The sequence below is a fragment of the Psittacula echo genome (genome assembly GCF_963264785.1).
Source record: "Psittacula echo genome assembly, chromosome: 3".
Taxonomy (NCBI): domain Eukaryota; kingdom Metazoa; phylum Chordata; class Aves; order Psittaciformes; family Psittacidae; genus Psittacula; species Psittacula echo.
The window spans coordinates 95,290,419-95,774,850 of record NC_137736.1 but is presented as its reverse complement, the minus strand read 5'-3'; the positions used below and the strand labels follow the sequence as shown (position 1 = coordinate 95,774,850).

Sequence of the window (484,432 nt, the reverse complement as noted above, 5' to 3'; positions counted from 1 at the left end):
ACTTTCACCATCTCCCTCTAATGCTGGAGAAATCTGCCTTGCACTTTGAAGTGGTCCTTATCAAAGCATGCCAAAGAGCTAAGAGGCAGCCAATGTGTAGCTACTAATGTGTAGTAACTACTGTTGTATTAGCAGCATGTACCAGCTGTCAACAAAATAAATTATCTGGGATGCTATTTGGAGACTGGGAGCTGAGCTGTTCTATGTGGCCTCTAAGAAAAACAAGCATTTTGTTTCGTGTCATAAACTCTGTACATAAACAAACATAACACTACTTCTCATAAATCAGTTTTCCAGGAGCATAAAGCTACTCAACTATACACAGCCTTAAGAACAAGTCTATGAAGACAGATTATCAAGATCACAGCTTAAAGCTGTATGAGAGCCCACTGAAGTCACAGCTTTTAAGTGTGAAATATTTGTGGGTATAAGCTCTTAGCACAACCCTGCTGCCAAAACCCGCAGAGAAACTGTGACAAGCCAATCCAAAATCAATGAATCACTCTACTTCTCAGTGAGACTGAGAAAAAGCAGGGGACAGCTTGATCGCCCACTCAAGTTTAACCTTGATATTAAGCTAAAGGCTTCCTGAGATGTTTTAAATAACATCCTGAAACTCCTATTTGTGTTGCATTAGAAAACCGATACCCCCTCACAATTTGTAAGACATTCTGAAGCACTGGTGGAGCCATCAGCCCAGTTACATACTAGCACAGAGTTAAATCCCAGCCCATCCCCAGATTTTGCCATGGACTTCAGTGGCATCCATTTGGTCCTCAGCCATTAAACACTCATGGATACTTAATCTAGAAATTATCTGACATTGAGATAGCCACTGGCATCATCCTGGAACACTTTTGTTTAAAAAGCCAAATAAACCAAAGACTCTTACCATCCTGCTCCACCAGCAAGGTTGGGCTGACTTTGAATACAAGGTGGAGAGGTAAGGCACACCAGGTTGGCTGCAGTTAAGTGAAGAACTGCTGGGGAGTGGCACAAGATGAAAGAGAACATGCTTTTAGGGTGCAGAAAGCCAAACGGCAAATGCCTGAAGACCCGCACTGTGACGCCCCATCACCAACCTGAGACTCCCTGTTATTTCCTTCATCCTGCCAAATAAGTTGACTGCAGCTTCTCACCCTGCCTGACACAGCAGGAACTGGCAGGCAGTGCAGTAGCAGCAGTGAGGATGAGGAGTATGTTTCTTCTCCAGCTTGTTCTGACAGCTCTGCTTCACACCACAGTTCTCATGGGTTTACCCTGCAGCATCTCATGTGGGCTTAGCTCCCAGGCCATGGTCCCAGTACTTACCAACACGGCTCAGCAGACTACCCAGCACAGTGAGGGTGACAGATGCTCCAAGCCACAGTGCTGAAGCAAGATGGTATACTTGCACAGTGTGATGCAGAGGCCCCGGAACAGGTAATCCTGAACATCAGGGTAGTTTTGCCTCCACTATTCCAGCCCTAAAAACTGTTACACTCTAAGGTCAGTTATAGGTGAGCATATTTCAACACACTTTTCTTTTGGCAGTTGATTGAGAAGACGAAGTGAAAAGTCTGCTTATCCGTAGTCTTTTGCAACGTTCTCTGTAGTAAAGGAACACCATTAAGGGTAATTCAGCCTTCCTCTCTCTGTAATAGCTATTTGAAGGAGTCAAGGGCACCATCCTAACATCAGTGCTTTATGTAAGCACCTAAATAAGGTGGGATTGGTCCTGATCCAATTTGATACACTAGCAAGATTTTGCTTTGGTTTTTAATGTGAAGGCTTCATATATACAGTCTATACAGAGAGAGCCTGCATACGTTTATATGCAGAATCATAAAATCATTTAGGTTGGTAAGGACCTTTAAACTCATCAAATCCAACCATAACCCCAAGACTACCAAGTCCACCACTAAATCATGTTCCTAAGCACCAGATCTACACATCTTTTCAATACCTCCAGGGATGGTTTTTGCAACAAGGGCAATGCTCTTAATTACGAATACTGATGTGAAATAATATTATAAACAGAACTGAAGGATGGCAATTAGTAGTACAGCCATGCGCTATGGAGAAGGCAACACTTACTTCCATCTTGAATCATACTATCATAAAATAACAGAATGGGCTGTGTTGGAAGGGATCTTGAAGCTCATCCAGTTCCAACTCCCTGTCAATGGCAGAGATGCCTTCCATTAGACCAGGTTGCTCAAAGGCCCATCCAACCTGGCCTTAAACACTGCCAGGAATGGGGCATCCACAGCTTCTCCAGGCAAAGCCCACTGAAGCATCCCCAAGCCTCCCAGAGCAGCCAGTGAGCTCTGATGCCTTGGGAGAATGGAGGCACAGGCCTCTAGTCTGTAGTTTTTAAAAGCTGGACTGACGAATATTTTGGTTTCCAAAACATAGATGTGAAAGAGCAAAGCCGAACAAAGCGCAAGAATCCCTTTGTGTTGACTGGCCTATTTTAATCCCACAAACCAATCTACAGCATGCAACCAATAGCTTTGAATCGGTAAGAAAGAAAAGGACCTTGAAAAATCTGGTTTACAACTCTAAGCCAATAATATATAGCAGCCAGGATCATCTTACATTATTGTGAAGTTATTTAGACAGCTAGAGCTGTTAGCCAGGCTGCAATGAAATCAGTAATGTAGAAAGTTACATAGAAAACAGGAGTTTTCCCCATTGAGAGTATGGAGTTTGTGCTGTTAGTATGCAGAGCGGGATCTAGTTCAAAAGCTGCTGCCGTCATATTGGCTTGATGATACTCGCTTTGCTTCCAGATACCACAACGCTGGAAGTTTCTCTCCAACAGCCTAGCAGATGTCTTGTCTAGTACATTTAGGTATCTTCAGATAAATGAAATCTCACGCAGAATGGGCTCCAGTGTGGTGCAAATACCTCTTGGATGGTCAACCAGGTCGATCTGTGATGAACACCACTTGAGTTCCTCTACAGAGACCCATGCTGGATGGACCTTTCACACTGGTGAATTCCTCTCACTTCACGCAGGGTGTGACACTGCTGGCCAATGATCTAAAAGCAACAATTCATGATATGAACTAAAATAAGTCAATAAATCTCTGCTTGCAGACACGAATGTTTCCCAGCAGGCAGAAGCACTCTCTGTGGGTTTTCTCTTTGCAAGCACCCACTACTGAAACCAAGGCTTCAATGTATCTGTGAAGTTCGGAGCATGGTTTATCCTTGCCTCTCTAACCCTTTGCATTAGGTAACCCTGCTGCAAATCAGCTCCACACCCAGCATGTACTGCAAAGCAAATACTAGTAACAAAGAAGTGGGGAGAGGCACCAGACAAGAGACTGTAGGAGCCAGCAGGGGTTGAGCCCTTCCCTATCAGCAAGCTGTGTCACAACAAACCCAATGGTTTTTCTCCCTCCCAAAACTTCTCCTGGCTGTCAGTGCATCAATGGTGGCTAGACATGCATGCAGCAAGGAAAAAAGAAAATGTCCCTCTTTTGGCTCTTCTCTCTTCTTTATTAAGGACTCAGAAAAAATGAGCACCTTACCAAGCTTAATGAGTGACCACATATCAGCTGAGCCTGGGTGATGGCACCGAGGACACACACAGTCAATAGCAAACCCAAGATAAGGCACATTAGCTGAAGCCTCAGTGGTGGAGGTTTAAAGTAATCCATTTAACCTTGAATTTGTTGTAGGTAAAGAGCATATATGCAAATGATTGTTGCGCTTCACCTTATACACGTCAAGCTGCAGCAATGCATCTGCTTAGTCTAAGCTCCTCGTTTCCATTCCTGGATGTGTAGCATTAGCACAACAGGGCTGTGACTGTCTTCTGAATCCAAATTAAGCATCACAGCACGAGAGAGAGGTCAAAACAAGGATTAAAACTGGTCCATAAGCTCAGTGCAGCCTCCAGCAATGCTCACTGGGGATTGAGTGTCACAGGAACTTTTCTCAGCAATGCATTTTTCAGTGCCATAGGTAATGAGATGATGAACTTAAGTCATGAGGATACTCCAGTGGAATGACATCTACATTAGTGCATTTCTTCTGACACAGCAAGACATTCAAAATTGAGCATAATACACTGGAGGAATTCAGATCAACAGCTTCACAGAAGACACTCCCAAATTTTGCAGCTGATTATCACCAGAGCTGTTGTATAAGCAAGCAGAAGTCTCTACTTTTTCATGCATAAGTAAGATTAAAACACACAAGCAGATGGTCATTTAATCCCCAACTCCATTCCCAAGTGACATTACACAAAGTGAGGAACATGCCTCACTTTAAACCTTTGGTTATACTTGAAAAATCTTCAAAATTGGCTGTTTGTAAGAACAAAGTACTGTCATTCCAAAGTACTGTACTAATTTGGTGATTTCACTCAATGAAGGGAGGCATCCAACTGTAAATACTGATTATTGGGTCCACTGTTCAACTGGATTGAGTGTTAACTGAACTTGTAGATGGAAAGCACTCACGCCCAGTGCCTCAAACAACCCAACCTTGAGGAACAGAGGAGCAAACCATTGCCTATCTCCCCTCACCTCACCGTTGGTTGAGGCAGCCACACGTAGTTGGGGTGTTCTGACTTTATGATGAATCCACCATTCACCAACACTTTATCATTCACCATGCCAAAGGGTGTTAAAATGTAGAATAACAGCCAAAACTGCTGCAGCTATTTAAGCAGTGTGAAAAATATGCATTATGCTAAAGATGTTTCTTAAAAGGAAAGTAAGAGCTTGTCTCTGTTGTCCTGGCTGCCTTGTACCTCAGCTCCTGCTGAAAGCCCTGATACCTCTTCATGTAACAGCAAGTCCTATACTAGCCAAAAGAATGCCCCTCACTGGCTTTGCACAGCAACACATCCCTTTGCATCTGGGACTGCGGAGAAGGGCCAGGTTCTCCTCTCAGATAGGGGAGATAAATAGGCAGATCACATAGGCAGATAAAAGGAGGATTTATTCTTATGTGTTTACAACATAGACCCAAATTTCCATTATGCTCTGGTTTTGCTGGAGCAAGCCTACCTTGCTGCTCAAAATGGGGTTCCTGTTGTGCAGGAGCCTCCCAGAGCACAATTGCTGTCTCAAACTTGAACCACCTCACCTTCCTTCAGAGATTTTTGCAGTTAACCTACAGCAACATGAAACACCATCCTCCTAAATCAGTTCACTCCATCTCTAGCCTAAGGGACAATTTACCCACTGAACTTACAGAAGAAAATGTTGAAGTATTTTCTCTTCAGAAAAATACAACATCTTACATTGCCCTTCTGCCTGAAGTAATGAAAAGACCCACCACATAACAACTTCAATATTGTTTCAGGCCAATTAATATGTACCCAGTTCAGAATTTTACTTTCTTACCAATAAGTAAAACCGGAAAAATCATATAGTATTTAACAACACACAAAAGTTTCGGTCAATTTTTAGGAAATCTAAAACAAGGAGATGGATTTGCATCATCCTCATGGTGTTCCCATTAGCAAATACACAGTACTTTCCCCTAGCTGCAGCAGGCAGGTCCAAATTCGTCCTTTAAGGTCCCTAAGCAACTGGCTGGTAGCTGAGCCACAGGTATGTCCTTCTCCAGACAAAAACACATTCAAAGATGGTAAATGACCAAGGAGACACAATATTTAAACCACTTATGCAATGGCTTACAAGCCTGCTTTGGTCAAAATAAGACCTGGAGTTCAAACAAGCCCAGCTCACTTGGTCTGAAGAGATTAGGCAGCAATCACATGAGCAGCTCAGACAGCAGAGCTAAGTGTAATGCCTGCAGCAGCTGGAAGACAGCTCACATAATGACATCTCCAGTGTCTACTCCATGTGGAAACAATTGGGTTCCTTGTAAAACTACAGATTCACCTTCCACTCTTTCAACATAACACTGATGGCCAGGAAGTCTTTTAAGAGCAAGAGACTATTTCAGACCAAAGGTTCTGGTATCAGAAACATCCAGGCATTTAACTATGCCTTGGTGCTAGAGGATCTCCATGCCTAAACCCATGGGTCTAAATGCCTGACCTCCCAACTTGTATTTGATGTAGAATAGCATGAAATTTTAAAGCAAGCTGTTACATAGGGTTTGAAATAGGTGTTATTGTTCAGATCTGTACTAAGTCAGTATTATTCCATTTGTATTAAAGCAAATCTGAAGTAGCAGTTTGACCAATCTTTTTATTTTTCTGATTATATTAATTTTACATAGTACAAAATTCTCTTATTTAAGCAATCTGAAAAGAAAAATAGGAGGTTCCACATGAAGCCAGCATAACATTTTGCCTAACAGATAGGGTTTTTTTGCCTATCAGATAATTTAAATCTTGACCTTAATTTGTATTTCTGTTTCAGAGTTTGCATGTTCACATGAAGGTTTCAGACACCTGGATTCCAGTTCAGGGTTTATTTGCATACAAAAATATATTATAATGGCAAAAAGCATTAAAAGTTCCCAACTATATAAAATTACAAACATATTTTCGTAAAAGCAACTTTAAATTAAAATTCAAGCTATATTTTAAAGTAAAATACAGCTGTAACACTTAAGTTATCTTATACCATCTGCTGCAGAGTCACAAAACTGATGTTGCCAGTTAAATACTTGTAGGAATTTACAAAGGTTATGTTCAGAAGGTAAATATCTTGGGTAGCAAAGTTATCAGACAAGGGCAGCAGTTCTCAGTCTCAGACTGATGTCACTTATCCTTCACATACCTGAAAACACAGAACAAGAAGCATAATTAAGTTCTACATTAAATAAGACTGCATTTTGTTTACATACCAGACACCCTGTTTATGTTCAGCTTGCTAGACCGCCTGACAGGCCAAAATTATGCCTTTTTTAAATGAACATAAAAGCCAAAAAGAAGTCTTTCAGAAGAGCAGCCAATTAGGTTTCAGTGCTGTAGATGAAGTTAGCTCAAACATACATCCATGACAGAAGTCAGGAAACTAGAATTATATTTTAAGTAAGAGAAGTGAAACTGGGATTAAGATACAAGTAAGGAGACAGGGAAGTAGGAAGCTCAGAAAGGCAGCTGTCTTGAGTTGAGTCCAATGCAGATGGCCAAGGCTTCAATAATTACGGGGAAGGGAAAATACCTAATGAATACAAGAAACTCTCAGTTCATAGTTTATTGGAAGGGGAGGGGTTGTTCATGCTGCTATTTAGGTCTAATCCTAAAAATTTGTTCGTTTGGGTTCTGCAGTCTGGTTCCATACATAAAAAACACAGTGTCACGTCCATAACAGGATAGAAAACCAAAAAGCAGAAGACTACATGGTTGGGAATAGGAGGGTGTTTTCTTTTAGTTTTATTGTTTTCCTTTAAAATAATAATGAAGAATCTAGTACTGTAACTGGAAAATACAACTAGATAGTGACAGGAAGAAGTGATTTAAATTCCATTCCTGGTTGACAAGCACAAACAGGATTTTTGACATTTAATCTAAGACAAAAAAATACAGATACCTGCTCATTAATTCTTTCAGAAAGCTAAATCCAGTATAAACAGGTTTCCTAACCTACAATTTTTCCTCCAGTTACTTAGCTTCATAATGAAGAAAAGCCTCACTTTTTAGCTGAGTTTCAAGTAATCAAGAAAGTGATGTTTACTTGATGTCTGTCACTGTCAAGGAGAGGTGAACTGCAGTTCCCTCAGAGATGGGGACAAGGGTTCACTGAAGTACAGCCTTTGTCACACAAGCTAAACTGCACGCCTTGAACATCCAGGCAAAGGCCAGAATTCAGTCTATTTTACCTTCTTATCCACTTAATGATCCATAGGAATAAATAAACTAAAATGAAGCCTACTTCCCTTCACTCTCCCCTCATACACTGGGTTTTCATCATTCTTTGACAGTACCAAGTGAGATGCAGATAATAAAAATCTACCTACTTGCTAGTGTCCTGTCAAGATCAGCAATGAAGTCTTCCAGTTCTTTTGTGTCTCCAAGCTTTGCTGCAAAATAAGAGTCAATGCTATTTAGACACGATATATTTCTCCAACCAAAAGAAACACTGAAACCACACAACCCTCCAAATAATTTTCAGTGGTATCAAACACACTGTGAACTATTTTCAGAGCAGTACAATACGGTTGCTGCAATGTCCAAATGCCTTCTTAGAAAACAGGAGAGAATTAAAGCTAATTTTTATAGTTCTCCATTTGACAGAAACAAAGCAAAGCAATCCTTTGTTCAGTTTCCTTAAAAAACAGAAGTTGAAGTAGAGAAAAAAAGCCACATCCTTGCTATCGTGAGAGTTTTCCTTATTGCGTCTATTCAAATATTGCATTCATGGTCCTAATCAAACCCCAGCCAGTTATCTCCCAGTCCTACCCAAATATATGCCTCTTAAATCATGTCAGGATCACTGGTTTGCTGTGATGTCAAATCTTTTGATCTTGGTACATACACTACAAATTTGGATCCAAAAATCCACACAAACTTCCATTCCCAAGAACACCACTGGTTCCGTTCAACTTAGTTTTACCCCAAGTGGCTTCCTTATCTCTATTCCAAGCTGGTTCCAAATCTATTTCTGTCTTCTCATCAGGAAGAGCATCTTGACCTTCAGTGTAGCTCCTTGCCAAGTATTTCCTGCCAGTTTAACTGAACTCTTTTTTCCTACTTCTTATTAAGTACTACTCACTATTCTTCCCTTGTATCAAGCTAATTACAAAGAAAGCATTTAACTTGTTTTTGTGACCAGTCACTGTGGAAAAGACATGAAAGCACAAAAAGCTCCTTAAGCATGCACCTGAGAAGACTAGTTGTAATAACAGCACCATGTAGCACATATGTATTGATTTATTGATATATCTAGAGTTCATTTAAGTTAACCAGAATGAAACAAGCCCCTGGGAAGTTAGATCAGCTGCAAGACAGAAGCTACTTTGAAACAGCATAGCTACAAAGGAGGGGCTAATTATTAATAAATGGGTTGTATCAGCAGTGAAAGGTCTGTATGGATCTAAGTAATTGTGGTAACGTGAATGGCATCATATGGCTTCAGAGGAGTCACCTAATGCACCCCTGCACTCAGGCTAAGTACTTCTGTATATAGATGGGACACTTAAGCTACTTAGTTTCTTCAATAAGAAGTAACGCAGGTTAAGCATTAACTGAAGTGTTCTGTAAGTAGTACCATAATTTCTCATCAACCAAGAAACTGTAATTTTCTTCAGCTTGGTGTTTCAAAGCTAAGAGTTGCAGGTCACCTGCAAAGATGTGCAGATGCAGTGTGCTATTGCAGTAATAATCAGATTTGTTACAATTAAGAAAAAGAAAGTCAAAGTACACATGTGAATCCTGGCTTAGAAAGAAGCCTACATAGTTGAGAATTAGGAAGAAGTGCCAACAGTTAAAACTTACCTTTACACGGAGTTACTGATGGAGATGGCAAGCTTGGAGTAGATGTAGTTGGAGAGTTGAGCTTTTCATCACTGAGGCTGAAGCTATTTCTGTAGAGTGAATCTGCACCTGTAAGAAAGTTACATTATGAAGTAAAATTAAGACCTGCAATTTTGCAATAGAACTCAAAACAAAAGGGGCCTTTCCTATCTGGGCTTCAAAGTCTATAGAATTCAAATCTTCAGACTTCAAAACCGGAGGGAAAAATAAATCATTTATTGTGTGAAGGGCATTGTTACCAGACCTACTGTTAAAAAGCAAGCAGACCTACGTCAAATCCTCACTCCTGGTAAGGAAAGTGTCATCTTTCCCTGCAGTCAGCATCATTTGGACAATATTACAAGAATAGCAATTATCTCACATCCACTAAATCAGGCCTGGTGTGACCTGCCTAATTCACAGTATTCTAGGAAATTCTGGTCACCTGGTTTTAAAAAGCTATTAGAAAAGCTGAATAAAGAGCACCAGGACAAGCACAGTTCCCCAGAACATAGAATATGTTCAGTGTTGTCCTCATCCCTGAAGCAAACTCACCGATTTCTCCATATACTACTCTGCAGCTTTAGGTCTTGTGTTTCACATAAATGATACAGCACCTTTTAATTTTGTTTTACTCTGCAACTCTGGAGTTCATGAGCAGTACATCTATACACAAGATGTTCTGCAGTCTTGCAGGTGACCTTTCAAAGGAAGCTTTACATGCCCTGGAAAGCAAGGGGAAAGGTTCCAATACCATTCTGATGTTCTTGGATTTTGTACAAGGCCTTCAGTTTCAAAAGTATGAAGAAAAAGTGATCTTTATCTTCCCTCTTTTCATAACAGTTCTGTGATGCAAAGTGCATACAAAGTATTAGTCATGGCTCCACTGGACAGAGGAACTGTCATTGTGTTAGAGACACTAAAAATACTAGTTCCTGCAGTTCTGAGCCAGTGACCTGAAAACTGTAAAAGAAATCATTGTAACACGAACATGTCAATGGCCTCCATTGATGTGGCACATTTCCTAGGGAACAAATGTATGCCTCATTACATAGGTTGGTGACTACCACTGCTTTCCAATTTTGCCACCCTGCAGCAGGCACAGTATTTGTCCTTACAGCCCCAGCCTAGAAGGTGGTTGCACTGCAGCATTAAGTCCATCCAAATCAGTACTGTCACAGCCCCTTGGACACCTGTCCAATTTGTGATGCCAGGAGGTGACTGCCTTCATTTAATTAAGAGTGTCTTGCTGAATTATCAAAAGGGGGCATGAACACTGCTTGCCGTGCCAAGAGCTTCACATCTACACCTCTACTGAATACTGCCACAATACTTGCAAATATCAAACATAGACCATAATTCTACAGCAGACTACTCCTCTACTGTAAGTTTCCACATCTTTGGGAAGAGGAGTGTGCCTCCACACCCCGTCTCCTCTAGCCTGCTGTCCTTACTAGCATTAAACCACCTTCTACAGGAGCAGAGGTACAGTGCCAAATCAGACCACATGGCTGCATCTACTAAGCGTTCAAGACCAGGTTGGACAGGGCCTTAAGCACCCTGGTCTAGTAGAAGGTGTCCCTGCCCATGGCAGAGAGGGCTGGTACTAGATGATCTTGAGGTCCTTTCCAACCCTATCTATTCTATGATTCTACGTTTCCCTGTTTCTTCTGTGCTAGCTTCCAAGCCTACCTTTGTTGCAATACACACTGAAAAGGCTTGTGACAAGTTTCAGCCTTCAACCTATTTTATTCTTCTGCATGCATGTTGATCCACCACATTACCGTATCTTTTCACAGTTCACTATTCAAGCAGCTCCTGCACATGCCACCTACAGCACTACGCAAACATAAGCAAATGGCATGACTGACATCTATTATCTGGGACTATTGGTTGTCCAAATCAGCCACCAGTCAGTATTTCTTGTTTAGAAAGAAGGGTATGCTGCTTCTTGCTAGTTTTTCATTGTGATTTCTTTATCTTCACTTTTAAGCACCTGTTCTCCTCTCTAAACCTGAGCAGATCAAAACCAATCTACTTGAAACTTCAGATACGAGAGAGATTTGGTGAATACAATGCAGAATTCAGATATTTTTAGACAGAAAACTGAAAAAATAGCTTTTATTTTAAAAAAGTAGTTCCTAAAACCATAAAAAGCAACCTAAGGGCGGAGGGTGGGAGGAGAGGGGTGTGAATCTGACACTGCTCTGCAATTATGCGTGTCCCTGGTGTTGTACACCACACTTTGAATCCTGCACACTAATGGTTTGAAAGTAACAGTTAGAGGTATGACAAATTTCCCCCTGAAATCAGCTTACAGACCAACTTTCTACTAAATCCACATCTCTTTCCAGCCAAGATGCAAACCCTAGTGACCAAGAAACTCTGAATGGAAAATTCTTGCTGTTCAGAACAAAACCCCTAGCACCACAAAAAAGCCAAATAACTCACACAAGCAGTGCTGTAGCCAAGAGCACAACTCACTGAAACACTGACGGAACAGACTATAGATTAAACATTTTCTGGGCAATGGAACTAAGAAGAGCAGAACAAAAACTTCCAAATTATTTAATATTTTTACAGCCTTTTGAGCTCATTGAATTAAGAAAAAAATAAGCCAGAGAATAATGGCTACAAAACTGAGTGTACTTTAACAGGGAGTCTATGGTACTAGTATCCAGACACCAAATGTAGTGATGCTGGGAATTTGTATTACAAACCAATCCATGTCATACACCAAATCTAAAGCTCCAGTTGCTCTTATATATAGCTGGAATAAAATGTTCTTTTTGTGAATGCTTGTGAGGGCAACTCAATTTACGAAAGCCATTTAAATAATCTGCAAACTATTCATGCAATTCTTTTTATATCCATGTACACATACATCCAAGCTAGTAGCCACCCTTGATTTTTCTTGTGGTTTTCTCTCCATATTCCTTCTATAAGCAGTTGAAAGTACTGGCTCACCTCAAAACGTATTTAAACCAGAAAATGTTATTTCATACTGGCTTCCCCAAACCTTATGCTGGTAAATATTTACAACTGGGCAAAAAAGAAATAAGACAGAACTGTTGTTTTAAAAAAACTGAATGTTTTTCTTACAGTCTCAAAAGATGAAATGTTTTCACAAACAAGTGTTATCTTCTGATGGGTTGTAATATTAATAGTTTCAGGAAAACATCAACATTTATCTTCCTCAAAAAGCAAAAACATACTTTAGCTACTGGCTGTGGCTTACAAATGTCACCATGCAGCAGCAATTCTGGTGACGGAAGGAGGAATGCATTGACTCTGCCATCAAGATCATTATAACAAATGCTGAAAACAACGCACTCTTAAAAAGAAATACTTGTGATATCCAACACATAAAAATACCCACTTTGGCAAAGTGTGGCTGTAGGGCAGAAAGCTCTGGGAAAAGGACACTTCAAGTCCTTGCTTTCTAGTAGATGCCACAGCCAAGATTTGCCCATTCACCTCCAATAATAGCCCTTGGAAAAATTCCACTGCCATACAAACGCAACATCCACTGCAACCCAATAACCAGAGGCTGATGCCAAGGATTTCTCATTGCTGCTGTCCTTCCTCATCCAGCCCCTTCTCTCTCACTGAGATGCAAGTTCATTTATCATTCATTCCTTATTTTTCATTTTGTGTATTGATTCTACTGCCTGTGCATGTATATAAACTATGCCCCTTTGGCTATTTAAAAAAAAATCAACCCAAAACACTCAAATTGTCTTTTTAAAATCAAGTCCTTAAAATCTGAGAGTTAAGCTACCAATTTACATGAGTCAAACTAAACCAACAACTGCAAAATTAGGGGGTTGGAATAAACATAGGAGTATTTTACTTTGGCAAAGTAATCTGTAGTTAGTATTGACCTTTGCTGTTCCAATATCTGGTTAAACCATAAGGAAAAACCAGGGCAACACCATGTAAATATAGAATGTCCCCACAAAATGACCAATTGAAAGGTTCTGGTCAGTAATTAACTGAAGGAGGAAAACCTCAAATTTAATTTTAAAACAGACAATGGAAAAAGTTCAGCTGTCTGACTTCTTTGATCTTATGCTCTTTCTAGTACCATAGTTCAAGATACAATTTTAAAGAGCACTGGAGTAGGCAAAAATCTTTAATACAGTTTTCAGTGGGGAAAGCTTTTTGGGGGGGGGGTGTGGAAATAAAACACATCTTAAGTTTGGAGAGAGGAGCTTTAGAATTTGGCTAAAGTCCCTATAAGCCATGAATTCATTATAAAACAGTAGCTCAGCATTTAATGAACAGACTGCACAACTCATTCCTAGTCAGAACATAGCCTACTTGCTAAAAAATTACAGTAAAATCAGGAATTTCTAATGCCATCAGTAGAAGTGAGAAATATTCATGATGCAAAGAGCCTGTTTCACAATACATATGTTGCAGCCCTCAAGGGCAGTGTTTATTTTGATCATAACCACAGTTACATTTGGCTCCAATGTTTATTTTTGTGAGTTTTTTTGCCTAAGCTAACAAAACAAACATCTGTTCCAATGCTGACATAAAAATCACACCTTTTCACTACTGACACATCTAGGCTTTGTGGTTTAAAAGATTTCAAATCACAGTTACAAGGAAGTGACCTGGGAAGCCTGAAATTCAGATGTATAAGCATGCATTCTCACTATTCACACTTTCCATTTCCTCACCACACTTACTACCTGAGAGACAGTGCTTCCAACTCCAACCTTCCTCTTTATTAATGCTTCCTTTATAAAGTGTAAGAGGAACAGGTATGCTGGAAAGAACAGGAAATCCTACCAAAAAAAGCACATTTCTCATTAAAGTACCTGGAGAGAAAGTTGTGCACCTGAAACATCTGGGTTTTCTTCCCCTTGAATGTACTGGTAATTTAATCACATAATTTAATAAAATGTTATTTCTCCATGGGAGTCTTTCTTCATTTTTTTTTCATTATAAATATTCTATTCCCTTCTTCTTTGAGGCAGGCCATTAAATATTTGAGGAAACAATTTACCTTCTCAGAATCTTTTGTTCTTCATCATATAAGACTGAGATTTGCTGCTAAGAGCACAAGTTCACTTACTCCACATTTTGTGTCACATAGCAGAGGCCTGTAGAAGAGTTTATCTAGTTTATCTAGTTTTTGAGGATGTAAACTTTTAACATCAATGATACCTTAAGGCAATATGTTTTACAGTTTAACTATACACCATGAGAAGCAATCACTCTTCTTTTCTTGAAACATGCTGATTTAATTTTATTTCCTCATTCTGGGTGAGGTAGAAGTCACTCTCCTAATGTCACTTAGGATTTTCTGGAAGACTAGCTTGTCCCCACCCAAGACATCTCTCCTCTAGCCTGACAGCTCCAGTCTATTTAATCATTTGGAAACTATTTTATGTTTTCAGTCATTTCTGTTGCCTTTTTCTGTACCTTCTTTATTGTCACATACTGCAAGACTGCCAATGTAAACAGGCTTTTCAGGATGAGTGCTGCAGTATAAAACGTCCAAGGCTTCATCTGTAGATAGTGCAGGCATTAGCACAAGCACACAGAGACATCCATGGCATGTAACCATGAATGCTTGCACTACAGCAGGCATTGGGTGTTAACAAATATTGTTCAACCCCTTAATAAACCTGCACCTACTTAATTTTGAAATTATAAAATTAAAGAGTTCTAGATGCACTGAGGGGGCAATCTTGTTGTATTTAAAAGCCAGGACATATCTGTTATAAAGCATTTACATACTCCTAAATATAACTATGAAGATACACTGCAGGCTGTATGAGTGCACGAACTGAATCAGTGCATTTATTTTGCAACACTTTTAACAGAGGCTGGAAGCTGAACCTGTCTCAAGAAAACACATCCAGAGCTAAAAATGATAACCATTTCTCAGAGCACAACAGCAGATTATGGTTTAGCTTTACAGTGTTATTATAACTTTGGCACAGGAAACACTAAAGCGCTTCCCTTCTCAACCTCTCATGAAGTCCAACTTTCTCTTCATTATCCTAATCCTGACATTGCCATATACTGTACTAGCACAATGCACTGACATCATGCTAGTACAATGTACTAGCACATAGCACAATATACTAGGACATGCAATTTACACAGGCAAGCCTGCACTTTTCTCTGCAAGCTTATTCCAACACACAGGAAGCAAATTATACCTGTAAGAGTTTGTCTATATAGCTGCATCTACAAAAGTGGCTTTTACCAGCACAGCACTCTAACACAAATCTTATTTTATCACAACCAACATATGCTGAAAATAGCAAAGAGTTATACGATATCCGTCAACTTAGAGGTTTCAGCATGATTAATAACCTAAATTACAAGCTGTTATACATTGAAGCAGTTGAATACATCGAGTTGAAACATAACTGATACTCACAGTCCAGCAACTCAAAGAATGTTGGAGTAACAGTTGCATCATGATTTCCCAGCACTGACCCCATCAGCTGTTGTGGTTAATGTAATACTTGTGAACCAAGTACTAAGATCATCATGAACATCTGCACATGCAAGCTTTTCTATTACTGTAAGGTCTAGAGTCTATCATGTTATGTACAATACTTAACCATGGCCAAGACAGAGCTCATTCAAAGAGCATTTACTCAAATAACAGGAAAAGATGTGGGAGAACCAAGCACTATCCTGCCAATTTTCCACTGCAGTATCTTCAAATTTTTTTCCTTAGGAGCTCAAAATATGCAGGATCAGAATTTCACTTCGTATTTTTGGAGCTAGCCCACTCAAGAGGGGATTTTTAAGGTTAAAAGCAATACTCGCAGGATTAACTATAACTGATAAAGATCTGTAAATATTTCTGTTAAATTAAATGGGCTCATCCTCATGGGAGAAGCCCCAGGAGACGAAAGCTTTCCTTACCGTAATAAACAGTATTGTTCAAGCATGATCAGTTGATATCTATTACTAGCTTGATGTAAAATTGAATTTAAGATTGATTCAAGGGCCTTGAAACAGACAGTTGTAACAGTTTAAAACATTACCTCCCCTTGCAGTCCCACCCTAGACACAAAACATAACACTTCAGGAGTGGCCAAAAGATACATACGCCTAACCTTCAGCCACACCACATCAGTTAGGAGGATTAGATAAACCAACAAACAAGAGATAGTGCTAAATACAATAATCTGAACTGTTCTATGCATATATAACAAAGTGCACTTGAAAGAGTCTTGGCACTGGATAACAAGATTTTGCAAAAGTGCAAAGAGTGCTCATGAACAAGAGGATCATTCAAAATATCTGCAGGTAATATTGTTGGAATTCCTTTTGCATTGCTACAGATTGGTGTTGTCGGAACTTGCTCTTTCAGCTCATGTTCTCCTTGACCTTGCAGTGGTGTTTAACCTAAGCATTACCATGGAAATAGCAGAGTCATGAATTCAGCACTACACTTGCACTAAACATGACAGACCAAAGGAAAGGTGAACCTAAGAGGAAAAAAAATTGAGTTTGAACAGAAAGAGCTTGGGTAAGTAGGAAACTCCCTGCGTCTATTCTCAAATTAGATGCAGGGAGTGTAGCTGGGTTACATCAGACACTGGAGCCTGGTTTATAAAAGGTTCTCCTCAAAAATCTGCAACTCCTCTCCAATCTTACTGTAACTTCAAAATAAGAAGCTGTCTGCAATGAACGATGCCTTTAGGAGGAAGTGATTTATTGGGCCTTCTCCAAGAAGCAAAGAGAGCTGGCTGTTCTACCATTTCTCCTCTCTTAAATGTATCCTCATACAGTTGACACTTTTGGATGCCAATAGGCTACTCTAGGTGCACCCTCCTAGTCCAGTATATGCCTGTGTCCAGAAGACAGTGATTTCAATTTCTGCAGAGCCATTTTCCACGCGATGCATCGCCAAGGGAGGAACCAGAACACTGAATGGGATTTGAAAGCTTGACAAGTTTCTCATGCAAGATCCTTGAGGACTTTGTCTAGAGCCATCAAACCCTGCCTATCCTGCTATCCATTAATGTCTTCAATCTAAATCAGTGCAGATTTGTGACACATGTTTTTATTTTCCAGATCTTCCTGAAGATGTGGTCTGCCCATTCACACAAGATGCTGTTTCTCACCAGTCTTCCCACCCTGCCAGAGAACACCATCTTCCTCCAAAATGCCTTCCTGCCAATACTAACAGAGCAATTTTAAGCAGTGTTCAAGACTTAAGTTTTCTGAACAAGCAACTACAGATGTCTTTATCTGTTCAAGAAGAGTAAGTTCTTGATTCTGTTTTTAGGGGGTTGGGTTCTTTTTGTTTGGTTGGGTTTGGGGTTTTTTTACGATTTTCTTAACAGTAGATTTTTTCACTCTATCATTTTAAGTATCTCATTTGTGGGTAAGAGTATGTAAGAGGTTAATGTATCACAATACTGAAGACTGCACAAGAAATAGTAACACTAGGGCTGTATTGCTGCAATTGATAATAAGCTTTTATTATTTTTTAAAGCAGAGCTCACATACTTCATCAGCTTGTCTCAGTAAAGGCAGACCTCACCCTACACACCCTCAGCCATCCAAAGGCAAGTGTCCAGCCTAAACTGGGCACGCACTTCCAAACCTTCCTCAGAAGAAGATATTTACAAGGAGTGATTCACCCACTACATTATGAAACAGCAGATATCTGATCCACATATCCCCACTGACTACAGGAAAAAATATAAACCCAAAGGCACTGACAGGCAGGGTATCCATGTTCAGGGCAGGTAAAACATTACCTGTCCATGAAGTGAAATGCATCCTGCCCATGCTGATGAAATAAAGGACTGATAATATGGAGAAGCTATGCTGTCACAGCTTCAGTACAAGGAAGATTACGTTAATGTTTTAGCACTAAGTCAACAGAACTGTGAAGTAAGTCTCTGAACTGGTAAAATATTTAAAACAGAAATTAGGGGAGCGATTTTATTAGAAATAGCTGGAAAAAAAGATAAGTTTCATAAAGCTTCCTATACAGTTTAGGACTAAGGTCCCAAAATATTGGGTATAGCTTGCTTTTAGCAGAACTTACTTCTAACAAAGTAGACCTTGAGTCTACTGCCCCCAAGGAGAACAGCAGTTTCCAGCCTCATTGTCTGGAAAAGAAAATAAGTTTTTCTCCCAGACTACCAAAAAATAACAGGCATAAAACTTTTTTCTAAGTTAACTAAAAAAAAAAAAAAAAAAAAAAAAAAAAAAAAAAAAAAAACAAACCAAAAACCACCAAAACAAAACAAAAAACTTAGTTCCAATTCTGTTTTCTTGCCTAAAGCAGGTCGTGAGTCAGAATTTGCTTCCCACCCTTCCTGTGCTATGTTCTGCATGCACCACTTGTATACAACTGGTACACTTGTGTGCAAATTAGCTTAAAATTATCACTTCTGAAATAATGATAACACTAAGCCATAAACCTGTACGAGTTTCCGCCTGTTCTGGAAAGCACACTTTAGTTAACTTTCTCTCAAATCATATTTTGGCTGCTGAGATAGAGCAAACAGTCCCTGTTAAATTAAGAACCTCATGGAATGGTTTGGTTAGAAGGGACCTTAAAGCCCGCCCAGTTCCAGCCCCCTGCCATGGACAGGGACACCTTCCACTAGACCAGGTTGCTCCAAGCCCCGTCCAACCTGCCCTTGAACACTGCCAGCGACGGGGCAGCCACAGCTTCTCTGGGCAACCTGTGCCAGTGCCTCAGCACCCTCACAGGGAAGAATTTCTTCCTAGTATCTCATCTAAGTCTCCCCTCTTCCAGTTTAAAGCCATCCCCTCCTTGTCCTATCACCACATGCTCTTCTAAAAAGTCCCTCTCCAGGTTTCTGATAGGATCTCTGCTGGGACTGGAAGACTGCTGTAAGACGTCTTTTCTTTGACACGCCGGGGTGCCCCGGTGTCCCAGGAGCCCACTTGACCTCCTCCCGTAAAGAGTGTTTCAGCCTCTCCTCACAACCCAGCCTTGATGTGGCTTCCCCCAGGAGCTCTCGCCCTCCCTTCCCCTTCTGCTGCTAACACTGCCTCTGGCACCCGCCACGGGACAGCCGGACACTCACTCTCGGAGTCGCTGAGGCCGCTGCCGTCGCTGACGCTGGCGCTGCTCCGCCGCTTCATGCGCTCCAGGTGCTCGCCGTAGTGGAAGCGGCGCCGGCCGGCGGGGCAGGAGAACTCGGCCAGCACGGTGTCAAACTCCCCCAGCGCCTCGGCCAGGCCCCCGCCGCCGTCCTCACCCAGCGCTGCCGGACAGCGGCAACAAAGTCAGGACCCGCCGGGACCGGGACCCAAGCCCCGCGCCCGAAGGGGGTACCCACCGCCCGCCCTCCATCCATCCATCCACCCATCCATCCCTCCCTCAGACCCCCTACCCCGGCGGCGGGAAGGGGAAAGGGCCCCCCCGCGCGTCACTCGCCGCTCCTACCTTGACCCGCCGGCCCCTGGCCCTGAGGTGACTTCATGGCGGCAGTGCCCCAGCGCCGCTGCCGCCCCTGCTCCCGCCGCCAGCACGGGCAGCTCGGCACCGCCGCCGCCGCCGCCTCTTATAGCCCGCCCGGGCGCGGGGCTGAGGCGGAGCGGGCGGGAGGCGGCAACGCGGCCCGGCCCTGCCCGCCGCCGGGGGCTGGACAGTGGGTGCAGGTGCGCCATGCAGAGGCAGTGCCCCGGCCCGCGGGGATGCGGTTTGCATTCAAGTTGAGTCCTTCTCACAGTTCACCACTACCACAAGTGAGAGGCATCGCCCCTTGCCCTCTGACCGCCGCTCCCGACAGCGTGACCGCGCCTTCGGTTTGCTAATCCCAGCTTTTTGTGGTTCAGGAGGGGTCTGCGCCGGGTTTGTGCCAGGCTGCTGTGGAGGGTACAACGAGCGGCGGAGCCGGCTGCGAGGAGGGAACCTCACAAGAACACAGGACTGGATCGTCCTCACCCAGCCCCGCGGCTGGCAGGACAGAGCAGGGCGAAGAAGCCCGCCTTACACCTGCAGCGAGGCTGTGGGCTCCTGTGCGGCAGCACTGCCGCTTAGCCCCCCGCCCCGGAGCCCCTTGCCCATCGCCACCCCACATCTGTGTGTGGTTATTGCAGGGCTCGGTCCGTTAGCGGGCTGTGGACGTGGCCAGCTGTGCAGGTTAGTTACAGAGGGTGACCCGAGGGGAGAAGCAGGAGGCAGGGTGACACGGAAGCTGCTCAAGCACAGGGAGCCATGGCCCCAGCTGCATCAGACAACGTGTTCTCCAGTGGAGAGCTGTCCTTGTACTAGCGCTTGTCCTGAAGTCAGGTTAACCTGATGTTTATACATGCCTTAGCTACCGAACATCGCTCTTGTGCTGTCTCCTGTGTGTTTTAAATAAAAGCCATCTGAGCAGCTAAAATACCAGTTCTGTTAAATACTAACTGGGGAAGGCTCTGTCCTACTTATTTACAGGCAGCAATACTGAAAACAGACGTCAGGTGCTATGCCATGCATATGCATCAGGAGCTATGATTATGTTTGCGTGCAAATCAATATATATTTTCCTGAACTAGCAACGATTTAAGAAGTTCTTCCCTGTGAGGGCAGTGAGGCCCTGGCACAGGTTGCCCAGAGAAGCTGTGGCTGCCCCATCCCTGGCAGTGTTCAAGGCCAGGTTGGATGGGGCTTTGAGCAACCTGGTCTAATGGAAGGTGTGCCTGCCCATGGCAGGGAGTTGGAATTGGATGAGCTTTAAGGTCCCTTCCAACCCAAACCATTCTATGATTCTGTGTGTTGATGAGAATATCTTGAATTAAAATGTGTCAAGGACAGGGAGAGGTAACACAAAAATCTCTCCAAAACATCTTGACATTTTCAGACATGTTGTCATTGCTCCTGCAAGATACAGATCAAGAAAACAGTATCCTAGACAATAAAGCATCTGTATCTCACAGATCTGTTCACCTCTCCTTACCGGCTGGTATGGAGACATTTATTTATCTTTGTAGCGGATCAAAAGAAGCTCTCATGGTGAGGTACAATCATTATTTATTCTGCAGCTTCCTCCTTTCTTGTGGTCTTCCTCTGTTTTTCTTTCTGCTAATAAAAGTGGCTACAAACAATCCTTTTTGAAGACCACAGTGATAGAGATGGAAAGTGAGGTTAAAAAGTAGGGAACAGGGAGGCGGGAGGGCATGACGTCAAGAACACAAGCAGGGTGAAAGACAATAGACACAAAGCAGAAAGGAGGACTGTCGAGTACGTGACTCGGTAGAACTCAGAGCCCAAAAAGACAAGGACCTGCCCCCACAGCTGACATCAGTTCTCTTTTGCTCAAGCACCTACACATATGATCTGCCCTGCTGTCCACACACATCCTCACCAAGCACTGGTTATTTGGTCTTGTGCTTGGTTATATAGCAAGACGCGGCTATGGGGCATAAAGTTTTTTAGATTAGGCTTGAATCTATCAATTTTGTAAGGAATACAGGCAAAATAACCAGAGGCTGAAGGTCCTCCTCTGCCCTTCCTAGTATTTCTCCTTAAAATGGCCAAGCAATCTTACAGCTGTCTGGGATGGGGTCTTAGGTCACATTGCAGATGAACACACACGGAGGGGGGTGAAGTTGTACAATAAGGCTTGGGTTGTTCAGGGGCCTTGCTGCCCCAAAAAGGGGAATGACCTCCCTTACTTACTTCATTCTTGTACTCCTGGCCTGGACCTTCTGCCTGTCTTTGGTAGTGGGTTTGTCTCCTCTTTTGCTGAGCCGATTCAACACATTAGGACAGCAGAAAACTAATCCAGTGAGAGAGTTGGAAGGGGCCTTGGGCGACATGATCTAGTGTGAGGCATCCCTGCCCATGACAGGGGGGTTGGAGCTAGATGATCTCAAAGTCCTTTCCAAACCATTCTATGGTCCTATGATGCTATGATTCTGTTAGACTGAGTTGAATGGGCTCAGCTCAGGTAGGTGAGCTCCAGAGCTGGTAAAAGGAGAGAGCAGATGGGGACATGGGTAGGGGAAGAGAACAACTGCTTCCCTCTAGTAATACCAGAGTTTATCCCTGGCCTTCTCTTTAAAGTATTAGTTTGTTCTCAAATTTACCATTTGCAGAGCCATTTCTAGGCATGCTGATTCCATAAATTTCTCTTCTTCACAGCCACATGTTTGGGAGTTTTCTTTCCTTAAGAAAACCTGGGCTTAGAAACCCTTGGTGATGTTTACTGCTCCATAGACCAGTCTGTTAACATTTCTACCAGTAACTACTCATGTTTTCTCCTGAGCAGCCTGTGATTCCACTAAATGCAGCCAACATTCAGCTGGTGAATTTCAACCTTCCACATTAGCCATTAGCTTATACATGAGGAAATGAAGGTTGACTTTTATGCCTGTCGGTTCTATGTTACAGACCATATAGCCATGTACCTCTGTAAACATTCCTGAAGGGCCCAAAAATGCTCCTGTTAAACCGGATGTGTTTCGCCACTGATGCCAACAGGAGCAGCCAACATCTGGCAAAACAAAGAAGTCATTTTCAAGCACAGTCCTGCTTGCAGACTGGCATGCAAGGCTGCTCATATTTATTGGTAGAAACATCCACCCCAACTTGTAATGTAAACCTCAGCTGCTGAATCCCTCCCATCTCTCAGGCAGCTGTCCAAGGTGTATTTAAAGGGAGTTTCTGCTAGACCATTCGACTTCGTGTCTCCAGATTCTCCTCAGCCAGTGATGCAATGTTTACAGTGGCTTCCTACTGCATTTTTAACCTCACTGACTTGTGAGCCACATAGCTATTTAAATCAACAAATCTTGCCTGTAGATGTGCTTCAGGGAAAGACTTTCAGAACCTTAGCAGGTACTCTGATACAGCCAAGTCACACAGCTCAAAAGGTACTGTATTCTAAGTGAACACAACACTCTGTTGCTACACCAAAGAGAAGCCTAGGACTGGTTCACACATGCGTTGGTGCTGCAGGTTGACTAATCCAGTGGTTTTCAAACCGTAACCCAGAGATGCCTACAGATCCATGAACAACTTCTAAGGCATTCACGTAAAACAGGAAAGATCAAGACAATTTACTGGAAGTAGGTTAAAATCCACAGGACCTATGCGGCCCCATATGCACATATGCAGAAACTGGAGCTGGCGAGAGGGGGATTTGCATGTCAGAAATAGCCGAAAAGTTGTGGTCTAATCAATCATTCTTTTCACCACTTTGAAGATCAAGAGTACCCCAAAATATCAATCCTGTTGTGTAAGCACCAGGTTCCCACAGTAAAAAGCAGATGTTTTCTGAAATCCAAGCCCATCTTCTCTCTGCTATTCGCGCTAGATAAAAGCCGGAGTGACAGACCCCTGCCCATGGATGCAGCCTGGAGTTCTGAACATAATGTTTCCATGCATTTTCTAATATTTTTCAGCCTGTGAAAATAATAATTCTGTACAAAAGTAACAGTACCAAGTGGTTAAAGTAGATATTTCACATAAAACCTGGGAATTCTTCACTATGAGGGTGTTAGGGCACTGGCACAGGTTGCCCAGAGAAGCTGTGGCTGCCCCATCTCTGGCAGTGTTCAGGCCAGGCTGGATGGGGCTTTGAATAACCTGGTCTGTTGTGAGATGTCCCTGCCCATGGCAGGGGGTTGAAATCGGATGAGCTTTAAGATCCCTTCCAACCCAAACAGAAGCCCGTCATTGCCGAACTTGTAGCTGAAGGAGACCAAGGGAACCCCAGATTTAGACAGCTGTGAAGGAAGAAGATGAAAATTGCCAGTGGATGAAAAAGCACAGGTGCCAGTGAGACTGACACACAGGGAAAATCAACTCCTTGAGCCACAGAGCAGGAATAGACCAAACATCATCGGTATAACTTGTCTCCCTCTTCAGTGCATCACAGCCCTGCCCTCAGGATGCTCTTTTGAAGCGTGAGGTGGTGCTTAATGCTCTGGACTATTTTATCCTTCACATTGCAAGTGGAATTGCCTACGTGAGTGAATTGCTAAACTTGTTCTGTAATGAGGACAGCTGCCTAATTAAAACTTGGCTGAGACAAGCCATGCATTTTACATAGGCTACCTAGCTACCATCAGAAGCATAAGAACCTGCATTTGCTTCCAGCCAGTCTAAATACAGGCTTCTATTGACCTGTAGCTCAATCCATGACACCAGTGAGAAGAGTGGGTGACTTACAGCAGTATAATTAATCACGAAAAACTGCCACAGAGAACTCTTTTTCCAGAGATATTTCACAAGATTTTCCTTTCTCTTCTCCCAAGCTTTTCTGTAGAACTTAAACCTGAACTTGGATTTAATACCAACTGATGCAATTCCTTTTGATTTTCTCTCTCACTCCAATTGATGCACATTGGGTGCAAACTCAAGGACTAGCTCACTGCCACCCATGACCATGGCCTTGTAGCAAAGCATACATCTTCCTGCTGAATTCTGCCAAAACCTAAGCTCACTTTCTCTGACCCATCACACTTCTAACCTTTCAGCTTGTCAAATAAACCTCCTGAAGGCAAACACAGTGTAGCCTGTGCAGTTTTCAATTCCTCTGTCTTTCTGTAACAAGAGGCAGAACCTCTTGGAGTTTTGAATGGATATATTTACATAGAGTATTGACTCTGAAACATGTTTATGGCAGTTTAGATGTAATTACTATTGCCGCAGCTGGATTAAAGGTCATTGAATCAAATAGGTATAATTGTAACCTATATATTGACATCTATGGAATGAACAGTTCCGTTTGAGTGAGATTGCTTCAGATGTAGGAGAAAGCAACCAAAACACTGCTTGAAAGCTGCACTACTGTTTCTGGATCTTAATGTGTTAAGGAGATGGATGTTATCTGGTAGTTTTTCCTTTGCAGCACAAAGGAGAAACCAAAGAACAAACAGAGAGAAGTGGTCAAAAAGCCAAGAAGACAGCAAGAAAAATGTAAGTGAAGGGTCCATGGCAGGAAGTCAGGAAGGGCAGAGAGCCTGGCAGCTGGAGTGCTGTGTGGCAAATGAAAGTGAGGAAATTGACTCGTTTTGACTCTGCTTTCAGAAAACAAGGATGTGCACATATCCTCTGCATGGGCAGATGACACATGAGACTCTGCACTAGATTGACTGAAGGAGTTTGCTCTTCCAGGAAGTTCTCCTCCAGCAGAAGCCATGCGAAAGAATCCAGGACCAGTACACATGAGTTTGAAAGGGCAATGTGAGGAAAAAGAGAAAGGAAAAATCACACATATGAATGCAATGTCACAACTTTATTTTCTGTGTTCAGATGTGGGCTCTAGCTCAGGGAAAATCGATGTTTCTACCTCCACCTGATGCTACTGCTACCATGGCAGGGTTGGTGTACATGAATGTGCTAGATCATGAACTGGAGAAGCTGAGTTCTTTACTTTTCTGCAGTTTCACTTCAAACCCTTTTATGACTACTGCTCCACCAAGAAACTTGCACCATTTCAAATGCAAATACAAAACAGTTGCTGTTTCACACCTGCTTTTGCTATGAATTGTTGATAAACTGAGGAGTTAAGATAGATAGGTGGATACTGTGCTATTTCAAAAAGATGGTGATTTTGTCAGGAGAAGGAATGATGACTCAACAGTTCATGATTACATACAAGAAACAAATGGGAATTTCAGGCTTAAGAGGCTTGTATTTCATAAAAAATATCTGCCACATGAACCACATTGGAAACTCGATTTGACTCTTATGAAGTGAAACGTATCAGGGAGCTCTTCTGTATTAAAATAATAAGACATTTCTCCAAATTAATCTCCTCCATAAGTAAAATAAAAGGCCGTGGAATTTTCAGGCAGATGTATTTTATATCAATGCTATTTGCTCTGACTGAAAATGATGCATTTTGTACTGGTTCTATTATTATACTTTGCACAGTCACATACATGTAGCCTGTTTGGCTCAGTCATCTTGTACTTCATATCCAACATTGTTTGGGGACTGTGGGTTTCCAGAGCCTTAAACCTGGCCAAGAAATAAAGCCTTTAAATTGATGTAATTAATAATTATAATAATAATCAAAATTACATGTGGCCAAAATACCTGGCCAAAAATATACTAACCACATCCAAGGAAAGAATTATGTTCCTTGCCCAGGAAGAATTCCTGTTAGATTTTCCTGGGACACTGAATATCTTCTGGGTTTTGTGGTGGGCTTTTGTTTTCTTTTTGAGAATGTACATGAGTTTTAATTTTGTCTGTTTTACTTGCCCTTGTGTGACTAAACCAATGCTCGGGTTTTTCCGTGATCCGGAAGTATCTTTCTCTTATATTGCATGAATTTCAAGGGGATTCAGACCAGTACAGCCACAAGAATAGGGGAAACCAGGAATGGCAGGGGGTGCAGGATGTCATTCCCATTCACCCTACTGAAACAAACTACCAAAGCAGGCTGTAAAAAGCAAGTCTTGCTCTCCCTGCCGTGCTCTGTTGGCTTTAAGGCAGGAGGAGGCAAAAGGAGACCTCTTGTTTGCTGAAGGCATGTGGTTGCATATGTTAGAACAGAAGTGGAGCTCTTCATTTATTTGTGTTGCAGAAGTGCCAGTCATGGACTGGGACCCCATTGAGTCAGTCACCATACAAATGTGAGACAAAAGCAGTAATCCCTGAGCTTTGGTTAGCCAGTAAATCACCCTCCTTTAAGAGATGGGGATTTGCATATTTATGGTTGGGAAATAACCATGCTTTAGTCCACTGAGGCCTCCCTTGTGAGTGCACAAGGGGTTGTGTAGATGGGAAGAAAAGAACCAGTGTTACCGTCAGTGACCATGTACTGCATCCAGCTCTTTCTTCCGACTGAGACAACTGCATTCCAATTTAAGAATAATTATTAAAAGCCCTGGGTTTTTTTCCACTTTTTTCCAGCATCCTGGGATAATAATTTTTGTGACAAGCCATAACAGCATCCTGTTTTCCTCACAAATGAAAGTCAAGTAAACCATGCTCTAATTCTCCCAGCCAGAGGGAGGATCTGTGGCAGCAACTTCTTCCATATAGTCATTTTCTATTTCCAACTTCTCGTTCGTAAATAACAGGGTTTCAGAATTACCTACTCCATACTGCCCAGCACTGACTCATGAGCTCTACTTCTACAGCAGAGGATTTGCATGCAAGACTAGAATCAGAGCATTTACACAAGAGGACAGCAGTTAAAAACCCCCCACAACTGAACATAACATACTACTGAAAAACACAGGCTTTGCCACTGTGGACACTTAAAAACCAAGCCCTGCACATCCAGGTTTAACCTGCCATGGCATTGAAAAATGTGTGTGTGTTAGCCTGAGCTAAGCACACCAGTACATGTCCTCACCACTTGGATTGGCACTCTAACCCTGAGCAGATGAACTGTGGTCTTTCCTATGGAACCCAAAGTATTAAATTTATCCATGGCAAATCTAACTGCTTCAGTCCACTGGTTTGAGTTTTCCTAGAAAGACATTTAGACATGCAGGGAATGTTATTAATAGAAGTAAAAGTTCCCCCAACTTCACATACTCTCTGAGCTCACTTCAAATATAATCAAGTGCGTAGATTAGCTAAAATTTGATTAAACATCACCAGTGACAGTTAACAGACTCCTTTGGTGCCTGATGCCTTCTGTAGATCCCTGGGTATCTTTTACAATATCATTTACAGAGCAGGGCCTCAAGCAGGTATAGCTGGCTTACATTTATAGATAGGCTTTATGATAGTTTATCACCACAAATCTTGAACAAGGACTGCTCTGTGCTAGGCATGCTGCATGGAGAACAGGAAGACAGCTCCTGCTCTGGTCCTCACTTCCTGGTTTGCTCCAAGTTTGACCATTTATCATATGAAATCAGTCCTGAAAATACCATGTATTTCCTTCTCCCGCCTCACTGCATACCTAAGATACCTCTAGGAACCTCTCAAAACCTGAACCTTCTCTGAAGTGTTAACAGCATGTTCTCAAATACTTTGTCTAGACTTGAAATACATTTAAGCAGCAAAGTCTGAGTGGTGAGCAGACAGTGCCTTTAGCCCATGACAAATTAACTGGAGTGAGGGCTAATCTTCAAGGCCAATTCACTCTGCCCCTCTCCAACAGCTTGAGGAGAGTAAGGCAGCAATTGGGTTGACTAATGCATACACATATGACATGGGATCTCCCAAAAGGCCAACCTGATCATCTGTGGGGCCAAATGTCTTTTTCCAGTGTCTCTGTTCTCAGCTGATATGACATAAGCCCAAGCAACCACGCTCTCAACTTCAGATTCCCAAATCAATGCCCACAGACAGCTGGGTTATACAATTAGGAGTCTAATTCAGCCATTTAAACACATACAAAACACTGATGACCCCTCTCCACTGCCTGAAAGGAAAAAGAAGACAAGCATTTTCCTATGCCCTTACTTACAAAACACCTGACAGTAAACAACACTGCAGCCTTTCCTTACCATGAAACTATTCTGGATGCAAGGCTTCCCTCTAGTGGAAAATCCATGAACCAACAACTTCTCATTCACACCTGCAGTTTAGACGTGAAAAAACAAAATGCCAAAAGTCGATATAAAAGTGCTGTGGAAACAGTAGAGTGGCAAATACATTCAGACATAAAAACATGATTATGCTTGAATCTTCTGTCTCATACCTAAAGCTTGACCTCTTCCTAGCTGAGGGATGCCTTGTTTGGGAAGTCTGGAGATACTAGAGCTGAGATGTGAGAAGCTGCCCCATCCACTGTAACTGCTAATTCTGGACTAAACCTTTGTTATCTATATGAATAACAGGGACAGGGTTTTCCACTGGGGCCTAGGCTTCGGGAATAAGCTTATTCCTATAACGAGAAGCTTGTCAGCCTTGGGGTACACCTGCCTGCTTGTTTATGGGAACAAGGGAAGGGAAGGGGGGTGGTACTCATTCAAGACAGCAGTAGGATTGCAGGACCCTGCATGGGACTGGATGCTTGGTCAATGAGTTCTTGTGAGGTTTATGTCATTAACACAATTATTTGGTTTGTGCAAGGACATGTGGGAAGGATCTATAAAAGAAAGCCACAATAAAACAGCTCAAAAGGTTTTCAAAGATCCCTGAAACAAGACAGGTAAGTGAGCTTATTTACTGTAATTTATAGCAATCAAAATTAAATTACAGGATCACAGAATGGTTTGGGTTGAAAGGGACCTTAAAGGGATCTTTCTAGTTCTAACTCGTTTGCCATGGGCAGGGACACCTCACACTAGACCAGGCTGCCCAAAGTCCCATCCAGCCTGGCTTCTCTGGCTAGGCCAGTTACAGGAGATCTGTAGCATAAACAGGCAACTTCTTCCACCTTTCTGGGTCAACAGAACAGTGGTGCTGAAAACAAGTAATATCCCAGTCTTAGCCTAGGATATTTTGGGCTAGCCTCAAATGAGAGAGGACAGCAGTCTCATATTTGACACCTGAGATAAGTTGTAGGGTGCAACTGTGCTGGGGCAAAGGAAGATGTGAGGCTCTTCAACCTCAAGAGTCACCCAGACAAGCTGACTCTATCTGGATTGTCTACAAATTCCTCATTTGCCAAGCAGTTATTCTGATGCCAATGGACTGATAAGAGAAGCTACCATCTGAGATGTCACACATGCTAGAGGAGGAAAGAAAAGTTAATGGATAGGAGGAGTGGAATAAGAATGACCATAACTGACTGTCAAAGTGCATTACATTGAGATGAGAAATTGCAGAGGGGAAAAAAAAGGCAAGAAAGTGATGAAGGAAACAAGAATGAAACAGCAGTATGAAAGAAAGAATAGAGCCAGACCAGCTGATGTATTTTAAAGCTCAAACACTGAAATGTGATTCTGTGACATGAACACTTAGCATTTATGCATTATAGCACATTCCTCTGGGATGACATAACAGGCCTGTTAAGTTTGATGCCTTTTCTACTTCAAGTTACTGAAAAAAACAGTGACTCTTTTCAGACTAGTTTTAGAAAAACCCCAACAAAACAAAAAACCCTACAGACCTTTCCATGATGCCTGTTATTCTCCATTATTTTTGTACCCTTCCTATACTACCCTAGTCCCTCTTTGCAACAGTCTACAAGATTGCCAAGCATCTATCATACCAAGCTGTTCACACCTGCAATGACAGTCCTGAAGAAAACTCAGCTGTTGCCTCCTGCAGTTCCAAGAGAAAACCAAATCACACACTGGGTGACAGAAAACTCGAGTTTTTGTATTTTCAGAATTCTCAAAAGAGTTGCCACAATTCTTAGTGCTAATTTGTAGACTATTCATCTACTTCCTCAAGGAATAAACTGCTGAAAAGATACCCCAGGTACTTTTGCTCAAGCCTGATTTAGCGTCAGGCTAAACAGACCCCAGAGAGCTGTTTCAGTCTCACCTCTCTCAGGCTGCAATCTTCTTTTGAAGGCCTGAACTAAATCTCTAGCACTGTGCCATCACCATAAATGACAAGACCACAGTCCCACTTCACGCCTTCACTTTACATGGGCTGATAAAAATGCTTCCCGGGCACTGCTGAGCCAAAGCAATCCCATTATGGACAATTCCCTCTACCTGCTTGAGGCACCTTTGAGGAAGTCATTCCACAGCAAATGGCACATGGTGAATACACAAGACAAAATCATCTTGTCCTATTTCTCAGGGTAGCATGTTACTATATACAGAGGTGCTAAATGTGCTAAATGTTTTTTTTTACCTTAACTATTTACAGTTCACATTATACCAGCAAATGTTGCAACTGAATGGAATAAAACTGATGAAAGTGATGGGCTGAAGTCCATAAATATGCAAAGATGCCAAACCAAAGCCAAGTGTGTACAAAATAATTTATTACAGCATAACATATGTTGGCAATATTTTACAGTGAATTTTCCATTCAACAATTTTTAATCTAAACAGATGACACACAAAGGAGAATTTTAATTAGAATGGTTTATTTGTCTTAATAAAATCCCCTCTTCATGAACTTACATTTGCCTTTGAGGGGCTAGTTAATATTACTGAAACTATTTACATTGCAGTGAAATAAAAAGAAAACCAAAATTGAATGATTCCATTACAGTTTCCAGAAAACCAATTTTCTGTACAAGCCACAGTATAGTTATGTTTGATAGCAGTTTTTATAGAATGTAAAGCTGTGGTACGTAGCTGTTTTGTCCAGCAATACTATGCCTTAAATAGGTTTATTAAGAGTCAGACTTCCATTTTGATGTGTTGTATATTTAATAGTTAATGCACCAGGATACAAAGTAAGAAAAAGGTTTGTTATGATTTGTAGTCAACCTCTTTGTGCTCCCTTAAATGGTTTTTACATGTAAAACATACTCCTCATGTACTATTTGCTTCACAGCACCTAAAACAATAGTATATAGGCATGAAAAGTACTGGAGTATTGGCCGTAAGTGGACAACTAAGACTTTTAATGGAGGTAATACAGTAAACTTACCAGTGAATTTTTATGATGTAAGGAAGAACTGTATTCCCCATTACTGTACCTTCGGTGTTTGCCCAGAATTGGAGCAGCTTTTTCAACTTAAGTGTCAATAGGTGAACAGATGGGAGAAACCAGAAAGGAGGAAGTGGAAGGTGGAACAAAGGACAAACAACAGTATCAAATTCTGTTTTCTCAGGGAATTGCTTAAGGATACTCAAAAATACTAAACTGACCAGAAACTTATGAAAACAATAGCTATGGAACACAACGTAGACAGAATAGTTTTCAAAAAGCCTTAGTTTGGAGTTTTTGTTGTTCGGGTTGGTTTTTTGGGTTTTTTTTACACAATCTTCATATCCATCAACACTGGTTCCATATAAGACACACACCTGACAAAAACATGCAAACCCTCAATGCTCTCATTGTCACTGGGCTTCCAAAGAAACCAAACTGACCAAAGATTAAAAAGGAAAAAAAAAAAAAAAGAGGGGAGGGGGGGAAACCGCAACAGAAAAAACCCTTAAAGAACAGTAAAAGACGAAGAGGACAATTCAAGCAGCACTTCAGTCTTAATCCGCTAAAAATGCTCAAATGATAATTTATTAACAAGATATGATCACATTTGTCTGCATATGTAACAACACTTATGTGAAAGCAGTCTTTAACATCCATATTTTTGTGAGGGAAGGCTGATGGATTATTAAAAGACTTAAAACTGTACAAGTATAAACATGAAAAATGCTGATTAAGGATAATGTTTACATAAATATTGGCAGTTTTTGTTGGGAGAAAAAAAATAACTAATAGCATAACCCATTTCATTTAGCTATCCAAATATTTTGTTTTATACCTGTTAAAGTTTTAAAATACAACCTGGAAAAGTAACCCTGATCCGCATCCAGCCAGCATGTAATGAGAGTCAGAGTTCTGTATACATGTGTGCACGTATGTATACACACACACACAGGCTTGCACACACTACTTCAAATTTCATTAGAAAGCAAGTCATGGTTAATGGCTGTATGATTCACAGATGCAATGCTGCTATCGTCCTCATTTGTGGCAGGCATAAAGGCAGACGTATAAGGAAACAGTTTATGACATGCTGCTTGATATTCTTCACATTGAGTGTGGCAACTTCCAAAACTGCCATCAAGCAGTGCCTCAAAAACCTTTGTTAATGTCTGAAGAAACAAAAGTAATAGTTAATAAATATGATTTACAATTGTCTTATTACTAAAAAGATGTATTCTTAAACAATACTAATCTGAGCAAGCAGGTTCTCTGTTGGTATTCAGGTATTTCATAGTTACACTTAGGGGACAAAATTTGAAATCTCATTCTTTCAAATACTAATAATTTATCATAATATATGAAGCATGTACATTATCCTGCATACATTATTCAAGAACCTACAGATTTTTTGGCTTTAAATACTGTATCTTTTACCTTCACATTTTTGTCTCTCATGTTTTTATCCAACCTAGTAGCAACAGCAATTGCTTTCTCTTGTCTTGATTTGTCCAGGAAATACATCATCTTTGCACCTGATCACAAGAAAGAATACAACAGTTACCTAACAGCAGTCCTAAAAGAGCACTGAATATGTAGACACACAGAATCCAGTGTAAATTAGGACATCTTGCAAGCTTTAATAAATGTTCTTTTCCTCCCTTATTCCCTCCTTTAAAACTAACAAAGCTAAAGCTACTTTGAAATTTTTTAGAAGCATAAGTATCGACTAACACAGGAGATCTGCTTCTGCAGAAGTGAAATGCCTCACTTCACTGAAGATCTGTCAGTCAAGAAATACACATAAAGAGTACATTAATGCCAGCCCTTCAAATCAGCAGGCTAAATAAAATCCATCCTACAAATGCAGGAGTGAGTAAAAGACATTTTCTCAGCGATACCTCCAATACTGTTCAAAATAATTCAGAGTAAGTGAACAAGTTACTAAACAATTGTGGAACATAGTCCAGAAGAAATTCAGAGCAGTATATGTCCATATGGCAGACAACAAGTCCAAGCTGGGCTACTAACCTGGAGCCAAGTAAAACAGTTTAGATACAAAGATAGTGTAGCACAAGTCTGGTTCTTTGCTTGGACTAGACTACATTGGTGAGAAGACAGACATTGCATTAACCTAACTATACAGCTTCTTAGACCACAAAGAGTTTATCGAAACTGGCCTGGCATCTCTGCAAAATACTGTGCTGCTCTTTTTATCACAGCTGCCTTAAGTTGTCATCTTAATGAACACATAGGCATTTCATATACTTTTCCCAAATACAAAGTCCAGACACACCTCACTACGTAATCTACTACAAAGAATAAAAGGCTTAAGAAATAATTTTACTGAAAAAGTGAAAAACCCTCATTCTGAGTACACTGTCTCTTCCTGCTCAACTAATTTCCTCAATTATTAAGTACGTTTTCCTAAGTAAAGCTTCCTAGTTCTTATTGCTTTTTGTGTCCAGAAGGTTTCAGAAAATTGTTAGACTGAGTATGTGTGGGTTTGAGTTGTCATTATCTAGGTTAAGGTTGACACATTTTGTTTAAAGTCTGGCAGGCTATGGTATGGAAACTCAAAAGCAATTAAAATAGTGCTTGTAATTTTTTTACTAGTAAACATTTTAAGCTAAGAGAACACTCATTTGTACCCTGCTAGCAGCTACATACAGCTCTTCTGCACAAATAGTGTAAAAGTGTCATGTTTCAACATGTTAATTGTTGACCATGAAGCAGAAAAACAGAAGTAGTGTAACAAGTTTGTCACGTAATTTTTATTGATGCTGTTGCTACTTGACAAACTTGTGAGAAGGAACAGACATCTCAGCTGATAACAGGGAAAAGCACCACTTCTAATGTATCGGATTTTCTGTTTTGTATTTCCTAATAATTTCAAAACTAGAAGCTGCAACAGGAGGGATGATGTTGCTTCCATATTTGAGTATCTGTGGTGGTTTGATCATACTTTTTTGGAGATAAGAAACAGGTTCCTTATGTATCTAAATAAAAAAAGTGAATGAGTTGGGTTTGTGTTATTTTTAACATGGTAAAAGCAAGCAAAACCCCACAATGTAAAACCGCTAATTTCTACCTTACTGGATTTATGTATGTTATGCACTGCAGATTAAGATTCTGGATTTAAGTCATCTCCTTTTCAAGAGCATTAAAAGTTAAACAAACCTGACAGTTGGTGCTGAATGGAGGTAGCATTGTGTTTGAGAAATTCTTCATTAAAACTTTCCAAGTTTTTATTAACAAAGATTTTCTGCATTTCTTGAGTTAGGACCTTGCTCACAATTTCTGGGAGGTTACTATGGTCAGATACTAGAAGAGGGAAGAAAGAGGGAGAGAAGCAAAAAAGCCATTTAAACAACTGTGGATAACAGTGTGAAACCATAAACATCACTACTAAAATTTCCATTTCTAAAATTTGGGCACATAAACACAAATCTCAGTTCAAAACAGGTCAACACAAGCATTAGTGATGCACTTATAGATAATACGTTCATAAAGGGCAGCAGAAAGTTAACATGACAGGGCACAAGTTCACAACATGTACTTTGCTTCTGTCAGAATCTCTCCCCCATATCTGTCACTTATTTCCTTAAAACTTAAGAATTTCAGTGATCTTTGGAACACCTACTCTGTGAAATTTATCCATAATGACTTATTTAGTCTACCCAATTAATGGAGGAAGGAGTATAATATAATACAAACACAGTACCCTGTGTAACACAGCCTGTGCTTTCTTAAGCATTAGCATAAAAACCAAACCATTCATTTTTCATTATCAGTTTGTGTTTCAAGAGCATTTATATACTACAAAACTATGTGATTGTGTCCTTGCACAGTATAACCTCCTGTATCTTCATACATGCATACTTCCTACATACATACCAGCTTTAGAGAATTTAATCAAGCACTCATGTAGCCATGGGTTATTACTGTCAATAGCAAAAGCTCTTTTGACAGACTGTAACATTAACAGAAACTTTCCTGTGGAAAGGAGAAAAAACAGAAACATACCAAGATTAAGAATACAGAACTTTTTATATCAACTACTATTTTACTTTAGTAAATCTAGTACAAATATTAGAAACATCAATGCCTACACAGAATTAGAAAGGACATTTCTTTTTCCTCTCCAAATTGCTTAGTAAAATGGAAATGCCTGCTACTTGAACTCTGGCAACACTACATAACGTTACTATTTGTTTGGCTTCGTTTTTCCCCAGATAATTTAAGATCACATTGCAAATATCTTTCTACGGCATTTATTAGTATATACTACAACTTACTTTGTCTTAGGTTTTTTAGCTTGTTTTAAGGGTGGCTAAACAAAAATTGTATTTTCCCCTTATTATTATTACATATGATAACAACCTCAGTTTCAGTCAAGTAAATACCTATTCCAGACCACTTTAGGGTACACTTAGGTAACACAGGCAGCAGTGAAGGGTTACAATTCTGTACAGCAAAAATAAAATTATGCAGTACTTTACCTTTTCTAAAGTATATTTCAAATGCTAATAAATGTGTTTCTATCTCATCTCCAATAAGATTCTTAAGTGGTATAAGGAATTTAATGGCTTCTTCTAATGGATTTTCTACCTGTTTTAATAAAAAAAAAGTGACATTTAAAGCTTAAAATAGGCATCAAATAAAAACTACCAAAGATAGTTTCTGCTGTTGAGAGCATTTAAATACTCAGAGGCCAAAGGAGAACTGTAGAGAGCTTTCTGAATTAAACTGAATCACAACATTTTTATTTGACCAGCGAGATTTAGGAGTGTTTACTCATGACTTCATGCTGACAAAGACAACATCATTGCTAACTCTGGCATAGCTTATGTAATGCACTCGTTATTATAATTTAGCATTAGGAAACAATGAAATATAACCACCTTAGACAACAAGCTTAAACTTCTGAAGTTAGTGTGACAAAGGAGACAACTCTTTGTGCTTAGAGATATAATGGCTCATGTCTTCAAATTTGGTGAACTGCAAACATATTTCTGTTAGTTCTTCCTCTATTCAATGTATGAAACCCAGAATTCTTGAGGCAAGAACCACCTTTCTGCTCAGCATCTATTTTAACGAAGGATGGCTTAATGTTAAAAAAAAAAAAAAGAAAACAAAAAAAAAACCCACCAAAATTTAAAGTAGCAGTATTTTAATATGGAACTTTGGTTTATTAGAGGAAAAATGTTACTTTTCTTTAGTGTAAATAGACTACACACCTTTGTGTGCAAAAAAGATTTTATAAAAACCACTGGATTCTTTTAAGAGAACCTGACAGTAATCCCATATTATAGGCTTTCCATGATAGTCACATGAATTTAACATGAAAGACCATGCTAACCCTTTCCAGTTTTTCAGGAATCAGCTCTTCCCTGGGCCCACTAGTTTCCTCTTCCTCTTCATCTCGCTTTTTCTTTTGATTCTTTTGTTGTCGCTCTCTTTCTGCATGTTTTCTTTCCTCTTCCAGTTTTGCTTTCTTCTGTGCTCTTCTTTGCTTACTAAGCATTTTTTTCAGTTCTTTGGCTGAAAGATTTTCTACAGATCAACAAGGTGACAAACACGAAGAATTTAATTAAAAATCTTTCCTGCAAATGCCGTAAGATAGTTAAATGGATGCAAGCAAAAACTGGTATTATTTGGAGTGAGGAGAGGTAAAATATTCTGGCATGTATTAGCAGGATCATTATATGAATATTTAGGTTGCTTGCTGTGTTCAGATTTTGACTGGACTAACATTCAGATAAACTAAGAAGGCTTGACAGCTGCAAAACACACAAAACATAGTTTCCTACAGGTTCACACAGAAGTGAGGAGCCTTCAGGCCTTCCATTCACCCCTCTTCTCCTTCCTTGCTTTCCCACTGACCTAACCAGTTTATCCAGTATCATACTGTAGTTTCCACTCTGCTTACTGTGGTGTCTGAGAACAGGAGTTGCACTACTAACGTAGCAAGGAACAGAAGAGGCTGTTCAGGGGCTAACACATCTTTTTTGTGGCTGTGACACCATTATCTCTCCTGGACTAGCCACCACTCTGAGACAGGGAAGCAAGCATTCTTTCTATGCCATTCACACAGTGCTGTTTTCCCCTGTTCATGAGCCTACTGAATCCCAATGCACAGCAGGCAAATGAACTAACACATGATGTGACTTCTTACTCTTCCCCATCTTAGTTTTTGTGACATACTGCATGTGAGCCACACCTCACTGGTTGCCTCAGAAAGTCTGCTTTCCATTTAACACTTGTTTTAAATCGTTTCTTAAATGTATTGATTTTGCTAATACACACTTACCCATGTATTCCTTGATCCTGAAGTTACATGAAAAACCATAAAATGTAGTAAGTTAAATGCACTAAATTAAAATGAAATTATTACAATTCAGACTGCTTTCCCACAAAATCCACCCATTGCTTCATAAATTCATCTGTTAATGACATTTATCTTTTGTTTAAATGAATGAATGGCAGAGCTAAATTTGATTTCTTTTCTCAATATTCTGAAATGCCACTCCTCCCAAAGTACTCCTGGTGGGTTCATTCACACACTAGTTTTTTAATATGATGAGAGGAGAATAGAAGAAGAAAGCTGTAGCATGTTATCTATGATCTCTCTTCAGTTATCAAATCGTGACAGAAAACAGGAAGAAGTTGTGTATGTTACAACTCATATTTATTCTCTAGCACACAAATTACTCAGCTTAATAAGCTTTTACACATCATACACATATGAACCTCCATTATGGATACCTGAATTCACTTCTTGTTCTTTGCTTTCATTGGTAAGAGGATTATCATGGAGCTTCAAGTAGATTTCAATGGCTGATCGAGCAGCCTTGAAGTAGAAGGCATGTTTCCTGAGCACATCTTCTAATCTCAGAAGGTCTACATAGGCACGAAGAGTCATCTTTCTCATGCAGTATGTGTGGAAGTCAAATTGATCGTCCGTTATCTCAAAAAAATGCTTCAAAAATAAAAAAAAACACAGAACTCTTAGGCACTTCTTTCACTTAGTCTGATTTTTAATTAGAGGGAGGTGAATACATCAGTTACAGTGGATATTATTTACAGGCAATATTGCACAGGCATATCAATATCCTTATAATACTGACTATCCAAGAGAACCTCTCAGTAGGAAAGAAACCCACCCAGAAAAAGCTCATTTTGTTAACAAAAACTATAATGTGATTTTTCAGACTTCTGAGAACAATGCTGATAAAACACCCATGTTTTAGTTGTTGCTAAGTAGCACTTACCCTGATCAAGGACTTTTCAGTCTCTCATGCTCTGCCAGTGAGGAGGGGCACAAGAAGCTGTGAGGGAGCAGAGACAGGACACCTGACCCAAACTAGCCAAAGGGGTATTCCACACCACAGCATGTCATGCCCAGTATATAAGCTGGGGGGAGTTACTCGCAAGGGGCCAATCGCTGCTCAGGTCGGGCTGGGTATTGGTCAGCGGGTGGTGAGCGATTGTACTGTGCAGCACTTGGGTTTGTTTGTTTTATTTCTCTCTATATATATATCTCCTATTATTATTACCATAATTCAATGTTCTTATCTCAACCCACAGGTTTTAGCTTTTTTTCTGATTCTCCTCCCAATCCCACCAGTGGGGTGGTGAGCAAGCAGCTGTGTGGTGCTTAGTTCCTGACTGGGCTTAAACCACAACAACATGGTATTTTATATTGAATCCTTCTCACTTTAAGTAATTGTTTTTCTATGTAATAGCTAGGGATGACATCTTATCTACTGCAATAAATCATCAAATATTAACCTGTTTTTTAAAATCACTGTATGGGCACACTTTATATGCAAAGAAAATCATGCTGATTACATCAACAAATACCTTCATTAGTGTATGAGAAATACTGGGACAGGAATTGATGGTGTTTGCACCTACTTACCCTTTCTACTTCGTGGCATTTTTTCAAGGCATCACCATACTTCCCTAACCTTTGATAAGATGCCGCACATTCAGTCTGGAACCACATACACTGCATCTCATTTAGGTTTTCCATAGCAGAAGTTCCTTCCTGAAATAAGGGTCATTATCACTTTTTGCTATTATAATTTACCAGCTGCTTCTTTCACCTACAGTTAGTTCCAGGCCATTAGTAGGAAACAATCAATCCTTCAATTACTTGGAACACAACAGAAAATGGATAAAACCACCCAGTAATTGAGAATAATACTTGTGATACACTATGCCTCCCAAGATAAAGGTATAAATTTAAATGATTTTAAAAAATGAGCAGTATTATCTCAACAAGATTAGTGTCTCAACATTTAACTCATGCTTGTAAACACAATCTTACTTTCATAGTTTGGGGGCAGAAAACAATACTATTTTTAAAAAACTTAAAAGTTCAGCAAATAAGTTTTGTTGGGTTTTCTCCCCCCCATCAGGCAAGCAGCATCTACTAGTTTACTAATCCACCAATATATGTACTGCATTATCATGCAGTATGAATAACTTAGTTTTAGAAGTTCATAGTCTAAATAAATGAAGTTACATTTTTATTTCATACTTTTTTCAAGAAAAAAATCCTAGGATTTATTCTTTATAGTTTTAATGCTCTAGATTAAGAATAAACAAACTGGAAGCATGTTCCACATATCACGAACACTAGCCACCAAGTTTTCACATCAGTCTTTATACTAGAAAGAAAACCCTGTTCAACTCACATTTATTTACATAAGATCTATCCTATGTTACCACGTATCTATGCTAGAGTTCTGTATCTGCTGCTGTAACATTTCCACAACGTACACAGTGAGTTCTAGTGAGTGAGTTTTCAATCATTCCTAGAACTATCTAGGAAGACTGGATTCAATTTCAAGTATTTTCACATCTAAAATTAAGGAGCCTAATTCACTTATGTGCTCTAGGAAATCCCACCAAGTAGCTTCTTCATACTTAGTTACATAAATAATACGGAAACCTTAGCCCCCAGTACAAGAGGGACATAAGCCTGTTAGAGCAGGTCCAGATGAGGGCCATGAAAAATCAGAGGCTTGAAACACCTACCCTGTGAAGAAAGGCTGAGAGAGTTGGGTTTTTCAGCCTGGATAAGAGAAGCTCCAGGGAGACATTACTCCAGTCTTTCAGTACGTAAAGGGACTTACAAGTAAGACTAAGACTTTCCACCAGGGCCCCTAGTGACAGGACAATGTGTAACAGTTTTAAATTGGAAGAGGATAAGCTTATATTGTATGTAAGGAAGAAATTCTTTACTTAGAGGATGATGAGACACTGGCACAGGGTGCCCAGAGAAGCTGTGGATGCCACAACCCTGAAGGTGTTCAAAGTCAGGCTGGATGAACCTTTGAGCAACCTGATTTTTGAAAGGTGTCCCCACCCAAGGCAGGGGAGTTGAAGTAGATGATCCTTAAAAGGTGTCTCTCAACCCAAACAATTCTATGATTCTATATAGTTATTTACCAGTAAGAGCATTCTCTTAAAAACAAACACTAATAGAAGGTAGTCTGAGGTGAGTTTTTTGGTCAGATGTTACATGAATAAAAAACAAACTGCCAGATGCAAATAAAACCTCTCTTTGCTAAAGCAATGTACTTACCCTCGTGAATTTAGAGCACATCTCCTCTGCATCCTTGACCATATTTGCTCGCAACATGTATTTAGCGCACTTAGAATTGATAAATCTGTCTGCAGTATCCAAAGACTGTGCTTCATCCATCCATTTGGCAGCTTCCTTGAGGTTACCTACATGCTGTTAAGGAAAAAATAAATAGCTAGCTTTCAGTATAAGCCCGCTATTGACCAACTCCTGAAATCTATAGCTATTGGTATTTGTCCCTGAGAAATAACAAAAGGCAGTGTTACAATTTGCTGTAGGTTCTGACTCGCTTTGCAAAACCTAAACAAAACGGTTTTCACTGTTTTCCTGACAGAACAATGCCCAAAGAGAAATCCGCATGAAAACCAATGCCCGTAACCACTGCTAAGTGAAATACTAGGCACACAGCCATACCAGTTTGATGTCGGCTTGTTTTTTTTATTATATAAACTAGGTATTCCACATAGCCAAATTGGCTTTTTACCTTGTAGATTTTTGCTTTTAAATAGAAGAGTTCTATCAATGTTGGAGTGCTGGCAATTGCAGTATTAATGTAATCCAAGGCCAGAGAACACTGTCCAAGTTTGTCAAAGTGTTGTGCCAGGAAATACCGAACCCAAAGAAGTGTCGTTGGGGGCTCTTTCTCTCCGTTTTCTGTAACAAAATGGAAAAAGTTACAGTAACCAGTAAGGTTGAAGACTGCATCTGAAGAACAAACACAAAATACAAAGCTCAGCAAATTCAGCAAGTATTTCCTGAAGTGAATTCATTCACTAGAAGCTATTACAACTACTTTCTTGCAAAGTATTAGCACTCCAACATATCTTGATAACTGCCATAAACACAGGGTAATTAATAGAAGATCACAGAAACTTACCACATGTACTAAAAAGATCACAAGTTTTCAAAGAGGTTTCATAACCAGTAACAAGTTCTTGGATTGTAGAAACCTGCATATAAAAAGAAAAATCACCTCAAGTTATGCTTTACTATCACATTTATAAATTAACGCACTGAAAAATAGGCTTGAGCAAAGTTAGAGAAACTATACAAATTACTCGATTTGGAAAGAATTGGATGTATCCTCACATAGTTTACTTCACTTTTCAAAAGCTTCCTTTGATCACCCATTTTAACTGGTGATACGGCAGGGAAACAGGTGTAATCTTTGGCAGCTTACAGAAAAAAGTAAGTACATTAAGTTGGATTTTTGAAATTTTATTAATTTATGTTACTAGTTTTTAAATGGCCAAACTAAGCCAACTGAAGAGAGGTGCTTTGGAAAAGACTGCATGAACTTATAACAATAAAGATATAGAAGAGGATTCTGTGGTTTTCTGACAGGCTGATATGTATGATTAAAGATTTTTTTTTTCCTCCTTGAAAAGGTGTTGTTGCCTACAATACGGGCTGCCTCTTTTTACATAAAAATGTCTAGTCTATACTGACTGATTTAAGGCTAATACTTTCTGAAATCAGTCAACAATGTTGTTGCTCATCCCAAGGTTGAAGACTCAAAATTCACCCAAGAGTTTTGAACTCACTATATAAGTTTGACATTTATAATACATACAACTGTTAGTATCAGTGCTCTTCATGACCATGAACTATTCCAATACCAGGTCCATGACTTACAAGTGCCAGGTAGTATTTTAAGCATTTTATGAAATGTTCAACTGGTTTTGTAGTTGTAGTTATATTCTAAACATGCCTGCCATATCCAGCAAGCAACCCGCCTCTTAAGAAAACAAGAACGCTAGAGAAAGCAGACAGTATGACTTATGTATGTATGTACCCAAAACACAGAAGGGACTTAAATAAGATCTTACTGTAAGCATAGTGGGATAATAGCTACATTCGCCAATTAGGTGAAACCTATAGACAGTAAAAACCTAAAACTTCAATGGTTAAAAGATGATCCTACATTAAAAAAAAAAAAAAAAAAAAAAAAAAAAAAAAAAAAAAAAAAAAAAGTTGCAAGACTAAAATAAGAAGTATTGTGAAGAGAGTGAAATTTAAAAAAGCAGGATTTGACAAAGCACATATCCAAAGCACTTTAAAATACACTCTGGGAGAGGAGGGGAAGGGGGAAAAAAAAAAAAAAAAATCTTGTTCTGGAAGATCAAAGTATACAATTTGAAGGTTACTACTTAATTTAACCTAATTCAGCACAACAGGCAAGAAATGCTAAATATTTGTTTCAAAGAGAGCAGAGAAGGTGTTACACCCAAGTCATACACAGCCAGTGGAAATGTCTCAAAAGTGTAATAAAAGATATAAACATTCTAGAAAGCTCTGGGCAAATCTCATAAGAAACTGGTTTTGGCAGCAAAATCTCATCAAATACAATAAAATGTTATTAGACCTCAAATAACTATGAGGTGATAAAGGACTGTAAAAAAGTCAAAAATAAATGGACAAAACCAAATAAATGCATTAAGCTGTTGTCTGGCTTCAGACATCTATTTATTAAAAGAAACCTTCAACAACCTCAGAAAACCTATGAAGATTCTCCTCTCTAAAGTGAGCTTAAATGCAAAAGTAAGCATCTGCTTCAGGCAGCAGACTTGCAGCATATATGTGCAAGAGCGTGTTACTTCCTTGCAGCAAAGTATTCCCAAAGTTATTCTCATCTAGCTGTAAGCTCTAATTCCTTTAAGACCAACCAGCTTTGCTAGACTGCAAGTGAACAGTGTGTAAATGTAGAAAGACCCTTTCCACACCACTACACTATGTATGATTTTTTTCCACTACTGTGAACTTGGAGCATGGCTTCACAGCTGGACAAAGACTGTGCTATCACCAAAAGAATGGTGCCACCACCTCTGATCCACGTCTCTGCTTTGGGCCAGCAGCAGTGGCTCTATCCAGCATTACAAGTGATTTACTCCCTTCTCCATCTCAGGGTACAGAAGCCCCATTACTAGATCCATCATCAGGGGGGCTGGCAGAAGACAGATGTGGGATTGTGAGTGAAATAAACAACAGTGAAATTAAATTCTCTCATCTCGAGGTGATGGAGAATACCAAACTGTACTATGTTTTAAACAATGCCAACTTCTTCTGAATTCAGAACTCTGCAGTGGTTTTGGCTTCTACAGTCCAAGAAAATACATTGGAAATGTCATTTGGAAAACTACTTTGAACAATACATTTGGAAACAACTATTCAGTGAAAGCAACAGATACAAACAGGTAGTTTGGTTACTGCAGATGTTCTGGATGGAAATGACAGTATCTTTGTTTCTCGTTGACTACTCAGAATCCCTTTTTATTCTTATGCTTCAGTCTCTTACTAGTAATTTAGGAAAATAATTCCAGGTTCATGTGTTGTTTTAGGGAACAAATTATCTGGAAATACGAACCCCAATTTCTGCATCATATTAGCTGCAGATTTAGTAGAAAAAAATCTCTCTTGGATTTACTATCATCTATTATCCCTATTCTCCAGTCACCACTGCCATCTCAGAGGCAGTAATATTTTACTAAACATTACAGTATTTTTCATAAAGATCATTTTACAGTTGCTAAAAACAATCAAGCTGAGGTATCTGGAAATACCATGATACTAACCACGAGTTAATTTCAAACAGTATTACTTTAGGGAAAAAGAAATTTTGGTTATTCCCTTGCCATAAATCTGAAAAAACTGAAGGCATTACAAAAGTGTAACTGAAGACATCAACAAATCTTAGGTTTTATGACAAGAACTGCTGCCACCAGTTTCCAAAGCCTCTTAAAACATCAAAATTCAGACCTCTAACCTTTGAGTTTTGAATCACACAGGTCACTACCTACAACTTTTAATTTCATTACAAAATAACAAGATAAGAAGCACATAACTTAGTACCAAGTAAGACAGAAAAAACAGAAAGCTGGTTCAGAGTTCTGGAGAAGGCCTCTGATGACATTTTGAACAGGCTTGCAGCTGGACTGTGGCACACAGTAACAGTTAGTACTGTTATTGTATCATCTGTTAGTACTGTTATTGTACCATCCCTTTCTTCAGTTGTCTCTTCCATCATCAGACTGTTTCTGAGAAAGTAGTAATCATTCTGTCTTACACACAAACAGAAAAAAAGCTAACACAACAGAGCTGAACCCACTAAATAATGAAGAGGAATCTTACAAAGATTTGGTTCCTTGCCTTTCTTTTGGTGCTATGCTCTCCACGCCATTCTAAACAGAACCTTCCCCAGAAACAGCACTAAGAAAAGCTCCAATACAATGATAGCACAAACAAGAACATCTTCTGAAGTAGTATTTCTTGAATAATTTGGTTTCAAAACTACTTCTGGTCACAGAGGCCCTTTCACAGCGTCCCTGAAAATGTTTATATAATTACTTGTGATAAAAAAGAAAGACAGCTTAGCTAGGAACCTGCACCCCCTTCTCTAGGTCCCTAGAGACACTGTGCTGGTAGGTCCTGGCTTCAGAGCCAGTTAGGCTCTGCACACATCTGCAATCTGAAGTCCCTCCCCATCTCTACAAATGAAGATGCTTAGATGTGAACTTTCAGTCCTGAAAAATATTTTATAACTGGTACCAGAGACACACTTCTGATGATCTGTTGTATCTAGCACAGCCCCATCACACCATTAACAACATTTGAATCAAGGCACTCTGCCCATATCTTTCTGGATGAAGATAATGATGGAAAGGAAGTTTCAAATGAAGAACCTGCCAACAGACTCAAAAAGGAAAAAGCTCAGAGTCAGTCAACCACAATCAGGGGAAAAACATGGGGAAGTGGGGCTGCTACACATTAGCAAAAAGGTTTTACTACAGCCTAATGAAAACAAGAAGCATCTTCATCTATAGCCAAGAGATGACTGGCATGAAATGAGATGTGCTTTTTATCAAGGCAGCAAAGAACAGAGCATGCCAAATACATGAGCCAGCTGGCACACCTGCACTGCACAAAAGGTCTGAGGTCAGGCTCTTCCAAATGTATCCACACAAGAAGGTGTATATGGGCAGCCACCTAAAAATGCTCCTAAAAACTTCCATTAATGACTTGTAATCACTTAAAAATGTGAAATACTCCTATTGGAGTGTCAGACACATTCAGAATTCACAGTTCACTAAAAATCAAGCATAGCTAGAGCTCCTTTTTGCCCTGGATTAGGTTTGGAGGTTTGCCTTATGATACACATGATTGCCAGTAAACTGCATGTCTTCCTCAACAATACAGCTGCAATGCATTAAGTTTGTAATCAGTATGCACTTGACTATATACACCATCAAATCCTACTGTGATTAAGTATCTCAAAATAATGCTAACTTGCTGTATAAATGAAGACTGCTATTGCTGTCCTTTGCTGCCAGTACTGAGAACAGCTACTCCTGAAATAGAACGAGTGATACAATGTCAATACCACCAACGGATACACAGGCTATCTGAAATACTAAACTCCAGAGGAAAAAGCTTCCTTCATTTAACTGAGCAAGTTTAGTTTGTATTTGTCATTCAAAAAAGTAAATTGTAACATGGTGCTTTGTATCCCTGCTCTGCTGAAACAGCATTGTTTCTTTTTTAGGGCATGCTATGTACACATACAATAAATCAAAGCCTGTAGTACAAATAGCATTTGCTAAACGTTGCAATTGTTTTGTAATTTTGACTGAACTATCCAACATTTGTAGTCATATGTGACTGCATTAATCAGTTTTTGTCTCAGACATCTGCACTGGAAGCATATTTTTGTCCTATATGTAACAAGCTTTGCACTTTTGAGCTATTCTTAGAGAAGTCTCAGCTAGGGGATAGATCTCGGTACACCAGCTTTGCAGAGAGCAGACTACTCAAGCAGAATGGCAAATGAATCACAAGAAGAACATTCTTCATTAAAGAATTTACTGCTGCTTTGGAAAGGTCTAGTACGTGTGTGTTTACACACTGAAAGTACAACTGCACAAGCTCCTTTGGAGCTGGACAACAGCATTACAAGTACAAGATCAGTCTCATGTTAAACAAAACAAACCTTAAGTAGGATGACTATGAATACAAGAGCGAGCCATGAATTTTAAGTGCTTCAAATGTAACAAGTTAAATATTAAAACAACTCCTTAAAGACGTTATTTTAAAAGCAATACTCCTTGAGTATCTTTATAAATAAACTGCTAGGGCACCTACTTGGGATGGAAAAACATAGGATTCAGCCAGACTTGGAAATGAGGTCTTAACTTTGAGACTGCCGGGAACTGTCAGAATTGCTCAATCTTCTCCATAAATGTAGCATCTTTCCATTCAGAAAATAAAAGTAGGACTCGCAGCCCACAAAGCCAACCATATCCTCGGTTGCATCAAGAGGAGCGTGACCAGCAGGTCAAAGGAGGTGATCCTGCCCCTCCACTCTGCTCTCATGAGACCTCACTTGGAGTATTGTGTGCAGTTCTGGTGTCCTCAACAGAAAAAGGACATGGAACTGTTGGAACAAGTCCAGAGGAGGGCCACGAGGATGATCAGGGGACTGGAGCACCTCCCGTATGAAGAGAGGCTGAGAAAGTTGGGGCTGTTCAGCCTGGAGAAGAGAAGGCTGTGTGGAGACCTCATAGCAGCCTTCCAGTGTCTGAAGGGGCACTATAGGGATGCTGGGGATGGACTAGTCATTAGGGACTGTAGTGATAGGACAAGGGGTAACAGGTTCAAACTTAAGCAGGGGAAGTTTAGATTGGATATAAGGAAGAAATTCTTTACTCTTAGGATGGTGAGGCACTGGAATGGGTTGCCCAGGGAGGTTGTGAATGCTCCATCCCTGGCGGTGTTCAAGGCCAGGTTGGACGAAGCCTTGGGTGACATGGTTTAGTGTGAGGTGTCCTTGCCCATGGCAGGGGGCTTGGAACTAGATGATCTTAAGGTCCTTTCCAACCCTAACTATTCTATTCTATGACTAGAGTAATTAAATGATTTTTCAAATTCAACTATACATCTAGTTGTGTTATAAACATAATAGTTTATTTTTCCTCAAAAACTGAAGGAAACTTCAATGAAAATGTGCATTTACTATTGGCAGCATATTTGCTGCACCTATAGCAAAGCTATAGAACACTTCAAAGTACAAACATTAGAATTCAGCACATCATAAATATTAACTAATTTGACTACAATGTTCCTATGAGATTTCTACATAAGCTATCTCTTTTAGAAGTGAAAGCTAGCACAGATTAGCAGTTTACAAAACTGTCAAAGAGAAGTTATACAATTTGGAAAACCTTCATGCAGGAACCTGGAGCTCAGTAGAACAGTAACACCACAGTCAGAACAGGCTGTCCTAGAAAACTCTCCTACAACGGTCAAGCCGTAAAAATTACAACACAGAATTAAAATAAAATCCTAGGGACTACACAAAAGAAAACTAAAGGCTTGACTTTTAAAGTTTCTTTTCCAATTTTACTCTTCCAGACATTGATCTTCCACTGCATTTTCAAAGCTACAGAAATTTAACATGCTAGTCCACTACTGAAGTCTGCATATAATTTACAGAAGCCTACACATTTATCTGTTGTTTCCAATTACACAGAGACCTCTAGAAACAGCACACTTCTTAAATGTACTAGACATCCTTTATCTAGGAATTAGCCTAAAAGGATAAACAGACTATAAATGGGATACTGTTTTTCCCCAGACATACTGTTGAAGACATGACAGAGCCTTAATGAAACAGAGTCTTACGGTAACTCATTAATCAGAAAGTTGTGCTAGGAGAACATCTCATATGGAGCGACTGATCTGAAGTTTACTAATATTTTAATTCACTCCACCCCAAATTAATCTACACTTCATAGTGAACTGCAGATATGTGGTAAGTTAAATTGACACGTACTTGGTATAAGCATAAGTGTATAAGTACAGAAGAAAAACAGTAACAAAATTCAGACATGACTGGCTAAGCTAGACTTCTCTAGCAGCAGTCCCATGTCTGAATTACACCAAAAACAACAGGTGGTACAATCAAGGAGCCACTCTAAAGCAATAGAAATACAGATACGAAGCAACAAAATATAAAGTATTTTGTTATATGTCTTTTCCTGAAGAGTGCCTGCCTCATTTAACATACACCACAGTGAATAAAATTGAAAAGAAATAGAGATAATAGTTCTATTAGAGTACTGACACAAGACAGGGTTTTACTTTCATTTTCATATTCATAGAATAGTTTGGGTTGGAAAGGACCTTAAAAATCACCTAGTTCCACACCCCTGCCACAGACAGGGATACCTTTCACTAGATCAGGTTGGTCAAAGCCCCGTCCAACCTGGCCTTGAACAATTCCATGGATGAGGCAGCCACAGCTTCTCTGGGCAACTTGAGCCAGTGTCTCTCCACCCTCGCAGGGAAGAATTTTTTTCCTAATACCTAATCTAGATCTACCCTCTTTCAGTTTAAAATCATTCCCCCTTTTTCTATCCCTATATGACCCTCCATCTTCTTTGTAGGTCCCTTTAGGCACTGCAAGGCTGCTCTAAGGTCTCCCTGAAGCCTTCTCTTCTCCAGGCTGAACAACCCCAGCTCTCTCAGCCCGTCTCCATTGCAGAGGTGCTCTAGCCCTCTGAGCATCTTTGTGGCCCTCTGGACTCAGCTTAGCAGGTCCTCATCCCCTTGTGTTAGAGGCCCCAAAGCTGAACACTATCGCATTTCCTAACATGCTTCCACTCTGCTGAACTAGAGTTCTCTTTCACTTCCTTATGTAATCCACCAGTAGTTCACAGAGAGCATCTAACTACAAAACCAACTGCAACTTGCTGCAAATTCCTTTAGCTTTCTACATCAAGGATGAAAAATGCCTTTTTTCCTGAAAGGGTTAAAGAAAGACCTTCACTGGAGACAGCCTACCTTCCTGTGTAGACAGTCTTACACCATTTTTTGAGACTGTTGTTTCTGATGTTTCTTCCAGCCAGCCATTTTCTCTCATGCAGTATTTCCTCACAGTCTCCAAGTTTTTAGTTACTCAGAAAAAGGGCACACGTGCACTACTGTCGAGCTTCAATGGAATCAACCAACGCACCTGCAACACAATCGACGCAAACCTTGATGTTGACTACTTGACTCTTTGGATGGTTTATCTCATGGATATAGAGACCGGCATGTACAGGGAACCAAAGAGTACTTCTGAATATTGCTTAAGTACAAAGAGAGCTTTTTTGGGGGAGGTAGGGGTAGCATTTCAAGATCCCTCTCTTGTGACAACCAATAAAAAATAAGGCTGTTCACTACTATTTCAAATATATCTGGACAGCAGCTTACAGATTGTGAAAATGAGGATATCCCACACAATTGCTTATGCTTCAGGTTATTAGCTTCCATCAGAAAAGTTCTGCAAACAGCCAGAGATACATTCACTCTGAATAGTAACTTTGCAGGAACAAAACTCATACAAACACAGTGACACTCCTAAACATGAGTATTTGCTTCTTGAATGTGCCCAAAAGACTATGGCTTCTTCCCAACCTAGTAAGTATTGTGACAACTGTGTGAATTTTATTCAAGTACAAAGATACCAGCATGAACAGTGCAGTTTAAATATCTGAGTATACTTTCCATTTAGAAATTAAAAGAAGCCCAATAAAGATTTTTCATAAGCCTCCATGCTGTATAGCAGGCTTTTTAAATTAAAGGTTTAGCATTATGGAAAACTCAAGGAGAATGGCTACTCTACTGATACCCATTTTTTAATACCAAACTTCAGAAACTGAAGTACTAAGAACAAAAACTACAAAAACCACTTGTGGCATGAAAGAGGAAGAGCCCAGTAGCTTGTCTGCAAGTCTCCTATACCAGAGAAAAGGATTAAGACACCCATATTGAAGCATTTCAGGTACACACAGACTGTACTGTGTTCAGACATTTTCCTTGCAAATGCTCCGTGTTTCTTTAGCGTGTAAATAGAATTGTATCTCAGTTGCAATTCAAACCCTTTCATTCACATAGCAGGACTTTTAAGTAGTTATTTCAGAAGGCTCCACAAATCATGAAAATGAAACTTTTCATGCTATTCTTAGAAGTATCAACTGTAATTAAAAAAAATCCATTATATTCCCATTTTTAAAGCCATGTTTTGTTTAAGCAGCATTTCAAAGTTCTAGACAAAACCAGGACATCTTGTCAGTACAAAGCCCCAAACCCACAAGTTTCCTTATGTAGGATGAAGCTGCTTTTTAATTATAGCCTCCCCTGCTATCTTCCCATGTATCTTACTTGCTTAGGATGAACTCATTTTAGTCAGTTACCTACAACTCTTACTACTTAGTCCATGGTTAAAGGTGGAAAAAACAATAAATTCACTTTAAAATGTAAGTTACCTCCACAATATGCTTATAAATTGATAATTTGGACTTTTAACATTTTATGGCAAGATCAAGCAAATCAAGTGAATAAATCTCCAGAGACAATATGAGAAGTACATGCTTTAAATAACATTAAGTAAAAGAAATTACTTATCCCAGAAATAACTGCAGTTCTCCAAAACACACCAACACTGCACACAAAGGTGCAAACAGGCACCTTTCTCGTAGCAAGTGACTTTTTTTAAGTCATGCAGGTGGACTTTTCAAATGAGGACAGCTACTATGTTTTTATTTCCACATCTTTAATCCAACCACCTTTCAGACATTGCCACCACAGAAATAGTTCGTTGAGCAGCTGCGCTTTTAGCTAAACTTCACAACATAGTAAGAAAACCAAAAATTATTGCAAATTTAGAACTGTACACAGAAACCTGTACTTAAAACATCTCTGCCCTTCCTGGAGCACAAGTGGTAACTGAAGGACAAGGGTGGAAAGGACAACTGGTCCTACAAATTTGGCAACTATTATTCTCACCTTCAACACAGAGTATATAAAGACCATGAACCTTGCTGGCACAAAATTTATATAAACTAAAATTTACACAGACTAGAACTCCAAGATGAAAACAACACAGTATGTTATAACCTCTCAGAGCAGGCCATTTTAGGGTAAAAGGCCATTTTCTCTTTAAACATACACCGAAGTAGTTACTGTAGAGTACGGAAGGCAACAGGTACTTGGGACAGTAAGTATTAAGTAATTTTAGTGTAATTCAAAATTGAAGCACTGATCTCCGAAAGACAGCACCTCATCTGAAGCCTAGCACTTTTCTTTAATGCTTGACAAATGTCCAACAGCCCCACTGAGCACCTCCACATGTGAGCTATCTGACCTGAGAAATAATCAGGATGCAATTACGACTTTACTAGAATTTCATTGTTAACTCTTCCTCCACTTTTCCTTCACGAACTAGAGGAGGGCACACCCAAGTTCATTGAACATCAACAGCCTGGCCACGTAACTGCTGATTTGTGAGAAGCTGAAAGTATTCTTTACACAGCTCTTTCTCTTCACTTGAGACTACAAGCAGATGATCACTGACAAAACACCAAATGTACAACTATTACATTGTCAATTAGAATTTTCACTGAGGAACATCACAGAAATACAGAGGGATGCCATATATGCCACTTTGAGAGCACCAAAGTCAAGAATGATGGATGAAGGACTCTTACCAAAACAAGTATTACATCCTTTTGTATCTATAGATAGCATCCTCAGTCTAACCCTGTTTCATTCTTGAATAAACAACCTGCTCGTCTGGCAAGTGCCTACCCTGAAGCAGCAGTTATAGATGCTTCACGTGCATGTACTCACATTTAACCCAATACCAAGGCAAGTCTGCAGTTACCTGTGTTTTTCAAGTTAATCCACTTCTAAAAGGCAGATTCTGTGACAAGTGCTTGTTTTTCCCTTTGTGAATAGTCTGAAAAGGGAAGAGCAAGAAATTCTAGGAACTAATTAGGAGGGCTAAACTGGTAAACAGATATAAAAATCACAACTAAAGATTCCAAATCACAGTATCCAGATTAGGCATCTCAATGCTTTTCTATATAGGCACTCATGTACAGAGGCATGTCCCTCTCTACTGTGCCTATCTGCACTGTTTGCTAGAGGATCTTTACGTTGACAAACTTGCAGAAGATGCACCTGTCCCCGTATCAAAGTACCAGTTGCAAAGTAGCTTGCTGGCTAGCAAGTCACAACTCCAAACTGATCCTAGACTCGAAGGTGAAGCGCAGTAAGAAGATGCTATCACAAAATCATTGAGGGTGGTAAAGGTCACTGTCTAGTCCAAACCTACTGTCTTTACAGAAAGGGGTCAGCAGAAGCAAGTTACTCCCAGCCATGTCCAGTCATGTTCATGTCTCTGAACAATTTGTTCCCATGCTCAACAACCTCCATGACAAAAGTGTCTTGTCTTTTGTAGAAATATAGGCTAAACAATCCTAGCTCTCAGCCTCTCTTCACATGACAGACACTCCAGTCCCTTCATCAACTTCATGGCCTTTCTCTGAACTCTTTCCAGTATGTGCATGTGCTTCTCGTACAGGGGAGCCCAGAACTAGACCCAGAACTCCAGATGAGTCTCACCAGGGCTGAGGAGAAGGATCACTTCCCTCAACCTCATGGTGGTGGCTTTTACTAATGCAGCACAAAATGCTGCTGGTCTGTACTTCATCAGTTTTATCTGTGTTATGGAAGAGAGTGTCAAATGCCTTGCTAAGTCAAGATAAACAGTATCAACTGCTCTTCCCTTCTCCACTGAGGCAGTCATTCTGTTATAGAAGGCTATCAAACTAGTCAGGCATGAATTTCCCTTAATAAATCCATCCTACCTACTCCCAACCACACTTTGTCCTTCATGTGTTCGGTAATGGTTCCAGGATTACTTGCTCCATCAGCTTCACAAGGACTAAGATGAAGCTGACTGGCCCACTGCTTCTCAAATCCTGTTTTTCATACTTCTTGAAAAGGGGAATAACACTTGCTTTCCTCCAGTCCCCAGGAAACTCCATCCGTGACAATGGCCTTTCAAAGATCAAGTGTCAGTGTAATAACATTGTGCAGTTCCATGGGCAGTTGTGGATGCAATCCCATCAGGTCCAATGGGCACGTGCACATCCAATCTGTAACCTGTTCCTCCTTTACTGAAATATATGTATTTAAGCACACTTCAGAAGGCTTGAAGAATATTTACCACAAGTGTTGAACTTGAAATGAGCATCATGACAAAAAGTATTACCAGGAAAGGTGCTTTGAACCTCTCTGGATTCTGCCTCATGAAGAGGGTTGAGGGTTTTATTTGTTTGTGATTTGTTCAGGTTTGGGTTTTCTTTGTGTTTGGTTGGGGTATTTTTTGGTTGGTTTTTTTTTTTTTTTTGCTGAACAGTGAAAGTTTTTAATAGAGTCCCTGACAGTTGGTATCTTCTGCTTTTCCTCGATAAGTAACAGGAATCCACCCTTGGATACTTAAGAATAGACCCAAGTACCATCAAGAAAAAAGTAAGGGCACCAACTAGGCTTCAGCTGAGTAATCCATTGCTAATTTGGTTTAGACAGTCAGTTACCGAATATATACAGCTGCCCTGAAGTCTCCTCCTGACCCAAGACGTGTCCTATCAGAGAATGATAGCTGCAAGATCAGAAAAAAACTATCCTCATATGCACTGTTTGTCTTGGTGCTAGCTGATGTGGAAAGATGAAGGTTGAGGGAAAAAAAAAACCCAACATACTAAATACCTGCCTGAAAATGTCTTTCTCTCAGTAAGACTAGGCATCTGCTAATTAAAGGCATAGATTGGTACAGTTTAAACTGCAGATTCAGTGTAACCACCATCATGGGTGTTCAGCAGAGTACCTTCCCTTTCCAGGTAAATCTTCCCTCAGAATTCCCCCATTTTGCAATAGAAATTATCCAGATAAAGTTAACCTGGGAAGTCCCAGGAAACAAGCTAATATGGAATGAACATAAGAGTTCTGTAGAGCAGCAGGACATTCACAGGGTTTCCTTTCATTGTCTTGAACAATAACCAGACCCAAAAAAGTGCATTTCAAGAGAAATCATACAAACAGGCACAGGCTGATATCTGAGAAGGTGACTGAACTCATAGCCAAGGCACATGTGTTTACTGTGGAATCTTTGTAACAGTTCAATATTATAAAAGCTATTTTAAAACCAGACATTCTTGAAGAGAACCAGAAGTTGCTGCTGTTTGGTTTAATACATGAAACAACATTCAACAAGTTACAGAAACACTTCCAGTCGATTTTCCCCATCTTAGTTTCTTTCTTCAATTTACCAGCCATACAATGTAAATGACTAATTAAAATGTGATTACAGTAGATTAATTGCAGCATGTTCTTCTGAAGACTGAATTTCCTATTTTTGCCAGAAAATAAAGATTCTGAATGACAGATAGCAATCCACCCATATACGCTGCAAAAATCATTAAGAAAATGTTCATCCATATATTGGTAAAATCATGCTTCATAATGCATGCTGATGCTGATGTTAACTCAATCCAATACATACAACTACAGTAGCAACTACAGAAAAGTGGGTGAACTTTATTTTCTGAAGACACACCTGTATTTTCCGATTTGCTTGTGACTTCTGCTACATATAAAAGCTATTTCCCTGCGTCCCACACAAGAAGAGTTCCTCTAAGTGATATTTAAAAGTCCGCTAGCTGTTTTAGTAACTCAGAAAGGTGATTTGACACACCAAGTCAAACACACTGTCCCTTACAAGGGACTACAAGATCAGTTGAGAAAAAATGCTGAGCTCAGAATGCAGGTCTGTTCTTTAACACTAGTAAACTGCATAGATACGTCTTGACTCTTGTTCAGACCAGCGATCTCCTTTCGTTTCTCCAACCCTAACAGGTTAAGTAGAGCCTTGTACATTTTACATTTGTGAGCTTTGTCTTTCATGTAACCATGTTCACTTTACACTACTTTATCATGACAGTTTTCACATTTAAGAAAGACCCAGGCTATATTTACAGCATCCCTTAGGGGATGCCATATAACGAATAGAAGAAAGCCCATTTCTTCACAACATATAGCAGCTACTTCAAGAGTCATCTGAAGCAAACATAGTGATGAATATTTTTCTTTGTGTTATTTTTGCTAAGAACAAAGCCTTCAAGAGAGTGTTTCATCAATTGACTTCTCTAATGTTGAAGGTAAAAAGTGATCTCTGACTCTCAGCAGTGATGTACCACTAAACATAGTCTATATAGTATTATAAGCTTGTTTCAAATGAGACATCCTGGAAAACACCGTAAGACTTGGTTTCAAAGTCTGTCACCCTCTAATTGATTTTTTTCTTCAGTTGGAAAGAAAAAATGTGGCTGTATACCAACGCAGCAAGCTAGGAAGCGATTAGTGCATGCCTTCAGTTATCTACAAACAGTGAGCATAACAATTATCACTTGAGAAAGAACTTCAACTCTTTACATAACATACCCTCACTCATCCACATTACTTGTAGAAAAATCCATTCCCAATATTATAGAAATATTTCATTTTCAGTTGGCCTTTGCTCAACATTTACTCCTACAATTCAATGCCCCTCTCTTTTTTGTTATTTCAGTGTTAGAGCAATTTTATGCTACAGCACAGTATGGAAGTGTACTCAGGATACTGAACAACTGGCATGATTTAGTTCTGCATTGTTTTAATAATCCAAAGCTTTATCCACAGCACTATACCATTTGATCAAGTTTAAATGGCAGTACAGTTTCTAGGTAAATGACAATTGTTAACTTCATTTGTTCAAGCTTCACCCTTCAGTCTCTACTTCTACTTCCTACAGTCTAGGCGGCTCGACAAAGAGTAAGAAAGAGCCAAAAACCAGTTCACATGCCACTTAACAGACTAGCCTAACGGCAAAAAACCTTCAGAATTGCAACCTCATTTGAAGAGCTCTGAAGGATTGAACAATTTATTGGATTACTCCTAAAACTATGGAAAAAGACACAAGTCAGATCACTGCTTTGCCAGCAGTGGACCATAGAATCTGCAACAGGAACTTGTTGCAGAAGCATGTACAGTAATTTACAGCAAAGCAAGCTTAACACTTTCTCCCCATCAGCTTCCAGAGTTAAAATCTTCCTTAAGTACCTCTGAAACATCATAATCTCAAATCTCAGTAGGTTAACAACTCACTCCTAGAAGGTAACAAACAATACTGCTGAGACCAATGAAGCATCCTAATCTGCTCATCTCAGGTTTCACCATACTGTCTGTTAACTTCTCAAGCATCCAAGTTTCAAGCACTCAGGAGGTTTTGAACAGTTCCCCTTTTAGCCAGCTGTGCAGTCAAATATAAACCTTTGCACATGGCAAATTCAGCATAAGGCCAATACACACATTTGCGTACTTATGGTGCCCTTCTGTGACTTCACCCAAATGATCTTACACAGTTCTACTTTAAACGTGAAGGAAGATTAAAAACATCTGTCCCCCTCAACCAAAGTAAAGCATATTCTCTAGTGAAGTGATGAACAACCAGTTGCACTCCACACATCTAGGTAGTTGAAAAAGTGACATCCCTTCCATGCATCCCAATTAGCACTTCAGCTATTTCAGTTTCGGTTTCTGGTGGGACATTGTCCTGGTTTAGCAGTAGCAGTCATTTTTTCTACTGGTGCAGTGCTGTGTTTTGACTTTTGGCCTGGGAATAATACTGATAAAGCCGATGTTTTCAGTTGCTGGTCAGAATGTTTACCCTAGGCAAGGACTTTGTGAGTCTCATGCTCTGCCAGGGAGGAGGAGAAACCGGGATGAAGCAGGGACAGGACACCTGACCCAAACTAGCCAAAGAGGTATTCCATACCATAGCACGTCATGCCCAGGAGGTAGAACTGAGAGTCCTCGGAAGGGCTGGATCACTGCAGGGTGAGGGTGAGGTACCGGCTGGTGAGCGGTTGTATTCTCTTCCTTGTTATTTCCTTTATCATTATTATTATTATTGATGGTAGCAGTAGTGATTTGTGTTATACCTTAGTTATTAAACTGTTCTTATCTCAACCCGTGGGAGTTGCATTCTTTTGATTTTCCTCCCCGTCCCTCCAGAAGCGGAGGGAAGAAAGGTGGGGGGGGAAGTAGACTGCGTGGTTCTGATTTACGGCCTGGGCTTAAACCACAACAGACATTCATTAATTCTTTCTAGAAACAACTGGCAAAGTTTCTCAGCATTAGTTTCATAGACATGAAGCCTTCAGATACTTTGCAAGCAAGTATAAAACAGCTGCCAACACAGCAGGCAAATTCAGGTTCAGACATCTATGCTCAGATAACCATAATAAAGATGCCTGCACTCCCTCTACAATCAAAACAGATCTCTATGATCTAAGAGTCTGGGGGGGCCTTTCAGTTCTTAAAATGGGCCTATAAGAAAGAAATGGAGGGACTCCTCAGCAGGGCCTGTTGCAACAGGATGAGTGGTAATCGTTTCAAACTAAAAGAGGGGAGATTCAGGCTGAATGCGAGGAGAAAGTTCTTTACAATGAGGGTGGTAAAATACTGGCACAGGTTGCCCAGAGAGGTGGTGGATGCACCATCCCTGGAGACATTCAAGGCCAGGCTGGATGTGCTTCTGGACAAAATGATCTAGTTGAAGATGCTCCTGCTCATTGCAGGAGGACTGAACTAGGTGACCTTTGAAGGTCTCTTCCAACCCAAACTACTCCATGATCTATGTAGCACAGTCAAAAGGAACCTTGATAGCTGTTCGGCTGATCCAATATAGGAAACCACATATGGTGGTGACCTGAACAGTTCTCTGTGTCCACTGAGATAAATTCATGTGCCTGAATCAGAAACTTAATGTCATTCCTTAATTGTTGAAAACTTATTCCAGAGAACTGGGAAGCAACCAACCAACCAAAGTTTCTGAAAGGTGAGTACACAGCTGCCTAAAAATAATTCACCTATCCCCAGAAAAAAGAACCAAGAACTTGACACTAAAGATACCTACATCAGCCATCTTCTCACTAGATGATGGTCATGACCTCTAAATTTTAGCAATTCTAAAATTAACTGTCAGGGACCAAAAGTAAAATTTCTCTTAGTTTCAAAAATCCTTCCATTACACTATAGTTCCATGAGAACCCAACCATGTGAAATATGAAGGAGACACTGTCTTGGTAAGAGAAGGACAAGAAAAGAGAGGAAAAGGCTGTTGCAGAAGTTAGCAGCACAAACAAATCCAAGCATATTTGGAAACTGTGAGGCTCTTCAGTTAATTACTGTTTAGGATTAAGCTGGCAGTTCCAAGCAGTACCGATTCAACACAATGAAATTAACTAGCAGCAAGGCACCTTTCTGAATAATTCTGCCCTAAAGTACAGTAGTCCTCATTTTTTTACCCATCGTATCAGAAACAATTAAGTGCTAAAAATCTTTTCACACACCAAATGAGTTCATACGCATCTTTTAACTTCCAGATTTTCATACTTCACAAAACAGAGGTAAAACTTTCACAGCACTGACTGTACTTCTGTCTAACATATCATAATTTTAAATATTTAAGTCCAGTTTCAAAGGTTTACATTAAAAAGTACACATTAGTAATAGGCCTCGTAGCAAAGCTTGTCTTGTACACAATACCAGAATTTACTATAATTATGTCAACCATGGAGACACAGGACAGATTACATTCTCCAAACGGAAGTGTATTGAAAATTTCATGTTAAGATATCACGCAAAGAGACTCTTAGGAAAAAGAATATTTTTAGTCCCAATAAAGAAATACCCACTTCTGGTGGAAAAGTTGCATCATGTATTTAGGGTTTTGTCAGCTACAGAAACCGCATCTTACTGAGTTATGAAGGGATTAAAATACCCTGGTTTGTAGCTAAGATAGCAATGCTTGAATAGACTGACCTTTATTTTTTACATGTTTTAGTAACATGATTTAGTTCACTGACAAGCTTGGAGTGAAGAACTACACTTGAAACCGTAGTTCTAATGTGACACAATTTTGCCAGAATTGTGAATTTAGAAGTGCAAAAATTAAACACTGAAGTTTTTGCTAAAGACTGAAATGGAAAACAAACCTTTATGGTAAATATTGATCTATTTGTGTACTCATGCAATTCAGAAACATACATAGAACAATAACCATCTGTGTGGTATTTTAAAATCATGACTTCTGGTGACATCATAAACCATAAGTTGAAAGAATCCTGACACCCCTGCACTCAAAGTCCACAAAAATAAACCTACTGGTTATCTCTGATTTTTCAAGAACTTGAGCGCATTCTGCACCAATCCAACTTCAAGCATTTTGATATCACCTGTCTCAGAAGTGATGTTTCATATATAGCAAGCACCACCAAGCGTTCATTCACTTATTACAAAATAGCATATCAAGGAGAAAAATGTTCAGCAACAGTTATTGGTTAAGTTACAGGAAAATCTACATCAAAATAGTTAGATAGTCTATTAGAAATTCCATATAGAAGACTTCATTAAAACCAAATAAATACTAAATGTTACCTTTTCTGGATTGTAATATAAAGATTTCAAAGTGGTAAACAAGGGTGGACAGCCTTTACTGAAGTTAACCCTCAGGAACTTATCCAATAGTTCTCTAAATTTTTCACCTAGAAACAAAAGTGTATTTGGTTATAAGTCAGTGATTGAAGTGTTATATAAATATAAGCACTAACTACTGTGCAACTCTGGATAATAATTTCAATCTTTCCTGTTATTTATGAATAAGATACAAATATGCTCTGGATAAAGAAAAATATCAGAGTAAAATGCTTAAGTTGCTAGTGTTTAGGAGACTGCTGATGTAGACATGGCAACAGTCCTCAAACCTGTAAAATTAAAAAGAGAAATTATTAAGTGCTGGCTACAGAGAATGTAGCAAGGGCTATTTAAACAAACATTGGTGAAAGTTATAACGGTAAGGATAACTAAGCACTGGAATGGATTACCTTGGAGATCTTGTAAAAGCTCCATCATTGGAAGAGTTTATGATTAAGTTAGGCAAATGTGTGTTAGGAATAATGCAGATATGAATTATCCTGCTTTGAGGAAGAAGGATGGATGAAATGAACCCTCTACCTCTCTTCTAGTCCTATTTCTTATGAGTAGGACATGACTTCCAATGATTATATGATTGTTTCTGGAATCAGAAACAGAATAGAAGACTGGGTTTCAGAAGGGTAAGCACTGTATTAGAATCATCTTTATTAAAATATAATGGCAGAAAGCTTAATATCTGATTTAATTATGTTGTCAAGTAAAAATCACAGTACTTGCAGTACATGCCACCTGAGAAATGCTGTTTCCAAAAGAAAAAAAAAAAAGAGAAAGCAGGAATTCAGAGAGAAGGTATGTAGTCAGGAAAACAGTTGGTTATCATACTTTTATTCACATCACGAAAAGTGGTTGGTTTCAGTTGTTTTAGTTTTGTTGGGTGTTTGTCGTTGTTGTTTTGGTTTCTTTAATTGGTTTTGTTTGCTTTGCATAGGGATGAAATTGCTACACTTCAGTACCTACTCCACTGCGGACTTTGAGAAGTCTTTAAGCAAGATAACAGTACATTTCACAAGGCTAATATACACGCAAAAACCATTGAAATAAACTTCAATTCATTAAGAACATATTACGAATCATTAACAGGTTATTTTATAGATGTCAGAAAATTAAGATATGGCTTTGGATATAACATTCTTATGTACTTCCACCAGTTTTTAATTGTCCAACACTTACTGTTATCAGTACAGTTACTGAGATTAATAGAAGTAACTCGGGTACTTGCCTCACTGTACTAAAATAAAACTGCCATATATAGAAACTCATACTACCTGTGGATGGGGATCATAACTGGACCATAAACACATGTTATTACAGGTGCATTGAAGGTTGTTTTCTCAAAGTACAAGAAGCTCCACTGTATGACAAAAAGTCCACCTTGCAATTTATTCTCTTGAATTATTCTAATTTATATTTTTGATAGAAGAATTGTAATTCAGAATTTAGAAAAGTAAGATTCAAGTTTCCATTAAGTACATATTTATCTATAGAAAGCAAAACAGTCTAAAACAAAGCCTGAAAACTGCAAAACACAGTGATACACACAGCTAGGCACCCATCTCTAACAAGAAGCCAAGCTCAAAATTTAGTCTGAGATACAGAAAAGATCTGACCACCGCAGGAACAGTGAATCCAGAGCAGCACAAGCAAATATGAAACTGGATGGACAGATTCTAACCCCCCACCCTTGATTAGTCTGAAAATTAACAGCCTTTCTCCACAAAGGTGGTTTCCAGCTGGATTAAGGAACTGATTTGTATGAAACACAAGGTTATTAAAATGCAATGCATGGTAAGGTCTAGGAAGGACTGCCCTTCGGAGTATTTTAAGCCAATTCTGAATCAACCATTCTGCTGGGTGCAAGCAACTGGTCAGTGACCATACTAAAACAACAACTTCCTTTAACAAAAAAATTCTTTCCTGTGGACATGTGCAAACACATTTCTGCAAAAAAAGTTGGTTTCTACACCTTCACATTCTCACTATTAAGTTTTGCTAACAGAAATTCTTATCTGCTGTACTTAAACACACAAGAAATCATTTGTTAAATACATGAATTTCTAGGGGATCAAAACCAGCTTTATACATCCATGACTGATAAACCTTAACAGACTAACAGAAACACAAATTTTAATGTAGGAAAATTTTTACTTGTTATGAAGCACAGCAGAAAGTCTACAAAAGAGATTTTTCTCAACTGATCCAATAACAAATTTTGCTTTCATTTAGACTATAGCTACAGCAGGAACAACTAATCCTTATTAACAAACATTTCTATTTAAATGAATATTAGGTGTGAAACTATACTGTCAGATACGATATGATAACCCAGTGCAAAACAATGTGAAAGTAAGTCAACAGCAAAACACACTATTATTAAAGATATACAGAAGTGTTCTGCAGAAAATTCCTTGTTTGCTATGTATAACCATAATTTTATTACAGAAGAGAAACAATTTCTTGTCACTTAACTTTTCAAATGTAGCTGAACTACCATAAATTTTCCCTTGTTCAGTCAAAGAAACAAATATACGTGATTAAGGTGCATTAGTGTTAACTCCAGGGCTAAATCTCTTACGAAGCAGTTATATTGTGCATACACTCTTACTGCATAAAATCATTCGGACTTGTGAGCAACAATAGGAAAGGGGATAGCTACATTGTTGTACGGTGAAATGCTACAGAAATGTGGTGCTCAGTAAATGAGCTAAATAAAAACTAACATCATAAAATTGAGAGCATGAGTAGATACACTAGGAATTTCCAAAATTTCATGATACTTGATACCTAGCTTGTGTACTTTATATTTCTTTCCACAAGGCTTCTACTGGAGTTACAGCAGTTAAGACAGCTAAATACCAGGTGTACATTTTATGGGATTTATCATTTCATTTAGTCTCCTTCCTTCTAGTTTGGAAGATCACACTTTGCTGTTTTAAAAAGTACATACATATTCCCCCCAGAACAGAGGATAGTTTGGAAAAGAGGAGACTGAGGGGTGACCTCATTAATGTTTATAAATATATAAAGGCTGAGTGTCACGAGGATGGAGCCAGGCTCTTCTCGGTGACAGCCAATGGTAAGACAAGGGGTAACGGGTACAAACTGGAACACAAGAGGTTCCACTTAAACTTGAGAAGAAACTTCTTCTCAGTGAGGGTGACGGAACACTGGAACAGGCTGCCCAGGGAGGTTGTGGAGTCTCCTTCTCTGGAGACATTCAAAACTCACCTGGATGCCTTTCTGTGTAACCTCATCTAGGTGTTCCTGCTCTGGCAGGGGGATTGGACTAGATGATCTTTTGAGGTCCCTTCCAATTCCTAATGTTCTGTGATATTTGTGCACTGTATTTCAATACACCTTTTGAAAGGACAGTCTCATTGAAAAACTTAGCTATGAAATTAAAAATAAAATAATTTGTGCTATGTAATACTGCAGACCTGGGTTGTTTGTTGTTTTTTGTTCCTATTAATAAATTGTCAGCACAAATTAAGTTTTTGTTGTAGATTTAAGTTCTAACGGTTCTACAACAGTATTGTACACTCAAAACATTGAGTCATAAAAAAATATACTTTCTGCTGTACAGAAAACACCGTATCGAATACAAAAAAATGTTAGGATAATTCATCAGTCCTATGTTACTGTAATTGTTATATGCATAATTTACACCTGGTTTCAGTGTTTATGAATTGAAGTTAACATATATATAATGTATGTATATTAAAGATATAAGATGTATATAAAGATATAAGATATAAAAAGATATAAGATAAAGATATATAAAGATATAAGATATAAAGATATATGTATATAAAGATATAAGATATATAATGATATAAGATATATATAAGATATAAAGATATAAGGGTATGTTTATATACACACCCCCCTATACCTGGAATTCAAGTGACCTATACCTTTTACTTTTTAACTCACAATTCCTAACTTGTATGAGGCAGAAAAATGATGCAGAACTCCTACAATCTATACACCATTCTGTACTGTAGTTTCATCAATACAAACATGACATAGCTCATATCCCCATGTTAAAGCGCATGAACTCTTCCAGCTTCTAAAATGTAACAAATAATTGTTGATTCCAAGAGGAATGCGTACATCTGGTTTGTGTACACGTACAAATAGGTATTACATGTACATTTAATAGTCTGATGGAAACTTAAGGAAAAAAAACAAATAAAAAAAGCTAATACAGAACAGATATGCAACTTATTACCTGAAACAAAGTTTAAAGGTAATCTTCTAGGTGAAACTGCTCTGGGATGTCTTTTACTAACTTCTTCATAAATCTGAAGCCTCTCTTCTAAAGTGCCTATTATCAGTAAATATAATAGATATAAGTGAAATAGAAAAATCTGTTCTTCTAAATGTTTTTAAATGGTGAGAATTAATTTAGCTAGACTTCTTACACAGTTTGGATTTGGAACAATTTAAACATTTCAAGCTATTTTTTCCAGTTAATCATACACATTACTGTGTACAAGTGTGTACTAAAAACACCCTATGTACCATATGCAATTACCAGCATTAATCACTATAAAGATAAACTGCAAACAGTACAATTACTTCGCACATTCAATCATACAGTACTAGAGCTTGGTTTCTTTCAGTTACATGTTGTCCAGACCTGTTCACATAGTTTGACATTCATAGCTTCAATTAACTGTTTTTCACTATGTATTCATTTCAGACATACTTAAAGCATTCAGAAAAATATACTGCATTTCTAAATCACAAGCATGCCTTTATTACAGGTCTTCTGGTGGCAGCAAAAATAGGGCACAACACTGCCAGTGTAAGTACTGCGCACTGGTACTCTTTATATCTTAATGTTTAACAAAAAAGCTACTTAAAGATTTTCTTCCCACTCCTCCCCTTTCCCCCATAATATGCTTTGGAGCTCCAATGTGGTTAGAACTTAAATAAAACTAATCTGTTGCTTTGAAATGCCATTTTCACATAATTAAGATCAATTTTGCTTATTATATTCATCAAGCAATTTAAATAAAACTGAATTTACAGATCAAGATTAGACACAACATATACTTAATACATCTGTTTTCCTTTCATAAGAAAAACAATTTATCTTGTCACTGAGCTCAGATGCTGGGGAAGGGGGGGGAATATGTTACCCAGTGGCTCCAAGAGATGTAAAGTTCTAAAAGTTAAACTAAAATGATGTTTGAATTGGAACTAAAGCATATAAAAGCCCTAATTGAAGTCACAAGTTGGAGCTCCAGAACTTACCATGGGGGAGGAAATAGTCCTAAGACCACCTAAAAAATAAAGTAGCATTATTAGTTTTATAAATTAGTACAGTATTAATCTACATAGGATTTTAAGATTTCAAGATAAACTACTGGATTGGTTCTTTGTTAAGAACTACACATTGTCACGAACATATCAAACAGAATAATTAAGCTCTTGGGTAATTTATTTTCTGGAGACAATCACTATGTTCAACTCTACAGATACAGCAGGAAAACTATTCGAAGGGCAACACTACTTTTTGCATAAGAGTAACAAATGAAATAATTTTCATTTCCCAATCACAAGCCATATTCCCAGACCTTATGAAACCCACTGTAAAAGCTCCTTCTAGAAAGCTGATTAAGAAATATAATGCAGCTATAATATCTACCAATAATGTCTGTGTGGCCTTATGATTTATGATGTCATCAGAATAACTCCAGTAAAACATCCACTAATTAGTGAACAATGAAATACAAGGAAAGCATTCCTGTGTAACAGTAAACACTTAGGAAAGTTACCACTGCCAAACACTTCTTACAGTATAAATTGTTGCAATATTGTAATTAAAAAAAAACCAACAAACCCAAACAATTAACTGTTTTCCTGAAAGACACAACAGCAGTGAACTAGAATAACAAATACCACATTTTTCATCTGCTCCTCCAAAGAGCAGCGCCTATCTTTAAAAGGCCATCTGAAACAGGTATTTGATTATACATGCCTATAGAAAGAGGTACCACCTAAACAAGTTTCAGAATGACAGTCTTACACATTGTGGTGGATGATAGTAGCCTGACTGTCAGCCAGTAGTCAGGAATGAATTCCAATTTGGTTTTCGAATTCATGCATGGCAGGGAAATGTTTTTCGTGTAAGCATGTTAGCAAATGCCACCTTTAGCTCCAAGAAAAGGAAGACCTGCTGTTGGCATTTTCAGGCATACAAGTTTTCCCAGTAAACATTTTAAAAATGGATAAAACACAACTATATCATACCCAAAATTAGAAAGTACATATTCTTCTGCCAAACAAAGCTTTCAAATCTAAAACAATAACAAAAAAAGAAAAAAAAAGTTTTTTAAATATATCCTGTATCACACATATCTTCCATGTATCTGTGTATCTTAACTTACTAGGTTGCAGGGCCTTTTCCAAGCCTTCATAATAATACCAGTTTTCTGCATTGCGCTCAATTAACTCTTTGTATACTTCACCAGCTTCTTTCAGCCTTCCCAACTTCAGTAACATCTCTCCTAAAAACAACACAGTAAAGAACTGAGTTACATGAGAAAGCATTGATATATTGGGAGCAAAGCTGACAAAATTTTGGGGCTTAGTCATATGTAAGATATTCAAAAAAGTGAGCTTTATTTTTCCAAGGGCATTTACTGTGGATTACAAGTGCTAGTTGAAGCTACCACACATACAGCACAACACAGTTTGGAGCATTTAGCACCTGCAAGAACAGATTATTTGAATGTCTGTATCTGAGTACTCAAAATAGCTATTTGGATTATCAAGGAAACAAAGAACTCTTCCTTCAAGGACTCCAACACATGACTACATTGCTTCTTACCAAGCTCCTTACTTAACTACACTTACATTTTTCCACATCAACTAACCAGTTTTTAACCAGTTAAGTCACACTGGTTTGCCATTAAGCAAATTGTTCTACCAGGTATGTCTTGCACGGAATTCATTTTCTTCACTGCAGCTTATACGGTGCTCTGTTTTGGGATCTGTGACTAAGCTGAGCAGTACTTGTAGAGCATCAAAGCTTTTTCTTTTTAACTCCACTCTGTCACTCAAGCAGGCTGGGGTGGATAATAAGCTGTGAACCCACACAAGCTGGACAGTTGACCAAAACTGGCTAAAGAGGTATTTCATCCTATGTAGTATTACGCTTAGTAATAAACATGGAGGAAGGAGGAGTGTTTGGGCAGGTGGCCATTGCTAGGAGACTGGCTGAGCATCAGCTTGCTTGCGGGATACAGCAAGTCTCCGCCTTTGCATCACCTCAGCATCTGTTTGGGGATTTTTTTTTTTCCCCCTTCCTCTTTCTTTCACTTAAGCTATCTTTATCTGAAGACACAGGTTTTCTTGCTTTGCTCCTATTCTCTCTCCTGTCATGACAAGGGAGGCTGGGAGAAGTGAGTGAACAGCTGTGTGGGGCTTACCTGTTGGCCAGGGTCAACCCACCACAACTGTGCAGGAAGCAGCTGAAGAATATGTGCTATTACACTATATAATTGTGCACGTTCACAACTCAGTACTTCAAGTTCACAAAACTGGTTTATTTTTAACAAAGTCAACTTCAGTATTCTCTTAAGTAAGGCAATACAAGTAAGTGTACTAGAAAGCTTAAGGAAACAAGAATGATATTTCAGTCAGTTAAAAAAAAATAAACCAGTGCTTGTACTACAAATAATATTCTTTGATAGTAAAACTGGGTTATAAATAGCTCTGTGTTATAGAAAGCTACTCTAGTATGTACGAATATAATAGTATCCGAAATCTCCTATGTTCTTGTGTCAACTCAAGCTAAATTACTTGCATCCACTATCCACTTCAACAGGGAAAATTACTTGAGCACAAAACTGTAGATACCAGTTTCCCTACAGTAACATTGAAATTAAAGATTTAACATGTTTTTTCCCCTCGTACTGCTTTATCATATCTGAAAGTCAGCTGAAACATCTAGAACAAAATTGGCTGAGGGAAGAAGAATGACTTACCTTTGATTTCTTCTACTATTAATTTATCACATATTTGCTTTTCATATGTCTCTATATGTTCTAAAGACTCTTGAAACAGATCTGCCTCTCTCATCACTTGATTTTGATATAAAATCAGTTCACTATATTCATAATCTATTTTATTAGGAGGAATCTGACGGGGAAAAAAAAAAAAAAAAAAAGGTTAGTTAACATTTACCTGCACCTCAATTGTACGCAATATTGCAGAACACAAGATTCAGTCTATGGAATATATCAGGTCTATTTATATACTCATCCAAACATTCAGAATGTAAAACTCCCATTATTCATAATCAAATTAGATTCATTCAGGATACCCCTGGTTAGAGAACAGTTTAAAAGAATTCCTGTGTTTGTCTTTCCTTCTCTCATACAATTCAATGAAATTTGCAAAGATCTGGGTAACCTTTTCCTTCTGAAGGACTCATGTACTCCACAACAATTTTGACCTAAGTTCTGTAGCAGACTGCTGGGATATCACCATATTCATTTTCAGCATACCAAAAATTCTGGATTTTTGGTATTTCCAAGAGCAATGAACCACCTAAATACTGGCCATAGCTTGACAACTAGAATTTTTCAGACAGAATCTAAACTATTTCTCTCTAACCAAGTTTTTATTGCACTACACTTCAAACCCCATGAAGTACACTGCATAAGCATGCTAAGAGTATTTTCAAGCAAAGATAATGATTTTGAGGACTGCTGTCATTTGATACCTAACATTTGGTCTACTAGCTACAGTAAAACTAGTGGGCCATCCACCTGCCATTGATACACAAGCCACTAAAACAGAATGACATTCAGAAGTATTTAATTTCAGGGATAATACCCTGAAGTGTATTTAGGCAATGAAAAAATCTTGCCAGAGTTACAATTAATATTTCATACCAAATGCTCTTCACTAATATACACAGAAGCTACTGCAATTATGAGTAAATTGCAAGAATCTGAGACCAGATACAGAAGTCTGTAGATAATGCCCAGTATATCTATATAAGTTTACTATGTGAAATATACTGCCTCAATAGAAACTGTAGGAGAGACAGTGACAGGCTAACATGATTTTATTATTAAAAATACCTAAGAAGCCACCAAGCTTAATATATGTTAATAATTTTCTTTCCCATGACATCACATACTTTGTTATTTTCTGAGCAAACAACACTTTGAAGTCACATTGGTCACCAAATGGTTTACTATTACTTTTCTGTTCTCTGAGAAAAATTTTTCCTATGTCTTCGTTAAAGAACTAAGAAATTTAAGACAACAACAAAAAAAACCCAACCCAACACATTAAACTGGTTGAAATTAACATTCATATTAAAATAATCTTGTCCTAAACCACTACTTCTAGACTTTGCCTAAACATATATCAGTTCTGAGATTTAACATTTCTGTTTACATGTTCTTTTAATGTTTAGAGGCAGCTTTTCCAGTACTGCGACTTTTTAGAAGGAAGATTTCCTTTTAGATAGAAATGTCATGGAAGATGGCATAACTAAAAACATTGTAAAGAAAAGAGTATCTGACAATGAACATCAGTTTTGGGGCTGAAAATAACTGCATTCAAGTATTTTTTTTAGTAACTACTAACATATTATAGCAAATGATGACTAATGGAAAAAGACCTTGCATGTACTAGAGTAGCACCAAGTCCTACCCATTTCTTAAAATATGTATCTTCTATCCAAACCTCCATTTCTGGTTCCACCTTTACTTAATTTTTAACCATATTAAACATTGGAAGTCACTAATAAAGATACCACCACCTGGAAAGTATTTTTGACTGCTTTAACAGAATTGACAGGGAATTGCAATGGGTTAAGAGTTTAAGCATGTCTTCCTGTTAATCCTTACAGCAATACCAAAGAACTGAAACTGTAGAGCCCTGGTTTAGTTCTTCCTCCTTCACTTCCTCCATGAAAATATCCTTCCTTCCAATACAGTACACGTATCTAAATTCCACAAGTAGCGCAGCTTTTTTAGCACATCATTACCTCATTTTAGATCTTTGAAACATAAATTACTCTCAAACTCCTTAAAAATTGATATAAAAAAGACAAGAAACATATCAATTAGCCTTCTTGTAGCTCTTTCGTTTTGGCAGGACTAATAAAAACCATGAAAAGTCACCAAAAAAAAAAAAAAAAAAAAAAAAAAAAAAAATCAACTCCCGCTTACACATAGGGCAAATCCACCAGAAAGATACCGGACTTATTGCTGCTCCATTTAAAAGGCCATTTTTAAAAGTACTTTTAGGAAAAGTTCATTTTTAAAGAGATACTGAAATCTCCGACTAATGATGATTTAAAAGTACAATTCATCAGAAGACAAGTGGCTTATAACCCCCGTACCTAATGTGAAGAGATTGTCCTGTAAAGAATTTGTGCATGCCATTGTTATTGCTGCACAATACACCTTTACTCCTCCCTCCCCCCCCAGAAGGGTTATGATTCTTGAACATAGAATTATAGAACGGTTAGGGTTGGAAAGGACTTTAAGACCATCTAGTTCCAACCCCGTGTTCAACTCTGCCTTGAACTCAATTGTGTTCAAAATAAATTTCCTCCTCACCTGGACCAAATCAAGAAAAAAAAAAAAAAAAAAAAAATCAACTTTACAAGCGCAGATGACCTAACATTACTGCCACTGAGAGAATGTGACAAGATGCAGCCAAAACATACCCAAGGAGCAGACCCCCAAAACTCCAGAGGTTTTCTGTCCATATCTGTAATTGTGGGCCTGATGCAGAAATCAGGAATAAAATAAAAATTAAGAATAAAAGTTTTGTTCTGGAAAAGAAGAAAGGAAAAATGGGACATACAGCAGTAGAACAAACTGCATAGTTGTTTTACGCCTTGGGTCCCAAAATTTAAATTCTGAAGTGACTCTTACATCATTTAACTTGGACAGCACAGGCTGTTATACTTCCTGAAGTGATGTCTGCATTCAACCTCACAACCTGGTTTTGACTGAAATATTGTGCACCTGGCTAATTTGCAGCTTTCATATGACAGGCAATGTTGATCCGGATGCAGTAAAAGTGAAAAAAATTCACCTTTTCTAATGATAATTCAGCCATTAGAATAAAACTGGCAGTGATAAAAAGTGATTTATCATTTGAATTTGTTGCTCAACTTCCTGCCACTACTTGTTCCTTTATATTTCCCTACTAAGCAATCTTCCTTGCACTTACTTTTTGCTAAATCAGTATCTAAACTGTACCAGAACCACCTAGTTTTTTTCTGCTTACAGTAAACAAAGAGAATGCCTGCCCTTCACTAGATGGCATTTGCTCCAGTCCTCTCATCTTTCCAGATTGTTCTTTTCATTTCCTAACTTTTAAAAAGCAGAGTTATCAGAAAGTCTTGATCTCTCTGTAATCAGTACTCTACAAAAAAAAAAACCCTGCTGCTTCTCAGAAATAAGGGTGTTTTTTTGCTTTTCACCCATAAGCCAGCCCCAAGGGACTATTTTACAATAAGCCAAGTCAATCTAACTGCAGCCTGGATCAACAAAGGCAGTTCACTTCCCTCTATTATTCCCCTTCCTCTTTCCCCTCTCACCTCACAGTTGTTCAGTTCAGCCAATCAATCCTTCAAAAGAGTGATTATTTTTCTGTCACTTTGGCTTCCTGAACCAGCCCTCCACGAGTCAACCAGTGCTGCACAAGGAAGCAGTGGGAGCACACAGGAAAAAGTCAGACTGCTGGTTTTGGCAACAGCTTGTAGCTAGATTAACTCCATTATTTTGTAATACTGCATCTTCAGATACTCACCTACAATTACTAACATGACAGTTCCTCAATCTTTTTCTTAAGTTTTACTGCTTGGTTTTGGCTGTGTTAATTCACATCTGAATGGAGAGAGCTGCCTAAGTAATTCAAGTAAGTTAACGTGATCATCCTACATTGCCAGTTACCAATTATTATGACAGCAGTATTTTTTGTAATGTTACATTTGCTTCTTTATTCATTAACAATAATGGTGAACAGTACAGACTGCCATAAAACTACTTGAAGGCATCAGTTTGTTGATGATTCCCATTCAGTAGTGATTTGGAAACCCTTCAGTCTTCCAACCCTCCTTTAAACCTTGAACACAGCCACCATTTTATCAGTCACATGCAGTATCCTATCAAGACAGTCACAGAAGTTCACCTATTGAGGAGGAATGCATACAAAATACAGGGTAAGAGAAGATTTGGAAAGTAAAGTAAGCAAGAAGTGTACCTCCTGAGTATCCTGAACTCAACTATTCCGAGTGCAAGACTGTTAAATATCCAGACACTGCACAAACAGTAGACCGGGGGACTAATATGGAAGAGCCAAAGTGTGGCTCCTGACTGTCATGGACCCAATACATTGACCCTCTAGAGTTGAAGCTCTAGATAACCCTGCACTCCTCTGGGAGCTAGCATAGAATTCTCTCTATTTGCAAGAGATATCAAACTAACGTCATCTTACTTTTAGTGCTTTGGGGAAGAAAACGCAACATTCTGCTTAACTGTATCTACCATCTCAAAAAAAAGAGGAAAAGCTTGACACTACTAGTCTGACATTTGTAGCGTATTTCTGTCCTTTAATGCATAACCAGCTTTTCCACCATTTGCCTGTGACTGATATTATGCTAGTCAACAGTTAAACAGATCATTGCTCAAGTACAAACCATCTTCCTATTTATGGAAGTTTCCAAAATATTTCCAGTCTTACAAACACAAAAAAACCCAAAACAACAAGAAAAGAGAGGGAAAGAGGGAGGGAAAGAGGGAGGGAAAGAGGGAGGGAAAGAGGGAGGGAAAGAGGGAGGGAAAGAGGGAGGGAAAGAGGGAGGGAAAGAGGGAGGGAAAGAGGGAGGGAAAGAGGGAGGGAAAGAGGGAGGGAAAGAGGGAGGGAAAGAGGGAGGGAAAGAGGGAGGGAAAGAGGGAGGGAAAGAGGGAGGGAAAGAGGGAGGGAAAGAGGGAGGGAAAGAGGGAGGGAAAGAGGGAGGGAAAGAGGGAGGGAAAGAGGGAGGGAAAGAGGGAGGGAAAGAGGGAGGGAAAGAGGGAGGGAAAGAGGGAGGGAAAGAGGGAGGGAAAGAGGGAGGGAAAGAGGGAGGGAAAGAGGGAGGGAAAGAGGGAGGGAAAGAGGGAGGGAAAGAGGGAGGGAAAGAGGGAGGGAAAGAGGGAGGGAAAGAGAGAGGGAAAGAGAGAGGGAAAGAGAGAAAGAGAAAAGACATGAGCTTGAGATCCTCTTGACTTCCTTTGGATTTAGTGTGAGATTTAAGACCGATAATTTGCACTAACTTAGTATGTTCATCTATGACAGATGGTATTTAAATCTGGCTTAGTCACGAGACTGGAGAGCATATCATCATGACTGTCCTCAAGTAAGTATATCTGCGCACAACCTTTCACAAAAAACAACATTAACAGTATCACTTCCATTCTCTCCAGGAGTCCAACACCACTGGTAAGCCCTCTTAGCCCTTGGAAATATTGATTTCTTACACTTCACTTGCAGTTTTTCCCATCTATTCTAATTCTAACAGTCATTTCAAGACTGAACTCAGACTGGGCTCTGCTGACTCATTCATGAACCATGACTTTCTGGCTGTCAAACACTCAAAATATGACCCAGTTTTCATTTAAACTCATTGTTTTCAGTTTTTATTCAACACTGAAGTTACAGCTCTTCTGAAATAATAAAGCTATATATACACACCTGGCTTGCAACATCCTCTGTTTGACGATGATACAGGATCAAGACACAAACACTGGTCCCTCCTAGCAATTAATATCCTTTCTTGCAGTTAGCATCATTCTGGCCATTTAACATCTCAAATGCAATTGTCTCAGAGTGGATGCAAGATTTTTGTTTGAAAACATCGAAGTCTACAGGTTAGGTGATATCTTATCATCTGCACATGATAGTTCTAGCATGCCTCCCAGACCAAATGCATCTATAAACATGGGTTTTCTTTCCATGTTACAGAGTTATTTGTAACAGAGTAACTCCACTCTGTTAATTCAGACTTTATACTTCTGCATTACCAGTAACAGAGTAAGTGAATGGTCTCTCTTGAAGAAAGGTTATACTCAACAACTATAGCACTGTACCATTTACTCCAACAAATTTCAGTAACATCTTCTCGAAGATTTCAGCTATGCTTTCCTGTTACTTGGACACCAAGCACATAATTTTAAGTACATAATATATATATGCATACAAAGTAGCGAAAAAGTTGCTTTTCACATTCTTTGTGGAGATGCAATAGCCTCTAGGCTATGGCAGAAGAAAGGGCAAACGAGCACATTCAACACTGAACAGTATTTTCTGAAGCTTAACTTCAGAAAATTGACTTTACTTTTACTAGTGTAAAAGGGACAGGATCATCACAGGTTTTCTTTAGCTACAAGCCTCACAAACATTAAGTTCCTCAGTTGCTCCACATCCGTCTACCCTTATAACCTCAACTATTAAGAGCCTACTGACAGTGGGAAAGTATTCCTGTATAATTTGCATCAGCTGCTAAGCTTCTGGAAATCTTCCTGCTCAAAGCAGAAACCTCCAAAATAACAAATTTCCTCCTAATTCTTAACTAGTTCTTAATTAGGGATCTTTCATACAGAAAAGTTTCTCTTTCCAGAATAGGGAGTCTTACCTGTTGGGTTTTCCTAAACTCTTCAAGTAGTTTTAAGGCCATATCATAATCTTTTAGTAAGTGGTATGCAATGGCATATCCAATCCAGGAAGCCCTTTGTGTGGGGCGCAGCTGAAGTAGCTGGTATCTTGTCTCCTTCAGTAAAAGAAAAGCAATTTTAAAGTAACAGAGATGTTTAAAATAAAAAAAGTTACACCACCTTTATGATGATTTACCACCAGCACAGCTTATACTTTAAAAGATTTTTTTTAAAAGCCTTGGACAATTTTTTAAATTCTTACAGCACTGGGAAAAGCAACATGTTTTTGTCACATAAATCATGGGGGGCTACATCCTCAATACAGGAGTCATGGCACAAAGTATAAAATCTATTTATTGGGACACAAGAGGCGTCTTTTTCAAGACTACCTCTTAAGGACCTAAATTATTCCCAAAAAGAGAGCTCTGAAATCACGAAGAGGTTTTTCCACTGGAAAACTGCTCATTGCCACTGAAAGACCACTCCCACTCTCCTCCCAGGCACAAGGTCCTCATACTTACATTGCTGCAGCGCTTCTCAAACCCCCCTTCCTGAGCTAAATCATATCCCCTAATCAGTCATTCCCTTTTCTTGCATTAGCAAATTCAACCTTCTCAGTGAATGAGATCAACTAGCACCAAAGCCCACAATATAGCCTTCTGCTTCACATGAAATAGCATACAGAAGAGAAGGGCTTTTCCATTTCACAGCCAAATGAGTTCAGTCATTTTAAAACCACTAACTCTGGTTTTAGACAAATTTTAAGGTTTTATTTATAACATCAGTATTGAGTCCAAGAAATCAATCATCATGGGGCAAGTTGCCAACATACTCAAGGGAAACATGATAGCGCATTTCTCACAAAACACACCTTCACTATAGACACCAAAACCACCATTTGCAGTACTTAACAGCACCGTAAATACTCCTACTTGCTAACATTCAATCATTTTCACTATTTCAGTGAAAAACAAGTTGAGAACTAGAGTTTTACAAGGTGATTCGCAAGTCAAATTGTACTGAATAACTGTACTTTAGTTTTGTTCTCAACATTATATGGAACTCTGCTGCAATACTTATCATGCTTTCCTAAACAAAGAGCTTAAAACACTTTTGAAACAGGAAAACCAAGTAGCAACAGAATTACTACCAACAGAAGACTTAGTAATGGATAGAATAACAAGAGCATGCAAACAGCAATAAATCCGAATGCGAAGAGAATACTTACTCTGTATCCTTCTAAATCCCTCATCTGAATCTGTAACAAAGAGAGATCTCTCAAGATCTGTAGATTATCTTTATCTAGCTTGAGTGCATTCCGGTAACACTTGATGGCTTCATCGTATTTCTTATCAGAACGTTGCAGAAGACCATAGACGTGCCAACCTAACACACATTAAGGAAAATATACTGACAAGTTTCAAAGTAACTGCAGTGTATTTGTGTTATGAAACATCATGACATGTTCCATGAAGATCAGCATCCTTATATATTTAGTTTCATTACTGCAGCTGGACTTTGCTGTCACATTTTAAAATATTATTGCTTCCTTAGAAGCATTTAAAGTTTAAAAAAAAAAAAAAAAAAAAAAGTATCTTCTGTTCAGTCACACTCATACACCCCCAAAAGCCTACTGTTATACAAACTAAATGATCCAAACTCCATAAGACCCAGAAGAGATGTTCTTAGACATGTATTGTTTATAATATACTACTGTAACTGCAGCAGGGCTTCTTACTTTTGGAAGTGTCTCTCTCTAACAATACAGTTAGTGTATGAGTTTTACTTTTCCTCACTTGCCTATCTGTAACATCAAGTAGTCCCCAGATTTTACAGTAAGAGAAACACAGAGGCTCACTTTACTCACTGACAAAAGGAAACCTTTGCATTTCAAAAGTCAAAAGCCTTTGTCGCATTCTCAGCAACTCAAATTTCCATGACTTGTGTATCATTTCACTAGACTTTTCTCTCACGAGCACTGTTTTTTATTCTGGAAAGATTCTGAATTCAAAGCATGAAACCAACATATGTCATTACAACACAGTACACTGTATTTACATTAGTTTCCAAAAGCCTTCTTAAGATTACTTGCAATTATCTACTTTTTGCTATTCCAGGTTACCAGCAGCTCTCTAAGGCAACATCTTCCACAGTACTGATTTGCAAATCAAGAGTGGCTCAAAAGCTCTCCCATGTGCCCCTGAAGCAGCAAAAACACAGCAGATGTTGCGGAGAGGTACATGCATCCTTCATCTGCTTTCAATTAAGATGACACAAATAACTCAGTGTTTATAATCAAAATATTCAAGAGTTAATATGCTATATAATTTAAATAGAAGCAACTGTTTCCTCCAAAGATACAATCATTCCTAAACTTTGCATTTCAATGAGTTAACCTGGTCAAGTTAATGGAAAAAACAGAACTGTAAGATTCTTCTTTCTTAGAAACTCATGTCCTGAAGTCAATTCTAGATATAAGACTTCAGCCTACAGAAGACTTGTGAGAATTAAGTCTGAAGGAAACTTCTAAGAGGCAAAAGACCCATTTTTGCATTTCTAGAGGAACACTAAATTCATTTCAGCCAGCTGAAGTCCACACAACCTTCATATAAATCTTTGAGACTGTTAGGAGAGCTGGTGTCACTGCTGTGAGGATGCAAGACTAGATGGGAAAAGGGGACAAAACAGTTTTGTATACAGTTACAGCAGTTGGGTATAGTACTGCTACTTCTTTCTATAAATCCTGCCTTGGCTATTTGAGTTCAAGGATTCAAGACATGGATCAAAGTTATATGTAGCATCTTCATATACCTGCATCAGAGCTATTGGCATTTTAGATTCTCGCCTAGAGAATGACAGTTCAGTCCAAAAGAATTTAAGTGCACTTCAAACGCATACTTAAACTAAGATGATGCTTTGAGTAATTTATCAGGCATCATTACCATGCCAACTGAATCCAGGAAATCTGGCTTAATCTTTCATAAATCATATTTGTGACCAAGCAATCATGTAAAGAAAAGCACAAACCCATTCAGAATAAGTGTGTACAGTAGTCAAGGCTCAGCATTAAAGAATTTTAACAGCTGACACAAGACAACAAAGCACAGTGATACCAATTATTACAGTAGACAGCTCTGGGTAGTCTTGCACATGTTCCTACAGTGTACTGAATATAATATGTAGTTTGACCAGAAAATTTCTGGATTTCTAAACCATTTTACAATGGCTATTTCCCTACAGACCTCAATATGGGGAAACACAGAATTAAAATCTCCTACTCCTTAAAACAACACTGAAGTGACCAACTGTATTTTAAACACCCTCCACCATGTCCTTTCTAAAAAGCACAGGTAACAAAATAAATCAAAAGCACCTTTAAAAGTTACCCCAAGAAAATAAGAACACATAGATGTATTGCACCTCCTCAAAACCAGCTACTGGAACGAGGTGACTTCAGTGGCTACCCCCTTCTCCCCTCGCCTCTCCCTTTAAACCGAATAACAGGCATTAAGCTCACATAAAAAAGCAGATGCAAACATTTTACAGAACCTCCCAAGCTCTGTTTAGGTAATAACACTGAGAATTAGAAGGCCTGAAAGCTTTCATCAGAACTTCATGGCTAATCACAAGTCTTTGCAAAGGATGTAGAAGGAACCTTTAATAAACAGCTCAGCCTCACATCTGTTTCTCATGGGCTGGAATATATACTTTAGTCTTGACTCTCCCCATGCACCGGAGCCCAATCATCAGAAAAGATTCAGATATTTGGACAGTGACATTATGATAGCACATTGGGTGCTCTTAAAGCATGGTAGTAGTAAAAGAGGTTAGCTATTCCTTTAGAATATACCAAGAGATGACAATTGAAGGTACTGCAACAAATCTGAATGAATTTGCTATTACTTCATTACACTGGAGGAGTAATCTGCACAGATCACTCAAGGGGTTCTCTGTAGAGCTGTAACAATACACTTGAATGCACAAAGTTAGAATTTCCTGCTTTGCCAGAACAAGTTCTATGGATGCAGCTTAAAAAAAAAAAACAACCAAAATCAACAAAACAAAATCAACCAAACAAAAAAAATCCAACCAAAAAAACCCAAAACTTGTGCCTAATATCATTCAGATGAGTTTAGATTTTACCTGAATTCAGAAAACAAATCCTGCAGCCTTCCTAAAGTAAGCCAAGTTTAATGAGTCAGCTAAATAGTGATAAAATCCACTGAAACTCATAACCAAAATAAGTATTTTTTTTTTTTTCCTTTTAAACTTGTCCAGGTAGAGGGTCCCCTTTGACCACCCCACCCTTCAGATTAGATGTGAAAAAGCACAAATCTCTCCAGCATTTGTAGGGGAGCCTTCCAGACAGTTTTAAGAGTCAGCATGAACTACAGACAAGAACTAGTGATGCTGATAAATTCCTATCTGGAACTTTGTTTAGGAATGAAAATCCCCTCCAAACTGTCCCTGACTCACCCAGACTCTTTTACTCCTTGATTCAAGGTGCAAGACTTCTTACACCTAGATTAAAATTGCTTTAGTATTCCTTAGGTATTCAGCTTTTAGAATCAACAAGGTACAAATTGTCTTTGATAGCTCTATGGCATACCTCTAAGTGTATGGAGGTTAGCAGAGTTAACATGATTTTTCCAACCTCAAGCTCCCTGAACAAAGGAATGGTGTAAACAGCCATCCCCTTCTCTTACCTACACAGTCATCAGGAAGTGTTCCCTGTGATACTGAAGGAAGATTTTGTTAAAAGCTTGAATATCTAATGGGAAAATTTCCCCTTAACATGCAAGTTAAATGCATACAGAACAAGTAAGGCATTCTGTGCAAATCTGGAATAGTCCTCTACTGTGGCTTAAACAGAACTTTGAGAATAGCTGTCTAAATAGCTGTTAAGTAGTTTACAGGTATAAACTTCTGAAAGACAAGCTCAGAACAGAGTAGTAGTTATCAAGCCAGGAGACCTAAAGCATTACCTAAAATTTAGTGGCAAAATAGGTTCTTTCAGAACACCTCTAGATCAGATTTCTTACACCTTTTTGAGAGAAGGAAACTTCAGGAAAAAGCCAGATTTTACAAAGATGTACCATTATAGATGGTCTTTTCCTAAGACATAAATGTAAAAGGCATTTTTCTTAAAGGTTCTGCAAAATCGTAGAAAGGAAAATACAACCTTCTTTCAAGTGTTTGATTACCAATTAATATTCATTGTATACGAATATTCATATATAATACCTTCAGACTTTTTTTATGCAGATCACATTATGTACTCCAAAACTATGACTTTGTTGCTACATCAGTACATACAAGCAGAAGTAAGGACTCATAGCAAAAAAGATCAGATTTTGTATTACAAAGGATACAGACATGACTCTTTACATCATTACGAAGTCCTTTACGAACAAATTCATATGCTTCTTCCTTCTTCCCTAAGCAGTTCAGGGTCAGTCCTTTCATTGCCAGCGTCTCTGGAAGACATATCATATACTTATGTTTCTGACTCCCCATATGCCAGTTTTACAGTGCAGATATCCTTTGAAGTTGTTACACAGTGAAGTTCCTCATTAAAAGATAAATTTAGATCAGGACAGCAGCCTCACACAGCTGAAGACTGTTATATGGAAACATTTCCTTTCTTCACAATGGTCTTAAGACCACTGCATATCATCATACAGATGTGATGAACACAAGCAACACTAAGTTTATTAATCAAAAAAATATGTTTAACTGGATCTAAGGGAGTTAACAATAAGCTAAAGCAATTCTAGGGAGCTTCTCAATGCATGTTAAAGCTCCAGAGTGGGCAGAACAAGAAAAAAAAAAAATTATTAGATGGTGTTATAGCATAAGAAACCAATCTCTGTCACAGTCAGCTCCACTAGTACAGGTTGCTTACAAAGCATTAGTTGAGAAGCGTATTTCCCCCTATGGTGTTTTGGGGTTAAAAGGCCTCCACAAAGTAGAGGAGCATTTCAATCAAAACTGAGAGGCACAAGGTTCCAAATAATACACATTGGTATGACTATTGCTTTTCCTTTTCTGCCATTCTTCAAGTAACGCTGTGGGAAACAAGCTACACTAGGCCTGAAAGCTGCTCCAGATTCTCCCCGCCCCCCGCCAAATAAGAGTTTTGGCTCCTGCCAGAAGATGAGTCACATTTTCATTATAATACTCTAGTTTCCTTCCAATTGCAACCTTTTCCCCAGTATCAGTGGCAATGGTCCATCATTTTAAGCTCAGATGTAACAGCAGTTTGAAGTCTGACAGACCTGTTTAACTGACTTTTCTGTAGAAGCAGATCTATAGTGAACAATCCAAAATGAGCCAATGATTTTGGTTTGGTTTTAAGTTGTCCTATATACACACTGTAAGGACAGAAAAAGCTAGAACTATGCATTCCCAATAATATCAGGATGCTTGAAAAAAGAATATCCCCACTGTGGGAAGGAGGGCAAGCTACCTTCCCACACCAGGGAAATAACTGCCCAGCCACAGCAATCCATCTGTTTGCCACCTTCTCCCTAAAATTTTTCAAATTCCTTGTGTCTGAAGCTAAGTGTGACAACAGTGCCGCTTCCCATCAGATCATTTCATCAGCTTAGTTCTGCTTCAGCTGTTCATTCCAGGCTCTGCTCCCAAGCTTCAAAGCCATTAGTGGCTCAGAGCCCAAGTAGTATGTAGTCTGCCAAGGCAGCTAGCTGTCCTGGAAAAGTTTAAGTGGCAGCAAAAGCAGAAAGTGAGAGATGTATACTGAGATGTTATAAAAACAAGTGCTAGTGGAGACAAATGCATTAGATCAGAACTGGAAAAGCCACTCCAGCTTTGAGGCAACAAGAAAACTGTAATTTTATCTCTAGAGAAGTAATGAAGACAAAGAAACAGCAGACTGATGGAAGCATGAAAAGGATTAGCTGAACATTTTGCCAAGATTTGACAATGTCAAATAGGAAAATAATCTTACTGACACGCTACATGCACGTTCAATGTTAGGTTACTTCAACAGCAGACAAACAAGAAAAATTCACTGCATCAGAAGGAAAGATTGTCTGAGCCATGCACAGAAACTCTGTAATAGAGTAAGACTAGAATATCTTATACAGGATTAAGTTCTGACAGATTTTGCTGTCCAATTTCCTGTAGTATTTATCAGAACAGGATCTCCAGATTCTGTCTTTAGCTTCAAGTCTTAGCACCAACAGTATTACAGTTAACTTTGCTCTTTATAAGTAGCAATTTGGTATGCAGTACACAAAATTTAAGAATATGATCTTGACAAAAAAGGCAAGACTCTTAATTCATTGGTGGAATACCTTGATGTAATATATATAAAAAAAGGTTGGGCTTGCTATTAAACAGGAATGTGGGAATACAAGAAAATCCCACATTATCATTCTGACCCAGAAACCTAGAAAGGCAACTTACTTGGGAAGCTTCACTGAAGTGTGCTTCCACCATATATTTTGATCTTCACCATCCCACTGCACAGGAGTGTTTGACTGAACTAGGGTAAAAACTTGGTCTGAAAGCACAAAATCTGAAAATCCCCCGTAACTATTCAGTCCTAAGGACACAATCATACTGAGCAACAAGCTCCTTTCTTTCCCAATAACACAGAATAGACTGATTATACATTTCGGCTCATGATAGGAGGGGAAAAAAAACCCAACACAACAAAAAACCAAACAAACAAAAACCCCACAAAAAAACCCAAGCAATCTTTTGAGTCTGCAGTTACCTCCATGTTCAGCAAATTTTGGGTTAGAGAGGATCATCTTGCAGAACTTGAGTCCATTTTTGTACTGCTTTTGTTCGTAACATTTCTGGAAAAAAGATGGAATGTAATCACTGAAATGCATTTAAAACCAGAGTACCTTAAGATAGTATCGCAAAGGCAGTTCTTTCAGCAAGGAATGACTATGAGATCACTAACAACCTCTAGCTCAATATGACTATTCCTATTGCATTGCCTTTTCTCATTCAGAACCTATCTACTTTCATTTACACACAGCCAATGCTCTACCTCATGGCCTCTTTTTTATGAAACGTTGTTAATCGCTTTCCAACAGAAATAGGGGAGGCAAGTAGGAATGTCTACTTTGATTCGGAAATTCTTAAAAGAGAGCCAAGTCAGAAATCCTGAACTTCTGGGAAGGCTTAAAGAGTCTAGACACTCCTTTCAGCATCCTATTTCCCTGATGCAGTGACCTCCCAGAGTAAGAAATCTCAGACAGAAGACTTGCTGCTATGTACACTTTCAGGAGGAAGAGAGTAATCATGAAGTTGGACAGACCTATAATAACCTCAAAAGTCTATATACAGATATCTGGCGAGGGAGAATTTACCTGGGTATTAAAAGCAAAACAAAACAACCTAATTTCTAGCTGGAATACTACAGCTAAGGGCTACTTTTAGACTTATTTAGGTTATCATTTACCTAATCACCAGGTAAACTGGTAAACAATGTGGTTTAACTTCGGGAACAAGTTAAAAAAAACCCCAAACAACAAAAAACCAAAACAACAACAACAAAAAAAACCACAAAAACCAACCAACCAAACAAAAAAACCTATGTGAGCCCTGGGTCTGTTTGCTTCTTTTGAAAGATGTTACCTGATGTTAACAAGTCAGTAAGGTCTTAGTAATTTAAATGATTACTGATCACCACAGTTGATGAATCTTAAACAAATTTACTTCAGCCAGTTAAAGGCACTTGTCTCAGTAGGCATGAATGACTTAAGGTTATTTAAGCTTTTTAAGTTGAAGGAAGGAAAACAAAACCCAAACAAATCAGGCTTAACTTTGCACCATTTTCAGTTAACAAGGTGTATTGTCCCGCTGTAATTTAGACAGCTGTTCTCAGCAGAAACAGTGTCATTTCAGTTCTGTGTCTGAGTACTCTAACAGTCTCATAGATCACTCCCACTCCATCAAATCTTCCAGGACAGAGGTAAAGTCTATGTTAAATAATTGCAGAGTGTAGTAACTGCTTTGCAGCCACAATACATCACTGTGCTTCTTCCCAGTATACAAGCAATACACAAACATGCCTATGCTCACTTCTGGGTAATTGGTTGATGCGCCTCCAGCCTCCCAGACAGGACTTAACTGCAGCAACCTTTGGCAGTCAGCTAAATCACCCCTCAAAACAAAGGACAGCTCACCTTGCTATCAGATGAGGTTGCCCTGCCTGGCTGACTCCTGGCAGGACAGCCAGGTAGTTCCCATCAGAGGCAACAGTTATACTATGGCAATTAACATTTAAACAGCAGTAACAAAAAATCTTTGGGAATTTTAAACTGAGAACTAGTTTACCTGAAATAGACCAGGTTGCAGCAAAACTTGCGTTCCTTCTAGGAGGAGGTCAAATTCCCCCATTTACTGATTTTTCTTTCTTAAGACAATACCGTTTTTAAAGAATCATAAGAAAATACCAAAAATTATCTAAGCATGCTTTCTAAACTTATTCAGGTATGCCTGAAAGAGTTAACAGAATAGTGAACATTCATCCATGATTCTACAACTCTTGGAGTGCTGAGTGAAACTGTAAATATACAACAATGCTTAACCATAGCTTAACCATAGAACAGAAGGTATTTCAGTCACGTGTGCACTTAAAATAGATTAATTTCTTGAGGAAATCACATCTTCTTTATCATCATTTTTAGCCTACAGAGTTCAGTCTCAGACCTAGAATAAGAACTGAACTTAATTATAAACAAATTTCAGATTTTTTAGGGAGAAATAAGATCACATTTTTCTAAAGGCCAACAACAGGTGCAAATAAGTTATGCATTTATACCAATACATTGGATTAAATGTTTACCCATGTAAGAGAAAAGGACTTTGAGCAACCTGGTCTAGTGAAAGGTGTCCCTGCCCATGGCAGGGGGGCTTGGAACTAGATGAGCTTTAAGGTTCCTTCTGACCCAAACTATTCTGTGATTTGATACAATTACTTGGCTCTCACTGGCAACTCAGATGTACTGAAAGGCAGATTCAGCTACATGGACAAGCCTGGAGCTTTAAAGCATCCAAACATTATGAAAGGCCTACTTTCAAACTTCTGTGGAAAACCTTTGAATGAGCACACCATGCTCCACCTGCATCTTGTTTACAGAAGACCAGTTTGCTGCCATATGATATTGTCTCATTTTGTAGTACAGATGGGAATTTCTTAGTTTAGAAACCTGATGTCTCCATATGTATTCTCAAGTTTTGTTCTAATTAGGGCAAATACAACTGAAATGTGTTCATTAGTATCTGTCACATTGCATTAAGTCTTTGGTATATTAAAAGCTCAAGCAAATATGCTGGGTTGATTTTTTTGTGGGTGTTGGGGGGGGTGTTTGTTGCTGTTTGTGGGTGGGGTTTTTTTCTCCTTTCTTTTTTTAAACAGCCTTATCCGTTTTGCCTAATGTGAGGCTCCCCAGCACCCTTTTATGGCAATAATTTCCTGCTAAAACTAAAGCCAAATCATGACTGTTTACAGGCTTGAAACCTCAAAGGGAGATTCTGGCAAGGCCAAAATGTTATCCAGAACTTCTACTACCAGATGTTCCTGAAAGGATGTTACCTCCCCTGGCAAAAACTCATCCTGGCTTATTCTCTTTTTCAACACTAACTCCAGAATATAAATTACTTGTAGACTTTGCCGTACAATTAATGTACACATCAGTTTATGCACTTTCAGAGAACTATCAAGTGCAATGGAGGTCAACAGACACAGCATCTAGGAAGGAACTGTAACAAAAAAATACTAGTAACAAAGATACAACAACAGAGAGCAAAAAAGGAGACTTTAATCCTATGTTACAGTGCTTTGCTGCTTCTACTGAGGAACTGCCCTTCACAAATTATAATTTTTTGTATCCTGCCATCTTTCCTTAGAGACAAAAACTCTTCCACTACAAAATATAAACAGAATCAGGGATCTGAATGGCTCCCTAACATTACTTATGAAATAGAAGGGCTCCATGTGTCACAAGTCAACTGCATATGCCATTCATATGTAAATTATGGTTAACTATCTGTAACATAAGGTTAGTAAAGGGATGCTTTTAAAGACTACCCTCCCTGGACAAAGCATTTGCCACTTAAAAGAAGTCTTGTATTGAGAGAACAGCTACATTTTTCACATACTGAAGATAGAGTTTAATATACGTATCAGCAATTTTATGGCTGAAGAACATCTCATTATGGCCCTCAGACATTAACACTTAGTTCTGAGAGGCCATCTAACAAAAATTCTGAATTTTTGTTATTCTCAATCCAGCTGCTCAAAGAAAGACTGCAGCTGCAGCAACCAATTCCCTTCCTCACTCCCTGTCCCTAGTGCTTCTGTACTAAGTGACATTATTTCATAAACCATTTTTGTAAATGCTGAATAAAAAGTACCACATTCCAGGAAGGAGAACAGGTATTTCATTAAACCAAACAGCAGTGTTAAGTATAGCAAACATGCTTCCTTGATCAACTTAAAATGTTTTAATAAAGTTGTTGAAGATGGTTTGTGACTTTAACAGAGCTGCAGTGAAGAAGTTTAGTTCAAGTGAGACACACTGACCAGGTTCACGGTGAGAATGTGTAAAGTGGCCTTACAAAAAAAATGGGGACAGACTTTTTAATAGGGCCTGCTGTGACTGGCCAAGGGGTAATGGTTTTAAACTAAAAGAGGGGAGATTCAGACTAGATATTAGGAATACCTTTTTCTTTCATCTGGGTAGTGAAGCCCTGGAACATGTTGCCCAGAAAGGTGCTAGATGCCCCATCACCGGACACATTCAAGGTCAGGTTGGACAGGTCCCTGAGCAACCTGATCTTGTTGAAAGTATCCCTGCTCATTGCAGAGGAACTGAAGCAGATGACCTTTAAAGGCCCCTTCCAACCCAAACTGTTCTATGATTCTATGTACAATTTTCTTTAATAACAACACTGCGATTTCAAAGTTAATTTTGCAGTCTCTTGACAATAACTTGTCCACTGCTAAACCCAAGCCACAGCAACTCAACACAATTCCCATATCCTACCCATGCAGCCCACGTTCTATTAACACAGGTCTGCACACCAATAGGGTGACTCACCAGGAACATGCTGCACCATCAGAACCACCAATAAGACAAATATTTCAACTGATTTAATTATTCTTAGGTAGCTGAATAAAAACATCAGGCTTTATAAGAACAACATTGTTTAAGTTTATCAGTCTCCCTTGCTACTATACTTCCACATAATCTCGCTTGCAGATCTCTCAGCACTTGACAGAGTTTCAACATTCTTCTTGCTAGGTAGTATCTTCTCTCTCACTATCAAGATTTTAATGCAAAACACATTTTTGGCAACACTTAGGATTCACTTGAATAAAATTTTAGTCTTTTATTTTCTATGCTTACATCTTTCATTTTTTAAACTGTATGTCCATTGCGTAACACTAATGGGAGTGAGGAAGGAACCCAAGAACTGGATGTGGAATGCCTAGAGAAAAGGACAAGGGCTACACATCAAGCCCTATGGAAAGGAATGCTGGAAGTCAGTTGTGCTGACAATCTGTCCATACCAAAATGATCAACAAGTTCAGTAATAAAAAAACCCCTCAAAGTTATCACTGATTGCAGTTCCGATGGGCAACTTTTCCTGGGAGCTATCTGACAAGTATTTAAGGGTTGTTCAGATTATTAATATACATTTCTGACCAAACCCAAGCACAATCAATACAGGAACATCAGCACACTGTCAGTATTTTTCTTAATTGGCTTTTAACACTTGTACCTTCTAAAAAGCCTTCCTTTTTTTATTGCACATCTATAAAACAATGTAATCTACATCTAACAACCAACCTATGCTTCTCACAGCAACTGATGAAATCAGTTAGCAGAGTACATTATTCAGATTTTTGGCAGAAGTCAGTATTTACTGTTCCTGTGCTAACAAGTAACAATTACTAAATTATTTACAGTTTGATGGCAAGGTCTGACACCACCTTGTTTGAATTATATAGGATTAAGTTCTGAAGGAGTTCAGCATCTGTGTTGGAAATGCCCCGTGGATCATTAAATAGTTGGATACTGTGTAATACTGACACAGGAAAAGAAAGCATCACAACACTATTAAATTTCAGAGACAGTTAGGGACCTCTACACAAGGTTCCCCAAACAGCAACCCTTTCTCCACACTTATTTCAGCTCACTGATGTTTGAGAGAATGGTGGTGGGGGGGGGAAGTATCAGCTGGATGGGGCTTCAGCTCATGAAGGCCAAGGAAAGAGTTCACTACTGGTTTCCCACTCTCACAACATCTTAGATTCCTAGTCCCAGGACAACACTTTCAGAGTATCAGTGAAATTATATTTCATTCATATATATGAAGTAGAAATACTTCTACTCTTTCCTCCAAAACCTACTGGTATTTTAAATATGTATGGCCACCCCAGCTCTCTGCTGGTAAGAGTGGTTAACTTCATCAGCTGAAATAAGAGGAAGGTAACGTAGCTCCAGCCTTGCTTGCTCAACTGTTGAAATAGATCGGACACATGTTCTTCCCAAGACCCCGGGACTTGGCAATGCAGAACAGTGCTGAGTCAGACCACAGATGGTGGTGTACAATAGAACAAGTGACCTGCATCATATACAAGGATAACATTTTGATCAAAGTACTAATGTCACAGTAATATCCAAGATTTCACTATCATGATTCTTTGCATGCAACAGCATTTTTTCCTTTTGCTTTGAAAGGGCAGATACAACAGAATATGCAGACAAAAGAGCTCTTGCATACAAGTACTCAGCATGTGTAGCTTCCTCACTATTTAAGAGTTCTCTACCATTTATGAACACGTGTATGCCCTTGCAAAGCAGAAACCATAACAGCAACAACAGAAATTAGACAAGTCATACCGCTGTCATACATTTTCATCTAGTTTTTAACCTGTACTTTGTGTAGAAGTATTGAAGAGACCCAACTGCCACATCTCCTGGGATAAAACTGTAATTTGCTTAGCAAGAACTCAGACTGAGCAGGTGCTCCACAAGCTAGTGGAACTGCATCTGTAAGCAGTCTAGCAAATGAAACCATCAACATCAGCATTGTTTGGTTAGACCCGATACACACACACACATATATATGTATTTTTTTATATATATATATATAAAATTATTTATATATTTATATATATTTATATATTTCTAAATTATTTATAAATAAATATATAAATTTTATATATATATATAAAAAAATAAACCCAGGCTTTTAAAAAGTTTCATTTTTATTTAGACATCTTAAAAGCAAGTTCACAGCAATTATCAATAAAAGCCTTAAAGTTTACTTCACCTCAATGTTCCATAAAAAGATTTCAGTAATTCATACAGAAAGGTTGAATGAGTGAACAGATCAGGCCAGAAAGATCAAACCCACCTGCTACAGGCCACTAAAGGCAAAATACAAGTGTTAAGCACATAGGGAGGGGCTTATAAGCAAGACCAGCATTATCACAGTTCTCATCAGAATGTTCTCAGCCTCTACTTATTTGTGCCTTACCAATCCTCTGAACCAAAAGAAATATCTTAACACACACAAAACAGTAAAGGCTTCCCCTCCAAACACCCCCTCTCAAAGTGCCTAAATCTTTCCATAGCTACTACATCTTGCACAGAAAAGGGTTCCACCGTATAGCTACCTTCTTCTTAAGAACTGTTTGTTTGGAACCTGCCACTTTGCACCCACTACTTCTACCAAAATAAAGGTTAGGCAGGATAGCTTGAAAATAGACAAGTCTCTATTTAACTTCTCCAGATCATTCCTAATTTCAGAATCTTAAGATTTTTCTCCTTCAAGAAGGTCATTTCATACTTGCATCCTTCTTCTGGGAGGCTTATGGGTGGGGGCAGGGCCAGGGAAACAGCAATGCACATGGTGGTGCACATGTAGACTTGCAGTGTACTTCAGTGGCGTAACAGCCTTTTTCTTTTCTCAGGATTCACCACCTTTCAGCTTCTGTACAATGGAAGTGTTTTAACAGATCCTCCAACCTGAGCAATCCAGCTCACAGCCCATACTAGGTCTACATCAAGTTAGGATTTCCAAATGTAACATTTATCTACAAACAATTTTACTTGCTATGATTCAACTTACTCCAGAAAAATTAAGTACTTCCGCACAGCCTACACTCCTTGGTACCTTAGTGCAACTGAACTATTCTTACTATTCATCACTTCTTCTGTTCAATATAACCACAGGCAATTAGGAAAAAGTGCCAGCACAAAACACAATGGGACTTCATTTTGACAAGTTATCATTTATTCACATAGGAACTTTCCTTAAGAAAAGCCCGGAGTGAATAACCAACCGGCACCATTCCATGGAAGCTTGCTTTATGAGTCTTCCACAGTGACATTTACAAGCTCCATCTGAAAAATTAAGAGAAGAATATTTATTTGGAATAAATTCTTCTCCAAATCAGACTCACTTAAATCGCTGACAACTGTGAAGCATGATTTTCCCTCATGGAAGTCTTACAGGCTCTTACCATAACTCTAGTATCTATCCTCCACAATTCAGCCATGTCAGTAGTCTGCAGCTGGCCAGGCATCCTCACCATCTCCTCTGAAAGTCAATAGCAAGGAAGCACCCTACATTCTTCCTATGCTGCCCCTCCTTAACCACACAAGTTAACAACCACACCACAAATCAGCCTTACTAGTTACATCCAAAGATCTTTACTGACAACTCTACAGTCCTATCTTTAAAAAAAATGGATCTTTAACAGAGACTCCCAACATCCATCACTCCAGTAGCGGATCATAATGGCTACCTCAGCTATATCATTCATCTCCTTTGGGAAGTATTAACTAGCATAGCATCATACCTTCCCAATTATTGAGTTTAATAGTTTGATTAACTCCCCCACATCAGTACCAGGAGACTGACTATTTGCACGCTTATAATCTATTATCATTTCATCAAATAAAATTAAACTTTTGGAATTTTATGAATAAGACTGAATTAAATTAACTTCTACAAACAGTTGCATACTTACCTTTTATCAAAGAACAAATTTCTAAAGATTATTACAGAAGTCAGGAAACAAAAAGGACACTACAGGGAAGAGGAACACCTCCTCAGAGATAGGGCACTTAAGATAATTTCTAAGACTTCCTCAGCCACAAGAAGTGGAAGATATATGCCTGAATTAATTGAGCAGCAACAAGTCACCGCTACAAAGGGATGTACTTGCAGACTTTGTGTTTAATTACTTGAAGTCAAATAAGAGTAAATGCCTAAACTGATCTCAGTAAGAGTAATGCCTTGCATCTGAAGAGGTACTAGGACTTAACTCACTCAAAACAGGATGAAATATTCACAGGCTAGCCCTTCCTCAAGGGAAGCACATTTGCAATTAAAGCAGCAAACCTTATTTTATGAACAACAGTATGTGGAATTCACTAGGAAATCAAAGAATTAATTATTTACAGGCATGATGCTATCCACAGTTGTATCAGGCACAAAACAAACATCAGACAATATCTTACACTATGTGATATTGGGCAGACACCAACAGTTATTACAAGACACTGAACATTTCTCAAAAACAAAAGCAATTTGGCAAGCATGCCATGAAAGTATGACAATAACCATGCGGCTTTCCTCTGAAGCACTCATAAGGACTACTACATGCCCTGTCCAGACAGGGCTGATTTAGTTTTAAGCTTTGGCTTCATAGAATCAATTTTAAGCTGAGACACAGTTTATAATCTGGTTTCTCAGGTGGAGGGAAAAAAGCAAAACCCAAAGCTGCTTAAACTGAAACATACTTTAAAGGCAAGCTTACAACTGTTTTAAAGACACAAAATAAAAGATCTGCCTAAGCTTACCAGAAATAAACACCAAATGGACATTACCAAACTTCAATGTTAACAAGAAGCATTTTTAAACTACCACACATACGTGTTTATTTTAGATTACATCTGCCCCATCCACTTAAAAAGTCACATGAGCCGAAGACTGATTTTAAGTGGCAAGAAACACCCCAGCATTCCTGTATTAATTCTTCTTTATGGATGCCTTTCTCTCTTCCATAAAGGGGGAGGCAGGAAGCTTTCAAACACTTCCTTCATGCCTTCTGTGAGACTGAGAAGCGAAAGAGAAGAGCTTCAAGTTGCTCAGCCCCTCCCTCTCAAGCAACACCACCCCTGCAAGCACCATCACACCCTCCAGGGGAAGAGCACCAGCCTGAGGAACCACCTCCCTGCAGAAGAGTAGAAGTAAGGCTTAGAAACAAAACAGACCTGGGAGCCAGGACAGTGAGAAAAACAAGTGCTAGCACTACCTTACAATAGTATTGAGAAACTGGAACTATTATCTATGTTGCAATTGCTATTAGTTCTCTAATCAAATCACAACTAGTTTTATGTCAGCTTGTTCAAGGACTGCCAAGCGTACAGGCACATAAATTGATGTGGCTTAAAGACTGTTTACTCAGCTTCTTGAGCAGACTTCAGAGCTCACACTGAACTCCAGGAGGCCACACTAGTTTAGGCAGCTCTAGTAAGATTGGCTTGCTCTTACTCGGTTCTTGTTCTTCCATGTTACATACACACACCAAGTCACTGACTCCTAAGTACTTCCCATGATCTCCAAATGAGGTTCCCATTTCATAACTGCTAATTCTCCAGAGTGTTTGTAAAAATACTTCATCTTAATACATGACTACAGTTTCCTTGCATCTGTTCCAAGTCACTAAATCCCTACATGCTTGTAAGGTGTTATACAGCCTCCCACATACCCCCCCCCCCCCCCCCCCCAATTTTTAAAATGCCTATAGTATCCCTGATAATTTCAAGTATTCTGGCAGCACCAGAGTAGGCAAAAAGCTGCCTCAGCACTATAAGCTACTACACTAAAACCCTCTGAAACATGTCAAGCAACAGAAATGTTCAACTTCTACTATGCAGACATTAACATTCCAGAAAAAAGTGCACCATGAAAAAGTCAAAGCTAACTAGAGAAAGTATTTCAAGAAGTATCAGTGTATGACGTGACAAGCTAACAAGTAAAAGTTTGTGATTACCACTTTAGGAACTGTGACCAGCACCAGCCACTGAACAAGTTAAACCTTCCAAAGACTTTAGAAAGCAAGTAAATTTCCACACAGGCTTCACTGAAGTTTTATGCAATTCTTTTTCCTTGCCTAAGCACTTATGCTTTGCCCACTGCTTAGTTAAAAAAGGGGGGAAAGAAAAAGTTGTCTAAAATATGATCTCCAGAAAAACTCTTCTACATACCAGTTGAAAAAAAACTTCAGAAGTGACTGCTACTGCGAACTTGTTTGCTACTAGTAAGAATAATCACTTAACTGTTCTAATATTAGTCATTTATTTTTAGCAGAGAGAAAGAGGAGTGCTAGAATGACTTACTAAGATGCATACCATAAGCATGCAGTAAGCAACAAATCACCATTAAGAAATACTAAGTCTTAAAACCTGCCTACTACCCAAACCAAATGCAAGCAAAAGAAAACAGTTATGAAGCACCTGCTGAAATGCACCAGCTACATACAGAGTACACAGGCTTACACACGCTGTTTGTTCTGAGCTCAGCTTCCTGAAGCCAAAATGCTCACCTCTTAACCACAGTTACCGAAACCAGCCTAACAAACCCCAATATAACTGAAGAAACTTATGCCTGCCAATAGATTACCACTGTGCTGCACAGACCTCCTCTGCCCATAGATGAGCAAACGGCACAAAACTTTGTTGAGGCTGGAACCCCATTACTATCACACAGCAAAGTTAATGAAAAGGATAGTCTGGTGTTTTGGCTGTGGGTTGTGGTGGAGTTTTTATTCTTGGGGTGTGCATGTGTGCTTTTTTCCTTTCCATAAAGAGTTAGCATTATAAAATATTACAGTGATTGAGCAGAAACTTAAAGTGAGCTCTTTCTTTAAAGTTACCTCACAAACACTAAACGTCCTTTGCATCATTAGATTTCAAAGAGCTGAAGCAGCCCAATATAATAATTGAACAAGCACAGAGAAATTGAGACAAGTCTTCCAAAGGACGTACAGAGTCATACTTCAAACCACCAGGTGCCTTCAACTACATTTAAGACAGCTCAGTGAACTAGTTTTAAATCTACCCCTACGCTAAAACTGACATTCTTGCTGACAATGAAGTACCTATGCACATCAGCTTTGGAACATCAAACCCCAGTGACGCTTGCACCGTGCTCCAAGGGCTTCTTCTACCCTCCCAAGAGCGGTGACACGGGGGAAGCAGCACACGCACCCCGAACCCAGACCCGCCGCGAGAATGGGATGACAGCTCCCCCCGAGATGCTGCTTCCACCCTCCCGCCAGACCGCGGGCACGGCCCGCCTCCGCCCGGTTGCGGCGGGAGGGACAAGGAGGACGGAGCGGCGACGGCGAGCTGCCGACCCCGCTGCCGGCGCTCAGCTTGGAGTCACCGTCCCGGGCAGGAAGCCCGGAGAAGCGCGGCCCCGGGTGGCTGGCCGGCTCCCGCCCTCCTTCCCGCCCTCGTCCGGCCGGAGGCGACACCGGTCCTTGCCGGGCCCCCACACGACAGAGGGGTGCTCTCCCGGCCTGCTTGGCGGGGCCCAGACAAAGGAAGGTAACGTGGACGAACCGGGACGAGACGGCAGCAGCCCCGGCTCCCCCGGGCAAGCGCGGCCGCCACATCCTTCCTCGCTCAGCCGGAGCCAACTCCGGGAGCAGGCGAAGTAAGCCGCGCCGTGGGTCGGAGGGCACCGAGCGAGACCGGTGTGTGAGAGGAGCGAAGAGCGGCAGCGGAAGGAAGAGAGAGGAGCGGGGCCAGTGGCTCACCAGGATCCGCTTGAAGAGGTTGCTTTCCTTGGGCGGCAGCGGCACGGACGGCATGGTGCGGGCGGCCCCGGGGCAGGCACGGCTGCAGGGACAGAGGGAGGAAGGGAAGGAAAGCTGGCGGGGGCGGCCCGGGAGAAGCGGCTGTCGGTGTGGAAGGGAGGAGCGGGAAAGCGAGGGAAGGCAAAGCCCGAACTCCGCGGGGCGGCAGCGGCGCGGCTCCTGCCCGAGCGGCGACTCTTCAACTCATTGGCCTGCACCGCCCTCCCCGCCGGCTCCCCTCAGCCGCGGCGCGCGAGCGCGGCCCCTCTGCGCAGCTGCCGGGGAGGCCTCGCCGCCGCCTGACGCTGCAAAATGGCAGCCGGGGTCCCGTCCGCGCAGGCGCACAGCGTCCGGCGGCCCCCGCCGCTTCCCCCTCACACTGGGTGCCCCCCCTTGCCTCCTGCACGCCCTGTCCGAGGGGACGCGCCTTGTTTGTCGGTTGTGGCTTTCCCTTTTCGGCAGCACTGAGGGGAGTTACCTGCCGTCAGCGAAGCCGGCGGGCGGCTCTGAGGGGTGCTCCCTCGGCAACGCCCCGAGGGGAGGAGAGGAAACGGGGCACCCACCCGTGGGGATTGTTAACAAATGCTAACTACTGCTCGTCCGTCATGGCTGTGTCCAACGCGAGGGCTGCGGCAGCCGGGTGAGGAGGGGTTTGCAGCGTGTGGCCTCTCCCGGCCGCGGCTGGAGGACAGAAAGCCGCTTTGCGCGCTCGCTGTCCTGCCTCTTTGCCCCCAGTAACCTAGTTTTGGTGGCTGCCATCCCAACAGCGCTTTCAGAGTGGGGCTGTGGAGAGCCAGGCTGCCCGAGAGCCCGGGAGGGATTGCTGGAAGAGAGCGAAGTCCCTGGAAACTGCAGCGCTTGGAGAGGCTGCGTGCTTGCTGTGCCCTGCCTGGTATTTAAGGAAGCAACAGCAAACTTCGCAGTCAGACTAGGAGCGAGCGGGGATGTCATCTATTGCATTAATGCATTTTTCAGCAGTCGGTTATGTAAAACTTTATCGTGCATGCTTAGAACACTGAGAATTTAATCATGGCTTTGCTCCTTCACCAAAGGAGGTTTAAGGTCTTTTGAGAATAGATTATTACTATTATTATTTCCAGAAATCGTTCTTAAATGAAGCTTTGCAAAAAAAAATTAAGAGGTAAAAAAACCAAACCCAAACACGTCAGACAAACAGCAACATTAAAACCACATGGCCTGGAGCATTTCCTTAGAAAGAAAACTGGTTAAACTGTCAAGGTTACAGCCAGTTAAAGAGACCATCACACAGGGCAAAAAATTAGTTAGCTTCAGTTAGAATCCCTTTATGTAATTACCCGTGAAATATATTAATTTTTTTTTGTTATGTATTAAAAGGACATTAATTTTGTAATACATGGTTACCCACCTACTGTCCCAGATGATGACTAGGATAGGCATGAGGTGTTCATACCCACAGTAAAGCAAGTGTGTGGAAAGCAGTATATAACAAGAGCCAATTTAAGCAGTTTATGAGCTTAAAATATTTGATTTGGTTACACATAAATTAGGTGACTGTGGCCATGACTGAGAAATACAAGCAGCAGGTCTTTGACTTCGCTCAAGTGTTGCTGAAGCCGATGGATATGATAGCTGCTTTCCTTTCAGGCTGAAGGAGAGAAAAAGGAAGTAGACAATTTCTCAATTTCTTGGAAGAGAGTGACCTGGACAGTGGCCTAACTTGGGGACTACTAATTAGAAAAAAGTAGTAGACTTTGGGAGCCTCTTGAGATGCAAACAGCAAAGGCAAGGATACAGCCTATCTTTTCCTAGTTCTTCTTAGCTGAGCATCAGTTTATGGGAAATGTTGTTGTGGGTGGTGGTTGTTTTCAGTGTTGTTTTGTTAATCTGGTTAGAGCTATAGTCTGTAATAAGTTTCTTCATATCTTTATTGTGTTTATTCCTCACATTTTTGTTCTAACCTGCTTCTAATGATGTTCGTCGCCTGGATCACTGATAGCAGTATGTGTGTTTTCCATATGCATTTTCCAGTTCACTGTTCCTTCTGCTAAATGACGTAGTACTGCTGTATTCAGTATCTGATTTTCTACAAAGCAGGAATACTTTTGACAAGGATGGACAACTTGTCTTTGCCCTGCTGCATCATTTTCAGAGCCTGTTTGTACCACAGCGTGTATTCAGCACTTTTTGTAACTAGCCTTGACTTTATGAACTGTAGTTTTCCGTCTTAGCAAAAGACATGTCTCCGGTTGAGTTGAGTGATAAACAGATGCATCTCCAAGATGGTCAGGCAAATACTGTGGTAGGTGGACCTTTGGTCTGAAGCAGTGAGGGTGTTCTTGACAGCTAAAGGTCTCTGCTTCCTGGAAAGAATGCTGCCTGAAAATCAGCAAATTGCAAATAAGAGGCACGGGTTTGATTTGCATTTAGACATGTGTCTGTATTCAAATTTTGGATTAAAAGCAACAAGAAAAGGAAAGCAAGGAGGCTTTCCTTTGGTTAGGGGCTCTGGAGCTCAGGTTGTCTTTTTGTCAATTCTCCAGGATACAGGGGAGGACCTTAAGAAAGCTAGGAGGATTGTCCAGGTGAATAAATGGTTAAAAGGGTGGTGCCATAGTCAGGGGTTTGGGTGTCTTGAACATGGGACCCAACTTAGTAGGCCAGGTCTACTGAGGGCTGGCGGAGCTGGTCTGGCAAAGAAGAGGAAGAGTGGTTTTGGTAGGAGGCTTGCCAGACTGGTCAAGGTTTCTTTAAACTAGATGTGTTGGGGGAGAGGGGCATTGTTCCATCCCAACACACCCAGTCAGTTGCCAACACCTATAATAAATGCTCCGAGCGAAGCAGAGATATTCCAGCCGCTCCAGCCAATGAGCCAGCTTCATTTGGAGCTCGGATCAGATGCCTCTATACAAACGCCCATAGCATGGGAAACAAACAAGAGGAATTAGAGATGTGTGCACGACTGCGGGAGTATGATATAGTAGGCATCACAGAAACATGGTGGGATGGCTCCTATGACTGGAGTGTTGGAATGGAAGGTTACAGACTCTTTAGAAAAGACGGGCCTGGAAGGCAGGCAGGGGGAGTTGCTATTTATGTTAGGGATAGGCTGGAGAGTATGGAACTGTGTCTGGGGACGGGTGAGGAGCAGTCGACAGAGAGTTTGTGGGTCAGGGTTAAAGGGAGAACAGCGATGGGGGACATTACTGTGGGGATCTGTTACAGACCGCCTGATCAAGAGGACTCTGTGGATGAAGCACTCTATAGACAGATAGGAACAGCCTCACGCTCGCAGGCCCTTGTTCTCATGGGGGACTTCAACCACCCTGACATCTGTTGGAGTGAAGGTACAGCCCGGCACAAGCAATCCAGGAGGTTCCTCGATTGTGTGGAAGACAACTTCCTTCTGCAAGTAATAGAGGAGCCAACAAGGAGAGGTGCCATGCTTGACCTCGTGCTCACCAACAGGGAAAGGTTGGTTGGAAATGTGACGCTCCAGGGCAGCCTTGGATGCTGCAACCACGAGATGGTTGAATTCGAGATCCTGAGGACAGTGAGAAGAGCGTGCAGCAAGCTCACTGCCCTGGACTTCCAAGAGAGTAGACTTTGGCCTCTTCAGGAACCTGCTTAGTAAGGTTCCATGGGATACAGCCTTAGAGGGCAGGGGGGCCCAAGACTGCTGGTTGTTATTCAAGGATCACCTGCTCCAAGCTCAGGAGTGTTGCATCCCAACTAGAAGGAAGTGCAGCAGGAGGGCCAGGAGACCTCCTTGGATGGATAAGGAGCTGCTCAGGAAAATTCAGTGGAAAAAAGAGGCTTATAAAAGGTGGAAGCAAGGACAGGTGGCCTGGGAAGAATATACGGATGTTGTCCGGGAAGCTAGGGACCAGGTTAGAAAAGCTAAGGCCCAGTTAGAATTAAACTTGGCTAGGGATGTTAAGGATAACAGGAAGGGGTTCTATAGGTACATTGCAAATAAAAGACAGACTAGGGACAACGTAGGCCCCCTCCGGAACATATAGGGAGAACTGGCTACCCTGGATTTGGAGAAGGCTAAGGTTCTTAATGACTTCTTTGCCTGAGTCTTCCCTGGCAAAGGCTCTGACCACACCACCAAAGTCTTGGAAAGCAGACGCAGGGACTGTGAGAATGAAGACCTTGGGCCCACTGTAGGAGAGGATCTGGTTCAAGACCATCTTAAAAACCTAAACGTACACAAGTGCATGGGACCAGACGAAATCCATCCGCGGGTCCTGAAGGAGCTGGCGAATGAAGTTGCTAAGCCACCGTCCATCATATTTGAAAAATCACGGCAGTCAGGTTAAGTTCCCGATGACTGGAAAAAGGGAAATATAACCCCCATTTTCAAGAAGGGGAAAATGGATGACCCGGGGAATTACAGAGCAGTCAGTCTCACCTCTGTGCCTGGCAAAATCTTGGAGCAGATTCTCCTGGAAGGCATGCTAAGGCACATGAAAAACAAGGAGGTGGTTGGTGACAGCCAGCATGGCTTCACTAAGGGGAAATCCTGCCTGACCAATTTGGTGGCCTTCTATGGTGGGGCTACGAAACTGATGGACAGGGGCAGAGCAGTTGACATCATCTACCTGGACTTGTGCAATGTGTTCGACACTGTCCCACACGACATCCTTGTCTCTAAATTGGAGAGACATCAATTTGATGGGTGGACCACTCGGTGGATAAAGAACTGGCTGGATGGCCGCACGCAAAGAGTTGTGGTCAATGGCTCGATGCCTGGCTGGAGACCGGTAATGAGTGGTGTCCCTCAGGGATCGGTGTTGGGACCGGTCTTGTTCAACATCTTTGTTGGTGACATGGACAGTGGGATTGAGTGCGCCCTCAGCAAGTTTGCCGATGACACCAAGCTGTGTGGTTCGGTTGATACGCCAGAGGGAAGGGATGCCATCCAGAGGGACCTCGACACGCCTGTGAGGTGGGCTGATGCCAACCTTATCAAGTTTAACCATGCCAAGTGCAAGGTCCTACACCTGGTTCGGAGCAATCCCAGGCACGGCTACAGGTTGGGCAGAGAAGAGATTCAGAGCAGCCCTGCGGAGAAGGACTTGGGGGTGTTGGTCGAAGAGAAAATGAACATGAGCCAGCTTCAGTGTGCGCTCACAGCCCAGAAAGCCAACCGTATCCTGGGCTGCATCAAAAGGAGTGCGACCAGCAGGTCGAAGGAGGTGATCCTGCCCCTCTACTCTGCTCTCGTGAGACCTCACTTGGAGTCTTGTGTGCAGTTCTGGTGTCCTCAACATAAAAAGGACATGGAACTGTTGGAACAAGTGCAGAGGAGGGCCACGAGGATGATCAGGGGACTGGAGCACCTCCCGTATGGAGACAGGCTGAGAAAGTTGGGGCTGTTCAGCCTGGAGAAGAGAAGGCTGCATGGAGACCTCATAGCAGCCTTCCAGTATCTGAAGGGGGCCTATAGGGATGCTGAGGATGGACTCTTCATCAGGGACTGTAGTGAGAGGACAAGGGGTAATGGGTTAAAACTTAAACAGGGGAAGTTTAGATTTGATATAAGGAAGAAATTCTTTACTGTGAGGCTGGTGAGGCACTGGAATGGGTTGCCCAGGGAGGTTGTGAATGCTCCATCCTTTGCGGTGTTCAATGCCAGGTTGGAGAGAGCCTTGGGTGGCATGGTTTAGTGGAAGTTGTCCCTGCCCATGGCAAGGGGGTTGGAACTAGATGATCTTAAGGTCCTTTCCAACCCGAACTATTCTATGATTCTATGAATAAAAGAAATGTTTGTAGACTAGCTAGGAGAGAATAAACAAAGAAACAAGCTTTGGGGGGAGGCAGAGCTCTAGTTGAAAGTCAGGTTTGGGAGTGCAGTCAAGAAATCTTCTTGTCATTTAATCACACTGTGCTGGGCAAACCAAAGTGCTTTCTACAGGCTTTGTTAATAAACAGGACCGTGTTCAAGACGCGTATGATTCTGTCACCAGTTGTTCCTTCAAACAGAAAGAATTCAGAAGTCTGTTGACAGATTATTTGGGTTGAAGGGGCAGGAGCAATGTTAAAGTGATAGATGCTTCGTAACATGCTTGTAATTTTGCCATATCTTTCACATTATTCCATGACCTGTCAGTGTTGGTTGGTATCTATAGAAGTTGCAGCAGGATGCTTGCAGACCGCTAACTCCAGTTAGGGCCCCCTGGGTGAAAAAGGGCCTCTGTGAGGGCATGGACCTGCCTTCCAGCCAAGCACATTGCAAGGCCTGGAGCCTGTTTTGTCTGATGAGCCATTTCTTTGCCTCCAGTTTCTAAAGCAATTGGCAGGTTAGGATTGCCCTTCTGCACCCACCATGGGCTGCCATGGTTGCTGAGGAAGGCAGTGGCACCCTGCCCCAAGCAGACTGCACCCCATAACCCTGGGTCTCCCTGGCTCTGCAGGCAGCTGCTTCAGCCACGCAGTTTTTAAGGCATCAAAGCAAGTCATAAAGGGGATGGGAGCACAAACAGCGGTGGGATTTCCCATCTTTTATACTCAATTCCCATATCACATTCTAAAGCATAAGTAAACTTAGGGAAAGAGTATATATTACATGTTTTGGATACAAGATGCATGGACTATGCCCTGTGATTGAGAGTGTATCTGGCAATCCTAACTTGACAATACAGTGCTCAGCCCTTGTCTTAGCTGTGTGGTCACTGTGTGGCCTGCTGGGGAGAGCAGGCTCAGAGTTTGTTACAGTCTCTATTCACACTTAAATAATTTGCCCAAAATCAAATCTGAATCATGATCGCATTTATTCAGAGGATTTAATGTAAGAACCATTACCAACTGGAGTAGAAGCTGGTTTAATTTTCCTTGGCCTACCCTACTCTTTAAGATGAATTTTTGGCTGTGTGGTTTGCTTACAGTTTTCATGTTCATATTACGTTTTTGGTTGTCCTCCCTTAGATTACCTTCCCAAGTATCAGATTGCACATTTAGAGCCCAATGCAAGGATAATTTCATTATTTCATTTCACTGAGGTGTAAGCCATAGTGGATGAAGGGTGAGGCCTGGTGGGGATGGCGTGTGGATAGGGCATCTGTGGCGCAGCACTGCAGGCTCAGGCCAGGGGAAGCAACTTTGAGGTTTCAGGATGCTGTTTGCTGTGGCCCTTTCCTGGCTTGGATCAGCTCTGGGGTGGATCCTATTCTCTGGAAGAGTCTTTTAGTCTGTCTGCCTTGCGTTCTGTCCCAGTGGATGGAGCCGAGCCAAAGTCTGTCCTCAGATCTACATTAGCGGTCAGTTATCATTCGCGTGCTGGTGAGATTGGATTCAAGTCATCCCCATCCATCGGTTTCATTTTCAGTCTTTTGGAATACTTACCTCACCAAATCCCAGTGGTGTTTTGTGTGCCACATACCAAATTTTTACCTTCTTTCGTTAATCCTGTTGAATGACAGTAGCTGGGAAGAAAGCTTTTTAGGTGATTATGGTATAAAAATACCCCAGTGTTCCTGAAATCTTTTTAAATGGGGCTTTGAGCAACCTGGTCTAGTGGAAGGTGTCCCTGCCCATGGCAGGGGGTTTGGAACTAGGTGAGCTTTAAGGTCCCTTCTAATCCAATCCAATCCATTCTGTGATTCTATGGTTATTAGGGAGATAGTTGTATAATCTGTTTAATATTATCTATTAAAGTGAGCATATACATAGTATCTTTTAAAAAATACCTTGTTAGGAAGCCAGAGTGTTACCATAATGATAAATGAACAGTTCATTAATATTTAGTAAGTGGTGTTTGTCTTTACTAGTGTAGTTATAACTCATTTTAAGTATAATTGAACAGTGAGCTTTGACATAAAGTGGAACTTCACATTGTTTTATGCAGACTTCTCTGAAATTAATCTTTTAGTAACCAGGTGTGAAACATTTATTTCCAGCCCATGTTTTGGGAAAATACATGGAAAAATATATGTAATATAATAGCTTGGAGGCTGGAAAATAAAAAGTACTCCCCTTTGTTGTCACTCCTGCCATTTGCCCCAAAGCAATCCTGAAGCCAGACAGTGTTACTGTACAGCTGTGAGGATATCGACAACGAAGAGCTATTTTTAAGGTCGCATTCCCCATTTTTACTTTTCATCTCGGGTGTTGCTTTTGACAGAGCAAACCTAAGCTGCCTTCACTGGTATCGCTGCTGGAGCGGTGCTCGCAGGCCTGCGCTGGGGGCAGCCCCGGGGGAGAAGGCAATGGAGGGCAGGGCCGGCCGGGCTGAGGCACGGCGGGAGTCGTGTTCTTCAGCAGGCATGCTGGGACTGGGAGCTTTTCCACTCCACTTCCCGTCTGCCATGGCCTCCGGTTCTGAGGCGCGATCTGTCCGCTGCCGAAGCGTGCGGGAGGTGAGTGCCAGAGCTCCCCGGCGGCTGCTGAGGACCGGAGCCGAGCCGAGCCCTCTGCGCCCCTCACGATCTGCTCCAGCCTTCCCCGTCCGCCCGCACCCCCGCGATTGGGGAGCGCTGGCAGGGGCACTTCCTGCTCGGCTTTCGGGTGCTTTGCTCGGGGCAGCAGTGCCGGGAGGGTGCGGTGTGTGAAAGGTTGGCTCGGGAGCACGGCGCTTAGCCGTCCCTCTTACAGTCTGTATCGAAAGGCAGCCTCCTTCTGTGTACCTGTGTACTGCCTGTCTGAATTCGGTTTTATGGGGTTAATTGCATCTGCGATTGACAGAAGTTATTTTAAAAATCTCTTCCAGTGTTCACAATGTTGATGACGCTTTCCTGCATGGAGAGATATAATTTTTTATAATAATTATTTACTTTTTTAAAAAAAATTGTTATTTGGAGCGCAAGTCTTAGGAATGGCTGAGGGAACTGGGATTGTTTAGTCTGGACAAGTTTCAAGGAGATGCTGTTTAATGCCTTCATTTTCTCTGAATCCACTTTCTTGTAAAAATCAGTAGACAGATGGGATTGCGGCACTGGCAGAGATACCAAGGAGTGCTTCTATATTTGTTAAACCTTTTCTGTGTGGGTAGTCCTGGAACATGAATTATTTCCTCTTGGTAGACCCTTGCATTCCAATATAAATTTTTAGAGCACAGCAAGAATTCATAGCATAACTTGCAACACTGATGGTAGAAAATGAAGAGGAAAAGATCTTTCCTAAAGCAGCAGTGATGCTCAGGGGAGCCTGATATCCTGCAAAGCTGTAGGCCAGTTGTCTCAGAAAATACAGGTTGTATTTCAGGGTACCAGCTTCTTACTTTTCGGATGGAAAATATTTTTATCATGTATGTGTAGATACATCACAGGAAAGAATACATGGGATATAAAGCACTGTTCCCATGTCTTACATAGTACATATATGGGGAATTTCTTGCAAGTATCTTGGAGTCCTATTGACTAATCTGTTTCAGGGACTGTTTGCTGTTACTGATGTTCTCCTGACAAAATTATATCCTGTTACGGTAGTGGATATAATTTTGACATAATTCTGGACTTCCCGTACATTCTTTATGTAGAATTCTGTACCTTTGGATAGATTCATTTTCTCTCAGCAACATTTTCCTTTCACCACTAAGGCATGAAATGCTTGAATTTTTCTCAGGGAGACATGGCAAAATGAAGCTGTTGCTGTAAAGTGTAAAAATGTTGCTGTAAAAATGAAGCTGAAGCTGTAAAGCCATATCTAGAGTAGCTTTTCCACAGCATGAGTAAACAGTTTGAGGAGATGAGGGAAAAGACCATTTTCAACCATCAGCCAGCACAGTGGTGCTGGTAAGAGCTTCTGGTTTAAACAAGGACTAAATCAGGAATAGTTTTGTCCATAACAGTTGCATTTTTGTTGGTCAAAGGACAGGATTTGGGCTTGATAGAGTTCTATGTTTGTTTGGTTTTTAACAGCATGACCTCTTTTTCTAGATAATAACACTGGTCCATGTATTGTCTACTTTTAATTTCAGCTGGTGGAAAAATAAGAAGCAAAATGAAACCTTTCCAAAGGGTCTGTTGTTTCAAGAGCCTGCTTGCCAATTGCTGCTGTCACGGTCAGCTTCACAGCTGTCTTCTTCCTCCTACTGCAAAGAAGATAGGTTGTGCAGCGGGACTGCACAATGGTGGATTTTGGAAGCCAAAATCTTTATTGGACACAGCTAGATTCACTCTGTCTTTTAACAGCAGGCATAGGAAAAACCATCAGGATTCTCGAGCATTGTGGAAGCAGGAAGCTGTGCAGAAGTATCTGGAGACACTAAGCAAGGAATACCAGCAGGTTAGTCGTCTGTTAAATGCTGACTCAGTAAATGACTTTGAGCAAAGAACCCTGAGGAGAAGATGTGCCGATCTGTCCCCCATTGCAGCTGCATTTCAGGAAATCAGAGAAGCTGAAAAAGAAGTTCAGGAGTTAGAAGCTATGTGCAAAGGTAAGGAGAACACATCTGCTTACTTCTTTCAAAACAGTCACATTTCTTGCAATGAACTTCATTGCCCAGCCTTTGAGGAAAACTTTGAAATAACTTAAGCCAGCCCTGGAGCATGCTCTGGTCCTTCCTGCTTCTTGGGAGCTTGTGTGCTGCTAGGGCTTTCTGCTTCCAGACGCATCTTTCTACTTTTCATGTCACCTCACTTCAGTTTCAGGTTTTAATACAGGCAATTTGGGAGAGTAGAGATCATCTGGAATCTAGCAGAAATAGTTTGGAAATGTTTGTTTTAAGGTTGTTTTTCATGGAACTGAGAGCAACATGAACTGAAGAAAAAGGATTTGGCAAGCTTAATACATTTGACAGATGCAGGCTTTACCCATGTTAATTAAAATGAAATTCCATCTAGCCAGTTTATTGATACTTATAGAGCAAATTACGTGAACTTTCATTAAGCCTTGGATTGTCAGCTTCCAATTGAAGAGGCAAAAGCTAACATTTCTCTGACAATATTCAAGGAGTCCTTCGAGGAATAAAAATTGATGGTTGTTTAAGAAGCTTCTTCTTTTCAGCAACCTGCTACAGTAGAAGTTGGGGTAAAAAAGAATTAAAAGTTGTTGCTGTTTTTGATACCTTTCAGGAATAAGACAGTACACAGGGAATAAGATAACCAATGCTGCAGCATTTTGAGAAAAAACCCCACCCATTGTTAGAAGAGTAGGTGCACACAAACATTTATTCTCCTACACCGATAGGTATTAAGAGAGGTAAACATTGGCCTGGAGAGGATGGGGCTTACACTGAAGTAAAGCAAAGGGAAAAGCAAAGGACAGAAGAAATTGAGTAGCCAGTGATGTAAATGGAGGAGGATGAGGGTTCATGGTGCTTTTCAGGGGGACAACCAAGGGGTGTGGACAAACTTAAAAAGGCTGTTTTTGGAGCAAGTAAATATAATAAAAAATTTTTCTAATTCCAAAGATTACGATGTGGATAAATGGATTGAGTTCTGGTTGAAAGGAGGGAAAAGAAAAGAATGAAAAGAAGATTACAGCCCAGAAGTTAATTAAATGGAGCCAAATTGTTCTATGTGTACTGTTTATCATGTGGCCAAGTTAAAACACAGATGTTTGTGTCATCTGACTGCTCTTTGTTTTCTGTTTAACACCCTAACTGACCCTTTTCTCTGTAGTACCTGAATTTCTCACAATTGCCATTGGATTTTATATTTGCAGTACTCAGTGAGGCAGAAAAACATTATTTGCTGGTTTGCCACTGGTGATGTGAGTCAGAGGGGTAGGTGAAGTGAATTCTTAGAGGTCAGGTTTGCGGGGAAGTAGGAATGGGGCGCCAATGTGATGAGTAACTGACATAAGTGGTACTCACTCCAGTGTTTCCCTGCGTTTCTTGAACTGGGGAGCTCGAAACTGGACATGGTACTCCAGATTGTGGAGAAGGAAGTCTTAAGCAAAGCAAAGAGCCCAAGTAAGGTCTCCCGCCTCCTGATGGCTTACATCTCCCGTGTCTCAGTGGCCTCTTGAATAGCAGGAGACAGAAGGTTAGGAACCTCTTTATTATCATCATAGTGTTATTTGTGCTGCTCACCTTAACAAGTTGGCTACAAATTGTTGAAGATGTGGGTGTTTCTGGGCAAGTCTGGAAATTAAAAATTTCATTTCATTAAAAATTGCAATAAAGGAAACCAAGGCACCGCTTGTCTGCAGGCCTGGTTTTAATATATTTTGTCAAATCCGTTTGTGTATTTATCCCTGGGCTGTCAATCTGTATGACATAACCGTTAGTATAACTGAGAGTAACTGTCAGGTGGAACTGGCATCTATTTGATGTAGACTTTGGGCCCTAAGGTAGAGAGTGAGAGGTAGGATATACATTACTCCTTCCAGCATACCTGAAAAATATGATCATTTAGTTACCAACATGAATCCTGGCTTGGGCTGCTCTTACTTGGTATTTCATGCTGACAGAATGCAACTGCAAGCTTCTGTGTGCTGCAGTGCATGTCTGTGGACTGCTGTATTACAATTTGCTCTAAGGTAAGGGAGATTGACTAACATCTATTCCTGTTGTTGGAATTTAGAGCTAGATAGCAGAGATGAGAAACAACTTCTAGAGCTTGCCTTAGAAGAGAAGAAGACCCTGGATAAAAAAATCAACGTATTGTGCAGAAAGGTGAGCCTGAGGTAAAATTACACAGCTTTGTAAATAAAGATGTCAGGAAAACGTTCCTCTGTGATCTTATCCATAGACTCTGACGCTTGTGTTTAGTAAAAGAGAAGTCTACCTTGTGTATTCTCCCTGAAAAGAAGTGGCAACATTAATTATTTGTAAGCTTCTTACTGACAATTGTGCTTCAGAAGCTTATTATTTTAGTCATTTTTGCTTGTGTGCTTGTCTGTCTGCAGATGCTGAAGGGGATTAAAAAAATGGTGAGCCTTGCTATTGAGACTTGACATGACACCCTAGTAACACTTTGTTGGCAGTGGAGCATGCATTCTTGAAAGATTTCTGATTGGAACTTGCAGACTCATTTTCTCTTCAGCTGACAGCACTTGATGAGTGAGGAAATTAATTGTAAGCAGAGGAGCTGAAATGATTCAGTGGAGAGCTCTGTGATTGGGCTCATTTCTATGTTCACATTGAAATAACATGAAATGGAACTTTCTGAAAAATAAGATGAATGTAAAGATTTGCTGGGTTATAGCTAATAATTTTGTGTTCATAGGTAGTTGAGGCTGGAGCAGGTTACCTGGCACTGAACTTTGCAGGATTGAATTTCGACTAGCTTACCTGTGGATGCGCCAGCATATCCCATTTCCACAGTGATTGCATTGAGCTGCAGTGGCCAATGGACAGTTTTTAGTCCTACTTACCAGTTTGCCAGAATAAATCAGTGATGGTGTGCTCTCAAGCTGTGGCAATTGTCAAGACTGGCTGTAAATTAGATTAGGAGGAGATAAAAAGTCATGAAGGAGATAATGACTTTTTCCTTTCTTTCTTTCTTTCTTTCTTTCTTTTCAGCTTTTCCAGCTTCTAGTGCCAAAGGAAAAATACGATAAAAGTCATGTCATACTAGAAGTGACAGCTGGCAGAACAACTGGAGGTCAGCAAAGTCTCCACAGTAAAGATTACTTCAAACCTCCATCCAACTTCATTAAACTTCTTATGGGTTATTCTTAATGCCTTTTTATACGTTAATGGTATAAAGTGGTACTTTCTAAAGAAGAGCATTAATCTGTCTAATGAGTGTGGTTAGAGTTGCAGCTAAATCTAACAACTGGTGTCTGCCATTTTGTGAACTGCTATTTATGTTGTCCTGCTTTTATATTTTTAGGAGACATCTGCCAACAGTTCACTAAAGAAATGTTTGAGATGTACCAGAACTATGCAGACTATAAATGCTGGACCTTTGACATTGTGAACTATACGCCGGCTGAGATAGGTACAGTAGTTCTTCAGACATTCCACCACTACAAGGCAATTAAAAACAGTGTTTCTATACTATATTCGTTACACATTATTTGTCTCTGTAGGTGGGTTGCATCATGCTTCTGCTCATATTTCGGGAGATGATGTCTACAGGCATCTGAAGTATGAAGGAGGGACTCATCGAGTCCAGCGAATCCCTGAGACGGGCCTGTCATCACGAATGCAGCGTATTCACACTGGGACAATGTCAGTTATTGTTCTCCCTCAGCCAGAGGAGGTAAACCAGCTGTTAATCAGGATGGTAGGGCAGTGTATCCCTTCTCACCCCTTTGCCCGTTGGAGTAGGTGTTACTTAAAACCATGTTATCGTTACTGTTTGGGGATTTTATTGGTACCCAAGTGCTTTGTGCAAGCCCCAGCAAGTGAACCACAAGATCTGTGACTCTGGAAGGTGCTAGTCCTTAGGCCTATACCTCACATGTTTAAATGGGTCATCAGAAGCAATTTAGCAGAGATTTGCTGTTGCCTGAAATGGCATGTAAATCAGTGGTGGTTTCAGTGAGTGTTTCAGCCCCAACACTCACAAAGCTGACTGCTATGAGTAAGCCAATTTTAAATTATGTCGTGTTTTAAGACAGGGAATATATCCAGAAAATATTCAGTGTTGCGTAGTAATGTGATTCTGCAGGTCCTTCTGATTTTTTTGTTTCATCTGTCCTCTGTTAAATCAAGGACAGTCTGCTTTGAGTATGAATGAGTGTGTTGGCTAGTCCTTCTGAGAACTTACTGGTACTGACAGCTCTCACTTAAACCAGCAATTCACACACAAAATAAACAAAACCAGATCCTGCAGGCTTTCCCTGCACTTTCTCCTGCTTCCTTGTAATGCTTTCCTTGCAATGTTGCTCAGATCTGAATGTTCCTTTCCTATCCACTGAGCTCAAACTATGGTCCAGGTCATCATGGACTCTTATTTCCAATGCTGCAATCCTTACTTGGATCTGGATACACCCATTTTTTCCTCAGTTAGATGTTTCTAAGCACTGTTGCAAGAATCATTCAGGCTTGACTTGTGGACAGGATCTTATACTGCTGTTTAGAAGTAGCTTTTGATTATTTGCTTATTTCTTAGCCTCACTGCCAAGGCTAGTGGTTTTACAGACAGCTATTGCCTTTTGGTTTGTTTCACACACACACACACACACACACCCCGCCCTTGTTTTGTGAAGGACCTGGAGTGAGAGTTTGAGGAAAATGAGTGAAATATTTAAAGCATTACTTGCTTTGCAGACATATTTGACATTGCACTTTTTTGAAGTATAATTATAGCTGTTATGAACAATTTTTTGAGACATGGTAGTTTTTTTACACCAAGTATCGTTGCCATTCAAATACGTTTAGAATGAGCAAAAAGTAGCAATTTTCTTTGATTCTAGGTTGATGTTAAAGTGAATCCCAAAGATTTGCGTATAGACACATTCAGAGCCAAAGGAGCAGGAGGGCAACATGTTAACAAAACTGATAGTGCTGTGAGAATTGTGCACCTTCCCACAGGTAAGTCTCGCTGCATTTCCTACTTGTAATCACCCTAAATCTGTATCCTGAAGGGAAAGCTTGGGATCCCAGAAGTTGTCTCTTAGAATGGGTTTGCAGGGTTGGGGCTTATACCAAGAAAAGGAAGTGTAGCCCCTTCTGGTTCTGCCCTCTGCTAGCAAGGCAACCTGTGAGAGAAGGGATGTGTACCAGTGGCATGATGGTCAGACATTTCCTATTATGCCAGTTTTGTCCTCAGAGGGAGTGTTTAGTGAATACACTATCTTTGAAGGGTGAAAGGACAAAGAGGGTGACAGGGATGGGATGGAAGATGCAAATAATTTGTGCTCTGTGCTCTGCACCTTGAGGAATAACAGCCATTTGCAACCAGGGGTTGCTTTGCCTAGCTGGAACCTGTGTAGTAGTAGGCTTGACGATTTTCATTCAGTACTATATAGTTATATATAGTTATATAGTACTATAGATTGTGCTTCAGTACTGTAGAAAATGCTATCATATGTTGAATAGGAAGGAAGATGTCTACTGATGGAAAGATAGTGTATAGACTGGACCACTCTCTTTCTTGGGGTTTGTTGTTATTGAAATTCAGCAGGTTTCTATCTGTTCAGATGCAGAATCTCTTTAGACACAGGAAATGCCAGTAGTGACCTGAAAACAGCTGTTTTCTATATACCTTTTTATTTCAGAAATCAAATAAGCAAAACTAAGTACTAGATTTCTTTTAAAGACCTTTATTTTACTTTATTTAATTATTCATAAGTTCAAGACCACCAGTATTGTTTAGACGCCCTTCTCTTCTAGAATAATGAATTTTCCAGTCTCCAAGAGCTTAGTTAGACTAAGACTTTAAAAACTTGTGTTGCACTGTTATAAGAATGCTTCTGTAGACTGTACAAATGACAGCTTTAACATGAGAATGCTGATTGGAGAAAACTCATTTTTTGGATGCAATGTCAGACTTGTTTGCTTCATGAAATGTTAAGGTATCCCTGACTTTTCTGTAGCACTGACCAAAGCCCCTAGTACAGCTGTGAAGAGTTTAAAACCATACTAATGGTTCTGGCCACTGTCTTAAAATGACCTTTTATCCTGCAGCAGAATGACCCTACAAACCAGCCCTCCAGAAGGTTTCATATGCCTAATGTGTTAGAATTAATTTAGCTTGTTTTTTCTTTGTTATACTGGGCTTTTGGTGTGAGCTCTCTTGCATCCCTCTGTTAAAAGGACTAGCAGTTGAGTGCCAGCAGGAGCGATCCCAGCTGTTGAACAAGGACATAGCTCTGCGGACACTGAGGGCTAAGCTGTACCAGCAGATCATTGAAAAACAGCTCAATCAAGAACAGAGTGCCAGAAAACTGCAGGTGAGAACATGTGGTTGCTGAAATTTGGAGAGGGTGCTGTGTGGTAGATTTGTTTCTCATATGAGTGACAGCGATGGCACAAGTGAGTGTAAGTGCCTGACCAGGTGTGCTCACAAAGGAGAATCTTGTGGTTTGAAATGGTCTGGATTTTACTTATCCCAGTTCAATGCTATTGCAGACTTCCCAAGCAATGCAAAAGAGGCATCAGCTGTAGCTGGAAAGAGAAGGCTCAAAAGACTAGCTGGACTTACTTAAAAAGCAATGCTCTACATCATGTGCTGAGTCCCCCTATTAAGGCCAGAGTTAGAAGCAGAGTTACAAGTATACAAGTAGAGCATCAGTAAACAGTTATTTTCTGTGAAAACCGGGATCAGAAGTTCTCAAGATTGTGTTTTCACCTGTTTCTAAACCAGAGTATTTGATAAGACCATACAGAGCGTTTGAAAGAAGCAAGTATATATATATACTCCTGCCACTACATAGGTAGCAGTTTATTTGATACAGTTTAGGTAACCTTTTACGGAAGAAACAAGCTCAGGAGTTTTGCTACAAGCTCAGGAGTGTTGCATCCCAACTAGAAGGAAGTGCAGCAGAAGAGCCAGGAGACCTCCTTGGATGGATAAGGAGCTGCTCAGGAAAATTCAAAGGAAAAAAGAGGCTTATAAAAGGTGGAAGCAAAGACAGGCATCCTGGGAAGAGTACAGGGATGTTGTCCGGGAAGCTAGGGACCAGGTGAGGAAAGCTAAGGCCCAGTTAGAATTAAACTTGGCTAGGGATGTTAAGGATAACAGGAAGGGGTTCTATAGGTATGTAGCGAATAAAAGACAGACTAGGGACAACGTAGGCCCCCTCCGGAAGATATCAGGAGAACTGGCTACCCTGGATTTGGAGAAGGCTGAGGTTCTTAATGACTTCTTTGCCTGAGTCTTCCCTGGCAAAGGCTCTGACCACACCACCCAAGTCTTGGAAAGCAGACGCAGGGACTGTGAGAATGAAGACCTTGGGCCCACTGTAGGAGAGGATCTGGTTCGAGACCATCTTAAGAACCTGAATGTACCTGAAGTCCATGGGACCTGATGAAATCCATCCGCGGGTCCTGAAGGAGCTGGCGAATGAAGTTGCTAAGCCACTGGCCATCATATTTGAAAAATCATGGCAGTCTGGTGAAGTTCCCGACGACTGGAAAAAGGGAAATATAACCCCCATTTTCAAGAAGGGGAAAATGGATGACCCAGGGAATTACAGAGCAGTCAGTCTCACCTCTGTGCCTGGCAAACTCTTGGAGCAGATTCTCCTGGAAGGCATGCTAAGGCACATGAAAAACAAGGAGGTGGTTGGTGACAGCCAGCATGGCTTCACTAAGGGGAAATCCTGCCTGACCAATTTGGTGGCCTTCTATGGTGGGGCTACGAAACTGATGGACAGGGGCAGAGCAGTTGACATCATCTACCTGGACTTGTGCAATGTGTTCGACACTGTCCCACACGACATCCTTGTCTCTAAATTGGAGAGACATCAATTTGATGGGTGGACCACTCGGTGGATAAAGAACTGGCTGGATGGCCGCACGCAAAGAGTTGTGGTCAATGGCTCGATGCCTGGCTGGAGACCGGTAATGAGTGGTGTCCCTCAGGGATCGGTGTTGGGACCGGTCTTGTTCAACATCTTTGTTGGTGACATGGACAGTGGGATTGAGTGCGCCCTCAGCAAGTTTGCCGATGACACCAAGCTGTGTGGCTTGGTTGATGCGCCGGAGGGAAGGGATGCCATCCAGAGGGACCTCGACACGCCTGTGAGGTGGGCTGATGCCAACCTTATCAAGTTTAACCATGCCAAGTGCAAGGTCCTACACCTGGTTCGGAGCAATCCCAGGCACAGCTACAGGTTGGGCAGAGAAGAGATTCAGAGCAGCCCTGCAGAGAAGGACTTGGGGGTGTTGGTCGAAGAGAAAATGAACATGAGCCAGCTTCAGTGTGCGCTCGCAGCCCAGAAAGCCAACCGTATCCTGGGCTGCATCAAAAGGAGCGTGACCAGCAGGTCGAAGGAGGTGATCCTGCCCCTCTACTCTGCTCTCGTGAGACCTCACTTGGAGTCTTGTGTGCAGTTCTGGTGTCCTCAACATAAAAAGGACATGGAACTGTTGGAACAAGTGCAGAGGAGGGCCACGAGGATGATCAGGGGACTGGAGCACCTCCCGTATGGAGACAGGCTGAGAAAGTTGGGGCTGTTCAGCCTGGAGAAGAGAAGGCTGCGTGGAGACCTCATAGCAGCCTTCCAGTATCTGAAGGGGGCCTATAGGGATGCTGGGGAGGGACTCTTCATTAGGGACTGTAGTGAGAGGACAAGGGGTAATGGGTTAAAACTTAAACAGGGGAAGTTTAGATTGGATCTAAGGAAGAAATTCTTTACTGAGAGGGTGGTGAGGCACTGGAAAGGATTGCCCAGGGAAGTTTTGAATGCTCCATCCTTGGCAGTGTTCAAGGCCAGGTTGGATGAGGCCTTGGGTGGCATGGTTTAGTGGAAGTTGTCCCTGCCCATGGCAAGGGGGTTGGAACTAGATGATCTTATGGTCCTTTCCACCCGTAACTATTCTATGATTCTAAGAAACACCTTTCATAAGAGAGTTACCTCAAATTATGATGCAAAATGAGCTTTTCTCTTGAAATGTGCTATTATTCTTTTCCCATTCTTTGAATATTTTCCCCATTTGTGGTCCAAACTTTAACAGTGATCACCAGGAATAAAACTACTTCAGAATTACAGAATTATTCAGTACTTTGAAGTTTCCAGCTCAACTATTTAATCACTAAATTACAGGTTGCATGTAAGTGTATTGTTCCTTCAGGATATTAGGCCAGTCACTGGAAGTGGTGAGCCATTTCTCTTGTTTTAATAATTTTAGCTTGAGAGCCTTTAGAGTTGCATGGAGGGCTTAGATGTACATTTACATGAATACTACAGAAAATCCGGCAAAAGTGAATTGCTTTTCGTAATGTTTCAGAATTTATTCAGTAAATGCCTTATTTTAAAATATACGTGTTGAGTGCAGATGAGTTTTTCAACAGAGCCCATGGGAGCAGACACCCGTTTCTCTACGCAGTTTTTAGCATTTAATTCGGTATTTTAACAAAGTGTTTAACCACACACCAATGCTACGTTTAGATTTCTGTTTTAACTTTTAAACGGCTTGCATTCCTGCACTTCACCACTAGAGGACTACTCTTCGTAGTCTTAATTTACTCCTCGCTCAGTACTAACGACACTCTGACTTTAGTGGAGCAGCTTTGCCACATGTTGACTGGGCTGCTTATTAACGGGGCCCACTTTCGTTATTTCTTGTGGGAGCTACAACCTCCCCTAAAAACCAGCCTTACATTTTTGAACTAAGGACTTCTGTAGATCTGTCTCTGGTCTTACATGACTTCTGAGAGTTAGGTCATTCTTCCAGCTACGGAGCTGGACCACAGACATACTGGGGGCTGTAAGAACTTGGTCTGTGATACAGAATCACAAATAATTTTTTTTGCCCAGAGAGGCTGCGGCCGCCCCATCCCTGGCAGTGTTCAAGGCCAGGTTGGAGGCTTGGAGCAACCTGGTCTAGTGGGAGGTGTCCCTGCCCAAGGCAGGGGGATTGGAACTGGATGAGCTTTAAGGTCCTTTCCAGACCAAACCATTCTGCGATTCTATGATAATACAGTTTAGCAATGCCAAAATATTTAAAAATCTCATATGCTAAGCCAGTGATCCCTAGGTTTGTAGTCAGAATAGTCTGATCCATCAAAGGTTATTCTAGGTGTGCTGCTTGAGGGTGGAATTTGATTCTATTTCTTTTTAAACACAATATAGTAGGATTTGGTTTTTGTTGCTTTGCTACAGTTGGGAACAAGAGCCCAGTCAGAGAGAATCCGTACTTACAACTTCACCCAGGACAGAGTCACTGACCACAGGATCTCGTATGATGCACGCAATATCAAGGTAATGGTTGCTTATGAGAGTATTTAAAGTTACTTATCTGTACCATAGGAAAAATTAACTTAGTGAAAACAGTACAGTCTGTATGAGGAAATCAGCCAGTTGTGCTCTGTCAGAACAGATTTAGAAAGCTGAAACTTTCTTTGCTGCCTGGTTGTGCAGTGCTGTTAAAAATGTCTGGCACAGGATGTAGCTTGCTGGCCTACTTGTCGCCCTCAGTGAACTCCCCAAGTCCGTCCGCCAAACTGGCAAGTGACATTTCAGATTCTTGAAGCTTAGTACATCCACAAGAAAAACCTGACACCAAGGGCTTCTTTTTTTGTTAAGCCAGTCCTTTCTCCTCCTAATGCTGGTGTGAAGAAAAACTTTTATGCTTGCCTCACAGGCCAGTCAAATGAAACAGAAACCAAATGCTTTCATTTTAAGATTACCTGTGGTCTTATTTCTCAGTAAATCTCTACGTACGGCTTGAATCTTGATTATTTATTGTTGTTTTACAGAGAAACAAATACCTAGTAATGCATTTTTGTGTATTAAATTTATAAAAATGGTTTGAATTTTAGGACAAAGTTTAGGGTGACCCTTCAATGTTTGGCTTGGGTATCCAGTTCAATGTAAAAGCTGTTGCATAAGGATTCACACTTCTGGAATTGTACCCAGAGGTGTCCTGAGCAACTTCAGAGAACACAGGGCATGCTGAATATGAAATGGTTCATGTTCAGTGGAGTGTGGAATAGGTACACAGATACCATGGTGGAGGAGAATAGGAAGAAGTTTTAGTATTTAGATCAGACATAAGGAAGAAGTTCTTCCCTGTGAGGGCAGTGAGGCCCTGGCACAGGTTGCCCAGAGAGGCTGTGGCTGCCCCATCCCTGGCAGTGTTCAAGGCCAGGTTGGACAGGGCTTGGAGCAACCTGGTCTAGTGGAAGGTGTCCCTGCCCATGGCAGGGGTTTGGAACTGGATGATCTCTAAGGTCCCTTCCAACCCAAACCATTCTATCATTTTGTGGTTCTGTGAGTTCCACAATTACATAAAAACAACTTTCATTAGTTGAACTTTTCAGTTACTTAGTGTTGGGAACTTAGTACTTTCTTGAATGAAACTGGAACCATAAACTGCCTGACAAAAGTTAGCTGGGCTCTGCTTGCAAAACAAACTAGATCTTGGCATGAGCAAGCTATATTTGACTTGGGTTCCTCAACCCTCTATTGCTCTTGCTAGGGGATTTGCATGTAAACGAATGGGTTACATGAAAGCATGGCAGGAAGGCGCCAGCAGCTCTTTTTGTTGCTGCTGGAATCAATGTGCTGCTCCCAGGCAGCCAGCTGAAGTTCCACTGCTGTGCACCGTGGCATGTTGCATTCACACAGGGGGAGTGGAGAGGTGAGCAAATGAATGCATCAAGATAAGATTCCAGGCAAAGTGCATTCCAGGAGCGCCTTTTTTGAGTCTTGGGCAATTTGGAATTATACTGATGTACAATCAGTAATGCTTTTGCCTGTTTTTGGTTTTTTTTTTCATAGGAAATTCTAAATGGGAAAGAAGCACTGGATAAGCTCATCAACAGACTGCTGGAGTTTGCAGAGATGGAGGCTGTCACTGAGTATCTAGAAAGTTTGCAGGCTGTGGAAGGAGGAGGCTGCTGAAGGCCTTGCATGGAGATAGAGCAGAAATGTTGTGTTCGGTAGGAAAATAGATGCATTTGTTAAATAAATCTATGCCTCTGTTTTTCAGGGTGTGATGCTACTCTTTTATACTTGGGTGCAAATGGGTTGAATTCATTTCAGCAGTCCTTGCAGAAAAGAACAATCTTGGGGTACTGTGTGTGAATACCTTCTGTCTTGGCAGCATGGCTCTGTTAAGCTGGACCTCTTGACATATTGCAGCTGGAAAGACACAGAATCATGGTGATGGGGCAGAATAAATACCACATAGTGCATGTTTTGGAGGTGGGAGATGTTTCTCTCCAGGTGAAAGAACCTCAGCTCCCCAGTCTAGAATCTGGCCTCGTGAATGACTTTGAATAGGTGAGCTTCCTAAATGTAGTCCCTTCAAAGTAACTCTGTGTTATGACGCTTTAGTTTTTAGAGTGAATATACAAAAGCAAAGGCAGGAGTTTTGAGGCATGTCAGCTTGCTTCTAGCAACTCTTGGGTCAGCTTAGGGTGGGACTGGACCACATGCTGCAGTAGCGTGTAAAAGTAGGTGTTCTCGTTTCCAGCTGAGTTGATGAGATTCCAGGAGGAGTTCAGCCATGATAGCAGGCAGCTCCGTGCTTCTTGGCAGAGAAAAGAAGTTCACAGTGTAATGTGTTTTAGCAAACGAGTAGCTCTGCAGTTCAGTTTCTGCCTTGGTGACATTGGGAATGAGGGCCTGTCCCTGAGGGACATCCAGTTGCTTACAGAGCATTTGGACACAGCGGTTCAAGAATACTGATGTGTTTAATGTCACACAAGCTCAGAGTGCTCTGCTGAACTGGGGTGACTTGCTACAACATGGTGTTTTTTATCCTGCTCCTCTCAGGTTATGCTATAAAGCTGCTCCTCTGTACAAGCTTTTGCATGTGAAGAATCAGCTCATTGTTATGATTTAAATTAAGTGTTGCTGTTGATTTATATTTGCACATCTGTTTTGTGATCACAAATGATACAGGACTGAGAAAATGACAGTTATTGTAAGGAAAATAATCACTTTGACAGTGGGTTTATCTAAATGGTGTAGTTCTTACTACTGTATATCTAACAAACAACAGTTTTAACTTTATTCAGCTGTATTTAGAAGGATGGAACTTGAACCAGGAAGCGAGTAGGAAAACTATCCTCAGTTTCCCAATTCTGGAATTATTTTTCAGTTCTTTGTCATGTTTGCACATTCTTATCAGCAAGTTTTTGTCTGGCAATTTCTGACTTGCTCCCAACACTTCTAATTATGAAAGCTCTTGGGTTTGGTTGGGCTTCTTTCAGTGTATAGCCCTGTGAGTCAATTGGGAAACATCACCATGCAATTTAAGAGTCATTGGGACACTTGAACTTTGACTTCTTGCAGTAAGCAGTTCAGAAATAAAATCTGCAGGAAGATCTGCAGCTCAGCTTCTACTTAAGGTAGTAACAGAAATGCTACAAACTAGTTTACTTGCATTCCCCACCTTTTAAAAGTGCAGATCCTTAACTCTGAGGGCATCACTCATCAATCTTAGAGGAGCATGTATGAGGACTACTGAATGACAATCTGTTGCCCTCAGAGGTTTATCCATTCAGCTACATTTGGAATGTTGTTACAACAAACGTCACGTGAACTTTGGTAAGAATTGTAAAATTAACAGTTTTAACCCAGGTCATTTGTTACGTGTAATTGATGCACAGAAGAAACCCATTTCCAGGAAGTGCTGAACGCGCTACTGGAAGGCACCAGACACTTCTCTTGGTAACCGCAAAATTAAAGTATTTATTTTAAGAAGCATTCCCACATTTCCATCCCTGTTTTGGTTTATCTTGACCCCAGGCCCCATTTTTAATAAAACATGCACTTGTCCATCTCCCAGCTTGCCCTAACCCCCCTGAACAGATGAACAACAGTAGCGGATGGTTCAAATGAAAGCTTTATTCAGGGTCTTCATATAAACTCCACTTCAAGAACTTGCAACATTTGTAATTGCAACTGAGAAGCTGCTAAAGAGAAACCCACTGTTTAATGTTGCAGAGGATACCTATAAACTAAACCACTTGCTTCTCATTCACCCGTTCCTCTGCACTTCCCCCTCTGTAATGAAGCCATTAACATTCACTCTCTTCAGCCCCCAGTCTGTGTAATGCTTTCTGCTAGGTTTTAACATGGGCTGTGTTTACTTCTACAGGTAAAGTCAAACCTGTGTTTGCTGACACTGTCTGAGAACCCTCTGGGGCAGATTCAGCCTTTTTCAGAATATTATTTGCAATGCTTTTTGCTCTGTAAAGAAACTTTCTATTCAAGCTATATCCCAAAACATTTCACAAAGCTCAATCTGTTTGTCACACAAACACTTCACACGATTTCTAAGTTAAATAATTCAGCAGGTAGAAGGTAAAGAGGACTTAAGAGGTAGATACAAGAGAGACTGAAGAGGTAACAGCTGACAAAGCAGAACCAAAGGGTTGCTGCAGAAGGTACAGAGACAGGTTTTGTACCAGCCAGCACAAGGATTAAAAACCCCACAGAAGGAATGGGATCTGTCTCAGGAAGAAGGATCAGTGAGGAAATCAGAACAGCACATGGAGTTGAAACAGCTTATGGCTGTTTGAGAGTAGGTAAGGTTGTACCTCTCCAGGGCATGATGCAAACAGATGGCAGGAGCTGGGATGGGGAGACATGGTGGCCTGTGTAAGACAGCGTAATGCTTCCCCAAATCCCAGTGGAGCAGAGGTGAGGTGAAGGGAGATGCTGGAGATACAGCACAGCGGTGATGTGGAGGTTTGCATAGCTGGGAATACTGGAGGAAGACTATTTGAAGAAGATAGCAATAACAAGACAAGTACTAAAAAGGGGAGGCACAACTCAAAAAGCTGATCAAGGAAACCAAGAAACAAAGTTTTTTACTCCCTTTCTAAGATACCAAATTTGCACTGAAGTAACATATTTTTCAAGTGAAAAAGAAGAAAAAAAAAAAAAAAGACAAATGTTTTTATACAAGCACAGGTGAATTTAACTTGGATCCATGTCATGACTGGCCTTCCCACCTTCTTAATCTGAACAGCGGGACTGGATGATGCCACAGCACAGATTTTCTCTATGGTAGTCAAACACAAAACTTTACGCTATTGGGAAAGTCTGGATTTCAATCTACAAATTCCTAGGTGGAGGGTTAAAATTTGGCTTTGCCTAAAGAGGAACAAGGAGTATTCTATAACCTGGGTCAAACAAGCAGGTCTCTGCACAGCTCCTGGTATAAAGAAATGCCCATCAAAGTAACTGCAATATATTGCATATATGCATCAATTGCATATTGAATCAAAGTATATGCAATATGTTTGCTTCTGAAAGCATCACCAGCTTTAGATAGACCCTACTATAAAAACACATACACCAAAGAAAAGCATCCTGTACTGCAAAGCTATCTTTAGACAGACAAGACGGGAAAGATGAGGCAAGGAAGGAAAAATACAGAACTGACTTGCTCAAACCCACACAAATGAAGCCATTGTCAGACACTGCCGTGACTCCCCTTTTCTCTCTGACTCTCCTCGTATTGCTAACAATGTCCACAAAACAAGAAGCTTGCAATAAAAGGAGGCAAGCAGCTAAAAACATGCTGCATGACAGAAAATGGGTAAGCGAGGAAACAACACTCTTCCTCTGGTAGCACTGTTCTCAAACAGTAAAAGGAACATTCCTTTACTGAAGGCCAGTGCAGCCAAGGCAGGATTAGCAGATGAGGAGCATAACTGTGGTAATACCTACAGGATTCCTACAGCAAATTCCAAAGGCAGAAGATTTTGCAGGGAGATAGCACAGGAGGGAGAGGGATCTGCACAGAACCTGTGTCCTGGAAAAGCAGCGTCTGCCTTAAATCTCACAAAAGACAGTGTGTTTGTATCAAAAATACTTGGTTTAGATACACAATAAGGAAACTGAGTGACAGCATGGTGCAAAATGAAACACTGACTTTAGATAGATCCCATTTGATTCAACTGGCCCTTATTGTAATTTAAGGACAAAGAATGAACTGGTCTCTCCTCAAACTGACTCAGAGGTAGCGGGGAGTGGAGAGCTCTGTTTCTTTGTGAAACACAGGCTTCAGAAGTCCCATCAGCAAAAGCAAGTGTATGGTATTTAAACCAACTTTACTATCAGTGAACAAAGAGAACGTTTAGTATCTTTTCCACTAATGCTTTGTCTATTTAACACCGTACTTGACAAAGACCTTTGTTGATATTACAACTAGCAGCAGCTCCTCAAGGAAACAAGTTTGGAACACTTTCAGATGGTTTTAAACACCTCCTTGAGCAGTTTAGTTACAGGTATCTTTAATCACTGCCTGTGACCACTTCAATGTGACAAAATTTTTAAGGAAAGATGTTAATATTTTGGGAACCTCACTATAAGAGAAAAGATGAGCTCCTCAGAGGATTCAAAAGTGGAGCCTACAAGTAAAACAACTATACTACTGTGCCAATAAACAATGAAATCACTTTACAGAGCTCCTACAGAAATGTATACACTTTAGGCTTGCAGTAACAGAAGCATATGAGTACAGCAGTACAAAAAAAGTTTGTAAGGAAAAAAACGATTGTGCTTGGAAGGAAAGCAGGATCAGCTGTTAACGTGGCAGCTGGCAATGGCAGAGCAGCAGAAAGAGCCGGTTGTACTGGAAAATCACAGGGTGCCAACGGCAGGCAGCACAATGCAGTCATGTGAAAGGCAAATGTGGTTTAGAGCCACATGTACCAAGAGTCGCTTCCAGTAGGCCAAGGAAGTATTAGTAACATCACCCATGGCCTTAATCTTCCTTGAACACAGAGCCCAGGCAAACTCAGGCTGGAATAGGTGAAAAGAAGTGGTGGTGGTGGAGTGCCACACAAGGACATGTTATGTGATGCTGAAAAGACACGATGGATTCAAGAGGAGAAAAAGCAAGTTAGCTGAAGGACAATACTTGTGTAAATTGAGAGGAAATGCGCATAAACTTGTTACAAACATACGGAGGCTCCAAGGTGCTGCAGTAGTGTTGTTCAGACATGAACAAAACCTGAAACCTGCTCTTTCTAAAGATACCTGACAACCCCTCCTCAGCAGAAAGGACGCTTCTGCTCTAGCCTGGCACGTGAGGTCTTTCATACAGAGTACTTGTTGTACATTCCTGCATGTATGAAGAATGTATGAGAGCATCCAGCACACATCCAGCATCTCTAAATGACAATCCAGGGCTGGGTATTACAGGGAACTTTCAAATTTCTCAAAACAAACATCAGAAGAAATACAACAAGCCAGAGAAACACACAGGGTTGAACACAATACTCAATTCTCTTCTACACATAGACAGAACATCACAGAATAGAAAAAAGACCTTGGCATCCTTTGTAAGACATGATAAACAGATTCCTTGTCTCACACTCCTTTCTCTGCTGATAGGATGGATTAACAGTTGTTTTCTCTGGGAAGTTCAAGCTCAGCAGTTACCAACTCCATTTTGCTGCAGCCGGACTCTGACAACTGTTTCAACTGCACCCTCTGGTTTTGGCTGTGATGCTCCTGAACAAAACACTACAAGCTTTCAGAAAGAGACATATTTTTTAGTGGGTTCATTATTTGAACATTTGTGGTCCACTGTTTGACACCTGGAGAAGCAATGAGTGCAGCTGTATCCTTTCGCAATGACTCCTGATCATGCTAAATGCAGAGCAATCCCACCTAGTGAAGAAATCGAACCTACAGGCCTTAAGAAAATGTCCAAGCCATCGCGGACAGTACAGCCATCAGCTCTACTTATCCATCTTCTGTTTTCTCTCCCATGGTACTGAGAATGATGAAACTTCAATACATTTAGCCCCTCTCAGCTTAGTCAGTCACTGCAACTATTCAATACACTCGTCTTATCAACAGACAAAATCCATCAACCTCAAAAAGGGTTCTGCATGCTGTAGCAAGGCCAGGTCTTTGGAATGTTTTGTCACAAAAGGGACATTTTGTTGTGTAAGACCAAAAAAAGAAAACTTGATGTGCAAAAAGAAGGAAAAGCTCAAGCACAGGCAACAATAAAACAAAATACAACAGGAAGACACCACAGAAGTATCTGCTCCAACAGGCTCTGGGGCTGTTACAGAAAGTTAAGATTCATCCTGTTTAAACCTTCTGCAGAGGTTTAACATGTTTCTCATGCACGTACAGAAATGATTTTCCAAATGTCACTTGGAATGAGTGGCACTGATGTGACTAACTCCTCTACAAACAGCTTTCATCAAAGGATCACTGTGAAATGTTGGCAGTCTCACCACCTACTCTTCTGCTAGCTATTAGCCAAAGGTTAGTAAGCACTGTATTTTTACTCATTAGTTAGGGAACTACTCCACATAATCAATCTTGGGGGATGATTTTATTCTCTAGTACATGTCATTGATCCAGTTCCTCTGTGAAAAAACAAAAGGTCTGCATCCTTTCTGCCAGATTAAGGATGACTACATTCTCTCAGAAAAGGAGTAAAAAACCTTATGCAACATATTTAAAACAGCTTACCCAGAGCAAACTAAACTTAGATTGTACGGATAAAATAGATATATTTACAATATTGCATTAAGTAACAGAACAGAGACTTCCATTCCAAGATCAATCACATCAAAACAGAATTAAAAATATTACAACTCACATGTTTCAATCCCTATAAATCCTTAATTTCTATCCAACATCTTCTTTATAAAAGCCTGTTTAAAATATTACACTTTCGATTCACTCTTGCTTCAACAGAATCAAGTATTATTTGTTAAGTGTTACTGATCACTCAGTCTCTGTCTTAAGTTCCTAGATTTTCCATTTTCAAATTTCCTCTTTTTAAATGTTGGCACCCCTTCTGTCAGCTCTCCAAGGGAGGTGACTGTCTTCTCTTTAAATATCACTGTCGCATCGTCTGGATCCTCTGCCACTGGGGGTGGCAGACTGTCACTCTCTGTACTAGGAAGCTCCAGGTCCACTTTTTCACTGGCAGAAGAGAGGAAAACATAGAAGGATTAATCTACATGGAAAAAACAGCATGGTGTACTGCAGACAGCAACATCCATATTTGATTGTCAAAGCAGCTTTGAGCTAGACGCAGTCTTCTAGCCAAGATCACCATCATGACAGGCATCAAGCAAAAAACATCCTCTTTGCTGCTTCTGTGTGGGCTGCCCTGAAAAGTAAAAAACTAAGCCCTCATTGTGTACAGAGCTTATAGCATGGCCCAAGCACTCATCATGTAAATAGTCCCGCAAAAGACAACAGGACTGCGTGTGTTTAAATTTAAAAGACAGTAGTCAGTGAGCAATTAGCAATGCTTCACTGCCAAAATGCTACGGAGTAGTTTTCCACAAGTGTCCATCCCTGAGGGTCTGCATGACAGAACAGAGAACAGGCTTACCGAACCAGCCAGTGACCTCACGCTGGGAGGAACAGCTCTGGAGAACAGAATCACTGCAAATACTGATCTGAACAAATCAAGGACACCATCTAAAGACAACCAGTTGGTTTTAAGAGGTCAACAGCAAAGCACTGTGTTCTAGAACAATAACCTTTGGCACAAGCATATGATGGAGAACAACCCAACAGTTGGCAGCAAACGATCTTAATTACAAGTCCATCAGGCACCACACCAGTATAACTCTGCTACAAAGAGATACACATTGTATTCCTGGCCAATCCATACAAGAAATGCTTCAGTACTACTGAGTGTGTCTGATATTGACTCCTGTACTGTACGTGGTTTCAGGTCCTATGCTTCGAGGAAGACATGGACTGGCTCAGGCACCCAAAGAGAGCCACGAGAATGACAGCAAGTCAAGGAAACAAGACTGTTGCAGTATCCCGAAAGTACAAACCTCTGGAAGTGGTTGCCATTGTGCCTAACCTCAGTTTAAAGTAAATAACAAACAACTGCATTTCTCTCCTTTACATGTGTGTACATCTCAGGCCTGTGTGTTCACCTACAGACTGATATATAAGGTTCAGTAGCTAAAAGCACTTTTTATGAGACAGTGCTTTCCAAAAACTGAAAGAACTTATCAGCTCTGGAGTCAAGGAGCAGTTAGCTGGTCCAACACAGAAGGTGTTATGTGAACATTGCAATCTCCAAGGAAGTAGATCAGTGCTGAATTTAGTTCCAACACTGTCGAAACTGTCTGCTGAATAATTTACAACTAAAACGCTGGAGAATGGGGTGAGCATGAGGGAAAGGACAGATTTCCTTCTCCAAAACCTAGCTTCTCCAGACTCCTAGAGGGCCCCACAACAAGAAACTGGCTGTAAAAGGCAGCATGCCTCACAAAAATAATGAGCCACCTCAAGCACTGTGCAGTAAAACCAAACCAAAACAAACCTCCCGATCACAAAAACATCTGCAGCACATTGACTGGACATGGAAGAGGGACAGCTTCCAGATTTAAAATGGCATAACTAGATTACACGTTTTGTCTTTCATCTCCTTAGTTAAGTCATTACAAAAAGTGTCTCCCACGACATTATAAGAGCCTCCAGGACTTACCCACAGTGACAGCAGTAAAGGTTGTAGTGGATTTTGTTTTGGTTTTGCTTTAACTCTGTTTTGAAATGAGGCAAATGAGGGAATGAGCAACAGTTGAACCAACTCTTTTACCGCAATACTGGGTGAAAATTTGAAGTGTCTTTTCAACCATGTCCTTCAAGTGAGAAGCTAGAGTTAGTAAAACACCACAAAGTGAGAAAGAATTCACTGCTTGTGCAAGTAACTCAGCCAAACACACCAAGCGTAGGTAGAAATTGCTCGGAGTCTGACAAAAAGCATACTCCTTATGTCAGGCACTCCTGATCCCAATAAGGAAGGAATTCAAAGCAATGCTAACCCAGTATGATCAAGATAAGGTTGCTGGTGGTCCTAGAAGACCAAGATACATCTTGAACTTCAGGCAGAGTTAGACCACCTCATTACTCATCAGAAACAGAATTTAGCCTGAAAGCTGGAGGCCCTGAGAAAGCTGCCTATGCTGTTCTGAGGCTGGAAGCAGAGGAAGAAAGAGTCAGGAGAGCTCCTGAGGCAGCTGAGCCAGATTGTTGAATGAGATGCTGTTAAGGAACATAAGCTTAGAGTAACTACCTTTAAATAGTTGATACTCAGCCTCTAAGAAAAATTATGGATGACAATGATCCTTTAAATCACTTCAGCTGAGTTTGTAATCATGGTGAACTTCTACACTAAACCAACCCACCACCACTCCATCTGCCATGGAGTGCTATTACTTCAAATAATTCCTGCGGAAAGAATTGCATTTGGGCTTTATTTCCAATCCCTGCAGTGTTAATTCTGCCAGAATTCAGAAGAAAAAGCTTCAGTTCTTTCAAACAAGTATTCTGGAAACAAATACCATGAAAATAACTCTGATAAACATTTCCTCACCTTGGTTCTTCCTCCTCCTCTTCTTCTTTCTCTGGAATCGCCTTCCATTTTCCATAAGGATTGGTCTTGCTGGATGTGTCACTGGAGGCTTCTTGGGAAGGGGATGAACTCTCCTCTTTATCAGCAGTTTCTTCTGACTTAACTTCTCGCCATTTCCCGTAAGGACTTAACTTCTTAGCTCTGGGAGACTTTTTCCCTTCCTCTGATTCATCACCATTACCTCGTTTCCTCTAAAGAGGAAAAAACCCACCTTAAGCAAAAATGCCTAAATAAAAACACAATGTACCTTTATTTTACATCTTTGATTTACCATTACCTACTATTCATACTTTTCAACCAAGAGTAACTTGAAATGATAAACCCATACTGTCATAAAATTTACTTGAAAACAAAGCTTAGCATAGGTAAATAAAAAGCAAGAAGCAAAAATTCACATACAGCTTTCTGTGCTGCAGATACACACACTTCAGACCTAATACCTGGTAGTAGCTTACGCTGAGGCAGAGGTACAAACATACATATTTTAGAATTAACACCTGTCTGTGAACACATTTTATGTTTAAACTGTCTGAGAAACAGTTACAGAAAAACCATCTGACCCAACCAGAGCCATAATCATAAGCCTTTATCATAAGTTTTAAACCTGAAGACATAGATCAATATAACTGATCCAGATTTTGTATTACGTGCTGCCAAAGTTTTTCTCAATTAATAAGGAAATTACACCCATGTGATTTTCAGTCAAAAGCTCTCCCTGAGGGTCTCTGGGCAGTCACATTTACCAATGAAGGTTTGAAGTCATCCTCACACTGCAATCCAAACCACTCTGTGGATTATTTCAGCGAGATGACAGTGACCTTTCTCAGAGAACATCACATCTCTTTGCAGACTTCAAGCTGCTTCAGGTGGGCTGAAGAGGATGATCATGCTTTCTATTCTGGAACAGTGCCACTAATGGGCCAAATGATTGAATAAAGTTTCATTTGACTTTAAACAAGTGCAAACTTCTACTTTCAGTCATATGGTTTAACCTAATTACAATGAGTACATCCTGTCACAACACATAAATCATCTTCTGCTAGAAAATTAATACTGTATGTAAAATAAATCTAAAAACTTGCCTTGAAATTTGTTTCCGAACTCTGTGCTTCATTCTCACTGTCTTCTGAGTCTGAATCAGATGTTTTGGAATCTGCTTGGCTCTTCCCAGTTGAGGATGAAACAAAACCACTTGGTTTCTCCCATGTGGATACTGTCAAAATATTTGAACAGTCACATTACTTATGTTTCCAATTCTGATCTGGCATTACCTTTCATAAGGAGTGCTGTCTTATGCAAAAATACAGCAAACAGTTTAGCACAAGGCTTTTGCCGTTGTTCGATATGTTTGTTTTAATAAACATAATCAGAAAGATAACATTTCACTTCCCAGCAGAGATACACTTATGACAGCTGAGTCTACTGTTGGTAAAGCTTGTTTTAATTAGTGCTTAAGAAAAATGACATAAATGGTGAACTGTGGCTTACAAGACTGTGGTCTCTCATCCTTTTGCATGACAAATTGCCCTCTAGAGGTGCCTATCTGATTTGCGTTGTCCATCGATTACAAAGCCAGAATGAGGTAAACTGTAACTGCAAGCCTCAGCTCTCCAGGTAGATAAACCCCTTCTCTGTGCTACCTGGCTCTGTAACATTAGGTCAGTCTCTAATTAAAGAGCTATCAATTAAATACAAATATCAATCTGAAAAGACATGGGAGTATGTACAGGATGTGACCTCGCTTTCAACTTTTTAGTTGGAATTTGCTGGTACTATACAGGCAAATAGACTGAGAAGAAATATTTAAGTCTGAAAATCAGTTTTAGTAGCAATAAGGCAAAACCAACCTTCAATCTGGATTTTTATATAAGCTTTCAAATTTAATAAAACTCTCCAGTTATTTTATCTCTTTCCAAAGAAATCTCCAACTGAAAACAACACTTAACATGTATCTTGAAGAGGTAAAGGTGTAAGAAACTGGTAATAAGTGACTTTACATGACCAGAACAGTCTCTTAAGGGCACTGCTGTCACTTCAGAATCTCACAAGCCCAAATTTTACCAAATATGATTACAAAGCCATTCTTCATGAGTGTCATGTGTCCACAAAGAACTTGAAAAAACAACACAGCCAAAGGCATAAAATGTCCCTGAGCTTAGAAGGCAATGTTTAAAAATAATCAGCATCTCCTCTGGCTTTCAAAAGAAGAAATCACAAATCATTTGGGCAGGGGAGTGGCACACTGGAAAACTGGAAGTTTGGGGTTTTTATTCTATTCTTGGCATCGTTAGGAATGCCACTTCATACCCAACAGCAGAAGGAAAACTCATACACAGCAAAAAATCACTTGCTCTCCAGAGAGGCATCACTGACCTCAAAATTATTCCAACGGATTTAGAAAACAGATGCCTGTTCTGAGAGAGTTACCACGAAGTTCCCCATGTTAGTGAAAAGAACGGGGGAAAGAAGTAGGAGGCAAGATGCTGGGCGGTCTTATCAATACTGTGTTGGTAAGAGGAAAAGTTTAGGAGATTCTTACTCAGTCCTACATACCTGCCAAAAAAAAATCCTGCCCCTGTCTGGTTTCCAAACTATAATTTCAATATATATGTAGAAAAGAGGAACACACAGTTCAGAGTTACAAGTTGAATGTCAGAAAAAAACTATTAAGCACGAACGTATACACACTGACAATACAGCTATAAAGCCAGCACTGACCTAAGCAACAAGTATATTTCAACTAAGGTAGCAGCTTAAAAAATTCAGAACTCAGTAATACCCTTAAAATGCAGTTATTTGCAAAACGAAGTGCTTTTCTGAAAACCTTCTCTCCTGAAACAGAGCTTAACTGGAAAACAAGCTCTCCTTACCTCCTGTTTGTGTGTTGTAGTAGTAAGTATGACCATCTTCAGTGACACCCTCTACCCACTCTGCTGTCTAAGGAAAAGATACAGGAGAAATTAAAACAAGTTTCAAGGGTCAGCCAAAGCATCACTTATAAGACTATTCAACCCTGAGTATCTTTTGTTTGTGATAATTTTCCTGTTTTAAAGCTTGAACCCCTGAAGTTGTTAGGAAGTATTCCCTTTGACTCAAATGAGACTGAATTGTTTAACTTAAAATACTGCAAATGCACACACACATTTTTTTCTCAAGCAGTGGATAATTAGTATGAGGCAATATAACACGTTGCCATACACTTCAAATTATCATACAGGCCATTATTTTACATGGGGTTTATTTTCCAAAGTGTTCACCCCTGAGGTAGTAATTTCCTGTTTGTGTCATTCTCTTTAGTGGAGGTTGATAAAAAGTTTCTCTGGAAGGTGCAAGGTTTTGTGAGGGCTACAGAACACTGGTATCAATAAGTAGTATCACCAACTAAACAGAAACATACAAACAAAAACCATTCTAGAATTTATCCCAAAACAGATCTTCACCAGAAATAACAGAGAAATCAAACTTTGCAGGAATGCATGCCTGTTCATTTACTTCCTTAGTGAAGCAACACTTTTCCCTACTGATTAATAAATCCAGCTGAAATGTGGCGGAAGTTGCGGGTAGGTCTTTTTGGATGTGTAATTAAAATGCAGATGTGCAGAATCAGCCACAGCTACATAATCAGTCATTACCCCTGACTTAACATCTCCCTTAAGAACCTGATTTTCGTCAACACCTGCACATACTGCTCCTTAAGTACTAACTACTGCCTGCTCCCCTGCATTAGGCAGAACATCCATGAAGCTTCACCATACGTTATTTTTGCATTAATAAATGTCTGTGTGTGTATATACACAGGCTTTGGCACACACATACCTATACATTTGCTTAACACTCTATTGAAACTTTGTTGTTTTCTTTAAATACACAACAAAATCATGAGTTAAAGTTCTCGCACCCACTCTGTAAACAGGGGAAATTGTACCAGTAGGTTCAGAGCAGGCAAAGGCAAGAGAGCCTTCAGTAAGCAAGTTTCCTCAAGGGTTTGTTCTCAAGTGTTAGTTTCTCCAAAAGAAGCAAAAAAATTTATTTTCTGTAAGTAGAAAGAGGACAAAAAGCCAGTCTTAAGTACAACCTGGCCTTTTTGCTAGTCATATCCTAAGCATCTCAGCAGATATTTGATGCTACACACATGGAGTATGCTACTATATAAATGCTAATTGTAGAATCAACTAGGTTAGAAAAAACTTCCAAGATCATCGAGTCCAACCGTTACGCCAGGACTGTCAGGTCAACGACGAAACCAAGTCACTAAGGGCCTAATCCATGTGGTTTGTGAGCACTTCCAGGGACGGTGACTCCACCACCTCCCTGAGCAGTCTGTTCCAATGCCTGAGCACCCTCTCGGTGAAGAAAGTTTTCCCAATATCCAGTCTTAACCTCCCGTGGCGCAGCTTGAGGCTGTTACCTCTAGTCCTATTGCTTGCTACTTGGGAACAAATGCTAACAAGCATGATGTCAACCTAACTGAAGTTGCAGGTAGTCTTCAATATGCCTTTTCATTACTCTGTTCTTTCGACCTCTTATGATGTCTGAGAAGCAAGCTAATGTACTGTAAAACAGGGAGGGCCTGTGAATCTACACTACATATTGCAAGCATGCCCTTTAATTTCTGGGCAGTGAGTCCTTGTAAGAGATCTGGAATGTTCCCAATGTCTTTAGCTCAAACTAAATAAGGAGCAATCAAGTGGTTGTTTTTAGCAATAGCAAAAATAACTCAAGACACCACAAAGTCACTGAGCAGGGTGAGGGAGGAATGACAAAATACAGCCATGTGGCATTAGACAGATATCCAAGGCTGAAGGTGTGTGTTTATGATAAAGCTGAGATGAGCTAACTTCAAATTGTTGCCAGGAAGGGAGCCCCTCCTCTCCTCTCCTCGATCTGCTCTCCCCACGCTGGCATTTCCCTGACTACCCTCAGAGTTGACGGCAAGGAAATAAGCCTACAGAGCACTAACCTAAACTCTGATGTCTTCACTCCCTGAACTAGTTCACTGTCAGGGCAAACATGCACCAAGGACCACACAAGATTAGATACAAGACCACATCTTCCAGTGGAAGGCTACGTTAAGACTGGCTTATAAATACTGCAAAGCTATACCCTGACTGAAAAGATAAAGACTTCATATATACTTTGTGAATTGATTCAATTGCCTAAAAATATCCCCAATTAAAGCCATTTTCTCCTCTGACCGTAAGTTATCCAGTACCAAGCACAGGCTACCTTCTGAGATGTACAGAATGGGAAGCATTCTGAAAAACCCGGGCTTTTTTGATCTTTAAAATCCAACATTGGCAAACAAAACTGACTTTAAATCGTATTGTACTTATGAGACCTATCTTCAAAATGGGGAAACGGAACATGTCACAGGAGTGTTGTAGAAATCCTATTTTTAATGTTCTGAACCACAAAAATCCTGGAGGGATAAGTATCAGGGGAAAGCCCATTAATAATAGGAAGAAATCAAGGAACGGTTTGGGTTGAAAGGGACCTTAAAGATCACCTATTTCCAATGCCCCTGCCATGGGCAAGGGACACTTCTTTCTGTCCTTGGTCTATTCTGCAAGCGTTCCCATGCCTTAAATAAGGAAAATACAGTTATGCGCTAAAAGGTTCCTTACACGTAGGTTCCATGACCATGGAACTATCTGACAGTGCAATCTTCATGTTTCCTAAGAGAAAGGACTCTTTCTCTTATGTGTAAGATCTTTTTTTTTTTTTTTTTTTAATTACATTTCATTTGCACAAGGTTGAAGAGAATTTATTCAGAATTTCCCAAAAGTTTTCAGTTTTATGGACTGAAGCATGAAAAAAGCATACCCTGCAAAAACACATCCACCACCATTTCTCTTCCCTTGATGAAGAAATTAGCCAAAAACTGGTATATTAAAAGCTCAGTCTCCATCAAGTATATCATAAAACATTCTATACATTCAGGTTTTCTTTTCCGAAGTTTTTGAAGAGGAAACAATTTATCTTCTGCAAGTCAGAAGACTTGCGAATTGCTTAGCTTATTTTTTGAAAAGTGTTTGCAAGGACAAAGAAAAGTATGAGTAAGAGTATTTCATTACCGCTTTTGAGTTTGGAGAGTTGCCTTGGAATCCTTTAGGTTTCTCCCACTGTGATTCTTAAAAAAACAAAAACATATTTCATCCATGATTCAATCCTGTTTTAACAATCTTTAAGAAAAGGAGATCTAAAGAATATGATATGACACCGATGTGCCCACACATACAAACAAGTAATATAGTAAACAAAGTAGTAAAATCCTCATTGGAATATAAATCACCCTCAAGCAAACTATGGTATGAACAATAAACATAAGTATCACAACTAAAGTTGACTTTACTGGGACTAACCACCTTCCAGACCCTGTTATACTATGGCTGATACATACATTAATACTGGAATTTTGATACAAAGGAGAGTTATTTCTTTTGTTTGCTGAGGTCTTTTTGTTTGGTTTGGTTTTGGTTTTTTAGTAAGAAACTAAACACATGATTTTTACCTTTTGACAATTATTTTGTATGATTCAAGACTATGGTAAAAACTCATGTCAATCCTTAAATTTATAAAAACCAGTTTGTAATATTCTCATTGATCATAAAAGAGGGTTGCTTTTAATGCTCTGAAGTAGATCACAACACATAGCTCCCCAACAGAAGTCAGTCAGATAAATCCTGTAAATGTGGAAAGAAACAATCAGACAGCAACCCATAACTACTCTCATTTACTTGGGCACAACTAATTTATTTCACATTCCTGATCAGAACACTTCTTCAGGAAGAACACCGCTATCTTTCATATACTTAACTTCTGAAAGGCTAAACACTTCCAGAAACTGTGGAATTATTGCTTTCTTCCATTATTAACTAACAGGAAAAGCAGCCTGAAATTCTGGATGCTAACGTCTTGAATGTTAAATATCAAAACTCCATCTACTTGTTCACATTTTAATAACCAGCTTACTACAGAAAGAGCAGAAGAGAAAAGAAATGCAGGTAGTCTTTTCTCATTTATATCCAACAGCTAAATCTGCATTTGCTCCTCACTAGTTTTTACCTCCTGTTTTGGTGTTGTAGTAGTATGTATAGCCTTCGGGAGATAATCCTTGCACCCACTCCTTCGTTTCAGTTTTTGGTGGCACTGAGGTGTCCAGAGATGACTTTTTTTTCTTTTCTTTCTTTTCCTTCTTTTCCTTCTTCTCTTTCTTTTCTTTCTTTCCTTTAGTTTCCACTGGGTTACTCTGCATTTTACTCTGTGTCGAACTGGGACCTACATCATCTTAAAGAAAATAATACTCCCTTTTTAGAAAAGAGTAATAATGTGAGCTTAAATATCAGTGACTCTTGAGCAACAGTAAATAGGACATTTTGTCTTTATGAGTTATATTCACTCATTAGCGTTACACTCATAGCAGGTAAACTTAAAAGATTCTGTTCACAGAATCTTGCATTGTAGCAATATCATAGTAGTGTAAGAAAGTCCAAGTATCAAAAGATCAGTAACATAAAGAGAAAAACCGTAAGGACCAGTGAGCTCTAACTAAACAACAACAAAAAAGAAACTAAGAAAGTTATGAAAAAGATAGTTCTACAGAAGCTTAAAACTACAAACTTTTTTTAATGTACAGTAAGTTGTCACATGGAACAAAGGTACTTGCTGAACTGCAAGCTGAGTAGGAGATTCTCACCTCCACTGTTAAGACACCAGTGGGAACCCAACCTCTCCTACTTAATAGGAACTTTTCTCTCCAACTGGCAAAAGTGACACAAAATTAACCAAAGGAAGCTGCACTGCTGATTCAAAGCATCAACTGCAGCCTCTTTTATGTTACCTCATTGTTCAATTTTTCTACTCCAAACTGGATTGTTCCATGGACCAGAGGATACCGTAGCTAAAAGCATTCTGTGCTGTCACTTCTGCTACAGGCAATTTGCAGGCTCCCCCTTTTTTCTTTTCTTTTTAATGTGCGAACACAGTCCTGGAGTCCTTCCCTCATGTTCCTAAAAACTAATTTAAGAAAAAAACCCTTTCCTATTCAGTATTCTTTCAATTCTGTCTTTAATCTTCTGGCAGCTATATGAACTACCTGGCTTAATTCCAAGCCTTTTCATATCTTCTTGATAGGCTTTCATTGCAGCCTCCTCCATTGCTGCAAATTCTTTTGACATGTTTTCTTCTTCTTTTGCTTTTTCCAAACTTTTCTTTTTAATCTAAAACAAAGAAACAAGAGAATAAATTAAACAAATCTGATAATGAAAGAGATTAAAAATAAGCATTTGTGCAATTAAGATATCCGAGTTACCTCACTAATTCTTTTTGCCACATTTTCTTTATGATTCTTTCCTCTTTCATGAAAATCAATGCTCTTCAGAGAGAAAACCAAGAAAAAATTGTAAGTATTATGCAATTTTAATTTCATTAATTTTAGCTAAAATCTAGTTAACTTAGTTGAACAAGCCTAAGTGTAACTGGTCTGAAAACACTTCCAGCAAACACTACAGCTACAAAATGGCTGTACGAATTAAGGAACACTGAGAAACACTCAACTTGGAAGCTACAAAATATCAGTAATGCTCCGAAATGGTGCCATAAAATTTCATAGTCTGTATTTCTAAGATCTAAATTTTTTTCAAATGATACTGTTCATCACACATAGAGATGAGTAACAGGAAATCTGGGCTCCCTCCCCATGCTATCCTTCCAAGTGTCATCCCTTGATTTTTTTCTTACCCTCTCTGTTTTCGTGGAAACTTAAAAACCATATGGGTTATGCAGCATTCCAAATATTAGCTAGGCTCCTTAATTAGACTGCCTCATGAACTTAAACAAGTCTGCAGGTCCACAGACATGAGAAAGGGAGAGGAAAAGGCAAAGTGGGAGAGGAGCTGAGTAACTGAAGACAACAGAGCAGTCTGCAAGCCAAAAAGCTGCCATAAAGACTGAAGCCAGTAGGAAGTGGAAGGAGTTCAGAAGCTGTACAGGGGCAACAGTGGAAGTCCTCATCTAGTTCGCACAAAGAACATCTGAGCTCATTTAGGTGTTCAGATGTTAGGTGCCTGAGCCTGACCTAGCAACTCCAGAATTTCTTTGCATGAACCCATGTGCAGAGAATGCACCTCCAGGGCAAGATTCATCTCATTTAAAAGCAGACTTTGTAAGTTCCCCAGATCCCTCTCCTTTAACATGTATTTCTCTTCACTGACCACAAGAAGGAACCTAAACCAATTAGCTCACACTTGTCATTCTGAACTGCAGGTATCTAACTGTAAGCCAGACGAAGCTCAGCTCCAGGACTACCCCTGGCACTGAGTCAGGAATGCAAGACTTAATTTCTAAGTAAGAAACCAACAGGTCTAGTATTCTGCAAAAGGCATCTGCAAGTCAGAAACACCTTTCTGTAACCCAGTAACATTTCTGTGGGCAGTCCGTAATTAAAGAAACCTGCTTTAAATGCTTAAGAGTGCTGGCTGTACCAGGCCTACCATATATAAACAGTACATATGCCAGGTTTTGCTTTCTACTTGCATGTGAAGGCCAGGAACAGGCACAAAGTTTCAAGACAGATCAAATGTTAAGTTACAGAACTTGAAAAAGCAGGGTCAGATAATTCAGTTCTTATCTGTACTGGCAAGTAGAACAGCAGACACCACTTTGTATGCATGTACCTGGCTCCCACACACCATATTTTAAATATCTCAAGTATTACAACAAATTTCATGCATCAATACATTAGTATCAAAAGTGATGTCAAAAGCCTGTAATTCAAATTCTTAGTATTTCAAAATCATTGACATATTATGGTAGACCATCGTACAGGTCTGTTGTCAGCTATCCAGCACTTGCAGTAATCGCAGAATTTTTTTGGCTGAGATTTCCAGTAATCGGCCCTGGGGAGAGAAAAAAAATAAGTATGTATAATCTGAAACAAGAATCAAAGCCACAGGTCTTTATATAGATATATAGCTTCAGAAACTAAATCTACTCTGCTTTGGGTGATCGTATTGTTCAGTATTGGGATTGTCCCCAACTGACCCCTGCAGATTGCAAGATTTTCACAATGGAGATGCTTCTGTAAGAACCAGAAACACATGAAAAGGCAAGCTAGAGACACATAAGCAGCTCTAGATATCCTACTAAACACAAACTGTGCAACTTGCACTTTTCATAAATGTTTTATGTTTTTCATAGAACCGCATACAATAAATGTGTCTAAGTGTAAAACATTAGATTTAATGTCAAAGTCTGCTCTGGATGCTGTACACAGTGCAGCGCAAAGGCAGTACAAAGGTGCAGTCTGGACAACGTGAGCTGCTGTGGGGAATCCTGGAAGAGATTCTGACCTGTGGGGTCACAGACACAGCAGTAAATTGTTGGGATGTTTCAGTGTAAAAATGCGAGTAACGTCTGAAACATGCAATTTAAATAAGTCGCATGCGTCAGGAAACTTGGGGAAAACTCTTCAGAGCTCAAAAGTTAGGACATAAAAAGTATTTAATAATAAAACAAACAAGCCCTCCAATGGCTGTTCCGTCATCAAAAACCACTTCATAATGCCAGATAAGGCTTGTGAAATAATTCAATTCCTTGTTAACTTGCAGCAACAGAGGCAATGCGTTGGTTCAACAAAACACATTCTAGCAACAAACTGCTCTTAAAATGGAAAAGAATGAGGGGTGAAAACAAAAATATCTCAAGGTTACACTGAGAACATCAAAAAAGATCAGTCCAAAACCTGAATCATTGCCTTTGTCTGAAGATCAATGGACAGAGTTCAAGGAAAATACTTCTTGACACTTCTATTCAATAAAATCAAAACTTCTTCCATGCACAGTGATAGCACCTTCAACTCTTACACACGCAAGCACATCTTTCATTACCAGAAACAAACCTCAACTCTCAAAATTCAAACAGATATCGAAATACATCCTCTGACCAGTGCTTAACGTAAAAATACAACTTTGCAGATGCTACAATTATTTAAAAGTGTAAGTATGAAGGATATGCTCTAAAAAAAAAAAAAAATTCAACCGATAAGCACTAGTGTGTTAGCAATTAACAGCTTTTCCAGCAGTTTTCTGGAAAGCTAGAAAGGAGCATTCCTTGATTTGAACATAAAGCTGCTCATCCCTGAAAGGTGGTACTTTAAAACTGGACGATTACTTAGTCACACATTTAATTAATGGCTTTTGAGATTTATGTATCAAAATGTATTACAGCCAAAGCCCGAAAAATCGAACACTCTCGGCTGGAAAACCAGCCTAGTGGGAGGGAGAAATTCAGAGCTCAGAAATACCTTGAGGCCCTTTTTCTTACTGGAGCTATAGCTCCTAATTTGTCTCTAAATCCTTTGACAACATCTCAAATAACGCTCCAGCTGAAAGCTGTGTTACCCTTCCTAAAGCAACAGACCAACTCTGACAGAAAAAACATGAACTGTACAACAGCCTCACTGCATCTTTCAGATATGCAAGAACATCTGTGTGCTTCCAAGTTTGACCTAACAGAGCTGCCTCTTTCTCTTCAATAGAATCAAGTATAAGTGCTAAAATTAAGACTGTACAGCTGCACCCACCAAAAGTCAAGACTTGAGAATGTGATGAGCTGTATTTTCACAGCTGTATTTTCCATGGATTCTTTCCTAAATGCTACCGGACATCACATCTGTAGCAAACCACTGCAGCTATACAGAGTCATCGTGCTGGAGAACCTGAGGGCACTCCTAGGGATTAAGTATAGATCCAAAAGCTTTTTATCTTCATCTCCTATTGGTTTTGATAAAGAAGGGCTGCCTCTCTGTTGTTACATATAAGAGCAAATGATACTGTCTGTGCAAAAGACTTGATATCCTGGGAACCTAAAATCCTGCACGTCATGATTAATGAATTGTGGAAATTATGGTCCCAAGATTTTCCACCTTGACTTCATATTACTCAAAAACCAAGCTTGGCTGAAATGGAATAATATCTGCCATTTTAACAACAGTGGAGCCTGCAAAGCACCAACAGTGCTGCAATAACAGCAAGCCAAAGAGAAGTGTTTGGAAAGGAGCAGCAACCGAAGCAAAACCCCACTTCAGTGAGAGGCTGCTAGCGCTCCACGGGCTCCGGTCACAAACCTGAAGGTTAATCCAGATCAATGACAACGTTTCAGTATGTGATTGTTCTATTAATCTGCCAAATACAACCTTGAGAGTAGATGCTGTTAAAGTGGTACAGAGGTTTCTTATACTTGAATAATTGTGTACAAACCAAGGGAAGCACAGTTATTTTTAAAAGTCATTGCAATCAAAACCGTACAGCTTTTAAGACTCCCTGTCTTCTGCCTGGCACTTCCATCAGTGAAGGTTAGCTCTTGTTTCCAGCTTTACAGCTGGACTAACCTGCCAAGGACCAGAAAGCTTACCACCTAGCCAGTATCACCACAAATACCTTCCTTCCTTCCACTAAAACAGAGATAGTCCAGAACGCATCAAGTCTGGCTTCTCCAGGTTTGCAGGGCTGAGGTTCAGCACCGCACACATTTACCTAGGTCTGGCTCCCAAACAGGAGCTTGGCAACATGGACCCAGAGAGGTATCCAAGTTTTCACTGTAAAGCTCTATCTCCTGGGAAGGGTTGTGACAAAGTCCGGTGGGAGCCTGGTTTTCCAGAACTGTCTGAGCAAGTTCAGCTTGGCAACCAGCTACTGGGCACCCAGGGAACAGGGCAGCTCAGATAGTCAGGTACTCGGCAACTGCTGGACAAACTGCTGGAAACCTTCAGCCATTTGGAAGAAATTTTCGTCTCCTACAGAGCAGTGATCTTTTTTCAACTTCTATTTGTCAAACCTCTCAGGGGACAGGATGTGCAACAGTTCAACAAGATAAAGGGGAAGGAGAAAAAAAGAGAGAGTAAACACCAAGCTGCTTTCTTGAGACTTTAATGAAATGACAAAACTCTTTGCTGAAAACAGTTGTAGGATGCAAACAGCGTCAGTGTTAAAACCATTTTCAGAGTTCTGAAATTCATTTAAAACTTCAGAGGCAGTGAGAAGATGGAGAACAAGTAGCAACTCTGCATGAACAGCACCTGCCACATTCATCATTTCACAAAACAAGAAAACACTGAAATCTCAGAGAGAAAACTCAGAAACTCAGGTATTTTGACTTTCCATATTTATTTCTTGAGCCACGAGACAAATGCAGCCTACACTGCAGTGACCCATTTATACACTCCAGCACGTGAACCACGTGTTTGGGAGCACACAAAAGGGGACTGGTTCTGTTGACAAGGCTCAGAAAGCAACCTGCAAAGTAACGCCAGCAGTATTGGGGTCCAGGGCCCCAAATCCAGTCAACTGGTGAACTGCTTCTCCCCACAAGCTACAGTATTATTAATGTTTTAACAGGTGGTGCAATCAGCTTTCCTTACAGAGCAAAGCTTAAGAAACTCCCAATAAAGAAGCTACCTTCAGCTGAGACAGCTTTGCCAGACTTGACTTTGGGACTGAGGTTTTGGTTTTACCACATACAATTAAAATTAAAGGGGAGGGGGTGGGAAGGGAAAAAACAAACAAACAACTGGTTTAGGTGGTTCTGAACACAAGGAAAAAAAAACCAACAAAAGAAAATGTGTCTGTGAATCTAAACCTGGAAGCATTTGCTTTGAACAGCTCTGTTCTAAAACAAAAGACTTGAAATTTGGCGGAGAGGGGGGGAGATGGGAGAGAGAGGAGGGAAACAGTGTTATCAGGGATAGATCTGTCAAATTAAAAGAATTTAGGGGATAAAAACATCATACACATGCTCAGCAGTCTTCAGTTTTAACAACTACAACTTCTGAAGAGTACACAAAGGGGCATCTCACAGCTTGCTGCAGGTTTGAGCACTGGGCAGCTTGTGTGCACATCATCTTGAATACAGGTGTGCAAAGTGAGAAGAGACAAAGTCAAGTTCTTGACTACACAAAGAAATGAATTCAAGGTAACTACTGTGGCTGCTCTATAACAACCACTCAACAGGAGACAACATTCAGAAATAGTAATGAACTCAACTTGGGAATATTTGTACTTTCAAAGAAAAATAATAGTCCTGTAATGGAAAGAAATAGAAAGAATGGAAGAAAAAAAAAATCACATCTATTTCACAATAAACCCTACTCCACATGGGAAGCAATTCCAGAACAGCTAATTGTAATTCAAATATCTCAGTATTAGTAAAACCTTATAAGGCAACTCTAAAATCAACAGGGAAGGAGGCCAAAAAGGAGGTTTTCTTGTACTGTGAAGCGGGTCCCAGCAATGGCCCTAATGACCCACACTTTCAAATAATTCACAACTCTATTCGTTCATAGTGCACTAATCCTACCCTAGAAACTCTGCTGAGATACATACCCGTATTAAAAAAAGTGTATTTAAAAATAAGAACTCAAGAAAACAGCATTCATAACGCAGTGAGTACATGGGGCTGCCCTTCCTAACTGTGGCTTCTAGTGTTTCACAGAATACACATCTGTATGTGGGCTCCTACAGACGGATGGGAGTTTCATCCACATGAAACAGGACAGTTCTCTGAAGAGTTTTGTTCTTCTGGCTTTCAAGCCCATTTTACTTTTGCCAATCCTTCTGTAAATTCTAATTTGCAACCTGATTTGCTGCTGCCTTTTCTCACTGTATTTGCCCCCTCTGAACAACATACAAATTACAATATCCCACAAGACAAACTGATCAGAGAGCAGAGTCTGCAGCAGCTGCTCAGTCTGACCTGTATTGGTGCTGAAGATCATCTGCATGGATCTGCTTTGCCAGATCTCTTTTCTATATCACAAACTCTGTAACTTTAAAGATAATGCTGCAAATATTTTTAACAGCATACAAGAATGCACAAGAGTATCAGGGCAGGCAGCCTTTTGCACATATGGAGCACCAATGGACCTCATGTTCCCTGAATTCAGTTGTCTAAAAAGTCAGATGTTGAGTTGTCTGAGCTCTCCACGTCAACAGATGGAAGCTATCACCTCCAAAATGCCACTCTTTCTGTCCCAAATATTCATCTGAGAAGCAAATTGAACTCCGTAAGTGTGTATTTCTTCCTTACACGGGGAACTTAGAGCAAACTACCTGAGTTAGTCCTCAAAACTTAAATATCTTAAGTGCAGGATATCTACTGAGAGCAGAGCTCTGCTGCTGTAGATGCAGAATGAAGATACGGGCTATGTCAGGAAGAATATTATAAGAATTAGAAGAGGAAAAAAACAGCAACACAAACTGGGTCAGGAAGCTGTGCAGGTATAATTATAGCAACAACTAAAATTAAGAACAGCACTGTATGTAGTACCAGCCTGCAAGCCAGGCTCGCACAACCTAACCATCAAATACTTCCCCACAGAAAGATCTCTGAGTCAGAGTAAAGGTTGGTTTTCTGACCAGGTTAAGGGTTGGTTTCAGTCAGTATCGAAATTATGCATCTTGAAAAGTAACAGAAACAAACAAACGCCATTCGTATGAAAGTCTCACTTAATGAAGATCAAATCCTGGATTCTTACGCCGCAAACGCGGTAGGTATTAACACAAGTTTCCTAATTAAACTCTCGGCCAGGAGGACCGAGGCGCGGAGGCTCCTTTCGCACGCTGCACCCAGGAGCGGAGGCACCAAAGGCGGCCGCGGTTTGAGGGGCAGGGGTCGGACGGGCAGCCGGGCAGCCGGCCCCCCTGAGCCGTCCCGGGAGGGGGGAGCCCAAGCTGCCCGGCGTGTCTGGGAGAGATAACGGAGCGAAAGCGCAGCACAAACAAACAATCAGGAGGGGGGAGGCCGGAAGGGAGCAGGAGGACGGGGTCGAGAGGGAAGTAACTCGGTCAGTGAGGCGGGGATCACCGGCCACGGCTGGGGCACGGCAGCAGCCCGGCTGCCCCAAGGCCTCCCGCGCCCTGCGGACACCGGGCCCGGCCGCCGGCACTCCCTCCCTCCCTCCCTTCCTTCCCCGCCCGCGGCCCCAGGGCAGGGGGCTCTGCGCAGATCGTGGCGGGCGCTGCCCGCTCCCTCCCGGCCCCCGGCACTCACATCGCCGCTTCCCAGCAGCGCCGCCGCGCAGCACCACACCGCGCCGATCCCCTCCGCTTGCTGCTAGCCGCGCCGCTGGGGCGGACTGGGGCGGGCCGGGGCGGAGAGAAGGAGCTCGGCGACAGGAGCCGGGAGGGCTCAATCCGCGTTCTCCTCTCCCCGCCCTTCCCCACCTCCTGCCTTCGCCTGCTCCTCCTCCCCGCCCCCGGGAGAGGAGAGCGCTCTGTGGGGAGCCGCTCCGAGAGGGAGACGGAGCTGCCGCCGCTCGGTGAGTGCCGCGGGCTGCGGAGAGCCCCGCGCTCGGGGGCACGGGGGAGGCTCTTCGCCCTTCCTCGCGGGGAGCGAGCTGCCGCAGGTCGGGGGTTCGAGCCCCGCCGCTGGTAGCACCCCGTACCGTACCGTACCTGCCCCGCCGCGGCTGCGTGTGGGAGAAGGGGGGTGCGGCGGGTCTGGGGAGGCGGCAGAGGGACTCGGGGTACACCGCCCTGCCAACTTAGTGAGGGGTTGGGGCAGCGCTTGTGGCGGGAGGGGTGCTTCGCCGCCTCAGCCTCCCCCTCCCACCCTACCCGCCGCTGCCCTGCCCGCCGTCGAGGGGCGGCGGGGGCGCGCGCGCGGGACGGTTGGAGGCCGCGGCGTGTGCGTGCGCGCCTGAGGCGGCGAGGGTGGAGGGGGGAAGAGGAGGAGATCGGGACCAAGGGCCGGCACCGCCCTGGAGGGGGTGAAGGGGGACTAGGACGGGACACGGTCTCCCTCGACACGTCGGCTCCGACGGGCCGTGTTACCGCCCAGGGATGTCGGTCGCTCCCGTGGCTCTGGGTGTATGGGGCTGGTGGAGGCGGAGATACCCCGCCTCAGCTGCTTCCCCCCCGGGTAAAACTCCTGCCGAGTTTGTATCCCCCCCCATTCCAGCCCCCTGTGACTGATTTCCCGACGGTGCCGCGAGCAAAGTGATGTTAATTCACCGATCGCAGCTGGCAACCTTTCTGCTACAGTCACGCACAGGGGTGGAGGAGAAGCCTGGGGAGTGAGTCATGGACGTGAGAGGCCCTCTGGGTGTTTATGGCAAAACCAAAAGGGGTGGCTCCTTCAGCGTGTGGGAAATCGGTGGAGTAAGAGTTCCGTATGAGCAGAGGTACCCGTGCGTACCACACACCCCTGCCTCGGCTGCCTGCGGAGCAGCCTGGAAAAGGAGCGGGGGAAAGTAATGTCGTTCCTTCCTGAAGGAGGGCTTGTGGTCAGCCTGTCATAGCTAACTGCAGCAGTTATGCGTTTGTCAGCGTTTCCATTATAAGTGTAGTTTATAACTCGGTTATAGAAACATGCGCCAGGTTGAAATTTGGTCGTCGGCCTCTTCTCCAGAAACATCTTCTAAGTGAATCTTGACATGATTCTGTTTAGGTGCTGAGTGGAAATACATGGAAAATACTGGCTTTTTATGTTTCCATGAACTTTAAAACCTAGCACGTGGACACATTTACAGCTCAGTCCAAAAATAAGTCTTCCCCCCACTAAGTTTGTTGATCTGGTGAAGGGTTTAAGGGCTTGGTCTCTGTAGGTATTGCTGTTTGTGCATTATTTAGTGCAGCAGAGACTTTCTGAAGGTCCCTGCTTAAGGCACCAACCTACAGTAGTGACATGGGTCACTGCATGTCCACACAGCTCTGACCGTGGAGTGCCAGGACAGTCTGAACGCCTCAGTGCTGCTGTGGGCAAGAAGCTGGTCTTAAAAATGAAGGTGGAATATGTTAACTTTGCTCTGTGGTGTTTTTTTTTTTTTTGGTTTTTTTTGGGTTTTTTTGTTTTTTTTTTTTTACCGTGTCTGCTCAATTGCTGCTTCTGAGACAGTGAACAAGCAGGGTGTTGTGAAGAGGTTTGGTTGGTATCTCTCTATATACACACATCTCTGGATCCCGTGAAACATGCCTGCCACCCAGTGGATGTAGCTGATCCTATACGCTCCATATTCTATACATTTACTGCCTCTTCACGTTGCCCAGCCCTACCCCGTTGGCAAGTTTGAGAAGCAAAGTGCTTGGGAGTCGTAAAAATGCCCAGCTCATCTGGTTTGCCCAGGGCCTGTGTGCAGTGATGGTGTTTGTCATGACATGGTTTTAAACTGATGGAGGGTAGATCTAGCTTAGATATTAGGAAAAAACTCTTCCCTGTGAGGATGCTGAGGCACTGGCACAGGTTGCCCAGAGATGCTGTGGCTCCTCCATCCCTGGCAGTGTTCAAGGTGAGGCTGGGCAGGGCTTGGAGCAACCTGCTCTAGTGAAAGGTGTCCCTGCCTGTGGCAAGGGGTTGGAACTGGATGAGCTTTAAGGTCCCTTTCAACCCAGACCATCCTATGATTTTATGATCTGCCACCATTCATCCTGGCCAGCTGGGGTGATGAACCAGGGGTGCGTCTGCCAACATGTTGCAGCTCCCCGGCTGGGCAGCAGTAAGAAGAGGTAACATGAATGAGGCAGATGAATACATGAAGAGGAAGAGGCAGTTTCACACCTGAGATGACTGGAGAATTGGATTTTGCAACCCCTGCCTTCGTCATAGCATTTCCACATACACATAAAGATTTTTGCACATGGGCTGCTGGGTTTTCTGGGTGCCTGGCCTGAGTCCCTGGGATCTGCTTTGCAGTTACACTGAGCTTATTTGTCTGGATCAAAAGTCCAATGGCTATTAGCTCTCAATGTGCAGAAGATGTTTTGTAGGTCTAAGCCTGTTAGAAATACAAGTCTTGAGTGTCAGCACTGCTCACTCAGTGTCTGGAACATTTTGCTTTAATCTTTTCGTATCTTAGTTTTCCCATCCTTAAAACAGTGTGGATAACAGTATCCTTTACTTTAAGGATTACTGTAGTGATGAGAACCACATAAGAACCTGAAACAAAAGAAGTAATTCCCTCTGTGGTTTGAATGTATGCAGTGATGCTCTAGAGAACAAGGGCAAAAAGAGGGATTTGTGTGTTAATTATAGCAAAGCTTCTATGGGGAAAAAAAATGTGACCAGGTCAGTTGCAATTAGAGGTTGACCTCCATGCATATAAGCACTAGGAGATGGTTTTAATTGCCTTAGGCCACTTAGTTCTAATATTTCCTGAATTCTGTCATCTTAATTGAATTTTTAATGTGGTTTTTTGTGTGTGATTTCCAAGGCTTTCTTTCCTTTAGGAAAAGAGGTGAAAAGCAGGTAGGCAGCCTAGGGTAGCATACTCATGTCACCATCCTTCATCGGCTGTGTTCTTCATGTATTACCTGGGATTCTGCTGTTGAGCTCTCTGTTGAGGATACCAATGGTTATGTTAGGTCATTGCTGTGGCCTGTGTTGCTGTGAAGACCCATAGGATGGGTCAGCAACAGGGCAGGGAGAAGCAGGACTCCTGCTCATGTCCCAGGTACTTGATACTGTTGTGGCTATAGCTTTATGTGGGAAGCCTGGGCCTTCTGCTGTTCTTTGGCTTGGGGCACAGTTACTTGAGCTGCAGCCCTGTCCTGCACAGGCACTGGGGGAGAAGTTATTTATTGCTGTGGGGATGGCCTGTGTCGTCTGATCAGCATGAAGAGTTGTGAAGAATGTGGATGTGGCCTAGGAAATACCCACTGAAAATGCACAAAGTGCAGTTTGGAAACTTGACCAAATACTGGCGGATTTTTCATTGGGGCAGCAAAAGGGACACCTCCAGTATAGCAGTTCCAGCCCACATGTCAAATTTCAAATCTGTCTCTGAGAGCTGAAAGGATGCTATAGCCTTCAAAGTTTGCCAGAGATTTCTGGTAACACTGAAAGACAGCATTTTCCCTGGTCTTGTTCTGGGAACAGCTGAAGTATTGTGACTTGAGTTGTTCTAATTGCAGTCTGCCTCTTTTTGCACCCCTCACTTGGAGGTAACCTCTACAACACATGGAACAAAATTTAGCCTGAGGCAGACATTCAACTTGGAAAATTTCAACCCAAACAGCCAAAGTCTGGCCAAGTTACAAGCAGCTGGAAGGAGAATCTCACACTGCAAGTGTTCAGCGACTGCCTAAATATGGTGCTACAAGGTTCATCAATACTGTGTATATGTTTATGTACATGGAAATACAGTGCTGAATTATAATACTAGGTTGACTAACTGGCAGCCAGTTCATTCTGATTTTTCTATTTTTTAATAGAGAATTGAACCTGAACCTCTTTGGTTAATTGTGTGAATGCTTTTCCATACTCACATTATTCACTGTTTGCTTTCCTGCCTGAAAAAATTGAAAACTTTAAAACGGAGCCTCTGAAATATATGACAAGCCAGGGCTTACTTGTTCTGAACCTTTCAGAATGACTTAACAATTGTTAAAGACCAATTTACAGTAGAACTAGGGCAAATTGCTTCCCAGCCTTTTGAATTGTAAAAAACCACATCTCCCAAATTCCTAAGCTATTCATCAAGTGTTCTATTGTAGCAGGCTCACCCTATATTGTGTCCCTGATATGTCTATTAACTCTGCAGTGAAGTGTGAGTTTAAAACAATTATGGCATGGAGTCACTGTGGAATAAATACCACAAACATTGGCAAAGTTGCTTCATAAATCTTTCATAGTTTAGTGAGGAACTTAGGCATGCCTTTCTTCTATGAGAGTGCAGCTGTTTCTTGTGGGGTCCCCCGGGGGCTGGATCTTGGTGTAAGGCTGTTTAATATTGTTATGTTCACAGTTTTTGTGATGATATCTCATCGTTACCCATAGATTACGTGCAGGTTTGTGCGCGTATTCCAAATATTTTTTTTTTTAATGGTCAGCATCCATCAGATGGCATTTTCCATATAGCAACATACAAAGGAATGAGGAATGCAGTTACACCAGCAGGATAGGGGACTGTCTTCAAACTGGTAATTAGAAAAAAGGCTTAAAAATTTGTGCAGGGAATCATCTCAACACAACTTTTCATGGTAATGCTGTGGCTGAAAAGTGTTCTTTGGCTGTATAGCAATATAAATATTGCACAGAAATAGGAAAGTACGTGGCATTAGTAAGATCATGGGAATTCTGTGTGTGGTTTTGCTGCTGACATGTGAGGAAGGATGTGAACTATTAGTAAGAGTACAGTGACAAAAGTGATCCAAGGTTTGGAAACTAAGTTTTGCAATGCAGGGTGTGCAGAGTTTATTCCCCTCAGAAGAGACTGAGAGGAGAAATCATGTCTGTCTACATCCTATGTATGCGTAAGGAAGATACGTGATACTTACTTGACCCTACTAAGACATCCAGTGTCTAGGAGATGCAGTTAGGAATGTTTTACCTTGAAATAATAAATGGCAACAAGGGCAATAAAGCATTCTAATGGATTTGCTGTTGCTGGGAGTGTATAAAGTGAGATGGGGTTTCCTTCTCAAAGGCGTGCTTTGGCTTGGTTCAGTGGAAGATGTTTCCAGTGCATGCAGAAGAGGGGACTGTGCTCTGTTCACCTGCATTCTTGCCTAGATTGAGGAAACAAGGTTATTTGCAGTGCTTTCTGTGTATTTTAGCACATGTTCCCACCTTGGATAAGATTACAATAAAATGTCATGCTACAGAACTTGGTTGGTTTTCTCTTCAGTCAGGAGGACCATTTTTTCTTTTAATTTGACTTCTGGGATTATGACTAATTATTGTGTACTTTCCTCCAGAGCATCAACATCTGGTGGCAGCTGGAGACAGGCTATCAGGTGCTCACCTTCCTCACTTACTACTCCCTGTTGGTACAGAGTCCTCTCATATTCAATTCCCACGTTGGTGTATCGTCTTTCCTTACTCAGGATACTGACTGCTCTGTTTAGGGATGAAGAAATTTCCCCTGCCATTAAATAGGCAAAGATGTTGCTCATTGTTCAGAGGTCAGCTGCTGAGAGCTTGTGGTACCTGCAGTCTCCCCTTAACCACCTCTCTGCCCTTCGGGCATGCCTTTCCCTCTGCCAGATCTGCTGCTGCAAGCAGACATCGCAGACAGGGACATGGGCACCCATGCGTATGGCTGGGCAGCATAGCACCCCCAGCAGTCACTAAAAAAAAAAACGTTATGGTGGTGAAATCATTCTGAAACCTGAAACACACGACTGACTGCTTGAATCAAATCAAAGCATTACCTGTAGAGCTCTTCAGGCAGCTTCACAGCAAAGCTGAGGGTTCAGTTTGGCTTTGGAATTGTAATTGAGCCTAAATAGTTACAAGATGATGTTTTATGATTCCATAGTTCATTCTTTTTAATACAACAAACACGCATTTTTTCCTTTGGCATCCGAACTGGAATAAATACACTTTAAATGTTGAAGTACTTCTTTCTGTAGAAAATTTATTTTATTGCACCTACTCTAGGGTAGAAGGTAAGCAAAACGGTGCCAGGGTCTGATTTTAAATATTTCATACCGTGGTTTTGATTTGGGCTTTTTCATTCACCCTTTAAAATATCCTGTGGATGTTTTAAGGTAACCAATTGCATTTTCTGTACAGAGTGACATTAATGGAAGTTTTCTTGTTGAAAAGAGCTGAAACTTGAGGAGCCTAAGTTCTTCTAAGTCAGTATCTCTGGACTTCTCAAAACGAGGCATAGAAGTATTTCTACTAACTTGTAAATACTTAGGCACCAAGGTACTCCTCTCAAAGATGATTTCTAAAACCACTTCTCTCAGCTGCCATATTGAGATGTTCACGTTTGAGAAAATAATGACAGTGCAGCCTTCTAGGGTTTGATCTATATGCCCATCACAATGTTCATTGGAGTTAATGATAATGCACTACTGATTTCTAGGAAATACAGGATCCCACTCACCAATAAAGGTCTGTCTGTTTTGAAAGTGCAGTTGTGGGTTTTAGTTTGCCACTTGCCATCTTACTGGTTTTGTAATATTTAGTGAGTTTTATTCTCTTGCTGGCTGTGAAGTCAAACAGTGGTTCAGGTTGAGATTAAAATCTGCAGAATTGTCAAGTGACTTATGTCCATCTCAGGGGCAAATCAAATTTGAACATAATATTATTAAATAGCAGAGCTATATAAGTGACTGTACAAATTGTGAGTGCGTATGTAGGATAATTATGCACCCAGACAACCAAATTAACAAAGGCTAGCAATAGTAGTTAAACTGTGTTCTCTGCCAGGTTTCCCCTTTCACCAGTGCCAAATGCAGCTGTAATCAGGATAGTCAAGAGTTAGGTGTTTTTATTGAATGTGCCTACACATGTGTGAGTGTGTGCAGACTTCCCATGTAGCTCCTAATCCTACTCATCTGCAGCCACTGAAGATGTAATTTTGCCTGCTCCTCAGAATTACTTTAATTTCCTCTTTTAATTATGTGTTTATACAGAAATATCTTCTTTTTTTTTTTTTTTTCTTGCTAAAACCTCCTGTTTCAGGTTCACCTGCTTACTTTAGGCAGTGTGATATTCTGTTTTCCTCTGTTAATACAATAGTGACATGAAGCAGTTACAGTGTCTGAAGTACTGGGTCATAGCAACATCAACGAAATTTAATGAGGTTTTTCAGCTTGCTTGACCTTGTTCTGTGACTTGTTTGTATGTCATATATTCGGGTAGGAAACTGAGCATGCTCCAGGTCCTAGCGGAAGCTAGCTCGCATGGTATCTGCTGCTGCAGCTTCTGTTTCAACATCTGCTGCTGCTCAGGGAGACACTGTCACTGTGTCATTTCCAGCAGCTTGCAGGTTAAGCCTGTATCGGATGTTTTTGAGGTGTGCTTGGGCTCTTCTTGAGGGGGATTCAAGCTGGTGGTTGAAAAGTGGAACTGCTGGTGTGAAAGTTGCAATTCTGCAACTTGCTGCAGACATTTAGAGACCTTTTTCAGACAAGGGGGATTGAACAGCATGCTGGCATCTGTTCTCTGCTCTTTAATTTTATTAAAAGAGAAAGTTCAATGAGAAATTGCAAGGTCTGTTGTTGATCAAGGTCTGATGCTGATCAAGAGAATTACAGCAGATATGTTTGTTTTGAAGAAAACTGAGAGAGTGCACTTTATCACCAGTTTAAACTGTTGAAGACATGAAGAAGTTGTGCTGCCCTGTGGCATAGGATTTGCTATTTTTTTAAGATAAAAGACAGGGGAAGTGGTATTGTGGGTGAAAGCACAGCAAGAGTAGTCAGAAAAAAGGGTGGTGACAGTACTTAGTGTTCATACACTGCTGTAGGAACACTGATCCAATGTGTCGTGGTAATAATATGTTTCCTAAGGAACAAGAAATCTCTATGAAAAGAGCGTAGTCCAATGCAGTTTCAAAAACTTCACTGTTTTGGGGGAGATCAACTGATTTAAAGAACAGAAACGTGCAAACTGAGTAACAAGTACAGATGACTGAATTCATTCATGCATTAAAATACATTTCCCCTCGACCCTAAGGAAGACCATTCCTTGTCTTCACATAGCCATTTGTGCTGAGTGAAATGACAGTGGGGGACAGAGAGCTCCAACATCTTCTTGGCCTGGACCCTGGGCTTCCTCCCTCCTGCTCTGCTTACTGAGTTCTAGATGGATGCAACCAATGAAGCTGCTACCAAGCTCCAGAAGAAAGGCCAGAGCTTGAGTATTTCTAGCAGTAGTTTCTGAAAACGGATACGCCTTCAGGCAGCTCTTGCACAGTGCTTTTTCTTGCTCTCCCTGCATGCCTGCCCTCGCACATGCCGGACAGCACCGTCTAATGAAATGGCTGACATTTCATTGATACGGATCCCTGCTGCAGACAGTCATCTCCTAAGTAAAATGTTGGGCCTGAGGGACAGCTGTGCAGAAAAAGACATTGGCTTTATCATGCCATCACTGGAAGCGGTGGTTTGCGTGGGCATCCCAAGGAAGAACATCATAGTGCCATGTGTAAGGAAAACAGGCCGCTTGGTCTCCATACAACTTGCGTGGTTTACACAGTAGATTTATTTTAGTCAAAAGGGACTGGGCAGCTCAGGTGGCAAAGCTGAGGCAGGTTCTGGTAACTGTGCTGAGAAGCTGCTGGGGGCAGGTTGAGGAAATTAGTGGTGTGTTAGTGGAGATACTAGAAATGAGATGTATCTGTGGTCTGTTGAGCTGTAAACCTTATGCTGGCAGGCTTGTGCCAGCATTTTACTTTTATGCTTCCTTCTGGGAGAGGGAAATTATACTTACATGTAATTGTGTGTGGAGAACAGGTCCCCCAGCACCTGCTTACCTCCTCTGAAGTAATGCCGAGCTTTCCGCTTATGTATTTGGGTATCTGTGTGCTTTTCACAGTTGTCTTTCACTGGATGCCTTTTCAAGTGAAACCTTCATGTGGAGCCATCCAAAAGAAAACTTTATATTATTTTCTTTGTAAGGTTTTCTTAGTTAAACAAATTTTATGAGTTAACAGATTGAGATTACTTTAGGGTTTGTAAGAAAATTTTACTAACCCTTTTTCAAATTCAGTTTTCAAATGTTAATATCACAATGTAGTAAAATGTTTCAACTATTACAGGTGTAGTATTTTAAGGAATGAATGAACTGACTTCTGACCATAAATATACTGCAGCCAAGATGGTGAGAGCCAAAAATGTACTTTTATATTCTTGGCAAATGACCGTTTGTGGAAGTTTTCCAGGACACATACATGTATTGAGGTTGAATAGTTTTCATATCCTTGTGATCAGATATACTGATATCCTTTTATCATTGTTGTACACTTTTGGGAGTGAAGGAGGTGATTGTGTCATTATGTATCTCATCTGAGGTGAATTATTGCAAATGCATTACCTAAAGTCTGGTCTAGCTGCTTGCTGTGCCCTGGGTGTAATTTCTGGGGCAGTCTGTAAAGCGGAGGTCAGACTGCTGAACACGTTTTCAGGATGTTGTTTGCTTAGGAAGTATAGGTTTGTTTTCTGTGAGAAAACCAGTACATTAACTTTTGTAGATGTTGTGTTTATTCAATTTGAAATAAAAAGCTGCAGCAGAAATGGGAGTTTGTAGTCTCTGTTTTATCATTGCAGTGTGACTAGCAGTTGGAGGGTCAAGTCATACCTAAGGTTCTTACTATATGAACTCCCTCGCTGACTTTACTAGTTAGGTGGGTTGTTTCTCCTCTTTTGCCAAATCTATGAGCCTTAGTGAAAGAAAACTCCTCATTTCATGTTTTCTTGTAGGAAAAAAAAAGGTAGATATAGAGAGAATTGCTTTTATTGTGGAAAGTTGGTGCTAAATACTGTGTACTTCTTCATAGACTTTAAAACTCAGACTAGGTTCTAGGTGTTACATCTTTGCCTCAATACCTGTTGAGATTATTACTTATTTTTCTGAAGTCTCTAATCCTCTAGAGCACAGGCATTCTCCCTTTTCTTGTTTCAGATTGATGTCAAGACATGTAGTGATATTAGATACAGTTAGAGACTGTGTAGTTCATTGGTGCTTCAGATGTATGACGTGATGGAAACCATATCAAGCCTCCCTTTCTTTTTCTTTTTTATTTTTTGGAGGTGGAGAAAGATCCATTACATACAAGTTCACATTTAACTTTTCATTCTGTGTATTTTATTACCGGACTAAGCAGTAGCCTTACAGGTGTTTCAGTAGGCACAAGTATTTATGCAGGTGCATTTTAAAGGAGAAAATGCATAATTGTGATTCTTTTGTATAGCAGAATGACTGCCTTTTAGCAGAGGAAGCTATTCTAAATGGTAAGTATTAGGAAAACCACTGAATTTGGATACTGTGTTAAAGAAATGTGAGAAGGTGGCTTTATGAACACCGTTACTGGTACTTTTTTGTGTTTGTGCTCCCTTTTTCTTATCTGTCAGATTAATCATGTCCTATTAGTGAACTGAAGACAAGTAGAAATAAAAATCCTAAGGGTGTTTTTTCATCATTCTGAGCAAAATGCTTTCTTGGGATTACGGTTTTATCTTCCTGAAAAATACATTACTTACAGTTTCAGATACGCAGGAAAGGAGATGACAATTGTACGTGTATTTTAACCAAATGTGGTCAGAGCTTGGTGGCTGAAAAACAGATGTCTCCATGCTTTTGCTTTATGGAGCCACTGCAATCAAATTCTTCCATCTTTATTCCAAAATGTATCTCGAATGTTAGTTCATATGCCTGAAGAATAGGGAATAGAAGTGGGAATGAAAGAAAATAAGATAGAACAAATTAGAAAGGGAAGGAAATAAAAGAATGTTGAGTTGATCCAAAGTAGTTTTCTCCTCCTGACTGTAAGGATAAGAGCCAGGGAAACAAGGTGCAGAAGAAACTGATAAAATTGCAGTAGTGTAAATATATAAACTATATGGTGTGTATATGTAACCTATATATACTATAGAATAACTGGGAGCTAGATCAGCACTTACAGAAGAATGTTGAGTTGAATTCATTACCTATAGTGAAAAATTGAAATTCCTCTCACCCAGCTTAGTGTCTGTCTTTTTTTTAGGGTTTTTTTTCAAGAACAAAGTGGTGGTTTTTACTAAATGTAAAGAAAATGGACTTAAATCTGAATGCTGCTTCTAAATAACGTTGAAGAGCAAGCATCTGTAGTTATAGCTTGGATTTCTTTCTCCTCCTCTCCCAAACTTTGTGTTAGCATGATGTAGTTTTGAGGAGATAAAAATCATTAAGTGTGGACAAGCAGTTTTTTTCACCTAATTAATGATTGGATTTTCTAAGTGAGCTGTAACCAACAGTGAAGCATCGGAGCTTTCCCAATTGGGCATAACCATGAGCTCAACCTCGTGTTAGTAAAAGTCATTCCCTTTTTTTTTTTAAGACTTGTGTGGTTACACCAGTAATAATATTCTTCAAGATGGAAGACTGATGGACAAAGGGGTGAGAGCCTGGTTATAGTTTTCTTTATCTAAGTAGAACTGGGAAGGAGAAGAGCATATTTTCACACCTTATATTATACCACCACCCCCATTTTGAGGAACACAGAAGTGTGGAAGAAAGCAATCCTAAAGCCAACGCAACTACTCAATGATTATATGGTGTTTCTCCATTCTTCTGTTTTGTCTTTGTAGAGTAAAAGGTCTTTGCTATATTAACTTTGGCCTGCAGATCTTCAGCCTGCTCTTTTCTGCCTATAAGCAGTAATTGTTCCCTGAGCATTATAAGTCAAGAGCCAGGTTTCCTGTGAATTTGTACCCAAAGCATGATGATCCCTCCTTCCTTTTTCCCTCCCTATACTGTATCCAGCTGCTATTTCACCTCAAAAATGCAAATGTGGATTTCCTGATGATGCAGGTGGTATCTTTCCTGTTTCCTGCTTGGTGTTACTAGTTGGCATTTAATGGTACAAGTGGATTTTCCAACATGCTGTATTATTCTGTGGCATATTTTCTGCACCTCCAGATCTGACTTCTGCCAGGGTGGTGCACAAATGATATCCTTGTCTAGATTTCAAAATGTTCACTGGATAACGTAATTTTCTAGAATGGAATGAATGGAAATTAGTATCATTTCAGAAAGTAAGTAGAAATAAAGTACCTAACCCTGTTAGAATCACCTGGAGCCACAACCTTCAAGTAGTTTACTTGGGGTCTTCTGAGGAAGCAGCAGCTACTGCATGCAATTAAGGATCAGCAATAAAGGAACTAAAGGGTGCTTGCTTAGGATAGAGGAGTTCATTTTCTCACAGAACAGAGAGTAGCAGTGAGTAGGTTGCTCCTAGCTTATGCAGAGCAGCAGTGGCTCATATCCTAAAGCCAACAGGCATGAGGATGTGAGCATTTAATAGGAGAAAAAAAAAAACCAACAGACATTTTCTTTACTCTTTCTCCTTGCTGGCTGAGATCATTGACCACTGTCTTAAGAAAAGCTGTTTGAATTATTCTGGCTATAAAAGTTAAATTAGTTTGATGTTGCTCTTCAGTAGCGGTTGAAGTTAAGGAAGATTTCTGTGACCACAGTCACGAGTAGTATACATTTGTCTCCTATGCAGTGCTGAAAAACATTTCTAATATGTCTTGCTAAAAATATGGAACATTAGAAGTAAAAGTTCAAGAAATAAAATTGGTTACAGAGAAACAGTGGATGAAACACTCTGAATTTAGGCTACTGTCCTAGAATGAGAGTGCTCTACCCTCAAATTTAGGTCTCTGTCCCTTGATGGTAGAGGGAGTTGAAATCATTCCCATCTGTCTAGTGGGATGTTTTCCAGAGCACAGATACCTTTAAAACTGATGGACCCTCAGTAAATGCAGGACAAAATGGGTTACAAGGTTAAACACACATGCTGAAATACTAAACTGACAGCATTAGTCTGAAATAACAAACATAAATGTATATGTAGTACTTTGAATGGAGCATTGTCTTTATGACAGGTTACTTGGAGAATATTTGAGCTCCCTCCATTAAATAAATGACCTCTGTTAGTGGAAAGCAGGAGAAAAGTCACATATGAGAAACCGTGTCTGTCATAATGTCCTCTTATTCTCTTAGCCTCTGGTTCCCAATTTTGTTTATACCACCGAATCAAGAAAGATAATTCCTGGAAGGCTTTTGGAAAACACAACATAGTAGCAGCAGCAATTCTCCCTGGAACTGACCCTGTAGGTGTGTGTGCAGTGAATATGTCCAACTGCCTTACCTTGTTTTTATGGGCAAGTGACAATAGTAGAGGTATTGGTTTGGTTTATTGGTGGGATTCACAGGATGGTAATCTTGCAGGATTTGCTGGTAGGATGGCTCATGTGACTGAAGATGAGGCTGCTGCTTCTGTAGCTTGCAATGGAGCTGAGAAATCAAAATGGTGTCCTTCCAGCAGCCAGCTCACCCTCCCTGCAGCACCAAGCTCCTGACACCCCTCCTTTTGCATCCTGTAGTCTTTACTTTTTTTTCCCTCTCTTCTCCATGATTTATGTAGCCACCAATTGGTTAATGTAGCGTGTGTTTGGATAGGTAAGCCTGCTACTTAAAGCATTGATTGTTTCCTGAACAAGCAAGGAATCGGGTGATGTTTCTCCCTAACTGTTCTTTAATAGTTCTCTGTCTGGATGAGTTGCGATGGAAAATTGATTCATTCACGTTAGCTCACTTTTTTGCACAACTGATTTTTTTTTTTCTCTCCTTTCTCTCCAAGTTAACACTATCATCTTTTCCCATTAACTGGGGCAGCTGGAAGAGCTGTAATAAACACACTTTCCTTTTCTTTGTGTTCACATCCTCAGCAGTGCAGAAATACCCTGTTGATTTCTCGAAAGAATGTAAAATATTTGTGGAACTCTAGTTCAACATTTTTCCTAAAAGTGATATTTTATCTGGATTTCCTTTAATTCCATACATTTGGTCTGCATCCGCCAGGGAGTTGGCACAAGTGTGTGAGGTAGTCGATATGGCCTGCCTAGGATGGCGGGATTAGAAGGAGAACAGGAATCGGAATAGAAGCAAAGAGCTTTTTCATCTGAGTGGAGCAGAGGAGAGCCTTGCAGCAGCCACCCTGACATGCACATATATAGATATATATACGAGATGGTCTTTGTTATTGTCTAAAGCACAAACATGAATAAATAATTTTCTGGTGTTTCTTCAGGATATCAACAATAATTTCCTGCTGCACAGTTGCCTCTCTGGGGCTGTGCGGTCTCCGCAGCCTAACTCTGCCCTCTAAAAAAGAATCAGTAAAGAAAGAAAAGCAGCTGCAGAAGTGCAGCTTTGGGCCCAGAACTGGCTACTAAGGGCGGTGCCTGGCTGTTCTCCCTCAGGAGAAGGCTTGATGGGGAACATTATGATCCCTCCCCCTATCCTCTCTCTCTGTATAAAGGCCAAACAATAATAGTAATACTAATGTTGCCCTGCTCTAACTTCTGTGCATATCTGTGTGCCTGTCTCTGGCTGTACCAAATATTTTGTCTGTGATTAATGGCATTCCTGGCATAGAAACTTCTGCAAATCTCAGCTTCATTCTTGATCTGATTTTTTATACTGATAAATATAGACATTATAAAAAGAAGTCCAGTGTGAGCGCTGTGTATTTTTTCTTCTTCTCAGTGTTTATTATTCATGAATATGTTGCAACATCCAAAAATGCAATGAGTGACTCACAGAATGAGAAGAGGAAAAAGACAGCTTTTTAAGAGGATTCCTCAGCCAAATACAGAGTGTCCCAGTTAAGAAACCACTGTTTGACCATGTAAAACTCACCCAGTCCTTGCTTTTATGTCCTTTCTACATGTATTTGAAATATAGTTGCACTTAGTATATATTTCTGTTTATTCATTTGCCCGATATTTTATTTTTCTGTTTAATATTTACAAAGATTAGAACATTCTGACATCAAAACCAAACCAAAACCCACAGAACAACATGTTTACAAGTAGTTCTGGATTTTATTTTGTGTGTGTGTGTAAGAAAAGAGCAAAGGCTAAGTTTACCACTACTGGCATAATAACGTCTCTAATAGTTTTAGACTGAGCTGCTATTCTTAAAAATTACCCTTGCACGGACTCTGCAGCACTGAATAGAGTGTAACAGTGTGGGGGATCACCCTGCGGTAGGGTGCCCAGTGCTGATCTACTTCAAGAATCAACACTGACTTTCTTTCTGGAAAGATTATTTCTCATTCTTGGAAAACCTGATTTTTTTCTTTCATATGTATGTTTTTTAATTTTAGATATTAATTTCATTTCACACCTACTGTCCCCTCACCTTTGTGTCTTTGTTGCACAGTAACAGGAAACCTGTATTTGCTTAAAAAACCCACTTTGTTTTGAATGCAAATCCATAGAAATAGATAGGTGACCTAATACTTGTCTTTCAAAGCAGTTGCTCACCCAGGTGATCATTGACTTTGGATCTTGCATAATCTAACTGCAGTCTGTATAACCATGGATGATGTACAATCATATACAAGATATATAAAGTGTATTTTTAAACAATTTTCAAGGCTGCTACACATTGTGTGAAAACTTCGGATAAAAACATCCTATTGCTGTGCCCTTGCTGGTTCTCTTGGGATATTCAGCAATCAGATGAGGTCATTTTGGCTTTGCTCATTGCAAATATCTTGTGTTGAGGTGTTCTGTATATAAAATAGCATTACCATTACGGTGTATAACTATACTTAGGCATCAATTAGAACTACACTATCTTCTGCCTTGTTTCAGAAACTGTTTGTCTTTTCAAGCAGTACGCTCTTCTAGATGAAAAGAAAGAATAAATCTAGAGTTACCTATTTGTTGGTATAAAATATATTTCTCTGCTCATTTACTTCCCACTAGTTGCCTTATTAGTTGTAGGGCCCGTGCTGAAACAGGGTATAGAGTGGTACTTAAAGATGTAAGGAATGTTGGCCTTACATGGAGGCCATGTAAGAACAGAGAAGTAGCAAATTATGAATGAGTTGGGTTTCAGGATGCAGGAGCCTTAACTGTCTGTCTGAATGTGGTTAGTGATGACATCAGGTGAGGCACGATGATTTCTCTTGTCACCTGCAAAACCCAGGTAAAGTTGCATGGATTTTACAAATACTTGAAGATTGCAGTTTAATTCTTTCTCTTTCTTTTTTTTTTTTTTTTTTTTTTTTGAGGGTTCTAAAGCTTACTGAGAGAAGTATGTGGTATAAATTTGTTGTGTCTTTATTTTGCTTTCTGTGTGTGACTGCCTCAGAGCTGTGGGTGTAAGAGTGTGACTTCTGTCACACTTACTGGCAGGTGTATTTACAGGATGCTAAATGACTTTCAGAGCACTTTCCAAAACAAACAGACAAGTAGTGTCCAGAGGGAAGGTGGAACAGAGTTAGCTCAGCTCTGGAAGCTGTGGGTTAAGCAGCGCCTCTGTCCTTTCTTTCTGCCTGTAGCAACCCCCAGGTAACTGCCTCGAGCTTAGTTTTTTTTCCTCTTCAGCTCTTGTGCAATCATGTGAGTTTTAGAGTGGAAATTTACGTTAGAGCTGGCCCCCTCTAGTAGTTCACCACCCACAGAGGGAGGTCCTGTGTCCTTTGCTGGCAGTTCTCCTCATCACAGTCTGTCTGAGATGATTCAGGAGCAGAGAGTGCTCCCCACCCTCCAGTCAGCTTTGTGCTGCAGTAATGTGTTTAATGGGATCCATGGAAGGTTTAACCTGAGGCATGGACCAGAACTGGTGCAAGGACAGGACGGGGAAAGAAAAATGTGATTGGGATTGTAGAGAAGTGTCAGAAATAAGATGGAACCTGCAGCTTCTGCCTGAGAGTGGATTAGAGATTATGTTGTGTCAGAGCTGTATTTGCTACCTGGATTTCTATGCTTCTTTCGCTCAGAAGCTTGCTTCCCAGTAGAAAGGAGGATATAACCACATTTAAAACCATTCTCAGAAGTACTAAGAAGCGTTACTTCTCAGCAGAGGCAAGCCCATAACAAAAGGAGGAAGGAAGGGACTTAGAAGAGTGAGGAAAAGTGACTATATAAGTAGATATTCCTAGAGGCTTGTCATGTCTGAGATGTGACCTAGGAATACCTTAGAAGTGATCCAAGAGAAGTTTGTGCAAGGCTGTACAAGGTCAGGGATTTGTAGCTGTGTGGGATGTTGCTGTTCTGCTGGGAAAGGCAGCCACCTTGCCAAATCTGCCTTCACTAGGAAACACTGGAGGCAAACTTGGAAGCGTAAAATGGATGAGGTTAAAGCTGCCCGGTGCTCAGTTGTGATGCATTTCATTTCCAACACCTATCTCAGTCCTTCTCCTAGCAAGGCATAATTTCTGGAGGCCTGGGAGACCACAGGCTTGCGAAAGAATCTCTTGTGTATTTTGAAAGAAGACATTACTAACTGAAGGATTCCAGTTAAACGCAGGACAGCCGGGATACCTTCCCTCCCAGCTTTTGAAAAGAACGGTGTCCTGCTCATATGTGCTTTGTTTACTACCACCTTTCCTTTCCTACAATTCAGCTAAAGTTCAGAAGACCAGCAAGGTGGAAAAGTAGAATGGTCCAAATTGTGGTTAAGTTGTAAAATAACATAGTTACGAGAACTTTCCTACACCTAATGTCCTATAGCAGAGACTTCCTTTGGGGATAGGAGTAAGTTTCCTTATAATCTCCTAATGCAATTTCTCAGTATGTAAATGTTTAGGTCATATGCATCTGGCAGTGTTAGAAACCCACAGTAGTTCCACTCTGTGTTTTATGCGGCACCTATCGCAGCAGGAGGTGGCAGTCCACAAATCCAGAGTACCAGAAGAGTAACACCATGATAGAGATACATTGTATTAAACTGCTTTAGCAGTGCTGCTACTGTTTCTTGGTGTGGTAGACAAGGGGAAAGGAAGGTGCAGGAGTCTGGGTGCCAGCTCAAGACCTGGGTGAAGGCTGGGTCAAGTGCTGTCCTTCCGTACACATACGGTGGGATCTTGGGTACATCCATTGCTTTGGAGTTATTCCCTGCCATGCTTATCAGTGGGATTCCTTCGTACAAGGATGACTAAGATTAATTGTGTTGCAAAGCTTAAGATACTGGGATCCTGCAAAAAACCAAATCGGAAACGAATTTTCTTAAATCAGACTTTTTATCCAGACTTGAGCCAGAGTTTGATGAGGCCCCAAGCTTCTGCGAGTAGACAGTGTGAGCCTGGGCTCTGAGCACGGTGATAGGATCTCCTCTTGAAGTAGTGGAGCGGAGTTACAGCATCTCAAACTGCTTTAGGAATGGCACTGCAGGGTCCTACGAAAATGGGGGCTTGCTAGGCTTCTCATGTGGTGACCTTGTGTGTAATATAGCAGGAAAATAAAAAAACAAAGAGCTTTAAATCTAAAGTTTCTCCTCCCTTTCATCAAAATAGTATTTTCTCTTTCCCAACCCCCATCCAAGAGCGAAAGCTGAACATAGTCAGAACCCTCCCTTTTGCCCTCTTTTCATGAGACTAAAATGTATCTGTCTTTTAGGTGGGGCAGCATTATCTCCAGGGTGCATCTCTTTGGTCTGTCCTAATAGAACCACAGAATCTTTTAGGTTGGAAAAGACCTTTAAGATTGTCAACTCATAAAGTTACCGCAGGACTGTCAAGTCCGCCACTAAACCATGTCACCAAGGGCCTCATCTTTGTGGTTTTTTAACACTTTCAGGACTGGTGATTCTACAGTTCCCTGAGGAGCCTGTGCTGATGCATGATCACCCTTTTGGTGATCAAATTTTTCCTAATATTCAATCTGAACCTCCTCTGGTGCAGCTTGAGGCCATTACCTCTTGTCCTATTACTTGTTACTTGGGAGAAGAGACTGACCCCCACCTCACTACAACCTCCTTTCAGGTAGCTGGAAAAATCAACAAGGTCCTCCTGAGCCTTTTCTTCTCCAGATCAAACAACCCCAGTTCTCTCAGCCATTCGTCGTAAAACTTGGGCCCTTCACCAGCTTTGTTGTGTCCTCGCATGACTTCATAGCCTCATGCCATCCACTGTGCAGGCAGGCTCCTGTGGACCCTTCTTGTGCTTCCTGGGGAAGCATCCCATCCTATCCTATCCAATCCCACCCCACTCTTGTAGACCTGTAGCTTTCAAAGCAGGTTGAGAAGGAGGGACAGCAAATACCAAACCAGGACATAAAGAGAGAATTGGCTCCCTCAGGGTCACACATGAGGCCAAGAAGAAGTGGGAGACACATCCAGGTGGTGTGCAGCCCACTTGGCTGCATGGCTCCCCTTGGGATGTGAATGGGAATGTATGTCTCTGGTAGCTGTGGCCAACAGCAATGTGGAAATTGCATTAGGCATTATTTATTTATTTGGGCAGCCTTAACTTCCCCACTGGCAGGTTCCACCTCTGCCGCGCTGTGTGGCTGCACAAATATTTGAGCTGGGAAGCAGGGGAGGGGAGCACCTCCATGCAAGGAATATGCCACCAGGATGGAGGGGAGGGCTAAAGCTGTTTAAGTTGGCTTAAGCTGTGCTGTTGGTCAGTGTCTAGCTATGTCTTTTGGGCAAACGATGATCTAAGTTTCATAGAGATACTCATCCCAGCAGTGGGCAAGGTCACTTCTTCTTTAAGCCAAATTATAATTAACAAGAAACCCGATACAGTTCCAGGGATGAAAATCCACCTGCATCCTCTCTCGCTAAATCTGTTTACATTTTACATATGCTTTTAAAACAATACTGCTTCCAGATTTAGCTTAGAAATGGCAGAATGTTTGCATAGCCTGTGCTCATACATCACTACCTAATGATTTTTTTGATTGAGTTCATTGCCTGGGTAAGACTCTGTCAGGGTTTTTCCTCTGTAAAACATAACTATTAGACTTTTTTAATAATTAAAGTAGCATTGTCGCTGTGCCAATGTCACAGTTTCCTTGTAACTGCTGTGCACCTGAGTCAGATTTCTCCCCTCAATGCTCCATGATTTCTAAAGGGTTTTACAGCACAATAAACAAATACTTTTAGATGTAAGATTGGATTAGAATGTAGTTGTTGGAGGGAGGGGAAAACACATCTGTTGCGAGAGGTGGAAAATACATAGACTAAAATAACACTGCGGTGTTTCCTCCATGTGGTCTTTTTTTTTTCAGCTGAGAAATACAAATGAAGACATATTTTGAGAGAGTGCTGTGGCAAAGCTACTTTAGTAGTGATTTAATTGATACCTTTTTACTCAGTAAGTCTTAAAAAACTGCTGCCGCTGGGGTGTTTGGTTTTTTTTTTCTTTTTACCCCAGATCTTCTGCTAAAGCAGGCTGCAAAGTAACATGATAAAATCATAGAATCACAGAATGGTTTGGGTTGAAGGGTCATTAAATATCATTTGGTTCCCTGCCATGAGCAGAGATACCTTCCACTAGACCAGTTTGCTCAAAGGCCCATCCAACCTGGCCTTGAACACTGCCAGGGATGGAGCAGCGACAGCTTCTCTGGGCAACCTGTGCCAGTGTCTCGCCACCCTCACAGGGAAGAATTTCTTCCTAGTATCTCATCTAAATCTACTCTCTTCCAGTTTAAAGCCATCCCCCCTTGTCCTATCACTACATGCCCTTGTAAAAAGTCCCTCTCCAGATTTCTAGTAGGCCCCCTTTAGGTACTGGAAGCTGTGCAAGGGTCTTACAGAGCCTTCTCTTCTTGAACAAGCCCAGCTCTTAGCCTGTCTCCATAGGAGAGGTGCTCCAGCCCCTCTGAGTATCTCCTTGCTCAAGGTGGAACTCGCTCAAGTAGGTTCATGTCTGTCTTGTAATATCAATACATCTAATAAAATCATATCTGGATAACTGCTCTTCAAACAATAAACTGGGAGCCAGTTTTGCCTTTGAGTGCCTTGCAGGTGTCACAAGGACTGAATTACTTAGAAGTAAAACCAAAACTGGAGATACTAATGTCTGTAAAACAGTGAGTTTTGCTCAGCGAACTCCTGTTTAATTATTACTGGGAAGATTAATGACAGCTGCCCTTAATTGTATTTGGAGTGATTTCAATGTGTTGGCTGGAAGCAGCTTCAGGTTTTTTACTCACATCTTGCCTGCCCATTGCAACATCTCTTCTGCTGCTTTCTTTCCTTTGCTGCCTCTCAGCTCCTTTGCCCTCCAGTTGTATCCTCTCCTTGTCAGCATGGGCTCGGGTCTTTGTGCCCTGCCTTCCCTTGTGGCCAGCGTGTGCTGTGGACTCTGTCCTTCGGGAAATTCATGGAAAACAAATGGGTGTACCAGCCTGCACGCAGAGCCTGTGCTTCCCTTCTCACCAAACCCAGGTCGCTCCTCATCTTCTGTGCCGTGTTTTCTGAGGTTAAGTTCCTGTCAGGCCTTGCGGTGTGCCCAAGGAGTTTGCAGAGCCCATTTGAAGCAGTCACATTGTCTTTGTGCGCCGGGTGGCTTTCAGTGTGTTCTTTATTGGGCACCAAGGTTCGTTTAAAGAACTCAAGAAGCATTCTGGAAATTTACTGGGGATCCTCAAGCAACCTGTTGGATGTTGGGGGTGTGTCAGTGCTTCACTGAACTCTGCACATTAACCAAATTTCCCTGGCTGATTTGGGCGCTCCTAAGTTTCGCTTTCTCCTGGGGTTAACCAGTTTAGCAGGGCAGCATTGGCAGAAAATCCCACATGTTCCACAGAAACGCGTTTGTTTGTTACTCGTGAGGAGCGGGGCGGGATGTCACCTGAGGGCTGTGAGCGAGGTGGGGGCGCTCAGAGGAGGGCTGCCCCAGCGGCCGGGGCCACGGAGCCGATGCCGTGAGCCCACCGCCGCTGTAAGCTGTGAGGGGAACCTCGCGGGGCAGCGCCCCGCACACGAGGAGTGGTGAAGCGGGGCCGCCGCGAGCCCCCTCAGCACAGCCCGGGGCGGGAGCGGGGCCCCTGCCACCTGCGGGCCGGGCCCGGCGGAGCGCTGGCCGCCGCCCGGGGCGTGTCGTGCCGAGCCGAGCCGCCCGGCCCCGCGGTGACTCACCGGCCGGGGCCCGGGCACCACTTCCCCCCCTCGGCAGGAGCCATTTTAACTGCACGAAGCTGCGGGGAGGCCGGGGCGGCGGCGCAGGCCCCGCGGTGAGGCGGTACGTGCTCCCCGGGGAGAGAAGGGCGATGGCCGGGCGCGGGGGGATGCGGCTGCTTCGGGCTGCTGGCCTCTGCCACCTCTGCGTGCTGCCCGCGGCTGGAGCAGCTCTTCTCGGCCGTCTGGGGAGGGCTGGAGAGGGAAAGGGAACTTCTGGTAAAGTGCAGCACCAGGGCGCGCTGGGCAAAAACTAATATAAACTGAGCCGCGAGTAACAGCGATGTTTGGAGCGGGAGCGCCCTGAGTGCCCGTGTGTCGCCCCGGGCGAAGGGCACTGTGTGTGCAGCTTCATATGTGTTACAGCTGAGTTCGCTGTATTTTACAATTGTGTCGCCTTCGAAGCTGTGGCGGTGTCAGGCAGGCTGCTGAGCCGGATCCTTTGGGCAACTGCTCTATACGATAGACAGAGGCTATTCTGAAACTACATTTACCTGGACCCTGTTAGCATGTAGGCATACGAGTTGGACAAAGTGTTAATAATGAGCGCTGTAGCTCTGAGCACCTTTGCTCCAGCTTTTGCCCAGTGTGGTCTTGAGCGCCTTAAAAATGGCAGGTTTGTTGTTTCGAAGTTGGGTTGCTGTCTACGCCTGCAACCTCATTGCGGTTCCAAGCTCTCTCAGTGGTGTCGTTCTGAAATAGAGGGATTTAAATGGCACAAAAAAATGGGGCAGGTGCTCACCTTTTCCTTGAAATGATTTGAAACAATGGTCGTGGGCATGGCATGCATAGCAGAGGGACAGACCAATTATAAAATGGGCTTAGTGGTAGGTGTAATGGGAGAAGAAGATCCTGGCGGTAATGTGGTGTGTCAGATTGCTTTTTAAACTTCCAGTGGATGAAAAGCCACCTTGATTCTCCTAATTATGAACTCCTGAACTGTAGCACAGTATTTTGGAAAAGAATGAGTGTTTCTGCCTTGTTTATAGTTGAACAGAAATGCAGGCTACTATCGTTAGAACTTTTGCCTGAGTATATACCTTTGGGCCCTTTATTTCGGTCTTCCAGTTGAGAAATAAAATTGAGTATCTTCTTGCTGAAAATTAAATGTCAGAGAGTTCAAAGTGTTGCACACAGGGCAGTAGTTTCCAGTTTCATTTGCTGTATGGAGCCTATATCTGAGAAGTATAATGGAGTCTTGTTTAAAACTGCAATCGGTGGCAGGGGAAGCAGAGCGGGAGGCAACCATTTACTAAGTGGTCATGTTTTGGGTGAGGCCATCTCTCGTCTTCAGCCTTTCCAGTGTTCATCCCTTATCTTCCTTCTGCTTTGTACAGTACGTTGTGTGCTTTTACCATATTTTGATTTTGTGATTTACCTTTTTTCTTTGTAAAAGCCACAGGTTTTGGGAGATTTATTTGGTGCATTGTTTCATGTTGAAAAATCCACAGAGAAAAATGATAAAATGCAGAGGAAACACTCAGGGGGAAAAAAAAAAAAACCAACACAACAAAGAAACAAAAAAACCCAAACCAAAACAGTTTGAGTTAACAATAGAAGATTTTTACTGAAAAATCCTGTAATATATTTGCATCTTCTTTTTTTTCATCATGAGTTTTATTTTCAAATCGTAGGGCTGAGGCAACAGCTGTTTGCAACTGGCAGAGCGTGAGCCTCCCTTCCCTTTCCTCTCCTCCCCTTCTTTCTGCTGGACCCCTTTTAAGACATCCAGCCTTAAAAGCTGGAGTTATCCTAAGTCGGCTCTCAGGCTGCAGCTGCTTATCTGGGGTAGAACACTTTTTGTGTGCTAAAGGGTAAGTAGCTGCTGCTGTTTTCTCTTGAGCAGGGCTTCTCGGGGGAGCAGTTCCTCTTTGAAGGCAAAGCTGCCTTGTTCAGGCTCTCTTGCTGCTGCACAAGGTCTACGCCCGCACTACAAAAGCATCTGGGTGCAGCGGTAGAGCTAGGAAAAAATGATTTGAAAGTTCTCCAAGCCTCACAGATGACAGCTTGGACTGATCTTCTAGAAGGCAGGGAAGTGGATTAGAAGGGACAGAGAAATGGCGTTTGTTTTTGTTGATTTTTATAGCCAAAGCCTGCATTTGTATCAAAAAACAAACAAACAAACAAACAAAAAAAAAAAACAAACCAAAAAATCCCAAAACATTTTCTTCTCCCCCTTGCCCCCAGCAAGGATCTTTCAGTTTGGATCGAGTTTGTGGTTGTTGAGAGATGAGCCATGGGAGTGGTATCATTAGATGCCAGTTAGCTTGAACATTATTTCCAGACCAATGCTTTTACAAGAAGTGCTTGTTTTCTAATATGCTCTCTTTTTTTTTCTTTTCTTTTTCTTTTTTTTCTTTTTAAGTCTGTTGAACATTAGAATTGCCAAGTTCGTGATCTTGGCATTCAAATGAGAAGAAGAAAAAAACCCAAGAAGTAAACGTCCAGATTTGAAGAATGTTGTTGGCCTGGTATAGCCTGATGTTTCAGTATTGCTACGAGCTCATACTTCAGTGGCATGTGTTACTTCTCGGGACACTTCTGCATATAAAAAGAACACCACCACGAGGTGTATATGCATACCCTTTTCACCACAGCTGTATTCAAGGAAGGGATACAGTAGGGCTGCGTCAGGTGAACTGATAGAAAAGACGTTGTAAGAAAAATGTAGGATTTCCCTGTGTATCGAAAGAGCAGCTTTGATCTCCAGAACAGCTTTCGATTCTTGCAAGTGTTAGCAGAAGTCTCTCGGCTTTCTCTGGCAGATTTTGTTGTTCTCACTGACAGTTTTGGTAACTCGCTGGAGTCATGTTGGGTGTGCAAGGAGCTGCAAGGACTTTCCCCCACCAGGGGTGATTCAGCACAGGAGTGGTAGGAGGTGGAGTTCGCAGTTCCAGCCTTGGTTACAATCTGCTTTGTAAAAGCTGAAACTTTGCTGCCATAGCCCAGTGATTTATTGTGCTTACTGTTTTAATACCACTGATGTGCTTTAGAGATTATTTGCTTCCTTAAATCTGACTTAAGTGTTGTTTCATTAAGTCTTACTTAAATGTTCCTTCACAGATAAAGTAGTTGCTGGAGACTACGCATGGTGAAATTTGGAGTCTTTTGCTTATCAAAAGTCCGCAGCAGCCATGGGAAGGGCTCTAGACATTCTCACTCTAATCTGTGTAGAGGTAAAAACAATTTATTCTTCAGTATGGGCCTGTCCTGCGGCAAAGCTTCCCACTGTGTCAGCCTTTGTGCTAAAAGGATCCCATTAGATAGGGACTAAATTTTATGCATTCCTATCTTGATGTGCTTCAGGCCTTAACTACCTACCAGCTATCTTTGGTGATGAATTGGTTGGCTAAAGCTCAGGTCGTTTGTCCTCAAAGAGATCCCTCTTCTTGGGTCACATGTGACTTTGTACTAGGTTCAGGTTTGAATGTGAAAATTATAGCCTCCAGTTCTTAAACTTGCGTGTGAAAATCACTTTGTTCTGTACTGGGGGAAAAAATATTACAGTTAAGATAATTTGCTAGGAATACAAATACTAACTACATAGGTTGGGAACTGTGGGAAAGGGTTGTTTTCTAGATGGATTGAATGTCAGTGTCTGCTTCTATAATTAGGCATTTTAGTCTATTTCTAGAACATCCTATATTTAACTCATCGCCAGCATTTCTGTGTGAATATATGGAATATATCTTTTGTTTTGAGGAGGATGTTTTGTATTTGTTGAAGTGCGACCTGTGGTGCACTAACGGTCTCATTGCTTCGCTTGCAAGCTCCTTCCGCATTTGCCTTGCTCACCTTCTTGTGTGGTAGTGGTTTGACTGCTTCAGTGGGCTTGGTACAAATGTCATCCCACACGAGACTGAGTATCAGAACTGAAAGGAAAGGGTGGGCTTGGTTGATTCAAATTGTTGTCTGCTGTTGAGAGAAAAAAAAAGTCAATGTATATTGTGACTGATATACAGCAGTTTGTCATGCTGTATGTTCCTCTGGAGTCACTTCTGTTTTTCATGGAATCTTCTGACAGGGTTAATAAAGCTGACAGATTAGGAGAAATCTACCTTGCTTTCATGAGCTTTGTGTCAAGTCACTTCTGCTGTTCTCCAGTTCCTGGCTATCTCAGTGTTTGTTCAGTTTTATATTGCAGCTAGGGAAAGAAGCAGCAAAATGTGATTGTGAAACTACAACTTGTAATACCCAGGGCTGACCGCTGACAGAAAATTAATGTTTAACTTGCCCTTCCAACCAGCCTCAATTTCAAGTTAAAAGCAAGTTGACAAGAACACTCTTAGTTTTCTCCTTTTTGTGCATGCTGCTTGTGCTGCCTTAGATAATTTTGGAGCTAACAAGAATAGTTTTCCAAGGATGTGATAGCATGGCTTGTTTTTAGTGGAGGCTGGCCTTCTGATCAGTAGATGACCCTCTCTAGAAAGAGCTTTCATGAAAACTGTATCTTGAAGGCACCAGGGCTTGCACAGTGTCTGAAGTGTCTGATTCTGAAGGCAGAATTTAGCCTGACGTTGTCCTTGGAGGTGGTGGTTACCCACTCCCATTCTCTTGGTATGTTTGCTGATTTGTGCTGTTATTTTCTCTCCCTTTGCAGAGCCTCTGTAAACTATTTACTCTCTGTAGCTGTTCAAGCTTTGTTAGTGAAAAAAATAGTTATGAAGCTTGCATGCTATGGAGTGCAAAGGGTGGCAAACGTGCACTAATGGCAAGAATTTACTACCCTGTGTCCCAGGGCCTCTGAACCAGCTCCTCAAGAGCTCTGTGAGCCAAGTGAGAGGGGCTCCAGGAGCCCTTGGTGGGGAGCTGCTGCAAGGCTGCCATCCTGTTTTGTTTTGTGTTTTCAAAAAAACCCAACCAAGTTTTGTTTATTTCAAAAAGAGAAAAGAAGGAACTGTAGAGAGGAAATGTCTGTTTGGGGCTTTTTTTCTTTACAAAGGTGGTTTAGGCATATGAATGAAAATGAAACTTTCTGTGTTGAGAAACAATCTCAAGTTTGACTGCTAGGCATGGCTTTGGCTGTTTTTAAAAGTACTGGCCCTTTTCTATTCCAAAAGAAGTGTGTTTCTTTAAACACCAACTAAAAGCAACAATGAAACAAGTTGCTTTTGGAGCAGCTAAGTGGATACAATTTTACTTTGATGGGGTCATAATATAGAAAGCCATTAATTTAGACCATTTGAAAGTGGGCTGTGGAGGGATTTGCTGAGAAGAAAACCAAGAAGAAAGCTTCTGCTAGTAGAATATTTGCACTAGTAGAATATATGTACACTTCTGAAGGACATACCTCTGATTAGCGTATGCTTGATGTAAGGCAACATTCTATCAGTTGTTTCTACAAAAAAAGCTGATTGTCTTTTAGTACAGTCCTTCAAACGAGTTGTACTGAGTGTTTTTTCAGTGGTAATGGACTAGAAATAATTCTCAACAGTAAGAAATGTCAGAAAACTTTTGCCATTGATAAGAGCTCAGTCTTGCACATGCTTTGTTTAAAAATAATAGGGATATTTGCAGAAAAGGTTCAAAACTTTTGAAGCCATGTAATTAGAAAAGGTGCATTTTGTGTCTGGATTCTGGTGTTCATGGTGTTTGAAGCTTCTCTGACAGGTGCTCTGCTTTCAGGTGAACTTAGGAAGCATTTTGTTAATTTGTACTGCCAGGCTTTGTAAATACAAGAGCTATGATGACATTTTATTGATACACTGTGATTTAAAATGTGTGCATTTGAGAGGAGAGACAGTAGCAGTTATTAGTTGCAAATAGCTAGGTAAAACAGTCGCTGCTTTGAGAGAAAAGACATCAAATAGTTTACGTGCTGCACAGATGCAGCATGTCTGGGGAAAAAATAATAATAAATCAATGGGAGGTTTCATGGGTTCATTTTTGCTGTCTTACATGAGGATCTCTAGATCAAAGAAAGACTGTGTGGAGAAAGCAGTTTGCTTTCTGACGGAGATTGCCTCAGGAGAATGTGTTACACTGTCTGTTGTGAACAAGCCTGGCTGGATGGGGTAACGATGCTGGTGCCTCGATGCTGTTGCCAGTATCCTCACACTCTGTGTGCTTACCAAGCTTATGTGCACACTGAAGATGCTTCAGCCTCACCCCAGCCGCTCATTTTCACTTCCAAGTGAAGGTTGGGTGCGTAACCACCCCAGTCACTTGGCAGCACATCCTGTTAAACCCATGCGGCAGTGGTTTACTTGGATATGCCCTGAAGCACAGAAGGGAGGTTTGGACCAAGCAAGTTTTCTCAGAACTGTCCTGGAGGTGATGGGTTGTAAATCCTTAAACGATTCATATAGCATCTGCCCAGGCCCTGAGCTTAGGTTCTTGACTCAACAGTAAGCTGCACTAGTTGAGCTAAAGTTACAATTTAAACTCTAGCCATATGTTTTTATGAGCATTCAAATTTGCACCATGTCATAGAATCACAGAGTCACAGAACGGTTTGGGTTGGAAGGGACCCTAAAGCTCATGCAGTTCCAGCCCACCTGCCCCGGACAGGGACACGTTTCAATAGACCAGGTTACTCAAGCCCCATTCAGCCTGGCCTTGAACACTGCCAGGGATGGGGCACCCACAGCTTCTCTGTGCAATTTAATTTAAAATGTACTCTTAGTGAAAGTTAGAGGTGAGCATGACCATTCCTGGATGCTTCCATGGCAGGAGCACTCATGCAGCTTCCTCAGTGTTGTTCGTGGGATGCCACCCTCATTTTTCCTCACTAACAGTTTTTTTCTAGTGCCTTACTGCCATTCCCTCCCATCCATGAACTGAACTGTTTATGTGAGCAACCTCTTATCAACTCAGGTGTCCATGCCAGGGGAAGTCACAGGGCTGGTTGTCTGAACCAAGTTAGGCATTGATTTCAGAGTGATGGGAGCTGTGGAGTCTTGTTTTCTAAACAGGCCATCTGAACACCACAGCTAGATAAATCTGATTGAGAGGAAGGGTGTGTTAACTAGTAAATTTGGATTTGCCTGAAATTATGTAGAGGCATAAGTATTGATAATATAAAATGGGAGAAAAGGTATTTGCTTGTTATTTGGGGAATAAGTACAAATAAAAGCTTTTGGTGGAGAGAGAAGCTTTTTGCTTCTGGGAGAAGAGGAATGAAACACAGGGGTGAAAACCTGACCGCCACGTCTGTTTGAAGGAATGTTAACTTCAGGTTATTGAAATGAAACGATGACCTTTGCTCTGAGCCTGAAACAATACAGGAGGAAAGGAGGTGTTTGGAAAGATTAAACCTCTTACCTCAGCTAGAAAATGTTCAGATAGAGCTGAAGCTCTGAGGATGCCATATTCTTGCTGAGTCTAAAAATGTAAGAATGAGGAAGAATTTTCAAAGTTGATTATGGTCAGTTGCCAAGAGCAATGCTGTGATAAATTATTAACTCATTGCACTGTACTGCCTTGTAGTGCAAACAGACTAGCTGGTTATTGTGCTCCGCTTAGTAAGTCAACACTGTAAAAAATTCCTTGGTTATCTGGAAAATGTCTTCTTTGGGGTGTTTGTTAAAAGGACACTGTAGGTTTAAAAAATCATGTTCCCCTCTGGTTAAAACAGATAGAAATCTCTGAAGGCAGTTTCTTTCACGCTATCCAGGGAGCTTCGTCAGTGAGTGTCCATCAGCTCGATTTCACTTTTGCTTCTCTCTCTCTATGGAGCTTCAGTGTGATCCCTCCTGCCCCCCCTAGACACACCCGTAGCAGAACAGTTAGGTTGCTAGTTACGGGGACATGAGGCAAGTTGACTGTAGTTGTGCGGGAAAAGCAATTCTGTGGGGAGCACTCCTCCCTGTTCTCTGTAGCCCTGTCAGAGACAGAAATGCTGTTTGGGGCATGGTGCTTGCTGATGCCACCCAGCAGCTGTTTCAAGGAAGAGACTTTCAAATTTGTAAGAACTGAGGCATTCTGATTTTTGTTTTGCTGTTATAAATACAAATACCACAACATTTACCTTTCTTTTTTGTTTAAAATACGCAACGCCTGAAAACTGAGATGATCTTAAGATGCTTCAAAATCAGTTATAAAGGAATACCACCACCCTTATTCCAGCCCTATGCTGCTGTTACATTAAATTTCTGGCTAATTTAATAGTGTAGAATCAAGATAATAAAGATGATTATGCTTGTAAATACAGCTTTTTTTGATGTTATGCTTAACATTAGCACACTAATAACACACCATGAAAATAAGTGCATATGAGAATCTTGAAAGGCTTGGTGTAATAAAATCTGAAGTTCATTAGCAGGACACAGATGAACTTTCAGGGTTAAAAATATCCAGCTTGAGAGTAAACTGTTTCTGGATCAGTGTCAGCATCTGCCACCCCAGTTTTCTTAGGAAAACATTGAATCCTGCCAGTACATGTTGCAAGATATGACCAGCGTGACTTACAAACTAAGAAGCAAATCTACAGAATGCTGTTGGCTGCGTAGTATTGTTGGAGTCTGAGATGGAAAATAAATGTTTGGTGGGTTTTGGGTTGGGTTTTTTTTCTCAGCTCTTTTCTAAGCCCTTTTGCCAATCCCGCAAAATTTAGTAAGGTTCAGCTCACGCTTCAAGGCTTTTTTGTTCAGGAAGGCTTTTGAGCAATCATTAGTTTATATCTTTTTTTAATTTGTTGGCTGTTTGGGATTACTGGAGTATTTCTCAAGGGTGGGGCTTACGTCTGCAGTGGAGGTCAGAAATGCTGCAGAAGGGAGCTTCTGCTACAAGTTCTTCCACCAGCTTTCTCTTAGTGTCTGATGAATCCTCGTTCAGGGATTTCATTCTGCCTTGCATGGCATGAAAAAGTGAAGTGCCCGGTGACATGGAGGGATGTAGTCTGGTCTTGTGAAGCACTGGACAGCTGTGGTTGTCTGGCATAACCAGATGGTCACAGTGCTCGGATGGGAGCATGAGAAAGCTGGGGATAAAGCGTGCTCTGTTGGAGGAATCTAGTTACAGACTAGGTTTCTAGTTAGAAACCTGGAGAATTTGGAGCCTGGTCATTTTCAGGAAGTTGCAGGCTTGGATGTTGCTGCTCTACCATTCGTGCCAGTCACCATGGGAAAGCATTTTTATTCCCAGCTCTTCTGGGATGGGGATGGAGCGCATGTTAGGTAGGGAGCCTCAGTTCCATAAAGGCTAAAATGTGCCAGAAACTCCATGAAGTCCAATTAAGACTTTTTTACTGCTTTTAATCTTATGCAGAAAATGCTCCTAGACTGTAGCAGTAGATGGTAGTATTAAGTCTGTTAAGATCTACCAGTTATTGTATTTCCTAGCTTAATTACACCAGTAATATATCTTCTGTTGCTTTAGTTGTAACCCTGCAGAAACAGCTCAAAATTGGTTTTCCTCAGCTTTATACCACCAGTTGGCCATTGGAGAAAGGATATGAGGCTATCTTAATAATTTCTTATCCTACCTAGAAGTAATAGGTTTTGGATTGGATAAGGAGAAAGTGTTTTCTGACAGGTGACACTATAGGGTAATCAAAGATGATCAGAGGACTAGTTGGAAAGGGCCTAAGTAAAGCACTTTGGTTCACATATAGGTACTGTAGAAATTACAGCTGTGCTGGAGTTTCTGCTTTTCACTAAAATTTTGCTTTGTCTAGCAGTTGGTTCTTTGCTTGCTTAAGTTATATTAACTCTTGTGCTTATTTTGTTGGTACAAAATGCTACTTCAGCATTTCAATTTTGTGGTAGACTAATGGGTGTTACTCTAGGTATTAGTGTTAGAAAAGCCCCTTACATCATCTAACCTGTCCCCTTTTCCAGAGCAAGGTGGTCCCATTATGTGGATGAGTAGTTGGCATATTTGTTACTGTGGTTTCTGCCACTGGTTGTGGTTCATAGAATCATAGAGTTCGGAAGGGACCTTAAAGATCATCCAGTTCCAACCCCCTGCCACGGGCATGGACACCTTCCACTAGACCAGGTTGCTCCAAGCCCTGTCCAACCTGGCCTTGAACACTGCCAGGGATGGGGCAGACACAGCTTCTCTGCGCAACCTGTGCCAGTGTTTCACCACCCTCACAGTGAAGAAATTCTTCCTAATGTCTAATCTAAATCTACTCCCTTTCATTTTAAAACCCTTCTCCCTTGTCCTGTTCATGTCTGCAGATTCTGCTTGTTTGCTTCTTCATCTGTTAAGTCAAGTAACTTGTTTTTTTTGGTGGAGTACAAGCCTGTTTGAGGAAGGCTGGAGCTGGCTTGTGTGTTGTCTTGGGCCATGCAGGATGAGAACATACCACCGGTGTTTTATACCCTGCTTGGGTGGCCTTCTGGGGCCATGTCTCCGTATACTTGACCTGATTACATTTTATCCATTCAGCTGCTGCCTTTCTGTGCCTGAGCTTAATTTACTTAATTTCTTTCTGATTTTTTTTTCAAAGGCATCACAGAGTTTTTCACCCTCATGGAAGGCCATGGCCTGTGCAGGAGGATGCTCAGTGACAAGCACATCGGGGGGATGTGGCTGTGCAGGCAGGAAACACTCCTCGCTGGGTCCTGGTATCTTCTGCTGTGCTTCCTGTCAGTTAAACCACGAGCAGGGGAGCAGATGCACCCAGAGATGACAACTGCTGCCTGCCCTGGGCAGCCATTGTGTAACAAACTGTATTCTCAAGAGCCTACTTGTGCCTGTGCACTTTTGACATGATTATCCATTCAAGGCCCTTATTTAGACACCTGGGAGTAGAAACTGGAATTTAATTAGTTCAGCAGAAAGCAGTACTTGAACACGTGAAGCATGAACTGTGAAAGAGTAACCATGGAACTTACTCTAACACAGCGAGAGAAAGAGATGAGGTCCAGTGTTTCTTTTTCCACTGCTACCAATGTAGGAGTTCTTAAGTGCATATGAGAAATTAAGAGGTTGGGTGTGAAGTCATGCAATTTCATGCATATATTTCTGGGCAGGTAATTGCCACATTACTTGACCCAGTGAGTTTTTATTGTAAGATGCTGTGGTCTTGTTTTATTATTGCTGTTAATTTTCTTCATTTTAATCCACTTGTGGATCTGTGTGTTTCTCAGGCAGCTCTGGCTTATATAACTTAATGTATCTTAATGTATCTTAAGATATTAATAGACAACTTATATTTAATAGCTTATATTACATGTGCACAGAAAAAGCACATAAAATCTTGTATTCTCAAAGATTTAATGGTTCTTAAGTAGGCTTCATGATCTCTGAACATATGGACATTATTACAACATAGTTAATTTATTGAAGCTCGAACTCTAATATTATCTTCCCCAGCATCAGATTTTAGAGAACTGAGTACTCTGCACATCACAATTATATTAGAACTGTGCGGATTCATTTCAGCCTTTTTGCCTGATTTGATGCTCTTTTCTTCCTCATGTGACAGCTTAACTCACAGAATACTGTTTTTTTCCATTAAACTGTTTATTCATTAAGTCATTGTATCGCATCCTGCATGAGAGGCAGAGGAGAGGAGATGGTTCTGCTTTCACAGAGGCAGGCACCGCTCGAAGCTCTCAGCAGTGGCTTGACGCCAAGGGAGCAGCGCCTGGTCCCCACGCGTTTCTGCAGGAGCCAGCACCATAAAGGCAGAACTCTGCATTTTGCCTCTGTGAAAGGCACCAGCTCTCACATTTCTAATGTAGCTGCACTGGAAACCTTTTACAGCGACAGGAGACTTCTGCTCACCTTTTTCCTTTTGGTTTTGAGCACCATTTTTGATGGTCCTGTCTTGCTTGGGAAGGGACAGGTACATCAGACACAACCCTCAGGGGGGAACACATAGTAAAACTCTGTGAAACTCTGCTTGAAGTCCATGGCATCTTGAAAAAAGGCATGTTCCTACCCCCCCAATTCTGATATTGATTTATTGTATCTGTGATCACAGCAAGCCAGTGAGGCTTCACAGAAGTAGATTGAATGTTAGGTGACAAAAGAAGAAAAAGAAAGGAAGCTGGAGGATAAATGAAGGGATGGGCTAGAAACTGTGTAAAACAACCTCTTCCTGCATTACCTTGTTTAGAGTACTAGCTAATCTTCCACTTTAACCTCCTCTTCACCTTGGTTGTTGTTATTTTTTTTGTTCTTCTTTTTTTTCCTGATGGTAGAAGCTATGTGGGTGCATGTCTGCTCAACCCTTCTACTGTGTATGACACTGTCAGGGCTTCTCTTTTGGGAGGCACAGGTGGACTTGTGCAATGGCCCTGTTCAGACAGCACCCAAGGGAGAAGGCAAGTGCATATGTGTGCGTGGGAACACGTTTGCATGAGCACATTTGCCTGCATAAATAAGGACATGGAATATTGTGGTGCCTTTGCCCTTGAAGCTGGCAAAGCAAGAGTGGTCATCCCCTGAGCCAACAAGCTGCATATCAACATCTTTGTGAGTGTGGGTGCCATAATATCTGTATTATTTGTTCTACGGAGCTGAGGTGAGGTAGAGAGAGGTCTCCAGGTTCATGAGCTGGTGGCTATGGCAGGGTTGTGCTGCCTTCTGTTGCAGGATGAGAGCAAGCTGGGCACACAGCTCAGCCCAAGGTGACTGGGGCTGTTCTCCCTGGGCAGTTTGGTTCCCCCCATCCTGCTGCCTTGCTTCCCCACAGCTGGGGAGTCAGGCTGACCCACAGAGCCCTGTGGTGGGGTTGCAGTGGGATGGCACAGGGACATGTGCAGCAGGCATTTTGGAAGTCTGACTTAGTTCTGCCAAGGCATAGGAACTTGAATGATGAAAAGAGGAAGAGGCGAGGCTTGCATTTCTCTACACCTGCTGTGTGGGAGCTCTGGAACTTTCCAGAATACCCTAATTCTGTGGGTCTTTTCACCTAACACTCATAAATTCTGTGCCTGGTTCTTTAGCAGTGAGTGAATGCCTGTGTCCCCCAGGAGCAGGTGTGCATTCATGTGAGAGTGACTGAGGCTTCAGCACCATCACTTCCCCAGACATTACGAAATGAGGACTACTGGCCAGTCCAGACTCTGCCTTCCCTGGAGGGGCCTTTGCAGACCCTGTTCCTTCTCCACATCACTCTTAAAAGAAATAATTTTGCTTTTTTATAGTAATCTTACTGGTCTTTAAACCATGTTTCATCACTGTTTGAAACCCCATGGTGGGAATTGTTAATCTAGCAACAAGTCAGGAGATAATTTATGTTCTCTTAAAAGCCAAGATCACTAGACTGAAATTCCCCAGATGCATAGTCTCCCTTCTCAATCCCACCCCGTGCAAATACTTCAGAATATAAAATTTAAGCTACGCTGATCTATTAGAAGAAAAATGTACAGATAGCATGGGAATATTAGTTTCTGTGTTATCCTACATAGCTGCAAGTTAATGTATTTATTATTATAATTACACAGAGCATCATGAAACACACATTTTCAGAATAATCTGAATGAACACATTGCATTTTAGAGCGCATTAAAAGTGGCAGCTTAGAAACTTGTAATTACGACTTAAGTGAATGTTCTTTTCTGCTATAACTGTATAAGTGGTCTCTCGCCTTGTAGAGTTTTTAAAGGCATGATTTTAGAGGCACTAATCTCTGGTTGGTTGGATGGCTGGATGTTCAGTACTGCAGTAATGCCTCTACTCTTCATACTGTTAGTGCTCCCTCTCCAGTTTGGGCAGCCTTCATCACCTCATTGATTGAACCCAGCAGCAGCTTCTAGGGGAAGATAATACTGAACAAGCAGGTGAAGGACATTGTTTTAAAAAGGGCAGCCTGTCAGCTCAGGAGAGGACCACTCCTGCTATGCAGGCTTCAAAGGCAAAGGCACCACCATATTCCATATGCTTGGGCTTGGGGCTACTGATGCATGAAAAGCTGGACATGAGCCAGCGTTGTGTGCTTGCAGCCCAGAAAGCCAACCGTGTCTTGGGTTGCATCAAAAGAAGCGTGACCAGCGGGTTCAAGGGAGGTGATTCTTCTCCTCTACTCTGCTCTTGTGAGACCCCTCTTTCAGTGCTGTGTTGAGCTTTGGGGCTTCCAACACAAGAAGGACATGGACCTGTTGAAATTGGACCAGAGGAGGGCCATGAGATGCTCAGAGAGATGGAGCACCTCTGCTGTGGTGAGAGTCTGAGAGTTGGGGTTGTTCAGCCTGGAGAAGAGGAGGCTCCAGGGAGATGTTACTGCAGTCTTGCAATATTTAAAGTGGGCTTATGAGAAAGATAGGGACAAAGTTTTTGGCAGGTCCTCTGGTGGTAGGACAAGAGGTAATGGTTTTAAACTAAAAGAGGGGGGATTGAGAATTTTTTTACAATGAGAGTGGTGAAACACGGAGACTGTTTGCTCCGAGAGGTGGTAGAAGCCCCATCCCAGGAAGCATTCAAGGCCAGGCTGGATGGGACTGTGAGCAATTTGATCCTGTGAGCAAATGGATGGGGTGTGAGCTAAGTGGAAGGTGTCCCTGCTCATTGCAAAGGGGTTGGAAGTATATGATCTTTAAAGGCCCCTTCCAGTCCAAATTATTCCGTGATTCTATGGTTGTCTTAGAAAACTCACCAAGGCTTTTTACCAGGGCCTGTAGTGACAGGACAAGGGCAACAGTTTTAAACTGACAGATGAGAGATTTAGATTTGGCATAGGGAAGAAATTTTTCAAAGTGAGAGTGGTGAGGCCCTGGCACAGGTTGCCCAGAGAAGCTGTGGCTGCCCCATCCCTGGCAGTGTTCAAGGCCAGGTCTCTCTGCAGGCACAAAGAAGTTGCCTCAGGAAGGGTTAGAGATGAGACAATTCTGTCCCTTTTTCTGGGTACAATGGAGGTATATTCAGTGTGTCTGCATTAGAGGAGATTATTGGGATAACCTGCACATAGAGCTCTTTGTGCAGCACACTCCACACCCCTAAGTAGTTGGCTGTCTAGTAACAAGGTGGTTTGTGTACCAAACAAGTTGCAGCGAGAGCCTGAGGTTCAGTGGTGGTGCTTTTCTTTTGCTTTGTTTTGTTTTTTGAAGTCCCTCTGGCTATGTAATATTCACTTTTTCTAACCAGGGCCATGTCCCTCCCTCCTCGCCTGTGTGTGTGTTGGTGCTCTCTTAAAGTCATTTCCAAGCTGAAGTTCAGTTTTAAACTAAGGCTTTGAGAGTATTCCTTCAGTTCAGAGCAAACTGGTTGGTGGATGACTTTGCTGCCTTCTGTGCAGGAGAGCTTACTAATTGTGTTTACTTGAGCGTATCTGGAGTATTCTGTTGCTTCTTGCCTTTCACTGTGCTGAGCTGTGACCAGGAACGCTGGTATGAATTACCCATGCAGAAAGCACGTACCAGCTCAGAGCTGTGACTTGTGCTGAGAGAAAATGTGCAGTTACAGCCTCCTACCCCAAACAAGCCCTAGCCCTTCTGCCTGTGAGTTTAAAAGCTCAGCTCCCTTATGCTATAATTCTAAATAAATTTAAGTGGGTTTTTGTTAGGCCTGAAGACTACACATGAGTTGCAGGTACGGTGATCGGTGAAACGTGATACACTAGAAATCAGGGGAAGAGTTCACCTCAGGAGTAACAAACCCCACACCTTCATTTGGGAGACTAGCTTGGAAGTATGGAGTTTGTTTTGGTGTCCCACTTCAGGGAACAAGTCTGTCATGGCCTACATGACTTACGTGAACTCTGACTGAACTACGGCAAAGAACCTGATTAAGTCAAAAATGAATTTGAATGCACTCATGCTAAAAAAACCCCATTACATTAGAAAAGACAAACAGTAGGGAAAAAAAAAAACCCTGACTTGTTAGTCCTGGAGGTTAGTTCATGGGAGGGTGTTGATGAAGTCTGACTGACATCTCTGACTTCCCTGTCTACAACTCTTCCTTATCAGTCTGCCTACTGTAGGTATGGTTTGCTATTTCTTGTATTACCTTTCATTCCTGTTTCTACAGGCTTTTTTGAATTAAGTATTTCTGCTTGTGAAATGTTAGGAGGTGGTGTCACTCACTCTTGGGTTGGGCTTTTTTGTTGCTTTTGGGGGCTTTTTGGAATCTTCATGAAAGCTTAGTGCAAACATCAGCTTTGGGGTTTTGACCAGTTAGGGGATTTGTTTTAATTTTTCTGACAGATTTGCTGAAGGAATTGTGTCTCTCATGTTCCAACCTCATAAATTAACTCCCTGATTGTGTTAGTAATAGTATTGGACTCTCCAAGCCCTTAAAAACAAACAAACAAAAAATCATAGTACTAGTTCTCTTAGTTCTCTCATCAAACTATTTCAGAAAGAACTTACAAGAAGTAATCTTGATGGTCATGGCTGACTGGATGACAAAATGGATCTTAGGGGATATATAAGAAAGGTGTGTGTTTGGGCACCGTATGGGTGCTGTGCTGTGTCTGGTTACAGACTGGAGAACACGGATCACTTCATGCCTAGTGGGAAAACCTCACTTAGGAATTCCTGTGGTATAACCACTGGAAATATGTGACTGAAGACTTAATTTCTTAAGGACAGCTACAGGCTGGGCAGAGAACAGATTGAGAGTGGCTCTGCAGAGAAGGACTTGGGGGTGCTGGTTGATAAGAAGCTCAACATGAGTTGGCAGTGTGTGCTTGCAGCCCAGAAAACTAACCGCATCCTGGGCTGCATCAAAAGGATGATGATCAGCAGGTCGAAGGAGGTGATCCTGCCTCTCTACTCTGCTCTTGTGAGACCCCACCTGGAGTACTGCGTTCAGCTCTGGAATCCCCAACACAAGAGGGACATGAACCTGTTGGTGCGAGTCCAGAAGAGGACCACAAAGATGCTCTGAGGGCTGGAGCACTTCTGCTATGGAGAGAGGCTGAGAGAGTTGGGGTTGTTCAGCCTGGAGAAGAGAAAGGCTCCAGGGAGACCTCATAGCAGCCTTCCAGTATCTGAAGGGACACTACAAGAAATCTGGAGGAGGACTTTTATAAGGAAAAGTACTGATAAGGCAGGGGTATGGCTTTAAACTGACAGAAGGTAGATTTAGATTAGACGTTAGGAAAAAATTCTGTACTGTGAGGGCAGTGAGGCACTGACACAGGTTACCCAGAGAAGCTGTGGCTGCCCCATTCCTGGTGGTGTTCAAGGCCAGGCTGGATGGTGTCTTGGGCAACATGGTCTAGTGCGAGGTGTCCCTGCCTGTGGCAGGTGGGTTGGAACTGGATGATCTTAGGGTCCTTTCCAACCCTAAACATTCTATAATATTTGTGGGTAAAGTTAAATGAGGATCTTTGTGACAAAGATTAAAAAGCTTCAGGCAAAGTTTGCAAAAATGTGCTTTAACTGATAAATTTCATAAATAAGAAAGACTGAAAATCTGATGGTTTTGTCTACATTTTACCCACACATCATTTTAACCACAATGCTAACTTAAATATGGATGTAAGTGCTCTTCTAAATCCAGAGCTAGAATCTCTCAAAGACCAAAAATGCTTGTTTAATGCTGTGTTAAGAAAGCAGCGTATAGATAAGTGTAGTTGCAGTGCTTTTTGATACAGGCAATAAAGTCCTCGTAGCCATTTATTTTTTGCTTTGTTTTGATTTGGTCTGTGATTCTTGTCTGAAGGGTTAAAAAGTTACTTGAAAAGGTTTAAGTTAAAGCAGCATGCAGATAAAATTCTTCTGGTGTGTTTCATCCGTGCTTTCTTGAGTTAGCTTACCTGTATGAGTGTCATGGTGTATTACCTTGTGTTCTCAGCTTTAGCAAAGTGGATCACTTGGCCTAAGAAGGAGGCTGCTTGGGCAGTGCTGGGTGAGGTGCAAGAATATACACATTTATTTGTTAAAATTCTGTTTAATTCCAAGGTGTGTGATGTGTGTATAGGAAAGCTAAGGCATCTGTAACACAAGAACACATAAGATACGTGGTGTAGTCCCCTAAAGCATCACTGTCACAGCTGATGTTCACAAGGGTGGCCACACATCTTGCATAGAGACAGAAACCGCTGTGACTTTATTTTCAGCATTGTCCAGTTTAGTTTGCCACTGTCTAGACTGTGGAAATAGGATTAGCAGCACACCCTCCAGAAGGGGAAGTTGGACTGGAGAAGCTGGAAGAGCCAAGCCCAGGGCAGCCCTGTGTCATGGCTAGGCAGAGGGAAGCTGGTATGCTGGAACAGCCATGGACTGGGAACACTGTCAGCTCACGCTGTGATGGTCATGTGCTAGAAAAGCTCCTGCTGCTTCCTGCTCTAGCATGAGGAGAGGTGAGGAACTGATGCAAGTAGATGATCTTGAAGCTGGTTGGGGTTTCCAAGACCTGCTAAAATAAGCAGCAAGTGCTTCCAGGCCATGGTCCTTGCAGGAGGTAGAAGTCCCTCTGTTGCTGGGTCTCTGGGCTTGTTGTTGAGAGCAACTTGGCACTGCTGTTCTCAGTGTAGCCTGCCTGTGTCCTTCGATTCGTAAAATGAAATTTCACACCATCCTGTAGCTGTCAGGTAGAAGGAAAAATGATTCCTCTGCTGAAGATGCTTTTTTAGTTGTTATATTCTAGAATGAAAGTTTTCCCTGTTGGTAGCAAGGGTTAAACATTAAGGGCAACAGGTATAGGCAGACTTAGGTATGTGATATGTTGGAGTGTTTTGCAAGGTGCTGTAAATGTTGGCTCCATGTAATCTGATACGAGGGTAGGACAGGCTAACTTAATGAAGGAAAATAGACAGCAGTATAAAAGAACTGGAAATTCAAGTCTAGCTGACTAATACCAGCCTGCTCCAGAGGCCTTTGACTGTTCATATTGCTGACAGTTGACAGCAAATGGGAGGCTGACAGCACAAACATTGGTTAATCTGCTCTATTTTAATACAGATTCTTTAAAGACACTGCAAAGGTAAGACCCTTTCTGTTTCTCAACCTGCCTGAGTTGCCGAATGCAGTCTTGAACATGCACATTGTCAGCAGGAGTAAAGAACCAACCTGAGCCGTGAAGTGTGTGTCTGTGTGTGCTTGGGAAAGGGGAGACTTCAGCAAGTTCTGTGTGGATTGGTTTGTGCCCCTTTCCATTTGATGCATGTCAGTTAAATTCAGATTTCTGAAGCTGCTCAAATACTCAGACAGGGAAATACAAATCACACAGTATTTCTATGGCTACAACAGGGAGTCATTTTGAACTTATTTAAAAGTTTTGTTCGTTGTGCTTGACAGCCCAGTTGGGAAAGTTTACAAGTAAATTAATAGCAAATGGAAACCCATAGAATGCTAAAAATCTGTGTTGCAGAAGTTGTAAAGAATGGGAATTTTTACTGAGCTTGGTCCTGTAGCATCTTTGACTTGAATCTGATCTCTGCTGGCCTTTTATTTTCAGTTTTCCGCTTTAATATGTATATTCTGTGTGCATTTATATTCCAGTCTGTGCCAGCAGTTTTAGCAGAACTGGTAAACTTCACTTTTACCTGCAGATTTTAAAATAATCGACTGCGTTGCTAATTTGTGGACAAAGCAGTTTTTCGAGAAGAGATGACAGTTTTATATCAGTATTGGGCACAGACTGGCAGCAGGTAATTTGTGAAGCCTGGCACCTAGCCAAAGCAATTACAGCTCTTTTCCCCTAATCCTCCTTCCTCCCACTGCCACCACTTTGTTCTCTTGGGTGCATGCATTAATCAAAAGAGCAAAACCTCTTGAGGTCAATCAATTCTTCCCTCCTCCACTCTCTTTTACAGGTCTCCTCATATCCTGTGTTAGCTATCTTGGAACTCAGCCCTTCAGCACTCTCTGTACTAAGACCCTTGCCTTTGAGATCAGTAAGATTTGGCTAGCTGCATCTCACGTTAGGTTGCTTATAGGATGGTCGTCTTAATGCTCCTTAAAAGGTGCTATGAAATGCTGGAAACCACTTGAGGGTGCCATTTAAAATATATATTCTGTTTCACTGGAATAATTCATTTGGTTTACAGACATTTCTGAACAGGACTTGGGATTTTACCAATTTACAGTTTTCTTGGTATCTGTTTTAACCGGGTTTTTGAGACTTTGTGCGATGTAAAGAACAGTAAGGTATCTTTGATACTAATGTTACTCATTAATGCTGGTAGTTTGGTTATCTTGTGACAACACATAAACCCAATCTTGTCTCTGCAAATTTACCATGGGATAAAGTAGCATATACTGAGTGTTGTGGGAGAGGAAGTAATGAGAGATGTTTTGTTTTCCTTTCCATAACTACTCTCACCTACCTCCTGATGAGCTAGACTATGCTTATACTTGCAGTGTCATATCAAACTTGTAGTCCCTATATCCTGGTTTTGGAGTGTTTGATATATTACTGTTTTTCTGGTGGAGAAGACAGGAATCCAGAAGTGAGCAGTTACAAAGGAAAAACTTAGAGCAAACCCCTGCCTGTAGAGATGTGTGGTTGCAGTCTGTTACTGGAGATTTGTCTTGTCTTATGACAGGTGTTTTTCATTGTTTAAAAATAAATCCTTATGTAATGAGGCTGATTTGGTCTAATTACATCGAGCTGGTTTTAAAACATTTTCTAATTTTCCTAAGCTTTTGCCTTATGTCATGTCTAGCAAGGAGCTTGAGCAAGTAAATCCAGGCCAATGCATTTTAAATTGCTTTCCTTTCATCCTTTCAAAACTAGTTGCTTCTTGGCTTAATTGAATGTCTCCTTGTCATTTTATCAGCTGGGAAATATGAGCACTTGAGAGTTTTACTTTCTCTTTACCAGTAGTGGTGAATTAACTACACAGGCAGAACCAAAGGGCAGGACACATTAGTGATTCCTGGGAGCTTTGAACAGCAAACCACGCTCCCCAGTCTCTGTGTTTAGTGGTGATGACCATGCACATGTACCATTATGGAGAAGCAGGTCATTGCTATGAATGTTACTGGTTTAAGATGGTCCTGGGATCCATATTATGTTGCTAAACAAGACCATGCTTTCAGACATGTTCTTCCTAACAAGACCTGATGTTGTTAGGATAAGAGACCTTTAGAGAGCCCATCATGGGGGGATTTTTGGAAACACTGTCAGTTGGTCACCAGGAAGCTCAGTGTGATGGTGTGCTTGTGGCCAGTGTTTCTAAGGTAGTAAGGCCTGACTTGCAAATAGGCTTCTCCTCTGATGGTAACTACGTGCAGATGTCATCTTTGCAAGGCCAAGAACTGGTGAGTTCTCACAAGCTTGGCAGACTGTGCAAGCTCTCTGTGAGCTGCCTTGGGGACACTGTCCTTTTCTGGGGGGTCCAGTTAATGTAATTTGTTTGGACTTCAGTGGATGACAGGAAGATCAAGCTAAGTATTTTCCCAGCAATACTGAGGTGGTGGTGAGCAGCAGTGGGTGGAGGTGACTGAACTGGAAGCAGAGAAGGAGCACTTCTGCATATCCCCTTGTTGTACAGAGATGTGGGAGGTTGTGGAGTTTTTTGCATCTTCAGAAGCCAAAACAGCTACACCAAAAGTAAAAAGTCAGCAGAAGGTCACACATTTCATATATTTATTTTGGTGTGTATGTATGTATGTGTATGTGCACATACACTGTGCACATACACACACAAAAGTGGGAATAAAACGTGTTTATGTAACTGCAGCTGCTCTGTGTATGCGTGCATCTGTGCAGGTATGCAGAGTAGGTGCTATGCAGTGAAGCAACTTTACCTTGCTTTTATCTACCTGCAGTCAGAGTAATGCAGTTTATCTGTGAGCTGAGGTGTTAGTAACAGCATGCTGTTAGGAGAGGGAAAAGAAGCCTCAACCACGCTAGTTTTCTTTAGATTTCCTAGCACTGCTGTGCCAGGGTTCTGGGTTTGTGTTCAACAGCTGTGTAACATAAATGGGCTAAATAAAAGGGACTTTTACTGAAACTATCAGAGAACATGGGAGGTTGAAGAGAAAGGTTTTAAGGGGTGGGGGAGTCTGTAAACAGTGCTGGGGCCATTGCTGTTAATAGGCTGGAAAGAGTCTTGCCTCATTAAATATTCAGGATAAAAGGGGTAGTTGCCAGAAAGAGAGACGAAAATGTGATTTTTTTTTTTTGGTGATGGCAAAGAAGAGCTTGTTGGTTATGTTTGTGCTTTGTGCTCTCTTTGCAGTAAATGTGCTTTTTTGTGGAATTTAGGGGAAGGGAGGTTCATTTAACTTGTTTTGTATTGACTGAATTGTGTGCCAATTTGTTTTGGTTTTATGCTTGTTTATATTTAACAGATGAACCCTGTTACTCTGTCCTCCTTGCTGTATATATACTGAGAGCCGGTGGTGACACAGGCTGCTTTGCAGCCCAGCTTCAAAAGAAGGTTTTATTGATACTGATGATTTCTTTATTCTTAATGAAAGCTCAGCAAAGGTCACTGTTAACTTCTATTATGTCAGCTGCTTTTTGCAGTTTCCCCAAGGCAGCATGGATGCCCTCAGAAGATTTCAGGCTATTCCTTGTGTTGTTTCTTTACTTCCTCGGTGATGCCCTCTTACCAGGTTGTTTTCCTACCTCCTTTAATTCGTGTGAGCAGTTGAAAATACTGAACCTTCAAAAACTTCTTGTGCCAAATAACATGCATTAACTTGTTCTTCTTACTTGTCACTTTGCCAGCTACAGATGCCCTGGGTCTGAGGACGTGGTTCAAAGCCACTGTACTGTGCAATTTCTTGATATTGCTGAATAAGAATAATCAATCCATGAAGAATGCCAGAGGACTCTATTGTTAGCATTTATGCTTAGTGTGGACTGTACATAAAGATCATCATGGGCTTGGGATTGCTGCATTACGAGGACTGTGATACCATTCAGCTTTTCCACCCTTTTGAAGAAAACCATGCTTTGTAATGTGTCATTTGTACAGTATCTTAGAAAGATGCAACTCTGCAGAGGCTGGACTGGCTCTGGCTTGGTCTATCCTTAACCTCCACTGGTAGAAAGGACTTAGAAACTTGAGTGAAATGGTGGTGGTACCATCCATGTGTTTGACCTCACCCAGGATGGTTTTCAGTCCTTCAGTCCAGTATTTCCAGGTGATGTCTTTTTTCTTCCCTATTCTCTCATTCACTCCCTTCTTCCTCCCACATCCAAGGTGTGTTGAGAAGGGAGCTCAGCTTTGTCTTTCTGTTAAGTCCCAGCTTTGGCATTTCTAGGCTAGAGCTAATGCTGCAGACTGTCTTAGAAAATCAGTGGGAAATTTCAACCCGAAGTCGTTTGTCTCTGTGCTAAGGGAATTGAGCCATTTCTGCAGTAACTCAGGGTTCAAGTGTGTATTTGAATCTTAAAGCAGCTAAGCTGGTTCTTAATTTTAAATGTACAAATGTTCTTACTAATTTCACAGAGAAGGCAGCTCAGGATGATTGCAGTCATCTTTAGTAGCGCTAAATGGAACTGGATCCAGTAGCTTGCTGGCTGGAGGCATGTTTCAGCTCAGCTGTGGTGCTCTCAGTACCAAGACTTGAACCTTCCAAGTTTATAGCTGGCTTCTCCAGGAAATCTTTGGGTTTGTGCCTTGCACTTTGATGCCTGCTCCACCTGCTCCACCGTGGTGCTGCTGTGTTATTTCTGCATTGCAGTGTTCAGATGCTAAGGCAGGATGGGCTACACTGATTCGTCTTGTCAGGAGTCGAAGGAAAATTGTGGATTTGTTACAGTTATGGATTTGTTACTAGTTGGAGCCTAGTTGCAATATTGCAGCTTCACCATTGGACCCTAAAACAGTTCTGGAGATGTTTCTAACAAGCTTTGTTGAACTGGCTAAACAGGGTTAGACTTAAGTGTAAGGTATATATGGTGAAGAGCGGTGGGGAAAAATGTTGTGACATCTGGCTGGAAGGAGACCTATAACACGTCTTCTGGGACAGCAGAGTCGCAGTGTACTAACGGTTAAATCAGCTGAATGTGGTTTTGACAGACTGACTGAGGAGGTTGTTTCTAGATGTTGAAATCAGTAGAAGAGGGGAACTTCCAGAGGGATTGAAATAATTTATCTGTGTGATCAGTTTCAAGGATTAAGCAAAATTCAGATGTTTATTTATATGGCTTTGTCTTAATACTGCTTTTTATACTACAACAGTTAGTAAAAATGAAAGTAAAACCTTACTTACTCTGTAGTTCTGAAAACGTGATATAAATTTTATGGTAATATATACTTGGTTCTCTCTCTTCTGTGACTATTTGTATGTAGCCAAGCTTATTGTGCATGTGAATACAATTTATACATTTTATGCTGTTTGCAAATAACTTATTTTCTACTCACAGATGTACATAAAATCAGGCAGGGAGATAAGTGGCATTCTATAGTGAAAACAATAGTCTTGTTTGTGTAAGCCTATAGACAGCAGGATCCTGTGATACTTGGAATAATGAAAGTACAGTTTATAAAAATAGATGTTGAGGAGAATGTAGCTGGTTTATGATTGTGCTGGCTTTTGTGAAAAGCTGCTCTTGTTTTCTATATGCCAGAGAAAGTTATATGGGCTAAAGGACAGTACTTTTGCATTGTTTTGCCATGCTGTTGTTGCCCAATAGATCATTTGCTATTACTGTGTACCACCAAAGAAGTAATGACAAATTCCCTGTAAATAGTAATAGTTTGAGTGCCTAACCTCTGTGAGGTTTGATATAAAAGCTCACTAAATTCTGTTCACTCACTTGTCTTTGACTTTGGTCATAGTATTGTGGTTAGATGTTCCTTTTCTTGTGAGAAGTTATCGTTTGACTTTTATTTATAGATTTCTTTGCTTTTGGGGAAGGGGGGAAGGAGCACTCTGCTGTACAGTCTTCCATCACTGCATCACTGTGGTGCAGGATCCTTAAAATAGCTTTGAATGTCTGTTCCTACAACCATATCAGATGATTAGGAACTTCATCTTAGCATGAAGCGTGACTGTTCTAACTAGTGTGTGTGAGTCTCTTTGAGATCAGATGTTTTACACTGCTGCTGGCTTAAGTGGTATTAAATCATGATGATTAGTTTTGCATTAAGGGTTTTGTTATAGGTTTGGGGTTTTTTTTAATAAAAAGTAATAAAAGATTTCTTTATGGCTTTTAGTAAGTTTGCTGGATCTTACACGTGTAGTGTGCATCCTGGTAGTGTAGTATTTACTGTAAAATATTAATATCTTACAGAATGATGAATGACTATGGAAAAATATGCCAGTTCCTAATGCATGTGAGGAACTTCTAAAATCTGTCTTACAGTGCCTGTGCCTCCAGTTTTCCTCATACTTCATGAGCTTATTGGGTAGCCTGAATCTTCAACACTTCATCTGCCCTGATTTCATGTGGACACTGTTAGTTGTTACTGGCCTTAGAAAGTTACTGGACTTTGTTCACACATGTGGCTTCAATTAATATAACGGAGATGATTGTAAGCTCTTGTTGTGTTCCATCTGTGGTTCTCTCTGGACAATTAGTTTAACCCCTGTTTTAATACAAGTCTCCATTTGGAAGCTGAGGAGGTTCTTTTATTTGCCCAATGACCCTTGGAGTGAAGGAATCCTTTCACTGATTAGAGGGAGTGACTTAAAATACTATTATTTCATCTTATTTAAAAGTTACAATTTATTTCTAAGCAGTAATCAAAATAGAAGTTGTACTCAAATATTTATTTTCATACCTGTCCTCTCTTCTGAAAGAGCTGGTATGTCCATATTGACACAGATTCACACACTTCAGTTATGTCTGCAGGAAATATTAAATTGTATATTATATGGCCATGTAGCTTCTTCTCAGGCTGGCATACGGAACAGTAGGAGTCTGGGATGGGCAGGTTGGTCTTAGTTGCACTGTGCTGGCATGCGTGTGTAACTTCTTAATGGCATTCTTGTCTTCTAAAAGGTGAGGCCAAGTAATTACATTTAAAGAAGTTACCCACGATTATATGGTTGCAGTGCCAGAGCCCTGCTGAAGTATGGGGAAAACCTTCCTAAGTAGTCAAGTCATCCTGCAAAATTGGGAAGGGCTGGGGTGGAACAGTCATGGTTCCCAAAGCCCTTCCTTCTCTGTTCATTCATGTAGCTCTCATTAATGCAAATATTCCCTAGTTAGGGTTGTGGCTACTCTTCTGAACCCTTTAGCAGCTAATTAAATCATGCTTTGGAAGTTGGGGAGGTTCTCCTGTTTGCATAATCTTGGGTTTCCTGATTTCTTAGAAAGGTAGGATCTAGTGACTTAAATGCTCTGCCATCACGACTTAGGAATTTGGGAATACCACAATCTATATGGGAAAAACAGCTGTTACATTTCCTAGAGTGAGGGAGTATGAGCCTGTGACATATGATCCTCCCTAATTAAATTGCTTGGCACTGGGGAGAGGAAGATGCCCTTCATTTTTTTTGCATTTCAGCCTACTGCAAAGACAAGGTAAAGTTAAGTCTCTTGTACAGAGACAGATGGTCATCCTCACCGGGGCACTGCAGTCACTCAGAGGCTTTCTGGAGGATCTCAGTTTGGATGGGTGTATGTTAAACCTCTGCCCTTTATTCTTCTGTCACAGCAACCCTTAAGCAGGGGCAGTTTAAAGAAGTTTGATCTAAACATTAGGCACCATACATTTTGCTTCCTTAAAAACGTATGGATTTAAATGCCTAGGCACCAACATCCCTTAGTTTCCCAGTTTTAGGCACCTGTTTCTGTTACTGTTAGATTATGTTCTGAGCTTGCCTTTTCCCCCCAGCAGTGACACAGGCACGCCTCTTTGTAAGCTCATGTTAGCGAGGCTTACGTTTAGCAGTGATGAGGAAATGAGGATGTGGGAGCTGTGTTCTCCCACCCCTCAGTGAAGCTGTTTACATTCCGTAGTTTGGGGCAGTTTTTTTCTTTGCTATTGTACTGTGCAGTTTTTTGCCTCTTCTAATTTGCCATGACGTGGTCAGCGCTGTTTCCTTCCGGCTGCTTGTGAGCCTGTGGTAGAGATAAGGATACGTTTACAGTGCATTTTTAACAAGTAGTTGAAGATCTGCTTCGTGAAGGAACTCAGGACTCTCTGGATTGTACTAATTTCGTCTGTCTGGCACTGTGGGAATCAAGTTCTAGAGCGTTTTAGTAGCAAAATAACAACTTGACTAAACTTGAACTGTGTGTGAAGAAGAAAGGTGATACACGAGAGATCCTACAGCTGAGTAGGTCAGTCTGAGTTTTGTGGTTTTGAGCTGAATATAACTTAAAGATGAGAGTTACATGTGAATGTGAAAAGTGCATATGTGAATCGAATGAAAAGATGGATTTTCTTTTTGTTTACTTTTGTGACTTTCCCTTAATCTCATGCTTTTAATATGAAGCACTCTGAAATTGATGTCTTACTTCCTGAAGCAGTTTTAAGGGAATGAAAATTGTCAGGTATTAGTAAAAGTAATGTCTCTGATGATACAAAGTTGTCTGACTTGCTTGGAGTTAAATGGAACAGTTATATTTCGGAGCAAGCTTTATTGTGACTGCTACTATTTCACATTGCTAAAGGAATCATTTCCTCATTAAAATTGGATTATTTTTTCCCTCCACAGTGATAAAGGCTATCAGGGTGGAAAGAGCAACTCAGGAAATGATTTCCCTTGGGTTTGTTTCCCTTTGAGAAGAGAAGAACCCGGGAACACTGATGATCTAAGGAATCCAAACACTGAGACTCGGTTCATTTTGTGATCCTGCCTCTCTGCCCAGCTGGACCTCAGTGGCTCTCTCTGTTCTTTCACATCCGTGAAACTTTTTCTTCATATGTGGAGCTGAGACCTGGGAATGCGTTATTATGGCAGCAGTTGTACAGCAGAATGAGCTCGTGTTTGAATTTGCCAGCAACGTTATGGAGGACGAGCAGCAGGTATGGGACAGTGTAAGAAATCATGTTCATACAAGTTGCTGATAGGAATATTATGAAAACGCAAGGAAAAAAATGTGGTGTAAAACACAAAGAAGCAAACATTGAGGTCATTATTGTTGCAGCAGATCTTTGTGCTGTTTCAAAAGCTTCCTGTTGCTTCCTGTAACTTGCATGGGCAGAACAGAAATTAGTTGAAATGTTCTAACTTCTGCAGTATTGCAGAGGCATCCTCCTCCGAAATACGTTTTTTCTGTATCACTGATTTGTTCCAGTAGAATTGATCCACTTGTGATGGAGAATTCCCCAAATTCTGGTGTCTGACAGTAGTTTTAACTTTCTTAGTGTACTGGGATAAAATGCTGAATAAAAGTCACACTCCAGATGACTAGAAGGAGCAGTAGCTATTTGCTCACTGCTTTTTACCGATCAGTTTCTAAATTGTGCCACTGTATGCCAGCTATTCAGAAATAAGCTTCAAAGTAACTTAAATGGGTTTCTTTCACACTGCAGAGAGAATATGTCTGTTCTTATCTGAGCAGGTTCTCAGTTAGGTGTCGATTATCTAAACCACATCCTGTGAGTCCTGAGGCTTCAGCAAGGGACTCCTATTGTAAAAATCAGGCAGCTCCTTACCAGATGGTGGCTAATAGTAGGGTTTGCATTTACTAACAAGAAATTACGTGTTTGGCTATTGTGGAGAGACAGCTTGTAAAAGGCTGAGATGTACTACAACAAACTGTTCCTGTTTTTGTAGATGTGAAAAACATTGATCCTCCTGTCTTTCAAAAATACTTTTGGCTTTGTAATCTTGTCTCTGGTTTTCTGTATGGCCAAATATCTGACTGGGTCAGTGGCCCATTTGTGCTGTCAGAGTCATGCGATCACTTCAATGAACTGAGTGTTGTCTGTCTAAAGTGCTAACTCAGTTTTGGGTGGAACTTGTAATGTAACTTCCTTCCATGTATTTTTCCAGAGCTTGTGGCAGCCTAGGGATTTAGGTATGGGAATTGCACAAACATAGCTGAAAATGAGCCTTATTTATTACTGCTGTTTGTTGTTCGTTGCTGGCTTTGCTTTACAAGCTGATGGGAGAGGGAAGAATTGAGATGGGGAAGGCTATCTCAGTGTGATTTCTGGAAGGGGTAATGTGATCAAATGTGGTTTTGTTCGGTTTAGTTGTGCATTCTGCTGCTTGCAATTCCTTCAGATGTTCACCTGGAAAACTTTAAAAATACTAAAGAGCACTCAACAGGGCAGTAAAAACTCCTTAAACAGGGCTTCTTCCACCTCCCAAACAAACTCAACCTTGGAATTTATGTCATAACCCAAATAAACCCTATTTCAGATGAAGTTTAGGGAAAGAAGGTGTCCTGTAGCATACCCTCAAGACAATGAAATGAAAGATTTGAAAGGCCAAAGGGAGAGAGCGCATAGCAGAAGGTCCATCACTGCAAAGAATCAGATGCAAGCTCCTCTTAAATCACTGGGTTAACTTAGTTCAGGTACCAAGGATGCAGGCAACCAGTTAGCTGGCTGCATGAAGGTAGATCTTAAATACTCACTTGTAGAAAAGGAGTCCTGCATAGGGAAAGATCTGGGAAGCTGGAGCAAGATTTAGCTCAGACAAGGATTTATAGTACATTGACCCCAAAAGATTACTTATTGCTTATACCTGGCTGATCTGCTTCTTATAACGTAGGTGGTGATATTGCTGTTGCTACTCCTGAAGGTTTTAAGTTCTGGACAGATTGGGAATGGATAACATGATTTGCGTACTGTGTTCTTCAAAAATATTTTGTCAGCTTCTTAGTATACAGAAGGTGACATTTGTATACAGGTATCATTTAACTGATCTTTCAATAATTACTTTTGCGATGCTCCCAAAGCTGCATTGCAAGAACTTTGGTACTTTTTGTTAAAGCTTTGCCCGAAGCCCTGTTGTGCCAAGAGCTGTCAGGACATGGAACAGCTGTGAGGAGAGGATCAGGGTCTAGATGGCAGCTACATTCAGTGTTTCAGGGAAGTCATCATTCATGGCTTTCAAAAAATTATTTTCTTTTGAAGCCTTGGTTAAACAACCATAAATTATCCTTTTGCAAATGTAAGCATTGAGCAGTGGCAGATGCCAGTGGGAGGGACTCAGTCACATGGCCCATGTGAACAGGAAAGGTTCTCTCTTACCAGCTTGATCTTTTTCTGGTTAGAAAGTAATGATTCTTTTTTTTTTTCCTTGGAGAGTTCATTTATCACATTGTGCTTATATGGTGTGGGAGAAATGGGAGGATGTCCTCGTAATTTTGAGAGGGGAGCAAGCGGCTTGCACTAATGCTACTGATAACCTGTCTGGCTGGTGCTAAATGCCAGAGATCCTGGTTAAATGGAGGGGTTGCTTTTTTGTTATTGTTTTGTGTTTTTTTGAGAGAGACTGCACACATAAATCTGGGCAGGAGCTCCTGTAGGCTTGGCCTGAGTCAGTGCCACTGTCTAAAACTGCATTTTTTCATGTCTGCAGCTTCTCCCCTCAATGTCTTTTCATTTAGTCCTTTGTTAACTTACAGTTAATGTTATGTTTGATCAGAACATTCTTAATCTAAAATGCTGAATAAAGCAGCCACAGAGGCTGTATCCTTACTAAGAAGGTTTAAATGGTGCCAGAGTCACACTGAATCATCGCAACCATTAAATTGCCAGTGTGGTCCCCAGCATGACTGCTGTGTGCAATCATGTGCTTTCTCAAGTGGCTGGTGCATGTGCTAACCTGCACCTGAAGATACCTTCTGTATCTCTGAGGGATGGTTCTTTCTTCCCTTCTTTTGAAGAAGAGAGAGCCCATCCAAGCCCTGAGGTTGGGCTGTGACTTCTGTACCACCTTCTAATACCTTGGTTTGCTTTTCCACATTCCCTGCTGTTGCCATGGGCTTTCTGAAACATAAGTCACCTGGTCAAGGCCCAGGTCTAAATTTTTTGGCTATTTCCAGCTCCGGCAGAAAGTCCCCTCCTTATCCATTTGCTGTTTTATGAAGACTTTAAGGAAACGATTGTGAGACCCATACTGAGGTTATCTCCTTGGGAAAGCAGGCAGCATTTATCTGCTTCCAGAATCCCTCTGTGAAACTTGGTGATTTGCAGATGCTGGCCATGGGAACGCCTTGAAAGTCCAGAGGCTGCCTCTGCTGTTGGCACAGGAACCTTCAGTGAGAGAAAGCCAAAGCCCATTTTCTAATCACCCAGGTCACTTTGCTGGTTTGTTTGTTTAATAAATGGTCAGTTGTATGGCAAGTCTGCATTCTCTTGCTCTGTTAAAAATATTGGGGTTTTTCACTGAGGTTTCTTTTTTTTCCTTGTAGCTTTTCCCTGATCCTATTTATTGTATGTCTTTCTTCCCACCCGTCACTCACTCGCACAACATTTATTCCACACCAGTTAGAAGCTGGTCACCATATTCCTGGAACAAGTTTTCTTCCTTAGAGGACTCACAGTATGAGAAGACAGTACCTCCAGAACAGAATCCCTTTCCTTATCTTCCATTTCCATGACCAGGGTGGTGGTTTGATCTTGTGTCAGTTGGTGACAGCTGATGAGAAAATGTTCAGAGAAAAGAAGAAACACCTTGTCAGTATGTCAGACACTCAAGAGGAGTTTGAAAGCAGGAAGAAATATTGCCTTTGGCACCTGGAAGAGAGAGAGTTCATTTTTCAGGGGGTCATCAGGCATGAGTGATGCTTTTAAGGACCTCCTTATGAGACATTCCACAGGCTTCAGTGTCTGTCTGAAGCTTTTCAGTCTTCCAAATTGTTAAAGGTTGGTCTACAGGACCAGTTTGTAGATGAACTGCAGTGAGGAATTTGGTTTCTAAGACTTGGGAAGATTGCAATAGTAGCTCAGCTCCTTTATGTGTGCAGCAGACATGGGAGGTACACTGAAGCCAAGCCAAAGCTTTGGCAGAGTGAGGGTGTCATATTTTAACTATGTTTTGCATGAGAAAGATGAGGCAGTGGAAGTAGGCAAAAGGAGAAAATACACAGATTGTTCTTGTATGGATTTATATATTGATTTCTTGAAAATCATTGCTGACACTTTAATTTGGGACTGTTTTTAATTGTGTAATACTTTGCACTCTTCCTTTTTGTTAGTGCATGTAGAACCACCTTTGTATTAGAAATAAATTGTGTTCATGCTATTAGAGAGGTAATTTAATTTGTCTTAATTGAATCACTACCTTCTAGTCCTTAATTTAATGTTTTTCCTGTGTGTAATCCTCATTACACACTGGTATCAAGGGGAGCCATAGTAAACACGGGCTCTTCTGCAGCTCTAAATGTGTAAAAAGCTTATTCCTGTGTCCTACAACAGCAGAGCCACAGGAAGCTTTAGCTTGGTTCGCAGTTGGGATTCAGGTGCTGTCAATGAAAAGAACTTTATGGAAGTACTGAAGGGAGATTTTCTCTCTCAGCAATCATGTATACATCAGCATACATGAATGATAACTTTTAAAACTGCCTGTTAATGAAATCATAACCAATTACAAATACTGTGCAAAAAAGTGATTATTTCTGCAAAAATATGTTTCAGATTAGATTTGTTTGCAGTTGTGTGAATGCTTTTCTCTCCAAAAGCATATGCTTCCTTCTGTACAACCATGGCAGGAAAGAAAGTCCATACATTGTAAGGTGTGAGTTGGAAGCAGGTGGAGCAGTGGGCCATAGGAAGTGATATTTACTTTGATCTTCCAGTTCAAAACTGATGTAAACTTTGTTTACTGATGTAAGCAAAGCCACATTTAAAGTGTCTTACCACAAGTGAATGCTTTTCTGGTCATCTCTTGTCTTTTGGAAGCTCGGTGTGTCAGCAAGCTTGTTGAATGATCCGGCGCCAAGTTCAAGCCACAAGGTACTGCCCTGCCATGGGGGTTCTCTGCCTGTAGACAGACACAGTGTTTGTGTCAGTGTGTGAATGATGGTTGCTTCTAGACATGGTCAAAATACAGTTTAACCTTGCAGAGCAGATCACATCTGATCACATGGATCAAATCAACTGCTGCTGAAGTGTGTGACAGCAGCATTGTTCAGTACCACAGGAAACATTTTGGTCAGCGGTGAGGCGTACTTCAGTAACACGTGGATGCTTGGGCTTTAGCAATTTGGTTGCACAGCAGAGTGATAAGTAGGGTGTAATATCAATAGGGCTTTGAGAAGCTGAGCTGAAAGCATGTGACGGTTGTTTGGTTTTATCTGTTTCATTTATTATTCTGAAACAGTTTTTTATGACTTATCCCCACTAAAGAGTAACAGCAGTGCTGGAGCAAGTTTTGCCTCTCCGGGGCCAAGTCAGTGACATGAGTGTCAGTCATGAGAGAAGGACAGAGCTGAGCTAAGGTAACTTTTTTATGCAGAATAAGCTAACGTGAGGGTTATCCTAAGCATGGGCAACTCGATCTGTAGCTGCAGATGCAGCAGCTCTCAAGCTGGTGCAGCTGTGGAAGTAAGGAGGAAGGAGCACCTCACCTCAGGCACATTGGGCAGGAAGCTGGGCATTTCTTGCTGAGTATAGAGGAGGCAGACACCTACAGCAGAAACAGACACCCCAACACCTCCACTCTTTTGTAGTCAACAGAGAGGCATAGGTGTTTTTAGGGCATGATTCATCTTGTTGCAGCACAGGAGCCTCAGACTGGGCAGAGAAATAGTGCCCTAGAAATACTCATTTCTCTGTTGGCTCTGGAAGAGGAGCCTGGGGTTCCTAGCTCAAGTCTAAGCACTACAACTGTCTGAAGTTAGGTGAGATGAACTTCACCCTTGGTGTCTACACACTAGAGCAGGATGAAAAGACACAAGTCATATTTGCATCTTCCCTACCTAAAACTGATTGGTTTTAACTTGCTCAGTAGAATACTGAACAGGTACTTGAAAAGCACGTGCTGTACTTGCTTGCTGGTGACAAGAGCCTGAGTGTTGTATGTAAACCTTTTTTTATTATTTTTAATGTAGTTACATATATGGATGTACAATGTATGTAACCTTCATCCTAATAGTTATATACTGCAGTATATTACTGAAATTGAGGTATTTAAACTATTTTAGAGTGTGAATTGGATCTCAGTGATAAGGCTGTAATGGACCATGTTCCTTCTAGTACATGGAACATACTGTTGAAAATAAAACCTTCTTTTAATGCATACAGTATTAGATTTTTCTTCTTCTTTACACTGCTTTATCTTTTTTTATTGATGTGGCTTTTATGTTATCCAATCTGTTTGTTTATTTTTGCCTGGAAACAAATAGGGTCAGGAATGTCAGGGTCAGTAAATGAACAGGATGCATGCACATGTGAACATGATTTTTTCTGAGGAACAGCAGGGACCTTGCGGCCACCAGTGATGTCTGGTTTTTCAGCCCCAGCATGGTGCATCTTTGGACAGAGATGGCCACAAAGGTGTGGGGTAGAAGCTGTCCCATTGCTTGACACAGCATATGCCCATCATCTAGCAATGTGATTGCATAACAGGGCCCTATCTCGTCGGCCCTTTGTTCATGTTTATTGATTTTCTGCCATGTTATTCTGTTTTGAAGCTTATTTTTGGTAGAGTAGATGTGTTATTTGCTGGGGTTTTTGCTTTTGGTTTTGTTGGAGTTTTTTTGTTTAGCAAACTGTCCATGATAGAAGCACATACAAACACTATTTCTGTTTCTTGATTCTTCCTTTTTTTCCTGATTGCCCTTTACCACAGTTGTTGCTGAGACATGTTTTACAAAACACAGAGCAATGTAAAGTGGTAATTACTGCCTTTTGAAACTTCTAATTGCACTTTCTACTTTTAGTACTTAAGTTCCAGGCTCTTCCCTAGGGGAGGCTTACTGCCATAGCCCATGTCTGTGTTGAGCTAATAGCTCTGATACCATTTTCTGTTGGTGGCTTTGTGCATAGTGGCAAGACTAAGACATGAGCAATCCCTAAGCAAGCTCATAATCACATAGTGGTTGTTTTTTCTCATGTGGTTAAATAAGTAACCTTGGCCCTTGCGTATCTGTGCTATGTGTGTTTGAGACCAAATATACGTATACCGGTTTTATCAGAAACACGTTTTAGCAACTTTTGGATTTGTTTTTAAAGAGAGAGAAGCTTAGAGTTACACTAGACTTTCTTTGGGCCTGCTCTGCAATCATCAGTTGTGACCTTCTTCCTGTAAAAAGTGTTTGAAGACACTCACTTTGGAAAATACTGTGTCTGTAGTAAATGGTATTTTCTGAAAACCTCTTCCTCTTGAATGGCTGCCTTTTCAGAGAGTGTGTTTCTTACTAATATATTACTGGTCAGCTTTATTTCTGTTTTCCCAGCTGCCTCTTTTCTCCTGTATCTGATGCAAAATAACTATTGAGGCAGAAGGATGATGTCTGAAAGCAGATTTAGGAAGGTAAGCAGTGAGGGGGAGTAATGTCAAGTGACTAAAGCTGTAAGAATTAAAGAGGGAAAGTATTACAGCATGTATATGAAGCACTCCCTGTTACATTCCTTGCTCTTGTAGCAAGCATCCCCAAGTGATTTTCAACTAGTGTCTCATGGGAAACTTGGTGCCTGTGAGAGCTTTGCCCAGTCCTGACAGCCACAGGACTCCTTTGCCCCCAGCTTGATGGGGAGAACAAAAGATGAAGGTGCTTGTGGCAAGTCGTGTGCCCACTATTATTGCCAGCTACATTGAACATTTACTGTGCATTATCACTCCTCTGTATTGTCAGCTTTTGTGCTGCAAAGTAATGTCCTAGGAGTCTGGTGTTTCCTACTCGAGTAAAGCCAGTATATTAGATATTAGAGTGATGCTCAGCCTCTGGCCCATAGTGGGACACTGCTGCTACTGGAGTTTATGTGCTAAAAGTCATCTTGTTCCTTGGTACTTTCTCTTGACAGTCTAATATTTGAGCAATGTCAAACAGGTCTGTTGAAGTAACAATAAGTTTAGATTAAGGTTAAGATTGGATGTAGTCTAACTACTGTTATTTTAATAGTCTTTTTTCCACCCCCTAGCTTGGTGATCCATCTATTTTCCCTGCTGTCATCGTGGAGCATGTTCCTAGTGCAGAACTCCTACATAACTACTCTGGGTTAACCTGTGTGGATGAACCTAGTGACATGATCACTGAGAACTCTCTGGACGTCGCAGAAGAGCAGATCATAGAAGATGATGATATCACCCTCACAGGTTGGCAATAAAAACACTTCTATGCCACATTTTTGCACTAAGATGGTTGTAGAATGTGGAAAAAAGGCTTAGTGACAAAATCCAATAGGAAGCAAACTTATAGAAGTATTAAATGCTGTTAACTGTGTACAAGACAGAGAAAATGGCATTAATACTGTTAGCAGGTGGCTTGCAATCCCCGCTGCACAGCTGATAATGATGAAGAGCTCCGTCCATCAACAGAGATTAAGACAGAGTTTTGCTCAGAGTACCAACAAGATTTTTCTTTGCCCTTACACGGTTGGTTTGCTCTTATTTAGTAGTTATTATGTAAATGTACATAGCAAAAAGCAGGAATATGCAGTTTGAGTAGCTGTGCTGCTTTTAGCTTCCCAAGGGTGTACAATTAGCCATAAAACGTGCACGTTACCGTGACTTGCTGGTGTAAGTACGAGCAACATAGTATGCATTTTGGATCTTTAATAATGATTCATGCCTAAGCTACAGATGTTCTTTGAATTCTGTTAGAAAAGGTAGCCCCAGTTCTTAAGAGCTCAGGGATGCCACATGTTGTAAGAAACAACCCCTCGCTGTGTTTGAAGCAGTTTTGCAGAACAAGCCTGGAAGGAGGGGTAGATACTTCACAGAGAGAAGATCTGTTTCTGCATCTCCTTGCAGCCATTAGGCCTCACACCTGGACTGTCTCTGGGGCTGGAGACAGCTTGCTGGTTTCAATCATGCTTTTGACATGATTTCCAAAGGCACAGTCTGATACGATCTTTTACCACCAAAAGCAAAACAAAAACTCCACAAAACTTGACATGAAGAGCAGTTCACAGAGTAAACTGGCCTGAGCTGTTCTCAGTAAAGGGGTTTATCTGATGAAAATGGCTCCTTTTTTTTCTTAGTAGTGAATTAACTGTGAACAGGCTGTGACCATACACATCAGCTAGCTGATTATTCAAGAAGGTTGTACATACTTAAACATTATTTCAAGTTGAGACCTCTTGCCAACTATTCCCTTGCTATTCACATTAATTATTCACACTGCAACTGGCATTTCCTCACACTGTTTGAGTTTTTCATAGCGGATTGTTTCTATGAATCCGTATTCACTGTAGTACATTGTGTGTGAATTTTTACTTGCATGAGTAATTGTGAAACTCCACTTTTGTGAATGCTCTTGTTAACATTTTTTTTGTGCTGGTCACATGAGAAGGGTTTGCAAATTGCTGCCAGAGACTGAAAATATGTAATCCTTGTAGCCAATGGTGTCCAAGGGTTTCTGGGATACTCTGGAAGCAGACAAGCACGGTATTGTTCCCATCATCCATTGTAGTCCAAGCACTCTGGTTTTCTTTAAAGTCAAAATCCTTAGAAAACCAGAGCTGCCACTTTGCAGAGGTTGTTGTTGTGAAGGAGATAGATGTTCACTAATTCTCTTTTTCACACTCTCCATCCTGCTAGCTACTGTACACACTGTAGGTGTCCCTGGACAGGGAGGTGGATGAAACCAGGCCAGGCAGGGACCAGCCCCTCTGCGGAAAGCTCCTGTTCAGGATGCAAGGGAGGCAGCTATCCAACCTGACTCAAGGGGGGCAGAATTTGGGCCCCCGGGGGTGTGAAGGCACCCCACAGGAGGTGAGAAGAGGACGCTGAGGAAGGAGCCCTCTGCCTGCTGCATGCAAGTGTCATCTGTGGCCGCAGCTGCCTGCTTGAGCTACAGGGCAGCCGTGGAAAACAGCACAGCTTGCCATAGGCTGCCTCTGAAATGGGGCTAATCATAACTGAAATTTCCCACCTACTCTATATTCCAGCTGCTTTGTTTTTTCCCCCTCCCTTCTTTGAAGTTCCCCTCTTGTTTTCTTTTCGTGGGGTGTTTGGCCTCAACAGTGAAATGTGTTGGTTTGCTCTTTGAAGTTTGGACCATTCTTTTCAGTCACTTCTACGTTATGCCTTTGAGAGAGGATCAGACCTATAAAGCCAGTACTAATTCCACATTAAAATATTCGTAAGGCTGAAGTTCACAGCAAAACGAAACTGAAACCACTGTGATTTATGACTAAACATTACCCAAGAAACGGCTGCTTAATATGCAGGATTTGTAAAACTTACCAGTTTCTCAGTACTGCTTCATGACTCTGTCATATGTTAAGCTTCTCTTTTCTCCTAAAATAACAGAAAATAGCAGTAGGTCTCCTGAAACTGAAGCAGTTAGTTTTTAGGGATCTATATGCAGAAAGATGGACACTGGTAGGTTTTGCCAGCTCTAGGATGTAGCTCCAGCCCTTCAATCCCACGGCTATTGCACATTGGTGATTACTTACCTGTAGTATAAATTGTAACCTGCAGAACGAACAGCATCTGCTTCACATGAAACCCTGCTAAAAATCAGCTTTTTAGTTACATTACCACTCCGCCTGTATTTTTTTTCTCTTCTCTTCTCTTCAAAAGCACTCTTCCCAGGAAAAACTACAATGCCAGTTTCAGCCATTATGACAGGATTTTGAATTATTAACTATCATATAATAAAGAGTGATTAACAAGATAAAATGGAGCATTTGGCTTTGAATGAAGTTTTATCTTAAAAAGGAATATTGAAAATTTTTTTTTCCTTTCTAAGAGGAATATTGAATTACTACTTTTTCTCTGAAAAATACAGGGAATCATGTTTTGTGCAAACGAAATTCTGGGCCAATTTGTCTTCTACTCTTTACGTACCTTAGTGGTGTTTGCATAGGATGAGGGAAGTGGCTGCACTGAGACAGTTTTGGGGGGTGAGATAGGAGGGACAGAATATTTGTGCTTAGTGTAAATAGTGAGCATGGAAGTGTGCATTTTCATGGATCAATAATGGTCCTTGGTAACCAGTTCAGAAGTTACTTTACACCATTTTGAAGTTCAGCAGCATTTGGCTTGTACATTTTGTGATGCTGTAGCATTCATGGCATGCACCAAGCTGCTTGGGTATGAGAATGAAGGCAAAGAAATGCTGGGTACTGCAGGCCTGCAGAAACTCATCAGCTTTGCTGATCATTTATGATGTTACAAAGAAATCCAAAGGAATAGTTTGGTTGAAATTGAACTTCATAGTGTTAATCCATAAGGATTTTGAGTTGACAAGATGCCAGTTGTAAACCAAACAAACAAACCCCAACAACACGTATGGTTTCAGTTACTGTGTAAAGAAATTATTCACTGCTGCACGTAGCATCTGGTTAAAAACAGTGAGAGCTTTTTCATACAGCTCCCCAATGAGATGATTTTCTTTACAAACTGTAAAGCCTCATTTAAAAAAGAAAATGAAGGGTCATGTGCAGGTCTCCTGAAATATTTGGGTTCTTAAACTTGGTTTTCCAGTGTTCGCTAGCAGTCAGCTGAGAGATGATACTGCAAAGCAATCACTTAAATTTAACAGCCAGCTATTCTGCGAAAGGGGGCTCTGTCCGTGTTTAATGGATCACTGTCTACCTGTAGCACCTTTAGATTTCTTCTGATGTTACTTTGAGGCTGTGAGGCCCCTCGTTTTGTCTATAGTGAAACCAGCAGTGAATTTAAACACAGCTGTGACTAGCACAGCTCTTATCTTGGCCTGCACAGGGAGGCACCTGTGTTGTCCACTCTTTGGTGCCACGGGCCACCAGGGAAGCAGCAGGAACAGGATAGGATCATCGGAAGCAGTGTGGAGCTTTCAGAAAGGCTGTAGGCAGGACTTGATGCTGAGGTGGGGAGCTTCCAGCATGAGCCATAGTTTCTTTCTGCACCGGGTGAGGAGAGCAGAAAGCTGTGTTTGGGCAAGCCTCGCGCCAACGGCAAGCGCTGCTGATTCATAGTGAACCCGGATTCGCAGTAACTGGGTTGTAACTGACATGCAGATACCGAGGGTTACACTTGTGGCTGGCTCAGATAAACAAGAACTTGTAAAGTACCCTGGGAAAAAAAATGAAATTACTTTTGGGTGTAGTTTTCCCCTTCCCCCCCCTTTCCTTTCCCCCTTTTTCTTTATTCGTCACCCCCTGTTTTTCTTCCCCCATCCTTTTCCTTTCTCATTCCCTCATTTCCTCTTCTTTCCTCCTTTTTTTTTTTTTTTAAGTTTCCACCTATTTAATATAATGTTAGAAACCTGATGCTTCTCCGAAATCATCTCCCCCATTCTTTCAGCTCTGACATTGCCAAAGTGTAACAAATAAGCCACTTCATCCTAATTCTTCTTAAATTTGCATCTGTATCATAACTGCCAGTGGTTGGAATACCGCTCTGCAACATGAAGGGAAAAGCTAAAATAGCATACACCGACTTGCCTTTGGTAGCTGAGTTGGTTATCTCCAAGCACTGTCTGAAGTTGAGTAGTGTGAATTAGCACCTTGCTGTTAGTAGGGCAGAGAGATGGTGCCCCACCTCCGCTGTGTGATGCCCCACACCTTGTTTGTGTTAGCTGTTGAGTTCTTGTAATCCAACTTGCTAACTCAGCAATACCCCCCAAACTTGTTTTCAGCCATTTTGTAAAACTAAATTGACTGTCTGTGTATCAAAAAAGCATGAAGCCTGGCTTGTGTTAAGTGTTGGGGATTTGGATCATGAACCAGGGAGAGGGATGGGAGGAAGAACCACAGCCCTCATTTTTTTCAGCAACAGGGAAATACTAATTTGTTTCAAACCACCTTGTAAAATCATCTGCTAAGAAGAGGCTTGGAGGGTGTTAGGAAGAGCATTAATGTGGTTACAAACCTCATTTTTGCCATTCTGTGTCTGTGGATAGACAAGACCGTTGGTGCTCCTTAAGTTTTTTGTGAGCATCAAATTATATTAATCCTACGCTTACATTATTTGTATGACTATTACAAGTTCCTTTCATTAGTCTTGGAAATGGATGGTCAGCTTCTAGCTACATGGTGTAACGGTGATGTAAAGCTGGTGACCTTTGCCTCACCTGCCAATATTCAGAGTGAAGAATTAACACAGCTCCATCACCTCAGCACCTGAAAGCAAGCAGGCAGGTTTGCTCCTCATGCAGCTCTTGCGGGGGAAGGAGCAAACAGTTGCTGCTGTCTCTTCCCTGCCTGCAGCACTGAGGACCAGGGAGTACCACTGCTGGCTTTTAAGTTGTATGTGGCAGCGTAAACTAGCCCCACTCCATGGCTTTGACTGAGCTGCATTGTGGTGGGTTACCTTCCTGACCATTCAAAGTATACCAGAACTAATGACAGCTGCTTTGGCAGTGCTGTGTGCCTGTATTTAGGGTGACGTCCTTATTGTTGTCTTTGTTATGCTGGTAGATGATGTGGAAGGTTCTCATCCAGATAAAGTGGAACCAGAAGTGATCAGGTCAGTGCTTCTAAGCCAAGCATGAGCGTGCCTGCAGAATGCCTGGGCTGCACTTGGTTCGATCTCCTCCTCAGCTGGCCAGGCACACCCTAAGTATGCTGTTTGGTTCTTAGGGCTGAGGTACCTATGACAGAGCTCTGAGCCTGCATGACAAAAGTGTGAGCAGTTTGCTGCCCTGTCTCACTCTATGGCTTCCCAAGCCAGGCCCTGAGTCTGTACTCACCACCTCCCCTTTTCTCTTCACACTGTCCTCTCCAACTCTGTCTCTCATTTATTAAGCCTGCTGGGAGATGCCAGCCAGAAGTTGCAGATCCTTAACTGTCTGAATGTCTATGCAGGACGGGGAGTGAAGGAGGTCTTATAGACAACAGGGCAAGTTGTTGTGTGGGTCAGGGGTTCCCAATGCGTGTCTACTTTATTCTGTCTTAGCCTGAGCCTCTGATTCTTGGGGCATGGTAGGACTAATGTTGAGGAAAAATCCAGAAGGTAAGGATGAGCCTTCTCCTGAGCTCTGTGTGCTGCCTGTAACTCACAGCTGGGTGGAGGAGGTAGGACTGATGTGTGACAGTCTGCATTCATCTTTGCCCTCTCCGACTGATAGGATTGCTGGAGTTGTAAACTCTTGGGGTGAAACTGTTTGTTGTTGTTGTTGCTTGGTTGTTTTTTTACTTGTTTGATTGGTTAGTGCTGATGTTTTGGTTGGGTTTTTTTAAGTACAGAGATAAACCTCTTCCTTTCATATGAAGAAGAAATGTTCCAGGGTTGTTGTGTTGTGTTGTGCATTTTTGCTTGCTCAGTCTGTCTGTCTATCTGTCTCCTTTCTTTTTTCTTTTCTTCTTTTTTTTCTTCTTTTTGTTTTTTTGTGAGTGCCCCACCCCAAATTCCTCAAAGCTAAGCAGGGAGAGAGGGCATGAAGCTGACTCGTGACCAGGCTGAGAAAGTAACTGAGGTGCCTTGGTGTCTGAGGGAGGGGAATACCAATGCAGCCCTTTGTGCCGCTTGATAGATGCAAGTGAATTCCCCAGTGCAGCTTCAAATTGGTGTCAGAGAATAAGGAAGCCTGGCCCGTGCCTTGTTATCCAACAGAGATTAACTTCTAACAGAATGTGTTAAACACTTCCAAAGGTTTATGGTACCAGAACTAATATCTAACTTACTTGTCATGCTATATTTATATTGAAAAAAATCCTCTAGTTTGGTACTCCTCCTGTCAAACCCGTGTTCTTCTTGGACAGCTGTTATTTTGTAAAATGATATTTTATTGGGTGTTTTTGGTGTGTAGCTTCAGATGACCTTAATTATAAATTGGTGCTCAAGGGCTTTGGATTTGTCTAAAGGACACCATCATAAAATTGATGAGGGATTGTCCAGTAGACAGTTTGAGCTGAACAGTTTGCCAGCCCTCTGTATTGCTTTTCATGGTTTATGTCTGCTTTCCAGTGTGATCCTGGAGCCTGCACTGTTAACCCTACCTGTAATCCCCATGGATTTGATCATGGGGATCATGGTTTGATCATTTGATCATGGTTTAGGATTCAGTTACACATTCAGATTATATGCTCTCTAATAAAACTTGTGGAATGTTTTCTGGTCTGTCCTCCAGGCTAAATGACAGGATACTTTTGGTGAGCATCTCTTAATTATGGAATTCACTTCCTTTGGACCACCATAAGAAGAAATCAGCAATATTGGGGTTTTTTTTAAAGATACTGTGTGAAGTATTGTTTGTAGTAGTGATGTTTCTTAGGGTTCATGTGTGTTGTGTTTTACTGCATGTGCTTGATCAGGAAAGGGGAGGAGGTAGAAAGATGAGGCAGAAACAAAGGGTTTGTGTTGGTTTTGGTTTTATTTTTTAATTCACACAATCTAAAAAAATGTAGTGTATTAAATAATGAAATTCTTGCAGTGTGCATTTTCTCCCCAGCTAACCTGTTACTGCTCAGCTAGTTGAAGATCATGTTTGCTTCTTATTTTTCCCGAGAAATGAAATAGGAATAAATACCATGTTAAGCTTTAAGTCCAGTTTGTAGCTTGTTAAGAGTTAATTTTTCTCTCTTGCTTTTAGTTGAAGCATCTTGTCATAATGGAGATGAGACAATGGAAACAATCGAGGCTGCTGAAGCACTTCTCAATATGGATTCCCCTGGTCCTATGCTGGATGACAAAAGAATAAGTAAGTTTTTTATGAAAGCAAATCTAATCTGTATTTGCCTTGCTTAGTTGTGAAAGAAAGAGAGATTCAGTGCACCATGGTTACATGGAATTGCTAAGATTATTTTGTTTCCAAGTAGCCTTGTGTGCGTAGTTTGGCTAACAGAAATCCAGTGTTGCAGACAATGATTTCATTGCTTAGCCAGAGTTGAACAGGTAAGAGAAGATGCAAAAAAGACAAAAACCAAGCACAAACAGCCTTTAAAAGTCCTTGTGGCTCTGTGAATATATCCTTATTGTCCCTTTCTCTTAAGCAACTATGTTTGACACAACTGAAGATGATGATATCGTGTCTCCTATTACACACGTGTCAGTCACGTTTGATGGGATCCCTGACGTGGTGGCAGTTCACCAAGCCCCAGACCCTTACGCTGAATCACCAGAGACTCCAGAACTTGAACAACCAAAGAAGAAAAAAGGTAAGATGCTACTGGAGAATAGCAGTATGAGTTAGGAGAGCAGTGGGTGGTATGCTTGCCTCCTCTGGGGGTGTCTGGAACCATTCTGGGTGTCAAAATGACTGAGCTAGAAATTTCTCAGCTAGCAATACAGAGGAAACGTTTTCTTACTGGGTAGTGTGAGCACAGATGCTAGTGCTTAGATACTAATGATGCTGGAGAGGTAGCAAAGATGGCCTGTCCCACAGGAGACATGAATCTCTGCTTGTTCCTATTTGTAGTTTCTTCTTCAGAGCAGAATTGCAGTATAAGCTGTAGAACTTTTATTACTATGAAAGCTACTTTGATTAGCTCTTATTTAGCTTCAAGTAAGAATATGGGATGTGAATGAGAGGTTTTTTAGCTTTTGTTAAATATGAATGATTTAATTTTAGGTGGTTTTAAAGTAGCTGCATGCTGTAGAAAGCATTAATCCCATTTATGGTAGATAACATTTACACAGCATCTACTGCGTGATGCTCCATTGGAGTTAGTACTGTGCCGGGGGTAATGAAGTGGTGTTAGTCAGACCTTCTGCTTCTGTTTTCCTACCCTGCTTCAGCATGGATCCCACCAGAGTTCCTGAAGCTGATGTCTGCGGGTAGACAAGGCATGCAGGGCCAGCAGATGTGAGGTGCTGTTACAACAGATTTTTAATAAAAGAAGAAATCAAGAGAGCTGTTTTGGGAGCTAATCCTGGGACTGAATCAGAGCACGAGGACCTTGACAGGTTCCCCTGTGAAATGAAAGCCTTCCAGAACAGGGCTGCTGCTACCCAGCCATACTCCTACTGAATGAGAGTACATTTTTACTGCTGCTTTTGCTGCTACTTCTAAACACTGGGAGTCTCTACTCTGTAAGAGCAAGCGCATTGGCCTGTGGAAATCTTGGGGAAGCCCCTGAGCCCTGTGTGTGTCACAAGGTCTGGCAGGATGGGTGTGGGTTGGTAAATCTCCTGTTCCCCTCAGAAAGCTGAACTGAAACTGCTGTGGAGGAGAGCTTTACCAGCAGCTGCCCCAAGAGTGCTGCTGGGGAAGCTACTGTGCTTTGTGCAGTACTGTGAGATAGCCACTGTAACAGGGTTTTAAATTGTTCTTTTGGGTTTTACTTTTCTTCTTCTTTTTAATCACAGAATCGGCTAGGTTGGAAAAGACCTTTAAGATCATCAAGTTCAACCTTAACCCCAGGACTGCCAAGTCCACCACTAAACAAGGAGCTGCTGTCTGCCACATATTTAACCTCTTTGGCTTGATGCTTTCATACCCTATTTCGTGTTGTGCTTCTGCTTTCTCCCACTCCTTCCTCCTCCCTAGCTGTAGGTTAGAAAACCGGTTGCTTCACAGCAAATGTGTGTTTCTTTTCGACAGTTACATCGGATAGAAAATATACTAGAAGAGATACATCAGCTTAGTGTTTCAGTAACAACTAGTCACCAAAGTTGAGACTTCATGAGGTAGATGGTACGATCTGAGTGATGTTGAAGCGTTACTTCAAACTGTCCAGGGATTTGTAAGACACTGGTGTGCCAACAGTTGCTGCTAAACGTTATTGTTTTTTGTAGTCCTTTTTAGGATGACGTGCAGTGTGTGTGGGTGAAGTTCTTTCGGTTGGCTGTTTATTTTCTTCTTATTTTATTTTCATAACTGCAGTTTCTTTCTCTTCCTTCCATCAGTTTTGTGGCACAGCAAAGGACCACGATCATTTTGCCCTATCCATACCGCTCATGATTTTATAGACTTCTAGCATAATATAACCCATCAGCTAAACTTACAGGGCTGCACTGTGCAGAGTGTTGCCAGCTAAGTGAGCCAGAATGGTGTTGCCAAGTAGAGCTCCTCCAAGAAAATGTTCTCTAGCAGTGACAGGGTGATTTCACTTCCTTTCCTTGTGGCCTTACAGCTGCAGCAGGAGAGCTGTATCCACCCATCTGTGCCACTGCAAACCCATGTTCAGCGTGATGTTTGCACTCATGAATGTCTGAGCACTGCGCTGCTGAACTACAGGGCAGAAAGACAGGATAAACAGAGCGATATCAGAGGAAGAAACTTGGAAATTTGCTATGCTAATACCTTTAGTCTCATTTTTGCTATGGAAAGCACCTGGCAGTAGGTGGTCACAAAAGTTATGTAGACATTATATTTAGATATACACTGTTCATCAGGGGGTTAAATTTTCTTTTTTTGCTTTCTTTTTTTTTTTTTTTAACAAACCCCACTGAAAACAGTGCACAAAAATGTATTGAACTTTTTCTGGCGTGGTATAAAATACTTAATCAGGGTGAGCATCTCACTGTCTACGTATCACATTAAGTTGTAGCATGAATTTCTAACCTGACATGTTTTTGCACCCATGGAAATAGGAAAGTGGAAATACCAATTATAAATTCATTTGGCTATGTAAAAATTTCAGTAGTCCCACATTAAGGCTTGGCCGTTGCGCTTACTTCATCCTTCCTCTTTGTAAAAGTCTCTCCTAAAAAGGAATTTAGTGATGTACTTTGAAAGGTAACAAAGTCTCGCTCTGCGGAACCAAAGGAGGAAGTGTGCTAATGCTTAATGTGCTTTCAGAAAGTATCCTCTTTTAAACAAAAGAAACTGTATCTTGTGTGTCTCTATTGGCTGTGGTTTTGATGGTGTCAGCAGCTGGAGATTATAGCTCACAGTGTAGTTTGAAGCCGTCATTTTAAGTACGTCTAGCCTAGATACAGAGCAGTAACATTGATACCTTTCTGTAAATGAGTTTCACGTTCTTCGCTGATTTCTGATTTTCTATGGGTTTCTGGTAGAGAATTGTCCAAATGGGATGTCCTAAAGTAGTGTAGACTGAAATGAGAAAGCCTGGAATTGCTGGAGTAGTATTCATGTTAGTAGCCTAGGTTATCCCTAATCAGAAATGCATAAAGTATATGTGATCAGTACTTAGTCATGAGCTAGTTGAGCCCTTATCCACTTCTTTTCTTTTAAGATCTGATCTTACTTGGACACAAGGTAATTAATGACATCAAAATAACACTCTCCACTCCTTAATGGCATACATTTACACCCATGCAAGAGGGGAAGCAAGATGAGCATCCAAGAATCTTCCAATGACACCTCTCTGAGGGGAGAAAAGTGCTTAACCAATGTTACCCTGAGGGACTATTTGTTCATTAGAAGCTGATCTATACAAGAGTGACTTAATCTAGACATTGTAGGGAAACCAGACATTTCCACAATCAGTACTGGTGAGTGGAACAAAGCTGCTAAAAATGTACTAGTTTCTTATCCTTTCATATGGTGATATGTGAAAGAACAGTGTGGTAGGATTTGCTCCCTCCCATCTTCATTGAAATCAAGGAAGACATTACTGTCCAAGACAGTCGTTGGACTTCGTGTCCCGTCTTCAGTCATGAATTCTGTCAGATTAGCAAACAGCGCAGGCTGGCACTGAGCATTTTTTTCAGAGGTAGTAAAAAAGCCTCTCTGCAGCAGAATTATTTCCTTACTAAAATAGCCTCTAAAACCAAAACCAAAGTGGAACATCATAGTGCACAGGATTGCACAGGCCTATTGGTCTTGCCTCAGAACATCAACTCTTTGGAAACACAATAAGTAGAGAAAAAGAAAAATATTTTTGCTTTATATCTTTAATTCTGACAATATGCTATTTAGATTAGAAATATGTTTCTCTGAGTCCTGTGTCTGCTTGATCTATTCTGCCTCTCAAAAGAGCAAAGGTAGTACATGAATAATTTAGGTTTTATCAGTGTACAAACCCCTGCAAAACCTGATAAATTTTTATATCATAAGAAAGCTCTGAAAGTTCCTGATTAATTACATTACCTGTAAAAGCTGCCATTGCAGGAAATGAGAACTAATGAAGGAATAGGTTCAAGGTTTCATATTGAAAAATGCTTCAGCATGACTTACATTTTTTCTCCAGTTATGTTTAGGTAGTTGATTCCTCAACATTTTTAAATGCATACTCTTTATTCTCATCATCAGTTGTAACTAACTTCTTTCTATCAGTCTTCCTCACCAGAGACAGGCACCGTGCTTATGACTTTAAAAACCGGCATTTTTCAGAGCCAGTTCTGCTGGTCTTAACAAACAAACAACTGACTTTACCTGTAGCCACTGTTGAGAAAGGTGTCTTCTACACATTTCTCAAAAGAAGTGAAAAATGTTTTCTTCACGTGACAGTGTAGGTTGCTGCTATGAGTGGACACCTGCAAGCTATGAAACAAGCAATCTTGTTTTATCCCAAAATTCCATTTTGTTAATGAGTGAACAAGAGTGTACTCTGTATTTTATCTAGTTTTTCCTGTTTAAAGTCTTGCTCACGGTTAACAGCTTATTCTTCCTAACTCATCGTTTTTAAGTATTCTTAGGAGTACTTAAAAAGCCACAGAAATTTCCGTGGACTTCGGAGAAGAGAGCATAATCTTTACCAGAAGTACACGGAGCATACAGGGCCCAATCCTGCTGTAGAAACTCATGTTCAGCATAGAATGGAGCTCTTAACTTACTAGAAATGTAATCCTCTTCGAACTGGGAAAACAGATCTCTTTCCTTTTTAGGTCTTTGCTCTTTTTTTATTTCCCTTTTTTGTTTTTAAGCTGCAGTTGACTTACTAGTGGTTTATTTCAGGGAAGAAGTCGAGACCACCTCGTCCTGAGTCCCCTACTACAACTCCAAACATATGTGTGAAAAAGAGAAACAGAGATGGAAAGGGTAAGTTTAAGAGCAGTCCCTGAAGTTTTTAAGAGAACATTGTTTCTGAGGAACCACACTCTTGGGGTGTAAAACCAGGTCTCATGCACAGGGTGGTTAACATCTCATCTCAAGGCAAGTAAATAATGAGTGCACAAGGTTTCCTAATGCAATACCCAGTTCGTAGGCAGAATAACGTATTTGTCAATTTATTTGCCAGGGTTCTTGGAAACTCTTCAACCCCTGCAGAGGCTGCTGCGTTCTGAGTGAAGTCTTGGGGCATGCTTTGCATTGTATTAGTGTTTGTTGGGCTGTGGTTATTTTGACAGATGATCTTTGGAAATGTTTCCCATCTGTGTGTGTCTAGTTCTGCATGAGGAGCTAATCAAGCCTGCCAGTTGGCAGCAAGAAGTACCAAGGCCTGAATTTTGAGGAAAGTTACAACGTAGCTTGAAGACTTTGGCAGAAAACTTGGGGTTTTGATACTTCTTTCATTCCTCCTGTGTTTGAAAGGAAGAAAGAAAATAAATACCACATAACTGATACAATAAATCATTTCCTCCAGACTGAACTGTTCAGTGCTGCCTGCCAGTTTTGTCTACAACTTGGTTGCTTTGCTGTGGGGTCCAGCACCGACACCTGTGCCTGGGCTGGCATCTGAATGGCAGCCTGATGCCCTGGCACCCACTGAGTTATGCTGTGCTCAGAGAGGCAGGAGCTGGAAATGTGCCTCCCCTGTGTTGCCACAAGTGCCTGCATGCACACCTGAGAGCTGATGTGCTTGCATGCGTGAAGTACATGCCAGGGTAGAAGCCCAGCCAAACTTGGAAGGTGGTGGCATAAGACATCAGACTCCTGAATCAGAAAAATCACTACACTGATAAATGAGTTGGGGCTTTTTTTTTTTTTTTTTCCTATTGCAGAGGGGTTTTCTGCAATAACAGAAAAAACCCAAAACCCTGTTGGCAAGCAGTAAATATCTAACAGGTTAATGCAATTCTGAGTACACATTGCTGTTTTGTTTTGTTGTTTTTAATTAAAACCAGATTTTTAAGTAAAAATGAAATAAAAGTATCAGAGGAACCTCCCAGTAGTGCTCAAATGAAATAGTAGATAATATTAAAGCAGCTAGCCACAAAATTAAAAGACAGAAAAGTGTAATGTTTTTGTTGATGATAGCAAGGATACACCATTTTTCACATTTGTCCATTGTTACAAAATTGCTAATTCAGAAGGAATTAAAAAGAAGCATGTTGCCTGAAACCGTTGCCTGTTACAGAAAAGTTACAGCAAAAGCATTTGGTTTGCATTTTGAGGAACACAGAATTAAAGTAAAAGGGATATTAATATAACTGGCCATGGCAGGGAAGCAGCTAGAAAACCATAAGAGTTGCCTGTCTTTCAGTATCCACAATGTTCCCCTAAAGGGAACATGTATGCCAAAGTACCAAGCCCTCTGTAGAATTATTTGATGTGAGGCATGGAGAAGACTGAGTTTTCTACGTATTTCTTTTGCCACTGTGACTCGAGGGGGTTAAAAATCCTGCCTGAGTAAGGCAGACCTGGTTTTTCGAAGACAGTCCTCTTCACGGTGGTTTTTCAGCTTGCCTTGATGTAGCTGAGCATTTTCAGTCTAGACTGCAACAAAGCACCCTGGATTAGATGGTAAGTGGCTGGGAATGCTCTCACTCCTGGCTGACATTGTGTCTTGCCTAAACAGTCTTAACCTTTGCCTTCGGGGTATCCAAAGGCAAACAGGCTGACCGTTTTATGCAAGCAGGGAGATGTATGCTGCAAAGGCAGTGTGTTTTCTCTAGGGGTGCTTGCTTTTCAAGTTCCCACCTGCTGAAGGAGTTGCTAACTCTTTGTACTGCCATGCTGATGACTTTGCTGAAGATTTGCAGAGTACAGATTATTGTGCAGGAGCATGGGTGGTTTTAATGTGTAAGACCCCTCTGGTTGAAGAGTTCAGACTGGTGGTTATTACAGTTGAAAAAACTACCGTGTTAAATCGAAGAGATTCTGTCCCCTCTGATGCACCGGCATCCTTCTTGTGAACCTTCAGAAATCTCCACACGCTGTCCTTGCTGTGTTTTTGCACAGCTACTTGTAGGAGATGATACTCTCATACAAGAAGTTTCTTCTTCCTTTCTCAGACTAACAGCATTTCACTAAGAAGCTTATGTGCAGCTTCAAGCATCCAAAAGAACATCAAACAGCAAAAGCCTTTAAAAACACAGGAAAATGGGTCTAATTAGTTGTATGAGTTTAGATTCCTCAAATGTGCTTTTGGGGAAAAAAAAAAGAATATGCAAATTTTGTACTAGTTTTAAGCATTCATAATCTGTGATTTTAATACTGTTTCTTTATATGCGGTAAACACCAAGCAGATGTGATGCATTTCCATATATAAATGTTTGTGCCTGCTTGTTTGTAAAGTGAAATTTGAATGTTTGCTACCAGCAAGTGCAAGTGCTCACTGGTTTAAAAAAGAAAATAATCTGGTTTTGAAGGTTATTCTTGAAGGTTTGCCAACCTCAACATATGCCACGGATCATGGAATCATAGAGTGACAGTTTGGAAGGGACCTCAGGGGTCATCTGGTCCAACCTTTCTAGGCAAAGCATGACCTAGACTAGATGTGCCAGCACCTTGTCCAGCCAGACCTTAGCAGTGCCCAGTGTTGGGAAATCCACCACTTGCCTGGGGAGATGATTCCAATGGCTGAGTGTTCTCTTATGTCCAATTAGAATCTCCCAAGCCAATTGGAATCCCCATATGATTGCCCCATATAAATCTAATAGTTAAAAGTAAGGATTTCCTTTAGCCTTTTAAAGGTTATAACACCTCAATAAACAAAGTATTTAAGCAAGGGCTTAATTTCCAGCATTTTCAGAGAATGGGCCTGAACACATCCCATTTAAGGTAAAGCAGTAGTGGCTGCTTCTGGATTAAGCAGGAGGGAACTGTACACGTAGGTGACTAATACTGTCTGACATTGGTGATTGGAATAGGACTCACTGTAGGTTGATTAGTACCTGACTCTATAGGTTAGACCATTGCTAGAGTGTTAGAGCACCCAGATTATAATAAAAAGAATCCCTTCCCATGCCCTTTCATCACTATTTCCTAGTCCTGATGGTATCTTGATGATGTATGACAGTCTATTTGGAAATATGTCAGCTTCTTTTTTTTTTTTTTTAAGATTATTTACATAACAATGTAATGTGTAATGTGATACATAATAAAATAGAGTCAACTAATGTTTCTTTTTTCTTTCTTTCTTTTTTTTTTTTTTAATTCCCTGTCCTGAAATACTTTCATTTTAGGAAATACAATTTATCTCTGGGAGTTTTTACTAGCACTGCTCCAGGACAAAGCTACATGTCCTAAATATATCAAATGGACTCAAAGAGAGAAGGGCATTTTCAAACTGGTTGATTCCAAGGCTGTGTCCAGGTTGTGGGGAAAACATAAAAACAAACCTGACATGAATTATGAAACAATGGGTAGAGCTCTCAGGTATGTGCATTTTCAATAATGACTGCTTTTGTTGCCTTAGTGTTTGCATGCATTAAATGCCTCATCTAATTTGTAAGGATGGAAAAGAGTTAGTATTCTATCCCTTCACCTCAGTGTGTACAATTTCAAATTGTCATGTTAATTTGTAAATAAACATGAAGTAGAGCTCTCCTGTCCTATTCCCTTTGCTTTGTTGTAGCTAAAGTGCCTGCCTGTGCTGACTGGTGAATAAGCTTGAATTCAGGTAGCTGAAAGAACTGTATGAGTCAAGAGGAGAATTGCAAGTTTCATGCACCTTTTAAAGAGTAGGAGTTGATAGCGGAGGTGCCAAGTCACGTAATTCTTCTCTTTCTCCTCAGAGTTATCTGAGGTTGAAATTACAAGGTGACGAGAAATACCAGTAAAAAAAATTGTTTGAGGAAAAAAATACACAATTAAATTGGCCATTTCTTTATAATGAAGAAACCAGGCACTTAAAATATTGTTTAGTTGTTACTGCTGGTCTTATTTTCTGGGGTGTTTGTTGCCTATTATGTTGCTGTTTGGGGTTTGGCAAAAAACAGTGCATAACTTTGATGCGCGTATGCTTTAAACAGATACTATTACCAAAGAGGAATACTGGCTAAAGTTGAAGGTCAGCGCCTAGTATATCAATTTAAAGAAATGCCAAAAGATCTCATCTATATAGATGATGAAGATGCTAGTCCTAGCACTGAATCATCAGATTCAACTCTGCTCCCAACTGCTGTGGCCAGTAGAAACCAGTCGAGCAGATCTAGAGCATCTGCAAATGCGGGAACAAAGGGAGGATCAACCACCATGGTAAAAACAGGGAATTCAAAGCCTGTGAAGCTGAAGGAGCAAGTAGAAGTTGCACAGCAGCAGACATCCAGCTCCACTTCAGATGTTTCGAGGACAGCGCAATCTCCACAGCCAGTGCAACACACTCAGCTTTTTCGGACAGTTCAAGTAATGCAGCCATTGCAGCCCATCACAGAAGAACAGGCACCTGCAACCAGTAATGTTCCAGATGAACCGTTAAATCCCTCGGTTCAGAATGTAAGGTAAGAAAATGTACAGAAATAAATGTATGAATGATAATAAATTTACTGGATGATGGCTAGATAGACCGGATTCTTGGCTATGCTTCCAAAAAATGCTCATTCCCCCGTTTGGCTGAAGTGAAGCGGTGTCTTTGTGGCTGATCCTAGGAACTAAGAGTTACTACATCACACTGCGACATGTACACTTGTAAGTGCTCTGCCTTTAGTAGAGGGAAGTGCATCTTTCTTGTGGTATTACACCTGATACAAATCCTTTTAGAGAGGAAAACTACACAACTTCTCTTTCAGATTGGTATTGTCAGTTCTGTCCCGCAGCAGAGGCAGTGTTTTCTGTTGTCTTCACATTTGCATTATACACAGTGGGTCTGTCTAAGGCCTTCAAAAAAATTTCCCTTCTTGCTTCTTAATTTTTCTTCTTAAGAATTTTTTTGTCGTCTCTTTCATCTTTTGTATTGTCCCCAGCTACAACAAGGGAAAGCTCCATGTTATCTGCTCCAGCATTTTGTTGCTGTTACAAGAGCATGTTCTTTTGAATTTAGAAAACAATTAATAGAATAATCTCATGAGAGCTGTATATCTGCAGAGTATTTTGGGAGACAGTCATGCTTCCATGCTTAATTTCTAAGTCAACTGGCTAACGCTACACGGCCTTTAAGCATCATAGAATCAGAGAATGGTTTGTGTTGGAAAGATCGTTCCAACTTCCTGGCCATGGGCAGGGGTCCCTCACACTAGACCATGTTGCTCAAGACTCCTTTGCGCCTACCGGTTAGTAGCAGCATCCTAATTGAAAAGGCTTTAAAAACAATTACTTAAGCCTGGTTTTACCCTTGCCTGAGGCATCCCCTGATGGAGCTTGTTCATCTCCGCTGACTACAAAAGACTTAAACCAAACAAATGTTCTTGTAATCAAGGCCCCTCACAGGAATGTCAAGAGTTATATAAGGTGGTTCTGGACCTTAAAGCTGTTGCAAAAAAGCTTCAGGATATAATTCAGGAACTGCACATTCTCAGTGAAACGTTGCTTTTTTGAGATTTGCTGTGGTAACATCAGTGTTACAGTGGTTACCCATTTGTGCCTCAAAATGGAAATAATGCTGTTTCCTGACCCCTTCCTCTAGTCTTCCCTTTGAAAATTACACCCAGAGGCACCAATAGATTTGGAGTGGTACTGACTATCTGGGGTTAACCATGCAATTCTGTCAAAGAGGAGTAAATAGTGATGCTAATGAGAGCAAATAATTCCTTCGTTTCTAAAGAGTAAGTTTTGCTCTCATCTCTGCTAGAGGGATGCTGTAAAAGCCAGTCAGTTATTAAAACTCCAGTTACATAAAAGGAAAATCCAGACTAGCAATAACAGCTAGGTTTTTCAGAAGAACTGAAAGAAGAACTGAAACTGTTTAGATCAGCCTTCAGTGACTGATATGATAGAATCAATAAGAAATGCTTTAGGGGATAACCAGATAGTTGAGGAGGCTGAAGTCTTACATATAGGAAATGACAACCCGAGACTGCAGCTTCAATCAAGAAAGTTACACTGTCTTTTCTTTCCCTGGGTTAAGAACCACCAAACCTTAAAATTATGCTAGCATTTCCTAGCTTGAATCCCACTATTTTTTCTTTCCTTAAAAATTATGAAATTATTTCATTCACTCTGCAGCATGAAAAACCCACACTGAAAAGAGAAATCCATTGGTTAGTAAAGGCTGCAAGGGAATAAATATATTGGCAAAATTATTTTTCATAGTTACTGATAGGCACTGTAATACAAAGTGGAAAGTTACCATTTTTAAGTAGACAATATCTGTTTTCATTTGTCTTTTAATCCTAAAATATATGTTTTGCAGTCAAATGGTGTTTTGCTTATTGTTCAAACCAACTAGAATTAGTTCAGGATGCACATGGAGGGGAGGATTATATTTGTTCAGAAGTTTATGTGAAAGATAATTACGAAGAATTTGACCCCGCCCCCCCCCAAAAAAAAAAAAAAAAGTTTTGGAATTAATTTAGAAAATGAATAAAAATCTGCATGAAAGTTATGTCTTGTAAGTTTTTAAAGCTGAGGAATGGAACTGCTCTGTACAGTGCAGTCCTACAGTTTCAGGCTTGGTGAGGGATTTAATTACTTGTAAAAATTGATTAGGGCAATGTAGTGAAAGGAAACAAGTACAGATGTAATTGAAGCTATACAGTGCCATTTAACTCAGTAGAATAATGCTATTAAACATTAATAGAGGGAAAGTTCAGCAATTTGCCGAGTTAAATAGCTGTAAGCTAGACCTGCACTGGATTACATAGCAAATCAGAATCAATAATATAGATAGTATAAAAAAGGGTAACAACAAACAGAAGTATCTGTAAGACATAATAAGGCAGGCAGTCAGTCCAGCCTAACATTTGGAAAGCTGCTCAGTGACGTGATGACATCCAGTTATTGCATTTTGGTATTTCACAATCAAACCTTGGGCAATCAGCTAAGGGGGGAAAAAAAAAAAGTAGAGATGATATGTGTGAAGTTCAAATGAAGTAAAAGTCTGAAGAGTTCGGTGTTGTGTCTCTTCTAATCTTGTTTGCAACTTAATAGTCCATGAAGACTTCAAATGCACTTTCCTTGGCCAAGATAACATAGTGAAGGGGAGAACAAAAGATCCATTGGATGTTTTCAGTACAGTTTGTAATCACGGAATGGTGTAGAGTGGTGCTAATTAAGAAAGAATGTACTGAGGTGGCTAAGCAGTTAGAGTGAAAATAAAGACCACAAGCCAGATAATTTTGGTCAGGATGAGCCAAGCTGCAAACTAAGGTGCCACTGAGTCCTGTGCAGTGGTCAGTGCCCATTCCAGGCTCCAAAAATACAATTTATGTTAGATAAATTTGAGATTTTCTGCTGTTTCAAAATATAAGCTTCCAATAGCCTTGTGGGGTAGAAGGTACACTGAACGGTTTTGTGAGCATATGTTTTAAGTCTTGTTTTATAATAAGACTAAAACAAAGGAACAGGATTTGGGGCTTGTTTATTCAAACAGCTATAAATCTCTAGCAGCTGAATGTGTTTGTGTCACTTTCTGATTTGCAGCAATAGGGCTTCCATAAGGCTGAAATGACTTGAAAATGTACAGCAGGTATGATTGCCATTACAGAGTAAGAGCTGACAAACCTGATTTAGGGTTGTGGTTGGAGTAGTTTTATAAGAAAGCATGAGGACAAATAGCAGCATTCGTTGCTAGATGTGTTCACAGGTTGGGGCATGTAGTGACCAGGGTTTGAGAATGATGCTCAGGAGGTTTTCTGATGCATACTGGTTAGTGGTTGCACTCTGCCTTGAAGCATGAACATCTGGGACCTATACAATTTGTTTTATGCAGTGTAGTTTCTAAAGTTTTATTCATACACATGTTCTTCCCTATTCTTCATGGAAATAAATGGTCTTCCCTCTGCAGCAATTTGCTTCTGTTGTGTCGTGAGAAGAAAACAATATAAAGAAAATATTGAGGATTTCTGAGGTCAGAACAATTTGCTTCTTAACCATATCCTTCAGAGAAGTCTGAACATGCAGCTTCTCTGCTGAGGGACTTGGTAAAAGAATCATGTTTGAGGAGTGTTCTGGAGGGCTCGTGTCACCATCCCTCCCCTTCCATAGGCAGCATTGCCTGATAAGATCTACTCCCAGATCATTGCTGGGAGATCATGGCAGCCTCTTCCCTTTGCATTTCTCAAAGAAAGGGGCTTGCCAGTGAAAATCAGGAGTTGGCTTTTCAAAGGAGACAAGCAGTGGCTTCATTTATAGCTGCAAAAAGCTTGTGCAGAGTTTTGTGTACTTTAAGGGGAGGGTGGTGTCTTACTTAGAAGTGGAAAGTTCTGGGCTTGGTGGGCTTTCTGTACAAGTTTTGGTCTGCTGTATAGAGAGGAGACAAGGAGAAGCATTCCTCACCAGGGATAGATGCCTCTGCTTCAGCCCCAGCACTTAAACAGAAAGGCTGTGATGTGGTGCTAACCCAGGCTTGGGAAACAGGAGCATGGTCAGCTGATACAAACTGGGTTTTGCTGACTCAGGAAGACATCTAGTATCACCAGTGGGAATACTGGGAATTGCAGACTCACTGCTGTTCCACAGATCTAACTGCTCAGTGGATACAAGCACAGCCACTGCAGTCTCCAGTTGTTTAACTGGGAGCTTAATTTGGCACCACATGTTTCCAATAATAAGACAAAACCAAAAGTGCCTCTCTGGATGAGCATTTTATTTCTAACTTTTCCCAATGAGCCAGCTTTTTTAAGGAAGAAAAAGAAGTCTCTTTGAATTTAGCTCTTGTGAAATGGTTCTGTTTAAACCAGAATAACTGACAAGATTAACCAGAATATCTGGTTTAGTGGAGTAATTATTCTTTTAGCTTGGAATTCAGAGGCACCAAAGTAGTCCTGGGATTCAGTTCCATGTTCAGTGGGTCATTCTGAGGGTAAAGGGCATCCTTTCTGTTGCTCCAGAAAGTGTTCACTCCTGTAAGGCTAGGGACTTCTCTAGGACATCATTCAGGGCTCTAAGGTGCCTGCATTTGGGCAATTAAATTTCTCCCTTAAATGACTAGGGCTGCAGATAAAGAGATGCATTTTCATTTACCTTCAATCAAGGGTAACAGTGATTTAAGATGGAGTGTCTTTTGGGTGGAGTGACTAGTCTTCATGTTATTAACAGTTCAAAGAAGACCATATTGTGAGTAATTAAAAATTATAAGTCTCTTTGTTATTGAGTGCACGGGACATAGCTGAATCTTCTAGCTGGCAGCTCTGTATACCAAGAACCTTGCAATTAGCTGAATGCTCACAGATACTGTGTGATGCTTTAGCAGACTTCAGGTTTTGAACACATTTCTATCAAAATTCAGTTTATTGTTTCTTTTCTGTATTTTCACATTGTCATTGTGATAGCTTGGAGAGAGCATGTTAGAAGACCAGTATCCTGGCTCTGTTCTGTAGCTGGGGGAAAAGCTAATACAGACCACAGAGGACGAGTGGGATATGCTTTGTGTGTTCACTTCTGAACTGGAGAGCTGCTACATGATGAATCAGCCACAGCTTTCATCTTGACCTTTTTGCAACCTTTGAGGTAGAAAACGTTGCAGTAATTCATCCTGAAGGTGACACAAGCATGGACCACAGTGGCAAGATGCTCATTCAAGAGGAGAAGGAAGTAGCTGAAGGTGAAGCATGTTTTTTTCTAGGCATGAGCAATCTGTGTAGGAACAGTCATGAAGCCAGCAATATGCCAACACGGTGGATTGGTCCCAATAAGCAGAGGGAATTACCTTTGAAAGTCATGCCTACCCCAAGCAAATGCATATGCCTTCTGCTGTTGTTCCATAATCTGTTTCTGTATCCAGGCTGTGATGTACTGCTGGTCTGACTGCAGCTATGCTGATGCTGAAATACTAGACAGATTTGTCTAGCATTAGTTTATCAACTCTGAAAATGTGATTACAGCTGCTATTTCAAATGAAGTGTCTTTATCATGTGCCATATACAGACGTTAGCTTGTGTAAATTGTGCAGTGAATGTCACCATTATGTTCTGTAATCATACTTTACACCCTATGTTGGTTTTGCTCGAACTTGCATAATCACGCAGACACAGGGAGGCACTCTGGCACTGTCTTACTGAGAGTTTGCTGTGACCATCTGCTTTCAGTCCTTTTTCCCTGAATGAGAATCAAATCTGCATGATGTCAGCTAATGTTGTAGCCCATCACTCCTCTGCCATTCCTGTAGGTTATGCTGAATAAAAACTGTCACAGGCCTCAGTCTCACTAAAGAGCTCACAAGAGCTCTCTGGGACTTAATAGTGAATATGAGTGAAGGAATGCAATGCCAGCTGAGGACTTCTAGATAATCAGAGGCAACTCCTGGCTAATACTTAGAAAGCTTGATGTTGATCAGCCAGCATCAGTGCACATGCTTTGCTTCTGTTTGCAGTTAGACAGTTGTCTTCTGTCAGTGCTAAGACTTTATGCTCCAAAGGCAGGTCTGCAGTAGAAACTCTCCAGCACACCAACTAGCTGATACTTGTGGATCTGGCTCACTGCTGCTGTAGCTTTCCCCAAAGGAAGGGAAGTAGGTGATTGTTGCAAAGAGCTGATCTCTGTCATCTCTTAAGTGCAGGCTTGACTGTTTCAAGTTTCAGGGTGGTGAAGAAAATCCCCTTCCTGAGGGAAGTGTTGGCCAGAAATAGGCTGACATGATCTCAGTGAGCTTCTACAATAAAGACTCATTTAGCTTACAACAGGGTGTGTTTCTCAGAACATATTTACAATAGGGATAGCAAACATTTTGATTTGATTTTCCTGCAGCTGAGACTTTCTCTTAAGCCCATTTCTGATGTAATATCTGTGGTAGGTAGGAAGAAGGCTGCTTACAGCAGAAGGGACTTCAAAGTCATCTAGACAGATAAATTTTGTTTCAGGTGAGCATGCAGTTTTGAAAAACTCTGGGAAGAAGAGTGTAAGACTGCATGGGTCAGTAAAAAGGACACCATGCTTGAGAGCTGAGTCCTCTGTCTCTGTCCTCATGATGTGAAGAGATTATCTTGTCCAGGCAAAGCTAGACAAGAACAGGCAAGTTCTGCCCTCCCTTCGGAGGAGGCTGTGTTCAGTCAGGACATGAAGGCATCAGGTGCCTTTCTTCCTCTCATGGACATTTCCCCCCAGATTGCCTAAGCAGCTTCTGTCTGCGTGGCTTTTCCTGCAGAAGGGCCAGTGGCTATGGGGCAGTGTGTTGGGGTGAGGTATTGAGAGGACTGCTGATTATTGAGGATCATGTATGTGAACACAGCTGTGGAGGAGAGCTCCTGGGATGCATTTGGCTGATGCTTCCTCCAGTACCCCAGAAGAGATTGCCTCTCAACTAGGGCATCTGAATTGGTTCTGACAAGCACATCCCACCCCCTCACCTCCCTCAAGCTCTTCCTAGCTTGACTCAGTGAGCTGTTTGCAACCAGCTAGCTGAACAAACTGGGAAAGTTCCTGGAAATCTGCCTGTTTATCTCGAGGCCATCATTTTCCATATAGCTGTAGATTGAACGTGTGTGTTGAAGAGGGAATTCTCTTCTGTTACTGCTCTCTATGTATTTCTTAATATTGCCTTGTTTCATTTACTTTTTGTGCTGTGGAATACCTTGTTTACCTTGGCTTGTAGCTACAGGTTTTGGGTTGTTTTTTCTTTCTTCTCCCTTTCTCCATTTCATAAATTTCACGTAAATTACCGCGAATAAACTTGTTTTTCCTGCCTGTCACTTACTGTTTGCTTTATCACTAGTTACCTCTTGATGAGCTCATATGATATTGCACAATTCTTGTTTGTTAACAATACCAAAAGGACCAAGAAGTAGATGATCATTTTCTGCCATGACTTTAGGATTTTTGTAATTTTTTTCTCAGTTGTAACCAGGTGGCTATATGGCAGTATTTCCCCACTGTTGCTCCATGTTCTTGTTCTTTCTGTAACCTCAGCAAGAACTTTTGAAGTAATCACCCAATAGATTTGTACTTTAGGATAGGAAGGGCGTTAGCAAACTGACAGTGAAATTCAGAAGCATACCAAACCACACAGAACCTAAAATAATGTAGCCTGTTGTTAACAGATCACCTTCAGGAGTGTGTACTTTATTTTTAAACAGGCAAAATGATTAACCAAACCTGTTGTTTTGGGGTTTTTTTTACATAGTGATATTCAAGACAAATAGTTTGAGCAGATAGATTTTTAGTCAGTAGACACAACAGTTGTCTGTAGTCTTACCAATTGAGGCAGATGTCTTGCTTGACTATCATTAGCATAAATAACAATGTGTATTTATGGGGCTGTGTGCTACTTAATCCAGTGCTTGTACAGACATCTGCTGCATGCTTTCCCTGTAGCAAGTTCACACTCTTATGTGTGTATAGATATGTGTATGTACATGTTTGTATAAATGTGCATCATATATATCTATCTTGACTGATAGAGAAGATAGAGCACCTGGAGTTAACTGTTAGTCACAGGATGATGCACAGGTATGGGACTTGCTTTCAGGAGAAACAAAATGGCTTAACATCAGTATGCAAATACAAATTACAGTGTGCTGAGACAAACTAGCTGGTTTGGTGTTCTCAGGCCTGTTGTTTCTAGTTCTTTGCAAAACACCTTCTGCACTGATTAGATCCACTTCACACTTTTTGTGGTTGTCCTATAAAGCCATTTAGCAGCCAGAAGCTTTTATTTTTACTACATTGTTTAAAGCAAGAGAGCTAAATAACAACAAAGTAGTTTCAGAGTAATACTTGGGTGGCTTACAAGCACAGACTACCAGCTTCAGCTGCTGCTTTCAAACTATTTAGTTGATCTTAATCCTTCAGGCTCAAGTAAGTTTCTTCATGGATTAAACAGCTGGCTTGGTATCTGCTCTGATACTTCTAATGCTTTTCTGGTGGCAAGTGTCAGCTGCCTTTCCTTTGTAGCTGTTCCACTTAGATTGCTGGTCTCTAGACTTTTATGTCTTGAGCTGGACCTATGAGACATTCTGATTTTACTGCAAGTTTGTTTAACTGTAGGCAAATTTTTTGTTCCATTTTTAAAAATGCCAGTGGGTGCCCTCATCCTGTTCCTGCTTCTGGCACAGACATTTGTGATTTTTCTGTCAAGGTTCCAGGGGAATTGATGGGGTGAGGTGGAAGATTTAGCACTGATTACCCTTAGCAGACATGGTGTGAGTCATTCTGAGGTTTGCACTTCAAGCTTGGCTGTTTGGATTTGTTGTGTAGCACTAAGTTCTCAGAAGCTGGCAGAAAAGAAGCAATCACTTCACTCTGGCTGGTGTTTCACCTCCAGCCAGCCCTCATTTCCATGAGCTGCTTCTGTGGGCTGCCTCTGATTGTGTGAAACAGGAGTTCAAGACTGACACTGGTGTCAGCTGCATCAAACTTTGTCTCTTGCCTATTAGAGCCTCTCTGGTAAGACCTACGTGGGAGCCTCAAGGGCAAGGATTTGGATTTGTTCTGCTACAGCAGCATTCCTGGGTACTGCAGCTTTCTTTCTTGTGAGGCAGCTTATGTTCATCATATTACCAAACCACATATGAGGTGGGGTGAAGACTGCCTACAGCAAGGACTGACAGCTGGAGGCTGCTCAGGGTGTATTGATGTGCTCTGAGCCTGATACCAGCTGGGTGACTGGAGCTGCTCTTCCTGGAGCAATCTTTGGAGCTCAGCTAGAGGCCTTTCCCAGAGGACTGAGCTGAAAGAGATTAGGGAAATCCTCTACAAATATTCCTTCACTTGTTTCTGCTGCTGCGTTAAGAAAGGGGGAATGCAGCTCCCCACAGGGCTGAACTACCATCGCCAACAGAACTGCATCCACATTGCCCCATAGCATCAGCATCGTTAAGTCCTGCCTTGGTCACCTTTTTGTTGTGACTGTGACTGTGTTGTGATAGCAGTTGTGACTGTGATAGCTAGAGCATAGTTTAAATCAAGTTTTGAATATGCTGAGTCTGATCTGACTGGTCAGTGGCTAAATGCTGGCAAGTAGGATTTTAGAGAGCCGTGAAAAATAGGTACTCCATGGGTACAAACCAAAAAGATTTATCAGAGAGAGTGTGGTGTGGTGGGAAGGAGCAAGCTGTGGGAAGGTATCAAAGCAATTGCCAGTTCCTTCCTCTTTCCCTCCCCTGGAAATCCTTCGCTTCACCAGGAGTATGTTGCGGTTTGGGGGTTTTGTTTGTTTATTTTGTTGTTATTTGCATGGCTGCAGTGTATGTGTTTTGGCCACATCTCTAAGTCACCACTGTCTATCGTAGTTGTGTACCAACATGTAGCTGTCAAGCCTCTGATGTTGCTGTACATACAAAGAAAGTAGTAACGTGGTGCCCAAGTCTGTGAGCCTGCAACTGATGGAATCATTCCTAATTTAAACAGATGTTTTGGGAGCAAATTCTTTTCAGTTGCTTTACCAGAAGGAGTGTGCAAGCCTGGCAGACAGAGAACTATGTGTCCTGGGAGTCTGACAAGGTCCTGGCCAGGCTCACTGTTACAGTGCAGATACTTTTACATATAGGTAAATGTAATGTCAGGGGAATTGAGGCCTGATTTAGGAGTAATTTAGGCTCATGCCTTCAAAATTACTTAGGGTACCTTGTGAGGCTGATGGCAGCTGTGTAGTAGGTCATGCTCATGATGTTGTTTGATGCCCAAGAAGGAGATTTCAGATGCAATTCCCAGGTTTTCTGGTGAACTACTGAACATCTCAAAGGCAAGTTTGGCAATGGTGCTATTGTTCATGCAGGGTGCCTTTACTTTGGGCACAGTGTTGCTGAATTCAGGCGTCAGGTCCAGTTCTTGTTTTTTTAGGAGAGTGCCTGCTACCTCTTTTGGAACCATTGGGTAAATTAAATGTTCATGATGCGAAGTGATTTTTCAAATAGTAAATCTGTAATTGTTTTTCAGACCTCAGAGTGGAAGTGTTCTGACCCTCTCCTCTTTTCTAATCTTAATAGGACTTTACAGAATCCAACCCAAGTTCCAGTGGTTGTGTCTCCTAGCAATCAGCAGCTGCATACTGTAACACTCCAGACAGTGCCTCTTACTACAGTGATAGCCAGCACAGATCCAACCTCAGCAACAACGTCCCAAAAGTTCATTTTACAAGCCATTCCTACTTCACAGCCCATGACGGTCCTTAAAGAAAACGTCATGCTACAGTCTCAGAAGCCAGTCTCACCTCCTTCCTCAATCATGCTGAGCCCAGCACAAGTTCAGCAGGTGATCACCAGCAGCGTGCAGACAGTTTGCAATGGGACAGTCAACATGGCTTCATCTCCATCCTTCAGTGCTACCACCCCTGTGGTAACATTCTCACCCAGCAACTCACAGGTAGCTCATCCCTCCGGCACGGTGATCACTTCGGTTATTAAAGCACCAGAAACAAAGCAGAGCGACGTACAAGAGGCAATGAAAGAAGATGACAGTGACAAAGCAGGTGATACTGAGCAGTTGGAGCAGAGATTCCAGCAGCAACAGTTTGTGATGGTGGTGTCCAGTTCAAATGCTTTCCCATCTGACATGCAAGTGAAGCAAGAAAATGAGCCATTGGAGCCCAGTTCATATGAGTAAATTCTTAAAACAAGCAAACAAACAAAAGACCCTGTGGATGATTATTTTCATAAATGTGATGGGACCTCTCAGTTATGTATATATATGATTTGATTCTAAAGCAAGATGTTGCAAAGCTCCTTAATTTCTGCAGTTAATTGTTAGAATTCATGCTTTAGAATGGATTTTGATTTTCTGTTAATTGCTAAATGTCATCATATAAATAAAATGACATATTACTCATGTTTCAAAATACAGGCATGAAGGAACATGCTCTTTACGCTATGAAGACTTTCTCCTGAGGTTATTGGCCAAAGTTTCAGTCTTCTTTCTTATTGTATGTTTTCAGTCTGCTGCCGATTTACATTGCAGTAACATTACTATAACCTTTTCTGTTTAATCCCTACATGTATCACTTAACTTCCAAAGCAACAGTTACTTTTAGTGGGACATTTTTTTTCATTCCATGTGCATGAATTTTTATGACCGACTGTCTGTTCCATACTGGTATATTACACCAGTTTTAGACTTTGATAACCAGGTATCCTCTTGCATTTTTTGCAGCACAAGCTCTTGTGTGTGCAAAATTGACTATACACTCCTATTGAGAGTATATGAAACATTTATTCCAGTAATGGACAACACCATGTCTCTATTTTATACGGGAACATCAGATATATTTAATTACAGAAGCTAACGGCATCACTACAGGTGCAAACGTTTCATGCCATTTTGTGACTATGAAGCTTAACAGTCTTGCTTTCTACTTCAGATTATTTTGTAAGAGGGGGAAAGAAATTAAATATATACAATTTATACAGGTATTTGGAGATTATTACTGCTAAGAGTTTTTTGGTTTTTTTTTTTGATTGTAAATAATGTACATTCAATGTCACAGGGAGGTTTTTTCAGCTAATTTGTTTCCATACAAATATTTGATAGATGCAAATAAGATCATTATGTTTAGAGGTCTAATGTTATATGTATTCATATTACAGAGTGAATTTGTATTTAAAGACAAATTTTTAAATGATGGAGCCCTCTGAACCTTGGGTCCTTGCCTTTTGTATTTTTAATTGGTTTATTATGAAAATAAATCAAGTGGAAAAATATTTTTCCGTATTTACTCTGCAATGGTTTACATTATTATGTTTTTTCAACCATTATAAATAACCAAACTACACTGAGAAATGGGGCAGCATGATTAATCAGTGTGGGTCTGTGGTGGGAGAGGTTTTAAACTGACAGAAGGTAGATTTTGATTAGACATTAAGGAAGAAGCTCTTACCTGCGAGGGTGGTGAGACACTGCACAGGTTGCCCAGAGAAGCTGTGGCTGCCCCATTCCTGGCAGTGTTCAAGGCCAGGCTGAACAGGGCTTGGAGCAGCCTGGTCTAGTGGAAGGTGTTTGTAGTTTCTCGCTACTCGTGTGGTGAGGGACGGAAGCACTAGTTCCCTCCGAACTAGGGCTGAGACATACAGCATTCACGGAATGCGGGTCATCAACGATTTATTGCGCAGTTAGAATTCCTTATATTTGCGGCCTAAGCACCTCCCTAGAGTCAGCTGGTTCCTGTCCCTCCTGACAACTTCCCATCTGTGCACCAATCCCTACAGTGTCCATGCCCGTGGCAGGGGGTTAGAACTGGATGAGCTTTAAGGACTCTTCCGACCCAAACCATTCTGTGATTCTATGATTAAATTAATCTAGGAGTTTTATTGATAGGGTGATAAAAAATTAAAGATAAGCTTAAAGGTACTAGAAAAACTAATGGGAGTAGAACTGTGGCGGAGATAGTTCGGCCTAGTTGAATAGAACTTTACAGATTGTATCGAACAAGCAGCTCTCTGCTCTACCTGCCTGGTTTAATTCAGTGTTTCATCGCTCTGACTCCCATGCAGTCATTCTTCCACCTTGCAGATCCAGCATTTCCATTTCAGGAAGACTGGCCGTACCCAAACCAGAGCAACTGCTGCCAGCTGACCAGGGCCTGTTTGTCCAGCAGCTCCCTGCAGCTGGGCAGTGCTGGAAATACTGCTAGGAATAAGGGTAAGCGATGTAGAAGTATTACCTAGTGCAGTCCTCATCCTGAAGGCTGTTCCAGATTGATGAAAACATTAGAGAGAGAGGCTGGGGCTTTAAACCTGACTAAAATAGGGACTTCTTCCTGTAGAACAAGTATTTCATAATACTCGGAAACCTGAAGTGATAACGCTTGACTGGCATTGGTGTTTTGTTCTGCTGATTTACTGGAAACATGAAAATAAAATAGCACTGTAAGGTTACAGCTTTGCCAACAAAACTTCTTGCCATAGCTGCAACTATTACAAAGAGAAAATGGTTTGTTTATGCTTCATTTATGGCAGTTGGCTAAGAGGAGAAGATCTCCAGCAGACAGTGACGTGTCTCCCGCAGCAGTGTTGTGTAAGGAACAGTAAATGAGAATCACTCCCTGATCGTGTCCTTAAGGCTCCAGCCTAACAGCTGGGTGCATCTGTACTTTTGGCTCTCCTTAGTACAGCAGCCTGGTCTAGTGGGGGTTGTCCCTGCCCAGGGCAGGGGTGTTGAAACTGGATGAACTTTAATATCCCTTCTAACCCAAACCATTCTGTGATTCTGTGACAAAGGAAGGGAGAAGCTGGAGTGAATCATAGATCAGGGCTCACACTTGGAGTTTGAGCAACTCTTCCCCTCCCACAGCTGCCTGTGTGCCTGTGGCAGCAGCCAAACAAAGCACAGAACGGTGCTGACTCAGAAAGAAAAAATTGAGTCTGCTGTGCTTTCCTGCGTGCGTGTGAGGCTGCAGGGCAGAAAAGGGACCTTTTTTTACGGAGGTGTTTCATGGAAGGGAACACAGGGAGGAGGAAGTTGTGATAGGACAGGGGGGATGGCTTTAAACTGAAAGAGGGGAGATTTTGGTTAGACACTAGGGAGAAATTCTTCCCTGCGAGGGTGGTGAGGCACTGGCACAGGTTGCCCAGAGAAGCTGTGGCTGCCCCATCTGTGGCACCGTTCAAGGCTAGGCTGGCCGAGGTTTGGAGCAACCCGATCTAGTGGAAGGTGTTCCTGCTCACGGCAGGGGGTTGGAACTGGGTGGGGTTTAAGGTCCCTTCCAACCCAAACCATTCTACGAGGTCATGAAGGGGGGAGTCAGCGGCGCCGCGGCCTGCAAAGCTCGCCGACAGCCAGCGGCGGGTGCCGGCACCCTCCAGGCTGGGGCGGGAAGCGGTACCTAAGCTTCCGACCAGCCCGGTGCCTCGGGAGTGGGCCGGCCCCGCACCGCGGCCACGATCGCCTCAGCTTCACCCCTGTTCCCCTTAGGCTCGCACCCCAAATGGCGCCCGCTCTTTTCTCTCCCGTGTATGCTTAGACTCCGTCTGGGAAGCCCTGCCCGCGATCCGGGAAACTTCAGCACGGCAGCAATCGCCACAGACCCACCACGGCGGTCGGAAGAGGCGGGCAGGAAGCTTGGTGACGAACGGAAACCAGTTGCGCCGGCAGCCATGGCTGCCCCGCCTCACCAGTGAGGCGCGGGAGGAGCTTGCGGCGCCGGCTCGCCCCTCTGCATCCCGGCAGGCCCTGCGCAGCTGCGGCCTTGGGGCTCGGTGTGCGGTGCCTCAGCGGCTCCAGAAGTTTCCTGGGGGCGGCGGGTGGCATGGCGGCTGCGGCAGCGGCTCCGGCTCCTGCTCGGTGAGCCTCTCACCCGGCCCGGCCTCACCGCCTCGCGGCCCTCTCGCCCGCCCTCTTACGCCGTTGTGTTTCCTCGGCAGGTTCTCGGACAGGGACATCGACCGGGACCCGGGGGCCGCGGCGCAGGTGAGGGCCGTGTGGGCGGGCGGCGGCTCGGAAGCGGTGTGGGGGGACACAAGGCACAGGCCTCGGGTGGTTGAGGGTTGCCGAGCCGTCGGTGCTGTGGGGCTGGAGGCAGCCGGAGCTTGCAGCGTGCCCGGAGCGAGGAGAGCCCTGAAGCGTCGTGCGGTCGGTTCCATTGGTGCGAGCTGGGGACTCGCCGAGCCTCCCCTGGAACCGCTCATGTGTAAGGACTGGCTTCGGAGGGGTTCAGCGCAGTTGACAGAGCACTGGTGCTACTTGTGCTGTAGAGAGGGAAAACCCCCCACAAACGAACCAACTTTGGTATAGGTACATGGTAGTTCAGATAACTAATTTGCGATTTGTAGTTAAAAAAGCTCCAGTCTTATTAGAGACGTTTATTCAGGCTTTACTAGTTCTTTATTCTGCCCGATCTATTTTTTTTCCACTTCCTGTATTTTGTGGGGACCGGAACTGTGTTTTATTTCATCTCAACATAAAAAATAAACTTCTACAGTAAGAATAGTCCTTCAGTGGAACAACCTCCCCATGGATGCGGTGGAGCCCACATCACTGGGGGTTTCAAGGCACGACTGGATGGGGTGCTAGATGATGTCACTCTCCCACGAAGACTTGGACAGGATGATCTTCCAGGACCGCTTCCAACCTGGGCTGTCCTATGATCCTATGCTTGTACCTGCTAACATGTATTAATGTGCTTTCAAAGGTTATTTTTAACTAAAACAAAGAAGACAGAAGTGAAGGGTGGATAAGTGTTTCTATTTAACATACTTGGAAGGGGTGAGGATACAAATAGTTCTGCTTGGATGGAGTAGGTGGCAGAAGCATAAGATGATAATTATCATTCTCATAACGAAAATGGTAAAGCTAAACCTTACAATGCTTTTGGGATTTGGACTGTAGCTTGTAAAAGTTTTTCAGAAGAGAAATGGCATCTAAAAAGCAATTTGGAATAAGCGAATATATTTGGTACAATAAAACAAATTTAAGGTCCAAAAAAAAAGTAATTTTCTCATTGTAGAGAGGGAAAACTCACCACCAAACACAAAAATCCCCAACATCAAAAGGTCTTTGGAAGTATTAACAAATCCTATTAAAATATGCATTTGGGTTTGGGTTTTTTTTTGCATTTACATAGTTGCTTTGCTTTTCTAATGTATATTTCAGGGCATTGTACGTTCACTTCAGAACAATAACACGTTGTAAAAGCATTATTAAGTATCTGATACAATAATACTGGTGTCACCTGTGTAGCCTTTTTTTTAAAGTACTGAGTTGAGTAGCCAGACTTCTTGACAATCTCTGAACCTGTGAGTGCCGTAGTTCAGAGTAGAGTTTAGCTGACTTGAAAGCTTTGATCTACAGGTAGTGTACCACGTTTGTTTGATCTTAGGTGTGGTCTTCTAGGTCATGTACTTAATATTTCTAACCTGGGACATGATACCATATAAATGGGGCTGTGTAATGCTTCCACATCCGACTAGACCTGTGCCCACTTGGCATGGCATTTCTGCACTGTGTCCTCAGGACTTTTTATTCCTTGTAACTTCTGGGTGCATGCTTTGGCTTTCTGCAGCTGCATCTGATCCTGAATCACAGGGTAGTTGAGGTGGGAAGGGACCACTGGGGGTCATCTAGTCCAACCTCTGCTTCTCAGGCAAGGTCACCTAGAGCACATGGCTCAGGAATGTGTCCAGGTGGCTTCTGAGTATCTCCAGAGAAGGAGACTCCGCAACCTCTCTGGGCAACCTGTGCCAACACTTAGTCACCCTCACAGTAAACTTATTTCTCATGTTCAGGTGGAACTTCCAGTTTTTGAGTTTATATCCATTGCCTTTTGTCCTGGCACCACAAAGAAGAGTCTGGCCGCATTCTCTTGACACCTTCTCTTCAGATTATCTACATGCATTGATCAGACAACTCTCTTCCCCCCCTCCCTGAGCCTTCTGTTCTCTAGGCTGGACAGGCCCAGCTCCCACAGCCCTTCCTCGTAGGAGAGATGCTCCAGTCCCTTTATTATTCTAGTAGCCCTTCACTGGCCTTGCTCAAGGAGCTCCATGTTTCTCTTTCACTGGGGAGCCCAGAACTGGACAGAGCACTCCAGATGAGGCCCTGCAAGGGCTGAGTAGAGAGGGAGTACTACCTCCCTCAACCTGCTGGCAGCACTCTTCTTAACACAGCCCAAGATATCATTGGCCTTCTTGGCCACAAGGGCACATGGCTGGCTCATGGACAGTTGATGTCCACCAGGACCCCAGGTCCTTCTCTGCAAAGCTGCCTTCCAGCAGGTCAGCCCCCAGCTTGTACTGGTGCACGGGGCTATTCCTGCCAACGTGCTAAACCCCATACTTGCTTGTGTTGAATTTCAAAAGGTTCCTCTGCCCATGTCTTCAGCCTCTCTAGATCCTTCTGGATGGCAGCACAGCATTCTGGGGTGCTGGCCGCTCTTTTCAGTTTTGTATCCTCAGCAAACTTGCCGAGGGTACCCTCTATCCCTTCAACCAAGTCATTCATGAATTAGTTAATACTGGACCCAGTATTGATGCTTGGGGACACCACTAGTTGCAGGTCTACAACTAGACTGTGGCACTGGTCACAACCCTCATCATCTGTCTTTAAATGCTGTCTGATAAAGTTGTGAACTTTTCAATGACTTGTTATTTTATGTTGAAAAGATAAGTTACTGTGGGGACACCAAAAGCACCTTTTAATTCATACAAATTTGCCATTAGCATGAAGGGACCTGAAATTTCCCAGCATATTTAGAAATAGATTTGCAACTTGGTTGCATGGTAAGGGCCTTTAGAGTCAAAATATGTAGAAAACACTTGAATGTTTGTGAGGACGAGGTCTAAGCTTTCTCTAAGTAACTGTTGCTAATGTGCATAATCTGGAGTTCCTGGTGCTACTTGAGTAGCACCAGCTACTTGGCTGGCTTCTCAGATAGCTGTGTAAGGAGTAACTTCAGCATGTGTGTGTCTGAATTAGATATGCTGATGTGCTGGTTAAAAAACTCAAACCCAAACAACAGAGAGCTGAGTTTCACACTGTTGAAAATGCTTGGGTTTGGTTTGCTTTGCTTTGCTTTCCTGGGGTGAGGGCTGGTGGTATAGTTGTGTCTGCTGGTTCTAATCAGTACTTCTGTCATCAGTGTAAATCACAGGGAATAATGTTTGGAGCGAGAGGTGACCTGACACAGAAGTAACTCTGCTTGTGAAGTGCCTGTAAAGTTCAGTGTCAGAGTTGGACCCCACTTTTTTTTGAGGGTCAAAAGCTGTACTTCATCTCTCAGGACAGCATGAACCCATTTTAATAAGCATGTTACCTTGTATCTCTCCCCTGTGGAATACTCAATATTTCCATGGCCATGGATGGAGGCCATGAATATTTCCAGAATGAAGACTGCTTTTGACTTTAAATCTTAGGGGGGCATTGGTACAATTGGATCAAGTTACAGTTGCGTGCTGCCTGCCACTTTCTTCAGAGACCCACCAGCCATATATTAGAAGACCAGACTTAAATGCTGTACCTAGAGGTAGATTTGTATATCTTAAACTGATAAGAACTTGTGCTACTGCTGAAAGAAGCTCTTCTGGCCATTTTAACTCCTACTTGACATAAACATTGTATGTGACACCTATGAAATAGAACAAGACACTGATACCTATTAAAAAGTCCTTCTGTTCCATTTTCTCTGGCGTGGTGGGACAGTTTTTACAACATTTTACTAACATTTTTGCAGGTTTAAAGCCTGTATTTTAGCTACATTCATACTTACTAGATTCTGACTAGAAGTCTGAGAAGAAGTCAACTTAGCAAACAGTTACTGTACTGTAGCTGTGTACTGTGGTGGCTTTGGAAGACTTACTGTCTTCTAGCAAAGAGAATTTCTTTCACTAATAAGGAGAATATTGGAGATGCTTTTTCCAGGTGTATGCATTGTATCACTGTGCTTTTATTCTGTTGTGCAAAAGTCGTAAGTTTTATAATACAGTTATTTTGGTCTGTATACCCAGTGATTTCTCTAACAATGGACTACTTTATGCTTATTTCCATTATGCAACAATGTTTCCTGTTAGCCCTGTGCCCTATAAGGCTTTTGTTCTCCGACTTTTGTGTTCATCATAAATCAGAACAACCTCTTATGCTCAGTAATATCATGTAGTGTGGTTTTTCATCACGTGTTACAATGCTTTGAGCATGTTTTCCCCACACGAGTGTTTTGACATACTGTGTGTTGACTGCCAAATTCCTAATACTGCAGTGTTTCCTCAGATCCAGCAGACCTGTGTACAAGTATGCTGAGAATTGTAGGAAGGTCTTTGGAATATTGAGGATCACCTGTGCATTAGAATTCATGTTTAAGGCATTTGAAAGTCCTGTTTCCTTCTCAGTAAGAAACAGGCTCCTTGAGTTTGTTATAACTGGCAGGTTCCTTGTACTTCACACTCTGATGGTTAAGCTTTGCAGGTGAGAACTGAGAAACAGGTAAACAGTCATGCCGGTTAGTTTATTTTCTTCTGAAATGTCTCTTAGTTGACAGAGTTTGGAACTGTGTTTTTATGCGGACTTCCAAGGTGCTATTTCATGGGAGTTTTATGTGTTTTTGCAGGAACTGACAACAGCTCTGGAAAAGAATCCAGATGATGCCGAATATTATTGTCAGCGAGCTTATGCTCATATTCTCCTACAGAACTATGCTGGTAACATCTTCAGACACCACTGAGAATCCTCTTTCAAGTGTATTATAACACTTTCTTTACAGAAGACATCTTCAATCTGAAGCCAAATAAGAGAAAGTGTTTTCTGTAATGTAATATGCTGCTTTTCCAGTTAGTGTATAGTTTTGTCATTGTCTTTGTCTTTGATTCCTTTGCTTCTGTAACACTTCCAGTGAATTGGGTACTCTGCAATTCCAGCTGCCCATTTGATTTTAGCCTAGTATTTTATTGGTAGCATCTTTTTAAGAAGGCTTCTTAGGCAGGTTTTAAGCTTTATGTTGTAATCATCTTCCATCCTTATGTTTTTGGTAGAGACTGAATCATATCATGGTGTGAATGTGATAAGTGAATAATGCCTGGGAAAAAGTTTAACTGAATTACTGAAGATTTGGTTTATTTTTTTCTTTCCAGTAAAAACCAGATTCACACTTCGGATTTAAGTAGAGGATTTGACTAAATTTAAGTCATGCTGCATCTTAATGTAGAGCTCTGCAGCTGACTGAGGGGTTCATCTGTAGCAGTTGTGACTAGATTTAGACACTGTGATTTGTGTACAAGCTAAGAAAGCTAACATAGTACACCTTAAAACATTTTCATTACTAAAGGGCTCACAGTTCGCTGCTTTTTATAATATGTTATTATGTTCGTCACCTTAAAACTGACTTCCAACAGATGCAGTTGCAGATGCAAAGAAGTCCCTAGAACTCAACCCCAAAAATGCTGTAGCACTCCTTAGAAAAGGGTATGTATCATATGTTGTACTTTGTGAATATCATGATGCTCTGTAGGGCAATAGTATTTGGATTGTGGCTCTGTACAAGCTTTTTGCAGTACAATGAATAAATTTAATGCCATACTACTTGTAACCCATTCGTAATAAAGCTGTTGTTGTAAGAAGCACTTTAGTTTAGGGTGATTGTCTTAACATCCTAGCCATTTTAAAAACACACCTTTTGGGTGATTTAAACCCTTACATGTGAATTTTAAGCAATATAGTGTGTGAACTAAGGATGTTGTGACCTTCAGAATGTGGCATTAACTGAAAAGTAATCAGCTGTGGTTTTCTTTGTTCATGGCAGGTTAGGTGACTATCATATCAAAAACTATGCATCTGCTTTAGAGTCCTTCAGAGAGGGACAGAGGTTGGACAGTAAGTATTAAAATGTCTTGTGTGCACAGTACTTCTTTGCTGATGAGAGCAATGTGTTTGTTGAAAGTGAAGACCAAGGGTGATTTTTTTTAACTATTATTTTTTTTTTAAAGGCTAATAAATTAGATGCCTGACTTCAGATGTCTGGCATTTGGGAAGGCTGTCAAATCACTGCAGAGAAGTGTAAAACTGCTTAAAACGCATGCCAAAGTTCTTAGTTGGGTTTGTGAGTCTTGGTTTGGTTTGTTTTCTATAAAATGAAGTGTTTTCCTGCTTCTTGGAGGTCTTGCAAATGAATGGTGGCAATAGTGTGGCACTAAATACCATGGGAAACTTCCTGAACAGAGCAGGCTTCTTATACATAGCTGAAATTTCTTTCTTCTTAAACCATTTGATAGACCAGTCTTTAGAAAGAACATGCAACTTGATGGGTATTCAGACTGACAGAATGGATTTTTACCTCACATTGCATATCAGTTAATTACAGAAGCATGTTTATTATATCTGGGTTTTTTTTTGACGTGTTGGCCTCCCAGCTGGACTTGGGCACTTTATAGGTTTGGGAGAAATAGAGCTTTTTAAAAACCTGACTTTATTCTAGAAGCAGGAAAGGAGTAGTTTAGTACAGAAAGCTTGGTAGAAGACACAGGGAAGCATAAACCAAAGCAGAGTTGCAAGGTGATTGTGACTCCTTTATTTTCCCTCCTATCTCCCATTTTAAGTAAAACCTTCTTCTCATTCCTTTCCTTCTGTTCTCAACAGCATAAGGAAATGGTAAGAAAAGCACCTTGAAAGGTTACACAGAGCAAAGTGCACTAGCCTGATAAGTGTTGTCATGATCTCAGGTCTTTCTAGTATGTTGTCTTATTTGTGACGGTGGCTGGGACCTGAAGGTTTAGCAAAAATAAGTGGTCTGATCCTCTCATCTAAAATGAGTTTCATGGGAGTGTAAGCTAATTTGTGCTTGTTACCAAGTCATTATGTTCCCTCCTACTCTTGTAATTGCTTAGTCTCTTCTTTTGATGCATTAAGTCTGCAGAAAGCTACTATTTTTAAAGTATTAAAATACTTCTAATGTGGTAATGGGTTGATGTGTTGAAATGGTGCAGTGAAGGGTCTGAGTGCTGAAGCCAGCAGAAAGGAAGCAGCAAAGCAGTGTTGGGGCAGTGGTAATGGTGGTGGCAGGGGGATGTGGTGAAATGACAGCAAACATTAGTTGTCAACTTAGGCTGCTCTGGAGCAGGAGTTAAAATGTAAGAAATCCCCTAACGTACTTTCTCTACATTGTGGCAGTTTGGGTAACCAGGGAGTCTCCACTAGTTTATATACCAGAAAGACAGGTGTGTCTTTGCAATCTCTCCAAGTTCTCTCTTTAATATCTTCCTGTGAAAGGAAGTGATTCCTTCCAGTGATTTCTGTAGCTTTCCTTACTTGATAGGTGACTTTTCATACATCTCCAAACTCATTACTCCTGAATTTAATTGATTAATCTGTATTTTTTCATATTCTTGCACCACCCCAAGCAACCACTGTCAGTTTGAGGCATTTCATGTACATGGGCTTTGTCACCTTTCTCGTTGGTCAGTTGGAGTAATTCAAAATACAGATTGTACACAAGATCTCCTCAGGCTAGAGCATGTCTTTTTCATTGTTTGGCCTCACATCTGAGTTCTGTTGTAAGGTGCAGTAGCACACAAGGCTGCAGATATCTTTTCAGATAACTCAGTGCATACCAGGATCCTCTTTGCTAATTGAGAATTCCTAAAATACAGCAGAAGAATTTCCTGTGTTGAATTGCTTGACTCCTACCTGCTCGAGTTTAATTTGCCATTGTTTCGCTGCTTACCCAGCTGAAGTGTTCCTGAAGCTTCCCAGTCCTTCCTGATTACTCTCTCACCTAATGATAGCTTCCACTCTGCTTCCCATATTTTGTTACAAAATCCTGTGACCCACTGTGAGGTGAGGAGTCTCTTGAAGGCCTTTTTAAAAATAGAAAGTTTTAGTTGCTTCTTTTCCATGTATTACCTAATTTGCTGGCAAGTTTACGTCAGGAACAGAATTTGCAGCTCTGTGAAATGTTTGGTGGATACCAGGTGAAAACAGTAGTGGGCATAAGCATTTATGGCAAAACGATTAACTTCAGTTAAATGTAGCTAGTCCAAAACGAGCAAAGAACCGAGCGAAAATTTGCCACATACCACTAAGCTGGTGATAAGGAGATGACCTGAGCTGTTGCTGCCTCAGAGAGAATTACTGTAGTCAGGAATTCTTTGCTGACAAGGTTGGTTTCTTTGCCACACAAGGGGGCAGAAGTACACCAAGAGATCATTCTGTTCCTTGCTGATGTTAGGGCCGTTTGAAATCTTAATCTGGAATGCGAACACCAATGAGCTTCCTACCTGTGCTCATTACTGGTAGCACTGACAGGCCCATGGTACCCCAGCAAGATTCCCATTACCCACCTACAGGGATATCTAAATAGGACTTGATGTGATGAATTGTTGAATGTGCAGTTTTTCTTTATTTTATAAAATAACATCAGGAAGCAAGATTCCTTTCACTCAACCATGAGGATTTTTGAGTTCATTAATTTCCCTGAGATTGAAAAAGCAGTGTAATCTGTTACAATTCAGTATATTATGTGGGTTTAGGACAATTATACTCAAATTTTCTTGTTTGGTTGTTTGGTTTTTTTGCTGTGACCACCTAATTAATTTAGTAAAAGTGGAACGTGTCAGCTTTTCTAAAGACATGCCTTAGTAGATACTTTTCTTGTATTCCAAGAGTTAGCCAATTTTCAGTAGATGAAGACCCAGTTATGTTTTCTGAACTAGAAAGTTATAGATAGAAGTTGTTGTAAGCTCTTTGGGATGATAATACGATTATGAAGCACAAAAAAAAAGTAGCTTTCTGCCTCAAATTATAAAATGTGCTGGCATACAGGGAAGGAGGCAGTGGCTGCCAAGGGGGATCTGGGAAAACAGGGAAGAGAACATGGACCTTTCTTTTAAAGTTTGTGTGCGAAGCAGTCTTGCATAGGCCATAGTTAAAAAGAGCATTTCTCACCTGCTGCTGCAAGTCAGAGGCTGGATCAATGGAGACATGACTCGGGTTTCTCTGTGTAGATGCCTGAACCTACTTCAGTTTAGTTTCACTTCTGATTAATAAACTTTGTTCCTCGCTGCAAAACTTAGAAGCCTTGTAGGGTATGGGTGCTGAGTTTTAAAATTGTAGATGAATTTAGATTGCAGGGAAGCTCTGGAGATCATCTAATTCCATGCCCTGGCCAAAAGCAGTATTACCTTTGAACTTGCATATATGTGCTTAGGTCCTTCTACTGTTGATTTCCAAGTATGTCCAAGATTGAAAATTCGACAGCCTCTTTGGGCAGCTGCTCCAGTGTTTCATCAGTCTTTTAGCAAAGAATTTTCCTTATCTAATCAGAACTTTGTGACATCTTGGATCCTTCGCCTCACTTCCTTTTCCCATGTATTTCTGAAGACAGTCTGTGGTCAGTCATCTGAATATCTTAAGTATACATTTGGTAATCGAAGGCAGCCTTTCAATCCCTGCACAGAACCCTCTGATAGTTCGTTTTGGTTAATTCATCTGAAGATAGGTATCTTCTTCTGAGGATTTGCCAGGAATACAGAAAAGGCTGTAGCAGTCAGTGTCTGATTGTATTGTGATGTCATTATAATGTTATTATTTGCATTATTTTTATCTTTTCATAACAACAGGTGTGAGACTGTGTGAATGTTAGGTAGTTTATTAGATAACTTCTCAGATATCTGGTGGAGATGGCAGAAGAAAAGGGAAGTGGCTTGAGGAGTAGGGTAGCCATTTTAAGACCTAAAGCACACTTAAAAATATGTGTACATTTTATATTTGGAGGGGTTGGGATGAGTACTTGGCATAACTGCACCGGAGTCACATTTTTGTTACAGACATGTCTGTTGGGAGCTCTTTTGTTCAGCTTCTTCCAGCCTCTGCTGAATAAGTTGTCTCTGTGAACTCTCCCAACAGGAATTGTCTCGGTTATAAAAAGATAAAAAGTTTAACTGTTTTTAGTAGCTGGTGAGCAATGTTGCCACTTCTTTACTTTCCTGACAGGGAATTTCGTTGAAATAAGATTTCTGTTGTTACACTGCTGCCTTTTGAGCTATTTTTCCTGCAAATTCATTTCTATCTGTTGAGCTTGCTTCCTAGAATATGAAGGTCTTGCTAAACTTTTTTGTGATATTGATTCACAGGGTGGAATTGGCACTTAGCATTTCTAACACCCCACAAACTTCAGATGTGTTTGTAAAGTGTGCGTGAAACCATGAGGAGAAAGTGTTTGTGAAACTCTGGGTTGTTCTCAGAACAGAGTCTCTTCTGATATTTCTTTGGAGAGGAAGCGTGTGACTGGTTGAAAAAATCATTTTAAGAATAGTGTAAAAATGTGTAAAACTCTGTTCTTGCTTTCCAAACAGTTGTACAGGGGTTGAGCAGGCTGGAAAGCAATAGTGTAGCTGGGTCAGTTCAGGCAAAGTCTTGTGTCCTACAAATTAATTTGAAGTTAATTAAATAATCTCAGAGTTAAATAGTAGACTTGTATAAAAATACTTAAAGCTTAACTGGAGTGACAGAGCTTACAAGAAGATAAGAGCAAATGATATCTTTTTCATTAAATTGATACAAGTTTGAGGTAGATGTGTTCCAGTGTACAATTGTGAGGAATTGTTCTCTGCAATATGTGTAGTGCTTGAAGAGTTTTAATGTTACTGTGTTTGATTTCTTCTAGATGTAGATGATACCTTTACTGTTTGGATTAAAAGATGTGAAGAAACACTAAATGGTAAGAAAAACCACATTGACTTGATGAGGGATTTGATACACCCTATGCTTTGAAGCCATGTCATGTTTTTCAGAGAGTTATGGCTTACCTCTTACTTAGAACAAAAGATTTTTAAAAGTCGTTTTTTCCTATCTCTTGTTTTTCTGAGTATACACCCTGAACCCTTCTGTACTTAAGATTCAGAAGAGCATTAATACTAGGTTTTTAATGTAATGATCAGCTGTGACAGAGGAGTGCCCATTTCAAATTCAGACAATCATAATGATTTGTAACTTGTTTTCATGCACAACTGCTAACTAATTAGAACCATAAAGCATGTGCTAGCTTGGTTTCTGAAACCATTGTCAAAATAAGTTTTCAAGTGTTGCAGAAAAGAAAGTTGGAAGGAGGTGGAAATTTGGGGCATTTACTCCTTGATTCCATGTTGAGAGTGCCTTAGGTGCTATTGTTGCTCTTGTGTTTTATCCATTGTAGTCAGTGTGAATAGTTTCCTTTCATACCTTGGTACAGACTAACACTCCCCACAGTTAACTCATCTGCAGTGCTTAAACTGTATGTGGATTTTAATGAGTTAGAGTAACTGATGTTGTGACTTTCTGTCCTCTTTATGGTGTACACTGGTGAATGGGGTCGTAGAACAAGTTCACATCAACCTGTTGACCAAAACCAAACAGGGAGAACCCTTTTGTGCTGTATAGAAATGAACAAATTTCTGCTTCATAATACATTTTTGCCAGGTTTAATTTTATTTGGAGAAATTAGGTAAGTGGTTGCCATGCATGGTCCTATTTGCAAAGAGTTGTCTTCGGTGACAACTTTCTTTGCCCTCTTAAGGAAAGGGTTGTAATACACATTTTTCTTTAATGATTACTTTTTGCTGTGTCTTTTCTGGTTCAACTTAGTTATCCTGTTTTATCCTGAATATGCATTGCTGTCTTGTCTTTTTTGAGCCATTTTCTTAATTCTCTGGTGCACCACACCACTCCTCCAAAAAAAAATAAAACCAAACCCAAACCAACCAACCAAAAAACACTAAACAACCTCAGTAACTCTTGATTTCTTCTTTACAACTTAATGTTCTTCTGACTAGAAAGGTTGGACCAGATGATCCTTGAGGTCCCTTTCAACCTGATGTTCTAGGAGTTTTCTTTTTTTTTGTCTTTTTTTAGCTTATAAAGCTTATAAAGAAGCAAGAGGAAAGTTTGTTTATTTTAAAACTTCTTTAATCTGAATGTGTAAATATGGCAAAATATGTAGAAGAGGAGATACTGAGCTATAGCTTAGATCCAAATATTACAGTATATTTAAGGTCATATGAGTGAATTCCTCTGCCAAGTTTACATCTCATTCCCCAACTGGGTTTGTCTAGCATGAGGCAAATTTGATGAGAACTTTCCTGTGGATGATGACAAATCTAGTACAGGCTTGTGGGAATGATCTGTAAAACTTGTTAGCCAAGATGTTGCATTCATTAAAACCAGTCTGATTATGTTTCTGATTAGCAAGGGAAAGTAATGAAAAGTTTGTACCTTTGGTTAATCAGAACATGCTTTATGTTCTGTTTTTATTCCTTTGCACAAGTTGCTGATTGAGGTCTGATTAAAAGGTAGTGTCGTAAAAGAAAAATACTAGATGTAGAACTGGCATGTTTTTAACTCTTTCTACTGTTGAGACTGGATTAAATGCAGAATGTCTGGAGCAACTACATACAGCTAAAGTGCATTGCCTTGTAAGTTAAGTATGTCTTTTTCTGAAAGTGCAACTTTTTTGTCTCTGCAGCATCACAGACAGAAGTGGTAAGATGTTTTCCTTCATATGTTTACTGTTTTGGTTTCTTTGTTAAGCTAGAGCATCTTTTCAGGCTTCAGTGGCTTCTTAAAACTTTCAGGCTTTAAAAATAATCTTTTATGTTGCATGCAAGTCTGAAGGATTGAACCTTGCTTCTGGACATGGGCTGTTTTAATTAAGGCCAAGGTTGCAAAGTTTGAACCCTGAAAAAACTCTAAAGCATGGCATACAAATCTGGCAATTACTCTGCGCTCACTGAAGTAAACTTTAGTTTTCTGACTTGCACTCTGTGGCCTAATTCACAGATTAGGCAGCTCATGTTGTCAGTACTAACTTGCTTGTGACTGCTAGAAAGTAACTCTGTGTTTTCCAGTAGCTTGCAAGTGGTTTGTGCGGACTATTTTTCTACTGTAGATGGGAATTTGCATTGGATGTTCTGCTCCCTCTTTCATATTTACTTCAGTTTTACTTTTAAGAGTAGGGTAGAGGAAGATGGTGTACAGGAAACATGGTGGGTGTATGTAAAGACGATCTCAGAAGGTTTTTATGTTAAAAAGTTGTATCTTGGAATTCTCAGATCTAGTTCAGGTTTCCTTCGTGACTTTCAGATTCGCAACATAGCTACTGTATGTCTTTCAGGTATACTTCTTATCTAGGAAAAAAGATGAGTTAAAGCTGAACTTAGAGCTATTTATAAAATGAGCAATATATTCTAAGTTAAAGACTGTCATATTTAATGTAAATTGAAACTTTTAAATTCTTAATCTGGCATGAATGGCTAGGAGAACAGTGAAGAGCCTCACCTGTAAGTTAATGCTCATACATAAATCAAGAAAAGGGGAGCAATCAGGATGAAAAGGATTTGTGTCTTTGAAAAGTACTTCAATAGTATATTTTCACTTGCACTGATGTAACTTTCTTTCCAATGGAATATGCTTCAACTGGAATACACAGCAGCAACCTCTGCCACCAAAGATCAAGTAAGTTGACTTCAGCTTTACTGAGAGAATTATAATAATTGAATATAACTCTTCTTGACTTGGGAATCGGAGAATCAAGATAATGACTGTAGAAGTTCTTTTTCAGTAATTTTAAAAATGTGACGGTCTAAGTGAAGTGTTTCTCAGTGTCATTGATTTTGTTCAGAGTGAATTATACTTTGAGGAGATCACACACACCTCACTGGGAGAGTGGGGAATGGTGAAAGCATTCTGGCTTCTGTTTCTAATTCTCATGCTGAGCTTAATTCGAAGGCTGCCCCACTGTGTCTAGTATGGGTAATGTTTTTGAGATACTTTTAAGATCCTGAATTAAGAAAGTGCTATTTAATTTATAGAAGGCAAACAATATTATGAATTTGTTAGGAAAATGGCCTAATTTTATATGCTTCCCGATGGAAAAAGATTCTTTGTTTTTTAGCTACTTGTCAATTCTGCAACTGCTTTTTTGGAGGAAAGGGAAGAAATCTGATTTTGTATGTCTTCTTTGTCTCATTGAGCTACACAATGTACTGTTCCAGCTCTTAGTATTCTACTGTATTCTCTGTAGTCAGTTTTTCCTTTCTTATTTTTTTCCCTTTCTTTTTTTAAAGATATGACTGGTACCAAACAGAATCTCAAGTAATTGTGACTATAATGGTCAAGAATGCACAGAAGGATGATGTCAGCGTGCACTTCTCAGAGAAAGAGGTGATTTGTATTGGTTATTAATCTGCATCCCTAGATTCCCTGGCCTGTAGTAACTGAACCAGCAAACATCTGCTGCAGTAGCATCAAGAGAGTGGTGCAGGTGGTCTTCTGTCTTGAGGGGTTTTTTTTATGTGCAGTTATGCTGTGTATGTGTGTATGCCCAGTCAAGCGAACCAGGATCTATTGCCACAGCCCTGCCTGTAGGATTTACACACAGGCGGTACTGTGGTGTGCATGCTGCAAAGGGAACATCTGGTTTTCAGATGCCCCTGTATTTGGAGGGGTGGGGAAGAAGTGATCTGGACTTGAAATGCTTGAATATTCATACATCTGGAGTAGGAATGGACAGGGACTAGGTATTCTAAAATTCTAAAAATATGTGTGAATGAGAAATACCTTGCTTTAGGACAGTTACAGAAAAAGTGGATGTTGGTGGGTTTTCTTGCTTTTGGCATCACTAAAATTGTTAATGGCAGCAAAGTACATATTTCAAGGAAGTGCAGTAACCTCTGTTGTAATACCATATGTGGTACCAGTGACATTTATATTTAATTTAGCTGAGAATGTGGAAGAGTTAGGTTCTTATTCTCAGCTAAGTTGATAACTTCATGAACTACCAAAGTTACAGTCTGCTTTAGATTGTTAAATTTGTGTGAGCACTTGCCATGTAGGTTGTGTATAGTAGAAGGGAAGTTGCAAATTATTTTAATCACAGAAAGGTTTGGGTTGGAAGGGACCTTAAAGCTCACCTACTTCCAACACCCCTGCCATGTGCAGGGACGCTTTCCATTAGACCAGGTTGCTCAAAGCCCCATCCAGCCTGGCCTGAACACTTTCAGGGCTGGGGCAGCCACAGCTTCTCTGGGCAGCCGCTGTTAATGTGTTGATTCTTCTTTTGCCATATAATCCTTTTCCCAAAGGATGCAGATCAAGCTGACAAGATAATAGGCTTTTTGAGTACTTGCTGGTTAAAAATTGAAATCTGCTGTTCATTTTCCAGTATACTTTAGAAACACCTTGTTCAATAACACAGTAATGTAATGGTGTTTGTCTGAAGTTCTGACACCTGATGCTTTAAGTGCCCTAGTGAAGGGTCATTAATTTAATCATTTAATCTTGGTGCCAAATGAGTCCTTTACTTGAAAATGGAAAACTGCTCTCAAAGATGTGTTTTCAACTGTCAACAGATGAATGCATCAGTGAGACTTCCATCAGGTGAAGACTACAACTTAAAGCTTGTTCTTCTTCATTCTATAGTGCCAGAGCAAAGTACATTTAAAGTGCTTTCAACAAAGGTAAGCTGCTTAAAGTGTAAATTATTTCTTTGGCTGTTTCTGATGTTGAAACGTTTCTGCTCTATTGTCTTGTCTCTCTGCAACAGTCATAACATCTTCCTTTTCATATAGAAACGCTTTTTCTTTCTTCAAGGTGCCTTTCAGCCAGTGGAAGTCTTTCCAAGCTTGTGCAAATATCAGAAATAGTAATATGATGGTGCTTATCAAAGTGCAAATGACAGTTATGTTGAGGATGCTTTTACTTCTTGCTGTAGTAAGGAGATTGTTGTCTTCACTCTTAAAATTCAGGTATTAGGAGAGTATGAACACCTTTCTGCTAAACTTTTAGCAGCAAATATTACCTTGTGGAGCACAGTTATCTTTGTGTGCCTAAAAAATACAAGTCAGACTTTGAACGTTTCAGTGTTGAAATAAATCTTTACCCTTTCTTGCTGGTAAAGGTTATAGCCATACGGTTAACAGTTCTTGGCTTTTCAAGAGAGTGTGTTCCACACTGTTCCTGGAAATAGCATTTGCTTGGAGACACTTGAAAATTGCTTGGTGTGAGAGAGAATGCTTCTGTCTCAGCGTTTTGTTTCTTGTATGCTACAGGTATAGAAGAAATGTGGTCTGGCATAGCATATATGTATATTGTTGGTATAACTCATAGACAGACATACATTTTGTCCATAGAGCTAAGCCTGAATCTCTGCAGTAGGAATGTGTTTTTGGTTCTTTCCTTGTATTTCAGCAGTGGTTCTGCAGGGCTTTTGGAAATTCCTTTGTGCTTTCATGTTCCATTTTACCTGTTCTCTTCTCAGAAAGGTACCTATAATAATAGTTTTTGCACCATTTCAGGGAAGAGGGACTTCAAGATGACCTGAGAGGATTTCTGTAGAAAGTTGGTCTTGTTTTTCTGCTCTTCACACAAAGGAAGCTGGGCGGGTTATGTGATTGAGTCATGTGTGCTTTTATGTTACAGGAGATAAAGCAGGGTATGGAGAAAATCTGCTAGTCCATTAGTGTTTATATAAATTTGAGTGGAATAGGCATGGACCTTGTCAAGAGGAGTAACTGTGATGTTTTGTTTGCTCTGTGTTCCTGTCTAGATTGTGTTACGCTTTTCATTTGTCTTGAAGTTTACCATTGTGTTTATGAAACATCTGTACGCTACTGAGCTCTGTTAAAATGAACTTGACTTGGGCTTTCTATACTACCATCACCAGCCTGGGTTAATCTCTGTAATAATATCTAGTAGCGCAGAGCCTGGTTTAGATTGAGGTTCCTAAAGTGATGTCAAAGCTTTAGTTACGTGCAGATCTGAATTGTAAAGATTTTACATTTATTTTCAAATGTTGCTATTCCTGTATAATTGTGAGAGAATATTTTTAAGACGAAATGGGATAAGAGTGCAGAAAGTGTTTGAAGAGCAGAACTCAGTGCTTCAGCATGTTCTTACTTCTGCAGAAAAGAATAGTACAAGGACATCTGTGAAGGCATAGGGAAGGAACACAATTTAAATGATGCTTCGGTTAATTCCGGCTCTGACCAGCAGGTGGAGTCTGGCTGAAGGAAAAGAATGAAAAGCAGGTTTATGTTAGCCATGCGAAGGCTTCTTCAGAGGCTTAGAATGTTTCACTTTGAAAAACATTAGGTGCTTTAAGGGAATGGTGCAGCTTTAGTGTTTGAATACTAGAAATTCAGATCTCTCTTCCTAAGTCTTGTGTATGTACGTTGTTCTTATGAGCAATACGGAAAATACAGTTACTACTAGGAATAAAGTTACTATTATCTTATTACTTAGAATTTCCCAAACCCTTTACAAATTATGTTGTACTGTTTACATGAAATCCTTTTTTAAGGACTTGACAAGAAAGACATAATCTAATTGTCTTCTGAATTATATGAACTTTTTACTACACATTCCTAAAGGAATTCTGTTTTCGTGGGATAGGAACAGATCTATTTATGTGGATTAATAATTCCAGATCAGAATAACTGCATGTGTTGACAGTTTTATTTTGTGTTTCTGCTTTGAATGTGTGAGCCCTGTTGCCATTTAGCATCGTGTAGTCTTCACTGGGCAACAAGGGGTCTGATCTTTCTTTCCCAGTTATATGAGGAAATATATGAAGAAACAGTGGAATGTATGGGCAGGTTATGTGGTGAGTACTTCAGGTTTTCCATGAACTTCATAAAACTAACAAATGGATAGAAGATGAAACAGCAGAACTGGCAGATGGTAGAACAATCCTGTGTGTTTTGGTAACTAAGGGAAGCTGGAGAGGGGTTTCTCAATACTGCTTGAAATTCAGCATCATGTAACAAATGCAAAGGCATAAGGTAAAGATGCAAATTCAGGAGGAGAAAATAGCTGTAATCGTATTTGCAGAATTACAGATTCTAAAATAACTGCGAAGAGCAGACAGAACTTGCAGACTCTGGGATTGGTTCTTGCAGAGAGTGTTAGCAGTGGTGGGAAATGCAGTTGAACCTTAAGAATTGTTTCTTTCCTAGCAGTGAAATAGAAATTATACCTTTCAGTAAACTCCTGCTGTGTAGCTTTGAGATACAAAGTCTCTGTTTTGAAAAGCACAGAACAAGCAAATGGTACGGAGGTAGCAGGGATAGGTGTTTGGGGGGTTTCTATATGAGCACGAATAAATTGATGTCCATAAGCTGCAGACAGAACTCTGACTTCAAGCTGTGAGCTTGAAGAGGTAAAACACTTGACACTGGCTCAAGAACAGTGCAATATGTGGGTGAAGTCCAGTTTTGAGAGAAAATCTTCATCTCTTCATGCATCCTATTGTTGTATATTCTCTAGTTGTCCGCAGTTTTACGAATAATACAGTCTGCCTTTAATAATGGCTGCATATATTGTTGCCATGCTTGGAGCCACTTTAAAAATTTTCTTTTACTTAATTCAGAAGTTTATTTGCTGTTTAATAGCAAATAAACTACTTGCAAATTCGGCCTTGTTGATTTTGCAGCTGCACATTGCATTCAGCATTTAACTGAAGGAAGGTACCTTTCAGTGGTGATGCTTGGTTTCTCACTTCTTTCCAGAAGAGGGAGCCAAAATGTAAAGACTGGACCAAATTTGCTCTTCGGAAGTTGTGTGCAGTTACCCTGTAGCTCAGTGTGCAAAATATAATATCATCGTGCTTCCTTCATAAAAGGAAAAAGGCATAAACAGTTAAAATGAGTGACTAAACATGTTTAAGAAAAAAATAGCTGATTCTGCTCTGTCTAGGAAATATGGCAGGAAAGTTGAAATGCACAAAAATTGTAAGGATTTCTAATATTCTGAAACAGCTCTTTGTGCACAATCAGCCTTGCTTTCTTTTCTTTTCTCTGTTCAGTCTGTTAATGTATTTGGGATTCCAGTGGAATATGCTGCCATGTTCTGTTGGAAAGTGGTGTAACGTGAGCAGTTTCTCTCTCTGGGTCTTCTCTTGTGGTCTAAGTGATGCTCAAAGTTTTCTTCTCATTAGACCTGAAGAAGAGACTGAGGATTTTTTATGTGCTTTTAGCACATATGCTTAGGAAACCTGGGCTGGTGCCTTCTCTTTTTCTTCCCCTCTGCTCTTGCACTTACTAATAGACTGGGGACAATTATTATGAGTTTTCAGTTTTTAGTATTTTGGGCTTTTTGCAAGCAATGACTTGCAGCAATTTAGAGCCATTTGTGAAGGAGTGGTAAAAAGTGGTTTCTTTACCCAGAACTGCCCTTTAATTAGAGATCAGAGTTGTGCTGCAAACGGGGGAGGTGTTAGAAATCCCCAGCCTCTTTTACAGTTGACATTTGTAACTTAATAGAGATGTCTGAGAAGCACACAGAGCAGTTTCATGCCAAGAATATAGTAATGTGCATCAGTGGAATGTTTCTTTTCCTCAAACCAACGTTTTGCCTTGCAAATTCTGAAATAGTCTGTGCAGCTTACTGGAAAAGCACACCAATTCCTGTTGCTAAATGTAAAGGAAAAGGCAAAGAGTAAAACTGTTTCATACACTCTTGGACTGTCATCAGTGTCTCTATTCAGAGGCAAATGTACACAAATAGATAAACAGGGGAACAGATTTATTTTAACTGAAGTTGGTTCTTACCATTGCAGTCTGAACATTGAAAGATACTTTCTCAGTTTGGGTGTTTTCATTAAGTTGCTTGCAGACACTTGAATGCAGACTTCCCTGCTGTCACGTACTTGTTTCCTCTGTGAGGCTTTCATGCAAATTAACATCTCCTATGTATATTCTCGAGCATTTTCTGTAAATTGTAAACTGATATATAAGCTATGAGTTGGGTGCTTCTCTGATTTCTTGTATTTCTTAGGCGGGGCTAGTTGGAGCAATTTCCTGACTAGACCATAAAGAAACCTTCCCAACGACTAGTATGATGCTTGGCTCAAAATAAGTTTGAATGCAGATGGGTGTGGGGCAGATACAAACTTGTTAATACTCTGAGAACTGTATTTTAAACAAGCGTATAAGTCACTGCATGAAGGAAAACCATGCATAAGGGGTTTCTCTGTCTTGGGAGAAGACGGATTTAAGAACTATTGGAATAGCGATGGTTTACATTGAGGACAAAGAACTTTAGGATACCTATATTGCTTAGCTCCTACTCTAAAATTCACAGTTTTAACAAGTGGTTGCTACGTAATACCAGTGAGATGGAAACTTTGACCTTTTTGCACTCTGTTCTCCATAACTGACAAGGAAACTGCAATGTACATGCTAAGTCCCTTCAGTTAAAACATATACACTACAGAATACATTTTTAATTATCATTTATCGATGATAACACTGTAGAGTTAATTTTCGTCTCTGTAAAGTTAACAGACTAAAGATCTTGGCATTCAGAATATAAGCAATATATAAAAGGTCTTTGAATGACTAGGGTACGAGAACTGTATGTGCATATGATCTTAGAAGTAAGTTTGAATAGATCATACATTTTTAGAAGATAGTGCTACTTTGTCCTGCCCTTGAATTTAGGTAACAAAATACATGATTGCAAAATAACAATTCAAAACACTTAAAGTTTGCAACTAAGACAAGGCAGTGAGTACAGTAAATAAGTAGTTGATTGGAAACCCTGAATTTTCATTTTTGTGTGATTGGTATAATAAAACATCAGAATTTAAAAGGCTGGGTTTGATGAATCTTAAAAATAATGGCTGAACTACTGCTTAAGCTTTGCCAGTTCTGATTTCCTTCATCCATCTGATCAGAGCTTGACACAAATTTGCCAGTGGTAAGTGAACTCCCCCTTAGCATGGACTGTAAAATATAAAACATAGAAATTAGGAAAAAGAAATCTTGTAACTTGTCAGTGTACATCAGAATTTTCTTCTAGGGAGGAAGATAGAAATTCTTTCCTTTTAATGTTTCTCAGTTAAACTGCCAGTATCTGTCCCAGAACGTAACTTCAGGTGAAATCTAGTTCATCAGAGGTTTGGGCTTTTTAACTGTAAGCTTCTACCTAGAAAATGAATGTTGGCTAACTAACAGTGTGTTTATCTGTAGCTAATAAAAAAGCTAATGCTTTTTTATGCCAGTCATTTTAAAGTCAGGGGGTTTTGTGTTCTTACACTACCAATGAAATAGTTTAGAATAACTTTTGAGGGTAACTCTGACATCTTTTCTGATAGCTAGTGCTTGGATTAAGCTGTAAACAGACTTGTCTAAATCTCTGATAGGTTTAAAAAAAATTCATCACTTTGTGGTTCGATGGGGCTTTGAGCAACCTGCTCTAGTGGGAGGTGTCCCTGCCCATGGCAGGGGGTTGGAACTGGATGAACTTTAAGGTCCCTTCCAACCCAGACCATTCTATGATCCTGTGAAAATTCTGTCAATAGACACTTGTTTATATCTTTTCACTGTGGATGGGGTTTCTTCTACATGATGAATCCACCATTTGGCGCTCTTCTCAGAGAGGTACAGGTTTCTCTCAAGTCATTATTTTAAACAAGTAGCGCATTATTTACTCCATCAAAATGCGATGTTTCTTTTCCCTTTTGCTTTGCTCATTTTGAACCCAGAATACCAGGAACTTAAAAATTATAACAGAAAGTGGATTATTTCTGCTTTGGAACTTTCCATACATCTGGAGTACTGTGTCTGGTTTTGGGCTTCCCAATGCAGGAAGGGCTCTAATGTAGTGGAGGAAATCCTAACGGAGAGCTACTGAGGTAGTCAGGTGCCTACACAGCATGAGCTACAAGGAGAGGCTGAGGCATTAGGCTTGTCCTTGAGTGGCATGCAAACCACTTAATTTGCAATGAAATTTTCCTGTCTTTTATTCTAAAGTTGTCATGAGGTACACAGGCATATGTTTTATGAAATATAAATGTTAAATCAAAGTAGTTGGCAAAGTGTTGATGTATTTCTCTTGCCTGAGTACTGTATTTTTTTCAAAGGAGAGGAAAAAGCTGACAGTACCTGGTGTGTCAAATAGAACACAAATGTCCGTACTGAGATGGAACTTTTCCGTGTGATAGCTATCAGTGTCTGCTTTAAAATGTTCATTAAAATGCATTTGTTGCCGTTTGTGCATGTAATTGGGACTGGCAAAGTTGTTTCTCCTTAGATCAAATAAAGCTCTCAAGTTGACGAAATCAGCGCCTTCACAAGCAGAATTGGAGAGCTTTATATTTTTGGAAGTGTGGTTGTATAATGGTATGAAGCTAATGATTTCCTTAGTTTTGCTCCTGCCTGCCACTTTGCCTAATGAGTAACTTCAGTTGAAGTGGATAGAGTATATGGAGTAGAGGTTGAATAATGTCATAAACACATTCTGTCTCAGTTCTTCAGCCTCTATACTTCTAGCTTGGCGGGGGTGGAATGGTTTAAATTTAAGAAATCTGCATCTTACACTGGCAATTAGTTTGCAGCATTTCCTTTTCCTTGGGGATGTTTGTCATGTAGTACAGTTCCAGAGAGGAAAGTGTAAGAATTAGCAGATTAAAAAAGGAGAGGGGGATCTCTGGAGCACCACATGTAAGGATCTTCCTTTTTCTCTTTTTTTTTTATGTGGGGGCAGAGTACTCTGAATACCCAAAGGTCTTTATAAGGGTTCTTTGAGGAGAGTTTTATTCTGAGAAGAAGAAAGTCTGTGTTCAGGAGTAGCTCACATCAGGCATTATATTGCATTAGAGGTCATTCTTGATGTGGATTAAATAGGCTGTATTTAAGGTATTGAAAGATATTGGTGAAAATCCTGAAGTGTAAGAGGAGATAGCAAAGGAAGAAACAAACAGAACAGAAATGGAAGAGGTATAGTATTGAGCAGCCTCAGTATCAACTAGTTACTCTCTTCCTGTTTTTAAATAGGACATGTGGGGATGCACTAATAAGCAGAGTATAAAATCTTAATTTTAAGGCCTCCTCAACTTAATTATGGAGCTGAGTTGATAATACAGTTACCTCGGGTTGAGAAGAGTTATATAAGAAGCAGCGGAGAGACAGGTTGTTTTAAATGAATACTCACGTTTCACTTGCAACTAATTAGTGCCTTTGTAAGTAGCTAATTAACTGAAATGTTTCGCTCATGAGATCCAAATCCATTGAAAGAAAAAAACCTACTAGTTCTGGCAGTCATGGAATGACTTGTTTGTCTTATATGTAGATACACAAATATTTTTTTCTTCCTTAAGTTAATCACAGAGCATTAGATTTATGAGTGTAGGTGTTCAAAAATGAACTTCAGGGTTGTAGTTTCCACAGTGTTATTAGAAAAGTCTGGTGGAAGCTTTTCTGACTTCTTTTGTTTTACTGGAGGCCAATTACTGGCACAGTTTGAATGCTGCTTGTGCAGAGTTCCAACAGAAACCTCTCTCTGCATCCTTACAGATCACAGTATTGAACTCTGGAATATTGGCCTTCTTTAGGCACAGGAGGTTGAGCAACTAGATTAATCCAATGTTTTAGTTTTATTTGATTATTTTTGGTCCTGCGATTTTCACCGTTTTAAAAGCTGAGATTCTGATGCTTAATTTGTGACTTGAAAAGTTGCTAAAAACCTTGGGAATCCAGCAGGGATGGGAAGTCAAATACACGTGGGTGCTGGATTTACAAATTTATTGAAACTCTCCCTACCTTGAAGGGTATTTTGTACCGCAAGTCTTAAGCTTTCTGTTGTTCACAGTAGAAGTTAGTGGTAGAAAAACAGGTATTTAAATTTGTCTAGGGAAATGGTAGCTTCCTCAGGGGAAAATAAAAAAAAGGCAACCATAATTGAATATTCTGATTCTTAAAATGCAGCATGACTGCAAACATGGAAGCTTTGAAACTTAAATGAGCTCGTGTGCTTAATTTTGTAAGGTATCTCAGGCTACTTACCAGTGACTGATTTGAAGAATGGATTAAATGAAGTTCAGATTTCAGATCAACATGATGCTGTGTGAGGAGCTTGCTGTTAGGATCTCTAGGGTTAGCTTGTACAGTGGTGCCTTTGTTCTTGGGTCTGCAGGGATCCCCAGGTTATCATGGCTTTAGGTAGAGCTAAGAACTCGCTTCTGCTGAGCCGTTCACCAGTGAGGAATTACTGAAGTTTGGCAAGCACTGGTTTTAGTTAATTAGTAGCATTATATGAACTTTGTGACACTTTCTTAAGTGAATGTGTTATTTGTAGTGACATTAGACAGCCCTTGTTTCACAGGCATTGTTTTGCAATTTTATAACCCTGTAACCAGAAAGATAAGGTTAATGATGAAAAAACCGTTTCAGTATGGTTGTCTAAAAGGATTATGTGTAGTTGTGACTAGGGCATGACATACTTCATTCTGTTTCTTCTATGATAATTGCAACCATATCCATTTTTAATTGCCGGTTTTGTCAATGAATACTAGACAGTTTTCTCCATAGCAGTGTTTGTTCATTGAACCAAATGAATACAGCTTGTGAATTTCTCAAGTGGGAAGATCTGCACAGTCCCAGGGTGTTTCTCTGGTTTGTGTAGCACACCTCAAAATACAAAATGTTTTTGGTGGATGAAATGTAAACATTATACCTAGATAAAGCTGGATTTTGTAGTACTTTAAAGTGCCATTTAATTATTAGAGCTGACTGTCAAGAAAGGGATGCTTCAAAGATAATACCTTGGTGCTTGGCAGTGTAGAGACATTGGGACTGATCATGACTTTTGGGATGCCATTATTTACAAAAAGAATCAAGTGAACAGTAAGTAGAAGAAATATGTAGAAATAAATAAAAGGGTAAAAGTCTGACATAGGAGCTGTGCAGCCATGTTAAAGCATAGCTGACATAGAATCATAGAATAGTTAGGGTTGGAAAGGACATGTGGCTTGAAGTCACTTAACTTCGTCTTGTAAGGTAGGTAAATAGGCTTCATGTTGGAGACTGTGTTTCTGAAAACAAATGCATTCATTTTCTTGCTGCTACAGGATCCAATTACTTTGAAACTCTTTGGCAGAAGTGTTTGCCATCTGGATTAATTTGTTCTTTGTCTTGTATTTTGTAGATTGAGATAAAAATGAAGAAGCCAGAGGCTGTAAGATGGGAGAAGCTGGAAGGCCAGGGAGATTCTCCTAAGTTAAAGCGATTTACACCAGGTTTGCTCTCTGAAAGTTTAAATATTAAATGGTTTACATGTATTAAGTTACTTCCAATTATTAATAATATTTTTTATGTTAAATATTGTTAAAAAACAACTTCATGTTTACAATGAAAGGCCTAATGGTCATGTTTTTACTGCCAAGAACTGACAGAAAAGATCTGCAGGGCATTACTAAAACTTTGGTATTAAATTTAGTCATAACGTCCATTAATCTGATGGATTGTTAAGGTTATATGCTTGTCATTAATTCCTTTGGTCTTATCTGTTTGGCTGTCTGTTTTGGTCACTGTTTTGCAGTTCTGTGCATTATTATGCCTCTACTGTTGCTTTAATTGTAGAATCATAGAATAGTTTGAGTTGGAAGGGACCTTAAAAATCAAGTTCCAAACCTCTGCCATGGGCAGGGACACCTTCCACTAGACCAGGTTGCTCAAAGCCCTGTCCAGCCTGGCCTTGAACACTGCCAGGGATGGGGCGTTTGCCAGTTTTTTGAGCAACCTGTGCTAGTGCCTCACCACCCTCACAATGAAGAACTTCTTCCTGATGTCTAATCTAAACCTCCCCTCTGTCAGCTTAAAGCCATTCCGCCTTATCCTGTCCCCCTTGGTGAAAAGTCCCTGTCCAGCTTTATTGTAGGCCCCCTTCAGTACTGCAAAGCTGATTTAAGGTCTCCCTGGAGCCTTTGAGCCTTTTCCTCTCCACGCTGAACAAGTCCAGCGCTCTCAGCCTGTATTCATAGGAGAGGTGCTCCAGCCTTCTGAGCATCTTTGTGGCCTCCTCTGGACTCGCTTCCATAGGTTCATGTCTAATTCAGTATTACTTGCTTAAGTATTCCATCTCTCTTGGAGTTTTTCAAGGCAGATTAACAGTCTGAGAGAGTTTGAATTTTCTGATTTGATAATTTCAGTATTTTTTTTAATTTTAGATCAAATTTCCCTATGGCTCTAGGCTGCTGGTTGGGGTTTTTTTGGGTTTTCTTCTCCTTACTGTCCGCCAGTGTCTCCTGTCTTGTTTTGACTTTAATCATCTGTGTTGCTATTGTGCAGCTTTTTTTTTTGTCGGATAGCTAAATTATGTAACTCTGTTTATTTGAAAGGAAACCTTTGCTGAATTAAGGCTCTAGCCTTAGTTTTCTTTTTTTTTTTGCTACTGCAGTGCTTATAACAGTAAGGAGGAATCAATTTGCATTTTCAGATTCATAGTCCATTATCATCTCTGATTCATCAGACACATATGTGTCTGTGTGTTCTCTGCTGCTCTAGAAGTCGTGAGAAAATCCTTAGTTAAGTGACACTTCTGTTTTCAGATTCTCAGCACTTATATCCATCATCCTCTCACTATACGAGGAACTGGGACAAACTGGTAGTTGAAATCAAAGAAGAGGAGAAAAATGAGAAGTTAGAAGGAGATGCTGCTTTAAATAAACTCTTCCAGCAGATTTATTCAGATGGTACAGATGAAGTGAAACGTGCCATGAACAAATCATTTGTAAGTCTTCATTCTTTGACGAAACATGTTAACTTTTGTACACTGACACAATTTACTAAGTTTACATGAATCAGGAAACCTCCAGCTACAAGACCTTGGGCCTATAATGAATGGCAGCGGTTCTTTGGGAGATACTGGTATCACAAGTCTCACTGAAAGCTACAAAGTTGTACACTAACGAATTTGACTCTTTAAGGCCAAGGTTGGGCTTTGTCACTGGTCTCTTTGTTTCGGTCAGTGTTGTCAGAGGAAGTACAATTTTTGGCTCAGAGCTTGAATACTTGCCATGGGTGGAAGGGTCAAATTCCTCTTAATTGTTTGCATCTAGTTCCTTTTGTTTGTTGTCCTCATAAGAAGAAATGTGACTTGACTCTTCTAAAGCTTGTTGTTAATGAAATAACATCTCATTGTGTCCAGTGCTGTAAAAATATTGTTGGGCTGAAGATTATGGACACATGGCTTTGACAAATTTTATTCTATCTTTACACAGAATTCCTGTGTAATTGCTGCTACACAAAGTGTAGATTCTTTATGCTTCTTCAGAATTTGTTCATCTGCTGTAAGAAATGTGGCTTTTATATTGCTAGAATTCCTCTAGCAAACTAAAAAAGCTTTCTCTCATATTGCAGATGGAGTCTGGAGGCACAGTTCTGAGCACCAACTGGTCTGATGTTGGTAAAAGGAAGGTAGAAGTAAATCCTCCTGATGACATGGAATGGAAAAAGTTCTAATCCTGTTTTTAATCACCATCGATGTGTTGCCATAGTCATGTACTGACCACTGTATGGACATAGCTTTCTTGGATTCAAAGCACTGAATGTTCCCTTGGAAGTAGGAATTGTCTTTGCATTTTGCGTGCTTAAGAAACTCCTTCATCCGCAGATGTTAAAGACATACTCAGGAGTGGAACCCTGTTTTCATCATCGCTGTCTGATTTTTGGAAGTCAAGTCAATCAATCTAAATTTTCTACCACCTTTATCGGCTCTGCTCTTTGGGGATAGGGTGATCTCTAATGACTGGTCAGGATTATTGCCTTACACCTGGTGTTTCTGTTCAATAACTTACTAGATCTTGGCAACTTTGGGTGAAAACACTTTTCAACAACAGTGTTAAAATTGTTTGCTCTTTAACTCTGCTAAATAAAACTGTAAATATAACTTTTTCTATATGGAAGCTGCTTCATTTCATTTTTAGTAATCTTGGGTTTTGATGGGGAAGTCACTTAAAGCATATAGGTAAGGATGTGAATACACAGCTTAAAAAGCTGGCATGTATAGGAGCAAAATGTGCTTTCAGTGTGGAGGGTGAGATTGCTGTTCTTGATGCAGACACAGAATTTCCACTTTTGGAGTCCTTCCACCTGAGTGATAGGTTGAACTGCAGTTGTATGTGATGGGAGAAAGTCAGTTGTGGCTGGAAGTCTCTGCATACAGAAAAGTGGGTCCTTTGCCTTCATGTTCTATTGCAATTGCCTGAAATCAAAGATAGCAAGAAGTTGCTTTAAGTTCTGCTATTTCATTGGAAATGCTTTATATTTTAAAGAAGAGCTCATGAGTCCTTAATTTTTCCATCATGATCAAATTGTAAGTAACAGTATTTACAGAAAAAGAACTCAGAATATAAGAAATACTGTCTGTGCTTGTACTGCTTGGATATGGGTCTGCCAGGGCCTGCAGATGATCAGGAGTCATCTGGTCTCATGGTCCTGGGCACCTGGCTCTAGGTGACCCTGTTTGAGCAGGGGGTTTGGACAGAGTGACTTCCAGAGGTCCCTTCCGACCCCAACCATTCTGTGAGAGATACATAAACTCACAAGGTTGTGGTAAACATGCTTAGTCCATATGCTGTTGTCTCTTGGGAATTCAGAGATACCTAAATATTCTAAGATTCTAGAAAATACCATGAATTGCAAATATTGGCAGCAGCCTGAAAGCCATTTTGTTCCTTGCTAACTGTTGGATGCTGCTTTAAGTTTACTACTTTTCCTTACATTCCTAATGATGCAGGTTTTCCCAGATCATTTGTTATTCTGCCTGTTTTCTTGGTATTTGATATGTTATTTTACTGCAGTGAGAATTGGATGAGCTTGGTAAAATATAAAGGCTATTAGAACAGGTGTTTTAATAGGACAAGTGAAGTCTGCAGCTGTTACAGTAATAAATGTATGTAAACAATGATTGAGAACTAAGGAGGAGGAAAAAAGGATGTATTCTGTGCTTTCTGAGGAGTAGCAATCTAGGATTTGCAGCAATTCTGACAAAGTGCAGTGGGGTTTTTTTCCTACTGTTGTTGCTATGCCTGTGCAGTAGATAGGTACCAAGAGTTTAAAATCTCACAAATCCTTTTAAATAGAGAGCTTGGTTTTGGGTGTTTGCCATAGCTATGAACTTCATCATACTGGACAGCTGTAGACTGTGACTGCAGTCTTGACATAACTGCTGTTTCTTGATGTGCTCAGATCATGATTATCCTGTGCAGCAAGCTGAGCAGTGATTTCTTCTTGAATAGCTTTTAGTGTCAGAATTGATTCATGTTTTCCAAACCTCAAATTTGATGACCTTCAGAACGGAATATTGTACTGGTCTTTGAAGATAGTGAAAGGAGATAGATTGAATTTAGGAAGGGTTTTGTGTGTGCCTTACCTCTTGACTCTTACTGAGCAATGTCTGCTTCTTGGAAGAGTTTCTCAAAGGATATACTTGCAGTGTGTTTCAGTGAAGATTTGTTAGCTTCAGTGGGGAATCCCTGGCCCTTCAGAGAATTGTGAGTAGCTAGTTGCTTAATATGTACAGCATTTGCCATCCATATGGGATGCTAACATTGAAGGTAATTTTATTCAGAAGAGGGATTTGAACTCCATTCTCCTGGGTAAGTGCTTTGCTGCTTTTTATTTATGCTCTGAAAGGCACTCCTTCCTTTCTAATGTAGAAGGAAGAGAAATGAGCAGTTCGCTTTGTCACAAAATTGGGTTCCTGTCTTCTGGCGAGCCTTGCTTTATAAATGTCATTCAGAGCATTTAACAGTGCTTAGCAAAGGCTTGCTATGGGAAAAGCCTAGATAAAAATCTCTTAAATAGAAATTAAAAAGTAATTTGAGAATGTTTTCTGCCAGTCAAGTTGTTCTTACTTAAGAGAACACAGAAGGGGTTCCTCTGTCTCCTTTCACTTACAGAAAGACCATGGGAATATTTGGTCAGATTGACACAACATATTCCTGTATTCAGTGGGTACTGTGTCACTGCTTGGGGTTCAATGCACTTAGCTTAAGGCAAAAAGTAAAATAAAATGCATTGCTACTTATGTATTCTTGAGGTATGTGTAATGCAAACATAAGGGTTTAGCTCCAGGCTAAAACTTGTAGCAGTCAAGTGGTAGACCTCCCTGTCCATCTCAATTCTGTAAGGCAAGTTTGCAGGACTAAACATAATTCCAGCATGTTTCTGAGCATGGACAGGTAATCCATGTGTGTTCCACCTTAGGTGAACCAATGGTGGCTCTTGCTGCCTTACTGGGGGTGGTGGTTTCTGGTGGGAGGGGATTGGATTAAAGCAGTAGGCAAAATTTCCTTATAAAGTTGGGGGGGAAGATGCTTTATGAACTTTATGAACTTTATGAACAGTATGTGCTTTGTTCTTGACAAAACACATGCACAGAATAGTTCCAGATGCCCCAAGACAAGAGAAAGATACCAGGGAGCTTGAAGGCTGAATAGAGGCTATCAAAGGTAACAGTGACAACGGGAATTTCCTTCAGGACTAGAGAGGGTGAGCAGAATTTATTGCAGCACTGGCAATGAGTTGGCTGGAGCCAAAGAACTGCCTGCAGTGACAGAGTGGATGATGTCTTACTTGTGTTAAAACCTCTCTTGAGGGCTTTTTTTTTTTTTTTCCAAGCCTTTTGGTTATGTCTGGATAGTCCAGAAGATACAGGCATTTTCACCTCAGTGCTCTGATTTGTAGTCCTGTTGTAAATACAGGAACAGGAAAGCAAGAGGTAACAGTAGCCTTCCCATTTAATACCACAGAAGGGATTACTCTGCGACTGTTGTGGGGGTCATAGAAAATGCCTGTCTTGTGGCTTAAGACTGCCTCTGCTACCTTTGGTATATGTACAGTGTTGGTTCTTACCAACATCTTTTGATGAGCATCTCAGAAGCAGAAGATGATGGTGCTGCTGGTTCAGTCTAACTCTGAATAGAGATCTGTCCACCCTGATGTGCCAGTCAGCAAAATCAACAATCTGTTCTTTGCCAACTGTAGTTCTATGCTTCTCTATGTCTTTTTTTTTGGTACCTCCCGTATGAAGACAGGCTGAGAAAAGTTGGGGCTCTTCAGCCTGGAGAAGAGAAGGCTGTGTGGAGACCTCATAGCAGCCTTCCAGTATCTGAAGGGGGCCTACAAGGATGCTGGGGAGGGACTATTCATCAGGGACTGTAGTGACAGGACAAGGGGTAAAGGGTTCAAACTTAAACAGGGGAAGTTTAGATTGGATATAAGGAAGAAATTCTTTACTGTGAGGCTGTGTATGCTGTGAATGCTCCATCCCTGGCGGTGTTCAAGGCCAGGTTGGATGAGGCCTTGGGTGGCATGGTTTAGTGTGAGGTGTCCTTGCCCATGGCAGCGGGGTTGGAAATAGATGATCTTCAGGTCTTTTCCAACCCTAACTATTCTATGATTCTACATTTTGGGTTTTTTGCACTGCATGGCACATGTGGTTAGTCTTCACTGGAACTTTCTTAATTTATTCGTGCTGCAGGAGGGGTGAAGTACCACCCCCCAAATGCAGATGTGTTGTAACCTCTCTAGTCTGTAAGTATTATGTGGTGGCAGTGGAAAATGTGTCTTCAACACTTGTAGTAAATGCTGTGTGCAGTTGTGAATCAGATCACTGCAGATAGTTAGAACTGTAGCCTGAGCCACCACTGCAGGGAATATTGCCACGTCTTCATATTGTTGGATCATTGGTTTTATTGTCATTCCTATGTTCCCTCAGAACATTGCCTTCGAAATTAGAAGTTGGGCTTAAATAAGGCTTTTTCAAGCTTGCTGTAGCAAGAGATCTTTAATATTTTTCCTTTGAATCCAGTATGTAGGCAAATATGAATTTTGCTTACTTGAAGCAATAGTTAGGGGAGGCATTTTATTGATTATCTTTTGGAAATGGATAAATTGTGCCCTTTGTGTTACAATTGGGCGATATTGTAGTTCTGGCAATTTCACTAGTCACAGAGCGTGTAAGTAGTGTATCTGCTGCTCTTACAATCACTGGGGCTTTCTTGGCATAGTGCATGCAGAAGAGTCCTCAAGACGGATATGCTGTATGTGACAGCTCAGTGCATCCCTGAGTAGATGCTTTTACTACTTACAAGCTTTGTGACTGCCTGTAGAAAACAACTGATTCAAGCTTCTATTTAGGAAGAGTTAATTTTGTTAAGAACCCGTAGACATGGAAATCACCTACAAGGTCCTTCCATCTTCAGCAGGAGATTTTGTTTGCTTTTTCACTGGGAGGGCGGGGGCGGTGGGCAGGGAGAGGCAGATCGTGGGTTGCTGCAAGATGGCCTAAGATGGAAAGGACAGCAGCAGTCTAGTCCATACAGGCAGTCACATTTCCTTCTCTTTGCCTTCAGTGTTTCACTTGCCAATCCCCTTGTTTTCCTCTCCAGACAGTTCTTGAACACAGACTCCTAGAATCAATCAACTCGGTTGGAAAAGGCTGTTAAGATCATCAAATCCAACTGTTAACACTTTCTACATTGAAAAAAGCACAAAGCAGTCGCTGGTTTTTAATGTATTTGTTTAATCTGCAGTAAAAAAAAAGAAAGGAAAACTTTTTCTAAGCGTATGAATGACGTACTTCTAAAACAGCAGAATGATCAAGGTCATTTTCATTTTTAAAAAAGCAGAAACTCAAATTTAACAGGCCTTGAAATCCCACTTTAAGAAGTTTTTAATTTAAATATTTCAAAGCAAGTCTGTTCTTCAGATTAAGGGAAGGTGAAGCTTCTATTAAAAAAAAAAGGCTACAATAGAACAAAATACTGAATTCTATTCTCATCTTATTCTCATTTAACACTTCGCTTTTTAGATATGCAGTTTAGCATTCCATATGAGGTTGCCTTTATTTTCTTTAAGCCATGATTATGTCAAATTAATTCCTCTTTTCTGTGTGTCACGCAGTGTTAATAACATTACTGGGCTTGCAACATCTCGAGTAGTTTAGTCAAAAAAATGGAAGTGAACTTCAAGAAAAAATAGACAAGTCTGTTTATAAAGCCCATGTAGATGGCTCCATTAACTCAGTGGTAGGGTTCAAGATGTATAGTATGCATGAGGGCAGTGTAATGCCTCTTATAATTTTCTTTCAAGGCTAGGTATCCTAAGTCATTCCATCTTTGGGAGTGTTTCAGCTTATTACCTTCCTTAGAAGGTTAATATGTAATAAGATCAATCCCAATAACTGCAGTTTGCCTAAGCAAAAAGGGTGAGGTTGGAAATCCTCCCTTATTTTTCTTTCTTTTTTCTTTCCTCCTTACTGGTAAGTAGTTTTTCTTGTGGGGATTGGAGGTTAGCTTCAGCAAAGCTGAAGGAGCTAGCATGAATGGCTGTTATCCATGTGGAATAAAGAGGGGTTGAAATCTTGTGTCAGAAGTGTCTAGTTCAAGGATTTATAAATACAGTGGCCGTTGTTGATTCCGAGAGGCCTTGAGACTGTTTGGTCTGCAACTGCATGTAAATACTTCTGCTGTAGTAGCTGGATAGCAGATACTTGTTAGACACTACGGTGGTATCATGGATACAAGATTCTTGATGCTGGGGCTTCTTTGATGTTGGGATGTGCGAAGGGTTTTGATTCTGTGGCCACGCACATTCCCTTCCGCAGCCCCTTTTCCCGCTGTTTGTTTCCGATTCGGCACAATGGGTGCTTTCCCGTGTCCCCCGGAGCAGCTTTGTGGGAAAGGTATGCTGTAATTGGTTTATAACCATTCATAATGACCAGGCAACTCGGTGTGAATAGCAACAGGGAGCAACTTAACTTGTGATTTATTTAAGTAAGCTACATGGATGAAAGGTACTCCCAAGTGTACAAGTTAAGCTAGTTGCCTAATTGGATGTAAATTTTCACTTGTAGCGTGGAAAGAAGAGAGGGTTTTGTTATGAATTTGGATTTATGAGCAAGCTTCTGGACTGCTAAACCAGTTTGTGAGCAAAGTTTAATACTGTCTTTTTGGGGGATGTTTTAGTTTTTGAGTTCAGTAAAAGCGAGTATGCCCTTGTCATTTGTAAAGCTAATGGAATATTAAGATTTTTATTTACAGTGTGAATATCTGACCTTGCTTTTGGTGCAGTGATGTGTGTTACTGCAAAACTTTGATTTTTAAAAGCCAAGGTTGGTACTGCTGCTTTGGTTGTAGCCTTTTACCAGTTTGTCATGGCATTCCTACTTATTTTGTCAAGGCTCTGCCTGCTTTTCCTCACACAACACCCATGATACGAGCAACCCACCAGCTGCAGGGCATGATGATTCGGCAGGCAGTACGGCAGCCTTGGTAGTTGTAAGGCCACGGGTAGTAGCCTAGGAGAGGCTCACAGATTCTCTGGCACTGTGTGTAACTTCGTCTGCATTCAATGCAGCACACGCCAAGGTGATCCAGCATGGGGTCAAAAGCCATGCCTTCACCTTCCTGTTGCTGAAATGTAAAATAGTAAACGTCATTTCAGTGCTCTCGTTTGTCAGAGCATGTAGAATACACTGATGCTCCTGTAAACCCTACAAAGGGTGAAACCTGAAATCTCAGTTCTGTTACAGTTAACAGCACTCCCACTAACTGCACTGACCACCGCATCTTGCCTTTTTTTTCTCCTTTTTGTCTTGCTGCAGAAGTGTAGAGTTGGGGCAATCACCTGTGTAAAATGGAAAGAACAACAGGGAGCTCTAATACATTACTTTCTCTCCTACAGTCCTTGCAAAAGATCCAACAGCAGTAAACTCCTCCAAGTTTTAACTACTAGTGACAGAAGAGATTTCAAGACAGTTATCTGGGTCTTTTAAGTAAATGACAGCGTCTGAAGTTGTATGCTGTGGTTCTAATGTTTTGTTTTAATTTTTGTATTTTAATGCTTTTTACAGCAGTCCCAGGAAGCTGTTCAGTGTGCTACTACCCTGCAGTCTTCTGAGCATTTCTCCCTTCTCTTTCAGTCTGCCTTTATTTCCACGCTTTGCCACATTTAGGCTCATTGTGGACAGTGAGAATTCTGCCTGCTCTGTTTCTGACAGTAAAGAGCTACATAGAGCAAGGTATGCATAAAATATGTAAAAGCAGGCTCTTGCTACTGCCTTCACCCTTCAAAATTGCTTTTCTTTTTTCTGGGAGATACTCTCTTTTTTCAAACTCCATTGTTCTTTCCTCATTGGTGTTACTTCAGGAGAAGCAGCAGCAAAGAGCAGATGCTGGAGTAACATTTGGCTTTTCACCTGACCATTTTCCATTCCGAAAACTAACAGCACACTGAAAAGGTGAGGTGCAGAAAGATGCCATCTCTTGTCTGGGCTTGTATAGGACACTAGTGACAGCTCAGTGTTGTTCAGGCTCCCAGTAACCTGTTCCCAGCCCTGAGAGCAGAGAGGGTCTCATTTCAATGGTCAGGATTCATCATCCTTGAATTCAGGTACCTGCAGTGTGAACTTCTGCTCCTGAGCTCATCATCCAGATTCTGCTCATAGAGGGTGAAGAGAAATAGCTCTAGAGAGGATTCATTTAATCCTACAGGGATGACTTACAGTGTAATTAAAGATCCGTTTGAATCAGATTAATTTGTCTATAGAGAGAGTTTGGATATAGGCATCTATGCAGTGACTGAAGGTGAATCCCACCCTGAGGCTGAGGGGAGCCTGGTGACTGTATCTGACTGGACATTCTCAGCTTGGTCCAGGGCCTTATGGCTGAAGAACAGACCTGTGGTAGTTGTTCTGCTGCTGCCCTCCATAGACAGGACACCTTGGGCCCCATGGACTTGGTCACGTTAGCAGCTATGAGGAGAAGTTACATTCCAGTGCTGCTCCTGTTTTACTGACCTCGTGAGAGAGTCAATTTAGATCCGCTTTATTTGGAGTGATTAATTTAAGTTTAATTAAGGGATGTCAACTCAGCAGAATGCTGTCACACTATAATGATCTCCTGCTGTTGCATAAATGTCAAGTCAAAGCCGAGACTTACTTCCAAAGCAGGAGGCATTTATCTTGTGACAGTGTTGTATTAAAATGACTTACTCCTGCTGCACCAAATGGTGGGTGTAAATTGTCTGGCGCTGGTGCAGTAGACTGGAAGGTGCCTACTGTACAAGCAGCTCTCCTGCCGCGTGGAAAAGGTGTTGGGACACAGTGGGGAAGCTTCTGTGCTCCTTCTCTGGGCTGCTTTTTCTCAAAGAGCCAGGATGAGTTTTGCAGTAGTCATCTGCTGTTGCTGTCTATAAACGTTCACAGCTGCGAATTGCTTGCTAGAACTGGGGTCATTTACCCTCATAGCGAAGAGGCTGAGAAAACAGATTTACCTGGCCTAACCCTAATCTCTTTGCAAACAGACTACTGCTGCTTTCCTCTGTAGTAGTAACTTCTGTTACTACTTTCTACTTGAGGGCAAAGTATTTTAGATGCACCATCCGTGAAGACATTCAGGGCCAGGCTGGATGTGGTTCTGGGCATCCTGATCTAGTTGAAGATGTCCCTGCTCATTGCAGGGGGATTGGACTACATGACCTTTGAAGGTCCTTTACAACCCAAACTATTCCATGATTCTATGTTTCTCCCTACTGGACTCTTTCTCTACATTGTCAGTAAATGATGGGGCTCAGCTATCTGATCAAGACCAGCTTTGGTTTGTTTTCAGAAGGTGTTATCCTTGTCAGGTCTCTCTAGTGCTGCTTCTGTATGGATCTGGCAGCCCTGAAAAGCAGCTTGGCCATCAGCTTGCCTTAATCAAGCATGGCAAGCTTGAGTGTTTGCCACCTGAAGCATGTGTGCTTGTTTGAGACTGAAATCTAATGAAAACTAGGATGGAGGAAGGAGAGGAGGACGGAGGGAAGACTGTTTTCAGCTTCCTAAGTGTATGACAGGTCTGTAACAGGCAAAGACTGTGCAGGTAAAACAGAAAAAGACAAACTCCCCATCCATCAGTATTACCTGTCTACAACAGTCTCAGACTCTTCAAGAAGATTACAGCGCAAATACTTACATTATAGGGGTTGTCTGGATTAAGTGTTTGGTCAGTTTCCTGTCCCATTGGCCTGGTTTCATTAGGCTGGTGATCAAGCTCATGAGTCAGCTGCATGGTGGGTGACCTGGTGTTTACTTCTTCACTGGCAGCTTCCAAGTCTTCCATATCAAAGTTTGATTCTGACTGGCGTTTGTTTCTCTTCATTTCTCTCCTTTGGTTATCTGCAGAAATAATCACAAGATTATTATAATCATAAGATTAATCTTCTCTTCAGCGTGTCCTTGTATTTACCTGCACATTATCTCAAGTTTCAAGGATTTCTTTAAATAATAAAAAAGGAGATGGTGGGAAGCAGAGGGAAAAACCAAACTATGTGGTGGCAGGCTCAGTTGAGCATTCCCATGGGAGTTGCTTGCCTTCCTGGGATGTATCTGTAGCCGGTATCTGTCCAAAGGGGGATGAGATTGCCTTTTTTTTTTTCCCTTTCTTCCTCCCCTTGAGGCAAAGCAGACTGGAGGAGATTTGTTGTGGTTGCTTTTTTACCCACCCTTTGGTCACTGATGTTGACTCAGAAGCTTGCCAGCACTCACAAGTCCAGTCATAAGCATCTCAAGTTTTTTTGAGATGCTTTTGTGACAGACTAGTGCCTTGCTCCCAAGGGCACCTGGTGAACCTGGTGGAAACAGCTTCTGGACAGCACTGACACTGCTGTCTTGTTGACCAGTGAGATATGCAAGGTTATGAGAAAAGTGGAAAATACAGGCAGTTTGGATCCACAGGTGCTCTAAAATGTCATGTTTCCCCCCCACCTCAAGTGTTCTAATGCCAACTGGACGAAGGAAGAGTAAATCTTTTCAAGCCTTCTCCTCTCCTCCCAAGGTTTGGAAGTCACCTGGAGAAGGTGCCTTCTCCCTAGTGACTCCTGAGCACCTTTGCTAAGCTCAGCTCTGGGTGATGGGAGCACTTCCATCCTGGGAGTGCCCCCAGAACCTCATAGACATCATCCACCAGTTGCCTAGCTAAAGCATCTCCTCCTACTCCACTGAAGTCCCTAAGCAGGCTTGGAAGCAGGACAGTCTACAGTCCCAGATCAGGAGCTTGATATTCCCCAACTGTTGGCCAGGTACAGTGTTCCTGCTACTTGGTGTCAGCTGCCTAAACATTTTGGGGGCTAGTTCAAGCGATTGTCTTGTCCCTCCTTGGGGGTTGGACTGGATGATCTCCAGAGGTCTCTTCCAACCCTAACAATTCTGTGATTCTGTAGAAATACACTGAACTCTCTGGTAATGTTTCATCTTCTAGTAAGTCATCCATGTGGGCTATATAAATTATCTGAGGAATACACGTATTAAAAATGTCTAATAAGTGTGAATAAACTCCAAATGTGCAATCTCAGCCCTCACTCATGAGGGCTTGAGAAAACAGGGTGAGCAAGGGAGGAAGGGATCCTTGTTTCCCATATGTGCAAGTCTCTGTGGCAAACCCAATTTGAGGAAGGTGTTTAGATAGAGGGAGGGATAACAGATTTTTCAAATAAAGAAGTGTTACCTTTGGGATATGTTGGTCGCAGCCAGAAAATTGGAAGATCCCCACAAAGCTCTAAAATTTTAGGGCTTAGGAAACTGTTATGCTTGATAGGCTCGTCTGCAGCCACCCAGATAAGGGAGTTTTCGTCAAATCTCACAGGCATGATTTCATCTTCCTGCAAATAGAAGGGCATAAATCCTTTGCTGCTCAGTGAACAGTCATGTGCCTGCTTGCTGCTGATTCTTGAGCATCAACCTGTATAATCATCGGCTGCAGCTAATACCAAGCATCCTTGTATCTCAGGAGTGTGAGCTGATTGTACTGAGCCAAAGCCTGAGTGAAGGTTGCCACTGCTGAAATGAATGGCAAAACTACTGTCAGCTTTGCTGGGGCTAAGATTTCACTCATCTGTCTTGGAAGGTTTTTGCCCTGTGTACAAGGACTAGATGTCAAAGAGCGTTCAGCCCAAAGCACTGGATTTTCAGGTGGTAGAAACTGTGGAGATCTACCACCTTCAGCAAAGCAGCAACGAAACACGCCAGCTAAAAACAAGCCCCTCATCTTTTACCATGCCCCATTCTCATTTGATGCACTCCCACGATAGATTTATGATAGGGAGGGGGGCAAAAATCTTATTTGGAAGTTTTAGAATGTATTATAGCTTGAGAACTGCTCCAGCTTCCAGTTTTAAGTCAACATTGTCGGTATGATTAAAGGTCTCGTTTGGTAAAAGCAATTCAATTGACCAAAAGCTTCAAGTGTGAGTTAAAGGAGCCTGCCTTTTTGAAGTGTACCCTGCAGGTTTTTGGTTCATATCTTCAAAGTAATGTAGGAAAATGCCAGTGATGGATTCTTTAAAGTTGTTAGTTCAAAGTATTATTTTACATAAAATGTGTAAGTATTTTATAGCAACAGTGAAATATTAAAAGAAACCCAACTTTTCGGTCTTGGAAACTGGTATGATTTCAAAGTTAAAATTCTAAATTGCTTCCCTAAACCTCATCAAAACTTGTTATATAATTGACTAGATCAATTTATTCTGTCGAGCTGTTGTTCTTTAGTGTGTTTATTGATTTCTTTTGTAGGTCTCAAGTCATTTAAGTTCGCTATCCAATCTGTCTGGTGAGAAGTGCTCTTTATTTATGTTCTCCCACTTAAGCTTTTATCAGCATCAGAAACATCTGAATCTAGTTTTCAGAAATAAAAATATCCTTTGTTTCTGTTTGAGATGATCCTGGCTTGTGAGCAGCCAGAGTTTTGGGTAGCTATGAAAGCTTATTTTAATCAACTGTTTTTGTAGGCAGTGTTGGTTATGATATGTGTTGTAAGAAAATGGCATATGCGTACTTTCTCCTAAATACATGAATACCAGAGAGGGGACTTGCTCTAGAAAAACAAATGCTACTTTGCCATTCCCATCATACATCTAACCTGGAAAGTCAAGCAACAGAGAAAGGTTAACATCCCAACAAGAAGCACTTAGTTGGCTGCTTGTTTTGGCTTTGGTGCATGCAGTTTATTGCAGAGGTTGTGTGGCTGATGCATCTTTAGAACAGATGCACAGAAAGTAGGGCAAGGAAACAGGTTTACTGTTGGCAGTAGAAGGTTTGAAATACCTTTGTGACTATTTAAGGATAATGTCTTCAGAGCTGTGACTTCATTCTTACAAAAAGATGACAAACTGAAACACTGACTTCAGGCAGTAGTGCTAATGAAGTCAAGAAGCCCAGCCTTGCTTTAGAATAAGACAAAGCAGGAAAGATGTGGGCCTCTGCCTGGAGTTTGAGTAAGATCTCTTCCCAGTCATGGAAAAACACCAACTGTAGGGGGCTTTGTAACGTTGATGGTGCCTTGGTGCTTGGCTTTAGAGAGACCTTTTCCCCCTTGCATGTTAAAGTAGATGTTCAGTAGTCACAGCACCATTGCAGGTAGGTGCAGCCTTCATGGTGCCCATTTCCTGGCTAATTGTATCTGCTTTTATTTTCTCAGGAGCAAAGCAAACCCAGGGAAAGGGGTTATGATTCTCCTGTGCTCTCCTGCCAGTGACTGAGACCCTGCCAGCATCCAGGCTTAGCTGTAATGAAGTGATTAGAGCCAGCCTTGTGTGAGCAATGGGCTTGGGGGTCCAAGCTCTGGGAAACTCAGCCTGTGTGCACCTAAAGCTTTTTTGACTAATATGTGGTAAGGAGAGGTTTTGGTGATATCTGGGTGAGAGCTGCAGCTTTTGTGGTGGTTGCAGTGCAGATTTCATGAAATACAGTTAACATCATGCTCTAAAATGAGATCTGATGGCATCTAAGAAGGCAAATTCTTCATTTTTTTTCTATTATTTCTTCTGAGTTAGCTGAATTTTTGCAATAATATTTTCCACAATTCACCTTTATTTTCTGTCCTAGAGGACTCGGGGATGGAGTCCCTGCTTTTGCGCAAGAGTGCTGGTAGAGATCTCCTGGTATCTACCACAATCCCTCCTTGTATCGACTAAAGCAGCTGCTTCTTCCATGCTCTCCCAGCCTCGTGCACAGCCTGATCTCAGGCAGACGCTGTTGTCACTGAGGTCTCCTATGGATCTGGTGGAAACTGATCTGTGGCTTCCCCCACTCGCTAATCTGCAGCGTCTCGCGATGCCTTGGGCACAGTGATGTGTCTGATACCAGTCTTGCTTTTCGTACCTTTCAGGAACCCCTTGCAAACAGTCAGTGAACCCTCAACTATCCCACCCTACCCTCAACAGCCCTACCACTATCCACAGTGGCTTTCAAATGTCATCATTATGTGTATTTACATGACACTTTAAGACCCTCTCTATACAAAGATTTGTTTTTAAATAAACCCCTTACCAGCTCAGATGAGAGGCTTGCTTTAGTCACAGCATCAACTTCGGGGACGTGCGCTTTTGGCTGAGCTTTGATGTAACACTTTTCTCCTTCAGCAAAGCGGATCCCAGTTATGCCCTGTGAAAGCAGAAGGCAAGGGGGTTGTGCACAGCCCTCCAGCTCTCCACCACCCCCAAAGAAGCATTCAAGCACTGCTAAAATTCCCACTGAGTTTTCAGTCTGAAGGTTAAATCTGACTTAAGCCCAGATGCAGTAGAAGGCTCATCCCTCTCTATTTCAGCTTTATGACTTTAGTCAAATGGGGCTAGAAGTTTTCGCTCGATTTCTGGAAGATGGGGGTGTTTTATGTAAGTGCTTCCATGCCCGCTGTAGGCTACTTGGAGTAGTTCTGTTAAAGCATTAGTTGACACGCTTTGAACTGTAACTTTAACACCTACCGTAGGCAGCCTCAAATTGTGTTAGCTGGTGGTGCAGTACCCTGATGACACAGATTTACAGGAATGTGGGGGCAGCTTGGTCCAATTTATACACATAAGTGGCTGTGACAGCAAGGGGAAGCTCGTGATGAGGAATTTGGTGCAGAAATCTGTGTGTGGGACTTCCTTCATCTGGCCTATGAGGGTGAAATGCAGTTGCCTAAACATAGATGGAAGTCTAGTTTTAAGCACGAGAAGGGCATCCCAGCAGCTCCAGAGGGCTGCAAGTCTCCTGCAAGTCCTGGGTTGTAATTCCCAGCCCTGTGCCAGTACCTTGAGCATCAACTCTCTTATCTGTAGTTTCTCTGTTTCTGCCGTAGGATTTTGGGTACCCATAAAAGAGCTCTTTTATGTTATGAGATTAGATGCCTCGTTGTAGATGGCAAAACTGTGGTTTTCCTAGGGTTGCACAAGCTCTGTTCAACCACCTAAATATTATCTAGTGCCATCTGAGGAGCGCTTCTTTTCTGTGCAGCCTCTATCTGCCAGAACAGGGTGGCACAGATGTCACTGTGACCCTGCATCTCACCTGCCTCCTACAGGCATCCTGGATGCCATAGGCTTTTAGTGCAGCTTGAGATGGATGCTACTGAGGCACCTGAGTCTCATCCTGTGTGCCTGCAAGTCCTGTGCGACTGGGCAGACACCCATCAAAACAAAATTACTAATTCTAAAGCAGTGAGAAAGGGAATGGCTGTGCAGGGATGGGAGCACAAGGGAATGAGACTTCATGCTGCACTGAGTATGCTAAGAGTATCCTAATATTGCCAAATCCCAGTCTTCACTGACCATGCAATGATTTGAGTGGTGCAGGTCAATCCAAAGCTGCTAATGTCAGTAACTTGGCTGTGGGAAGCCCATCTCTCCAATTTCTTTCTCCTTTATGTGCATTCTTGGCTCAAAATGCAACTGGCAGCATCCTTCTGCTCTCTCCCATTGAGCCTGCCTCTGGCCTGCTTTAATTACAAGCAGCACCATCCCTGGGATGGTGGTATTGGCTGGTTGGTGTTGGGAGCTGATTTCTGACCTGGTCATGGCAGGCAGCAGTTTACCAGCAGCAAGCATGGAGGCAATATCATAGAATCGCAGAATGGTTTGGGCTGGAAAAGACCTTAAAGCTCATCCAGTTCCAACGAACCTGCCATGGGCAGGGACACCTTCCACTAGAACGGGTTGCTCAAAGCCCCATCCAACCTGAAGGCCAATTGAGCACCTCTCCAGTGGGCTGGTGCTTTTGTGCAGATGTGGAATGGTGAAGGCAAATGAGAAAAGCTGGCTATGGGTGTTATCCAGCTGCTAATAATGTTGCTATGGTGATGTTTGTCCATCATATTTGAAAAATCATGGCAGTCAGGTGAAGTTCCCAATGACTGGAAAAAGGGAAATATAACCCCCATTTTCAAGAAGGGGAAAATGGATGACCCGGGGAATTACAGACCAGTCAGTCTCACCTCTGTGCCTGGCAAAATCTTGGAGCAGATTCTCCTGGAAGGCATGCTAAGGCACATGAAAAACAAGGAGGTGCTTGGTGACAGCCAGCATGGCTTCACTAAGGGGAAATCCTGCCTGACCAATTTGGTGGCCTTCTATGGTGGGGCTACGAAACTGATGGACAGGGGTAGAGCAGCTGACGTCATCTACCTGGACTTGTGCAATGTGTTCGACACTGTCCCACATGACATCCTTGTCTCTAAATTGGAGAGACATCAATTTGATGGGTGGACCACTCGGTGGATAAAGAACTGGCTGGATGGCCGCACGCAAAGAGTTGTGGTCAATGGCTCAATGTCCGGCTGGAGACTGGTAACGAGTGGTGTCCCTCAGGGATCGGTGTTGGGACCGGTCTTGTTCAACATCTTTGTTGGTGACATGGACAGTGGGATTGAGTGCGCCCTCAGCAAGTTTGACAAGTGCAAGGTCCTACACCAGGGTCGGAGCAATCCCAGGCACAGCTACAGGTTGGGCAGAGAAGAGATTCAGAGCAGCCCTGCGGAGAAGGACTTGGGGGTGTTGGTCGATGAAAAAATGAACATGAGCTGGCTTCAGTGTGTGCTCGCAGCCTGGAAAGCCAACCGCATCCTGGGCTGCATCAAGAGGAGCGTGACCAGCAGGTCGAAGGAGGTGATCCTGCCCCTCTACTCTGCTCTCGTGAGACCTCACTTGGAGTATTGTGTGCAGTTCTGGTGTCCTCAACAGAAAAAGGACATGGAACTGTTGGAACAAGTCCAGAGGAGGGCCACGAGGATGATCAGGGGACTGGAGCACCTCCCGTATGGAGACAGGCTGAGAAAGTTGGGGCTGTTCAGCCTGGAGAAGAGAAGGCTGCGTGGAGACCTCATAGCAGCCTTCCAGTATCTGAAGGGGGCCTACAAGGATGCTGGGGATGGACTCTTCATCAGGGACTGTAGTGACAGGACAAGGGGTAACGGGTTCAAACTTAAACAGAGGAAGTTTAGATTGGATCTAAGGAAGAAATTCTTTACTGTTAGGGTGGTGATGCACTGGAATGGGTTGCCCAGGGAGGCTGTGAATGCTCCATCCTTGGCGGTGTTCAAGGCCAGGTTGGATGAGGCCTTGGGTGACATGGTTTAGTGTGAGGTGTCCCTGCCCATGGCGAGGGGGTTGGAACTAGATGATCTTAAGGTCCTTTCCAACCCTAACTATTCTATGATTCTATGATCCTATGTTAATGGAGTTTCATAAAAGCTGAAATGCAGCTGTTGGGAAAGTCAGAGTCCTGAGTCTCCTGGCATGGATTTGTTTGTACTTGCTGAGAAGCCAAGGAGCTGAATTTCCTCACCTTTCTAGTCTGCAAGGGGAAGGTGGCTGCTCCAGAAGCCCTGGGTAAGGCTTCCTAGCAACAGCATCTTTATTTCGGTGCTGCTTTGACTTACAGAGGACTTCACACTGATCTTAACTGAAGTTGAGTGCTTCGCACATAAGAATATTAATTGCAGGATCTGAGCTCTGTAAATAGGTTTCTGCAACATCAATAGATGTGCCTTTAGTAGCTCAGAAGTGGTGCAGCTCAGTGAGCCACTCTGTCGCAGGTGTTGAGCTCTGCTGAGATTTGGCATCCATTAGTACACACTCTGCACTGAGCAGCCACAGCCAAGTTGCTGGGGTACCCAAATGTGTTTGCAGTCAGCCCAAGTGGCCCAGCACCATGTGCTTGGTGCATGGATGCATAAGCTATGCTTAATGCCTCCATCCTCTCCCCTGGGGATGAACTCAGGCCGATCCTTGCAGAGCAGCTCTCATCCTTCATCTCGGAAAAGAGGAAACTGCCTAGGTCCAGCACTGCATGATGGTCTCTTCTTGGTATCTACTTGGTTTACTGTGTTGACCTTATTCTCCTAAAGTCGTGATGTTTTGGGGAGGGAGAGGTGGGTTTTCCAGTTCAAATAGTATGAAATACATAAAGGGGGCCTACAAGGAAGCTGGAGAGGGACGTTTTACAAGGGCATGTAGTGACAGGACAGGAGATAGTGACTTTAAACTGAAAGAGGATAGATTTAGATTAGACATTAGGAAGAAGTGTTGAGGCACTGCCACAGTTTGCCCAGAGAAGCTGTGGCTGCCCCATCCCTGGCAGTGTTCAAGGCCGGGTTGGACGGGGCTTTGAGCAACCTGGTCTAGTGGAAGGTGTCCATGCCTGTGGCAGGGGGTTGCGATTAGGTGGTCATTGAGGTCCCTTTCAACCCAAACCATTCTGTGATTATGTGAAATCCTGCAAGGGCTGTCACAGCTGCCAGAACATTTTGCTAGCAAGACCCCGAAGGCACATGTAGCTCTGTTCAGTGGTTTGAAAATGCAGAGTATTAGGTGGAGCCAACCCTGATAGCACCTAATCTGTGCTGCTTACTGGCGTGGGACCTGGCACAGCCTATCCCCAGAGGCATATAGACTTTGTTTTGGAGGAAACTGCCTGTCTTGCTGTGAAAGCAAGCTGCAAGAGCAAGGATGTTTTTGTGGGCAGCTAGGGTCTGGAACCTGAGACTGATGGGGCAGATAAGTCAGGGCAGGGTCCAGTGCTGGAGCATGTTATGTGAAGGATGAGGGTGGTGGTACTTACAATCTGAAAATCATGAACTTCAACAGCTTCTTCACTCCCACTTCCCGTTTTGAATGTCTCTAAATTGTTTCCAGCATCAATTTCCATTGATCCATCTTGTACTTTTCCATTAATGCTCATAGTGTAGTGAACATTGTACACCTGGAATCAATAACAGAGCAGCAGCACACGTCAGTAATTGCTTATTGCCTTCGTCCTACACCAGGTGATGGGTCAGACTGACTGTCTCAGCTCCTAACTTGTATTTCTGTAGGCATTTGATAACCCCCCATCAGCCAGCACCACACTGCTGCAACACCTCACCCTTGGGACAGGCTGTCAGTAGAGCAGGTTGCCAGAGATGGTGCATTCTCTTCCGTGGAAGTTCTCAAGGCCTGACTGGATACAGCCCTGAGCAACCAGCTCTGACTCCACAGCAGTCCCTGCTCTGAGCAGCAGGTGGGACAAGAGACCTCCTGAGGTCCCTCCAGGGAGTTTTAACTTCAAAACCAGCGTGGGTTGAGTCCACATCCCAGCTCACTCCAACTTAAAAACCTAGGTCCTATTTTAGGAATTGCTGCTTATGCTGACATGATTCCTGAAGCAGAACAGAAGCATCCCACTCTGAAGGAGTCCAAACCCTATTTATCTCTTAGGATGTTCTGCTGAGGAGCAGGATAACAGGTTGCTCTTGAATATGAACATGCTTCTCAGGTTGTAATGGATGTGAACGTTGTTTAAATTGGATGTGAAGTTGTATAGACTCATATTTTCCTTGTCAGCGTATTTGCTCTTATCCCATTTTCAGTGAGGGAAGCTGCAGCGTGGTTTGTATTTGCAGGAGGACCACAATCTGTGGAGAGGGTTTGCAATTCTCTCGCGCAGCCCTGCTGAAAGTGCTGCTCAAGCAGTTTGCTCTCGGGCTTAAAACAGCTTCACAGCATTTTAATGAAAAATTTACACTGACAGCTAGAGACAAATTTCTTGTTCTCCTACCTTCGCCCAGGAAAGTCTGAGGTGCTAAAGATTTATGGTTCCTCAGTTAAACAGATTCAGCCCCGTATTTTCCTCCTCTGTCTAGGACTCCTGTTGGATGTGGTCCATAAAACGAGGCCAAATGTGCATGGCTTCGCCTGCCAGGGGCTGAACTAGGGCTGAGACTTTGTTATCCCTGTTAGTTATGGGAGAATGTAAAGATTTAAAGTAAAGATAACTTTTAAATTGCCTCAATGTTGTTATGAATGACCCTAGATGTAATCTTTACGGTTGCTTCCCAAACATTTGCAAGTCCAATGTCACCTTCTGAGTTTGAAGGCAGCTTGGAAAAGTAGCCCTAAGGTTTCCCAGTGTCTTCACCTGGAGATCAACTTTGACACTTTATGACAGTGAAGCAAGTGCCACATTTTGCAAAGCAGAATTTAGATGATGGGAGCAATAAAAAGAAGGAAATTTTGTCTTGTACTTGGCAAATGCAGCTGCTTGGTCAGAGCTGAAATCTGCCATCCCTCTCTCTCCCTATGTATCCATTTCCATCCTTCTCCACTCTCATAAGCCTCAAGAAGCTGATGGCTCGTAGACAGCATCCTGAAGGTCAGCATCCTGTCATTTTGCTTTCTTTCTGATTGCCTGGGTTATCACTCTGTGTAGGGAACCTCTAGGGATCCTGTTGGGAACCTCTGCTCCGGCTGCCAGGATCCTCACAAGGCTCTTCCGGAGGGAGCCAGTACATGGCTGGAGGTGGTACAAAACCACTTCCAAAATAAATTCAAAGATCCCAGTCACACTTACGGAGCAGGTTACATTCATGTCTGCACCGGCGTGTTTGAAATATGATTTCAACAACCATCTGACATGAACAGAAATCAAAGTTTATATATTAACATGTTCTAACACGCTGAAGTTTGAGGCTTAAACTGATTGGCAGCTTCTCAGTTTTGTTCTTTCCATATGGGGTTTATCATATACACCACAAAATGTAAGTAATAAAACTTACCACGACTTTACAAACTGCTCTACAGCTGCTAACAGTAAATGCCTCTGTGTCCACGCAGTCATGCAAACCACCGAAGCCAAATAAATGTGCCTGTTAAGGGGTTAAATATAGCATGACATACTTGAGGGGCCAGGTAGGATCTGGACCAAGAATGCAGAGGATGCAAAAAAGGAATTTACACATGTCAATGCTGGTTTTGTCCTCAGAGCTGGAGTGTGCCCAGGCTGTGAAGCCCTGGGGACGTGTTGGGGTTTGAGTTCACTGTGGATTTGCAAGCAGAAATCAATGCAACGTCTGTCCTCTCAAAGATACGTTTCATGTTCATTAAGAAAATGTGCTTCCAGGAGGCTCCATCCAAAGAACCAGTGAAGATAATGATTATGGGGTTGGGTTGGGTTGTTTTTTTGGAAAGCATGGAAAAACCGTAAAGATCTGCCCAAAGATCTGCTTAAAGACCTCTTTATCGACCCTGCAGGAAGCGTTCCCAGGCTGTGCCTCTCCCGCACACGCAACCAGCAGCCCCGTTCCGATGCGGGCTGTGCTGCCGGGCTCACCTGCCGCTCGGTGGCTTTCCAGAAGTAGAAGGCGCCGATGGCCCCGGCCAGGAGGAGGAGAGCTCCGGCGATCAGCACAGCGGCCCCCGCCTTCAGCAGCCGCCCTGGGCCGGGGGGCACCGCCGCCGCGTACGCCTGAGGAGAATGCGGGGCTGAGTGTGGGAAGGGATCCATCCTGCGCTACCCCCTTCCGCCGCGTCCCGGCCCTGACCGGACCCGACCCATCCTGATCGGACCCGATTACGATCCGTTCGGTCCTAATCCGATCTGACCCGACCCTTTTTTTCCCATCCCGACCTGTTCCATCCGGACCCGACCCATTCCATCCCATTCCGTGCCGTCCTGACCTGCTCGGTGCCGTTCCGTCCCAACCCATCCAGATCCGTTTTGTTCCGCTCGATCCGTCCCGTCCCCACCCGACCCGACCCGACTCGACTCGTTTTGTCCCAGTCCGACCCCACCCGGTTTGTCCCGTCCTCCGTCCCGTCCCGTCCCGCGCGGTGCTGCCCGGCAGCACTCACGGGTGGCAGGCACTGCTCCACATCGTCAGGCCCCACTCGGGCGATGGGCACCTTCTCGGAGCCCTCTGCCATGGCTGCCGCGGGAGGGAGAGCTGCCCCGACCCCGCTCCCGCTCCTGGCCTCAGCCCCGTCAGGGGGCAGCACCGCCCCTGCCCGCCCCGGCCCCGGCCCGACGGGGAGGGCAGCACCGCCCCCTGCCCGGCACAAGGAGCCCCTTGAGCTGCCCGGCAGCCGTAGGACCGTGACACCCCATTCCCCACAAAACACCTTCGGGGCTTGTCTCCAGCTTTGGAGATGGGGGGATTCGAGGGTGCAGGGGACAGGCATCCCTGCACACCATTGCAGAGAGGAGAGGTGCCCCTGCAGACAGACAGCCATCGTAAAAAGCAGCTCTTAAAATAGAACAGTGTTTTGATGCTTTTCTATGCTTGCTGCAGGAATCCACAGGCGCGGGAGCTGACGCTGCTGTTGGGTGGCTGCTCTGTGAAACACCCCGATGCATGGCACAAGCAAAAAGCCTGGCTCCACACCCTTTACCAGCCTGGGAAGCAGGGCGGCCAGCCCAGGCCTGAGACAGGCTCAGGGGGAGCAAGGCTGGGGTGGTGATTTGATCTTTTCATAGAATCACAGAATGGTTTGGGTTGGAAGGGACCTTAAAGCTCCAAACCCCCCTGCCATGGGCAGGGACACCTTCCACTAGACCATGCTGCTCAAAGCCCCATCCAGCCTGGCCTTGAACACTGCCAGGGATGGGGCAGCCACAGCTTCTCTGGGCAACCTGTGCCAGGGCCTCACCACCCTCATAGTAAATGATTTCTTCCTAATGTCTTCCTAATGTTTCTAAATCTTCCCTGTTTAAAAAGGTCATGGTTACCTTGCAAACTGATCTCTGAAGTGGACACATCCCTGGGATTTCTTCTGTTTCCTGTCACTCAAGATGCTCAGTTGGGTTTTTGAGCATCTAAAGTGTGCTAGGATCACAGGAAATTCCGGTTGGCAGGAGTGTTCATCTGCATTTGTTTGCTGGTTCTAGTGCTGTATATGGAAAGCTTTTAAGGGCTTGAAATGGCTACATGCGTCTGTGTGTCTGTCTCTGTGTCAGCATCTGTGTTTCCTTCCTGCACTGTATTGATGTCCTGCCTGTACATACATGCACACACATCTGTCTGTGTGTGCAGTCTTTGATGCTGGAAAATAAACAGTGCTGGACTGCTTCGGGGCTGACACTCTCAAATACAGAGCACAGGAGCCTTCGTAAGGCTGGAACTGAAGGATAAAACAGAAAGACCATGAAGGAGGGATGTCTGGGTTGTGCCTTGACCTGCTCTGCCTTGCCCTGCTTGCTCTGTCACCTAGACAGGCCATGGCATTGGAGGGCAGGGCTGTTAAACTGAAGAGCCCTTGACACATGGTGAACTATCTCATGTTTGAGCAGTGCCTATGCTAACCAGTTCCTACACCAACCAGTGCCTATGCTGACCAGTGCCTAAGCTAACCAGCTCTGGCACAGCAGTATTTTTCTTTCAAAGCATGCATCTGTTTATACTTCTCTTCCCCTCTCCTCTCCATTTTGCTCGTCTGGCAGGTTGATGTCTCCTGGCTCAGTTGTTGCACATTACAGACGTATTCCCCCATCTGGGATGGTGACACCAGAGGCCAGCTGACGACCCCATCCCACCGCAGCTCACCCCAGCCCTGTGTATTCTGGATTTCCTACATCTGCCTCTCCTCTGCACCCATAACTACAAAAATCTTCCTTGTTTTCCATGTCTAAATCCTCCCACTGATGTGCCCAGTAGCTTAAAACACATCATCAAGCAGCACAAAAGCAGAGAAGACTCAGGCCCCGTTGATCACCTTGTGTCTGCTTGCTTGGGGACCGAATCCCAGAGACACAATCCCCATCTTGCTTCCCTTCAACCCAAATTCATCCTTTCTGTCGATTGCTGTCATTAATGACCAGACCTTAAACACAAATGGAGCGGGCATAGTTGCTGCCAAAAATAAACACAATCACAGCTCATTAAATCAAAAGTGAAGCCTCCTGTGCAACTTCCTAAACTAGGGCATATTCTAGCCCACTCTGGAATGACAGGTTGGGGCTAATAATAAGATTATGATCCTCTTCATTAGCAAGTATTTTGTTACACCAAAAATCTCGTGAATGAATATGTCTATCTTGGCAAAATGTGAGAATCCCAGCCTTTGATCTCAAACCTTCATTTAGCATCGCTGCTTTAAAAAGACAGATTTATTTTAAGGGCCTTGTGCTCATCTTCCATGGGAAGAAGTGCCAGGGAGGCAATGATTGCCTGGGAAGAGCTGCTGCTCGTTGGGGTTCAGCTGGTTTGAGCTGCATCCCTGTGACTGAGGAGGGGGAGCCGCTGTCCCCCCCCACTGGTACCTGACTGCCTGACAGCTCCTTTCCTGGGATGTGAATGGAAGGGCACAGGGAGACTGCAATGTTTTGACTGGAGAAAGGGTGGCTATGTGTGCAGTGTCGAGGAGGAGCGATAGCAAAAGCACTGTGTATCAGTGCAAGAGTGAATAGGTGTATTTAACACGTCTACACTGAATATTCAAGGGTACCTTCCCTCCAGGTGCTGCATGGTGAAATGCAGTATCACCCCCTGAACACAAGGGTTGGGGGGCTCGCCCCACCGTACTCATGGGGCAGTGGTGGCCCTGGCATGTTTTAACTTGGGCAGACTCCCACAATCCCAAGCAATTGTGCCAGCCACAAGCCGATCCACATGAATGGGTGCCCGGCTGCTGGTCCTGGGCTAGGGTGTGAGATGGATCCTGCTCATGTAGGTTCCTTTGGGATGGAGGCATTCTGCCCAAACCCTGGGCAAGAAGCTGTGCAGCGTTTTCTCCTCAAGCCAAGGCTCAAATCTCCTGAGTAATCCTCTAAATGTATTTTTGTCATGCAGGGAACAGTCCCAGATGTATTTATTTATTTTCCCACATTGCTGCCTCTTCTTGTCTTCCACAGGCAGAGGAGGAGCAGCATGAAATTTCAAGCAGGCTAAAGAGAAAGAAAATGTTCCTGTTACCCAGTTTGAAGATTGCCACCTCCAGTTAACCCCTATGCTCATGCTCTGCCTTTTGTGTGGGCAGGGATCTGTTTCCCTTGGAGGGTGCGGGGAGTCGCATCTTGTGCATTTGATTGATTGGGTGACATGGGAGAACCCGGGGGGTTTTTAGGCAGAAGCAAACCCGTACAAGCAGCTCAGCATTCAGCAGCCCCAGACACTGGCTGCGGAGCGCAAAGACAAGTGCGACAGCCACTGTTTGCAGGGCTTAGGGCACAAAAACGTGACTTGCTTTTCACCGGCTGAATTCTTCATTTGCAATAAAGATGAGGATGATACCAGTGTCTGAGCTCAGCCTCCTCTCCAAATAACATGTGTGTGCTCAGCTGGATTAAGCTAACTTCGGAGACTGGAAGTCATAATAACAGTCTTTTACAGGACAGCCTTTCTGCTTGTCTAATACTATTATGCTCTGTGCTTAAAAGCATTCCAGAGTACTTGGAGTGCTACGCTGGCTGTGAGGTTGCTTAGCAGATAGTAGCGGCTTGTCTCAAGGAAGCACATTTTCTCATTATTTTTCAGTTTAAAGGAGAAGTTTAGAAGGAGAAGTGGAAATATTGAAAGTGAGGAGGATTTGGTCATGCTGTGTGCCTTTCTGTGAGTTTCTTCTGGTGCCTTGTGAGCTTTATCTTCATTTCCTGCTTCTCAAATGGTTATTTGAACTCTGTGATGGCCGGAACAGAGATCTGTGAGGACTACTGACACTGGGCACCTGACTCTCCACTCTGCTTTTCATGGGTTTACACCACCGTAACACCATAAGCTGATTCAGGTCCCACTTACTTGATGTCTCTTCAAAATAACCAAAGTCCTCTGGGGAAAAAGTCCTACAGAGAAAGCAAATCTTGGCATTGGTATTGTGGCTGGGAATCAGGGGCCCATGAAAGCCTCTCCATCACTGCCCTCCTCAGCTGGACAGGGCAGGGAAAACATAATGAAAGGCTTGTAAGCAGGGAGAGCTCACTCACCAGTTACTGCCACAGGCAAAACAGACTCAACTTGGGGACATTAGTTTAATTTATTACCAATTAAATCAGAGTAGGATAATGAGAAATAGAAACCAAATCTTAAACCACTTTCTCCCCAGCCTTCCCTTCTTCCTGGTATTAAATTTACTCACAAATGCTCTGTCTTCTCCATACCAGTGGCGCAGGGGGACAGGGAATGGGGGCTCTAGTCAGTTCATCACACGCTATCTCTGCTGCTCCTTCCTCCTGAGGATGTATGTCATCACCACAGCTCTCACCTCTGTAGTGGCTCTGAACATTGTGGTGCCCCTAGGGTGCTTGCTTTTCCTCCTCTGCTGCCTTGCCCTGTGTGAGGAGTGTGCTGACTCCATCCTCCCTTCTTTGACCAACAACACACAAAATTCCAAACACCAAACCCACTGGTTTTCATCGTAGGTGTGTAATTCTCCCTGGGATGCCCTGCAAGAACCTTGCTCTGTTGCTGCTCTCTGGAGAAAATGGTTATCCCTGCTTACTCTGCATGGGGTGCAACCCCAGCAGCAGAGCTGGCCCCACTTGAAAGGATGTCCCAAAACATGCTCGGTGCACGACATTGCTCATCGCAAACCCTTCCTCTGCTCTCCTGTGGTCAAGTGATGACATATGGCCCCTCGTGGATTGCTCTTCCTCACCCAGGGATACTAAAGCCTGATTTGATTTTCCCCCAGGGCTGAATCCCATCTATCCATATGTCTTCATCTTATTCTTCTTAATCTAGCTCGTGGCTATGCCTTCTGTTTTCCTTGAATTAAGGAAATAAAATAAAATAGCTATCTGTCATTACATGCTTTCATTCCTACCTGTAACGATGTGGTTGCTTTTGTAGCTATTCTGTGTAAATTGCTCATAGGCTACTTTCTTTCTTAACCTCCAACCACAGCTTTGTGCTTTGGAAGTGGTTATTATCTTAAACAACTTGGTAGCATCAATCTGTTTCTTTCCTAGAGGCTTCTTTATACTTTGATGAGAAATCCACTAAGTTTCTTTTCCTTTGTAGCAAAGGCCAAGTCTGGCTTTTTTCCCCTCATCCGAAAGCACCCATGAATCAACTGCATTTCTCTTTTTCCATCTTTGCACGGTTCTCCTAATAATTTCATGACCCGACTTTACAGAATATTTCCAGTGAGATTGTCCCAGAGGCGCCTGCAGCACCAGAATGTTTTTCACAAATCCAGTCTCTTGAGATGTATATTTTCCTCACCCTTCTGACGCACTTTAAACATTGAATTTTTCTTGCTTTCATTACCTTTGTGAGACACCTGTGCAGTTAATTTCAGCAAATTCAATCCTTATTCATCCATGTGCTGTTCTTTCATTTAGCCTTTTGTATCAGGCTTTTTAAAATCCTGTCTATAATCGTTCTTTCCCTGGATCCAGATCTGTATTTTAAAAAGCCAAAATCTTCCCCAAAACCCTCCCTCACCTCAGATTTAAGAAACTAGACCTGGGAAAGTGAATAAACCAAGAAACAACCACGTTTTCTTGCTAGATTTAGTGCTGCATTGATTTTTTCTGGTCATTTCACATGCCTTTTCTTTGAGGTTGCTCAGAAATGACCATGGAGACTATGGCATGTCCATCAAGATGCTCTCTGTTCCCCACTGAAGGCTAGGAGAGTTGCATTCCCTCTGAGCACCTCTGTGCTTAGGGTGGGACATGGTGCAGAAACTTGGTAAGTTCTCACTGGAGAACGCAGCAGCCGGTGCCATGGTTTAACTGGAGCCACAGAGCACTTGGATGGGTATTTCCCTGAGAGACGAAAGATAGGGGAGAGAGAGGCTGAGAGCAACCATCGTTTCTGGGCGCTCCTTGTCCTCCCTCCATGGCTTTCCTTACAAAACCAAGCTCTAGCAAGAACAACAATAATAACTTTGGCCTGGCTGGGGCCCAATCTCCTTTTCTGAAGATGTGATTTGATAATCTGGAGCAGCAGGTTCCTCATGGGTGTCCAGCGTGGACTGCTGAGGGGAGAAAATAGCATAAAGAGGGCTGGGGACCTTCCACCTGGGACAGCCTGAAAGAGTGAGGGATGGAGAGAGGAATGCAGCCTGTGAACTGTCAAATAATTTAATATCCACGTGTTATAGCCTGTCTGCTCGGCACCATGCATGCCATCAGGGAGAGCAGAGGAGCCAGAACACACCACTGCAGGAAAATGGACTAATTGGAGAGGCGGTGGCAGTGGCCTCTGTCCACCAGTTTGTCCTCCTTGAGGTCCTGCAAGTACAGAGGCAAAGCCCAGCCCCACCACTGTGCTGGGGTGATGTCAGGAGGGCAGAGGATGATCTTGGCCTTTGCCTGCTCCTTGCCAGAAAGGCTTTCTACTCATTGATGCCTCAAGCTGCTTGCCTGTCCTTGCACAGTCTGGCAGAGACAGTAAGGATGTGTTCCAGTCAATTTTGGTGCTGTTTTGGGGAAAGAAGAATTAGCTTTCAGAGAGCTAGATAAATACTGTGCAGTATCACACTAGGTGGAGAGAACCGCCTTGCAGCTGCTCTGCCTCCCTGTCTTTGAAGATCTCCACCACTTACGGCCTCGGTGGCCCAGAGGAGGTGCTCAAGGTGGCTGATTTCCTTCTGTCTGCCCACAGAAAGCCACACTTGTCACCAGTCATGACCACACATGACTCCCCTCTCCTGCAAGGAGGTGTTGCAGCTCCCCCAGAGCATCCTGTTGCCATAAGGGAAGCCTGCTCTTCATGGCCGAGACCAGCAAAGTGGCTCTGTGGGACCGATGTCCCCCGTGCAAGCTTGGCCTGATGAAAAGATCTTTGTTCCCCCACTGCCTGCTCTTGTTGGCGCTGAAGAAACCTGGCCTCCAGCTGTGGCAATACTGATTTTAAAGACAGAGGTGGCTGGCATAGCCTTTGCTCTGTGGTTGAGAAGCCGCTGGGTGGTCCCTCGTGTGATGAATTAGTTAATGTGTGAAGAGGTTGGAAGAAGGAGTAAAGCACTGAGCATTTCTCTCACCTTCTGAGGATAATGCATTTTAAAGATCAACTTGGGTTTGCCTGCAGTGTGATTTGTACAATTATTTAAAGCCTGTTAGCATATTTTCCTGAAGGGATGGAAAATCCTCAGCGAAAGGATCTGTACACCAGAACAGAGATCTCTGTTGTATGCTGAAGGTCTGCACTCACACCCAGCCACCAGCATCAATCCCAGCACTCTCTACAGTGCAAATACCATGCAAATACCCACCTTCCCAACTCCAGAAGAAGCCTCATGCCAGCTTTTTCTCTACATCTACAAACCACCATTCACCAAAGGGCACTTTGTAGGGCAGCTGGGACTATAAATGGAAGGTACCTGGTATGAAGAAGGCTTTATGAGACAGTTCTCAACCTCAACCCTTTCCAAGTCTGTGCTTGATTGTGTGTGCCTGCATGGTGCAAGGTGGGATAATGTTGAGATATCCAGAGAAGAACATCTGGGACTCTGGCTGATGCCCAAGGAAGAGCCTTCTGCTTCACGTGTCTCATCGCCACATGGCTGCACAGTGGAGGACTGCATGAGGATGTGCAGAGAAGATGTGGGAGCTGAACTGACTGGATCCTAGGTGCTCTTACTCTGCCTGAAACAGTTTCTTGCTCCAATTTACTAAGCTGTGACAAGCAGCATGTGCAAAGCTGACCCCATACTGCTGAAATCCCAAGGCATAGTGCTTCTCCCTTCTTCATTACCGTCCTCATGGAGTGCCAGCTTGCCAGTTCTGGCATCTCTGAGTCTGACCTGCAACCTCCCAAAGCTCCTGATGGTTCTCAACTTTGAGAGAAACAACTGTTTCATGTGAGTAGACCTGCGTTGGGCAGGGTCAGATGGCAGAAGCAGGACTTCAGCATCGGCAGTGTACCTAGAACAAGAAACAAGCTGTACCTGACACGAGCTCCTCCTTTGGTCTCCTTCTGTTACACTGAGCAGGAGCGCTACAGAGGTGCTAGCAGCTGCAGCCATGGAGGCTGTGGAATAGGCTGGAAATGTGTTGGACTGGTGTGACAGTGTACTAGGGCTTTCCTGTCCTTGGCACCATTCATGCTGATTTCTCCATGGGGAGACTCCCTGAAGAAGGGATGGGCTGCGGGCTGTCTCACAGCTTAGATACTGGGAGTGTGACAGGGACCCCGCTTCTCCTGGCTGGGGAACCACATTCCCGCTTGGATGGACACATGCCACCAGGTTTTCCCAGTGCCGCTTAGTGCTGCAGGTGCTGATGCACCCATGTACGGGAGCTGGCACCACATTGCCTTGTCTGTGCTGGTGTCTGCAGCACCTCTTTTTTTTCACGGCAGCACAAATAGCAGGGACATTGCTTAGATTTGCCCTGACATTGTAACGGGGGACCCCAGAGACTGATGCTGTTTGCACTGGCAAGGCCCAATGTCCTTGTGGCATTTGAGCTGGGTCACCGCAGATCCAAATTGCTGTTGATTTTTATTTCATGTTTGCTCATGAAAGCTGGACTCAAGGCTCAGCTGGGGCACGGTGGCTGGTTTCCATGAGGTCCACCCTTCAGCCAGTTTTACAGCTGAGTTGGCCGAGGTGCAAAGAGGTCAAGAGCCCCGAGTGAAGCAAGCTGAACGGGCGGCTCATTAAGGGCTGAACTCCAGACCCGTGTTCCCGGCTCTCTGCTCTAATCACCAGGCAAGATGTGGGAGAGCCTCATGGGGCTGATGCTGATGAAAGAAGAGTCAACAGATTTATTTTGCAGCTTTATTAGCAAAGAGAAGTAAAGCCAATGTGCCTGACTCCATTATTGAACCGGTGATCTCTGCGTGCTTACATCCAGAGCTTCCCAGCCATCTAACTAGGAAGCTGAACAATAAAATATGCTAGGTCTGGAATGGCTGAAGTAGGAGGTAAGCTGTCTAATTGGAGAAGTTGTGGCGGGAATCTCACCCCAGGGGTCTGTCCCTTGGGATTAACAGTTTGCTGACATCTGGGCTGTGTGGCACTGCTGCCTTGCCCTGGGTCCCACCAGAGCTAATGGCAGGGAGCCAGGGAACAAAAAAAAGTCCTCAAACTCATACAACAGGGATGATGAAGATTTTTCTGCTGTCGACATGGAGGCCTTTGGGAAAAAGAAACTGGCAGCTTCCACCCAGAGACATATGGTTGTGACTTCTCTTGGCTTGCGGAGCCACAGAATTAAAAAGTGGGGATGGGAAAATACAGTCTCTTCTGCTGATACCAGGAGTTGTCCTGACAGAGACACCCCACACACTGTCACTGTCTCGTCCTATGCAATTTTAAAGGCTGGGGGTCTTATGTCTTAGGCTCTACAGAGGCATCTGAACGGGATGGGTTGATGGGCCAAGGCCAGTTGAACCAGTGAGGTTCAACAATGTCCTGCACTTGCGCCACAACACCCCCATGCAACGCTACAGGCTTGGGGAAGACTGGCCGGAAATCTGCTCATCGGAAAAGGACCTGGGGGTGCTGATTGACGGAGATGAGCATGAGCCAGCTTGTGCTCAGGCAGCCAAGAATGCCAATGGCATCCTGCCCTGTATCAGCAATAGTGTGGCCAGCAGGGCCAGGGCAGGGATCATCCCCCTGTACTGGCACTGGTGAGGCTGCACCTCAAAACCTGTGTTCAGTTCTGGGCCCCTCACTACAAGAGAGACACTGAGGTGCTGGAGTGGGTCCAGAGAAGGGCAACAAAGCTGGTGAAGGATCTGGAGCACAGGTCTGATGAGGAACGGGTGAATGAACTGGGGTTGTTTGGTCTGGAGAAGAGAAGGCTCAGGGTGGACCTTACTGTTCTCTACAACTGCCTGAAGGGAGGCTGTAGTGGGGTGGGGGTTGGCCTCCTCTCCCAAGTAACAAGCGACAGGACAAGAGGTAACGGCCTCTTGTAACACAGCCAGGCTGCGCCAGGGGAGGTTTAGATTGGATATTAGGAAAAATTTCTTCACCGAAAGGGTGCTCAGGCATTGGAACAGGCTGCACAGGGCAGTGGCAGAATCACCATCCCTGGAAGTATTTAAAAGACATGTAGATGTGGTGTTTAGGGGCATGGTTTAGGGTGAACATGGCAGTGTTAGGTGTACGGTTAGACTTGATGATCCTAAATGTCTTTTCCAACCTAAATGATTCTATGATTCTATGTCCACTGCTTGGGATGGCCCCTTTGTGAAGAATGCACGAGCCCCTTTTGAACAGAGCATTCTCTCTTGTTTTGGCAAAGCAGTCCCAGGTCCATCTCTGCCCAGGCATGTGCCTACATTTGTGACATGCCAGGGTCTCAGGGGAAGGCTCCTGTTTCTGCCTGTGTGCTTTCCCAGCGGCAGGCAACACTGAGCCCTCAGCCACTACTAGGGAGAAATAGTTAAATTTTCCTGAAATAAGGTGCTAAACTAGTTAAGAGAAAGAGGGAGCAGCTAGAATTTGGAGGAATCGCTGTCTATTTCTTTCCCTTTTCCTGTGAACAAGACAATGCGGGTTACTAATTCAGGTGCAGACCTTTGGTGGCTACTAGATAGGTGAGATATGCCCCACTATCAGCCAGCTGTAATGAATTTGCACTTGCCTCTCCTTCTGGTAGTCCATCAACATAAAACCGAGTCACCACCACAGCTCCTGTCTCCCTGCTTCCTCTTTCCCTTGTGATCCTGTTGGAGCCATTTACTGATGCAGATGATAAAATGAATATGGGGAAGTAAAAAGAAAAAAGCATCCAAATGGGCTAAAGCCAAGTGGACACACAGGCTGAGGACGCCCTGGGAGCAGAGTCTCACATGGGCTCAGAGCCTGACGTAAATCTAACCAAAGCACTCAGCCTGTTTTGAAATCCACTCACAGCCTTTACTTTTCACAAACTCGGGAAGAAAATGGCAAATTAATCCTCTCATAAAAAGGATGAGTCGGCTCCCTGTCATTCTCTACGCGGCTCAGGATATGATAGTTCCTGCTGCATAAATACAGATTGTTTCTTTTCACAATTTCCCTTTCATCAAACTGCTAGGGAGGCCTGGAGGTTGTTAAAAAATGTGAAGGAAACTTGCTTCCCAATTAAGGTCAATCTCTTTTATCAGAGTCTTTGCATATAAACCTCACTTTCAGAAGGATTTCTATGAACTCCATCCCCAGCTCTGACAAACTGGGAGATGCCCAAATCTCTGAAGGAGCCGAAGAAACATCTGACTTCTTTCCTGGCTCGCAGCGCAAAGCAGGGATCGGATCTGTCATGATGACTGAGAACATGTCACAACAATCTGTTTGCGTTCTTCAGGAAAGGAAAACATCTTTCTCACCACGAGCTGTAAGCTAATTCGGAGATTTTGGAAGCTGACATGCAACCTGATTTAAATTACCTCAGGCCAACCATTCTTAGGCAGCTCGACAATTAAAGTCTAGACCTATCTGTAGCTCAGGGGTTTTTTTCCTTCAAACCCCTTTCAGGGAGGAAAGAATTCTGTGTTTTTATTTTTAAATCTACATATTTGGAATTTTTCTCTTACACTTTGCTTCTACTGTAGCAGAATGTGCTAAGGGGATCTGTATTTCTTCACATTCTGAGCAGATGAAACTCGTACACAGAAGCGCCGGTTTCTTGCCTGCTGGAAAAATATACTGAATATCCAAGGACATAATACATGAATAAACTCAAGGACTTTAAGAAATACCCAAGGCACTTTGTGGCCTACATAAAGCTGGCCTCCGAGGTAGAAGTGTTGTGCCCTCAATTTTCCAAAGTCGGTGGATATTTCTGTAATGACTATCGTACTACTACTCGGTTCACTTTTTGGCTTTTTTTGCAATTAGTTAAGCACTGGGATTGGTTTATTAATCTGCTGAGTTTTTGTGAACGCAGCGATTTCTCAAGCAGCAAGCAATGAAAAATAAATGGGTGCCTCCTGGCAGGATGTTTGTCAGACCGTGAGCAACCCCCGAGTTTAATTCAGTGGCTTGGGGACACTTGGTAATTTGTCCATGAATGTTTTAATGCATGTTTCTTTAAAAAAATCACTGTCACAGTCATTCAGCCAAGGTAAATCCAGGAGAGATTTCTCTTCTCCTTTGCTGATTTGGCTCAGCTTGGACCATCGGCTGGTTTCTAGCTTGTCAATGGGCTGAACTGATTGACAACCTGTGTTTTGCTAATACTCTTCACAGTGTAATGAGATCCCTTAAATGGCTTTATTTATTAATTCAAATTACATACTTTCGAACTACATGCTAAACTGGATAACTTGCAGACTAACTTTTCAGCATCACTGAAATATCCTGTATAGCTAAGGTTGTTTGATACCAGTTCATAGAACCATAGAATCACAGAATGATGAATGATTTCACCTGGAAGGGATCTTAAAACTCCTCTAGTTCCAAACCCCTTGCCACAGAGACACCTTCCACTAGACCAGGTTGCTCAAAGCCCCTTCCAACCTGGCCTTGAACACTGCCAGGGATGGGGCATTCACCACTTCTTTGGGCAACCTGTGCCAGTATCTCACCACCCTCACAGTAAAGAATGTCTTCCTAATATCTAATCTAAATCTCCCCTTTGTCAGTTTAAAGTCATTCCCTCTTGTGCTGTCATGACATGCCCTTGCAAAAAGTCCCTCTCCAGATGTTTTGTAGGCCTCTTCAGGCACTTGAAGCTGCTCTAAGGTCTCCCCAGAGCCTTCTCTTCTCCAGGCTGAACAACTCCAACTTTCTCAGCCTGTCTTCATAGAAGAGGTGCTCCAGCCCCCTGGTCATCTTCATGGCCTCCTCTGGACTCACTCTAACAGACCCGTATTCATATGTTGGGGATCCCAGAGCTGGATGCAGTATCCAGGTGGGGTCTCACAAGTGCAGAGTAGAGTGAGAGAAATCACTTCCCTCTACCTGCTGGTCACACTCCTTTTGATGCATGACCAGCATCAAAAGGAGGTTCCAGACCACTGAGCCAGGGTGGGAGATCTCCTGAACGTAAGAGTGAGATGGAGGTAGGGCGTGCTGGTGGCTGTATGCTGGGGACCCACAGTGAGTCCCTGCATGCCTGTCTCCGGCCCAGGCAGCTCATTGCCTTGTATTTTTCTAACTGCTCAGGGAAATCGAATGCTTGGGGTTTTCTCACCTGATTGCACAACTCTGCCTTGGATTTACCCCTTGCAAGACATTTCATCTTGGACCACTTGTAGAGGAATCTGCCTCCTGGCTCTTTTGTTTCCACAGACACGGTGGAAACTTCCCCTGAGGAGGTGCAGGAGATGTCTTCCAGGGGCACAAATGCAGGTAAAGTCAGGTGGAGGTTGGGCATAGCTCCCAGCCAGGCTGATCATCCTTTCCTGCTCTTCCATGACCCTGGGGAGCCCCAGGCCTGTCCTGCCGTGCCCTGCAGTCCTCTCACAGGCCCTCATGTCCCAGTCCCAGTCCTGGGTGGGAGCTGATGGAGCCCACTCAGCTGGCATCCTTTTGGGGAATAATATCACCTTTGGTGAATTTACACAAAGTGGTGACAGACACCCTCCCTGCGACAGCTTGCCCCCAAGAACCACATCCATGGAGGAATAATCAGCAACTGAACTGATTTAGAAATCAGCAGCTGAACCTAATTGCAGTGGGTATAAAGCAGCTGCAGATTTCAGGGCTGAGCCTCCTATCCTGCACCAATACCCAGGCTGGAACCCCCATGAAAATAAAGAGCTGCATTAACCAGAGTGCTTCTACATCTTACAAGGCATCACGATTTTAGCATAACCCTGTCCTGCTCTGCTTTCATGGGGGAGGCTGCTGGAGTCTCCTGAATCCGCTGCTTCCACTTATTACTGATGTTTCTGAAATCCTGGCCCCAGTTTTGGGCTGGACCCGCACCTCCATCTAGTGGCGGCCCTGTCTGAGGGGTATGGGGGTCTGTGTGAGATCTGGGGCTTCGCCCTCATCAGGAGCCACATCCGTCCCTTGTCCCTAGCCAGCACATCTCAGGGGGGCTGGTTTAAAAGAAAGCGAACTCCAACTGGAAGAAGCCCTTTAGCAAGACCCTCTGCACTGGGGTATGCTGGATGGTGCTGGATAGGGTTGGGGTAATTGCTCTCGGGGACCAAACATGCTTTGAGTTAGTTGATGTGCTTTGATTAATTTGTGTATGAGCTCCTAATGACAAGGCGGACTGCCAGGGCACAGCTCCGCTGCAGAGCTGGCACCAGCTGCAGGCTCCAGCGCAGCTACGGGCGGAGGCAGATTCCTTCACTATCTCATTTATCATCATTGCTTCCAGTCCAGTTTCGTTCACGCCTCACATTTTTGATTGTCTGGGATTAAACATTACCAGAGGAAATAATACTAATAGCCTTTCACAGCGAAAAAAACCAGCTTCTAAGGCATTTGTTATGGAAAGGATTATAATAAATTAAATGCTTAAACTAGCACTGCGCAAGCATTTTTGTCTTGGATCAAAATGTTTGCACTGGCTGTTTAAACATTTAATTTATTATAATGAGAAATATCATTGTAAAAATAAGCATGTTAATTAAACCTGAGTTTTGCAAATGTGAGTCATCCCATGTGGACACAGTATAATGAATATAGACAGGTAGAGTCTGCATGCCCTTTTTTTTCTCATTAAGAAAATTAACATTTACATCTTTAAACCCTGCAGCTATTAGTTATTTTTAATGAACTGTGTTGCCATTTGAAAGTTAAGCTCTTATATGATGCAATCAGATACTGCTAGGTCAGGGAAGAACTTTGCTAATTAAGTTGCAGAGAAGTTCTTTGCCACGGATAATTGATTAAAGTTGTTACATGGATAATCAGTTTACGCAGTTAAATAAATAAAAATAACTAACTGCTAAGAAAACCCAGCTCACGTCAGGGTGGTGAAATGCAGCAGAATCCTGGCCATCTCAGGACCCAAAGGAGCAATGAATTTGGAAGCAACAGACTGAACCTCTTTGTTATCGTCTGACAGGGGAGTGTGGGACCATGGGGACCTTTACAAAGGCAATTTGGACAGTGATGGTTTGCTGCTGGTGTGGGTGTGAGAGGATGGAGGCAAGATGCTCTTTCCCTTTCAAGGAAAGTAATTGGAAGCAATTTTTCTGCCTTTTCATGACACTGGTCTCTGGTGCATCCATCTGGTCATGTCTTGAATTCATCGTAGGTGCCAGGTTGTATGCTGATACATAAACAAAAAGCACTTGGATTTACTCCCAGCTTTCTCACATATGTGTTGTGGGGCCTTGGATGTGTTCTTTTACCTCCTGGGTGTTCATAAAATTCTCTGAGTTACAGCCCTGCAAACAGTAGAGGTAGTGTTACTCTGGTTTAATTAACATCCTGCCAAGCTGTGTGTTCGGAAGTATCTCAGATCTCTTGTTATCGTGCATTACTCAGACAGGCTGCCAGCCCTGGCTGAATCCCATTTCTGAAGTGGTCCAGCTCCCAAGGAAGGGAGGAGGAACATCTTTGGTACAGCAGTGAAATTAAACTCTGGAAAAGGAGGAGGTGGGATGTCCCCACTCAAGGGACACACTCCAAGTGGTCCCACGTGCAGAGATTTAGGCAGTAGTAAATTTGCAGGCAAAAGCAATGTTAAGACCTTCATCTATGGAGGTGCCTCCTCATGCTGTTCTCTAGCTAGTTGTCCACTGACCCTGCTCCTAGTGTCTGCAGTAGGATTTTCAAAAGGTCAGGATTCTTCAGTTTCCTCCAAATCAAATAGACGTGTTTTGAAAGAAAAGAGAGGATGAACTAAGCTGAGGATCCTCTGTACGCTATGAAATTGGTTATTTTGCTGGAGATCATCCTTCAAAACCATTGTGTGTTTGCATCCTCTCGACAGCTTAGCCCCATGTCATGTGGGTCCCTCTCCCCTGACCCCCACACTCCCCGCTTTTTTTGTCTTCCTCTCTCTATGAATGGGAGAGAGAAGAGATTTTCAGGTGAAGGGAAGAAGCTGTTGCCCTTTCTTCTGTTTGTGTCTCTCTGTTGCCCTGATGGAGTTTTACAGAGTTGTCCATCATCATGGCCTCTGCTGACCTCCTGCAAAACTCCCTTCTTCCTGCAGGAGCAAATTCAAGTTATCCCTGAGTCATTTTGCTTTAACAATAAGGAGTATTTCTACACAGAGCATGAGCCTGTGGGGAAAGGGCTTGGAACAGAGACCTGCCTTCAAATCTGAAAGATGGAGTTACCACAAAAACGTCTGCATCCTCAAACAGCATTTGACTATAGCACCAGACAGGGCTGCTTCCCTGCCTCAAGTGTGGGGCTGGTAGGTCCTCCTTACTCAAGAAATACCATCAGGGCACAGCAGCCAGCTCTGCCTACCTCTGCCTACCTCTACCAGCTCTACCAGGAGCAGACGGGCAACCTGAAATGGGTGTTCATGCCTGAGACCCTGAGGATTCTAATGCCAACTCAAAAATCATTAACGGTTACCAACTGAACGAGCCCACTGGCTTCTCACATCCAAGCTAAGTCACTGCTCTTCTCAACTTGCTGGCCATCTGCTCCTTTCCCAGTTCACCTCCCAGGATTTTAACCCTCCCCATGCACTGCAGCACAGGGGGAACCCACAGAAGCCAGTCCCCCTCCTAATCCCTGCATCCCTCCCTGCCTGTGCTGGGTCCCTGGCTCCTTGTGAACTCTCCCAACATGATTAATGTTGGATGGGAAGCATTCTCCAGGAGCACTGAGAGTGATCGGGATCCCACTGCCATGGGCAAGATGGGTATGAGTGCAAAACCAGCTTTCTGCATTCACTGGAAAGGATGGGCAAGTGGAGGGATCCTTATCACTGCTTAAGGAGGGAGAATTCCAACTCCAGGGAGCTTCTCCAAAGCATCCTCTTACATAAAGAAGGCTTGCAGACCTTGGCATACATGGTGGGAAGTAACATTTACATCTCCCCAATTGCTAGTCCACTTCAGCCTAAATTTGGGTTTTGGTGACATTTGAGAAGTGAGCAGGCATTATCATGAGTGATGCCAAGCCTTCAAATCATCCAAAAAGCATTATGGTCCTCCTTGGCCAACCTTAAAATTGCATAGAAGCCTCCAGAGGTGTTACATAGACACTGAACTACTTCTTGTCTGCTGTCCAAATGCACAGTCCTGACTTCTTCCAAGGCCTTGGGGGCCTTCTCCCTCTTTGCCTCCTTCCTGGTAGTGTCTGACATCCACCTGACTCCTGATTGAGATAAACCCATGGAAACCCACCTGGTTTTGGTACATTCATACATCTGCCCATGGGCAGGTGACTTTCCTGGGTGCTGGTGGCAAAGGAGTCATGAAATAATGAAGCTGGAGATGGAGAGAAGGGTGGACCATCCCCTCTGATGGCAGCGCACCCACCTGAATTTCTATATCCACGTGTGTGTCTATGTGTAAGGCAGGTGCTTAATCTGCTGTCATATACAATGGTGACGTACTCAATGCAGTAACGGGAGACTAGAGTGCTTTTGTCCCCTAGACCTCCCTGTCCAGCCCTGACTGTCTGCTACAGGAGCATAGATGCTTGCCGCTCATGTAGACCCTTACACACTGGCCACAAAAGGCACATCTGTCTGAATCTTCAGCTAGATCCCACCCTGGTGTCTTTCTTGCCTTCATGGACTGCTCCAGGCAGCATTTTCTGAGCATCTCTCGTATGCGTTCAGATCACAGGATTAAGCCTGATCCTGGAGGTTACAGCCATATTCACTTTGCAAGCATGAGTGCTGACACCTCATTTCACTAGGAGTCCTGCATCCAGAGCATGCACAGCAGAAACCAGAATCAGGCATCTCGCAGTGGTGTTTGACAATATCACACATCATTAAACATAAAACATCCTTGAAGGCATTCAAGAGGCATGGGAGAGAGGAGCAGGTCAGTGGGAATTTGACTTCATGTTTTTGGCTGAAGTGCCACAGAAGGCATCTCTGGGATCTTGTTTCCTTGGTGTGTGTGGTGGGTTGACCTTGGTCAGCAGTCAGACCCCCACCCAGCTGCTCACTCACCTCCCCTCCTCAACAGGACAGGGGGAGAAAATCAGATGAAAAAGCTCACAGACTGAGATTGGTACAGGGAGATCACTTACCTATTACTGTCACAGGCAAAACAGGCTAGATTTGGGGAAAATTAATTCAATTTATTGACAATTAAAGCAGATTTGGATGTCTGCCCAAGGTCTCCAGGGTGGTGGCTGTAAGCCCACAATCCTTGAACATCTCTGGGCCACTCAGGAGAAAAGGCATTTCATGGATCTGCTGCTGTAGCATCACTCCTGTGTGTCCTGGGTATTGCAGTTGCATCTTAATGGGTGTGCAGGTACACCTGTAAGAGTCTGGGGATTACCCACTTCTGTATTTGTGCTGTTATAGCCCTCTGCCTTGGTGCCAAAGAAGCTGGACACTGACACCTGGTTGTGAGTAAAACACCCTGGCTTGATGCTAGTGATGCTACTAGGTATCTTCAGCTTCATCTAACCTACTTTGGTTACAGCTCCCTTGCTTTGCCACACTGACAGTATGCTCAGATCAGATGGTCTCATGGCAATTGCTATCATCAAACTACCTGGCAGGTTTTGAAAACATATGGGGTGAAATTTGTTGCACTAGATGTTGGATATCCACAGTGCAAACACCTACTGCCACTGCAGGCGGCATGTATGGAGGGATGGGGAATGTCTCAGTGCAATATGCCAGACCTATTTCAGCTGGCTGGTTCAGAAGGAAATGATTTCAGTGCTAAAAGTGCCTATTCCTTTTCCCTGTCTCCTAAGGGAGCCACGAGTGCTTTGCTCCATCATAGGTGACTACCAGAGACTTCTTCAGGAGCAGGCTCAAGGTTGGTGTTAGGGGTTTTGTGATCTCCAGTTGATGTAGCTAGTTTGGGCCATGGAATTAATGCTGGCTCACTTGAAAGAGTGCTGTCTCCTGCCCTGTGTCTCTGTGCCTCCTCCTCCTCACCTCTGCTCCCTGAGCCAGGGAAGGGCAGGCAGGAGAGAGCAGATTTCCGTGATGGAGAGGTGGTGTGGCCGCAGTCTTACCCACCACATGCAACACAGGGCTGATGCCACACCATGCCTGGTGAATAAGTGGAATGTAATTGATAGGTCTTCATTAATTTATGAAGTCTTTTAGCAAAAAGATCAGTCATGTTAATTAAAAACTTGAAGAAAAAAATCTAGGACATACACAGTGCAATAGCATCAATGGAGCAAATGTTTTACTTAAGGGGATCTGCTGAGGAGCTATGCCTTGGGCTCCCCTCTCCACTCATCTGCACTTTGAATGATGCGTGCTCTTATCTGATGGAGCTTGGGGATTTCCCTCACCTAATTTTAGGCAACTAAAATTAAAGGAGTCTGGGCTCCTGCCCCTTGCCGTTACAGGAAAAGGGGAGATCAGGATGCACCTGAGCTGTCCCATTGCATGTTTCCTATCTAAGATGAGAAGGTCTCAGACGAGGTACAGGCTAACCACTAACTTTCCACTAACCAGAGAGTCCCTGCAAAGTGCCAGGCTCTGATTAAAATGCTGCATGGACAAATCCCACATGTTCCTGGCTGCACATAGGACTAGAAGAGACAGATCCTGTGCCCAGTGAGACTGTAGCTGCTTGCTGCTGAAAGCTGCTTCGGGAACAGGAACAGGAGACTTTATTTCTCCCCCCTCTTTCAAGATTGCCTCATATTGAGGTGGCCTGAATACCTGTTTAGGCAGTGAGGAGCACCAACCCATTCATAGAAGGTCACAGGCTCTGTGGCAGACAACAATATGAATCTGGCATCTCAACCCAATGCAGTGAGCCCCTCTTTGTCTGCGGCTACCTCCTGCCAGCCTCCCCCAGGAAAGCTTGGGGACCTGCTGTGGAGGTGTTGCAGTACGTAACCCAGGCTTTTGAAGTAGATGAGGAAGAAGCAGCTCATCAGGCTGCCCTGCTTTTTGATGGAGAGCCTTTCCCTTCCTGCATTCAGCATTATGACTAATTACTTCACATGCAAGGCTTGCTGCTCTGCATCACTGAGGATTAGCTGGCAGGGAGGCTCCCAGCCTTCCTTCTCAGCACTCACCCTTCAGCCACAACTTCAGCTCTATATTTAACCAACACGACCCTCAGTTCATTAGATGCATCATGATTTTTTTTCTACTGGGTTTAGATGAACGCCAGAAACGCTCACCTATTTTTCTGACCATAAAAGCTTCCCAGCTGAGTCTTGCATCAGCCTGATTTCAATTCCTTTCAAGAAGGGAAGCTCTCTGAAGCTTTCTGCCCACCACAAATCTTCATGAAATGGCTTTTATGAAGCCCCTGTTAAAACTCAGACCATGTCTGTCTAAAAAATTGGTCAGGCTTTGCCATTCTTCCAATGTGGGCAGGAGAAAGCTGGGAGCTGGGGAGCAAAGGGAATTTCTATTGGTTAAAGGACATGCAGGTGAGATAGTGTTTTCTACCTACTTTTTGAGACACAGTCTAATAGGGCCTTGTTTATGTCTAAGGCAGCTTTATATTTTCTTTGTGAGTCATCTTCTGTATACATACCATACTAATTAGACATATAAATGAAGAGTTAATGATAAAAACCCCAAAAGCTTTGCCATGTACAAATTTCTGGACTATTGATTTGTTCAAAATGTGAAACTGTATCTCCAAGTGAGGAGCAGTTATTCCTTTTGGAAAAGTTCAAACTACCATTAAAGCTTCCACAGAAGTGTTATCTCTGGTATAAGCATTTTTTTGAACACAGGAAGAAACTCACTGAAGCTTATGCTTCAGTTTGTTTCATCAAATGCTACTCTATAACTGATTTCAGCATAAGGATTAGAGATCTGCTTTTAGCCTGAAACCTTGAGGACAGGGGATTTCAAAGCTCTGGGTGATTTATTTTTCAGGACTGTCATTTCTGGGAGGGGACAAAATACGTGTCACAGGATTTCAACATAATCAACATCTCTTCTTTCTGGTTTATGCACAAACATAACCCTATCCTTCCTTTTGAAGTATATATATGTATGTACACAAATGCAAGTCCTTTAGTAAGGCTGCCTTAACAAGGATAAACATCTAAGCACATACCTGTGCAGCCTAAGTCAAATCAACACCTCAGCCAGATCAGAAAGCAATGTGCTTGAGTGGCCGCTGATGCAAAAATATTTGCACAGCATGAGCACTGCAGCAGATGGATGTAGCTTCACTTGCTTCCCTAAAATTACCCTGCTTCCCACCAGTGAAGGATCAAGCTGGAAGAGCTCAGACCAGGTAGTGAAAAGCAAAGGCCAGCTCTGTCACATTGCCCTTGCCCCAGCCCTGCAACCCATCATTAAAATCCCTAGAGCTAAACCTGCAGTGAGGTATTGCTGGAGATGAAGGATGGGTGAGACTAAAAGCAGCATCGTTCACATTCCTCCCCACTGCATTTCTCAGCGCAAAATGCTTTTGTTGACCTGTAAACACCTCTATGCCCTGAAGCATGACATCCATGAACACACATCCTTTGACACATCACAAAACCTTTATTAGTGTTTATCAGTGACACAGATTACAGGAACCAAAGGCAATTAAATAACATTTAACTTGACCACAGACTCAAGAAATACAAGTCACATTTGGCAAGGCAAACTTCTCAGTACACTGGGTTGCTTAGGTTATTATTACACAGAGAAAGAAGAATTTCCCTTACAAGGATCTACATATTCAGGATATTATTATTAATTACTATTGTGTCTTTTAGACAGTTCCTTTGGCAAGAATTCCCATTTTTTAAGCTTTTATTATATAAAAATATAACCAATTTTCATTATGTACAAACATTACATTACACAATGTACAGGTTAAAAACACTACAAAAAAATGGCAGGCTATGGGTGAACCAAAAGAGGAAAAAAACAACCCCTCAATGTAGAAAACATGACAAAAAATTTAAATACTGCACATTTCATAAAAATTACATTAACTACAAACAATCTTTTTTTGTTTGCAAATACCAAACAGTACTGATGTGATTGGAAATCTTTCCCAACAACTTCATCTTTAAGGCACATCTTGCATATTTACACGTTCGACACCAGACCCGGTCAATAACTTAAAGGCTCTCAGGAGTGACCTAGTCGTGTGCGCGCAGGGACGTTGTGTACTCAGGTGAGGAGCGTGTTGGGCTACACCTTCTCCGCTGTGTCCGTCTGGGGACCCAGGTATCTAGTGGAAGGAGCTGGGTAGAGGGGCACCCCAATCTCCTGCAGGTCGGGGAGCCGTGCGGGGCGCGGTGGGGAGAGCAGCGTGATCGTCCGGTCAAAGTCCCTGTGCAGCACTTTCTCATAGACGCTCTGAAGCCCCACTGTTTTGGGCAGCTGGGCTTGGTAAAAGTTGTCCCTGCGCAGGGGATCCCTGGGCAGGGACGTGCTCTTGCAGAAGGTGGAGAGGGGAGCTGAGGGATGGGGGGAAGGGTGCGGGTTAGCTCGGCTGCAGGAGGGGCTCCAGCAGCGGTCTGAGTGGCCCAAGATCTTGCACTCGGCTGTGCATGCCCACAGCCCTAGAGAGGAAGAGAGAGAGAGATTGGAGAAACCTGTCGTTACTGCAGGAGTAAATCCACATCATCAGTAATCCTCAGAGCCATCATTCACGGGATGATTCAATGCACTGACAGTGGGAGTCGGGAGTGTTGCTCTATGGCACCACAAAACACTCTTGGGAAGGTCACATCTTTTTGCTAGGGACAGTCCTCACAATCCTAACTTCAAGGGAAGCTTTCTGGGGAGGAAAAAAACTCCAATCCCACAGTACTTCCAGCGTCTGCTAATTTGTGCTGGGCACTCAGCGTGGAGAGGAATCAGCATCACATCAAAAGGCAGTTTGCACCACTCAGAGCCAGATTTCCCCCTCCAGGTGCCCTGCCTAATCACTGTGCCCCAGGGATGGGTTCCCCTGTCCACCTCCCTGTCTGGCTGCCTGTCTGAAGGGCTGAGCCCTTACCGTTCTGCATGTGCGTGATGAGATCTTTCTTCAGGGCATCTCCGCTGATATCTGAGTCACTGTCATTGAAATCGCTGTCACCTTTGCCGCTGTCTTTGCCACTGAACTTCTCTGCCTCTCGGCCGGAGATGGTGTTGAATGAGTGCCCCTTCCAAATGGCCACGGGGGGAGCAGGCTCCTTGCTGTAGCTTGGAGTGGCAGTGAAACCCTGCTGGGGTGAGAGGATCAAAGGAGACAGGAGAGAGGGAAGTGGTGAAGGGTAAATCAACATTGGAGTTGCACCTCTGTGATTCACACCCTCCAAGACACCACAAACCACCCCCCTTTCAGCCCCCTTTCTCTACGATGGGACCTTACCTCCCCGCTCGGTCCTCTCAGCCTCTTCTGACCCTCATACAGGCAAGTGCTGTCACTGCTGCTCTCAGCAGTGGAGATCTCTTCAGCAGCTGGAGAAGGGTCAGGGCTGGTGAAAGAGGTTTTGCTGGGAAAGGTTCGTACCTCAAACACATTCCCCCTCTGGCTGCTCTCCTCCTGCTGGCCCTTCTCCAGATGGGAGATGTCTATCTGGTCCTTCAAGGATGAGTTGTTTTTGATCTCGTTCCCCTTCTTGCGCCTGTTGCAAGTGGTGGCAATGGTGATGATGGCCACCAGCAGGAGGGTGCAGCTGCCTGCCAGGACAATGATCACGATCAGAGGGATGTCCCACTGCAAAGCCTTTCCTTCCCAGGAGCCGGGCTTGGCTATCTCCTGCATACTGGAAGGGGCAGTGGCAGTCACCAGGAAGTTGACTGTGGCTGTTGTGGCCAGGGGGGGTTTGCCATTGTCTGTCACGGTGAGGATGATCTTGAACAGCTGCCCCAGCTCTTCAGAGAGGTCGCCCCTCAGCACGATGTCCCCAGTGCTTGGGTTGATGGTGAAGAGGTCCTGCTGAGGCTCTTCCACGAAGGCAAAGGTGAGCTCAGCATTGGCCCCATCATCTGCATCTCGAGCTTTGATCTGGGCCACCAGGGAGTCACGAGAGGTCTTGCTGGACACTCCAATTTCTGCTGTCCCATTGGTAAGCACTGGGTGGATGATGACAGGAGGGTTGTCATTCTGGTCCACCATCCTAACTTTGACAAGGGTGCTGCTGGACAGCTGCGGGGAGCCACCATCAGTGGCCTGGATCCTCAGGTCCAACTGCTTGAGGATCTCATAGTTGAACGTCCTGAGAGCATAGATGGCTCCGGTGGCGGGGTCCACCGAGACGTAGGTGGAGATGGGTGCCCCCATGACCTGTGTCTCCAGGAGTCGGTAGGTGACCTTACCGTTGTGGCCAAGATCGGGGTCACGGGCCACCACGGTGGTGATGTAGGCACCTGGCGGGTTGTTCTCTGGCACAGCCACCTCGTAGAGGGGCTTGGCAAAGAGCGGTGCGTTGTCATTCTCATCGCTCACCCGCACCGTGTATTGGCGAACGGTCTTGAAGGGTGGGGAGCCCAGGTCCTCGGCCACCACAGTGAGGTTGTACTCGGGGATGCGCTCGCGGTCCAGCGCTGCTGTGGTGACGATCATATAGCTGTCCTCGTAGGCTCGCTGCAGGGCAAAGTGGTCGTGCCCACGGAGGCTGCAGCGCACCTGCCCGTTGGCACCTGAGTCACGGTCTGAGGCGCTGACGAGGGCCACAAAACTCTCGCTGGCTGCCGCCTCGCTCACGTAGGCCACACCAGCGGCGCTGGCGGCCCCACGGAGGGCGCTGATGCTGATGCGTGGCGCGTTGTCATTGACATCAGTGAGGCGCACGACAACGGTGCAGGTGGCGGCACGAGGGCTGGTGCCACGGTCCTGGGCTCGCACGTCCAGCTCGTAGGTGCGAGTGCGCTCATAGTCCACAGTGGCCTCCAGGGTGAGGCGGCCTGAGCGTGGGTCAAGGCGGAAGAGCCGCCGCGCCTCGGGGGGCACCTGGCTGCTAAAGGCGTAGATCACCTCGCCATTGGGGCCCTCATCAGGGTCAGCGGCATCCAGATCGAGCAGCAGGGAGCCGGGCGGTGCGTCCTCAGGCAGCTCGACTGTGACCGAGCTCTGGGCGAAGGTGGGGCTGTTGTCATTGGCATCGAGGACGCGGACATGCACAGTGGCCGTGCCTGAGCGTGCCGGGCTGCCACCATCCTTGGCCACCAGCTCCAGCGTGTAGGATGGCTGGCGCTCACGGTCCAGCTCCTGGAGCAGCACCAGGTCAGCACAGCGTGCCCCATCCGCCCGTGTCTGTGCCTCCACTCCAAAGTGACTGTTGAGGGAGACTTGGAAGCTTTGGATGGAGTTGGAGCCCACATCCTCATCCACAGCCACCTCCAGAGGGAGGCGAGTGCCAGGTGCGGCACTCTCCGACACCTCCAGTGTCATCTGGGCACGGGGGAAGCGCGGCGCGTTGTCGTTGATGTCACGCACCTCCAGCTCCACGTGCACTAGGCGGTAGCGCTCCCGCCAGCAGCTCACTACATCGAAGGCGAGGACGCACTGGGGGGCCTGCCCACACAGCTGCTCCCGGTCCAGCCCTGCTTCACCGATGCTCAGCTGCCCGTCCTCCTCCCGCACCCGCACCAGGGAGCTGTTGCTGAACTGCCGCATCAGTCGAAAGCTCATCTCCCCCGGCGCCTTCACTGGCATCTCGTCGGCCAGCGTGCCGATCACTGTGCCCGGCGCGCCCTCCTCGTCGGTGCGGTACCTCACCGTCTTGCCGCGGGACAGGGCCAGCAGGCAGGCGGCGGCCAGCAGCCGCAGCGGGCTTCTCATGGCTCGGCCCGACGGGGCAGTCCGGGGTGGCGGTGCTGGTGTTTGTGTGTGTTGGGAAGCGATGCACGGTACCACGCACGGCGCCGCTCTGCCTCCACCGCCGTCTGCATCTTTCCGCGCCTCCGTGCCGCCTTTCATAGACGGCGGTATGCAAATGAGCGGGAGGCCGAGCCAATGGGAGGCGGCGGTTCCCGAGACGGGGCGGTTTCCGCGCCCGGCGCGAGCGGGCGCGGGGTACGGGCGCGGGGCTCTGCCCTTTTGTCTTCATCAGTTCTGCGGGGTTTGGGGCTTTTTTCCCCCCTTTTCTCCCCCTTTATCCATTTCCCCCCCTTTATTTCTTTTATTTTTCCTATTCTTCTCTTCCCCTGCTTCCCGTCTTCTCTCCCTCTCGGGATGCGCGGCAGCGGAGCTGGCGCAGCGCGGAGCAAAATGCGCGGCGGGGCTTGTTAATCGTGCCGCAGGTCGAACAGGTGCCGTGGCTTGTCGCCCCGTGTCGCGACATGCCGCCCTGTGGCGTGGCATGTCGCCCCGTGGCGTGTCGCGGCTTGTCGGTGCATGTCGCGGCGTGTCGCGCGGTGGTTGCGCGGATTAGCGGGTTTTTGGGGAGGGGGAGGAGGGTCCCGGCATTCATCTGCGCGGCCGGAGTGGTGTGTTCCTCGCGCGAGAGCCTGTGATCAGCGGCGTTAAGTCGCCTTTCAGAAGGTGTTCCCGCATGCTTTAGTATGCGTGTCAGCGCCCGGGTTTCTTAAGCCTGGGGCACTAGCAGGCGAGGAGGGGAAAAAAAAAAAAAAAGAAGAAAAAAAGAAGGGAAAAAAAAGTTCCAAATAGGATTTAGCATAAGCTTGAGGAGATTTGGAAAGGTTTCAAAGATCAGGCTGTATCAAAGGCTTATGAAGCCCTCGTTAGCTGTAGAAATATAATAGCATGGCAGGCTATCCCATTCGAGGAACCAATGTCTGTATTATTTCACTATGACAGGCTAAAGGGAGAGAAAGTTGAACAGTTTCCACAGAGGAGTTGGACTAAGTTGAATATAATGAGCAAACGCCACATGTATCCATTATGTCCCTCTATTCATTCCCAATCACTGCCATAACTCTTTGACTAAACGATGATGAGCGCTGAATTAGACACAATGCCCTGCTCATATTAAAATACATTTAAGACCTATCCCTCCTGGTGCCCTGTTACGCCTATTCACAGGATTTTCCTTTTGTCCTAATAGGGCCTCTCTGGGAAGCAACACCAGTCTCGTTCCAGAATAACAAAATAACAGCATGAGGCTGAAACCTGGCACGAACCGGGGGAACGAAACCATCTGCCCCGCGAGGCACCGGGGCCTTGCGCGGAGACCCGAGTCCCGAGCAGCCTCTCGGTGCCTCGGCAGCCATGGGCAGGAGGCTCGGTGGGGATGGAGGCTGGGGGTCCTCAGGGGCAGCTGGGTCCCCGAGAAACTGCGTGACCTTCATTCCCTCATTCCCTCTTCTCTTTCTTCTTTTTCCTTCTTCCATTTTTAGTTCCCTTTCCTTCTTCCTTGCCTCCTTCTCTTTTCCTTCCCTCTTTTTCCTCCACCTTTCCCTTCTTCCCTCTTCCCTTTCCTCCTTTCATTCTTGCTTCCCACTCCCTTGTTCATCTTTCCTTTCCCTCTTTCATCTCACTTTTCCTCCTTTCCTTTCCTTTCCTTTCCTTTCCTTTCCTTTCCTTTCCTTTCCTTTCCTTTCCTTTCCTTTCCTTTCCTTTCCTTTCCTTCCCCTTCCCCTTCCCCTTCCCCTTCCCCTTCCCCTTCCCCTTCCCCTTTCCCTTTCCCTTTCCCCTCTTTCTTTGCCTTTTAAAGAAAGCAGGGGACACAAATGGGACGCGGTTCGTTCCCTCCTCGCCCCGGTTTCCTCTGGACACCCGCTCCTCCGGGCACCCGACGCGATGTGGCACTCGCGGCAGAAGCACCCCAGGCGCTGCGCGGGCGCTGCGAGGGGCGGCACGCGCGGGGGGGTGTGTGTGTGTGTGCGGCGGGGTGCCCGCAGCTCCGGCTTATGGAAATGGGATTTAAATGGGGCCTCGGCTCTGGCTGCGGGGCCGGGGATCCGCTCTGCCGCCAACTAAAGCCCCCCAAGCTCCTGCTTTCCATACGAAAAGCCTCCGCGCGGCTCCTTCCTCCCGCCCGCCGGAGCTCCGCAGGCGCCTGTCCAGCGGAGCGGGCAGCGCCCGAGCCAGGCCGGGCACTTTTGGGTCACCCTGGGTCCCCCCGAGACCCCTTGGGCCGGGATCCGGACCGGGTCGAGGTCCGGGGACCAGGTTGGGCTGCGCGCCTGGGAACGGGTCCAGCGGTCGGTAGCGGGCAGCGGGCAGCAGAGCGGCCCCTCGTGTGTAACAGGATTATCTTTGCCATTTCAAGTTCCATACAGCATGTAATTTATTTTTAATTAGGATTAGATCGAGCAGGGAAGGAGACCAGACCTCACCCCCCTCCTTTGCCCCTCCCCGCAAAGACATGGCTATTCCACGAGGAGCTCTTATTCTTTATTAAAAGAAATAATTAATCAATCAATCAATAAAGCAGGACTTACAATTGCCTCCCATGCACATTGAAGGAAAGAAGGGTGAAAAGGGCTGTCTTTTCAATGTGTGCTCAAGTATTTGGGTCAGAAAAGGCTTGGAAATCTTCCTTCTTTCCCATCCACCCAGTCCCCATCTCATGCACCTTCTATCCAAAACCATTCTTAAGAGGGCCCCAGTGGGGTCTTGCTCCTCTTGCCTTTTTATTTTAGAGGGCAAATGCACTTTCTGTGTGCCTGGGTTCTTGTTTCACAGTCATGACTTTGATTTAAAAAAATACCTGTTATCAGTTGCTCTGCTGGAGCAAAGCCTTCTCCCCAGTAGTTTGGGTAAAGTCCATTACAGAAATGTTCTGAAAGGCTAGTGAAGAATCCCGTTTTGCAGCTCGGAAATAAACATACGGATCAGCTGCGTTAAAAGCACTTCTTTGAAATATTGTGGTTAAACAGCCCAGATTGGTTGATTGCTCCATGTGGAGACATATGTTCTTGCAAACTGTGCGTATTGTTACTAATGGGGATTCTCACACCACAGCCTTTCCTTTGAATCTTAGGCGCTGGTAGTTTCTCTGGAGCTGTTGCAAGGTTGTTTTAATAATTTACCAGCTCTCTTGCACTTAGCGTTGTTGCGGAGACTCAGAGCCTGCTAAGAAGCTAAGAAGTAGGCATTTTGCAGTGTCCGGAGGTCTGATCTTTGCTGCCAGCCTCCTTCCCATACTTCTTAGACACAAAAATCAAAGCTGCTCCCAGAGTTGGGTGTCAGGCAAAGGAAAAAGCAAGACTAACTGCTATGAACCTGAATGCCTGGGTAATTTGCTGCTCCTAATAGGTGGAAGGACTCGTACACCCACCAGCCTGATGCCGACAGCAACCAAGGCAGTGTTGGCCAGCAAATCACTTCAGGTTCTCTTTTGTTTTTTAGATTTAAATTTTAAATTTTCCCTGATTCTGATCCAGCTCAGAAGTAAAGTTTGTGGGCACTTTTTCCTCTCCTCACATATAGCCTTACATGGGGTGACAAAACCCAAGGATCTCCTCTTCTTCCCTTCACCCCTTAAGCTAAGCATAGGCGCTTATTGCTGACCCTTTTCACCATGACCTACAGCACAGTAAGTTTTCAGGTGTCCCAAGGTTCCAGTATCCCCAATGCAACAGAGTAAGACTTTCCTCCTTGCAGCAGCTGCCTGAGATTCTCTCCAATAATTTCTGTCAATGGAGATAAGTTAGTAGATGTCATGTTTTGGGACTGTAAGGGAAGCTAAGACTCCCACAGAGGTCCAACCAAGTACCTCAGGACCCCAATCACCTTGAGGAAGGATGTACAGCTTAACTGACGTACTAGGTGGTGGAAGCAAGCCAGGTTTAAGAAGAAGTGGCTGTGTTATAAGTGCTTCCCCTTTCCTAGGAGATCTTAGGGGCACCAATCCCTGGCTATTCAAAGCCCCCATCTCTCCTTGGCCCTAGGTTTCCCCATCGTGACTGCGCGCCCTCAGGGTGGTGGGATGGGATCTCCTTGTAGCACAAGCTGTGGCTTTGCTGAGCCTCGCAGGAGAAGCCAGGCTATCTGGGCATGGTCTCCAGCTGATCCTGCTCACCCCCATACCCAGAGGGTCTGGCCAACATCTCTCCAGCCGTGAAGTCGAGACACAACATGTCCCCCTACCCCTCATCTCACAGCCTGCAGAGGGGTGGCACGACCTCTCTCCCTGGAAACCCATCTCCACGCTCAGCCCCTGCCTCTTTCTTCTTGGGCATCCCTGGGGGCTCGGCTGCCTTGGGGTGATCTACAAAAACAAAGGAATTCCTTCTGCTTCACAGCCTAAACAATCCCCCCCTGTTTAATCATTTCTGCTGCAACCAAGGAAGTGTGGGTTAACCTGTCAAGCTCCACAAGGCCGGGTGACCAAAAACTCTGGAAAACAAAAGAGTGGAACGAAGCGGCAAAGGATTTTGTTGCTTGATAACTGTTTGTGTTGGAGGGTAGCATGTAGCATTGTGCTTCTGTCTCCAGCCATGCAGGCTATAGAAGACAGAGGCTGCGATCCTGCCTGTGAGCTGTGGGTTGGTATCAGGGTTATAAATCATTCCGATCATTTGTTTGTTATATTTGCTTCAAATGCTTCCCTGCCTGTATCTGCCCTCTGTGAAATGTGGGTTAGAAGAAAGAGTTTGTTTTGCAGAAGAAAGGAACTGCGTGCCCATACCCCCCACCTGGCAAAGAGTTTTGAATCCACAGGGAATTTATTTTTTAATTGGATTAATTTCTAGCTGATCCTGGAGGAGCAGCTGGGGTCTTTGATTCAAGAGGTTAAAACAAAGGGGCATGAAACAAAAGACCACTTCTTCGCATTCCCCACACAGCATGGGCCTCGTGCAAGCTGCCTGAAGGTATCCACAGAGCAGTGCATTCCTAAAAGTCCCCTCATGTGGCCCTCAGCCCGGGTCTACTGCAGGCTTTTTGGGGGTGCTCCCGATGCCGTCTTGCCTGCAGGGGGGCTAGATGTGAGTTTTGCCCTCCTGCCCCACAACCCAGCTTATGATCGCACATAACCTTAATGCTTGGTGTCTCTACCTTCTTTTGCCACCTGTTTTCCACCTCTCTTTACCCTCTGCCTCTTCTGCCCCAGAAGGATCAAGGAGGCTTTTCAGCTGTTAAACCATGAAGCAGGTGCCCAGGTGCTCTCTCATCTGGAACAAGCTAATGAGGCTCAGCCTCACCAAGGTCTGGGGTATTTAGGTACTCAACTGCCATTGAATGCTGTGGGAGTTCGACATTTTTTAGCCTGGATGAGCACCTGAGGCTCTCTTAGACTCAGGCCCCCATGTCTGCAAAGCACTTCTGTACCTCACAGTGGTGGTGTGAATCAGATGCACTGCAGATTGTGGGTGTGTTGTGGACAGATGACAGGCCAAGCCCTGCTGCTTGCCCATGACGAGGACCGATGGGAGATCAGAGATGCCCTTAGAAGGAACAACCTTTGTTTTGCAGGTCCTTTCTGGCTATTTTGCCTCAGTATCTTTGGTTTTAAGGGGTGCAGATAACATAGTTATACACACCAGGCTCCGATGTAGACCTTTAGGAGAAATGCCTACCCTTTCCATAGCTTGAGGTTTGATCAGACCACTGGGAGGCTGAAGAGGGGAGCTGCATGGCTTCTCTGCCTGGCTGTTGTGAATTGGTGCTCCCCCTCCACGGCTGCTACTGTACATCTGGCTGGGATGTCTTTCATACCACTTTGAAGGTGTCCAGGCTGGTATATTTGGCTTTTCTCCAGCAGCTCCTTGTTTCCTCCTGGGCCTCGTTCACACTCTCCTCCTTGAAGGACTGTTTGGGATTTAGGCTCTTACGAATGATGAATGGGTGGAAGAAATCCACCTCTCAGCTACTAGGAAGATGTAGAGTCCTTGGCGAATACTTATGAGTGGTGGTTGTGCTGGGCTCCACTGATTTCTGTGAGAGGCAAGGTCCTAGTTTGTGTGCAAGGTCCCTTTCTGAATGTCCTTCTGCTGCCCCTGGCTGGCCAATGTCAGTCACCCGGTGTCACTCACCCGGTGCCACACTAAACAAGCATGGTCGTGTCACGTATTGGGATCTGCCTGCTTCCCACAGTTTCTGAAGTTCTTCCCAGTAGGAATACCCTTATGTAAGCACAAGGATAGTTACAGACATGCTGATAGGTTGTTACTATGCCAGTAAAAATATCCTCCCCATTTCTCTGCTGTCTCTGTATTTTCAGTCTTACTCTGCACACGTGATTTCTTGTCCCCCCCTCCTTGCTGATACATAGGACAGGAGGGGACAATGGAAAGCAATCCTTATTGAGGTCCTGGAAACAGTGAAGTTGCATTAGCATGATGCCATGTTCGAGCCAATTAGCCCAGTGTCACAGCAGGGTTAATGAACTTGGGCGCAGCGCCACAGTTCTGATTCCCAGGCTAGGGGTGCTTTGCAGGTTCATGCCCTGGTCTGCTCCTGGTTGTTTCCCAGAGGGTTACAGTGAGGGGTGGCATGGGGGAAAGATGCGATGGAGAGGCAGGGACTCAGCCTTGTGCAGGGAATCCCTTCCTCCATCTCGCCTCTTCATTTCCCCCCTCTTCTCCTGCCTTGTCCTCCATCTTAATCGCGCCTCAGCTTGCAAAGTCAGAGCCCCCCAGCTGTGAAGGACTAAGTCCCTTCTTCTCCCAACCTCCTGAGCGGCAGCAGGCTGCGAGCAAGAGTGTGTCTCGTGTCACTTCTGTTGAAGAGGCTGTGAGAGCCGGGGAAGAGCCCGCACGCAGGCGGCTGCCACGCTTGGCCGCCTGCCAGGGCAGGAATGTTATTCATTCCCGGGAAGCCGGCGAGCATCCTCCCGCAGCCGGCTGCCTCCCGTGCAGGGAGTCCTCCCAGAGCAAGGCTTTATTAGAGCCCCCCAGAACTGATGCTGGGGTGAGCTTGGCCAGGCCGCTCTCCTTCATCTGGCTTTTGGGATGGTCTCCTGTTCCTATCTGCAGGTGGGGCTCAGAGTTAAACCTCACTGTCTGTCTCCACTTTATCATGCTGGGTTTGTTATAAGGACTGATTTTAGCTTTGATGAATGCCAGCATGTTGCTGCCTGACATGCAGGCAGCTCTGGGCAGGGCAAGGCAGGGAAATGGCAAGCAACAGGAAAGAGGAGGATGGAGAGCAAACACATCCCGTTACAAGAGATTCAGAAAGGCTTTAGATATTCATACCAAGTCGATGAGAAGTAAACTTTTCAGAAGCTTGGGGACTAGTGGAAATCTGGTTCCTAAATCATTTATGTGCTCTTGAGTATTTTCACCCTGGATTTTTGCTTTAAGCTTTTCTACTACCATATTTTGCTGCATTTTGTGAGTTTGGGGTGTTGCTTGGGATCAGATGAGACTGCTTTATGAGGCCATGGGAAGACTTTTTCCTTCAGATTTGTTTTGTATCCAAATCCACCATTCTTTGACCTCCGCAGGACTTTGACCTCCAGAGCTACAAAGCATTCCTGTACTCACTGCCCATCTTTCATGCGCGCCGTTTGCTCATTCTGCCTGTACGCTATGCTGAAGGGGTCTAGCTGAGGAGGCACAATGCTGGCTCTGGGTGGGGGACTGGAGAGGGGCAGGGCTGTTTCCTGTGGCTGAGGGATGCATTTGCACCATGGCCCACAGCAGAGCGCTTGCCCATCTTTAGGAGATAGCCAGTCAGTCCCCAAGTCTCACCCATCCCTCCTGCACCTGTAAACGTGCACCACAGCAGGACAAGGAGGCGATCTGGAAACCACTGCAGTCTCTATGGCTACATCTATAACAGTGAATAAAATGGTCCATACTCTGGCTCTGCTTAGTTTGCTTCTGCAGACATAACCTATGGTGATATGGCCCTTTTCCAGTCTGGGGGGAATTACCTGTTAGCCTTTTCAAGTTTAACCATCTGGTGCATTCACTAATTTAATTCACTTCAGAAAGAGGTGCACAATTTTACATGTCACCCGGTGTCTGTGGTTTTTGCATCTGGAAATATAGCACGTATTTCACATGTGATCCCCAGGAAGAAAAATCATCTGGCCCCAGTGTCTGCAGAATTCTGTTCTGAAAAGTTAAATAAATTGTTGTAGCTTTTTGAGCTCTGTAATAAATGTGCGGAATGATCATACAAAAAACCAGCTTGAGGCTTAGAGAATAGGTGCTGAAGAAATGCATCAAATTAGACGAATAAAAGGGGCATAAAATCCATGTTATTCCCCAAAATAAGGGCTGACTGCTCAAGCAGCTTTTCTGTTTGCTGCTGTACTAAACTTCAAATTCGTGTTTCTGCCTTAAAGTATTTGCATCTCTGCAATGAGCAGATCTGAAGGCTTTGCTTTGCGGGAGAGGTATGTGGTGGTGGGTGAGAAGCAGCAAATGATGTAGTCGGGCATGGTTTGTAAGCCAAGGGCCACAGATGGGTGAAGCTTCACAGAAGTTAAAAGTGACACAAACAAGCATTTGGAGATGCTCCTGGAGCACCCTGAGCACTTAGAACTGGAGAGGTTTGAGCTTGCCTCAGCAGCATTGTGTATATATATGTTATATATTATAATGAATATGATAATTATCGGAGATAATTTATAATATATGTGTATTATATCCGAGTGCCTCCTCAGTAGGTTAAGACAATGCCGTGAGAGTCTAAAGAAATGTGAAATCTAATTACTGTAGCTGTGTAAGTGAAGTAATGAGGAGCTTGAGAGTGTGACTGATAAGCAATTAGATACTAGACTAATGAGCAAGCTGTCTACAGTCCATCAAAAGAGTAAGGGAGGCTTGTGCAAGACACCCCTCGCATTGCAAAGAGGAAGATATACCGTATCTGAATGCAGCTTTCCAGGGTACAGAACACAACATGAACACATGATGCTCACTAATGACTGGAGACTGTGTGCTCAGCTCAGGGATAAAGTCATTAACCAGTCAAAAAAACGTGTGACAGACCCACAGGCAATAGGGACAGCAAAAAGTACAAAGTACAAGGAACTGCAGGTACATACAGCAGAGCTGCAGCTTGGATTGAAGGTGCTGGATTAGTGACTCTGCAGTGCTGGGTTTGCTGTGCTATCTTACCCCAGATAAAGCAGCCAGGGTGAGAAACTGGTGTTGGATTGGGCTGTGCGGTGAGTCTGGTGCTGGCAGAGCTGTGCTGGGATGGGGCAGCAGGGAGCCCGGCAATGGGAGCAAGGGCAGAGGTAGTGGGTACCCTGGGGAAAGGCACCCAGGACTCTCCATGTGCTATAGGGAGTTCTGCAATAACAAAACTTACATTGTGTAGAAGACTGTCTCCAGAAGCCTATTTTTCAGCAAGTATTAACCGTTTAAGCTGAAATTTTCCATCCTGGGTATCCGCTTCAGGCTGTTGGTTCTTTATAACAGAAAGTTTCAGCTGAAGCAGTTCAGCTATCTCCAGAAAGCATGCTAGGGAAGATTCATCCTAGGCTTTCTTAATGGTTGTTTTGCCTGTAGGATAAATATACAGGCTCTCCTCTTTTACTTCCCTTTTTTTTTCTTTTTCCTTCGCTTTTTAAATCGTGGAGTTTTCATGGTTTCACTTAAGAAGCTGAAATTTTGCAGGGAGATGCCCTGCTAAAGCAGGCAAGTGACTTGTGCCGTTTTTGTGAGCGTTCACCCAAACTAGTGCAGCCTGCATGTGTCAAGTAGCCTAGAGATTAAACAGGTTAAGTCCTCCCCCAGGTTCACTCAGTGCAGTGAGTACATCATGACCTTATCTGGGACAGGCCCTTGTTTTAAGTACAGGCTGGGCAGACCCAGAGGCCTGCAAGCAGTTTGCATCTCTCTGGGGTCTCAGACAGGTGGAGAAGGAAACTGCTGGGTTTGAGCAAAGCGGGGATGGAGGTTTGGGGAGAGAAAAGTCAGAAGAGTCTGTTCTAACCATAGCACCTTTTTTCCTGGTCTGCCACAAACTTGGATTGCTATTATGGGTATTTATGAGACAGAGCCAACTATTCCTCTGCTATCAGGAAACAGCCATCGAAACCCAGTAGCTAAACACACCTTACTCTCTTGTTCTAAGGAAGATTCACCGTGGTAGCCCAACACCAGTCTTAGCTCTGTGCTTCCCCAAATGGGGCACGGTCTGCGTGATGGACCTAAGTCTTGCAACCCTGGGGACAACTGCTGGAGAGCTGGTGTTGAAATTATCCTTTCCCAGTATCTATATCTTAAAGTCTAGGAAGATATTAATAGATCATCAATGGAGTCTGCAATGTCAAGCCCTACAGAGTGAGGGGAAAGCAGGCCTTAAGTGTTTCAGCTTAGGTGTGCAAAATTAGTGGATATTAATCTACTAACCTGCATCTCTTTGTGTCTCAGCTCAGCAGCTGTAATGTGGAGTTAATGATACACCCTCCTTCCACGGGTTCATTATGGAAATAAGATAATTAACATCTGTGAATCACTCTAATTTAAGAGTGGGGAAGGCCAAAGAAAAGTCTGTGAGAAAATTATTGCTTCCATCCCAAGCAGGACTCAAGTGATGTGAGGAAACTGTGGTGTGGAGCAAGGACCCGGAACATGCCATCAAAGGGAGAGAGGGCTCTCGGGTCTGAGGAGCAGAGCAGGAGGGTGGTGGAGAAACAGCACTTCACTGTGCAAATAAGCATTGTATCATAGTGTGACTGGGGCTGCAGAGACCACCTTAGGCCCCGTATTTCCTAGTTTAAGTGCTTGACTTTGCAGTCTTACCAATGTACTTCCAGTGCAGTTCTCTTGGGTGCCATAGCTGCTGAAATATATAGATGTGTGAAGGTAAAACCCTGTCTTGTATGCCCTGTAATCAAGCAAGTTGCCTGTGGCATGATGGGGATTTAGATCAGTGATTGCTCATTAAACAACAAACTTTGGCTGCCCAGGTGGTGACTTCGCTTTTCACTGTCCTCCAGGTACACAGTGACCTTCCTGGCTTCCTTTTCCCTGCAGCCATAAACCTTCTCTGCTCTTCCCTCAGTGAGAAGGAAACCTCTGTGTGGGGCTCCCTCATTTTGCTGGTACAAGAACATGATTTGTGAGACTAAGTAGCACCAAAGCATTATATGGGGACTGCAGCTTTTTGAGGAGGAAAAGAGGCTTCTAAGTCAAAGGCTGAAGGCCCAGTGAGCCTTGAGGCAAAGCTGAGAAGAGCTTATTTTGGACAGCCAACAATGATTCTCAGGCACAGTTTGGTTAAGCTGTGCCTTGTGAGGTTGAAGGTCTACGTCATACTGCCATGCCATGGCCTCCCTGTCTGTTCTTGGGCAAGGCATCATGTCTTACAGTTGAAATAATATATACTCCACAGAGGGCAGTGGGTTCAGTCTGTGGTTAGGTCCTTTAGGAACGCTGCAAGGAAAAAATCAAAGCTACTGATTTTAGTATTCTAAACCCCCTTTAGACATCTAAAATCTCAGTGAAGTCATTACTGATGGGAATTTCCTCCCAAATTACGTTTTTGGAGAAGATATGGGCAAGAAAAGGGGGCTGTAGGATTTCATCCAGTGGGGGAAGCTGAAGGTCTGCTTCCATTGGAATGTCAGGGCTGTCAGCAGTGTGGCAGATAGGAGTGGCAAGGAGATGGTGGGGTGGGAAAACTTGGGGGGAGCAAGCAAAAATAGGAGAGGGGGGACCAAGTAGGGGGGACTTGGTGGTTAAGGGAGTTGGTGAGAGAATTTGAAAGGGAGGAAATGTGGGTGGACCTTGGAGGGAAGAAAGGGGCCTGTGAAGTGGCAGGTCCAGGGTACAGATTTGAGGAGTGTTATGGGGTTTGAGGAAGCCTGGGGAGCTGAGGGCTTGTTGGGAAGGTGATGGCAGAAATGTGGTGGGAATGCTGGTGTCCCAGAGGATTTGGGGCCAGCAACTGCAGCAGAGGAGACTGGGAGTTGTGGTCTGGGGGTAGCTGGGGAATTTGAGCTCTGAGATAGTTTAAGAAGTCTGAGGTAGCAGAGATTGGGTATGGGCACTTTGTGGGAAGCTGAGGGATCTGGAGTGGCAAGTGCTGAGGGAAGGGGGTTTTGCTTTTGAGGGACAGCAAAGGGCATGTGGCGGCTGAGTTTCTGGAAAAGGAGGGATTTTCAGATGGCAAACAATAGGCATCATAATGTCTTGGGGTGCAGGCAAGGGCACAAGCTGGGGACAGCTCCCAGAAAGCTATTACTTGCTTTCTTGCTATCATAAATATGGTAATCTTAAGCATGCCATGAGCTTCATCCATGCATGCATCATGCAGCTGGACTCTCTTGTTTGCTGTATCACCTGCATAAATCAATTACCATTAAGTGGGGAACAGCCCTGTCTGGATGTGTCTGTGCCTCGAGCGAGGCACAGGGTGATTCTATTAATATATCAGCTTCTCACCTTCTCTCTTTGCTCCCCCTTCTGTGGCTTATCCCACTTTCTTTCCACCTCCAGTCGAGACAGTGCACTCCTGTCTTTTCAGTTGCTCTACAGAGTCTAGCTTGCTTTCAGAAAGTAACTCTGGAAAAAGCAATAGATGCCCTTACAAACAAACATGTACTGCAGTACAAGGCATCTAATAGAGAGCTCTCTTATTCTGCACGATGTATTTTTTAGGGACTTGGTGTCAGGGCATGGGGAATGGTTGTAGGATGGCTCAAAAGCGTTTAGAGGTGCACGTAGGCAAGCTCAAACTGTGCATAGCATGTTGGCTGCCATCCTGTGTTGAAGCACAATTTCTGACTGAATGGTGTTGGCAATGTAAGCTGTCCTCCCAGCCTGTCCATTTCAATTTACAATATTTCACCTGAAATCCCTCTTTAATCATAAGCAGATAAAAAATTACTTATTACAGAATGCCATAGGTGCACATGGTGCTTTACGAACATATGAGGAGACAGATTGCTGCCCTGAAGAACTTGCAATTGGATTTAGACAAACACAGTAAGAAAGGAAAAAAGCTGTCGGGGTTGAAACTTTGAGCAGACAAATAAATGCCTGTATACAATTGCATCAGTCGCAGTCCATGGAAATACTCTCTTTTCTTGATTCAAGTGCTCAGCTGTGTCGCATCTACTGCTGAAGCTGGCAGACTGTTAGCTCCTTAGGTAGAAAATGCTTATATTTTAATGCTCATTATGTCACAAATTATTAAACCAATTTAAATGTAAAAATCAACCGAAAGGACAAATTTATGTTTAAGGATGACCTGCAGCATCTAAAACGGAGACACTGACCAAACTAGTAGAAGCAAGGTCAGGTTTTGTTTGGTTCAGATAATTTATGCCCAAGTTGTAATGCTGATGTAATTTATGTTGCATTTAGTGCTTTCTTTCCTATGAAATTTGACACTGCAACAGTGTGATATGAGTAATATATAAAGACAGGATTTTTATAGATAATGCTTGTAGCTAATATAGACACAGCTTTTACTGGTCTTTCTTGTGAAAGGAAAAAAAGGAGGAAGGAGGAGGGAAGGAAAAGCACAAAGCAATTACTATGCAGGTTTGCATCCTTTATATCAGGGATAACATTTTTCTCGCTTTATTTTCTTCTGGTGTGTCTTTCCTGAAAAAAAGAGCCTCAACTCAAGAAAATATATTTTGGAGATTATAGACTGGCTGATGTAGCCTTAATATCCAGAGTAGTCCTGAGGTAGCCCTCCCGCTCTCTGCTCCGTGCCTTTTTTTTGGGCTTTTTGTTTATCCATCAGTGAAGAAGTCCAGCCTTTGTGCCACAAATCAGCTGGAAAAGATCCTGCTCATGTGCTGTGAAAAAGTGCTGCCCAAGAAAGCCCTGTATGGCAACAGGAATGGTCCTTACAGGCAGGACATAGATTTATAAAGTATGACAGCAGAAACAAGATGTGTTGGCTATCTTTTAAGGACAGTCATTAAAAAAAGCCCTTATTGATCAAATCTGAGGCAATGGTCATGTAATGGGTTCCTCGGATTCAAGGTGAATCAAAGGAAAATTGTGTCCAGGAGGACAGAGATGCTCAGCCAGTGCCGCTACGGCGTGGCCACATGACATACCCAGAGGCAGGCACGGGGCTGCGAGTACAGCTGCCCGCAGACTCTGCCAAGGAGCCAGATGATGCTGGAAGAATATCTTTCACAGCTCTGGATCTGGCTATTCTTGGCTTGTTCCCTGGCTGCGGGAGCTGGAGCTCATTGCTGGGCAGATAAACAGAGAGACTAATAAAGAAGATGAGGAGCTGTTGATCATTTGTGCATATTGGGGATGAGCTGCTAAGCAGAGGAGCGTGGCAATCCCTATGAAAAATCACCTGGTGGTTGACACTCGATTCGGGATGAAAGTGCACGTATAACTCTTAGAATAAAGCTCTTCTCTCTCCCCCAGCAGTCCCTCTCCCCAAATGGTTAAATCCTGTGCATAATTACAAGAGCGTAAAAACCTCCACCTCTTTCAGACATGGATTTTTTTCCCTAATTCCCATAATTGGCAAATGGGTGTACATGGGGGAAAAAAGGGGATAAAGCTTTGATTTTTTTTTTTTTCCAGGCTGAAAACGTGCAAGCCCTGTGTGGGTTAGGTCCTTTAGATATTTAAAAAGATTGAAACAACTTCAAAGGAGACATTCTGTTCTATCAGGTTCAGTATATTTTAATATTAGTGAGTCTTTCTTTTTTTTTTTTAAGAAAAGAGATCCGTTCTCCTGAGGAGATAAAATGTTCCAAAAGATTTTATCCAGAATGGTTTTTCATTGTTTATAAAGAGACAACACAAGATTTCAAGCATGCTGAGGCTGCTAAATGTCCTAATTTCTGCTTATCAGTGTTGGCTGCCCTGCGTTACCAGTTTGATAGTTGCTGGTTTATGTAAGTCAAATTTTTCTATCAACAGACTGGGTTTTGTTTTTAGAAATGAGAAGGTAGAAGCATTTGGCAATAATGTTTTTATTTACCTGTTATGAATGCCAGCATGTTGCGAATGAGTAGGGTGCAGAGTGTCAGCCGTTCAGTTCAGAGACATGAGGGACTTCTCCTAAGGAGGATTTGCTGAATAGCCCACATGTGTCCTAGAATATGATTGGTTACCAGAAGACAAAGCTATTCTCCCTCCAATGCAGGTGTCTATTTGAACAACCTCTCCTGCCCTGCCTGGTGGACTTACCGCATTTCTCATGAGAAACATGCTTTAAATACAAATCAGAAATGTGTTCTGGGCAAAAGGCAAGGAGAATGCTTAACAGAAGGAGGGTGAAAAATCTTTGGAGGAGGGTCATCGTGGCAGTTTGAAGCAGTGGTGTGGGACGTAAGGAGTTGTGAAATGTGTATGGGGATAGGGGTGAGCAAGGCACCGCAGCAGTTCAGGGTAAAGGCAATGCAAGGGATGGGCCCCACAGCCCCACACCTTCATGGACTTCATGGGTCTGCCTCTCCAGCTCCACCAGCAAGAGCTGGTGCAGGTGGTGGAGTTCATCTCTAAACCCTGAGGGACATGGCACCAATAAGGATGTGGGACTCTGCAGGGTGGTATCCTGGGTAGCATCTGCTGTGGTGGATTTGTGCTGTGCTACGCATCATTTGGTCTGTTTTAGCGCGGGGGGGAAAAGTAGAGGCCACGTCTTCATTTCCTGTCGTCAGCCCTGGCTTTGGCAGCAAAGCCTCTGTGTGGGGTTCATAGCCAGCTGGTTTAACATCTGGGCAAAGAGTCTGCAGGGAAGTGTCTGCCTCTACCCTCTTTTCTTTCTTTTTATTGTAATCCAGATAACGAAAGCAATGAGTGGCTGATCTGCCCATTGTGAACCCCGAGGAGATCCAGCCGCCAGCTTCTGAATATTCTAATTATTTTAGGTTAACCTCCTGGGCTGTGTTCCTTTTGGGGTCTGCAAACCAGAAATGAGGCAGTGAGACTGTGCAATGCTTGAGCAGGGTTGATTTTGCCTTCATCAGACTCCACGTACCCTAGGTGGGATGCTACAGTCTAGGAGAAAGCTTCCTCGCCAGGTCCTGTCAGCTTGCAGAGCTGGAGACCAGGACCATGGGGCAGAGGGCCGCTCCGCAGGGTTTCCTTTGTCTCATCCATTATGGCTGGAAGGATGGGGAGGAGGCTTAACATTTGGTGAAGGTACTCCCAACTACTGCCGTCTAGGGAACATGGGATGGTGAAAGGAACGACTGCTCTCCCACTGGGTGTTCTCCCTCAGACTGCAGGAGGGCACCTGCTGGGATCAGCGCAGCCAAAGGATAGGGTATCCTGTCTTGTCTGATCCTTTCATTAACAGCAGTGGTTCAACGTGTGTTTTCATGTATAGCAGAGTATGTCTGTCCTCAGTTATCCAGGCTTCTGTAGCTGAAATAAGGTCATATCCATGATGCCTGTTAATCACCCTAAAGTTCCCAGGGGGAACTTGCCCCCTTGTCCTTCAGACCATTGGCAGGGCGATTTTATTTTTTACCACAGGGCTGATTTAAGGCTAGAATGGTCCTGAATGAAGTATTGATGAGGCAAAGTAAAGAAGGAAGGAAAAAATAGCAGTCTCTTAGCTTCTGCAGTGCTCATCTGTGTCTTACAATCTCTGCGTGAAAGGTCTTAATGGTGCACAGCAACGAACAGAGTACATATGCTCGATAAAACAGATGCTAGACATGTTTCCTTAAATAGACCTTTTGCTAATTCAGCTCGGTGTTGGCTCTCTGCTTGCTCTGGGTGTCTGGTCTGTAATTCCCCTGCTAAAGAACTTGATGGGAATGCTACAACTTGGCCCAGAATTGTGACCAGCTTCCCTCATAAACAGCCAAAAAGGAAGCCCCCTCCCCCCCCAAGTAGGCTATCTCTAAGAGATTGCAGATAGCCTCAAGCCATAGTTTTCCTTTAAAGGGATTTGAATGGCTTCATTCACACACTGGATCAATGCAGCAACTGTAAGTTAACATTTTCCGTGGCAAAACTGTCTCTTTTTGATGCTTACTTCTCAGCAGAGACATCCAGGTGGTACCAGATTTACCTTATTCTTTCCTGGATACCAGGTTATCCCACAGGAAGGTACACTGGCAATTCTGGTGATGCAGAGACTGAGTTAGCTGCACAAAAAAATTATGGCTTATTCTGCTCTGGAAGTGGTTCTGATATATAAAACATGTGAAATGATTTAAAAAGCCAGATAAATAACAGAGTGTGTGCTGTCATTATTCATCCTCACGTGTAATTTAACATCCTTCATTTTTGTAATGAATGTGACACTACTAAAGAATTTCCAGCTTGGGGCACTGCAGTGCACCAAAACCAGAGGCAAGATGTGGAAGAAGTTCTCAAGTCCATGTGCTTTGCTGGCCATCCTTCACTTGCGCAGCCAGAGCTCTCAAACGTAGCTATGGGCTTGGCTTCTCAGAGGGATGTTCGTGGCATGGCGTGACCAGGCCTGTGACCTGGGAATGGGTGGCGAAGAACTGCGTGGTGTCTGAAATACTCCTAACCTGTAGCCCTGAGGTGCCCATCTCCTGGCCATAGCAAGGAGCATCTATCACATCACAGTAGGTTCTCTTTAACTGTTAATTTAATTTCTTGTATTAAAGGAAGGGATGAAGCTTATTCTTCTGCTGTAAAAGACATCTGGAACATGATAAAGTGTCTGCCCTCCGTATGGTGGCTGCCTGGTTATGCCACGTATACAAGCAGTTAAAGACCCAGGTTTGTTCTGTGCTCTACCGGAGAGGGAGATCTGCAGGTCACAAAAGACACAACTATCAGGTGATGGGTTTATGAGGTGGGGAAAGAACTCTATGCGGAAAAAAAATGCCTTATACATGACTCTAGGGAGAAGGGATGAAAGAAGGAACAGGAATGTGAGAGGCAAGATAATAGTGTGAACCTCTATAAAAGCCTCTTCAGGGTGCTATATAGAATAAGAGAATCCTCAGCATCTTGTTTTCCAGATCCTTTTTAAGAGTAAGAGGCCTCAGGGTACATTTTGCAAGGACTTGAATTGCATCAGTGTTAGGTGTGCTCTGAGAATACGCCTTGCAGAGAGGGCTGTGCAGGCAACCTAGTTTTTTTGTGTGTTTTGTTTCGGCATTCTGATGATCTATGAGGCTGAGCAACCTCCCAGAGCAGATCCAGGCTTGCCAGGAAACAGAATCTAATTTTTATAATGTTTTATATTGTTTTCAACTGGAAATTGAAAGCCTGGTGAATTTAGGTATTTACAGGGCTAAATAGTTCTTGAATGGGGTTAGGGGGGGTTGGTCTTCAATTTCACTGAAGCCCCATTTTAGATACCAAAAATCCTAACAAAATCACCACTGTATTCATGACTTCTCTGGTCATTGTGTAACTACTACCAGTATAGAGAGACTCGTTAGAGTTATCTTGCAACATAGCATGAGCTATAATACCAGGCTTCAAAATGTTAAGCTATCTAAATCAGATTCTGCTGATCTCCATTCCCAAAACCTCTCTTTAAAATGTGCAGCTGTGAGTAAGCAAGCTTGTTGTCGAAATAGAAACATCCCAAGGGAATAAAGTTGTAGATAGTTAAGGCCAGCACCTTGAAAACCTCTGTTGTTCATTGTCTCACCAAGCTGGTACATGCCAAAGTATAAATGGATGAGGACGCTAGAAGACTAAAGCATCTTGTGCTGGGCTGCCCCAGCAATCAAATAGCAGCATGGTGACCAATCCAGCTATACCAATCTGTAACTAATTTTTTCAGCTTGAGTAGAAGGGCTGGAAATGGTTGTTTTGTGGTATGGCTGTATGCAGTTAAGGTTTTCTGTTAACACAGCTGTACCTCTGTGAACATCACTGCATCACCACTGTGATCATCCCCTGCATTATTGGGCAGCACATGAGAGACAGTTGGTTCAGAGTAGCACTGGACCATTAACTGGTTTGTGATGGTTTTGTCTTGCTAAGATGTAAGACTGTTAAACAAGCAGTTAAGAAGATGCTCTATTGGAATATCATTCCCAGTTCTGGTGCTGAGTATTTTAAGTGTGACCCAAATACCTCAAGATTTTCTTTATCATTTACAATGAAAGACTTTAGGAAATGGAGAGTGTTTTGGGGTTATGTTGTTTTTGTTGGGTTTTTTTTTATGTCTTTTTTTTCCTTTGGGCTATAGAAGATAATTTTGGGTCTGTTTGGAAACTAATGAACTCTGTTCAAATGACCTGCTAAGGATTTAGTGTCCCTGTTGGCCACTGCCAGGAAAATAGAAAGAAAGATTTGCAGAGGAAGAGAACAAGATCTTAATAGTGGGTAATGGAGCTGGAAGTCCTGATAGCAGGCTGTTGAGAAGCATTAACCCCATTTATTATGGGAAGATTCATCAGGAGAGAAGCCTAAATGGGCAAACCTGGGAAAATGTATTAAAATAAATCATTGAAAAGATAACTCTTGACTTACTGTGTCCACAGACTTAGTGCTTCATGGAACAGAACAAAAAACTTATTTCCAAAAAGCCTGCTCACAAAGCAGGGCTGTGTGTGTATGTGTTATGACTCCAAATTTTTTCTCTTTTTTTAATCCAGCCTTTGAATTAATTAGCAACCATGTTGAATTCTAAGTGCAATAATTAAGCAAATTAATGCTGCAGTGAAGTTATTAATGAGGCAAAATATGCTAATATGCTTTTGATAAAGAACTTCTTTTTTCTTTCTTACCAAGAAACTGGAAAAGCTCTTTTATTTCAGGCCAGACACCTTATGTGGAGTTCTAAAGAGAGGGTTTTCAGTCTTATGCTGCTGAGTGAATGTTTAAAACAGGGGTTAATATCTGCATTTTAGGCACCTGCAAAACCCTGTAGCAATGTTGCAGTGACAATAAAGTTATTAGCCTGGCTTCTAGCAGTGTCGATAACAAGGAAAGGAAGGTGTTCTGTGACCTCTGCTTCCATTATGGGAGAGGATAATACCTATTAAAGGATAGATATTTTTATGATGATATTTTAAATATTCAATTCATATAAAGCAGTGCAGGCAATTATTACCATGACACAATAAAAAATAAATTTCACTATTCAGTGTGTCTGGTGCCACTATGTTTTCTGACTGTGAAGAAATACTCTGCATTGAAATATGATGGTAATTGTTTAGTGGTTTGGAAATATGTGCATGTAGCAAAAATAATAACTAATAACTGGTTTCTGTAAGCTTTGCCCGAGCATTTGGGGTTGGGCATGTAATCCATAAGGCCATTTAAAACATGCTGGAAAAATGACTATAGAAGACTGTTCCTTGAAATGCTAAGAGTATCCATCCATGAAGGAAATCTGCCATGTGATAACTTAGAGACCCCTTCTATGGCTCCTGCTCTCTCTGGCTCTGCCTATGAATCACTTCTTTTAATACTTGACAATGCAATGGACATTGCACTTTCTGAAACTGTTTTCTGTTTTATAAGAGCTTCTATGACTTTTAGGTATTGCTTCTCTGTGAAACCCTTTCAGCCTCTTCTCATTCACTCCTCACTTATTGCTTGCTGTACTTTATGCTTCTTGCTGTCTGCATCAGTTTGGTCGGATCTCCAAATGCTGAGGGGTTTCTAACTGGTTCAAAGAGGCCCTTGAGCCAAGCCAAGCAGCTGTGTTCATTAGCTCCTTGCTTTTGTGTTTCGTCCTTTTATTTATAATTTTATTTTTATGTTCAGAAGTATACATGCCTTGGAGATTTTCTTACCAATTCCATGAATAGATGCATTCTTGCTACTTCTCAGGATTTCATTTCCTTCCTTTAAACCTCCAGGATATTTTTTCTGTTCATTTGCTGACATGTCCTTTGTTTTTCAAATGTGGTGTTAGCAGGGCCCTTTTTGGTACCCAACTACTCCCTTGACATATTTTAGTTATTTTACAGTCAGTATAAGTGGTTCAGGTGACATTATCTACTGCTTTTTAACTCGATGCCAAGAATAATCTCCCCTCTTTACATGCTTATTTCCTGGAAATGCTAATTTTAGAGCGTTAAAGTGGTGAGAAATGATTTCTCTATATTTTCTCCCTGCAGGCAGTTTGATTGCCTTACTGGACAGTAGTTGAGGTTCTCTGTTAAAAAAAAAAAAGTTAGGAGTTTGCTGCTGCTTTGATCTGTAACTGCAGCAACTACTTCTTCCCTTTTTCTTGGTCCAAGGCTGAGAGTTCATCCATATATTTATATCCTTACAGGCTGGGATCTGTATCAGATGGCCTATGCTGTTTGGATCTCAGCACTCAACAGTTTTGCACCGCTGGGGGTGCTGCATTACTTGAAGTACAGCACTACTCACCTATGTCTTTAGCATCACCTGTGTTTCTGGTGCATGCTGACAAAGGTGTTATGGATCTCCACTATTGAGACAGGCATTTCTGCCATTTCTGCAGGGCCCTCTTCTGCAGGTCCTCATCCAAGACAAAACTTCTTGCCTGTTTTTGCTTTTGAATTGCTCTCATTCACGGTTTGGCATTTCCAGTGTTCATCCTTGATGAGGAGCTAGCTCTAGTGAAGAATCTGTGTGTTTACATGTTAGGAGGCACATTGCTGTTTGGCTCCCAAAAGTACAGCCAAGAAGTCCCCATGCTAACTGGAGAGACAACTCTTGCTGGCTGGATTGTGGATTGAATAGCCTTGTGCATTGGGCCCTTAAGGACCTGTCAACATTGAGGGCTGAAATTCAGTCTTGGGGAGCTAAGGTAGGTTGAACTCCAGTTTATACTGCCCTATGTTTGAGTGTCTAAACATCAGTTGTGGATCTAAAAGCCTCATTATATTCAAGGAGAAGTCTTCAGTACAGTCAAGGGAACACGAAACCTACCCTACAGACTCACTTCAGCTGCTGGCATGGCTGTGTCCATCCTTATTGTTCTGTCCTAGGACATCACATACAGCTGGTTTCAGAGGATACAGGTTTCCAATCCTGCCTGTGTCATGCCAAGCATCTGTGTGTGGGTAATGACTGCACCTCAAGTGGAGCTACATGCCTAGTTTTGGGAACTGAATGAGCCCTGATGTCTCTTGCCTCTAGCCCACCACGGGGCAGTACTCTCTCTGGACATGGGAGGGTATAAAAAAAGAGGGGGAACCTCTAGTGACATCTGGCAAGTAAATCAACCAGGTCCAGGACAATTCTCCCTTATGGTCTGAGTCTGAAAATACCATTTGTGCCTCTATCTGGTCTTGTGCATGTGGCTTGAAGGAGAAGAAAGCCAGAGCAGGGTCTGGTGGAGGTTAACAATGTACACAGCTTCTGCAGTCACAGGCAATGCTGTAGTTTCTAATGCCATGTAGAAAAGAGGTCACTTTCCAAAGAGATTAGCTTCAAGAAGAGCACACAGCTACACATTTGGTGTTAGTTTCTGTATGGACATACCCTGCTTAAATTTGGGCTGTTGCTATTTGTTTGTGTTCCTGAATGCCTAGGAGTCTTTGGCATGGATCGAGGCCTTGCTGTGCTTACACTGCAAGATAGCAGAATGAAAAGGTCACCTCTGCATTAAAGAGTTCACACTGTATGGAGCTGAAGTTTGCACATATCATGCTCTTCCCCCTGATGACTGTCCTCTTGGTTAAACATGAAAGCTCTGATATCAAAGACTGAAGGCCAGGAGGTTTTGCTATAAAGTAAATAGTGCCAGTGCCTAAAGAGGGTCCAAATGACTTAAAAGGAAATATGCCAAGAACGACTGCAGCCCTTTGTATATTAGTTTGCTTTTCTGTACAATTTCCTTTGATCCGAAATGTGTTGCTGCTTCATTTACTGTGGAGGTTCTCACATGATTTCCTTAGTCAACAGCAAAACTCCATCAGGAATTCATTAGACAGTGTTTGTACAGATGTAAAGCTCTGCCTAAGTGATCCTATTATTATTTATATTGGGCCTGATCCTGCAAATCCTTAGTCACATAAATATTTCTCAATATGTTAGTCAGCTAATGTGACAGAGAGAACTGCAGCAGTGAATTTAAATTTGCAGTGCCAAGGCAGCAGTAAAATTTTTCCTTGGTACATATGAGATCTGTTACTAATTTCAGTTTTTTGTTTTCCCTATTCACTTATTTATAATGAACTACACCTCTGTGTTACGCACTATGCACACTTCTTTAAAAATACTTTAAGTAAGGAACACCTTACTTTCCATGTTCCAGGAACTGACTATTCGAAACCTTTGTCATGCACAACCCTCATCTCTACTTCATTTTAAGTTGTCTGCAATAATTCCCTTCTGTAGCCTCAAACGGTACAGTTATCATGGTTACACATATAAACAGACGTCATCTATCTGGAATTCTGCAAGGGTTTTGGCACAGTCTTCCACAACATCCTTCTCTATAAACTGGAGAGATATGGATTTAATGGATGTACTCTGCAAGGTTCTGCACCTCGGTTGAGACACCCACCAACATCAACACAGGCTGGGGGATGAAGGAATTGAGAGCAGCCCTGCACAGAAGGACTTGGGGGTACTGGTGAGTGAAAAGCTGGAGATGAATTGACAATATGCGCTTGCAACCCAGAAAGCCAACTGTATCCTGGGATGCATCAATAAGGAGCATGTCCAGCAGTTTGTGGGAGACGATTCTCCCCCTCTGCTTCACTCTGGTGCGACCCCACCTGGAGTACTGCATTCAGCTCTGCGACTCTCAACACAAAAGGGATATGGATGTGCTTGAGTGAGTCCAGAGGAGGACTACGAAGGTGCTCCAGGGACCGGATAAGCTTTTCTACGAAGAAAGGCTCAGAGAGTTGGGCTTGTTCAGCCTGGGGAAGCGAAGACTCCAGGGGGGACCTTATTGCAGCCTTTCAGCTTTTAAAAGGGGCTTATAAGAAAGATAGGGACAAACATTTTAGCAGGGCCTATAGTGACAGGACAAGGGGTAAGTTTTAAAACTAAAAGAGGGGAGACTGAGACTAGATATGAGGAAGACCTTTTTTTATGATGAGGATAGTGAAACACTGGCACAGGTTATGCAGATATGCAGAGAGGTCATAGATGCCTCATCCCTGGAAACACTCAGGTCAAAGTGGATTGGTCTATATTGAACAACCCATTCTGGTTGAAGCTGTCCCTGCTTATTGCAGGGAGGTTGGACCTTTCCAACCCACAGTCTTCTGTGATTCTGTAGTCAGTGATGGTCCAACAGAGATGTCAATCATATGTGATGCTGTCAAATTTTGGATCATTGTTGAAGAGCATAGACTTTCTGAAGTCAGAGGACCAAATTGTCAGGCTGACAATGCAAAGAGAGGAAAGACATTTTCTACAAATAGGGTAAGAAAACAAGAAAAAAAAGCTAATACTTTATCTTCAGAGAGCATAGCTGTAGGCATTTGGAGGTGGTGGAGTCACAACATATTCTTTCAGTTGAAATGGAGTTAGTAGCTCTTCATCTCAATGCCAGGTGAAACAGGCTAGTTGCAGTGAAGGTGGAAGCTTGTGATCATTTTCAGCATTAAGCTCTGAGACACTGGTTGCCGAGGTGACCCCAGGGGCCGCTTCCAGCCTCAGCCTGTGATGATTTATTACTAAATCAAGGTTGGAGATAACACAAATGTTCTTTTGACTTAAAAAATTGCCGCTGTTGTATGTTGCATGTATGTGTGCACATGTGAAAATGTGAATGCTCTTTCTTTAGCAGCTAGTGAATGTTTTGGCTCTGTTTTTGTACATGAGGCACCATGACACTCCCAATGGATAAAACTTGCTCTAAGATATGTATCAACTCTTCACTGGATGCAATGGCTTTCCAGTGAGGAGGGTATGGTATGACCAGTGAAGACAATCTCTGTTTTTTGAAATGCACAGTTCATCTTACAGTATTCAGTTTGAAGCAGGTGGCATAACAGATTCACAATGCTACTGTCTCACTGCAGTGTTTTGCTGAAAGCTTTGTCAAGCACTGGAGAATTACCACGTTTGAGGAAGAAAGGTAATGTGCAATAGTTATGATAGAAGAAGTCTCACTGGGGCTATGGAGGGACCTGGATTCCGTATATCTTCATAAAACCACTTGAAAACGGTCCTCTTGATTCTGAGTTCCCATAAAACTGTATTCCTGATGTGAACGTAATGGAAAAAAAATCACCCTTCAGCCTGCAGAAACTGAGTAGCACAGAGGGGTGAGGTATTAGGTCTCAGGAACACACGTCTTGCTGAGAAGCCCCTGGGAAGCTTGGGCCGTATGTTAGTGCTGGACATAGTTGGCATATGAGGCTATACCAGTGATTTCCCATCCCGAATACCACACATCTTTTGCCCATCTGGAGCACAGTATGGTTAAACTTACGGTGACTGAAGGACCTATGGATGAATGTAACGTACATGTACTGAAAGTTGCCCCTTAGACAGCTATTTCCCACTCTCAGGATCCTTCATTCTAACGACTGGTGTCATGCTGGCAATGACAAACTGTTGCACTGATGCAGCTGCACAGTGTATGCGGATTGTGGCTTGCTGCTTCCTCTCTAATCTGGTTATTTTATAGGGCATGAGTGCGTGCAGGCTGGTGCTTCTATTTTAGCACAGGCTGATCTGCACTGGGCCTGCTGCATTTGTCTTGTTGCCTGTCTCCAGCGCAGTCCAGGGCACCTGAGGAGGAATATCTGTTTGTGTTCCAACTGGCTGAGACATAGACTTCAATTTTTTGTGCTACTTTGCATCTAAGCAATAAATCTTGTAATAGCTTAACTTTTTATATGAATGCTGCCTCAGGCAAGGACTGTGTGGCCTAGAAAGCAGGAGGTTTAATATTTTATAAAACTTCCAAATGCTGTTTTGCTGCTACCTCTCCTTGAGCGAATAGAAGATATGGTGGTTTGATAGACCTCTGAGCTGCATTGGGGAACAGAAATAACCATGGACTATCTCAGTTGCCTGACATTACACAGAAGCACTGGGGAAAAATGGTTTGAGTGGAAGCATTTGAAGAAATCACAATCCACTTGGGGAAAATTTTAAAAAAAAGCAAAGCTAAAGAAAAATAAAAAATTCCTGTGCCCTGCAGGTAAGTCATTTGAGGGAAACTGGTCACTTATCTGCACTAGTAGCAGGGTTAGAGTGTGTTTTGAGCTGGGCAAACAGTTCATGTGAAGGTAGACACGAGACAAAACAGTGAAGTCAACAGCTTGGCTCTGTACTTCAGTGGTGTTAGAACTTTGATTTTTTTTTCATTTTCTAGGAAATAGTGGGGGGACATTCCTGTGGTCACGTTATTTAGGTCTATTAGGCACTACCTTGCATCAGGCTCTTTGAGTGCAGTTGATTTTGTTATTCTGGAGTAGTAACTTGCATCTCTCCAAACAGAAATATTTCCCTTGTGTGTGGGTTAGGACTGACCTGTGTGATAGTGGCACTTGTGGGATTCATGGGTGAGATTCATTGATACTTTGATGAAGTTGGAGCCCTTTTGTTTTCCTCTGCTTGTCTTGCTGGTCTCAGGATAGAACTTTGATTAAGCCAAGTGAAAGCCGAACCATGCAGAATGAGAAAAAGCTAAGAGACTCCACAAAGAATCTTGAGACCTTAGCAATTTGCATCTTTCCATTCATAACATACATCTTTCTTGAGGCAAAAAGGGCTTATGACTGCTGGTTTTGGTATCTTGCTCAATCTAGTCCCAGCAGTGTAACACATAAACTAATGTTCTGTGATGCAGGCCAATGATTTTACCTTGGCTATGGGCTGAAGTTACTGTTGACAGGACTTGGGTCAGCAAAACACTTTGGTGTTCTCACCCCATGGAAGTCCATAGGGTTGAGTAAAAGGGAGGGAAGAAATAGGGGGATTATGCCTTTCCCTTTGTGTCTTTCTGTCATGGCTGGTTGTAGCATATCACATGATGTGTTGCATCCTTCCCCCAGTTTTCTTCCTCAAAATGACCGAATCCAGTCAGGAAAGTTGATAGAGTTCACTTAAATGCTTAAATGAATCACAGGGTTAAATAGTTAGCAGAAATGTGTTTGTACAATCCCTCACGTTTGCTCACATTGCCATTTGCAAGCCCTGCTTAAGATCTCTCATTTTAGGCATAAGCTGTGGTCAGGGGGTAATCCAGTGGTGTAAAAGCTGAATGCATTTCATCCCTACATTGTTTTTTTGTTGGAACAATTGCTATTCTCACCACATTTTCAACCTGATGGTGGACTAAAATGAACAGAATCGCTTCTTGGAATTTGGCATCTCTGGGTGGTATTACTTAACACCCAGAAAGAGAGATAGGAGATGTGACAATTTGTATTGATTTTCTCACAAAATTGCCAGCTGGGAAGAGATAAATGATAGCTCTTCAACGTGCTTCACTTATTCATCTGTCACAACTAAATGGGCTAAAACTTGGAAATGTTGGGGAGGTGGAAGGTGGGACTAAGGTCTTCTACAAAGTTTGTGGTAGGGCACATTTAGGAAGACACTTTGCCCTCTGCGTATGTGCCAGATGAAGAGTCACCACGAGGCTGAACAGGCAGTTCAAGGTGCTAGAGCTTCAGACTGACTTTTTCTATCCTTCCTTCCAATCCACTGTTCCCATTGTGTATTTTCATACCAGCGCAGCTGCTCAGCTTGGATCAGCATTGCCTCTGCTTGCTGCATGTCATTCCAGTCCTTCATTCCTGCACAGGTCCCTCGCTCCCAGCTGTTTCTCCTCCCTCCAGTGTTTGCCTCTTGAAACAGAGACCAGGGGATACCAGTCCTGCAGGACATCCTCCACAAGGCTTGCTGCCTGTGTGCAGCCAGTAGTGGTGGGGAGTTGCAAACGGGACTGGAAAGAAATCCCAGATTATTAACAATGCAATAAATAGTCGACATGGACTCTGTCTACTTTCTCTCTCTTCACTGCCTCCTCCTTCTCCTCCCCGCTTCTTTCTTGGTGACTTTGTCTTCTTTCTGGAGCTGTGCTTGGCATGTTGATGCAGGTCCAGTGTGTGAAAAAACAGGCTGGGTCTGGGTCTGCATTTAAGGGGGATTTCTTTAGAGCCATCTGCCATCTCGAAAATTAAAGCAGGGAAAGGTCATTGGGATAAACCGATTTGCTAAACAAAATGGTTAACAACTCATGAATAAAACTTTAAAAAAAAAAGGGGAAAAAAGAGGAAAAAAAGAGAGAATATCCTGAGGGGAGGGACAAACTTTATAACCAGAAAGAAACCCACCACAACGGACCCACAGCCTGCCTGTGCTGAGCTCTACCCACCCCTTTCCAGTTATTTTCCACCTTTTGGGGAAGGGACTGCTCCTCCTCTCTTTCCTGAGCCCCTCTCCCTCCCTGCCCTGAGACCCCCATGTGCTTGGGAGAGGAGGACTTGCAGTCTGTGCTGGGCATGTGGCCATGAGCTTCTTAATGACTTTTCAGTGGTAATGTCCAGGGGGCTTTGCGCCTTCTCTTAGCAGCTCTGCAGCAGCATCAGTAGCAACCAAGTCACTTTTGTCCATTACTTGCTAAGGCAATGTCTCTTTCCCCTCCTCGCTTTTGCTGGGTTTCTTGCAGATCGCACACAGAAGCAGTGAGCCTGCCCCAGTGCAGACAAGAGAGAAAACACAGCCCTGCACAGGCACAAAAAGCAGCAAAATCCACCTCTTTCCCCTCCCCCACGTCAGCTCTAAAGAATAATCAGGATTATAAGGGAAGCTGGCTGTTGAAATGAGGCACATGCTGGCCACAGCCACTGTGCTGCTTGTTGGGGCCGACCCTAACAAGGAAGCAAGATATCTGACATGGAGGAGGCAAGGGAAGCTTGCTACCTGTCCATCATCTGCTTTTTTTCCTCTCCCCAAAAATAAGTTCTCTGTATTTCCTGATGAGACGTTAGCACAAAAACAATCAGTAGACGGTTTTGGTGTTTGCGTACTGCTGTAAAAGGTCTGCCCTAAGCACCAGTTCTCAGGGGTCTCCTAATGGAAGAAATACTTCGAAAGGTTGCAGGCTGCATGACCTATGCGGGCTTCTCTTGGAGATGGCTGAAGAGAGCCCCTACAGACCTGAATAAAGCTCTTGCGGAGAGCTCTGTGAGGCTGTTCAAAGGGAAGTGGTGCTATCTCCAAGGGTGAGTGCCACATTGACCATCAACTTACATAGCCTTGTTCTGATTCCTTGTCCTGGCTTCTGTACCATCAGGACTATGATACAGCTCACATCATCTTCCCCTTAGGACTGCAGGAATGATGGGAACTGCCCCTATCCTTAAGAAAAGGGGCTTAAAACATCACATGCCTTGGGGTGCAAGCATGCAGTTTACCAGAGATGAGGGTGCAAAGGGACCATGCTTGCTTTTCTTCCACCACCTTGTTCTTCTCACCCACAAGTTTTTGATGTAGCAAAATCTCCTCCAAGCTCCGTCACTTGCCAGGGAAACTCCAACATCATTTTGTCCCGTTAGAAATGCTTTGTTCACAGTGGTCAAAAAAGCAGTAAGTGTTTTGGGGTGGGAGGTGTAGAATCAGCTCCTTTCTTAGACTGAACAGACCATGCTGCTAAGCAGCTAGAACGGCTCATTCCTCCCCCAGACCTTATGGGGACAAAGCTACGCACCAACCAAGGCTGTAGGAAGAGGGTCTGAGAACCCTAAAGTATGGAAATGAGAAGCTAAGGTGTCAGGACATGAAGACAATGGGGTTACAGTGTGTAATCAGGCTTGGGTCCCACCCGAATCATGCAATTACGTCATGGGTAAAAGCCGCTGGCTCTGCTCCCATGGTCCAGCTGTGTGTTTATGGCTTGCCAAACAGCAGTTTGAGGTGGAGAATGCTGCCTTGCCTTAGTTGCTAAAGGAAATACACATGGGACTATTATGTAAGCTCTTTCAAAAGCTACTTTTTGTTGGTATGTTGGGAAAAGTAAGAGCACGCTAACGTAATTTCCCATTTATTTATCTGAAGTCCACTGACATGAATTGAAAGACATCCATTCAGCTGGTTCTTTTATAATGGCTTTTAGTGCGTGTTCTTTTCTCTTTCCTTTCTCCATTTTATTTAGTTTTAGAAAGGTTTGAAGGAACAATATTAGGGGAAATGGAAATACTTGGCTGAAAAGAATTAATTAATATTGTTATAGCTATTGCTTTACTAGAGTTCAACTATTCTGCTGCTCTGGCAAGTGAAAGCAACAAACTGCCAGAGCAGCCAAGGAAGGTCCCCCTCACCATGCAGCTGGCTTTATCATCAAACACAAGTGGGCAGAAAGGCATTTTTCTGTGCTTTGTTTAACTTTCCAGTGTAAATGAAGTTGGCCTACATTACTGATATGCACCTATATCAAGCTCATACTTGACTTTATGAATTGTTTATAGAATTCACACCATGAATTTTTCATAAAATAGTTGCAGAAGAGTTTTGCCTGGACTACATTTGCTTTTCCATGAGTAAGGTGATGAGTACTCAGTGTTTAATTGGCTGGCTAGCAAGACTGTCCGTATTTCTTTTCTAAAAGGCACAGTGTAAAAACAAGAATCTGCAGCCATTATGGTCAAAACACTTCCAGAACAATCTCAAGAAGTTTGAGCTGTCGGAACATTTATAAGAAGAAAGCTTTAAAGCAGGTGTTAATAAAAAAAAGTTATCTCTGGTTTAATTATTACTCTTATGTCTTATTTTCCTTTATCTCTTCCTACAAAAGAGTGCATAGCTGCTGACTGCTGTTTACTTATACAGGTGATTTTTCATTTGGCTTTTGGAATTAGAATATGCATTTAACATGTTGCTTACTTCCCTTGGTCTTTGATGGTCATTAATACAATTTTATTTTTTTGACTTCCTTGCTTATATTTAGAGTATTAACCCTGAAACATCATTCTTCTCCAGGCAGATGATTGTTCCTGACTTGATCTATTTAGATTTAGAAAGAATCAAAGAGCCCTACAGGGTTGTGGCAAAGCACTTGAGATGAGTGCTTTCCCCCCATGTATTACTTATTTATTAAAGCTGGTGGAGCATAACTAAAAGGGAGAAAAAAGACCAAAGAAATAGAGAATACAGTGGCCTTCAGATTTTAATGGGAGATATGGCTGGAAGCAATTTCTAAATTATTAAATAAATCGATTTTATTCTTGCAGTCACCCTCCAAGGTGTATTTGTCAGCCTTATTATATTCATCTTCAGTGCTATTCAAAACCACTTACAGAGAAACATGTTTTTCCTGTCCACAATTCTTCAGCTCTCCTAATTAAACATGAGACTTACGTTACAGGTTCAGCATTCTCATTCTTTCCTTTTCTTTCTTGTTTTTAGCCTGCCTTTTTTTTCCACCTCAATCAGTTCTCCCCATGTTTGTTTGTAGGTCCAGGCTGACAAACCTGGAGGTAACCTTGTTCCCATTTAAAATGCCAGACCTGTTGGCTAAAAAAGATTTTTAAGAAGATGTGTGCAGCTCAGTCCTGCTTTTTCTGTTCGGAGATGACAACATGGCACAAAGCGTTAAACAGTGTATTTGTGACAGCAGGGTTGGAGATAAGAGGTTCTTGCACAAAGAAAAAGACTTTAAAAAATAAATATTTATCATTTAAGTGGTTCTCTGCTCTCTCACTCTCTCTCTGTGCAGACGCACACCCATGAGTATTCCAGCCGCAGTGGTTGGAGCAAAAATCTGAAGAAGCAATTCAGAAAATTCCGGTATTGAAAGTTATTATTAAATGCCCATCGATAAGCCAAATGTGCTGGCATGCTGAGAGTGGGAGAGGAAAGTAGTGAAGTATTTATTTCCTAAAGAACAACTTTACAGTCTCCAGCAATTAAAAATGGATAAAGGCAGTGCATTTTCCCCCACCCCCAAATTGTCAATAATGCTTGTGCCTGTTCTCAGTGCACTGAAGCCTGGAAGGAAACTGGGAGCAGTATTTGCTTCTCTCTTATAGAGAAGTGGGAAGATGCTTTGCTGTGGATGAACACTTCAGAGCAGTGGCATGGGGTGTAGTTTTTGTGGCCATTCTCTGCACTGGCATCTTTGACTGTGAGATGTCTGTACACTGCTGAGTGTACAGGGCTCAGAGGTGAGGTACTTCACAGTACATACCCAGAGGTTGTGCTTTTAAACAGAATCTCTTTGTATGTGCAGAAACATTGCTAGCATTCTGCTGCTTTCTGTGTGGATTTGCCACAGTGAAACAGAGCACAATAGTACTTAAAATAGATGACTACCTCTCTAGAAAAACATACGCCCGCTGTGTAGTGTTCTTCTTCTTGCTCATTGTTTTTGCCAAGATATGTAATTTTTATTATTACATATTGTACCCATAAATAATAAGCAATTTGAGAAAGAATGAAAACATTCCTCAGCTCAATTAAAAAACAGGTTATCTCAAGGCTAGAGCCGTTGCCAAGTACATAATGGCTGTTTCACTTTACTGCCACAATCACTTTATTGCAAGAACCAGGCTCATTACTCAGGCTAGTGTGCATCTCAAGGCTTTGCTCTGAGCGATGCAGAAGCTGGGTAACTGCCTTGTCTCAGGAACTGCCCTGGGAAGTACCATGCCTCTCATATACCTCCTTGCTTCATCTTTGTTACAGGGGACCATAATTTACTATTAACTTATAGGCAGCAAATTACAGCAAGACTTGAAGTGCTGAACAAGGTGTTTGGGAGCAGAGCCTATTCCCCACTTTTTTTTATTCCTTCCCTGCTACTTCCCCCTCCCCACAAATCCCAGCTCTGCAAGCTGACAGATGGGCCCATGCCCATCAGTTTTCATCTTGTTGCACACATGGTGTGATAAGCCTGGGAAGGGCACAGCGTGGGAGCTCCTCTTGGCTTAAATCACAATTGAATCTTCTGTTTTGGGGGCACTGGGTGGGGTGGTCATAGGAACCAAACTGCTCTGCAAAGTGCCGTCTAAAACTTTTCTGCTTAGTTAGGCGGGTTTAGTCAGTGGATAGTGAATTTTTATTTCAGCAATTCTGTTCTATCACACACAGATGCACAACACACGAGTCAGGGCCCCAGTCCCACTCCAGTCTAGACAAGCACCCTGCATCCCAGGAGCACATACTCGCTCTGGCAGAGGGACATGTGAAGTCCTTTGTGGCAGCTCAGCCCTGATTCCACCTTGGGCAATAGCTGCTTCACCGTGTCAGCCATCCTCATACCTACGTGCTCCTGCCCCCAGGAGGCTGCTGTTTTAACTATTTATTACTTTCTAAATTAGACTGTTGGCATAAGCTGCCAATGACTTTGCTAATTACATTGCCCCAGGCCAATCTCTTTGACTTGCTCCTTACAAAGGCCAATTAGAAGTTGTCAGAGTGGTTTCTGTCACCCGATGGATTGCCGCCCCAAATGTGAGTTCAGCAACAGTTACATAACAAAATTTGCCTAATGCTTTGTTTTCTGTCTCATACTGAATTGATGTAGTCAGTTTATGATGGGCAGATGTACTCAAGGTCTCATCTAGTGGTTTTGGGTAGGCTGTAGACCACCAATGGCCTATGGCCTTCTCAATAGAGATATCACCCATGGTATTGAAAGAGATGTCCAGAACCCAACCTCACTGACTTCTATCTCAGCCTTCCCATGACTTCTTTTGAGGAATACTTCAAAGCTAACTTGAAGGCAGATACAGGACAAGCTCCATCTGCCCTGTGCATTAGTGCACGGGGATGCAACCACTTGTCTGCACATTGCTCTTAGTGATTGTAACAGAGGAGCTTCTGGTTCCCCTGCCTCCAGACTTACAGTCTGTGCAGAGGTAAGGAGATACATGAAGGTATGTGTCGCGGAATGGACTCAGTCGGAGATCAATGTGATCAGACAAAAAGCCATTTATTATAGAAAACTAACTCTTTATATACTATTTCTTAAAGTTGTTTACACTAACTTGGCCCATTGCGATTGGATACATATCTTTAAGGCCCTTAACAACTAACATATAATTGGTTAAGCACAGGTGTGAGAACCTGACCTTCAGAGTTTTCCAACAGTCCTCAATTTAGCAACTCAGTAAATTCCAGCTCTTTCTTATCTTGCTGGGAGTGTTACCCCCAGTGCCTCACTCCCATCCTCCTTCACCTTTAGTTGTCCCTTGGTTCATGTCGAACTCCACGTAGGTGCTTGCTGATCTGGATATGTGGCCATTCTTTGCCAGAAAATCATCCACAGGTATGGACCAGGAAAGGGAAAATGTGGGTTTTCACGCACTTCTTGCAGTCCCTCAATATTACCGTGTCCCTGTTCAGAGGTGAAATGGCTGGTGATCTTGACAGTGAGCATATTAATCAGGCTCACTCTTCAGTGGGGCACTATACCAAAAAGCTAGGGCAGCTATGTGGAGCTGTTGCAGAGACAAATAAGCATCGCGTAACTCAGTGAAGAGACTCTGTAATGTGGTTGGTAGGATGAATGGCGTTGGTTTTTTAATCTTGTTCTGTTTTTAAGCTTATTTAAATTATGCCAATGGAAAGGCCTTTGTGGGCCAATTAGTCAAACATTGCTGTTGATTTTAATAATGGAAATTATACAAGACCAAAGCTTTTCTCCTTTGGTTTTCTCATCTGCACTCCACTGTGGAATTTGATTGCATTGCTTATGTTTATGATATCAGTGCCAGAGCTAGATATAAGTTAGTCTGTCTGGGTACTGTTAGCAGGGTATCAACAACAGTAAAAACTTTCAGGGTTTACATGGCCCCCACTGTAACAGGTCCAAGATTTGCTTTCACTCTTATTACAAGCCAGCTGGGGCAAGAAAGGAGGAATGGTCAAGACTAGGGAAGTAGACAGCTGGCAAGGATGCCCCTTTGGCCCAGAATATAGGGAAAAATGATAAAAGTGGGACTAAGGAAGAGAGCTGATCCAGAGCAACATGGCTTTTGTCTGAAAGGGTGGCAATGCTGAAACAGAGGTGGTTTATTGAGGTTTCAGATGCCTGGGAACTAGGCACGATTTCAGCAGCTGGTTTAACAGAAGCAGCACAAACAGCCGCATTGCACTCATGTGTCTGGACTGTAGTCTATGTGTATCAGCAGACAATTAGCTCTAAGCATATATAGCCTACTCTCATCAGACCTTTCCCAATTGGAGCAACAAAGTGGCTACTTATGGTATATAACAAATTCCATTCCTTCAGGACTGCAGTGTTGGTAACTAGTCCCCAGAGGTTCACTTCACCGTATTACTTCGTGCAGTTGTTTGTGTAGGTACCATTAAAGCCTGTGCACTTGCCTTTGAAAATAATTTACAGTGAGCACTGTAGTGTTTGCTAAATATTCCTGGTGCTAAATTCTTTACAAGGAATCATTTGAACATGATGGTATCCTTATCCACTTTTAAAGGCAAAATTGGAGAGGTCTTAATGATAGCCACTGTCTATGCATTTTATGCATTTTGGCTGAGTTTTTCAAAGCATGTAGGTAATGAGGACATCCAATTCCCATTAATTTTAGAGGCACCTTAAAAAGCTTTATAAATCTCAGGCTCTAGCTCCAGCCAAGAAGAAGGAAAGATTGATTTCCATACTGAGAAGAATTTTAGCAAAGTACTGATAATGTATTATAATGATTTCCATGATAGCTCACTAAAATTAACCTCATTATCTGCACCATGTATGAATTTCTCTTCTTAGTAGCTTACCTTGCATATCAAGGTAGCTGAAGGTTATGATTGCTGGTGTGGTCAATGTTACATTAAGACTGAGACTGCTGAGTACTTATCTTTTCTTCTGCTATTCTCCCCATCTCATGAAGTTGCTCAGACTGCTTTATGTAGCAATGTCACCTGGATTGGGCTGAAATTTGTCTAGGAAACAGCTTTCTGTTCCTAGGGCTTCCAGGCATCTTTTGTAGGAGCTGGGTTTGTTGGCAGGATTTTTTTCAGTTCAGATCAGTTCAGCTTTGATTACTTTTGACCACTCTTTTTATGGTATCTTCTTCTTCTGCTAGATTTTTTTCTTTGGCCTCTTTTTGACTGAGTGGAATTTGTGCTTTGTTCTGTAAATCTGTGATCCTTAAGCAGACTGGAGACTTTATATAAATTTCTGCGAACTACAAGCTTATATATAAGCCAACATATTTCAGCCATTGCATTGCTCACAAGCTGTTTTCCAACAGATTTTACTTTAGGTTCATAATTTTGAATATGAGCTGCTTTGATTATACATAAGGGGTGAAATGATGTCTTTGTTACAGCTAGTGATGGACGAAAGAGAGAGAGTGCTTTTAGTTCACATGCATGTGTTTGTGTATAATTTGTGTAAATTTGTTCTTAATTCAGAAAGTGCCTGCTGAAAATTGCAATTGATATACATATTTACATCTATAGAAACGTGCAGATATGGATATCTGCCAGTGCAGCTCTCACCTTTGTCGTCTCTCAGTACCTGTAGCTTTAGCCCACAGAACTCCCAGTGCTTCTAGCCTTACATCCTCAGCCTTATGTGAGCAAATCGAGACCACCTGGAGTGAGTGACATTTTTTGCATGCACTGTATCATTTGGTAGGTGAGAAGCTTAAACATGCATCTCTTGACATGCAATGGCTATGTCTAAGTGGTGGGATCTGATAGTTCTTACTGGCTTCTGGGTCTGGTTACGCAGCGTGGCCGCATTTTGCTTGTTAATGTGGGCTGAAGACTGGGTGTGAGGCAGCCCCTTCTGTGTTCTCTGTGTTGCTACCATTTCTGTGTAATGGTAACCTCCCTCTGCCTTCTGCATCTACCTCTTCATTGACCAGCAGTCGTCTGAACAGCAGTCTTCCTATAGAAAGATCTACCATGGATAGTATATATAATGCACTTCGCACCTATACCTCTCAGTTGGGTGGGATTTAGCTGACCCACCTTTAACTGAGTGTCTGAGCTCCTGCTATTGCCAGGTGCAGACAGAATAACTCTCCAGACTCCACTGACCAGATTGTGAAAGGGGATAAAACCAGCTGTTACGGGTAACCACAGCACATAGCCATGACACATGCACATACCTCATACTTATGTCATACACATCTCATGGCAGAGACAATTAAACCCACCCTTACAGACTATATTGTGCTCATTGCTGTGTAAATGTACCGAATAACTATCCTTACAGTTTGGGACACAAGATATATAGACTCAGTAGTTTTATAGAGAGGGTTTACTGGGATATGTGGTGGTGTACTGCAGCAAACATGCACTCAAAGCAGACCCATGCATCCAGCTCCTTCTTTGGAAGTTTGCATGGGAATGAAAATGTGGATTATGTGGCTCAGGTCAGTCCCTTATTATGTGGCTTGCTAAAAAATGTATTGGTTTCTTACACGCAAAACTATTCCCATGAATGCACAGCACTAAATTCATCTTTGTTATATGCCCAATGAATCAGTGAGTTACACTTTGGCTGAGTTTGGTCCAGAATTTTTATAGGTATCAGAATAATATAAAGCCATAATTATTAAATGCTTCCTTTTTTTTTAGAGCTGCAATATGTAATTGTCATGTAGGTTGCTGTGGTTTATGCCTTTAGTTATTTTGCCAAGGTACTTAATGTTTAATAAAATCCTTTCATAACCCTTTGTCATTAATATATAACTTGAAAAGAGCTGGGACAACAGTCATGGAATCTCAATGAAGCAGTAAGCCAGGCACTTTTAGTCTCCCTCATTATCTATCTTTCAAAGTAGGTTAGAGCTAAAGCGAACAGACTTCCTGGAAAGTATTATTAAGACATGTAAGAACAGTGTTATTGGAAGGAGACCTGTGAAACAATTGTGTTTAGGGTGATTTTGTTAATATTGATATTGTTTATTTTTATGAAAAAAAATCCTAACCCAAACAAAAATCCAACACCAAAAAACCAAACAGAACTCAAAACAGTTCCTTGATAGAACAAAATGTTCATTGAAGTGTTTGGGTTTTTTTCCTTTTTATAAAGTTACTCCATATGCTTAATAAAGTTCCTTTATTGAGCAATTATGGCATTTTGTTCATTATGCATTGCACCTTGTCACATCTGATGAAGAAAACAGCAAACTCTTTCTCTGTCCTTGAAAACCAGAAATGTAAATAGTGGCATTACTCCCGGGGGAAGAGCTGTGTTAATTGTGGAGCACTGCATTGGAAATCCTGGAGATTGTATGTCCTCATTGTTTAGTTAGTGCAGGGTGGTTACTGTGGGATTTAAACCATATGTCGCCAGAATTCCAAAATTGGTCCTTTCAGTCAGCTGTGCTCTATCATTCGGTATTGATCACAGATAATATGCTTTGCAAATTAGGGGTGGTTACAGTGTCTTTGTCCATAATAGATGTTGTCATTCATGTAGAATAGCCTGAAAGTGAAGAACATTTTAAACGGGGTTAAAGCTTCCATAGTCATCATTAATGAATTTTCTAATGCTGTCCGGATTCCATAATAGTATGAAGATCAATAGCTATTACAGTATAATGTAAACAAACAGATAATCCATTAGGAATGGAAAGGTTGCGCTGAAGCATTTCACTTCTTGCCTACAATGGCACGTTAGTTATTATCAGTGGAAAACTGAATAATCAAGTGTATAAAATATAATCTGAATGAGATGGTGATTAGTGAAAGTGAGGCTACTGTTGAAAGAAAACAGTTTTGGTACCTTTTGTAAGTGAAATGCATTTGAACAAATTTAGCTGCAGCAACAGAATCCCATTTAGGAGTTGCTGTGGTACACAGGAATACCTATGAGCTGGATGTTTGAAAACAGTGAAATAACAAGATGGTTTTGTTGTCTCACACCAACACTTACCCTGTGACAGTGCATAAATGCTCTTCTAGGGTGGGACCTGCATTGCCTCGGGCACAGGAGACATACAGAAGAAATGGCGCTTCTTGTCCCTGAGGGGTGTGGTCTGAAATATAAAGCATAAGAATCAGAAGCAAACAAGGAGGTGAAGGGATGACAGGAATAGGACTGCTGCTGGACTTCTCTCGGCATATTTTAGCATAGTCTGGCTATCTGTGACTGTCTTATCCAGCTGGCGACAGCAGCCTCCCCCTAAGTCCATCACTGAATGCATTGTAAGCATTTGCTGTAGCAGAATGACTAAACATCAAACCCAGATGTCAACGCAATAAAATCCACTACAATGGACCCTGAAAAAGTGCATTTCTTTTGTATAGTCTGTGGTATTGGGTTGTACGTGTGATTTCTTTCATGCTTCATTAGCTTGATTGCAATGACAATCTGAGAGGTATCTGTTGTCCTTATTTGCAAGGAGCTGTGTATTTCTTATTAGTGTTGCATGCCATTTAGTGCAGCTCTGCTTAGCAGATAACAGAACTCAGACCTGGGAACTTCACAGTGCTTTGCAGGGTTGAGCCTGTGGAGGCCTATTCGCGCTCCTGTGCAGCACTTGTACAAGGTTGTGACAGTGTATTTGCACGGATGGTGTATAACTGCCTAAGACTGAAATGTATTTCACACTCTGCCTGCCAGCTTTCAGTGGGGAATGTCACCTGGAATAGCTGTCATGCTGCAGAAACTGCTCCAGCAGTTATCAGCACTCACCACTCAACAGCCCTGTTTAAAGAATCCACTTTACAAAACCAATTAATTATTTTCTCTCATCTGGTGAAAGATCATCTGTTTTCCTGTCTCCCTAGTGCAACCAGCAAGCTGTGTGTTTCCCTGTCTGCTCTACCTACGTCACAGGAGAAATGAGACTTGCTTGAGCACAGGAGGTAATATGGCCCCATAATTGTTTCATGGTTAGTTGACTTTTTAATGGGGACTGTGATGTGACACCAAAGGATCCACAAAAGAGAAGCCTTGACTGTGATATAGTTTCTGAAGCATCTGTTATAGTACAAACCCCAATGTGAATTTGTTATTTAGACATCCATAAACCCACATGTCCCTTTTATATTCTCTGGGGTCTAATAAGAGCTGACCTCGCTTTGCAGACCTGCCTTCCCTGGTGTCAATAATGTCTCTACAAGGCCACACATTTTGATGAAATTTCCAGGAACTTTGAGACTGCTGTTCTTCTGTGGTGTTTGAAAAAGCTTGGAGACAGGCTGCATGGGATTAACAATAAAAGTGATTGCGTCTCCATAAGAACCTGGGGAAAAGGGACATGAGACTTCCATCTTAAGGAAGTTTCCACTCTGTTAACACACCATGACTGAAATACAGCACAGCATGTCACTCACATGAATATGAGGGTGCATTACCCATAAAAGCAAGGGCTACACTTTATCTTAAACTTCTCCCCAGTAGTGTTTCTCATGGTGCTCCAGCAAGGAGGAGGAGTGCTCAGACCAGATGGGCACCTGACACTACAGCCACCAGGTCTACCTCTGTGGACAGGGCGGTGCAGCACAAGGCATGCAAGTCCAGAGTTCCCACTGGTGCTCTCAGCAGTGGACCTGTGTGTTCGGCAGAAAGAGCAAGGTAAATGAGTTCAGGAAAACCCTTGGCATGGGGAGGGTCATGGAGATTGCTGGAAAGCTTTCAAAGGCATGTAAAGCAACTGGAAACTGAAGGTGAGATTAAAAGGAAAGTATTTAGACACAGTACAGCTTAGGTGGATCTGGAGCAGGTAAACCCTTAAAAACAACATCAAAACCACTACACATATCTGCATGACTTAGGGTCTAAGAAGCCACAGGACGTGTCAATTTTACCCAGGAAGTTTTGGGGATACTTGGACTTATGCTGTTGCACACAGTCGCAGCGTATTGTCACCTTGGCTGTACTGAGCCTTTTAAAGAGAAGTGCTTCTCATTTACCAGCACCCACGCGCTCAGAGGAGCCCAATCAGTTAGGAACATTTACTGCAGAGCCTTCTCTGCCCTGTCAGTGAAGCTGAGATCCCCAACACTACCAGTCATGTCATTGCTTCCTTTTCTGCGGCAAGGCACAGAAGAGCATTTGGCTTAATCTTTCCTGAGCTGACAGCTTGCTATTTGTGGCATTTTCTCAGATTACATACTCTGTGTAGCTGACAGTAACTTGTGATTTTCAGCAAGTGGAATGCAAGGGAATGACACGCATCCCTGGGAGTCTGGTAACACTTCCACAGCGGGCTATTCCCAGAGCCCCCAAATGTCGAGCCTTTGCAAACAAATGGCCTGGAGAGACTGCCTCCAGCCAGGCACAGTTGCCCCTGGGTTCACTATCCAGCTTCTGAAAATATTACTTAATTTTTGTCTGGGTGCAGGGCTGAACCCAAAGAGTTGATCTTATTTCAAGCCTGAATTTTCTTTTTCTGTGTATCAGAAATAGCCCTGCGGTAGTTGCTCTGGTCTGAAACTTGGCAGAGAGGAAAAAGGGCCAATACATTGTGTTATTTTCTGCTATTTTTGATTTCTGAGATCTTTCTGGAGCCTTCAAATTTTGTGCAACTATCATGTCTTTTGGAAAAATTTCCTGTCAGTCTAAATTGTTTTACATTTGCTGTAAGCTCTTGAGGCTAATTGTGGCATAGTTGTGCACTTAGTCCTCAGCTTTCCATGTCTCCAGGCTGCGGACTGATCACATGTGGGTGCAGATCCACCATGGCTGACTCTGAGCATAACCAGTTTGACTTGGCTGGGTTTATTCTTTCAGACACAGCACTGAGAGACCAAGGCTATATTGTTTCCTGGCCCAGCAGGGCTAGGGAAGGCTTTTAGCTGTTTTTGTACAACCAAGGCTATGACTGTACCCTGCAGGCAGCTCAGACCCATGGGTGCTGTGTGTCCATGCCCTGGGAATGCCAGAAGCCTGTGATGGGGTCTGCATGGAGCTAAGCCCCGTATGAAATGGCCAGCCCAGCTCTGCTACTAAATAAGACAGACTCCAGGGACCGAGTGCTGTCTCTGAGGCAAAGTGGCACAACCTGGCTCGTGTTCACAGACCTCTCCAAAACAAAGCAGCCTCTTGCAAACTGCCTATTTAGGAAAATCCAAGGTCTGCGTTAATCTTTTAAGGGTGCCTAGGCATTGTGTGGGAGACAACAAGTTGCTATGGGCCAAAGACTTACCAGGGTGTGTGAGAAGAATTAACCAGTACGGGCAACTGGGAGTCAGGGCTCAAGCACTCACCCTGGCCCCAGTTTATTTTCCTGCACTGACTGCTGCAACCAGGGTGGCTCCTGCAAAGCCCCCAGATTTGTTTGCACTCTGCGGATGTGAGTGTACGCTTGATGGGGCTTTGCAATGAGGCGTGCTTGCCCTGCTCTGATTTTGAGTGGACACAGTCTCATTCTGCCTCCTCTGAGAGATGAAAGCAAGCGTTGTGATCATGTTAGCATGCTGCTTTGACTGAATAAACTCTGCTGAGTTCCAGAGTTTATTACTTTTGGCTCAGGGCTGGGCAAATGTGTTATCAAAGTTTCATTTTGGCTATAAGTAAACTTGCTGCTACAGCCAGTACCTGGGGTCAAAGTGCCACAGGAGATACATACCATGTCTCCCCATGCAACAGTCTGCTGGGATGCTGAAGCCCACCTGAGTTAACAAACTGTCCAGAAATACTGCACCGTGGGGAAGGATGTACAGAGGTACCCCAGGAACTTTGCGTGCACCAGGCTGGAAGCAATGTGGGTCACTAGCTCTGGGTGTATGCCAGGTCCTGGTTTCCCAGCGAATCACAGAGGGTGTCTCCATGCTTTCTTCCACAGTATCTATGTTTTCCAGACCTTTTTGGTATTTTGACATCCCATTTTTCTGAAAACAGAGCAGGAGCTAGGTAAGTATGATAATATGTAACAGTGCAATGGTTCTCATTCAGGATCTGAAATTCCTCAGTATCTTGCACAGACGTGAACAGGATTGTACTCTTTAAGAGAAAGGTTTCTGAGGAAGTGCAGTTGGATATACTTACTTTTGGTAGCTTTTATGTTGAACACGCTTCAGGCTGATGTCAGATGATCTCAGGACTCCAAAATACTGCATTTTACTGTACATCATTTCATGGCTATTTTCTAGGATTCTTTTTTTAACTGTATTTTATATTACTTTTAGTTGTGGTTTTAAAAATCAAAGAAGAGCAAGGTCTGAGAAGGGAAAGCTACAGGTATCAAACTGTGTCTGAAGTCTGTGTTTGTGTTTGCATGGAATGGCAGCACATGGAACCAGGACTACATGAATAGCTAACTGAAGGGTAAGCAGGCACACTGCTCACATGCCACTCTGAACTCGGACTTGCTTGGGAATGCAAATCTCTTTTGTTTAAAATAGAACATTCTGCATTTAGGAAGACATCTAGTTGAAACAAGTTTCTATATCACAGCTGATCTGCAATAAATAAAGACAAAATTCTTCAAAAGAGATTTTGAAATAAAAAAAGAGAAGAAAAGGGTGTCCCTCAATTTCTGGGATGTGAAGATATAACTTCTTTCAGAACTGAGAGATTGAATGAGGGGAGTTGTAGCTACTGTGCTGCTGGGTGTAATTAGTTTCCAGATTATATCACTTTTGATAATTAGATCTACATGATACCTCCAGTCAAAGACTTCACAAGCATTTCTTGTATGTCAGCCTGGGTATGTAATAGTTGGAGTGATAGATCCACTGGATAGATCTAGGCTAGTTGATGCTTTGGGAAACACCTTCATCTTTCTTTTAAGCTGGCAGATGGTTTAAGTCCAGGCTGGACCGCCTGCTGTTGTTTTCAATGAAGGAGTGTTACCTTTTTGGATTCATGAAAAGCTCTCAATCAAAGCTAAAATGGCAGGCCAGTGCGGTGAATCAATAAAATCTCTACTTTCAGCTGGAGTACCGGATAGTAATTCTTCTCGTGTCACTGCCTGGTTAAACAGTCATACTCCTGCTAAAAGCCCTATAAGACATAATAGATTCATGTGGCTTTAGTCCATTGTGCTGCATTTACCCAGAAAAAGGGAGAGAGGTTACTGTTTCACTAAAACAAACCAGACACTGATGCATTGTGTATCAAAATGTATTCACCCATTTCGCTCTGCCTCATTAGAGCGGGGGGAGCTTATTTTCTATACCACTTGTGGAGCAGTGTTAAGACATCTGACATATTCATTGCAAATCCTAGTTTAATGATGACTTAGACATAAAATCCCAAATGATTTTACATGCTGGCTTTCTGGTTTACCATTACAGCACATATTTGTGTGCTTTCTGTTTATTAAACTACAATAAAGGTGTACAAACTGAATGTATGAGAACATTTTTCAAGAGGCTTTAGAATAAATCAATTGGCCCTGTGGAGTAATTATCCCACTATATCATTTCTAATTGCAGGAAATTAACTTGGTGCGTCTGATTTGATGTATTAAATTTCCTTGTATATCAAGTTGAAGTAGAAAATGTTTATTTTCCACAAAATGAATCTGAAAGTCCTCAAACATTAAATATCAAAGTTCAGAGCATGCAAGGAGGAATGGCTGCTTTGTGCCCTGCAGCTGGAAGATGATGGCCCTAAACCAACCTTATTCAGATGCAGACGAGCTCCCCTTGGACATTCACCAGTTGCATGTATCAGCCATGGATACTCTTTCCCTATTCATTCCTCAAAACTGACCTTGTATCAGAGAACTGGATTAGCCAAATGTATGCAAGTGGTCAGAGTTAAAACTCTTTTTAAAGCCCTCTCATGAAGTACACTGCACTCTTCTGGGACAGCCAGAAATTAGATCCAAAGTTAGATCCAAAAAGCCAAAGGCAAAACAACCAGCATCTTAGAGGGAGAAGCTCATGTTCCAAACCGTATTTACCTTCCCTTTGGAAGAGATCTGTTCAAAGCAGTGGAAGTTTTCCTTCCCAGTACTCACACTGGTCTCATACATCTTCTATATCTACCTACCTACATATCTTCATGCATATTACTTGTGGGAATCACTGTTTATTTTGAAGAAAATCAGTGAGTCTTTTCATTCCTTATTTTGAAGAGAGTCAGATTATCCTTGCCAGTACACTTAGCAGTGCAGCTAAGTATTATTACATTGTAATTCAGAGGTGATGTGCTGGATTTTTATATTTAATGAGACCCACATACCACGTTATCTTACCATCTGCATAGATCCGGGAATGGTTGTAGAAAGTTCCCATTAGTCATATTAACATCCATCATGCCTTCAGCTCACTGTGAGGATACAACCATGGAAGTGTTTCTTTTGCAGTGAACGTTCTTTTCTTTGAAAAATCCACTGAACTTTACATCTTGGACAAACTTAAATATCCCTCCCGGCTACTAGGCCAGGTATGACCCTGGCTACTAAACAAAGGCAGACTGCAAAATACCAAGGGTCCCCTCCTCCACCTCTCTCAAGCAAACCTCAGTAGATGTAGACAAGATTTTAATAACTACAAAAAGAGAAATGCATGACAACCTCATTAAGGGAACTATAATAGGCTGTCAGAATATCTCCAAGAGGACAATATATCAATGTCTAGTTTGTTGTAGCATTGCTAACTATAGTAGTTTGCCCCTCTCATAATCTTTCATTCATCTTCTATTGGTCTGATTTCCAATAATACTTCACCACCACATGCGTCCACTCTCCCTTTCAGCTGCCTCACAATTGCTGACATAACTCTTTAAGTACAGAAGAATCGGGACTGGTAAGTGACAGTAATGAAAAAGCAGTTAGTGGTCCACCCCACTGCTAGCCCTGATACGGTACATTAGAAGGGCTTTCATTTTCTTTCCCCCTCTACCATCCTAAGGACCATTTTGTCCCATCCCAACATCTGCAGGAGGTCAAGGTCCAAAGAGCCCAGGGATTTTACACCATCTGCCACCAAAAAAAAAAAAAAAGAAAAAAGAATTAAAAAGAGAGGGAAAGGAAGGCCCTAAACGTTGCTCTAAAGAGCCATTTAAAGTTATTTATCACTGGAATGGCAAACCAATCATTATTAATTGTACCCGCCCATTGTCTTTCATGTACACCGCCAGGCTGTGGGACATTATTAAAATAGATTCAAAACACTTCAGCTGGAGTTCTGCCGCCTTCCCCTTTCACCTTCCCCGACCCTTCGGGAAGGCAAAAATGGAGTCAAGTGATTTTATTCCCTTTCAGTCACAGTGGAGCCGGTTCTCCTGTTCTGCTGGGGATCCAGCATTCCTCCAAACTTGAAGCAGTCCATAAGGATGGTAAGCCATCTCATGTGAGCCTGTGACAGCTGCTGGAACTGCTTCTGAAGCTGGGCTGGAAACACAAGCAGAAACTCACACCAGAGACACTGTAAGATTGCTACCTCCTGTATACGTAAAGATTTTTTTTGTCCCCCACCTGCCTAGAAAACATCAGTCCCAGTTGAAAGTCAAGAAAACAACAGTGGACTTCCAGGCTTTTCTGTTCATGCATCAGTAAACAGCACTTTTGCTGAACCTGATTTTGTATATCTTCGGCAGCTGTGGTTACAATAATATGTCTTGAATGAAATGTGCCAGTTGGAGAAAATTGTCAACTCATTATTGTGGCTAACAACCGAGATACAAATGTTTCAGTCAGAGCAGGAGGCGATTTTGTAAACAAGGAGCATTCCTAAGGGGATTTTTATAGTTAAAATCAGTTGACGTAGACCTGAAATAATTGTAGTGACAAAGGGTACAGCTTTCCTCCAGCTGGAGTTGATGACAACCCCCCATCTGATTTCCACAGGGTCAGGATCATGTCCTTTGAGGAAACACACCTAGCACTGGTGTATGCTCAGCAGTGTTATATGTGCCCCGGTATAACCTGGAGTTCAGGTCAGCCAATTTAAACTAGTTGATTATATGGCCCAATGCCCTTATGTATGCTGCATTCTTCTGGTCCAAACACTTCCAACAGCAACTTCCTACTGCTTGCTGGCTGTGACAGCTCTGGCCACAGACCTGAACTCTGCTGCCCAGTAACCCCAGTGACTAAATGCTGCCTGACCTACTTTCAAACTCTCTGGTGTTGTTTTAGAGATGCCTCTTGGCTTTGCTGATGGTTGTGAGCACATGTGCACTCAGAAAGCTATGCTAAAACTTGTGTCCTTGTGGAGGCAGAGGAGGCTGGGCTGTGTTTGGCTGGGAGGGCAAGGAGGAGGATGGGAGGAATGGGACCACTGAAAGCTTTGAGTGACTGCGAGGCTGAAGATGTCTCTGGGGACAGGGCAGAGAGGAGAAGCCGAGAAAGGCGAGGCAGAAGGAAGGAGCAGTGGCAGTTGTGAGAACAGAGAAGGCCAACAGAGACTTTATCACTGTCTGCATGCTGTTTGACACAATTAAAGGGTCATTCATCTTTATCTTCTGAAGGTTTATATTGTCCTTGGTGTGGCATAGAGCTGAAGAGCACTGGTCCAGAATGGGGACAAACGGCAGCATGGAATTAGTCAAGGGCACAGTGTCTTACACAGGGACTCCACAGTCATCCTTGAAACTGACGGATGCTTGGAAGAAGGAAAAGTGCAAACCAGCAAAGAGTCTGCTGAGGTAGAGACAGAGGGAATAGAAACCAAACTAAGGCCTGGTACCTCTTTGCAGTTCAGTTGGAATAAAAACAATCCTGTCTGTTTCCTTGGAGAAATTGTCCTTCTGTTTGGTCTTTCTTAAGACAGTGGCTGTATGTGTAATGATGAGGTAAGGAAGATGAAAGATACCTGCTTTGTGGTTAAATCATGTACTTTCTGTCATTAAGTAAAAACGAGAAGAGTTAAATAAGAAACCTTAAATCACTACAAAGAACAAGCTTTCAAATAGGGCAGTAAAGAATGAATTCCTAGTTGCAAATCTCCATGAATAACAATCAAGAAATGCCTTACACTAAGACTGATGCTTCAGCATTCATCCATAGCCTATGAAAAATTTAAAATAATCTTGGCCAGCAACCCAGTAAGTAGTCATTTGTATTGCATGAGATGTGTGGAACAACCCAAAAAGTAAACAGGTAAATGCTGGATGCTTTGCTTTTTTTTTTCGCATTCAAACCCAGAATAGGTTATTTGCACGTTGTGAAGTCTGCAGCTGGTGCTTATCACAAAATGAGTCATGGTTCAGTGTTTGAGCACACAGGCTCCTCTGTCCAGATGTGCCGCTCCAGCCTGGGCTGCTACTTGGGGAATGCACTCAGAGCTGGTAGCATTCAGGCACCCCTGCTTTTAGAAACTGGCTGCAGCAGGAGATGCTGAAACTGCCCCGAGGCAGGAGCACCAGGGACAGTCCATTGACATGTGGCACCCAAGCCTCTGCTAAGAGGGAGCTGGCAGAGGCATTGAATCCTGGCAGCTGGACAAGCAGGTTCTGGAATATACCTGGTGGAGGGATAGCAACTATGGAATGGAAGTGAAGGAACTGTGGGAAGCTGTCCCTGTGGTCTCACAGCTCCTGTAGAGCAAGGCTGGTCTCCCACAAAGTAGACATTACTGTTCTACAAAGCAGCAATATGCCAGGGAGTGACTTGACACAGATCAATGCATCCTTTTCTGGCAGAACTGAGGTCATAAGCTCCGATAAAGACCACTCGTGGCTCTTCTAGTGAAACGGCAATTTCAACCAGCCTGCATCAGCAGAAATACTTCTGCCCTCCGAGGTAGGAGTGAAAGCACAATAATTCCAATGGTATGCCTAAGGGAAGACAGGTTTGGGATTACAGCCATGCTATTAGCAAAAAGTTGGCGCCCTTCCCGGAACTGCCTTCTCCTTCCCTGTACAGATGACTGTCCTTCCCCTCACCTTTCTGTACCCACCCTTCCCTTTTAGTGATCCACTTGCCTCAGAAAATCCTGCCTCTGCAAGGGGTTATCTCCAGGTTGCTTACAAAGAAACTGAGGCTCTGGTCTCATGTAACATACAGCATGCTGTTACCAAATAGAGGTAATTGTTTTGTTTGTCTACTCTCTTGCCTGGTTCCCTTGTGCCTGCTCCTGTTTGTCAGACCCTTCCCATAGCCAGTTTAAATCACTGAAAGTGCTGAAACCTTTACATTACTTTTGGATTTGTTTTCTGCCATTTTCATGAGTTAGTTTAGCTTCTGCAGGGACCCTTAAAGTGACAAGCTAGGTGAGTGAACAGGGACCTTTTAGACAGGGCTGAGCAGTCAAAATGACCGGCCCAGCCTTCTAAAAAATCATTTTGAAACAAAATGACTGCAAACCTCATTTGCCAAGATGCTGAGGAGCTGGCATTTTTTGCTGAAGCCACTTCTGTTCTGGTGTTGGTACCACAGGAGATACATAATGCAGTGAGTTCCCAGGCCTTGGCATTGAGGCCAGGCAGTTGTACTCACACCATTTACAGGGATAACAAAATGAAGAGCATCAGCAGAGATGATTGTTCTCTTTATAGACTGAACACACACCTGGACACGTAATGGCTTGGTGGATGGCTGGTAAAGGATGTTATGAAATAAAAAGGAGATAAATGTTTTCAGCTCAGGCAGCTGGCAGAAATAATGTGCGTGATGTGGGAAATACATAGCAGCCCCTCAAATCGTGTGCAGTAAAGGTGGATGTGAGCTCATTGTTTTCTTCCACAGTAGAACCAACAGTTAAACTGAGCAAAGTAAAAGAAATTGCGACAAAAACCTTGACATCTAGCCAGTCAAAAATTCTGGTCTAACTATTGAGGAAAGGATCCGTATCTGTAGTGGTGAGGTACACAGGCAAATACAGTGGTCCTTCTCCTGCAGCATGAGCATGAAAAGATCTTAGATGTTTAAATGAGTGTTTGTTTCATACCAGTTTTTCCCAACCTAAATTACAATCTACTTTCTTTCCTCTTTGGCAGGTCAGTGTCCCTGATTCCTTCATCTGCTTTTCTAGTTCAAACAGAGGTTGACAATAATGTCTTTGAGCTCATGAACAGGAGTGTATATCTGGGACGAGATTGCACCTTGCTGTTTCCCAGAGGGTTCAAACGGGTGGTATCTTACAGGGCAGTCTGAGGAGGCTGCTTTGACTGAGGTGGGGTGCTCTGCCTTGTACTGTGGGTCTCCCCAAGGAACAAGAGCTTAAAAAAGCCACAGATACAGTGTGTAGCCCTATCCCGCCCCATGTTGTTTGCCTCATTTATCCAAGAGACAGTGCAAACCCTTATTTTTAGATATGTTAAAATGCTGCACTTTAGAAAATTATTTCATTCTCTCTGATCTGTCATTTAAAGATGAAACTGAATTTTTCCAGTTCAGGAACATTTTGTTCTGTTCTTAAGCTCAGTTTTTCACTGAAACTGTTTGAGAAGACAAACCAAAGAGAGATCTGCAGGTCTTGAAAGGAGATCCTTTGTGTGAAAATATTGATTTTACCTGACACACCTGTACATGAACAAAATTGTTCTGGTTCTATACAAGTAATCTCTATTGAAACCATTCTTCTTGCCTGACCTGAGCAATTACTGATCTAAAATGGAATAACTTCCATTTCTTTTGGTGGTTTTGTTGGTCTGCTTCATTACTTGATTTTATTTTTTTCAACTATGGTGCTTGTATAGATAGAATCAGACCTCCCTCATTTGACATGTCATGAAGGGTGTTAATATTTTCAACTTAAAGGCTGTCAGCATTGGGAAAGTTTGCAGTTAATGTGAGTATTTATTGCTCTTCACTAAAGATATAGTGCAATAAAGAAACCTATTTTCTTCAGAAACTAATTAGACAGGTACATAATTAAACATCTTAAATATTGAAATAGATGTTCTGTAAAAAGCTAAAAATATCTCCTCATAAATTAGTCATTCAGTCCATATTAATAAATAAGTTCTGGATGTCAACTCACAAAGATTTCCCTTCTGTAATCTGACCGTTGGTATGCGCATTGCAAACACATCAGACTCCCCATCTACACACTTCTCTATTGCATTTTTTTGTGCTGCGGGATCACTGCACCTTGTGTACGTATTGGACCTGATCTGATTCTTGTGTGGACATCTTGGCACGTGGCCTTAAACACAAGTGGCACTCTGCACGTATGTATTGGAGACAGAGAGTGAAATGGTACACAGTGAGACAAAGTATGCTTTTTGATACGAAGGACTGGCAGAGGCAGGTTTGAGATACTGCACTTCTGGGCATACACACGCAACATCTTTAAATCTGATTTCCACCTACCTGAATGAACAACTGACAGGCTTCATGACAGTGGATTTCTGCAGAGGGATGGGGTGGCTGTGTGTAGAGAATGTACAGTGCCATGTGTCAGACCTTTCCAAGTGCTTCTTTGGTGTCATGGGGCCAGGATTTCAACCCCAAAGCCATCTGAGAAGCCTTGGTGCTTGTCTGTCATAGATGCACTGTGTTCTTGGGGAGCTAATCTACTTTGCCACTTCCTTCACCTTTGCAAAGTGAAGACTGTGTATGTAACCTACCCAAATGAACTGCTGTGAGGATTCACTGATATTCATACAGGATTAGAAAGAGTTTATGCTCCAAAGGAATATTAGTAGCTATTCTTAGCCAGCTTTCCTAAGGAAATTAGACTCTTGTGATCCCACTGTGTTTGCTTTACTATTGTATGACCTTTAACAACTATTGAAATATAAATTTTAAGCAAATTTAACACAACAGTAGATACTCTAGGACATTGTGGGCCTACAACTTCTCTGGAAACAGGCAGTTACGTAGAGGAAAGGCAAGCAGATCAGTGCTGTCACTAAAGGAAAACCTGCAATGAGAGCACAGTCAAGTAGCAGGCACTAGAGAATCCACTTAGGACACAGATCATGGCCACTGGAAAAGCTGTGAGGAAAGCCCACAGTTTATAGAACAAAGAAGTCATGGAAACAGTGTAAGAAACCTTGCACAAGAAAGTGCTTGTTTAATTTGATTAACTTAAACGATTGAGAAAGGGCAAATTGGTTTTAAAGTAAAAAATTATCCCACTTCTCCCCTGGCCTTTTGTCCTTTTCTAAAGCCTTGCTCAAACTAAATCTTTGTGAAGGTTCTGAAATACTTAGTTACTGACTCTCCTTTTCTTCTCATTTTTTTTTCTCGCTTATTTCTGGACTCTGGCCAGAATGGGGAACAGATTGCTGAATACAATAAAAAAAGCTGTTCTCAAGGTACTTCCATGCCATCTGAAAGCTAGAAAAGCTGTAAATCTTGAGCTAACCTGCTCTTGAAACCTTGAAACTTGCTGATGATGCACTTCTCTAGTCTGTGCTACGAAGTAGAACTGCTGACTGTTTTTGTATTAGCAGCTTTCACCTTACCAGGGCTGGCCTGGAGGAACCAAGGTAATATTGCAGTTCTGTGACAGCATTCAGTGCTGCTACTTTGAAATGTGTAGGCTTAACACCAGCCAGGCTCTCTGCTGTGTAGTCCATGCTATGCCATTACCTCCATCTGTTTTGTACCCCGATGTCTTAGAGCTGAAGTGGCACTTAGCTGAAAGGTCTCAGAAATTCAGCTTTGGGGACAGGAAATGGACTTTTCTTCCTACTTCTCTGCATCCCATCACAGAGCAAAGAGGTGTAGCAGAGAGGAGCTGCTGCATTTGCAAACCCAGTGGAGGACTTTGCCTGTGTTGAGGGCATGCTTGGAAGTGAGTTTTATATTCCCATAGAGAGGCATGTAAGCTCCTGCTACTTCATGTTGCAAATTCTATTACCATGTTCTAGAGACAGGTTTTCCTTACGTTCGACAGCAGGATCAGGTGAGCTGAGGAAGAAAGAATTGTTCAGCTTGTAATGCTTGCACCCTCAGACTCTCCAAATCTTGACGATTTTAGCAATGCATCATAGTTTTATTATGTTGTAGTTGTTGGTGAAACCGTATTTTTTTTAATCAGTGTTATGAAACTTCCAAATAATACCATCTAAAGAATCATGTTTACTCATTCCTTCTGGTTGTTTTTACTCATTCCTTCTGGTTGTTTGGTACATCTTTGTCTTACTTTGATTTAAATGGTCAAGATATAGGCTGTGCCTTTGCAAGGTTGTTGTGATCCTCAGAATAACACATCCCTGATGACTGGCAGGATCTCAAGGAACTGCTGTAACACAGATAATGAACAATGTTTTTATTAAAACTCCTGCAGAATTTCTAGCCAGTTTTCAAGATCACAGGATCATAGAGTCATTTAATAGTTAGGCATGGAAAGGACCTTAAGATCATCTAGTTCTAACCACCCTGCATGGGCAGGGACACCTCACACTAAACCATGCCACTCAAGGCTCTGTCCAGCCTGGCCTTGAACCCCACCAGGGATGGAGCATTCACAACTTCCCTGGGCAACCCATTCCAGTGCCTCACCACCCTCACAGTAAAGAACTTCTTCCTTATATCCAATAAATATCGTGTCAATAAAGGTAGTTTACATAAGTCTCAGAAACACACAGTTTCCTCATATCCTAAATGGACGTATTTTCCATGATTAAAATAAATTGGATTATTGTTTTCTGTTTTTCATAGAGTACAACCAAACCTAACAAAAGGGAATAGTGAATTGTCACAAAGTGCAGACTGATTCCCACCATGTTTACTAGGAAAAAATCTAGTTCTTTTGTTCTGAGTTTTATTCATCTGGACAGTCAGCCTTTTAAGAGATTGGTTGTGTAGTCTTTATTTGCACAGGTAAGTTTGTATTCACATGAGAGTTCTGTTGATTTCCCGGACAACAGCCTAAAGAAGTAAGTCCAGCCACTTCTGGTGAGCACTGAGCAGATGTGTAAATGACAATAAACATAAATAAGGTATGTATCACTCAGGTCTGTACTGTGTATTCATTTGGAGTACCACTTGTTGATGTGTGTCAGCTGATCTCAGAGCAGCATGTGCACAAAAAGGGCTGCTCAGCAACAGGAGAATGGATCTGGAAGGAAGCGTGAAAAAAGCCACAGAAAACTATAGAGACATTTTCCCTCTTTCGTTGTGGAGGAGACACAAACCATTTATTATATGTGGTGGTTGGAGAGACAGAAGAAAAGGCTGTTGAAGCATCTTGAGAAAGACGCTCATGAAAAGTTGGGGTTTATTTACTCCATCTTGGGTTGATTGATATGTGTACCTTCATTGATTCCAGTCTACCTTCTTTATGCTCACAGCCCCTTCTTGGGCTGATTAAATGTTTGATATTCTAGTATTTGATCAGTTCTGTAACTATGATTCCAAGGACTGATGCTTTGCTGATGAGGCACCCAGTACAGGGACACTGCCTGTCCCTAGTAACTATCTAGAAAAGCAAAGGACAAGATGGTGCACTTTATTTTCCCTACTTTAGAGATGAGGAATTGGACCTAAGAGAGATTAACTGGTTTTCCAAAGCCAGGAAGTAGTTTTGTGTTTCCTGATTCCCAAACTGCAGCTTTAACCACCCCTTCCTCTCAAGTAAATGAAAACATTTATGAATTACTGATGCCAGTGAGGTCATAAAGTGACGGGACATAGGTCAGTGAGAAAACAGGGATTTGTAGGTAGGGAATAAACATAAACTATACATTTAACTGTATAATCTTTGACCATAAATCAAAATTGCTTTCTTTCTTCCAAGGGAAGATGTATGCCTGCTCTTTCTGTTGGAGTATTTTAGTAAATTTGGCTTGAAAGGTAACTTCTCACCTCTAAGAGATATGTGTTACTGTCTAAGGTTCAATCCTGTATCCGTTTTGGTTGAAATAATGCTGGGCGAATGACACGAATTCAGGTGAATGGTCAAGCCTATGACAGTAAAATTTGCTACTCACTGTTGCCTGCCCCTAAACTTTCAGATGAGAAACATTCCAGGGGACGGAGAAGACAATGAAGATGTTCTTATCACATAATTTACAGAGGGTGGGCCAAAGGAAAAAAAAAAGAGAGCAGTTGTGCCAAACATATTATAAATTCTCACATAATTTCTGTAAATGAGTTGCATTAGAAGACTCAACCACTTAAGTTATGCAAAATCAATATGCTGTCATCCATGGATACGAATACATCTCAAGGAGAGTTTCATTTCTACAGAGAAGGGTGATGGTCGTTGAAGAACTAAAGGTTTGCCTTGATAGCCATGAATCTTTCTTTGTTTCTTTCCCTTTTTTTCTTTTTCCTTTTTTTTTTTTTTTTTTTTTTTTAATAGAATCACGGTAATCAGAGAAGCCTCACAAACAGAATTGCTTTTACCAAGCTTTGGTGAGAAACTTGAGGTTTTGGCCTATTTCTTCCTACAATCCCATTCCATTTGGTTTTATTGTCAGCACATTCTATGGCAAATATGATTTTCAAGTGTTATACTGTGTTCTATGTAATAAGGCCATCCTGGTCTGTTGGTTTAGCTTAAAAAACACAATGTATTCAGAGGAACTGAATTCTTGTAGGCATTGCACGACTGGCAGTTGGAGCTGGTTTATCCTCCGTTGTAAACATGTGTTTTACTGTTAATTGTTGCTTCACAGGGCAATAGAAGTTCTTACCAACAACACAGCTGGAATACATAGCACTTGCTCACCTTTTCTATTTTCAGCCAGTTGTCTGCCTTTCTGAATTTCAAAATCAAGCAAATCTGTATTTTAACGCACAGCCTTCTCTTATTTGTACAAAGACTTTTTTCTGTCTCCTAAAAAAACCAAAACCACCCCAACAACCTTGCTTGAAAATATTTTAAATAACATTGGATTTATTTACTTGAGTGTTATGTGGAAGCATTTTGATTTATTTCAATTTCATTCTTGACATTTCTTAAAACAAGTGAAACTGAAAACAGGACATCAGAGAGTATGAGGTTCTGGCAGCTTGGCATCTCTTTCATATTCTTATGCAAAGCAACTATGATGCCAGATATTTTCTGCTTTGAGCAGAGCAAGTTTCTTATAAAGCAGAGGCAAAAAATATATTTGCTGGAGACATTATGACTGGTTTATGATGGAAAGGAATTTGGTATATTCATAAGTTTGAGAATGTTTGGATAAAGGAACCTGGAGTTTGTATGTCAGGAGTTTGGTAGGAAGCAACAAAGAAATTGGCGATGTTCTTGATCATTTTGGCTCATCTAATCCACTGAGAGTATTTTTTAGGGAAAATAGGGACTCAGTAATTTTACCTATTGCAATTGGAGGAGCTAGTACTATTCAGACAAGTCCTGGATCTTTTAAAAATCAGTAAACTGCTGTCCTTTGAGGTAGATGATCTTAAGGTCTTTTCCAACCCCAACTATTCTATGATTCTGTGTCTGTGACTGCTGTCTTCTGATACGCAGTGACTGTGTTTGCTATGGTGAAGGATTAATGCACAATTTATATTTCCCTATATCCTTTGCTGTTGTATATTTTTATGGTGCTATTTTTATTTATTTCCTCCCTGAATTAAACTTCCCTTATATTTCCTACTTGCTTTTTACAGCTTTTTCTCCACTTCAAACAGTCTTACTGATACAGCGAAGCACTGACAACATTGTACAAGTTTCCTGTGAGACCTCATCTGGAATACCTTGTGTAACTTCTAGCTGGGAATGGATAGACTCTTGCATAGGTGACTGGGGAAAGGGAAGATTATTATATGATAGAAAAATAGAAGATCCTGGCTTGTTTAGCTCCAGAGACTGAAGGCTGTCAGGGGATATAACTGCTGTCTGTGCATCATGGGGTTAAACACTAACAAGGAAAGAAGAATTTTTAATGCAAAGACTGATGTTGACTGGTAAGAACCATATGGGAATAGGTTCACTATGGATGTGTTAAGCCGTAGAGTTATGAGAATGTTCCTACAGCAGTGAGGTTCTACAAGTCTTCCCATCAGAGTGGAGAAGTACTAACTGCTTCCAGAGTGGAACTTCATAGTTTTATGGAGGAAGAAAGCATGACCTCGTGCCTGAGGTAGTAGAAGACCAAAGTGAGTGAACTCAGAGGTTAATTCCAGCTTGTGTGTCTGGGGGCCTCAGGTCTAGACTGTATTTTAGATTTTTAGAAGACACTGAAGTGTTTTGTCTCAAATAGTATCCCACAGAGAACTAGGAACAATCCAGCTGAGCCAAAAGTAGATAGCAGTGTTTTATGAGTCTCCACTTACTGTAATGAATAGACACCTACCTTCAGAAACTTGAATTTATATGGTAGCACTGAAATTTTGTTGTGCCCTGAGTTAATTAATGGCATAGACCATGGAGGCTTGACTCATCTGGCTAAGGAAAAGTGTTTTGTTCCATCTGAGAGGCCAGGAAGAAATCTGCAGGTGCAGGCAGATATGGCGTAGGACCTGCAGAATACCTGCTTTCTTCTGAAAGAGCAGCCAGAGATTCATCAGACCTGAGGGCACCTTAGAAAGCACAAGGTGTCTACATTTAGGCAACTGAACTGGACCCCAGAGGAGGGGAGCAATGAATCAGTGGTCGTAACTTTAATAGCATTCACACTTCTCCTTGTCTCCTCTCTTTCTGAATTTCTGTTGTATTTGTCTGGAATGCTGTTGTATTTGTTGGTTACAGCAGTTACGTATTTCAGAACAGACCCCAGAATCTTGAAAAGCAGACATAATTCTGCATGTCTAAACTAAAAAGAAAGCAACTGCAAGTGTAACTTCCCTTCCCAAGTAAAGGTTTCCATGTGCAACGGGCATGTGAGTTCTCTCTGTACATCCCCAGTCCTTCTGCTGATTTTTCACTAGTGTTCTCACAGTAAACTAAGCATTTTAAGATTTACTACCAAGCTTCTCAATGACACCACTTAGTTTCTTCTTAGCCAGCAGAAGTCTTCTCATAATGTAGGGCAAGAAGGAATGCTTTAAGAAAGGGCAAACGGCACCAGAAGTTAAAGCGCTGATTCGCTTCAAGACCCTGGTTGCCAACCATAATTAATATGCTTATTTTTTGGATCTGTCTTTGGGGTTTTTCCTCCACAGTGATGTTAAAAGTCTTGGCAGATGTTAAAAGTAAACACATTCTGCAGCATTTGTCTCCTCTCTGTAGGGAAGGAAGGTGTGACTGATCACCACCTTGCAACCCCTTGATAAAAACAATCAGTGTTACTGAGGCATGCAGAAGGGGAGAAATCCAAGCCAGACTGTAGGGAGGGCTTCTTGAGGGACCAAGATGGGAAGAAGAATAAGACAAAAGATTTAAGAATAGACAAGAGATTATGCAAATATGAGCTGTGAATAACATCTTGGCAGTACAACCCCCTCCAGAGATAACTCGCCACCTGCATTTCTCTCACAGGCACCTCCAAGTCAGTAAGACAAATGAAGCAGCTTTTGAACAAAAAGGGAAGGGGAAAAAAGAAAAATCAGACTAAGCACTCTTTAATTCTGTACATGTTAAACTCTAAATGCTGCCAAAAAGCCAGTAATAAAATTTAATCCTTTCTGAGGACATGACTATCAGTCATCCAACCAAGAATCAAAGTATCCTGGGAGTGTTTCTTCTATCATGGGGTTTGAGTAGACTTGACCCTCTCAGCATTTCATATTTCATAATTGAACTCTATGTCCCTCGCACTTTTAACATTGTCCTAGATTAAAAAAAAGCATTAATCACTCTTGTCTCAGAGCAGCACTGAAGAGGGAACTAAGACACCAGGCACAGTTTCAGAGAGGTCTGGTGGATTAAGCTGGTTGGTGTCTCGGTGCATGTGTTAGTACCTGTTTGCGTCTGTGCCACTAACAAACAAAAATCTCCCTGCGGGAAAGCTGCAGACTGCAATATATTGCTCCAATATATATGAACTACCACCACCTTAACAGTTTCACTGCAGAGACAGTGGCATACAACTGAGCACCACATGTCCACAGCTTATCTCTGGAGATGTAAAAAAAGAAAAGGCTGTTTTTAACTGGGTGCTTTGTTATGATTTATACATTTCTTTTTTGAATAGCTGGGGTTTATCTTCTTCAGCTGCAGGAACTTAAAGCAAATGCTAAACGAAAACATCAACCCAGCGCCTGGGCTAATGCTTGACACAAACATGTCACTTGATATTTAAGTATTTATTTATTCATTTATGTTTTTGTAGTCTCGTCTTAGGCGCGGAACCTTTGTATTTATTGTAATAATGGTGACAAAATGTGGGAATGGGGTAGGGGGGTGGTGTGGAAGAGTGAACATAAATGCAAACAAAAAAAAGGCAGCAACACCAGAGGTGGATGAATCATCCTCACAGAGTTGGGGCAGTTGTCTGAGGGGAGTGGGGTTGTGCTCCACAGACCATAATGAGGCCAAGCCCCAGGCAGGACCCGGCTGAGCCACACAGTTGCCCCAGGACCGATGGGGTGGTCCTGCCACCAGCAAGGCTACAAATTGCCATGGCTGTGAGGCCGATGGGGAGTGGGGAGGTATTGGGAGGGGGGTCTGCTTATGCTTGGTCGATCCACAGGGAGAGCGTGGGGCTGGGGGGAGCAGTGGAGCGAGAAGGGGACAAAAGCAGTGACTGGGGCTGGCTGACGGAGAGGGGTGCCTGGGTGAAATCCTTCACAGCACCAGGACACAAAACCTCCTAAATCTTCATTGGAAAGTCATTGGAAATCTGTCGGAGGGGCCAGGCACAGATTGCCAGGAGAGAGGACTCAAAAGACCCTCTGGGCTCCACAATACCTGAAATGAACTGGAAGGGATGGGGTGGGTCTGGGAAGCAGATTTCCTGCCATAACTAAATCCCCCTTTCAGCCTGCTTTGCAACAGTTTTACGATGTGTTAGAATTTACATTCACGTGTTGTTAACCATTCTTTGGTGCAATGAAACGTTTTATCTGTCTGACCTCAACCTTTGCCATATGCTGGTGCAAACTGTTCAACTTAAGCCTGGACGAGTTTAAGAAAAGGAGGATAAAAAAAAGAAAAAGGGGAAGAAAAAGGAGGGTCCGAAAAGCACATTGCTGAGTAGGCTCTGTTGTTGCTCTTGATAGCTGCCTTCCTCTCTGTTTTCCATGGAAACGTTTTGAAAGCCAATTCCAAAAAAGAAAAAAAAAAAAAAGGAAAAAGAAAAAGATCCACACTGATAAATGAATAGTGGCTTGAAACATGCCAGCTCTTCACTAATTGTCCACTTTACGTATGCTCCTTCATGTCTGGCGATTCCTTTTATATTGTGGAGAGACAGCAATGAAACTTCATTATACTGCATTAAGGATAGGTGTATGGAATGCATTTGAAATTAACTTGCATGAGTTTTATAAGGTTTTTATTTATTTTATCTAATTTCCTGACTGCTTTCTCAGCCCAGTTCGTTTGAAAGAATGAGAGATGAGGATTATGGAAAGGGAGTGATAATTTTGTGAGACAGCCTGGTAATTCGTAATGAAAGACCTCATTTTGTGAGTTTGAAGATGTGCCTGGTTAACTTGCAAATTCTACCCTATTTCTCTCAGAGACCTGCACTGTGACATTGCCCCACTTTTGCTATTTGATTCCTCTGAAACTATGTTTATGGACCTGTCTGTACGTTTTGCTTCTGGTGTCTCAATGTGATTAGCTGATTTTTACCTTGTGTTTTGGGTGGACTAAGCATTCCAGGATGTGCTTCTTAATATCTTGTGTGACAGATTTTCATGGAATTGTAGTTATTTCTGTACTGAGAAGCATCAGTTTTCCTTCGTTCCACAGATATCTCTGAAGTCTAAGAAGAATGGCGTCACTCAGGAAACCTGTCTTTAACTCAACCTCCTTAATGGTCTTCGGCTTGTTCCTAAGGAGGATGACAGCAAAGGTGCTGTAATGTAGTCATGCCCAGCAGCAGCGGGACTTTGGGATTCAAAAGGCTTGAGTAGCCCCTGTTCAGCTGTGAAGCAAATGCCTGAAGAAGGTGCTTTAACACATGCATAGGATTGTTTATGAGAAGGCTCTGAATGCTTGAGGATATTAGAGTATAGGCAAGTCCCTGGTGAATCAGCTGGGTGAATCACTCAGGTTTCTGGAAGTCCCCAAATCCTTTTGTAAGTCTCACTGTTGCTTTGTGAACCTCTGTCCTGGGTTCAGCAGACAACCTCCCTCTAAAGCCATGGTGGCCTTGGGAGGCATTCAGGTAAGAGAACTCACAGCTAGATAAGGCTCATATATTCACTGTAATAATGAATCCCCAAATGAAGAACCTAATTATGTGTGTTAGCATTGTGAGCTGATACAGCCCATCAGTAATCCCAGTGTTGGACCAATCACTGCTGCAGCCTTTTGCAGTATTTATTGCTGCATTTCATGGTATGTGACATTTCTCTTGGGGAAATAAATATCCTTGTTGCTTTCTGTGAAACCCTGCCAACCCATCTCACATTTCTGTAAGTAATTCCCATTCTGCTGTGGTCTATTACACATGACGTTTTGAAAGAGTGGGAAAGAGTTAATCAAAATGAAGACCATTATCAATATTTTATTTGTCACAGCTGAAAAGCTACGTTTATAGGTCAGTCCATTCATTGATTTCAGTACTCAAAGCCCTTCAGGGGGTGTCTAAAATCCACTGATGTTTCAGAGTGCTAAGTTTTGTGTTTGGATGTCTGATAAAACTGAAAGATACGTCAAACCCATGTAACAGACTTTGGATCTGATTTACCACTGTGTGCTTCCAGCCTTTGCTGGTGTTAACCCCAGTGATTTCATTGGAGTGGACCTGTGTGGTATTGATTTAATTCTTATGTCGATGTGACCCTCCAGAGATGTACTTCCCTGCTCGTATTCCCACCTCAGTTCAGGAACATAATCAGGATCATAATTAAGAATGATGACCTGATTCAGTCAGGCACAGAAACACAAACCAGTCTTGAAGTTTCCCAGTAATGCTACTGACTATAGTGGAGCTACTTTCTTCCTTCAAGTCAAGTATGTGTTTACATCCCTTGCAGATGGTAACCTATGTATTTAGGTTCACTCTTGAATTCTGTGAAAGTAGAAGTCTTTTGACTGGCTATAACAAGCTTTGGATCAGGTCCATAAATAGAAGAAGCATGGTAAAAGATTTAAGGAGGCTCAGGAGCTAAACTGCATCTCCTCCTCGATCCCAATCTATGCAATTCTATTTGCTTCAATTAACTTTTATGTTTGCAACTGGAATGGATGGAATGTGATCAAAGTCTATTTCAGAGTACATTCATGGAATTGTCTACAAACTTATTACTTTCAGGGAGCAAAATAGGATAACGTTGTCTGTTCTAACTGCCATTTAAATACCTGGTGCCTCAAAAAGCATGACCAGATGGGTTCAAATGTTTGTGTTTAAGTGTATTTTTCAGGCAAAAACTTGTCAAGCTGCAGTACTGGTTACAGGCTTCTGAGCAGAGAACTTGGCTTAGAATTAAATACCCTGGAAATGGGCTGGATCCAAGAACAGATAAAATCTGTAGGCGCGAACACCTAATTATAACCATTATCCAAAACTATATGTAAAAATAAGGGAAAAATTGCTCATCTCATCGAAAGGTGATTTTTTTCTAACGGCAATAAGAGATTTTAAAACCAGACAAATATCAGAAGTTGAGTAATCAAAGTATCCATGATAAATATTTATATTCAGGTCAAAGTAAAGAGAAATAAGAATGAAACAGAGAAATGCACCTATTCTAATTTGATTTGAGCCATCAACACCGGTAAAAAGCCTAACTGCTTACTGTAAGATTACTTTCCAATTCAGCATTACCACACAGGGCTACCATCATATTTGAAAAATCGTGGCAGTCACATGAAGTTCCTGATGACTGGAAAAAGGGAAATATAACCCCCATTTTTCAAGAAGGGGAAAATGGATGACCTGGGGAATTACAGACCAGTCAGTCTCACCTCTGTGCCTGGCAAAATCTTGGAGCAGATTCTCCTGGAAGGCATGCTAAGGCACATGAAAAACAAGGAGGTGCTTGGTGACAGCCAGCATGGCTTCACTAAGGGGAAATCCTGCCTGACCAATTTGGTGGCCTTCTATGGTGGGGCTACGAAACTGATGGACATGGGCAGAGCAGTTGACGTCATCTACCTGGACTTGTGCAATGTGTTCGACACTGTCCCACATGACATCCTTGTCTCTAAATTGGAGAGACATCAATTTGATGGGTGGACCACTCGGTGGATAAAGAACTGGCTGGATGGCCGCACACAAAGAGTTGTGCTCAATGGCTCGATGCCTGGCTGGAGACCGGTAATGAGTGGTGTCCCTCAGGGATCGGTGTTGGGACCGGTCTTGTTCAACATCTTTGTTGGTGACATGGACAGTGGGATTGAGTGCGCCCTCAGCAAGTTTGCCGATGACACCAAGCTGTGTGGCTCGGTTGATGCGCCAGAGGGAAGGGATGCCATCCAGAGGGACCTTGACATGCTTATGAGGGGGGCTGATGCCAACCTTATGAAGTTTAACCAGGCCAAGTGCAAGGTCCCACATCTGGGTCGGAGCAATGCCAGGCACAGCTACAGGTTGGGCAGAGAAGAGATTCAGAGCAGCCCTGCAGAGAAGGACTTGGGGGTGTTGGTTGAGGAGAAAATGAACATGAACTGCCTTCAGTGTGCGCTCGCAGCCCAGAAAGCCAACCGTATCCTGGGCTGCATCAAAAGGAGCGTGACCAGCAGGTCGAGGGAGATGATCCTGCCCCTCTACTCTGCTCTTGTGAGACCTCACTTGGAGTATTGTGTGCAGTTCTGGTGTCCTCAACAGAAAAAGGACATGGAACTGTTGGAACAAGTCCAGAGGAGGGCCACGAGGATGATCAGGGGACTGGAGCACCTCCCGTATGAAGATAGGCTGAGAAAGTTGGGGCTGTTCAGCCTGGAGAAGAGAAGGCTGTGTGGAGACCTCATAGCAGCCTTCCAGTATCTGAAGGGGAGCTATAGGGATGCTGAGGATGGACTCTTCATTAGGGACTGTAATGACAGGACAAGGGGTAACGGGTTCAAACTTAAACAGAGGAAGTTTAGATTGGATATAAGGAAGAAATTCTTTACTGTGAGGATGGTGAGGCACTGGAATGGGTTGCCCAGGGAGGCTGTGAGTGCTCCATCCTTGGCGGTGTTCAAGGCCAGGTTGGATGAGGCCTTGAGTGGCATGGTTTAGTGTGAGGTGTCCCTGTCCATGGCACGGGGATTGGAACTAGATGATCTTAAGGTCCTTTCCAACCTTAACTATTCTATGATTCTATGATATGTTACTCTTCATTTGAATACAAAAATTACATTTAATCTAATTAAAAGTAGAATAAAAGCAGGAGTTTGATGTCTTTTGGAAGTCCTTAGACTTATTAAAGCTAAAAGTAATTCAAGAAATGTAAAGAATTAACAGAATTAATTAATCAGGGTCTAGATTCTGTTTGGTGAGCTCCAGCTGCAAAGATAACTGTGAGGAATAAGAATTTTAATGCAACACCGACAGTGTTCTTGCTACTGGTAGCATTTAATAAGTACCTCTGTTATGCCTAAGTTTACCTTCGAAACAGCTAGTTTGACCTACCTTGCCTTTGAAAAAGCTAATTTGAGTTGGGCTAGCTGCAGTGGAACTGGGCTCAGTGTGGGTTGATTCATCATTCTTCTACTGCAGGGCACTAACTTCTGCAGTTAGACTTCCAGCATTTCACTCAGCTTAGATCTACAGATATCCTCTTTCAGGAGTAAGTGGGTAGGTGACAGGAAGAGAATGCAAATTCAGGTAGGCTGCTCTGTGTCTTGCCTGGTCTCACCTTCCTTCCCTTTTGGATGTGACCTGAAAATGACTTGCATTAGAATTTCCCCTCCAACATACTAAAAGCATTATTTCTTTTAAGTACAGCAGATTGCCTCAAAAAAAAAAAAAAAAATGAATTAAGCATCCTAGCAGCAAACTGTTTTTTTTTTTTTTTTTTTTTTTTCTGTAGTAAACCTTTGCTTGGAAAAGCCCCAACTCCACAAAAGCAGTCCTGAAGTATTTTTGTTCCTGAAAGCCTATGAAAACAAATAAAGGCATATGCCAGGGAGCAGAATTAGAATTTCTGAGTGTCACATCTTATGATATGTGACTAACTAAAATAGGTAGAAAATTGGTAGTCTTAAGAATTTACGCAACATTATGTAAAATTTTATGGTCTTCATAAAGGTCTCCACTTTCAAAAACTAAGAACATCTCCATGTGACACTGGTTCACATGGAGAAGTGTGAACATAGAATAATAAATACTATATTTGTTTCTGATCCTGTAGTAAATATTGCTGAATTATTTTGCAAATTTCAGGTGGGATTCATCTAACCCAGCTTTAGCTGTTCAAAAATACCCTCCCAAAAGGCAGCTAACATAAAATAACCATATAGGCTTCACTTTTAGTCAATGAGGAACAACAGACTTCCTCAATTTCTAGTATATTCTGTCCTGATGGAAGTATGCAAGAGAAATGGGGCTGGTGGCCTTCGATGAGGACCAAGAAATGTCTCCCTTCAGTGACTGTGGAGGAGGAAGCCTGGGGAGCAACTGGCTTACACCAAATGCCTTATTCCTTGGCAGCTTGAGTTAGTTGAGGTAAAGCTCTCCCACTATGCTGCTATTGCATGTCTGTGATAGGGAAAGGTACTCTGATTGGTGGGTTTAGTAGATCAGATGTAGATGGTCAGATGTAGATTTAATAAGGTAAATGCTGATTGCAAACTCTCCATCATTCCTGAAGCAAACCACTTATTTCTCACTGTCCTTGTAGGGAAAGGTTGTGGTGCACTCACCAATTTCTCATTCAGTATTCATACGTCATGTCTGGATGTTGCATCAGAAGTGGGATCAGTGGGTGGTTGGCTGCTAACCAGAGTTTTAAGCCTGTAAGTACAGTTTTGGATATGCCTAAGGCACCCTACTGTCAGAAGTGAGGAGGTGTGGTGTGCCATCCTGCTTGCCAAAGGTAGATTTTTGCAGGATCTCTGAAAGAAGCTGTTTGGGTAGCAGTGAAGTGGGACCTACTGTAGATATGGTTGCTATGCAAACGTCTTCCACTTCAATAATGTTGATCACCTTGACCTAATTCCCAGATAAATTCTTTGTCATTAATATAGGTTGTGCTTTCAGAAAGAGTCAAAACAGATAGGTTTGATATGACGGGAGAAGTTTTCAAAAAATTTAAGTCCAATTGCTTAAATATATAATATAGGATTCATCTTACCTGCCTTTAGAAGTCTGAGGTTTAAATTTTGTCTGTTTCTGAGCTAGTCACCTTTGGCTCCTGCTATAGTTAGCAGAAAGAACGCATCACTGCCAAAGGGCATCTCTTCAACACCTATTGTATGAGACACCCAACACCCAACCAAAAATGCTTAACTCTTCCCACTGCTTAGGCTAGTCCGGAGCAATGAGCTTAGACTAGACACTTCGGTTTTAGACATTCAGCATCTAGTGGGATGAATCCCGTTCTTAGCATGTAGGTACTGCTATTTAAAAACTACAGATTATATTGATGGAAAGGTTGCTGCTGATTTGAAAGAGAAATATGATTTCCAACCTCATGGGACTACTGACATGAGTAAAATGCATGTAATGTTTCACTGCTCACAGGATCTAAACCACACTTACTAATGTTTAATTAAAAATGAAAGTCTCTATTGATTTTAACTGTTATCATGCTAGGACCCCACTATAGATCCTTCTTTAATATGATCCTTTATGTACCAGGATGAATTTTCCAGTTTGATATTGTTACTTTCCATGCCAGAGCTCATGCAGGACACATATAGACAGCAGGGTGGGGTGTCAGAAGTGGCTTCAGGTGCTGAGAGTTGTGATGTGTGTATGAAGAAGAAATGGTGAGAACTGTCTGTCCCAAACAGCTTCTCCCTTGTCCCTGACACTCCTCCTTGGACTCCTGTTGCTTCTGCTGCCGCCTGAGGGTGCACTGTCACCAACAGTTATTCTGAGTGGCTAGAGGACCATGCAAGAGCAGAAGACCAGGAGACTTTTTGTCCACCCGCATCACACCTCCCAGTTACACATACAGCGTAAGTATCTATCTCTCGCTGCTCTTGCTATGCCACTGAGTGTGGAAACGCATTTGCACCAGTGGTCATCCTGTTCTTGTCATTTTTTTCATGAGAAGCTGCAGAATACAACACAGGAAGGAAATTTCTTTGCCATTCTGGGATTTCAGGGCATATGTCTCCCTTCTCTCACCTGATGTCCTTCAGGGAGTGTAGGGAAATTAACCCCATTCAGAATGTGACTGCTTGCAATTAGAATTCTCATTCACTCTTAATAGCCACTGGTATCGTTCAAGGGCTTGATTTCCAGGTCTGTTGCGTAATGCAGTGAAGAGGAAAAGAGCTGAAAGTGCTAAGCTTGTTGGCAGAATGTAAGTGGAATGGGGGGAGCTGCTATGCTGACTCTGAGAGCAGGCTTGAGAAGTCCCAGCTATGCTTGGCGTGCCCGGGAGTGCTGTGTGGTCTGGAAAAGCTGGTTAGAGAAGTGAGAGCGGGGCTATTAAAAGCATCTTATTGGGCACTAGAGGCAGTCCAGGAATGGGTTTATAATCTGTTGTCATGCTTCAGCTGACAGATGGCAACTGGTAAGCAGTGGCATCTTGAATGCTTTGTAGGCTGGAATCCTGTGTTAGCTACTATAACCGGATAGTAAGCTGATGAAAGTATTCTTGTGCAGAGAAGCTGTGCTAGCTGAAGGCAGAATCAATTTGAAAACCAATTTTAATTATACTAATGCAAATTTTGTGAGTGAGCTTACAGTGTCCTTGGTGGTAAGGAGAGAGATGCTATTAGTGATGTGTAAGACTGGTCCATGATTTCTAGACCAGGCTAGCACATGCTGAAAAGAGTATCAGAGACAAGGTAATTGCCATAATATAAAGGTAAAAAGTCCTTTTATGTTATGATGGTTCATGTTAATCTGTCCCTCGTTAACAGGATGATCAAGCTGTAATTCAGACCTCAAAACCTGGAACCGCCCCCAACCCAATGGTTCTCTATAAGGTATATGATCAGTGGATTCACAGGGTACAGGGAAGCCAGCCAGACTTGTGTGGTACCCTAAGCCCTACCATACCCTTTGGCAACCTTGTCTGTACAGTGCAAAAGGTGTACCCATCAGGAGCTGGCCGCATGCTAACGCATCAGATTGGTGACTTCTCTTAGTGGGGATCAGATGGAAAGCCATTAGGGGTGATTCCTCACCAGCACAATGTCCAGACTCATGTCACTGCTGCTTGCAGTCATCATGGGAGCAATCATCCATGAATTGATTTTATGGCAGTGCTGACACTTCCTTCATTCTTTTGGAGCCGAGGAGAATTGCTCTTAACCATGCCCCCTGCCGCCTCAGGATATAAATCTCAGGAGCATAGTTTAGAGGCTCAGCCAGCTTCAAGGAGCATTACTTTGCTTCAGTGCATTTTTATGTGTTTTCTTTTCTCTGCAGGCCTTTTTCTGCAAAGGGGGATATTTGGACCAGTGAGTGCACTTTCTTTTTTTCTTAATTCTTCTTCTTCTCAGTAAAGCAACAGTCAAAAAGTCAATGACCATGTACTGTTGTCAAAAATACAAACATTTGCCCCATTTGCTACTGGGTAGCACCCAAGGCTTACTTCTTAGCTTCCAGCTTGGTGATAATATCCTCCCTTAACAAAGGACTTTACAAACAAATGCACATATCAAAACAAGTTCATCAATACAGCTGCAGTTTGAAGCCTGCATTTGCCAAATCCACTGTCCTGGGAATACGTTTAAAGGATAAAGCTTCAGTAAGATTATTTATGGAAAGAAAAATGTTGGTTTTTTTCTTTTTTTTAGCATGAGGACCAAAATAAGATTTTTTTTCCATAGGTCAGAAATCCTTTGAAGTACTTTCATTATTTTTTTCTCCCTGTAATTCTCATTAGCTTAATTAATTGTTGCTCTCTTTTGAAATTAAGGAGAACAAATTGTTCTCCTGGTACTGAAGAGCAGAAGAAAATAATCACAAACAGTCTGTTTGTACCTGAGTTTTTATTATATTTCTCTTGAATGGAATCTCAGGGAACAGGGAGACAAATTGTTCATAGCAAAAAACCAACAATGTATTAAAGCAAGAAATATATTTGTGGGGTGATTTCTTGTGGATGCATACAGCATTGCAATGTTCTGATAATAGAAACAATTTGTTTTAGAAATAGTATAAAGGTTGCTAATTTCCAAATGGTTTGCTTGACAGGCTTTTCTTTTTGGTGTTTATACTGCTCATACAGTAGCAAATAGCAGGAGCAGAGGCAAAGCTGGGCAGGCAGGGCAGGCTGTCCAGCAGCTGCAGAAGACTCCTGGTGTACTGCTGCCAAAGCTGGTGCAACAGGATGGTGACAAGGACACAGGCTTTTAGGGGGCCTGTTACACGATTAGCCCTCTCCCTTTAGACTAGAAAGGGAGAGAAGGTTATTTATTTTTAGAGGAAAATAGGCAGAAGTGGGTGCGTTTTCCATATTTTTCTATTCCATGAGCAAGTATCTCTGAAAACCAAGCGTGGTTTGGAAAGGTAACCTGACTGGGGAGCTTGCAGAGCTACATTTCTGCCAAAGTGTTTTTCATTTCCCTATTACATTTTACGCATCTGAAACATGGAGAGGGAGCTTGTGCTTACTTTTTGAGGTTGTATAAGGGAAATGGGGTTGAAGCTTTGTGGATAAATAGGATAGAAGGTGGCTTCCTGCCTTCTGTTGGTGGGAGATAAAGGTGCCTTCTCACCTCACAGATCTTTTTGAAACAGTCCATCAAGTTCAGTATCAGAAAAAAGGGCTGGTGTAGTGGGTGGAGAGAAGAGAGTTTCTGGAGCAGTGTGCATACATTATACTTACTAACTAATGGATCTTATGAGCACACTGGTCATATTGCTCTGGCAATATGTGGGATGAAGAGCAATGATGGACTCTTTATGCAGCTGGAGGTGATTTTTGGGACGAATAATTAGCCTGGATCTTTTTAGCTGAAGAATGACCTGCAATTGGGATAGGAAAGCATGAAGACAGCAACTCGTGCAGCCTTTTTACAAGATATGAAGGTTGAAGAAAGGCTGTTGTATCTGCTGCCTTTGCCAGCTCATTTCTTCCCCTGTCTACATGGGAAAGCAGTTAGGAGGCAAGGAAGGACTGTTTCCCCATCAATACATAGCTAGAGTATGTGATGCTTGATAGACAGTAAGAATATGTGATGGCAGTAAGTCACAGAAAAACTTCACAGATTTTGATAGAAGATGAACCATCCTGTGATACTCTGTAGAGATAAGGTCATGTTTTCAGTCTTCTGAGTTTTCTACTGAATTCCTTAGCAGTGACACGTTTTTCTAAGAACTTTTAGAAAGTTTTTAGAAAAACACAGTCCCTTTAGAATCCTATAAACTTTTAGACTGAAAGCAACAGAAGATCTCAAAACTTACTTTCTTTTGGGATTTTATATACACTACATGCTACAAGGCTTTACACATGGCCAAAACTGCAAATATATAGAAAGGAAAAGGTAGGACTCACAAGCCCAAAGAATGTGGACAGCAGGAACATGCAAAACTTTCCTCAGTGGGCTGGTTAAATATCATCTGATCAAGGAAGGCTAGAAGGATACATGGTCAAGGAAGGCTTAAAAGAATTGAAGGTGAGTTACAAAATGCCCATGTGAAAAAGAGAATGGAGGCACTTAAGGAGTGCTGCACAACTTACCAAGTGCAAGGTCCTACACCTGGGTCAGAGCAATCCCAGGCACGGCTACAGGTTGGGCAGAGAAGAGATTCAGAGCAGCCCTGCAGGGAAGGACTTGGGGGTGTTGGTCGATGAAAAAATGAACATGAGCCGGCTTCAGTGTACGCTCGCAGCCCAGAAAGCCAACCGTATCCTGGGCTGCATCAAAAGGAGCGTGACCAGCAGGTCGAAGGAGGTGATCCTGCCCCTCTACTCTGCTCTCGTGAGACCTCACTTGGAGTATTGTGTGCAGTTCTGGTGTCCTCAACAGAAAAAGGACATGGAACTGTTGGAACAAGTCCAGAGGAGGGCCACGAGGATGATCAGGGGAGTGGAGCACCTCCCATATGGAGACAGGCTGAGAAAGTTGGGGCTGTTCAGCCTGGAGAAGAGAAGGCTGTGTGGAGACCTCATAGCAGCCTTCCAGTGTCTGAAGGGGGGCTATAGGGATGCTGAGGATGGACTCTTCATTAGGGACTGTAATGAGAGGACAAGGGGTAACGGGTTAAAACTTAAACAGGGGAAGTTTAGATTGGATATAAGGAAGAAATTCTTTACTGTGAGGATGGTGAGGCACTGGAATGGGTTGCCCAGGGAGGTTGTGAGTGCTCCATCCTTGATGGTGTTCAAGGCCAGGTTGGATGAGGCCTTGGGTGACATGGTTTAGTGTGGGGTGTCCCTGCCCATGGCAGGGGGGTTGGAACTAGATGATCTTAAGGTCCTTTCCAACCCTAACTATTCTATGATTCTAACTTCCTTTCTCGTTTGGCTTCTGCATCACACGTGGGCTTGTAGGCCCTAAGGAAAACGGCAAGTCATCTTATATACTGTTCACAAGGAACGATATACTGCCTTGTACGTGCAAATACACATAATGGATCTCGTTATCATTCCTAATATGATTATTTGGATTATTCAGGGTATCATGGATAAGAATGAGTAATTAAAATAATATTTAAATGTAGATTTTATTTGCACAGATACTGAAAAACATCTCTCTTTAGCAAAGCCTTTTGCTATTGCTCTTTGCACACTGGGGACACTTCAGATGCCTGATCATTTCCCTTGGCTTCCCAGCTCTGGGGAAATCATATCTTTCTGTTGGCTCCCTTGGCTTCCCAGGCAATGCAAAGAGTTGGCTCAACTTGGGACCTAAATGACAATTCATTGCCAGGGGGGAAGTAATTTTCAGGCCTCCTCTTCTCCTTCTTGCCATGAATATAATAATACACTTTGGAAACATTACTGGGGTAATTTGAAAACAGCAACGCTGTCAGAAAGCAGAAAATGCCTGATAGAACCGGTTGTTCACATAGCTTAGCTGTGATGTTTAGAATCACTGTACATCATATTTCACTTTTCACTGACATCCTGTTGGATTTTTCCCCAGTGAGAAGTTGTCTTTGCACTAAACCTCTGTAAGAGCGCTATAGGTTGCACATTGTTATTTTTCTTCTCCTTCCTCCCTGTCCTCCCCCCCGCCCTTCTTTTTGTCTTTTTTGCAGAAAGCTACTTCATGTTGCAGAGACCATCAGATGAAATGAATGCAGCCCAGCTGGGATTTGCTGGAAATGTGTTCAGCTTGGCAACACCTCTCACAGAGTGGCTGGGTCCCTAAAAGCTTTGTTTAAAACGATGAAATGAAAACAAAGGAGACGTAATTAGCTGGAGTGTAATAATAGAAAAGGCTTGTATCCAGCTACTATAAAAGTCATTTAATGAAGGGTAATCTGGACATAAGCCTGCACACTATAGCTGTAAAATATTTAAGCTTTTTAATGAGAGGGAAAATGGAGAGAAGGGTTTGCTAACGTGATTAGGAAAAATGCCTTTCATAACCATTTTTACAGGGGCTTGCAGTTCCTAAACTGAGGTTTGTAGCTTTTTTGAAGCCGAAGCAGCAATGAAACTTTCATACCGCAGCAACACTTAAAAGCTACATATATCACATTGGTTTTATATGTCTGAGAACATCAGTGTACTGCTTTTTATGTCTGTAAAGGGCTACGCTGGCTATTGAGTAGCATCTTCAGTTTTTTTCACTTACCTCAGGTTTAGAGTGCTTGTGGATGAGCCATCATTAATCTTCAGCTGCAACAAAAGTTGCTTTCAGTGATGTTCTTATCTCCCCCTCCTTGTTCTGTTTTTCCTACATTCCCTCACCTCTCCTTCTGCCTCTTTCCTCCTTCCTGGAAAACTCTCTTTTCTCATACTCCCTATACACACAACTATTGGAACCAAAACAGGTGCTGCTTAGTCTGAGATGGACCAGCTGCTCTAATGTGATGTCATACCGTTAGTTTTAGTCCATTCACAGGGTACAAGGCAAAATGCAGGAATCAGCTGGGGATTTTCCATGGTGGGACAAGCATAAATGGTGTAATAAAATGTTACTGTACCCAGAGCTGGGATCAGGTATGATTAAGGTGTTTACCCAACCTGAGTGCAAATATGTCTAAGTTTGTTACCTATGACTGGGTAGGAGGCCTAATCCTGTCCTCCTGAAGGAAATGCCTTCTCTAATTATTGGAGATACCCGAGAAAGGCGAACGTCTTTGAAAACCTCCTGGGTTACAGGCATTCCTCTCTCCATTCAAGAAGTGGTACACTATATTTCCCAGTCTTACCTAAGGAAAAGAAATGTCTGAGAAGGGCCATGTAATGCTGACACAGTGTGCATGGCAATGCATGGCTGTCTGAGACCTAGCAGCAGAAATAAGGAAGACAAACTGGTTTCCACCCTAAACCTCTCTGTGGAAAGTCTGATGTCCATAGTAGGATACCCACTGGCAGAGCTTTCCCTGTAGTCCTTTGGGCCAGTGACTAGGGAGAAAATGGCCTTGGCAATGGGAGGAGCTGCTGGGCAGTGGCTGGGAGCTTTGCCACTGAAAGTTTTCAGGGTGAAAAGCAGGAAGTTCTGGCAGTTCACATGTCCCTAAGTGCCAAAACGTTGTCCAAGCAATGCTTGCCTAGCTGGCTCATGTGCACTGACATTGTTCAGCCAGCTTCAGCTGCGCTGTTCCCCTTGTTTCCTAGCTCCCTCTTTCCAAACACTCTGTGGATTGCACTCATTGTCCGTACAACCAATTAGGGTGATTGTTGCCATTATTTCAGTGATATCTCACAGAAATAACATGTTCATAGGCACGGCTTTCTTATTCCTTCAAAGTCATCACTGCACCAGCAGAACTTTAGCTCAAAGATTTTGCTTAAGCATATAAATAATATTTGTAGGTTTGTCCCTCACATTCTTCATTTAAGCTTCCATGTAGGAATGGAGATTATAAATATTAATGTATTTCTTCCTACCTTGATATGCTAATTCTGGTGTGAACGGTAATCAAGAAGCAGCTGAAAAAGATGACTCGATTCTGATATTATTTATGAATCCTGCACTGAAGTACTGGGCTGTGGTTGTGACAATGCCAGTTAAGAGTGGTTTAAGATGAGTTGCTCCATGGAGATATCTTCTTTGCTTTGTTCATTGTATAAAATAATTTAAGATTACTGAATGCCCTATTTATTACCTTAGTTCGTTGTCTCAAATTAGGTGAAACTGGTTCTTTATTTCTCACCTCTTTTCCAGCCTTCTAAATAAGGTGCTGAATTCAAGTGCTTCAAACTGTGCTCCTAACAGTCCAACTGACTTCAGTAAGTTAGTAAAATAAAGCCAAATGCTTGTAAGAGTGATGGATCTTTTATAATTCTACAGTGTAAACTGAAGAGCTCATTTCTGAGCAAGCTGGATGGATGTTCAAGTTGACTCATTTAGTGTTTAAAGCACTCACAAAAATAATTTCATAATATTGGAGAATTAAAGATATGCTTAAAATGGACCTCAGACAGTAAGACCCCCCCAAGATGTTGTTTCAGAAAGCTTCATATTTGAAAAATCTGAGACAGAATCCTGGATTTTGTCACTCTTCTTGAGCAGAGATCCAAGCAGATGTGCTAAACCTGATACCGGTGAAAACAGGTTGAAGTTTGGATTTCAATTTCTCATTGAGATTCTGAGAGGTGTATTCATCTCTGCACAGAATATTAGAGTAAAAATATAGCGTCACAACAGTTTCTCAGCCAATTATTTGTACAGGCTGAAGATCTCTGGTTTCTGCTATTGACTTCAGTGGCAGCTGAGACCTACTTTCATCAGCACCAGGACCTGACCCAAGCTGGAAAGGCAACAATGGCTCAAACCAAACCAGTCACACCAAATTAAGCGCCATGATAAATGCTTGAAGGAAAGTAGCTTTAGCTACTTGTAAATCAGTAAATCTTATCAGCATGTGTAAATCTATCATGCACCATACTGTGTGTTCGCTAGGTGTCATACAAATGGACAGAATTAATGTATTTTTTTAATTTTTAACATTTCAATGAAACTGTAAATAACAGGATGGATTGGAAAAACGTGCAACCCCACTATAGCTGATATCCCATGTCACAAGCTGCTCTCCTTTTTTAATGAGTATGAAATGATGTTTGTCATATCGACAAATTTTGACTGCTGAAAGATCAAATGATCTTTGATTGTAAGGGGTTAAAATGACCAGATGCTCATAATTGAGTTAATTGCAGATTCGCAGTGCTTCAAGCTAAAAGTTGAAAGACTGAGTGTTGCCTTTTCTCATTCGATGTTGCAGGTCACTGAGGTTATGCGCTCTGTGTGAAGGCCCTATGAATATGAAGACTTCTTACTTTTCATCTATCGTCTTGGCAGCAGAATTACCCACCATGATTATAAATGACAATTTTCTTTTCAAATGGCTGTAAAGACAAGAAGGGCTAAATTTAAAACCCAGATTCAAATATGCCCAGTTTCAAGCTCTTTAAAATGGGAACTGTGGGAATTGTGTTTAACTGATGGTAGATGGCACTAAATTAAATAATATCAATTTGGCTTATGAGCTGCAGCATCACCAGATGTACCCATAAGCTGCAAACATCCTCTTTATTCTGTTTCCTCATCAGCACTGAGTAGGTTAAGAAAGAATGTTTGCCTTTATAAAAATTTTTCAGTCCATAAAATGAGAAAAGTTAGTAAAAGTGGTGTAAACCCATAATATAATTAAATATGACTTCTCTACAGTCTTCCTAATAGACTTACTGTAAACATATAATCACAGTTTTCAAACAGCATTTTCTGTTTGTGAGATCAGTTGTTTATCTAGCTGATCGATTTTATCATTGGGAGGCGATGGTTTGCCAAATTTGACACATGGTATTTGTTTTGTGCCTAGATTAGATGGACCCAAATCATGAGGATGTTGGAGGCTGCAGGATGCAAACCTACTTTTGAGCTTGCTCTTGAGCAGTTGCAAGGAAAATGATATTCACTGAGATTTATTCAGTCTCATGATTGCTATTCCACCCTATTACAAGGAGGGCTTGAGTGGGGAGGACTCTGAGAATGTGAGAGTTTAATATTTCTTGTTAAGGATGTGCAGAGACAATAGAAGGAAGAGTGGGACCTCTGCCAGAGGTGTCAGGGGGAGAAAGCAGGTCATTGATGCCTTCTATCAAAATGACATCTCCCAGTAGGAGTTCGTCATCAGAGACTGCTTGGGAGCTGTGGAAAGGTAGTCAGTTTTGTTGGTGACAGGGGTGATCAGGAGCTGGCATTGTATCCGTTGCCCCCTGTAACTGTACAGCTATATGACCTGCTGGTGAGAAATGCACTGTACAAAGACAGAGGCACTGCTGGCATGGCAGGAGTCCTGCAGAAGTTCAGAGATGTCAGGAAAACACTGACAACCTGTGCTTCTCAGATTTGGTAACCAGATCATGCGTGGCTTGTTTAGCTGTGCTGTGAGGGTAGAAGGACTTTACATGCTGTTTTATGATGGTTAAGTTAAATATGTGCTTGTCACATATTGGTTTGCCTTGCTACTGCTGAAGTTCGCACATCTTTATATTATTTTTCTTGTATCAGGAATCAGATTGTAAGAGTAACTTCTGTTTCAGCAAAACACATCTCTCTTAAAGATGCTATTTTTGCTCTGTCTGGCCCTCAGATCCAGGTGAAAATCACATGTGTTCCTGGTTGACTACTATTTGGGGAGCCTGCTCTGTTCTTATGGACTAAGGCTGGACGGCTTACCACAGCAGGACCAAGAGGGGAAGTCCACAGATAAGTTAGCAAGGATCTAAATTACCTCCACGTAGCCTACTTAATTTATCCTTTCAACTCATCTTTTATACCATGGTGCTTTGGGGCTATTCCTTACTGCAGGTTATTCCCTGCATTGGTCTTCCCTAAATGTAAGTGTCTAAAAGTTAAGTGTCTAGCCTAAGCTAGTTAGACAAGTTGCCTCTAGAGTCTATTGCCAGTGGGAGGAGAGAGAGAGATGATCCATCTAGCCTGTTTTATACAGACAGACTCGACCCGCTGAACCACCTCATGCTTTTCTTTATGAAAGGATTAGGTGGCTGCATCATTTATAGTTAACAGAGCCTGAGTCTCAGCTTTGCCATCTGTGTTGACCAGACTAAAAATATGTACTGCTGAACATTTAAACTCTCCACACAGATTCAAGTGCCATGGCTGGCGATGGACTCAGAGGTGGTTTGTTGCCATTTTCATGTCAGAGAGTAATAGCAAAAATGGAATTTAATCTTTAAATATTTTTTCTTAGATGTAATCCAGGTGCACACATTTAAAGTGCTTTCCAGAGTCTGGCCTTGTTGCTGTCTTCATGGGAAATTTTTACACGGCAACTGTTTCCTCCCTAGATACAAAAGGAACATGTTCCTTGTAACATATGATGACACATTTTGCTAGAGGGACAAAAATGGGTGTTTTACTGGAAAAATACCCTGTTAAGTACCATCCATTTTCCTCTTTGCAAAATAGGCAGTTATTTTGAAGTTATTTCCATGAATGTCCCTGCTGTAATGCATTTTTTTTTGCATTTAAACTTGATCAGTAACTCTTCATTAGTGCTGCTAGATTCTTAGGTAGAGCAATCCATTGTACTAACTGGCTGGGATGTCAGATACAGAAGCTGGCACAGAATAAAACTCAGACGGTCACTATCTGCTTACTACACAGCCTGCCAGCAGTGAGATTCACCAGGAATATATGAGTTGTTTAACACATCTTAAAAAACAGGCACATCTTTTCTCAGTGCTCATACCTGTTCCCCTCTGTTCAGATGAACACTTGCTTTTCGCTTTGTCAAAAGTGTGACTGTTCCCTTTGCAAATATTTATTGTCCCTTTTAAAGTGTCTGCTGAATTACCTTATTCTTGGTCATGAGGGGTCATGCATTTTTATACAAAGCCATGGGATTTTTGGGTGCTGAATATTCCTAGATTTCAGCATGTACTAATACTGGAATTATTGAGTACTTCAATCAAAAAGAAATACAGAAACACAACTTTGATGTAGGCACCAAGAAAAGGATTTATTTCACCTCTGAAAGTCGGATATCCAGTTGAAACTAGTCGTCTTTCTTCTTCTCTAACTGAGAGTGATATCACAAATCTTTCTAAGACACTTACCTTAGTGTCATGTAATTAGATTAGAGGTTTATAGAATTACCTCTTCCCATTGTTTTCCCCTTCATGTCAGTAGGAAGTCAGATGTTGACATAGAAATTAAATATGTAAATATCTTTATGGACCTAGGTTTAAGCTGAAAGATTTTGTTTGATGATATTTCTGTCTGATTTTTCTTTTAATTTTATCATCTTACTTTTTATTTTCACAAAGCAGAGGAGAAAAATTTCTGCATAAACCCTTTCCCAGAGAAAAATACTACAATCAGCTGAATACCAGTAATTGTGTTCTAAATCTTCATGGCCTCACTTCTAGTCTTTAAAGTATATTTAGAATAGCATATTTAGCTGTATCCCTTCTCCTGCCTTTAAAAATGCCAGGCACACCAATAGAACTATATGAATAATAAATTATAATACTCTTTATCATCTAAATTGTTATCGTTTAGAATTTTTCTCTCAAGTGTTTCTTCTAGAAATCTATTCAACCCTCCCTGATGACACATTTGGATGAACATTTTTCAACTGTGAATGCCTAAAGTTAGTCATCTAGATCTATATTTAGGCACAAAAATGAATGACCTGATTTTCAGAGTTGCTGATTACTTATTTTGACTCATTGATATGGATTTAATAGCTTAGCTGTAGGTGCCAAACTCTTAAAAATGTTATTTTATTCTTGTGCACAACTTGTCTATCAAACTACAGAACACATGCAGAATTAAATCACTAATGAATGATGACAATATGCCATATAAAAATAATGTTGCATTGATTCATTTATTTGTTTACATGGCTAGGCAGGCTAATTTTATGCACAAAGTCCACGATGAAAGCTGATTTGTGGTGCTTTGAACAGAAAAGCACATTTTTCTCCCATTTCACATCAAGACAATGGCAAATTTTCTGCGAAGAAAGCTCATCCTCTGATTCCTTGTCATATGCCAAAGGGAAATATAATCTGGAAACATTTTGCTCATTCTATCAGAAAAGCAAAGTTAGTTTTTCCTGATGACTTTCATTATGTTAAAAATTGAGAAAAAACTGGATACTACACAGTAAATTGATGCATATTGTAAAATAAAAGCCTTTTGGAAAACATTAAGAGCCATATGTTCATTTTAGAGATATATGGTGCCACTTTGAAATATGGCTTCCTTGTTGTTTGAAGACCCAATTAATCAAAGTGCTTGGCTACTTACATTAATGCGTCATAAGCGTTTGCTTAAGGGCATTGCTGAATAGGGGCATAATAGCCTGATTTGCTATAACTTGTCTAGCTGAGTTTGAGAAGGTCCCTAAACTACTTTGAGAATGCCAAGGGCTACTTAGGGCATAAGGACTGTGGAACTGCAACATGAATGGTGAGATCTAGACTTTAAAGATAAGGGTAATAAATACCCTTTATTTAGTGTGTTGTCCTATTCTTTGTTTTTGCATTGAATTCTTGATACACACAAGGGCTTTTCTCAAAGAAAGAGAGGAAATGAAGATCATCTGCTAGGTTTCTTCAGCTTTAAGTTAGTCTCTGGTCCCTGATCCAACAGTGGGGAGATTTTTATGAGCCACAGGATCAGTGAGTGCAGAATCCCACCTGCTGCACTTAGTTTGCTTGTAAAAACTTTAAGGAGAATGGCTTGAATCAAAGCAAGCTGGGTGAGAACTACACAGCTCCACCTGACATTATATTGACAGCAGGTGGTAAATGTGGATGGAAGCGCTTGACTATCGCTGAATAAAGCACACAGTCCCTTCAGCATCAGCAGCTGTGTGATCACTGGGGAGCTGTTTGGTTACATGTGGTTTCTTCACATCTGTCATTTTAACTAAATTGGTGGTCTAAATGCATAGTGTCATGCACAGGAACATTACATGGATTTATGACAGCTGAAATGTATACCACCTAGAGGATTTGGTGTCCGTGAAGCAGTGAATGGATTTCAGAAAGGCATGATTTTCATCTGCGGTAGATATAAGCTTGATCCATTATTCATCATGCTATGCAAAACAGAATTGCACATTGGGTTCACAGGGCAGTCTTCTGGCATTTCAGAAAGAAGATAGAGGAATTTAAGAGAAAGATTTATATGTTTATGTTGCCTCTGATTATGATGTGAGCAAAAGAAGTCAGATTTCCTCCTAATTAGATTATAACAGGTGCAAACAAATCTAACAGAAGGGAAGCTGTATAATATCTGTGCAGCATTCAGTGTGAGTGTAGCAGGGAAATGGAAAGTGTCTCAGTGCTGCGCTTTCTCCTCATGATCTCACTCCTGCCATGTGCCCTGATGTCGAGTAGCACTGTCACTGTGCTTACATGGGCTCAGGTAGAACAGTTATGTTCACTTGAACCATTTGGGGAAGTGAGTCCCCTTTGGAGACACATTTCACGCTACATCTTGTTCTTCTAAGAGCTGTGTTGCCTCAGGTGCTCCCATTCCCCCTGTTGCACACTGTTTCACGCAGCCTTGGGTCCATTGCTGTCACTCACATGGGAGGCTTTGCAGTCATTGCCACTTCTCCACTGCTGGTCCTTCCTCATGTTCTGCTTTGCTCCCTCACCCCAGCCAAAGAGGTAGCAAGCAAAGGGTAGCACATCCTTCATGCAGACATTGCCTCCTCCAGCTATTTAAGCTGAGATACTGAGATGTGAGCAGAGAAGGCTTGGGGACTGTGATATATCCTGCTGTTTTACTGCATGGCACTACTAGCAGAGTGGTGCAGTGGATGGACAGTTGGAGACAGAAACCTCTAAAAGGGTCATGCCAAGAAATGCCAGAACTTGCATATCAGAGATTTAAAGTTCTCTTGCTATGTGCAGATGGAGAGGATCATTCTTCTTTCTTCTCAGATTTGCACTGATGAAGCTCTATCGACATCCCTCTGTTATAGTTCTGATAATGAGAACAGAGACCAGATGGGCAGATACTGAGCAAAGGGTGTAAGAAGATGGATGTTTCACCCCTCTTTTTAAGCAACCTAGGGAGCAATATTACTTCCATTAAAACAGAAAACTAATGAGCTGAAAAACTTTCACTGCATTTTAAAGGAGGGGCAGATTTTCTACTTTTATTTTGAATTTATAACTTAATATGTAAGAAAGGTGAAGATCTACTTTTTAATTAAACAACTGAAGAGATCAGAATTGAGATCCTGCTTGACTAGGATATTAATGCTGTTCTTTAAAAACTGCTACTAAAACAGAAAATCTAGAGGATTAATTTATGATTATTATAGAGAAATTCAAAGAATTATTCATGATGGTGGACTTAACATTTTTGGTGGGCATAATGAATTATTCTGATGTCATGTAGTGTATTTGTGAGGAAACAGATCTATTTTGGTGTAAATATATTTCACCACTGCTTTAGACTCCTAGTGAGAGCATAATGATAAAGCAGCACAAATACTGTCACAAACTGGCAGAAACCAGCCTGGCAGGAAATTCCAAACCTAATGGCAAACTTCCACAGGCTATTGGAAATTAGCTGCTGTTCCGCTAAAACAGTGATTGGGAGTATGTCTTATGGGAACAGGACTGAGTATTTAATATGTAGATGTGCAGATGGGTCCTTGTCAAATTTATAGTGTGACACTCATTTACCTTCAGGGAGAAGCTGAAATCCAAACTGTAAAGAAAAAACAGGTTCCACAGGCAGGATCTGTGAAAAAAAAAGTGGTGGTTTTTTTTTTTTTCTCTGCAGATATTACTCTTCACTGTTCAGAAAGGCATGTGAAGAATTGTATTTACAGCAATTAATGGGTACATAAGTGAACATTGTAATTCTGGGACTTTTTACAACCTGGATTTTCTCTCTGTTTCTCTTTCCTTTTTACCATAGTTTCCTCTGGTACTACATTCTTACCTGTTTTTGATACGTGTTTTGAGAAATTGCTGTAGACTTGTCTACATAGAAATCTACTAATAGCCATGCATTCTCTAGGTAGGTGCTCTAATTCCATTGATAGAGTGGGTTTCTTTTTGAATTAGCTCAAGCCAGACTGGACTTCAGACTAAGTCATGCCTATTTTGTAATCGGAGACCTGATCCAAAAACTGATTGAGGAAAGACTTATTTTTCTTTAAAGTTGACACTATCTCAGTCTAAATACACTTTATGGTGTAAACAAGCCCTCGGGAGCTTGCCATGTGTTCTGAATTACATTTGCAAGCATTTGTGGATACTCCAACTCATGTTCATGTGCAATTCAACCTACAGCAATTCAAGATGTTATCACTTCCCCACCTTCTCTGCTATTTATCACAGCCTTCTGTCAGAAGTTCCTGCCACGGTGCAGATAGCAGACTGGAGCACCTGCTTGTTCAAGTCTTACTGCTACAGTTCAAAGGGTACCGTGTTACCAGAAACCCAGTTTCACTCATGACCTACCCTGTACTGTGAGCTGGAATGTGGTTGAGAAACATGTTCTGTTCCTTTCACTGTTTTGGAGGTTTTGCTGGGGTGGGGAGGTTGGATGCAGCACAACTTCTGCTGCTGCAGGTGGGCCAACCAAGCAGTCAGGCACAGTCAGAAGTTGCCTGAGGGGTGGTGTGGCTCAATAGCTCACCCTGGGGTTTGGGCAGAACTCATGTTCTTTTCCCCATCATTCTATGAGTGACCTTGCATCGTGTCTGCTATTTTTTGATAAAAAGTGAATTTATATCTTTGCCAAGTTGGATCAGATTTTTGTTGGGATAAACAAGAGAGCTTGTGCAGCCCCTGCATTAGGTTTATTTGAAAGTCATGTTCCTCGGAAAGCCAGTGAGGCTGTTCAGAATTCTGCGAAAAACATAGCATTCAGGAGAACTGTCTGCTCTCCTTTAACCTTGCTCTCAAAGCAACAGCAACAAAAAATTGTTCTGGTCCTCCTGAGTCTTAAAAAACCATAAAGGCAAGCACTGAGCTCAGACACTTGAAATTTGGCTGTATTACAAAGAACTGAAAATGAGACATTTGCCCTGGTAAATGCCTTAATAGAGGGGTAATTACCTGTGCTTTCTCTGTGACTGGATTAAGCCCACAGCAGCTGAGGATGGATTGGACTAATAAACTCCAGAGCCTATAGAATGCTGGCAGTAGTCAACAGTGGGGAAAGCAATCAGTGTGCATGTTACAGTGTGAGCATTATTGTAGGAAAGCTTGCCTTGCTCAGGGGTCCCCAGGGCAGGGAAAGGGTGGGCGGCATTTTCTTCGTATTCTCTTGCTTCAGTTGCCTCAGAAATTGAAAGTGGGTATGTTAATTTCTTCTGCGAACCAGGCTGGGTTGTGTAATCCTAACTGCAGGTGACACAGACCCTATCTATCTGAGCTTTGCAGAAATCTGGCTTGCCACTACAGTTACAGTTCAGGTCAATCAGCTGGAGAGGACATCTCTGAGCAGGACACTTTTTCATTCTGCCCAGTTTGCACATTCTTCTGTGGTCCATTTATTTATTTCTAAGTGAGCAAGGCTGCTTTGGCATTGCTTCCAGTTACCATTATGCAAAGTATGTATCTGATCAGAATGGATTATTGTGTCCATAGCAAAGCCCAAAGCACACATGTCCATGTCTACAGGTACAGCAAGATAGAACATTTGAATAGTTCATAAAACCAAATGACAACTTTCTTTTCTAGGGTCAAGTGTTATCTGGGTATAAGCTTTCTTTTCATCCTGAGTGACGAATGTAGCTGAAGGGTCTACTCAAGTGAATAGCTGCTCATTTAATTTGTTTGATCATAGTCAAGTCCCTATGTAGCCTATCTCCTATGAGAATGCAGCACATCTATGCCGCAAAATGTCAGGATGAAGATACAATGGTCACACCTTGATCTTTGTCATAAAATGAGTCATTTAAGGTTTCTCGAAGAATCACCATCAAGGGTGTTAACAACAGTAGTTTTAATGTGAATTTATAAAAGCTTGGTTTAACAAAATTTGATGGCAAGTTTCACTCTTACTTATTGCATGGATGAAACATACCAAGGAAAATCAAGGTAAAATCAATTTAGAATTATCTACACAGAGACCAAAGGCACAAAAGGCTAAGTGAGACCTTCCTGTTGAGTCATGAGGTTCAGAGTAGGCCCCCTTGTTTTCTAAACTGGAGGAGCCCCTAGGCTCCTAGGTCTAGTCTTAGTCTCCAACTTGGTCAACAGGTGATATCTAAAGAGTTACAAGTGTACCAGTTCACCACAGATGAGGTTTTTTACATGGCTTTTATCTAGCAGCAATCTGTGGTTTTAAGATGGGTCTTTCTTAACACAAAGTGACTCAATAGGATTTACTACACTTCCTATATCAGTTTACACACACACACATGCATGAGCAGACACAAAGACATATAAGGGTATACCTGTTAAAAATTCCCCTCAAGGTCAGTGAAATATTCAGGTCAAATGTCTCAGCATTTCTCAGTGGGTGAGAGTGGAGCCTTGAGGAGTGGGGGGACTTCAGCCCAAGCCCCATCATCAGCTTTTGGTGATGGTCCGTTCAAGCTGCAAGCTTGAGAGTTTGTGAGCTCTGAGAGGCATTCCACTCAGAGGCAGATGCTGGTTGCAATCCACTATGATCGAGGAGAGCTCAAAGGGTCTCACTTAGGACCACTACTTACAGGGTTGCAGAACAATCAGCTTTAGCCATTAGTAAATTTCCATCCTGGCCACAACCCAAGTCAGTAACTACTAGAAATTTTTCAAAACTCCAGTGACAATGGTAGTGTTCCACTTGGGCTATGATCAAGGGAAGGAATGCTGTGAGGCTGTCAGGGGATGACTGATTATACTTGCTCTTGCTTCCCACCTTAGCCAGGGAACTGGAGTCCCTGGTACTATCAGTGCCTTCCTCCTTAGCCATGCAAGAGTTCTTAGCTCTGTCAAGGGACACCTCACTTGTGCAACTCAATACACAAAGGACAAGCCATAGCAGGAGTTTCTGAGATTGTAGAGTAACCCAGAGAATGGGAGGGATGCACCATCACAATCCTGCGTATTTTAATACTCTGATGATGCAATGTTGTAAGGAGGCTGTGTAGGTAGGTATAGGGTCATTTTAATTCTGTGTTCATGCCACAGGAAAAACATGAGAATATTCCTCTTGCCTGAGAGCAGTGAGGCTTTTGAAATGCATCTTACGGGCCTCCTAAGAGATATCTAATATTAATGTGAAAATATTCACAATGCAAATCGCTAAATAAAATTGTATCTGTATCCAGCTGATATTACTGGATAGTCTATAGGTTTCTTCATCTCTTATTCCAGCTCAAGTACTTTTTATATCCTCTTCATTGTGATATCTGGCTGAAGATGAAGAACTGAAGGAGGACCTTGTTGCTGCCATGCCAAGCTCAGAAGATTTTGTCTTTTGAAGATCATTAATGTTTTTGGTGTGACATAATATATTGCACTTTAGACTGCTTGGCCCATATAGGGTGAGGAAATTCTCTTTGTGTCTGTGAGAAAGAATGTATTAGTAGAACTGCTGTGAAAACCCATTTCTCTCATCACATCCTTAAGATGATCAAGGCAGCCCTTGGCTAAGATTCAAATCAGGTAGAAAGAATGAGAAGCTGAAGATCACTTCATTCAGATGTGGGTTTATTGTGAGGGAGATTTTTTCTTTCCTGTCCCTTAACTCCGCACAACACAGTGTGTGCATGTTTAGTCAAATGGCCACTAGATGTTTGCTGTCTCCTGGCTGGGCTAGCCATATTTCTTGTTCATGGAGCAGCTGGGGCCATCCGTGCATGAGACTGGTGGTGCTCTGTGAGTTGCCTGGAACATGCTTTGCAATTTGCCTGGAATATGCAGAGCCATAAAAGCAGCTGGGAGCCTTTCCTTCTGGCCAAGGGGCTGTATTTATATTCACTAACCAGAGGCATGTGCCGGCTTTAGAGAAATGGCTTTTGTTTTTATAATAAAAATCTTACTGTTGTTGGGACTGTGTTGGGACCTGTGATATGGTGGAATGTGGAGCAGATGTTTCCAGGACCTTTATGTATTAAATCTTTGTTACATAGGTGCCTGTGTTTGGATTGACATTAATCATAGAATCATAGACTCATAGAATCATAGAATGGTTTGGGTTGGAAGGGACCTTCAATGGTCCAACCATCCTGCCACATGCAGGAACATCTTCAACTAGATCAGGTTGCCCAGAACTACATCCAGCCTGGCCTTGGGTGTCTCCAGGGATGGGGCATCCACCACCTTTCTGGGCAACCTGTGCCAGTGCTTCACCACCCTCATTGTAAAGAATTTTTAACTCACATCCAGCCTGAATTTCCCCTCTTTTAGTTTAAAACCATGACCCCACATTCTACCACAACAGGCTCTTCTAAAAAGTCTCTATCCATCTTTCTTATAGACCCCTCTCAAGAACTGAAAGGCCACAATAAGGTGTCCCCAGCAACTTTTCTTCTTCAATCTGAACAAGATCAACTCTCTCAGCCTTTCCTCATAGAAACATAGAGGTGTTTCATCCCTTTGACCATTTTTGTGGCCCTCCTGTGGACCCTCTCCCACAGGTCCATGTCTTTCCTGTACTGATGACTCCAGAGCTGAACACAGTACTCCAGCTGGGGCCACACCAGAGCTGAGGGGCAGAATCACCTCTCTTGACCTACTGGCCACGCTCATTTGGATGCAACCCAGCCATGTCCAGACCATGTTCCTCTGTTCGTTGGGACTCAGGGCATATGTATGAAGGACAAGTCTTTCTGAAGGAGTAGGTATTCTCATCATTGAATGAGCTTTTAGGGAAATGGTCAGGAACAAAATGCCAGACAGAATTTCAACTGCAGTGTGCTGAAGTGCTAAAACAAATAGCTGAACAGAGGAGAAGATAACCATTATTAAGTTGAAATCTTTACTAATTGTGTCAGCTTTTACTTTTGAAAATTGATTTATCTGTAACAATACCAAAGTAAATAATTCCTTTCAATGTCATGCTGGGTCTGTTTCTGAGATGCCTTTTGAAGGAGCAGTTATCTGTTGTCAGCAATAACATGTCTGCTGCCTTGTCATTGCCCCAGGTTATTGTTGAGCAATTATTCGTTCTTCTTTGAAAGCATTTGCATGCAGTTTTCTCTTGCCTTTGTACATGTGGCTAGCTGTCCATGCAAATCTATCATAATCCCAATGCACCAGTACACCTCTTTCCTAGCCTGACTGTTCTCTGACCCTCCTTCTCCCAGATGTTTTCTTCTGCCTTTCTTTGCCACGCTGTATGAGTATACCTCACTCTGGTTTTGTACTTGTTTGTTTTAATGAGGTAATTATTGCTTTTCCTTAAGTGTCCTTACAATGGGATTTCATTCCTACTCACCACCCCAGCATGTCTGGATACTGCTGTCCATTTTTCATATATGCACACTTAAACCTCTTCTAGATTTTGCGTTTAATGCATTTTGATATTTGCTAAAGAAATGTGCCTGTTTTCATCTATGGTTTCTCTATTTTGCCCTCCTTTTTCCCTTCTGCCTGCTGTCCTCCCCTTCTTATGGACCAGAACTGTACTTCTTTTTTTTCTTTTGGCTTTGAGCTCACAGGAAGGTTATGGCTAGGCACAATTAATTTATCCAAGAGTCTCAGGGTTGCTTTCTTTCAGGGTATCAAGCTTTTCTGCCAACCCACAGAATCTATGGCTAACAACTTCTCGCCATTCTGTCTGGCATGTACCTCACCTGCTGTCTTCTCCCTCTTATGTCTTTCTTAGTGAAGATCTTTTTTTCTTGACATTAAGGATATTTTTTTTCTTTCGATTTTGGCAGCTCAATCAGCTCAGTTTGTGTCAGTGTCATTTTTAAAAGCGTAAAGGAAATTCCGCTCTCTCTGCAAATAGTGCTCAGTTTCTCATTCTACAGCAGGAAGATGCCCCTTTTCTACAGTCTCACATAACTGAGACTCACCCTTACTAACATCTTTTAAACTAGGTGTCAATATTTCTCATATGCTTTCTTATTTTGGACATGGCCCAGAGGGATGTTTTTTTTAAAACATTAACCTGACATTCTACTGATAAAGGGATTAAATGAAAGTATTTACATAATGTCTTCAAAAAGATGGGCTTTATGATAGATGGCACTAAAATATATTGCATAAGAATGTGAATCACTTGGAGGGGAAAAAAATGCAAACAATTTATAAAGAGATTAGTAAAGTAGAACAGGCTTATGCAGGACATCGATATTGGGAAATGGCAGGATTTTGTGATGTCAGTTGTTACATAGCATCTTACTGAAGAAAGTTGCCCACCCTAACTTCCTTGTTTCACTACAGAGTGATCCTATAACCAAAGCAGCCCAGACTGGTTAGCTTCAGGAAGAATCACTTTGCAGCCACCTTTGGGAAAAAAAAAAAAAGAAAGAATATTAGCTGTTATGTTCTTGTATCACAGGATGAAGGTGAATTAATAAATCCTCCATCTTTTTTGGCTATACTTCAGAAATACATAGGTTGGTGGGAGGGGGGATTTAACAAGCTTTAGGCAAGCTTTGCTAAATCCACAGTGTAGGGGGTACCGGACAACATGCACTGGAATGCTGATTCCATGAGGATCATGTCTTTTTATGTCTGCAGGCAAAGAGTAGAAACACTTTTACATTAGACTCGCAAAATGTAATGTGCAGCACAGTGCAGTACTTTGTCTGAACTGTTCTGTCAAGTTAGCATGATTATATACTACACCTAATTTAAAATCTTCTCCTATTTATTTTTTTTGTCTTTGTTTTAAGAAAGTCATACACCTGTCCTGGGAATATCCTGAACAGTTTAGAGACAACTTGAAATCATCACATCAGCTAAAGCAAATATATTAGTTGATGATTATTTTATAGATAGAAACAAGATACATAACCTATATTCAATTCTTCATCCTGTCATTGGCCTACAAGCTGAAACATGTATCCTTTCTTTTGCCCTTATTTTTGCATGTTTAATGTGGTCCCTGTTCTTGTAATAGTTGAGTATCTCTTATTCTTATTAATGCATCTAATCTGCAAACATGAGTCTGAGGCAGGGAAATACTATCTTTTCCAAATGTAGATGAGAAACTGAGATGTAGAGGTTATGTTCACACCACCAAGCACGATCAAGTATTATTTGACTCCAATGAGTTTAGACTGAGCCAGCAACTTTAGAGAGCAGACGATTTGAATCACCTATCTCTCCGTTGAATAAAAATCACAACAATCTCTGCTGTAATAAACACAATGGCTTAAGTTAGGCTGGGTTGAGAAGAGCTCTGTTGAACAGGGCTCTGAGAGACAAAAAGTGTTCTTTGCAAATACATTTTGATCTATAACTCCCACTGAAATCAAAGAGAAAGTCTGTGTTCCAGGGACTTTGCCCTGGATTGCCCACTGGGTCTGTTGCACAACAAGGAAGTACTGGTAGGTAGAGCTCTACAAAGAGAAAACCCTTGTATTTTGCTGTTTCCTAAGCAGTAATTCATATATAAGTGCAACCTTCCTGTATAACATCTAAGTATAGCTTTTTTTCTCTGAAATGCAGACAATGGGTCTAACTTATTTTTTCGGATGAAGTGCTCTACATAAATACAAAGAAGACATTTTTATTTAGTAATAATTATGCCTTGACCAGGAATAAAAATTTATATCCTCATTGTCTCTGTGAGGTCATGTGCAAACAGAAATGTAGGAGAAATTGCCAAAGCAGCTGCATAACTATCATTACTTAGCTAATATTTGCTTCCTATCTCAGAACTGGCTTTTAAGCTTAAAACAAAACTGGTGAGAAACCATTGTGCTTTGTGAGTGGTTTGCAGTACCAGCCTCTGGAAAGAACAGAAACTTACTGTTATGCTCAAAACCAAGGTTTTTCTCATAATTAGAGATCTAGCCCCCAGCTCACAGGCTGTCTATACTGACTCCCCAAAGCTGCTTTGGAACTGTACATGCTCTGTGCTGGAGCCTGCGAGTGCAGCCATGTGTGCTGCAAAGTGGTCCTCTCTGTAGACAGCAGGACTACAGCCGTCCTAGCAAGGCCAGTAGGCTTGTATGTCCCATGGCCAGCTGCCTTCAGGCAGTTTGCAGGCTGCCAAGGTGTTGCTGTGTGGATGGGGCATGGATCATGCTGCTCATCTGGGGTTTGCATGTAGATCCATCTGAAACGTTAGGTTGGTTTCCCTATTCCTCTGTGTTGGGCTGTTCCTCGAGGCCACATCTATCCTGCTAAATGCGTCCACCCCCGGGAATGATGCCTGGTCCACAGGTAAAGTGGCCTGTTTGCAGCCTGCTCAGAGCTGATTCCTTTACAGCACGCTGGTGGTTTCGCTTGTATTCATACGATGAAACAGAGCAGTTCTCCTTTTCAGTCTCTTCTGGGACCTTTTACTCTTGTGATCATTGTTTTTTTGTGTTTTGATCTATCTATCTATCTATCTATCTGTCTATTTTCTTTTTGTTTGGAGCATCACAATGATGGCACATGAGGCATGTGTTACAGCCCACCAGAGTGGCATTTCCATAATAAGGGATGTGCCAAGAGGGCTTATGGCAGGAGTTTGAGGACCAGGCAGCATTGGTAAGGATTAAACTCTCATCAATGCCACCTTTTGAGAGCAACGTGTTCCCAGGACTTCACTCATTTTTGTATGGAGAATATCAGTTGGTTCACTTAAAAAAAGATGCTGGGAAGGAAGTGGCACCTTTTTTCACCACCTGAGAATAAACCGGGAGTTAACTAGGTGGGCAGTGTAGGCTTACCAGTTACCTGCATATGTATGTGCTGGTTTGCACTTGAACTCTGCTCTGGAGTGGCCGAAATGTTTTTCTTATGGTGCAGAGGGTAGCTCATAGCTGCTCTGGTTTGGGCCAATCTGCTCCTTTTGAACTGGAGCTCAGGGCTTGAGCCCTTACAAAGACACTGTAATTACAGCTTCAGTCTTTGTATTCCCTTGATAGTACTGAGATTTACCCCAAGAAATCAGACCACTGTAACCTGGGAGGAAGAGGTATATATTCATTTTCTTGCTTTACCACCAAAGCTCTGGTTCTTCTTGCATAGACATTTCACATGCCTTCCAGGTCTTGTCTATCTTACATTGAATTATTAGCTATGAAAACCTCCAGCGGAGATGCAGCTTCTGCTGTGAAAAAGTGTTTTTGCAAGAATATATTATATCAATTTTCTACAAAATGAGCTACTTCTCAAAAAAGATAGCTGCTGCCAGCCTTGTGAGTCTGTCAGGAGGCTTATACTTATGAGAAGATGTGGTAAAAACATGTTACCTCAATGGACTTGACTGCTCTGAAGAGTTTTCCAGTATGGGTCTGCCCTGAGCTTCAATTTTCCAATTTACCACCTGGAGCTGACAGTGCTATGGTAGCACAAAAATGCCTTCTGAGTTCCTCATCTGGGAGGTGGGTTTCATATGAGGCAGTACTGCTGCTTGGAAATATCACTGCTCCTGCCATTACCTCCAACATTGGAAGGGAATAAGGGTCTCCTTACCACTTTCTTCACTGCCACACAACTGGCTCAGCAGAAGAACTGAATCTGACAAAGTTAAGAAGGAAAGAGCAAACACTGCATGGAAAATACAGGCACAGGAAGGGACAAGCTTTGAGCTAGAGACTTGTCGACTTCTTGTACAAGTGCACAGATATGGCCAACCTCTTAGTCCTGACTGGAACCTTCCTCCCAAACAGCAAGCTCATTTTCCCAGTGATCCACAGAACTCTGGAGAGGAAACTTGATTTCTCTTGCACCAGGTGGAGGCTTGCAGCTGGCTCCACCAAAGTGGTAGCTGGTTGGAAGTGGTGGGTTTGCATGGTGGGCTAGGTGCCTTGGGATCTGCAGGCAGTGCCTGTCATATGGTAGTGTGGTAGAGCTGGGGAGTGTGGATCCACACTGAGCATTGCCTGCAGCCTTTTTTAATCTTTCTACATCAGTGCTCTAGAGGCAGGACAGTGAATCACTGTGGTCAGGTGGCATGCAGCTCTATGGAAAGAGAGCAAGCGAGTAAGCACTGATGGGTACATGGTGCTAATGCACGAGTAAGCATTAATGGGTACATAGTGTTAATGTACAAGGCATAAGCCTTCTGGGAAAAGAAAATAGGAAGAGATAGTCTGTTTGTGTCCCACCTGTGCTATGTGAGAACTGAAGGCACTGAAAAGCTCTGAAGACCTCTCTGCATTATTGTCAAAGGTCTGTTTGCCTGTTTAAAAAAGGGATGATGTTTCTGGTGTGTGAACAGTCTAACCAGACCTGCTCTTCTCTGTACTTATAGGTAATAAATACCACACAGACCTGTATTGTCTGCATGACTTAGGAGGCATCTATAAGAATTTTTGTGATCGAGTCACAGTAAGAGGAAGTGTCTATCTACCTGTCCTAGCAAATAAGTACCTGATGTTCTGCTTAATCAAGATTAAGATTAGATACTGCACCATATGGGAAAGCTTTCCAGTTGGGAAACTGGATGTAGTAAATTTGTGGTGGCAACCCAAATGTTCTTTGCACGTTAGCAATTTGGCACCTGTTATTACACAACTTCATGGCATCACTTATCCAAAAACTTAAAAAAATATGCAAGTTAGTTCCTTAAGGTTTGGTTGGGGAAATCCCCAGGCTGTGCTATAAAAGACCTCCATTGTCCCTGTGTTGTCACATCTGCTGGGTGCGAAGATGAAGCGCACACAGGTGGCTGTGCTGCTCCTCATGCAAAGCATGATCACTCTGGCTGTAACAAAGGCACCAACAGAAGGGGTAAGATGAGGGTTTCATAACCTTAGCTTTGGTGTCTTCTTTTCTTCTCATGTAACTTAGATTGCTGAAAATTCTTTATTCTTCAAGGTTACTATTGGGCAAATGCTGAGATCTCTGCATAGAGAAAGTTTGAAGTATTCCTCCATTCTCCCCCCAACTAATGTATAGGGACTGGGTAATAAATGTAAAAGTGAGGCACAGGTTTAAAATCAGAGTCAAATTCTGCCTTTGGTTAGATGAGTGCAACTCCCAGTGAGGCTCTGAGTGGATTTTAAATGCTCTGTGTAGCTTTTAATTAATTAGCAAGGGCTCATAGCAAGAAAGGATCCACATCTTTGATGTGGAAGGATTTGGGAGGTAGGGGCTTCTTCAGTTGCATGATTGCTCTCATACTTTATGACTAGGCACATGAAAACCATGCTGGGTGTTTTTCGTGGAGTGCTCTCCCTCTTCTCCATAAAACTTTATCTGGATGGGCAAGAGAGATATTCAAATCAAAGCCAGCTGTCAGAGAAAAAAAATCCCAAACAGCCACCAAACAATAAATTCAGGAGGAAGGGAGAAAAGCAGAAGAAAAATTAAAGAATTAAAAATTAAATTACACGGGTGAAAGTTTTGCTTTGATTTTGTACTGCATCTTTTTTTGTGTGGGTTTTTTTTTTTTGTTTTTTTGTTTTTAATTTAAAACTGAGCTTAAATTATCAGAAGAAAAGGTTTTCGAATAGCTTAAAAACTCCTCCAAATGAAACAAACCATTTTGGTTTTGTTTGACCCGAAGTGACTGCCTTTAGGTATTCTTTAGATAAAATCTGGAAAAAACAAACAAAAACCATTTTGGCTCCCAAAGACTCTTTCTGATTTTGTGGTTTAGTCACCAACCAGAAAAATACGATATGCCACTAGTTGCATTGTTTGAAGTTTGGGAGCACCGTGGGTGCAGGCAGTGAAGTCAGTACCTCCTGGGAAAGTGCTTTTACATGCTCAAAATCCAGAAAGTTTTGAAAGTCAAAACAGAGGTGTAAATATGTATTGATAAGCTTGATATGGGAGATGTTTCTCCTCAGGCTGCTTTGCTTTAAGGTAGCCCGCAGTTTGGGTAACTTATACAATTTGTGATGCTCTCTGCCCTAGCAGTGTCCCCCTGTCACCCACCATGTTCAGTGTAATCAGATGAGCACACAAATGCTTCTTCAAATGGATTTATTTGACAAACTGTCCCACAAAAGCCTGTTTACAATGTGCCCTTTGATAGACCTGCCTTTTGCCAGTCATTTGTATTTCCTCAGCATTCCCTAGCTCAGGAATGGGGCTCCGGCTGAGATTTGGGAAATGCAGAAAGACAGAGGGGTGAGTGCCCTGTTACAGGGGAAGCTCATTTGATGTTCCATTTGTCACACCATTTGACATCAAGGGTGTCTTGTTGCAGTTCCCAGTTTGCCACAGATTTTGGTGAGACCCTGCTGTGAGTGGCAGTGTGCTGCATCCCTGGCGATGCACCGTGCTCTGCACACTGCGTGGGGATGCAGCAGACCTTTAGGGAGACACAGAGCAGTGCCAGAGGGACAGCTGCTCTCCTTGGTGTGGCAGGAAGGCAGGTGCCAACTACAGATGAGGGTTAAAAGGCATATATATAGTCTTACTACATAAAAGGCTCCCAATGTGGACCTGGCTGTATCCTTAGCAGTGTGGTGGCTACCTACTCTGTGGTGGGATGCTTTCCCCTCCATGGTGCCATCACAGCTTGCAGCCTGACATCTTGGTGTGAAAGCGCCAACAAGTGCTGTGCTGAGAAGCTGGAGCATGAACTGGGCAGTGAGGAGCAGACATCCTTGTTGGGAAGACAATAGTCTCCAAATTTAGGGCAGGAAGGCACTGTCCTGTCATTTTAGACTGACATGTAATCTGCTAGGGCTGCCTGCCAGAGCTCCAGCTCACGCCTCCCGGGCAGGCTGAGCATCCCCTGCCTTTCACTGGTCACACCAAGCCTTTCTTCAAGAAGACCTGTCTTTGAAGTGACATTGTGCCCAGGAAAACTTTAGCCACCTCAGCAGCGGATTAGAAAAGTCAACCAATTTTACAGTGTCCAGTGTCTCAGTAACAGGACACAAACCTCATCCACCTCTTAGGTCAGCTGAGGTGGCCTCTGGTCCCTTGCTGGGGATTGCTCCCATAGTAAAATCAAAGTGGTTTGGAGCTGCAGGGTGGGGGCTAGCTGGTGGGGAAGGGATGGTGCTATCTGCAGGAATTAACTCTGGAAACGGCTTTCCTTTGCTTTTCAGAGCCCTCATCTCAATACAATGCTCCCATATGTGACTCAACCTAGCAAGGTGACTGGCAACCTGCACACTTCCCCAAAGGTATAACCATTACCATTCTTCAATAAAGTCCAGAAACCAGCAAAATTAGGAACTTGTGTCCCATTGTTTAAGTGATACACAGTCACTCAGAGATTTAACCCTGATACAAGGCACACCAGTTAGGCTGCCCAGGAAAAGCTTTGGGTGTTGTATATCCAGGATTTTAGGCAGTAGTGAATTCCACAAATCCTTAGTGCTGCTGCCATGTCATTCAATGCCTTAAGTCACATCCAAAGCTCCAGCACTGTCCTTGTGACTATTGAACTGGACCCCAGATAGGAAACAGCTGGGGCAGTGGGGGTTTGATGGCAATGTACCAAACAGTTTGGTGGTTACTGCTTCCCTGGAGGAAGAGGAAGACTTCTTTTCAACTCTGCCTTCCCATGTAAACCACAACAGGGCCTTGAAACTGCCTTCTGAGAACTGCCCACTTGTGGTTGCTGAGGGTGAGAAAGTCTTGATTCTCCCTGTTCTACTTAAATCAAAATTTATTCAACTACTGGTTGATAGAGGGACTTGTATCTGATTTCCATGCCTTCTGGTACAGTGCTCAAGTCCGTGGTCTGTGGATTTCAGGGTTTGGTTTCCCTGTTTCTCTCTGTCAGTGACTGCTTAATAACGTTTGCTTTGGAGCTGATTCAAAGCGACACACTTGCTCTGAATGGTCCTGCAAGCTAGTACCAAGAACAGAGCTTGTCCAAAGTACAGCTCCACATCAGGTTGGAGCTGGTAGACAGCTTGATGGCAGGACTTTGTTGTCCAGGGTAACCCAGTGTGGTGCCTGGGATATGTGGAGGGACCTTTTCCAGCTCCAGTAAAGGATATTGACAGTTAAATGGAGTCAGGAGTCTCTCTCCAACTCTCAGTAACAGAACACAAACCTCATTCACCTCTCAGGTCAGCTGAGGTGGCCTCTGGTCCCTGCTGTGTGATTCCTTAGGATGTCTTAGGATGAGCAAGTAGCTAATTCAGAGCTATGAATGCCACTGGGCTACAGTGTAGCTGGAAATTAAGCACTGAAATGGCCTGGCTGTTGTGAAGATAAAACCCCATGTCCACATTTAGGCAGCTGATTAAATTTTCTGGTTTTCAGAAAATGGAGTAACTGTTGGCTCCTACTCCTTTTCTTAAATTGAAGGGATGTGGGAAAGGAACATCTCTCATAGCTTCAAATATGCATATGTAATTTTACAGAGTGAAATGTTGCAGTTAAGTCCTTGCTGTAGGCTAGGACAGTTTGCTCTTTTTTAAGCATCCAATATAAATTATTAAACTTTAAAAAACATACAACTCGATCAAAAGTAACAGCCTACCTTGTGGAATTTTCTACAGGATGAGGGAAGACTTTCTTGCTATATAGTTGTCATTTGACTGGTATTATATTTTGATAGAAGCACTTACTGACTCAAGGGGCTTTTAACTAAATAATGCTTCTTGGTTTCATCAACATCATGATCCCAATGTTTGTAACGTCTATGGAAGAATGGAAACAGTTCCATCAGCCCAGGCTGTCTGCTCCTTTGGGGAAACTGTCTCTTGGCTTAGACATAAGCTGCACTTACTGCAGCGAAGCTCTTGCTTCAACTCAGGACTCTCTCCTAACACAAATGTTAAAATATAATGATTACTTTTCATAGGGAGTTTAAATGCACAGATTGGAGTTTTTCTGGGAGGTCATCTGAACACATTTGTGAAGGGTTTGTTTCGCACATGAGATAAGCATGGTACCTTTAGATAAACTGATGGCTATATATAGTCAAGACTTTATAGCAGAGTATACAATGTATAGTTCACACTATACTATGTGTGGAAATGTGGTTATGTATACAGCATGCTATGTTGTACTATGTATAATATACTTTCTCTTGCTATACATATACACATATATGCTATACTTGTGCTATTCAGAGAAGGGATAGAATACAATACCTTCCACATAAAAATTAGCATGCCAGTGCACAACAGTCTTACAGACATATACTCACTAAGCCACATTTATTTCTTCTTTTGTCATCCCACACCCCATCTGTTTCTTCTGTTATTGCTGAACAACTTGCCATCCCAGTCATGCCCATACAGAGAGGACTCAGAGGTATAGAAGTATCTAAGTGACTTATGAACCTATTTTTCACAGTTATTTAGGTATTGCTAGCTGTATCTTCAAAAGTACTTGGAAACTTATGAATAGTTTGCAGTAGCTTCCCAGTGGGATTTTCAGAAGTGCTTTGGTAACCTACCTGTCAGGGAAATCAATGGAAGTTATATGCTGGGATATTCTGCAATATTATGAGATATTTCTCTGCTTCCTTTCACATTAAATGTCCTCAGAAGTCTGTCTATGAGTGTAGTTTTAAGGCCTATGGTGCTTAGATAACACAGATAAAACTTATGTTCATACTTTCTTTCAAAATGAGATGCAGGCTCTTGGTTATGGCTGAGGTAAAGAGGTTTCTGGAAGTATGATCTGGGATCATTCCTGCTTGCTGCTGTTCTCTTCTTGGGCTCAGAGATCAAGACAGCTTTGCTGATGGCCATCACTGCATGTTCTGCACTGGTTTGGTGGTTAGTTGAAATCTCTCTGAAAAAGCAAAGGGAGAAGTGTTGCAGTGTCAGCTTTCAGTGGATAGTTTTGTTGTTTGCTTGTTTATTTTTAAGAGGGAAAGAGAAAACAGATGAATAATACTGGGATTTCTGCACGGCAGGAGGAGAGATTGTAGAAAGAAGGCCTTGGGTGACATGGTTTAGTGTGGGGTGTCCCTGCCTATGGCAGGGGGGTTGGAACTAGATGATCTCAAGGTCCTTTCCATCCCTAACTATTCTATGATTCTATGATTCTATAAAGAACTGTATTTAAGGAGCAAGCCTGTAGCTTTAACATATGCAGCTGCATTGAAGTGTGTGCCAGAATATTTTAAAGTAACATCAAATATCTTTATTAATAAATTCGTGATAGGTTTATGAACCAGGAAACATTTTGTGTACAAACAAAAAAGAACAGCTCCAAACACACTCAGTATTCAGCCCAGTGTTTATAGGAAATTATGTGCTTTGGCTGTAAATTATGGCAAGATTATGAATTGCCAGCCCTGACCTTTCTATACACATTACACATTGCTCCAATGGTGATTCTTTGAGCATGCAGACAGTCACGATTCATGCTAATGGCATGGGCAATGGCTTTGCAGACTACCTACAAATGTGGATGAGCGGACTGTGATTTGTGGGTATTATGTGCAATGTTTTGTAGCAAAATAAGTATCTCTACTCTAGGCTGAGCCTGCATATTTAATTCATTACCTTTCTATGGTATATAATTAAATGCGCATGTTTGTTTGCTCTGGGCTGGCTGAGAAACTACAAATTAAGCATTTTTCTCTTCAAAACTCCCTGTTACTGGCTCTGTTTTGGTGCTTCCATCTCTATGGATGGAAATGACTAGATAATTTGATCAATTCAGATAACAGAACAGTTAACTATAAACCCTAACTTACTAAGTTATTCTCCTGCTGTTGTGTGCTTTTCTGTCTGCTGTAAAAGTTATTTCGTTATCTTAGGAAAGTTGTTCACAAGATGAAGAGAGTAAGGACTTTTAAAATATGCCTCTGTTTTTCCGGTGGTACAATCTTTACAGCAATATTTAACTATTTTCAGGAAGATTGTAAGGCTGAGTCATAAAAATTGCTAGCTATTTTGAGTTCCTTAGAAGAAAAAGGTGAAAGATGTCTATTAACAAAGTTGTAGATCTTATAATTGTCATAGCTCATGTTATTGTCAGACATTAGTTACTGATTCCAGAGAAGAATGCTAACACTTTTTTTCTTTGCTGATTTGTTATTGCAGCTCTTCACCAATGTGTCCGGCTCTGTAGATGACAAGGGAACTTGTCAGTGCTCTGTGTACTTGCCAGATACCACCTTCCCAGTGCAGAAGGCTGAAAAACTGGAGATAATAGCTGCAACACTCACGAAGAAATTTGAGATAGAGCTTTCTCAAGTAAGATGTTCTTTTCTCATAAATACAACAATTGTATCTTTGCTGGAAAATGGTTGCCGGTGGAAAAGTACAGCACTCAGTGCTTTTCTGTGATGTGTCTTTCAAACAGGGGGAAAGAGGGCTCTGTGAGAACAAGGAGAAGGGTTATTCAATCTTCAGTCTTTGACATTGCAGCATGTCATACATTTGAATATCCTTAGGTCTCTTTTCTAGGCCTTTGCAGCTAAAGGCATATGGTATTTTTGGAAGAATGGTTATGTTTCTCCTCTTCTGGCTCAGTTTTATTGGTTTGTGATTGCTACACAGAGCTACAGGAAGCCAAGCCTCCTGCTCTTTCATGTGTTATTATTTGTATCAAGCCAGCCAGCTAGTGAAAGGGAAATGAATAGAAAGAAGAGAAAAGTCACCACGGACCAGAGTAAAGAAGTAGGTGAATATTTGCCCCTTCACTTCTTCTACTCTCATGGATTAAAAAAAAAATATATATTAAAAAATCAAATATCTTTTTTGTCAACATCTGAAGTTGTGGCAGTGGGACTGCTGAATTATGCATTGCTGTTGAAGACAAACACACCTTATACTGTTTGGCTGCTTTTTGCATAAATTCAGATTCATTTGTTTTGAGGAACACGGGCAAACCTATACATGCTGCAGTTCATGGGGTGAAGCTGCCTGTGAAGGTAGAAATCTGTCTTTGACTTTTGATACTGGGTAAATATTCAGGATTCAGATTAGGTGTCCAGCAGAAAGTGTTTCCTTCAGGAACCAAACATCTTAAGAAATGAAGTGTCCTTGAATTAATCAGCAGAAAAGGAACGGCATTAAATTATAAATTCTAACTATAAATATTCATCACCCTCCTCTGGTATAATCAAGAACAGATAAGAAGTTGTGCATAAAAACCACAACAACAGGCAGAGGATCCTGTGGTAAGATCTTTCAGTTCAAATCATTTGTTTTGAAAGAACTGGAGCTAACAATGAGACACATTCAGCTGTCAGCAGGGATATGAAGGGCAAACTGACAGAAGTCCCACTGCCTCCAAGTACAGGAGGTACCTGATCCCTTGCAGCATAGAGGTATAGCTCAGAGTTAATGATCCACGAAGATCTCTGATGTTTCAGGTCCCCATACTGTTCCTATTGTGGTCAGTGCTGGCATTTTAAGCTAATTGCACTGGAACAGGATCAGGGGCATGTTTCCCAGCCAGAAAGTTGGTGTGACTTCTCAAGGTGTTTGTGTGCTACTTCTCCCAGTTATGTGCCCTTGTGTAACCAGTCTTTTACCAGTACTTCCTCAGTATGGTGCATGTTTCTTTTAGGATGGTTGACTTACCTGCTAGTGCTGTGCAGATCTAGAGGGCACATCGAGTGCTGCTTGACGTCTTTGTGTGGACAACCTCAGATCTCTCTTGACTTCAGACATCTTGCTCATATAAAGACGCAAGTTAATATAGATACCTAAAATTAGGTGTCCAGATTTGTACCTGAAACTCACCTCTAAATTCAGGGCAAGATAAATCCCCACTGTGGACTTAAATGTCTAGGCTGCCAGCTGATGTCACCTAGTGTGCCTGTGTTGTCCTCCCTAGGTGCCCAGCAGCGTGCCACAGTGTAGACACTGACCTTTCAATTCTCACTGCAGACAGCAAAAATTCTTTCGCTGACCCAGGCTTCACCGAATTTCATCCTGTCGAGACCAATCAACCAAGCAGTGTTACAATGCATCTAGTTAGATAAAGTGTGACATATACTTTGGTGTGATATTGGCAAAGAGACACTGGGTCAGAAATGAAAATGAACAGATTGCATTTTGGTGTGATTTTATGTGTGTAAGATTTCTCAGTTGTGATGTTGCTTTTCTGTAGAAAGAAGAAAGTTGTCGAACATTGCCTTATTGATATCTGAACTTAAGTAATCTGCGATCTTGTGATGCTTGCATCTCCATGCTTAAAAATTCTTCACCTTTCCTGCTAATACAATTCAATATATTACTTCAGTCATGATAATACTCACAGAAAGAAGGAAATAATGAAATGGAGGAAAGCCAAGCTCTCATTATTGGTCATTGTAAGAAATGATCCTGAGCAAACTCCTAGGGAATCATGCTCACATGTAACCTAGTCTCACCACAGGGGTGAGAATTTTTACAGAGTGTTTCCTTTTTTGACTCTGAGAATCCATGCTTCAGTTGCTGTTCTATAACATGCTTTGAAGCTCATAGGAGCTTTCACTGGGTAACAGCTGCAGGATTGGACCCTCTTAAGGATGCTTTCCATGTGCTACAAGCCCCAGATAAACAACCTGATTGAATCGTTAACCTTTTGCCTGATTGTTGGCTAATTCAAAAGCAAGGGGGTCCTTTTATAGAATCAGCAGGCAAGGAAGCTCACAGATAAAGAGACACTCTCGTGTGCCAAATGAGTACAAACCGTAGGCTGAAAATACCAGTCTAATTTTTCCTCTGTCACATCAACCTTTGCCAGCATAATTATGATTACAGAAGAAAATTAACCTTTCAAAGCAAAGTGGGAATTGGCTGCTCCTCTCAATAGGAAGAGGGAGAGGACACCTCTGTAACAGGGTTGGATCAGTATGTGATCCCAAGGAGAGAAAGTGCCTTTCAGAACTTGGCTCATAAAGGCCACAACATCCTCACATAACAAAAACTGGAGGAAAAAAATCATGCCTGCTCTCTGCCAGGAACAGCTGTTTTCGAAACAGGTTAACCTGCAGTGGAATTATTCTTGGTGTCAGCTTGCGGACTGCCTGCCAACCTAGCTCCTTAGAGGTCTGTAGAGGTCAGGCCTGCCCGAAGCCAATGTCCTGGGCTGAGTGACTTTAGAGAGTTGATGGTTTTGTCACTTCTCTCTTTTCGTCCCTCAGTCTTCCCACTTTTTTCTTTTACATCTTCATTTTGCAACTTTGTACCTCCTTCTGTATTCTCCGAGTGCATTCTAGAGAAGTGTTTCCATGCTTTAAAACCTGTTTTGATAAATACCAATTGCAGGTAAACGACACAGTAAATAAGCATCACAAATTTTTCCTACCCTTTTTATTCCATGAGGGTGACAATGCTTAGAAAGGAGGAAAAACTGAAACTGAGGAATTTATTTCCTACATATGCCTCACATGGCTCTACTGTCTTCCTACAAAGGGCTAATACAGGTCTTATGCACTCATTTTACTCTGCTTTAGGCTTTCATGACAAATGTGGCAGCAATTGGTACTAGTCATTGGTCTGTATCTCTAAATATGGGATATGCACAGAATTTCTGTGCCAGCCTGTCAAGAGACAGCAGCCAGTCCCTAGCAGGTAGATGAAATGAAAGAACTGGGATTATAAACTGCTTGAATTTATTTGTCAAGCAACAGAGCAACATCATGTTCCTTTTTCAACTGATATTTCTAGCTTGTGAAACTCCTAAGCCATATCTGAGCAGGCAGGAATGTCCACACAGGGCATTTCAATGCTTGACATATGTGCTGAATTTGTCTGCAAAAGCAGGATAAACCTGTTAGAGCACTGCTGGGAAAATTATATTTGGCCAATAATTCACCAGAGGAGCTATTAGTTGAAGTTCATTGCGATGCTGGTGTGGCTGTACAGAGCACTGCAGAGTGCTGGCGCTAATTCAAGCTCAACTTGGACATCTCTCAGCTATACTCCACTGGATGGTGTTGACATGTCTTTAAAGGACCTAGATGGTTGACTGAGTGAAAACCCCCTGATGTTGGAAGAGAACTTCAGGTCTGTGTCCTGCAGCACTCTGCAATCAGGGCTGAAATAACTATGTATGCCTTGTTCCAGCCCTCAGCATTTTGTCTAGGCTCTCAGAACCCTGGAGAAAACTTCGGATTCACAGGTTACTCACTAATGAGTAGCCATCGCTAATTCCAGCTGTCTGGTTTTTTTCAGTAGTTTGTGAATTTGGTCTGTAATTCATTATTATTGTTACCATTATTATTATTAGTAGTAGTATTACTGTAAGAAAGGTTATTAATACCGAGGTAAATTTCCGCGTGCCTCTCTGATACACGTAGCTTCACACAGCAGTGCAATTTTGTTTACCCATGGGATCGCTTTATGTTTTTCGGCTGTAATCATATATTTTTTTTTCTTTTTCTTGTGCAAACTCTAGACACAGTTTAAACATTGACTTTTGAAGATTATTTTCAGGAGATTTTTTCAGGTTTGTTTTGTGGTTTGTGTGTATGTTTTGTTTTTTTTTTTGTTTTTTTTTTTTTTTTTTTTTTGAGAGAGGTATCTTCAAACTTCAGACTGATTTTGCTGATCAGTGAAAGGTGAGGTCCAACTGCATCTGACTTTTTCAAGAACAGAATTATATTCACAGAATCAGTATGGTTGGAAGGGGCTTCTGAAAATCAGCAGGTCCAGCCCCCCTTGCCAAGGCAGGGCCACCTAGAGCAGATTACACAGGAACATGTCCAGGTGGGTTTTGCATGTCTCCAGAGAGGAAGACTCTACAACCTCCCTGGGCAGCCTGTTCCAGTGCCAGATTTAAAGGAAAAGAGACATAACATTTATGAAGCATATGGGAAAGAAATTACATGTCTTTCCCAAAGTGTTAAATTTCAAGGAACTAATATTTTCCAAGGAATGTCCCAATTCCATATAATCTAATCACTCTGCATCACAATGCCTGTGCTGTGATCTTTACCTCAGCAGATACATGTGTGAAAATATATTTATCAGGACAACTGTTTAATGGTTCAAAGGCTGAAAAAGCTGTTACATAAATTACTTTAGCTAAAGCCTGCAATATATTTTACACTTTCATTTAAACCAGATTTGTTTTTTAATGCTGTGTTTAAACATTTTCCCCCTGCCCAAAGACAAACCCCAGATTGGTTCTGCCAGTTTTTGACACAATTCAAATGTACACAGGGTAAAATCCTATTTGGATTCAGAGCTAATAGGAAATGAAGCTGAAAAAGTTGAGAATCCTTTATTGCGTTTTTCAGCCTCCTTGGGTTGCTTTTGTGAGATAATACACTGCAGATTTCCTAATGAAATTTCTGTCAATATAAGTTCTTGGCATACAGAGGATAAAATTAGCTCAGAGAGGCAATATTGGCAAAGAATTAAAAAAAATGGAAGACTGAGTAAAATTCTGCCTTCAGTTATCCCCAGGCATTCCTGAGGGGACTTTGTGCAACTGCCAACAATAAATGAGGATTAAATTTCACATATTTTATATATGTGATGAGAATTTCATTTATGTCATTTATGTGAAGAATATATACGTCAAGTATGTGGAAGTCATGCATGGGGTACTCAGAAATATAATAAAGATTTCAAACAGGATTGTCTTATTTGCTAACCCGGACTTGAATATGTACCCTTTTTTTTATTTCTTCAAGGTCAGAGAGTACTCAAAAAAGATTGAACTGTATCAGCAGCAAATCCTTAACCTAACCATCAGAGTGCAGCATATGGAGAAGAGCAGTATATCTTACACAGAGCTGGACTTCCAGTTGCTGAAAGTAGAAATCAACGACCTGGAGAGACTGGTCACCCAGCTGAAATTCAGCCTTGTCGGAAGCAATGTCATCGTTGAGCAAATATATTTAGAGGTATTTTCAAAGTCTTAATTAGCTACAGAGAGTTCAAATACACAGATAGTCTATTCTCTCTTTAATGTTTAGATTGGAAATGTAGCCTGTCTCTACTGCAGCCAGTGGAATTATTTTAGCAGTTCATCAGCATAAATTAAAAGAAAGCTTGACCTTAAATGTATTAACAGCTTTTTCCTTGATATAGAGCATAAAAAAGCAAAGAAAACCCAAAGCAAACGGAGAACGCTTTATTTTTACCAAATGTCTGCCTGGAAGTTAACAGTTTCGCATAGTGTTAAGCACACAGGCTGATTATATTATTATAATAAATATTAATTTATAGACGCCCATGCTTGAAAGCCTCTGTGCTTTAACATAGATAATTAAAAAATTAGCTTCTGGTTGCTAGGGCAGTGACCCAATCAATATGAAATCAAGAAATGGGAAAGACTATCACCTTCTCAGCAGACTATAAATCACATTTTCAAAATTGTAGTTAATCACTCACCTAGAGAGTATAATTACTTTAGATGGAAAGTGAAATATCATTTACTCCATTGTCCTCTAGATCATCAAGTAGGTGATGGAGGATGTTTTTTATCTTTGCAAATAGAATTCCAGATATATTTGTAAGGCTGGAATAAGTACATTTTACATATAATAGCTAGTACTTCCTAAGATTTACTGGATATTTTTACACGTACTATAAAAATAACACTATATTTTTGCATTATGTTATACAGCTGAGAGTCAAAGCATTTTTTCGTGGTCACATACATCTGCTGGAAATATAAAGTTCAGGCTAGCAGGATAAAGCCTATTCTTCAGGATATTTCTTAAAAACTGTTCTATAACATCTTCTGTGTTATGATCAACACTGTTTGAAAATATCTGTAAAATAAAATCAACAGAAATTTAAATTTATTCTCTATTTTTCTGTCTCTAGATCACAAATCTGACTATACTGGTAAATGAACTAGAATCACTGGACAAAAACAATATCCTTGCAATCCGTCAACAAGTTGTGGATCTGCAGAAACGACTGAAAGAGTGTGAAGAGGGAGCAAACAAAACTACAGTACCCCCTTATTTCCCACCAGGTAAGAGTTTCTGTTGCATATCAGATAAGAAACAACATAATACATAGGTAGAATAATAAATGCAGAGATTTCCCTTTGTTAATATTAAATACAGTTGTAATGATACTACTTCGCTCTTGAAAAATTGAGCAGACAGCTCCTAATGTTTCATCAATGGGTTCAAAAGGAAAATAAAGGCAGGAAACAAACTCTTCCAGACACAGTACCTATTTTCAACTGGAAAAAGTTGTCATCTTCTTCTCACCTGCAGTGTGAAAATCAAATCTCTAACTCCTCTTCTCTTTCTCAAAACAATTACTTTTTGTTTTGTCTTGTTTTTGTGGGAAACTATGTTTTTTTCTGACCAGCTTTGATTTTTAATTGCTCCTGTGAGTGTGACTGTGTCATGGCAATTTTGTTCTAATGTTGCTTTGGGAATGTCTGAGCAACAATTGATTACTAAAGCTGCTGATACTCAAGCTCTAGAAGTTAGCTTTGCATGGAGGTTACCTTTGCTTCACAATCTTTAGAAAAGATTTTTCTAAATCAGAAGGTCAAGAGACTTGGGGGGAAATTCTGTTCTCAGCAGATAAGTGGGAGCTTTGTTACTGTTTTCTATTGAACTAGGATTTTATAATATTCTTAACTAATAAAGGTTATGTTTGGGGCTAAAATCAGTGATTCCAGAGTGCCGTTTATATTAAAGTATCAACAGTCACAGGTCATGTGGCCATTAGTTTACAACTGGAATAATTTTTGTCTTGACATGGTATTCAGTTTGAAAAATCACACTGTGAGTGAGTTGTAGTCTGAGAAGTATTCAGAGTCAGATATTGATACACTGGAGCAGACCACAAAACATTGGTGTAGGTATGCCAGGTCAAGCATCCCACTTGCTAACAGACAGGAGGATTTATCAAACTGTGCTGATCCCATGGGTGTTGTATACACAGGGAGTTCCTTTTGACAGAGTACTGCAAGACAGAAAGTGCTCTGTTGTGTACAATACCCAGGGGAAGGATCCTGCCTTTTCACATAAGCTGGTTAGCCATCAGCTAGAGTTGCCCATAGAAAACAAGGAGTAGTGCTTGCAAGAAGCGCAGATTTGCACCTACTGGCATTTACCTCTCATGACCCTGGGGCCAGCCAGTTCTAACACCTAGCTGGAAAGGTGACAGATAGAAACACAAGCTTCTCCTAGGGTCAGCAACCTTTCCTATCGCGATCTCCTGAGGATTTCATGGCAATGTAGGCAGCTGTTGCACTTCTCTGCAGGATGCATGAATAGCACCTTGTCTGGGCATCAGGCAGAAGAAAAAGCTGAAACAAAAACCTGCGTTGCAAAATCTCAAGGTGCTTTTCTGCTCCTTAAGGAAGGGCTTAAAATGTTCCAGTGAAAAAAAACCCAACAAACCCCGGTATTTTAAAAGGATTTGGGATAGCATCTCATTGATTTACTGAGGGTGACAGTGTGAAGAAAGAAACAATGTCCTTCTCTTCAAGCCTACAGGAAGCCCTTACTTCAGTGGGAAAATAGTGAACTCTGGAACAAGAATACTGTGTCCTTCCATGAGCGGTGGAGAAAGGGCCTGCTTTTAAACCTGGGTGGTTGGCATGATCATCTGTAAGACACTGGAACTTTCATGGAATGGGAAAGGGAGTTCTAGGCTTCACGGTGCAGATTTGTGCAAGGGCAGGCAAGTCATGTCTAGAGGAAGATGGGTAAACGTAACTGCATCAGATTGTGGCTGTACTAGGATTATTTAGCATTTTTTCTCAGGCCATGGTGGGGAGGTGGATAGAGTTTATCTGAGACCATATTCCTGACCTGTGTGCCAGCTAGCTCAGGCACCTTTGCACGTTGCTGCATTATGTGAAAAATAAAGAGCAGAAAATAACCCAGAAGACCAAAATCCCAGGTGGTATGAACAACAGCTCCATTGACTTTCAAAGGATTACAACCACGGACATCAGCTGAGAGCATCCTCCGGTGTTGTCTGTGAGTTTATCTTCTGTGCACAGCAATAGGAATCCCATAGGGATTGGAGGATGTATGTGGGCATATTGTCATGGCCATCTTTAGGGTGAGAGTGGATGCTGGGCTCAGCACAAAGGACTGTTAGAGCAATTTCCCTGGGCTGGCAAGTTTCCTGCCTCTTGGGAGGTGCCAGCTGTACAGATAACCCAGGTGTTATGTAGGCTCAGATCCCTGTTAATCCACACAGGACTGGTGTATCCTGAATTTATGTGCCTGGTGGGGAAAAAGCATTCTCTGGGCAAAGAACTTTGTAGAGCAGTTGCGTGTCCTGCAAACTGTACCTGAAAACAAAAAGACGTAGTACCATGTTATTGCTTGGGGACATGGAGTAAGTAAGTGAGAGAGCTGCATTTTCTAGATGGCCATTTTGGAGGCTTTGCATGGATGCTCACACCTAGGCCTCCAAAGCTCTCTAGCACTCATTTATGTGTATGAACACAATTTCCATACATTTTGTCTGCAAGCTTGAATGCCTTGAATTTCTGCCAAACCATTTGGCCTTGCCCTGCTTTTAGTTCATATTATATTTATAATGTTTGTACTAAACTGACTCTTTGTCCTGTTTTCCGGCCGTGTTTTTTTTTTCTCCTTCATCCTCTCTTCTGCATATTTTGGGTAGGCAACATGAACTAGAGAGAGCTTGGCTAATCCCCAAGCTATCTAAGATCATGAGCCTAAAGGCAAGTTTAATTAAAGCTTCTTGCTTCTCAGTGCTGTAGTATGCAGCCCTCTGACTCTGTCTCCCAAGTCCTTTGCTGCTGTATTTCTCAGACTGAGCAGGCCTGTTCTTAAACTACATAGCAGAAAGAAATCACTGGCGTCCATTTGCCTTACCCTCTGACTGAAGAGGTGGGGGTTTGAGTGTCTGAGATAGAGCTCAGTAAAGGCATAGTTAATTATCCTCCTCATCATCACTGGCTTTCCTGTTGAAGCAGTTTCTGGCATCTTTCTTCTCACCACTCCAGGGGGAAGAAATATTTATCCATTTGTTTTTCTGTTGTGCTGTTCTCGTCAGGGCAAGTATAGAGAGGAAAGACCCCAGGATGGTTCTTTGAGGACTCTGCAGCAGATTCTTTGTCATATCTCACTGAAATGATCTGAGAGAGGCAGCAGGGAGAAGTGAGTCAGATGAAACTCTCAAAGGCAAAAAAAGAAAGAAAGGAAAAAAAGAGCAAACCTGTTTTCTCCTTCCCCCCTCCGGCTTTAATATATTTAGGAATTAAGGATTTCTAGTTACTGGTGAATAAGACTCAGCAGGAGGAAGACCTGGTGTAACCTAATGCTGAAACTCAAGCAGTCCTGTTGGAGCTGTATAGTGATTTCAGTCTTACCTTACATTTTACCTCCTATGTACCAAGATGTCTGTGATTTTTGAGTGTTTTGGGTTGCGTTTTGAAATAAGTATGTCCATATACAAAGAGAAAGGCATGCTTGAAGGAACCTGAGAAGAGCTTGCCAATGCCTCCTCTCCAGGACTGTCTGGACTGCCACTGGAAACACATACATTTCTCCATTGGCAATGGAGGGAGCTTAGCTGAGGCACCTGAACATTTTTCTGGCTGAAGGTAATTCAAGTGGACTCCAGCCCTCTACCTCATCCCCTGTTAGATGCTGACAGCATAAGTCTTCTCTCACCAACTGTCAGCCTGTGTGTGTGTCCTGTGATACTGGTGAAGACAGAGGTGCCTGCATGTGTCTTCCCATGTCAGTGAGACTGTAGGAGCCACATGAGTCTTTGCCAAACAAGCTCTGTGTCCTATGTCTCAAGCAGTAGTAAGGCTGGTAGGTAACAGCTTACGCATCTGGATGCGGTAGTTTGTCCGATGGGAGAGGAGGGTACATATATAGTGCTTGGAAGCATGTCTGAGAGTGTAGTACCAGCCTGATCCTGGTCTCTGTGGCCTTCGTGGGAGTTACTTTAAATGTGGGTCCCACCTTGTCTTGTGCTTTTCAGCTGCATAAATGAACTGTGGTCCCTTCTCTTCTGTGATCAGATGAAACTACTTGCTTTGGGGAAGCTGCTGGAGTTTGTTTAGCACTTTCATTGTCAGAGTGAGAAGCTAATGTGCTTTGTGAGTGCTTCCAAGTGAAGTGGGTGAAGCAAGACCTGATGGGATGCTCAATTCTGAAGCAAATTAGCCAAGCAAGTCAGGCTCCCTCCAGTCCTGATAAGTAAAGTAAATGCCAGCTTTTTTCTGATGAATAAGACGGATTAGGAAACAACTGAGCTGAGATACTGGTTCTTTATGTAAGGAGAAGTATGTGTGTTTGTACCTGTGTTAGTCCTCCTCTCACCTATTTGCTACATAAGCATGAAATAAAGGCAGGCAAAAATACCAGGACTTCATTTATCAGTGGCACAGTGTGGTGGTTTAAGCCCAGCTGGTAACCCAGAACCACGCAGCCACTTGCTCACTCTCCCCTTTCGTCCTCCCTCCCAGCTCCTGGAGGGATGGGGAGGAGAATTGAAAGGATGTAACTCTCACGGATTGAGATAAGAACAGCCCAGTAACTAAGGTATAACACAAACCACTACTGCTGCCACCAATAATAACAGTGATAAGGGAAATAACAAGGGAAGAGAATACAACCAGTCACCACCCGCTGACAGATACCCAGCCCGACCCAAGCAGAGATCTAGCCCTTTCAGGTAACTGCCCCCAGTTTATATAGTGAGCATGACATGCTGTGGTATGGAATACCTCTTTGGCTAGTTTGGGTCAGGTGTCCTGTCTGTGCTTCCTCTCGGCTTCCCCTCCTCCCTGGCAGAGCATGAGACTCACAAAGTCCTTGGTCAGAGTAAACACTACTGAGCAGCTACTAAAAACATCGGTGTTATCAGTGCTGTTCCCAGGATGAAAGTCAAAACCACAGCACTGCACCAGCTACTAAGAAGGAGAAAAATGACTGCTACTGCTGAACCCAGGACATCCAGAACAATGGATAAAAGAGTTAAAAACTTAAAAGTTTGAATAATGCATATGGATTTATTTCAAGTGCCTTCTAATATTTACAAAATTACATGACACTTAGTTTCCTTTGTGCATTTTTTTCCCCCACAAGATCCAGACAGGGAGGCAAGTTTAGATTAAATAAACAACAATGAATTCTTCTGAACCTCTGCTGAAGACAGATCACCCCCTGACTACCACAGAGTTTTTGGTAAAAAAATAAGAATTCTGGGAAGAGTTTTCAAGGAAAACAAAATCAAGCACATACTCTATAGAAACCACAGACGATTTTTGATGTCATTAAAACTGAACATGCTTCTAACTTTATTTTAATAATTCATTGTTTCATAAATAAAAGCCAAACAAGTGTTCAGCAGAGAGATCTCTTTAAGGGAAGAAATAATAATTTATTATTTCTTTTGTAAAAAAGGTCTCTCTGCTGAACACACGTTTGTTTTTTATTTATGAAACAATGTATGAATTATTAAAATAAATCTGGAATTGTGTTCTGCTTAATGACATGAGAAATTATTTGAGGTCGCATATAGATGAGCTTAGCAGTGCTTCACTACCTGCAAGCTTTGGTGCTATATTTTTCTAAACAAATCAGGAGTTTTAGAGCATTTAATAACCATTTAATTCTGGAATAAGTTTATTGTGATTTAAACACAATAAGATGTTGAATATGTCACCAGCTTGAAAGAAGCCCTCATGCTGGAGGTAACAATACATAATAGAGATATAAGAAAAAACAGTTCAAATTGGTTAATAGAGTTGGCAAGCTGCAAGCCATTTTGCACTGTCTGTCTTAGCTTTCTTCCTTTGCATGAGTTGAGGTACAAGCACCTCCAAACATTGGTATCTGTGCCAAGTGCTGGGGCCATGTTACTAGCCATGCTACATGCCATTTCCAGAGATACAGCCAGGCTAACCATGCAGCAGTGCCTTTCTTGTGTGCTATATTTGGAAATGAGGTTTCTGCTCCAGGGCCTCGTCCTTTGTAAAGCACTTAAGTGCATGCTTAAATGCTTATCTGCTTCAAGCCAGGAATGTTGATTCGCATTTGATTCTTGATGGTATGGAAAGAAGCAGCGTTCAAGCAAGGTCATCCTACATTTCACATTCCACAAGAATCCCAGGACACAAAAGAGGCTGAGAGGAGAGACAGGTTTGTTCACAATTCATGTCACCGATGCAGAGCTGCTCCCGTGTACACTACTGAACTCAAGAAAGTTGACAATGTGGCCTGGGGACACAGGGCTTTAGCTCAGCATAGTGATTTATATTTAATATAAAGTTGCCACCCAGCTTCCTCATAGATGTTGAAAGGAGGCTGCAGGTGAATCATATGTCCCCCAAGTCACTAATGCAAGACAGCACAGAACTGTGAGTGGTGAAGGTGTTCTGTAATAGGAGAAAACCACTATGTTTTGAGAAGAGAGGAGACATGGAGAGCTTCACTGCACAAATGGACTTTACGCATTGGCACAAATGATTGCTTGGACCTTTCTAATATTCAGACCAGAGGTTTCCTTGACCCTGAGGCCGAGCACCTTCCCTCTGGGCAAAGCAGATCAGAAAAGCATTTTTCTACTTTTGCAGCAGTCCATTTTTCACCTTGTTCCCCTGTCTTTTTCCAAGAAGAATACTTCAGATTGGACTGTGCCTGCATTTCCTTCTATCTTTGGGATAGATTAGGATGCTTTTGAAAACAAGATGCCTCCTAGGCTTTTCCTGACAGTGGTTTTAGGAGTTTTCAATTCAGCTCTTGTCTGGCGTTGCTTAGGAATGGCCAGTTTGAGGGCAGAGCTATTCTGGTTCATCTTGAAGTTATGTTCTCTTCAGAGTGGCTTCACATGAAAACTCAGTGTAAAACCTGTATACATTTCCTAGGCTGTGATTGTTACTGTCTGCAGATTTCTTTGAGGGCCTGAGGTGGAAGGTCCATGCAGCTATGAAGCCCTGTTGGGAAGCTGTGATTCTGACAGCAGAATGCTAATCTGATATGTGATTCTGCAATTACTGCTACTGCTGCTCCTTCCTTCCCCTCCACAGTGAAATACACAGAAATCAGATGCTCCCCTTTTTTTCCCCATCTCTTATGCTCTCAGCTTGACTGAGGTAAAAAATCACCTAAAATGCTTTGTCAATTGTATTTTCCAAGGGATTTCCTAGTGCATCTGGCTGGCTTGCATCAAATGGGCAGAAACAAAAATCCGTTCCTTGTCTGGAGCAGCACAATGAGCACTTATTTTCCAAAAATTAATCCTAACTGAGGATGGATGTCCCTATCTTTTTTCCACCCCTGCTTGCCCCACATAGTTGTAATAATATGTATACCGCTTTTTTTTATTTTTTCACTAACGTTCTGAGTCAACTTGGAACACTCAGTGCCATCCAGTTGCTGACCTTGGCCCCAAAATGAGCCTTTTACTCATGAAGCTATGCATTTATGCCTGGCCTTTGCCGTGAAACTAATCTATAAGATGTCTCTCCTAATGATGACATTCGGAAAACCTGTGTTTTTCTTTCTAATTTCAGGTAGCTGCATTCACCGTGGACTGCTGAATGTTAGCCAGCCCTATATTGTAAAGCTGAACTGGAAAGGATCTTCCTACAAATATGGTTCCTGGGGTAGAGACTACTCTCCCTCTAACCCAGAGAATGAAGTCTACTGGGTTGCACCATTGAACACAAATGGGAAATACTTGGAATACTACAGAATTTATAGTTCCTTTGATAATTTGTTGCTGTTTAAACCCCAGTATGAACATAGAATAACATACGGGGAAGGAAGTGGTGCTGCCCTTTATAATAATTACTTGTACTATCATGATTATAATTCAAGATATATTGTGAAGCATGATATAAGGAAAAACACTGTGGTTTTAAGGAAGGAGCTTCTGAATGCTGCTTATGGTAACCGTTTCTCTTATGCAGGTGTATCATGGCAAGACATAGATTTTGCTGTGGATGAAAGTGGGTTGTGGGTAATATACTCAACAGAAAATAACATGGGCAACATTGTGATTAGCAAACTCAATGACACTACTCTTGATGTGTTAAATACTTGGCAGACAAGACAGTACAAACCATCTGTTTCCAATGCTTTCATGTTATGTGGTATTCTGTATGCCACAAGGCCAGTGAACACTAGAAAAGAGGAAATCTTCTACATGTATGACACAAATACTGGCCAAGAAGGTAGTATTAGTGTCATTATGGATAAAAAATTAGACACAATCCAAAGCATTGATTATAATCCCACAGATCAGAAACTGTATGTTTACAACGATGGTTATCTCCTAAGATATGATGTGACCTTTCAGCCCTAGCATCTCAGTGACATAAGCATGCGATAAAACTAGCAGCAACCAAAATGAGAGATTAAACAATGCCAGTTTAGAATTAGTCTGATCTAATGTACTGTATCTGTGGCTATTATATATGCTACTCACACTTGAAAGAGTTGCCCACTCCAGTCAGTAGCATTGCTGACAGCAGTTTAGCAGTACTGGGTTCTTTAGGTTTTGATTGGTGTTTATGGGTACTTTGTGTTTTATAATTGTCCTGCTTCTAAGGGTAGATTTACTGCATAGATTTAGTGCATTCAGATTGCAGAAATTGATGGGCCCAGCCTATACTGGCGAAGAAGCTAATTACCCACAGATGAGCATTTGTCACTGTAACACAAAGCAAGGCACACAGAAACTGAGAATGAATTTCCACCTTTCTTCATCAGAGCGAACTGAGGCTTCAGAGAAATTAATAGAAGGATTATGATACTGTAGGAAATATACTTGGTCAGAAGACAACAACCCATTTGTTAGGTGTGAGCAGTAGTATCTGCCTCAAGACTTTAGGAGAGAAGGTAGAAATATACTGTGCTGTTTAAATTCTTACTACAGGGAGGGAAGTGAAGGCACTGGGGCAGGAATAGAGCCCACTGCCTTTAGCATCACTGATGGAGTGGGACAGTAGCCCCTGGGGCCCCACTTGTAAATGACTCACAACAGCTTCTTGGAGTGACTATGCGGACAAAACTGGCAACAGGGCATTCACCACCTTTCCCTCTGTCCCACTCTCCTGCTCTCCTGCTCTTAGCAATTCTGCACATCTAAACTTTACCTTACAGATGGTCTTACTGCAACCTAGACATGTTCGTTTACCTGGCAGTAGTGTAAGAAACACTGTTTTCCTTTCCTTTATGCTCTTGTACACTGATGCAAATCTTCTCATTGACTTTATTGGATACGAGTGGCTCTTAGTTGTATATCATGCATTGCCATAAAATGACAGCCATGTTATTCAGTGTGCTTCTATTCAACATTTTTGCCATTCTGTAATTAGATTCCTGAGAGCCTTGGTAGTGGAAGGTCCAGTTTGTACCCTGGGTAATTCTGTCTTACAGCAAGGTAAGAGGTCTTGTGGAAAACAGAAGTCTGGTCAAATTAGCTGAATATATGATGTGTGTAGGTTTTTTTTTTAATGAGTATTGTGTAATTGTTTCTGAGTGTGTGCACTGTAATAATACTTTACCTTCATCATACCAGAAAGCAGCCTGGAATTCAAAACTCTACAACAACAAAGAAAGCAGTTAACGTGGTTAATTTCCTTCTGTTACATATGCAATCATATCTGTGTCCTCTGATAATCAAAATCAATGCCTATGCAAATGATTGGTTTTGTTTGAATAATAAAAAAAAAATTCACAGAATCTCAGCTGTGCTGTAGAGCCATGTAAAGGTGCTTGTGAGGAGTAGGTAACTTCTGGGACTCAATGGGAAGCCAGAGCACCAAATGTCTAAAAAAGGATCACTGCACTGACACTTGGGCTTTGTGTGCTTAAGTAGTTCTGGGAACAAAGCAAAGGTGTGAATCAGTATGTCAACTGTTGACGTCAACTGATGTCAACTGATGTACTTACGTAAAGTACATAAAAGGAGCTTTACTTCCCCACACAAATATGTTCGCTGGTTAGGGTAACATTTCTCCACCGAGCTGAGATGTTACTCGAGATATTGGAGGCTGATGAACTGATGACATGTTTTGAAGCCAGCTGCTGCCACTTATCATGTACCAGCATCTGTTTCTTGGGAACCTGTGAAATGAGTTTGAAAGCCATGGAGCCATTGGTGCAGTAATCTGATCAGCCAGCACAGGCACGGCTGCTGTGTGAATAATCCGTAACAACCCAAGAAAGGATTTGGCTGAGAAAAGAAAGTGAAAATACTTTTTTTCCCTCTACATCTATGTGTGTCACAGAAGGTGAGCAGCTCTCCACTTATCCACTTATTATCAAGAAATGCCATCAGCATGGGCCTTGAAGCTCCTCAGCTCACCATTGTTCAGGGAGTGAGTTGATGTTAGCATGTAAGTGGCTTATTCTGGTGGATTTACTGTGATTCTCCAGTCCTTCCTGGGGCAGGATGGGAAGGAGAAAACAAAAGAACATAAAACCCATGGGTTGAGGTAAGAACAGTTTAATAACTAAAATCAAATAAAAAGTAGTGATAATAAAAAGAATACCAACCATAATGATAATAGAAAACAAGAGAAAAAGAAATGAAAGCTCAGAAAACACAAGTGATGCACAATTACAGTTGCTGACCACCTGCTGACTGATACTCAGCCCCTCTCTGAGCAGCAATCTGTGGCTCCTGGCTAAGTCCCCCCAGTTTGTATACTGAGCATCATGTGCTGGTATGGAATACCCCTTTGGCTAGTTTGGGTCTGGTGTCCTGTCTTTGATCCTTCCTGGCTTCTTGTGCCCCTCCTCAACTGGTAGAGCAAGAGAGACTGAAAAGCCCTTGATCAGGGTAAGCATTACTGAGCAACAACTAAAACATGGGTGTTTTATCAGCATTATTCTCAGACTAAAGCTAAAACACAGCACTGCACCAGCTGCTAGAAAGAAAAATAACTGCTACAGCTGAACCCAGGACACTGGGGACAGGTCCCTGGGGTCTATTTTCTCCCCTTTGTAAACAGCAGTTGGCCTGGACTGGAGGTTTCTGCAGTGGTGATGGAGGTGGACATGTTGCCCACCATGCTCAGTTACAGTACAGCCCAGACCCTGTGTGGCACCTAGTACCAGGCTCCAGCAGGTCCTTGCTGAGGTGGCCCAGAGGTGGAATATAGTGGCAGCAGCCCTCTCTTCAAGGTACCAGACAATGTCACTGTAGAGAAGACAAAACACGATCAGGTTAGACCTTGGTAGCTCAGTACCAGAAGGAAAGCAGAAACATACCTTATAAAATCTTAAAACATCTTGTGTGGAGGGGCTGGGTCAGAATGTTTTGATCCTGGCAAGGCTGAGCTTGTCCTCTGATTCCTGTCCTGTGCTAGTGTTTCTCAGGCAACTAGTGCCAAAGTGCAGGGGCTCCCCTGGTATATCATGGCAGGTCCTGGCAGCCAGGGCCTGTCCCACTGCGCCTTCCAGGAGTGGGGCAAGCTGAGGACACCAGAGCTGGGTGCAGCTCCATGGGGATGAGTCTGGGCTCACAGATGGGCCTGGCTTGACAGCAGCTACAGCCAGGCAGGGCAGGGATGTGGGAAGCTGGAGACTAGCCCTGCTGCAGCATCACTGGGCAGGGGCTGACGTCCCTGGGGGGCTGATGTGGCATCCTGGGCAGGGTAGGGGGAGTCTCAGGGTGATGGGCATGGTGTGCAGTGAGGCATGTAATCGCTGGCAGTGCTTCTGTTAACTTTATAAGAGACTTTGTAGAGTTGTAGAAAGACCATTGGTCTTTTAAAAACAGAAAAATAAAGGCACGAAATGACTACACTTCAGCTCTTGGCTTATTGATTTGACATCTCCCCGTGGAGGTGTTGGGGTATATAAACGGTATTGAACATAAATAGTACCTGCCACGGATCCCAGAGGACAGGACATCTGTCTGAGCAGTGACACAGGAAACTGCAGTAGAGAGACTTGGATGAAATTTCTTTGATGAGTGGTTTTCACACTGCCTAACTCGAGGCATCTAAGGCAGGAAACTCAGCTCTGATCCATGCAATGACTGCATGTAGGGAGAGAGGAGTCTTCTGCAAAGGGGCACTTCAAGAAGAGGGAGCGGTGTATTCATGTATTCACTTTCCACTTCTTCCCTTAGACTTGTCCTTTTGGGCCTTGGACAAAGGTGGTTCAGTAGAGCTGGCTGTTAAAATTAAGGTGTGTTCTTGAGCTGGCCACAACACATAAGCTTGGGCAGGCTTCACTTGCTGTCCCTGTTATCCCCTATCTTGTAGCTGGTGCTACCTCTGCTTTGTTTGGGGGATGTTTCCTCTCACCTTCCTCCTTGGACATGGAGAAGACCTCACCTGCATGCTTTTCAGCATGGGCTGTGACTGGTTTGGTGACTCCACACCACTTCTTGATGTAGCTTTTTCCTCCAGTGACATGAGTTTCACTCTGACCCTTTTCACCCAGATGTAGTCCTGACACCCACTGAATTTGTTCCCCTGGATCTATTCAAAGTACAGTGACAAATTCATCCTTTTTTTGCCTTTTACAACCCTTCTTGGTCCCACAATCTCTTTATCAACTTGTGATGCAAGCTCTTTATTTTTTGGTCCAGGACTTTCACATCCTTCCTTCTCAGCAGCTATGTTACCTAACCTTCCCTGTTTTGCTGCCTAAATGATGCTAATCTCCTTCATCCTCCTGTTCCCATATCACACACCCTTCCCATTATCCCACGCTGACACTTTTCTCTGGGATGCCCTCTCCAAACATATCTATCATCTCCCCTGGGCTCCTCCAAATTTCTCACTAATTTCTTTGTGAAGCTCCTGAGAGATCACCAGCTGACTACAGCTAACTTGTTGCCTTCAGTAGGAGACTAGTATTTATTTGCATCATGTATTCAATTAGCTGGAACATGAGAGTATAAAGCTGGCACATATAAACTCTCTTATTATTCATTCCCATATGTCACTCCCTCACTTTCTGTTACATTCACTTGTTATTATCTTGTCTTAAATTGAGATTGTATGCTCCTCAAGGGAAATACCTGTCCTCTAGTTTGGGATAGTACAGTGCCTAGCACAACAGACTGCTACCTTTGTCCTCTCTCCTAGGTACTTGTGAGCAACAAACAATAAAGACCAGCAAGAGCTGGCCAGGGATTGTTGCATGCATCTGTGTTTTTGTCTGAATTTTCATGCATGCTGATATGTGTGCTGCATATAAATTGGCTTTGAAAAGTAGGCAAACAATATGCTTCCAGACAACTGTGTAAACATTCTGTTGGAAACTGTTTCAGTAGCTATGTGCACATAATGTGGCTACAATGCATCCCTAAATTTGTACCATGTGGGGTAGGATCACTTTTCCTCCTGTAAATATTTGATTTTTTTTTCCTTTCTTTCTTTGCATTTTTGTCATGCACAATTGCTCCCTGAAAGCTAGAGACCAATGACATAAGTGTGCACCACGCATAGAGCCTGCAGCCATATCCTTTTCATACTGCTAAACAACCTGTGATTTTGCAGGGCTAAGAGTTCTTCTAATAGGACAAAATGCTTGCTTTGTAGCTTAGCTGGGTTTGGAGAGATGAGAATTAAGGAATCACAACATTATGGTTTGTAAAAGTGAGGACGTGTGAGGGTGAATGTGTCTGTCTAGCAGGAATCCTTTCTTCCCCTCTGCTTGCTGGGTTGCTGCCAGTTTGCAAGCTGTTAGCCATGTACTGGGGAGCAAATGAACTGAGGGGAGTTGCAAGGGCAAGTCTTCAGGGAATGGCTTCTGCCACTGGCTTACATTCTCCAGTCCAGTTGGGCTGTACTTGGCCTTGGGCCATGGGTGAAGGCAAATCTGGCTTTAAACCATTGCTCTTCCTCTGCAATGAGGCTGGAAAGTGGTGGCCCAGTCTTCAGTAGAACAGCTCCCAAACTTCTTTATCTTCTGTCTGTTGTGTGTGGTTCCTAGGGTGTAACGGGACACAGCCTATCCCTCATGCGTCTCTCTGTCTTTGATACATGTATTATACTGGAGAAGGAAAGAGATGGAAAATATTGCTATACAGCTAGTGGATCCACTGATGGCAGAAGGTGTCACTGGAAGAAGGCATCTGAGTTCCCTGCTTTTGGCTGAAGCTGTGAAAACAGGAGCAGAATCCTTGACAGAGATCTCAGGAGGGCTCCTTGTCTGCCCTTCTCCTTGAAGGCAAGGTCACACATGTCTGAGCTGCCCTTGACAGCTGTTTGTGTAGTCTGTTCTTTGAAACCTCTGATGACGGATATTTCACAGTCTCCCCAGGTGGCCTCTTTGGGCACTTGACTATCCTCACAACTACAAATTTTTTCATTAGCCTTCTCTGCTGCAAATTAAGCAGATAATCAAGACGATAATCATGACTATGTTGCTGAGACCAAAGTCTCAGCTGTCCCAGCATCCTCTACATAAGAGTGGCCTATGGCAGAGGCTTCAGAGAAGTGTATAGGTGCAGGACAAGGATGCAGTGATAATCCTGCCACTGGACTTCCTTAGCCTGAAGTTTGGAATGTTTTCTTGCTTTGTCCACAACAGATTCAAAGCACAGTTAACTCTCATCTGTGTAAGAACCATTTACATAGTGGAAAATACTTTTCAAATATCTGTGATGTCTTCTCTTCTCTAGATAAAGAAAGCCCAGATTCCCACCCTCCTTTGAGATCATGTTTTCTAAACATTATAAAATTTGTGTTTATCTCTCCTTTCGGCTGACCTACAACTCATCACTGAGAATGGACTGGTTACATACAAATCCATATATAACAGTTTGAACTGGCACCACCTTTTCTATTGCTGATGAGTTAGGTTCTCATGTGGCTTGAAAGGAAAGCTCTAAAATGCCAGAAAAAAGAAGAGATGAGAAGAAACCCCAGTAATTTCCCTGGATATGGAGAGTTCCATAGCAAGCCTTCTGCATCTAATGTTCATGAATGATGTGCATGAGATGTACAAAAGCTGTTTAAGGTATAGGAGACAGCCCTGGGACTTCTCAATCAGAGAAGCACTGCATGTCATTATCCCTCAGGCTTCAATGATATTGCATTCCTGCCTGCTTGGTAATACAGTTTTCAGAGGAGGAATGGAAAATTTGCGCCCAAACCCTTCACCCCAGTGCCTGCGTTATTCCCTGATGGTGCTGTAATTAGAATTTAGGGATATGTACATTTGTACAGGGTTTGGCTCTGACTTCTAGTGTTGCAATGGCAACTAACTAGGAGATTTCAGTCTTTGGCATTTCCTTCTGTCTGGCTCACTGTGTCGGATGTTCTGCATCCTCCTTTTATAAGCTCAGGTCTCTCACCATATTGCAAGGGGAATCAAGGATATGTCTGTGCCCTGCGGTGCAGCTCCTTACAGTGACACTTGAGTCACTAAGCCGAGATGATGTAAAGCTTCCAGTGCCTCTTGGACCAAGGACAGAAATCTCTTTCATTTGGTGATATAGACAGTTTCTTTAAGCTGTAAAACAAGATAGTTGCTTTAGAATGATGTTAACATGAGCACTTGGCTAACAGGCTATGCTGATGTGACTGACTTGCTTCTAGAGAGCAAGCACTGTGCCTCAGAAATGACTTGGCTTGTTTAGAAACACCTGATAAAACCCTCTGTGCAAACGTGGTGTGGGTACAGTGACAGGCAATTTCCTCAGTGCACTCTGCAACTGAACATGGGAATGCCTTCTGTGCTTTTACCTCGTGAGCCGTGGCTTTATTAACCTACTGGATTCTGGGGTGATTTTACATGCATCTGTGTGACTCAATTAATTAGCTCTGATCTATAATGAGGGTGGCCAAGGAAGACTCTGGAAAGACTGAGGTGGTGGGTGATCGCTGCCATTGCCTGTGTGATGGAAGATCAGTGTCTGAAAGATTGACGTAAAAGAACTCAGGTTCTTGGTGTTGATGTGGGAAGCACATAAGCTGCACAAATCATTACCATCTGTGTTATGAACAGACCCCAGAGCATTAACGTGTTCTATTAGTTGCCTACGCTGGAAATACTGTTTATGTTAGCAAAGCTGAGGTGCAATCCTTCCTATGCATAATGCAGGACATATTATACATTTGACAGGAAAGCAATTTAAAGCATTTTGAATGGAAACATCCTCCGTTGAATCGTTTTATTGTGATGAAAAATATCCCCAAGAAACAGGGACGCTGGAGAAGCTGGGTCTTTGGAACTCAGGAAAGTTTTGAGTGATCAAATGCACCTTGATTTAACATTTTCTGCATCTTGCTTTTTGGTGTGTTTTAAAGGAGGAAGAGATTAGTTTAGCTTTTTAAATGGGAATAATAACGGTTACCTCTTTGCATAGTGTCTTTTATCTGTGAGCCATAGTCTTTCACTAACAGTAATTTAGCATGGAATCTTCCATGTGAAGAAGCGGGAGATATAATGATACTCCTAAATTCTATGTAAATGTAGAAGGAAAAAAAGTCTGCTGGAAGTTGTGAAGATCTCTTTATCTGCAAACTATTCCTTTCACGCTTCCCTCCCCTAAGAAGTTTGCAGCTTTGCAGAGTGGGGAACGGAAAGGTTTCTGTGAGTCAAATGAAGCCTCTCTGCTGACTACTGGGGTTTTTACCCTTCGAACTTTTTACCTTTTACCCTTTAAAACTTTGGGATGCAGTCTGTGCAGCTTCACAGTATGTCCTGCCACGTATTGAGATAGGGATCAGTATTGCTCCTGGCATCACCATTTCCTGCAGGGATTTCTTAGTGCAAATCTTTGGGAATTCGATTATGTTTTGGAAGTGTTTCTTTGAAGTCTTCTCATTGAGGCCCTGGGGGCTTTAACCGTGTGTCTTCTTTGTGGGAGATGGGAAGTATTTTCCCATTTCCTTAGCTCAAGGCTAGTTTCTGCTATTCCCTTTGTATTGGCAGTAAAAGAAGAAGCCCAGGGCCCAGTTGCCCCAGTAACTAATCTGGGGTTATGGTCACAGCATAAGAACCTCAAGATGCAAATACTGTCGATTTTTAGTTTTATCTGGTGTTAAGTCTTCATTTTTCCATATGGAGAAACAAGCAAGGAACATCGTTCTATGGCAAAGCAGCTTTCTAAAAGCATTTTAATATAGTTAGATTATCATAATCTAATCATAAATCAATGACTTTTTAAGTGCACATATTCACCTCCTGGAGTGGAATTGTGGATTCATAAGCAGATTACAAAAATCCATTTTCTCAACCCTCAGAAAAATAACTGTCCCTGTCTATATTATAAGAGAAATAGGGCTGAGTCCAAGTGGCATCCTAGTCCATGCTGGTGAGTGCTCCCTGTTCTTCCATAGCTAAGTTCTCAAGAAATCTAGTTAGAAAGGTTCAGATCAGAGCCAGGGAGGGAGATAACAGCGTGTGGTTGATCATCAGTCCAGCATGGCTCCACATCCTCTGTTATTTAAGAGTACAGATCTTCTCTTAGTGCATAGCTTCAGCTTCCAGCACGGGGATTTCTGTGACTCACAGGCAGGTCATGGATATACTTTTTTTTTCAGCTTGGGAAATTGAGTTCCTCATGAAATATATCTGGAAAACATCAGCTAGAAGTTTTTGTGCTGACAGCCTATGAGGTGTATCCAAGGTAGTCTGAAGATTATATTAATGGGATAAAAGTGAAAGGTATAAATACAGGGATGTTACCGAAACAGAAAGAAGGGTTTTGAATAGCTTGGCCTTGAAATGATTTGGAGGTGAACAAATGACCAGGACAGACCACAAGGTTTGTGGACTTATAGTCTTCAAGAGAAATAATACCTGACCAAAATTTCCAGGCACTTAAGTACTTTGTTAAGTAAGCTTTTAGAACATTTTCCTTTTAGTTAACTAATGCGTGTTTACAGCTTTTAAAATATGTTCACAATGTACTCTTAGTTAAGAATTCTTTTGTACCCATAAATGACATGGTGAAAAATGTTGTTAACTGAACAATGCACTGAACAGGGTTTAGAAGTAGCACCTGTGGAACATTCCCAGGAGTTAATCGCTCATGTATCTTGGAATACATGAATTGCTAGTAGTCTGTATCAGGGTGAAAACCATCCTTCATTAACCCACATTGTAAGAAACCCTCCAACTTCTAGGAACAAAACACAAGATGGATACTAGTGAGTGGATTGACAAGGTCTCCGTTTTACTGCTGAAATAGGATGTTCCAAAAAGCATCACTTAGTTTTAGATATTGCAGATATGATCAGCAGAAAAGTGGTTAATGTGCTGAGAGCTGGAAAAAAGACGATGGTTAAATGGAGCAAAAATTGCTATTTTGTACCTGACTGTTCACAATCCTGCCTTCGTTTGCAGCTGTATTATGTCATCAAACCATATGCAATCCATGGGGTTTCGGCTGCACGACTCCCATTAACTTTAATCAGAGTCAGGAGAATAAACTGCTGAGCAAGGCACTCTGAAAATATACCGCTCCATTCTTAACAATTATATTACTCTGGCTTGTGTGGTGAGGAATCTTTAGGAGGCAGAGCTGAATGCTCCATCATTTCAATACCTGCTCTTTGTGCATTATGAAATCAGCACTGTTTGCAGCCTGCTCCATACGATGGTTGGCAGCTGATTTGGTTATACAAATGACCAAATTATTAACTTCAGTATTTCTCTACATGAAACAGATAAAAATCTTTCAGGGACGTATCAGCTGTGTTGTGTGCATGTGTGTGAAGTTTTACAGGATGGAAAGGCTTGTTTAGGAAAATTCAGTATTGTTGTCCTTTAAAGAATATGGTTGCCAGGATACTGTCAGGTTATACAGGATAACTGCAACTGTGACAGTTCTAGTGTTAAAGAGATGAACAAATAACAGCACTCAGAACCAGTGCTATGCATTTAAGGCTAGAGCAAAAGTCCAAGTGGAAGGTGATATATCCCCACTGCCGTATTACCATGAACTTTGGCAAGCATACAAACCCCAGTACAGTCCATGCAAACAGCCCTGCAGCAGTCAGAGCCTGTGAGATGCTGAAAATTCTCATCCCTCATTAGTGTAACAGGCTGAGAGATACGGCTGCTCAGAACCTCAGGTAGCCAACGATCACATAGAGCTTCTAGCCCTCTCACTGCATGTGTACTTCCTGGCTTTTTTCTACATGGGCTCAATTGTTCTGAGTAAATAATTGCTCTCGTTTACAAATCTGCATTCTGAATAATTTCTTCAGCATTCAAACACGCCCCAACCTTTTACATGACCCTCATAGTGCAGATAAAACCACTGAGACTTCCTGTGGGAACTTTAAAAAAACAATAACCCCAAACTCCTCTGAAGGACAGATAAAATGTGGTGAAAGTTCCATTAGCAATAAACTCTGGCCCTTTCAGTTGCACTAGCAGCCATATTTTTTGTTCAGCAGGACAGTTTTTGCACAGATGTCAAGTTTTGCTACTCGAGGAATGTGAAAATGAGAACAGAGTTTTCAATGCATTTGGATCAGTAGGCATAATCAAGTCTCAAGACTACCCTTCCTTATCCAGATAAACAGTAATTCTTTACAATGATTTCTGAAGTGTACCATGTTCCCATTTACTTAGACACGCAGTGCTTATAGTGGGAACCATTGAAAAGCGTTGTCCTGCATTATCTGAGGGATTTTGAAGGAAATTAAGCAAATCTGCTTTACAATACATTGTTCCTGCAAGGAAGGATCTCACAGAATCTAATCTTTTTTTTCATTCATTTTTTAGTGTAGCCTGCACAACAGAGGCAGCTCTTCAGCATGATTTGTATGATAATAGCGTTATTTTGTTCTAAATATGGTGCACATCTCAAGGACCTCCATAGTCACATCAGGGGGATTGTTCAGTCCAGACAAGGGGGAGGCAATTGTGGGGGAAACAAGTCCAAACATAGTGAATTTCAAATATTACCGTTAAATCGTGACATTACCTTTTTCGGCTGCCACCAAAAAGCCTTTTCAGCAAGAGGGACGTTTGGCTTCTCATGGAATTTCTGCCAGACCAGAATAAACTGAGCTTTTCCAAGACACTTAGTCTCCTGAATGTCACCTGTCTGCCTAATCCTGGACTGCAATAGAGCTTTTAGGCAGTCTATAAATGGTTAGCCTCAAAACAGAGGTCCTTTTCAGTGTGCATGGTAATTAAAAATAAACTTCTGGGAATTTTGAGGTGAAGTAGGAAGTCACTTCAACCTTAATGTAGGTTAGGTCTAGAGCTGTCTGAGGTGCTGTGCCTGGACTGCACAGCTATCGCAGAGGGGTCTATGCTTCCTATGTGATACCCCAGTGTTTCTCACATGGTCCTAAATACCCACATGAAAGCAACTAAAACCTAATTTATTGAGGATTTTAAGCAACTATAGGGCTGGAAGGGCCCTAAAGTCTGCAGAATGGATTGCTGTTTGAGATTTAGATAGGTTTTAAGGAGATTGTTTCCTTTTGTATCTTCTCTGTGGATTATGTAGGGAACCCAGGGAAACTGGCCTCCTGATTTAAGCGCTTCATTGGGATACCTAAAGCTGGTAATGTGAATCCCCCAAATGCCAGTTAAAACATTGCCTGGGTTTCCACACGTGTTGTCTATGACACTATAGTGAGTAGTTTTATTTTAACAGAGCAAATGATTTGGCATAGATAATTTAATTGTAGAACTGAACTCACTTTTCCTTCCTTCAAGATGTTAGCAAATAGCTCATGAAGTACTCGTGACTGGCAGTGTTTCATTCATGGTCCTCTCAGTGTGGTGAGTTTGCTGTGAATATTCAAAGGTCACATTTGTTATTATACTGCAAACCACATGAATCACATGGAATGGAATTTATTTCATGCATCTTTATCAATCTACAAGATGTGTTTTCTCCAAATGAGTTGTATAGGCACAATCTATAGAGTTAGGCACTGTTAAACTATGATTCACCTGCTCATTGAGGAAAGACATGAAATAATAAAAATAGGTAGGCTAGATAACACTCTGGAATATTGTTGTGTGTCAAACGGATTATATTAAACATATGGGGTTTAATCCTGTGGCCCACCCTGGTATTTTAGGGACATTTGAGGTCCCTTAAAGGTATACTGCCTGATCTCTATCTGGTCTAGTGAGACACATTTCCTGTAGCCCCTGTGTTACAGGTACCTCTTTTAAGGCATCTCACATGGCCCTGGGTCCTTACAGTGTGTTGCAAGTCAGTCCTTGAATGTGTGTCCCTCAGTTGTCATGGCCAATGAAACCAGAGTTCTCCATCTGATCAGATGTATGTGTTTGCTCTAGGTTGTGCTCAGCACTTTTCTACGCTCTGTTGGCTGCATTCACTTCGCCTCACGGAGGAAACCTACCTCACACATAGAGACCTGTATCCTTGACATCTACATGTAAATATCTGAATTACACGGTTGCATTTGAGGGGGAGAAGGATGAAGTTGGATCAGATGTTGGTGTCCCTGCCCATGGCAGGGGTGTTGGAACTCGATGATCTTAAGATCCTTTCCAACCCTAACCAATCTATTATTCTACGATTCTATGATTCTATGATTCTGTGAGATGAATGTGGCCCAAGTGTTTTGTTTCCAATGAGAAAATAACAAGTAATATTGTTTACAATTTGAGGAACGGAGCAAAAAAGTGTGAGAAAAAATCCTCTCTCAACTCAACATCAAACTGGAGTATCTATCCTTTTTTTTTTGGAGGAGATGCATGACCCAAAAATACTATGGTTTACTCCATACTGGCATAAATAAAATGTGTAGTTAACTAAAAACATATGTTCCAGATGCTGTTGAATCCCCTTATGTTTAAATGAGGTCAATTTGATTTGAAAAAGCCATTTCAAAATAAAAATATAAAAGATTCCTTTTGAAAATGTTGAAATGAAATGTTGTGCCATTTTGAAAGTTTCATTCCTGTTTTTTCAAATGAAATGTCAAATAAATGCAAATCAAATTTACAAAGTTTCTATCATTTGAAAACAACATATTTTATCAAATCTATTATTCACCTATATTTTCAGGATAGCTCTATGTCTGATATGTGTGGGGGGACAGCTTAGAAAACTAGCGCAGTGAAGATGACAGTTCATTCTCTGTGACTCAACACTGTAAAAGAATGAAAATTCAGCTCCCACAATGTTTGTGTTGAAATAGTTGGCTATATAATGATTTCTACTGAATAGACTATGAATGGAAGCTAATTTTGACTTCTAAAGAAATAATTTTGTACTGTGTGGTTTTGTTTGAATTGAAAACAAGAAGAAACTGAATTTGGCATACAAAACAAAGAGAAGGTCTAATCCTCCTACTTTATGTATTTAACTTTATCGTAAATTTTAAACTGCTTGTTAAATGATCCTTCTATATAAATTACAGATGATTTTATATGAAATTTGGGAATGACAAGTGTTTCCAAAAAAACTCTAAAAGGTTGTGTAGTCCATCTATATTTGGTCATCACTTGAGTTGGACATATAATCTCCCTACTGAAGCCTGCACTCTTCCATATCTGTTGTGTAGGGACTGAAACAATTTAGGGAGACTGACTTATCCTAAGGGGCTAAGATCAGCAAACTGGATTCTATTTTAATAGCCTAAAAATGTTGTTTCCAGCCATCTTGTGAGAGATAAGCGTAGAAAGACTATAGGCACCCATAGGAGGGAAAAACACTAAAACATTTCTGGTGACGTGCACACTGCTTTTTTGACTGTGGCTTGAAACTTATGCAGGAGGTGACCTGCACAGGAATTAGATTCTTATTTTTGGCAGTGTTGTCTTAAATTATGACAGCATAAGGCTCGGGTTCTGGGCTTTTCCTTCAATAGCAACCCTTCAGCCAAATAGGTCAGACTTTCTGGGCAGCAACTCTGCAAATCTGGAGACTCAGATGCAGTGAATCCACACCTCCTGCTCAGGGAGCTGGTCTCACTGCATGTACAGAGAGCGTCTGCTGCACATGCTCACAGTGCACATGGCCTCCAGCATCCTTAAGACACCACTAATTTCTGGAGTGAGTTTCCTATATGACTTTGGACAAGTCACGCTTTAGTTTCCTCATCTGTAGGCTGGAGATTATATTGCTGGAATGAATGGAGGCTAAAATCAGTGATGATTGTAATTTGTGTTGATATTCTCTGAGGGGAGGCAGGCACAATGGAAGTGCAAATAAATTGTTGTGACTGTTTAGTATTTCAGTAAATGGAAAAGCTCTTTAAAGCAGAGTTCAGAGCAAGTACAATAGGTGGAAAATTGCATGTGCAGAGCTAAGAAACACGATAGAAAGAAGTAAGGAAGCAATTTCATCTCAGTCATTCTAGTAATCAATGAGATATGTACATTTATTTGGCAGTGTAGATTATAATATTAGCAATGAGTCTCTCAAGAAGAACAGTATTGGATTTGGGCAGGAATGCAATTTGAAGCACCAAAAAAATGTAGGTCCAAGCTTGGTCACAGAAGTCCAAACTGGTTTCCATTGTTCTCTTCATGCATGTTGCTCATTATCATAAAGTGTAGCTACACATTTCTCTGGGAAGGGACAGGTCAGCAAACTTAAGGCTTTAACATGGACCCATGCTTTCTTTATGAGCTTGCCAGAGTGGGACGAGATATATGACAGGTGGGAACAGCAGGGTGTGTTTGGAGTTTGCTGCTGGCTAAACACAGGGTGAACGCGCTGAGCTGAGACCACGTCTATGAGTGTGGGTGAAGGGCATGTGGACTATGGAGCTTATCATGACTGTGTCAGATCTTCCTGCCTCAAAGAGTTAAGTACAGGTTTTGTGGACACTCAAGGGGTTAGGATAGGTCTGCTGAGCGGGAAGTGGAGGCAGTTCTTGCTTAGGCTGTGACTTTGGAAGTCATTGCCACTTGGTGAGGAAAGACTGGTCTGACAACAATGCAGGAGGCAGGTCCTGAGAGTAAGTTATGGAAACCAGTTCCTTGTGGTCAGGTTGTTCATGTTTGCTGTCATTCTTATTCCTCTCTTTAAGATGCGGACAGTACATATAATTTCACAACAGGGATGGGCAGTGCATTTTGAATATGAAGACCTCCATGTACATGGAGGATGTAACTATGGAAATGACCATTTGTCAGCTTATGGGAAATGAATCCTTTTTAGCGTGGATCTTAGAGGAATGGTTATCTCCACATCAGCACTGTCACCATAATTCTGTGCACTGGTGGTCACATCACCAAACATGTCAGGGCAGAATGAATGTGCATCAAATGTGCATCATTCCTATGGGCATGTTCCCTCAAACTCAGCATTAATACATATCATGAACCTAAGTCCTTGTCATGTTCCTACTTATGCTATGTCGTTTCTGTTCCTGAGCAAATATCCTAAATTCCCAGGTTCTCATTCTCACACTTCTAATAAGAAGGTAATCCCCTTGCAGAGAAAGATGGCATTGAACCAGATCCCAGATGTAGACTATCCTCTATTCTGGGAACTGAATAGGAGAGTAAGTGAATGTGAACTTAGAGCTTGAGGTTGAGTCTATATAATCAGCAAGGTCTTCTTTCCCAGTTCAAATGCTCCTGAACTTTGATTTACTAGAGTGTTAGAAGCAATAATCGAAAGCTTAAGTCTCTCCTATATAAAATGCATCCATATAGGATAATATTCTGAACTTGGGTAGGTTATATCAGATCTAGTGCAGTGGAAGGATGATGGTATATGATATACACTAATTTTCAATATCCATGTATCACACAAATGGAAGGAGAGAGAGAAACCCTGGGAAGAGAAAAGATGTTAAGAGGTGAAGAATGGAAAGGATAAAGTGAATCCTAAACCCCTGAAAGTTTTATACCTGAAAGCTATATGAAATGTGAGAGGAAGTTTGCTGTGCTGAAGAATGACGACAGAAGTAAGCTGAGCTGTGATAATACAATATTACTTTATTTAAATGATCTGTTTAATTCTTTTTACTTGTAGGATCTTTTTCTTGCAAACCAGCGTCCTTTTGACACTGAAGGAGTGTTAGCCCTCCTTAAAGAGCTGACCCTGCTACAAAAGGGACTGTTAAGAAAAATTGAAAACAGCTCCTTAACAATGGATGCTTCAGTTATACTGTGCAAGTGTTGGAAAAGCATGTCTCAGGACTTCCAGAAGGCTGCTGCATAGAGCTGAAAAGCAATTAAGGCTGGCAAATCACTGTATAGTTTTGTACTGCCAGTCTTGAGACTGCCTTAGCAATGGTGTGACTTACTCAATTCAACATAGCCTTGAAAAGGGACCTCTTGAGCTCAGAAATGCTGTTGTGTAGACCACTCATTTGCCTCGAGGGGATTGTCACAACATTTCCATGGCGATTGCTCTTGTAAGCTGAGAAACATTCAGGAGGCTGCCGTAATATAGACACTGGGTAGCATGTACTGACTTGTATATGTATACGTGTGTGAGAGAGAAAGGCTGTCTAATGGAAGATCTATCTGACCTAATGTAGTTGAACTGGCTGAGGTGTTCCTCTCTGCTGTAAAGATCTGATTTTAGACTGATTTTTGAGCTTCAAGTAGATACATTTGTAGAAATCAGGATTGGTTTGTGAGTTATTTGTCAGCAGAAAAAGAGGTCTAAATGCATGAGATAATGTATTCATAATACAGAATTTTACTAGTTTAGAAGCAATTATGCTTTTGAAACCATCAGCATGAGGTTAATGCAGACAAGATGGAGCTCTTTCTTAGTACAACCCCTGAAGCCCTCTTCCTTCCCTCTGCCACTAGGCATTGTATAACTTTTTCTTACCTGAATCTCTCCTCTGAATCCCAATATACAGGTTATGTGGAAATCTTCCTGTTTCTTACTATACAATCTCAATAACAGTAGTCCTCCTCTCTTGCCGCCTTCCTCTCACTCCTTCCCCTGACCGCACCCCCCCCCCCGGTTGTTTCTCATTTAGGCCTTTACCACCACTCATTTCACAAACTGTCGTTGTATTTAGTCACCTCAGGAAGAGATCTGAAAACTTAGTGTAAAATCGGTGCTGAGCTCAAGCTTGTGACCAAATTTTCAGCAAAATCTGAGCCATGATTCCAGTCTGCAGCTGTACAGGTCAAAGAGCAGCATTACTGGAATGTTGTAGGACTTGGCTTCTGCCCACCAACTGACCTTAACTGGAACAATGAACAGCTTGTGGCTGCTCAGACGCATGGCTATTCCTACATCCTGAATACACTAACAAGGTCCTTGGGGCAGTCTCTTGTAGCAGTACAAATGGAGACTGCTCCAGTTTGTGGCCGCACCTTATCTAAAATGGCAGGGAAAAGAATGAAGTCTTATTGAGCAGTGCTATTTGATTCTGCAGTACTCTGTGTGTACAATATACTTGTCACCTTATTGATGCTATTGATGTGCAAAGGTGATAGGTGATTGCCGCCTGGCTATATTTTGTGGCATATCACCTGCCTCTTCTTTAAATCTGATGACCTATTGTATGTTTGGCAAGGAACAAATAACTGGGGTGTTTGACTATCTTTGAGAAACTGCTGTTATTTTCTTAGCTGTATGCTTAGTACTTCTTTCCACTTCACCGTGCACAAATGTCACTTACCATGGCCCACCTGGCTGACTTCAGCATGTCTTAACTGTGAAACTCCAGTTCTATCAGCGTTTTCTCCTTTCTGGTGATAGATGCTGCTGAGAAGAAAACGCTGAGGAGGCAAATAAATAGGCAAAGCACTGTGTCAGCTGGGAAAGGAATGAATCGTTTTACATGTCTGCAGGACATAGGACAAGGAGTGACAAGCTTAAGTTACAGCAAGATAACAGTATGATCAAGATTTGAAAAGGTTTTCTAGCTGGAAGGACAGTCAAGCATGGAAGAGACTGACCAGGGATGTTAAAGTGTCTTGAAGGTTTTTAAGGCTGGACAAATATCTGTGAAGAGTAACACAAACTTGGTTGTTCACGGTGTGATACTGGGACTAGTCTGAACAGCCTATTGTGATGCCAGACCTCCTGTACAGGTCTTGTTTGTAAGTACATCTCCTGTCTGGTAGCTCAGCAATTATTTTTCCCTATTTTGACTTACAGTCATGACTTTAAATTCTGGAAATAGATTTGATATTGATCTCCAGCTTCACTCCTGAATTTCGCCTGTGGCCTCTTACAGTCTTGTTAACTATGTTCATGAGGCATCTTGCTTTGTTTTTTCATCAGTTCATACGTCTTGAGGACATAAACACTAGCAGCCTGGCTAGTTAGGATGCTTTGTACAGTGACGTGCCTTGGTTTTCTGTGTTTCTAACCTTGAATCTGTCCCAGTTAGATTTACATGTGGTTTCCTAAGGCTTTGGAGAATATTTCAGAATTGACACAAGCAATCAGATGTCATGTAGAGCTCAGACTTTTAACAGCGCATTGACAGTTGAAAGGTATTTCATCTCTTCTTGATGACTGCAATGAGAATTCTTCAGAAAAGTAGTCCTGAAGTATTTGTAAAACTCCTTAGGAAACCAGTGTGTTCTTGCTCTTTAACCAATCAATGGCAGATGACCTGGTATCCCTGATCAGAGAGCAGGATAGAATTTCTGCTTCCTCTGCTGACATTTGCAGAAGCTCATCAAAAGTAGCTCATTTTCACATCTGCTTTCTCTGCTGTGATCAGAAGAAAACCTTCTCATATCTAATCTCTTAGTACAACCTGTCTGGATTCACATGGTGTTTCAGGGTGTATTGACTCTTTGCTTTGACATCCAAAACACCTTCTGAGTCAACAGCTGATTTATTTTCTTTTAGTGGCTCAGACAGAGTCCTCCTGCTTAAATCATGAACCTCACTAACATACAGAGTATTTTCAGTTAAAATGTCTTTTGATCACTCTGATTGAAAAATGCAGTCTGACAGTCCTGGGTTTTTTCACTAGTTTTCCCGAGGTCTGTTACCTTGTTCTTTTTATAATCTTTGAGAGGACTACAATCACTATGACCACTGAAAGAACAATTTCTTATGAATTCTGTATTTCTCTACAGCTTTGAAAAGTGTGCACATATTCTCTCTGTGTGTGTCTGTGTATGAATGCATGTGCATGCTTATTTCTGACTGGAATCAAGACAGTATAAGAAATGAAAATCTTATGTGACAAGCCCTCCTTTGCTGGTAATGAACACAGAATAGAAAATCAAATTAAAACCATGTATGCTAAAAGATAACATTAGGAAAAATTTGACATTTATTGAACAACAGATGGTGATTAAAAGCATAAAACCTTGATTGTCTTGCTAAAAGCCAAACCTCATAGTTCTGTTTAAGGAATGGCTAACATTTCAAATAAAACACTCAAGGCACCAATGAAATCATAGGAAGATCAATCTTAAAGGGGTTCTTATCAGAAATGCAGCTAAAATCTCCCCTTTAAAAATGTCACATTCTTAGCTTGACAGTTTTCTGGAAATTAATCTTCTCCAGGAGGTCATAGATAGTGAACACTTTACAGAGTGTTACAGAGAGAGCATGTGTGTTAAACTAATTTTATTAAATGAGGGAAGAACTGAATACTCTCTTTCCTTCTAACCTGTTCTTTCAGTATAGCCCGGCTTTCTGTGAGTTGTATAAGGACACAGCATACGGTCATGTTGTTCAGAGTGTCAACCCCGTGGCAGTGGGGAAATGCCCTTGTAGATCACACTGGGGTGAATGTGGGGGGCAAAGAGAGACTCTGAAATTAATCAGTATTCTGTCCTGTCCTGCTGTCTTGGCCTTGCTTCTGTCTTCTCTATGTTTCACTGAGTGTGCATAATAAATTTTCAGTCTTCATTCACACGTATTTTCTCTGCCAAGCATGTTTCACAGATTGCAATTTCTGTGTCTATGAACAATAGCCAACAACATGGTCCCAGAGACTTGATAATGATACAAGATATTTCCTGTCAGAAATATCCTCTAAAGTTCTTTGGAAGTGAATGACCATAAAACTCAAAGTACAGAGGCAGACAGTAGGGTCTTAAAGAGGATGAGGTTCCTATGTATGGAGACAGGGAGAGAAAAGCATATGAGATAGGTAGCTCACCCTATCTTGGGACAGGTATCATGGTAAGATGGCTGACTCTCTGCAGCCATTATATGTTTCTAATATCAAGGTTGACTAAATTACTGTCTTAAAGTAGGCATTTAGTTAATGGAGAGTAGAGTATGGTCATGAATCGCAGCATAAGACATCTGATTTTTAACTTCTGTATGCTAGCATCATTGTGTTTCAGCAAAATATTTCTTTTTTTGTTAACATTTCAGGCCATAAGTGTTGTTTGGTTCTTTTTGTGGTTTTTTTTTTTTTTTTTTTTTTTTTTTTTTTCAAAAAGCATTGCAGGTATTTTCAGTCAAGATCTAATTACAAATTAGAATATAATTTTGATTTTAAGGAAGATGAATATAAATATGTGGTGCTTTAGCACTAGAAGAGAACTGTAATGAGAAACCTGAATGAGGCATTAGTTAAAGTATACAGGTATTCCAACCTTGATCTAAATGGTGTGAAAAATGTCAGAAACCCATTATTTCTACTTAAGAAAATTGCAATTGATGTCTAATTATTAGTGATACAGAAAGCAAGAGACAAACAGTGAAATTTTGAGGTGGAATGCCGAGAACTATGATGAGAGAAAGGCGAGCTGGAAGTGCTGGTGAAAGGAACATATGAAGAGTCTGTGCAGTGAACACTAGAGCTCTGGATCTGCTTCAGAAGGTGAAGGGTGGCTAGTGAAAACCACCAAAGGAAGACAGAGGATACATGGAGAAAGATGGAGAAGACGAGGTTCTTGCGACACTCCACAGAAACTAGAGGGCTCTTGTCTTTGGAAGTGTTCAGGCAGATAAAGCCCTGAGCAACCCAAGCTAAGCTAACCTTGCTTTTATCGGGGCATCAGAGGAGATGATTCCAGAGGTGCCTTCCAATCTCAGGTGCTCTATCACTTTGTTACTCTTTTCCAAACTTCAATCATAGGAACATGATTTTTCTTTAGTATGTACATCAATAAATGGCATAATTTCTTTTCATTACTAGTAAGCTCACAAAAGCTTTCTGCTATTACTCTGTGAAATTTCATACTGAAGACATGGTCTAAGGAAATCCTTTTCTTTACCTTAGGATTAACATTACTGATTTGGTAGAAAGAAGAGAGTAAAAAAAAAAAGGGAAAACATTTTATTTTAATGATGCTTGCAATAGGTAATGATGGTATCAGCAGTAAGAACCTATTAAGCTACTTCAAATTAGTATCTGATCTGCTTTAAAGAGACACTCATTACCAGTTAATTCATTAAGGGTATTTGTGGAGGTTTAAGACATATGAAACGAAAATATCTCATTTGCAAGTAATTAATACAGAATTACTTAAGCAATACAGCTTCGTAAATGAAATACTTATATTTTAATTTCTTTTAATCCACTTGAAAGAGATACTTCGATCTTCAATCATCAGATAAATTAGATATGTTTTGTTAATTACCTATCAATCTACACTCCAGTTCAGCATCTACATTGCTCAAGAGAAGGGCACAAAGTTGAGACAAGAGTTTTTTCTCATTAAACATTCTTCCTTATTTATTTTCTATGTGCAGCTGGCACTGAAGATATTAACCAATTCAATTGTTCAATAATTCAAGGGAGAATTACTGTGTTTATTTATTTATTTTTTTGCTGTGTTGTAACTAAAGCTCCCAGGAGATTTGCTCATGTACTCCTATGCAGTCAAAACCTACCCTAAGTATAATAGTTTGCCTTTTTTGATTTTTTTTTTTTTTTGTCAAGACTTCAAGAGTAAGTGTAGTTTTATTTAAAAACATTACTACAAAGATATCATTGCATTCAATCTTTAGTTTCAAGTCTGAATTGACTGAGCTGTGCTGGCAGTTGTGTGGATCTATAGATTTTGTAAAACCAATTTCCTGTTCAAGGAAGGCACATTCTTATGTTTGAGTGGTCCACTAGGTCCTCAGGCTGTGTAACACAGGACCACTCAGCACCTGCAAAGGTCAGACTTTACCACGCTTAGTCTTCTGGCATACTTCGGAGCACTGGGAAGAAATGATTCTGCAAGAAGGTGGTTAGACCACCAGGAGAAATTGCTTGGGCTGTGGTTTAAGCTTCAGCACTCAGTAGAAATCCTGCTGGGTTTGCCTATTCAGGAGGAAAATGGATCTTCAGATAAAAAGTGGGCCAGACTGTTTCTTTCAAAATTATTCCAAATGAGTCACACCTAAGTTGAAAATATCTACCAGTCTAAAGCCAGGGTTTGATTTGAAAAACACTGAAAAAACAGTGTTAATAATGAAATGCTGGCAAAACTGTATGTTTAGACTTTCTAACAGAGCAGTTATAATATGAAAAAGTAAGGTTAAATAAAATGCAAGGCAGAAATAGCAAATTATATTAGATGTGACATATTAGCCATAAGGCCTTTTCAAAACTACACTGAAAAAATTAGGACAAGGGATGGTAGTATATTTCTCCCCAAAGCGTGAGAAAGGCCTAGCCCCAGAGCATTCCCTCTGAACTTGTATTCTATTTCTAGCATGTGTTTTATTAACTTTTATTTTTGTTTTGCATCCTAGACACACAGCACCAACCTTAATGTCAAATTAAATAATGAAAAGCAACAGTTATCTTAGGAAAAATCATTCAAATAACCGTCACGTTGCATTATCCTTTTTGCTGCTAGCAAAAGCCTTAATTAAATCTGCTGAATGGTCTCTTTTATCATCTTCTGATTTCAGATGCTCTTAACTTCCTAAGCATTTTTTTTTTTTTGTTAGATCTGGATGTTTAAGTTGTTATAGAAATCATCCTATGCATAGGGTAGAGCAATATCTAAAATAAAAAAAAAAAGAAAATTTCAGGGCAGGGGGATTGGACTAGATGATCTTTTGAGGTCCCTTCCAATCTCTAACATACTGTGATACTGTGATACTGTGAAGAGTTTCACATAGAGTTGTGCCATTTAGCAAACTGTAGGAAAAAAGTGAAAGCTATTACTTTGAATGTTGCCAGATTTCATCTGGGATGATGAGCACAACAAACTTAATGACTGCTGCTGATATATAATGATTAATGAGAACAACAGCAAATGACACATCAGTATGATAACCCAGAAATGCGCTACGGAACAGATCCTGTCTTCCTCATGCTGCATTGAGGTTACCCAAGCTGGGAGTAGTCTCTGTCTAGTGCAGAACCAAGCTTACCTTAGAATAAATTTTCCCAAAGGAAAGATCACTGGTGGATCATTGCTGCTTTGAGCAATTTGTGACTGAAGCAGTAATTCCCAACAAGGAATCTAATTATGTCAGGAGCGAAATAGTAAGTACAGAGACCAGAAAGGGCAAGGAAAATTGAGCTGCACTTGGATGCTGAATCAAGCAGAGTGCAGCCAGATCTGGAGAAACTGGCCTAATGAATGCATACATAATAAATTACAATTAATATCACAGAAGAAGTCATTGGTGTGATAGGCATTACCTACTGTAAGTGCATTATTGGAATTAGTAAGCTGGATGTGTTTCTACTGCTTATGAACTTCCAGCTATTTCCCTTAACCTTAAAAGCAGACTCTTCCCTACTTGCTGTGCTTTGATTTGCGTCATGAAGCGGTCTCAACATTCATGAACCAGAGCCTTTTGGCTTGAAACTAAACTGGAAGCAGTGGCTGAAGGAATCACCTACTGTGCTTGAAATGCCAAAGGGAGTCAGCCTGTAGAACCAGACTAGAACTATTACAAAGATAAATACTCAGAAATCTGTTAACTTGGATGCCAGAACTTCTGCACCAACTCCTGAGGCTTATAGATCCACTTCTAGTGGTTCAAACTGCTTACTAAAGCATTTGGGGAGGTCCCCAGGCCCCAAAAAACCACTTTGGCCAGGAAGGAACCACAGCCTCCTCTGTCTGACATTTATATAATGTAGGTGCAAAATGTTTTCAGATCAGAATATTCCACTGTCACATGTTCATTTTTACTCAATATCCTGTAGAAATGAAAGTGATCACGAGGTAGCGAGTTGTGTTGTGCCAAGCTCCCATTTTTTCCCTGAGTCTCCAGGTTGAGTTTTCCCAAATTTTGTTAACTCCTGAATTCAGTTGGGTTTATTGCTTATTGCACCAGTGAAGCCAACAGAAGTGGAACTAGGTGATCTTTAAGGTCCCTTCCGACCCAAACCATTCTATGGTTCTAAGTATTGTCGCCTTTTAGGGCTTGATTGTGAAACCAAGTATTGCACATACCTCCGGGTGATTTCCATAGTGTGGTATTATAAGATGGCCTTTAATACTGGCTTAAATTCCCCTTCTGCACAACTGAAACAGCAAAACTACATTTCCCTTGTACTTTGTCCTCTCTACCTTAGTGGTAAGTGCTCTGTAACATCACATAAAGTTTTCAGGCCAGTCCATCTGTTTAGGCTTGTGTGCTCTAGGGAAATAGTATCCTCCTGGGAATACATCCAGAGTTTGACAGGATGCCTGACAACCTCAGTACATCAAGAGGAAAAACAACTTGAAAGGAAATGCAGAAACTTTCCACAGAAAATGAAAAGGTGGTCAAATGGAGAAGGGAAGAAGAAAAGTAAACCAAGCAAACAAAATGCTTTTAAGAATTCTTCTTGATACCTTTAGAACTTGGGTGTTATCAAAATTGGCCTACATTTTGACCTGCCCTACCAAGTCACAGTGGAGCTAGCAGGAGGAAGAGACGGTCAGGACACACCAAGCTGTAATATTTGTTGCCTAAACTCATGCTTGCTGCATCAAATAAGTGATTTGTTCATAAAGACCAGCAGCTAATGTTGTCTAGTTCTTCAGATTTGTGACCTGTTTGCATGGCAAGAATAAGCCAGATTTAAACCCTTTTGAGAGAAATAGGCATGTTTGCAAATTCCTCCCTTCCTTCCTTCCTTCCTTCCTTCCTTCCTTCCTTCCTTCCTTCCTTCCTTCCTTCCTTCCTTCCTTCCTTCCTTCCTTCCTTCCTTCCTTCCTTCCTTCCTTCCTTCCTTCCTTCCTTCCTTCCTTCCTTCCTTCCTTCCTTCCTCTGCTAAATCAAAACTGAAAAGATTGCCTTTACATGGATATATTATAGCTTTCTCTGCCAACCTAAAGAGCAATAAAAGACTAGGTCACTTATCACTACATACATATAAGTGACTAGGCCACCTCCATATATAATATTTTTAACAGTTTAAAAACATTTGTTTCTGGAATGTAGGCACTAATTTCTAACTTAGAAATGAGAAAGTAAGGAAAAGCACATGAGGAAGATTTATACAGTGAGTTGAGGAAAAAACCTTATTAAGCAGGGTTTTTTTTGTTTTACTTTGAATTTTAGTGTAGTTTGTTTACGGATCCTGGAAAATCCATCAGATTAAAATACATCAGAAAATCCCCAGGAAGTAGGCTGAAAGTGAACAAGAATTTAATCTTTCTTCACTACTGTCAACTGAAATTCGTTCCTCCTGATAAATATAAGTAGATGCTGTTCCTGCTTCTTTATTGATGTTGGTGATCTCAATCCAATAGAGCAGAAGAAAGTGGAAGATTAAGATGTATAGTAAAGCAGGATTGCAAGATTATTGCAAAAAAATGGAAAAACTGTCAGTCACATACTGCCTTAAGACAGAATTTTACAATGCTTTTGTGGTTAGGAAAGGTTAAAACTCTTTCAAGAATATCTTTCTTACTGACAGACTTCCCCTGGAGAAGACCTTGTGGTCCTTTAAGTCCTTAGTGACCTGACTATAAATCTGATAATATCAAAAGCACAGAAATAAACTGAATTGCTTAAGGATCTCCAACTGCTGAAATTATACTTGCTGTGAGTTGTATGAAAGAGGAATTTAGAATCTAGCTAAAAACCAGAGTCCATGGTGCTTTTTGGGCTAAAACCAGTATTTCAATAACATTCAAGTAACTAGACTTTAAGCAGAATCCTTTACCATCACAGGATGCAAACACTGAAGCCTTACAATAACACCAGGTATGTCTATGTTTTTTCACACACCCTCTGCTTGGATGATAAGTACTGTGAAAAGGACTGGGCAGAGTATCACTTCCATGCTAGCATCCTTTGACACTGAGTTAAAAATATATAAGCCTGCAGAGAGATGGGTGAATGACCCCTTTGAATATGTTAGGCACATGGGTAGTGAGGGGAAGAAGTTCTGACAACATGACATGGCATATGTCTTAACATTTCTTAACTACAGAGAAAGAAATGACCAAAGAAAAACTTAGTCTAAGGGCATAGTATGTCAAGGCATTCCCAAAATGCATGTGCTCCCTATTTACACCCTTTTATTTGCATGTGAAAGGCCTGTATTTGCAGATGTCAAGATTTCACTAAGGGTCAGACAGAGACGAAACCCTGAGATTCAAACATTTCAGGAGGCCTGAGAAGGATTATTTTCACGGCTCTGGTTTATGTCATTGTTTGAGATAAGAAAGTGAGATGATTCAGTGCAGAAATAAATCCCTCTGGACTTGGTATGGGCTTTGGTTTTGGTCACTTCTGTCAGATGGTATTGTCTGATTGTCTCACTTGGCTGGTAAAGCTTCATATTTACACATTTTGCTCTCATTTGAAATAGAGCTTACTCTACTCTTGATCAAAATACTTCAGTTTAACACAGAGCTGTTCAACAGAACTGCTCTGGAGCACTTTTCAGCATGATCAGCCATGTCGAAGAACGGGGTGGCAGCCAAAAAATCATGCCAGAAAAGCAAGGTTAGGCAAGAGAAGGACATTCTTGGTGTTACAGTGGCTACTGTACTTCTGAATGTGGTTGACACTGGCTCATGCAAAGCAAGCCAAATTGCTCCTACTGGTATAGCCCTTCCTAAACAACTGGGGTTGCCAGGGCTGGTGAATGTTCATGTCCCCATCAGTGGATAGCCACAATCCCACTACCTGCATAGCTGTCCCTGCTATCAACCCTCCACTGTGCCAACTGCTTTGCATCCTCAGCAACAGGCTGTGGCAGGGTGGAGTGTTAGAGCTACTATGAAACTTCATTTTCTTATCCAGTAGTGAGACTGCAAGAATTTGTCCTCATTCCTTGGACAGCAGAATTGGATTTTGTCTGTGGTGTTGTGAATCCTTGATCTTCCCCTGAGGACTGTTGTTATGGAGCTCAGAATGAGGTTATTACTACATTACCATTCAGAGTGGGCTGGCCAATGTAATAATTTCCTATTAGAAGTACCTGCATCCTTGCAATTTCAGAGTTCTGAATTTGCATTACACAAAACTATAGGTCAAGATCTTAGCTGATGTAAACCTCATAACTTTGCAGAAAGTGTTTGTAGTAGGTATGGACCTGGCTACACGTGTATGTATCTGTATGTGTGGATCCAACACAGAAACGTAATGGAATACATGACAGTGGCAGGAAAAATGCTGTTTTATATTCAGTTGATGCTTCTATGATAGAAATTACACATGGAAAACAATTTTGGTTTTTCAGATAAAGAATGGAAATTGGTCAGTTTTGCCTTTTAGTAGAATTAAACTTTGAATTATGTACCATAAGTCTTCAAGCAAAACACTGCAATTACCTATTCACTTTTCTTTTAAGAAACTGTGTCAGGGAGTACGTATGCAGAATGGGAAGGAAAATAATGATTAGATTTAAATGAAACTAAAAGTCATTTTCTCAGCTGGAGGTTAGAAAATAAGTGATTCCACTAATGCAGAATTTTGTGAGAAGTCCTTGATGATGTCTGGAATAGCATAACATATGGCATAACATAACAAGGAAAAGAGAAACTGGAAAAAACAACCCCTGCTTTAAAATTATTTGATTCAATGCATGTACATTTTTCATTTTGGTATTGTTTCTGTTCTACACGAAGCGTGTTTTAAAGATGACTTAGATGTTTAACTGCATTGAGATCATGCATTATACTCTTTGTCCTTTATAAAAGAGAGCATACCTGCCAGGAGTGCATAACTTTATAAAGAAAATATCATTATAACTAGATTTTGGTAACACTGTAATCGGGAAACACAGACGGGGGATCAGCCAGCCAGGTTGTTTCTACCGGGTATTTGAGAACTGTAGGCTGCTGTTATTTTCAGCTACACCAAAATTTTATTTTATTGTGGAGAATAAATCAAAGTTTTAAAAGGAGGCTATACTTTTTTTCATATCTAAAAGCTGCAGATATTGTCATGAGAGTTGCTGTTGCCAAAATTTGCTTTAAGTATATTTAGTACAAGAGAAAACGATCAGGTTGATAACTCAGAGGTCAAAAAAATACTCTAATGACAATTATGCTCCATTTAGCATAATCACAGGTTCTTCTATGATGTCCTGTCCTCTCTCATTCATTCTTATTTGTATTATTTTCTTGTTATTGTGTCCTTTAGGGAACAGGCTTTATGGGCTGTTCAGTCTCTGAATGAGTTCAATCCTTTGCTTCCGCAGAGACTGCTGAGAAGGGTGTCACTTCTGAAGGCAGTTTTGTGAGGAGACAACTCACTAATAAGACCCATACTCAGCCAGCCAGCCTGCTCTGTGCAGGCCTCTGAGCAGCTATCAGAAGCTAATTGTAATGCTTATTAAAGACAGCTTAGCAGGGATGAGAAAATGGCAGGCAGAGCTTTGCTATTATCTACACCAGCTCTCAGACCTCTTACTCCACAGCTCTGCTCTCTGCATCTATTCAGGGACAGAGATACTGCTTTTCTAAAAGGAAAAAAAAAAAAAGGAAAAAGATCCCAAACCAATATAACTTGGCAGTTCTGAAAAACCATCCCAGCCTGGGAAGGCTGATGGAGGCTTTTTAGATTGCATTGCCATCCTGTGCCAATTTTTTTGATGGGAAGCTGTTTGCAGGACCACTGAGCAGATTGTACCTTCTTCACAGTCAGCAGGTAAGCATGACATAGGTGTTTCTGACGAAAATTGAGATGCACAGATGTTCTTAAGATCCTTTATTAACGGTGATAATAAAACAGAGACCTAGAAAAGTACAACTTGACTTAAATATCCCAGTTTAAGCTTTTCAGTGTCATCTCTCATCATTTTCAACGTCTCCTTCCCACCTCCTCCCACCTTCTTCAGATTTTCCTGTGAAAACTAAGTATGGTATGGAAATCGGGGACACAAAGCATGTCAAACCCAACATGCTATATCGTTAAACTCCCCGTCAGAGTAAAAAGTACAGACTGGGGCTTTGCATCCTGTTATTCCTCATGCAAACTGCCACTGCAGACAAGCACTTTGCCTGTGGTAAATGCTCTTGTTCAGAGCAGATGTTTCCCTCAATTAGCATTTTATTCAACTATTTAACAAGTACATTCTATTAAAATATTTTAATTTATGCAGAAATTATGTTATTAAATTTACAAATTCTTTTCATAAGACACATCCTATAGTTTCAAGCTAATAATTTTCTATCAGTAACAGTTATCATAAGCCAGACACTATTTCTCTGAAAAGAAATCTTTGCATTATTTTTTCCAACAGTAAGACTTCTTTTATGTATTCCTCATAGCATGATGATTAGATTTTTTATATCCTCCACATAAAGATACTTATCATTTAAGATACTTGACAGGTTTTTGAAAACATGAGGATTCGGATTTTAGTTTTGAAAGTGCCTCACATATGTAATGACTCTTTTGTTCTTATTCTATTAACTTTTCTTCTTCTAAAAGCATGGATAAGCAAGATAGATAGTCTTTTTCTCCATATCTCTCCATCTGTTCAGAGCATTTTCACACCCCCTGCCAATGCAATTCTGCCCTGTTACTTTTCCCCTGAATATGTACTTGGATGGACAGTGTAGCTTTAGAAGTCCATATATAGGTAATTTTTTTTCTGGGAAAAAAAAAGAAATTAATGATGTATCAATTAAAGTTAGCTATAACAAAGGCTAGTACAGTTTTCTCCTGGGAGCTCATGCGTCTGGTAGTGAAATGCAGAGGTTTTTGTGTCTAGGTTGTCGTCAGGAATCCAGCTCAGGTTCCTAGTGACCGACAGTTGCTACCATCTGCTGGCTGTTTGTAACCCTCTGTGGAACAACAGGGCACCTCGATTACTTCACATCACAGAAAGGTGGGTTCCGACTTGTTGGCAATCTGACCAAAAGCTTGTTGGAATTGGCAGCTAACAAGAGGGGTAGCACTTCCACAAGTTCTTTTAGCAGGTCTTCGGCTTCAGTATAATTTAGTTGTTTTTTTTTTTTCTACTGCTATATAATGTAATGCTAGTTGTTTACTTCAGACCACTGTTGTGTTTAGGCATGTGCCAGCTAATTGCTGCTGAATGGTGATTTTATGTGAAGCAGTCCCTGTCTACCTTGGATATTAACATTCAGTGTCCCATTAGTTAACCTGTGTTTATCTGCATATATGTAATGGCCTTTCTCAGTGCTGCCAAACCCACAGGGCTTTGTGGGTAAAAAAATACTCTCTTTTATCAAGGTTAGACCTGAAAGACAATAAGCTAGCTCTAAAGATCTTAAAATGCCTAGGCAGTAAGGCAGATAATCTCCTCTTTTAATAAACAATTGTCCTGGGTTCAGCTGTAGCAGTCATTTTTCTCCTTCTTAGTAGCTGATGCAGTGCTGTGGTTTTGACTTTAGTCTGAGAACAGTGATGATTGATAACACAGATGTTTTTAGTTGTTGCTAAGTGATGTTTACTCTGATCAAGGACTTTTTCAGTTTCATGCTCTGCCAGTGAGGAGGGGCATGGGAAGCTGGGGGGAAGCAGAGACAGGACACTTGACCCAAACTAGCCGAAAGGGTATTCTATACCAGCGCACATCATGCTCAGTATATAAACTGTGAGGAGTTACCTGGAAGGCCCAGATCGCTGCTCAGGTTGGGCTGGGTATCAGTCGGTGGGCGATGAGTGGTTGTATTCTCTCTCCTTGTTATTTCCCTTATCATTATTATTATTGGTGGCAGCAGTAGTGGGTTTGTGTTATACTGTAGTACTGGACAGCTCTTGTCTCAACCTGTGGGAGTTACATTCTTATGATTCTCCTCCCCATCCCTCCGTGGGCTGGAGGGGAGGAAAAAAGGGGGGAGGGAGTGAGTGGCTGCATGGTTCTGAGTTATCAGCTGCCAACAATAAATACCTTCACTTGGGAATGAGCATAGAGTTTAAAGGTTTACTGCCACAATACTACCTGTTGCAGATTTTTCAGAACATTCAATGCAACAAATCAATTTCGTTTATTTATTTACGCATTTTTAGATCCTGTGTAGTAATATGTACAGCTTACTTACTCTTTAAGAAATGGTCTAATCTGTTTATTCTTCATGCTTATGGTGTTGGGGATAAACATTGGTTATTAGTAATAATAACAAATGGATTATTGTACCAATCCCAACTTTTCCTCCTTTATTTCTTTGCTTGGTTTTCTAGCTCTCTTAGTGCCATATTTCAACACAATCTGTCTTTTCCTGCCACATCTCCTAGGCGTAGCCTTCCTGGTCTCCAAAGGGGAATGGCTTTGACTAGTTGTCCAGTCCTTGTCAGCTACTGTTGAAAGAAAGGTTTCTAGAATAGACTAGCAAGTGACAGTATGCTGGTAGTGTATCTGTAGAATGTAATAGATTATAGATCTACCAATCACCTAAAGGGAAGGCACAGAGACAATAATGACAGAATGACAGTAGAGTTTGCAGAAAGCCAGAACTCCACATAGTAGTGAAACACTAAACGTTCCCCAAAGCAGTGAACTCCAGAAAGATGGAAAGTAACCTCAGACTTCTCGTAAATTTAGGTCACAAACAAGAACAACACGAAACTTATAAATAACCAAAGTATTACTGTTGATTTGATGTTATGAATTGTATTTCCTGGTGTCTACATGGCCATGGGTAGTTATGTCAATAATGTAGGACCTCTAGTGCAGCTGTAGTGCTTTCCTACTTAAAACACTGACAATGTTCAGTGCCATGAGGGAAGAATAATCTCTTCTTGACAAAAAGTATTACATGAAATTCTCTGCCTTCTCCTCTGAAGGAGGTCAAACTAATTATTTGACACATTTTCATTTGACCTGAATCTGTATGGAGTCTGTGGAAACAAAGCAGACTCACCGCTGCTTCATTTAGTCTGTCCCATCTTTCCAAGCTTAAATGAAAACATGCAGGTCATGGTGGATTTGTTACCCATGCAGTGACTTCCAATTTGTGTAGTTTAATAGTAAAGTAAGATGAGGAAGGGAAACATTGTCCTCCTGATAACTGGGTCATAAACTGATTTATTTTTTAACAGGTAAAGATGAAAAATTATAGTGAATGAGTAATTTTTACTGAGCATTAGTATGATTTGCCTTATTAGTTACTCTTAACCATGTGGTCAGCTAAAGTAAGTGGTGTGGTCACCACATAAGTGGTCAACACTGTGCAGTTGTTAGGATTATCTTAATTACTTATTCTGTATAGAGCTATGTAAGTGACTGGGACTTCATTGTCTGTATCCATACCACTCTGACAGAGCTGGAGCTGGAAGCCTATCATCCTATTTTCCCATTTACAAGGACACTTTACAGCCTAGTTCCAAGTGTGCAGAGCAGTGTTGTAACCTAGAATTTTTCCTGCCATTCTGAACTTAGTCTTGCAGACTTGCTGTGAAATGGTGGACAGATTTTATCCTGTGTCTGTTCTAACTGCATCTGTCTGATTATTAAGATGGAATTCAGCTCCAGGTAAAGATGCTTAAGTGCAGGCTTCTACATGAAGGTATTTGCTATAATCTCACTAAAACCGTATAGCAGGTTTTCAGCATTACTTGAGTCACTTTCCAGGCATTGCTGAATGTACTGACTGGCAACTGAATTCAGACGCTGACACATAGGTTTGGTGATGTTTCAGATTCCCTGAAATATCCTCCCTGGTTTTCACTTGCCACTGTGGAAATTTACTTCTCTGTTGTAGATCCTCTGTCATCTACCATCTCCACGAGTGTCTTCCATGTTATAGGGCATCTTAAACATAACTCCGTCTGTGTGTGTGTGCAACTGAATTGAGTCAAGATCTCCACTGACTATAATGGGAACTTATACGCACCCCAGGGGAGTTATACAGCTGCCTGAAACACAGGTTTTTTTTCCATATTGGATACACAAGTGTATATATACCTGACGTCTGCGGAGGCATAACAGATATGCCACAGGATTTAGAGACCTGAGTGGTGTTAGGGTGGGAACTGGAAAGATGCCCTAACTGTGTCATGGAGAATAAGGGCAGTGTTATACTGCTGGGTATGGCTGAGATAGCTTCCAAGTAGACAGGGTAAGATGTGCATCCTGCCCATGTCCCAGGCAAAGCCAAGGTGGCTGGAACCCAGTGAAAGTCTGCCAATACAGACTGTGTAGGTGTACCTGTGTGTGTGTACAGGTGTTTTATCTGGATCAGCTGCTTCACTTCGAAAGGGATACTATGCTGCTTAGACTCTGGGAGGTCAGATGTGTTTCATTCTCTTCAGAGACTAAGCTGGACCACCAAGTCAGGCAGCAAACCATCAGGGATGACAGCACTGCTAATGGAAGTGCTGCTTTCTTTTCCATTTCTTTGATCAATTTCACTTTTCCTGAGCCTGGCTGACTAGGATGAGCAAATTAGGTAAGATAGAAATAGTTATGGAAGTGTAAAGAGAGCTGGATAATGATGATGTCTGAATCATCTGTTGGAGGCATTTTCTTCTTAGTTACTATATGGTCATCTGTTAAAAGCCATACTTGACCTGTCACTCTCTGTCCATTTCCAGACAAAATTGGAAGCTCATTGTGTCTTTGAAATCTATTTGGACAGAGGACTGAAACACTTCTTTTTCTCTGACGAGTGGCTTGTCACACTTACTCATGTCTTTGCTATTTCAAGCAAGACTTCTGCAACCTGTTCTGCTTTAAAGGGATTTATAAATATCTGCTAGAAATGGAAGTGATCAGCTCGTCTTCTTTGTGGAGTGGTCACCAAATACCATTCCAACATTGTCCTCCCTGTATTTCACTTCCCCAGCCTGCTGCCAGGTGAAACTCAGATAGCTAGTTATGACCTTGCAAGCCCCATGGATACAACAGCTTGAAAGAGAAGTCTTTTTCTTGTGAAAAATCCTGATGGAACAGAAAGTTGTAAACAAGAATGCATTTATTTGTGAGGAGGAAAATGGAAGTATTTGGGTTTGTTTTCCTTATGGAAACTGTTCTTTTGGTTGGGAGTGTGTGTATGTGTGTAAGGCAGGGCTATTTGCCCATATAAACAGTTTTTGTGACAAAGGAGACATCTTGCCTATGTACAAGTGCTGGGTCAGCCTGATAATGGGAATTTGCAATGCAAACAGATGTTCGGCTACAAAATACATTTTGGAATATAGTTTTATTCTGTGGTGTGCTTTGCTTCCACTATTAGAATTAAATCCATAGTTGGTATTAGGAAAAATTCTTGCACCTAGTGTATGAATAATAATAGAGTTATATCAAACTTCAGTGACTGCCAGTAAAAGCAGAATCTTTGTCACTGAGCAAAGCATTTTTTCAGTTCTGCCCCTCAAGGAGAGGTAGCCAGATGATGGATTCCTTGGTAGAAAGTGGTTTCCAGCTGACAAAACTTAGGGTGAAATTTCCCAACAAAGTTAAGGTCAGGACTAATAGACAAAAAGAAAGCTTGTGAAGGGATAGAGGAAGTGGAGAGACATGCTACATAGCAAAGGTGCCACAGAAGCTTTGGGAGTGGAATTGTGATTCTGAGAAACTACCTATGAGAGAGAAAAGTGCAGTTCTGAGTAGATGTGAAGCCAAACAGTTAAAGATCAGGACTGATGAAGCAGAACAATACATAGAGGTAGGGTTTGTTTTGTCTATAACTATCTGACACTCTTTTCCTTCAGAAAATCATGTTGATGGGAAATTTTCAACAAGTTCTGCCTGGTTAATTTAATAGAGAGGAACATTGGCACCTTCTGTGTCTGTTATTATGCCCAGTTTTCTACCACTTTAGGCAACAATGCCAGAGACGTCTGCTCAGAAATATGTGAATTACTTTCATCCATGCATCTTGATTATGAGTGATGAATTTGGAATGACTTTTACTGGAACATCTCTGATTGATAAAAATTACTTTCCCTGTGACAAACATATCATCTGCCCAGTCCAGAGTACTATGCAAAAGATGCTTGTATATAGTATTTGTTCTGTAAACTACTGCTCTGGCAGTTGTTACTTTCACAGAATCACAAAATCACAGGATATTAAGAATTAGAAGGGACCTCAAAAGATCATCTAGTCCAATCCCCCTGCTGGAGCAGGAACACCTAGATGAGGTAACACAGGAATGTGTCCAGGCGGGTTTTGAATGTCTCCAGAGAAGGAGACTCCACAACCCCCCTGGGCAGCCTGTTCCAGTGTTCCGTCACCCTCACTGAGAAGAAGTTTCTTCTCAAGTTTAAGTGGAACCTCTTGTGTTCCAGTTTGAGTCCACTACCCCTTGTCTTACCATTGGTTGTCACCGAGAAGAGCCTGGCTCCATCCTCACCCTAAAGGGTGACACTCACCCTTTATATATTTATAAACATTAATGAGGTCACCCCTCAGCCTCCTCTTTTCCAAACTAAAGAGACCCAGCTCCCTCAGCCTTTCCTCATGAGGGAGATGCTCCACTCCCTGAATCATCTTTGTCGCCCTGCGTTGGATTCCCTCCAGCAGTTCCCTGTCCTTCTTGAACTGAGGGGCCCAGAACTGGACACAATATTCCAGATGTGGTCTCACCAGGGCAGAGTAGAGGGGAAGGAGGACCTCTCTTGACCTACTGACCACCCCCCTTCTAATACACCCCAGGATGCCATTGGCCTTCCTGGCCACAAGGGCACAGTGTTGGCTCATGGTCATCCTCCTATCCACCAGGACCCCCAGGTCCCTTTCCCCTTCACTGCTCTCTAACAGGTTATTCCCCAACCTGTACTGGAAACTGGGGTTGTTCCTGCCCAGATGCAGGACTCTACACTTTCCCTTGTTATATTTCATCGCATTTTTCACAGCCCAACTCTCCAGCCTGTCCAGGTCACGCTGGATGGCAGCACAGCCTTCTGGTGTGTCAGCCACTCCTCCCAGCTTAGTGTCATCAGCAAACTTGCTGACAGTACACTCAATTCCCTCATCTAGGTCATTGATGAAGATATTGAATAACACTGGCCCCAGCACTGACCCTTGAGGCACTCCACTAGATACAGGCCTCCAACTGGACTCCGCCCCATAGACTACAACTCTCTGGCTTCTCTCCTTCAGCCAGTTTGCAGTCCACCTCACCACCCGACCATCCAGTCCACACTTCCTCAGTTTAGCTGTGAGGATGCTGTGGGAGACTGTGTTAAACGCTTTACTGACGTCAAGGTAGACCACATCCACTGCTCTGCCATCATCCAACCACCTTGTTATGTCTTCATAAAAGGCTATGAGATTGGTCAAGCATGACTTCCCCTTGGTGAAGCCATGCTGACTGCCCCTAATGACCCTCTTATCCTTGGTATGCCTTGAGATGGCACCAAGGATAAGGTGTTCCATCACTTTCCCAGGGATGGAGGTGAGGTTGACCGGTCTATAGTTACCCGGGTCCTCCTCCTTGCCCTTTTTGAAGATTGGAGCGACATTTGCTTTCCTCCAGTCCTCAGGCACCAATCCCGTTTCCCAAGACTTGGCAAAGATGATGGAGAGTGGTCCAGCAGTGACTTCAGCCAGCTCCCTCAGCACCCGGGGGTGCATCCCATCGGGACCCATGGATTTATGGATGTCCAGATTGCTTAATTGCTCCCTAACCCAGTCCTCATCAACTAAGGCAAACTCCTCCAATTTCCCGACTTCCTCTGGGTTCTCAGGGGTACAGGGCTCCTCAGGACAGCCTCCAGCAGAGTAGACAGAGACAAAGAAGGCATTCAGCAACTCTCCCTTCTCTGTATCTTCTGTCACCAGGGCACCCACCCCATTCATCAGTGGGCCTACATTACCTCTGGTGTTGGTTTTATCTGCCATGTATTTGAAAAAACTCTTTCTGTTGTCCTTGACCCCTCTCGCCAGGTTTAATTCTAAGGAGGCCTTAGCTTTCCTAGTTGCCTCCCTACATCCTCTGACAACAGCCTTGTATTCCTCCCAAGTGGCCAGCCCCTTCTTCCATGATCTGTAAACTCTCCTCTTCCATTTGAGCTTACCCAGCAGTTCCTTGTCTAACCACGCTGGTCTTCCGGCTCCCTTCCTTGACTTCCTACGAATCGGGATGCTTTGATCTTGAGCTTGGTAAAAGCAGTCCTTGAATGCTAGCCAACTATCTTGGGCCCCTTTACCTTCGAACAGCCTTGCCCATGCAAAGATTTCCCCCAGCAATAGTTTGAAAAGGCCAAAGTTTGCCCTGCTGAAGTCCAGGGTTACAATTCTGCTTGCTATTCTGTTCCTGCCGCACGAGATCCTAAACTCCACCATTTCATGGTCGCTACAACCGAGGCAGCCCTCAACCTTTACTGCTTCAACTAGACCCTCCTTGTTAGTGAGGATGAGATCCAGCAGTGCTCCTCTCCAAGTCAGTTCCTCCATTTGCGTCAGAAAGTTATCATCAATGCACTGGAGGAACCTCCTGGACTGTGGGACTTTCCTTAAACTATTTTGTATGCTCCTCCATTGTAGCCATAATATGTTCAGATAGTATGGTCTGAGTGTCAAGTTAAACCACAGAAATAAATAAATTAATTATCCTTGGTTATTATGAAATTATGCTTTTAGTTCTCTACCAAGGGGAAAAAAAAGGGCTTACAGAGTTCTGTACAAGTAAAAAATGCCCACATATTCTATAAGAAAATATTTTCCACTTTGAAAACATTAAAAATATAAAAACTTGTGTTAAACCTAGCTTAAGGTTTATAACATATGACAGTCTTTTAAAGAGGAATATATCTGGAGGTTTCGTGACTTCATAAAAATACCTAAGTTACACATGCTGAAAGTGCTGCACATTAGATACTCTTGTCTTGGAATGTAATTGCCTTAAAGGTATAAAGGAGTCTGAGACTAATAATTCCCCCAGTGTGTCTCTTCTCTATTTCTCTTCCACAGAGGAAGCTAGAAGGATGTGGTATCATCAAAGAAGCTTGTGTTGGGAGAGGGAAGAGCTAATCCTTAAATAGTTGTGCCCTGCATCTCAACTAAGCAATGAAAACCTTGCAAAAGGATTTCCTGAAATCTTACATCCACTATATCCCTTAACCTATTAAATGCTATAATCGTTGCACTAAGATAAGAGATGCTTCCAAAGTAATCCATCCTGGGTTGCCCTAGGTAACAAACTATTTATTAATACCCAGAGTTGTGCCATGCAGTGATAGTGACGGAAATTTGGCAAACCAACTCTACTTCTGTCAGATGAGTGAAACAGACGCTTCACTCAACACTGGATGACAGATAGATGTAGAGATCATTGTACTAGGGAAATCTGAAGAGATGACTTATGATTAGGATGGTGACTGAGAGGGATAACAAGAAAAAGAGAAGAGGGTAGTGAGTACTTTCTCATTGAGACAGTTTTACAGACATAAATAAGTCTTAAATATCTTTCTTTTACAACCCTTTATGCCAATATGGATTGGCTGCAAAATATTTTTAATTTAGATTATTAACATTTGGCACTGGTTTTGAGTTTGTTCAAATGATGTGGGGTGGTGGACTGGTTTCAAAGAATCTCTGCAGTCTGTTTTACATGAGCTGGTATGATTTTCTATACTGTAAAAATCGGAAAAGTGTGAGATAGAACTGAAATAACTTGCTGAAGTGGAATGACTAGAAAACCTAGGTGATAACTGGTATTTATTTTTGTAACTAGTTAAATTCTGTGGAAAATATGATCTTAGTTGTCCTAAATCTAGTCATAGATTTGGGTTAACAGTGAAAATCTGGTTGAATAAATGTGGGAGGCAGAATAAGGTGGGAGGTTTATTTCAGGAAACAACTTTTAATGAGCAGTGTAGGGGGTGCAGTATTTGCTCAGGTTCTGGGTGTTTTGGGACTGACTACTTCAGCTGTACTGAAGCAATTTTTGTTTCTCCTGATCCACCCAGGGAAGGTCCCTCCTGTTAAGCTACCCAGGGCTAGGTAGTTCTCATTTCACCTGGATAATGTCTCATTTTTTATACTATCACCTGAGCACTGTTACTGTTAGGACAGAGGATGGTTCCTCTCGCAGCTCAGAGGAAAACCAAGTAGGAGATTGACACTTGGTAATTGGGTCATTCAGAAAAGACATAGAATCTTGGATTAGTTGCCTGTGATAAATCAGTCAGAAGGTGGCCTTGAGCTTGGGTGCCCTGCTGATTAGATAGCCCTGACCAGTGGGATTCTGGGGAGGTATGTGTTCTTGAATCTCCTTCCTAGAACTGTTCCACTTCATGAAGCAGACATTAAGACAGTGTCCTGCTAATAACACAGGGAGCAATGTTGCAGAGGTGCTTTCAATCCCAAGATGACCCACACGGTAGGTCTGGGAGATGCAGGTTCAAAGACCACTAAAAAGAGCAGACTGTTAAATCCAGGACTGTGCTTTCCTGGGCCCTATTCTGCTAGTGGGTGAGAGAGAAAATCATGTCACCAGTAAGTGTTGTGAATTTATTTCTCTCACTTCAGAGAGAGGGGTTGTTTGCTCATTTTTGGTGGCCAAAACACTTATTCTCTGTTCATAATAATATGCACTGAAAAAATAACCGTAATTTTTTCTTCTTTTACAGATTAAAAGCTGAAAGAAATTCCAAAGGGTCTGAAATGAGGCTTTCTTTTTCCTTTCTTTGTTGGCTGACCTGAGAAATCAATTACTCACACTGCCTGCTTGTGGAGGCTGCTCCAGCTCTGAGCAGTGCAGAGACATAGACAAGAAGTCTCAGTGAAGAAAAGTCACTGGCATCCTAGTAAATATCAACTGCTTGAAAATCCTACTGTGCTTGAGTTCAGTAGCATCACTGCACTTCGTGAAAGACTTCTTCACATGCTTTTGGTGCACTCTTGCTTCTTAGACCTACGCTGAATTTTGCTAAGAGAAAATAAATCAGAAAATCTAAATACTACAGATAATAACATGCCAGTGCACAAAGGCTTTATAAATGTCTAGATGTCAGGGCACAGATAGGGCTGCTCAGCAGGGATAAGGAAGAGAGGCTGTTGGTGAGGCAGGCAGGGGCAGTGTCCTCCCCCTTAAGAGTATTGTACCATGGTACCCTAGTGAGGCCAGCAGAGCAGGGCTGTTCAAGAGACCAATGACCACCAGACATGACGTGTCCTCAGTGAAAAGGCAGGTCTGAGATTATGCTGATCTGCTCAGGGCAGTTCAGGGCCATTGGTGCACTCAGGGCCCTGAGACTTGTAGCAGCTGTCTACCATAATGGGCCTTGTTCTTGTGAATGAAAATGATGACTACCAATACATTGAGCTGGATCCCTAAGATGGCTAATTGACCAAAGATGAAAATAACTGTGAATGAAGTTAGTGAAAGAAAATATTTAAACGTAAAGATGAGTATAAAATTTGCAATTTTTTAATGGATGCTCCTGTAGGTGTTCCCGTCTGACCCCAAAATCAAGAAGTTCAGCCAGATAAAAAAGAAAACATCAATATATTTTAGATATTATCAAAATGAATGAGAAATAGAGAAGTTCATCAACACACATAAATTAGCAAAGGAAACATTCAGACAAACGACACTCTAAGTTAAGAGTGTTTGTGAAAGATCTAGATGTACAGCAGCAAAGAAATAAAAATAGCAATATTACTAATCATGATTCAAAAAAGGAGACGTATATGATTCCAATTCTTTTTCATACTCAGACAGTCTGGATAATGTGTTAGCATCAGGTAATGAAAGACTAGCTTAAAGAGGAAAAGCCAGATGTTATCAGATACTAAGTATTTGGACCTCATTTTGTACTCCACAATCCCCAGGTGCACAAGTAAGCTCCCTTATCTGTGTATGAGAGAAGCAAAATGCCTTAGGCTGGAATAGAAACCCACCCATGGACTAAGTGAGTCAGAGAGCACAGAGCAAAGAGACATGAATGAACTCCTGCCCTTCCACATGCTGGTGTAGCAGAGCCTCAGATTCCAGGATTTCAGGGGATTACGTTGTGCTCACTTTGCAGTGAATTGAGCTGGAATCTTTGCAGCTGTAAAAAACCTATTTTTATGTTGACAGGAAAAAAAAAAACCAAACCACCAACCCAAAAACCAACCCACAATCAGATGTACTGTCTCTGACAGTTTTCTGCTTAATAGTGTAGTGGTTAGAGCACTCTGGATAAAGGGATTTTTTCAGAGCTCTCCTCAGCAGGATGGAGGCCTACTCACACCTTCAGTAATTCTCAAGAGTGTAACCTGAGCTGCTGACTATGATGAATTGCTTCCTATAATGTTTGTGAATTCACAATCAGTGCATAAACGTCATTTAAACACTCCCTGGGTGTAAATGAAGGAGGAAGTAGTCCTGAGAGCAGGCTATAACCCAGAGCTTCCTCAGAACGCAGGTGAGCTGCCTTACAGCTGAGTTGCTAAGTTCCTGTCACATTTTCTCCCCTTTTCCTCTCCTCCACCTTCCAAAAAAGTTTTATTTCTTTCTGAATGCTGCAGGGTGAAGAGATCCTGCTTCCTGGGGTGCCTGCCCAGCATTCTGACAAAGTCTGTATTCTGGAGCTAAGGCATTTTAAGGGTAGTGGGAGATGTAGCCTTAATTTTAATGAATAAGTCTATGCTGGCTTCTTTGACTGTATGAATCTGTAGCAAGGGTGTGGGGGAGGTGTTTCCAAGCTGTTTGGAAGTAATGTCCACTCAGGTATTGAGAATTGAACCAGAGTGCAGTGGAGAAGACATCTGAAATGTTCCCCAGCAGTCAACCTCCTCCTTGCTCTCCACCCCAGTAATAGTGTGGGTCTCACTAGAAGTACAATGAGGGTGGTGTGAGCAAGCAACCAGCCTCTGAGAAGGGGGAAGACAAATATCACCCACAGTTGCCTCTGTTGTGGCTCTCCCTTTAGCAAGTGAACATCTTTGGCTTTCCCCACAGACTTGCCAGCTCCTCAGAGCTGATGAGCCTTGTGGTGATTGCAGCAGGGGTGGAGGATGTGATGAGGACCTCTGGGATTGTGCAGGGAACAGCTGCGGCTGTTGGTGGTAAAAGGAAACTATGGAAAGAGTGACGGTCCCTAGGAGCTGGTTACAGTTATCTAACTCCAGCCACTTAGTAAATGTAAATGACCAATTTTGGTTATTTTGGATTCTGATTGCAGATTTCATGTGGATATGACAGATGTGCTTAAGCCATTGTTTGTGTGTGGCCCATAATGAGATGTTTTCTGTTCTTCAGTAACTAAGAATGGGGCACAGGGAGAATGAGCACGACTAACTTAAAACAACCTGGAGGTCTTTGGCATTGCCACAGATGGCGAGAAAAATAAATTTGAGCTATCCTTTGCTAGGCTGCTTCTCCTATCATCTGCTTTTTGTGCTGGCCTCATCTGGCTATCCTGTCCTTCAGACATTCAGGGAGTGCAGGACAGCTGATGCTTTTTAGAGTAAATACTTTAACCCAGAAGCCACATTCACCTGCTCCAAGCTCAGTGTTTCCTGAGGAGTCTGTCAGAGCTCAACTTAGCGCTAGAAGGGTCATGCAGGTTCCTTTATTTAGGCCATGTCTACTCTTTGTGGAGCAGCATAGTGGATCCCTCAGCACACATCCAAAGAGTTAGACTTGACTCACTTTCCTGTATAAATGGCTTCATTATACATTTTGTCATGTGATATCCTAATGATCTTCTCTCATGCATATGCAGTGTAATTGGTTCATTACTTTAGCCTTAGCATGTACTCAAATACCAATCATTACCAGCACCATGTGTTCACTTCAAACTATGTACCCTTGAGTGTTATATTTGGTTATTTTCTGGTCCCTATGCACTATTTATACAATTCCACATATGTTTTGTGGAGCCCTCTGATGAAACGCAGACATAATGTTTGTTTGGGTATTGTCTAGCTGCTAATCAGTAGCAATGCTCAGATGGCCTTTGCAGTTAGAGTTACAGTAATTGGGCTTTCTGGTTTTCAGGTCTGTATAGTCTTTGACTTTACCCTTCAGTGATGCTGGCCCTTGGACTGCTGAAGGAATTTGGGCCCATGAGTGAAAAATATGGTGAGGTTGATTTAGATTGTTTAATGGTTGTAATCTTCAATAAGGGTTTTATGAATGGACTAGTGCTTCGTGAGCACACAGTAAGTGTTCTAATGTATCATAACAAAATATCTACGGGAGACAAGTAATTAGATGTGTGTGAATAAAAGAGCCTATTACACCATCTGGATAGTTCAAAGGACTGGCAACTTTCAGATAAAACATTGAAGGGTTAAGGTCATCAGTTAAAATCTGACCCTTGTTAGTAGTGATTAGCTATTACTACCACCTCATTCCTACCTGGGAGATTGAGGTGAAATGACCCCAGGATTGCTTTTGTGTTTATGGCTAATTTTGGAAAAGATTCTTGTAATTTTTCCAATAGGTCCCCGCCAGAAAAATGGAATTTAAATTATTTTTGTCTCCATCAGTGTTCATTTAAATTTAAATTGGGATGTGTTATATGTGGGAAAGCTTGTGATTCTGTGACAAATTACGTGTGTTCTAATGATGGAGAAACTGCGATTCCAAAATGGTTGATTCTTAAGTAAAAGGGGGAAAATCCCATGAATAAAATCTGAAATCCACAAGAATGTTTTGTATGGAGCACAGACAGACATGGCAGTTAAAAAAAAAAACAGACCATTGACTGAACCTCCTTATATGAAATCTTTGTCAGCAGAAGAAAATGACTTCTTAGCAATTAAGAAACCAAGTCCTTAAACAAGTAAGAAACAGGAGAGGAAACAGTGAAAGAGGCAGGTATTATACAATCAATTTTTATCTGAATTAGAAAGAAATCAAATTAAAGTGGGTGGAGGTTGTCTCTCTTTGCAGAAACTGAAGTTTACCACTGTCATAGCTAAGACAGTTTCGAAGACAGATATATTCAACTACAGCCAGTTTAACAAGCTGCTAATATATCTCCCAGCTAAAAAGCTGCTTATGTGACCCAGTACTATGCCTAGCAGGAATTACCTTAGCTAAGAAACACTAAATGTTTTAGAGTGATCTTAGTCTCTCTTTTTGAAACCTCTGCCTATTAAGCAGGGGTGTAATTAAGCAAAGGAGGAAGGTAGCATTGGGATACTGGAGCCTATTTTGGTTCCTTATCTTATGAAAAGAGTAGTGGGTTTCAACTTCCGTCTTCTGTCCACACTATGAGGCTATGTAACACATTAAATACTTGTTTGTTAAATAAATCATGGAGAAAGAGATGAGTGCTGAGCTGCTTGGAGCAGAGCCTTTGTGCCAGATGCAGGAGTGTAACACCATGTACCCTGAATACTGGTAAAGGTGAGGTTAAAGAAGAATTGCTGTATTTTAGGCTTCTCAGGACTAGGATGTGCTTAGATGCTTCATTCGGACTGTCCTTGGATCTGGTTTTGACTTAAAACCTTATATGCTGGGCAACAGTAGATTGTACAAAAAAACCTGGATGCCCAAGAAGAGTCTGAAGAAGCAAGAAAATTTGAAGAGGAACTGCAGGAGTGAGCCACGAGGAGTTGCCTTCAGCTGGAAGAAAGCCAGCTTTTCCCTCCATCACACAGTGGTAAGACACCTCCTGTAGTTACGTGCTTTATCCACGGTAGCTTGTCATTGAAAAAGCAAACAGCAGTCTGATCTATGATAGTTAACAACCTGAAGGCCTGGGGGCCAGTTTCTGCCTCATTGGGAAGGTCTTCAACCCAAGTTTTCCACTCCTCTGATGAATACTATAGCGAGGATTCTACAGGTATCAGCAGGTTAGTGTCTCCTCTTGAAGCTGTTCCATTTGATTCAGGCTATTTAAGTATTCATCTGAGCAAAGACTGCATCACAGCAGGTCTCCCAGGTGAGTCTTCCAACCGCATTTCTCTCCCTCTCTCTCTGGCCTAATGAATATTTAAGATATGATAGTGATGACAGCCATAGAAAAGCCCATGAGAAAATTAATTCTATCTTCATAGCAGGGTTTGAATAGTGTGCTGTAAATAAAGCACTGGGGCCACACACTGAATGTGGAGGATAAAAGAAGATTTTGAATAGCTTACTCATTAAGTGAGCACCATCCCGCTTGAGTACAGAACGAGGCAAGAGCTGTGTGGAAAAAATAGTATGTCATCAAGTAATTAAAGACTGTGGCACAATGCATATGTATAAGGGACTGAACTAATGTTTTCAGGAAATCTTAATTTTGGCATTTACTAGTGCTCGAGTGCTTGACTTTGCAATCTGAGCAATATTCTTTTATGATATCTTTTTGTGTAGATAAGCTTCACATAAAAAGGAACTAAGGGAGCCTCACAAAGCCTTAAAAAGCCTATTCCTTTTTCCTCTACTACAATTGCCTTTGAATGAGAAATTATGGTAGCTGGCTGAGAATCATAATAAACAGTGAAAACTTAGTGTAGTTGATAATTATTACCATTGCATTTTCTCTGTAGGAATTATTTTCCTCATTTTCATTCTGAGCATTCTCAACTTTATAACTTTGCAGACTAATACGTAATGAATGCTACCAACAGGAGGGTTTTACAAAAACCTGTACCACTAGAGCTGAAGTTAAAGAGGGAAGGGGCAGGGGCATTTAAAACGTGAGGTTTTGAAGAGACAATCAGAATAAATGACTAAATAATAAAAAGTAATGAAAATGGCAAATTTTACCTGCTGTTCTGCTGATGAATTTGCTCATGAGCAGATTGGAGTATTTTAAAAACATATTCGTTATTCAAAATCATTTGTCAAGGGTCAAATTCTTTTCTGGTTACTCACATTGAAGCAAGAAAAACCTGTCTGTGGAACAAGCTGCTGCTGTGTGTGAATAGACGTGAGGAAATCTGTTCCCAATTAATTTATGGAAATAATTCTCCATTTCATAAGCAACTCTGTGTGTGTGTTTGTTATTCAGAATGTGAACGGTTTTGACTGATCTTATAAGTAATGTGGCATCTTACAATGTGTCACAACACATTGAATAGGGTTTCTATTACAAATATTTGTCTATATTCTACTATAATTTGATTTCTGTGATTATTTTCTGATATTCATAGACGGTTGCCCTTCCCAACAGTTCTCCCGCTTCCCCTTGGAAACATTTTCCTTAAAATTATCAGAGAAAGTAAACGCAATAAGAACTGAAGTGATTTCATCTTGCCATCTACAAGAACATGTGTGATTTTTATTTGGAGAGAGGCAGCATTTGCCTGGTACTAGTGATTAACGACTAAGGAAAAGATTACATTTAGTAAACCGCATGAGAATAGTCAGACAAGAAAACACACACCTGATATTGCTAAATTCTCTAATGGTTTTACTGTGAAAGGATAATGGACATATAAAAACTGTATCTTGTAGATAGCTAAAGCAAATATTACGCTATATAAAACACTTCTTATACTGATTTGTTGAAAGCCTTTTATATTTTGGTAGCTTGCCAAAGAATCATTGTGGCACAGCCTTTCTCTTAGTCTGTTACATACATTTGTTTCCAGTTTAGCAAAAGTACCTTTAAATGTAACATTTGGGTTAATTGAGACACCCAGCCAAATGTCATTACAAATTCTTGCTGTCCTGAAAGAGTTCTGAGAGTCTTCAGATCCTTTTCAAAGTGGAAGAACAACAGAGGCTAAAACTGGGTACTTGCTTTATCTCACTCATAGTGAAATGAGTAACTCTGGAATGTGTTCACTGCCTGTTCAAAGCATAGAGCTTACAAAGAAGCATAGACATATTTTGTTCATTAGATGAATTGAGTACCTAGTTTCTCCTTATTTCTTTCAAGACTGACTTTGGAAAGGGGGTTACCACTCAGCCATGTCTAGAATTTTGTTGGTGAGACCCAGTTTGTGTAGTTACAAATCAGTCTGGGTATAGCAGTCACACTGTCTATTGAGGATGTTTTCCTTTGTTGAAGAGTAGAATGGCTTTTTAGTAATATTGGAATTTGAGGCCAATTATGCTACATGCTTGGGTTTACCATTAGCAGAGTGAAAGGCAGAGAAGCCCTTTGTTGCCAGACCTGTCAGAGTAAGCCCAGAGCTGTAGACTTTGGGTGCTTTTGACCCGTACACCAGGATAGTGATAGTGACAATCCTGTTGCCTGCATATACTGGCTCTTCAGGCCAGTCTGCCCTGCACTTAGGGACTAATACATATTTCTAAAACACAATGTATTCATGGTTAGCCTCTGAAATGTCATATCCTAAGTATTTTTCAGGGATTTATTTGCAGTAATTGTAATGGAAAGCCATTTCTCTCTGTATATATTAGCTGACATGCTAAACTTGGCACAGCTGAAGTGGAGGACTGAGCACTTGAAAGTGCCTTTTTTGTTCAGTTTTGGACCCAGCTGGTTTAATTTAGAATATCCTCTGAGTGAAGATGGGTGTTGAATTTTAACTGGGAATGAAGTTACTTGTTTTTTATCCAAGAGGGCCATTTATGACTCTGTCCACTTGCCACCTCGCTATAGAAAGACAGCCAGAGGTCAATCCAAAGCTCAAGGTTTGTGTGGAACAAAGTGGCTTCATGTTCACATGGAGTGAGGGTTAGCCCCTCTCTACCAGATTTGGGTTTGGCATAGCCCAAACTGATCCAGACTGCATGGAAAAGAGAGGGTCCTCTACTTAGTCTTGCTTCCTGATCCTCTAGTGCCATGGTATGGACGTGCCTGCTTTAGGACCTAAAAGGTAGAAGACAATAGACTATATTAGCACCCATGGATTCTGCTTGCAAAGGCTGAGTCAGGCAGCCAGGTTTTGAGTGCTGCCTTTCACCTCCTTTATGCCTTGCATAAACAGTTTTCAAGGTTTCAAGAAATGGGCCTGCTTTTTGCTTTTGTGTTCATGAGGAGTATAGATTAGCACTTCAGTACTGATTCAAGAGTATGCTGAATAAATTACTGCAGTGCAAAATTAAGAATATTCCTCTTTACTGTAATGATTGTTTCCAGTAGAAACTGAAACTTAACTTTACTCAGAGTCTCTTGTCTTGTCACTGGACATCACTAAGAAGAATCTGGTTCCACCCTCTTTGCAGTATCTTTCAGCTATTTATATTTCTTGGTAAGATTCCCCTGATCCTTCTCTTCTCCAGGCTAAACAGTCCCAGCTCTCTCAGCCTGTCCTCATACGTGAGGTCCTCCAGTCCCTTATCCAGCCCGTACTTTAGCAGGTTCTTTATGAAGCTGTTGCAGGGGAGGCATTGTCAAAAGTCTTACTGAAGTCCAGGTAGACAATATCCTCTGCTCTCCCCTCACCTATCAGGCCAGTCATTTCATCATAGAAGGTTATCAGGTTGGTCAATCATGGCATTCCCTTGGTGAATCTATGATGTCTACTTCTGATGATTTTCTTGTCCTTAATGTGCCTGGAAATGGTTTCAATTATTAGCTGCTCTATTGCCTTCCAGGGATCAAGATGACTGGTCTGTAGTTCCCTTGTCCTCCCTCTTATCCTTCTTGAAGACAGAAGTGATGTTTGCTTTCTGTCATTCCTCAGGCACCTCTCCTAATTGCCATGAACATTCAAAGGTAATTGAGAGTGGCCTTGTAATGACATTGGGCAGATCGCTCAGGACTTGCAGGTGGATCCCATCAGGACCCATGGACTTAGGTTTGTCCAATTTGCTTGGGTATTTTCTAACCTGATCCTTTTCCACCAAGGGTATCCCTTCCTTGTTCCAGCCTCCCCCCTCATCTCTGGGATTTCCAATGGCTGGTCTCTATCCTTTTTCCCTCCAAGGCTTTATCCCATGGGAGCCTTTTAAGCAGATCGCTGAATATTCTTTGCTAGCATTCTATGCCTAGTATCTAGGCAGAGATTGATGTTTCTTCTAAATCTTTTCTATTATACCAAAAGTGAGGATTTTAAACATGCAAACCTCCTTCTGGCAGGACAAAAATGGAATATTTTGTGTGGGTTGCTGAACAGCCAATCACCACAATGTTTCCCAGCTTCCCTTACTCTAAGGAACGATGTCCCAGAAGTAAATATTTTTCTCACACAGACTGAGTTGCTACATCTGCACCTGTAAATGAAACTGAGAGATGATCATCCTTTGGCCCTGTGAATGTAATAGTTCGCACCCATGCAGCTAAAATTATCCCCTAAACCAGGCTGACTGTGTCCTGCTATCTGTTGGGAATAGCCTCAGAGTGGTGCTAATTTCTTAATAGTGCTGTGGAAGGAAAGCTGCTCTGAGCCTAAAGTGTGCCAGAGAAACCGCTTACAGTTTAATACGCTTGGGCCCAAGCCCTAGTCCTCTTTGTTTTACTGGTATTGATGTGTCCATGTGGTCTGAGCACTTCCTTTCCCCAGGGAAGGGTTTCACATAATTTACTGCTACGTGAATTTATCTTTTTTTGCCACTGGCTTTATAAAAGTGCCTAAAACTTATGACATGCCACAGCGGTTAGCCAGCCTAGCCAGCCATCGTTTGAAACCTTGGTGTCCCACTGCCCCCAAGTCTGTAAAAGCTGGAAGCCAGGAATGGAGATTGATGATATTTTTTAATAGAACAAGAACAACTGTACTTAATTTTTAATTTATAAAAGGATTGACTGTTTACTCAAGAAGGGATTTGAAGCATTTTGTGTGGGTTTTTTTTTATATATATATATATTTCTTTTTTAATTTTATCTTAGATAAAGGCAAGCCAAGCTGTTGTTCTTAAGCACAGTAGTTTTACAAGCAAGGTCTTACAGGAATGAAGAGTTACTCCCCAGTGCTTAAGCATTATTCTGTATAATTATGGATATTTTTTCCTTCCAAAAATATTTTTTTTTTGAGAAGCTGACATTTCAAAGGCTTTCAATTCTGTGTGTCACTATCAAATAATCTTTTTTGTACTTGGGTGTTTATTATTGGATTGCAACAACGATAAAGCTCTAGGGGTTTTGTCTCCTTTGGTATGTTAATTAGCTATTTTTCCTTTGATCTTTTTCTTACTAAAAAGAGTGAAAAGCTATCTCGGTAGGGAATCTTACTGATGTACATTCATCCCCTCGTCTCCATAATCTGAGGATCAGAGGGAGACAACAAATTTCACTGCTGACTGAGGTTGCTATAGGCCTTAGTTATAATGTACTTGGTTTCTAAATAATCCCACCACCATTTATATTAGGAATATTGAAGAGGAACCTCTGAGAAAAAGAAATGCAAAAATAATTAATTTTAAACTGTGAACTACCTTCATTAATTTAACTTTTTCTTGAAGTTTTAAGCGCATGCATATGCCACTAGCTCTTTCATTTTTTTATGCCTCTATACATCTTTCCTTTTTTTTTTTTCTTCCCCTTTTTCACTGTTGGCTTTTGATACATTTCCAGTTCTCACAGAAATATAATATAGGCTAGGTACAGAGTAACTATTAAGCAAACTTCTAAGTATTAAGTGTTAAAATAGCTTTCATATGGAAATGATGAAAGCCCTGTAGCCTGGGACAGCTGACAGTGATAGGGCAGGGCTGTAGAGTGGTGGGGAATAAACACACAAGAGCTTACACCTATACACATACACATTATATGCACGTATTTCTGCCTCAAAATCCTTCATCAAAAGCTGTCATCCTTATATAACATTTCTTGAAAACCCTGAAATAAATGTACTTCAGTGAGAGGCAAAGGCAGACAGATCTGCTTTATGGAGCTATCCAGCAGTGGCAGAAGTGTGGGCAAGGTTATCTACTAGAAACTTTCCAAGCAGAGTTTTCCTGAGCCAGTTTACCCATTTTCACAGGAGATGGACCACGCATTAGGCAACCTTGCTGTTAAGATTCTTCATTTGTGTCCTGCAGTGCGGGATGTGGCCAGATTGTGATATTCACAGTGAAGACATCTACATTTGAACTGGTCATGTAGACTGCCTTGTGAGTCAGTGGAGGAGAGCTGGCACTTACAGAGCAAGAATGATACCATTATAAAGAAGATGAAGGTGAGCTGCGACCTAATAGTACCCATTTCCCTTCAGTGGCCTGTTCATATGTGCATGAAATTGATACTGGTGTTTTGGAAATGGGATGGGACAAATTCTTCCTCTCCCATGTTACCTGGCATGTGAAATGGTGAAGAGGACCTAGCGCAGAGGACGTCAGGTACTCTTGCTAGTGTACAACCATTGCTGCTGTTCAGCTCACCATAGTAATGTCTCACCTGTGTGCATGCACAGGAGGAGGTGCCAGGCTTTTCACCTAGTATAGGTGCATCACTTGCTGAGGTATGCAAAACAGTATTGACATTCTCCTGGTGTGAACCCTGGGGTTGGAAACCACCCTGTTAACTTGCAACAAGTTCAACTCAGTTGTTAAACTAGTGGTGTCTAATGCAGTCTGAGGTGCCCAAAGGAATCTCAGACAGCCATATGGGGCTGACTGGATGCATAATTTATGAAAGATGCATGTTTTTCTGGAGCAGCTGGAGGTCATATGGCATCTTTTATGGCATTAGGCGGCTGAATGCCACTGCAAGAGTGGGATTTAATGCCACATTCAGACACTGAAATTTGCTTGTCTGCATGCAAGCAAGGTATCTAAGCTTCCACTACAGTTGATAAAGAGCTAGGCAATGCAGTGAAATCTAGAGAGCTAATAGTCTCATTCTAAAAGAAACACCCACATGTGACCAGCTGATTTCAGATGGCTGTTACGCTTCTACACTCTGAACCTGAATTCCATCCCTGCTATGTAAAAGTCCAATTCATGTGCCTACATTAATGTGGTACCTACTGCAGTTTGAGATGGTCTTGATATCCCACTTGGCTACTAGCTTTTATCCCAAGAGAGCATAGGTCCTTTATCATATCTGACAACCCTATGTAGATATTGCTGGCAGCCCTAGGACACCTGAAATGTCACTAGATGCCTGTTTGCATGCAACTGACTTAAGCATTGAATGTCTGCTTTTTTTTTTTTTTTGTGAGCTCAGAAGTCCTCCCTAAAAGATCTCTTTCTTTTCATTGACTACAAAGGAAACCTAGTTCAGATGTTGAGACGTCTGTGGTAGACCTCTAGATGTGATAAAATGAATCTCATTTCTGGTCTCCTAGGCACATGCATCTCGAAGACTTCTGGGAATCCTGTTATTCCCAAGGTGTCAGTACGTTGTTTGTGTCCAAACCAATGAGCTCCTGCATGATATAGTTTCTGTGCTGGTACTTCTGTGTCAGAATCAAAAGTGCATGAAAATCATGTTAGAATGGCTCTGGTGTGATTTCAACACTTATGCCTTCCTACATGCTCTACAACCACAGCATGCAACTTGTAACTGATGCAGGTTAGTGCTATGATAGGAACAGCCAGAGATATTCTTTTTGGCCATAGTGAAATCTGTGGTGTTAATTTTCTAAATGTGCTGCTTGCAAAACAACATCTCTTTTCAAGCTTTTTCCCACCATCTCTAGGACAAATCTTTTAAAATGGTGTCTGTCAACCAAAGGCTATGAGAAAAAACAGGTCCTATTACAGTCTTAGGAATAAAAATCTTGCCCCTACAAGGATCAGCTGTTCTGAGCAAGACTGAAGTGAGATCCCCAATGGTCTGTTTAATTACAGGGGAAAGGATTACTGCTCTCTGCCCTGAGTTAGACAACTAAGTCTGAGCTCAACACATGACCTTCCCTTCATTGAAATTGAAGAGAGAAATTGAAGTCTCCAGAGGAAATCCAGCATTTAAGACTGCTCTAATAAATCACTCTGGATGTGCTCACTGTCTAGTGACTGTAAAAGGAGTTTCAAACTATGAGCTCACCCAAACTTATTTATAAAGTCAATGAAATAAAAATGGACTGGGATCAGCAGAGAATTTGCTCCTGCTCTTCAAGATGAATTATTCTGTCAGCATCTACATGAATACACGGAGCTGTATAAACAAGACCATTATTTTTGTTTATAAACCTTTTACTGTTATAGTACTTTTTCAATATTCAAATGGTGACCTTCACCATAATGAGAGTATTCAGGAAAATTTAGGAAATTCTGCTTGGCAATGACATCTATCCTTAAGCCATGGTGACAGACAAATATGCACTGAGTTAATGCTACCTGGATCAGGTATGGTGAGTGGGTTCCCATTTGTCCTGGCTGACTCTCTCTTCAAGCACACATTCCGCTTCTTTATTTATGATCTCTTCTCTTCACTCTTAATGTTTGGCTGTTGTCTTCTCTTTGCTTTTTCCTTTTCCTGTGTTGCTTTTTCATGGTTTTATTTCTTTGCCTGTCATTTGGTTGTCAGTTAGTTCCTCAATTCTCCAAGCTTGGGAATGTCTACAGAAGATATTCAGAGTTACTTGACCATGTGCTCTACTTTGTACCACCATATCTTCAATGAGGTTTACTAATGATCTGGGCTGAAACTTACCTGCATAACATCTTTATCAATGACTTAGAGAAAGTGGTGGACTCATCAAGACTACACATGACATTAGACTGGGGGAACACCAGTCAATATGCTTAAGGAAAGAGCTGCCAGACAAGATAGACTTAGACAAGCTGGAGAAATGCACTGACAGGAACCTTGTGAAAGGACGAGTTGGTAGAAAGCAAGTTGCACATGAGCCCTTCAGCACAGAAAGGCAAAAGTCTCCTGGACTGAATTACCAGGAGGCATAGAGTCTCAGTGGTGTTCTCACCTTAGCCAGAAAGTGTCTGTCTGTGTAAATACTAAAATATTCCAATATGAAATTTTCTTTGCTGTTCAAGGTCAACATCCTAGCAAGAGTGCTCATCCCTGAGCATGCTGTGCCAAACAAGACCAAGCATATCTACAATATGTTGATTCTGCTCACCTCTAGAATCAGGAGTTGCAAGTTGTGTGGTGGTTGTGGAAAGAAATTCATGAGAGAACGGAGGTTTTCTGTGTAACAATATATTTTGGTATGGCTGTGCTGGATTTGTTCCATGTGGTATTCAGGATGCTGCTGTAAAATTATCTGGTGAAAGTTAACAGTGGATTTTGTAATCAGAAAAGCTGTCCCAGGCTCTCATCCATGCAATGCCCAGTGACTAGCTGACCAGTAGCAACTAGTCTTCTTACTAACCCGTCAGTTCTCAGAGCATTATGGGGAAGCTGTCCATACATGCTGTTCTTCAAGCTCCTCCTGGCACAGGCTTCTCCAAATTGCATTGCTGCAAGTATAACTTGTCCCCTACCTGCTGCCTTCTGGTCTCTGCTTGTCCTTGTTAAACAGAACTGTCGTGGTTTAAGCCCAGGCCGTAAATCAGAACCAGAGGGATGGGGAGGAGAATCGAAAGAATGTAACTCCCACGGGTTGAGATAAAAACAGTCCAGTAACTAAGGTATAACACAAATTGCTACTGCTACAATCAATAATAATAATGATAAGGGAAATAACGAGGGAAGAGAACATGATACCACCTGCCGGAAATGAGCCCGACAGAGAAAAGGGACGTGCCCTTCCGGGTAACTCCCAGTTACATCCCCTGGCATGACGTGCTGTGGTATGGAATACCTCTTTGGCTAGTTTGGGTCAGGTGTCCTGTCCCTGCTTCCTCCCAGCTTCTGCTCCTCCCTGGCAGAGCATGAGACTCACAAAGTCCTTGGTCAGAGTAAACATTCTGACCAGCAACTGAAAACATTGGCTTTATCAGTATTATTCCCAGGACGAAAGTCAAAACCACAGCGCTGCACCAGCTACTAAGAAGGAGAAAAACTGACTGCTGCTGCTGAACCCAGGACACAGATCTATCCTTTCTACTTCTCTGCAGAGCCATAGCCTCTGAGTTTTATGTGGGCTCGGAAGGAAAGTGGGCTACTGCCACGGTTTCTGACATCCCGTGAGGGTTTGGAGACATTTGTTAGAAATTTCTCCTGCTCCTGCATTGACGTTGCGTAGGAGATAGATATTTTATTTTAGTGGAGATTTCGAATTCAATTGCATTCTGTTCTCAAATATACTGTGGAACAAGGGGTGGGTGGTGTCACAGCTGAAACTTGATAAGTATCTCAGTATCAGCTAAACAGACATAGCTCATGGATAGGAAGATGATAAAATGATAGACATGTTTGGCTGGAAAGGTCCTCAGAAGGTTGCTTAGTGCCACTCTCTGCAGTAAGGCAGGGTCAGGTATACATAAACCTCTGATGACAGAGCATTGCCTACTCAGCTGTAACAAATCCTTAGCTGCTCAGCTATAAACCCTAGATTTCACAACCACCCCACACAGCTAACTACAGTGTGCAACTAATCTTTCATTTGCAATGTCTTCTTAAATGCAAAACTAACTAATTTTGCTACAAATTAAAAATCTTTCTTTTTATTCTCTTTGGTGAACACTGATGGCTGCTGATTGCCTTAATGAGCAGCAGAAAGATAGGGCTGTTGAAGCAGGTAGTCTGTATCCAGAGGTTTTGGTTGTGTAGGATTTACTGGTACCTTTCTCACTTTCCTTGCCTGAAGAACAACATGATATAGATCTCAAATCTCTGCTGCCTATCTCTGATGGTTGACAAAAGGCACCAGAAGAAGAGGGGGAGTTTCCCCAGGGTTACCGTGAGCTCAAACTTGGTAGTGTGGGAGACTGAATACTGCATAGGGGAGCTGGTTATGGCTGTACCTGGTTCAGTGTTATCATGTAAACTGAGGTGGTGGTGTGGAGAAAGGCAGCTTTGAGCCTTCATGTGAAGGTGTAAATGCAGACACCTCTCTCAGCTGCTCCCTGTCTGCTTCAGGTGCACCAAATGCCCTTCCGTTTGCTCAGAGGCAAACAGGCAGGAGGAAGCCAAATGCTGCATAAGCTTCATGAGGCTGCTAATTATGATGGCTGCCTGGAGTTGATGTGGTAAATAGAAATACCACAGCTGAGTCCAAATGGACATGCTGGTGTTTGTTTTTACCTTGCAGAAGCAAACTGAACATGAGGGCTTGATAACATCTGATCCAAGCCCTCAGAGCATACCCTGACATACGGTACGTTGAGTGATGGCATGTCAGATGGACCATTTGGATAAAGAAAATGACCCAAGCTCTCCCAGAGACCCCATTTAGGAAGTTTTGGATCTATACGTAGATAAATAACACAGCTGAACAATTTTCTGTGTATCACATACAGTGACACATACTGCCAGTGACCTTGTGTTTCCAATCTATCACAAAAGATACTTATGTTAGAAAAGTGCTAAGTACATTTCTGTAAATACAGAAAGCGATCCTGTTTAACATACACATTTAAAGAACAATAAGATTTCAAGGTCAGTATTTAGGAATAACTCTAGATATTATTAATATCACTTCTTCCTCTTTGCATATTGTATTCATTCACCTTGACAAAACCTCTGAAACAGTACTTGTATATGTTGGAAATGGATGTATTTGTGTGAGAACCCTTTGTGATTCTATACTTACAGGCATCACCACTGTAGATAAAAGAAATCACTCAAATATCCATATTTGCAATTTAACCAAAATTAAGGGATGCGTCTTTAACTATTCAGCTCCTATCACAACTCACCAATTGCTGCAATCAAACTACATATCTTAAGATTTACTGCCTACCCGCATTGGAGTGTAATTTACATTATTAAGAAAGCTGTTGCAACATGATGGCCTTAATCACTGGCTAAAACGAATCTGAAATAATGAACAGAGAACTCTGATTACAGTCTACGATGATGGAAAAAAGATACATCATATCCTAGAAAGAGTGATGAAGGATGAAGAACATCACAGGTGGCACACCTTATTCAGATGGTCACCAATAGCAACAGAAATCCTGAATCAAATAATGTACCCATTGTAATTTTACTGAATTTGCATTGTGCTTGTTGTTAAATATCATTCTGTATGTTAGAGGGTGGACAATAGCTGTATGGGTGGCATTGTTACAAAGCCCTCCTTGCACATATAACATTGCTTAATCACATGTAACAAAATCTTAATAATTAAGTGAATCAATCAAAAATTTCCCTTAAATTACAATTGGAATACTGTATTAATCTGTTTAAAGACACAGAAGTAAGATATGACCACACTGCCACTGTGAGAAGGATGTATCGACCTTCGTGATGGGATGGATTGTGATGATGCACGCCCCTTCCCTCTCCTGGACCTCTCTGCTTCCCCAGGAATTCCCATTAGTCCTCAGCCTTTGCACAAATGTAAGGAGCTGGATGGCTGAGTTCTCCCTGGCTGTACCAGGAGCTCTAATTGCCTAGCAAAGGTGGGGAGAGGCACACAGAGATACTGAGAGTTGGGGATTCCCCAGGTGTACCAGGAGATCTTTTGGCATGATCAGTCATTCCTTGACAACCTGGAATATGACTGTTGCGCAACTGGTGGAAATGACACAGAATTTTTAGCCAAGTCTGAGACTAAGTTTAGATCCAGCTGCACCTAGGCTACATTAGGGGTTTAGAAAGCAAAAGAGTCTATTCTGAACCTCTTGACTCAATGGAAGGATTTCCTTATTCCCTGTGTTTCATCCATTAGGCATAGACTGTGGTTCAAGTCTGAGACTAAGACTGGACTCAGCTGCACCTGAGTGCCATCAGGAATTTAGAAAGCAAAGGAGCCCACTCTGAGCCTTGTGACTCAACAGGAGGATCTCCTTTACCTTTTTCACCTTTGACCTTTATACAAATAATATTAGCTTGATTCTACCTTGATTTTCCATTAGGCACAAACCGTTGACCAAGTCTGAGACTAAGACTAGATCCAGTCACATCTAGGCTCTGCCAGACATCTAGAAAGCAAGGGTGCCTATTCTGAACCTAATGACTGAGTGGGAGGGTCTCCCTTAGCCCTTGTGTCTTCAACCTCTTTAACTTGATTTTACCTTGATTTTCCTCTGTATGCTTCATACATGTAATAAGTAATAGAGTGAACTTTGCCATCGAATTCTGCTAAATCGTGCCTTTATAAATCATATTCAACTGCTTTTGCTAGTACCTTTGATGGTCAGTCTTTGAGTGACCCTAAACCACTCATTTTTCATGACACATATCTGGTATTTATAGCTATATTTATCCCTTGTTATAGTCTTTATTCACACTGAGAAAAATCTATAATTTTCTGTTGCAATGGAAGACTGTATCCTAAGAATGCTAGAAGGTCACAGGAGGAATTTTAGAGCTGGCATTTTCTAAATTTACACAGTCATTTCTTCTTATACAAGCTTATTTTCTGATCATTTGTTTGTGTGTGCCCGTGAGATATATGTGTAGGTTATTCTGTATACATTCACATCTACATCCTCTTATTTTTTATTTCTTTCCATTATAAAAAACATAATAAGGACTATATTTCATTTTTAGTGTATCCATGCTACAGTGCAGGAAAATCAATTAGCTTTTCTGTAAAACTGGGATTTACAGTTCAGGTCTTTGCAGTCTTCCTATGGAAAAAATGTTTAGCATCTGTATGTTGTTGTTATTGCTATATGTTCTCTGTTACCTATTGAAGAGGTTAATAGCCTTTTTTCCCCTCAATATTCTTGAGCTGGGACAGTGGAAGCCAGCTTAGGTACAGAGGTTTATTGCCTCATGTACAGCACCATGTATGTGTGGCTATACCACACAAAGGGCACATCTGGGCTCTGGTATTTCACCTCCACTGGTAACCTCTCATGAGAAACAGAAGCACTGGAGACACTTAAGCAGGGCAGTAGCATCTGATATGCCACTACAAGGCGTAGTATCCTCTTCAGGATGGCAGTTAGCTGAGATGACAAGTTTAGGCATGAGTACAGAGCTCTAGCCCCTCTTATGGTGCTGCAGCATCCAATTAACACTGCTCAGGGGTCTATGTGCTGCAGCAGGTGTATATAGCTGTTCTAAAACAGTAAACAGCAAAGCTGTAGTATGCATTTTGCACTGCTCTGTTAATGAAGTGGAGCTATCTGCATGCTGGGCTGTGCTGTTTGAGCCTGCTTCTTTTGCGGTCAGTGCATGGAAACCATTTAATGTAGGTCACAATATGCTACAATGCAAATAAAGCAAAATCTGGAGTGACTGCACTGTAACGTATGCATTCTTACACGTTGTCTTAAGTCACGGCTTGGAGACTGTTTATTTGCAAAATAATTTCCTCTTTTTGCAAGGAAAACAGCTTCTGTGCTGGTTCAGTTCTGTAGGATGCACCAAAATGGCAACCTCTCTTCCCTTTCTGACTTTGCAGCCTCCACTTTTTTTGGGAGCCCTACTGTGAAGTACATGTTGCCCTTTTTTCCTTTTTTTTGAATACCCCCCTCCAGCATCTCCTCTCTGACTATCAAAGAAAACTCTTTCGTGAGTGCCTCACTGAAGTCTAGGTGCAATTTTGTTCCTCTCTAATTTTTTTGTGTGTGCCCGATGATGAGCATTTTGAAAAGAAACAGAGAATCTGAATGCCTGAGCAAATCTATTTGGGCACCTGCTTCTTGAAAAAGAGGAAGAAAGAGAAGAGGATAAATGGCAGAGGTACTACATGATTGCTGCAAACAGCTCTTTTCACATCCATGTTTTTTTCAGAGCAATCTTTCCTTTCCTAGTGGTAACAGTATTTTTTTTCATTGCTGCTTTTCCAAAATTTGCTTTTACAAACGGAAATTAGTTAAAACTTGAGGCATTCTCGTGAGATAAGTAATATCATATGGTTCAGTTTGGCCCTGTAGATCTCTTTGTATAGTGAGCCAGTAAAATCATTAAGGTTAGGCTCTGTACTGGAAAAAGGGATGTAAAACAAGTGTGGGGTCCACCTGGTAGACTGATGCTGTAAGTTGCATGAGCTTACACCAGTTCCTGAGCAGAGATTGTTTCCATCCTGTGGAACTTGCACCTGATGAGGTGCAATTAAGGTACCTCATGAGGCATTTCTGTCTTTCTTGGTTTCTGTATTTTCCTCTCTATCTCTGTTTCAGTGGCAATGACAGGTTAGGGAGATCAGGAAGCTGCAGAGAAACCTAAATCTAGCTGTGAATTGACTCCAGCACTTGCAGAACTCCTGGGAGCCAAATGGCTGTGATGGTGAAGAGCTGACTGTGATGGTGAAGAGCTGACTGTGATGGTGGAGAGCTGGCCATGCTGCTTCTTCAGGGATGGGAAGGACAGCTCTGAAATGTTTCCCCAAATGAAGAATTTAAGGGAAATATCATGCCTGTCCTCTCCCATCTGTTCTATGTTATTAGTTTTCCTGTGGAAATGGTTAAGCTTATTTATGACTGTATGCTATCATGGCAGTAGCAAAATACGGCTGTTACTTCATAATGTTCATTATCACATCATCTAGGCTGAGTCTTGGTGTCCAAGTAGAGCAAATTAAACTGTACTGCTGACTTGATATTCAGTTCTAGCTCAGCACTGTTGTGGCAGCTGTGGTCCACTCTTTAACAAATGAACGATAGTACCTGCTTTCTTACACAATATACTTAGATTTCTGTGACAAAAAAGCAACATCTAAGTTCAGAGCGTTATTATAAAATCTTAGCAGTCATAATAAAGAAAAGCACTGCACCCAGCTGAAACTGTATAGATAATTTAAATACTGTTGCAATTATCTCATTTGTAAATTAAGCAGGACACTGCTGGTAGCAAATTTTATGTGAAGTGTTGTAGGGTTTTTAAATGACCATAAGTAGTCAGGGCATTTGCTCTGAGTGTATTGTGCAAGAAGGAATAAATGGCGGAATGATTTGGGCTTTTAAAACTAGGCTGAATCAGATGCTACAAGATATCCTGCATGGGTGGGCTCACTGACAGGCAGATGCATTCAGTAGCATAATGTGTCTTGTATGGCTCTGATTTATATGACTCTCTGAAGGTGCCTAAGGGCTGGTTTACACACAAACTTGCACTGTTTTAATTAAACCTCTTTCCAGCCTAGGATTTTCAGTTCAGAATAAAAGTTACTGTCATCAAGACAGCTGAAAAATGTCAAGCTCTGCTTTAAGCATCCCGCTGTAGGTGTCTAAGTGAACTGGCAGAGCTCTGCAGGTATTGTACACGTAGTAAATAGAGAGGTAGGCACTTCCAGAGCAAATGTCCTGAATCCCCTCAGGAAAGGGTTTATTTCTCACCAATCACTCCAGGGCATGAGCAGACGAAGTAGACAACTGGAATGAGAGACGCAGAGTAGATGATGTAGTATTTCCTATCATTTGTGCAATTTTTTCCTTTCTCTGATTGTTGTTTCAGTGTTTATGCCCAAATTTATACTGTTGGGTGGAAATCAGACCCACAAATGAAAATGTTCTGTAAAAGATGTGAAGAATAGCCTCGATAAGAAATGAGGAATAATAAAAGCTCACTAAAGTATCCATAGAGAAATTCAATAAAAAGTGAGGAAAAAAAGAGAAAATAGAAGAACAGTGAAAAGCTGCAGATGATGACTTCAGGAAGATGTGGCTGGAGATCCTGTGAATAGGATATAGGGAGGGTTTTGACGAAATTTGTAGGCTGATCTTTGAGTTTTCAGAGAAGACAAAGGGAGTGGAACTGGCAACATAATGAGATTTTAGCACAAAATTTTCTTTCAGAAAATCTTGCCTTAGGTAGGTACCCAAGTGAGAAAGTATATTCTATTCGTGTGCATATATATTAATGTATATATGCACGAACCACATGTATATATGCACACATATATACTTATACATGTATATACACCACTTGCACACATATATAAAATGTATATTCAGTAGGTTTATGTGCATAGTAATTGGGTATGCATATGCATATATGCCTTCCTCTCCTTTATATAAGTACAATCCTAAATCAACTAGAGTTTCTAGAAAGAAGAAATAAATGGCAGTTAGATACTTATGCCATTTGGACTGCCAGCACTGGACTCCTAATAAAGGGATGCAGTTGTCCCTCAATCTCCTCCTCTGAGTTTGTTTAGCTCTCTGGGAAGCTGTGAGCTCCCTCGTTTTCCTCAGTGGTTTAAATTCTGCTTGCACAGATACCCAAAGACTCCA

The 484,432-nt window shown here is 42.0% G+C and overlaps 9 protein-coding genes across 22 annotated transcripts; 4 read left to right on the top strand and 5 right to left on the bottom strand.

The window, feature by feature from the left end:
- Window positions 1-6,693: 6,693 nt before the first annotated feature.
- Window positions 6,694-19,839, bottom strand: RGCC (regulator of cell cycle; the record flags this gene model as incomplete). Its single annotated transcript, XM_080613546.1, has 5 exons — window positions 6,694-6,701; window positions 7,885-7,947; window positions 9,362-9,469; window positions 19,441-19,620; window positions 19,803-19,839. 5 exons carry the CDS (start codon window positions 19,837-19,839, stop codon window positions 6,694-6,696), a joined length of 396 nt encoding a protein of 131 aa, XP_080469672.1.
- An 11,339-nt stretch (window positions 19,840-31,178) lies between these two features.
- On the bottom strand, window positions 31,179-95,675 carry NAA16 (N-alpha-acetyltransferase 16, NatA auxiliary subunit). Of its 5 annotated transcripts, XM_080613074.1 has the most exons (20): window positions 95,302-95,675; window positions 83,209-83,293; window positions 80,837-80,941; window positions 76,693-76,850; window positions 75,446-75,580; window positions 68,781-68,934; window positions 67,179-67,298; window positions 65,012-65,107; window positions 60,727-60,833; window positions 42,245-42,317; window positions 41,852-42,021; window positions 41,368-41,520; window positions 39,694-39,822; window positions 38,538-38,751; window positions 37,132-37,325; window positions 36,272-36,380; window positions 35,667-35,765; window positions 34,950-35,093; window positions 33,207-33,304; window positions 31,179-32,941 (listed from the first exon to the last, which is right to left on the bottom strand). In XM_080613074.1, exons 1-20 carry the CDS (start codon window positions 95,353-95,355, stop codon window positions 32,741-32,743), a joined length of 2,598 nt encoding a protein of 865 aa, XP_080469200.1. In that variant the 5' UTR covers window positions 95,356-95,675; the 3' UTR covers window positions 31,179-32,740. The 5 variants fall into 5 exon arrangements, 4 of the variants coding, with proteins under 4 accessions (XP_080469200.1, XP_080469201.1, XP_080469202.1 ...); XM_080613075.1 differs by lacking the exon at window positions 65,012-65,107; XM_080613076.1 differs by lacking the exons at window positions 31,179-32,941; window positions 33,207-33,304; window positions 34,950-35,093; ... (1 more) ...; window positions 36,272-36,380; window positions 37,132-37,325 and adding an exon at window positions 39,044-39,100 and having other exon boundaries at window positions 38,638-38,751.
- MTRF1 (mitochondrial translation release factor 1) lies at window positions 94,937-117,717 on the top strand (the record flags this gene model as incomplete). Of its 3 annotated transcripts, none has more annotated exons than XM_080613080.1 (10): window positions 94,937-95,319; window positions 105,242-105,700; window positions 107,793-107,884; window positions 108,734-108,815; window positions 109,047-109,154; window positions 109,246-109,418; window positions 110,578-110,695; window positions 111,920-112,056; window positions 115,933-116,031; window positions 117,553-117,717. In XM_080613080.1, 9 exons carry the CDS (start codon window positions 105,265-105,267, stop codon window positions 117,673-117,675), a joined length of 1,368 nt encoding a protein of 455 aa, XP_080469206.1. In that variant the 3' UTR covers window positions 117,676-117,717. The 3 variants fall into 3 exon arrangements, with proteins under 3 accessions (XP_080469206.1, XP_080469205.1, XP_080469204.1); XM_080613079.1 differs by having other exon boundaries at window positions 94,937-95,356; XM_080613078.1 differs by lacking the exon at window positions 94,937-95,319 and having other exon boundaries at window positions 105,217-105,700.
- Window positions 117,718-119,608: 1,891 nt separating this feature from the next.
- Window positions 119,609-143,340, bottom strand: WBP4 (WW domain binding protein 4). Of its 3 annotated transcripts, XM_080612380.1 has the most exons (10): window positions 143,201-143,288; window positions 136,980-137,052; window positions 135,468-135,530; window positions 135,252-135,375; window positions 134,222-134,443; window positions 133,231-133,286; window positions 130,027-130,093; window positions 128,239-128,369; window positions 127,118-127,347; window positions 119,609-124,692 (listed from the first exon to the last, which is right to left on the bottom strand). In XM_080612380.1, coding segments are annotated over exons 1-10 (1,176 nt in total). In that variant the 5' UTR covers window positions 143,203-143,288; the 3' UTR covers window positions 119,609-124,484. The 3 variants fall into 3 exon arrangements, with proteins under 3 accessions (XP_080468506.1, XP_080468508.1, XP_080468507.1); XM_080612382.1 differs by lacking the exon at window positions 136,980-137,052 and having other exon boundaries at window positions 143,201-143,273; XM_080612381.1 differs by lacking the exons at window positions 135,468-135,530; window positions 136,980-137,052 and having other exon boundaries at window positions 143,201-143,340.
- ELF1 (E74 like ETS transcription factor 1) lies at window positions 143,330-230,842 on the top strand. 5 transcript variants are annotated; one of them, XM_080612376.1, is made up of 9 exons: window positions 143,330-143,468; window positions 192,877-193,187; window positions 201,207-201,381; window positions 208,751-208,858; window positions 209,151-209,315; window positions 213,962-214,045; window positions 217,354-217,546; window positions 218,143-218,610; window positions 229,126-230,842. In XM_080612376.1, exons 2-9 carry the CDS (start codon window positions 193,116-193,118, stop codon window positions 229,739-229,741), a joined length of 1,881 nt encoding a protein of 626 aa, XP_080468502.1. In that variant the 5' UTR covers window positions 143,330-143,468; window positions 192,877-193,115; the 3' UTR covers window positions 229,742-230,842. The 5 variants fall into 5 exon arrangements, with proteins under 5 accessions (XP_080468502.1, XP_080468501.1, XP_080468505.1 ...); XM_080612375.1 differs by having other exon boundaries at window positions 143,351-143,472; XM_080612379.1 differs by lacking the exon at window positions 143,330-143,468 and adding an exon at window positions 165,564-165,581.
- A 2,064-nt stretch (window positions 230,843-232,906) lies between these two features.
- SUGT1 (SGT1 homolog, MIS12 kinetochore complex assembly cochaperone) lies at window positions 232,907-261,224 on the top strand. 2 transcript variants are annotated; one of them, XM_080612360.1, is made up of 13 exons: window positions 232,907-233,410; window positions 233,491-233,536; window positions 238,164-238,254; window positions 238,945-239,014; window positions 239,352-239,422; window positions 244,209-244,262; window positions 246,042-246,058; window positions 247,008-247,030; window positions 247,642-247,738; window positions 248,926-249,033; window positions 258,500-258,590; window positions 259,902-260,083; window positions 260,713-261,224. In XM_080612360.1, exons 1-13 carry the CDS (start codon window positions 233,376-233,378, stop codon window positions 260,812-260,814), a joined length of 987 nt encoding a protein of 328 aa, XP_080468486.1. In that variant the 5' UTR covers window positions 232,907-233,375; the 3' UTR covers window positions 260,815-261,224. The 2 variants fall into 2 exon arrangements, with proteins under 2 accessions (XP_080468486.1, XP_080468485.1); XM_080612359.1 differs by having other exon boundaries at window positions 232,911-233,410; window positions 247,005-247,030.
- Window positions 261,225-267,557: 6,333 nt separating this feature from the next.
- CNMD (chondromodulin) lies at window positions 267,558-282,330 on the bottom strand (the record flags this gene model as incomplete). Its single annotated transcript, XM_080612915.1, has 7 exons — window positions 267,558-267,773; window positions 270,315-270,517; window positions 271,845-271,998; window positions 274,664-274,777; window positions 279,212-279,352; window positions 281,738-281,872; window positions 282,259-282,330. 7 exons carry the CDS (start codon window positions 282,328-282,330, stop codon window positions 267,558-267,560), a joined length of 1,035 nt encoding a protein of 344 aa, XP_080469041.1.
- A 22,096-nt stretch (window positions 282,331-304,426) lies between these two features.
- On the bottom strand, window positions 304,427-308,150 carry PCDH8 (protocadherin 8; the record flags this gene model as incomplete). Its single annotated transcript, XM_080613545.1, has 3 exons — window positions 304,427-304,800; window positions 305,241-305,451; window positions 305,598-308,150. 3 exons carry the CDS (start codon window positions 308,148-308,150, stop codon window positions 304,427-304,429), a joined length of 3,138 nt encoding a protein of 1,045 aa, XP_080469671.1.
- Window positions 308,151-400,267: 92,117 nt separating this feature from the next.
- Window positions 400,268-421,811, top strand: OLFM4 (olfactomedin 4; the record flags this gene model as incomplete). Its single annotated transcript, XM_080612305.1, is given in 8 exon segments — window positions 400,268-400,295; window positions 400,298-400,350; window positions 400,354-400,479; window positions 402,759-402,836; window positions 406,677-406,829; window positions 412,214-412,426; window positions 413,355-413,508; window positions 421,018-421,811. Coding segments are annotated over 8 exon segments (1,599 nt in total).
- Window positions 421,812-484,432: the final 62,621 nt, after the last annotated feature.

Bases quoted from the DNA above. Each gene is read 5' to 3' on its own strand.
- SUGT1 (XM_080612359.1), top strand. From the start codon at position 233,376: ATGGCGGCTGCGGCAGCGGCTCCGGCTCCTGCTCG. The intron at 233,411-233,490 runs GTGAGCCTCTCA...TTTCCTCGGCAG, and splicing joins GCGGCTCCGGCTCCTGCTCG to GTTCTCGGACAGGGACATCG. The intron at 258,591-259,901 runs GTTTGCTCTCTG...TTCTGTTTTCAG, and splicing joins GTTAAAGCGATTTACACCAG to ATTCTCAGCACTTATATCCA.
- WBP4 (XM_080612380.1), bottom strand. The intron at 134,444-135,251 runs GTAGTTCATATA...ATTTTCTTTAAG, and splicing joins AAGGCTTGGAATTAAGCCAG to ATGATGTAGGTCCCAGTTCG. The intron at 124,693-127,117 runs GTGAGGAAATGT...CTCTTCTGCCAG, and splicing joins GAGGAGGAGGAAGAACCAAG to TGAAAAAGTGGACCTGGAGC.
- ELF1 (XM_080612376.1), top strand. From the start codon at position 193,116: ATGGCAGCAGTTGTACAGCAGAATGAGCTCGTGTTTGAATTTGCCAGC. The intron at 208,859-209,150 runs GTAAGTTTTTTA...CTTTCTCTTAAG, and splicing joins GCTGGATGACAAAAGAATAA to CAACTATGTTTGACACAACT. The intron at 218,611-229,125 runs GTAAGAAAATGT...TAATCTTAATAG, and splicing joins CCCTCGGTTCAGAATGTAAG to GACTTTACAGAATCCAACCC.
- NAA16 (XM_080613074.1), bottom strand. From the start codon at position 95,355: ATGCCGTCCGTGCCGCTGCCGCCCAAGGAAAGCAACCTCTTCAAGCGG. The intron at 83,294-95,301 runs GTGAGCCACTGG...TCTTTTTTCCAG, and splicing joins ACCTCTTCAAGCGGATCCTG to AAATGTTACGAACAAAAGCA. The intron at 37,326-38,537 runs GTATCCATAATG...GTTGATCTGTAG, and splicing joins AGAACAAGAAGTGAATTCAG to AAAATCTTTCAGCCAAAGAA.